This window comes from Aphis gossypii, chromosome 3, assembly GCF_020184175.1.
Source record: "Aphis gossypii isolate Hap1 chromosome 3, ASM2018417v2, whole genome shotgun sequence".
In the NCBI taxonomy this organism is placed as follows: domain Eukaryota; kingdom Metazoa; phylum Arthropoda; class Insecta; order Hemiptera; family Aphididae; genus Aphis; species Aphis gossypii.
Genome location: NC_065532.1, coordinates 39,199,999 through 39,776,714, shown reverse-complemented (window position 1 = coordinate 39,776,714; position 576,716 = coordinate 39,199,999). Strand labels below are relative to the sequence as shown.

Here is a 576,716-nt window from a genome sequence, read left to right as displayed (position 1 = left end):
TCACTGTAAAAAGGGCGATTTTCATTCGAAAAAAAAAATAGTTTATCATTAAATCGTATAAATAAAATTAGGCATAGATTGCTGGACTCATTCCACTCTTAAAATATACACCCCGAATTTCGATGAATAGTTGCCTGTCAAACAAAAATTGAAAGTAAAAATTCATTATTTCTAACAATTAGAGAAAAATCAAGTTTAATGTCGATACAACTTTATTATAAATATAATTTAAATCAATGTTAATAATTGTATAAACATGTCGTTATCTGATTAATAATTAAAAAGTTCAAAAAGTTTTTAAAAAATTAGACTAAAAAATAGATCCAAGTTTGAATTTAATTTTGAATAATTTGAGGAAAAATTAAGTTTAAATCACTAAAAAAAAATAGCATTTGTGTGCCAATTAATTTCAAAAACTTAAACTTTAAATAAATGAGTAATTAAAGGATAAAAATATACGAGACCGTGCTTAGTGTAATAATATAATAGGTACAACATCGGAATAATTTTTAATTATTAGGTAGTTAAAATATATAATTTAAGTTTTTGGATACTTTAAAATTATTTGTGAAATAAGTAACAATATAACAATATTTTTATTAATAGTCGCAGACCGCAGTTATGATATTTCCATAAGTTTTTCCACTTGTAAACTTTATATTTTATACGGACAAGTCAAGTGGAGTATATTCTGATTTGTTATTATTCATAAGTTAATTATTGAATCGTATTCGAAGTTCATTAAGAAACCCTCGTAACAAGAAACTGTTGTTCGGAATATTGATCAAGTAGTGAGTTCAGAGGGTAAGCATAAAGTGTATATCCAGGGCCGTATTTACGCCTAGGCCTGCAAATTTTGTAAGAAATGGTAAAAAAAAATTATATAAATATTATTACTACATTTTTTTTCTTAGGATAGAGGCAGCATATTTAAAGGGCTTAGGGCGGGATCTGTTCTAAATCTGGCTCTGTGTATAGCTCTACTTTATATAAATTATACATTCTTATAACATACTTATGATAAATTGTCTACATATTATGTTACTATTAAATAGTATATACATACAAGAGAAAATCGACTGCTGAAACGTTTCCACCCGTAACATATCGTTCCGGGCGAATTTTCTTATAATGATTACATTATACGTCTATAAACGTGTAAAAGCGTTGTTTTTCGTTCGAATGACTTAAGAAAATGAAAAATTTGACCAAACATTATTTTTAAGTACGTACGCTTGGCCGATGTTACGAATCCAAGTAACGAATTTCAGTAAACCCGCGTACTTATACAATGCTAAATAATATTTAAATTAGAGTATTATATCTATACACTACATATCATTATCTTGCAGACTACCGCCATGTTCCATATGTTTTATTTTTTTATAATATTATGTAGTCGTGTAGGCAATCGTTTCAAATAACTTGTATATTCGATTATCAGATTAATGTAATTAAAATGATGACTGTTAAAAAACAGTAAAAACCACAATCGTGTTTTATGTTTTATACATAATATATATAACGTATTAACCAAGCATTATGTTCATTTAGTTATAAATATGCAAATATCGCGTAACAGGTAAGTAAAAATGCATATTATATTAATGGTGGTATCATATTATTATTATACACATTTTTTGTTGCCGTATTCTGGACATAATACTGTCATACATGAATGCAACCTCTCCATTTATTTTGTGTAACATATTATCCATCAATCAATTAGATTTTGAAAAATTATTTAACTATATTTTAATTAGATTAATGTATCGTAAAATATACGTGTTGGCTTATTGTTCTCTATAAAATAATCTTAAAATAATTTTCTTATATTTTTATATTTTTTTTTATAAAATATATTCTGTTTTATTTTTTTGTACATTGACACTTGAAATCAAAATTTAATAGATCAAAACGTCACTTATAGTCGCTAAAGATATAATTTCACACCTGCTCTATTGTAATAAATAATAATAAATATAATAAAATGAAAAATTATCAAATCTATAGACTAATACAAAATAAGTTTTGTGACTATATAAATCAATTATACGAGTATAGCACATACCGAATTTCGCAAAAATAAATACAAAAAAAAAAAAAACAAAAATTATATTAAACCCAAACCCATGCGCACGTATAATATACGCGTATTTCAACCGTCACATTATATTGTAGAGTATAAAAGTGCGCACAAAGTACGCAGTATTCTTAATAATCGTATATATCATATTATTTTTTTTATGAATTAAAACTGTTTCATTGATGATGATGCTCACAAAGATATTGTTTACATATCTGTAACGAATTATTGGCAGATCAAATATAATTAGATATTAAGATTATACGCTTGTACCAACTCGTGATATAACTTATAATATATGCGACGTTTACAATATGGAAAATATAATATAGTGACCGGCCAAACATGTTTTAGTGTATAATAATAATGTGATGTCGAAAGACCGATCCCTGAACGCGCTGCTGATGCAGTCTCCTCGGCTACAGGTGTGGCGACTCAATCAATTACGTATTCCGTATATACACACACTCACACATGTATGTATATATATATAGTCCATATAGGTATGTACGTTACACTTGATACCGTTTTTTTTTTATTTCATTCAAACTCGCGTTATAATATATTTTATATTTATACACATATGATGTTATATATTATAATATTCTATATTAAGTACACTGCTGCCGACACATGACGTAGGTATATAGTACCTATGCCACGCATACACACTATATTAATATAATATAATATACTATTCTGTATAACAATATTATGTACGCGTCCCATTAGTATATAGCATAGGTTAGGTACCTACCTTCTCTCGTAGTAAATCGTGTACGAAATAGGAGTGTTTGTAATTGTAGGTACACACGCGGTGCGCAGTATATATATTTTATGTACGTTATCTTCCGGTTTTCTTCTTTTCGTTTATTCAAATTTTATGGTTTATTTTTTGAAATATATATATTATGTCGCGTCCGTTCGCCCGGGTCCAACGTTGACGAATATTTATGACCCTCACTGTGAACAGACGGACCGGAGAGGGACTGCACCGGTGGATATTATATTAGACGAGTATAATATTATGCAGTATTATATAATAGTATCATCATAGTATATAGTTGAAAATTAAGAGTAAAAAAAAAAAAAACACACACTCGTATATACGTACATATACACATATATAGGTAAAGACTCGAGAGGGTATATATTAATAATAACGCGGTAAAACTGTGGGTTGGCGTGCAGTACCCATATTATGTGTATATATATGGTACGTATACCACCTAGCTGCATATGTAGTGTACATGGATAGGTATTATTATATGTATACGTATAAGTACGGTAAATCGGTCGTTTCACCCACAAGGTGGGAGGATCCGAGAAATGATGTGAAATCACTTGGCGACACACAACTCACACGAGGGTTCAGGTGTGTGTGTGTGTGTGTGTGTGTGTGTGTATGTAAAAAGGCCAGTGCTTTACCCTCGTGGACCACACACGCGGGGTATAACGTAATTATTCACTAATTATCATTCCCACGATTTCCTGATAAAACGAGAGAAAAAAATTAAAACCATACGTACGCGTTTAACGGTAATAAGTAATAACTAATAGCGTATGCTTTTATTACTGATAGCCGGCCTCGTCCGCTGGGCGACATAACACGCATGGCCGCGGGATGAAAACTTTGTAGATTTATTAGGTACAATGCGTACACACGACACGTGGCGTCCTTTACTATTTTGTGGATGAGTACAGCTGCGCAGAGTGTGAACAGTAAGTCGCGGTTAACCCGTAGTATATAATATGGAGGGCTCGAATTTTAAAGCATAATAAGCAACTAAAAAAGCAAAAATAAGAATATTTATTTTAAAAAAAAGCAAAAAAAAGCATGAACAAAAATTAACATGAACTAGTTATATAATAGTGAATAACAAAATTAGAAAAATTAATTTAAATTAAAAAAAAAAAATTAACTACAGTTTATTTCGCTGGATTTGCAGTAGTAAAACTAAATATTGTCCAACAGAATATTTTTATAAATAAAAAACGAATTCTCTACATCCACTGAATAGTGATCGATGCATAGTCATATTTCATACAAGAGGTTTCAAATGTTAACATTAAATCTTAAATTTCGAAATGATCGAAATCAATGTTATAGGCATACTGACCGTATAGATACTGCAGACTATATGTAAATCGATAATCTATATATTTAAATATTCAACCCGAAAATGAAAACAATAATAATCCAATACAACCATTTAGTTCGCATTCTGGGTTTTTTTCGTTAATTATTTTTTTTATTAAAATAGCATAATAAACATGTGAAAAATCCACAGCTGTAATAATTGAAAAAAACCAAAAAATGAATTGGTTTATTTGGAATCAGAATGAAGTGAAACGAATTTATGTATACAAATTAAATTTCTATCTCGTATATAAAAAAGAAGCATATGTTTTAAAATCTGAGCTTTTTATGCTCCCCTCGGGAAAAATTTTGTTCTGAAATCCTTATGTACTCACAAACCGTTTTTCTTGTTTAAAATGATAAAATATATTTTATATTCTATTATTATGCAAGTATATTATATTATAATAAGTACTTTAGCTCCGTCATCCGGTATATACTTCAATAGCATATTAAATATTATTATTTTTCTAAATTAATCGAAATCGTCTAAAACGTATTTATAATATACCTAGGTATAACATTGTCGTTACATTTCGTGTGAGTGTCATTATAGCAGTAAAACATATAAATAAAAACGAAAGTCTTATAACGATTGCAGCGCACAGCGTCACACAACAATTATTGTCGCCAAAACAATTACAATAGACAGTTCGAGTAAAAGTCTGTTAGTTTGAGTTAATTTTTATAAAATTTAATATATAACGCGGTACACACGTCATATGATGGGCACGCCAACAAAGCATAACGCCGAGACAGCCAACGGTCTGTGATGTTGTTTTGTTTCGTTTTTTAATATTTAAATCATTTTTTACATGTGTACACACTTAAATTATTATTATATGCTTAGGTACTATTATTTTACTTTCACTGTAACATAATATATAAACGCCGTTTAATTTATTAAATTATATAGTGACACGGCGTCACACTACATACCTACATCCGTTTGTCAAAGTATTTTAAGGAGAAATTTAGACAATTTGGACAAAAATCACCTTTGCGTTTTATTATTGATTTGTCACCTCGCTATTTGTAAGCCTTTTTATAACGGTAAAATGTGGATTATTATTAATATTATTTTTAAGGTCACTTATGACGTCATTTTAATACATTTTTGGTAACTGTTTGGATAAGATGTAAAATTAAGTGTATTTTATTATGTATATATTGCAAAATTAAAAAATAGTTCACTTACAAACAGTATAATGTCGTCTACGATTAAATTACTCAGTGTAAATGAAACACATTTTACGTTTTGCAAATAAAACATTAATAGCAATGTCTTAATCGAAAAAAATTTCATTGTTTTCCATTTATATATATTGTATAATATTATTATTAGCTTACCTGAACGTTTGGCGCGTCGAGTTTGATAAAAAATGTATTTATCAATATATACATGTTAACTCGAATACAAATATAATAATAAACATTATCTATGTGACAATGCGCATTCGACCGAGACTTTTGCGATTTATACATTTAGGTATAATTTACGTATACATTTTAGAAAATGAATGTATCTTTCTGTTTTCGCAACCGACACGTATAAAATGTGCTATCAATTGTTTTAAATGTTTTGAATTCTCGCAATATATTAAACATACTATTTTCTCAGATGGTTTGAACTTGACGTTTTGACATCACATAATAAAACATAATATGTAGGTAAATTATATATATGCTAACATTTTATTGCCGTTTTCATTCTGTATTTGAATTAATTCGAAGTTAATGTGCTAATGTTATAAATATTTATAAAATTACAATGTAGTCATAGTATGACAACGTCAACGCTATCTATCAACGGAAACCTGTATAATAAGAACTCCATATAAATATATAATATATGTGAGATATTATACTTACACGTGCTTCTTTTTACACGATTATTGGACATATAGTTATAGAATGAATTGCTTTTCAAAACAAACATCAATTTATGATTTTTATATTTTGATACATCGTTAATAATTATTATTGTACCAGTCATTTTTTTTACACTAATAATTTATATTTTTCTTCGAAATTTGATTTTCCGATAGGTACTAATTTATTACTTGTACGTCTTAAACCTATTTAAGGTATTCTGCTGACTTGTATAAGATTATGAAAAATAGAGAAAAATGAACATGGTAAAAGTAAAGTATAATGAAAATTAAAAATATTTGAGAAATGCAGTTTCCGTTCAATCTCGTTGTTTGAAATTTAAAGGTTTTTTGTAATTTCTTGTTTACAATTTTTTCAACAAGCATTTTCCAAAAGAAACACTTCGTAAAATAAACACGATAATAATGCGTTTAAACACAGTACCCACAAACTAAAAGACCGCCGCCCAAAAATAAAATCCCAAGTTAGCGACTATGATTGCGCGTTAAATTTTTTTTCCTAGGTTCGTTGAAGAGTCGGAAAGTAATAATTAGCCGTGAACGACATCAATGACGGGTCAAATCGCCTTCGTGCGGCGTACGGCGACGACAAAGGGTTGAAAATAATTATACAATCGTGTCGTCGTCGTCGTTTCGGATAACTCGCCGTCGACATCGTACACAATATAATGTAGTGCACATAATTTATAATAGTAATGGTGCGTTTATATTATACACTCGTCACTCTCACGTGCTAGTGTATACCTACGGTTTGATAGTGTGAGAAGAATATATGGAGAAGTGAAAATCGAAGATATTAAATAACGAAAAAATTAATCCGGATCGTCCGTGAGAGAGCAGGGAACGAGCGCCGGCGCAAAGCATAATATAGAACCGACAAAAAAAACGCGCTACATGAAATGCAGTATAAGTAATCTCCCTCAAAACGGGGCGAGCGAGACGTATGCATATAATATGATACCTTAAATGATAATAACATATTAAAATAATTATAAATATTATTCTCATATCGACGGCCTACGCACGCGCGCCCGCCGTTTTCTGTCCTCACATCACTGCAGTCGTGTACAACACGCAAGTCGTCTTCGAGTGTTTTATTATATCATAATACACGTCTTAATATACACACATGTAATATGTTATATGGCGGATACGTTATGTTATGGCACATTACACGTCTCCGAAGTACGTAGCTTATCCGTAAAATATTATATATCATAATACGTATACTTATATCGTGTGTAAGCACGACGAGACGTATACCACCGTATTAGGGTCGTCGTCGTTGTTGTCGTTTCACTCGAATTGGAAATTACAGCCACGAGAGGTGTTTATTATAATAATAATTATTTAACATATCGTGTCACACACGCACACTGTAAGCGGCGGTGACGACGGCGTCGGAGAGACCCCGTCGGTCGAGCCGGTGCTGTATCATTATTATTATATAGCGGTGCGTTATTGTAAGCGTGTACAATATTATTATTACCGTGTGCGCGATTGCATGTATAAACGTCGCCGATTTTACGTCGAGACAACGATAATGTAATATTATCGGTTGCGTTACAACCGATTTTCCGCTCGTTCCGGCCGGCGAGCCCATTCGTTTCCGCCAAAAAAAAAAAATCTGATTGACAGAGTATGGAAAATTTGAAGATTTTTAAATTAATAGTCCCTATATCATTCGTACAATTTTTCTAATTATTTTCAGAACTCAAAGTTAAGCAACTCAAAAACTACTCGTTTAAGTTTAAAATGTATTATTATTATTATTATTATTTTTTGTAGTGGACTTACCAATTGGCTGACAGCGCAGGTCTAAGTGAGCGGCTCCGTTGATAGTTCACGGATGGGTTAGGTTCACCTGGGAGCAACATATGTCCTGACATCATTTTCTAAAATCAAAATTTGAATTAAATACATTTATTGATAAAGATAAAGAGGGCGAGTAATAAGTACACTTCATAGATTATCAAATTACTTATAACTTTTGGGCCTCGATGACTTGCCTTCTAGCTATCTCATAATTAGATTTCTCAAAGAATACATTTTTATTTTTTAAACATTTTTAAAAATTCGTCCATCAAAACATGAATATTATATTTTAGTGATAGACAAAGCGGTAGTGACTTCTAAATAAGCAAATATCTATGTGTATAGTATTATATTATTAAAAGTTTAAATAAATAATGTATTTAAAACAATAAAAATAAAACAATTGTTAAAAAAAATTTACATTTTTAAATAAAAATGCTTAACAAAACACAATCTAGGTAAATCTTTTTATGGATATAACAATTGTTGCGATATAGATACAATAATTTTACTCTACTAATAATTATATTATTATTTGTAGGCCTTATAATCATATACGTATTCTAGTAAGTCGTAATTATTATAGTCAGTTAAAATGAGTTGAATTACACAAATCACACTCGCAAGTATTCAAAGGTTTGTTAGGGATATATATCGGGATATTGGGATAATATTTACATAATATATTATTAGAAGGTATATAAATATATATGTATAATATATAATAGTATGTATAATGATGAAATACGACGCTTATATAGAAAACATTTTTCGTTTTCGTGCATCATATTATTATTATATGTACGCACCGCAGACGTATATTATAATAATATTATACGTATATTACAAATGTACAATAATATACTATATTATAAGCTATACGGTACGATGGTGGCGGCGGCGGCGGCAAATGGAAATTTGTTTACAAAAGGACGTCGTTAATTTATTGTTCGCCTCAAATGTTTGTATATTTATACACGCGCGTATGTACGTATGTACTTAATACATATATATATATAATTTTTTTTTCGCTTATATTATTTTTTCGTATAATCGAACCGGATTAGCTTCGTCCACCACGACTTCCCCGGCGGCGGCGGCCGTATATAACAATATAAAGTATCGTCTGACGACGACGACGACGAAAAATATATAGGTAGGCAACTCCGGAATAAATAAGCGACCGCGTGCATAAAAAGTAAAATAAAAAACGAAAAGAAAAAAAATGTCATCCGTGATGGTGAAGGGGTACGTAACCTACCTGCAGCTCCGGGCGTACACGTAAGAAGCAGCCGAAGGAGAAGGAGGTGGATGAAGAAGAAAGCATTCCCTTCTCGGTGCGCGATTCGATTTATAGTCCGATCGATTTTCCGAGACGTTTTTATACCGCGGAGTGCGAACGCTCAAACCGGTTATCCCTAGATATATTGTCGTCGTCACAAAAATCGCCCGTCCGTATATATTTCTGCAATCTTTTTCGTTCTTTTGTACAATCATATTATTATTATTATTATTATTATGTCTCGACATGTTTTTTGATATTATTATTTTAGACGTTCGGTCTATTATAATATTTAGGGTGGGGGGTGGAGGAGCAGATTCTGTGCCGTAATAGCTGCCTTAGCATCTGCGTCACGTCGTTTCAAGTCGACCTCGAGTGGTACACTTTTTCGCACCTCGCTTAGATATAATACGAATAGGATTATAATAATTGACAGTATATTTTAGTTAATAAACGAAAAAAAACAACAATAACATTATTGGATTGAGATTTTTTTTTAACAATTTACATTTCCTCACCTTAATCGATCTGTTATACTCGGGGAGTGGTCTTTATGTACAACTTATTGACATGTTTTCAAAACACCGTAGCAAATCTGTAAAAAAAAAAACCATGAGTGAGCTCTGTAGCCTTATACCTGGTAATGGATCTTGTAAATCGCGAGTATAGTATATATTTTCTTAGTTTGTTTACCTATATAATACATACTTCAAGTCAAATCGATCAAAATAATGACAATTCGCGGTCAACCGTCATACAAGCATTGTTGGCGATCAAACCTTTTTTATAGATATCACATTTGTTAAATAATACACATACACTATTAAGTCAATCGAAACCGAGTGATACGCAAGACAATGACCAATTGTGTAGTTTTTCCGTAACGCGCACGCATATGCGTATAGGTATGTACCGTACAGGCGTGGTGTTTTAGACGAGGCGGGTACGGCGAAATTTTTTAAGCACAATATACCGTCGTAGTTAAATTTATGTGCTCCGATCGTTTATTAAAATGCTATTGAATGCGTTCCTCTGTCGACAGTGTGTTCTTGATTTGTGAATGCGAGCATGTCGGAATTAGCGAATTATTATTTTCGATGAAGATATATACTAATATATATTATACTATTATATATTATCGTGAATACACCTAGGTTAGGTTAGGTTAACGTGACATTGCATTATTGTTTCGTATACGCTTTTGGTCACCGTTTTTCAGCTTTAGAAACATCTGGCATCATACTATAACGATCCAATTTTTTTTTTTCATTCCGCGATCATTCGTTTGCTGTTATAATATTATTATTATTATTATAATAATATGCATCACGTTTGGTCGTCTCGACGACTGTAATGTACATGCATTCAAACGACGCGACACGGCGTATTTGACGAGGATAAAACGTACCTATATAATATTACATTCGTACACGCGATACGCGTGTATAATAATATATAACATAGTATTTTTATAGTGAATATTCAAAATTATTTTCATCGGCTCGCGACAGTTGTAAATCATCCGAAAACACGGAGGTATGCTCGCTTGCGGTAGCAACCCGGTCGTAAACATACCGCGCGACTGTCGTGAATATAGTTTTGTCTTCTATTCTATATATTATATGAATACCAGTCAGTACGTTACAAACAAATTCTTGTGCCGATCCAATAATATTCGTCTCCAGTTGAAACAAAAACGCGTCGGCATAATCACAATCTATTAAAGCGCCGACACTTTTATGTTTAATAAAAATCACATAAACAAGCCAATGAAGATGCTAATACGGTACGAGATAAGATCATAACCAGACCGGATTATATTATATGTAAACGCGTCTACGTGTATGCTACAATAATATATTTGCCTATATATATATATATAAATACATACATATATATAATGTATATATAGGTCTCAGAAATTATTGTGACTCGCCGTTCGTGTTTTTAATCTTTATACCACTATACCTACCTATAATATATAATATAATATTATTTTTTCCTAATTAATATTTTTTTAAAAATAAATTTAGTTGTACCTTTATTTAAACATTACTAAGTATTATAACCTGCCACAAGTTTGTTATTAAACCCACAACGTGCCTTACGTCCAAAATATAGGCATACATCAAAATATTTGTTACTTATAACTTATAACCTAATCTGAGATTTCCAAATTATATGTCTAATCAGTAGATAATTAGATAATTAATTTAAATATTTTTTTTAAATCATATTAATTTCTATCGAATGATCATATAATCATTGATGTATTTAATAGAGGGTAGTAAGTTTCCAGTCCTCTTTGCAGAGAATTCATTATAATATATTATATTCATATACTTGTATATTATCTTATATCTTAAAGTTAATAACAGATGTGGTACAAAAAATTGATTTACCTATATCTACATCAAATAGTTTCTGAATCCATTATTTTAGACACTATTTATCTTATGTACCTACAAGGATGATTTTATTTTATTTTATTTTATTAGCTTTATTCCGCACTTTGGCGAAGACGATACAAATTATTCAACATAGAGGACTTTGAAATAGTTATATTCAACTAAGTATATATGTATAATATATTTATATACTATATGATAGTTTGATCAAATGTCATTACTTACATTTTGCATTACATAATGGCGTATTTTTCTCGTCCGATTGATGATTCTCCATCATATATAGGTAATATTTTAAACTGAAACAATAACTGGTTTAACACATAACTATAATATCGTATTTAAATAATTAATACGTAAAGACGTCAGATTTCTAAGCTCGTTTTTCTGGATTTGTCTGTCACTTTTGACATTATATTAACATTATAGATATCTTAGTATGTACCTACTTGTAATTCTATTGTTTTGTAGTAGACGTTTCACTCTATATAATGGTATATATATCTTATTATGTACGGATATTATTGTTATGTATATATATTATTTATTTATTTATTATTATTATTACAAAACACTTACATTATGAATCAAATATCGGTTTTTACTCAAATTTAAATAATGCAATATATATCAAACCACATTGTAGGTGACTATAGTTCTATGAAACATTTATGATTTGCTGTAAATAGCTAGGTATGCGATTACTAAATGTATTATATTTTCCGTTCGGCGTTTCATTCAACGATAATATCATGTAGCCGCCTATGTGTCTATTGTTAACAGCAAATTTTTATCATTTGTTTTCAATATTAAGATTATACTCAGATCTTTTTGCACCGGCGAGATAGAGCTTATGGGTTCCCGTCTTCCCGAATTCGATTTCGAACGAATCGTAGTCGCTTGAATAGCCGTACGAAATCGAGTAAATATAAGCGACACAGCCTATGAAGGTATATGTGGAGTTAGCATTAAATTGTTATAGTAGAACTTTTTAAAATATTTCCAACAATACACAAATAGACTTATTGGACGTTGTTGAAATTTGTTGGAGCTCTCTTTTTTAGTATCGTTGTACTAATGCCTGTACCTCTAACTTCTCGCACTTAGCATACCAATCTTATATTGAAACAGCCCGTTAAATATTTTATTATTATTGAGTATTGACTATGTTATAACCGTAGATTAAGCAACCACACGAACTACGGAAATGTCGAAATATAGGTATTATAGGAACCATGAGTACACGAATGAATCGGAAGCCTCGTCCGTGAGTTTCTGTATATAATAGCGGCGATCTCATCATCGCGACCACACACTCTAACAGCCTGTCTTTGTAAAAGGAGGAGCGGCGTCGTTTAGAATCGACTTTTAGTCGTGTATTTAACGGTAGACTTTCAGCCTAAGTCTATGATGTCTGGAATTTTTTATTCTTATATAATACCGAACAAACAACCGGTGGTCAAATGTACGTGTCGTGTACACTATTTGGTTTAATCTCCGCAGCCTCACTGTAGGGCTAAATTACGAACGAACCAAAGTATATATCAAATAGAATACCTATGTATGGAAATCTGGCGGTTCGTTTAAAGATAATTAGAATTTATTTCTATACATTTATTTTCATTCGAATGTATTCGTACAATTACGTTACTCGAACAATTATAACAATAATACGAAAAAACTATCAGTCAGTCGAAAACTATTTATTTTTGAAATACACATTTTTTGGATGGATTAATTTTCTTATATTTTGTATTATATTTGATGAAATTTAAGGTTTAGCAGTATACTTTTTTTAAATTTAAAATTTTTTCGATCAATGATTTACTTAAAAAAAATACTTTAAAACGCTCAAATAGTATTCGGAAAACTATTCGTAATAGCCAAGTGTATAATAATATAAAGGTAATACCTATGTGTACCACGCCGCTGCGGCTATCTCGGCACGGGTTTGCAGCCGAAGGAACGAACAGGGTACCGCCGCCAAAGTGTTTTCTCCGGAGATACGAACAGCCGATAATGATATTATACATTATATTATTATTATTATTATATATACACGCTAGCAGACTTGTAAAATATTATCTCTCTAAGCCTGTTGTAGTACTACCGAGACCAGCCGGCCCCGGATAAATAGCTGCAGTAGCCGCGATAAATATAAATCCAGTCGGAGGAGTCCAGTCAACTACACGGCGAGGCGGCGGCACAGCTATTAAAATAATATCATTATAACATAAAGCCATATGTAAATTATATATATCATAGATAGATCTATGTGAGAGGTATCGCGGTGGCGCGTTGTATATTTCAAATACATTATTAAAATCCTATAAAGAACCCAAAAATGGAAAAAAAATCAACTAGTTATAAAGTTAAATCGATATTATAATCATGAAATATATACTAGTTTAATTGAATATACTTCATGCGTCTTTTGTTTGAGCTTTGAGATGCCGCCTAAATGCAAATAAATAAACAGAGAAATGAACGAAATTTTTAAAATTGAAACTCTAGATGACTTTAGTTATCATTACAGACATACGCATCATAATCTGACGAGTATGGAGAAAGTTACATTTTGCAATGATCAAAAAAAGAAAAAATGCGTTCGCCAAAATTCACAGCCTCAATAATTATTGCGATAATATCATATTATGCTATATTATTATGCATTTATGCGCGTGAAATTTGAGACGGTATGCCCGGTATGGGTATGTCATTACTCGTTATAAGGTATATATGTTTGTAACACAATAATTATTATGTTATTATCGTCGTGTTGTCTGACAGTTCGGCAAAGCGATATTTCGCCACGCTCGAATTGTAGATGCGAGACTCACACCTCCTCGACCTGCGACCGTCGTGTTATATAAATACGTGTGCTAATGTAATACGTAAATACCGAGTTATGGGCACGGACGAGCTATTCGCACGAGTTTGATATCAACCATAGCAGCGAGTCTATATAATATATTGGCGTTTGGAGGACCAGTCGTCAAACGTCGGACTGTCCTGGTCGCTATATGTGATGCGAGTGATGTTGAGCTCCGTCTCCGGTACACCGCCTCGACTCTATTGACCTGAATTTAAAATCACATTATTATAAGGTATCTGAAACTTGTACACATATATTAGAAGTTAAAATTTAGTACCATGCGTATGTATGAACCAACAATAATATATTATACTAGCTCGGGCCATACAGCTTTTATTTGAAATCCTACATGTGGTGATCCAGCAGTATATTTAAAAAACTTACGGAACCGTACCGGTGTCGATTTATTTCTATTTATCTCTAAGTGACGCGACGAACGATGTTAACTCATCTAAATATGATGTCCTGAAAATATAATCAAAGAGTGTTTGAATTAATGCCAATATCATGAAAAGTTCAAGTAAGCTCACACTGCAAACGTGCTAAATTTCCAGTTCTAAACGTGTTTTATCGTCAATAAAGTATTATTAATACTATATAATTTAATTTACATATAGGAACAATTTTAAAATAATATGGTAACTCATTGCTTATTATTTTTTCTAATGAACTTATACATAAAAACCTAAATAAATTATTATTAATACTTCGATTTGTAAATAATCTGTTGGACATTTTAAAATCGTTACAACTTACAAGTACCTATATTGGGTACTAATATTATGGTTCATTATGGTTCTTATATGTATCTATTTTATATCGAATAGGATAAATTTGTATTAAATGATAATATTTTTTAAAGTGTAAATAGGTACTTAATTGTTGAAACATAATTCGGTGATACAACATGTATCATACAGTCCTCGTTCGGGTAGGATGTAGGGTTGTTCGGTTTAAAATATTTAATTTTTTTTTATGTCCGACGTCGTTGAAATAACCGAAATGATTTCCGAGGTCATTTCAGTTTCGGGGTCGGATTACGCACCACAAAATAATTTAAAAAAATATTATTATACTGCAGTCTCGCGGTGACGTCGTACGATAATGCTATGATGACGGTTTTTTCAATAATCATATAATAGGTATTTATTACATTTTATATGGCGAGTAATAAAAATATACCTATACTCTTCGACTGGCACGTCTCGGCAGCCACTTGCGGCAACAGGGACTATAGGATTGATCTTCAACATTAATTGTTTTTTTGTTTCACGTAGTTACGTTGACCATGATAGTTGTGTGCGTGCGCGTACACTTGTCGTTGCCGTCGTCGTTTAAAAAGAAGCGATTTAATGTAAATATCTGTTGATAATCGATGTGCGAGCGATCGAGTGTGTGTGTTCGCGTTTTATATAAAGGGAAATAATATATAAAGAGAAACTGCAGCCCCGGCGAACCGCGATAAAAGATCGGGTAGCTAAAAAAACCATATAAAGGGAAAAAAATGATAAAAAAGAAAAAAAAACAAGAAGAAGAGGAAAGAAATGTCATACGCGCGCGGGGTACCTATAGACATATACATAATATGTGGCCATATATACGCGTATAGGTGGATGCGGTATGCTGAAGACGACGTGAAATACTTCTCCTCGGCGAGGGGCACATATTATTATTATTATTATTATATTATATGGACGGAGGCCGTTCTCTGCGGTGTACGACGTATTTAAATAAATATAAATAAATAATAAAAAAAAATAAAAAATACTACCTACTATATACACTATACCGCTATCACACAACCACTACCAATATCTATACGCGCGTGTATGTGTGTATGCTTGTACGGGGAATGTCAATGTGCGGCTGTCAAAAAAATGGTAGAAAACGTATATTTGCTTCGTCTCCTCTACGCATCCCCGCCCCTTCGTTCTTCTTCTGTTTTGCGTCCGTCGAGAGCGGCTACACAGAAAAATGGCTGTTGCCGCCGCTAAAACCCGTTCTAAACCCTATATACGTATAGATAGGTTAAACACACAAAACACTAGCACACATTATTACAATGTACCTATATATCGAATGCACGCGTCGTGTGTGTGTGTGTGTGTGTGTGTGTGTGTGTGTGTGTGAGTGTATGTTTAGCTACCGTGTTTTTTTTTTCATATTCTGCCGAGATGGAGTTTCGCGATTACCATATTATACCACGACCACAGTTTTACCTATACACTATACACGCAGATTATAATATACTTAACTCTATATGTAATATACGCCGCCCGCCGCCGATCGTGCTGCAGTGTGCGCGACGACTTTTGTTTTCGGCGACGGTGGCGGGGAGGAAAACGCCCCCCGAGAGACTCTCATCTCGTACATTATTTATGTGTATAATATAATATATATAAGCCAAACGACAAATCCCGAAAGAAACACTGCGCCATTATTGCGGATAATGCCAGTCGTGCCTAGTGCAGTAGCGCGAATATTATATAGAACTGATGATTGCATGGGCCCGGGAAGCTGCCCCCAAATATCATAGAAGGAAAGACGATATTATATAATAATATATAAAAGATAAGTCGTCTAAAGTGGATTTTATTAAATTATTAATTTTATTTGTTACTGTAAAGCTATCGTTTTTTTTTTTATTATTATTTTAACGTTTAATTTGCAGGGTTAGATCACACACGAGAAAATCATGACGAAATCTTGATAGGTTTTACTACTAAGGTAATCGAGAAAGCTAGAAATAAGTACTCGAGATCGAAAATGCTTTTCGTCAGCTATATTCAATAATATTGTTATTTTGCATAATAATAATAAATATTAATGTTATAATATGAATCGTATACGTTTTATAGAACGACCATCGCATATGTTTGATGTGATATAGAACAACAACATGTTATAGCAGCTAGTACCTCGTACAATATTATTATGATATTATAGTATAATAATTACATAATTTCATTATATTAATTATCCTGCGACGTCGATAATATTTTAATTTCATACAACCCGTATACCAGGCGCACAGTTCTACGTTCTACTACGTTACAGTCGATTTTATATCTCATAATTAGTACCTCCGTGTACGATATACGTCCTCGTAAAAAACTGGTATATAATATACCTCCAATATGTATATAGGTACTTTCGATAGCGCGTATACATGATATATCGTTCATAGATTATTCACAGAGATTAATCAAACAGCCGTTAATATCTGCGTTTTTAATCTCTGTCCGGTTATTTCGTACCAATTACTTATTTTCATCTGGGGGACGTTTTTCAGTGATTTACACCTTGTGCCGCGTGCCGTCAATATACCGTCGATCCATGCAGCGCGGCTATTTTGGGGATTCTGTACAATATTCTCTCGTTTTATCCGCCGATCGATGAGTGTGTATACACATATATATATATATATAATTTCTGATTACGACATAAATATTTTGATTACTGTTGATATAATTAATATTTTGTTCCCATATAATATACCTACGCTATTTTATACCGTACCGTTGTATTATAATATCAATTGCATAATTATATTATAGTATTATGATATATTATATGGTGGACGTCGGATTAGAATATTACTTATAATATATTAATATAAATTATATTATATATTAGTGATGAAACTAAATGTTTCTATAAAAGATTCCACAACCACCCAAGTACTCATTCAAATTCATTAATTAAAAATTTAACCTCCGCCACCATTTCTGGTAATTTCTTAAGACGCCTAAAGCGCAAGTGGTGTGATTTGTTATAAAAATAAAAAAAAAACATATATATATTTATTATATATCAAACAAAACAGTTAAATATAATAATTAAGTTACCATATGAAGTTTCATCATTGAGTGGATTCTTCCATCACAAATCACAATAATGTTCCTGTTAATTGTACTTTTAGCCTATATTCTTATTGTATTAACAAATAATAATACAAAGTGTAAATATTAAGCATGTAAAAACATATGCATATTATATACAGCTATGTCTTAAAACGTGCGCCTGGAAGTTAGAGTACTCAAATGGGGGGGGGCGAGTGGTGATGATGGGTACGGGAATTTTCGATTACCCCAAACTTTCCGGTTTCGCGTGACCATCGCAACAATATCGATGGTAGCCACAATCAAATCGACGACTACACACGAGTTACGTGCCCTCTTCTAAATATTATCACCTCTAACATCGATAAGATTTCGTTTGATTTACGCTTGGAAGCGTGTGTACATTTGACCCGTAACGTAATGTGCTTTGGCAACAGGATTACCGATTTTTCGCAATTACCTACCGCAGGGCGCAAGTACTTTGTGAGATTCGTTCCGCGCGCGTCAGAATGAAAATTATACTACGCATGTATAGGTACGCCTACCAATGCGAGTTTATTGGTTGTTGGACATAAAACACGATTTATTATCGCGCGCCGGTTCAATGTATAGCGTTTGAAGTTGAAAACATTTATACATAACATTTAAAAATAGTGAAATATTGAAAACATTTTCTTTCGAATACACTGCTATATAGTATAAATATCCTAAATTAATATAATACTGCACAGAAATCCCTCTGATTTTAGAACCATCGAGTCGTTATATGGATTTTTACGGATATAATATGATACAATATACAAACAATAATGTGTTTGATCACAAACGTAATTGTATTATATTGTATAGTGGCTGTAATTATTCTGGTTATTTTTATTTTTTGATAAACTTACAAATTTTATTTTAATATTGAAACTCGTAATTATGTTTCAATGTTTGCATTTATAATTTATTCTTATATATTAACTATTAAGTCAACCAGTAATGGTGAGCGACATTCATAAAAATATAGGACTATAATAGCTAAATGTTTTAGTAACAATATAAAGTAACACGTAGGTATTATTTGTTTTTTATTAATTATTTAAAAACACCTCTATTCCTTCATAAATGTACAGAGAATTTATTAAGGTCAAAAGAAAAACAATATTGTTTTTACGAAGTACTCCCGGTTAAAGTCGACACTATTATACTACATTAACATTACTGCCAAATACGTTATAAATACCAAACCGAATTAAAAGAAATGCATATGATAATATTATAAAATAATATTTCTGCAGTAGTTGAATAAACTTTTTAACCGAAGAACCTATACAATATATTCTAAAATGAATTTATTTAAACACGGCTAAATTATGGTCCAGGAAACATATCTAGCTATTATTCTCGGCCATTATCAATACGTATACGGTATACCTATACGTGCTAGTCTGACCGATCAAGCGAAATGTCGAACTAACTTATTTAATATTCTAAAATATTCCACTATAGTATACATAATTTTATGGACTAAAAATATTTTGTTTCCTGTCTAGTATTAGACTTTGGTACAGCATAATATGTATAATGTATATATTATAATCATATTGTAGCTGTGGAACGTGCTATATACCTGTTCCATCGATGATATAATATTAATAACAAGAACTAAGTTCCATGTCAACCCTTTAGTATATAGGTACGAATAGACGGAAAAGCAATTCAGCGAAGTAAGGAAATCGCTGGTCACGCCGGACACGCAGTCATTGGTATTCGTTGATGGTCGGATTGCTACATCATCAGTCGCCCGACTGGAGCAAAACGGAAAACAGTCATCCGGTCCAGTAAGTTCGAAACATTTCCTACATTTAATAATATGCAGTGTATATATATAGTATATACACTATCCCAGCACATATTTGCCCACCCGCAACGAATAACGCATATCCGGTGAATACTCGTGTAGCAGTATAGATGTATACTCGTACTTAAAATATTGTACTTTCTGTGAACGTTTACAGGGGTGCAACACGATTACGCACTTATTAACTTTTATCTGTAAAAACGCAAAAAAAATTCGTCTATAACAAAAAACTGGTAGAGATTATCCTTTTTTTGACCTATGAAATAACACGATTACGCACCAAATGTATGTACAATTTGTACGAAAAGTTGGTTTAAAAAAATTCAAAGTACTAAAAAGTTAAGAAGAAAATAAGAACATAATATTCATAATAAGAAATATGTATTAGATTAAAATATTTGTTCGTTATCAGTGTTTTATCTAAAAATATAGCCAACGATCATAGACATATTAATATTTCTATGCCAACAACGCCTTTTTGTGTTTTTTGAAAATGCTTTTAGGTACCGATGATTATTAGATTTTTCAACTTATGTATTAGACTACAATTTGGTGTATTGTGTATACTAATGTATTAATACATGAATATATAAAAATCGTAATTAAAAATACGAAAACTATATTAAATATTATCATTTTAATAAAATTCATAAATATTATACTTATTGTGATAATTTAGAGATTACAGGTTCGTATGACTTTACAATCATATTTGCAGTAAACGGGGTGATCCATTAAACTGTGTTATGAAAAATAAAAAACATAAAGGACAAAATAAAATGTACCTACTATATTTATCAATACTTATATTTAAAACTAATTAATAATAAATTATGGCTATATATATATTGTGATACATGTATATAACACATTTTCACTATTTTTTTTTTTTTTTTTTGTTGAATCTATAATAAATAATTAATAAATACAGTCAATAGGTGAGGGGAGTGGTTTTACTACGCCAGCAACTTACACCAAATAATATAACAATATAAAATTATACCAATAAGTTATTTATTAGGTAAAAAGTACATTAGATAGAAAAAAACGAACAATTTCAATTTTGTTTTTCACTATAATATTAAATTCATATGCAGTAGATATATAATATAATAATAGTTCGAAATTCGACGTGTCAAATTATTTGAAAATTCTATGGAAAACTTTCAACGGTCATATTATATACAATTTATTTTATTAGATATATTATATTGACCCCATTACGTCTGTTGATTTTTATGCTACACGCACATAATATATATTATATACTATATTATATTATATATCGTTATAAACGCGTATAATGTAAGTTGCTTGCGATAAATCATATATAGATATATATATGTATGCATGTGTACGGTTAGGTACATAGGAAACAGCGATTAACCAGTACATAAAATCGGAGTGCACATGATTTTTTCTCTTTTATACTCGGCCAACAAATTTAGTTATAAAAGTACAAATGATACCTAATAATACTAATGGGCAATAAATGAATGGGTTTGTCGATGCTTTATTGTTTACGACGACGATGAACGTCGGTACATACAGATCGGATATTTTACTTACGATAAATCACAGTCACAATAGAAACGTTTTACGTCAATATTGTTTTATTCTCTTTTTTTTTTTATATTTATATATTTACAACGTAATTTTCAAGTAAACTTTATGGAATACTAAAACCGTCTTTCGAATTCCTAAGACTATACGTCCTATAACCTATAGGTACGTCTGTGGAGAAAATTGCATCTTTATACGTAGTTTGTCAGTGCGTCGTTGTCGCAGATAAGTATATATGATACCTATATAGGCTAAATAGGTCGAACCGCTCGTGTTCGACCGATATAAACGACTTTTCGACAATCAACTCTTCTGTTTCAGCGTGATATATAGACGATGATAAAAGAAAATAATGTTAAAATGCGGTTTAACCGAATAAAAGTTCGTTTCACGTATTCATACCATCATAATAAACGATTTAAGTTCAACAAATAGATACTGAGTAAAATTTTAATATTTAATATTAATTTATGTATACATTGGTCATTGATCAAAAAATAATTTTATAATATCAGCGCACAACTATAATATATAGTTTAACGTCTTGAAACGGCACGATAATAATTTTTTTATTTTTTGAAAATTCAAATTAGGTATACTTAAGACGAATAATTTTAGATAAAATGTATAGTAATTGTGTAGAAAATGTAGGTAACGACATATAAATATATAGATAAAATTTAAGTTTAACACGAACCAAGGAACTATAATACATAATATAGGGACATTTTTATACGACTGATGCAGTTTGTTATGATCGAAGGCATACATAAATATTCGAAAACATGCGTTCAAAACGACATAAATCAACGTTAATGCGTATACGGTCGGGGACACCCATGGGCGTTATGTTGGCGTCTCAAGACAATATTCAACTAACGCCGCCTCGTTTTCACAATGACCCGCCTCGGAAACGCAGTTATTCTCTGTCGTCCGACGTCTGCCTTGACAACCGTCTGACGACTGGTAGACGATTGATAGAAGGTGAATATTTTTTTTTTTAGTTATTTTTTCTTCCCCGCAGTAGGTGTATTTCCAATTATATTCGACTATACATGGACCGTAACAGTTTATAACAGATAAACATATATCGTAGGTAGATACACTTTGTAATAATTGAAGAATTCGTCATTGGTTGTATAATATAATATCATAATATTATAATGATTAATATATTATTATGTATCAGCTGTATTGCAGCATTGGATTATGTTTTTTTTTTTGAAAATTATAAAATGTTTCTATTTGCATACTCTTGTTTTCCTTTACGATATTGTTTACTATACGAAGTAGAATGGGGTATTCGCTCGTAGAAAATAAATACAATTGTATTTTTTAATTAAATATTTTTAACAGTATTAATAAAAGTATTGAAAAAATACAAAAGTGAATTTCAGACTTGCATGAAAATTCGTATTTAAATAACTCGAAGTCACTTTTTGTGATTATTCATATAACATAAGTCATAATATACATATATACTTATTATTTTATATGTATTGATATATTAATATTCGACACGATCGGGTTCGTATAAATTTCTGAAGTTATTAAAAAAAAATTATTCCATAGAGTAAACTATACGCATATTAATGTATGCTATTGTTGTGGTATAGTCAGAATCGTTAATTAGTGCGTAATAGTTCAAACCATGTACATGCGCCTATATTTGTAAAAGTAATGTGACTTAAAGATATTTTAATAATCATTATAAAATTTATAATTACAAATTATATAATAAAAGTGTTCAAATAATTTCATATAATATAACTAAAAACTGTTATCGCCTTACGGCCTATGCCTATCATATAAAATAATATTAATAAAACCAATTTCAATTCTGCAGATTTGTCAAGTGTTATTTGTGCTTTACCCACTTGTCCTACCTACTTGTTTCGTAAAAAGTAAATCGGAGAATCGATATTCATTCCTATACCTAGTTAAAATTCAATGTCCTTAATTACGGTTTTCGAACTCAATTGCTATAGTATAAGCCCGTATATACTCAGGTCGCAAGACCGTGTTACTATAGGGCTATAAGGTACCTATATCGGATACCAGCTATAACGTATATGGCAGTAATAATATGTAGCTATACATAATAAATTGTAAGACGCATACACGATTTCCCGTAGGGACTATTATTATGTATTATAATATATGTATATACTTTCGTATATCGTCCGATTGGATCGGTTTAAAAAGTGTTTTCCAAAATAAAAAACTTGTGCGAACGCACTCCGGTAGAATTTACAAAAGCCTCGTTACAACACTGCACACCACGGTCGCACGCATATAGTTAGGAGGTATACTGGGTATATTATAGTGGGACGAGGGACGGTTTTTATGTATTCTAAAAATGCACATAATATATTAATAAATTATATGTATATTATTGTTGCATGTGTACCTATACCTATAGGAACTCTCGAACGAATATAAACGACCGCGGACGAACGTTATTATTTTTCGATCAGCTCATTATATATATATATATATATACCTACGTATAGACGCGTTTCAAATAATAATAATAATAATAATAATAACAATAATATGCAAAACTCTCGCGGCGGCGGCGGCGGTAAAATAGTAGATGGCCGGACGAGATAGCCGCTGCTGGACCAGCACAGCGGCGGTGGCTGCGGAGAAACGCTCGTCGCGTATATAGTATTGTATAATAATAATAATATATACTCGCGTAGCCATACACATACGTATATATGTATAAATAAAGGTGCCTCTCTATACGTATAGCCATTATAATATGCGTAAAGTCGGTCCACTTCAATTTGTACGCGTACATGTGTCCCTGTCCGGGCGCGCGCGCCATTTCCACGACGGTTCGTTTGAATGCGAGCGCGTCCGATCGGTTTATAATAATAATAAAATGCGTATGCCCGATAGGGGAGGGAGAGGAGTGGGTACCCATATACACGTATAATATATACATATTATATAAACGTATGTATAAGCGACTTTCCGCCACTGCCGCGCGCCGATGTGGCTACCGCGATCGCGACACCGGTCACATAGATCACTCACCGCCGTCTGCGGACTCGTATGTATAATAATATAACAGCGATATATTCTACCACGATCCGTGTATGTATGTTATAATATAGGTACGTACAACAATAATAATAATAATAATAAGATAGTATGATATGCGTATTACCTGTTGCCGTTTGCCCGTAAGTCACTATTGATTTAAGTAGGTATTATAATAATTGGATGTTGCAGCCATCAGTCGACTCTTTTCGTTGGGTTCCGTTTTTGGTGGTGTGTCGTACGTTTACCGCGCGTTTTCGATTTAGCATTTAAATTAAGACGTCGAAACATTATACCGCGGTAGATGAATTATTGCTGAACAACGATTTTCCACAAATTTTCGTTACCTAAAACGTAATATATTATTATAAGAAACTATAAAATACTAGGTACTAGGTAGGTATATTAATTTTAAATTCTGAACGGAGTGAGGAATGTATTGATTTTTCAATGATTTTTTTTTTTTGTGTGCTTACACCATAATTGGTCGAAATAATGCTTCAATTTAAAACATCAGAGGTGGTTTCGATGGCAAAGTGAATATCCTTGGTGTATTATACAGGTCAAGAGTACGAAGTTTCCAGCAGTTTTCAGAAAAATCGGGAAAACCACAAAAAGTGAAGCGGAAATAGGAATTTATAGGTACGCATAATCAGTTTTTGACAAAATCGATTTTTTTTTATATACCTAGTTGTAATTCAAAAACAATCACTGTAAATACTTACCAAATGTTTATAGTAGTATTATTTATGCATCGTGGAAGTAATGCGAAAGCAGTTCCCATGATGTCGTCGATTCAAAACTGAAAAAAAGTAGTGTTATCTATACATATATATTATATAGTTAAATTTTCAAAAAATTCTGGATTTTTTCGAGCTATTTATAGCCAACTGAAATTTTCAAAGTATTCAAATTTAATCCATTCATTTTATATTATAGTTACCTACTTTAGGTCCGAGGTCCACTCGATACCTACTATACAGCAGAGCGTTAACCACTTGATCCCCCCTTTTTAGTAGTTAAAATGAATTACCTTATGAAGTCAAATTCATAAATTCACTCAATTTCATAGTTGCATACACAAAAGTTAAGTCTCCTCAAAATTGTATCCATGCACTGCTACAACTGTTGTATTATGAATAATCAGTACAAGTCGCAAACAGTAATTATTAAAATGGTCAGAAAATCAATGTAATAAATATATTATTAATTATTATTAGAGCTGTTGGTTGTTCCACTAAAAAACTTAAAAAAATTGCATTAAAAATGTCAAAAATATGCAATAGAATATGCACTTAAAATGCTAAAAATTATTTATAGTATAAAATGCATTTAAAATGGTTTTTAATTTAATTTTTATACTTACATTGATATTATAGGATATTATATATTAGTACCTACATTACATTGTACATTAATTGTACATGCATAAAAATGTGCTTATTTAATAATAAAAAAAATAAATAATAATAAAAATGTTGATTGAATTTGAATATCACGTTAAACATTTTTTTTTAATTGTGTATAACATTAAAAAAGGTTTCAGAGATGTTAATAATTGGTGAAATTTACTTAAAAATACCGGAAAATTAACTAAAAAAGGAAAATATGACCAACAAATAGAAAAAAATTGATCTAAAAAAATAAAAACGTCAAAAAATGCAAAATAATAGTTCATAAATGGATTCGTTATTAAATAATTCACATTATGTACTTACAATAATAAAAAAAAAATGCACTTTCCTATAAATTCACAGCCTTAAATTATTATAAAGCAACGAAGTAAAATTTTAAATATAATCATAATATCAGGATAATTCGTTGAATTCATAAAAAAATTGGAGAAATAATATGACTGAGAAAGGCGAGAGTTCTTAACTCCTCTGCCGGATTCGTTCCTGTTGCTTGTTTGAATATTTAAAATTGTAAAAGTAAATAATATTTTTTAAGACTATTTTGGAAACACGAGTTCGTAAAAGCATTTAAAATTTTTATATTACTCATCTTGGCCCATTAGCTCAGTTGGTTAGAGCGTCGTGCTAATAACGCGAAGGTCGTGGGTTCGATCCCCCCATGGGCCAAAATTTTTTTTCATATTCAACTCATATTTTAAGTATACAGTAAATTAATTAATTTTGGAAAACCTAACTAAATTGAACAAACACAATTTTTAAATTTTAAATTTTCAACCATTTAATTTGTATTTTAAGAATTTTATTATGATAATTAATTTTAATTGTATTTTATTATACGCAGTATGTAATGTGTTACAGCCAGCGCTATCTAGCAAACTTGAGTTTAACCTGTTGCTGTACTATAAACTTGTCCACTAGATTGTAGGCAATATTTAGAATGAAAAATAAACACATCAATAAAATAATATGATCATGTGTCAATTTTAATTTCTCGTACTAGACAAGTAATATAATTTATATTCTATTTTATTAGATATACCAAAGGCGTAGCCAGGATTTTTATATAGAGAGGTCTAAACACTTTTATTAATACTTTTTTAACTCAAATATTCTATTACACAACTAATAACAAGAAATAGATTAATTAAATAATTAAAATTTGTGTAAAAATTTCCATAATTAAATTTAAATATTTAAAATTTTTTAAATTTTTTAAAACAATATGAAAAATAAGGTCAATGTAGAGAGGAGCTATAGCTTCTTAACCCCCCCCCCTGGCTACGCTACTGTATGTATCTACCTCTTTACGGTAATTATAAATATTTTTGCCCTGTAGACTACGATTAATGTTAAACCTACGTCCATCCTTACCTATCTATTACTTTAAAGTTACAAGTATGATATAATTATTATGCAACCATATGTATTCTTATTTCTTACACATATGGTTTTATTTGTCATTTTGTTAATTTACTGTAATCATAAACAGTTGTTTATTTTTGTTTTAATCCACGTAATAAATATTCACAAACCTGTGCCAATTTTACTGTGACGAATATTTTATATGGCTTATGATTTCATGTTGTTAGGAGTCGAGCAACAATAATTATTTCGGCCAGCGACTGCAAGAAATGTATCGGTCTGTTGAGTGTGTTTTCCGTTTTAATCAAAGAAATAATTTCAACGATTACATGCAGGAATGGTATTGTTGGTATTACACAATCCTATTGGCTGGAACGCTCGGAACCGGAAGTTATTTCCTTCAGACGTTTTCCACTAGACGTAGGAAAAAAATCAATAATAAAACTTTTTTTGTATAGATGAAGTCCCTTTAGCAACAGTTAACCGTGAAAGTTTTAAACTAGGTAAATAAATATAAGTACAAGTACTTTATAAAAAATGTTTCACAGTAAAACGAATTACCCATACCAGTTTTTAACATAATATAGCTTTAAAACAGTCAACAAATTTTAGCATTTTTGAAATAAGTAAATCTATACAATAATATTACAATATAGTGATCAAAAATAAAATAATACAAATACTTTTAACTGCATTAATATAGTTTAAGAAAATTGAAATTTGAACATTGTTTTTTTTTTTTGAGATCAATAATTAATAAAGTAGGAAATTAATGTTGAATTATAAGCTGTACTTAAATTATTTTACTTAGAGCTCATGTAAAACGACAGAATTGTACCTATGCGACAGGGACAAGGTAAAGTAAAGTTTAAAAAATATAACATGATAATGTTATATCATTATTTAATACTTTAAAATTTAGAACTCACTGCAGATGTTTTACAAGAACTTGAAATTTAAAATGTATTTTTTTATAACTCAATCAAACGTTTATAAATGAGGGGGACGTAGTCGCTCAGTTATACAATAGGTGAGTAGGTAGTCGTCATTGAGTAAGTCACTGTAATTTACATGGTTGATTTGAATTCAATAATAAATAAAATAATAAAATTCCATACGAAAAACGAGCGAGAACAGTCAATCAACCTATGTATTATATATATTATTCTTATAAGAATATTTGATGATATAATATTTATATTACATAAAGTTTTATTATTGTTTTACTATTAGTATATTACAGTATAGGTTAAATTATTTTTTGCTGAAAATTTTGTATTTAAAAATGTCATTGTGTGTATAAAGTATTATAAAATATCTAGCCTAAAAGTTTCAAATTCCCATGAAAATATTTTTGAATTACAATAAAAACTTAAGCTCTTATAATATTTCGTTTAAAATTTAAAATACTTAATATTGTCTAAATTTTAACTTTAAAATAAATGTCCTTAAAAATAAATTAAATACCTATTTTACTTAAAATGGAAGTAAACACGACTGATTTTGCTAAAATTACTCCTTACTACTAAAGATACACATACGTTTGTTGTATTGCTTATTTGCGACAAGAAAAAAAATCTCAAAATGTAATTCTTTAGAACATAAACCACAATAAATAATAACATTCTATAACATGATTATTTATGTTATGAAAAAAAAAAAAAAAATACTTAACTTGTTTTTTTATGTTTAAAAAACTAAAAAATCTCAATATTATTATTATTATATCTTTTAATTAGTTACTTAGTTTAATAAAAATTGCTATTTATCGAAAACCAAATGATAATAATATATTACACATACCATAATAGCATGGCCAAATAAACTTAGGAAATAAAATAACATATTGTTTATAATATATCACTACTATTAATTCTATGTATTTAACACGTGCTAGCCAATAGTGGACGAAATTAATGATATATTCAATAATAATGATATGTTAAAGGAACACAGTTCGAGCGTTATATAGATGCCAAATATTCTAAATAGTATATACTAATATACTGCAGGCCAATACTAATATTATTAGAGAGCTTTTAGGAAATCTTGAAGTTTTTGGGGTGCATTCGACTATAATATACATATTTATAGACATTAAATACATAATTAAAAAAAAATCAAATGAAAATGAATGAAAACCTTGTTTAGTTTAAAAATCAAAAATAATATGAACAATAATAATTAATAACATCCGTCCATTTTTATTTATGTTTATTTAAGTAGATTTGATGTATTAAATTTTTTTTAACATTTAAAAATATGAACACTAATATGTTGCAGATTTTTATAATCAACATAATATAATATGATAATGTATTTTATTCATTAAAATAATATGTTTGTACAATGCAAAAGTTTAACAGATTTTAAAACTTTCAAGTGATGATACGACTGTTACGGTTGGACCGTATCCTTCAAAAATAATAATTTAGATTATTATACTAACTGGTGTTACGACTGATTGTTGTAATCGCAGTTTTCTCCATTAGCACGTGTGACATTGGTTTAATAAGTTTATTAATATATTAGACAATAGTTAGATAGTCCCGTGTCTACCCACTCTGCCTCAATCTCACATAATATTTTTGATCGTACTATTAATTAGCACATTAAAAGTATATGATTCTTGTATCAATTTTATGTTATTATTTATGTATGTTATAATATGACTGATTATAAAATATAGTTTTGCGTTTTTGTGCCGATTTCAGACGAAAACGAACACTCAATATGACCACTTCACGGGTGTGGTCATTCTCGTCTCGCCATGTAAAACGTATTGAGCAGCTTAAGGTAGGCAGAGACACCCGAATGGAAAACAACATCGATAATAAGAGACAAGATAGAAACGTGCGTAATAATATAATGACGACATTGGACACAACGATCATGTCAAAACGTGTTCGCTTCTTAATCCGATAACGAAACGAGATGAAAACTTCACACACAAATAAAAAACGTATTTTCATAATATAACATAATAATATTATTTATCGGACGAGTGGAAAAAAAAATTGTGTTACATTAAAACGTAAAAACTGTTGGAAACCTGTTACCGGCCACGACGGTCACAGGATTTAGTGGTTTTCGGACGTTGGGGTACAAGTGAAGTATACGATATACAACACTATTCGACCTCTTCTCTGTAATAAATTACAAACGCAAAAAAGTGGTCGTTGGTAATATAGCAACAGCTGATAATAATAATAATTAATACTACTGGTTTGTCGCATATAGAGAGCCTGTCGATTTTTTGATTTTGACAAATGACTCCGTCAACGCGTAAATTGAATTCAAATTATTAGGTGCATAGGTAGAATAGTTTTATTCTAATTGTATGTAATAATATTTCGGTAAAAATTAATTCAACCTACTACCATATTATTGAACACTAATAATAAAATAAAATACTATAGTAACAATACAAAATATATACTTACATAGCTATATAAACTGATATGCATTTCTATAAATGAATGATGTAGGTAGTAGGTACACTACTTCAGACTTCTTCTGTAAGTACCTCTTGCAATTTCTCTTTTTTTTATTTGAGAATTTAGATTGAAATACTAAAACACAAACAACATTTTTTGACTCTACATATATGAATGAATCAAGATTTTTATTCAAGCCTTGCGCTAGATTATAATATTATATGGATTATGAAAAAAAATTTTACTTATTATTGTCAATACAAACTAAATTTCGATAGTTTTTTACTGAAATAATTATTAACAAAGTCTATTCAGAGACAAACGAGGTTTTAGACAAATATGTTATAGAATCGCGTGGGTATGTGACACTTAATATACTCCACCTTACAAAAAGAATATTTCCATTTAAGTAATGTACTTTACTTTACAAGTAATTAATGAGTTTTACTATTGCAAGAATCTCCATAAAGTGCCCCCACTAGTAATAAGTCAATTTATTAAGAGAGACGATAACAAGATTTTATAATAAAAGTAGTTCAGGGCTTTAAATTTTTTTAGTGTTATAGTTCGACTATATTATACGACTATATTTATATGTTTATTTTTGTGTAAAAATTTGTTTTATGCAATATTGGGTGGATATATTTTGTAATTTTTAAAACTTTTAGATTATAGGGTGATTTTTACATTTTTATACTTAAATTTAAATTTAATAAATGTTATCTCAAGAGTCAAAGCTTATGGAATTTCATATCTGATATTATTTAAATATGTCAACGCAAAAAATTCAAATTTGCCTAATCCTGCATTTTAAATTTCATAGGTGCCAACGCCCAACAAGCTGGATTATAAATATCTATCTATATAGGTAGATCCTAGGTACTTAATATTTTAATAGAAGTGCATTACCCGCTGGCATTCCAAAAAATCATTTTATAAGTTCCGAGTGCCGACTACCGGGTAACAGTTATCCTTGTGTAGTTACAACATTTTTTTAGTGATTATACAATTGTTACATAATAAAATATAACATAATACTTAACAATTTTCAAGTTAAATTCTTATGCACCACTTTAATATTTTAACAATTGCCGAGTTCTGCAATTAACCTATATTCATAAAAAAACAATCAATCAATATTCAATATATTATATAATCATCAACAAATTATTTAATTCTAATACTAAATAATTAGCTAATATAATATATATTATATTTTGTACAAACATATATTACATTTAATATGATGTTTTGGTAACGTTGAGGTGCGATGTTAGCATTGAAACTTAAATTAGACATCGCTACAACGTTCTGTAACCTAAAATGCACAGTGGGTTAATTTTATAAGATTTTGTATATTTACTTAATAATATTTTCCTATAGGTATTTATAGTTTTTAATGCATTTGAAAAGTATGTTATTTTAAATTTTTACTGTAATAATGTATTTTTCATAGAGCGTTTTCTTAGTTTATTTTTTTAGAAATTAAGGTTCTAGTCTTACCGATTTAGGTACCAGCCAGGTTACGTATTGATATTAATAGCATATTAGCATTATTTGTATAATATACCTTTAGATACATTTTATTATAATATTATACAATGATTAATGATAAATGACTATTGCTACGTCGATGGAATTCTTGTATAACGAAATGTTATCAACAAAATTTCTAGGACATAGCTGTAATAAGCTTGTAAAGGTAAATTATTATAAGTCTAAAAAAAATAGTTGTCTTATTCAGTCATTTAAATAAACACAACATCAATATGTACCGCGGGCTACCTATTTTATATTAATGATGAATATGATGTTTAGTCTGAGTTTTTAAGATCTGGCGAGGAATTTTATACCCCATACCCATTAATGTTGGAGGCGTTGGAGGCTTGTTTGATGGCGTGTATAATAAATGTGTATTGCGGTACAGATATTATTATAATATACATTATTATTCTATTATAATATATATGCGAAACCTAAATCGTCGCAGTCGTTATGCAACACGGTTTTGAGAGGTGTCTACCTAACTGTTCTACGTTTAGTTATTTTATAATATTTAATATATTGTGCATGTCGAACTATATATTGTGTAGGTATATGATATATAAATTAACGAGTAAATTAACGTGTGCGCTCGCAGTTCCGGCACTTTTACAAATGTGTACCAACGTCCAACAATATAATGGTATTTATAAAATACTAATATATTATACGCGACATCTACACCGACAACTATTATATATTTATCGTTGTATGAGTTTAAGTTATTTTTATTTTGTGTCGAACTAAAAACTGATGATATGCAATCTTTTTTTGTATTTATGTGTGTAAGGTATATTATGATGTAGACATAGGTACATGGTTTTCATTCAACGTTTATACTTTCTGCCGGTAATTCCGTCCGAGAGCAATCCAACCGATTCGAACGACATAATTATATTTATATAATATAAATATATATAAAAAAAATATTTATTCACGAGGAAAATAATATCCTATAACTAATCAAATAATTTAATTATGTATGTAAATTGACACAGACATTTATAGGATAATGATCGATTTACAGATAATGTAACTATTAAACAGTTTATACATTTTTTAATTCAATAAATTACTTGGATCCGGGATATTTTTTATAAATATATAATATTTTAATTATATATTTATATATATACTAGTTTATTCCTCCATCTCTAAATATTAATTAAACAAAAGGTATAAGTGGATGGACTATAGTAATTTTAAATTTATTACTATACTTGTATTTTATATTATGGTATTATATTTAAAAATCTAAGAGATAAATATTTGTTTAGTATATAAATTAAAATGATTACCCCATTGTCTTCCCACAATTATCGCTCAGGGTCCTGTATCTGGTTTTCCATGCTTGCAAATGAAGGTATTTTACATTTCCCAAGTATTCACATGGCATATGTGTATAATATTTTACTCGTAATTTAGTCTTGTATCATTATTGTTTGTTGACGCACAGCAATGGTACCATATGCTAATGCACTTAATGCACTCACTAAAAAAAAAAAATTTTCTTTTTTAGCTTTTGATAAGATCATGGAATATCAATTTATAATTCTCTTTTGTTCATACCATATGATATTATGATTAATGATTTGCTGTAGTAGATTTAAATTATGTAAAATAAGTTTAATCAAAAATATCAAAAATATTTAAGATTGCATGGTTTTGGATAATTACACACGCTCAATTCTGTTTGAAATAATACTATTATTATATGATTATACAAGCTGTTCTAGTACATTTCGTTGCCCATTAAAATGATACCTCTTATATGATTCAAATTTTATTCGATTCGTTATATTTTAATACTCGGTGTAACGATGCTTAAATCTTAAAAAAAATATATATATATATTATAATTTTGAATATTTTGTCAAACTCAATGCATTTAATAAAATGCGAAATATTAATACAAATAAAGGCTGAGCGTGGGTCTATCCAATTATAATATAGCAATTTTATTTTGTTTAACCATTGGCAACTTAATACACATAAAATAATAATCGTTTTTCTAACAAATCTTTATTGGTTGAGCCCGAATTTTCGATTTTTCGAATTTTACAAAATCTTTTCTTAGTGTACACTTAATTATGAAACGAAGTTACTATAAAAATTCCAAGTCCCTATTTATTATAGTTCATGTTCAACATTCGTTTTCTGTCTATTAGGATAAAGCCGTTTATAGATATACATATTACATATAATATATATATATATATTTTATATTATATTATAATTCTAAAATTATGCTATTAAAAAGTTTATGAACTATGAACTAGTTTTATAGGTTGTAGGTACTGACTCGTAAAATATTTCACTTTTGATATTTATATAATTCCTATTTTTTTTTTTTTTTGACCTGGTTTAGTAACACTACATTTATTTTTGCCTTATTATTATACCAGTGGTAGCCGATCTCATCTTTGGTACCTACATAACTAAATATTGTACTTAGACAAACTTTGATAACGCCGCTAAGTATATAAAGTGAATAAAACATTAGATTACCATATTTTACTCGAGTGGGTGTCTGCGTATTATAATATAAGTGATACAATAATATCTGAGGTTATGCTCAGGTTAGGTTAGGTTATAATGCATATAATATAATAATAATATGGTCATAACGTCTGTAAGTATGCGTGTAATAGCGCTTTGTATATGTTCTAAAGAATAATAATTTAAATTACATTAAAAGTGGTTTAATATATACTCTCTCTCTCTCTCTATATATATATATTATATGTATTAGGTGTTTAGATATATGTATGTTGTATAAACGTTTCCTGTATAATTTTCGTTAAGTTTTTTTCACCTTTTATCTACGACGTTACATAAAAATTAGTATTTTGATTATGAAAAAAAAACGATATAAATATGTATAATAATTATAAGTATAACATTTATTACTGATGTATAGGTAGGTAATATACATTATATATAGTGTATATGTATGTATATATACACATGCACATCATACGTGTTTGGTTAAGTTGGTAAAGTAATCAAATATAATATATTATGAGTATAAAAATAAACGATTAAAACGATTTTGATTATAACGAGTAAAAATCTTAATTAACAAAAAAAAAATCTATGTACCAACGCGTAACGAGATAACGCGTATAAGACGTGTACTTACACACGACTATAATACATGTATATTATTAATAACATATACATTGTGCTTTTGCGTAATATTTTAAGTTTAAATCGTTAAAAATAATATTAGTTACGACGAGAGATCGTAATCCCGTGACGTACATAGTAAACGCTATATGGTCTGTATGTTTCTTTTTCTCTCGAAAAATATGGCAAAATCTCTATAATAAAAAATAATCATAAACCATTGTTTATGTTTTGTTTACGGCCTGCAGCTGCCACTTAAAGTGGTTATGGGACAAGCCCTAGGCCAACACTATTCACGGTGACTAATAGCTTTACCACCGATATAGCAATATCGCAATCTTATCGCTGTATAATAATTATATTATAATATTATGTGGACTTAAAAATATGTGATATTTATATTTATATAGCTACGACTTACGAGCTATACCTATACATAAAGTATATTCTGACGAATTTGCTAATTCGAGCAAGGACGATATTACGTAGTACGTAGATATTATAACTGCAATGTATATAAAGTGGTCGATAATTCGTATTAACATTGAAGAAACTACATAATATTATATTGTATTGTATCGCAAACATTTTAATCATTTCCTACTCGAGATAGTGACAACAATTTCTCGACACATATAAAGTCAACAATGAATTAATGAATTAATGAATAAACCCAATAATCAAAATCAGGGTAAACAAATCCATTATTGGTTGTATAATGTTGTTCAGTCTTATATAAGATGAATCGATTTTGTGCTATGCAGTAGGCTATGATAATATGATATACGTTGCAGGCATTTAATTAATTATCTTAAATTTATTTACTCATTAATAAGTATATAATCTTATAAAACACTTTATTAGAAAAGATCGCACAGGTAAGGATTAATTTAGTTGTGATCGTAATATCAGTTCTCATAATTACATTTTATTTGATCCATTTTAATAGCAGATTTCTGTTTATTTAAACAACATATAGATAAGTTATTAAATTATGATAATGTTTTTGTTTAAAAAATATATTATATAGAATATTAGAATATTAGCACACACATCTCGATGGTATAGACGTTATTTAAATCTTGTGTGAAAAAAAAAATATAAATGTTACTTATTGCGCATATTATGTGACATTGTTTACCTTTTACTTTGGTCGAATAAGTGCAGCATTTAGCAATAATTATTAATTACGCACGTCCTAAAAAATCTTTTCTCGATCGTTAATAATCAACACAGCTCGGATAGTATTTTTATAACTTCCGCAGAAATAAAATATTAAATCATACATTCATACGCCACTTTTTTTTACAACATTTATGCATCGAGTAGGATGTGTTTAAGCTTAAAATGTCAAGTATTTATTATAGTGGTTGAACGGCACGTAGTAATTTACTTTAATTTACATCATCATAAAATATTGTCATATTATTGATTTATAAAATGTCATGATTTAATTGAGTTATTTGATACGTTTTTGTCGAGCTCAGAGCTCTTTAAGAAAATTCATAAATGCGTAATTATTATCAAGTATCTTTTTTTTATGTCTATTTGAATATGATACGTTTTATTCGTGTAGCATAAAATGAAAATTCAAAACAACAACAATAATATAATAATTTTATTCACGTAACTGTTGTGACTAAAATTATTTCCCAATTTACAACTAAAAATGATCATAATAAGACGTATACAAATTGATTTTGACACTATAAAATGGTAAGTAGCAGCACACCGTGCAACTGATTATACTATACAGGTTTTTTGATGAAATTGACTACAACGAATTGATTGCACTAGGCTCAAAATGTTTACGTACGATTGCACTTGACCCGATATCAGTAGGACAGTAGCATACAATTATAGCTCTTCATAATACCTTATCTATATGTTGTATTACGAAACAGACATCTTTTTATGACAAACAATTAAGTATACTTACATAATTATATAATTGGTTACGATTTCAAATTTGTGTCCTATTTTGACGTTAACTCATTTCTGGGCTTCTGTCACCGTTCCATCATAAACTTTGATACAATGCTGAACATCATATTTAAGTCATATAAACTTAAACTTAAACTCGAAGACGTAATCTGCAGACTGCAGCATTATGTGTTTTGTTCAATTTGTTACAAACAGTATAGAATATTAGATCGATCAGGGTATGAATAGCATAGTATGCATTCGAATCTCAAATGTTCGAAAGATTGTACGTACCTAATACCTATGTTGAAAATTGTGGAAAAACTAAAAAAATATATTATATATTCTATGTGATCACGTTTTAATAATTGGATTTTACTCAATCTTATAATTTTTTTTTTTATTATTATTTGATAAAAACTTTAAACACTTACATTGTTTGTTAAGTTGATTAATTATAGTTTTATCTAAGCTCTCTGGCTACTTCATCACGTATGCACTTATTTCATTGTTAGCTTTTTTTAATATAATTCGATCGTTGCATTGTTTACTTTTTAACTTATGTTATCTTGTTGAATGTTGCCTAGATTAGTTAATATATATGTAAATAAACAATTAAATAAATAAATCATTAACTAACGATAATTGAAAGTTTTGGAAAATTTTGAGCATTTTCCAGATAATTAATATGATACAATATTATTGTGATGATAAAGGTATCTTTGGTGCGTTATTGTTCTATAGTAATATGTTAGCTGTGAGATCAGTTATCTTGAGGAAATTTATAATTCTTGATGATTTTCATCTGAAACCGAATGCTTCTTTGGATGAAATTATGTTGGTGTTTGATTTTGTTCGAGCGTAATAGTATAGGTGGGAAATTTAAAGACTACGTGTTTTACTGAGAGTATACTTAGAGACATGTTTTGACACGTCTGCTGTCACCTATCAGTTTACTTGATATGTTTGGAGGTTATAATATTATATAGATACTACTGATGTGTTTTTTATATATATAATGTTTTATAATTTGGGTGTAAACAATTTTATTTTTAATATCTGATATTAAATATTAAAACGTTCAAAAATACATGCCGCTAAGTATAATTACTTATTGTTAATAACTATAAGCTTATGTTTGATAAGAAATTGTTTTCAAAACGTGATGAAAATAATACATATTACTGGAAATGTACAAAACGTTGTGGTGCAATATTTCGGACAATATTTGAGTACAGTCTGCATAACAAAAAATATTATTATTTTATTATTAACGAGTATTCTCACGCGCAAGATTCAATTTTATCACACATTAAAATTATAAAAAACAAAAACAAAAAAATATGCTCAACTTCATATGATTCGGCAAATCAAATATTTTAAAAACAAAATTGAGGATTGTAACTTTTGATTGATGGTCATGGCGAAGCAATAAATCGAATAGATTTGGAGTCAAGCAATTATTTCTGAACTTTGGCACATCACCGTGAATATAAAATATGTTATAGGATTACAGTTAGGTTATTGATGTATAATAGTGGATCACTATAGTATATGTATTACGTATGAATGCGTGATAACATAACGTTAAAAAATCGTGTAAGTATTTCAAGCATCACACGTAAATCGGTAAATCATATGAAATTAAAATGTATTTATTTATTCATTTGCTTTTTTTATACTATAATGTTATTATTTTTATTTCCTAAAAACCAACCAAATATAAATAAAATAAGTTATATTGCGTATAATATCATTATTCATAATTATAACTGGAGTCGCGCGCTTGACGTGTGCTTGTATCTATTATACAACCAAAACGTTTATGTTCAATTTTTATTTTTCACTTTCAACACCCGCGTATAACATTGTATGAAGGTATTTAAATGTTGTTGCTTTTATAGTTTTCACTTATTACTATTACTCATCAAGATAAGATATGTAACGTTATTCGGTTTCACATCGATGCCTTGAAACCGAGAGACAACGCATTCGTGTATAAATACCTACTGATATAGCTGATGCTGTATTACAATACGCGTAACATTACGCTCAAATAATTATAATAAATTATAATACAAGTACCTAAAGAAACTATGTGATATAATAAATATTATTTCTTACGGTCTCGGTGTTTTCTTCCGGTAGAATGGCGTTCGTTATAATATATCATATACGATTAACGTTTAAGATTGGTGTTATTATTATTTATTAATAGTAGCGATATTGATTCAGTGAGCTTCGTGGTAATATAAATTGACACCTTGACATTGAAATTCGCGATGTAAAATTCGAGTGATTTGAACCGTTGTAGTCATTGTACAATATACATGCTTCGATCTTAAACTTTGAGAATGGATTCTGGTAGAAAATCTAGTTCGTACTTTTGAGTGGTTAAAATACAAATTTATTAATATTTTTAAAAATAATAGGGAATAACAAATAAAAAGTTAAGGAAAAACTAAATTTCTTACTTAAAACCAGTTTAGATTTAGTATCTATAGTTGTGCAAATATTCTAAAATAATAAATAATTAAAGATATTAGCAATTTTCACTAAGTTTTTATCATCGGCATTTTATATAAGTATACCTGACAAAATTTTGAATCTTTTTGAGCTATTTATGATCGTGTGTTGAATTCTTAGATTTAAGATATTGTCTAATTATACCATGAAACTATTCACAACCTTTAAAACATATTGTAAAATCAATACATTAATATAAATCTACTAGGAATCTAAAAAAAAATGGTGATAATCATGCATATTATTGACTTTACCTATAATAATAAGTAATAAATTAATAGGCAATAGCTATATATATAGTCTATACTTTAATTTGTATAGTATAAGCACCTACATGTTATTTTTATGAATACGTATTTCTGGGTTGACTGAAAGCCTAATCGCCTAATTTTTACCAAATTGAATTTGGAAATTGTCACAAACGGGCAATTCAAGAGTTAGGTATACAATAGTACAGTCATCGATAACGGAAACCGATCGGTTTGTTGTTCCACACCCGCGCAATGATTTCTGCGCGGAAATAAAACTATTATAAGCAGATTTCCACACGATTTCCGGAAGTGATACACCGATATGTGTTTGCGCGCGAAAATACAAACCGTTACGCGATATAAATATATTATGATACGCAGTGGACGGAAGTGCAAGCCAGCGGTGATTATGTCATACGCGCGTCTATTATTGTAAATTGTAATGCGCACGCGGCAAATGTAAATTTCTTTGGATTTCTATTTCCCGTAGTGTGACACGCACACGCGTTGTCCTCAAACATTATATATTCACGAAAATCTCTATTAAATCATAATGATAGTGATGCCGATCGTGTCGACGGATATCGTCTAAAATATTAAATAACTTAATGTAATGTTATATAGTTATTATAAGAGTCTCATATTATAACCTCATCGAAGGGAAAATTATAATATTTATCATTATCTCGGTTCACGTCCGTAAACGATAATAATAATTATTACAATATTATAATACGCGCATATTATTATTTATTATCAATTAATATCGTCATTATTATTCATAATAATATTTTACGTAACTAATAATTACCCACGGGCCAGAGGCGATGGAATTTTAGTGATTAGTAGATATATAGGCAGAGCCGTGCCGTGGAGAGGACTAGGGGGCATGCGCCCTGGGGCATGGTTTAAACTGTTTAAGGGGTGCCAAAAATATTTTTTAGAATATTAGGGGACTAATATTTTTAATTTTGCCCCGAACGCTAAATCTTAATGGCACGGTTATGGATATAGGTACACTAGGTACACCTATAAAACGGACGACGAGTTTGCTCACATTATTGCTTGTCCCATGTCGACGGCGAAACGGAAATATATAAATATATTTGGTAAATGTATAACCTTTCGTATTATAATCCGTTTTTTAACGATTCACAATAATTGTTGTCGTAATGTCACATTGTAAAGTGTAGTCCATCATCATCGTGTTGTACGTATTGGTATACATAATGAGCTCGTATATGCGTACAATGTGTACAAATAATAAGTGTATAACACAATAATATTGTACTATACTGGAGCGATTGAGTGAAAGTTTCCGTGTAATGTGTGCACACACATGGGTACATTCCCAATGACGTCACACTGGTCATAGTGAAAATAACGTAGGTGTATACATTGCCTATATTATATTTAAATTGAATGTGTAACACGTTTATAAGTTTAGGATCTCGCGATAGTTATTCTAAATAGTCATCATCGTCGAGTGTATAGTATACCAAACATGCATAATAATAATTAATAATTTATCAAATTGTGTTCTTTTGGTTGTCCAGTTAAGTCTAATATTATGTTAAAACTTAAAGAATCAAAAAAAAAAAAAAAGATAGAGAAACAAACTACGGGTAGTGTCCTAATAAAATCAGGGCGGTAATGGATGAAGCGAGAGGAGTTTATCCCTCATTGAGAAACCAAAACTTGTTAAAAATGATGTTACAAATTCTAAAAAGTTGATAATTTATATATGAGAATTAAACAAATTGACTTTTATACACTAGTTTTTTGGAACTTTGAAAGTATGTGGGGGACTCATTGGGAGTTACACGTGCCCTAAAATGTGAAAATAAAAAGACAATGCTTGATCATGATACCTATAAATAGTTTTTTATTGAACTCGCACTGTAAGGTTTATGACTTATGTTAATCAACGCATATAATTTCTGTATAACCTTTATTGTCGTAAGAACCTAAGCGGTACCGTCTATAAAGGCCTTATATAATACTATTTAAGTTACCTGTCACTACGGAGTATATCACACCAAACAGTGTAATTATCAGAACAAAAGATACTCTCATTATATCGAACAATTTGAAGTCGTTTTGAAAAAAAAAACCTCTATGTAAATTTTCAGTTAGTAGTGAAAATTCTCGACTTGTGTGTCCACGATCAATAATTTGGCACAACACAACATCATCAAAATCGTTTATCAATATTCTACTGACTTTATATAAATCTTCACTAATCACTTTGGTATTAATTTTTAAAATATAAAATAACAAAAAACGAATTACTTAAATAAAGCTTAAATATAAACCATTAGAAATTCTATTTATAATAATATCGAATTATAGATTCAACTCTTCAAACTGCAACGCATATTCGTCAGTGTGTATATACTATATAGTATATAGGTATGTGTTATATGGCCATAGGGGAGAGACGAGAGCAACACGTAGACACGTAGTTATTATTTCTAGTGGAAAAGAAAATTATTGTACACCCACGTGCATTTTAAAAACGAATAAACATCTAATATTTAATATTTGTGGTGTAAGTTTTATTTTTTTAATTTATTGCCATTATTATTATTGTTATTATATTATACGCATCATAACTACTATATTATGCGTCTTTTGCGGTGGTTGTTTACGATTTATAATACACTAAGTGTTGTCGAACAACATAATATTATATCTATACCTATATTTATATATTATACAAACATATTAAGATTTGTTATTACCTATGTATTTACATATATCTATATACGACTATAGAATATTTTGAAACAATCGCATTAAATATATACATATACATATAAACAAGCGGTAATATTATTTATATTCATTTTTCTAGAATAATGATAATTATTATCATTTGTATTATTGTGATAATATACAAACAGTATTTATATTTATAAATATAAATATACACATATACTGATGATGTACGCATATACATATAAAAGATAAGTACATAACGATATTGAACTTGCGTCGTTGCGTCCTTGGCCAACACGCGCGAGTGCGTGACTAATGGACTTGGTTCGCTTGGCGATATTCTAACGAACCAATCGACTCTTTATTATAATAATATATAATATTAGGTATAGGCTTTAGGTGAAAACACTGGCAGATATTATGCACGTATAATCCTATCGGTACTTTATAGTATAATAACCATATAACACTAATTTAGATTAGTGTTAGAAACATATATTATACGGCAAAAGCCAAAGGGTCATACGTACAATTTATAGTTTAAATAGATTTACTAGAGTTAGTAAGATAAGATTAATCAGTATAAGATTTAGGTAACAGTTATTTTCAATGATTTGGTACATTGATTGTTTAGATTTTTTCTCACTAGAATCTATTAAAATTTCAATTACGTTTGGTGTTGTCGCGATGAGTCATATTTCGAATAGGAAGCTCGACATTTTTCTGCAGTTTAGTAGGTATTTCAGGTTTTGATCGATGCATCGATTGTAGCATGGTACAATCGCATCTTATGAAATTTTCTTATTAGTAGTATCAGATTTTATTAAGTTGTCTTTATATATAGGTACTTACTCTCAAGCTGTGTCTAATCAAAAGATCTCCAAATTGACCAATAGAGTTCACGTCTTAATAGTAGGAATTCTATATAATACATAGAGTTTATTAGGGCGAGAGAGAACTGAGTTTTCATTTTTATCTTCGTACATCTTTTAGGTGCTTTTCCATGGGTTCTATCATTTTAAGAAAACTCCTCGTGCATCTGAGTTAGAAATTTGTTTGTTATGTCCGTGCAGTGGGTATGTCGCGATCTATTTCAATTTTGGATCTTTCTCAGTCCACTATGACTTCCCTGTGGATATACAGTAGAGTGATGATTAATGAGATCAACGATTATATTGCACGATAATAGATTATTATTCCAGTTTATATGCATCAAATACGTACGTACCTACTACGATTAAAAATATATCAAATAATAAACATCGTCTTATCAAAACAAGATTAAAATCATTATATGAAAAAGAAGAAAAGTGACTTTACGTTAAAATTGTTTTTATGTATATAATTAAAAAAAAATTTTTTCTGATGGCTATGCTCAGATGACCATGTCGAAATGTCCGTTAGTTGGTGTGTAATATAACTTTTATTTCGAATGGAAGATCATTAATATTTATGACCCCGAAAATCGTAAATCAGATCTTGGCATATGAACAGAAGCGATAACTTCGTATAATGATTTCAATCGTCACTACATTAATCACATTTTCTATTAGCACCATTGGCAGCGAGACACTGTGTGTCCGAATCGTATCCCTATACATTACTCGAATGAACACTACCCATAACATATTTTAATAAGAAAGTTCATTATTATTTTTTATACTTATAAATAAGTTATAAGCCTTAAATAAACGTTTAATAATATTATAACCAATAAGTGTGGTAATAATAATATATTATAATAAGCGTATAATTGCAATTGTACGTGACGAACGCATATATTGGATACATTATTATTAATTTATTGGGTTTCAACTCTTTTCCATAATATATTATAATTATAAAACATAATATACTACTGAAAATGCATGCGCGTTTGGTCGTCAACGCTGTTTATTATTATTTTTTTTATCGAGAATACACATTTCATAATCCAAAGACATATTATAATACGTCTTAATACCACATATATTGGAACATAATAATGTAATGTTTAGATAATATAATAACACGTAGGTATATTATATATCTACAATAATAATATTATATAGTAGTATATTATAGTCACGGGAGCTATAAATTCACACGCTGTGTATGTTGCAGGTGTACAGCCGAGACAGTATGTTTATGTAAATGCGGCAATAAAGTACTACCTATATTATGTATTATAATATTAATTGTCCACATAATATTATAATAATATGATATTTGAGGTGATATTCGTTATGTTAATTTATCAATTTTAGAAATATTATACACGAATCGCGCCGTACGTCCTTGTAAAATGCAAAAAAAACTTAACAGACCGTGCGCGCGCGTAATATAATTTATGTACCTCGAACAATCAACTATGAGGCTGTTTTCATTCTACGGAAAAGTGCACACGTCGCCAAATGATAATAAAACTGATATCCGTTGACATTTTAAAAAAAGAAAATAACTGTGTTTTTACAGTGGCTTGTTTTGGATAATTTTTCGGAACGTGTCCAAAATTTTGTATCACAAAAACCCACGGGGTGCCAATTCACGAAATTACCTTTTAAAATAATTCATTGACTTAAATACATTTATAAAAAAGTAAAATATCACTAAAATTAGTGAATAACCGTAAATAATAATCGCGTATAATCGTACTCACAAAAAATATACACTGGGGTAGAGAATATAAGTAATATAATACTAATATACCCACGTCTAATTTTCAGTTTTAGATATTATACTAAAACTCGTTTCACAGTAGTATTTCGTTAAAAACAAAGTAAATATCCAAATTTAGTCGGTTACAGATTTTTATACAACAAAAATATTGATTAATTATATTTATTTTTATTGTTTTTAAGCCAGAGGTGTGTCCAGATTTTGCGGAGACTCCCCCTCACCAAATCCATATTCTGGTTATATGAAACCAGGTTATGAGATCGAAAAAAATCGAAAGTTATAATAATCGCACTACTGACTGGGTAGCGGTTTCCGGGTTCGATGAAATAATATATTTTTTAATAATGCGCATTGTAAGTACTTATATATAATACTATACTGGATGATACACTATAAAAAATATAAGCATATTCACTGACATTTTTTCTTTAGTTATGAATTTATTATTATGTTGTAGGGAAATATAATTATAATAAATAAATTAAATTCATCAAATAATTTATTTATGTATTCAAGCAAATAAGTATAAAATATGTTTGTTTTTCATATTTTTTGGAAAAAATTATAAATATTATTATTAATGAACTGAATTTTGAAAAATTTATAAATTAGTTATAACTTTATAAATAGAGCTCAGATTAAATGCAAATTGAATATTTTTCTTAATGCCATAAAATATTGCTTCCCATAGCACCAAATCTGTTTCAACCGTCAATTTACTTTAAACATAAACCTTTAAACTGCATTTTTTGGAATTTTAAATTTTTTCATGACATATTTTGTATATATTATAAATTATAAAACAAAACATTTAATAATAATAAAAAAAAATTAAGAATTATCCATTTTCACCATATTATTTTATTTATATACATACCTAGTTATAATATTTTTGCCTATACTGTATTATGTATCATAAACGAGTGGCTAAAAAAACAATAGCCTAACAAACGAAATTGTCGTCATGCATTGTAAATAGATATAAATATAAATTATATAATAAATGAAATACGTCATTGTATTTTTGTGACTTGTATCGAAACCATGATAATATGTATAATTATATAATTTAAATAATACAAATTGATTTTTATTTATATTGTAGGTAATGTTAGAAATAATTTTTAAATGCATTTTTCAAGATATAATACTGATATTATTAATGTATTAAGTAAAGACTTTGTTCTTATCTATTTAGAACATTTAAATAGGTATGTTTCCTAGTTTTAAATAGGTTTATTATTTAAAGTTTAAATGAACAGTGTAGATGAACTTACATATAATGGATCAGTAGTTATTTTTGTCACTCAAATCTGCTCAATTAAACATTGAATAGTTAATGGTTATATATAATTGATTCAACTATATATATGTTCGTTATTTGAAATTCGAATTATATGTACATAAATATATTAAACATTTTTTTTTTTTTGGAAACTGATAACGATAAAAAATAGTGAAAATTGTAAATTCCTTAAAAATTATTATTTTATAACAAATAATGTCCAAAAATCATATTTTCAAAATAATTTTTTCAATATTATGAATATTTTCTTTTATAAGAACCACTTTGCAGTCTGCAGTACACTTGCTGAGGAAAATCATTTATAAGATACACCGTGGCCACGTCATGGTCACTAATAGTATTATTAACGACGTCAATATGTTAAGGACACATGGTGTTATTATTATTATCATCGTCTTTCCTCAATTTCCGCATTGATTCTCTTCCGTTACCCCTCTACCATCTTCATAATGTTTGCTGCAGTAAGCGCAGAGACCATCTGTTGATGCGGTTTATTTATCCATATTTGCATTTGGAGGTATACTCCTGACCGTTCGAAGATCGATTGAAAACGCAACCGTCCGCCGACAACAGGTCATTGCCAAGTCCATCAAGTAATTTTCACCCCATCACAGAACATAATATATATATAAACATATATGGATATCGGATAGCTATAGCTATAGTAATAATTTTCGTTATCTTGTCGTGGTACAGACATCACTGCAAACAACTGACGAGGTCGTACACGATGTCCATATTATCGTTGTAATCATTGTTATTATTATTATCATCATAACGATCTCGATCCGATAGTACACGAAGTCTTCAGATACTACGATCTCTTACTGCATATACCTATCGACATTATTAATCTTGTATTCCCGTCTCTGATTCACTTTTACATTTTGGCGAACGATCAATCGATTCGGCCTCAGACGCCCGTCATCCGGCCGGCCGGCCGACCGACGTATCCGTTTCCGGGACGAGAATATATCGATTGAACGGATCATTCTCTCTTTTTTCTTTCTCAACTATAAATACAACATGTAATTATAATATTATATGCGATATTATGTTTTGGACACTTAATCTTCGAGTGTACAAATTCAACGTGTGCTGACACCAAGAGGGTCATGGGTCACAATTATAGCGTTATACACCTCGTCGAATAATAGACGACCATTAGTCTAGAAGGAGATACACACTGTCTGTATATTACAATTATTATTATTAATATATTCAAATATTTAATAGCAACTTTTTATTTTAATGGATAAATTTTTATTATTCGTGATGTAAGTACATGATATAAATAAATAATATCTATACAAAATCACGCAATATTTATACTACAATATTGAATACTATATACTTACATACTTAAGGTATAAGTTACGGCTCAAGAAATCTCGTCATCGAGTTTGTAAATCAAAGACTATAAAATATGTTTAGGCATACATGCTACTAAAATTAAATTATTGATACAACGTGTAGTTTAAAATCGATCACTACATATATGTTTTAACGTCAGCTGTGAATAAATATCGTGGATGGCGTGGGAATGCAATAATTGCATATTGCATAATTGCATATTGGGGACACGAAAATATGCTCAAATAGAGTGCTCAAATCTCCTGACATACAGTAATCTCTTGTTATCTGCGATAAATCCGCATTATTTAAATTCGATAACATATTTTTATTGCTAGGGCATAAATATTACATATAAGCCACATAAGGTATTCCTATATAATATGTATGTATAGATAATTAATAAATTAGTTGTATGAATTAAAAAATGGTAGTCAAGTGGGTAACGGCGCTTTGCTGTACAGTAGGTAGATAAGTATATTGAGTGGTCCTCGGACATAGAGTAAGTAAATATACTATAGTAATGCGTGTGTTAAATTTTAATCCAATGATAGGTATACGAAAAATGATTCTGAACGGAGATGATTTGTCAGTCTAGGGGCTAAGATATATATTTTTCATTTGATGGTGATTAAGATGGTTTATGTTTCAAATTTCTACAACTAGTAATTTTTAACTATAACAAAAATCTAAAATTATTTGATATTAAATCGTTATTTTACGCTTAAAAATTTAAACTTAAGATAAATATTTTTTAACTGCCCAACGCTCAACTTCTTTTATAATTATTATAAACCAAACTTATGGACAATCTTGTATTAAATTTTCAACTCTTAGCTACTGTTATTTATACAATATTTTTTTATAAATTTTTAACAACAAAATAATTTGCAAACATACATGATTTTGACGAACTCTGTCAATATTTGAACTTAAAACGCTAATAAAAAAATTGTGACTATGTATTCTTATAATTTTTGAATCACTATAACACTAACTCATGAGGAACTTTCTATTGAATTTTCAAGTATTTTTACTGAGTCAAAAAAATTTTATCGATATTTATGAAAAAAAAACTATACAAAAAGAATGGTATTTCGAATTCCTATATACAGCCTTAAAATAAGCGAAATATTTTGAAAATTAAATTAAATAAAGAATTGCCAAACTTAATAACTGGTGAAATTTTCAAGTATTTACAACTTACACTTTTTGAATAATAATAAATATTGAAAATCGTTTGAGGATATATCGTTATCGTTACGCGAGATTTATCAGACGTTCATAAAATTTTTTCCTATAATGACGCTTCTTGTTTTCTTTATAGAAAAAAAATAGGAAAATTTAGTGTTGAATTTTTAAACTTGAGATATAAATACAAAAATATTTATGAATTCACAACTACAAAATTATATAAGCAAAATTTAGCAATTTTGATGTATTTAGTAAAAATTTGAACTTAAAACGCTTATAAAAGAAATTGTAACTAACGATATTTGGTTTTTTTTAACTACAATAAGCACCAGCTATATAAGAAACCTTGTATTAGATTTTCAATCCATTTTGGACTTTCGAAATTTTTTTATCGATATTTCATAAGAAAATACTTAAAAAAATCGAAAATATCAGTCTATAAATAGCTCAAAAATAAAACCTTTTACCTAATATTTTGAAAATTTAAATGCGTATAGAAAATACTAGTATAAAACATTTGGTGAAAAATTCAAGTATTTATAGTGATTCGTTTTTGAATTACAATACTACTTAAAAAAAAAAAAATGATTTTGATGAAAACTGGTTTTGGGTAAAAATTCCCGTTTTTCTGTCACATTTTTTTTTTGTTTTTCCTGATTCTATTGAAAACTACTGGAAAATTCTTAGTTTTGACTAAGTATTTACTTTGCCATCGGAAATCACCACTGAAGTTTGAAATTGAAGTATTATTTCGACAAGTTATGGTGTACAGTTTACACACACAAAAAAAACACCACATCATAGTAAAATAGACATTTATCATTTCGTTTAGAATCTAAAATAACTAAGTAAATATTTAATTGTAGAAAATATATGCTAACGATATTGCGATTTTTTTAAATAAAAAATAAAATCTAACATCCTTGTTCATATTGTTAGATGGTTCTTTATTGGAACGTAATCTCAGCGGGACTACTGTACTATATTTATAATATATTATAATTAATATAAAATAAACATCGAATAACACCGTCATTGCGATAATCTACGAGTTGCATCCAGTGCAACTCGATGTAAACGCATAATTTTACTACTACGGCAGTGTGTCCCAAATTTACCAGAAGTTTAGAACCACAGAATGGATTAAAATATGTAATATATTCTGTGGTAAAACTGCAACCGCGATGTATACAGACATAAAATAGTATAGTGTTTATCGGTTCCGCGGAAATATTTTGTTTATAAAAACATGTAGGTATCTATACATCGAATAAGTCGGCTATATTGATTACGGCTGTTACTGTGTAGTGTCTATATGTATATTCTTACTCTGTGCTAGATACGTTCAAAATAATATTTCACGTAGGTACTAATTGATTCCGCAGAATAATTTTAAATTCTTAAAAATATGGTAAAAACCAGAGATAAAAATTTTAGTTATAATTTATACGTCTTTCACACACTATACCTACTACATTTTTTATTAAAACTTTTAATTGATAACAAAAGTCATACTGTTAAATATGATAATACATCATTTTATGTGGATATTAATATAATGTATGATGAATTTAAAAATATTTTTTACCTCTGTATTTATATTATGATGTATTTAAATAGTTTCTTCAACCGGCGGGGTTACACTGTACACTACGTTTAATAACTAAAAAAAAAACGTATTTCATTAAATTAGGCAAAACATTAATTAATTTTTTAAAAATTAGTCCGTTTTTAAAATATAATTTACCTACTAATCAAATTTTTTTAAAAACACGTTTAACAAAAATAAATGTATAACCGTCGTTGGACGCCTGGTAGATGTGATACATCGAATAACATTTTCTGGAAAGTGTTTTAAAAATAATTGTGGATGGTGAATAAAATGAAATGACTATAAAATAACTGTTTATACAAAGATATTATAAATATACAAAGACATTATAAATAAACAAAGATATTATAAATATTTAAAGACATTAGAAATATCCAAATCTTTTACAAAATATAAAACCACAGATAATATTATTGATGTATATAACAAGCTGAGCTAAAGCGGATTAAGCCAACTACCGAATCGCGCCATAAGATATTTAAAAATTTAAATGAATTACGAGTTCAACGAGGTTGAAAACAACCGATTGTTACTATACTGTACGTTAGACAACGAATTTTCAATACGATAAATAAGTAAAATTCATTTAAAAATAGGTACTTTGATACGTGAATACGTGATAGGTATGACATCAAAATGATCTAACTACCCATACATTTATTGTTCATAATCTTAAATATTATACACGATTAACGTATTTTTTCTCTGCGAAGTTTCTACAAAATTGGCGGTATCGATATATCTCCAACAAGGTAATTGGTATATAGATATAAATATAGTGTACAATGTTTATCTAATAGTTTCTGATCATGACATGTTTATTGTGAAGTAAAAATCATAATAATTGTTATTTTTATTATACGATAATAATAACATAAAATGAGTAATGACTGATTTTGCATTTGCTCGAAAGAATATTATAATATATGATATAAACAAGCAAAACATAATATATTATATTTATGTTTATTTTAATCACCAACTAGCAAACGTGATAATAACAATATTTATTGTAGTTATTTACACTATCTACTCACAGCACTTGTGAAAAATAAGAAAAAAATTGCATATAAATGTTTTCTGTTATATAGTTTAAGGGTGTGGTGGGAGGGATAATTATTAATACAAACGTACGAGCATGTATTATTAGTATATTTACATACAGTTAGTTAATAACAATAAATTAAACACGATTGTATGTTTTAGATTCTGAATGGAGTGATGAATGTATTGATTTTACAATCATGTGGTATTTATTTATGTGTGCGAGTGCACGATAGTAGTAATCGACTATTTGTTTTAATATATTTTTTATTTTGTAATGTAATGCATCACAATAATTTGCAATCACCCCATGTCCCTATATGTATTCATATACTATTTGTATTTTATTTTTGCTAAATTAATATACATGAATAAATGATAGCAACAGTAGAGTACTATTGTCCATACAGAGACTCTTCTGCTTTCGGATAAAAAGGAAAAAAGTAGTCGATAAAATGGTACAAAAAAAAATTGAAAAACTTTCTAAAATCTTAAAAATGGGGATGCTTTTGAATAGAAAATTTAGTCTAGTTTATATTTTAGAGCAGAGGTTCCCAAACTGTGGGTCGCGACCCAAAAGTGGGTCGCGATTATACTTTTGGTGGGTCGCGCTATATTTTAAATAATATTTAAATTTAATTACATAATTATATACTAATATATTATACTTTTTTTCGTAACTACATAAAATTTTTGTTGTATGGTAAAAAAAAAAAAAAAAAGGTCATTCTTTGATATTGTGGGTCGTCATATTTTAAAAAATTTTCAATTGGGTCGTACAATAAAAAGTTTGGGAACCTCTGTTTTAGAGATATCAAAATTAAAAATTCCCAGTACTTTTTTTATAATCAAGAAAAACAAAAATAAAAAAAATTAAAGGAAAACGAGAATTTTTACGCAAATTCAATTTTAACAAAATCAATTTTGTTTTTTTTTTTTTTTTATGTAATTCGAAAAAGAAAAACTAAATACTCAAAAAGTTCACCAAATGTTTATATTATTACTTTCTATTTATAACAACTTTTTAAAAATATTTCTACTATTTTTAAGCTTTAAAGACATATGAAATTTAATTTTTTTTTTTAGGTTAGTTTTTGGAAATGATAATTAAAATTTTTTTAAATACTTGAAAATTGAATATAAAGTGCATTATAAGTTTTTAATTTCTCAATGGAAAAATATCGAAAACTTAGATTAACATTTTTTTTATTAGTGTTTAAAGTTAGAATTTCGACAATATGTTTAAAAGTTGTTATTGATATTTGATATTATAATGTTGTATAAATGTATATAATTTATAATAATTAAAATACTACATTATCCAAAAAAAAAAATTATAATAACATCAACTTACCGTAATACTAAAATTAAAATAAATGGTCATATAAAAAAAAAACAAAAATATATAATATATATATACATATCACCAATACACCAAATATACTTAATGATAAAGACTATAATATGACCGTCTTCGCTTAAAATCGTTTTTCGTATACAATGATGAATAATAATATATCATTAAATTCAAATTTAACACACCTATAATAGTGACCCACTCGGCACCAGCAGAGTGGTACAAACTTGTCTCCTTTTTTTCATTATCTCGATGATAAATTACATTTTTAAGTAAAATTATTATCTTGGTGTATGATGTCTAGTAATAGCATTGCAAACAAATGAAATATGTAAAAGGAAATCGTCCACCGATGAAACTAATAATTATACAAATTGCGCAGAATGATTCAACATAAAACCACAACAACTTTAATAAGAAGAATATAAACAATATTAAGTGTGTGTGTTTTTTTTTATGATTTTGGTATTTATACCAAAATCCATTTCGTATAATATAGCGACGCATATAATAATAATTTAATCGACATTAAAAAAATTATTATCAGTGTGCTGGTATCAAATACAGCATATGCGATGGGTAATAGAGAATATTTAATCGATGTATTGATATATTCTATAGCGATAGAATCGAAATTAATGTACAATATACAGAGAAACAACTGTGACGGAGACGGTATACGGTGGGTAAAATATACATTATTGAACAAAGATCACGAAAACACGAAAAATTATTACTGTCGGGTCAACAATATTTGGTCTATAGGTTAGGTAACGTATTTCGCATTATTACATTAACTAAACTAATAATTATAACTACCTACGAGTATAGTATTATATTTCCGTATAGTTCAACACGAAAATTGCTGCTATAAAAGAGGAAAATATTGTCGTAAATTGTATAATAATAACAATAATAATAATCACATTATTGTGCGCCGACCATCGCATATAGTACCTCGCCTAGGTATACGGATAATCATACTTATCTATTGGAATTACGTATGCGAACTTAACGGTGTATACGTATAGGTACCCATCTCGGGTTCTTATATATATACCAAAATATAACTGCGTTTAGTTGACGGTAACAATTGTCCGTAGACCGGAGTTCCGGACTCATCGATGTGGTTATGGTATTACATATATGCCCATGTGAAATATTATAATACCTACATATAACACGCGTAAACACTGGCTGAATTCGTTTGCATGTCAACATTATACTAACGTTGATGGTTACATCTAATTATTTATTGCTCAACGAAATCCATAATGAACAATGGTGATGATGTCCAATTATGGTTTATTTACTTCGACAAAATCTGTAATTTGTGTCTAAAAATTCTGTTTTACAGGTTAAGGTTAATTATCTTTGAGGTTCAGACAATCAATACGGTCACACATAATCATAATCTCACACTGTAATATAAAATAATAATAGGTCTCACGTCGTGGTAAAAATGGTAAACGATAATATAAACATTAAACATTATTCGTAAAAAATAAAATTACGTACGTACTACTTGTTGTCTGCTCATTATTTAACACTAATTGAAAAATAAATTTTTAATGCAATCTATGGATGAATAATAATTATAACTCATACTATTATATACCACTCATAATAATGTTCAGGCGTTTCTAATGTGAAGCGCCTTCAAGTCTCTCACCATCCTTTAACATTATACAGTTAAAAATATTACTAATTGTTCACCCTAGTTCAGATCGTAAATAATTATATACCTAATAAACGAAAAAAAAACTTACACCTTTATCATTTTTGGGACTATATTATGGTATTTAAAAATAATTATAATAAGTGACGTCAGTTTTTGTTGAATGATAAAATACACGCCCTGTACACGTTAAGACGGTAGTTGGCTTATCTACATATATATACTTAATACATTTAAAACACGTTGTGCAGCAACTGCAGCTCTTGGATATTTTAGTATTGAAAAAAATAATCTTCAAACCGTGTATATGTGTGTGTATAATTGATCGAAAGTGGCGGCATGAAATAATTATTGCGTAGAGGTCAATTCAACGATAAAAATACATAATCGTTTTTCATCGTTATAGAACTTCAACCCTATATTACAATATTATATGTGATGCATCATCATTTATACACATCACCAGCATACACACACATAAATATATTATACATGTGTTTAATCGTCTATACACACGCAGTGAAAAATTACATTTTGTGTTGGCCAATTTCCATGTTCTCGATGAGCTTGAATTTAAATATACAAGTTTTTATGTCAAACAAAGAAATAATATGTATAAATCGTAAAATTATTTAAAACGTCTATATAGGCAGCCGAGACGTAACGACTAACGAGACACGCGTGTGTACACTGTTCAGGCTTTAAACGAAATTCTCTTTAGTCTATGAATTATACAATATGCATACTTATTTAGATATTATATTACATATAGGTAACGTATTTACTAATATATGCTGCGTAGACCATAAAAAAAATTAAAAAATAAAATTTCTAGCGCAGGTACTCCCACACCAAATATTTATTTTGTTTTATATAAATAAATAAAAGGTATAACAAAAATATTATGTACGATAAACTTTCGCAATAAATTATATACAAGCTACGTGACTTTAATAATACGTAAGTTAACACTATATATAGTCTATATTATGCATGGATCGGAAAAATCCAGTGCCTACTACGTAAACTTGCGTGTAAGAATTTATTTAAAAGATTTTAGTTTCGTCCGGATCAAAAAGGTAAAAAACAAGTGTAATTATTTACGTTTCAGATGAAAAATATGAGACAAGATATCTGCAGGAATCACGTAATGGAAAACATAAGTATTGTTAAGTGCGTCTGCAGTGAGTGGATGCGTATTCTAAGATATAATATTATTTATCGAATTTGTAAATCACTATAATATTGTGCCATTCAGATATCGAAAAATGCATTTTAGTTCATTACAATTTAAAATCATTATATATTTTTAATAATTGTGATGAGATATTGAATAAATTCAATTCATTTCACAACAATTTTATATTTTTATTTGCATATTTTAATATTTATAACCATTTTTTCTAAGTTTTCATTGCATTATTACATTAAATTAATTTGAAAAAGTTATTGACTGAGGTAAACATACTTTGGGACACTGAGTACTCGTATATATAATATATATATAAATATTATACATATGCGGTTTATTGTATTTATTGACATATACGATAATAAGCACTAATAATAAAATGCAACTTATGCATTGGGACATTTTAATTTTTAAGCATTATTTACAGACTATCGCTGGTAATACATTTGTTATATCGTTCAAATAAAGAACCAAAAACAGTTTAATTAAAATACATTTAATGCATGCACAAATTTCGTAAAAACGTTTAGATAAGTATTTTTCAACGGATATAAATATTATTGCTCATCGATGCATTTAACAGTATTTTAAGTCATTTAATTCACTGTAGATCCACGCTCCTTTATATATTGTATACCTATATGGCACTGTTGAATGGTAAGTGGATGTAACGGTGTGTGAAAAACATTAAACAGGTGACAAATCAATGAATTATTATGTATAAATAATCATAGTGTCGAACGTATTGTATAATATCATAACTGTTTTGCGGTATCAGCGCTGTAGGTGTTAAGAAGTAAAGATGTGCGATGTGATTGCGTGAACGCATATTATAAAATCATAGAAATCATAAATTATTATTATTTATTATTTTTTTAATTTTTTAAACCATACATTATATATGTACCTACCTACGGGATTCAGTGAGCGCGACCGCCCGTGTTGATGTCACGAATGTTATACATATAAAAAAAAACTACAGATAAAGGTTTAAAAATCGATTGTCGCATCCGGAGACGACAGTTTTTTTCACTCCCATGAAATATTATGATTTAAATTCGAAGTGATACCGTGTTATGTTTACTAATTTACTATAATATGGTATTTTATAATTCATAATATTATATATACTGACTTTGGCTAGAGAAAATAATTTATGTATTATGTATATTATAGTTATATTATTACACACACAAATTGTTAGCACATTGCGTTAGAAAATAATTTATTCTTGATACAATGCTTACTGTTTGGAATTTAAATAATTGACATCAAATTACGCATGTCTTAGGAATCGCCTGAACAACGCCTTGTTAAATTCTAAACAGACTGAGTGTAGTTGTATTACATACTTAACACCCAATAATAAATTTATACGACAATATTATCGAATAGTTTTAATTATGTACCTATATTCTATATAGTTGATTAATTTATCATAGTGAATGTATCATCTATTATTTTTATTGTAAAGCTAAATAAAATGTTATCACGTTTAATTTTAAATATGAGTTAAATACAGATAGGTACAAAATATAATGTGAAAACTTTCATACAGTTTAAAATGACATTCGACATTTAAATAATTTTACAAAAATTAAATAAGTCAGATTTTAAATACTTATTTATAAAAAAAAAAATTGCCAATACGACAAAAACTGTGTATACGCTATAATGATCATCAATCATAAAGATAGTACGTATATAAATCTTGACGTTTAGTTTAGACAAAGTATTATGCGGGCACATCACAAAATTAATTCGTGTCGATTGCGTTAAAGTCTCTACGTGGTTTGTAGTCAGTACCGACAGCAACAAAAAAAGCATTACATATAACAGGCCGTCGTCGAGTGATAATGTAGAAATACGTGTGTAATAAAGTTATTTGCACACTGACACCCATTGCCCCCTCTCTCCTCATAAAAAATAAGTATCGGCCAGTATATTTATACTACTTATTTATTGTTTTGTTTGATATACATTAAAACAAAACGATTTTGGCTTAAGTGCAACATATACTTGTATTGGCTCCTAATTCTTTTCCGCACATTAAAATCACTGAAGTTCGATCACACTATTTTTTTCAAGGCTATATCAATGTAACATTAACCGGAGTCAACTTGACGGTCAAGTCATGATTTTTAGTAAATTGAAAATATTTTTTATGCTGCAAAAAAAAACTTCAATAAATATTTTGGACAATATACATTGTATATTCTGTACACTACAGTAGCAGTACAAATTTATTATAATTACATTTATTTGTTATGATGTCGTGAATCGCGTTTCTATACAGGTCGCGAATTAGACCGTGTCCGGCATCGTCTGTGGCGCCGTGAGATTTACGATGACCTATCGCAATTGAGTCTGAGACGCGACGTGCAAACGAAATAATTTGTTACCTACGTAATGCATGCTGACTTTAGAATATATATACCTATAGTCTATACGCATATTATAATATACTTTTATCAATCAACGTAGGTCGTTTGTATGAGAAATACATTGTGCCAACAAATTGCTTTATAGCGCATCATTAATACAAACCAAAATGTGTTTTACGCACTAACGAAACCTCCGTTAGGAGCACTTTTCTAACGACCTATCTCACTACGCGAGATAAATACCAATACGGCAATACCAATCTGAAAAATTTAACTTTAACTTTTTTAAAAATGTTGTCGAAAACTTTCATCTAGTTTTCAGAAAAATGAGTGAATCCCGTAATTATTATTATTATTTTTGTATCTAGTAAAAGTCTGTTGCAGCTAAAAGACGAACAAGAACAAATAAGTATTGTTACTTCCTCACGCAACTAATTTGTTGTCATCATAATTCTGTATAGATTATAACTTTACATCATATATGTAATAATAATATTAATAATTTATACATATTGTGTTATTTAACGGCAGTAATATTATTATACTATATCATTATTACGATTTTTCCTAATGTTGCGCAACCATGGTTGTAGTTTGGTTTCGTCAAAAATTCTTCTTATAGTCGGTTAAACAAGAGTGAAATAAAATTTGGAAGATTATTCGAGATTTTGAAACCGACCGTGCAACGAGACCGAAACGAAAACGCGCGCTCGATGCAAGTTTGGTGCGTTACAATTCTTGGTAATTTATTAAACATAGGTACTTATGTATTATTACATTCGGGTCGGTCGCGCTAAAATGTAGACCACCGCGTCGAGTGTTATGTCGGCGGGCTGTATCGCGCGTTTATACCCGTCACGGTGGTTGTCGCGTGTATGCATTATTTGCTTTTCAATAATAATAACACAAGTAGGCAGGTATAATAAGACAAGTATAGTAACAATAACAATCGTCTTACGAGCGTACACTTTTGGCATGCCTATACATATATTCCGTACACGAAACCAATGATTATTAATGAGTAATGACCACTGCAGCGGCGTTATATTATAATACCGCAACTGGCTGCAATAATGATATAATGCTATTAATATAATGTAGGTAGTATAGGTAAGTTAAAGTACCTAGATAATATTATTCGCTCAACGCTCAGGCGCGTCGTGGATTTTATTATGGATTTTAGCATTTTTCACTGTCACAAACTCGAAACGAAATAAAATGATTGAACCATATATTATAATGTTATATTTTGGTATACTAAATATTACCAGCGACCAACCGCCAGAAATTAAGATGAGTATATGAAGATCTCTTCCGTGGTATATATTATACGATATAAGACGTAATATATATAGATTATGCATCATTATACATAAATACATAGGTAGTCCTGTGTGTGTAAAAGGCTTACTGTTAGTGATTCGATTTTGATTTTTATTAAACGTCAATAGCCCGAAAAAAGCCTAACATTTAAGTTAGAGGAGGCCAGGAGGGAGTATCATAAAAACATCGAGAATTACGAAATTCTTGTCTCATGTCTATTTTCGCTATTCATTAACCTACATACAATCGGTGTCCACAATTTCGTTTTTATATTTTTCATTATTATTATTAATATTTTATGTGACTATTATATAATATCGAAAACACCTATGTAGCGCAATTCGCGTAACCGTTTTTATTTTCATGTGTGACACACGCACATTCGAATTTTCGCGTTTTTCAACTGTATGCAAAAAATATGTTTTCACATTATAACAACGTAATGTTAGGTATTATACTATAACAAATATGCCCGTCGTATGTCGACTCGTTTAATTTCTGTAACGCAAGTTGCAACGGCTAAATCACATTGTGCACCAATATCCACAAAATATATATTATTATTGCGAGAATGCGAGATTACCTATAAGTAAGTTTCGAGTGTTTTAGTCCTTTTTTTCGTACACATAAAAATATAGAGATTTATTTTAAGGTACCCGAAATCCGGAGATGCATGATTAAGTCCTAAATATAATTATTTCGCGATTACGTTTTAACACAGTTGCAGGCTAAAAAATTAACGTACTTATATAATTAACAAAACTATAATTATGAAACATCGTTATTCATTACACGAAATAGCATATTTTAAAATTTTTAAAATTTTGATTTACTATTTAAGAAATGTTCTGTGTAGATACAAACTAGAGATTATTTAACAACAATCTCCTTTTTTACTATAAATTATTAAGCGGATAATTTTTTTGAAAATGTTGATGTACTTAGCTATAAAAAGTAAAATTAAAATTAAAATAGTAGTTTTTTAATTATTTATCCATTATATTATGTATTTAGGATAATATGTCCATGATAGTGAATTTTAAAAATATATGACGACTTGAGTGACTTAAAAATTTTAATAATCAATATACCAACTAATCTATCAACATTTATATTTTTTTAAATGGTTCAAATATAATAAACATTAGATCCAATATTATTTCAATTTAATATTTTTGAAAAACAATTTTTAAGGCCTTTTGCAGTCCAGAATATGTACAAATATTTCAATAACTGAAAAAATACTCATTTAAATTGTAAATTAGGTAGATACATAAAAATGTTTGATAAAAAAAATTAACCATTAAATAATTTACGGTAAAAGGTTGTTTAAATTTAAAAACATAAGTTTGTGTCCCAACATAGCATTAATTTCTTTAAGTAGAACAAAAAATCTCAAAAATTTAAAAATATGGTCATTAAATTATATTTAAACATTTGGATTTAAATAAATTCATTATTAAATGAATAAAAGGAAAGCATTATTTATATATAACCATATAGGTACCGTATAGAAAGGGTATATACTACACAGACCAACAGTTTAGATTTCAAAAGCTGTCTAATACCCGATTTATATATAACTATGTACCTACTATAAGTATTAAAACGGTGACAACAGTCTTTAAAATGTTAACACTTTTTACGGCATCGTTCATAATAATAATTATGATATAAGAAATCCGGATATGACAAATTCAAAAATATCGATTAAATTTATTATCCTCCACCTAAAACGGAGTATTGTGTATTTATACACTTTTTATTTAAATATTTATATCAATAGGTACTGCATTTTATCTTTACGTTATTCTAATCGAAGTCTCGTGTGTCAGAGACCACAAGGACATATAAATAATAATGGTAATCGAACGAGTTAGGTACTGCATAAAATAATCACAAAATCAATAATTTTTGTCAATTTTGTTCAATTAAAATTATAAACGCATCTATTAATATCCAAATTTATATGCAATAACTTAACAATAAAAAATTAATGGAATTTTCATAGTTAGGATTATTTTTGAAGGTATATAAGTAGGTATAATACAATATTATAATAATAATTATTATTATTATTATTATGTTGTTATATGATCATAAAATGCAGGAAAAGTCATCTGACCGCAGACGTAATATATTATAATAATGTATTTACTAACCAACTTTAAATATTTACATAGATGGAGTAAAAATTTGAATACACGTAAACATATAACTATTTATTATTGCTATAAGTACCTAAACATTTTATTAGCGAAAGACATAAAAGTACAGTAGCATATTGATTTTCATTGATTTTTTTTTGTGCGGAAATATTCTTAAATATTTACGTAATAAAGTTTTTATAGTACCTACTTATAAATATTAATCCTAAAAAATATAAACTCCCGTGTTAATTTATATATTCCCGCTCAAGTTTTTTACAGGAACGTGATGAATTTATTTTTTAGGCATATTGGGTACATTGGAAACTAAAATAAAATATTTGAATTGTTAACATCTTAAAATTATACTCACCTACCTTCATTATATTAACACTGTAATCTATACATTATATTCTTAAGCTACTCGTGACGTTACGAACAAGCTTAAAATTAAAATAATGATTCCCTCCTATATAATAAAACAATTATATGCCTAGCCACTTACATATTTTTAGATGGGTCTACTTTTGTTTTCGATAATAAGTTGTCGACCTTTCATCCGCAAATCACGCACGAGTACACCTGGCCGTATTATAATAATTCGATAGAATTAAATATTGAAAAGTCAAAACACCAGTATTGTTATGCAAGTGCACATTCGTCTAATTATTCTCTTAACGCTGCAGAGGATTTCTAAAATACAGAGTGATTTAAAATATTTAAACACAGTCACCCCGTTGTTTCATTATATATTCATTAAATTATATAGACTCTGAGATTCAATAAATTATTATTGTAAATGTGCAATATAATATTCTAAAAATGTTTATATACACCAAATCATTAAATTTCGAACAAGCAGTTAATTGTAATAAATTTAAGTTAAGTAGTAAGTATTTAAAGTTTAAGTGAGCAGATTGGATTATTGGAGTGGCATAGAGATTTTTTGAAACATATTGTTTCGACATTCGACATGCAACGATGATCGACGATTTCCTTGTGTTTTATTTGTATAATATATGATAAAAAAAATATATTTCTCATAACTGTATTATAAATAATTATAATATGTGATCATACTTTATATATCTATCGTATTAATTATTGAGGACATTATATTAAATCGCGGTGCGATTAAATGTTACAATTATTAATATTATTATTATTATTGTCCTTTATTATAAGTAACCGTGTGTATATTTTTGTTAGGTTGGGTTAGGTTCTCTATTTTGAACGAGCATGTGTGTGAAATCTCTGAAAAAAAATTGAACATTCCGTCTGACTGCAACTATTAGTCATGTCTACCGTCTACCTACCACACATTACACATGCAGACACATTCGCGTATTTTATTGTTATCATATTATTATTGTTATTATACCTATACCTATTGTCCAAGGCTGATAGAAATTTCGGTGACACGACCTTGTAAAAATAACGACGTTCTTATGAATTTTCTTTGAAGCAAAACACAACGGAAAATGGTGTAAATACCGTGCGAAAGGAAAAAAATAGAAAATAACGCAATACGCCAATACCTATGTCCTATATATATATATATATATATATATATTATAACATCGTATATATGTGACATTTTATTCCGATATTGTGTATATAGTATACGAGCCAACTATAGGCGATCGAATTCCGTGGATTGTGAAACGTTTTGATATGACAATATACTATTATAAACCCATATAAAATACCAATATGCATGCGCATATGACATACGTATATTATTATTTCATACTCTCCAAACTACTTGAATATTTATATTAGATTCGTGACGAATATTTCGGAACTACAATGACGTGTATAATGGACAGGGCGATTATTATAACGGAAATGGTCGGATAACTTTTTGATTGATTTAGGATTTTCATATTATTTGCCTTTGCAAACAGCAACTCGACATTTTAATTATATTTTTTTATGAATAGCAAAATACTTTCCTAAGTTTTTCTTTAGGTATATAAACATAACTAACTACTACTTCTATCATCTTTATAAATTGTATGCATTAATGTTTTAAGAAAAAAATAATGAATTAAAACGAAAATAGAAACCTCTCAGTTGATTCAATAAAATAAAATTAAGATATATTATGTATGTATATTTTAAATGCTAATTTATTTATTTAATAATAACAGGTATAAGTACGAGTATAATTTACATTAAATTAATAACCACGATTAATACACAGCATTAAATATAATATAATAATTAGGTAATAAAAGTTGGTACCTCATATGATAATTATTATAATTGTAAGAAGAAAAAAAATTAAATTAAATTAAAAATGTTTTACATTATATTAATACTATAATGTAGTAATATACTATGTATAATAGTTATTAAAATACAACATGATTCAAGGATTCAGTTGTATCTTACCTAAGTCATTAAACCTTAAAAAATATTATTTTGTGTATTTTTTCAAAATTGAAATTGTTTATTTAACACTATGAAAAATATAGTTGATATTAATAATGTCTTGATTTTTAAACTTTAAATGCAAGATATTAAATACGTACTAAATATTATTGTATATTTTTCTAAATAATTATTTTTGCAAGTAAAATTGTTAAAATTCAATTTTGGTAAGTATACTTTAATACTATGTATTTAACGTAGTTTTTAGTTGTATATCATATACATTTACCTATAATACCACAGCATCAAGATGATGATATTTCATATTTAGAAATCCTGTTAATGAAAACCACTACATTTACCACACGGCTAGCTTATATAATTTATATCTACGCTCAATAATAATATGGTTATTGTTATAAATTCAAAAATAATTGTCGCTAAAAATTTATGCACACAAACCTATAGTCTTTTTTAATGTCATTTTAAGATTAATTTTATAATCCCGTCAACCCATGGAATAAAATAGGGTAAATTTAAAAACGGATTTGATTAAGTTATTCATTTATTTTGTTTAATTTCCTAAAATATCTTCATTTGTATTCGTTATCATAATTAAAAAATAAAAACAAAATACTAAATAGATATCAAAGAAAAAGTTTATCTATTAATTAACAGGATATAAATGTGTCTTATAAATGTATATGTGTCCATTTCCGAATATCAGTCCGTATTACTGTATTAGCAACAATAAACCGAATATACACAATAAGACCCTATCAGTTTCCATCGGAATCGATGAAATTTATTTTCAATTTTATTTTTTTCATATTTACATAGAAAAACAGTGGTTACTACTTCTTACTGATGATATAACGCGGAAAATTTAAGTACTCAAAAACAACATGCTAATATCTTTCATTTTACATTATCCTAATTGAATAGAAATTATAAACGTAACAGCGCTATGTATGTATATATGTGTGACGTGTGTATGTAGTGCGGATACTGTATCATTATAATATTATATTATTGTTGCTGCCTCTGTGATGGCAATCCGCCCAATTATAATTTATTATGTAAAAAAAAAAAAAACTTCTCGTGAAATATAAAAAGTTAATATGATATTATACAATATGATAACTTTTATTTTATTACTGTTTTAGTTTTCGAATAAATTTCACATAAATTGTAGAAAAAAACATACACGTGTCCATTATATGGATAAGGAAAATGTTTGCGGTCAAAAAAAAAAAAATCGCTACTTTATTTTGTCAATAAAAATAGAAGACCTCGGGATAGGCATACATTATAACATGATGGGTGTTGAAGATATAATAAACATATATATAGACAGATATTATTTTATAGCATAGGTACGAGTACCTAATATATAATATAATGGATACAACATAATACAGATTTTCACGTCGACATTATCGCCAAACAATGTTCCTGGACGTAACGACGAGGAAACAGCAGTATAATATATTATACATTCATACATACTAATATAGTTATGATGGTACCTACTATTTGACGATAATCGAAATATTTTCCTGTTGATTACACACCGTTGATACTAAAATCGATTACATTTCAGCACAATTTCAACGTGACTCACGTTCAATCGATACGAGAAAATTTATATTCTAATTGACAAAACTACGCGAATTTTTAAATTTTCCTCGGATTAACTCTAAAGATGACAAAAGAAACAATTAAAATATTTTTATGACGTACCCTACTACCAATAGTGTTGGCGTATTAATTTATACATACGCGTCTATTCATTGAACATCACAGCTATTATAGTTTAGAAACAAATAGATAATAATATCTTAAATAAATCTTAATATTATATTATTATCAAATTTTGTTCGCACAGAACAACTGCAACTTTATTATAAGAAAACCTCGTTGATTGATCCCCGTCAAAGACTATCATGTCAATTCTAAACTGTTGTATTAACTAATAAAAGAAAACTAGCTATATTCTTTCATTATTTAAATTTCTACATCAATTTTTTTTAAAAAATAATCTGTTCTAGAATATTAACTTATGAGTATAGTTTTTAAGATCTTTTGACAGCAGATTTGCCAACAAAAATTATTACTATTTAGTATTTACCAAATTAAGAGACAACTAACAGTCAAGTAATATATTTCAATATTTCTCTTTAAAATTAGAAGTCAATCCACCTATATCATTCGCTCAAAATTGTTTTTCGAATATTAAATGATTAATTATTGAATTCAAATTTTACTCATTTCTAGCTGATCATAAGTTCAGTTATAGTCTTAACTTACTCTCAGGGAAAATAGATAATATTATTGTAACAGTTCGCAATCGTAAGATCGCCGTTTTTTTTGTGCGTGTATTCTATCTTTGCCATGTTATATAGGTATGTGATTTCAGCATTTGTGTGATAGATCATTTGCGAAACTTTAAATCACCGCGTTAAATACTTATAAACATACAATTTACAACATTTTACACGTCTTCATTATTAACTATTTATAATGTATTTCATATAGCCCCGAGCTGCGACTCGCAAACGCCATCTCTTTGAAGGTTAACAAATATAATACGATATATTATATTATACGAATACAATAAAACTTATTATCTATACAACTGTATTCTATAATTATACGGTGATATATTATTAATGGACGTTATAAATGCACGCGCGAGCTGGCGTTTAAGTTTTCGTCTTTTCGTGCATACTGCTGTAGCCAAATTGCCAAACTATATTATTATTGTTACACACTGTCGTAGAATACTACCATACACATTTGTATATAATCAATAGTAATGCGTAAAATGATATATAGATATTACAGGAGTCAGGAATTATAAGCAATGCTCTGAAACTGTACGCCAAACGTATTATACAATGAACAAAATAACATATTATATATAGATATACAGCGAATATAATGATTTAAGATGGATATGATATGCCTTTAAAATCGACGCTGCTGATTTTTTCGCAGAAGCTTATGGCGAACTCGTGATTTCTCGGGCCCCTCGCGACCGGTAGGGTTAAGGTTAAAATAAATAACGACAAAGCGGAGTAATACAAATGTGTGTACGGAAGAGAGAGGAGGAGAGAGTGTATGTGAGAAACGCGCATCGTACATTTTATTGTTGTTCGACCACGAACGATCACACGGCGACCGATGATTTCCTTGATCGCGTGCTGCAGTCTAATATGCTTCTCTGAGGAATAGAATAGCGGTGCACATTATATAGGTATAGATCTCGCAAACGCCGCCGGCGGTTTGTCGTACCGGTCAAAATATAATAATACGCCAAGGTCCTTAAGGTTTTCGACAAAATTAATTTACGATAATAATAATATATCGTAATCGGTCTTCCTAAAATAACCGACAATACTGATTTTAAGCACGCATAATAGTATTGTTGCGCTTGCTATACGCGGATACATTTTGTTTCATTTTTATCAGCCCGACGACACCGACGAGATAATTTATCATCGTTTAGAGGACGACCTCACTGTATATACAATACTAAGGTTTATATAATTTACAATATTATGATGTGTCATGTATATTCGCATAATATGGATGTTTATTTTTTTATTGTGAACAAAACAATATTGTTATGCTGTGTAAGATATTTCTATATCTCTCGCAAAATCAATAATAACATACGCTGACAGACACGTACATAACAATACGATAAACATTATTGCACGACTGTTTACGTTTCCAGATACGTAAAAACGTGTGTACCTACATCGATTGGTACTTAAAATAGTTGATAAAGCTGTTATAGCTGTTATAGCTTACGCAAAGTCACTGAATAATAAAACTCGGAATAAGAACCTTATCGACGCGCTCGAAATTAGTTTTCAAATAAAATCTCGTTTTTATCGTCTCGGTAATTGTTATAACAAGGGGACACAATAGAGTACCAAGGAAGGGGGTAAAGGGTTTAGATATCTTATTAACTATATCCTCATCATCCCATTTCAAATATTATTGATGTCAAATTTCAAGCATAACATTCCATTTAACTTAGATTTTTGTTGCGGGTAATGATGATAGTTGTTGAGAACATAATAATATTATCGTGGTTATCGAATTAGATCGAGTCATAGAATTTTGAGGATGTTTATTATATTTTTAATATTGTCATGTCTTCATAAATTGCCACAGCGTCCTTGTAGCAAAACAAGTTATGCATGGACGCATGGGCGCAGGGCCATACTCAGAACAGACCGAGAAAGCGTGAGCCAGAAGCACACATTTTAAAATTCATAATATATTATGACTAAACAAATACAATTTCTTACTGCAAGCTCTAGATACTCGTCAATCATTACTTCAAAAATGCAAGTGCTCAACTCTCGAGTGCGTTTATTATTTGAATTTTAGACGAATACGTGATATTTTAATTGTAAAAAATAATTATAAAGCTTTCAGTTCTACCGTGTAATAAGCTTATATTTACTATCATTGATCGAAAATACTAAAAATAATATACTATAGGTAATCAATATTACTATTGAAAATGTATGTTTTAATAATATAAATTTATTTAATTTTTCAACTTTAATTTTAGGTAGATAGTCAAACTAAAAAATTGGCTCAAAAAATTATGTTCGTGGCTTAAAATTAAAAGAAAGAAAAATCAAAAAATCAAAAAACCTCGAAAAGTATAATTTACGGCCAACACAAAATTCCGACTAAAAATTAATTTGAAGAATTCATCTTATTCAAAAAGTGAAAAGGGTGCAATGATTTTCTAGGCCGCTGTAAATTGCGTCCCGTTTCAATTTTTTAATGTAAATTGCTATCTAGGTATATTTTTGAACATATGCATACGGTAGGCGAAACTACAGGTCAGACCATGGCCTGACCTAATACTGTCTGGATATCATTGTAATTGCATTACATTTAAAAAAGTTAAATTATACTGTACAAAGTTGTAATTAGAATTTTTTTCATATGTATTAGGTACTTGGCCTTTCCTAATAAAATTGTCTAGTTTCGCCAATAAGTCTACCTAAATACTTTTTATTCATACGTACATTGTTATCAACTATTTTCAACGTTTTATACCTTTCACTTTTCATAACGTTCATTTTAATTAAATTAAAAAAAATATTCACAACTTTAGAGCAACATAAAAAATCGTCCGTAAGAGCTTCGATCAAATGCACTCTGGCTGCTAGTAATATTAAGTAAGTGAGCGTATTATCTAGATGATCAATACAAAAAATAATATTAATAGGTACTTATCTTTAAATTGTACTACCAACCAGAAATCGGAATACCTATCACAGGCCACAATTTACGTATGTTTTAAAAGTACACGGGCCGCAATTTATATATAGTATATATTATGACTATGACCTAATTTTGGTGACGCAATTTACCAACTCCGGATTTTCTAGGGACGCCACACAAAATCTATAAATATTGTACTTAGGTACAAGATTTTTTTGTTATTATTGATAAAACTATTTAATCAACAATGCAGTGGCGTATTTATGGGGGAGGAGGGTACTGGACCAAAAAAAAAAAGATAAATGAATAATAACATATTTAGATATTAATTTTAATATTGCTCAATAATATATACCTAATGTATATGATGGCTATACAAAACTAAAAAAGACCATGCACTTTGTAAGAATATAAAATAATTTAATTTACTATGTATAGACAGTTATACTTATAATTTATAAATAGCTGCTATATAGATACGATTCTATAATTCTAGAAACATTCTTATCGCATGAAATTGACGACCAACGCACACCGTTATTCAATTATTATTTATTAATATACACTATACAGCTATTTCTAGTTTACTCAAAATGTAATTTACTTAAAATTATTTACAAGACATCAACTTACTGTCGTCAGCACGAACATCACCCCAGCGTCAGCCATTTGTTATGTTTAACTTACCGAAACGATTAGAACGGTGTTCCTGCTTACTGAACCCGGACATTTCGCCGCTGACCATTTTGCCGCCATCGATTCGTCGCCACTGATTCACCGCCGACCTTTTCGCACTTGTTCGAAAAATAATGAGTGGTAGGTTACTGGTTAGGTTATATGGCGGTATATAGTGACCAACTTAAGATGATGGTGCGTAGCAAGTCGAGGGATATTTTCGTTTTTTTTTGTCCGGGCGCAGCGCAGCCAGCAAGTGGCAATGCCGGCATCACTGCAATATCGTTTTTTTTTTTCACATTGGTGTCACTGCTAAAATAAATTACAAAAATGGGTATCCGCGGGCACAGATATGAAGTATAAAGTTTATAGTATTTTTTTCTGTGGTTTCCGTTAAAATATAAATATAACTAATTAATATGTTCGTGTGAAATTCAAATAAGCAAATGAAATGCCAATGCGCATATTTACGGTATTTCACACGTCCGGCATCAAAACGGTTGTGACGAAATGTTTTAGATTCAAGACCACCTTCTTAAAGCGGCTACGAACTACACTCTACAGCTCACTTAAGTGACTTAAGTAAGTACTAAACAGGATATTATATATAATAAATAATAATTGTTATGTCAATTATCATGTGTTATTATTATTTATTATTGATAAGATAGTACCTATTTCGGTAAAATATTAAAGTGATAATGATTAATACATTATACGCACAGCGTCATTTCCTTTAATAGCCAACTGTGACGATTAAAATAAATATCTACGTTAAATAATATTGGATTTTATTTTCAATATTATAAAATACATATAGGTTTACAAAAAAATATTTTTAAAAAATATTATATAATATGACTAATATGCATATGAATATCAATAAAATATGCACATATTGACGAAATATGCAAAGTATGTATATTACATCTTCTATTTTTAAAGTCACTATTTTTCGTTCAAAACGTTCAAAACGTTGATATTAATATGATTTTTTTTTCTCAAAAATTTATTTTTTTTTAAATTTTTTTTTCTTTTCTCGTTGATTTTTTGTGTCACCTCTAAGCTAGATTCATGTCACCTCGGTTGAGAACTATCTACTGATATAAAGTTATGACTTATGAGTAAACGGCGACAATTTACTTTGTCCTGACGTTTCTTTAAGCGAATATTGCTGTATAATATAATTATTAGTTTATTATAAAGATCCACTACAGCATCTCATCTAAAAATCCATGATTTCACATTTCGTTCGACGGTATAACCATGTGCGATTAATAAAAATTATAATTTACCGCGGCTGCTGCAGTCGCTGCGCAGTAGTTCCGTCACTCCCACGGCGACGCCGCCGTCCGTCCGTCCGGATCAAAACTATTAATAATTCCATTAATTTAACGTAATTCCGTTTGACCTTTCGAAAACACTTGCGAAACATCGAAAAAGTGCGACGAATAACGATAAATCATGGTTTAAATAGAATACTAGCTGTATAAATTCGATATTTACACTCATTATAATACAAATATTATATTTCAATATTTGTAACTATAATATTGTATACAAGCAGTGCGTTGTGCGTTGCACGTCTGTTTGACCTTTACCGCAGACGGAAACGTGTGCTTAAATACTCGCAAAGTGAATATATACAATAAATGTAATGTATATAAAACCACACCTCCTGGCTCCTCCGATAAAAATAATAATACGAATTTCAGTTGGGGCTTTCGCCATTCGATAGTTTAGTGTAAATAAAATATTATATCGTTATTATAATATCGAAATCGATTTAAAACCGACGTTGACCAACATGATGATAGTGAGAAAACACGTTTTGTTTATTTTCATACATTATTTCGATTGTAAACAATTCTGCAGCCATGTATAATATAAGGTCTTATTATTTTTCGCTATATCTGAATCATTCGCTGAACGATCGTTTTAGATAGATTATGCGGTCCAGCGTGGCCTATAATTCTAGTCAGGTCAAAATGTGAAGTTGATACTAATATATTATGTGTTGCGTGGTATGTTAATAACAATAGATCGTGGCTAATATTATTACTATTGTAACAATAAACTCATTAAACAGTTTTACCAGCTTCTCGCATTATCTGTAGCAGTTTTGAAATCAACGGATCGAGGAAAGCTATGAAATCGGTATACCACGTATATTTTATAGACGTAACTTATTATCGAACTGGTACCTATAATAAATTCATATCCACCCGCAACATCGACGCGCATAATAATAATATGCATAATAATGTGGTTCCACGTATGACGATAATTATATATCAGTCATAAATTACTCGTAATTATTAATATACCTCTCTCTATATATATTATATACACTACATTATATAGTATAGCCGCGGTTTTAAGTCATTAATCAAAATTAAAGTGTTGGCACCTAATTTTTTTTTTTGACGTTTGGCATACGCCTCGATAATATACATCGTGCAATCGACAAAACTAATATAATGTATAGAGTCACAATAAATAATAACATCATAAAATGTTGAGGTATAAATTGTTCAACCTTTTTATACCCACGCGCATAATATATGTACACGACGTGCCAGTATTATATTTCATGAAGACATTTCGTGGCGTTATTACATATTATATAATACACTATAATATATTATTATTGTAAATTTGTATTATAATACTCTTGAGGGAAAATCGGTTAGAAATTGACAAATTCTTACATGACATCATGCAGACAGTTCTACAAGCGTCAAGCGTGCACCCTTTAGCGAGATTTTGATAAGAATGATACAATATAATATATGTATTTGTATTTCGACTGTGAAAAAACAATTGTACAAATTTTCGATTGTTTTCGGTCCACCGACAAGATGATAGACCATCGCCAAATGTCCATTGTATCGTGATGTATTATAATATCACCTGTGTTTTATACTGGATCACTTAACGCCAATAATGATTTTACGTACAACAGGGTGTGCTTAAAATAAATAAAAATGCGTTTGATAAATACGAACATGATGGTACACCGACAAGTATTATAATGGTACAGATTTTGGCACAATTATTTACGTACATGAATATTATAAATATGATCTCTTGACTCTAATCATATGAATGGACAAAACAATTTTGTCATTTACCAAAGGTAATTCTTACCAAACTAATTAAGTTATGATATGTTTGACAAATATATTAATATCGAAACTTAAGATTTCTTACTATGGTACGATTGCGGATTAATAGGTTTTCAAAATTCAAACTTAAAATTATAAATTAGTAATAATCCATAAGTACTTTAAAAATATTTGCATAAATGAGTTGTTTTGGATTTTTTAATAAACATCGTTTTTAATTTTTTAAGTAAACTAAAAAGTTTTACCTATAAATTATGTAATAAGTGTAGCATACTGCTGGTACATATCAATGACTATCAATAATAGGTATTCTAAACAATTATTTATGAGAATAAAATATTTTATCGAAAAAATTACTTCTTTAACAGAAACATTCTGTGGCTTATTCGTTTTCTTTTAAAACTAAGTCCTCTCTTTGACCAGCCGATTTGTGTGCTTTCGGTAAAGTATTTTTTTAATTTTATGTCAGTAAGAGTACAATATTTTTTGTTAACTAGGTTACGTATTAGTTATTGTATTAAATGTGTTTCGTTAATCCATTGGTGATCCACCACGAACATTTGTTTTATTCTACAACGTACTTCAGTGGCGTAACTGGTGAATGGTTGATGTATAAGTGGTCACTCCCTAAAACCATAACTTTTGTTTTTTGAGTGCTATTAAAACTGGTTAGATAAGTTTATTCTTTTTCTTATAAATTCAAATATTCAAATTACTCCGTAAAATAAAGTCTTGTAGTTAAGCCACTGGCATACCTATATACACATTTAGAAAACGGAACGCTGTTCAAAATAATAATATATTGTTTACTATATAGTCTGCATAATATAGATCACGTCTTGATATCTACGCGTACACCATCGTGTCTAGTGTGGAACTATACTATACTATACTTATAGGCGATTTCCCCCTCAACATACTTTAAGCCATTAAGGTTTCGGGGATCAGTTTAACACATTTTCTGGGCGTTATTCTGTTAAATAATATACACCTCCCCGTTGTTTGAGGAGAGCATCATCGCGCAGTCTTAACACCGATTCGTTAAAATATTTATCAGTATAGGTACGTTTATATGAGTGTGTGATAAACTGATATTTTATTATAGCCTCTCGGCTCACACCTGTTAATGATATGATCACGCATACTGTTTACATTATAATATTATGTATAGATATATGTATATTTTATCAATTATATGCATACAAAGTGAACATATATTGGTGGCGGCCACAGCAGCCTGTCCATAATTGGATACCTAATAGTAATAATAATAATACAATAATATAATAATGCGCGTATACTGTATAATGTACAGTGTGTATATATGTATATATATACGGATGTTGTGTGCTGTTGCTTATTTAATAGTTTTAAAAAAATGTTTTTCTCTTTTACTCGGCAACAAATCATTTTGTTCCTAAACGCGGACGTGATTATGTATAGGTTGAAATAAACTGACGTGTTTTTATTAAACGGAACAATGACTAAGAGAAATAATAATAATAATGTATTGCCGATGACCATAGTACTATTCCATTTTATACATATTATATACGTACCTATGGATAGCGTGAAAAAAGGGCGTACTATACAGTCGTCTATATACTCACTACACATAATATTATATATTATTTTAATGATTAAATTGACCACGGCTCCTGAGAATGAAATAATACAATTGGTTTTAACGTACCTATCCCTTACTTGGTTTTCTCTGAGCTTACGTCATTTATGATTTCTGTATCACATTCATAACACTATTTTATTTAAGCACTTAAATAATATAATATATATAAATATAATAATATAACAAATGCTTATACACTGGTCACATGGTATAAACTCGACAAGTTTACAGGATGATATAATTATTGTACTCGTTTATCTATATATATTATACAATGTACACAATCGGCGATTAGTCGACAGTCGTATATAGATGATAAGTATTAATTATTGTATTAATCGAATCGAAAACTGAAACTCATTTATACTATGTCTGTCACGCCACGATTAGCGAGATAATATTATGACCAAAATTAATCCACCCACACCAATACGCAAATAATGAATGAAGACTTCCGAAAAAGAAACCATCGTACATTTTCTGTTTTTGTATAGTGTGTACCTATACAGTATTTTATTATTATGTTAGTTGACTGCAGTAATCTTTGATTTGCTTTGTTTCGATTTGTTAAATTTGTTTACAAATTTATAGTAGTATAGTACATTAATTGTTTTCCACTTACACGGTAGTAATTAATAACATTTTTGCTTTTTGAAAACGCTTGGGCTGTAAATAAATATATTTTTTTTAAATGAAGATTTTATACATTTTTTCAAAAAAATAAAATTAAAGCGTCCAAGGTACTCGTCACTGACCGTAAAAATTGGACCACACCACGGTCACTCACTATTATCGCCACGCTCGTTTGAACGGCATAGTTTGGACATCTGAGCTTCCCGAATTATAGTAAATATTTGAATACTTCAAATGTTGATACATTTTTCTCTCTCTTTGAAGTATGGTTAAACCATCGACGTAGGTGGGTATCTAAGTTTTTTTTCTTAAATCGGGTATACACAACAGACAAATTTACCTCACAGTAAGCCGTGTCCTCGGTGTGAGAAAATATATAGTTAATTTATATTTCACGGCTAAGTATTATATTCTATTCAGTTGACCTTTAAATGTTAACACATAGAACCGAAATATGTTTATTATGTTAAGATAGTTGAGCGTCATCAAGCGTTATAGGCTATTAAAGAGAACGCTGCGTGAAGGAATAATATATATACACAGTACACACCACTAATATTATTAATTAATATTGTTAATAATAGAGTTCGCTACTAAATACTGTCTACTCAGTAACATCCGTACATATTATTTCGTATTATAGAATATATAAGGTAATAATTTGTATAGTTACCTATCTTAATAACTGTCGATAAACGATTAATGCAATTGATTAATTAACTAGATTTTTATTTTTTTGTTTAATGAATATACGTACAGTAGTGTCGAACACACATGGCTATAGTGGAGTAAATACCCCAAAACTTTCTTAGGTGGTGGGTAGGTAAGTAAGCAGGCAACTGCTTCATGCATTATAGAAATGATATACTATAGTGTAATTAATACTAAATAGTAAACAGAATTATAGCATAATACAGTATTTTCTGTATTGTATCAATTAACTGAATTCAGTCGGAAAATCTCTACGTTGAATGAGCCATGAAAAAAAAGTTGACTCCCGTGATCTAAAAAAGGTTCAGCGCCACTACATTATACGCATATCGTGATTAGGAAATATGATTACTATACAAATAACTCTCAACAATAAAGTAAAGTTTCTTTTCTAATAAATTAAATCATCTTAATTTCAGACATAAATGTATGTGTTGGGTACTCATATTCTAAAAGTATATATTATATTTAACTAATAAAAGGTATCGAGTGATAAGTAAATATTTGAGATTTAGATGAGCAGAACGGTGGACCAAAATTTTTTTAAAGGACTATATTATATGCCACTCAACCTAGAACAGTTGTTGTGAGTTGTGAACTGTAGGTACATCGTAAATAGGTAACATAGCTCGTTGTGACATAAACATTTTTCTTTTTTATTCGAATAATTATCACGACCTTTTGTTCTAATTTTTATTAGGATTTGCATAACTATAAGTTATTATTGTTTCATCATAGTCGGCGCGATATTCGAAAACAATATCGTACGAGAGCGGGACTGGCGCAACGTATTGTGGCCTGAAGCCCCTACCCGTGACCAAAATCTGATTTTCCATACTACAAGGTAGTATTATATATATTATATTTATATCAAACATACAGTAGGTACACACGATTAGCATGAATTAACACTAATGCGTACCTATATAGGTATGTATAGATTCTACGTCCTACGTACTACCGGAAGTCGTGTATATATTGTGGGATTACAGAATACAATTTTAACGTATTAAATTCACTTAATGCGAGTTTACGCGACGCATAATATTTATTTAAATTAAAAAAAAATTATATACATATAATTGTTGTTTCTTTTTTTATGTCAATAATTGTGTTTATTGAGAAAGTGAAATCTGAGTGCTTTATTATACTTCGATTAACAATAATTTTGGTCTTTTAATTTAATATAGAGGCCTAAATTTTATTTATTCTTCACAACAAACAAATTTTAAATAAGCGTGATTAAATCTTCAAAAAATAAATTCATCTTTTCTATGAAGTTTGATATGACGTCAGACGTGATAGTTGGATTTAAGTTTGCTATACAGGTGATTCTTTTATCAAACAACACCCATTATTTCCAAAAGTATTCATACTTTTGAAAATATTTTTTTACATAGTTTCAAATTGTTAAAAAAAACAACATTTTTATAAAAAAATTATATTTTTAAATATTTTTTATCCTTATAATTTTTTAAGTTTTTTACTTTTTTGAATGACAACATAGATTTTTAATTTCATATTCCAAAGCAGAATAATTTTTTGAGTATTTTGATACATAAAAATCGAATTTAGGGTGAGTAGTTTATGTGTTATACTTATTCAAAGTTTAGTCAAGCGGAGTAGTAGACAAACATTTTGCGGGGTAACCCCGTACCACTCCACTCCGCGCAGCTAAACTTTAAATACGTATAACTCATAAACTACTCACCCTAAATTTGATTTTTATGTATCGAATTACTCAGAAAATTATTCTGCTTTGGAATATGAAATTAAAAATCTATGTTGTCATTCAAAAAAGTAAAAAACTAAAAAATTATAAGGATAAAAAATATTTAAAAATATAATTTTTTATAAAAACGTTGTTTTTTTAACAATTAGAAACTATGTAAAAAAATATTTTCAAAAAAATGAATACTTTTGGAAATAATGAGTGTTGTTTGATAAAAAAATCACCCTGTATATAATTGGTGGTGTATACGACTACCACATAAATTTACAGAAATAAACGATTTAGCAACGATTTATGATTGAAACAAGCGGCAAGGTGCTCTGATTTTAAAACTTAAAAAGTTGGTCGATCAAATATATCTAATTTATATTTAACGATAAAAACAAATACGTAAAGTACATAATGTATTCTGGCAAATAAATTGCTCAAACAACATACATATAAATAAATTTAATATAATGTATATTATTTTTTCATTGATATCGATATGAAGTTTATTTGAATAACTCAATACTATGATATCGATTGTACAATATACATAATATATTATATCATTAATATCACATCGATACATTTTCTCACCCACTTTCACCAGTGTAGAAACGTTTCACGAGGTCCTTAGATGTCCTGGTTGAATTTATTATAATATATCAATTTTTTTTCTTTTCTTACATTTCATTGATACGATTGGTGAAATTACAAAAACAAAAAGAACAAATTACAAAATGTAAATGTATTCAAATTCAATTATAAAATGAAAACGACAAGTTTTTCTATAAACATATTCTAATGTTGTGTATTCTAATCCCTGAAATAGACATTTTTATGAACACCATTCTCAGTTGCAAAAATTGTGCACGAGTCTATATTACAACACGACCTATACTCTTGCACATTCGATAAATACATAATTATATTATTATATTAATAAAAACAATAATACGAACTTCGCGCATATTATGTCATGTCCACCGTGTTATAGTCCATATATAGGTATTCGCTTCTGACGTGGTTCTATACATACGTTTTTATAATAATGACCTTTGTCTAGTGTAATATATATATTAAATATATTATGATTGTAACAATTAAAAACGGCGTACAACAACCGTGTATGTGCAGTGTTCATTAATTGTTTGAAACTTGACTTGAGACCTCCAATTTTCTACGCGCAAGAAAGTCACGGCCAGAGCGGCGGTGGTGTATAAATCTAACGCCGTTTATGATAGTAATAATAGTAGGCAATATTTTGTATATATATATGTATATAATAAAAATAAATACGTGCACCGAGAAATCCGCGTATTGTGTATTGTGGGTCGCGCGTTTTCCCAGCACATTTCGACACGAATCAAGTGCGAAGGTTTCACGACCAATTTAACTTTTGGCCGTTTGCAAACTGTTGTTATACTGTAAAATAGATATAAATACCGTTTTCGCAGACCGCCGTCGCGTCGGATCCGCTGCACGGGATAACACGCGTGTGTGTAGTAAAACTAATTTGTTAATTTTTTTTTTTTTATCCTACACGATTGTGTGTGTGTGAGAAAGAGAGTGAATAAGAGTGTGTAGGAGTATCTAAAACGATACCGATATTTTATTACAATGGGCGTCGGCCTCTCGAACTATATATTATATACTATATACGGACCGAGAGTGAAAATAATGACGGTCTGCCCGTAATTGGATGATATACCTACACGATTGCGGTCGTCTAATAGTTTTTGATTTTTTTTTTGTCTTCTTCCTCTACCCGGCAACAGCCAACAACTTATCATTTTTGTTTCTATATACGCGATCGCGTGATTTTATCAGACTTATAAACCACGGTGTTTGTGTGAATAATATTTTGTAGAACACGCTTTATACCCTCCTACACCCATCACCTGATGAAAATCTTAAGATCGTATATAATATGCGTACGATAGAAATCGATTATTCGACTTTTAAAACATTTATGATTAATAACATTACGAATACTTTTTAGTTTTTACTGTAATAATATCATTTTTTTAAATTTGATCCGGTTGAACTATCTATTATATACAAATGTATTATATGTATAGGTGTATTCAAAACTACAATTTATAAATATGAAATACAAAAAGATTTTAAAAAAGATTTATTAAATCAAAAAATTAAATTCGAAAATAAATATTAATTATAAATTCATCGATGGGGGCCCTATAACATTACGGGAGTATATGCATAGTGTATGCTGACGACTGCAATGTATTTATGTACACTACACACACGCGTACGCTTGACAACACTGAAATTTGTTTCGCGTCCATTTAAACAATGACCGAGTTATAATAATACATCGAAAGTTGAATAATGTACAATACAATAAGTACTATACTTATAAATTATAATGAAAATGATGATAATCTATTACCAATGACCCCACGCAATAATAATATTATGTGCAAACGTACAGTACTTATACGAAACAAACGTTGTGTTGTGATTATTGAGAGTAGGTAAATGGTATTATTGTTCTGCTATCATCGAAAAATGTTCACGATTTATTTCTGATAAATCTAATGGAAAAATAGGTCTATTGTTTTCAAACCGAGCGCTGATGGTCGTGAAACAATCACAAATATATTATAATAAAGTCGCCGAAAACGTATATAGGTTCGTCAATCGTCATCATGTACTTGCGAGTGCAGATGATGCAGCAATGATGAATTTATAATTATTAAGTTGTTTTGTTTTCATATGCACGTCTATAAATACAAAATCGAGCGTTCAATTATATATTTTTTTTTGGCGTTATTTAAACTGTTGCTTATATAATGTATGGCAGAGATATCAAACTAGTATCTATATATCGCTGGTCGTTGTTTAGATCAAATTCGACGAATAAGCATGTAATAATATAATGTTAATGCTTACGATAGTTTGGCGGTCGAATAGCTCGACATGAACATAATTGCGTGGGACGGATCGTTAAAAATTCCAAGACACATAGGGTTATTTTAACGTATTTAATTTTACGACGGCATTTGATTTAAAGCCCGTGCAAGTTTGGACGTTCACAATAATTTATCAAATCCGGCGGCGCGCGGCAGTGATCACCACAACACTTAATTGTATACGTACTTAACCAAGACAAGTACAATTTCTCATAACAAATGAAAACATTATAGTATTGAAACTGATTACACGCATTATGCGAGTGTATACGTATAGTTATCATCATTGTAAAAATCGAAAAATTACGATTTTTATACGTGCCGCAGCTGTAGGTATTCAGACCGTTTGCGCAAACCTTAATCGATTATTCTTGTTTATACATAGTTTAAGCGCGAGTGGTCCACAAGTTAGGTTTATAATATAATATACGAGTATGAGAATAATATCAAAACATCATTAAATTATTATTTTACGTACCTGTGCACTTGATCGATCTTTTACTATCAAGCGTTGCGTCATGCGTCATTTATTACTTTATTAGGACACACGATGAGCAATACAGTATTATGAATGATGGGGTTATTAAATGGATTTGATATTAAATTCACTGTACTTTATATTTGCATTTCTTTTATACTCGAGACCGCGACCTAAATCATGCACTAAATAAAATAAATGGGTGCCTATATATTATTATAACAATATTCGTAATTTTAGCGTTATCGTATAACATTGAAACATTTGAAACGCTAAACGTTATTATATTACATTGTCATATCAAGAGCATAGCTACATATTTTGCTTCATCACGTTTTTTAATCTTCAGAGGTACAAATCACAATGCCTTAACTGCCTTAACTACACGATAATATTATAGTTTTTATGAGATTTACGAAGTTTCACATAAAACGACCGTATACGTAAATCTGAAAGACCGGACAATTGCTATTTAAATTGACATATACAACGTGCATATTATTATGTTTAATGTCTAACACCTATAAATAAATAATAACCAGGAAATCAAAGTTTAGGCGGCGGTGGCGGGTTAAGTACGCTTGCTTGTGACCCCTTGCTTAACGGCTCCGGCGAAAGCTTAGAAATTTTTGTCCGTAACACGCGCGTACCTACGTATTTATCGCATCCGTATAATATGTTCGTTTATAATAGGTATTGTCGCTCCGAGAAGTGTATACAATAACAGTAAATCGCCTTGAAAAATAACATCGCCTCATAAATGACATCAATGTTTAGAAATATTAAAATTTAATATTGTCTCGCGTATATATTATAATATTATGCACTCGAATCCAAATTATATTTATTATATTTTATAGTTGCTACTGAAGATGTGGGCATCCATAGAGCATGCACGTCTGTCAGTGTGTGATTATTATATCAGGTAGATATGTAATAATATAATAATATGATAATCTCGATTTCATGCGGAGAGACAATTAAAATACATTATTGTTTCTCGTTGATAACAATATTATGATGTATATGTAAATAGTGCATTTTAAATTTTCACGGGGTGTGACGCGTATAATAGGTACTACAATATTATCGCATTTAACACGTCCTCTACACACGGCACAGTTATTTTTAGCAAAAATAATATTAAACGGTTTAAAGTTCTAAATATTATTATCAATGTAGCACTATGTTATAAATTCAAAATGTATGGTCAGGAAAAATTTTACAACATGAGGGTTAAAAACCATATTTATACTATCTTATACTCTGTAAATATTAGCAGATATTTTTTTTATCAGTAATACGATGCATTATGCAGGAAATGATTTTGCAAGATACACGTGATCGGTGAAGAAAGTGAAACGGTTATATCGTACATTACGTCCGAGAAGTTTCGTCAATGAAAAAACCATCTAGATAGCGAAAAAAGAATATTCGAAAAAAACGTCTAGACAAAGAAAAAAATTAAAAAAAAATTACTAAATTTAATTAAGTATAAAATATTTTTATACATGGGCATTACCAATTAAAATGTATAATGAAACACGTTCATCTTGCAGAATGCATAAGTTTGTATTTTTCTGTTTTTCTAATAGCATAGCTTATAATATTTTAATAATGAGCTGATGCCGATGTAACACTATAGTTATAAGCTTCTCTATAATATCTTTCCCTACGGAAAACCTGAACACACTATTCTATCGATGTAAGGTAGTATTTAATAAAAATATGTATATAATAATAAATAATATAAATACAAATAAAAAATTATTATAGTTATTAATAATATAATAAGACCAATTATGTTTTTATAAAACATTAAATCAACCATAATGATTTATCATTAAATTCAAATTTAACATACACGTTACAGTGACTTATTCTGCAATGATAAAGTGCACTTAACACCTATTGCATAGAGTAAAATGGTTACCTACTTTCCTCCTTTTCTTTTGTTTGATTTGTATATTTTGTATAAAAAAAAAATTAGCAATAATAACTTCACGTATGCAAAGCGGGGCTTTTCGTGAGGTTTTAAATTCACACGATAATTAATTAACTGTCGTAAAGTAAATAGGTTTTTAAGTTATAACCAGGTGGTCTGAAAAACACGCACACTTAATAATAATAATAATAAATAATAATAATGTAGGTCCACCTACTCGAGGGTCGACGTAAATCTAACAGCTGTGTGCATAAATCAGTAATATTATACTACAGCGCTGGTTTGATTTAAAGTTTAAAGCAAAATTAGAAAGTTTCGCTAATTCCTCAGTTCGTATTTATACGATCTACATTTGAATATTCTTTTTACCTGTATGGTTTTGATACATTAAAACACTATTGCATGACTCATTTCGAGAAACTATTAAACAAATAAGTACTTATGTACGCTGTATATACATATATACATTTTAATACTGATGCATGACATATTATGATTGTCCGAAATCATTATATTATAATATATTGTATTACCAATGATATCACATATCTTTTGTTCGTGTGATTTCGATAAATAAAGTTGAGTACTTATAGGCACATTAAATGCGATCCCGGATCCATACCATGTTGACTTTAATGACACCGACTTAACCATTGATTTTATGTTGTGCGTATTATATACCATGTTATAAAATCAATCATATAAGTGGTGAATATAACTAATCACAATTATAGCAATCGTTTTAAATCAACACTATAGTATATTAAAATATCGAACAAAATATAAGTTTTACTTACCTATTATCATTTATCACTGTTGTTTGTGTTTTAGAGACAAAATAATATAATCAACATCAATTGCATTATCCAATCGTATTGCGAACAAAATATTTAACAATATTTTTTTTCTTTTTTACTTCACAAACAATCTTTTATTCATATTACTTTAATACTCTCACGACTGCAGTATAGTATTTGATTCTGATATTCTGTGGTTCTCGCTGAATCGAAGAAATTTAATTAGTTAAGTGAAACACACGACATTACATTATTGATGTGACATTAAAATACTTCACTTAAATATATGATCGTAAAACGCATTACTTGTCATCTGCACTCTACAGTAGTATATATTATACATATATTATATTATGTACACTGCTCATAATTTCTATTAACGTTAATCTTATATATATATACATTTTATTCTGCAGGTCGTAAAATGCATATGTAAATTTCAAATTTTATCGATCTCTCGATATTAACAATTTTTATTTAATTCGCATGTGTATATTTATAGATTTTTTTTTTTAAGTGCTTTCATTTGTTTATAACATATCTAAATGCGTATCAACAAATATCTTATGATCTGTAAACATTATATCTAATAAAAATAATAGGTAACAAATAACAATGATATAAAAATACGTCGGAAATTAACAAATATTCTGGCGCTGTCCAATCTTTTTGGGGAAGAGATAAGTGGATGAGTGTTTATTGTATAGATGTTCTCGACCGTTTATTAGTGATTTTTGTGATGGACTATAGTCTAAGTTATACCTTACTGAATGGATTTCGGACTTTCGGATTGGACAGAGGTAGCGCGGAGAAGAAACAACTGAGGATGTGATTGCGCAAGCCATAATATAATATATATAATGTACAGCATATACATTGGTATAAATAATGCGTGTGTGCATACGTAACGAGCAGGGTCACGATTATCTCGAGGAAATAATACATGACATATTTATATAAAATAATAATGGTATACGGGCGAAATGCCGTCGACACGACAAATAACAGTACATAATAATAATAATAATAATATGACTCTCGGCGCGCACGGTCGGCTGTGCTTGACCGCTGACGTATCTAATCCTATAAAATATATACCTAAATTATATATGTTTATTGTACTTATGTATACGCATGTAACGCTACCCGAAACCTCGTAATCTGGTGACCTAACCTACCTCTTCACCCCACATCGCTCAGTCGGTCCTGGAACTTTCGGTTTTATTTTCGCTCGCTAACCATATATTATTATTTAGTATATGATGTATACGTAAGTATAGATAAATATCTATATATTCGTACTCCGTACTTATTTTAGAACATAAACATTAAACACATACCAAAATAGTTAATGATGACGTCGCGTATAAAATCGAAAGGATCAATAGCATAATCGATACATACACAATATACATCCGATGTCAATCCCAATATAGCACTTCCTATAACTCATCTGCTGCAGGATTACGTTTGCAGATTTGTTACGGTCGCGATGTGCGTGGTCCGATTTTCACGATCTTATAACGGTTGAGAATGAAAAGATGGCGTCACCAGAAAAGTAAACGTTACATACGTACTTACAAGTATGTTTCGAAAGTATTGCACGCCTAACCAAAAATAAGAACTTTATTTTTCGACTACCATGTTGAACATGTTAAATTATATTTATTTTTACGATTCTTTCTCGTCCGTAATGCTTAACCAAAGTTTTTATTTTCTATTTCAACACATCCACTTCTAGAACAGCGCAAAATTATTTTGAACAAAATAATATCTCGTAACACCTAAATGTTGTGGATTTCGTATAAAGTTACAGGTGTTAAGATAACACAGTATTCTAAGCGTACCTGGTCTATGCGATTGGTTTAGTCGGATTACGTATTATTTAAAGTCTGACATGGTTTTGTCTTGATTTATATACTCGTAAATGTGTCTGCAGAGCGTTATATATTTTGTATTGGGAACAGTTGAAACTTCAACAAAAGTACAGCTGAAATATTATAACACATTATATTATTACGTGTATTTTACTGATGATGCGGCGATAATTGCGTAAAATATAATAAAACGTTTTATCTATTACTCAACGCCATAAATTAGACTCAAAATATTTCATAAACATTTTTATACAGCTTCTTAAATTATTGTTATTGTAAAATATTAAATAACGTCATTTAAATTTTAGATCAAATGTAATTTTGAATCTCGAATTGATTTTTCATTAACTTTTTATTAAAATCGAGGCGTGTAGGTAACCATTCAAAGCATACAATTACCACACCATTCATAATACACATATACGCACTGTAATGAAATACCACACACGCATATCTATATTATAATATATAATTTGGTATTTAAAATTTAATAACTGTATGTTAATGGATTATCGTGCACAAAAATCTAGTGCGGCATTATACACATATGATATTATTATATTATGTACCTAATAATAATACATGTTGCATGCATGCATGCATTCGATGGCGATATAATATATACGTATTATGCTTAACAGCACGATCGGCGATGAAGTGATATTTTGCGTAGGTATATATATAATATATATTATATGCATATTGTACGTATTAATTTATTATGTTTATTATTACACGCGTCGTCATATCCTGTTGTATCTATTATATTATCAATCATCGTTGTACAAAAAACATCACAACTTGACGTCTCCTACGGGCTCCGACTGCAGAGGAACCTAAACATAATAACTGCTTATTCAATAGTTTATGTACACAGGTTAGATTCGACCAAACCTATATAGATATAATATATTATGTTATAAATGTATTATAGTATTATGATGTGTACCATGATCCTATATTGGAGTGCTAAACGCGATGAGCTGCAGTGACATGTATAACTTCGAAGTTTTGGACCTAGAACATAAAATATTAACATTTTATAAGTTACTCCTCCGTTTGAACACTCGACAAATAATTTTCATTCATTTCTAGAATCGATAAGCTAATGAGTGAAAAAAATTAACAATATTTTATAAATAAATACATAAATACGGATAAAAACAAGAATTTAGTCATTACATTTTCTGATTCATCGCTGTTGGGTATATCACTATAAGTTGTAATAATATTACGTTAATACCTACGACGAGTCAACATACAGTCAAGTGTAGATATGCACACAAACAAAATGTTTGATTACGTTATTTTATTATAATCGCATTGTTTCGGAATCGATTGACAAATCATTTAAATGACATTACGTATACACATGGTATGCCGTCGCCAGACGTCAACGTCATTTAACATAATGCTATCATAGTACTATTATAGTACTTTATATACCTACCGAAGACGATGACGTTATTTTTCATTTGTCCTGAAGCGACTGGCGCGAAGTCATCAAACAATTCTTATATCATAACTACTGCTTATATAGTACCTATCTTTATGACGAGTTTCATAAAAATTGATTAATTTAATGGTTCATAAAAATTTAATAAAGGACCGCATTGATTCATTAGCTCATTACATGTTTAATAATATTGTTAAAGCGACCCGGTTGCAATAGTGTTTGACAATTTTACGAATCGTAAAATGTTTTTACATTTCAATTTTTATAAAAAATACACAATATATTACATCGATTTTACGAATTACATTATTTTTGTTTTAATGAAATGTATAATGCTGTAAATTGGATAAATTAAAAAATGTTATACACATAATATCAACATATACCATCAATTATGCATACAAATATTGAATTATTCTTACCTAAACTACGGCTAAATCAATTAGATAATGGTCACTTAGAAGTTAGAACCAGACATTAGTGGTAACTGGTAAATGTGGATGTGTTGTAAATTGTAGTGCATACACTGAATAAGTTTAGAGAGTGTAAAAGTATAAGTATAACAAATATATTCAATATTGATATCCATAGTGTAGCATTTACTTACTACAAAATAAGTTTCTACGTTTTATCTATAAATACAATATAATGCATTATTATTCATTAGTAAGAAAGCGTATAATATAATACAAATATGATTCTTATTAAAATATTTAATATATTCGTTCGAACAAATATACCCGATCGGGTTTGTTGATATATTTATTTAAATTAATGCTTTATAATGTATAAACTAATAAACTAAATTAATATACAGTAAAACTTAATACTAATTAAATATTGGTGAATATTAAACTAATAGCAGTCATAATACGTCTATTTTAAATTATAATTTTTAATGCTTATTAGTTATTAATATGATGAATAAATTCTAATTCTATAATTTTTTTTTAAAGGTTAAAAAATTAACGTAATTTTTTTTATACAATGTATGTGATTAAGTATTGAAAAAGGCATGAAATACCTGGTTTTTTGATATTTTCATCATTTTTTACAATTGAAGACCTCCCACTTTTGGTTCGTCTTCTACCAACTCTTTACCTCCTGAAAATGCCATGAACCACACCATCTAACACCTAAGCCTTTGAAAATACACTATCTCCATATTATGTTTTTCGAAACTTTTAAATCGTTTCTGTTGTACTGTACCCAGTCAAAACAAAATCAGATAGCACACCGTTGTTTGAAATTGTTGTCACTCGTTTTCAGGACGTATATAAAAAAAAAAGATACAGATTAACGCGGCGTGACTCTCGGGAGATCAAATTCGTACAAAAGGTACTTACTACTTAGATGTTTTTATCTACAAAACTTATCAAACGAAAAGCCATTGGTGTTTCCAAATAATACTTACACACCTTGTATATCTACATCATATATACTTTTTACAGATAAACATAATTTTTATTATTATATATTATAGTGGTTTCCATTTTGCAAGCTACAGATGATATTACTTTTACTGTATAATCACACTTCTGTTGTGCGCAGGTACACAAATAAATACCTATAATATAGTGTATACCGCATGAAGTACCTCGATTACAATAGTCATTCACATTGATCGATTAACTTGCTATCATTTGCATTGTAGTAAGTAATATAGAACTAGAATAAATATTATATCTGTTTTATATTTTATAATAATATAAAACGTTATAATGTATTTACGTAAAACGATTAGTAAGGAATTTCATTCTTATATTGTATAATTATAGTAGATATACATACTACTTATGATGTACACATTAAAATAATTTAAAAACGTTCGCATTTTGATTTCGAAATAGATTGGTATACGTCAAAAATATCGTAAACGGATGGTTTTTATGCTCAAAATATGGTCAAAAAGTGTATGCTTAACTGCTTAAGTACTCCAAAAATCAAGTATTGGATAAATGCAATAAATTAACAATAAAAGATAAAACGGGGGTGAGAATGGTTTGCGAATCGTTATGTTTATAAAAATCATATAGGGACTTGCGCTCACGCATCAACTCGTTAAAAACCAGTCAATGTATTTACGACTTACAATAATTGTTTTTGTGCCTAGTCAGAGAAATAATGTAATAGTGAGCAAACCGTTGTCACAGATAAAATATATACATGCGTATAAAATATTTATCTGTTCTGGCTGTTCTGTATTTATACACTGTACTGGGCTGAGGCACCGATGTAAAGTGTAAAGTGTCACAACTATAATATAGTGTCGAGGAGTGATTTTTCACTGTACGTTCAATGCAAAATGTTTATTTTATACTTGTATCATATCAAACGTAATATTATACAGCCCATAAATTAAAATACATTAATAAATACAACATGGACATCTCACCAATCACCCATGTCTATTGGCCATTTAGAACTTACGTCAAGTGACTACGAGCGTACATATTATTATACATATCAGGTTGCGTGTCAATTGTGAACGCATTCAAGTCCACGAACTTGCACGTCTAGTGGAGCTTCTATAATCAAAACCATGTGAAATAAATAACATTTTAAAACGCTCAAAAATATATATACAAACAAAGGTTAAACATCGCCGGACGTGTAATCGGACGGATATTGTCCATATATAATGCGAGTAGGTACATAATTATAGGTATATATACTTTGCAGTCAACACTAAACCGTAGTGCAATAACCCAATGTAATATATAACCACCGTCACTTAACGGTGTCGCAAAAACGCGATTTTTTCATCATTCTATTCGGCGATCGCAGGTCGCTGTTATGATAATAATAATTATAAGTTGTTACAGCATTATCGTAGTCTTGATAATAATAATAATAATAATAATAATAATAATAATTCGTGAACCAAACGTTGGCCCCTGCAAATACCGCACGTCACCGGCCACAAGTCCACTATACCCTTCGTCACTATATACTGAACGGAGGAAAAATTCGATTAGCGAATAATTTATATTCCACTCGCATGCAACACGCGCGCATCCACTGACACTGCTGCGTTGGGATAATAATGATGAAACAAAATCGATTTCTTATTTCGTTTTGAACGAAAATCGCTGTCGATTGCGCAATACGCAAATTCAATGCGCACGGCAGCTGGCGTGATCTTATTACACGTACCTCTACACGGCCAAGGCGATTTTTTCGAATTACACGTATAATGACGAAATATCCGTTATTTGTCGGCCGTTATTAATAATCCAACGACTGTTTGCGGCGTTCGACCGAAATAATCACTGCACGTCAACGCCATATAATATAATATATTATATTATAATGTAATATATATATACGTATTATTATTATCTACGCCGAAATTCGATTTTTCTATAAAAGCGTTAGGTTTAACCTTCACATTTGTTATAACCTATATGATAATGTTAGGTCTAAACAATATTATTAGGGTCCTAAATAATATCATTCCAAATAGGTCGTCAGTTATTTCACTTATTCGAGACATGGGCCACAATTATATAATCATATATAATGTACGAGTTTATAGATAATAATATATTAATATAATATATCTCTGTATACCTACTATATGATTGATGTGTTCCGGCCTCAAATGTTGGAATGATTTCTTAGCCGATTTATTGCCCTCACACAATTATTGTGAGTTGTGACTATAAGTCAAAACTCACGGTATGTGCGGAATGACGCGTTAATGCGTATCGAGAACACTAAGGCGTGTTTTCCACGTGTATGTGTTTGTCTATATACGCATTTATTCGACATTATTATGGCCGGAAATTGGTAAACATAGAGCTGGGAGGTCGACTCCCTAGAAGATTTCCAAATATTTTCCCGAAAATTCCAAGTCTGCTCGTCTATATGTATGTATTGCAGAAATGAAATTGAAATTGTCGTTAAAAACAAAAATGCATGCATTACGAACGATTTTCACTGCGGTTCCGACACGATCACCGTCTTCCTGCAGGTCGCGACTTCACGAAAACCGGTCCACGACTCGAACGTTATTTCTGTTTGGTCATTACGGTGCAGCGGTTGTCCAAGTGTCACGCCAACACTGCAAGTAAAAAAAAAAAATGTATAAATGATAAATGATTGCAAAAAAATGTGCAAACACATTAGTATACACGCGCATTTTAAATTGTGTAGGCAACCTAAATCATATCACACATCACATAATATCATACTATGTTCGTCGTCGTCGGACTCCGCTTGTCGTTATTTATCATGTGCGTAAATATTATTATATGATATAATAATATACGCCTAACCATATCGACACCTCTCCGAAGCTTTGCTACGATGTAATAATTAAGGGCACGGGCTGACAGTGACGTACCCGAGTCTAAAGTGATATTATTATTATTATTACGACATTTGCATCGAATTTTGCGGTTTGTCGCTATACGTAAAATATTTGTGCTTCTAATATAATAGCTTCTTGCCGTGGCGAAAATAACCGCAGAGGAGCGTGTATCGTGTCGGTTTCGAGTCATTGCACTGACCCGATTCAGGGTGAGCACAGGACACTGCATACAGTCAGTTCATCATCCGTAACGATTGTTGTGATGTGATCTGCAATGTCGCCAAGTGGATATCACAATATTATAATATCGTTTATATTCATTTCGGTGTTTTTTTTTCCGGCCGATCGAAGTACAAATTCGTATCCCGCTCTGCATAGTGAACAATACGTAATATATTGTCATCTGAAACATTACCAATCCACATATTATATCAACGTTCATTGTACAATGTACATATATAGAGTATAGGAGTTATCAGGATAGGTGAGCCTGTAACATAACCCAACGTGTAGATATAGACATTTTGATATAACATAAATATTATTAAGTCATGGGTTTAGTATAAATTATATTATATAATACGTTTACTATAATACATTTTAATGAGTGTGAAATCAGTCTCCTCATCTTTTGTCCAAATTATACCGGAACAATCGTGAACTGTAAGAAATCATAAGTTGCATGAAAATTAACTTAAACTAGGGGCCAACTACACGCGTCCTATCTCGCCTTCTTTCGATTGTTATATAAATGCAGAGTTAAATTTGTAAGTAATTATACGAGTAAGTTAGTTTTTCGGTGTAACTTGGACAAAATGGAGTGTTAGTTTGAATAATAGTACCACCCTCTAGTTTTGGCCATATATATGAATTAATGTAGTTGAAAATTCCAAAAATCAACTCACAATATTGAACACTATTAATTGAAGTCTATATTAAACACTTTTTTTGGTATAATTTAGACAAAGTGATGGGAAGGCTGACTACACCCACGTGCCCACGTTACTATTTATTACTGATTTACTAACAAAATACATTTATACAATTATAGGTCTAGGTTATTAGGTTAGGCCTTATCTATCATTATTGTTATATATTATATGTATACGACTTGGACATTCCGGTATAATATTATATAATTTATATCTTACAGAAACGGTAAACGGGATAGTTCGTTTACAATAAAACCAAAATTGTATTTTAAACTACTATACGTTTCGTGACTCGAACATAAAGTAAAATTAAAAACTATATCCAACCCATACTTTTAACATTGACACAGTTTTTACCACGACGTTGCATAAACCTTAAAAATATTATAGCTACTCGTATAGTCACATCGGATATTTTGGCGATTTCTGCATTATTTTCTCTCGGTATTATACATATATACGGTGCTCAAATTTCATTGTAAAGACGTTCCTGAAGTTTTAATGAATCAATTCGGTCCGATGGCGTTGTATATAATATAAGTCGTAGGCGATCCCATTATATTTGATAAACTCCGGGACAAGTCACATAACTGTGTATCGTACATAACTTTATTATAATATATTATATTATGTTTATCACATAAACTACCGTTTATCCGTTTAGACGACTCGATAAGGTAAGTTTTCGTACAATGACTTTCCCGTTTGCTACAGTTCGCCCTGTATAAATGCACGATCGGCTACATACGGTGAGAAGCGTTTTGCGCACGTCCAAAGTCTCAAGCCAAATAGGTCGACGAGTTTCCGCCGCTCTTACGGTTCATTCGCTGAAGTCGCCTATACCGGCCAAGTAATATACCAGCTGCGGATATTTCTCTATATTACTATACATGTACATATTGTTCACCACACGCGATCGTCGACTATATATCTGCATATACGCGTTCGTGATCGTGTCGATGACCCCGCGGGGTAAACGACACCCGGCCGGCGATTTACCCTCATTGTGTATCGGTGGCAGGTAAGAGGAAAAAAATTACACGCAGGTACCTATGCAGCGTATATATACATCATGTTGTAGTACGCGCGTTCCCTTTAATTTCTCTCTCGACCAGAGATCGGAGTCTGTAAGCACACGCACACACACACACACATTTAATATGTATAATATAATAGCCTATATGAACGACGAGAGACGACGACATTCCGCCGCGGTAACATATAATATAACCACTACCGCGAGGAGGGTATGTCTAATCAGGCGGGAGGAAGTTGCGGCGGTGTATCTCTCATTAGAGAAAGAGGCTGTACGTATATGTGTGTATCTTTTGACCATTCGACCGTGCACCCCGGACGCACGCGCATTACCATAAGACTTATGTGTGTGTGTGTGTGTATGTGTTTGTGTATATAATATGTACGTGTCTGTCGGTAGTATAGACCGCTTCGGTCGGGTCCTCGGACAAGTCCGATATTTTTTTCTTTACGAACCTATATACATGCGTTGTAGATGTATTTGCGCGCCGAGTGGCTTCTCTTTTTTTCCCCACCATCCGTCGTCCGTTCACATATTTCGCAGTACCTATATACATATATTTCGCTGATTTTATTTATGAACGTGTTTATTGTGTCCGCGCTCTCAACAGGTGAGGCCCCTGCAATTGGAACTGGTCCAAGTGGCTTTTACAGACTTCTAGTCGTCCCGATATCCGTTCTGACATTCCACGTACGCTATACACACACGCGCACACACATACACACATACGCATATTCACATTCACATTCACATTCATATACGCGTGTGTACATAATATATGTACCGTCCGCGGTATAAGCCTCACCTCGTCTACATAAAATGTTATATAGAAACTTATCGCCACAATAAAACAGTGTGTGTGTGTGTGTGTGTGTGTGTGTGTGTGTGTGTGTCAAACTCATTCATCCACAATTCTCTCGAAGGTTTTCCGCACGACCGTGTTTTTCGGGGATGACTCATTGCAGTTTGTGCGTCAAAGGTCAATAACTCGTGCAAGTGGCGAAGAGGTGGCAGAGACTGCCGCGGTGTGATCGCTGGCAGAGTGCAAGTGGGGGTGAATCGGGGGGAACGAGTTGACCTTAAACCTCTGCTGCAGCAGCAGCGAGCGAGCGAGCCAAGGGTCTAACCTGTTTGTACGACGCGTTTCGTGTTTTTCTCAGGAAGAAATAGAAAAAGATGATGATGAAAAAATCATCGTTGGCAAAAAAAAATAATATATTATATAAACATATGCAGGGCCACCTGCGAAGATGAATATGGCGGTGATGGACCGCGGACGTTGCAGACAACGACGATTCTACCCGATGATGTTCGCGCGTTCACCACGGTGAACGGTCGATGGATCCGCGTGGCACCGTGTAAAACGGTGGCGTGAGAAAAATGGGTTCTACAAAATGAGTCAAGATCGTATAATATGCATATACGCCGTACGTATAGTGAATATTACATATGAACGTGTTATGACTTTGCAGGAGGCGACACAATACCTACTAATTTTTATTACACGCATAACACACCCTTAACTATACATTATTTCAAATAATACATCGAAAATCTATAACATTTAAATACAATACTTACCCTCCTCTTTTCACGTAAAAAAAAAAATAGCGACAGCGTGGGTATACTCAATGGAGTATTTTAAACAACTCTATGAAAATAAATCGTAATAAAGTTTAATAGTAACACACTACCCACCATGTTATTCTAACTAACCTTAATCGTTGAGATAAATAGTGCTAGCTAAAATATCTTAGCATATTATATAAAAAAAAAAAAAATGTAATAGTAACGTCAGAAAAAACTGTTACCTATATAAAAAAACAAGCCTTTTTTAAATAAGGATTATTATTTTAGTACGCCATCGACAAGTGTTACAACTTAAAAACGTTATATTATCATTATATTAATATAATACTATACATTTATTAAACAGTAGTAGATATACCTACTACTACGTCACTCGAAAATATTATGCAGAAATATACGAAAATGATACTTAGCCAGATAAACGATTTGGCAGATTCTCTGCGGTAATTATAATAATATTTTAACATGCTTATATTTAAATGTATAAGTTTACTGTATAAGAACACTTTATATTCAAAGACGAATAACATAAAACGCAAAAATGTTACGGGAACACACGTTGAAGTCTCTAAAAAATATATTCAAGTAATATACTATTAGTTATTACCATCACAGTGACACTTCAAAAAAAATTTCAGTTGTCTATAAATAGACCAAAAAGATTCAAAATATTTTAAAATTTTAAATTTAGCCATGTATTAATAACGATAATATAAATATGTGGTAAAAATTTCAAGTATTTACAGTGATTAGTTTTTGACTTACAACTATATAAAAAAAAATTGATTTGGTCGAAAACTAGTTTTGCGTAAAAATTCCCATTTTTCCGTCACTTTTTTTTTGTTTTTACCGATTTTTTTGAAAACTGTTGGAATATGTTTACTTTTGACCTTTATAATGTACTAAGGATATTTAATTTGCCATCGGAAACCACTCCCTAAGTTAAAATCAATACATTTATCAATTCATCCAGAATTGAGTACTGGCTTATAACAAAAGTAGACAAATTTAATAACGATTTTTATAACTTTTGGAGTTTTTAAATTGTATTAACAAAAAAACACCTATAACCTAACCGGAACAAAAAGGGATATAATTAAGGGAAAGGCTCAAAGGCACATATAGGATGTACACTACTGTACAGGGTTGAAAATCAATATTGATTTGTTTCATACATTTTGAAAATTGAAGAGATTCAAACAAGATAGACAAAGTTAAATTAAAAAGATAATTCTTTTTTCTTATTGATTATAGAAATTTGTTTCAAAATTAATATTTTACTACTTAAATTTATAAATTACCGAATTTAATTACTGCACAGACCTATAATTTTATAATCTGTATATTTTATTTAAATTTTGGATACTGAACTTTTTTATATTTAATTTACCAGGTACATTAAATAAGTTGAAAGAAGAAATAGAAATTTTACTTATTATAATATATAGAAAAAAATACCAAACAATAGGTAACCATTTTAAATACATTATCGTTTCTTCTTTTTGTTAAAATATTAAAGTATGATTTTAATATAATTATTTACTTAATACACCTTCTCTGACTGTAAATCCAATGTTCAAAAGATCGTTTCATGTCCTCAGAGAATAAAAACCTACTTATGGTTTTAAGGGTCTATTGACTTATCTCAATATACATTCATATTAATTATAACAATAAATTAACAATAAGACCTGAATAAACAATCAATATATTAGATATCAATTTGCTTCGAAGACATGCACTTATTATTAATATAAAATATAAGTATTTTAATTTTAAATTGTTTGAACAATTTAAAATTTCTTCTGTTAGCTACAGTACCATCAATGCTTTAAATATTCCCATCGAAAGTTTAGACGAAAATTTTGACATAGAAGATTCTAATGACAAACTAAATTGGAAAAAAAATTACCAAGATTTCTAACTAATATTCTTAAACATTCCTAATCCTGTTGATAAACCAATTAATTCAAACAAACGTTGCCAATATTACTAATTTTATTTAAAAGAAATATGCTAAATTTTTGGTTTAAAAAGTTCTATGCATGCACTAAGTGTCAAATATTTTTATGTACCTATGAACAAAAAAAATCAATTGTTTTTATACTTTTCATAATTCTATAATAAATTGTGAATTTCAAATAAAATAAAAAAATTAAACTGTTCAAAATTTAAAAATCTAAATATTGTACTAGGTATTATAAAAGTATATATTATAATATAGTATATAAGAAGTATTTTAAAATGTATGTTTACTTGCATGATGTTTTGTTTTTGGAAATATTGAACTTTTAGCTTTTTGAAGTAAAATAAAACTCAAAAAATGTTTTTAATATATTTTAGAACATATATGTACACCTAGAAACAACATACATTTTTATTCATAAGAAAAAACTCATGTAATCTTCTACAGAAATGTGGATTATAGAGTTACAGTCCTCCCAGCTCGTATTAGATATAATCAAATTTTCACTCTTGTCCGCTCCCCACCCATGGGACATCATAGTGTTGTGAATATTCAAAAGTTGTATGTGTATGTGGATTTATATGTGTACTTATAAAAATGTCCACCACGTTTTTCCCACATTAGATAATAACATATACCGCATTAAAACCATTGACAGCGATGGAACTGTTTATTTTATATATTCAACGCGAGTACATTATTATACAACATGTTGTTCACACACGCGAGGGGACCCAAGATTTTGGCTCGATCAAGACGATTTGTTAATCGATTATGTTATCTTATCACGACGACCTTCTCCTTCATTTACGCATAGATTTCCGGAATGAATTGCGAGGTTTAGGCGGGGATGATGAATAGAGGAGGGTCAAACGACAAGGGAGGCGACACGTGGACACGGTTAAACATGAAATCATCAATTTTATTATTTATTTATTTTTATTCTGGATAAAAAAAAATGGATATACCTATTTTAAGCAAAAAATAAAAAACGTAAATTTTGATGAAATGCCAACAATTAATAAATAATACGATAACGCTTCTCATCCACATATAGAGTACTGGCGTATTGCGATAGCCTTGAGCGGATATGCGTTGAGTCGATATTATATTAAAATTATATTTATGGAGGTATAAGTATACTCGACGCTAAAATATTATATTATTTTACATTAATGCACACTATATATTATACCTACATATTATTTAACATACATATAACGGACGGCTGCCGCTGATTTGATATCTATACTGATATTTGCGTGACCATAAGATATCGTACGTCTTCCACGCACACGGTGATAACGGTGTAATCATTATACATACTTTGCATTATTTTTTCTTATTTTTTTTTTCCATAAAATATTTACAAAACTTATTATTATTATTAAACAGTATTCCTTGAGAATTGTGCTGAATAAAAATTCTAAATGTCAGCAGATATATTATAGTATATCTGTGGAGTTCAAATTCTCTCCCCCTTAACTTGTTTTACATATTATAGGCATTAGGTGACAGCTAAAATTAGTTTTATCTAATAAAATTAGAATAAATTGAATAAATTATCCTTTAAAAGGAAGTTTATTTCTCCAGTTATCCAAGATTATAAAAAAACTACAATTAATAATAAACAATTCTCATGTATTAAAAAAATTAATTTAAATATAATACTTTTTTATTACTCCTTATATAAAAAAATTCTGCTCACAGAGTTGGTAAGCAAAGCCAAAATTTCGAAAGACAATCACATTAGGAATTAAGGAAGTTTTCGAATGTCATCAAAAAACTCAATGTAGGTACTTACATAGGACCATGTCACCGGGTGACATTTGATGTTTGCAGCTGACATCAATTACTTTTTCACGCTTCTGTAGCTTCCATCGATATTCATATAATATTATACTATTCTTACCGTTGGCTGCAGTATGTAGATTTGCTAAAATATTTCACAAAACTGCTCGTGAGTAACCCATCTACCACCTAGTATTAGATATTATATTAATTATTTTACAAAACGTCAAAACGTATTAATATGTTTAAGTTTGCTCATCTGATTTGAATAGTAACTTTTCTTACCATTGCACAGCAGGATTTCTACATTTCTACCCGCCAAACGTTCTAAACATGTAAATGTAAATGTGCTTTTATTAGTTTAAATATGACAGCCATGACAATTATTTTTGGCAATAAACCATACATTTTTTTTAAAAAAGTATTATAAATTATAATAATATGTATAGGTATTATATTTAACAGGGGTGGCCAAAATTTTTTTGGTCACGATCTACTAAAAATGTACTTCACCTTTGAGGATCGACTTCCATATAAATTTTTTTTTATTATTAAATAACTATAATTATTAAGAAACATATAGGGCGAGTTGCTCTAAAAATAAATTCTAACACAATCGACTTTGAAATTGTCCAAGATCGACCGGTTGATCGCGATCGACTGTTTGGCCGCCCCTGATATATAATATGATTGCTATAGTTATATCGAACATTATACGACTTATTGTTAAGTTTTATTCAAGCCCTCATCCGTATAATTCATGAATTAATTTTAATAATTTGAATTGTGTATAGTGCAATAGTATTATTATATAGCTATTATAGCTGAGTATTTTTTACATACAGGTTATTACACACACATCGATTTTGGTATTATAGACTTTTGTCTATGATGAAAAATCAAAAAATGATAATATGAAACTCATTAATTACGCAACTATTCCATGTATTATTGAATGATCGTCAACGTTGGTAAGTACCAGTATGAGCAGTATGGACGTATGACTGTACCATAGTACATGCCTATATATTTCATAATTATTGTGCCTTATATAATTTATATTGTTGTACATAAATGTTTCCAACCCTTCTTCGTCAATTAATTCAATGTATAAATTTAAAAAAATAATTTCAATATTCTCTTCCTTATTTCTTTATTATCTCTTATTTAATAAAATATGTAAATTATCAATTGTTTACGACTGATTTCATAAAGTTTATTGATAATTTGTATTTGCACTACCTATACCTACTATATAAATTGTATATATATTATAAACCTACCTTCTATATGACTACATTACCACCCACTAATTCAATCATGGCGAACAGTTAGTAGTCATTATTTAGTATTATAATAATAATCTAACGTAGACTAAGCATGCTGGAAATATTCTATTTATTTGATTTTAATACCAAATGTAATAAAATATATTATATAACGAGTAAACGTCTCAACGTGTAATTCCTGTTTTACGTTGTCATTTTTAAAATATTCATCCTAATCCAAATGTAAATAATAACATCATCTTTTACCAGTTTCTCACTAATCGAATGATAATTTACATAAACGCGAATCCACTTTTACGTGTTTCACTGAAAGAATAATGGCCGCAAAAGTGGTCAATTAACTTTTTATTTCCCAATATATATAGATGCGAATATCGCGCGAACAGCAGTCTTATTCTTACAATGTATTATTAATTGGGAATTAATTTAATATGTAAAATAAATAGTATTTTTTCTATTTAATATTATCCGGTTTGTTTCCATTTTATATTTACAGTAATTTATTATTATAATATAAATATTAAATATATAATAAAATTATAAAAATAGGAAGAAAAAAATATCATAATATACCTACCCATAATTGGTAGTTAAAATGTTACAAAACGTTTGATACTATTTACAATGTTTATATATAAAGAGTAAATAGTTATAGCGTATATATATTACTTATAAGTTATAATTGTTATATATTTAGATGTATAATACATTACTATGCTTCACAATCAACAAGTTTAATAAATGATCGAAATCGTACTAAAAAATACCCAGAATTATTTAACAGACAACCAATTTAGTCATATAATATATTTTAACTATAAATATCTATTTTTTTTTTTTATTAACATATAGTATATATATTTTATTGTAAAATTGAAATTTTAAACTGTTTAAAGTAGTGGTGGTCCGTCGCCCTCTTTGAAAATCCCTAGCCCGTCTGTACCAGTATTAGTACCCGGCCTGAAGTTTAAAATATTTTAAAAATTTTAAAATATAAACCAAAACTGAACAATTATCAAATATTTTTCATTTTCTTTAAGTTGTACGTAAATATAAATGCATAATGAGAAAACATAATATTGACTATATAATATGATATAGAGCTATGAAATAGCTATAATATATGCAATTCTTAATCAAGCTTTTAATACAATATATACATCAACTTATACCAAATGTTATGTGAGTTTTTTCTCTGACTATTTCAACAGAAGAAGGATCGTTTTTAATTTTCTTTACGAAGTATTTACAAAAACTTGTATTATATCAATTATTGTATGTATACTGAATACTTGCACATCGTACATTCGTACATCATAATATTATATTAACCGAGAGACTTATCGATAGAAACTTCATCATGAATGTCTTATGTCCTAGAAGTTAGCCCTCTGACTTAGTCCAATTGATTTGAAAAATATATTAATATAAAATTGAAAATCAATTTTAAATAAGAAGATCTTAGAATTCAATCATTTTAATATTAATCTAAAATCTATTTCTGAAAAACAAAAAACATTGTAATATTCACCAAAACAAATTTATTGATTTACAAATTTTAAAACTAATTTGCAATTGATTTTCAAACTATTTTCAAATTTTTGAATTGATCGGACTTACATTTATTACAAATTGCGAACAAAATTTTAACACGACATGTAGTTAAAAACTTTAAACGACAACACAACCAATTGATTTCTATGAAGTTAGAAATGACAGACATATTTAGATAAAACTGGAAACATAATCACCTGAATTTACTAATTAACAATTTATAGTATTGTATTTTTATTTATTATATATATTTTTAAAGTAACTTATACCTTATTTATTAACTATTTATTGAAAACTTATGAGTTAAAGCGCTCGTTTAAGTCTCTGTGTATGTATTTAATTGAATATATTTCGGCGGCGAGTGGTGAAAATGGTTTTGGTTTTAGAAATAATAAATTATTATTACTCAAACAAAGTATTGCCTGTTTTTCGTTTTTTTTTTTCATTACCTTGACCTTTTAAATTAATTTTATTATCAAACGGTACAAGTATGACGTATATATATATACATAATATGTATATCCTCCCCAGTCCCCAATCACCAATTTTATGAACAAATAAATTACAACTCCATCATTATTTTTGTAAATATTTTTCGATGCTATACTAAATAATATTGCGAATTAATATAATATTATGTTTTGACTGTAAAAGAATTGAGTAAGCTTAATTATAATAAATTGAATACAGTTTATGGAGTGAGTCAATTTTAAAAAAAATAACAAATAATAAAACAGTATACGTTCCGTTACTACCTATATATTATATAAGATAAGTAAATAAATAAGTTATTATTATTTATTATTATCAAAAAACAAATATCTATTATACACCCATAATACAGACGCCGTATTGTAGTTACTGAAAAAAAAATGAAGCTACCTATAATAATATATATTACGATTAAAATAATAATGAGCGCAATTTAATTAAAAACTGTTTTTGACGAATAGGTCAAGTGTTATATTATGATGGACAATAGTTAACAATATTATTAAATATTTCGAAAAAGCCCATCTCACGAATCGCTTATGTCCATAATATATTATACTTATACTTTTTTTAAATAGTATTTATACCAATAGCCGTCGTTGTTAATCATAACGCGCCGTGCTTACGATCATGTGTGCAATTTATGCACTTGAGCATATCACTGCGGGCTGAGGATAGACATATTTGTTAATCCCATAAATTAAAATCCCAAAATAACACTTTTTAGAAGAATAAAAATAACAAATAAAGAGGAACGATAGATTTTTACTGCTTAATTACATGACAAGAGTCCTGCAATTATATCGATTGCATATAATATAGGTATCCTGTGACCAAAGTCTGCGCACGCCTAGGTATATGGCGATGATAGGTCTGTAACGTCTAACATCATAGGAGTAGGTATAATAAACCGCTATAACAAGTACGACGTACTATAATAATATATTATATTATATTATATTATTATAATAAAACTAACCGACTGCAGCCTATAATACACGTGCGCACGACTACCATTAGAATTCCATGACATTGAATCGGTGTCGCGCAAATTCACACACACATGTACGTGTTCATCCAATGGCCGGTTGAACGTTTGCCAAAGCGAAGTCTGCAGCTTATATATAGATACGTGTGCGTTGATAACGATCGTACGAGACTGGCGAACGGTTTAATAATAATAATATTCGCGGGCCAGTCGGATTTTACGACTTTGCCTGCAGTATTATAGTGTATGCATATTATGAATTTAGCCTTTTCGCGGGCAACGATCAAACAATATAATAGGGGTCGGACCCGGTCGAATGAGTATTGGGTTTCGTCGCGGCGTCTAACAGGTTTCGCACAAGAGGTTTGTGCGCGTGCGTTCGTGTTTTTTGGCATAGACGGTTTAAATTTTAAAATATCTCGTCGGATGACACTTGGATAATACGACGTTTGATTGTACAAAAACTATATTTCGAGTAAACGTTGATAAACCCTCGTTAAGTCTACAGCGAGTGTGCGACGAAGATGATAGAGTCTGCAGGCTGGTAAATCTTTGTTACCAGTCATAATATATGCGATTATACGTATTTCTTCAAGTTTCAAAAAATATTAGAAAAAAAAACAATTTATTTGTGGATATAAATATCCTGCATATAGACAATCCGGCGACTAGAAATAAATGATATATTTTTAGAGGCAGAGGTCACTTTAAAAATTTATAGTCAACTATAGCTTATAATATTATACGAGTATTACACAACTTTAAAGTCGTTAATTAATTTTTTTTTTTTAATTTTCGACTCCACCGAATCAAAAATTAATCATCGACTAGTCTAACCTTGGTTTTTAAACGATCGTCTAGTTGCGTATACCTACGAATATACGAATAGCACTATACTACTATATACCTTCTATATAGTTTCAGCGGCTATTAATATTATAATTTTACGCGTGCCGGACAGTATTATTACGAAACCACCGCGCGCCGACCGGATGGGCCGTCATTATACAATAATATTATTATTTTTATTATTATTATTGTAACCTGCTGTCCAGTGTCCACCATAATATTATATGCGTATTACTTTGTATTACACTTTGATGCGACTGATGCGAGGTTTCCATTAATGCTTATACTGCATAACATGCACGTCGACGTCTGTCGCCGGACTTGCATTTTACCACGAATAATATAATTATTATTTAAAAAGATGTTGCAATGTATTATACTCATGTATGATCTATGCCGATCGAATATTCAAAAATACAAGCTACGCACGTGTGATGAATGCGCAATGTGATTATTGTAAAGCGGCAAACATACTGTGGGACTGCATCGACGTTTTGTGAATTCAACGTTTTTCAACATATTTTTATTAGGACAATAAATTTAAGAAACAAACAGGAAATGTTATTAGCATTTTATGTCACACAACCGTATTTTTCACTTTCGTGTTAATTGACGAAACACTATTAGACGCCTTTTAATTTCTTAAAACTGAAAACTATTACATTTTTTATTTCGTATATGAATAGTACGTTTGACGCTTAAAAATAAAGCAAAATATCACAAATTTATCAGATATTATGCGTTCATTTCAAATAAAGCTTAGATAAAAGTTAAAACTTTTTGAAAGGAGTGTTAACAATTAAAACATACGCTTTCTATGCAAAATATTTACATATACGTGCCTTTATCGGAGAAGTAACGTTAGTAGTTAACCTTTAACTATCGGTATATGTTTTCGCTGTGACATTTTTTTCGCAGCATTATGACAAGTAGGTAGCCGTAGTGAACTTATCCATAATTCATAAGTTATATTTTAAAATACCTAAGTAATATTGTCGGTTAGTAAAATTAGTATTTTTTTTCGACACGGCCATAATAATGTTATTAAACATATTCACTGAGCACATAATCTTAAATAATAATATTATGAAAATATTATACTTGCAATCTGGTTCCTATGAACATTATCGTCAGATTCCATGTTATACGAGTAATAATGTCGCAATAAAATAAAAAGTAAACTTCCAGAAATGCAATAGAGAGTCAGAATAATTGTTTTAATTATGTGTTTAATTCTCACCATCCACCAATCTGTGTTTTTATTAATGACATAAAAAAAAATAAGAAAGCTAAAATAAAACAATATACTGATGGTTTGTAACAACTAACAACAAAACAAAAAATACGATTCAAAAAAAAATGTGATAATTTTTAAAATAAATCAATTGAACATTATTTATATGAAATATCCCATCGTTTACAATTCAAACTATAAACTAGGTTATTAGGTATTAGGTATTGTGTATATAATACATATTTTTTTAATTATTAATTTATTCTTGACAATAATGTAGCACTTTGTGATAAAACGTTTTATTTATACAATATTTTATTTTAAATGTTATTGTACCTACTTTTGAAATGAAATGTTGTTAAAATTGTATATTTGCATCTATAATGAATGCGATAATTTTTAATCATTATAAATTTTTATATTTTATTCAAAAATGTACTTTAAAACGATTATAACATTGTGTTACAATATTTTATATCATTTTTATATAATAATTATACGAGTATATACCATATACGTTATTTTTGTTGCGATATTATAATGGCGGCATACCGTTTCTGTAAGTGTATGTTTTCAGTCTTTTTTCTGGTGTAATTTTCTTAAAAATGTTTGTTTTGTTAGTTATAAACACTATTATCACATACCTACTGGCTTCATGATAGACACAAAAATAGATAAATTATTTTTATTCCGAAATATTTAAATTAAAATATTGAATTTAAAAATAATATATTTTATCATGTAAATAGTTTTTATATTAATTTGAATAAGTACCTACCTATATGGTCACAGATGAATAATTCAAACAAACACATTTTTTAAAGGCTATAATTGACATTATATATTTTTTAATTTTGTCATTATATTTTGTCATATTATACTTGTTTCATCTGTGCTCATATTTTTTATTCAATGCGAAGGCTAATTAAAAATACACCACCCAAAATTATTATTTAGCCTGTGACCGTTTTATATGCGGTTTTTTCTTTATTACATCCGTTATTTGATATTTAAACTAATCGAATTAAATTGATCAAAACTAATTAAAATCGACTGAAATTAATTTAAATTAACCGAATCGAGAGTATGTATAGGAATAAAACTATATAAACCAATTTAATATCATTCGTGAGATCGGATACGCATACATATACGGCATACCTAATGTCATAATATGTTTGCAAGAGATCGGAATGTAATTTTTTAAACAAAAAAATATCAGGAATCTAAATAGAACAACATGTTCTGATAACAATTCTATTTTAAAATTCACGAAAATTGTTGTTTTTTATATTAATATTATGTATAATTAAGATGTAATGTTTTAAAAAGTAATTGAATTTAGAAATCAATTATTCTAGGTCACGTATTACATCGTATTACTCAGTTAGTAATTTTATTTTCAATCATCAATCACGAACTTAGTTAAATTTATAATGTTTGCTTAACAATATTCAATGTCAAACGTCACCTTAATGGAAAAGATAATGGTTGTCATAAATACGCATGTAATAATAAACCCATACGTATAATATTCTACATTATACATACACATATGTATTACACGCTAAAGGTACATTATTGTACATTTTATGAATAGTGCAAATATTATTAATGTCAGAATAATAGATGCTAATAATAAAATATTGTCATAGTCATCTAGGAAGTTATCTAGGTAAGTCATTAAATCGTATGATCGTTTTGAGTTTATAATGTAAAAAACAAATTTAACCGTCAACAGAACAAAGGTTAAAATCAAAATTAATTAATTTCTACGTTTGACAATTAATATGTATTATTATTGTGTACGATTGTTGCGCAAATGATTTACTATATTATTTACAAGACGGTTGGCTGTATAATAGCCACGGGAGGTCGGATATACGCGGTCGCAGAAGGAAATTATTATCCATCTTTATCCGATCACTCGGATATTTTAATTTGAATAGCTAATTTTTTTGTAAAATGTTAATCATAATAATTTGGAATTGGAATATAAAAATCTAATGCCAACGATTTACCTAAACGAGTATACGACACAAACGTTTCCAATTACGTCACTACAGAGCATGACTTATGTACATATATGATATATTATATTGTTCTGCATTTAGTACGCGGTTATCAGAATAAATTGTTTTAATCTCTATATTGCATATTTGCATTTTTTTTTCGTTGGGAAACACATTTTTTGTTGAAAAAACCGTCTAGCGTTTAATAGTTGTATAGACAATGAGACATTTTTAGTATCTAAACGCGCCGCTTGCAAAATTATAAATATTCACATCGGCGAACTGTAAAACCGGATTTTTATCAAAGGTGATTAAATATTTTCATATACATCTATAGGCTACCGGCGGAGGAAGCTCAGTCGTTTGTTGTATACCTATAAAGCTATTATAAAAATCTACGCTTGTGTTATTATTTTACGAGTGATAGAAATTAATTATCAACTGGTTTTTAGTTCAAAAACCCAATAAAATTGTACAAAAAATTATATTTGTACAACGATAAAGCGTTATTGTAAAAAAGTGTACAAATATATGTGCAGCGCACAAATAATATTCAGATTTACATATTCTAAATTCTAATATTCTATAAGTGCCGAGTATAAAATTCCATAGCTCATGCTTGACAGTTTATCGGATTTTCGTTGGGAATGTACGTGAAATGTCAAGTACCTAGGTATAATATTAATATATGTATATATTAATCATATTATAAATGGACGGGTGTGGTGATATATTCTGATAAAATTGTCCTAAGTCACACATAATTGAAACTATACCTAGGTATATAATAAAAATATATCTGTGCGAATAATGTGTAGCAAATAGACTGCTGTCTGTGCGTTATAATATAGGTAGGTATTACAAGTGATAATGGCATATATTTTGTTAGTTTTCACACAATAATGACGAATATACGTTCGACCAGTCTATATACGAATTTATAATATAATATTATAATATCGTGTATAAATATAATAATATAGGACATTGGTGTTATGCTAAACCACCGCGTGGTCCATAACTTTATCGCTGAGATGTTTTTTGATTCTGTTCCAAATTTTAAATGAACGTGTGGCGACTATTATATTATATACGATTATGCAAATGTGCGCTTTAATAATAACCATTTGCAATTAAAAGACGACGTACAAGCAGAAGAAGAAGAAAAGAAAACGAAGAAGAAGTAGAAGAAGGCGAAAAATTTAGTAAAACGCGTTGCCCAGTTGGTTTGATGTATTAGCAACGAGATGGTCTGAGGGGGATAGAAGAAAAAATTTGAATCCAATGCCAAATGCACATAGTATAATAATATACGATTTACGACTATTTAGGTTTGTATTATCGTATTAGTACCGCTTTGTCTAGGAACGACAAGTAGGAACGTATATTATTATGGCAAAAGTGAAATTTTGTGTAGTATTAAATTACTGTTGACAAGCAATTAACAATAATACGCACTATATTTCATTGCTATTGACCTCGTAGAACATAATATATATACTATAACAAACATATTTTCTTAACCAATTTACATTAGAAATGAAGATTTCCAAGAGAGACGAACAAAACGACCAAAACTCGTTATGATATTCTACTCTTAAGTCACCGTTATGTAGGTATAAGTACCTATATATGTTTACGAATATAATACTTATAAGTTATAACGTTTTTTTTTTTTTGTCGCATATGCGTTAAACTACGTTTAGTAGTTTCTACATAGTACCAAAGTCATGAAACAAGTGTGTCTGTACTTCCAACATACAATAATATGTAGGTTCAAATAGTTCAATTATTTTCAAATAATTTATAATAATATATAGGTAAATAAAGTTAAAAATGTTTTTAGCGGTTTCGTGTTAATTTAAATTTGTTTGTCAGCCATAAACTATATTATATTTATGTATACTAATAACCTATTGAGCTAAAATAGTAAATTAGATATAAATGCAAAATGTATATCAAATATTTAATAATGTAATATTTTATTATATTTAAAAAATTCAAAATACCTATACTTTCAGAATGTTGCAAATAATAATAAAAAGATTAATGGATTGAAAAACGGCAAACATGAAAAAATATATATTTAACAGCAAGACCTACCATCACTCCCGGACTAAATAATAAATTGCAGTTACAAAATACAACTAAACTTATTTCTACTACTTCGTCTGTACCTATCTCTTTTTCTCTTTATATAAACTATAAAGTTAATTATAATAATTATTGAAATTCGAATTCGTTTAAAATATATGTATAGTAATATTAGTTATTTATAGGCATAATGATAGATATTCTATTTCATTAAAAAAGGTAAATTTATTTAAATTAAATATTTTATAAACTAAGCATTGACAATATAATATAAATATTACATGTTTGTAAATCAATAGTTATTATTATTTTAATTTAATTATATTTATATATATTAAAAATTAAATAATGATATTAAAGTAATAGATATCTATAATAATAATGATAGTTAAATACTGAAATGTTAATGATGATACCTGCCGACTGCAGTATATATTAAGATAAAAAATAATAATTCAACTAGTATAAAAATAATATTATTATAAGAAAGGGTTATCCGCTAAGTTAAAAAATAACGGATTAGTGAGTATTAACTATTAGTAAGTAAAAGTAAATGGGAAGGTGGCGAAGAGGAATAGAAAGTGAGGATACATTAAATTATATTTGTTTGTTCAAATGTAATTACCTATTTATCATCATAATCTAAAATTATATTTTTGATTTGATACTTTAAATTCTATGCAATATATAAAAATCCACTACTATTTTTAATAATTAATTAAATTCATTTCTATAACGTTTTCGTAGAAATCGGTTATCATAACTTTTATAAAATCGCGGTAGAAACTTAAAAGATTCTTATAATGTCATTTAATATTCATAACAATTTATTTTTTTTCAATCGCTTGTTTCGATTATTTACGATTTTTTATGTAAAATATTATAACCTTATAACTTCGTGTACTTATATATAATACCTACCTCACTTTTCTATAAAGTTTTGTACAATTTATTCAGTTCCCAATTACAGCAGTATTAAGTGTTAGGTAATAACTAAACTGCCAGTATATATTATAATACAAATTGTTTTTTTTTATTTCGTAAAACTAACCTACACGCATTTGTACCATTTTCAATACCTATTAGTTTATTATTTTAATTATTATTCATTAAACCATTATCCTCACAAATTAATTCATCGTTATTTACAATATTGCAAAAAACTAGAATTATTGCAAAACTCAATAGGTATATAATGTATATAACGAAGTACGAACCTGCTGCCATCTCAGCTTAAATACATTATATACTACAAAAAATCTATTCAAAACATATATTTTAAAAACTGAGTTCGCGACGGGCAGCGACAGCATTAGTGAAATTTAGTGATTCGTTTATTTTGAATGGCAAACTCCGGGGAATTAGCAATTAATTATTCTGTGATAAATCATTTTACGACATAGCTTCATTGATGATGTGCCAGCTGGATTTAACAAACCAGTCAATGTAGATAATATACCTATGCGTCGATTTATATTGTTTTACCTCATGACATCCTAATCGTTTCTTCGTGTAGATATATGACTAAAATATAACTCTTACATAACACTATTTCACACTATTCATAGGAATTCTTCATTACAGACATAACCATTATATTTGCAATAGTTTAATGAATTAAAACTCCATTGCACTAATTACGGTTATTAATATTATTTTATATGTATGATAGTATCTAACTAGCTTTGGAATGCTTACGAACAGTTTTATAAATGTATTATCGTCTTCGATTTAACGTAAGTTTATATATATACAGTCAACCTCTTCAAAATCTTCGATATTTGGCTAAATTCATCGAAAAAATAATATATGTCTCTTTTCAAGTACTTGGCCGTCGCGAAATTATGATAATAATGTTAAATAATATTTACCGGCAGAGATATTTTACACTATAGAGTTTGTTAATACATTTCTGATGAAACCAAATGGTTATAAATGCGCTATTCAACATAAATCAAGTTCAATAAATATAAACAAAAATAAAATACATTACTTATAGGTTGCTGGATTCATGTATGTGTTAAATCTACCTTATATCTTGCTCTCATGGGGAAAAAGGATATGATATATATAATAAATATTGGTCAGCGTTTATACCTAATATTTTATAAATTTACTAGCTGACCCGACCCGGCGTTGTTAGTGTGTTAGTATGGCTATTTGGCTTTTGACATTTTCGTCGGCCGTGTGTTAGTATTTAATTTAAATATAAATACCTGACAGATATTGTCTTAGCTGTTCTCGTGTTCCACTATTAACCTGTTCCGCGTGAGTGTTATTTATATGCTATGAACTTAAATGTGTTGAATATAAACTTAAGTAAAAAACTTGAGTAAAAACACAAACCATTTTTATGATAGGCATATTTTTTAAATGTAAAAAAAATAAATATAGCATGAATTAAAACGCACTACCGTGGTCACACTGATTTTGGTCATTTGCTGGCTTGATTTTTGTTTACATGCCTACAATATGTTTTTAGATAATCAGCTGATCGGATCATTTTATACCTGCAGTGGTATGAAAATGATACCGTAGATTTTACTATTGATAACGTAATCATATAAATTAATATTAATTAATTAAAAATGAAAAACATTTTCTATCGGATAAAATTATGACTCTAAACACTAAACAGTCTTTACAGTCCGTAAAATTTCATAAGAATCTGTCCAGTTGTGTTTAGGAAGAGTTTGAATACTTACAACCGAACGGAACGAAACGTGAACTTACACATGGACAGAAGAAATATTTATAATACTTATAAAGATCCTAGCGTTGCGACCGAAATGATTTCAATACAATCGAGACAGAGACATATTTAGTAATATTAAAATAGAATGGAGTACTAGTACACTAACAAAATATAATTTAGTGGTAATCGCAACAATGTTTACTACAAATTAAATAATAAAATATAAGTAGGATGGTTGTAAAACAACAACCAAAATAATAATAAATCTAATACTTATAATATATGTATGACCCTCCCTCAAAAATACACCCTCGATTGAGTTCCTATCCGTCGACGTCGCTTATACGTCGTTATCAAGAAATGCATATATTCATGAGCTTAAAATACTACCGTTATACAATTATAATAGTTTAAACTTTAAATACTTCACATCAATATAGACAATATACAAACCGACTGACCCTCCTTCCAATCAAGGTTAAAGTTGCAAGATAATATAGTCAAGGATTATGTCTTTATCATCTACATTTTATTGCGGACTCGCGCACACATCTTTGGATTTTATTATTTTCTACGACCGGAAAAGATGCAAACTCCGCCTGCAACATAATATCTAATAAATATGTACACATTGTATCATATATGTACATTCACTTATCAATTTATTATTATATAAGATACGAGTACAAACATGTCGTTGAGCCATTGAGGAATATCTATAATATACATATAGTATTTACCGCATGATGCACTCGCGAGTCTCGATGACCCAACTATAGTTTATGATGTTAATCTAATTGATTTGATTCTATATTATGCATAGGTACATCTAACTGCAGTTAGAACTATGAAAATGTAAAATATATCATATACTATAATATTTAACCAGTATATGCAATTGATCCACTATCATAACCCTGTATATACATTATACATATGTTTATATTTTGTACACCCATAATATGATATATTACGACTAGACGTTTTCGAATCGTTCTATAATTATAATTAATTTGAAGCATTGACAAAAAGAAAAAAGAAAAATAATAGAATCAATCCTGTGGTACACGTCGTTTTTATATATTATAAAATCAATAATTTTGGTTGGACATTGGTTTACAAAATACAGTAAACTAACTGGAAGCTCGTCTTCACGGAATTACTGAAAAGGGAAATTGTCAGTTTTCAAAACAAAAAATAATGTCTTTTTGGACGAAAAAACACCAGCCACTTCTGAAGAGCGGAAAGAGTGAGGTTTGAAATTCTGAGAGTTGTATTTGTAACGCTCAGTGAACTACCCCCATAATACTCCTGCAACAGGTAAACTAAATTAGCCTATAAATAATATTATGTGTTACCTATTAAATTGTGTCCGGGGCTTGGAGGAGGTGAAATTAAATAGTTATGAAATACGCGGACAGCACATTATTATATTTATGCATAACATTATATAGGTTGTAGCTACGGTGGCCCGAATTTCTCGAAAATTAGCACGTGATCGTACTCTGCGTTGTATTATATATATTTATATAGGTGTAGTGGTATATATTATCCATAATGCCGATCGAACGTAGCTTGTAACTATTTAGCGAATGTTATATAATTCCGTTAATATTACGACGACGTCGTTATATGGGTTCGACAATAAAATCAAACATAATTATAATAATATGTAACGTTCACATAATAACATTGGTCGACCACAATCGACAAATATTATTATATATTCGTACTATAAGCGTAGGTACCTACGCGATTTCGTGTACGTTATTTTCGCACTATTTTGCAGATGAAAGTAGTAGATAATAATAATATTCTTGTGATTTTTTTATTTATCATACCTACCTATGTACCGTTTGTCAAGTTTGTAATAACCGCAACGCGCGCGTGTTTATCAAAACACGTCGGTTTTGACGTATATTTTTAACCATGTTACCTATACACGTCTTCGGTTCCTGGAGTTCCTTCTCATATGCAGATCGATATTCCGTTTGAGTCGTCAGTTTAACGGAACCCCACAGGACTTAGATCGTGTTTCAAAAATTTAAGATAATATCATGACGTCCGTAGTTTAAGAATTTGTTATGATTATAGTATATCAAAACGATATTATCAATATAGATTCTAAAATTCGGCCAGTCCTTTTCATTTATTTAAATTATGATAATATCTGTAAGGTAGGTACTAGGGCTATTATTTTAAATAAGTACCTACTTCAGTACCTGTATATACTTTATCCGATGTTTTAATTCAGAATGCCGATTTCTCCTCAGACGAAATATTATGCTAGGCAAAAGTTTGTCATACCTTCTAATCGGCTATAGTTACTATTTGCGTAAACTGACATGATTTTTTTTTCTTTAATAAACCGAATAAAATTTATTTTCTGCAGTTGGTACCTAATAGAATATTAAATGTATTAATTTACTACAGTTACCTAACCTGCAAAAGTGCCATAAAAACAAATAAGTTATTAGTTTTGAGAAAAATGTAGGTACCTATTTTTGTATTTTTTCATTTTCATACATCTTTATGTTTTTCTATTCTATTTGATTACAAATTTAAACACGTCCGCCTGTTAGAATTTTAGACGAGGAATGCAATAACATAATACTAAAATAGTATTATTAACTTATTATATAAATTAAAGTTATTTTTATATTGTTATTACTTAGCAACATAAGCCGGATATACTTCTACTAAGGAAAAATGCCGTAGGTAAGTAATTTTTACAGTGAATGTCTACCTATACAAATAATAATGTTCACTGCAATGATCGCGAATACACTTATGAATAATTTACAATCGGAACAAAATAAAATTATTTTAAGTTAAAACTTTTATGTAACAAAATAATAAAAGTCAACAATTTATACACTATCAATACACAATTATAAATTAATACAATCGCCAGAATATTGCTAAGCAATAACGCTAAACCTTACTTTACTTTTTAACCTATTCAATGTACCTAATTTATAGTATTTTTTCCATAAAAAAATTATATAATCGGTAATATAAATCGAATGCCGTAGCTAACTCATTTTTTTTTTTAGTTACGGCAATTTTGCTTAGCAGAGTAGGTACCTACCCCTTTCCTCTTATAAAAGAAAAATTCATATTCTTTGACTTAATGTGAATCTTGCATGCTTAGGTACTTGGGAATAAAAAGATTTCATCACTTTAATAATCTTAAAGGCTTACCTAAGTTTCGAGTAACCGACTGTTATCATGAACATATAAAATATATATAATATAATGATAGGTATTATATTATTATTGTATCTTGTGGTAGGCTGCAATTCCAAAACTTCAGCGGAGACTGAAGCATTTTACAAATTTGTTTATCTATATAATATACGAACACTGCAAAGTTAAATTTAGACAGATTTTCATACGGTAAACTGATTTCACTTAATATAGTTGTTATAATAGAATATATAATTATTATTATGTACGTTTATACATATAGCCATATAGGTACCACTACACGTGCGACGTGCAACACGTTTCAAGTTTCTATACGAGTTTTTGTACAAATAGCATTGGTTTGTTTACAAACTATGTTCATATATTTATAACTGTTGTATATATTTTGTATGTTATTATTTTCTCAATAAAAACGGTCTGTCGAGTGTATGACATTCTTAAATGTTAGCATACATTATGATTACGTTCGTCAAATTACAATTACTAGATTATTATGAGCAATGGATAGATGCATAGTAGGTATATAATATGCATTAAGTTTACTAAACAGTGAAGTACATATTATATAATTGTAGTTATTACGTTACTTATCAATTATCATTACTCATACTGAGCTAAATAGTTTTAGCAAACTTAATATTTACAATGTTTACCTAATTTTAAACTTAAACGCGTATAACAAATTATAATAGTACTTAGTTAAAAGAAGAATATTCTTAGTATTTTCTAGCTTTCCTAATAAATAACTTGGTAATAACAAACAGTGGGAAAACGGAAATATTTGCGTAACATCAGTTTTAGACAAAACTTTTGTTTAACATAATATTAATATTATCTTCTTTTAGCTATTTATATGCTTTTTAAATAATCGATTTTAGGTTTTCAGCGGACCGATGAATTTATTTATTTTAAAATAATATATTTTTATTTTTTTGTCTTAAAACATTTTCTCTTGTTATAAATATGTTCTGGTTATCCGAGATAATTTCTGGTAGCAAATTTGACGTATTTTTGACTTTGGGGGAGGGGTTTTTTGTACTTTTTCGAAAGTAAAAATGCCCTTATAATTAGTATTTTTTTTAATTGTTTGCAATGAAAAATATGTTATCCTTTGAAACAATTTTAATATTATTATTATAATTATTGTTTGGTAACCAAGCTCGATAATAATAAATAATATAAATTTTTAAGGAATAACATGTAGAGTACCTAGGTGTAGGTACCTAATCTAGGAGTACCTATGTTTTGTAATATAAACTCTAACTACATTACGTTTAGAATTATTTAGTACAGACTACAAATTTAATACGATTAACTGTTTTTTTTTTTTTTTTTTGAGAGACAGAGTGTGGGGGTAGCAAAAATATGTTGCCAGGGGCGTACATTTTCCAAATGCGCCCTTGTGTGTCGCGCAGTGTTATCCATCAGATCGTGAATTACCTGATAAATAGTATTAATATTATATTATATAGGTGCAGCAGGTACACATTTAGAAAATATCCTGTATAAAAATAATATTTATATTTTATACATAGCTTATTATATCAAATACCAGCGTTCCAAACGTGTATCTATAATATGCTCTTAATTTGTTGATTTGTTGCTTTAAATCATTGATGATAGGTAATTGGTAGCATGATAGACGTGGTAAAAATGGATGGTGACCACAGTTTGATGTTGATACCTTTAGACTGACCATCAGAAAACGTGATGGTTAACGTTCGCGAGTAACATATACCGTCTATGTACGGCAGTCTCCTCGGTCACTATTGTACACATCGGTAAATTCGTTGATTTTCCTTGTCGGTCTAAATTAATTACAACAACATGGCTGTCATCGTCATTTTTTGCTTTGTATTAATTATGCCACGTTTAATAAATATAATAATAAATTCTTATTGCTAATTTATTATAATAAGTATATAAGGATATAACGTGCCCAAATAATAGTAATACATATTAATATGTTTTAGTAGTTATTCATAAACTATTAAAACTGTTCCGCCTAAATAAAGATTAAAATTGTGTCTCTTTTTAAATAAATATGATTTAAATATAAAATGTAATATACTTATAAACGATTCACCCACTTATGAAGTAGATTATACTGTTAAACTAGAATGCCAAAAAAAAAAAAAAAAGAAATAAACACTACAACAATCATAAGAAGTATTAAAACCGAACATAAATCAAATATAAAAATATTATTAACTTCCTAAATGAAATTAAATTATACCACTTAATTTAAGCTTAACGTATACTGTAAATAAAATGTAAATATAGTTTAAAATAGCCTTGGATTTCGATGTTATTTAGATCAATAGATAAAAAATGAGCATATACATACATATTATATTAATTGTATTTCTATTTGAATGCCAGAAATGTATTAAATTCACAAATAATAATAGAGAAAGAGGTCATTAAATGAACTGAGAACAATGAGAAAAAACTTAATGGCATATCGTTCCCCGCACATTTGATATGTTTTTAGTATTAAAAAAAAAAACAAACCCAACATATTGGACGTAACAATAATAATCATGTCAACAATACGACTATGTATTTGAAACAAGTAATTTCTGTAACACGTGTAATGCAATATTAATTATACCAACTAGGTACTTGACAACTGCCTACAACTCATCTTGTACGGGTATGCTGTTTGACCTTCAACAAGGGTACTCTCCGTGCTATACATCACTTGCGTTTCGCTCACGTTGTCAAACGACGATGGCGGTCGTCACGATGTTGAGGTCGGATTTCACCCTAACAGCACATTATTGCTTTGCGCGATGACAGAGATAACCAAATGTAGACGACTGTATAAATAGAATCAGTCGTTCTCTGTCTTGTCAAGCAGAAGAGTGCTCACCAGTAGAGTTAAGGGCTGGAGCCTGACTTAAATATAGTCACCAACTGTATACGATGGCATATTTATATGACACATATAATAAGGGAGGTATGTTTTGAATTTTTGACCCAAAGTCAAATTGTACTACTATGCAAAGTATAAAAAACAAATTATACAACACAATGTTTCTGTTCAGAGTTCAGCCTGTTATTATATAATGATGAGAGCATCGACAGACTGTTGACGGCTGTAGAAACGCAGACACTTCTTGATTCTTCATAATAAAGATACAATAATACAATCGTGAAACCATCTGAAACATTTATTCATAAATAAAATATGGGCTGTAGACTTTACTTGTAAAACAATTCAACAACTACGCGTTGCATGTATATCTATTAACTTAAGGTAAGAATACAAATTAAATCATTTTTAGTATTATACTTGTTTGCAGTGGTGTGGAGAAATGAACGTTTTACAGAAACAAAGAAAAATAATATAAAACATAGGTACCTACCAAAAACACACCTGGCACTATAAATTCAAAAAATGGTAGAGTTGGATAACATAAATTTGATATATTTAATACATAATCATGTGATACAAATAATTTTATTTTAGATCAGTATTGACTTACCTATTGAATATTATAATATGACATTAAAGAACCCACTCACTTATTTAAAAAAAATCTCTAAGAAAATCGCCTCTGAAATTATTTTTTACCACACCACTGTTTGTATCATGTTATAGGTTACATTGACAAAAATCTACAATGGTATTATGATATTTTTTAAACTTTTTAATGAATGTTTGTTTATTATTTATTTATTTAATTTTAAGAGAAAGGCGGTTCCTATTTCCTACATATTCTCGGCAAAATAATCTTCGTCCATGTAGCTTATTTAAAAGATAAATATATTATTTCATAGCTATAATGTTACTATTTATAATTATATTATGCAGTAATGCTACATACAAGATAAATTATTGTGAAACATTTATAAATATTCAATAAATTTTATCGAGAAACAATCACCTTTTAGCTTTCGAATTCGGTTTTAAAGAATTATTATTATTATTATTTGCATAATATCATAATTGCATAAGCATCTTATAGACCTATTAAAGTGACAAGTATGCAATAGTTGTATTATGTTTCTGTTCATTGAATAAACAATTTTAAATAATCAATACTATAATAATTAACTTAATTTTTATTTACCTATTATACATGTATAGTAATTATTATATTAACAAGGGATTTCAAAATCTTAATTTTAACTCACGCATATTCATTCCTTATACATTGTAATTTATAACATACCTACACTCGTTTGTTCACCTTGTTATATAATTATTAATTATATTATGTTTTAAATTATCGTAGTCTCTCTGTAGGTATTTAGTATTTAACACATTCGACGATTAGTATCGAGACTATTATAATAATGTAGATGTACTTCGAACCTGAGTCTTTTAATTATGATAAATACTAAAATATATAAAATGTGATAATATTGTAATATAGCAAAAGGAATTCTTCGGATACTTAAACATTTTTTATTATTAGTTTGATAATTACAGTAATTTTTTGCAACATAAAAAACTGCTATAGATAAAAAGAGTATAATTAAAATAAACCACCGTGTGATTAGTATTTCAAGTAAGGTTGACGTGTGATACTTTGTACAGTGTATATATTCATTTTGTTTCGAGGTAACAACTAATAACAATCGTTTACAACATTTATTATTATAGAATGCTTTTGAAATGTTTTTCCCTTTTAGTTATATGTACCTACTATGTATTTATTGTTTTAATTATACACGACTTGAGTATTGCAAAAACTAAGTACTTATTATTGGTACACGTCCAATATGGATAAACTAATTTTTTTTATTTATGTATAAAGATGTATATAAGATGGCTTAATAATGCGGTATTAATATTAATAATATTTTTAAAATTCAAATGCATTAATACCTACAATTAATATTTTGGTTTAATTTGGAAAAAAATTCTTCTCTATTTTCCAATCGTTTGCGTATAAATATGTACGATACAAAGCCTAAAAAAATCGGGAAATAGTCAAAAATTTAATTTCACAAACCGAAAATCATCAAATGATTCAAATGAATTGCCACCGGTCGGCGCTTATATAAATTTGAATACTATATAACTATTATGGTATATGGGCGGTGATCGCAGACTAAAATTATTATTAAGCCGTGCTTCTATAAATATAAAATATATATAATATATATAAAATCATGGTCGCGAGCAGTTAAGTATCTCATAATTAATCGAATTTGATGGATCGTGGAAAATCGCGAATTCGTTGAGAGTAGCACGGGACTTACGTATACACCTATTGCGAGCACACACACATATACGAATAATACAATACACCACTTTCCGCGGTGGGAGCTGGGCATCAAAAGAAGGAGATACGAGTGAGAGTGAGATAATGAGAGGGGGGAGAAAGACCGTGCGTGACAGGGGAGGGAGGAGAGTGGGAGAGACCGATGACCACGCGAGCACACTGTACGCGTACGGGGCAACAACGGCAGCCTAAGCAGCAGCAACCACGGAGACAACAACGGCGGCGGCTATAGCAGTAGGTTCGTCGAGGGAACACGACACGGACGAGCGCGACGCCCGGGGGACCTCACATCGATATATCATTATACCGGCTGCACGGTCAGTAGTCATCGCGAGTTGACGACGAGTAGTGCTCGTCGAGTCCCCGACTTTAGATAAACATACAATCGTCGATTTTATAAATATTTTATATCTCATGTATACACTTTATAATATTATTATTGTATACTAAAGCGTCGGGGCCGTCGAATTGCGCGAATATTGAAGTGTCCGAGGACCAGTGAAAGCAGTCCACACGGTGCGTACTACAGTCATATCGCATCGTTCGTGAATTTTATTTAAATTCTGAACTTTTATCGTTTGAACATTTTGGGTCCCCGTGGTCCATAGACGTGAACGTGTTTTATACTTTTTAAAGAAAATTTTTTTTCATTCTCGTCGATACCATCTTTCGTTCACTGAATCGCGCCGAAGTCCTGTGTTTTGTTTTACGCGCCAACAACGAGAAGATCGACGGTTCCTGCAATCGTTTTGGATTTCGTTCCCGTTTCTCCGCGGCCACTGTCAAACGAGTAAGTACCTGCACACATGTTTTATCCAAAATCCACTTATATAAGGTCCGAAACGTTTTTACTCGTATTTTTACGTCTAATATTAGTGCAGTCGGTATACTCGACATATTATTAATATATATTGTATATGGTATAGGTTTATATTTGTGATTTAGTCTGTACAGACTACGGACTACGGATTTCGAGCGAAATCGAAACCGATCGCAATATAATATTATACGACGTACACATTATACTAGTTTTCAGACGAGTTTTACGTAACGATACTGTGTGGCGCAAAAGTTGTTGTTTCGAACGTATATAGAAAGGCGCGCGCAATGTTTTTTTTCCCCGTACGTGAAATATGAAAGTGAATTTACACGTGTACGTATACGTAAGCGCCGCCCGACAAGTAACACTGTCGCTCATCTTATACTCGACTTTTTCCTCCAACCTCCGGGCCCTTGGAAACGTATATGGCGTATATAATATTAATGATCAAATCTCTTTACTAAAGTATACGTCAGGTTTATGTTGGTAAATAATATTTTAGTGTTTTACGTGAACCGTTTATAGAGATTTTAACGAATGAATAAGAGTTGAACCTTAAGGTTTTTACTTTGAAAAAACGCGTAGGAGATACAATATAGAACGTTACTTGAAGGGAGATTAAGAAAAACAACTTAGCTAGGGTGACCACTACAGCGCAAAGCGTTTAAAGCATTGGAAGCAATCCACAAATTAAATCATCGTAATCGTTTCCATTTAAAAATCAAGTCGGATGATGAATAGTTGTTTTTCTGATAGATTCATATGCAACACTATAGAATCACTAGTGATTATAAATTATAATAATATCATGAGATTATCCATTAAAACTTCAATATAATACGTCTTACCCGGCGCCCGGTGTGTGCGTATATAGGTACTGTTGTACGCGTCGACAAAAACCATTCGGAAGAAAGTAAACACGGTGGGCGAACAAGGAAATAATAATATATACGGGAGAAATATGTTATAGTGTGGGAGAAAATGTATCAACGGTCATTGTGGTTGGACAAAGCGGAGAAATCATATTTGTATTTGGTAAAAAAAATAATAATAATATTTCGTAACGACTACTAAGAACGATAATGTCATGAGTGCGTTCGATAAAAAAAAGAATTACGACAATAATAGTAATGACGACCGAAAACGTCGTCACTGTGTGTAACTATCGCTGGAGTTTGTCATTAATTTCAGTTACGCACGTTTAAGTCTAATCTCGTGACTTTATAGTCACAAAATTCAGTATAATCGTCATCCGTTGGCTTATTTTCAGTTGGAAACAACTGAAGGGCTTCGTGGTTACTATTATTTTATTATAGCCCCGTGGACAACGCGAAAAAAACTCCTCGCCGGGTTAACCTAACCTAACCTAACCCTCGCGGGCAAATCTCCGGAGGACTCGCCATTTTGTTTTGTAACGAAATCGACAACCGAATTTCCCAAACCATTGGTGATGATTTTTCATACCCGGCACTCAGATCTTTTATCAGTGGATCGAATTTCGCGTGACTCGTATTATACATGCGTACGACAATAATATCATTTACATACACACTACTCGTAGTATTTGTATAGTTAGACCGGTGAAAACATTTTATCGGGAAAGTCACATATATGGTCAGGTTTTATAGGTATATCGAAATCGAATCGGACGGACAAATTTAATTATCTCCACTGAACTGCAATTGCTGCTTTAATGCGCGTTTAAGCCACCGTCGCGCACCAAGGGAAAGTAAAACGGAATTATAATAATAAAAACCTAGATTTTGGTGTATAGGTACATGTATATTGTTTGAATTTATCACACGCACAAACGTTTCCTCGAAAAAAAACAAACAACCAACCAGTAGAAAAAAAACTAATTATTCATTTTAGATATAATATATTATACGAGTATATAATAATACAACGCGTCGTAGTTTTAACGGTTGATCGCCTATTTGCGGTCATCTGGATTGAGTTGAAGTCCGTATATTAAGCCTCTATATATATTGCATATTATTCTTAATATTTTGATTTTCATGTTTATGTAAAAATTCGAATGAAACTGTGCGTCAGTCGCACGTTATGAAATCTAACGAGTAGTTATATAGTTATGATTTTAAAAAATCGTTCATTCTACGTCGCCGTGTCCGAAAATTTCGCAACGAAATCTACATGCAGGAAGTCCCCGCGTGGAAGTGTGTACAAAATATTACTATATTTCAGGTCCGTAACTGGACGGGGGTAAGATTTCGAGAGGGAGGGGAGGGCGGCATGTGATCACGACGACGACCGTTCACCTTGATCCAAATAATGTAATCGCACTGCAGCGGACATAACATTAATATAGGTACCTATATAATATGGTATAGGTACACGCGGACATTCTTGTATAAATTGCCGTGCGCTACCGATTTCGCAATGAATATGGTGTTGTGTCCTACGAATTATTGTACGATAATTGTTTGGTCGCCGATTTGAAGTATTTTACACACATACATATAGTATATTATACATACTACATACGTTATTATTGTGTTCAAGAAATAATCGAAAAATAATATAATATCCATTTATATATAGGTATATATAATATCCATGTCTATATAAATTATTATCGATCTGTCTGTACATAAATATACGCATGTATCGGGCCAACTGTTTTGACACACCATGTAAAATCCATTAACATTTATTATATACTTTTAAAGCTATGGAATATTATATAATTTATGTTTGCGACCGCGCAAGATCATTGCTCGTTGCGGTATATTGTATCGAGTATAACATATATAGTGCTTACATACACGCGTTTGTAACAATATTATTGACACTGTGTAAAACGGATATGCACGGTTAGCGTGCAATATTTTTAAAAAAAATTTTCGAAATTCTTTTATTACTTCGTTCGGCTTACAACTCTCGATTACATAATGCAAAACCATATCGTCCGTCCCTGGCACTGTCCTCGGAAAATTAACGTAAAAATCGCTCACAAAACAAAGTTATAAATTTTAATACCTGTATATATTATATATAATATCGCAGCTTTTATACTGTCAAATCAAAACAATTATTATAATAATATAATTAACCAATCCGGACAAATGCTTAAAATATTATTACCGTCAACGTCAGACCATGTGACGGCGGCGGATGTAATGATTATGCGCTTACACAATGTGATTATTATTATTATTATTGTTATTATTATTACCATTGTATAATATTATGATGTATATCTGCGTGCACAGCCGTAGCTTAGACTTAACGAGAGTGGCCCCGGACCGTTACCCACACACGCACATTTATTTATGTATTATTATATTTATATATATATTTGTCGCGAAGGATTGTCGACTGCATAGAGCCTAACGCTGTCGTAATTTACAACCCAAATGCCTAGCCAACCTTAGACCGCTGCCGCTGACGATAAATACCGAATATCCACCCGGCGATCACTCGAGTGTTACGCCGCTAAAACCAAAGGTTAGTTTGTCAAGCGCATTTACGCAAATCGACAGTATTGTTATGTGATCTATTACTGTAGCTTCGGCTATGTATCGGTCGAGCTGAAAACGCCGAAAACGAGTAACAATTTCGTATAATATAACATACGGTATGATCTATATTAAACCTGCTATTACATATTTGAATCCTTACCAATTCGTTAAACCGCGCGTCTGTGCTTTGCTTTTTTTTACTGAAAAACCAACTCGATCTCATTTTTTTTAAATCTTTTTTTATATTCTTGTACATTTTACAATTATTTCGATGTCTTTGTAAACTATAAATTCACTCCTTACTCAACATAATATCACTCGTCTATTGCTATAAAAAGCTAGGATATAATTTAATTTATAAAGAATATAAAACTTTTATTTCAAATTTTCGATATTTTACAGCATTTCGTTATTTTGTTATTACGTTATTAAATGAGGTTTTGAAATGGAATTTTTCTTATTTTTTAGAGCATTAAAATCCGCGCCCTAATTATTATATAAGGTAAAATTATTATTACATCGTGATGTCCGTGGCACGCGCCATGTTATAATAGCAGCGACAAAGCGGTGAAAATTTTTATTTTATTTTGTCACATTGTTGTTAATATTGTTTACTGTTTTTTTCATACTATACATATTAGATACTAGAAATTTAATACTATTGGATGGGTGCAATCGTATAATTTAATAAAATAGAAAAAATAAATTTTAATTAAATTTTAAGAGCTTATAAATAAAAACAGTAGGTACTATTTCAATATAATATTTTGATATGCATACACATTATCAATATTTTCACAAAAATATTAAGTCCAAAATGCATGGTTTACCAAAAAATATAAGTGAAGAATGTGACAAAATAAAAGATGATTTATAAATGTACCTATAGTTGTAGTTACTTAAATATTTACAAAAATAAAATTTCAATTTAAAAATAACAAGTGTTAAAAACAATCACTTATAATAGTATGTGTATTGTGAGATCTGGACTAGTGAAGTATAGATCTTCGGCGCAACACATATATCCTAAATTATATAGATAATCATAATACGCGTATCGTAGTGGTGTAATCTACTTATTATGCAAAATCAATCATGATGTCGTGAGCTTTGGCGAGGATAAAGTGGACAGAAAAATGTTTTTGCGCCACCACCAACGCTGCGGGTGTGGGTTTAACAATATGTGTCAACCGCGATGGTGTCCGGCGGAGCGGCAGCGGTTTCTAACAATAACAAATAATAATAATAATAATAATAACATTGTCTACCGGCGAACTTGTATTACTTCATAATAATATTATTATTTGTATCTATCGTTATTTTCGCGCGCTCTTGTAACCGCGCCAGTGACAGCCCGCAGTGCAGTCTAGCGAGTTACGGGTCGTCGGCTGTTACGCACGCAAACGGATATCGGCGCGGATGTCGAACGATGCAATCGTTTTTTATATTTTTTTAATACGTGTAATATTTTTATGACGAAACTAATTATAATGGTTAGTAAAATCCTGATCATTCTCACAAGCGGAAGAAAAAAAAACAATAATAATAAATAATAAACTAATTATTTACTACAAATATACTATATATAATATATATATATATTATGTATTTACGTCGAATTTCAAACAATAGTAATTAGTACGATGAAATATTACACATTTGCGGTTACATTGCGATTGACTTTTTTTTTGCATCTCGATTTCGACAATTTGTAGTATGCGAACATTTCGATTTCGGGATTTTTTGTTATTTTTTTTTTTTTAAAGCATCAATTAGTATAAAATTATTTTTGGAATGTGAACAAACTTCTGAGAATTGAGATATGTACTAATATGATATCTATAGAGTGTACAGTCGGTATACACCGCATGGTTTTCGTTTTCCATTCCGTTCATCCAAACTTTAGATTGTTCATAAATAATTAATGATTAAGACTCAGCGCTTAATGTTCGTTATTTTATACATATATTACCTGAAAATATTTTGCTAATAAATACTTGTATTCATACATAAAAAAAATTATCGTGATAAAATAAAATGCCAGTTAAAAAATTGTACTAGGTATATAAATAGAAAGCAAAATAATTTCGTCATACTAATATTATACTGAAGAAAAGACTAAAGCCGAATTCACTACACCATCTAAGGATGTATAATCATCGATTTGTGATTAAAGTAAAAAAAATATCACCATATAAAGTGTAATTAATACTTTTTTTATATATATTGTTATGTCGTTTTAGCCCAAAACGGCAAATGGGATTTTCGCGGGTTAAATCGTCCTTCGTCATAATAATATATTCTCCGAAGGCAGTCATTAATATATGGGTCTGTATAATATGTAACAGCCCAGTGTAAAACAATAATAAATAATTATGGTTGTTCAAAAAATCATTTATAGGTATAGAGGCACTTTCTAATACAATTTATAAAAGTTATATATTATTATCCTACGTCGTACAACTGGTTTTGCGACCGTTTCCAACTGCAGACTTAAAAAATAAACGCGTTAAATAATAACTAGCTGACGGTCATATTATACACATAATATGTACCTATATGTATAATATTTTGTTTTCCTATGCTCGTGTTTATAATATTAGTACATCATCGTTACGATTTTCGATTTTGTTCTTGATTTTTTTTCTCACTATCGTTTGGCGTACGAACTACAATATTTTTTGACAAATTTATAAAAATCAGTTAATCTAACACATATATCTTTTGTGTTAAATTAAAAAGTCGAGAGATATATTGTCATTTAGTCAATAACGTGTAATAATAATATTACAATATATGCAATACATGTATCTACACGCGTATCGATAATGTTGTGTAACACGAACGTTGTAAGGGTCAGTGTTTTATCGGTGTTTTTGGTTGAAGGGAACGGTTTATTATTTTTAATGTCTCTCCTCTCCCCCGTTGGTTCAAATCCGTTTAACCTTGCTGACGAAAGCCGAACAATGCGTACAATATGACGTTGCTGCAGTTGTATATAACAATATTATCGTCGGTGTGTGAACTCGCCCGGTAGCTTGTGTACCGATATAATTACCGGGCAATTAATAGCCGTATCATGCGTATAAGAATAGTTTAGGTTGTACAATATTGTAGTTACGCGGGTTGTGATAGACGTTGTGCGAAAGGTTTGTGGCCACCTTGTCCTTGTGGGAAACGACCTTATGCCGGCGCGACTGCGCTGCCAAGAGCTATATGGCGTTTCACGGTTGATAAAACGATATCCTTTGTATTGTCCGCCGAGAAGCGGAATAATGACAACGGCGATAATAATGATAGTATAATATGACATTTTGCAGATTGTGTAGTATACAAAGCACAAATGGGCCGCCGACCTCGGGGCCCATGAGAAGCGTAAACCCCCACGCCTAACTCCATATAACACAATACCAATATTATTTGACATTTATATAGGTATCTACTATATAAGACGAAAATACGTCGACTGTTGAACGATGGAGTTCACATAAAGTTGTAACTGTCCATTATCAATTGTCCAATACACCAAAAAAGTTCGACATTTAACTAATCACGCAAGATCCCACGAATTGACTCTGTGTCGAATTTCATCATTGCAATAGACGTCCATCCGAATTTGTGATTTTCGTAATCTCTCCCCAGCGTAGATAAGTCTTTACGATTATCTATATATTTATTATGCCTGTAATGACTATAACGAAGCAGTGTTGTGTTGTAGTGAAGTCGGCACAGCAACATAGTGCTTATAAACCATGCAACGTATATATATTGTATCTATATACATGTTGTTAATCAAATAAATATACATTGCAGAGTCAATACAAAAATAGTATGTGCAATATGTGTATTATAATACTACATATAATACGCAGTTCGGGTCATAAAAATTAAGGGCACATACAACGTTTCGTTTATGACCGCTACCGCAGTGTGCATAAACAGTTACGATGTAAGAGGATCACAAAAATACTATGTAATATACATGTTATTATTATATTATAACTGATAAGATTACAGTACACCTGTTGGAGCGCAGAACCGACATCGAGGATTTCACATATCAATTCCATCTGGCTGGAATTGCAGCTTTTTGATATTATCAGCTATATCAAAGTCCACTAAACTTTATATTATAAAAAGATTATTTGGATAAAAAAAATCACAAGAGCAGTAGCTATAAAACACAATATGATCATAATATTGTTATTATTACAACTCATTATAGTATTATACGTTCGTACTTCGCTCTATATTTTCCATCAGCAAAATAGAGACTATATTATTATAGTGTGCTATGACATTGGTATGCGAGATCGCACACGCTGAAATATAACTATCAAAGAGATATGTGATGATAGTGTCTGATTATAATGCGCATTATCGTTTTGTTTATGTTATAGTATATTCACACGCGCATACTCATTTTAAGGTTTTCAGACGAATTCAAGTCTCCGCGCACGTAACTTTCACCTCGGCAATCGAAACGCCGCGAGAAGCGAGAAACGCAAAAAAGCACTTGTGCACATATCTGGTAAATACATTCAACGAAGCGATTTTATATGAGCATTTTATGTATTGCATAACACTATTATAATGTTTGCGATCGGTTCTGGCTGGCGCAAAATATTATCATCTGCAACAACCGTGCACGATCCTATCGAAAACGATACAGTATATTAAATAATAAAATGTTATTACCGTTTACCCACACAAAAGTTTGTCAAGAAATAACAACTATTACAATTATGCTTAAAAATGAAAATATTTCAATTTTATATTAAAATAAATGTATGGCCCAAAACTATTAAAATCTACTCAACAGCACGAACAAAAACTAACACACATTAAAATTATATTTATACTGCACTTGCACCTGAAAGGCGTTTTTTTGGTGAGGACATGGGCACATGGCACAATTAATATAAATCACTAGGTATGTAATATTATATCATTTTATTATATAAGCTAAAACGGTGTCGGGAACAGTTGAAAGCTTTGTTTTTAATTTATCGAGAAATCAATTTATAACTGTTATACTTCAACGAATGCTAATACAAATATAATATGTATAATATAGATAAAGTATTATTTTAATACACTGTATTACATGACAATAATAGTTGACTAGATAATACAATGATGAAAGGTGTTATTATTATTATATGAAATGGAAATAATAGATGACGAAAGATAATGTTTTTAATAAGAGTCGTATAGCTAATGATTGACTTAAGTTCTTTGAGGAATTTTGAGATGATTTATTCAGACTTCATTAAATATAATATTATTCTCGTGGGACTCGGGACATTCTGTTTAAGTGACAAAGACATGCGTTTGTGTATGTTAACATAGTATGTTGTAGGTACTCATTTATGGTCTCGAACTTATTGTACGGTATAACGCGCGTGCGCACTGCAAAGAGCGCGCAATGATATAATCGACTGTGGTGACGATACATAATACACAGTTTCAACCGTGCGGATTTCGATTTCAATTGCTATACTATATTTTCTCTTTAATGCAATAAAAAGAAAAAACAATCACCGATCGAATAATGAAGTGTCGTCTGAACTTTGAAACTGGAATTGTCTTCCAGTTTTCATTACCGGTTCCCGTTTCAGTTTGTTTTTTTCGGTTATCAACAAATCCAGTTTTGAATGTTTACGCCGCGTATGAGAATTTCTACGTTCGTCGAAATCGTAGTTTCGCGGTATAAACAAACATAATCATGGATAAATCGCGTGTCACAGCGATAATCTCATTGCACACGAGACGATGACGAATAATTTTCTTTCTCTGCCGTGTTCTATAAAATAGAATCTATACGAAAATGGGAGGTTTTTAAGCACGGCCCTCTGCAAGACTCGATTTATGTTTCAAGACTAGGCAAGCGTTCTTAATGTCCGAGGCCTATAAAACAAACAGAAATTTGTAATTAAGTGTGTAGATATGTGTTAGTATTTTTCAAAGTCTTGACATCTTCAATGAATATTATAGGTACCTGTCACCTGATATATGAGAGATGTATTTAATTTTCTGTTAAAAATCTGTATTTATGTAATATATTATTGTTACGACCGCGGAGGGATAAAAACATTTGAGAAATTATATCATTGGAGTGGAACGATATATTTTTTTCGAAAACTCTGTTTGCTATCAAAGTATATATACCAATAATCGTCTTTCATGCAGATTCAAGCAATTCGTTTTATTTCCATGCATGTACTTTAAGCAGTGGACACGGTGAATACCGCGTGTACCGCGCCGCGAGCCCCGATTATCACAACTCTCGAACACTATTATAATAAACACGTTCTTCATTAGCTCTGTACTCGCTTCACTCTTCGGCGGCAATGAGATTACAAGAAAACGGCTAACTGCAGATGCTTCTACTGCTGCTGCTGCATTAAATAATATAATTTATTCGCAGAGAGAAAAACGGATGACTTGCAGCAAAAAAAAAAGACGAAGAAAAAAATAATAGGTATAAACACAGGCGTGTATGTTTTATAACAATATCCTGACACGACAAGAGACCGACCGGTTTGCCGCGATGGTTTTCAGATAATAATAATATAATATAATAATGTCTCAGAAGCGCAGCACGATCGATGGGGGCGACAGGTTTTCCGCCGCGGGTTTTTCTACCCGAGCGGACGCCCCCGAATCCGGCTACCATTGTATAGCAATAATAACGCGTAGTGTATATAATAACTGTCATCGTCTAGGAAGAAATTTTACTATCACCTGCAACACCGTGAGTCGAACTATAGTTATGAAATCGGAAGTGCCACGCGCATTTCTCTATTCGCGGTATGACTGCTGCAGCGTCGTGTGTGCATACGTGTATATATTATCACTTATCTATGTACAATATTACATATTACGTGAGATCGCGCGGTACGGCGGGACGACCTTGAAGGCGATCGTGATGGTCAAAAGCGTGTGTGCCCTCCAGACGGCGTTAATGTTGCTGCTGCTGCTATAATATGATATTATGTTAGTGTTATTATATGTATATAGCAGCTAGAAAGTAAAAACGTCGACGACTGTATGTATATGTGTACGTTTCTCGGACGTATAGGTAGAGGTATAAGCGCACCGGGCGAAGGCGTCGGCGGCGCGAGAGAGTGAAAGCAACAGGTGGACGACGGCGGCGGCGGTCGAAAAAAAAACGCACGCGCCACATTATATTATATTACGGTCATGATTGTTGTGATTATATTCGTGTGTACGACTGATATAATAATAATAATAATAATATAATTATATTATCTCGTCTTATATATACTATACATTAGATACCCACCAACCGCATTATAGGTATAAAAGGTACACATTACACTGCACGCATATATTAAACTGGCTCGGTGTAATGCCGCTGCTGCAGTTGTAAATCGTATTGTGTATAAATAATAACAACACAAAGATATAAAGTCGACGACACGGAGTTTGTGTAATACGGTTTTCGAATTCGTGAGCCGCTGGTGGTATGTATGTGTATCGGCATAAAGGGCGTCGCCGCAACGTGTTGAAGTGTAATACGTAAGTATACGCCAAGTATTCGTGTCTCGCCACCGCTTTTCGAGTCCGTTTGTCCGCCATATTATATCATGTATATACGTGTCATAGTATTATTATTGTTGCTAGCGTTGTACATACCATCATAAATCAAATCTTTATCAACTATACACTCGATTAGTTGGAAAATCGAATTTTTTTACCCCCACCCCACCCCCGCATCTTAGTCCGCTAATTTTCGTGCGTTTTCTTCAATTTCTCTTCGTCCGTCCAGATTCAATCACCGCCGTATCGATGCGATTAGATTCTAATGCGTAGAGAGATCGTTTATCCGTATCACACGTGCAGTCCGCGGATTGCAATTAATCATATTATTATCCAATCGAACAAAAAAATATAACAATAATGTAATTTCGACTTCGAATTTTGTTTTTGTATACCACGTGATCGACAATGCGCGCACACGACACTGCGAAAGAAATTCTTTCCGCGGCGTCTATACGATTTCATAATACAATAATGATTTCATTATTACATAAAATATTGTAGATATTTAGTATCTATAAACAGTTTCCTGAAAAAAAAATAATGATAAACGTTAGTGTATTTATTTACTTTTTTACATGTTTTAATGTATTATATTCGTACGTCGAATTGACGCTGCCCACGTACTGATTAAATCGTTTAGAAGACATATCTATCGGTGGTTGTATAAGACTTACATAATACGTATTGTACACTCACATGTCACATAAAATACATCGATATTCGATACATTTTTATATTATATGAAAATAATCAAAATAACTTTTGTGTATAATTACAAATAGATCTATTTGCATTTAATAAGATATTCTGTATTTAAAAACTAGTCCAATCTGTGGCCTGTGCTTCTTTTTTAGGGTAGGTACTTTTATAAAATTGCCATATTTTTAACTTGTTTTTATAACAGAAATAATTATTTTCTTTTTCCATTAACAAAAGTATATATTTTACCTACCATACAGCTTAATGGATACATTAATAGGTACACACTTATATTAGTTATAGTACATTCACAAAAATAACGAAAATTATGATATTTTCCATAATCAGTATGCAGCCCAGAACTTTTAATGATAGGTGTTATACGTAATTATATTTTGTTAATCATGGTAAATGGGAGCGATATATCCCATATTGAATTTAAAAAAAAAATCATTAAAATATTCATACTATATAATATTATTATTTATGAAGTCTAGGAGGTTACTGACTTTCCAATAAATTAACATAATATTTTAACTACCGTATAATATTATAAAAAAATATATAGTAGTATAACTAATGAAAAACTCTTGTTGATAAGTGTATAACGATTATAGGGTAAAATCCGATATTTTTCCACTTTTAAATAATATTGGTCATATATTATCATGATACAATTGATACATCAATGATAATATTATATACGTCAATTATACAGCCATCGATAATACACGTCGCAATACTAGCAATACTATAATATAATAATAATAATAATTGACGAGCGAATCACCTCGTCAGCGATTCCTTGACCAATTTGATAATATAGTTAAATGTTGAGCAACACATAACAACACGTACATATAATAGGTATCTATTTTATATATATAATATGTATATTGTATATAGGTAATCGTTGGTAGTACACACGCAATAATCGTTAATGGTTATTTTTTGTCCATTTATTCATCTCGTTCGTGATGATAATACAGCGGCTACATCACGTGAGGATTTCTTGCGGTCCGACGTTTGCCAATAAGACGTCTTTATTTTATTTATATATAATATTAATACTATAATAATGGCTACAAACTAATTAGTATTGAGTTTAAAAAAATATATGTTCATACATAATTTATATTATAATTTATCGAATTTCGTACTTAGTCAATGTAATATTATAAATAGGTACATCGCAAATTACACTTAAAAAAAACGCACACACACAAACTTTCACGTTTTACACAACCCACAGAAGGTTTATAATAATATTGTAATATTATAATAAAAGTAAAACTCTGTGATCCGTTTTTGTGTAAGAATAAACTGTCCGATTTAATTAGAAAGTTTAAATGGGTAATACAACTAACTTATGTGATTTGAATACTACTACATTTTTCAAAAATTTAATCTCTCAAGATATCGAGCTACACAAATGTAATAAACTCTAATCCTAGAAGTAAAATCACGTGAAACCTATTGTAATTTTCGATTATTGCAATAAATTAACATGTCGTGGAGTTACGCACACGAGTTATTCGCGATTTGGTTCTTTTAATTTTCATAATGTACGATTCGCAAAATAATAATACTATTACGATGATTTTAAACGATACTTTAGTTTTTGCATAAAATGACATGTCTTAAAATTTCTGTGGTCAAACGGTGAAAGATTTTCATTGTTTGGAATATATAAATCATAATAAATTGAAAATCGTTTTTATTTTTCTAAAAACATAACTAATCGGTCGGTAATAATATTTTCACCATTTGCCAACGAAATACATTTTCCCGTCTATTGTAGCCGTAATTGCTGGTCTGTAAATACCTGTATATAATATACACATGTATATATAAGTACCGTTGATCTATAGCACTATTGTTACTGCAGCTAATGAAAGCATTTATTGCTTGAAAATGTATACAATGAGACCGGAGGTGATTAAGTCATTTATAAAATACTTTAATAAATTATGATATATAAACGTTAATAAAATTGTAATTGGGGCTCACGGACACCAGGACGCCGTTTATATTTAATGTGTGTATAATGATAAAGTCTGAAATGGAAATCGAACCATTTTTTGTGTGCTCCGACGATATTTCAAAAATCTCAAAGAAAACTAGTTCATCGTAGTTCTATAAATTATTATGTTATTTTAATGTCGATATTGCCAGTTAACAATACTTATATTAAAATAACCGCGTCGTTATCGTTTTTATGGTGCAATCTTTCGTTCAGAATGAAAGACGATGGACAAGAACCGCACGCCAATGCGGAGGCCTGTAATTCGTATTTATATATTGCGACGGTCAAGTGCATATACATATTATACAGAGTGTCTGCAGTATTTTTACGCTTATGTCTTATCCTCCCGTTTATGAATCGTTGAAATACATATACAACATACGTATGTACATATAATGTACAATGTTCTATTAGCACTCGCATACGTCTATTAAGCCTTAGAATTTTTTTATTTAAAAATAATTAGTTTTATATAAGCTGTCGGTTTTTATTGATTTTTAAAAAACGCAAAATTTATCGTTTTCTAGCCGATAAATAATACAACAACATTGGAAAACAGTGTGAAAAAACAATGTAATAACAATGTCATCGCGTACGTCGACCACTCCGCTACACAAACACTCTGTACAAATGCACTTGCAGAACGCATACGTACATATAGATATACAGCATCTACGCCGGCACGTAATTTGTCTACCGGTGCTTCGCTGCACGGCGACGTAGAAACCATAATTTCATCGTGTATATACATAATATACATGGGTGTATAAGTCGTGTCGTGGGTATATCGCGTGTGTCGTATATAAATCGTATGTACCTACAAACGTTTAATTCGCCGTGCGCGGCGGCTGCTGCTGCTGCTGCAGACATCGGAGATGTAAGGTCGAGCGGACGAACGAACGGTGCGATGCACGGGATCCCGATAAAACGTGTTAAACGAAAAGTACACGTCGCGGGTTTGGACCTGGTCCAAGAAAATAATATTACAACGTCGGCAGATCTCGTCGTCTATAACATTATGTGTGTACAGGTAGGATATGATACACGTACGGCGTATATTGGTTTTGTACTTTTGCGTCTTGGTGCCGTGCCAGCAGCGGCAGCAGCAGCAGCAGCAGCAGCAGCAGCAACAGGCAACAGCAGACCGACGACGACTGCGACGGATGTACACACATATACATTTAATAATACTGGTGCCGCTGTTGTATATTATTATTATCGTTATTGTATTATGGGTAGGTGTATATATAATGCACATCACACGGTCGTCGATTTTTGGCTACTGAATTCGTATTATATTATAATTGTTGAATTATGACTATATAAGGTCTCACGCTGATCGTCGTGGATCACGCCGAGTTCGTTGCGCCCATATAGAATCGCTGTCGACAAACGTCTATATACTTGCAAGTACTTAAATATCAGCTCGTGCAGGATACCTGAAACGTACGTTTTTGGCGATTGCGATTCGAACGTCTCCGGCCCATCGTATTCGAATTTGTAACGCGCCGAAATAATCTCGTCGAAATCCCGTCTAACGCGTTTTCCGTTGTACGCTGTGGACGGTCGTTTTTCTCTTGAAAAATTGAGAAAATTGTCGGTCAGGCATTACTAAACATAAAGAAAAAATCGTGTTCGAATAAGAGGTACGTAAATAATTTTCTAACGGGTCCCAATGACGGATATATATTATAACGGTGATGTGTGTCGCGCGTTTCACCGTATATAATGGGTTACAGTTTTGAAATGTCAGATATTATGTGTTTATATGATAATTATAATTATATAGGTACACTGTAATATTATGTTTTCATTATTACGGCATACGGCCGGCGTGTGTGCGGTATGATATAAATTGTAATAATTAGGTACGCGCGCCCTTGAAACGTACATGTATTTATGTGTGAAGATCCTATATATATATATTATATTACTTGGCGTCATGTGTATTCGAAAAATTATAAAGTATATACTTACCCGAAGCCTATATAATGTATAAAGTGCCTATTATCTGTTCATTGTCCTTTACAAGTCATTGTTTTCATATCATATTATTATTATGTTTATTATCAAGCACACGCGCATAGAGTAGTAGCCGGTAGCCGGTTTTTTTAAAACGAAATCCGTGTATATATACATATATATGTATAAACTATAAAGCATATTTTAATTTGATACGCTTTAATAATAATAACAGCCCGTTCTTATAATTACTGATTTTTCTTATAAGGCAAATTTTCGAAACGTCTTTGCCGAGGAGTGTTAGTAGTATTATCCATATAAGGTATAAGTACCTACGCTGGACCCATAAAGGATATATTTCTGAACGTTTTACGTAGATAAAATATATTATAGTAATGCACGCGTCTAGAACGCCACAGTTTCTTGTCGAAAATTTTACAATAACAATACTATTATAAATTATAATGTCGTCTATTCGTATTATAATATTTCAGAATTATTTATTATAGACTATATAGCGTTAGTGTATAATATTGTATTAAATATTCACTGACAATGATTTTGTACTCCTATATTATTATAATTTATAGTAAGTATATGGTATGGTACTGTCGTGACATATAAATTAAGAAAGAAAAACCTTTGCAACATGTTATAATATATTGTCTTATGGTAATAAAACATTATACTGTAAACATCTATCATAGCATAATAATTGCTATGTTGTGATATTTACAGTGATTGCAGTTATTTGCATTTGCCAGTTTTTCTGAGTTTCTCGACATTCGTTGAGGTTTTTAATAACAATAATAACTGTCATATAGAAGTTAAGAAAATATATATAGAATGTAAATTTAACTATCTATTCTCAGAACTATTTTCTTTGAAGTCCATTCTAACGAACTTCCATACATGCAACTAATAAAATTATAAAAAAAATTCTCAATCATTTTTAAATTCTCAAGTTGTACAAAAATTATATCAAACCAAATAAATTAGCACCAAATATATTCTTGTATAAATATATAACTACGTACAAAGAAATATATTGACAATAAAATAGTAATAATGGTTTTACCGATCTCTGGTCATAATAATTGTCATTACTTTTTATTAAATGTGATTTTTTTTTTATTATCCATCCGGAGTGTTTGTTACGTAGGTGGCGATATGTTTTTACAGCGATGTAAAGATAGGAAACTTATTGTAGTTTACAAAATTGAAATTTTCACGAACACTTTCTTCGGATCTTAAAAATTACATAATATCGCGACGGACAATTAGGTGTTTATGCGTACGCATCGAATCTATCTTGTAATCTTTTTGTATTATTCGCGATCAAAATCTTAAATGTCTAAAGAATAATTATTTATAATACCTTTGGATGTTTGATGGCGAAGTTAAGATATTTCACAAATATACAATCATTCGTCGTTATGTAGTTGACTTTTGGCAGTAGTTTTTGAAACACTCGATAATCCTAGCTTTATCTTTTAGGTCTTACCATAATATAAATTCGCATAAATCTTAGTTCACACAGATAATCCGATTGAAATATCTCTAAATAAAACTCTTGGATTGTCCACGCGAACGTAACGATCACACCTACATTCCACTGATTGGTAAATCTGTCAAACTAAAATACGCTTTTCGGAAAGCGAAAGTGTGAGACACGTGTGTATAAAACATTATAATACACATATCATTCTGGAGTCCGCGAAAAGATAATACGTATAGGTATAGCGAATGAAAACGAATAAATGTATATCCGCGTGCGCATGTGTGCACGAAGTGTGGAATATAACAATATTCATCCATATTTATGATTATGATTTTACGCCTAGTTATATCTGTATGTGTGTGTGCAAACGCACACCTTTACCAACGATAGGATGTTCGCGAAACTCTTCTTCCGGTTATAATATTGTTTTTACCACGTCAAATTTTATTTAATAATATATCATAACAATGCGGACGTATAATTCGCATATATACTTGTATATATATACATCATTAAATTATACTCAAACCCATCTAATTATACGCGGAAAAATTCACGTTATCGTTTAATTATAATACATTGTAAAGGTGTGTGCATTACTACTGCGCCACGCGATATCACTACGTCGTCGTTGTGTGTTATAATATTAAGTTAACTTCACGCACCGGTCGTCTATAATAAACCATATATACTTCCTTCCGTGTGACGTACAGAAGCCTATTATTATGTGGCAGCTATATATAAACACAATTAATGTGCAGCGTGTATAAGCGTGTAATACTTGCGTTTAGTATAGCCATTTATGATATAATAGTATTTCGTTTGTAATTTTCAGCCTGGCGACGACAGCGGTGCTCGTTTATCCCGGATGACCGGCGACCACCGAAGACGTCTGTAACGCGCCCGCAACCCCAACACCACCACCGCGGGTCCGGTCTCGAATTGCCGCCATGGTAATACTATCAACATGGAGTTTCATCAGCATAACAGCGTTCGCATCGTCAATATTCGCCAACACGGTAATAACAAAAACATTATATATATATTTTATACATAGGTACGTACTTATATTCTGCAAAATTTTCTTTTTATAGTCATAGGTTATCGGGAATTGAGATTTTTGAGATTGGAGTATCTATTTTGTGTATCTGTAAAATATTTTTGATATGTGATATTTTGGATTTTTATTTCTATGATTTTCTTCGGATTCGTAAAGGATTATATACTTTAGTTATATAGGTCGTGTATTAAACGTTATTGACATCGAAAGTATCCGGTGGATCTTTTTGTTAATTTTGCAAACATATCTTTTGCATTTTTAAACTTTTTGCTTAAAAAATATCTTAAATTTATCTATTTTTCTGTATTTCCAAGTTTTAAATAATTATATTTATAATATAAATATTATATTTTATTATTGTACAAATATGTACAGTTACACTAAATGAAAAAAAGTTTCAAAAATCGATTTTATAGTACGCCCCCGGCCTTAGTCTCAAAATACAAGTATATACGTAGGTATAGTGGTTAGTCATTTACAGGGATCATCAGTGGTCTTCTTCATCCCTTCTCACTCTTCCACGATAACTTGACATAGAAAATGCGTATATTATGCGAAAAAAGCATGTATATTATAAATTTGTAATGTATAATAATATATAAGTTAAACGTAAACGACAACCCGTAGCTAGTTCGTATTACAGAAATTGGTTCATATCGCGCCGCAGGTGTCTACCTATATATTATATATTATTATGTACACAGTAAAACAACATTTTTTTTTGTTTGTTACCATATTATTATACCACAACCGCCTGCCGCGATATATTAAATACGTGTGTTTGACTCTTTTACCGTCGCGCCGACTCCAGGCTAACAATAATACGCGTGCACCGCCCATCGGGTTTTTTACGCAAGTGTAAATAGTGAACTACTTTGGAATACGCATGATAATAATATTATTATTATACAGACACGTGCAGTATATATAAATTGTAAAGCGACGTAATCGTAGCAGATTCGATCGAGATATCTTTTTTATTAAAATATAATATATAAATATATATATATAGATGTGTGTGTTTATATAAATGGGTACCTATATAAAATATATACAATGTCAAAAACGAAACTGGGCCCGTCGCGTACTTGATCATTATAGGCGGGCAGGGCGATTGCGTCAAACCCGGTACATTTTTATCGTATACACAATAATACATAACACGCGTATATTAAATTGTGTGTGTATATACCTATAGGTACACCTGCAGCGGTCGTGACTCTCGAGTTCGCAATGCATTATATATTATTATATTGGTGAAAATGAGAAAAAACCAATTCGAATCTAATAACTATGTAATAATATATCACATTGTTATATTATATTGATCCTACATCAGTAGGCAACATTATTACGTTGCCAAACGCTCAAAATGTTCGCCCGCAAGTCTCGATCGGGACACGCGACGTGCGAACAATAATATTCGAAACGAAACAAAATTCCAACGGTGCGGTAAATCGTCATCGATCGTTTTGTCACGATTGACGACCTCCTCCCGTGGCACCGCCACCGCATTGACACCATCTCGGTCGATTGCTTTATTGTTTCAAGGATTGTATGCGCACGGCGCGTTATCGGCATTCAATAGTAATGATCGAAACGCGTTTACCATAATATAAAAATGATTTTCTATTTCGTTTCTCGTACACGTTACCGATATAATAGCCTGCAATAGGTCGACTGCGACAGTGTCTCAATCCTAAATCGATATGATAATCGATTTCGTCGTCTGTTTAATACCTAATAAATAATATTAATAATTATTATTATTATTGTTTAAAACCGATTCAATTCGATTTTAAGTAAAATATACGTAAGTTCACATCGATTGACTAACAAAAATCAGTCAATGTCAATTTCCATGTCACCAAAGTTCGCTTTCTCTCTCTCTCTCTCTCTCAGTGTGTAAAACGTTAAATGTATCCAATATAATGTTGATGTTATAATTAAGTAGTTTTTCACGTTTTCTATTTACTTGACGTATACCTAATGTTATATCAAATTTTAATCACAACTCGCAAGAACAATATAAATAGTAAATATGTATAACAATATAGTGTTTCAACCTTAAACTAGGTATGTTTGTTTTAATGCAATTCTACACGGAAGATGATTTATGATAATTGAAGGTCTTGTTTGGTTACAATTCACGATTATTATCTACAAAATTAAAATTCATAAAAGATTAAAAAAACAATCGACGTACCTATTGTGTTATTCCATAACGATAAGCTATGCTACTTAAAAAAGCGTACGCGCATAATATAGTATGTATTTTTATATCGTTGATCAATGTTTTTCCATACCTAATCGTTTACCTCTTCGATCAGAAGACGATGAAAGTTTTTAATAATAGTATACGCATTTCCATACATTTGCAGGTATTCTCGACTTATAATATTATATTTTTTTTTTAAATTCGTGGCGCCAACTTTCACCGAACGGTTAATGATCCGAAACGTCGTCGTATGTATATCATGACCACGTGGGCGAATTTGCGCTTTCTGCGGTGTCGTTGGTTCAATATTCGTTACCGAATGTAATAAAAGACACTGCACAAGAGACATTCCTCAAGGTAGACAAAAATCCTTGTGGTCGCGATATGAGCCGGGGTCCTGTGGTGTTATCAGCTCTTCAGCGGGTCATCGTACATAATACATTATAATAAATTCATTATAATTTCGTTGGTTTTTTTAAGTCCTTGGATTCCGTTTATGGTATATTTAGTACATACATCCTAACACACACGTAAACACACAATATTATGGACATGGACACGGGACGACGTCACCCGCAGCCGCCATCTAATGTAGTTCTCGACCTTCTATACGGGACGAGGTCGGTCTCTTGAGTTTTCGACCGTAATCCGTCTCTGGTGCAGCTGAACGAAATAATGTTTTTCTCATTGTCCTGGTTTTTTTGTGTTATCGTGATAACAAATAATAATAATATTATTATTCCGTGTGGTTTGTCGACCGTATAATGTGACGGCGGCAACCGATATCCACCCTAAACAATGGGCTGCCGTCGGGGCTAACGAACCTATATCTAGTCGCATACATATTATATACCACTATATACGTGTGTATGCATGGCGTCATGTGCTCGACCTATAGAAGACGTAATATATATTTTAATGACGCATTATTGTATACTCGCGCAGTCCGAACACTTGATGTCCGAACGATGGGAGGCGGACAACGGACTTGGTTAAGAGACTCATCGTGATATTATGTACATTATACGTACTACGTACACATACGCCGTACCGCTTCGCAGTCGGAAAACTGCCATAATGTGAGGGCACGTTGGTCATATAATTTGTTATATAGTACCCGGTTATCTTTATTATTATTATTATTATTATTATTGTTATTCAATACTAACAGATGATTAAATCTTGAAATACTTTTCGACATAATGTCCAGTTTTTGTTTTTTAAACGACCGACTGCAGTGTTAAGTCTATAGAATTTTTCTATTATCACTCAAAATGACAAAATTTCAAAAACAAGGTTTATCGATTTCCATACGGCAGTGAGTTTGTATGTTACGCATTTTTTCACAAATAAATCGCCTGCAATTCCTTTTTGCTACTCACGTTTTATAATAGTGTTGTCATTTTCTAAAGTAGCTATTGGGAACTTTTTTTCACAAGAATTAAAAAAACTCGTTAGTTGTGACTATATAGGTAAATTCTATATCACTGTAGATGGGGATTTCTACATTTCGAATCGGATGTATTAAATTACTGTATCTATGTATAATGATATTATCTTCACCATATGTTACACAATCACGGCTTTGCATCGCCCAGCTGAATGCCTTTTTACGCAACTCATAAAGGTATCTCGAGACAACTGTCTGTAGCGAGAAACATGGTTACCTATGTTCTAGTGTCGAATTGGTCGAAGACGAGAAAAATTAGACACTCAGCTGAAATATGTATATAATATCTATTATACACGTACACAGATCTATCATAGAATATAACCCAATATTTTCACCACCCATGTCATACATCGATCGAAACAACGGACCATAATATATGACTCTTTTACTAATAACTTATATCATTGTATATATTTATATATTTACGAATCACGAATATTACTAAATCGAACGTCATTCCGGTTAAAACGGTTATTATGAAAACAGGCGATAATATCAATATTATTCGTATAAATAAGGGTGTTTCATAAAGTGCACAATTTTTAAGATGAATGATTTTTGTTTAAAGGTTGTCATTGTTGTTAATCCTGTTTTAATTATTTTTGTCATCCATTATCACTCCGATTAGAAAGTAATTATACGTTTTTATTGAACTTAATTTTCATGGAGTGATTCATTAACCATATACGTAATTTATTGCATTTTCGAAAATTACGCACTGTATGAAATACGTACTCTGTATAAACTTATTCACTTGAATAATGAATATTTTGTTTTTGATTTCAGTTACACGAGCATATGGACGTGGACGGCCTGAGAACTTTGTTTCACGTGGAACATCATTCGGAAGGTATGAGACTATCTTATATAATATAAAATATTTATTTCATTTTATTATTTGACGTGGATCATGATTCATAACCTGCACTAGATAACACATTAACACTTATCTATAGTATTTAGCTTATACGAAATCGTCAGCACTTCCCGTATACAGTATACACACTATTTATATGGGTAGTACATATATTTCAGTTAGATATATTCCAACGGGATTATATACATTCAATGTACATTGTACACTGTCTAATGTTTCCGGAAACATTGAAGTAACTTGCTAACATTTTACTGTTCGTAAATATTTTGAATTAATAATACGCCGTTCACTAGTTTATATTAGTCGGAATACTAACGGAATATTACAGTACACTGAGTAACGAGCTAATATCGCGGGGTAAATCTTGATTCTGTGTATGTATCATACAGTGTCAATAGATTATACATTTATATCCACTATTTTAAGGTACGAATATTAATAAGATTTTTTTGATCGGTTACGATTGCTGATTATGTTATGATTTTCGCATTAATAACGAGTACGTTCATACTTCATAGTAACTATTTCCATTTTATAGGTTTATAGTTTTAAACCATCGTACACTATTCGTCTTGAAGAATACATTTTAGCAAACTGATATGGATCTATTATCTATTGCAAATCTATAACTTATCGGTAACAAGGAACACCATATGTTATATGGGGGATATATGGAGCTATATTAATCTATTCACATGATATATTATTATTTATTATACTATGTGAGATTGTTTCCTCTTATTACACATTTTATACACATTGCTTTTAACAGGAGTTTCTATTACACAAATATGTTATACTTATGTAGGTGTTTGCGTAGGTTCCAACTTTATACTAATAATGCTACCTGCCTCGTTAACACCGGTCAACGTTCTGCCTGAATCCAATGTCACCACTGTATGTGGTATATTTACATACACCTTTGATACGTATATAACTTATTTGATATTTTTCTACAATTTTATTTACACGTTAAATTTTTAAATACTTGATATAAATCGATTAACTAAAAAAAAAAATGGATTAAATTTATTAATATTTAACTATTTATAGTATTGTTAACAAGTACTATGCAATTGGCCATAATATAGGTATACAATCCATATATCATACAACCATTAAATAAGAATATAATAGACTATATAGAGGCTCGTTTCACCATCAGACACACAAAATCATGTATATTAGTATATTAATAATAAATGATCAACGATCGGGGGAAAAAAATGTAATTTATATTTTATTATAAATTTTTATGATTACTACAACAAAAGTTTAAAATTTAATCTAATGCAAATCTTATCTTATAGGCCTTAAATATGAGTATATGACACGTCACGAGTATAATATGATGCGTAATGAATAAACTGTATAATAATAATAAAAATAATAATAATAGTAATAAGTAATAACTATAATAGACTTGTATGTGTTAATATTCAGTACTTTGTTCACAGTACCCGTTTACGAGGTAATAAGCCTGCACTCGGTCGTCAAACGGGATGCGGATGGCGCACACAAAGTTCGACTGAAGGCCTTCGGAGAACACCACGACTTGCAACTGGAGCCTTCCGATCGTCTTTTCAAAGGCGACAATTTGCGTGCCTGGACGGCACATCACAACTCCACCACGGACACAGTACACTACACCGAACTACCAAACGACGTAAGTCCTAATCAATATCTTAATATTAATTCATTTTATACACATTACCTATCTATATTTTCATTTGTATATCGAATACCTGCTGATAGTATTTAACTGTAGAAAACTGCAGTAGGTAAGTATAGACTACGAGATTATGCGTCCTATACATTTTTAATACAACTCCATCATAAAAGGAAAAATTCTTCTTTGTAATACTGATAAAATTAAAAATTTGATAATTTTTCATCTATTAATAAAAATAATGTTCTTTGTTTCGTTTAAATATTTTTGCCTAAAAAAACTTTTAAAAATAATTATACTTAATACATCAATATTATTATACTTATCAGGACCTTTACATAAAATAACGTTCTAGAAACAAACAATATCACAATATATTATATTGACAAATAGTTTTGTTTAACTTTTTAACTTTCGACCACATCAATAATTTTGTATTAAATCGATTGTAATATAATGTAGTGACTATATAGAGAGTATAATGTAGTTGTTTAGTATATAAAATATACATTATCACTAATAAATGATTAAAATCCTATAGATTGCTTACCGGTCAGAAGTAATAATTATACTCAACTATAATATTATGTTCAAATAATAATACAATGAGCATTTCTGTATATGAGTTATGTACTTACGTAAATTTTGAGAGAAAATTTATTTCCTTCCTTTATAATCGACGATTCGTATTCCAATAATCATTATTAATGCATCATGACGTCTTTTAATATTTTATTGTATTATTACTATTACGATTTGACGTATAAAAACGTAATAATATCTACGTATGAGGAGGCATTATACCTACGTCATCATCATAATTTTACGGGTTATACCGGTTGTGAATCTTATTTATTTGGGTACTTTTATATTAAAAAATAATTTTGAAAATCAAAACCTAATTTCAATTTACTTAAATTTAATTTTAATCACGACATTATGGATTATTATTATTTATTATACATAGATGGCTTGGCCAAATTCAAAGAAATTTTCGTTTTAAAAATATTGGCAGGATGTTGAAAATTTATTTTGGGTCTCTTAATTTTTCCTATTGCCCTGCTATTAGAATTATAATGAACAACGATGATTGTTTGTACGTGTGTGTATGTATATATGTATATAGGTATAAGGTACCTATACGTAAATAATATGTTGTGTTTGTATGTATATAAATTATAATAATTTTATATTTGGTTTAATAATAGATATTATATGTATCATTTTTTATCTCAACGACTTAAATGAGTACCTATTGTAAACATTTAAATTTATTAAATTAAATTTCGATTTAAATTTTTTTATTATTACCTATACATATGCGTTGCAATTTACAATAATAAATGTATTAGAACGAATAGTTTTCTTTGAAGTTCCAACCGGTTTCCAACATTTTGCCCGTAAACGATAACGCTTATCGTCTAACTTTCCTGTTTTTACCCTATCTAAAACCAAGCGTAGGTGACGGTTATATACTATTGTATATGTTCGTGTGTGTTATTTGTATACACAATTCATGTTTGTTTATGTGTGGTGTTATCTGCGTATTGTGATGTCACTCGTCGAGGTTACTATTCAATACTATTAAATAATAATGGAAACGTTAGATAATGAATTAAGACACATATACATACATGGCTACATACTATAATATACTATATGAATAAAACATTGAAAATATCTATACTCTGTACCTAACCGTTACAGCCGTTCACAATTTTATTTTGAATTAAAATAAAATTACACAGATGACAGTATATTATTATGTTGAACTCATTAAGCATTGTCTTGATCAAATTCTGTGTGTGTGTGCGTGTCTCTTTTTTTATGAATACAAACATACCTATCTAATATTGTAATTATTTGATATTTCTATTTAAATAACTTTATATTTGTATACAATAATTTGCGTGTATAAGAGATTTTTATACAAAATTATAAAAGTATTATAATGCTTTAGAATATGTAGCAGTGCGTAGGTAGTATTTAAAATTGTATAAAAAAAATTTAGTTTTTACTGAAGTAAGTACCTATTTAAGTAGGACGTAGGTAGATACATAAAATACATTTTTTTATTTTATAACAATGTAATACGCAATCTTCGTGTAGCAGAAAAACAAACTATTAATCCAGCGGTAAGAGTATACGCATTTACTTGTGTATAATAAGTCATTTTACCGTTTAGTTGAAATAAAAAAAAAAAACCATAATGATACGATTTTAATAAATCAATTGTACTCTTCCCCTCCGACGCCCGGGACGCAACGTTTTTGGCTGTGTTTCAAATATTCAAGTTTCGCATTATAACGATGACAAGTATTACCTGCATATAAGTGTACTCGTCAATTAAGTAGTTTTTGCATTGGTTATTGGATATTTTTTCTTCATCAGCTGCAGACCAGATTGACGAGTATTATGAAACGATACAAATGGTTCATTGCTACTATTATAAATGGAATATTTTATATTATATTATTATCATAGGGATGATAACAATACTTATTAGTATAAGCAAACTTTCGATCGAACTATATAACATATTAGGTGCATACTATAATATACATGATACCTATAACTCAAAATAAGTAGGTATGCATTAAAATTTGAAAACCATTTAGGATTTTTCTAACCATGAATTTCTATGTTCCTAAGTCTTTAATAATTGTATTTCGGAAATTTTTATTCATTTTAAGGGAATCAATGAAGAGTTTTACTGTATACAATTTCAATAAACATTAGTAATTTTCGTGAAGATTTTTCTTTAATTAAGACACCTGCAGTAAGTTAAATTTTTTCAGAGAACTTTGAATTATACCTGTCTTGTATCTATATTGGATTTTGAATCAATTATTAATTATTGAAAATTTTAAACATAAGTACACCAATCAAAGTGTTGATAAGTATAGAATTGACTAGCATAGGACTATATATTACCAGTAAGAAGTCGATGCACAATACAGCTATGATAACGTCTCCACTTCAATACTTTTAATATTTATTAATATAAATAAATTTAAGCTATAAACAATAAACTTATTTGATATTTGTGCATTAAAGTATTATCTCCTAAAGTAATTACTGAAAAATCTGAAATAATAACGTAATTAAATCCTAATCGCAGATAAAATAAGGTTTTTTAATAAAAAAAATCCTTTTATACAAATAATAGATAATAATTACTATATATCTATATAATTATAATATTATATTCTTTAAAATAAGCAGTAAGCATATTGATTATTAATCCTTAGTATCGACATCATGGTACACACGTAGTTAAAACTATAAAACCTATAAGATAACACGGGAACTTCCTTATATTTCGACAGTCAATTATAGTCTTCCTTCTCTGACTCTCGATACAAAAAAAAAAAAAAAAAAAGTCAATTATAGTCTGCTACAAAAATGATTTCCCCATTAAAGTATATGTCGTCCAAGGTTCATTTTAGTGCTTACAAATACAATATATAGCTTTAAATTATAATATTATATATTTATATGTATTTATATAAATATATATGTAAAAGTGCAAACATTATGTCAGCGAAATTGTTTTTTTTTTTAAATACTTGATCTATACACTAATACACTATACACACATTATGATTCATCTATTCAAATTGTACAATAATATATAAATAACAATAACCAATATGAATATTCAAATAAAAACTATTATTGTGTTCATACACACATATATATATTATATATATAGTATATACTTACAGCGTATGAGCACGCGTTACGTAAAAATAAACACCCACGCATCATAACTTTATAATTCGCGATAAGGTGTGTGGTATTGGTATAATTTTTTTAACGGCCAATACGCATTTTAAATGTACACGATATTTACAGCTATATATTAAATTATATATTTATACACGTGATTTCTTCATGAAATGTAATAATTACGAACAAAACTAACACACTCTTTCCACGTGCGTGTGTGATACATAATAATACTATAATATTGCTGTCGTTAACAAATTTATAATATAATATATACGTAAATACGTATCCTGCACAAAGAGCTCACATATACATAATAATATAATAGAAACGTACGAAATACGATGTACCTACATATATATAAAACATAATTATTATGTAACTGCCCGGGGCCGAAAACTACTCGAGTTGTTTTCATTTATATATATTTATTAGGTACTCACATCAAATACCTATTAAATCATTATATGATTGGTCAGAAAACGAATTAGAGAGAAAGAACTCGCTTAAAACGACTGCACGTCGTAATGTTTATTTATAATTCATATATATATATACATATGTTTCGCATGTGTTACCTTTTGTCATGTAATAATATATATATTAACAATTAACCGATATTTAATAGAATAAAAGAGTCGAATATTTAGAGGAAGCGAGCTGAAATACATTTAAAGATTAAACTTATAAAGGTTTGTAAAATACGCAAATAATCCGCACATAATTCATAAATACTATATTATGTAGATAATAGACACGATGATCCAAATGACCTATAAATATTTTAAACAATATTATGCATTATAATTTGTAATTCCTGTTAAATGATGAACACATTTTTTACATTACATAATTCAGTGTGCCCATGTGGCGTGAAATGGATTGAATCGTATAAATCAACGAAACTTGCATCGAGAAATTGTATTTGCAAATAAAAAAAACACTTCGCCACGGTCAATTATTATTATATATTATTCTGTTGATACACGAGTGTACTACAGCGTGTACATTTTATTATACCACAATTCAATATTGTATTAACAAAATTAGATTCATATTAATTGTACCTATAGCTGGTTAACACTTCCTATGCATTACAACTAAGGTACGAGGTAACATAATTACTTGAACTTTATTAACCTTTATTGTTAGGGAAGCTTATGATGACGTAGTTGACACATACCTTGCACCACTCCCTGTATATATTTATAGATTTTCAAATAACACTATCAGACGAACAAATTAAATGATTCTTATTCTTGAAATTTATTTTTTTTCATTATCTATTAAAATTAAATACGTATTTCTAAATTCGAAAAACGATCTTTTAGACAACTATTAACACACCTCAATAATACAAGTTTAAAATTATAGTAAAATTGATATTGAAATAGTTTCTATAACTAGTGTAATTGCAAATTATTATGTACCAATAGAGATTGGTATTTGTAACTTAATTTTTTCAAATCATAAAGTATTTCAAAATAAATTATAAATATAATACTAAGAATTTGTTATATACATCAATAAGAAAAAAAATATTTTCATCAAATTCAAAAATAAAATGTAATATTTTTAATGGATATTAATACATAATATAATATTATTTTGTTATTTTAAGGTTCTATATAATAATTCATAAAATGAGCAATATTTTCATAATATATTTGTTAAGAGGGATGATGGTTTGTTTTCATATGGTCTTCTTATGGTAGTATTAGACTCATTGTTATAAATAGGTACCTTATACATATTATACATTTTACTTGTTTTGACTTACAACTCACCTATATGGCTATATTATATTATACCTAACCACAATACAATATTATCATCGCAGATAGTTGTGAAGAAGAGAGAACCAAATACATTACGTATCTATCTATTCAAGATAATATTTTAATTCTTTTATATTGTTACGTTGTTGGATATTCTATGTACCTCCTACTATATATACGAGTATTACTTTATTATATTCCTATAATATATCAGCATTTTTTTAATGAGTTGATTTCGTTTGTTTTTTGCAGGAGCACATCGGCGTGCCGTATCAAGATGTCGATAAACGAGCAGCGGTTGTCTTACACAACGACCACGAGGACGGAACGATTCTTATGGTAAGTCAGTCGCGTCTTGTTGCGTGACAAGGTCGGGTCAAAATACCATAATATAATACAACAACATTATTATAATAGGAGATAATGTATATATAATAAAATGTCAGGCCACGAGACGGATCGTTGTCGTTTTTATAATCAAAGTAAATCCGAGAGTCGCTAGAGTTACGTTTACATACACAATGGTCAGTGCGTCTTCATTTAATGTACGACTACACGAGAATCATGTATGATTAGGCTTAGAAAAATAATGTGTAAATAATGCGAGTTTTAAAATATATTGTATAATATATTAATACGTATACATGTATTATACATAAATAGGTATACGTATAATTAATATATTATATATGCGCAACGAAGCGACGAAATAAGGTCGTTTGAACATATATATACGGGTTTTTTTTTTTAACTCAGTGTTCTTCTTTGATTAATGAATTGGCACGAAGACCGAGCATAGTCGTTATTGGGTCATTGAACAATATATATAATTGAAAAAAATAATTATTATTATTACGAATATTATTCTTCGGGAGAAGTTGCGCAACCCAATTTCGATTATTTTATAACAATAAAAATATATATGAGTGGAACGACGAGACATCAGACAATAATACACTTATAATATGATGGTATCATATTATATACACATCATCGTATACTTCATAGATGGTCAGACTTGTGAAATCGCCACCGGGAATCATGATTCGGACTTGCGATGGATCCCACGACAGCGACGCGATCATCGCGTCTCATTGTTGTAAATCGCCCGCTAATATTGAACACTTCGGGCGCGACAGTAGGTAGATATAATATAATAATAATATTACAGATTGTACGCATCGTACGGTGGATTGGAGTGATTGGACACGGAATTCGTTCCGGTTACGCGTGGTGTCTGACCCCTAAACGAGGTTACACAATATTTTATAAATTATAATACCGTAGTCGTGAATTAATAGTTAATACAATCCGCAATTGCGGATCTGACTGCAGACAGATGTAAATCGACAAAAACATAATTAATATATAATATACTTACAATAGATACCAGCTTAGACAAATCTCACAGATTTGCATACAGTATATCTTATATTCATCATTATATTATATATGTTATATAATGCTATACTTATATCGTATACGTGTTTGTATATAAGCAAATACAACATACAATATCGGTGTCGTTCAAGAACATTCGTCGAAAAATTTGCAATTTGTATGTATATAATAATGCGCCAGCTCAAGGTTTGAACAAAAAACAATAATATTCAGATGCGGAGTCAACTTACTATTCTGCCTCCCATCCTATGCGAACCTACATATATAGTATATACCTATATAATTTGACACGAGGTTACCTAAATCTATTGCATTGCATATATTCTATTATGTTAGATATATAGTGTTATTATATTATATAGCAAAATATACTTACTCTTGTATATATTATACGCACATGCGTTCGAATGGTGTTATTCGGTTTTCTTAGAAATTTGATAAGTTGAGCATATATTATATCGATCATCTCCAATGTGTATAGATATGTATACTTATAATTATATTTAATAATAGGTATAAATATTATAACATGATCGACCATTTTATTCATCAATCTCAGTATGAAAGTTTATAGAAACTAAAATGAAAACAAAAACCTATTCCGTCGTGTAAGCACGATGATATTCAAATAGTATTGTACCTATATCATATTTATTATATTTATATAATAGTTATATGCATGCAAAAAATCGTTTGAAATTCAAACCTTTTATTGTCTTATTACGACCAGACGGCTATGAGTATCTATATTGTACATACCTAAATTACAGTAATATAAGGCCAAATAACAATAAAATATAATAAGACTGCTAAAATATAATGATGTACCTACCTATAATATATTTCGGCGACAAATAACATTAATAATACGAGCAAGAGACTTTAACGCACACATTGGAGTAATAGTACTGAAGACCGTCTTGGATCTAATTTATACCAACTGTCCAACTACGTACAAGACAATAGAGAAATTAATCAAAAAAAGCTAAAGCGAATATGGACATGTGCGTTTTCTAAGACGACGGGATGTCGTTTTCTATAAAAGTAAAATTTGAACTTTTATTCTCTAATCTTTAATGAATATCTATTTAATAATAGTGGCTTATTATAGTATAAACTATAGGTATAGAATGTATATAGGTATATAATGTTGTTGAAATGTTTAAAGTGGAGAAATACAGTTCACGTAACAATAAATATCACTGTAAAGAAGTCAAAATCGTTTAATGATATTCGCTATTCTTCCGTGCACTAAAATTACTGTAAAGTGAGTAAATATATTATTATAATACCTTCATAGATTTTTTTCTAAGTAAAATTTACTATACAGAGTGTTGAATAAGTTTGAAAACGATCATTAGATTAATAGAGACTATGGATGATAATGTGATATAATTAATATCTTATTAATAATAAGTTTATTAAATTATAAATATACAGCAGTACTATAACTTATATCTTTTATTGTTTCGTGTATATATAGGTATTAAAATATGCACTATAAAATATAGTCCTTAAAAAGGATCATTCGATTTAAAACAAAAAGACACATCATGTTAAAATAATTTCACCCTGCTTTGGTCCATATATTTTTTATAGACTTAAACTATAGGTATAGATAAATTTTATATATTTTTAAATTTTACCTTTATACCTATTTAGTATACAATTTGTAGATAATTAAATTTATTGTTTCAGTTATAATATGCATTGCATAGTCATGTTTTGAATTGATTTTTTATTATAATTTTTGCAAAAAATCTTAGCTATATCATAGAGACCAATCATGATTTTTTTAAACATTAAATATAATCTAAGTGGTTTTCGTTTTCACAAACGCATCTACTAATAATAAATAAGCTATATTAATACTTGTCCAGTAAAAATGTTTACCTTGAAACCTCTACCAGATAACATTTAAAAAAAATTAATTTTAATTTTTTAATTTTGTTTTATATTCCCACGGAAATTTAACAAAACTACCTACTCTCACTTTTCTTGTGAAAACCATCATTGCAATAAAAACAAATTATCATTGTAACGATTTGTTACAATAATTTCGTCTGAAATAAAAAATTTGAGTAATATTTATTAATGGGTATACTTGCATGCTATTCTTTGCGGTTGGTATATAAATAATATTATTCTCAACTATGTACCATAATGTCAAAAACAATAATGAATAATGATTATAATAAAATACACTGTAAGTGTTATATTGTCAATGATAGTAAATCAACTTATTAATACTAGTGCATAAAAAATATTATAATTAATTTTAATTAAAGAACATAATAAATATTCTGATTTTATAACCAGTTCTGGGTGCGAGTATTAGGCAATAATATATTTAAATATCTTGTAATTTTCATCAGATAACAATTTGTTTACAAAACATAAACGTTTGAATTTGTTAACACCTGTAGCGAACAAATGTATAGGTTGTATAGGATTAAATAAACTACGCCGAGACGTATCAAAAAAATTAGTAAAAATTAATGAAACCCGAGTATCCATGCGACACACTTATAGAACGGTGATATATTTTTTCATGTTGTTCTTTGTCCTTACGTCCAAAATGTATTTGTTTATTTATCATTCAACTCAATTCATTCAAGTACTACGTATGTAAACGACAACGCTATATATGTACAATATAACTGAGGACCTAACAAATATGATCGCGACGTGTTCCAAGCAAAATAATGCAAACGATGCACAAAGTTTTATAACTGTAAAATATTTAGAGTGTTTTTTTCGTACAACAACAAATAAATTATGAAATTCCTATACGTTAAGAGATATTCGAGCAATAAAAAAAAACCCAAATATAATTTGTTATAATTTACATACTATTATTGTTAGAAAAAATATTTTGGAAACTTTGAAAAATCTCCACCTCTTTAATGTCTTAATATGATAAAATAGATAAAATAAGAGCATTCGCATAGCAAGTGATTTCCTAAATTATTCATTATTGATGGTCTAGGACTACTGATATATACAATGTATTTATACCATTCATAGTATTAGAAACAATTTGTTATTTAAATCAAAATAATTTCATACAAAATCATTAAAAGAAAGGCTAATTAAACTTTATAGATACCTATAAAAATATAATACTCAGTACCTACTTAAGCTATTACACTATTAAAAAAAAACTCGTAGTACAAATTCAGAATTAGAAATATATTATATACATTATACAATATACATATAATACATGTCGATGTAAATATTGTATAATATTCATATATTTTGGGGCGTAAAATGTATAAAATATAATAGGTATCGTCCTGGATTATGATGTATGCGAAAATTCTCCTCAGTGATGAGTAAACAGTATATACGATATTATAACATCTCATTTATTTTCTATTATCAAACCCAAACGTCATATATTATACAATGTAATACTCGCTTTTGAAAGGTGTTTTAGTATTCGCTATTTCAAGACAGTTAGCTGCAGACAGCGTATTATCCACGAGCATTTATTATACGATACTGCGATGTAATAATACATTTTATAGTAGGTATCTCTTAATTATAAATAAATAATATAATAAAGCCATACATAATAACGATATTGTATTCCATATATAGCTACGAGCTTATTAAAAGACCTATTCACGGGTTTCTGTCACTTAAGTATAATATATATTATAAATATTTGACTATAATAATTTTATATATCTACACTAAACTGTGGTAATTTCGTTATCTCATATTATAAAACTGTAGTGACTAGTAAATTAAATACATGCTATATAGTATATTATAACGATAGCCAATAGACGATTATTATTTACCTATATATTTAAAGCTAGTTATTTTATGATTCATTATTTTGTGTTTCCAAAAAAAAAATATTTTTATATTATTATTAATTCTACTCTTTACACCACGTATAAGATACGATTTTTAGTATAAAATATAGCTCATATAAACCCATATGAATTTCTATACCTAAATTAAAACACCTGAAAAAAGTTATGACTTATGATGCACTACTCTGCTTATCTGAATGCTTTAAATTACTTATACATAAAAACCCACTTATTCAAAATTCTTTCATAGATAAACATTCCATAAAAAATATTCAACTTTAAAGTAAAAATTAACATTTAAAAAATGAAAAAAGTACCATCATAAAAATAACACAAGAATTATATTATTTGTAAGTATCTATTGTACTTATAGTTCTATATTAATATTTTAAATTAGGTACATAAAAAAATTGTTTCTAAAAATTAAGTTATTGACTATAGAAAGTTTGCAGTGCAATAAATAATTGTATAAAAATACTATACATATGAAGTTGTATATTATTATATAGGTATATTTAGCTTTGTAAATCTGCAATCTATATATTTTTACTTTATTTTCAAAGTCTAATAATGAATCGATAAAATTATGTTTCTATCTGGATCGTTGCACATTTTCCAAAATATAAAGAAAAAAAATTTCACAAATAATGTTAGCTAATATTAACCGTAACATACAATATTATCCAAATTATACCAGCTACAAATATAATATAATATCATAAATTATACACCTACGATATACGTATAATTATTTCGAGAGAGTGAATTTTTCGCCACGATTTTTTGCTGTTCTACAAGATTGTCCCCCTATATGCGTAGGTATAGATGCTTAAATATAGGAAACATTAACAAAAACAACGGTTCGTCCAAGTTTTAATCGCATCAACGTAATAACGATAATAATATACATATTAAGTTGGTAAATTATTAGTGCGTTTAATGCATATTATAAATGTACCTACTACGTGTCCACCGGGTGCATATCATTATACCATACCATAGATATAGATACCAGGTACGTAAGCAAACGCAAGACCATGCGGTTTTACTTACGTGCTTTTTTTTGTTTCTATTCCTTTTTCATTTTTTAGTTTTTTGGCTCTGATTCAAAAATCCATTTTTGTTTCAACATTTGAATTAACGTTTATCGTCCGTGTTTGTTTTACCTAACCATCATACACATGTAAATTGTTTATTTCACGTTTCTTCCATTACTCAAACAGCATATATTATATAAAGATGTACCTATACCTCCTACCTTTCTCTGCCGATCACCTAACCCGATTTTATTAACTTTTTTTTGTTTTTGTTACTCTTAACACTCAGCCGCCGTTTTTACCGCTTACCACATGAATTATATTATATTGCCGTTATTATTTTACGACGCGCTTGCAATGTAAATATTATTGACCAGACGCCATTGAATAAAATTACATTATGACCGTATTGAGAGGTAGATACCAACAAAACGTTTACGCGGTGTATATAATAATTAATAGCGTGTTTATTTTTGTTGTTTAGTTATGCATTTTTGTTTTTTGTTTATCTTATGAACTGTGGAATAATGCTTCGGGACGTGTCTACTCTGTATCGAAACCTAAATCATAGTATTATTATTATTATTAGGTATTATTATTTACTATACCTTGTGGCGTTGACATTGTCCAATACCTAATAGAGACAACAATAATCTATACATACACACCACGTTATATTGTATTCAATGGAATTTTTATTCTGAAAAGAAATCATTTTTTTTTCACGAAATCTGCCTATTGTTATTTAATTGCATTACAATATACCAGGCTTTATAAGACACGCGTAGTTATTATCAACGTAATATTTTACTCTCGCGTACTTGAAATGCGATTCGGCGCTTAGTAGTTAGGATACTATTATACTAATACATAGTTATTTACTTAGAACATTATTTCGTATAAGCTATAGAGTTTATAATAACGTAATAAAATCGAATGGTCGTTTTGAATGTATATAATATATATATAATTTTTAATGAGCTTCGAATATGTATTATAATATAGTTTGCCAAAACAACTATCTAGGAAAGTGGAAATGCCATTAATATGGAATATCAATGTGTTTTAATTTGCTATAAAATCGTCTGAACATGTACTTATAACAGTAAAACATTTTACAGTCTTTAAATCGAGTTTAAATAATAAGCATGTATCTATATTATGTTATTGATTTTAAATTCGGTAATATTAATTAACTATTAAATCGTTTACATTTTAATTTACTAACACGATATGCGCATGAGATTTGAATCATTATTTAACCTATGAAATTATACTTGTCGATTGCGATATTCATAGTTGAAATGTGCAACGTAAGACAGAATAATATAATATTATGCTCAACAATTACCCGTTCCCTACAAAATCTTGGGTATACATTTGCAACATCAAAAACACCTGTTTTTAAAAAATTAAGATATATACATATACATATATATAACAAATTAATCAAAATTCAAATCATATTATAGAATTGGTACTTTTAACGGGCAACGAAGTGCACGGGGTCAACTATATATATATATATAAATACAATATGTGTACACTGTACAGTATATAATATTATCGTATTCGTCGACAGTATACAACATTATAACAATGATAATGTTTGTAGTGTTCGTACATAAAAAAATCTATCGAACAGCAACCCAGTACACGCGTACTAAGTAGTTAGGTATATAGATACCTATAGTTTTATAACTATAGATTTAGGTACATTCACTACAGCTTGCTGTAGTCGTTTACCGCGTCGTCGGTAAGATGTCAGTGCTAATGCTATTATGCACTAAAATTTAGTGCTAATTTAGTGACTAAATTATTTTTATAAAGATTTGGGACACAAAGCAGCTTTCTCGGAATATACAGTAAAACGGCGGACGAGAAATAAATCGCCCAATACATGCAGTTTCCAGTTTACACCATAAATCAATAATATTATCGTACATACGTGAATCTAAATAACATAATATTATATATATTGTATACGTCATGTATATTACGGTTTGTCGCGTGAAAAAAAATTAAATTATAGTCTATTTGTCTGCACAGCAACCGGTTTTCACGGGCATGATTGTCTCCACGTCCTAATCGTTCCGATATATATACCGATGAAACTTGCGTGTCGTATTATTATACCGCCGTACATAAATAATGAAGTGCGGACTGCGCTGACCCGATTCAATCGGTCGAGTAGATTACTTTTTTAAGAACGTAATCAGCATTTTTATATAAATTTCACGTCCGATTCGGTTTTAGGAAGGTACCATTGGCGATCATCTCGTGGTGAAGCCCGTGCCGGCTGTGTACAGGAAACACGTACAGTCTGCCACTCCGGACGACGAGATGTTCTTGGATCAAGAGCTCCGAGACAGCGAAAACGAAGTGTCCGACCAAGGTTTCCCGTTAAAGTCGCAAAAGTTCGTGGCCCATCACAAGCACGTAGTATACAGGAGGAATCCCGAAACCGACCGGACAACGGGAGATTACGGTAAGACACGACGCCAGCCCCCCGGCGCTGTGTAAAAAATTATTATTTATTTCATAATCGTGTTATTTATGTGACTCGAAATCGTTTCGTTTTCTGTAGCGCTAATGGAACCAGACGCGTTGCCGAGAAGCAGGCGGAAAAGATCGATCACTAAGCGGGAAGCGCCGTACGCCATTTACCCGGAAATAATGGTCATCGTTGACTACGACGGTTACAGGTAAGCGCCGCCGTAATTCAGATTTAACAGATCGCACGATGGTAATAATAAATTGTTAACAATTTAACGCATAATAAATTAACATAATATTATAATGGTTTATTCAAACAAATAATAACTATGGTACATTTTAAATAAAACCATTTTGTGATTTGTATACAGGTTGCACGGAGGAGACAATGTACAGATTAAACGTTACTTTGTGTCCTTCTGGAACGGTGTGGACCTCAGGTACAGATTACTCAAGGGCCCGAAAATACGTATAAGCATCGCGGGAATCATAATATCACGGGTAAACAGAGTTTAAACATTATAGACATATAAAATTAAAATAATAATAATATTTTCAATCCGGCGGTTGCGCTCACAGTGCTGGCATGGCGACACTCTCGTCGGTTTCGATTCCGATTTCTTCGAAAAGAGCTTTTTTCGGTTTCGGACAGTTCTCCAAGATCGAGTCCAATATGTCTGTACACATGCGTTTGCGTTTCCTATACTCTTTAGTAACCGTTTCGTATTCCTTCTTCACCTTTTCTCTATCCTTTAACGACACCACGTTACCACCTGTTTTAGACATTTTTTCCAAATGCGATTTTAGTTCTAAAATGATTTTTTCGGTCTCGGACACCTTGCTTTTTATTTCCTCGATACTGCAGGTGCTCTGGAGCGTTTTTACTTCGATTTCGGATTGTTTATACTTGCGCTCGACTTCACGTAGTGCCTCGGTAATTTTCACCAATTCCTCGTCGATCGATTGAATTTCCTTTTGGTCTTCCGCCGTTGAGTCTGGCTGCACTACACAGTAAATCTTCTGCTTGCCGTTCAACTTCATGAAGATCTTATTTTCCTTCACCAACTGATCGAGCGCTTTTTCCACGGCCGACTTTCCGATACCCTGTCGCTGTAAATTTGAAAACACGTCGTTACCACTGAACGGTCTGTTTGCCGTGACCATGAAATCGTAAACATTCTTCTTTTCCGATCCCATGTTTGCTGCAAATTGTAAAATTTAAAAAAAATTAAAAATGTATTTATAAATATGCAATTTTTAGGCGAGAGACGCTACGCCGTATTTGGAGAGGAATAGGGTCGGTAGAGACGCTATTGACTCAGCGGCTGCACTCACGGACATGGGTAAATACCTGTTTAAAGAACGAAGACTGCCCGTGTACGATATCGCCGTAGCCGTCACCAAGTGAGTAGCTGGTTCTGAACAGTCTATAAATTTACATAAAAAAAAAAAAAATATATAATTAATCAGTTTTTCAGTTTTTACTTTATTTACTGTCTCGAGTAAAAATAGATCTATTTCTTTTTACTCCGAGACTGTACAAAATGATATAAAATGATATTTGTGTGATAATATTATATAATATAAATGGGAATTATAACCGACAACCAATGCATTTAGGTACGACATGTGCAGACGTCGAAAAGGAGGCCGTTGCACAAAAGGAACGGCTGGTATGTGGTAAATAAAAATAAGAGGGGAAAAGTGCTTGGTAGTGTGATACGGGAGAATTTGTACATATTGCAAATTGTCGGTCTACAAATGGTATTATAAATTACTTATACTAAACATCCTTCTGGGTACGATGGGATACAGAGTATTACCTATGTTATTATTGTGGTACTTGACGGAGCTTCTAACGTGTGTAGATGGTAGATGATTAATACTCTATATTATTATAGTCTATATAACGATATTATACATAGGTAATTAAAATGTAAACATTTGACGTGTTATAATAATAATTATTATGTATACGAAATATATTTAAACAACTACGTGTTAGCGGATCGAGAGAGACGTTATTGATTCCAGAGAAATGTAAATGACAACTCAGTACGGACTAAATAGCAATATACTGTTTCATTTTCAGATTAGACATGTGCAGGAGACAATACCCACACGATACATGCAACAGGGGTACCGCAGGTATGTCCCTGAAAATCCAAAACACATCAGTGCACTTGTAATTTATTCGGCCCCCATAAATCATTTCGTTTTCCTCTCAAACAAATTGCACTTAAATTAAACATTGTATTATTTTTATTTTTTATTATTTTTTTTTTTTGGCAAACAAAGGTTACAACAATCTTGATTCATTCACTGTCTGGCACTGAAATTCTGAAATTACCTGGAAATTTTGTATTTAAGGTCACCATTATATCTTCTTTTACACTGTTTTATATATATATATAATAAAAGACAATCAATACGTGTCTATTTTTAAACGCTATCAGCAGAAAATGTTTTTTAGCATTTCGTGACACACACACACACACACACAAACGCGCGCTCGCGCTGTATACCACTGAGCACGCAAACGCGTGACATGTGATAATACAGCAGCGAAACTGGTTAACTTTAATGGTATATGCGCAAAGCTTTCTTTACGGTGATTTGTTTCCTGAATAATAAAATCAATTATAAACACATACATTTGTGTATGTTATTCTAACAAATATTTTATAAGTACTTGCATGTGTATATATTATAATACGTTATACGTATAAATAAATATATTTAACTTAATTAGCTGCTTTGAACCGATGTACCTAATATTATATATACAAGGTAAAACGATTTAACAACATTTACATGCTTTCCATTCGATTGGAGTTGAATTAACACTACATAAATAGTTAACTGTATTATATATGAACATCGACGGCTCGTCAGCCGGTAGAGAGCTAGTGCTTGTTAATAATTGGTTATAATAATGTATTGCACTCTTTTTTTTGCGTTTGGGTATTAGAAAACAAAACGAAACGATTTTATTTTATCTAAAAACGACATAGTGTACTAATCACTGTGTTCACGTGTATAGGATTCGCGTACGTGGGCGGTGCTTGCGTAGTGAACAAACGTCTTGAGAAAGTCAACAGCGTCGCGATCATCGAGGACACCGGTGGCTTTTCGGGCATCATCGTAGCGGCGCACGAAGTCGGTCACTTGTAAGTTCGACCGCCTCTATGTACTAGATGGATAAACAGCAAGACTTGTACATCGCTGCAAGATTTTTTTCTCAGCAGTGGCGCACAAGTCTTGGATCCGATCACGATTAATAACCATCTAACTGTCTATTAATCGTTATAGGTTGGGTGCTGTGCACGATGGTTCACCTCCGCCGACCTATCTGGGTGGACCTGGAGCGGAGAAATGTCGCTGGGAAGACGGATACATCATGAGCGATCTGCGGCATACGGAAAAAGGATTCCGGTGGTCGCCGTGCAGCGTGTCGTCTTTCCATCACTTTTTGAAGTTTGTACAACATTGTATTCATAAAGTGTATATATTGTGTAAACACTCGTATAATTATATGTTAAGTCAAAGACGTCAATGTGCGGCAAAGCGACTTTAACGTTCTAGGAAATTCTCTATCATTTGAAAGTGCAGGTTAAAATCGTTTCTCGGATGTGGCAATTTACGTTACTGACCAGCTACTGATTATGAACTGAATAAACATTATATATACCATATACATTGACTGTTGCTTAAACATTTTAATAATAGAAATATAAAATTTAATTTTCTACAGCGGTGACACGGCCACATGTCTGTTCAATTCGCCGCACGAAGACGAGTCACTTCCCAGGATGTTACCCGGAAAACTATTGACTCTGGACGCCCAGTGTAGAAAAGACCGAGGGACTAGTGCCTGTTTCGTGAGTTAACATACACGCATAGTAGTGAGACATTACTACTACATTTTTACTGCAGTAAAAAAATAACGTTTTTCGGTATGCTTGTTTGTCCTGCAGAAAGACGATCGAGTGTGCGCACAGTTGTTCTGCTTTGACGCGGGTTCGGGCTACTGCGTAGCGTACAGGCCAGCGGCCGAAGGATCGCCTTGCGGAGATGGACAAGTGAGAACATAAGATAATATACTTTTTATACCTATTGATTTTGGTAATTGTATTTTGGGGGGAAGAGGTAGTGTATATTTGCGCGCAGATCGATTGTAACATCATATTAATGTATTACATATTATTATAGTCAAGATTTCGGAAAACCAAATCCATATCGTTTGCACATGTTTATCGTATGTCTATACTAATCGTGACACATAGGAAAGATAAAAAAATTAGCAATAAGTACAACAATAATCTCATATTATTTTATCGGTCAAAAATTACATTGAAGTCAATTAAAAACGAGAAACATTAAAAGATTTTATTTTAAAAAAATAACGCTTAATTCCTCTGTAAATATTTATTACTCATTATAATTGGTAATATTAAATGTCACGCTTTAACCCCCTTTCATATCGGGCAAAATGCCAAAACCGTTTATATAGAAACTTATACTCAGCTAGTTTAGTCATAATTTATAACATAATATTAATAATATCATATTATACAAACATTATACGTATTTAAGTTTTACCTCGAGTTTTACTCATCGTCGTCACTCTTTTGCAGCATTGCACCAACGGCAAGTGCATAACGGAACACGAGAATATAATACCGGATTTTTCGCAAAACACACCGGCTTACCTGCGCCGGTCGGGAGATGAAGGGGAAGCAACTCAAGACTGGCCGCAGTTTTTGACTCCTAACATCACTACACAGAGGTAAAATCACAAACAAAACCGCTCAGGTTGCAAACAACGCGTAGATATCTACGACGATTGGGGCGACCGATGAGGTGTATTATAGATCGCATTAAATCACCCTATATGTATAAAGACGCGCGATTGACGACGATAAGTAACAGTGTGTGTGTACTGTACATATAAACTGTTATTAGATCGCAGGGATGGGTAAACTTATTTAACGGAGGGTCCACAAGTAAGCTCGTCCCTGATTTAGATCGTTCGCTATTCGCGCGTGTTTATAATACTAGTGCTGGTGGTATCGCGGCGACGACAATATTATTATTATATTACCTACTATTTTCAGTACACCTAATAATATATTATGTGCAGTAAGTATAGGGCATCTCGAAATTCAGTTTTAAATCGATAAAATAATTCCGATATACATTACGTTTAATTTGTTATCTAGGATTTTTAAGGAACGCGAAAACCAGTTAAAATGCATCTGTATTTCGAGACGATTTAAAAATAATTATGATATCAGTGTTATCAGCTATAGTGCTTACTGGTTTTTCGAAATAAAAAAATACGCAAATATTGAACCGTTGACGATATAGCAATCTGTACAGGTATGCAGTAACAACACATAATGAATGATAAATGAAAGATATTAATTATATTGTCGTCGTAAAGTACCCGAGCGATATACGCACTAAGCACATGCTTGTATATGTTTATAATGCGCGGTGTTAAAAGAATAAAGCGCGCGTTTTCGAGAAGAGCTAAACGGAATATCAGTGCACCATAATATAGACGAGTCAAAATATATTGTTACCGATATGGATTTTGGACTCAGAGCGAAGCAGTTACAATAGGTTTCACGATACGTTTTAGTATTTTTTTTCTCTCAAAAAATATACTTTTATTTGATGTAACCTAAATGAGTAATATAAAAGTCAGTAAACATGGTGAAGCCTGACGCGAGCTATGAATTGAATTATAAATGTGTAGCTTTGAAGAAATCTTGGTTGTTTTTCGAATAAACCCATATTATTTTATATTCAACTCGGAAGACAGAATTTTTTCTTTTAGTCACACCACCGTTGAGCTATAGTCGAAAACGCGCGTTTGGCACATGTTTTGTTGTTTGTGAATGTTACATGTTTTCTATTTGTATGTGTACCTACTGTAAATACAATATGTTATCACATATATATATATAGGTATTACATACAAGTTGTGCCACTGTATTTCCCATAAAGTTAACACATGGAAATGGAAACACACAATAGTGGCCCGCCCTAAATAATCACACCTATATATTATGTAGTACTAATGAGTAGATTTTAGATACAAACACTTTTATACGATATGTTATATTTTATATAATCAGAGTTGGACATGGTCAGATAGTCTCATATGTCAGGGATGGGCAATTGTTAGGATGATGCGTATTACTTTTATCTGGCCCATGTTACATTTTCAAATGTAATACTTAAAAATCAAAATCAATACAATACGCATATGCAACATTAGAATAATAAATATAACTTATTATTAACTATTATAATATATTTATATAAACGCAATTTTTATCTTTATAATTTATTGACATAAACAATATTGTAGTTTTGGATTTGGATATTACTTGGGTAAAAAAGAAAAAAGTTAAAAAATTGAACTTTTCCATTTATTTATTTTTTGTTACACCTGTAATAGTGGTTCTGCCCCAACAAAGACGATTGATTATCTATTAGGTATATATATTATTATTATTATTATTATTGTAAAAACCTTTCTATTGCCTCCACTTCCCCTTGACAGATGCAGTGAACGAAATATATACACACACACACACACACACACACATAATATATTATATAATTAGGGATCACTAAACATAATATTAAATTTAATATTGACAAATTTGGCGGCGTTTTAGGTCCGTGTGGAATGACTATTGGAGGACGACCCAAAAAACTATTGCCACCACAACAACCAATACTAATAACAACCTGCACCCCCGAACGCAAAACTTGTACGTTCCGAACCCTTACCAACAACCTCCACAGATAACCACGACTAACGGAGACGCTCATGACGCGCGATTACCTACATACAAACAACTACTATTACAACAACAACAACAACAACAACAACTTAAACCATTATCACTAGGTAACGGCGACATAAACGAAGACCCGTTGGCCGCGTTGCTTAAAAACAAATACTATCATTCGGGGCCGCAAGAGTTGAAAACCGTCGATCGACCGCAGTCGTCGTCCAAGAGTAACGGCGGCGGACCGTACGGTAAGTGATCGAGTTCGCGCGAATCAGTGCAACGAAATAAGGGGGGGAAACCGCCGCCCACACATCGCATTCGATCACATAATCATCATCATTTTATTATTATTTATTATCATCATTGCGTATACGACAACAACAAAATAATAATTTATTGGCTGGAACGAAACCACTTCACACTATATCTTTACTCCGATGATCTTCATATATAATATATCACAACGAAAAGTACTTCCTCTCTCTCTATTTATATAATATACATTACTTAATATAATAACATTGTAACAGAACGCTGCACGGACGACAGCATCACGTCGTGATAATGCGCGTGTGCATCATATTGTACCTATTTATCACTATATAATATACTTATACGCGAGACATCGTCGTGTATAATATATATATATAACTATATACACGCGTATAAATAATTTATATTATTATTTATTATAATGTTTATATTATATATTATACGGCTGCAGGGGGGTCCGGGTTTCGCGTTATGAAAATATATGTTCGGGCGAATATAATATTATGTTCGAGATATTTCACTGGCTCGGTGCGCACAGATATTTGTAGAGCGAAACTCGGACATCGATCCCATGCGCAATAGCTGATGATATATAATAATTATAATATATTTGTACGCCTAATCGTTTCTTATAGGCACAACGCGCCTAACACAAAATTACATACTATTATATATATTTTAAACGACATTTATTTTAAGCACTGATCGTCTGTTATTATAACAAGCTTGCACGGTGGCAACCATCATCATAGCCGCCGCCGCCACCGTGCCGACACGCTAAACGCCTATAACAATATGCAGTTCACACTCTATACATATTACCTATAATATTATTAAGTACCCGCTTATTATTATTGTTATTATTAATACTGCGCGCGAGGCGTTGATTTTTCTCTTGACCATTTTTTTTTTTTATAAAAACGCGATGATCGTTTTCTCGGTCGACCGATCGTCGAGTCGTGAACTAGAAGAGGGAAAAAATCGATTATTTACTCTCTGTCGACGACCGGCGGCGTAAAAAATTACGTTTTATCGAGAAAACGAGACGTCTGTGTATTGTAAATTTTAATATATAAAACATGCCGCAGAAAAAAATCGCACTGCAGCTTGCCTATGCCAATCGCTCGAATCATACATATTATTATATACGTGATATTCAAACATACGTTTTTATTATACGCCAAACGTGTATGTGAATACGGCGGCAAAAATAAAATGCATTAAGATATAAAAAAAACTGCATGCAAAGTACCCGAATAACACACGCTAACGGCTACCCCAGCTAACCAAACCCCCCCGGTGATGTGGTGACGATTTCATCGTTATTGTTTTGCGTAATAGTTCAACGAACACGCTTGTGCGCCGCCGACTGTACCAGAAATTGGTACAATCGATAGTATTCGTCACTAACAACTGGCACGGAGAAGCTGAGTATTATACTGCGCACTTATTATATAATCTAACATAATGATATGCATTAATACTTATTTAACACCGTTAAATCGTGTAGGTATACAGGTAACACAAACAGGGCGATTATTTAATCACATAATACAACCCGTCCCGGTCAATTTATTTTCGTTTGAATTTTAAACGGAAAATCACGTTTTATGAATGATCGCTGATTAATTATTATACAATATATTTATTATGTTATTATTCACAAATCATTTTTTTTTTCATATGAATCCGATAAGGTTGATTAATAACGACTATGTCAATAAAGCAATTCATCACGTATACTCGCTATTTTTAATTATATCGTTAAAAAAATTTCATTATGAACATAATAAATAATTTTTTATAACAACTCGAGGAGATATACCGATCGGAATGATAAAGTATATTGACTGGTAATATTTTATCAAAACCCAAAAAGTGGCCGGAAAAAAAAAATTAAAAAATCGCTCTGCGTTACCTTCATCATACTTCAATATCATCATAATCATATTATATTATAATAGGGCTCGGTTATAAAACCTAAACAATAAAAACATGGATACAAAGTGATTCTTTTAACAGTAGTATTAGTAAACACTAGTTATTTCTCGAAAAGTGTGGATGGTTTGTGGAAATAACGCTCTTTTTATGTATACGAGTGCAACTCGTAATCATTACATATAATAACACTTTTGAGGGGGAGGGAACACTATATTCTCATAATTTTTATCGTATTTCAGTTGATTATTCTTTTAAAAGCGTACATTTTGTACTATATATTCCAAAAAAGTAGAATATTTCTCTAAGAATTTTAATTTGCAAAATAAACAAAAACCATAATTTAAGTTCAGACGACCGCGTTATGGAATCGCGCGGGTTGAGATTCCGTACGTCAACACTTTTCGAGTTAACATTCACTAGCGTTTGCTGAAAACCTATAAAAGAATCGCCTTGTATTGTGCGAAAATCCATCATAACACGATTTTTTTTCTTTTGCCTGTCCGCCCCACAGCTGACGAGTGCGTGGACCGAGCCGGAGCCATGGACATGCTGGGAGCCGTTTCCTGTTACGACTACCTGTCTAGGTACGGCATGGGACACTGTTCAAATCCGTACATCCGGGAAAACTGTTGCGCCGCCGTCAAGTACGTGTGCAACGGCGGCGGTCCGTCGCGACTACTGCAACCGCAGCAATTCGGCTGAGCGTGCACATGCACACAGTATGCAACAATACACTCGACGCTCGGATGCAGTCTGCAGTTTACCCGCGTTCCCGTCCCACCAGCCAGCCCGCCCGCCAGCACGTACCTATCGTCAAGTTTTACGATATATATATATATACATATTATATATAGAGAAAAACAAAAAACAAAAAAAAAACCATATACAATCTCTGTGAGATCAATCTATTATTAATATTATTATTATTATTATTTATGCGTCGTTATATATATATTATTATTATATAAATCTTATATTATATTCTTTTTGAAAAAATTATTTGCTTAAAACGTAAAAAAATAAACTACTCGCATGACTTCAGCGTAGTTGCGTCGTAAACCTACGCGAGGATTCGGGGCGCACGTAAGCGTACCTACGTTATCATAACCGCAGTTGAATACATCACACACACAAAAACACATTGGATTACGATATTACTATTTATTGCTACCGTATTGTGAATATTGTTTTATCGATTTTATTTGTATAATTATTTATTAATATTGTGGTGTGACTCGACGACAAACAAACCTCTACGAAATCCACACACGTTGTCCACATAACATGTACTCATTCTCGATCGGGAGATATTTTTTTGTGATAAGCCGACCTATAGTATGATATTATTATATAACAACATTATGTATTACGTTCTCGTGTTTTGAAATCTTTTTTTATCCGATTCAAATAATATTGTTCCTCGACAACTCTAGGATAAAACTGGACTGAAAAAGATTTCGAAACCACGACATTTATGTGATTCAAAATTTATATTTGTTTATTTTATTTTTATTTGTAATTATTGATTGGGCGAATTCAACTTATTTGCCTATGATATTTTATTTTTAACTGATATTTTATTTTTAAACTGTTGTTTATAGTCTAAGTATTTTAAGTGACAGACATGTACATATACAAAAAATATACGATGAATAAGTTAAACGAGTGTACTAGTTTTTTTTTTAAATTTTTTTATTTTTTATTCAGGTAGATACAAATATCGTTATAAAAAAAAAGTAATTAAACATAGCAATTATCATAAATAATAGTAAAAATTACCCGAATCACCAAAAATAATTCAAATATTATTTAATTTTAAACTATTCTAATTTTATATTTTGCAAAGTTTTGACTAAAAGATCTGTTATGTATGCACAATCCTGGAGATAGGAATTTAAGGCAAAAACAATGATTTTCAAACATTTGTATTATTTGCCTTTAGTCTTCTGGCTTGTTAATTGGTTCTTGTAGATTTTGAAGTGATGATTGTTGTGGTACTTCAGTGTTTTCTCCAGGATTGTCTATTCGTTTTTTGCCGACCAAACAATAACTTGTCTAGCACCCAATCTGATCACCATGGCCAAACTAAAAAAAATAATAATAAATAATTGATCAGAATGCAATTTACAGTTTTAAAAGATCATATTAATAAATATTTTTATTTTTATGAAACTATTAACTACTTTTTTTTTTTATAATGGTACTTTTTGACATACATCTTATATTATTAGTACAGATAATAATAACTATGAAATATCATAACTCTAAGTATAATTACATTTATTTGTTTATAGTATTAGTCTTGAGTTAAAGCTTTCAGTTAAATATATTATCTTAATGCTATTTTTATAACATTACGGCATATTACAAGTACCTTAGGTAAGTCATACTATGATTTAATTACACAAACAAATAAGAACAATATTTGTATTTTTTGTTTTAAATGAATGTTCTTTTATAAGAAACTTTTAAAACATCCCAATATTACTTTCATCTTACATCCATATACCTTAAAAATGTAATATTAGACTATCAATTTTGAATTTGTAAAATGTCTCACTAGTTAAATCATTGATTATAAATTAATAAGATTAGATTATTTATAAACTATTTGAAAATGCATATCTTATTAGTCATTATTGTTACTTATTAAGTATTTTAACAGAAACATAATTTTATTTGATAAAAAAAGATTAAGTAATATGCTAAAAATAATCAATATTAATTTTATCTGATGCTAGTTACCTCAAAACAACATACAAATGTAATATAAAATAAAATATCTAAAATTAGATTTCTCTTTAGTCTTTTTATAAATTTAATTATTATTATTTTTTTAATTTGTAAATTAATTTAATAAAATCAAGGATTTAATACAGTAGAACCCCTCTAATCCTTCACCTTTGGACTGGGGGTGTGGTCGGAACACGAAAAAAAGGCAGATTATCAGAACGTACAGAAACATTTAAAGAAAATTTTTTAACAAATTGATTTATTAAATTATTTTAAATTACATAACTACATATATTAAATTATGTACTACATAATATGTGTAACACAAAATTTTTTTATGAAAGTATTACTTACATACATAAATATTTGATTTATTACTAAGAAAAAAATTCAGTAATGCGTATTTTTTAAGTATTCATATCTATAATACTAGGATCAGATAAACCGAAGTGGTGGACTAGCTGAGGACAGAAAAGAGGGGTTCTACTGTAGTTCATTGTTAGGGTTAATATTATAACTTTTAACTATAACACAAGTTAACTAGTAAACTAGTTATTTTATTTTAATGGCTGTCTTCGAGAATAAAAATTCTTCATTTTGAACAATAGTTCCTACAATAGTATAGATTTTTGACTAAAATGATTTATAATATATTCTAAGAATATAATAATAATTTTATACAAAAATAACTACTAAAGGGCAAGACAAGCTTTATTTGATTTATTCACTCTATTCTAATAATTTTATTAAATCATTAATTTATAAAAGATAAATATTAAATATTATAAATTATAAAATTTTAAGAATAATGTAAACTGAAACACACCAATTAAATAAAAATATCCTTCTATTTAAACTTAATACCTACCAAGTTATTTAGATAAATTAAATTGTTATCTGATGCTACAAAAAAACAAACTAATTCAACAAATCTGGACCATATCTATAAACTAAAAGATATGAAAATAAATAATGATTCAATTCATGTTTAGTTACTTAAATTTCTTTTATTAAATTTATTATTTTCAATGGTCATAGTTTGTTTTATTCAATATATAAACCTAATTAAGTTTAAAACTATGATTTAATAATCATAATAAATGTTATGATTTAAATTATGAAATTATTATCAATATCTAATTGAATTAATTAAAAATTATCTGATCTGATTAATTAAGGCTGAAATAATTTTGCCAAAAAAATAAAATTATATTTAATTTTAATATATTATCTATTATATTATTTTATAACAAATATTATAATATTACTTAATATAAATCCATTTTGACAAGATGTTTTCCCAATGACTATTTATTTTTAATACACTGTGATTGTGATTGTGATTCTCAGGTTTCAAATTGGCAATTTATACCACAAAACTTTTGTTAACTATTGTGGTTGAAAATTTTTTTTTACATATAAAATCATTTCATTCAACAAATGTGTTTTCAAATCGAAAACTTAATCTTTACATTCATAAAAATATTAAGCATCTGTTTGATAAAAACATGAAAAATGTAAAAAAAGATAATTTATGATAAAAGTTTGTTGAAAGTGGACAATAGACTACAAGGGAATTTAAAACAAATTATTTAAGCACTATTTAACTTTACACTTAAGTGCAATATGCATACTACACAAAGTAGGTATACATAAATACAACCTAACAGAGAATCAAAATTTACATACGTTAAAACATTGTTTCAAAAAAAAATTCAACAAATACACAGTAATATTTTTGAATCATCTCACTAAGTTAATGATTCATATTATCATTATTATTATGAACTAAATGTGATGTAAATAATAAAAATAACAATTAAAATGTACCTTAATGCAGCCAATATACCAGCTGGCATGACTTTTCCGCTATTAAGATAACGAACACCCATTATTCCTCCAAGAACTGCACTCGTACCCAATGAAAGGGCTAAGTTATTAGGATTTTTCGTTGTTTGGTATGCACCATACCCAAGTAGTGATCCAAACAATAAACCAGCAGAAAGACTTGGAATACTAGCTATAAACAAAGGTATTCTTTAATTTTATTTTCAAATAATCTTACACAATTAGAAAAAAGTGAATAACTTATATATATTTTTATCTTTATAGTTTTGAGTTGTCGACTAATCAAACCGTGTACATCACACAATACTATGATATTGTTTTTATAATATGAGCCATAAGGATATAATAATTTTAAAGTACTAGGTATCCATTTATTATAAATGAAAGTGTCATACCTGCTTTCGCGTAGCCGATGATGCCTCCAGCAGCCACCGTTGCAGCATATGCAAATCCAATGTAATCTACGGGCATCGTGAACGGAAAGCCGGTAGTGTGTTACAGCGACTACAATAATTTTCCGATAAAAAAATTTATTTTTTCCTTAGTATAAACAAACACCGATAACGAATACGTAACAAGTTAATATTTTAGATAACCACCAGGTAAAATTTATTATTTATTCTTACTTTAGTCTTATCGTCAGTGACGGTAGTATTATTATTATTTATTACTCATAATAGTTGTAAGGCACTATAATTAATTATTGGTTAAAATTGCGTGTTTTCCGCATGTATATATATACATTATGATAATGAGCGATTGGCGTGTAAAAAAAAAAAATAAAATAGTAATAATATACATGTGATATGTGCGGAGGTACATACAACAGTTGTATTCCCACGGATGACCTTGGAATTGATAACAGAAATTGTGCTACTATATAGGACGGCTGAATAATAGTTTCCTTTTTACTTCAATTGTGTGTAGCGTGTACGCACGACGTACGTTCAAATTAGGACATTTTGCTCAAATATCCATCACAACAAATAACAATCATTTTCGTCATTTGTTTAGAAAATCGATTTTTACTCATTGTACATACGTTATAGCAAGTGTGTAGTTTACTACCAACAGTGATTTTACAATGCCTTACGATATTCCAAAAAATGTTTCAAAAATTTATATTCATACTGGAAATGTGTTAAATGCTAATGAATTGACACAAAAGGCTGGTCAAAATGCAACTGAAGAGGTAACAATTATTGAGTTTGTATATAGATACAAAAATTGGATATTATATATTTAATGCCTCAATGCTTCTACATCATTTTAGGTAGTTGAATGTTTAAACATTTGTCTGTCCAAGTATCCATCACCATTTGCATTGAACGAAAATAATGTACACTTAAAATGTGATGAGTGCTACAACACCGACAATGAAGAAGATTTAGCTCTCAGAACAAGTGTCAAAATTTTTCTAACAACAAACGAAGTGGATGTATTGGAAGATTCGTTAAAAAACCGTAAGATACTAATTCATTATCTAAATTTGTATTGTTTTTAATAGAATTAATCGATTGTTTTAGTTTTTAAAGAATTGAACGACGAGGTTGTAGATTCTGTAATCTTAGCATTTAATCATGGTAAAGATACCTTGTTAGCAGATCTATTAACTCTGTGGTCAATACTTGAAGGATATGTTAACAAACAGAAAATCACTCGTATAGGTGTGAGTGACATTGACACAGATCTGTTCATTTCTTTGTACAATAACTCAATTGTAAGTTCATTGTATTCTATTTTGTATACTAAATATTAATTAATTGTTTTGATCTTAGATTAAGCCAACAATTGTACAAATTAATTTGAACTCTTGTTGTGTTGTACCAGAAGCCCTTCAAGAATTTACTAAAGATAATGAAATACAGTTATTGACACACAGTGATTCAAAAGGTATTTTTTAGTATACCTAAATATTAAAAGAATGCTTATTTGCAATGTATCTATATATATATATATATATACACACACACACATAGAATATGTGAAATTGTAATTATTAGAGCTATTTAAATATTTTAAAAATATTTTATCATTTCCAAATAATATCCTATCAGTTATCACAAATATTAACAGAATTATTAAAAATGAATATATTAAGAAATAGGTTTTACATTTTTGTTATTATAGAAAAATAAGTATGATTACCTTATAATATAAAATTAACCATCTGTATGACTACTACTTCCAATATTTTGTATACAGTATATTATGGAAAATATAGTGACCAGATATAAAAATCTAAAAATAAGAATACATTTTTAAACTTTACTCCTCTATCATAAAAAAAACCTTCCCCTAGATAGAATTGGCCAATTTGTATACTATTTTACCCATTTTCTCATAAATCGTCATCATCTATGTAGATTATTTTTTATTCGATTACTTTATAATTTCAATTTATATTATCAACTATAAGAATGAATTTCATTACTACCTACATCAATTTATTAGTGTCAATATTTATAATGAAAATATAAAATATTTCTAAAGTATGATTATTGAAAAAATGAACTTCAAATACAAACATTTATTAATACAATGTGTCTTACAGGTTTCAATGATTATGTATTATCTTTTATGCATTAGGTTAAAATAAAAAATATAAATTAATAATTAAATTATAAAAAATGACCATCGTGTATAATCCCATAATATTTTCTTGATAAGAAAATAGGACAATGAATTTAAAAACAGAATGTCTGGTCGCCATAAGTATATGTCTATTAATTACTGCTGATATAATTAAGTAGAAGACATTGAATTTCGGTTATAATAGAATTTTGCTCTACAGGTTAAACTAAAAATGTCTTATCATTAGAAAACGGATAAATATGCAAACAGTATGCAACAATCTTTGAAATAGCCAATAGGTATTCAAGATGAAAAATTAACTAATTAAATAGGTATGCATAAGTATCTAAAATAATATATATATATATATATATATATATGAAAAAATAAATAAAATATTCTTAAAAACAAAGACAAAGTGTAATAAAAATTTATCACCATTAAATAAATGTCAACAATTCTAAACATTATGTTTTACTCATTTTTATTCTTTGATTGTTGCGATTAAGTTTTAATTTGGTTATTAAATGTACTATTAAAAATTAGTGCTTAAGTATTAAAATAAATAATTATGTGGCAATACATTTTTAAAAATCATCACTTTATTGTTCTAATATATGTTTGGTTTATAAAATATATGTATATTTTCTTTTTTTTTTTCAGAAATTTTACCCCAATCGTGCTTAGCTGAAATTTTTGGTCACCAAACTGAACTAAAACAAAAAATACCTAAGCTCGAATGGATGATAAGATATCTAACTCATGTTAAGTGCAGAGGAGTGTTAGCAAATAAAGGATACATAGTATGTCTTAAAAGATCATAGAATGAATCTACATGTTTAGAAGGCAAATCATGATGTATACACACATTTTTTTTATTATTGAAAAAGTTTATGAATTTTATACTTTTTTCTTCGAACAAACTAAAATTGTTACTAAACAAATTTAAATAAATTGTTATCATAATATTTTTTTACTCTTGTGAAGACATCTTAAGTCTACAACTTATACAACTGTTGTAACCTTGTTAAAGTTATGATAGTTACACATTTTTATAAATTATATAACTATCCTAAATGTTAATAAACCTAAACATAAAAATGAATAAATAATTATTTAATTTTATATTCAATATATTAACACTGAATTAACACTGCATAATTTTTTATTACAAATAAATTGCTGGTTAGATATTATTGTAGAGTAAAATATCACTTTATTAAAATTAATATAAATGTTAATTATTTTTTCTAAATTATTTTAAGCAAACACATTAATTTAATAATTTAAAAAATGTCGACCGGCTTTACTTACAACTAAAAATATTGAAATGAAAACAATTAAATATGTTTAATTTTTTACAATTGAAATTCTATCTAAAAGTTAAATTTTACTCGAATAACTGAAAAATGTTTATGAAATTTATGTTTATAAGTTTAATAATTGTTACTTTTACGAAAGCTTACTTATGTGATAAAACATCAACTTAGTGTTGGCACTTTGTATATTATGTCTTGATCAATAATACAATTCATACTGTATACTGTTAATCTGTATTCTATCAATAAATTATACATTTGTAGGGTACTCATAAGATAAAATGTATTAAGAGAGAAGATTTATTAATATAACTTATGTAAATTACAAAATTATGGTTTATAGCATGCTAATTAAAGACCAATAGCATAACGCAATATATTGAATACCTATACAGATTTGTTGAGTAAATAAAATTGTAATACATTTGTTATACATTTTTATAAAAGTGAATTATCTGTTTTTGACCAATATATTAAACATAAGGGTAGTGTAGCACATTATATTATTATTGTATAAGAATAAATATTGCATTTTTTAAATTTGTCTTTTTAAAAAACTGACGTCATAGATTGATTTGTATCATTAATCAATATACCTTGTATACTTATGAAATAGTTATAGCCACTATAATAGTGGCTAAGAGTACTCATAAGAGTAAGCTTAGTCAACAACCAATTTTAGTATAGCTTAGTCAAATTATACTACACATTAAAATTGGATTTTATTGTCAGCAACCATTTTTGACAATTAGTCACAGCTAAGTGGTTATTGGAATAAAAAATAATGCTTACGACTTTATGAGAACACGGTCCTCACACATTGATGATGTCATATGTTTACGGTATACAAAGCAGATTATAAACTACAGTTGATAATATTTCAGGATAAAAAGGAATAACAACTAACAATCTTAGATTTAAAAGTAACATATTTTTCCATAAAAAGATTTCTGACATACATTACAAGTTTTTGATCATACTATGTTATACACTAATTTATGTAAATTAAAATGACCTAGGTATCTAATTATTTTAAATTGATAATAGAACCCAATATGCCCAATATCATAACTTTTCTATTGTAAACATTTCTAAGCAATAAATAATAATAATAATAATTATAAATTGGTCACCTACCTAGGTATACAACAGAATAGATTAAATTTAATCTATTCTGTGCCTATATATTTATGTAGGTATTTAAAATTAATAATTTGATAATAATAATTAATAGAATAACATTGATAATAATACATAAGTAAATTTATTAATAAAAAATAATGGTTGAATATTAAAAATCTAATAATTAGAATTTAGAATATTAAAAAAAAAAACATGTGATTTCTTACTACGGAATTTTTTAGAAAAGCAGACAAATTTCTTTTAATGGCTGTTATTTCAAGTTCAAATTTCAATTTTAATCTCACTACACATAATTTGGAAACATTTAACATTGGAACTATTATAATTTATAGGTATACAGAACATGTAGAATATTCTTTTATTACATCTTACTTCAATATTTTTAGATTAAATAGGTATCAATTTGTATTAAGCTAAAAATATTATTGCCATTGAATAAAAACATTGAATCAATAAATAAAGTGTTTACATCAAGCCCGGATTGAACCGGTATCTCGAAAAAAAATCTCAATCCGGCGCTGGTTTACATCAAACATTAGTTGTTCAGGGAAAGTTGTAGGAGGAGATAAGATATATTAAATTTGTATTGAAAATTAATTTGAACTTTTTAAGTCTAAAGCAAAAAATACAATTAAACAAGTGAAAAACAACTTAATTATAGTCTACAGACTTAATACAATTCCCTTACGATCAACTACCATTGATAAAATATATCATAAAGACCTCAAGAAGAAGCCTTTTCTTATCCAAACAGGTTGTTTTTCTAAGAGAAAGATCTATCTTTGGATTTTCACTGTCATATCCTTCCTAAACTCCAATACTAACCATGATGGAGTATTCCAAATCCTCTTACTTTACCTTTTCTAATTAGAAACTGGTCCAAAAATTGAAAAATTAAAATCAATACTAAAATACCTATCTTAACAGATTCCTTTTACTCTTAAAACAAAAAAAATACACATATCCTCAACTTTCATGATAATATTTCCCACAATTCTCCAGTTAAATATCTTAGTATAACTCTAAATAAAAAGTTAAATTAAGATTTGCACATGAAAGAAAAAACCTAAATACTAAATTTTACTCATTAGATATCTTATAATAAAATCCTAACTCAAAAAAAAAACTCCATATTTATAATTCGAAGATGAAAACAATTTGAACAAATGGTACTTCCATAAGAAGATAAGCTACAACAACCCATCTAAAAACATTGGGTACAAGATTTCCTATCAATTTTTTTTAGACTAATCACATCCACTCCCTTATTTGTCTTAACCACCCTCTCCACAAAGATAAAATATTGGAACAATTGAAAACATAATTATTAATACCTATTATAAAAAGTTCCACTCAAATTCACTACACCGCACAAGTTTACTAATAATATCAAGCCAATACACAATCAAAATACAAGAAAAGACACTGATGAACTTGGTGAAGTGATCTTTTAAAATAATAATTTGTCAATATCCTGAGGTACAGCTTGTAACCACTCTTAAGGGTCTCATTAATAAATAGTTTCCCTACTCACAATCTTTCAAACATTGTACTATTTTACTTTAAATCCATTTGTTTTTTACAGACTGTAAATGTTTTATTTAAATATATAAATATAATAAAAATATAACTGTTTGGTTACATATTTGCTTAATATTTAATAATTATACTATTGAGGATGACACGGGTAATTATAGCCTATAGGTACTTACGTCTTTATGTGTTCTCACTTGAGCGTATTCAAAATATTTAATTTGTAAAATAAAAATTTTCAGAAATTGCGTTAAATTTTCTTTTCGTACACAGGTTAAATAGTAAAAACCGAGATTTAAAAAATAAAAATAATAAATCAAAACTGATGTTTTACTAACATATTACAATATAAAACATTGTTACATCGGCGTTCTATTTCATTAGGTCAATGGAAGCATAGAGCGAATGGGCGAACGTCGAACAAAATTAAGAAATGCGAAACACTTAACAGTACACAGACATCGGTAAACACCCAACTACAAACTACAATAACCTACCTAAGGGCCAAGACCAGACTATATAATATAAATAACATATTATTAGTAATGGGGTTTGTTATCATTAATCTCGGTTTTGGCGCGATAAATATAAAACAAAAATGGTTTCCATGTTAACTCTACGGGTAATGGGAATACGGTCCATGGAGTAATGATACTCTATGGAGTCGCGGTCCCAAGTCCATTGATAATAAAAAAAGATTCACTTCGAAAATCGTAACACATTATAAAGAAATTTAACGAGCAATATTCCAATTGGCGAGAAAAACTATTTTGGGAAATATTTTGGATTTTATTCTCGCTCAAAATGAATTTCCTCAAAAACGATTACAATGTTGCCAAATTTAAACTACGATTGATTCAAAACTGAACAACATTGTAATACGGTAATACCTATATGTATTTTGTTTGGTATCATTTTTAGACTTTTTGTGTTCTACTTTGTAAATTTCTTGGTACTCATACTAATATATTTTTTTTTATTCTTAGATATTTAGATACTTCTATAGTACATAATATTACTAGTTACTACTTAGTATTAACTAAATTATAAATTGTTATTATAATTTTATTATGCGTGCAAATGTGCAATAAGTATTTATATTTTATGCTTTCCGTGTAAATTCAAAACAATTGAGTACTTATTTGTTTAGTAGTTGTTTGGTGCCAGACGCCGCACTTGTTGGCCCTCGATAATAATCTTAAACCATTAAACTGCTTTTAAATTTTAGTTTTTGATGGACAACTTAGGCTTATTTTAATGTGATCTGAATAAATCGACGGCAATAGTGTACCTAATATAATATTAAACCACAAACGAGTAAGTATTTAGCTTATCTCTAGAATTTAAATACTGGATAAAACAAATATTATAATAAAGGCATTTCATTAAATAATAATTCTAATTTAAGATTATGAATTAAAGAATATCTCAGTGCTGAAACGTAAATTAAAAAATTAAAAATGTATATTACATATAGGAAGTTATAGAAATACGAATATTATGAGTACTATAGTTAGCATACTAACTTTAGTATACTATAGTCAACATGTATGATTAGAATTATTATTTACCTAATTAAATTATATAAAACTATGCCTGTGTATAGCCTTTTATACAAGTGTGTTAGATTTCTTCATATTTCATAAAGAAATTAATTTTTTTTTTTTTTTGGTGCCTAACCTATTAAAACACTAATTTCTCAAATTCTATCTACCTATATTATTTTATAATTGTTTAGAAATATGGCTGAGCTGGAAAGTGAAGATAGTTCAGATGGTACATTAGTTATCGATGAACCAAATTATGATAATGAAACAATTGAAATATTAGGTGATTCTGACTCAGATGTGGAAGTTGTGGAAATTGATCATAATATAGAAGACAATTCAGATGTGGAAGTTGTTGAAATTAATCATAATATAGAAGATAATTCAGATGTGGAAGTTGTTGAAATTAATCATAATATAGAAGATAATTCAGATGTGGAAGTTGTTGAATTAGATGATAATGTAAGTGACAATTCGGATGTGGAAATTGTTGAATTAGATAACCATAGAGAAAATGCTTCTACTTCATTATATTCTTCAAGTTCATCCACTAACACCAATTTAACCTGTAAATCATGCTCTAAAGTATTTTCTACTAACAATGATTTACTCAATCACATCAGAAAATTTAAAGGAAGGATAGGAGGTTGTACCATTATGATAAATAACACATTTGCTAAAAGAAAAAATATTGAAAGCTCCAAATCTGATCACTTAATTAAAAAAAAATATGGCAGACCTCTGAAAAATAATAATGTTATTCACCCTCAGGTTCCTTTATCTGTTCTTAAACCGGTTCCTAAAACTATTCCCCTATGTCGTCCTTCGGTACCAGATTTAATACCAATAATCTTCAAGACTGCTAATAAACCTACTATTGCAAACAATAATAATATTTTACCACCTCTTAGTAAAATTTTAGTAGATGAAATTGAACCAGAATATCCTTGTACAATATGTGGCAAAATATTTCATCATAATATTGGCCTACTATGTCATTTGAGTACTGAACACAATAATGAAAATGAAACAACTAATAATAAAGAATCAAAAAAAGAGAGAAAATCAAAAAAAAATCTTGCTTATGAAAGTATGCAGATACAAAATGAAGAGTCCACATCAGACACTGTTGATTTAACATTAATTCCAGATTTTAAAAAAGAAAGCTTGTTGAATAAAATGAAATCTTACGTATATAGTACAAGAAAAGGTCAAGTAATTTGTCTTCTTTGCAATATAGACTTCAAGAATACTAAAAGAGCATTAACTCATGTTGAAGATAAGCATATAACGGATAAGAGAGAATGTGGGTATTGTAATATGAAATTTGTTTATGAATTAAAACTACGAAGTCATATGGCGAAAAGACATAATGTAATTAGTGTTTACACTTGTGATAAATGTTCGAAGATGATAAATAATGACGAAAAAGCTTCTCATTCAAAAGTATGTAAAGAAAAAGTGAACCCAATAATAATCAAAAGAGAAAAAAATATCTAACAGTTGATAAATTTAAATTATTATTTAGTGGTGAGTACCTAATATGTTAATCTAATACCAAAGTAAAAACATTGTACAAAGTATTTATTTAAAATTTATAGTTATACCTAATATTAAAAAAAAAAAATAATAACAATAATTTTGTTAACTGAGTATCTACGTTTTTTTTTTATATATTTATACAAATGTAAACAAATATGTTGTATATAAATATTATAGACAGTATAACACTTGTGTCTGAATCCTAAGAATATTAATATAACCATATATAATAATTAGTAATGGTTATACTATACATATAATAGATTAGATTAAACCATACAATTTTATTTTAGAATTAGGGGAGTTAAATATTTAATTGTCTAGTTTTCATTTTGTATTTAAAGTTGGCATTTTATTTCTGAAAAAGTCAAGTTAAAACTCTAGAAAAATGGAAAAAACAATTTGAAAGTTATGACAATGGGTTTTCTGGATTAATTTAAATTTAAAGAAGTATTCAAACATGTGTGTTGTTAAAATTAGTATGTTTCTTGAATTTAATTATTATTGATTTGTGACATTTTATTGTGAGATAGTCATATACTTATAAAACATTTAATCGGTACATCCAAATGTCTTCAATAATAATAATAAAGTTGTCTATAAGTAAATTAATTGAAATTTTTTATGTTTGTGGATCCAAAAAATATTTATAATATGTAGTATCTACCTACATGAATATTTACTTCAAATTTAGCTATTTTTTAAATTAAAAAACATTCTATACTCTATCCAGCGAGAAAATGCACTGTGGGCCGACCAAAATTGGTTTTTCTGCGCATCCTCAAACATCACCCTGCCATAGAGGAATCAGTTTCGATAGCAGGAGGATGCACAGAATCGGTGCGTTCTCTCACTGGACAGAGTATAGATAACTGAATTGTATACAAATTAATACTATTCAATTTTGATTATATTTCTAAATTTCCATGTAATTTTGTATAAGTACCTGCATAAAAAAATGAATTATAAAAAGCTCACACATATTTAGTTGTAGTAGGGTATGATTGGTTTGTAATATTTTAACAGAAACTTTTATACATTTTAATTACTTAAGATATTGAGTCATTTGATTGAAATTTAGATGAACATTTTTGTATTATAGCTTTGTGGGAAAACAGTGAGTGTGGTTACCCATTTTAGAAATAACTAAATTAAATTAAATAATATTTAAAAAAAACCATTCTTTGTTACAAATTTCTAACAGGTGTTATATAAGTGAAATACATTGTATGTGTTGGTAATAATGGTTTTATTATACTAAAAGTTATGCAACTAGCTATAGAATTTATTTAACATAATATTTATTAAAGCTTATGGGTAACATTACTTTTAGTGCTCAAATTTTAGATATCATGTTATTTACTATATTTATAACAAAACATAGTTATTTGAAAACATTTATGAATAACGATCAAAATGTTTCACTTATAAGTCAAATGATAGGTACACAATTTTTTTTTAAATCAAAAAATAAATTTTGTTTTTAATTAAACATATATATATATTTATAAACAAAAGTTTAATTTAAACTCAATTATGTTGATAATTTCATCTCAGAAAAATTATATTACACCATAATTGTAAGTAAAAAGTTAAGACATCACTGTGTATTGTTTTTTTATTAGAGTTTTATTAATGTTTTACTAATGTATGTTCCTAATGTATTTAGTTATTTTGTCTTATAAATGTATGTTATTTATTTTGTTAAAATAAGTAGAAGTTAACAAAAAACAAATTTCAGAAACATTTTGATGAATAGTAATTTTATTTAAATAATGAGCAATTTGTACTTTGTGTGGAGTAGAACATATTATTAATCTATAATTTATTTATTTATTCTAAATTTAAAAACTATGTCCTTACTAGTTGTTAAATAATCTCAAAAATCTATAATTTGTTAAGCTTTTTTAATAAGCTGTTTTTCTACTAATAATTGTTAGACTATATACCAAAAAAAAATTAAGTATTACCATTTGAAACATTTTAAAATTTTATATTTGAAATGTATCTTTTAATTTCAATAATGGCAAAAGTACTGGCTCAATAATAAAAAATGTATATAAAAATAATATTATATACTTATATTTATACTGCTACTGTTCTGTTTTAAATTTTAATGCTGCTAGAGCAACAGAAAAAATGTTGATACAAGGGTATTATAAAAACAGGCATTTGTTACTACTTTCGATGTTTAACTTAAAAACAATGCATAACTGATTAAATTCTATGTTATAGTCAATATTTTATAAATTTGCTAAAAATTAATATAAAAAAGTAGTGTTCCTGCCATTAATAATTATTATTTTAATCGAAACCTATCCTAACCCATCAATCTTACCCACAAATAATAACTATGTAAGTGAGTAACAAACTAACATACAATACATTATTTAAATAATGTAGTATTTGTCATCACTTATTAATACTTGATGGTTAACTGTTAATGTATTTAAATAATGAAATTGCCCAAAATAATATTTGTTTTCCATGAACTATATTTTAATAGTGAGATTTTCTATAGTAAAATGAAGGTTTATTTATTTTTAAGTTATACCTATTCACCAAAATAATACAACTAAAATATACTATTAAAATCATGTGTAATTTTGGGTACACACATTATTTATGGATTTAACGTTTTAATTATTACATAAAAATGAAACAATAGAAGTTAATTAATTCAAAATATATTCATTGAATATACATAAAAAAAACATTATGACCAAGTAGTTGTTAATCAATATTTTTAAAAAAGACTAGTACCAATAAATGTATTTATTTTATTTTTATTATTATTTTATTATTAATTATATTAATTATAGTTAATTTTTTCATTTTAAATTATTGTCAAATTATTTAGACTGATGTTATAATTATTTAAATGCTTTTTTTTTGTTGTATTTATTTAAGCTGTTTTATTTTGTGAAAGTTTTACACGTATTATTATATACATATAGGTAGTGTATACTCCTATATTCAATGTTATACACCTAGTCACATGTATTTAAAAAATACATATTTTTTGTATTTTATTTATATAAATAAACACAATTGTAGACGTTTGAAAAAAAAAAGTTTAAATAATAAATGATTGTTCATGTTTTCTTATCTATAATTAAACAAAAAATACCAAATAGTAAAAATAGTATTCCAACCATCGTTCCTGAAAATAAAATATTTATCCTTATTAAAACAACATTCATTTAAAATTTTTATTCTCAAAATTCTATTAAATGCCAGTTGTTAAAGTTAGAACAATAATCTTCAGTGATAAAAATAAATTACGACATTTGAAAAAGACAAAGAGACGAGACTTTCCAGAAGAGGTACTTTACCTCCTTAGGAATTAAAAAATATTATAGATCTTAATTTATGTTTGTTGTTAATTCATTATTTAAATCTGTTTAAACAAACATTAAGTAGACTACAAAACATGTGGTGAAACTTAAATAATTTTATAATTTAAATTGTTGATGAACTTACTAAATTTTGGTTTTTCTTCTCCGATCAAAGTGCCTACTATTGATGTACTCACAAGTGAAACTCCATTTGTAATAGGAACAGCCAAAGATATGTCTAAAAGAAATTATTCATTAACTTATTTTTGAAGTGCACCTAATATTGAAAACCTACTAACTATTAATAATAATTTAAATTTGACATGTCAAAAAGTAAATGTTTTCCTCTTTACCTGAATATTTTAAAGTGAAATAGAACAACAATGAACCACATTGGTTGATAATAAATGGTATCAAATACTAAAATAAAATATGATTTAATTTACACAGATTTTCATTTGCTCATAAATCATAGTTTATTATATAATACTCACTTGCCAATTAGTTACATGATCCACGATTTCTGAAATCATATTAAATGTCTTATTTCTTTTTACTTTATTAGTTGCAGCTTTCAGAAATGGATTTGTGCTGCCCCATAAAACACCAACAATAAATAGTTGAAATATCGAGTCTATAACAAATTGCATTGTTTTAATGTGAAGAAAGTTTAGATTAGGAATACAATTTCACCAATAAATGAACTAATATTACACACTAGGCTAGGCACTCACATTTCAGTACTGAGTAGTTGGCACCCAATCGTTTTAAATCAGAAAGTACCTACCTATTCTTATAATTCTTAAATCATTGTATTTAGTTTTCAGAAAACGGTAATGTGCAAAGGCAAAGCCCTTTGGTTAAATATCAAATGTTTACAAAAAAAAACCGTAAAATCAGAAGTACAGTAAGTACATGGATTATAATATTATAAATACTCTATAATATTGTGTGTCTACTGTCTAGTATAAGTATTATGATTGAAAATAATATTTTTCATCAGTATTTTAGATATACTATATTATACTTATTTTATGAAGTGTATGTGTACATAGATTATTGTTCTACCCGTATACTGTATAGTACTGTTTAGTGCGGAGCTAGTAATACTAGGTAGCTATAATAATTAGCTTATACCTATGCCAACGTACTAAAAAACTATATGAATAAGATTTTGGTAAATGAAAACTTAAATTTTAACTAAGTATTTGAATGTTTCATTGCTTAGAAAATAATAATATAGTGGCGATTGGCGAAAAGTTTAAAGTTCTTATGAAATATGAACAGTATTTTGTATTCTCAACAAAATTATTAACATTATTAGTTTTGGTCTTGTTTTTGTTGAAATATGTATAGGTATAATAAAAATATTGGGTATCTGTATATTTATGATAGGTAATTTTAGGTTCCTATAAATGTATGACTGTATGAGAAAAACTTATACAGGTGTCAAGATCTTGTATAACATTTTGAAGATTTTTTACTAATCATAAAAATTTGTATGACTAAAAAAGTTCTTTAATAGGTACCAGAAGCTTAGAAATAGCATAACATTAATCTTAAATATTTCTAAAATGTCTTTATGTATAGAAACTTAAGTAATAGTTAGTCAGAATATTTCAAATTTCAATAAACACTTTTTTTTAATTAATACAAAATTTCAGAAAGTTTGTCGTCAAAATTTGAAAGTCCTTAATAATTCATTAAAAAGTTTAAGGTTTTACGTTTAACATAAATATATAATATAGTTATTAGTATTTAGTAGTTCATAAAAATGAAAAATAAGTTAAGATAAAATCGTGTTTTAAATACTCTCGAAAGTCCGGAACCAAATACACATTTGAAATTGCAGGTCCTTTACTAACCTAAAACTTCACTCTTTTACTATAATTATAATTTATAATAAGTCGTAAAATGGACTTATGGTACGTGAAAGTATTTCTATTTCGTTGTTAAATCTTAAATCAAATAAATTGAATATAATAAACTTCATTACCATAAAATCATAAATAACTTCTCAATTAGTTTAATATATTAGATACGGATATTATAACATATTATGATTTTTTTTTTTTAATTGATTACAGAATTTCGGCACCTAAGACGATAAATTTTGCTCATAGTACATATTTTAAGGTGTCTTCTTCCTTCTTGAAAAATATAATTACACAACAACGAATACTGAGTGCGTACCTATTAAGTAAACGTGATATTATTATCTAGGGATGTGAATTGAATGCACTAAAAACCTTAAAAAAAAAATACAATAATTATGCATTTAAAATGCAAACAATGCAATATAAAATGCCAATAATTACAGTATTAAATGGTGTTTAATTTAATTTTAATATATGTATTTATATTGATATTATAAGATATTATACATTAGGTAATACATAACATTTTACACGACTGAAATGTTTTTATTTAATGAGAAAAAAAAATAATAAAAATGTAGATTGAAAATGAATTTTGTACAATGCTATTCACCAGAAAGACTTTTTAAGATTGTGTAAAACAAATAAAAAGGGTTTCAAAGATGTGAATTGGTAGAATTTAATTAAATATACCGGAAAATGAACTAAAACAGAAAAATATGACCAACAAAATATGCAAATTAGAAGTTTCATAAACGGATGGTAAAAAAATGCACCGCTACAAATTCACAGCCCTAAGCCTATAATACTAGTTTGATTTGGAGAAAGATAAACCACGTCTACGGTCTCATTAGGTACACTTGAAATCTGCAGATGTCACCTTGCGGTGTTAATGATCTCACCATTATAAAGTACCTACGGGTACCTATATAACTTGTATAAGTGCAGTAGGTACGTGTATAGGGGCGGTACGCTGGTACTTGAATTCAAAAAAAAATGAAAAAACAAAAACAACGTATCGTTTTTAAATAGTTTACCGATATTATAATATATACATATATATAGGCACACAATATATAGTTGCAGAAAGGCAAACAAATTAATATTGTACGTATATTATATTTTTACAACAGCAACAACAACAACAACAAAACGCTTAGTTTTGGGAACACACGGCAGCAGAAGAGCACGTTCGGTCTCTGCTGCGCGAGGGGGAACGCGATTACAACAACGGTCGACTATATATTACAGCAAAGGGGTTACGAACGAGTTCGTCGCAGATCACCGGATCTTCTTCTCGGGTCCGTCGCCCGGCTTCCGGTCGCCGGCCAGCTTGGACCGCATCTCCTGTTCGGCCGCCCTCTGCGCGCCGACCACCTCGCCGAACTCCCGGTAGTTGGCGTTTATCAGCTCGCTGCGCTCCTCCGCGTCCAACCACACGTCGGTGACCGGCACGCTCTCGCCGTACAGGTGGACGTGCCGCGCGTTGGCCGTGACCGCGTCGTCGTCCATGGCCGGTATGAACCGCGGCGGTATGAACGCGCCGGCCGCGTGCCGTCCCTCGCTGATGATGAAGTTGTACGTGGCCAGCGCCGCGTCCACCGGCAGTATCTCGACGGTGCACCCGTACTGGCGGGCCGCGGCCCACACCACCTTGTCGAAGTGCTGCCGGAGCAGCTGCGGCTTCCGGCGGTTGTCGTCCCGGCGGTTCCGCTGCGGCGAGTCGCCCATGCCCAGCACGATGACGGCGGGCGGGGGTTCCAGGTGGAACAGCATCGACAGCGAGTCGACGGTCACGTCCCGGTCGTCCTCCACGCGCCAGGCCAATATCGAGTTGGCGAAGCACACGACCGGCCCGAGCACCACGAACCCGTTGTTCAACCGGAACCCGTACTGGCTGTAACCGGAAATCATGATGCCGTCCCGGATGTTGTTGTTGTTCAACATGGACACGTACGTTTTGCCGTCGTTCTCGTACGCGCCGACGGACCGGCGGGGTTGCTGTTGCGGCGGCGGCGGCGCTAGGTTGGGCGATGACCCGGGCTGACCGGCGCCGAAAGTCCTCGGGCGCGACAACAGCAGCTTCCGGGCGACGTTCCTCAGCGACATGGCGGCGGCAGACGGTCGATCGCGAAACGATGTCGGCAATTAAAAGAAAAAAAAACGCTAAAAATTATAGACAAGCAATGATCGTACCTTCCATCGCTCGGTAACGACTGTTCACGGCCCCACAGTGATGTGGGGTGTCAGCGGTGACGGCAGCTCCGTACGATCTGACTCGATCTTTTCTGCGTATCTGCAGTGGTTTGTGTACTGTCTCTGGTTGAGTTCTCACTTCTTGCTAGTCGGCGACGTTGGCGTTTAAATTTTAAAAAGGTATTTTTTTTTTGAATTTTGAATTGCGATTTTTCTCCTTATCAGATACCACCACATTTGTGCTTATCGCCAAACCTCCGATACCAGCCAGTGTTGACCGGATCGCCGATTGGTTAATCGTCATTAGAACAAGTGCTTATCACTACAGGCTCGTTGATAACATGGTAGATAAAAAAGAACATTTCTTTATCACGAATCTATACACAATACGCACTACTTTGCCGTGGCACGTGAGTTTATAATTTGAGCTTTTTCACAGGTAATTGTGAATATTAAAGTGAATTGTGTTTTGTAAACGCACACCACTACGTCAGACATTTAAGAACTACTTGCAACAGTAGGAGCTAAAAGTTCAAAATGGTTAGTTGATTTTAATTTCAAATATTGATACCCAACCATTATTCGTTTATTTAATACTAAACATTAATATTAACACATAATTTAATTATATTACTATTATAATAATTGCAAATAGTAACAATAGTAAAAGTACTTACTACTAGCAAAGTTAGTACCTCTTTAGTTTATAGTGTATACAGATTAGACTAATTCTATTTATCCAAATTATAACAAATTTTGTACTTCATATTAGCGTAGTTTATTAATTATTATCTATGTATTCTTATTTAATCAAACTAAATAAGTAGTATTGAACATATAGAAATTTGATTTCTGTAAATATTTTTTTTCCAATTGTACATTGAACTCTATAGTCTTATACTATAGGTACTTATTATTTATTACTATTTATCAATATCAATTATATTGTACAATATATAAGAACTGCAATATTATTATTAATGTTCGATTATACTATTATGAGACTTACTGCGCTACCGAGGCTTAATTAAGATTGTTAATTTAAAAAAGTGTTCAAATTTATAAAAAATGGACCTTTAGTCAAGTAAGAAAAATTTAATAGGTATTATTAAATATAGCATAGTTTATTCGTATTTTACTTAATAAATTTGAAACAACGGTGCTATTGTGTTAAAATTTAAAACAAAGTATGTAATCAACAACCTGCTATTTAAGTTTTTCATAGAATAATAGTGTACCTAGGTATGTGTAATAATATATCATTTTTAAAATGGTTTTAGATATATTATTTAAATTTATTTGTAAAATATTTACTTAAGGTTACAAATAATTTTATAATTTGAATCTTTTATTAAGTAAATTATTTTTAAAATCATCAACAATATCAAAATAATTTATGTTTTTTATTGTAAATATTTTAATGTTTACAGCCGAAAAACAAAAGAAAATTTATTGAAAAGAAAAATTCTGTTACTTTCCATGTAGTACACAGAAGTCAGCATGATCCTCTTGTTACTGATGAAACAGCACCACAACATGTTTTGGTACCTCAGCAGCCTACTCAATCAAAAGGAGTATGTTTTTTTTTTTTAATAGACAATTGAATTTATTAAATTCTTTATAAAATACAATAATAAATTTTTTAGAAAAAAAATAAAGATGAAGAAGCTAAATACGGGATATATTTTGATGATGATTATGACTATTTACAACATCTTAAAGAATGCCGAACCAATGATTTTATATTATTGCCCGCTCCTGCAAACCATAATAATGAAAAGGTATAAACATTTTTTGAATACTTTTTTCTATAATAAAAAAAAAAACTTAATGTGTCTTTTTATTTATTTTTGTATAATAAAGAAAGAAAAACCCAAAGTTATGTTACCATCTTCAATATTTGAGTCTGAAGTTGAAGAAAAAGTAGGCTTGTTAAATAAAGCAGCTCCTCAATCGGGTAACATTCAATAAATCAATAGAAATTAAATTATTAATAGATTAATAATATAATAAATTATATTGTATAGGTTTGCGTTTGGATTTGGACCCAGACATTGTCGCTGCAATGGACGATGATTTTAATTTTGATGATCCAGATAATGAATTGGAAGATGATTTTGTGGTGATGGCAAATCAACCTGGGTAAGTTATCTTATTGCTAATTTTGAATTTTACACGTCATGTATTCTTTGTTTATTTGGCTTCAGATCAGATGATGATATCGATGAACTAGAAGACATAAATGAAGAAAGTGATGATTATGATAGTGAGGCATACGATGATGTTGGTAGCTTAAACAATGATGATACCAAATCACGTTTTACTGATTACTCCATGTCCAGTTCTATTATAAGACGAAATGAAAATTTAAAATTAATAGATGATCAATTTGAACAAGTATTAATAAGATAATAAAAAAATTAAAATAAATACTAATGGTTTTTATTTTTTGTCATTAGTTATTTGCTGAATATGATGATGCAGGTATTGGAGCATTAGAAACTGAAGAAATTGAAGGTACATTAACAATGGAATCTGATATGTTGAAAAAAGCCGCTGAAGAATTTGAATTAAATATGAAAAGGGTAAAATAATTACTTTTTTGGTTCTAAGAAATTATAGTTTTAAAATTCTTAAATATTTTAGGATGAAATACCTACTGACAGAACTGCTGCTTTGATTTTTGATAGCGATTCTGATCAAGAAGAACCCACTTATAAAGTACCAGTTGAAGACCAGGATGTAAAAAAATGGGATTGCGAAAGCATCATTTCTACATATTCTAATATTTACAACCGCCCTGCTATTATCAAGGACCCACCAGTAAGTTTTAAACTTTTTTAATATTATATTTTGTTAGAAATATTGAAATTTTTTACTCTTCAATAATTACAATTTTATAAGATAAAAATATGATAATAATGATTTGAATAATTATAATTTATTTAGATTCAGAAAATACGAATAAATCCTAAAACTGGAGTTCCAATATTACAACAAAGACTTACAGCTCAAGCATTAAAAACCTTAGACAATAAAGATACACCAAAATCTGGTTCTAGATCAGTAATATCAGCTTTATCTGTTTTATCTATAAGACCAAAAGATGAGACTCCCGAAGAAAAACTGAAGAGGAAAAAAGCACTTAAAGAATTTAGACATGTATGATTCTTAATTAAGCTTAAATTACTTATATATATATATATTATTATTATGTTAATTTTTTTCTTTAGGAAAGAAGAGTAGAACGAAAGGCAAACACTATGGCATTTAAAGAACAGAAGAAAAAAATGGAAAAAGAATTAATCAACAAAAATGTTAACAAAACTGTACGTGTAATATAAGAAATTTGAGTATTCTGTAAAATTTCATAATTGTTAATCTATGTATAAAATAAAAAGTTGTAAATTCTTTATTATTGGGATATAAATTTATTGAAAAACTATTTAATAGTTCATCATTACCGCAATTTATCTTGGATTATGGTATTTTCAAATTGAATTAATTTAACATAGTTGGCGCATAGGATTTATAGAAATTTAAAACGTATTGCAAAATGAACATTCTGCTATAAATAAATTAATAGTAACAGTTAAAAAGTATTTTTATTTAACAAACAACAAGAACTAATCCTGGATTTACCTTAATCGTCTCAATCAATTATATCCAGTTGGGGAAAATGGTAAAATATTGTTACATACTACTTAAATAAATTTGATTGAATAAAATCTATATTACATTTGGATGATGAAGAATCATTATAAAATAATAAATAAATTGTTTAAGGAGCAATATTTAAATAACAATAAAACTTTTTAAAAAGTAATTTTTATTTTCTTTGTGAAACAATATTACTAATCTAGTTCCCAATTTGTTAATAATAGTTTAAAAACTATCTTATGACATCAAAGATAAGTTATCTAAATAGTAAATAGCATAATTGGTGAGCATTAAAATATCTTAAATACTAAAGAGTAATTAATTCAAAACGCCTTTTAGAAATTCAGTGTGATAAATTATGACCATGAAATAGAATAAATAATGATAATAATAATATTGACATTGTATGATCTAGAAAGAAGTTGTAATCAATGCATCATAATTTATAACAGAATGTAATATTTAAGGTAATGATAAATCAATATCATAGTATTAATTAGTTTCTGATTTGATACATTTTATAATACTTACTTTCATAAAAATAGTATCTTTAGTGGTAAAGTATAAAATATCAATTACATTAACAATATCATAAGGCTTAAATAAGAGAAAAATGAATTATGTCTAAATGCATTTTTTTATTATATTCTAAATATTGAATTGAAAAGTTTCCAATTTTGATACATACTTAGTACTTTATTTAATTTTTATAGTATAAAATGATTATAGAAAAAACTTTAATTAAGCAATGACAATTCTGTTAACACTTAACTATAGAGGGAGGCAAACCAATGGGACCAGCCAGTTGGTATTAAAGTTCTTATTCAATTATTATAGCTCTGTTTAGTACTATGATTTGAAACAAAATAATATAACCAACAATTGAATTAAGTTTATAATTGCATATCTATATGTATTAGGGATATCACACTATATGTGGAAAATAGAAATTATACATTTTTTCATTTAAAATATTCAACAATTCATCATTGTTATGAAAATAAAATATTTTTAATTAATTTCATGATATTTTACTGGATCTTTGTTTATAAATCAGTTTATAAAATGAAAATATTCATTTCTAAAGCAACGGATACAAAAATAATTTTGAAACCAATCAGAAAAAAATGAAATCAATCTTTTCTACGGCGTTTATCACGATCTTGTTGCTGTGGTTGAGACCTTTTAGATGCATGCTTAGCCTGAGTTAAGAACTGATCCAAACCAAATGGATCCTCTTCTTGTTGATGTTTCTCAAATTGAACAGGGCCAGACCGACCACTAGCTTTAGGATCACGATCTGTCCCACTAAATTCTTTGTTGGGAACAAATCTAAATAAAAACAAAAATCAAAATTACTTTAATATTTTTGTAAAAGATAGATGCATAATATTAGAAGTTAAATTGTATTTCATTTAAATAAAACTATTGTTTGGAAACACACAGAACTATCGAACAGCTTTAAATTATTTAATATTTAGTTTTGTTCTCTTAAATTTGAGCTTCATTTAATAATTAATAATACTATAAAGTATAATATCAAACTTACCTATTTGTCTTGGCAATTTTCTCTAAATCATCACCATACACATCTTTATCAATATTAGCAGACGGACGATAAATATGTTGAGCCAATGAGCTGTTTCCACGCCAAGGTTTATCATATACATTATATTCTTCATCGTCTCCAAATCCAGTATCCATACCCGCTGTTGTATTAAGCAAACGTTGATCATACTGAGTATCTCCAGTTTTTCTAGTGATAGCTGGGAGTCCAAGAGCAATTTGTTCACTAATATCTCGATCTCGTAATACTTTGTTTTTACGGCTGTCAGCATTTCTAGCAAGGTTACGATCACGAGCTCTTTCTTTTTGACGTTCCAAACGTAATTGATCACGTTCACGAGATTCGTCATTTTTAGCGGATCCAGGAAGCCTAATACCCGCTCTTTCATCTCTGGCTTTTTGAGCCATTGCTCTAAGATGTTCTTCTTTCTTTTCCTTTTCTTTTTGTGCCATTTTCTTTTCTAACTGAGCTCTCATTTCAACAGCTTCTCTGGCTTTACGATCTGCTATGTATAAAGCTTCAGCCAACTTAGCAAATTTTTCATTTATATGATTTTGTTGTAAACCTCGGCCATCAGCAGCTAATCTTTTATCTAATGGAATTGTATAACCTTTGGCATTTTTCCAATTGGATATACATGGTGGAATTTTCCATTCTTTCTGTTCTTTTACAGATGTTTTTCTAGTTGGAGAATGCATTAATGGCGCAGGAGGTGATGGAGGACCTCGAGGAATTTTTTTATTTATTTTGAATTTTGGGGGTTCCATAGGATCTTTCTGAGCCTCCACTAATCTTACTACACGTTGTTTTGATCCTGAGTTATATTCTTGTCCTTGTTCAGTAGGGGTATAACGGAACCATTGTACTGGAGCCTAATTATAAATATTTTAAAATAAGTATATTTAAAAAAATTAAAACATTATGACTTACGGGTTTATCTGCTGCTCGTACTGGTAATGCAGCCGAAACTTTAGAATTAGTCAGTTTTTCCAAAGCTGCCCTAGTTTTTTCAGTGATGTCTGCAACTTCATCTGCATCAGGCTTTTGCAAAGAAGGGTCGTCTTCATTGATCACCTCAGATGGTAGCATATCAGACAGTTTTGAATAAATCACTTTATCTTTTCTTTGACCTTGGCGAGCAATCACATCATATTTAACTTTACCATCAGAAGTTAACTGCAACGCAAGAGCATTAGAAACAGATTCTTTATTTTCTTTTCCCATATTCAATGGATATTGTGCAACTTGGATTTCTGGAAAAGCACCACCATCTCCAAAATCCTAAAAAAAAAAAAATAGTTATTTAACAAAAGTATATGTTAATGATTTTATAAAAAACATCTAACCAATTATATTTTAATAAAATGTATAATGTATTACCTAAAAGGTTTAAAAAATATAATATTTTTTTTACTACTGTACTAGCCCATACTCAAATTTAACTAAAAATATTGTACAATAGTTGAATGTATCAAAACTATTACTTTCAAAAGTACTCCACTTTGCCATATGACTGCCAACAATAATTAACCAATGTATTTTTTCCTATATCAAATAATAAGTATATTTCAAAAAATTCATATTATTTTAATTAAGATTTATTCAATAGAAACACTTAAATCTAAAATTGATATTAGGTACTATTGTCTAGTAAAAAATACTATTGAATTAACATGTTGACTGCCGTCCAACTAATTATACAAAATATTGAAGTGACACTTGACTACTACAATTATACTGAAAAACCTATAAGGTATTATGAACACCGCATGTTAAAAATTTATGTTTTGGAAGCAAGATTTTGAAAAATATCTGTAACTCTGTAATTAGTTACTTGACTAGAGCATTAATTTTAAACATTACTCTTATTTATATTCAACGATGATACATTATAATATAAATAACATAATATTATAAACATTACTTCAACAGTCCTTGGTACCCATCCATTTCTGTTACCGTATGGTGGGATTTTAACAGCATACACTTCAAATGTATTGGTTTTCTCTGCAAGTGTTTCATTAGATTCGTCATCTTCTTCCAAATCTTGAAGGAATTGTGTAGGTGCTGGTAACACGCTAAAGAATTATAAATTAGTATACAAACACAAAATTATTAATTACAATAGGCCTTTTGAACAAAATCCTAATTTTTGCTTACCTAAATAGAGACATTATTTATATTGTAAAAATAAGCCAATTAAATTTAATAAATACAATATACACCAAGAGTCAACAATAAACGAAGACAAATTAAGCCTGAGCCTAAAAAAACTTAGAAGTTACAAATTCATGATTAAACAAACTAAGTAATAACAACTGAGTTAGTGAGTTATAAAGAATGAAGTGAAAGCATCATATTTTGGTATTTTGATAATGCATTAATGCATTGACTACTGAAAGATATTACTACTATTTACTTGCTTAGCAGTGTGGCCACCCTATCAAGACAGGCGTTGATTGTTGTCACAGATGGGATATAGATAACAATAAACTGTATAAAACCAAGGTGTATTGAAGTCTGAAGATATCAATGTCGAAGATTAATGATTAATATTATTCATTCATGAATAATTAGATACATATTTAGATAGCAGAAGCCGAATATTCAATTAATATTGTACACGATTTTTTTCAATAAAATAATAATTATAATTATTAATACCCAGTTCCGTCTTTACTCTAACAAAATATGGGGGCCCCGCCCGAATAGTCAAAATTATAATTTAAGCCCACTAAAAGGGCACCTTAAGCTCCGGGTGCCCATGGGCTGATGGGCCCCTGCAAAGCTTAGAGCGACCCTGGTAATGCCTAACTTTTTTTTATCCATATTCCATACAATATATAATTTACCTTTTTAAACGAAAATGGCTTATTGTATTATTGACACTTCTTTAAAGATGTTTTATAAAATTGAATAAAACACAATAAAATTTATTGTATTCATTACTACACTATAGTAGTATCGCTCAGAAAATGAGTGATTGAATTGAATAGTTCACCTTCATGCTACCCTATACCCTTAAATTATAAATTTTGTTCAAATGCTTTAAATTGTAAAAAATATTTTTAATACACAAATGGTATACACATATTAAATTTTAATTTAATACACTGTCACAAAACCTTAACATGGTATAATATAATAAAAAACAATATGATAATACAAACAAAGATTATTAAGTAATAATATAACATAAATTAACTATTTCCAAGAATTCGCCTTATGTTTGGGTAGAAATTGAAAACCATTAGGTACTGGTCCAAGTAACATTTTACTTATCTCTATCCAATCAGCACAATTTCCACTAGCCATTAATGTCTCTAAATCGTCTCTTCCTTTATAATTTGGTGGTCTTTCATTTACTTTTTGAGGTACACGTTCTAAAACCCCTACAGGAATATAACGGTAACAAAATGAAAGCCATTCCAATAAAAATCTTCTTGTTGTTTCCACACCTCGAGTATCACTACCCCAATGTTCAAGACCATATTTTACAAATCTTTTTAAAATTTCTAATCGTTCATTACTACTTATATCCCAATGCCTATTTTCTTTAAGCTCTTTAAATATCCAAGGCTTTATCAATGCTCCCCGACCAATCATAGCACCTGAAATATCCGGATATTGCTGTTTCGTATCTATGTAATCTTCATAAGACATTATATCTCCACTACTAAATACTGGTACTGGATTTGCCAATTTGGCACATTCATTAACATAATTCCAATCAGCCATTTTTGTGTATCTTTGATCTCTTGACCTTCCATGAACTGTTATAAGGGATACTCCACTGTCTTTGAACATAGGTATTAAATCATGCGCAACATTTTGATCTTTATTTACACCTGAGCGAGTTTTTACTGTAAGGGGTACATCAAGTACTGTTCTCATACTTTTCAAGCAAACTTCTAATTTTTTACTTCTAAGTAATAAGCCACTACCAGCTCCTTGCTTATAAATTTGATCTAATGGACACCCTAAATTCAAGTCTAAGAAATCCATATCTACATTTTCTTGTAAAACTTGTGCACTTTTAGACAACATATATGGATTATTTCCACATATTTGAATTCCAAATATGTCTTCTGTTTCATGTCTTTTAGTTAATGCCCATTCTTGATTATGACCTTGTAACAGACTTGATGATAAAACCATTTCACTGCAGGTTATATCAGCCCCAAACTCTTTACAAATTCTACGAAAAGGTAAATTACCAACTGTAGTTAACGGGGCTAAGTAGAGTTTATTATTCCAATTTATTTTTTTTGAACTTTCCTCGATTAAAGGTCCTAAATCCTTATCTTTATCAATTTTTTTAACTGCTTCTTCGCTTTTTGTAAAATTATATAATTTTTTTCGTAATTTTAACATATTTTCTTTACTTAAGGTTTTACAACTATTTTCATTTTTAATCCACGTTTCATACTTAGTTTGGTCAATAATATTCTTACCATTTTCAATGTGGCTACTTCCATATCTACAAGTCAATCCTCTAGGACAACGACCCTTAATAGAATAAACATAACATGTTTGGTCAATATCATCAGGTTTTTTTTCCAAATATTCTGTGACATTGTGTAAGAATTTACATTTCTCAAATGAACAAGAGCCTTTTTCTAAACCCTCAACAAGATTTGTACATAAGTGTTCTTGTGGAATTTGATAGTAAGTACAATTTCTAGATTTGTTTTGACCTTTTAATACACTCTTAGTACACTTCTGCTTTTTAGAAGGGGGTTCATCTTCATTTAATTGGTTTTTATCTGATTCAGAAATACAATTTATTGCTAGCTTAGGTACATGTCTTTCAATGATATATTCTTTTTTTATACATGCAATCCCCTTATTTTCTTCTTTTACAATTGATGTATTAATAATATCAAGTGTAGTATTTGTTTTTTCATTTAAACTCAATAAGTCTTCATTGATGGATGCCATTTCAAAAAACCTAAAAAAAAAACAAACACAAACAATAAATTACTAAAAATTAAAATTGTTGTCCTGGTTTATAATTATTTTGGTACAAAAATACTGTCATAGTAGCGAATTTTAAAGCATTAACAATATACTAAAATCAATTTAATTATTTGGTAATTGGGGATTAAATAACAGAATTTAATATTATTATACTTTAATTATCTGCAATACTTATTACTAATTAGTAATTAAACATATATTTAGGAACATTTAAGTTTTATAAAATATTTAAATATGATTATTCAAACAAATATCTTTAATAACTTAATTTAGTAATAAAATAAATATACTTAAGTATAATTATTATAGGTCCTATTATAGGTAGTGTAAGATTATTAATTGTAAAAAAATAATACAATTTCAGTATTATTATAAAATGTAAAATTGTAATAAAATACAAGAAAGTTCAAAATTAAACTATTTAAACTTGTTAGATACCTGTTAAACTTCTTAAGAAGACAATTTACTTAATTGGTATAATACTATAAGTCTACAACACATCAAATAATTATAGAGTAATTATGGTTTTCTAAAAAACAACTAAAATTAGTAAAATTACTAAAACGAGTCTAAAAAATTAATTTGATTTTTTGAACGTAACCAACAAATTAAAAATTCGTATTTGAATTTGATAATATTGTATTGATTTTAGTTTTTTAAACTGTTTGCTTGATAACGTTTTGTTTTTAAAGTATTACATCACTGTATAGCGTTCGTTCTGTAGTTCATGAAATGTTATTGTTGCACCTGGCGATAATGTGGAATTTAAACTGGGAAATGTTTTCCTCCGCGATTTTTACGAAATTTATAAATTTACAAATCATTTCGTATTTGATTTCGTATTATTACTTCTAATACGTACATCCATTGCTTGCAATTTATTTCATCATCGTACTACATTCTTCATAGAAATAGGGTAAGTATATTTAAAATATGGATAATTGATGTTTCGGGACGTTAGAAAATTCATTCAAACGACAATTAGTACAGTTGTTTGCGCCATTTCCTTTCAAATAGTAATTCGTTCAAATATTCCGATGAACAATGAACTCAAAGTATTTCTCTGGTTCATTTTTTTTGTTGATTTTAATAACCGATAATAAGTTGTATGATATCAGTTGAACAAAACTTATACTGTTTGAACTTTGAATTGCTAAGTGTTTCTGGTTCATACTTTTTTTTAATTACTTTCACTATAAACTTAAATTTTCAATTCATTAGTAGGTATATGGTACTTTTTATAGTTTGGTTTCATTTTGTGAAACTAAAAATGAAACTTTATATGTTTTGATGTTATAATTCTTTCCAGTATACGTAAAACTTGACCTGATTATATTACTAATAATGCCGTGTTATAACTTTAAAAATGTGGCAAAGTTCTAGTTATTATATTTGTATTCCACACTTTGTGTAATAAATTATACAAATAATTTAATATAAAATCATATTTATTAAAATATCTAGTTTTCAGTAAATTTGTAAAATTTATAATTTTCTTTTATTTATTTTCAAACTTAATGTTTCACCTACTTTGATAACTTCATTTAATTTTAAAGTACTGTACACTGTAACTTCTAAATAATTTTTTTAACTATTCCTCGTGATTTAAATTGTATCAAATAATTCAAATTGATTGTTTTTATTATATATTCGTTTAATATAAAAATTAATTTTCTATAGGTAGTTTTTTTTTAAATATTTAGATTTATTTTTTATTTACTTCTGTTATCTAACTCTTATTTTTTAAATAATAGAAGTTTTTTTATACAAAGATATAAGTAATTGTTGAAAAGTTCATGATTTTAGCTTTTTTGCCCTATTCATACTTAGGTAAATTCATATAACTCATAAACTATTTGTTAAATTTACATTAGTCTTAAGTGAAAAATCAAATATTTTTTTATGCATAAAATTGTTAAAAGAATTTGCTAAGTTACCTATTTTAATTATATTATGTATTCGTATTATACATTTATAAGTATATTATGGTTAGCTAATAAATGCTAAATGTATATCCACTACTTACTCAAATGTTTAAAAAAATAAAATAAAATTAATTAACTAATTAAAGTTGTAATCACTTAAAAGCAAACTATGATCATAAAATTAAAACATTCATTAGTTTTATAAAATAGACAAAAAATTTGCTATATAAGTAAAGTATTACTTCGGGTAAAAAAGTGCATTTTATAGGGATTTTCCTTCTTTAATATTATTTTTATTTGGCTTAATAATATTTCTCAAACTATTCCTAATAAAAATTAGAAAATATTTAATAATAGTTTTGTTTTTTTTTTCAGGTTATTATGGGATTGCAGCAATTTGTTGAATTGTCAATGTGTATTCACTTGAAAAATATTTCTCGTATTACTTCAATCTACTAACACAGTATTTATATTAAATTTAATTATTTGTTAAGTTATTAAATAAACAAAAATGGATTCAGATAGTAGTGATATGGAAGTAGATGATGAATATCGCCAAACAAAATTATGTCCTGCTGTTTTAGGCTTGCAGCCAGTAAATAAAAGAAATAATCCTAAAATTATAGAATCATCAAATTCAGGAAAAGATAAATTAAATAGAAGGGGTATGCCTGCTCGTATTAGAAAAAAAAATAAATTATTTTTTGATGAAGAAGTATTCAACACGTCTAAAAATCCATCTGTGAAACAAGAACGTATGATGTATGTGAATTCTCCTAAAAAACAAACACCAAAAAAAGTTGTTGAACCTAAAGTAGAACCAAAAACACCAAAAACGCCTAAACAAGAAAAAATTGTTAATCAAAAATCACAAACTCCAAAAGTTGCCGTAAAAACAACACCAACAATCAAACTTAAGACTCCCAATGTGAAAACACCTGTTAAAAGTGCTTCTAAAAAATCTACTGAAAATGGTGTAACTAAACCAAAACCCGTAAAACTCGAAACTCCTAAAAACATAGTGTCGACATCCAAACCAAAATCTGACTCTTTGGAACGTAAACGTTGTCAAAATGTTGGATTAAGACTGAGGAAAATTTTTCAATTACCAAAAGCTAAAAATTGGATATATTACGAGTGGTTTTATAGTAATATAGATAAACCTCTTTTATATGATTCTGATTTTATGATGTGTGTACAAGACTTCTTTCCCTCATTTAAAATTAAGACGATGACTAGGAGAGAATGGTGTATGTTACGGCGAATGATGGGTAAACCTCGTAGATGTTCTCAGAATTTCTTTGACGAAGAAATTCGAGAATTGGATAGAAGAAGAAGAAAAATAAGATTGTTACAACAAAGGAAAGCTAGAGATGAAGCATTGTTTAAAGATATACCAGAGGAAATACCTTTACAACTTAGTGTTGGTACAAAAGTAACAGCAATGTTAAGAAGTAACAATGAAGAAGGTTTGTTTAATGGAACTATTGAAGCTCTGGATGTTTCTAACAATACTTATAGAATACATTTTGATAAGCCTGGTTTAGGTACGCACTCTGTCCTTGATTATGAAGTATGCTCTAATCAACCTCCAGAAACTATTTCAAAAAATGTATTATTACAAATGTGTCGTCCACGTGTACCTTATCATAATCGTTCAATATCACCTGAAACTAAAGTAGATGTACATAAAACTGATCAGAACACAACTGCCCAATATTCAATGAAACTTTTAGAATCTACTGTAAAATTTAGAAAAATTTTGGCCGCAAAAAAGCAATATGTACAAACATTACGTAACATGAATTCTGAAGCCGAAAAAATGGTTTTATACAATGAAGATATAACTCCAGAATTTCAGAGTCGATATGCTAAAATTGTTTTGGATTTGGATAATTTAAATCTTCATTTAACATCTGTAATGTGTGTCCTTAGCGAAGAAATTAAAATATTAGCACCCGAAGAAGCTGAAACATGGCCATTGATAACAGATTATTTACAAAATCAGTCATTTGATGAAGCTGAACAAATGATAGAGCATAACAAAGAAGTAACTGATTCCCGTTTTATTATTGATGACCAGCCGATGTTAGCTTTAATCAAAGATTTATTAGCTTTAATGCTCCAGGTGAAGACATTAACTGAAAGTGAACCTACTGCATATGAATTGGATGCTTTAAAAAGAACTATGGTTGAAATAAAACTTAAACTTAGTCAATCTAATCAAAAATCATTTGAGAATTGTGTAGAAATTCATATGCAGCAAATTCAATCTAGTTTAGATACTTTTCATACTTTATCCTCTTCTACTAGAAAATAACATGAAATACTTGAAACATTTGTTAAATTATATTTAACAGATATATTTTTAAAAATGTAAAATATTGTTAGTATACAAAGGAGATTAATTATTTATGGAAGTAATGACACTTAAAAAGATTATTGATTAATGCCATCATAATTTACGTTTTAAATACATAATTTTAATGAATTTAATTTTACTTTACTTATAATTCAAAATTATTTATAAGTAAATAAAATAATCAATATACTAATATCAATGAAGTTTTTTTTTTAATATTTAAATTGTAAATCATATTTTATTTAAAGATAAAACAATTATAATTTTTTTTTTTTTTTTGAAGAAATTGAATTTTATCATTATTCATACAGTTAAAATATTTTTTTAGAAAACTACAAATTATCGTTATGTAGAAAAATATATATATGTATATTATATTATATATTATATATAATATTTTTAATTTAGAAAATTTGGTTTATATTGTTTTTGATAATTGATTAAAATTCTTTATAACCCCTGGTATATGGTTCAATAATTTATGGTTAAGTTGTTTCACATATAATGATTGAAAAATAAATTTGTTTCAAAATGTTGATCTCCTTTTAATTAATAACATTGTTTTAAACCAAAAACTTATATGTTGTAAACAATTGATATATCTTATTTTATTATTTTTAGTGCGTTATTAAATTAATATGATATGAAATTTATTTTTTTTATTTTTCTTCACGAATATGTTTTTATTTTAAACCATTCAGCATCTACTTAAGTTAAATTGTATTTGTAATCAGAAACATATATGATTATATACTTACAATTTAAATTATGAGTTATTTATTCATATTATAGTTCGTAAAAATACTATTATTATAAATTATAGTTTATGATTGATTTGAGTTATCTAATTATAAAGTAGATTGCACTGGATTGTAAGACAATTATTCTTAGATTTTAATTGTAAATGTGTTTGTGAAAATTGTAGAAACTGGTAGAGTTATATTATGTTATATTTGTTAATTTTATTAGTAAATATTAATATTATTTTACCTTTAAAACATGGAAATTATAGATGTAAGTTATTAATAGTAATTTATACAATAAATTCTTAAAGAACTGAACAATAATTGAATCATGTACATTATATTATATACGTTTTTTAAGTACTTGCAATATTGTGAGCATTTTAAAATATTTTAATAAACATATTCTTAATATATATTTTTATTCAAACAAGTGATTTAAATTTATTATTTATGAAAGTCATTATTTTTAATGTTCTAAAATTATTAATTAACAAAATTTGATTTTTCTGTATTTTTTCCTAAATTTTAATTAGAGTTATTAAAATAAGTAAGAGATTAATATTATATAAGCATTTGTGTACATTTATGTATTTTAATTATAATTTTTATAAATTAGAGTATTGTTTATATGACATGTACTATATAATTTTATTATTGATTGAAATGTTTAAGAATTTTAAATATATAATTTTAAACTAGCAAAATATTATCCTTTTGATTGGGTAAAATTTAGCTCAATACATCTACCACAAGTGTATGTGGCATTATAAATATATAAATATATAATAAACAAAATTATACATATTAGAATTATAAACATATAGTGTGAATAAAAATTATATATAACATTATACATAATTATTGAATGCTTTAATATTTTGTAATTTTTCTTTTTGTTGCCTATTATTATTAACAAGATTGCCTATTTAAATCTGTATTTTATTCTTTTATTGTTAACTATGATACAACTTCTGCTAAATGTCCACACTTATGTGAAGTGTAATTACAACAATCATCCTATTGTTTAATATATCATATAGTACTTATAGTATGTATATAATAAATGGTGATATATCTTAGTTGACATTCTAATATTGCCTTAAAATGTGTCTAGCTTATTTAATTAAAATAATATACTATTTAATAATAATTATCAATGGTATATTAAAAGTGAAGACAATAAGACGGATATAATTGATATCACTATTATTAATTTTTTTACTTGAATAAGTTTTATACAAATCTTTATTAATAAGTGGTGAATTTTATTTAGTATTAGATACTTTTTTAATTTTGTTCTACACCCCTCGAAAAATCATAAATACTTGTTGTTTAAAAACATTGCCATAGTAACCAATATGTTTGAAGTAATAGGTACCACATACTTATATAATATTATTAAAGTACATGTAAATAGTTTTTGGCCATAATGTCTTGTTATTTAAAATAAATAAAATATTTAAGGGTGAAATGTCTGAATCTGAAATGGATAACATTGAGACAGAAAATCATAAATCTAGAGACAAACAAAGAACATTGGAAAATGATAATGAAGTTGAAAATATTCATAAAGATGATAAGTGCAATGAAAATCTTGTTGAATTTACATCAAATCTACATGAATCACAAGATAATAATGAAAGTCTTAACCTTGTGGGTGAGTTAAAGTTATAAGACATAATATTAATTTAAGTAAATAGGTATGCATTTTATAGTATCATAAACGTAACTAAAGCTCAGCTAAAGATCTCTTCCATTAGTAATGGTATTTTTATTCTAATTTTCTTTTATTCCCATTGGCCTATAAAATGTATTATTGTACTGCATGTCTGTATTCATAAATATTACACAAAGAAAAAATAAATATTTAAATTCAGAAACTTTCATATGGATAAATCACCAGATAATTTATATTATAAACGAACAATTAATATTGACTACAAAACTAAATGGTTGGATATACGTTTTTTAGCTGATTTTATAAAGTTGAATACTGTTTCAGCAAAAGAACAACTTGAAAATATATTAAATCAGCAAACTAATGAAATGGATTCAACTTCACATACAGAATTACTGAATTTTGAAGATATGTCATCAGAATCAGAAAATTTAGTTGATAATTATTATTCACGTGTTCTAGACATAGAAACAGAAACGTCCAAAAAGAGTTCAGATAATACATCATTAGGGTTTGAAAGTATAAATAGTGAGATGACATACATAACCCCTAAATCCATAAATAAAGAAATATATAATAGCCAACTAATTGTACTAGAACCAAATAATCCTGTTATGGTAAGATTTCAGAAGACATTAAAATTACATTTATTAAAACAAAGAGAAAACATCAAAAAAGAATTGCAAACACTTGTAAGTATATTTATTTTTATTAAAATATAACTGAATTGTTTGAAATTAATTCAAAATATTGTTTTAAGGATGGCTCAATTAAATCCAAACAAAAAGAAAAATCTTCATTCATTAATGAAATAAATAATGTTGCTTGTAGAGTTGAAACTCAGCATAGATTATTGAATGAATTTCATAGAATGAAACTAGAATTAAAAACAACAAAAGAACGCGTGGAAGAATGTATTGAACAAAAAAAACAACTCTTTACTGAAATGCATACTAAAACTACAATTGAATCAAAAAAATGTATATATTTTTCTATTTGGTACCTATTTATTATTTTTTATCCTAATAAATTTTATAACTATTTAGTTTCCTCTTTAAAAAGACAACTAGATTTTAGTCGAGGACTTTTAAAAGAACTAGTAAAGTATGAAAAAGAACAAGAAATCACATTTAATGTTTATAATCAAAAAAAATCTGAAGCTAAACAATACAAAAAAAAATTATTAAATGATCAACAAAAACAGGTAATTTTTATATCTAAAAGATAATTTTGAACTTTTCTATTCATACAGTCAACTCTAGGTCTCTAGATAACTTCATGTTTATACGAATATGAAATGAAAATAGAACAATCAATAATTAGAAGTTTACAAAATATTGTATATTGTATAACACATGACCGATATTTTTAATTGTTAAGAATTTCAAATTATTATTTTAAGTTTATTTATGTGTCATATCTAGGATTTGTTATTATTGTCTTTAACTCAAGAAATTCTTCGATTGGAAGATCGCATGAAACAATTAGGTGAACAAGCAGAGACAAAGTTTAATGAAAGAGAAGTTTTGAGACAAAAAGTTATAAACAATTCAATTGATCTTGACGCTATTAATGAAGATAATGCTAAGATTACATTACTATGGAATGATGTTTTAATTAGTATTCAACAATGTGATAAATGTTTTATGAGGACAAAAGATGATTTTCAGTAATTATTGCATAACATTTTTATGATATAAATTTATTAATTTGAACCATATGAAAATATTCTTGTTTTGTCAAAAATTGTAATTTAAAAAAAAATTTTGATGAAATTATTATTTTTTTATTTTGCTTAAGAGCTTATTATACTCAATATATTCCTCTTATAAATAATAAATATGATAACATTATTGAACCAATAGGTCAAAATGTTTGTTTATAAAAAGAATGATTCACCAAGTATGTTCACCCCCCCCCCCCATTATTTTATTAAATTATTCAAATGTTGATGTTTAGAATGTTTAAATATATTTACTTAAAGTCTGTGATGATATTATTAACTTCTGTCTGTTTATCAAATGAGATCCTTACTGCTCTCTCTATTGCAATGCAAATTATTTTGTGGATAATCTTAACTTTAAATTTTTATAACTAATTCAAAATCTAAACCAATTGTTTTTCAACTATTAATGTTTACACTTGACAAAAAGTTTTCAAAAGTAGTCTTACAAAGTATAAAATTTATGTAATGTTGAATCTAGTGTTTATTTACATTGAACATATTTTGGAAACTATAAATATTAATTACTGTTTAAGTTATCATTGTCTTCCTTCATACCTTCCAAATCATAAAATGAACCTTTGAATATTGTTTTGATATATCAAAATTATCTACCAAATAATTTATAATAGAAAAAAGGTGAAGGGTTCTCAATTGAAGAACAGAAGATGGTAATATCCACAGGACACTTCTTAGGTAGGTAATTAATACAAAAAATCTAAAGAATTTTAAAATATTATGTCGTTTAGATATTGATTAACTGCAATTTTGAAGAAAATAAAGGGATAAGCATGTTAGGCAAATCACTTTATTTATGATTATCATAAGAAAAAGTATTCTTCTTCAAAATATAAACATTAAACATAATAATTTTTTCAAAATCTTATTATAATTCTAAAACAATCAGTATGATAAACAAAAATTAGAACATGTATCTTTTAAGACTTTTCTTTTACTATTATTTAAAATAATAAAAATTTACAATTTATACAAAATATAGAATATGTGCCATAAGTAAATTTGAGGGAAGAATGTAGGAGGCGTGAATGATGAAGTCAGTCCCATTGATGGCACTCCAGATTATGACTTAATATTAGATGCCTACATAAAAATAAAAGCAAAAAAAAAATGTTGTATCACAAATTCACAATAATTGTAACATATTAAATAGATAATGTAAAAGAAGATTCTGTATTAATTATATTTTATATACATTTTTCAGAGAAGCAAAAAATAAATATCATACATTATTAATGGAAGCCAACAGTTACAAACGTAGTGTCAAAGAAGAATTTCATAAGAATAAAGATCTACTCAACTATTTGAATAAATTGAAACGAGAGCAAAATAACTTACAAAATAATTTTAAAACAAGTTTAGATAAGTTCAACTGCTTGAAAGAAGAATATTCTAAACTTTTACAAATGACAGAATTTCAACACCAAAACTTAGATCAAATTACATTGGTATAGTATATTATGTAAGTAATTGAATAAATTAATATAAATTAAAAATTAAATTATAATTGCAGGAACAAATATCTATAAAAAATGAAACAAATGCATTATTACATTTTTTAAACAAAGTATCAAATCAGAAATTAAAACATGAAGAAGATATTTTAAATGAAATAAAAAAACAATTGTTTTCAAACAATTTTTGTGTTCAGATAAATAACAAAATATCAGAAATTAATGTTCAAAATAAAGAACATGTATGACATATTATTATTTCTTCTCTTGAAAATATATTAATTTTTTTTAATATTAAATCTAGGAATTATTATTAGTTGAAGTTGAAAATAATTTATCTAAAGCTTTATTAAAACTAGAACAATGTCGTACAACAAGTTCTAATTTAGAACAAGATATAGAAGAAAACACAAAATATCTGAATGATCAAGGATTTGCATTAACTACATTAGATTCTGAATTAAAAAAATTATATACTGAGATTCAAAATAAAACAAAACAAATTGATTTAGAAAATAAACAATTAGAAATTGTAAAAAAATTACATGATGTAAGTTAAAAAATGTTTAATTAATATTTAACTATGTCTACATGATATTTACCTTGTATTTGATTTTCATTAAAATTTAGGATGGTTATATCTTGACTCCTCAAATGCAAATTGAAAAAGTCAGAAATAAAATTGATGAAGTAGTAAAAGAAACTTATTCCATAAAACAATCTTGGATTCAACAACAAAATAAAAATGTACAATTATTAGCTCAACTTAATAATCAATTTAATGAACTTGTAAAAGTACGCAAATGTAAGTATCTATGTATTCTATACTTATAAATATTATAAATATTAAGTAATTATTAGTTTTGATTTTCAAAATAGCTTTATGTACAACCAATAACCATTGATTATAATATCGATTAAATACGGTTTATACCTATTGGTTTATTTATGATTTCTGTAAATTGTTTTGTAGTCAGTATTAATCGTTCATGGTTGGATTTAACATTTAAATTTGAGATTTATACGTAATAATAATGCATTATAATATTTATAATGCGCTGCAAAGACATAGGTACTATTAAGTATTATTAGTCATATACCTATTTATGTTAGTGTATATTTAGTGTAAGAGTTATTAGAACAACTTATGTAGGTATTCATTTTAACATACCTACATTTTTCTAAACAAATAAATACTTATTTTGTTTTTAAAAATATTTATCATGTATTTGAACTATTAATGTTTAACAGTCTTCGGGCAACAAACATAAGTACCTAGGTACTAAATCGGTACCTACTGTACCTACCACTGTTATAACTTATAAGCCGTTTGCCGACTTCGCCTACAACCGTAGTTCAATTAATTCATTATTTTTATACATTTTATACATGCTCATTGCTCATAGCCAAATTACTTCTACAAAAGTTATTACTTTATTATTATTCTATATTTAATATATACCTAATATAATATAACGATTTGTCCCTTTTGTTATTATAATGGATTACATAAATTAAACAAAATCATAAAATCAATCAATACAATCAATGAATTAAATCTACTCGAAATAAACTTATGGCCATTGGCCACAATAAATTGATTTCGTGTGAAAATAAGTTACTTAAAATTCACTAACATTGATGGTAACTTTCGAGGTAAGCTTGATTACTATTTTCTAAGTAGTTCGATTAAAATCTGGCTAACTAAATGTAACATTGTGTAATTGTCTCACATAAAGTTAAAATTTAATATTTTAATTCAACTTCATTAGGTCAAACTATAAGCCGCAATATTATTTTGTTTAATATACCAGAACCTTCTAATACTCAACCTTATTATATTGATAATAAAAATTATATTTCTAACATATTTCGCCAAATCATTAGTACTCATTAATGCTATAAATTGTATATGTTTACATGGACGTCCCCAGACATTTTTCTAGGGGAGGGGCAAAATTTTTTAATCTGAATACATAGGTAGACCTATTTTTAGAAGCTTACTTTTTATTGGAAATTTTACCAATTGCTGTGGAAATAACATTGTTCCTTACAATAACAAGTGCCCCCCTTGCCCTCTCCTTGGGAACGCCCATGTACGTTTAGATAAATTTGGTAGCAAGTGTAGACCATCAAAGCTGCACAATAAAATCAGCACGATGTTTTTAAAAACGAGTTGAATAATCTGATTGATTTAAAACAGGAGTTTAAAAAATATATAGGTACCTATACATATATGAAACCAGAAAAAAAATTTCCCATCGCCAATATAAGAATTGAGGATATAATTTGACGAGCACGCATAAAATTATATATAAATCACTAACATTGAATAATGAATAAAAAAAAATATTAATAAATAAAAACAATTAATTATTATATGTTAAAATTGTTTAGAAAATTTTATTTTAATTAAGGCAATAATAAGATGGGCATATAGGTCATGTTAAAGTTCATTAAATACTGAGCGTTCCTAAGTTATAGTCATTTTATTTTTGTGTCATATTGTTAGTTTAGTTGGGGGGGGGGTTCTGGGTGATTAGATTTTTACGCATTTTAATTAATAACTAATAAGCTGGCAAAAGATAAACATTTTTATAATAATCCAATTTTAATTTTTAAAAATAATTTGAATTCTTTAACCTCTTTTTATGGTCTTTGGGAAAAGCTATTCCATTTTTTGTATTATTGGTTCTTCATTCTCAAAATACATATTTATTATGAACCATGATGCTTGTGTACTACTCATAAACCCATGAATTATCTAAAATATCCTCTATAAGTCTACAAAACATAGAAAAAAGGCTTTAAAATTATTAGGTGTATGTTTATTTTTGGCAATTTATTAGAATTATTCATTTTCAAGAAGGAAAACATTTTTTCGAACTTGCTTTCGATGACTAGTGCATTTGCATATGTATACCTACGTCTATCCGCAGGTCAGGTGTTATGAAATCTATTGTTATCGAATTTGAACAAACAAGACGTGTTAAAAATATGAAAGATAAACCATCCTTTTCTTCTCGCTTGCTTGTCTATTAAAAAATGTGAGTACATTTTTAAGGGTACTATTGAGTTTAATTGGCATTTTTGATAGTTTTTAGGACATGTAAATCCGGATCCTAATTATTATTAAACAAATATATAAATTGATTAACTTTTATTTCGGAGAGAATTTTTTCCACAATTCATATAAAATGCATAAGTTTATCAACTTATGCGTTTTAAACTTTATCTTAGACATTATCTTAATTAAAAGTACTAAAAAGTGTAATCGATGAGTTAAATAATAAAAACACCAATGCAGTGAGGGCATTTAACCAAGGTTAAATTAATCTATTTATTAAATATTCAAACATTTAATAATAATTAACCTGTCACCTCAATAAATAAATAAAATCTAATGTTATAATTCAAATCAATTATATTGATATTTTATTTTATAAGAATGTCTTTTTTATAAATATTAAATAGTAAATATTTTACTTAGGTGATTATAATTTTTTAGTTATTCAAGTGACAATTTTTAACAAGAAATGAAGCTGTTTCTCACATCGGTTAAATCAAATTATGATTGTATTAACTATTAGTTAATTTTTCTTACATTAATTTAAAACAATTTAATAGGTACCACATTAAAAGTCTTCAAAATTCTATTATCTAATTCGGATAGTTTTAACATTTCATGTGAACTATCTACTCTGATTCCAATTTATTTCGATGATTACGTCTTATAAAGTTCATAGTTGTATAATATCATCCAGCTTCACTAATTAACCTTTCAATCTTTAAAAATATTGAACCTTTGTATTTGAATGATATACTGTTTATAATTATATATGTACTGCATTAAGATTATAATATTATAAGGTGATCATTAGGCATCAGATAATTATTAATTGGAATCTCGTGTTTAATGTATTTCAATTTCATAATAAGGGTTCGGTCAATGTCTTTTATTTTAATTTTTTTAAATAATTATTGTTATGATATAATTATTATAAAAAAAATATAATATACATTATTAGTTAAAATCCTAGCTATAAGATTTAGTTTAATTTTAAGAAATTTATAATTTATTAGAAAAAAATGCTCATATGCTATCAAAGTTTAAAGTTCAAACACTCTTTCATAAATAAATTACAATAATTTTTCTAATTTACGTGCTAACTTTAAACTTCGATCTAAAGTAGATTATAAAAATTATATTTTTAAAACTCAAAATTCTATAAATTCTAATAAACTTAACTATTTTGAAACTTCTTTGATGGAAAAATTCCCTTTCAAGTATTATGTTTTATAAAAATTGTGTTGTAATAACTGGAGGTAAAGGTATTGTAAATTATTTTGTTCGATATTTTTCTATTGTCTTTTTATCGGAAATAAATTTTATTTTAACTGCGGTTAAGAAGTTCTTTATAATCGTGCATTTAATTAAGCAAAGTTCGTCAAATCATCAAAATATAAATATATAATAAAACTGGGCCCTTGAATTATTATATTTTAAAGGTAGGTATCTTAAAAATTAAAAAGTTTCTATTACAAAAATTACTTTTATTAATATAGATATGAGTTATAAAAATTGTTAGGAAATTTTATGAGATTTTAAAAATATCTTGATTTATTTTTGGAGGTTTTAGATAATACAATAATTATTGTTGACAATTATTAGTATTAAGATTTTGAAATGTATTTAAAACTTTATGAAAAAGTTTTATAATACTTAATACAGTCAATATACAGGTATACACACTACGTCAATACACATGCAAAGTTCTAAATATTTTTGAATTTTATCAACATTTAGTTTTATTTAAGAATTTTAAGGATATAAAACTGGGGTTTACGTTTTACTTATTTCGTTTTAAATTATAAAATTATGAAAACGACAAAACATACATTTATATAGTTTATTACTTAGTCTGTACTTAAGTTCTAAAATGGCTAAAATATTAAAGCAAAATACATCGATATATACCTACAATTGACGTCCAAAAAAAATTTTAAAAATATTACACCTGGGATCGAATCTCCGGTTTTTCCATCTTAGATTCGTCCATCAGACCTGAATGTACATTGTACATAAACAATTTACCTATCGTTAAATCAAGGCTGGGCAAGTTAACGATTTTTTTTAATTCGCCAAGTTAAGTTATTTTAAAATAATAAAGTTAAGTTAAAAGTTACTCATATTTTTTTCGTTAACTCGTTAAGTTAAACGTTAATTTAAAAAAAAAATAACTTAACTTAATTTAAAGTTAAAATTTTCTAATTTTTAAAATAAAAAATTCCAGACACAATAATGTTTATTAGATAGTTTTTCTTTGTGCACAAGAAAATTACTGGGGAAATTTAAAATGATACATCAAAGTATAAACTATCTACCAAAAAACCTACTTTTCTAAAAATACTATTCAAAAATGTTTATTATTGTTTGGACTAAAATTAACTTAATTTAAATATTTTTGAATAAAATTAACTTGAAGTGAACACGTTAATCTTTAAAAAAAAGTAACGAGTTAAAAATTCGTTAATGCCCAGCCTTGCGTTAAATATTGATAAGTGCAAAATAATACAATAGTGAAGCAATCGCACTCCGGGTCCATTACTTCATAATTAATTAGGTATTATTTTTTAAATTTTAGATAATATTTTGTTTCATCAGATGGTTGACACAATATTTCAAGTTCCAATAAACATTATTTAAATGTTTTAAAAAAAATAGTAATTAACTAGTCTAGAAACAAGGCCGTAGCCAGGGAGGGTTCAGGGTTCAACCCCCCCCCCCCCCCCCCCGAATTTTTCTTTTGAAATAAGACTGAATAGTTAGAATTTCATATTTTATTACATAATATAACATATTTATACATTAACCCCCCCAAAATATTTTTCTGGCTATGGCCTTGTCTAAGAATCATTAGTAAAACCTATAAAACTTTTACTAACCCTATGATCTTTTAAACGATAGAACTATAAAGTTATCCTATGATATCAAAATGTACTTATTTAATTTTAACTTTATTGAATCTTTTTGTAAATATTATTACTAAGCTTTCTGCGTGTATTATTTTTTATTATTTTATTATATTCATTTATCTTTATTCTGTTTTTTATAACGTTTTTTTTCTGTTCAAATGCATCTTGTTATTATATTCATCTTTAAAATTGTTATTGAACACTAGTCCGTCTGAATAAATAAATAAATAAATATTTCAGATGATTTAGTAATGGAAACAAAAAATAAAAAACTAGAAAAAGAAATTGCTTCTTTGTCCAAAGAAGTTTATCAGTATAAGCAAATACTTTCAAACATGAGGAATACAATTTTGAAACTTAATGAACAATTTAGTCAAAATAAAGGCAAAAGTAATATGCTTTTGAATGAAAATGAATGGATTCAATGTTCTTATTTAGCTGAATTAAAGGTTAATATGAACACTAGAATAAGTAATTTTTTGCTTAATTATAAATCCATAAAAATAAATAATTAGTTAATTTACTTTCATATTATGTTAATATAATAAAACTTCCATTAAAAAAAATATATTTTTGAGAACTTAATCCTAATATAACCAAATTTATGTAATTCTATTTAACAAATTTCTATTTAATACACATTTTTTTTTTTTGTTACCATGAGACTTTCTTGTATAGAGTTTAAAACTTCAAGTATTTAAATGTAATGAATAGGGCTCGAATTTTAAAGTATGTGCTTCTTTATTTATAAACGAGATGGACATCTAATTTTTATACATAATCTCGTTTCACGTCATTCTGATTCCAAGTAAACCAATTTATTTTTGCTTTTTTATATAAATGCTTTTTTCGCTTTTTCAATTACCTATTCCAGCTGTAGATTTTTTAGATGTTTATTATGCTATTGTAATAAAAAAAAAAGAATAAGAAATGTAAATCTCAGAATGCGGATTAAATGCTTATATTGGATTATTATTGTTTTCGTTGTCGGCTTGATTATTAAATATATGAAGCTTATAGATTATCAATCTACATATAGCCTACAGTACCTAAACGGTCAGTATGTCTATAATATCGATATCGACCATTTCAAAATTTATGATTTAGTGTTGTAATTTGAAACCTCTTGTATGATAAGTATGACTATACACCGATCACTTCAGTGGATATAGGGAGTTCGTTTTCTATGCTTAAAAAATATTCTGTCGAATTATATAGTCAGTTTCATTACTGAAAATACATGGTGGTTAATTCTTATATTAATTTAAATTAATTTTTCAAATTTTTTTATTCATTTATATAACTAGTTCATGTTAATTTTTGATTATACTTTTTTAGTTGCATATTACGCTTTAAAACCCGAGCCCTGGTAATGAACAATAGAATAATGCAATTATATATAATTAGAATCCAAAAATCACAATTTTTTTAATTGCTTAACTTGTAGTAGGTATATATTTGTATAGTTGTACCTGTATGGTATATTTTTATGTAACTAGTTATTTAGTTTTATAAACTTCATTTGTTTAAGATACTTTAAATTATATTTATAATATCTAATAAGATAAAAATGTTTACCTACCCTTTAAACTATCTAATTTTTCTTAGGAAAACGAGAAACTGTGTTTAGAATTTATAGATCAATTAAAGTTATTAAAAAATGAATTGAATGAATTAAAAAATGTATATATGGAAAAACAATGTGAAAGTAAATCATGGGATACCAAACTTCAATTACTTATTGAAATTAAAAAAGAAATTAAAAACAAAGAAGGTGATTTAGGTGATATTGATATTATGAAAAATGAAATTCATAGAATGCAGGTAAAAATAACCATTGATGGATAGAATTTTTGATATATTGTATAATATTATTTTGTCATAGATAAGAGAAAGTCAATTAAAAAAAATATTGGAAAAAATAATGTTAGATTTAGAAGTATGCATATCAAGACGTGAAACAATTTACAATAAAGTTGCAGCCAAAGATATTCGTTTAAAGGGAAAAAATGAAGCTAAACAAAAATTTTTGAAGAAGCTTGATTATCTACGAATAAATATCAAAAAAATTAAAACTGTAACTATACTGATGTACCTATTATTATTAAATTTAAATTATTATTTCTGGTTATGTTTTATTGTATGCTATTTATTGAATACAATAGTCTAACATTTACTATTAGACCTGTATACAATTATAAATGTACTATAGTTTCTTTAATTAAATTAGGTCATTAGGTATATAATATTTTTATAACATAATATATTTGTGAATTTATCATAATTTATTTAAAAATATATATATATATATATATAACATGATAGGTACTCAGTAAACTATAATAACTTTATTTTTATAACTTAAAAATATTCTTTTTAATAAAATATCTATAAATTATAAACCTTAGTTACAATAAAATTAACACTTGTTTATTTTTTTACAGGAATGCAAAAAGTTAGATTCGAATATAAGTGATTTAAAAAATAATAAGATTAAATCGGAGAATAAACTTACATATTTAAATGATAATATGATTAATATTCAAAAAAGCATTAATGATATCTTAAGAAATATTGAAGATATTGGAGCTACAAAAATTAAAGTGTGTATTTTTCTTAAAATTTATCTAACAAGTCATTGAACTTAGTTATTTAAATATTTGGTAACTATCAGACTGTAGCGTAATTAGATAATACTTATTTTGGAAGTGGGGGTACAACGCCTAACCCCCCCTTCATGGTTGCATAAATACTGTAACATATTTTCTATACAGTGTAAATGTATTAAACATTACTTATTAAATCACTAAATCGGTGAAGAAACTATGTAATAGAGCCAAAAACCTATTCTTCAGAAGAGAACGATTGTCCCTTTTGAAAAACACGTAATTGTTTTGTAGTGAATGCTTTCATTAATGAGAAACATAAGTATTTATTAGGCGTGTAATGTGTATAATATTAATAAGTACTAGTATTATTCATTGGTCATTGGTCAACAATCAACCAGAAAAATCATTTTAATTGTATAATAAACGGGCTCAAGAATATTTTATTTCTTAGAGCATATAATACGGTACACACGGATACGGGATAGCAACAAGCGTTTGTTCTCCTTTTCCTTTTATTTGTATATGAACGTTTTTTATAGGAAAAAACTATTATTTTCTTTCATATATAAATTAGTTAGAAGGTTACTATTTTTTATACTTCATATTTTCCGAGTTCGATCGGGAATAATTTGACTATTGTATTTGCAACTACTCGACAATATCTTTCCAATTATTCATCTAATATTCCTATCTACTATACATACATACGAAGTAATTGGTTTTACAAAAAAAATATGCTTGAGTGTTAATAGTCAATAGATGCATATAAGTATAATATTATGACACAAAAAACTTACATTCCGATGTTTCTGCAATTTGATTAATACCTATAATACCTAGTTTTCTCATTAAAATACACTTCAATGCTATTGGAATTATGTTGTAATTTGTGAACAAATCCCAATTTTAATTTAAAATCTATAAAGGTATATGAATTTTATAATAAATTAACTTCCGACATTTAACATATTAATTATAATTGTTTTTAAATACTCCTTGGTCCCTGGCCACTGCCACTGCTCCATTATTGCCATTATTGTTTGTTCAGAATTAAAGTTTATTATATGTAAATCAGAAAGAATTGGGGTATCTAAACATTCTAAACTGTCCTAGTGTCCTTTATAAACCATTTATATATCATGTATATTGTAATTTGTTAGTAAAATTCGTTTCGTAATTTTACTCTCATAATACTAATTACTAATTTTTTAATTGTACTTACCTTATTTTAGAATATCCATATTTTAAGCTACAAACAAAACTATGGAAAATTCTTGGATACGGTTAAAAAAGGAAACTACCGTTTACTGATAAAAAATGAATTGAAAATGAAGGATGAATTTTCAGATGAGTGGAAGAAAAATTCTGACTTAATAAGTGTCGTAGAAGCTTTGAAAAACGATTTTCCATACTTGGATTTTCAAATTACACGTTTATTATATATTCTTAAGTCTATTGATAATAAGTCTTAGTTAATAGTATAATTAATAAAAATTCTCTATTTAACAACAACTATGAACTATACGTAATTACTAGTTTGAGAAACTGTTAGCACAATATTTTTTTTCTTTCAGGACTCAGACCCACGGGCAATGTAGATAAATTAAATTCACGTATATTTTTTTTTTATAATTTTTAATAATCTATTAGAGAAAAAATACTTATCATGCAAATTATAGAGGACAATATTTTTAAGTATTCGAAGTATCAATTTTGTATTTTATTATTATTTAAAATTATATTTGATTTAAAAAATGAAAATAAATTGTAAATTTAAATGGATATTAAATTTTTTTAATACAACATTTAGATAAATCAAATAATAATAGATATTATTTTCGGTTGTCTAATTCATTAATTTGTGTGCTTTTGAATCATCAGATCGAAGATTAATTAATATTATCGTTACAATAATATTCCATAAACGGCATAAACTTATGATATCACTAATAAAAATAGTTATACCTACCTAATTCATATTATATTATACTTATTAATTTATTGTACTTAGTAGTTTGGTACTTATTTGTTATCGCCAGATCACCAACCCATATAAAGTCTACTTATCTATCTTTGAATTCTTTGTTGTAGGAACTATGATATTTATTGTATAGCGTTTTATAAAATTATATATATTTAATATAAATATTAATAATTATTGACAGTTAATAATATCATACTTAACGACTAATATTTTTTAAACGTGTAAAAAATAAGACAACTTTCTAAAGATCCTTAAATATCACAAATTTTATTTGTTTTAACAATAATTTTTGTTGTAATAAAATTGAATGTCAGTATATCTACTAGTTACCTATTAAAATTTTAATATTGTGGAAACATAGCTCATTTTTTTAAAAAATTAAATGAAAAAATATCAAATTAATAATTTTTTCTTTATCATGAAATTAAAAACAATCAAGAGTAACTTAATAACCTCAATTAATGATTGACATTTGAAATGGTAACCTTCTAAAACTAGAATCCTGGTTATACTAATTTATTAAGCAAATTTTGTATTGTTTTTTGGTTTATTTTTTTTTATGCTTTTTAAAAGTTATCTATCATATTGGTAGGTATATCCTACATACAGTAGAAGTGTAGAATTCCGATTATCCGGACTAATTAATGTCAAGAGTGGTCCGGATAAGTAAATATCCGGATGATTGACACATGACTTATCATAAATCAAAAGTTATATAATTGTATGTATGTATTAATTATTATTAATATGAATGTAATATAATATAAAATTCGTAACCATAAACAAATAATTTTTTTTGGAATATTTAACTGGAACAAAATAAGCAAATAAGCTATAAGTAATTATAATATGTGATGTATTTTAAAACAAAAAAAAAACCGACTTAGCATTTTCTTTTTTTCTTGTCCGGTTAATTGGCGTTTGGATAATCGGAGTCCCCACTCGTTTTCTAACGAATGATATATTTACATAAAATTAAATTTAAAATCGTTCATTTGGTTTGAAAAAAAAATGTACTCCCATTATAAAAACTTTAAACATTTATTATTGTTGCTATTTACGATTAGGTACATATAGTTTGAAATAAATAAAATACTGTCGCGTGTTGGTATAAAAACATATCGTTCTTAATTCAGTCTTCAATAGTAGGTAGGTATAGCACCTATTACAAAAATTACATTTTATAATTCTTCTAGTTGAAAAACCTTAAGACTTAATAATTTATAATAACGGATATACATTTACGAGTAATGAGTATATTACAATTGGGCGAATGTGTATACACATGTTGTAAATATTTTGGGTCAATTTTGGTACAAATTGACTAGAGCCGAAATAATATACTATAGTTTACAATGTCCGTGAATGCGTGACTGCTTATTGTAACGATTTTCGGTATCTGTCCAAATAATATAGGTACCTACCTGGTTTTTTTTTTATTTTAAAAAATTTAATAAAATTTTATTTTAATCGTGCAGTTATGACCTAAACAGGTGCTTATACTTGGACAGATACCGAAAATCGTATTGGTTTACATAAATAAATGTGTGTGACGTATGCTATATTGTTATTTAATTGGTTTTTATTTATGATGTACTTATTCAACACCAATAATAAGTAAATATTTAATATCATGGCTAATAGTCATAGAGAATAGCTATGTATTTAAAACAGTACACATATTATTATATAACGGTGTTTAATGTACATACCGCATTATAGATTTACACAAAGAAAATTATTATATAATAATGTAATATTCAGTACAATTGATACTAATATTTTTTTGTTATTACGGACAGTATGCTCGAATCCTGTACTTGATATAACTATTAGGTAATTTCTATATTTTATAATCAATTATAATTACAGAGGTACTTGGTGTTAATTGATTCAATTGTGAATACTCAACAATTGTCATTACTTATTAGTATAATATTCAGTTCATACAATTAGCAGTTTACACTGTTTCTGTTATAAATTTGTTATCGCATTCGAAATTCACAATAACAATAAACAATAATAATTGTTATTATCTTATATCACGGTATACAATAATATTATTGTGCTAGATTTATATATACAGTGTGGCCCGTGATTGTGATAACAATAAATAATGGTGAGTACGACAAACTTGTTTGACTGCATTTTCAGTCATTATAGCTGCAGCAGCTGCACTGCAGTCCTCCTCGTGCCGCCCCAGCGTGTTGTTTTCTCTTTTTACTACAGTATTTTTTTATCATAACATAGGTAGTACATAGTTATCGTTGTGCTCGGGCTATAATTTAATTATGTATTAATTACTAATTTTTTAATGCTATATTTTGCGATCAAAATGTATTTTATATTATAGTCTTAATAGAACAATTTATATGTTCCTGCTTTTATAGTGCTTATTTTAAATTATACTACTATTTTTGCTTCAATATTTTCTTTATCAAATTTTATTTTTTTTAATAATATTTATTGTAATTCAATGTTTAAATTTAAAAATCAGTTTTCTTGTCGTCGAATTTTTAATTTTGATGTGTAAAGCAAATGGAATTTTTTCATTTGCCAAATTTTATCCAGAATGTGTTTATAAATTCTGAATATTTCTAAATATCTTGCTGAATAATCGCAAATATTAACAGGTTAGTATCATGGATTAAAATTGTCCTAGTTCATAGTTATTTTACAATTTTAAATAAGAACTGTTGATAAATTATCGTTGATAAAAGAGACGGTTGGCCAATGTAGTTTGTCTATTTAAACTTGAAACTAATAATGAATCTTTGTATTCATTAACCATTCTGTTAACTGCTGCTAGGTTTACTAAGTAATATGTATTTGAGATTTAACTATCTAATAATAACAGGTAGCTGCTTGTATAATGTATTTCTTATTTTATTTAAAAGTAATAAAAGTACACATTTTTAACTTATTGAAGAAAATTTTAACAGTACCATTATGTGTTAATATTTTGAAACTGCTAAAAAATAATTTTAAAATATACATTGATGATAGATTTTATATAGTAGCTCTGTAATTCAAATTTTGACATCATTGAACTTTTATAGAATTTTAAAAATAATAATTTAATAGCACTTACTTATTATAACTATAATAAGTACCTATATTCTAAAATGTTTACATCCTAAAGAATATAAAAATTAAATATAGTAATTATATTAAATGTATTTTTTTTTAAATTTATTTGATGCATTTGCTATTATTTCAATCAGCTCTTGAATGTCAATGGTTACTTATTTTACTACAGAAACTATCACAAATGGTTTTAGACAGACTTGTAAAAAATAGGTTTTTTATTAAAAGTATGCAAGTTCAGATACTGATACTTGATTTGAAAAGTAAGATATGTATTTGAATAATTTGTAATACATATATTTGAGTTCAAATAATATAGATACTTAATAGATAAAGCATTTAAGTATAGATTTGTTTGACAATTTTTCATAAGATGTTGCTGAGCCATTTTCGTGTTAATACTTTATAGGATTAAAAATGGAAAATATACAAACTTAAAAGAAAAAAAAAATGTAGAAAAGCAACACATAATTAATTTTCATCAGGTATTTTTTTAGAAGTTTTCTATAATAGGTACTTAATTCAAGTATATTCTTTTAAGTGTTTCTAAAATATTACATAGATAATACGTTGGTGTTAAAGTAGTGTATAGGACTGGTTTTAGGTGACATTGGTATAAATGTTAAACCAAGTTTATTTTTATTAGTCACATTTAAGTCTAGAAAATATCTGTTTGCTAGTGGTTTGTGTTGATGGCAATAATTTTAATTTAAACTTATAAAGAACAAATAGGTACATTTGAAACTACATTTGTTTGATATGAGTATACATATTTCAGTTTTTATTATAAATATTTACTCACTCATATAAATAATAAATCATATGAATTTTGATCCTTGTATATCATTTCAATATTATATTTAATCCATTTCTTAATAGTAATTAAGTTCATATGAGACTTTATGAGAGTAGTTACATGATAATATTTTAGAAATTACTCTCTCGCTCCCTCTTCCAACAGATACGACTACCAATCTTTTAATCTATATGTATCTAAACGGTAAATACTCATTATTTTTCAAACTTAAAAATAATGTTTGTTAATAAATTAAATATCAGAATATACCTATCAAAAGTAACATTAAAATTATAGAAATATACTTTTATAAACTAATTATTTGAAATATGATGTAAAAAGATGGTAGTGACCAACAAGTACAACAGTACCTATAAAATAATCATAATAAACAAATTTCTTAACTAAAAATAAACCAGTAGATTAGGATAGGTTAATAACAATAATTTGATTAGCATTTTATTTTTTGAGTTTTTTCTTTAAGATTAGGTACGTGTATATAATCAATAGTGTAATATCTATATCCTAATTAGTAATTACTAATTTCCTATTAATGTTAATTGGGTATTAAAAGTCAATTAATAATATAATTCAAGTTAAGTAGATTATTGTAAATACTAATCATAAAAAAATATCTACTGTTATAACTTTATAAGATATGTATTTGCTCTGCAATTTATAATAACACTTCATAATTTTTTTTTTTGTCATTCCTAATACCAGTGATATCCTATTGTACAAAGGCATTTATATGAATATTCTTTATTTCCTTGACATATCTATATTATTTTTACATTAATACTTTTGTTTATTTTTAAACGTTTCATAATATGATTAGGTCACTAGGTACAATAAGATAGGTAGGTCCATTAAATTAAATTGTTTATACATAATTGTAATCCAGTTATTAAACGGTTTATGCTTTTTTATTTTAATAAAAATATATTTATTTATTGATATTTCTATGTACCATTAACAAAATATATTTATTTTTTGTGTTATTTTAATTTTATAGGTTGGTAACCTTTTGTCCTTTAATAACGTTTTACTATGTAGGAGGGTTTGTATGACATCATCAACCATATGGGGGTCATCAACATCACTACGCCATTCATTTAGAATTAATTGCTCCATATTATAATATACTGCCCTAGACCTTCCTGTAATGTTCCAGTCTGATCAATTTCGATTTCCGAATCACAATAGAATTAGTTTTATTTATTACGATACTCGTATTATCCAGCGTGTATCGGTTATAGGTGGTGTATAACAGGAAATCGTCAAATGTAGATTTTAATTGTTTGTTTAATAGTCAATAGCAGTTATTTTTGATATTATAAAGACTAAAATACACGATTTGAACATTTGGACGTATTTGATTCTGTGCCAACTATTTGCACTTCATTGTTACAATCCTGATAAATCCTAAGAACTATTCTGACTAAGATATGGACAAAGAAAAATATTGGTTTTGCGTGTTTTTTCTTATAGACCTTGAGATACCATAATAGAAGTGCACATGTCAAATTAATTATGCAGTAGGTATAATTATTATTTTCATAAAATTCGATTCTATAATAAAACTAATACAATTATGAACAATTAATTGAATAGATAATTTAATAAAATAGTAACTGATGAGTGTTAAATAATAATATTTACATGTGTATTTTAATAATTGATTCTTGTAATTGTATTATTGATATACTGGCCTTGAAATGTTTGTTTTAGATTTTTTTTTCATATTGTATTATGTTTAAAGTAGAACAAAATAAAATAGGACGAAAACTCGCTATTTTTATCTGAATAAAGGTAGTGTAAACGATTTTTTCATTGTTTCATGGAATGACTAGCAGTATGCTCTATTACTATTGCAGTATTTATAGCAGAAGACACGAGACACAAAACGTTCTACTTTTTATGGTTAAAATACTAAAAAAAAAAGTTAAGTGATCATGGCTATATAACTTTTTTATCCTTGGTAAAAGGTATCTTAAAATCATGTTAAATAAAATAATCAATCTATAAAAATATATTTATAAAGTTGTTTAAAATCTTTAAGGGTGAATTATTAATTTTAAAGTGAAGTTATTAAAAATACCTAATATTATTAATATTTTTTTATACATTTGTATAACCACTTATTTTTAAATTATTGAATATCAGTTAAGAAATAATACAAAAAAGTCAATATTTATGTATTTTATACGGGATGTAATAATTTAAAACTGGATGTTTATTCAACTCACAAGACGACCGTAGACCAATTTAAATAAAGAAGCTATTCTGACCCGCCCATAATAAATAAGGCATTATGATGAACACCTGTCAAAGAAAAATATTGATTCGATAAGTCTATTTCAATAATGAAATTGTATTAATGTGTTTTCAAGGTCATATTTTATAAATATTTGCTCTGCAGTTTGTTCAATAAGATTAATTAACTTAAAACTCATATTCACATGCTATATAATCTATCTTATCTAGATTAATAGAAAGCGAGTAATTATCATTACTGTAGCTGATCTCTCTTTATTCTGGTTTTGTATTTATATAGTATCTATATACAAAATAACAAATTAAAACTCAATCTCAATTTCTTGTTGTATGTTTCAAGATGTTCCTCAAGCTGAACAGTTATCTGAAAAAATCTTATTATATTAATAATAATAGTAAAAAAAAAAATGTAATGGAACTAATTACGGAAAATTACGGTACCTATGTTAGGTAGAATTTGTACTTATTATGTAGTAAAAAAATGAATTATATGGTCTGATTAACTATGGTGATGATTTTTCTTCAATTTGTTACATACTTATTTCAACTCGTTTAAACGAATTTAATTAATATTTTACTTAAAATGTAAAACTGCTACATAAAACAATAAATTTATTACGATTATAACTATTAACGGGATGATCCGTTGAACATAATATGACATTTATTATTTCAGAAAAAACTTAAATATTTATTTTACATAATCTACAAAAAGTCGCCTTTAAACAATTTTAGAAATAACTATATTTTTTATCATTAATATTTTTTTAAGTTTTTTACTATTTCAAATAACAATGAACAATTTTAGTTTCATATTTTGAAGTTTTAATATTATTCAGAGTATTTTTTGATCTATAAAAATCGAATTTTTGATAAGTAGTTTGATAGTCATAATTAGGGTCTAGATTTTAATGCCCTAAAAAGTAAGAAATAGCAAAACAAATGTATTTTAGCTGCAATAATGTCCTTAAAAATGACCCAATGTTTTATTTTATGTACCTATTTAAAATTTTTATTTTGTTACGAAAATCTGAAAAATTTTAATGGATGGATCGGCGATGATTTGGAGTATCGACTAGGGAAATACATCACTTTTAAGTTAGAATTACTCATTCCAAATATACTACAGTTTGTAATGTGTTAAATTTTACGATTATTTGGTACCGGAAGCAGTATAGCTACTAATTGCACTGTAAATAAAAACGTTATCGACATACTAGAACACAAATAGAACGATTATCAAATGATAAATGATCGGAACAAAATTTCTCAAGTTAGCATTTTAAATTACCAATTACATATTATATTATTATCTATAAATTATTTTGAATTTTAATGTATAAATTTGCATTAAAAACAATAAAAACTAACAAAATTACTCAAAAATTTTAAAAAAAAATACAAAATGAAATTTTTAATATCTGATGTATGAAATGGATTTTGTATTTGAAATTTTGAAAAACATTTTTGGGACATCCCATAAAATAATGTGTTTTGCATTCGAATACGGGCCTCAGGTATAACTTATTAAGTATTTCAAGTTTAGATGAGTGAAGTAGTGGCCCATAATTTTGCAGGATAATCCTGTACTACTCTGCTCAATTAAAGTGAAACACTTAAGTTACATTTCATAAGTTATTTTTACGTTTCATAAGCTACTTGTCCAAAATTTTATTTTTGTGTATTTAATACTCCAAAAAGTATTCTGCTTTGAATAAAGAATTCAAATATTTGTGGCCATTAAAAAAATATATTGATTTTAAGAACTTCAAGTTGTGTATAAATGTTAATAGGTTTTGAAATAATAAGTATTTAACGTCAAATGGATTACTCGGTATAATATTATGTTCTTTGCTGCGTTTATTGATCCAACATAACTGTTTAATTTAACTTATATTGTTCTTTGTGTGAATTAATTTTATTATAAATCTATTAACATTTTGATAAATTAATAATGAGATTATATTTTATTAAATATCGACTACCTATCGAGTATCGGAGTATGTAATTATTTGGATAATTTACTTATATAGATTGACTAATTATAATTAGTTTCGTTTCGGAGTTTCCAGCCCTCTGAGAACCATTTCAAAAATGCATTTCTACTACTATGTGTTTGTTGAGTTTAGTTTGTCGTATGAAACTATGAAAGAAGGGCACCAAAAGTTGAGTATAGCCTTATCAATAAGTTATTGAATTAATTGAATTAAGTTGACGTTTGGAATTTTCCAGTTATTTTTAAAACAATGATAATAAACATTTAATTCAATTTAGGTATGAACAATTAATGTTTGTTTTACTGGTCATTATTTTTAAAATATTCAAACAATTGTTTTTACTTTTTATATCTAAAATATCTCAACAATTTTTTATGATATTGGTGAAAAAATGATATAATTGGCAAATTATATTCGAATACAAGGAAATTTATATACGTTTATTTTAATTTATATAAACAGCCTATATTTCCAATCGGCGTGTCACTAATACGATGATGTTTCATTAAAAAAAAATTGTTCCACACCCACATGTGCTGTGTCTCCAGTTTACATACACGTAATAATATAGCAAATTTTTATTTAGCAGAATTGAATATGTGTTGTTAGCTCTAATATTGGAGTAAATTTACTTATTATCAAACTTGAGAAAGGTAAGAAAAAATATTATTATCTAGGCCATCACTTAGGTTTTATTAATATTATAATTTTAAGTTGTAATATTTTATACTATACTATAATTCACTTTAAAATGATAATATCAATAAAAACCTATGATATGGTCTAGATAATATTCTTGCCTTTAAGTTTGAAAATAGGTAAATTTACTTCAATATTAAAGCTTACAACATAAAATCAATTTTGCTAAATAAAAATTTGCTATGTTGTGTATATGTAAAACGGTGACAGCACGCATGCTGGTGTGGCGTCCTCTTAATAATTTTAGTTTGTTGACGTATTGACATTTGTTTAAATTTAAGTTGGGATGTTGTCGTGATATGACTGATATGTATTATTAGTATTAGTATAATAAGTTATTACGTACTAATTTTCAGGTGCGTACCCTAGGGGGTGGGTTTAGGGGTTGTACCCACTCACTGAAATTTAGATTTTGCATTATAAAAATACAAGTTTTATAGATACATTATCTTTATTGATTTATCTTTATTCAATATTTAAAATATTTAAACTTATTATTTTAAACTATTAAAATTAAAAATTTATCACGAACTTATTCACTATATTCTACGGCACGACCGATGTTATATTGACATATTAGTTAATAACAACATGTTATTGCAATATTATACTGTGTACCTATATATTTAAATTTAAATGCTTATACTGCTTACACTACCTTTACATTTAAATATTATACAATGTATGCTAGATAATTAAAAAAAAACCTATAAATTTAAGTGTTGTGCTACTAAATAAATCTTTAAGTACTTGTACACTGAAAAACTTTTGATTCAATAACTGTAGAAAAAAAATTTTAACGGTCAAAAGTTTTTATATAAGGTTCCTCATAAATTTTAATCACCGAGATTAAAATATAATGATCATAATTTTACAAATATTTTTATGTTCCTACATTTGAAGTTTAATTATTGGCGAAATCGGATATTATTCACCCGTAAAATAACGATTTTTTATCAAATTAATTTTTATTTCATTGTCAATTTATATCAGTATACTATATGAATGATGAATCTATTCATTCTTGTTCTACTGTAAGGCAGTATTGGCTCAAAAGTTAATAATTAATAATAAATTATATAAATATAATATACTGTTATAATAATAAAGTAAATTACTTTAATAATATTGTCAAAAAATATATTATCATATAATATACTTGGTAATATTATAGGCTGACAGACCATCTTCTCTTAGAATAGTTTTTCGTTGCAATTATTAATATTCAAATCAAATTTAACATATACATTAGTACATTAAAGTAACTTATTTAACATAATAAGGTACTCGACACCTATAGTAACTGTTAATAAACGTTTCGATTCCAAACTTCTTTAAACAATTTCTTAGTATAAAATAATTGGAGAGAATATAAGGACTTGAACATCTCTTGTAGTCTTATTAAATTAACACAATCAGTAATGTCCTAGATAGTTTGGCATCCATTGATTGCTATGCGTGTGGCACAAGGCCAGATGACATTTTTCCGGACACTATTTTCGTCTCATTACTCTTAAAACGCTGGAAATTTGAGAATATTTTTATTTTTTTTATATTCTAATGATAATTGGTGTTTTACTTTTGTGAACAAAATTGAGTTAAAAAGGTATTCGTCGTAGTGGGTAATTTAAAAAATGGTTGGTGTATCTATACATATAATAGTTTATATAGATTATTTGGTTTAGTCGTATATTATTGTATTAATGAAATTTAGGTCGTTATTCATGGCTTGTAATATTCTAATTTGGTTCTTGGCGCCATTATTTTAGCTATACCTACTCATTCAGTTTTATTTGACGTGTGTTGTGTGTTTCATGAAGATGTATAAATATATTGTTGATAAAGAAAATAATAAATATTCGACTGAACTTTTTACTTGAATCGTGAATGTGTGTGGGATTTATAGTACGCCTTCGTACTTCTAGTTCTGTTTTTGGATTACGTACATGTAAATGATTGATTTAATTATCGCGATAATTTAAACATTTAAATTACGTATTACATAAAAATAAATTAGGCAACTTATAGAAATTGTAGATCACTAGAGGTGAAGTATAGGGGATGTAAAAATTATGGAACCAGAGAGTTTTTAGGTAGTAAAAATTGTATGTGGCCCTTTAGCCCTTAGTTGTATATTATGTTATTTTTAACTTACTAAAATGAAGTTTAACATGCGTAAATTTTATTTTCTCTCAATTTAAATAATATTATAGTATAGTCTTACTATATAGCTTATATAATAGCATATATTTTTTTCATTGTTTAAATAATTTTACATTAAATATTTTAGGAAATATAATAATTTTGACTAATTTACTACCTTTCTATATTATATAATACCGATGTATGATAGGAAACAATAATAGTAATTAGTATTACAAATATATATTTTGAATATCAAAATATTGGGAAAAAATCGCAAGTCGATATTAGTCATTAACTTGTGACAGAGTTTAATTTAAACTAGGAATCTAAAGATTCAGTAAATCGATGTATTTTGAAATCTTGTAAATATATACCTATTTATCTTTATTAGTAATGATTTATATATTTGGTGATTCAGAGATTTCGTTTTGGTTTGAAGATGAATTGGTAGGAATACGTTTTTTATAAGCTGGAATTACAATTCATTTTTATTTTTAACATGTTTCTACGTTATTTAATAAATCCGTGGGTTCAAAATGTAAATTCTTTGTAGTCTGTTATTTAATTCTTGAAGGTCAAATTTGCTAATGCAATATAAATTTTTTTAAATAAAATTGTCATTTGTTTTGTTTTATTAAAAATAGTAAGAGTATTAAGTTTTGAAAACTATACTTTTACCAAAATTTAAAATTGTTAAGTAATAATTTCATAATGCTTTGCAGTTTTTAGCCTAACCTATTGTTATTACGATTTACAAATAATTTTTAATATTTATTTATAATTTGATTCTTAATATGCCGCTGTGACTCTTTTCTGTCAATATTTTTTTGGTTAATATTTAATAAAATAATTTTATATATAAACTTAAACTTTCTTCAGTATGTCTTTAAATTTAGGGCCCAAAATTGTGTGCAGTAGCAAATTTAAAAGTGTGCATTACTTTTTGTACTTTAATTGAAATTATTTTATTTTTAATTTAAAAATGTTTAGTTATAATATATATGTATCAACTATCAAGGATTTTTATAGAAGATTGTCTTAGATTATATTTATTATAACTAATTATTAATAAATACCAAAAACAATAATTATGTTACGAAGTTATATGTTGCATATGACTACTAAGTCTATGTTTATTATTTAAAAATATTTTGGAGTATGAAATTATCGGTGTGCAGTAGCAAAATACCCTAATTTTGGGCCCTGCTTTAAATTGGTATTTTTTTCTGTGAACTAATAATTATTATTAAATGATAAAACAATTAAGCTTTAAATAAAGCTAATAATAGGCTTAAAATTAATTTTTTTTCTTTATAAAAACAGATTAGTTAATTGAGTTGCTATTTAATTGTTCTGTTTTATTTAGAACTTAATAATGGCATCACACTATCGTAAAACTCTTCCATCGGCTGATGCTGCATTAGCATCAGAAGTTTTTGATCGTTTTTGCACGGCTTCTACAATGAAGACTATTCTTGGTCATTTTCGACATCTATGTGAAATATTATGCATCAAGCCTACTAATTTTCCTCAATTTTATCCAAAACTTAAGGTAAGTTTTTATTTGTGCAATTTAAGAATTTAATTTATTTAATTTATTATTATTTACTTAAATGTGTAGGAAGGTATATTACAATTACATTCATTGTATGTATAGCGTTTATTAAAAATTGTTACTAATTTTTTTTAGGCTATGCTATGTTCATGGAAAGCAAAAGCTTTATGGAATAAATTTGATAAAAAAGCAAGTCACAAGTGTTATAATCGTGGAAAAACTTGTATGAATACTAGGGTAAATTTAAATAATATTATTATTTATTTTTTTTAAACTAAGTGTCTAAGTAATAAATTTTTTAGGTTTTAATTATTGGTTCTGGGCCTTGCGGATTACGTGCTGCTATTGAAGCTCAGCTTTTAGGTGCTAAAGTAGTTGTAGTAGAAAAGAGAGATCGTCTTTCAAGAAATAATGTACTTCATCTTTGGCCCTTTGTTATTCAAGACTTAAAATTACTCGGTGCAAAAAAGTTTTTTGGTAAATTTTGTGCTGGTGCTATTGATCATATAAGTAAGATTACATATTAATATTGGTTCTTATTATTAAATTTGCTTTCTATTAATCACAATTATTTTTATAGGTATTAGACAGCTTCAATGCATTTTGCTTAAAGTTTCATTAATCCTAGGTGTTGAAATTCACGAAGGTGTTAGTTTTGATTCCCTTTCTCCGCCACCCAATAATGATGAAAGTATGTTTTAATTTAATTAATAAAGTATTCTAATTTCAATTTTATGTTATACACAGTATACATGCATAATATACCATATTATATAATATGTATGTTTGTAACAATATCAATATTCAAACCAGTGTTGGATTTCATTTAAATAATGTTTTTGTAACCATAAGTCACAATAGATCTCAGCCCTTACTTTATTAAACTCATACTTCATAATTTATTATTTTATATCCGTATAATTTTTTTTGAAAAATGTTTGATATTTATATTGTTTTTTATTACTAAACAATAGAAATTGGATGGAGAGCTATCTTTAGTCCATCAGATCATCCTGTTTCTCAATATGAATTTGATGTTCTTATTGGTGCTGATGGTAAACGGAATACATTGGAAGGTATGTATTTGATAAAATAAACTGTAATTTATGAACAAAATTTCTTTTATTATATTTATGTGTTATTATTAAATTTTATATTAATTATTTAGGTTTTAAAAGAAAAGAATTTCGTGGTAGGTTAGCTATTGCTATTACTGCTAACTTTATAAACAAACACACTGAAGCTGAAGCAAGGGTAGAAGAAATATCTGGAGTGGCTTTCATATTTAATCAAAAGTTTTTTAAAGATCTTTACCGGGAAACAGGAATTGATTTAGAAAATATTGTTTATTATAAAGATGAAACTCATTATTTTGTTATGACTGCCAAAAAACATAGTTTGATCGATAAAGGTGTTATATTAAATGTATGAAAAAATCTGTATATGATTGAAAATACTTAATAACTAGAGGTCAAATATTATTTTCTTAAAATATATGATATTTTTATGCTATTATAAAAGTCAATATATTTTTTTAATACATTAATACATTAGATATATTTATTAAGTAATAGCTATCTATAGTGCATGTTTGAACCCATTAGAATTTTTTTATCAATACTATTTTTATCTAATCTTATTATCTATAATTATCTTGGGCAGTCTTTAACTTTTTTTATGGTTTTTTTTAATTTGGTGCTTATGTCAAAGTTTTATAAATTATAAGAATTTTAACAATCTATAACATTGTATGACAAAAATGCATTTTTGTAATAATTTCCAGTATCTATGTAAAATAGTATATTATGAATTAATATTTTATTTTTTATTAAAATTTGAAATTTTTTTAAATTAATATTAGTGTAATTATTAAAGATTGTAAACCCGTGTTTGTCATTATCGAGTAATACTCTACGAGTATTAAATTGAAATTAAGTATTTTTTATTAATTGATATTTTGATATGTTGTATCTTATATTTTCTATATGAATAAAATGTGATATATTCAAAAAATTTCTGCTGCAAACTAAATATTTTTTTCTTTTAAAATATAAATTTTTTTTTTGGTACCAACAATTTTTACTCTTCAATTGAATGTGTACTTTGTTTATCTTAAGAAACATACTTAATACAAGAGAAAATAATAAAGAAAAAATAATGAATTAATAATATAATAAAAAAAATCATAAAATGTTGACCTCTAGTAATAAATAAATAGTAATATTTTAATGTTCTCCTCAACTATGTGCATTTTACTTATAGGATTATGCTGATGTTGCTAAATTGTTAGCTCTAGAAAATATTAATAAGGAAGCATTAACAGAATATGCTAAAGAAGCTGCAAATTTTTCAACTAATTACTCATTGCCTCAACTTGAATTTGCTGTTAATCATTATGGTCAACCAGATGTAGCTATGTTTGATTTTACTTCAATGTATGCTGCTGAAAATGCTAGCCATGTGATCCAAAGAAATGGCCATAAGCTTTTAACTACATTAGTTGGAGATAGCTTATTAGAGGTACATATATTTTTTTATCAAAAATTATTAACTGCATTATTATTAATAATTATATTTTTAGCCATTTTGGCCAACTGGTTCTGGTTGCGCTCGTGGTTTTTTGAGTTCAATGGATACCTGTTGGGCTATTAGGCATTGGGGCTCTCCAGATTCTAATCCATTAGAAGTATTAGCTGAACGAGAATCAATCTATCATATTCTTGGTCAAACAACACCTGAAAATTTACAAAAAAATATAGCTGGCTATACTGTTGATCCTCATACAAGATATCCAAATCTTAATACACGTGCTGTTTTACCTATGCAAGTTGTACATTTATTTGATTGTGATGACAAGACTGTTGTGGAAAAACTTCTCAAAGCTCCTCGTCAAACAATTACTCCAGTTCAAGATGTTCCAAAAAAACGTCGAAAAAAAGGTAAACTATCTTTATAATTTGTTTTTTGTTTTATGTTTACTATTATTTTTCTTATTAAAAATATTTTTATTTAAATATTTTAAAACAGTCCGTTTGGCTGCACTTGATCCTGCAATAAAGGGTGAATAATATAAAATACACAAAACTTATTCGTGTGTAGTACTGTGTTCTCTAACAGTGTGTTTTTTGTTATTTTTATTTACATATCAATAATAAACAATAGTTATTAAAAATATATGAGTAGTTATTAATTTATACAGTTTATTTTTTTTAGAAAGTCAAGTAAATCAAGAAACATTACATCATTGGTTAAAAACTCAAGTTGAACCTTACGATTCAATATCTGTTGAAGATTTTGCGAAATCATTTAAAAATGGCTTAGCATTATGTGCAATTATACATAGGTACCGCCCAGACTTGGTGGATTTCTTTACTCTTTCATCCTCTGATGTGGCAAAAAATAATCAATTAGCTTTTGATATTTTAGAACATGAATTTGGAATTCCGCCTGTAAGTTTATTTTATATTATTTTTAATATTGAATGTTATACTAAGATTTTTATTTTTTAGATAATGTCTGGTATTGAAATGGAACAGTGTGATATACCTGATATTCTAACCATGTTATCTTATTTGTCACAAGTGTATGATACGTTCAGACGAGAAATTCCACATATAAATCATCCAAAATTGGTATTTACAATTTATTTTGTATAAATCAATTAGAATAATTCAATATTATTTTAAAAACATTTTTAGGAAGACAGTGATCATGGACCTACACCAGCAGAAAGTCGTTTTAGAATCCATGTTGCTAGAAATAATATGCTTGCCCCGTATTCAAAACCTTCTACATTAGTAAAACCTATTTCGCAGTCACGAAAACGTTCAGGTGTTAATAATATTTCTACTATTGATAAAAGTACTTCTTCTATACAAAGACGTAATAGAAAGCGGCGTACCAACATAAATAATGGATCATTGGTAAGTTAATTGTGGTTTATTGTATTTGATAATATAATCTTTAAAAAAATGTCTATATTATATAAAATGTATTTAAGTATTGACTGTATTAATACAAAAAAATATTAATATTTTTACTAATAATAAGGCACAAATAAAAAAAAGACTACATTTACGGATGCAGCAAATTTATATAAGAGAACCCGAAGAAGATGAGTTTTTAGAAAATAACCATGAACAGTTTAAAGAACGAGCTAGAGAGTTGGAGAAAAAATTATTTCCAAGTGTAAGGAGAATGTGTTAAAAACTGTGATTGTTGTGTTGATGTGTGAATATTTTTATTAACTTATCCATATTTTTCAACAAAATCGTATGGTTACTTTAAATTATTGAAGTGTTTATTCTAATAATAATTACTAATAATTTAGTTATATGATATGTATTTAAACATTTTATAATATCAATTATCAGTTTCATTCATCCCCTATAATTATTATTTTATTTATTAAAGAATTGGTTACAACAGCAATTGTTCTCCTTTTTTAAAATTCTATAGACAATTGCTAATGTATTAAATCATTTTGAACTAATTTGTACGTGTTTTTTATACAATTTGAAACCAATTAAGTTAATTAATAATATTTTAAATGAATTAATAAGTTATAATTAATAAGTGATATGTTTTGTGCATTAATGATTATGTGTGTCAAACTGTTATTAAACTATATTAAGAAATTTAGGAAATAAAATATAAAAATTGAATTGAGACTAAAAACAAAAAAAATTACTTTAAAATCATCTTATACTTGTGAATTGTGATATGCTTACTATTAAATTGTCAATAATTATCTATTCATATTTTAAGTATTTGTGACTTATTTTAATACTGTTATATTGTTATATTTGAAAATAACAATATAGCATGTGTGATGGAAAAAGGTGTGTTTGTATAATACCAACATATAATTTTAATAATGTACTTTATTTATAGTTGTGTTTTCTTTTTAATTTTTAATTTTATTATTTAAGCCACGAGACAGTCGTGTACAAGATGGTTGCTCTTCTCCACGATATAAAATGGAAGAAGATATTTCAGTACGAGCCAAAGAAATTGAAGCAAAACTTAAAGGTGGCCCAGCACCTGATAAAAAACCTAAAGACCTCATGAGGGCTATTGGTATAATTATAACATAATTTTATAGTTTATTAATTATTTTACATATAATTATGCAGTTTACATTTTAGTATTCATCTATGTATTATACCTATTATTTTTTGTAGGAAAAATTGATAAAAGTGATTGGAATGTAAAAGAAATAGAACGGAAGATCGAAGAAAGTAAAGTAAATGCTAAACACATTAAAAATGGTACTGAAAAAGTCCCTAAATGGAGTCGCCCTCAATTTGATGATAAAGTATTATTATTTATAATATAATGTTTTTTTTTTTTTATTTAAAGATTTAAATCAATAATTATTGAATATGATTTTCTAAATAATAAATTAAATGTATTAGGTTAGCGCAATTAAGAAAAAACTTCATGTAAAAGGATATCAAGATAATATCAACAATGACAAAAAATTCTTTGAAATTGATGATAATTTAAATAAACTAAATAGAAAAATTAAAGATGGAAATATTTTAGATCAAGGTTTACGTGGTGCTAATAAAGTTTCAGCAATGGCTGCACATTTAGCTACCATAAATAAACAGCCTGAACAACCTCTACTTCAAAGATCTGTGAGTAAATCTTTTTTAATCTAGTATTTTATATTTTAATGAAATTTTTAAAAATCAAAAAATAATATTCATTAAGAAAATATTATTGCAAAAATCTAAACATCATATAACTTTTGTTATTATACAGTTTTATAAAAAAATATTCTAAATAATACCCAAGGATATTAAAATATTATTAAAATTCGCTTTTTATACCTCTTTGTTGTAATAAATGAATTGCATCTATAATTTTGAATGGAAATGAAAATTATTATTATTATTTCTTAACTTTTTCTGGACTTTTTTTTTTGATACATTTTATATCTGATAATATATTGAGTCTATTTTTTAATAGATTTTATACAAATAAATTAAAATTAAAATGTATTTTCATTTAATAATTTTAGGGTACTAAAAATACTGTAATAATTCCACAAGGTGGAAGTGAAACATGTCATTTTTGTAAAAACCGTGTTTATTTAATGGAACGGTTAAGTGCAGAAGGCAGATTTTTTCACCGTGGTTGTTTCCGTTGTGAATATTGTCATACAACTCTGAGATTAGGTAATTACATGTATGACCGTGAAGGTAAATACGATAACCGTTTTTACTGTTCTCAACACTTTGGAATGTCTGGGACACAGCAGATGCGATCTAGACGTAAACTTGAACAAAAGACTGAACCAGATTTAGGAATTAAACCAATTGTTTTAACAAAAACTCCTGATAAAGTATGTTATTAATATATTATAAATTTTATTATTTATAACTTATCTGTATTATTAATTTTATATCAGACAAAAGCATCAATGGAATCATTAGATCGAGGTGAAACTCCTGAACGAGTAGAGTTTGAAAATTTAGATTTAGAAGAAGATTTGGTCCTTAGTGAAATGGACGAAGATGAATGGACTGATCGTAATTTTGGTGCTTCAGCTAATGAAATGCTTTCTTCCGATGAATTATCTGAATTTAGGTTAGTACATTCACTTTTAAGTTTTAACTAAGTTTTAACATATACAACATTTGGTTTTAGTGATAGTGATAGTGACGAGAATCAAAACCTAGAATTAAATGATGATAATCAAGAGAAAAAATTACTGCCAATAAATATTAATAATGACAATGTATGTAACATAAATGTTGAAGATGACGGTCTAAGTTCACAAAATGAATCTGATGAATCACAGGATCGTTTCAGCTACAAAGAATTTGATAGTGGTGGTAATACTATTAAATGTTTTGTACTTTAAACATACTTTTTCTGAATTTAAAATTAATTAAATATTCTTTATGATTAATTATTGTCTTGTTTATAAAGTTGTATACATTATATACATTTTAGATGATGAAAGCGACACAGCAACTGAAGGTGAAGAAGAAATTAAGGCACGAGAAATAAGAAAACAAGAAGTTTGTTTACGTATCCCTAATATATCATCTGCCACTACAGATACTGGATCTGATACAGAGGTGATATTTTTTACGCCTCCCAAATCAATAGAAAATTCTTTAAATAAAGATAGTGAATCTATTAATATTGATGAATCCTTAAAACCAATTAAAACCAATGATAATACAAATACATTTAATGTTGAAGAATCTCTTAATTCGTTAAATACTAATTTTATTAATAATCTCGAATATACAGATAGTTGTAGTCTCAATAATAATCTTGAAAGTTCTAATATTAATGTTCAAAAATCTGAAATAAAAAAATGTGATGTCTCATTTAATAATATTATGAAAAATACATCTTCTTCATCATTAAATTCCTGTCATTTTCAAAATGGATCCAAAAATGAATGTATTCAGAAAATGGAAAATGTTGCAAATCCTCAATCAAAATTAGAAAATGATGTCATAATTTTAAATGATAATGATTGTTTAAATAAAATAGAAACTTCTGAATCTTCAATGGGTTGCGTAATAAATAATAATGTTAGTTCTAGTTTAAAAATCCATGATGATTTGATTAAAGACAATGATAATGTTTTGTTAAATAATTTTACTGATGACTCCAGTTTATCTAAAAAAATAATTGAAAATAAAAATTATAGTAAGCCAAATAAATTAAATATGGTCACTACAGAACCTTATCCAAAATATACGCCTACAGTTGAAAAGGCTATTAAAAAGTATGAAAATAAACAACCAAAAAAAGAATGTATTGTTATGTAAATTTCAATATAGTAAAATAAATAATTAATACTTAAATATTCATCCATGTACAGTCTATATTATATAAACATGTATGAAAAAATATTAAAATTTAAGCTAGAAATCATAGTACAGAATCCTCACAGATATACATAATAAGCCTTTTTCTCAACTATCATATGGAATAAACAATTCAGGTAAAAATAATTAGAATTTTGTGTTACTTGTGATTTCGTTGTGTTTCAATAATTTCATTTTTTGAATATAATATGTCTTCTGTATTTTAAAATTATTGTGAATTTAACTAATTTATATAGGTACATATATACCTATAATCTATATGTATAAATATATCTATATTTATGTTGTGATATTCTTGTATATTTAAAATTGATTAAAAAGATAAACTAACAAACTATTATTTAATAAAATCTAAACTTAAAAAGATGTTGTATCCATTTGTATTATTTCCATTTTACTGATGCACATTTAACATCACATTAATTTGCAATTAGCCGTTCCAATTTTGTATTGTTAAAATATTAGAGTGAATTAATGTATTGTCAAAGTTAAAGGTAAGAACATTTATTCTCTCATTAAATTTTTATAAAATTTTCATTTTTAAATGAATGATAAGTATTCCATTTATTAATATTTAAAAAATTTCATAATTCGCTTAAAAATTAAAGCATTGATAAAAAACCTATGAGAGATCAATAATATTCTTTTCTTTCTATCCTATTTAGGTTTGATAATTGGTCAATTTACTCTATTATTTTAACTAAATATACAAAATAACAACTGTTAATCGTATACATATTATGATTAATAATTTATGTTTTAGTAAAATGGAGATAACACATATTGGTCCATATTTATATCCTTTTATTAACAACTGATTTAAACTGAAAATGAATTATAAGTTTAAAATATTAATTATATAATAATTTTATCGCGTTTATTATGTGTTTAACGCATACAACTGGCTTTTGAAATTGGAATTTTTTTAGTGAAGGGAAAGGCTTGTTTTGTATGTCTTATTTATTTTACTAAATTGCATTTTATGTAATTAATTAATATTAAATTTATTGTACTATCTAATCAAAGTTTTATTTAATGTTTTTTTTTTAACAAATAATCATAAATTTGTGTTTTATAATTATGGGATGATTTATATTCAGATGCATTTATATTATATATATATATATATTAAAAATTAAAATAATAGCTAAATCATTTTAGTAGATACTTCATAAGTGTTATAACAGAAAATAATAAATATTATAAAACATTTTATTTATTAGTATTTAGATTTTAACAAAAGATAATATTATATAAAAAATTCCTATTTTATTGATATTTTACAAATGTTTATGTGTGATATATAATATATGTTAATATATGCATCTGGTGTGTATTAAAATTATTATATTTTTAATAGTATTTAAAACTTAATGTTTTTTTTATTAGGTCGCGACTGATTTTTATTCATCAAGTTCTGGTGGTAGTAATTCTGCTACAGAAATATCAACAGATTCTGAATTTGAGCGAGATGATAAAACTCCAACAAGGCACAGTATTCCAAATATAATTGTAAGCGAAAGTATTCAATCAAAACGTAAGGTAGAAGAAACAAAAGTTGATCCTTTAGTTCCGGAAAATCCTAAAATTGCAGAAATAGTTAATAGAGCCCAAAATCGACCAAATTTTATTCCATTTGCTAATCCTGGATATGAACTTAATCGAACTCAGTCTACCGAAGGTATCGCTACTAAACGTTCATTAGAACTGAAAAAGTTATACTTGTTAGCTGGTAATGGAAATGGAATAGCAGTAAAAAAATCTGGCTCATCTGTAACTTTAGATACAAAATTTAAAAGCTTTGTTGATCAAATATCCGAGTGTCAAAAAAAATTAAATCCTGCACCAGTCCCCAGTCCTACTATGCAAGCATTTTTACAAAATGTAAGTCCTGTTGTTAATAAAAATGAGAAAAAATCAAAAGAACTATCAGAAATGAATGAATTTAAACATGTCTGTTTAAAACATTCTGAAAAAAATAATGACTGTAATGAAAACAACGAAACTAATAATAAAGTAATAGAAGTAATTAATACTCAGTATCAAGAACATGATAATGAATTACGTCCTCGTAGTCCAGCTCATGAAACTTCTATAATTGTACCAGAGTTTCATCGTTCCCAAATAGAAGATAAAATTGAATCAGATTCTTTATCAACAGATGCTTCGACAGATACTGAAAATGATTTAGAAATTCCTGATATTTCGTCTGATGATAAGGATATTCCAATAGAAAACCATAGTTTACCAAAATTAGAAATCCATAACTCTCGAGGTGAACTCATGAATGATATAGAACAACAAAAAGAACAAATAATTGAATCTGAATGCATACCAAAATATTCAGATAATGGATTTAATAAGATAATTACAGTTCCAAGTCCAATAAAAGATAAAAATGTTAGAAATGGAGAAATATTAAAACATGTTTCAACTACTGCTGATTTATTTATGAACGATGTTTCAAAGCCTAACTGTACTGACATTTTACATCCTGAATCTTATGTTCATGTGCCTGATTATAATAATGACGATGATCACACTATTGAGGGACAAACTGAAACAGAGCTTTCTGATTGGGCAAGAGATGATGATGTTGGAGTATCTGAAGCTTGGGATGATTTTGTACATGTACCAATAAAATCATTAACTTATAGAAAACATCAGAGACCTAAATCAAAACGTAAACCTAGAAATTCTCCAAAGAAACGACCCAATGAAGATTTAGATGAATATGGACATGTCTGTGGAAAAATTGATAGTGATAACATTGAATTCATGGATACCATTAGTGACAATGATACTAATGAGCATGTCGCTGCATTAAATCAAACATTGCTACACAATACTGGTTATGTGGAATTTGTAACCAACCCTCAAATGGACGATGATGAGCTTAAAACACCTGTGGTAGAGACATTGAATGCTATTTATAATATGTCAGTTGATAAAGATGATAATGATACTACAACGACCAGTGATCTAGTTACTGTAATGGATCTCAATGATAAAAATAATATTGATGATGATGCTCTAACTCCAATTGCTAATGAGGACTCTAATAAAACCTATCAGAATTATGTAAAACGTTTACAGGAAAAAATAACACCATTCAACAGTATAAGAGATTCTATTGATGTACGTAAAATGAAAAAAAATAGTAAAGGAGAAAAATTAGATGAAAATAATTTGAAAGAGCAAAATGAACAAGAACAAAATTCTACTACTTATAAACTTCAACAAATAACAAATGAGAGAATGAAAGAAAAAAATTTAATTCATGATATGGTCATGAGTAAAATAACAAGTAAATCACCTCATGAAAGAAAACCTCGTCGTAACAAAAGTTCGCCCTTTTCTCCAGAATCTCATACAGAAAATTTTGAATTCACAAAACCACTTCCTGTTCATCATAGTAATGCAGATGTACAAGCCCGACCTACATCTCTTCTAATTCCTATAAAAAGTCCTTTGAGTGAACGAAAAATTTGTCCTACCCAACAGATATCATGTTCAGAAGCATTTTCATTGCCTGATATAAGAAGAGCACTATTTGATGAAAATACCCCAACATCTAGTGTTGCTGAAATATTAAAGTCGACTGAAGAAATACGTGAAAACGCTAGGGCCAGAGCTAGATTAAAGAGTGATTCTGAATTAGGTATAAGTCCTGAAGATAAAATTAGACAACTTAGAGAAAAGTTAGAACGTAGAAGAGCAGTAAAAAGCAATTGTGATGGACTTTCATTACTAACAAAAAGTAAAAGTTGTCAATCAATTGATGAATTTGATCTTGATTCTGCATTGGTAAGCTTTTAAAATATTAAATCACATAATTATATTATTACTAATTACATATGTTTATCTTCACATTTTTTTAATCCTCAACATTAGTGTGATACACCAAAAAGAAACGAACAAAATATAATAAATGATCGTCCTGAAAGAAAACGTAGTATTACTCAAACTGTTATGGCTGCAATTTTTCAAAAGAAGACACCATCACCAAATAAAATTCGTTCTCCATCTAGTCATCAAACATCTCCTTCTAGATTTAAGTTTTTAATGAGTGGCAAAATAAAAGAAAAATCTCAGGTAATGTTTTTAATATTTTAATTTATAGTTTATTATAATTATTAAATTATATAAAATATATTATATGGAACATGTAAAAAATATAATAGGAATAATAGGGTATACTTAGGAAAGAATGCTTTGAAAAAAATAGTGTATAATTTAAAGAAATAAATACCTAAAGTAAAACATTTATATTTAACTATAATTATACTCAATTCGCCAATTTTGTTTCATTACAAAATATATATTTATAACACTGCTAATAAATGTTAGTTTTTTAGATAATTCATCTAAAAATTTTTTTTCCAAAGCCTTTCATTTTTCTTTAAATTTCTTAAAAAAGATTTGAAACGTTTTAAAGTATTCATCAATTATACCGTTATATAAGAATATTAAACATTTTACATATTAACAGTACACTATGGTTAGAATACTACTAAATTAATAAAATATCACCCTGAATTATGTCTCTTTCATGCATTTATTTTTGGTAATACACTGGTATGTTCTTCCATTTATTACACCTTATACATTCATCATCAATAATAAGTTATATTCTGATATGTCTCAACCGATTCAACAACAGCATTGAAACAGTGATTATAGTATAAATAAGATATAAATAAAATATTTTAGTGTTATATATAAATATTATACATCTTATGAGGATGTTGTACTTGCGTGTGTTGTCTTACACACGTACGACATAGCAAATTTTCATTTTTCAATAGTATACTGTTAGTTTTGATATTAGAGTGAATTGACCTATTATAAAATTTAAAGGTAAAATTATTATCTAGGCCCCACTTAGCCTTTTATTGATATTATTATTTTTAAATTAGTTATGAATTTATGATTATTTTAAAATTTAGAATTTCAGTCATAACTTACTTAAAAATAATATCAATAAAAGGCTATGTGGAGCCCTTGATAATAATTTTACCTTTAAATTTTAACATAGGTTAATTCACTCTAATATCAAAACTAACTGCATACTTTTGAAACTAGTGAATAAACATTTGCCATGTCGTACACGTGTAAGACGGAGACAACACATGTGGGTACAACATCTTCTTATAGACACTGTTGAATTCTCATCACCAACCTAGTCTCTATTACATTACCTTATAACTCATTCAAACGTAAATAGTCGTATTATTTTATCATGAAGTCGAACTAAACTGAGTTCATTTATTGAAAGTAGTATCAATGGATACCCTCTTCTCTCACGCTATCCAACCAAGTTTAAAAAAAATGTCAACTCATTTAGTTATTGTTCATGTTTTCTATTTATTAATAATAATAAAAAAAGAAAATGAACTTTGTTGAGTGAATCAAAAAATAACATTTTATCTATTAGAGAATTTTGGGGAAACAATGAGATATTTGTCTACTTTGACAAACTTGCAATACCACTGCAAACATTAAGATAAATTACAATTTATTTTATTATTAATAAAATTAGTATTGCAGGGAAAATTTATTATTTTTAAAAATTATTTCACATAATAACATAGTTTTAAACTTTTAAAGTAGTAATGAACATATTAAAAATATAACTTAAATTATAGATAAAAATGTATATTACATATACAATGTAATATGTAATGTATTTTTGACACTAATTAAAATTATTAATTAGATTAATTTTATCTTTTAAATTTCAGTCGGCAGATAATGTTTCTACATTCATTGGAGATAATGTATGTCCTTTTAGAGCCATTTTTTTTTATTGTATTGTAATATTTTATCACTTAAAAATAATATTTAGAATCTTAGAACTATTTATTATAAGTTTAATAATTAAAAATTGCATAGATTGTAGATTATTTGGTAGTTTACACAATATATTAGATTCTGTTGCTTTATTTTCTTGATTATAATGTAGTATTACATTGTACATCAATATACTTATGAATATCTTTAACACCTTAGTGGCTTAATCACACATCTTAATCATTTAAAATTAATTACAACATTTCTTGGAATACATCTAGTGTCATGACTAATAAGATCTTATTTGCCATGTCTAGTGTAATCTTCACAATTTTTATACTGTGTGCATAAATAATAATATTGTAATGAAATTACTATTTAGTATTTAAATTATTCAACTTTTTTATGTTACCTATTGTTTTCTAACTATTTCGTTGTTTCTTAGAAAACTTTTACAACGGTAAAAATGAACTATTATGTTGTACAACATATGATTTATTGATCAGAAATTAATAATTATTAGTAAAATTAACTGTTTAAAAAAATTATGTTGATTGTTTATTAAACATCCAATAAAATATTAAAATATGAATAGGTATTATCATTGATTATTATATTATACAAGACAGAGGTGGCCAAACAGTCAATCTCGGACAATTTCAAAGTCGATCATGTTAGAATTTATTTTTAGGGCCACACACCATATATGTTTCTTAATAGTTATAGTTATTCAATAATAAAAAAAAATTTCTATGGAAGTCAATCATCAAAGGTGAAGTATATTTTTAGTAGATCATGACCAAAAAAAGTTTGGCCACCCCTGATATAAGATTACAATCTCTGCAATATCATTCTATCATATATCGTAGATAAATATTAATAATATTTTTTTACATTTGTAATTAAAAATTTAAATCACTAATTATAAATTATTTTATAAATTTTTAATAATGAAACACTCATTTAAAATATAATCAAAAGCTTAGTGTTCTTCATGATAAATTTCAATAATGTGTATGATAATACTGAAATGTTTGTATGTTTTGCTTTAAGTTAACTAATGCATTGAATTTTACAAACATTAAATTAGTATTATTTTAATATTTTATATATTAATGAGATATTTTAATTTCAGTTTATTTAAATTGTTGTTCACTACAATAATAATAATAAAAAATATTTATTTTTTAGGATAAAAAATTAATCTCAGCTGCTGGAGATAAACCTGTGCAATATAAATCAAATAGTGAATCTGAAATCAGACGTCGCTTAATAGATTCATTGGCTCCACCTATACCACCACTACCATCTTGCTATAATATTGATAATCCAGAATTATTAGGTACTTATTTAAAATGTAAAAATGTATGCTGCAATAAGTATAAAAATTAAACATGTTCTTTTTATAGAAACTGTTGTCTCTATGGATGAATCCAAAAAAAACAAAGTCGATGATGACTTTAGTATTCAAAGTGCAGATGGTAAAATGTCAAAGTCTGAGATTAAAATTGCTAGACAGTCCCAACGGAAAAGGTATTATACATACAATTTACAAATTTCTTTTATTAACAAAAAAATTGTTTCAAATGATTAAAGGTTACGTATTGCACAAGAAGTTCAAAGAAAATTGGAAGAATTGGATGTTAAACTGAAAACTTTAGAAGCTGAAGGGGTTGAAGTAGAGAAAAAACTTAGAGGAGAAGGTAAAGAAATAGTTATTATACATAATATTTGTACTTTTATAATGTTTTGGGTTTTAAATAAAATGTTAAACTATTGTTTAACAATTAATTTATTACAATATGTTAATATATTTTCTATTTTGGCATAAAAACACTCATAGAAAGCAAAAATTTCATGTAGTACCACTCAATATCGGAAACCGAATATATTATTAATACATGTATTAGTTCATTTAATTTTTCAGGAGTTTGAGTAACCACCTTAGTTAAATGTTTACAACTTTTGGCAAACTGATCTCCTTTTTTTTTTAAAAAAATGTAACGGTTTATCTTATATTTGTTTCAAATTTAAGAATACTAGCTGCTTCTATAACTCAATCAATTCTATAGTTGTATTTTATATTGCATTGGTTTTAATATTTAATTTAGGAGGTGAAAAAAATGAAGATGAACCATCTCTTTTGCACACGTATTGTGAACTAATGAGTGAAGTGAATCGATTGAGAAGAGAAGAACGTGAATTAGGATTACAAGCACAAGAATTAGAAATAGAGGATAATCTCGCAAGGCGTGAGACAATCAGTCCAAATGGTAATTATAATTTAAAATTGCATGTTATTAATACTTTTTAATATTTTATTATTATAGAATGATGTTTTTAAAAAGATTTTGATCAAGCATCATTTTATAAAATTACAGTGTTTGGCTCTGATTCCAATTGTTTGGCCAGCATTCACCGTACAAACCATGTTCTTACAAAATTATTTCCTATATATGTCTTGATAGTATTCTATTACTTTAATTTATTTACTTCCTAAATCACTTAATATTTCAGTTCCCTAACTGTAACTATATAATATAATAACTATAGTCAAAATGTTATTTTTGCTATGAAGGTAATACTAATGCTAGTAACTATTTAAATACTTTAACTAAAATAATATTCATTTTAAGAATAATTAATATTTATTTTATTAAAATAAGAATAAATGTTTTTAAATTTCAATATTATCTTGGCTCATTTAATCTACTTGTTAATATTTAAATTAAATGAACCAAATCATGTATGTGGTGTGTTAAATCTTCCATTATTTTTTCACATACCTATACAATTTCTATAATTCTATATATCTATAATATTTCATATTAAATTCAATTTATCATAAATCTAGACATGATAATATTTTTGATATTATTAATGTATATATTATGTACAAATTCATTAGAAAATAAAAAGTTTATTATTAGTTATAATTTGTTTTATTGATATATTATGTCTGGAAATCAAAAAGTATTTCTAATTTTGTTTTATATTTTTTATTCTTTAGTTAATATAAGCCATGGTATTATTAATAAATATTATACTTTACTTTCCAACAACAAATTACTATAAAAAATAATTTAAACTATTCAAACTATTAACAAATTAACGATTAACTATTAATTATTACCTATTAACTATTTTTTAACAATAAATAATTATAATTTAAAAATAATTTTCCATAATAATTATTATCATTGCTTTGACTATAATTAATATATTTGACTGAATGTTCAATAATGATAATATTATTTTATTTACCTAATAATAAATGAGTATTATTTTTAAACTAAGAATATTATTATTAAACTTAAAGTTCAATCAATAACTTATAATACATTGCTTAACAACAAATTTAATTTGCTATTCCTATTTTTATTCTTCAAAGCTTATTCATTCTCATATTGGATTAATAATCATTGTTTATCAAAAATGTAGTTTGAATCATGAATATTTTATTATTTATCAGAAACACTGTATTGGGCATTGTTCATTTTTCAATATGCTAATGAAAGTTTTAATGCCACATGTTTAAATAAATTAAAATCATTCAGTGACCGGTATTAAAATTGTTATTTATGATTTTGAAACATGTATAAACATACTAAGTACTTTTCAGTTATTTTAATTATTCCTGTAGCCAAATGTTGTCAAACATCTTTATTTGGAGTAAATAGTTGACCATAACCCATATATCCCATATATTATATAGAAATAATAAATACCCATTATTTTATTTAAAATTAATAAACGAATACAATTTTTTTTACATAGACTACATTTATTAGTTAATGAATAAACTTAGCTATTAAATAATACAATATTTAAGTTATTTTCCGCTCAGTTTCCATTAACTGAGACAAAATAAATGACCGGCCGGGACACCGGGATGAATAGCAAGCCTACTTATTAAGTATATAAATGAATGGTTCAATACAAAGTTGTAGAATATTAAAATATCTTAAAATTGTGTACCTATTTGGTTAAAATTATAATTGTGTACATCAATATTATAAAATAATAATAATAAACAATATTTATGTAAATTAGTAATTTTTTTAGTAATATATATTTACTAATAGGTTAAAAATATTAGTTGAAATCTGAGGTGTTTTTTTGGGTGATATAAGAAACAATTTTATTAATACTGATATTCAGTTAAAGTTTCTCTTCTAGAAAGTACTGTCTTTAAAAAATAACTCATATAATATTTATCACAAACTGTGAAATAAATTTTTAATTCAAATAAAAAATATATTTACAACTAAACTGCCAGTAGATAAGTTCAAAGTAAAATTAAAATAATTGGAATATATATAATATATTATACAATTTTATTTGGACACATAACATTCAAACTAGTGTACTTCACCTGATGGTATGGTATGGTTTGGTAGCATGTATGTATATTGTATATTATAGAATAGTGTAAATATTCATTTTAAAACTTATTAAACATTGTTCTGATCCTCAAAACATCCGTGGTAACAATCAAACCAACCGACTTAAATATACAACGCTATGTACATCAAACGTTTTACATGGTAAGCTAACTTAATTTTTATGTTAATAACATCAGCATTTCAATATGTGAATTTTGATATCAATATGCAATATAATATACCTCTATAATGATTGTTATATGTTATAAATATAACCATATTTATAATCCTTAATTTAAATCAATCCTTTTTGTAATCAAATTGAAAATTAGAGTAGTTTATGGGTTATAAATATTTAAAATGTAGGCAAGAGAAGTATTAGATTAGCATTTTGAAAGGTATCATTGTACCTCTCCACTTCACTCATCCAAACATTAAATACTTATAACTCATAAATTAATTGTCAAAATATAAATGTTAAGCTTCAGAATATAAAATTAAAAATATATGTTGTCATTAATGAGAGTAAAAACTTGAAAAATATCTTTAAAAACATTAATAGATCTTAAAATAATAAATGTTGTTTAATAAATAAAAATTGTCCTGTATGTATTATATATGTTTATAGAACAGAAAATATTGTCTAAGCTATTTATCAGTAGTATTGCTGTTAGCAATAGGTTAATAAATTGCATGGCAACTGTACACAATATACAGTTTTTTTATTTTATGTTTCCTACATTATTGATCGATCCTGCAATCAATAAAAATATAAATTATTATTATACGGTTTAAAATAGATTTTAATTTGTATATTTATTTGTTTTATTATTTTTAATTTATGTTAAACATATTAACAACTGCTGAATTATTTATTGATCTATTTTTTTTTTTATTATTATTATTTTGCAGACAACGATTGGAGCAAATTGTCAACAGCTCATTAGTTATAATTTCTAAGCTATTTATTAATAATACATTGTACATTTCTGGTTGAAACATCGACAGAATCCCTACTAACAGGAACTTATAGCTCACTTATTATTTAAGTTTATTTATGGAACAAATAATCATATTATATTTATTTTTATACTTGTTTTCTTCTTTTGTTTGTATTATAAGTAAGCTAAAGTGTGATAGTTTTATTTTAATCAACGAGTCAAAGCTTTAATCCAGTATATAAAGTTACTTAAGTTTTAAAATCCTAAGCCAAAGCTAACAATTTATTTAATACAATTCATACAATTTTGATTTTGTATAATCTGTGATATAATGTTTAGATTTATGACTCAACTGGGCCTTATATTTTAATTTTTAATATAAATATTTTAAAAACTTTTCAAATTTTTTAACACTACTTATCTTATTTTATTATTTTAACATTTATAATATTATATTCTTTAATTATTATTATGTAGTTTTATTATTTCTAAGTATGAAAATAAATCCAAATATTTTTTGAACTCTATTAATAATAAAACTTTTATTTTATTATAAATTAGTTAAATAAAAATCAAAAAAAAAATATATATATATTATAATATTAAAAAAGCAATATAGTATTTTCAGAAAAAAAGTTTATATAATATACAGTATATATGTTATATATGAAATATAATAGTAATAGTATGATCAAGCTGTTAAATCATGATTTACAAACAGTCTTAATAAAAATTAATTTTGCTGTATTCTATTGATTTTTATTCATTTCAGAACAAAACTGTCTGCTGTTTGGTTTAGTCATCACCCTTAAGATATGATTCAAGTGGATTAGGACCTCTTCTTTTAGCAATTATTGTTGTGCTGGATTCTGAAAAAAAATAAATAAGAATTTTTCAAACACATGTTTGACGACAATATAATTTGTATAAAAGTTTACCATTCGGTTGTGTTTGAGTCTGAACATGGTTAACATTTAAACAGTTCAACCATTCAGTAAAGCCGATTTTATTATCATGATTTACATCACAATGTCGAGGCATTTTTTTTCCGCATCTTTTTAGTTTGTTGTTTGCTGCCATTTCTTCGCGAAAACTCTTCCATTCTTTACGCTCCAACACCTTTTATTATTAAAAGCAATTTATGACAGTTTTAAATGTTAATATTATTATAATATTATGTATCAACAGAAAATTTGTTGCTAATACACACGAATCCACTTACTTTATTATGATTTGTATCCAAAGAATGAAAAATGTCTGAGATTATTGATTCATAGTCATTAGAAAATGACGTATTATCGTTTTTACTGTAATAATTGAAAATTTATATATAAGCAAAATATTAGAACAATTATTATGTCTTAATCACACAAAATTAAATGTGTTATTTATGCATTATAAACCTGTGTTTTTGTTTTAGGTAATCCATAAGTTCTTTTAAAAAAATATGTTTTTTATGCTCAGGGCAGCCTTTCATTGGCCGGGAAAGTAAAGGAATACCATCACACTTAGGATTAGAATCTTTCACTGAGGTTCCTGGTATTGGTTTTCCGGTGTCTTCTTGTGCGCACCAACAATAACCTGAGTTAAATACAATACCACTCAAAAATAAAATACTATATTTTAAATTTCACTAATTCTATCAAACCTAATGATTACTTACCAACTGATTTGTAACACTGAACACGTTTATACCTTCCATCTGTTGTACATTCTGGTATGTACTTATGAGATGAAGTCGATGGATCATCTAATGCTTCCTGCCTGTCCATTAAACAATCGTTAACTGAAAAACAAATTTAATTTTAGAACATAAATAAACTCTAAATTATGCGTAGGTATGTAGGTACATGTAAATCGTATTCATAATACTATCTATAAAATATGTTTATTATATTATGTAGGTATGTATTCTTTTTTTTGTAACTAAACTTCACAAATTATGTTTGTGAAAGTTGTACGATTTAGTATTCAATATTACTTTATGTAGTGTAGGTAGTTATAAATAGCAGATACATTGTCAATGCAATTGTCAATACTTATAGCTTTAGATCATGGGTTTCAAAAGTTACCTATTTCGTGATTTTGTTTATCGTTTGCAAGTCGAACCTAATTGATATAAGTTCTTTAAATTATTTTGATTGTTCTTAAGTGTATATTAATGAATAATGATAATGATAATGAACGAATCTATATATAAGTACTTAAAACCGTGATCTTTGTACACTCAGCAGCTGGTATGCGGTTTCGTTTATATTTTTGAAACTAAACTTTGAAACCTGAAAAGCCTACATTTCTGTTAATAATTTTTGAAAAAGTATCGATTCGTCATTAGTACCTAATATCTATCAATTTTGATATTTAAACGGCAATTCAAATTAAAATTTTTATCCTCAGTAAGAAAATATTGATAAAGTTAAGAATATAAAAATAATAAAAACATCGTAATATTTCCATGTCTTACGAAATTATTATTTTTTGTTTCTTAATATTATGTATAATAAATTATTCACTATAGTATTTTATTTTTGTATAGATGCGATTTTATTCTAATGGATAACATGGTGATCATAATTAATAGATAAAAGAGAAATTGTTCTTCATTTTTAATATATTAATTAGGTAACGAGCCAGCTGGGGGTTCTCTCAGCAATATCCCTATTGTTTCATAAATATGTTATTAGGTAAAGTAGGTAGGAACCCATCTAATAATAACATAATTTTAATTGTTGTATGGTCGCATTTGTGATCTATTTAGCGGCTTGGATGAGGGTTAAGGGTTCAAACTTATACAATATACTTTTAAAATTGAGAAAACATTCAAATAATTACCATGATTTTTTAGGCTTTTAATAAAAACGTTTAGTGACAATTATGACACTTTCCCTTCACCGTACACATAATTCATTCTACCTACATAATTTTCATGAAAACGCTTATACTTTACTCCTTCTTCTTACAGACCGTATTTAGGAGAACAAGGACCAGACTCCGTAGTATTCGCGTTCGTGAAAAATGCAGGAAATTTGTTTAAAAAATTGTATTATTAATATTTTTTTAAAGTATTTAGTAAGTATTCAGTATCTACCTATTAAGAATAAAATATTGTACTATGTTTCATAGATGAGAAATCACGAAATAATTTTTCAAAAATAAATTAGACGATTTGTATAGCATAATTAGGTATGTGAATTGTAAATAATTTTTATGGATAACGGTTAAGCATATTTATCATAGACATTATATTATGTTTATGCCTCTCTATGATATTTTCATACATATATTACTCGATAATGAGACAAATATTGTTGAACAAAACCTTATGAGGACATAATATGAGGTATATAATATAGTACCTATATACGACATACGTAGGTACAGTAGTCAGTAATACTTTCAAAAAATCATTGATCTTTTTTGTTACATACACTTCAGTCGCTCGAAGCCTATTACATTGCTTCTTGCAGATATGGTATATTATATCTAGGTATATCAGTTACTATTACATTTTTAAATGTAATAATTCAAAGACAACACTAATTTTTCTGCTTCTACCATAAGATGAACGGCTTTTCTGCAATTCGTCGATTTTTTAGCGATTGTTATTTGTTTACATTCGCAATTATTCCTTTACCGAATCTCACAATTATCGTTTAAAAACTCGATTATTTAGATGTGCTTTGCTATAACCCGCACGCAGATACAACTGTGAAAAAATAAACCGTCTTTAGTGTACCTAACGCGGTTTACGGTTAATGATGAATACCTACGCTCAAGCCGTGTAACGGCGGTAACCACTTATCCGTGTCGCGTGAACTGCGAAATTGAATATTTACGGTTAAACTTTTAGGTAACACTGTAGTAACGTGTACCTATAATATGTTGGTCATTTGGCGGGATACGTATTAGATAAACAGAACACAACTCGAACGGTGTACTTGGCGAAAACCTGACTTTATGCATAAAATGGTGCCGTAAATGGCACGCTTCCCGCATGCGGAGGACACGGGTCAGTTATCAGTGATACTTATTAGTCATATTGCCTACTAATCGTCTTCGTTTTTTCTTTGACGTTGTTGGACTTTGGAGTATAGAAAAATAAAATAAATAATGTAAGGGAACAATTCTAGTTTACAATCCGAGTGAATTTTTCTATTTTTTTTTTTTGGAAACTCAAGTAAATCAACGAGTTAAGAACGATGGTGCAATTAGGTTGAACTTAGTTTAAAAATTAAAGCATTTTGGAATTTGAGATTTCACGTTTTTTATATACACAATACGCTCACAACACTCAAAAGTTTACAACGCCGTATCATGATTTTTTGTGTTTTTTTTAAATGTGCAATTATTTTTTATCTTAAATTTATTGGAGTGATCGAATTTACAAATACTTTGAAAGACCGTAAAAAGTTTTTATGGAATTATTGTTATTAATAATGTTTGTACTCAAATTGGCGCAGCAGTGGTCGAGGTGTCCCTACATCAATCATCAAGTGTAACTGTGTAAGTACCTTTACTAATTATTCAGTTAAATTATGTTAAATGTGTTTTATGTTAAATTGTGCTCATCTGTTGGTAATAATTAATATTTAACTGGGTAGGTATCTATTATTTCAGTGTGTAAGTCGTAAATAGTAGGTGAGAACATACATTGAAGTATAATATTATGTAGATAGATACTATTATAGGTATAAGACTACTCTACTGGGTGACCTTATTTTTTCAATTTTTTTTTTTTTTTTAAAAGGTTTGTTTTTAACGCGTTAAGACTTAAGAACGATGGTACTAAAATAAGTTGGTGGAAATAATAAGTTTTTAAGTTACGACGGTTTACAATGTTATTTCTGTATATTGTATACCCTAAAATTTAAATACCTCAATAACGGCGGTTTCAACGCCGTGATTAATGATTTTATTGTTTGAATTTTTTTTTTACTGTTTTTAACGTTTTAAATTGTAAAAATAGTACCCTAAAATATATTTTAACCCAATGCCTACTTGAGGTGGCGTTGCATAGCAAATCAAGGAATATTTTCGATTTGCGGAGCGTAGCGACGAATGCCGATACACGCGCATAACTTAAAAACTAATTATTTCCACCAATTTTATTTAATAACCATCATTCTTAACTCGTTAAAACACCCCTTTTCAAAAAAAAAAAAAAAAATTGAAAAAATAAGGCCGCCCGGTAAAGTAGTCTTGTTCCCTATTATATTGTATCGATTATACATTTATACATTGTATTGTTTTAATAATTTTATATCAATGAACAAAAATACCTTCAGCCTCTTCCTCTTGGTCGCCTTCGGCCATTAAACCTGGAAGAGTACCACTAAGCGTAGCTACGCTTTCTTGTAGTACTGCGAATACAAAAAGTATTTCATTATTATCGTGTTGCGTTATCGACGAAAAGATCAAACATAATATTATACAATATGTATAGGTACCTAATATGTATGGACACTAGTCAGATATATCGTCATATTTGTACTTACTGTCTTCAGGATCGGCTTCCTCAAGTCCGATTCCACCGTCTTCCTTGTCTTCGTAGTCTTCTGACGAGGGGATTTCTGTGGTTGTAGTGGTGGTCGTAGTAGTAGTGGTGGTCGTCGTCGTAGTCGAGGTTGTCGATGACTTTTTGCCCAATGTCTCTGATAATTATTACAAATAAATAATATAAGTATACAATATATTTATACAATCTAACTGGATATTAACACAATCATGGTAAAAATAGGCAAGTTAATGAAAAAATTAACTGGAATTAGTTAACTTAAGTCAAATTTTAAAACGTTGAATTGTAAGGGTATATCTAGTTAAAAATCAATATATTTAACTTAAAAGCTCAAAGTTAATACCTAATTTAATAGGTATGGAGATTAAATTACTTAACGTGCAGTTAAAAATAAGTTATCTAAGTCACACATGGTGAATGTGCAACTTTCACGGCAACAACATTTTTTATATTACATTATAACTTAATAATTTAATTTATAAATATACTGTTTGTCTGTTTGTATTTTGTAAATGTCCCCCTTTTAAAACAAATACTTTTACATTTAAAACCTGCAAAACTATTTATTTTCATTTTTCATTCCTTTTAAATATATAATGCTATATACATATTTATTCAAATTTTAGTACCTACCTATGTTTTATAAAGATGATGATATCTTAAATAAATTGAATTGTACACAATAAGGCCGGAGCTAAACACGGAGTATTTCTCCTCATTTCGAACGCTGCGTATTCCGGCGGTGTTTTCCGTCGAATTAAAAATGCGTTGGTTTATATCGGTTAGGTTGGGTGTAGCTATACGCGATGGATGTAATACGCCGCGTTTTCATCCGCTGCGGAAAACGCAATCTGGCTTGCATTTTGGTGGATGAATGTTGAAGTAATAAAATTGCAGCGCGTATTACGTCCCCGTGTATAGTTACTCCGATATAAACCAATGCATTTTTAATTCGACGGAAACGCCACGGTAAATACCGCAGAGCACGTAGCGTTCGAAACGCGGCGGAATATGCCTTGTATAGCTCCAGCCTACAAAAATTATGATCTGCCACCCACGTGTTAAAATCGTAAAACTTTTAAAACTAATAACTACCTACCTATTTTAATACCTACTTGAGGACATTAATTTTTTAATGATAATTTAAAAAAATGTGTTTTGAGTATAAATAATTTAATATCTACTATATATAATATCATCAAAGTGTATATAGGTAGGTAACATACTAAAATAGTGGAATTTTGATAAAGGAATAATAATTGATCCAAAAACATAATTAAAAACAAGAATTAGAAAAATTTGTTGGCGGAGCAAATATGAGATGCATACCTAGTATATATTATTACATAATATTATAAATATAATTATCTCTGTCAATGGTGGCTTACCGTCATTCGACAAACAATTTGTCCACTCGATTTTTGACACTTCGTTGTTATGGTCTGCGTCACATGAACGAATAAACGTCCTGGAACATCTCTTGGGCCTGACCACTTTGCGAATTAGTCTTTTTAGCTCTCTGTATTCTATTTTAGTAAGGCTTTCGTTTTTATCTGTGTCCAAAGTATTGAATTTCCATTCAAATGCTCGTTTGTCCAACGTAGTCGGATCCAACAGAGAACGGTCACCTGCTATGTATATAAATATAGTTAAGTATATAAGTAACATTTTATGTTTGTAATTAATAATTATTATCAGTAAGTTTAAAAGTACTTTTTCAATAAAATTATTAATACATAATATTTATAAAAACTAATAATGAAAGCATGTATCTATAGTATACTTAAGCAATAAGTGGTATAATTATACTTATACCTATATAGAGTATATTTAAACGGTATAATGAATTATACGAATTTATGCCTATACAGAGTATACAGCTCCTCTCCTGCAAAATGTATCCGAATGACACATTTAAAAATTATTTTTCTGTCTTATTTTTGTTGAAATCAACAAACAGATATTTTAGGCAATTATTACGTTTGTGAGTTTTTATTATAAATAAAATGTTGGGTACATTTTTAATCTTAATATTTTAATACATCGATGAACACTAATAACTAATATGTAAATTTTCTGGTAACTGGTAAGTATAAGCTTTTATAGACATGATATTATTGATAGTCGATGAGTGTAATAGATATTGTTCTTCTATTTTAACATTATAGTTAACAGGAAAATAGGAACTTCATATATATAATATATATATACTAATATTTATATAAGTACCTATGAAGTAGGTAACACCTATATATTTTCCCTCTAATAGTTAACGAATACATATTTGTATACTTTATGGTCAGTTAGATAGATTAGTAATTAAGTTATATGTAATAATCTACAATATCATTAAATATTGATAATAATGAGAACTCTAACTTAATAGAAATATTTTGCGTACATCTTAATATATATATAATATATAAACTCATATAATTTATTAAGAATAACATTAATTACTATACCATTCATTAATGCTGCGTATTGTTCTCGATTATATTCCGTTTTGAATATTCTGACTAAATTATTGACAAATATTGCTTTATCGTTTTTACTGCATTCTAAAAACAGGGAAACAATTTGTTTATAATTATTGTTAAGTCTATATTTATACCTAACATCTATTTATACTAAATATAATGTCTAGAGTGCTTATAGATAAGACACTTTGTGACTCACAGAGGTTATTGGACGTTACACTGAAATTTATAATCTATCCTTTTTCACATAAATACATAATAATATATGATGTAGCTAGCGAAATAGCATTAAAATATATTCATGTATAAACAAAGTTTTTAAAACGAGAATTTTTTTTTTTTTTTGAGGGAGGAAGAAAGGTATACACATTACTTTATCACAATATATAATATCGAAATTAAAACTTTTAAATACTTAATCAAATGCACAAGTAGGTATGTCAATATTAAATACGTTAAAACAATTTTTTTTTTTAACTAACTAAATTTCTCTTATTTATAACTCTATAATTATATTTTAATAATATTATATATGAAATATTGCAACGCATGAGATCTTAAACATTTTAAATCTTAACACATTGTAAGAAGTTTAAGAATCAAAAGTTTAAGTAGATAATTATATTATAATTGTATACATCCTATATTTAAATAAATATGTGATGATGTTGAATATTGAAATGTACGAAATTTAAAATTAAAATGTTCCTACTATTCAATTCAAATGTTTGAAAAATACTTATTTTATATGTTTTAACATTAAAATTTAAATCCTGAAATTTTTATTTAAGAGGTTTGGTTTAAATTTTAACTTTTACTTATTACAATTATAAATAATACAATAACTATGATTTTTGTTAATAATATGCACATGATTAATTTTAATAAGTTTTATACCTATTGATGGTTATTGGTATAATGGTATATTTGATTCAATCATTTTATGTTTTATTTTACTTTAGATATTTATTTGATAAAATATGTAACATTATGCTATCTAATATATAAAATAATTTATATATTTTACTCTTTTGAATTATACCTACACTAATTATGTATTGTAAATTTGTTTACCTCTTCTGTGATTACCTCCTTTCTGCAAAGAACCTCTTCGCCATTTACCTATTAAAATACAATACTACATAATAGAGTTTGACAAAACAAGAGTAAGCATGTATGGGTATTACTGAAGTATAATTTCAAACGAACCTCTGCCGTTATCACATTTGGGCTTTTGTCCTCGAACAATGGTGTTGGACACTACTTTTCCTGCAGGTGTTACACACCAACAATATCCTTCCTTTTTATGGCATTGAATCCGGAAATATGTGCCGTCTGCTTTGCATCGGGGCATATACGAGTCCGGTGTTCGTGTTGGATCAACTGATTTCGTTGTATGATCCACCCAACAGGGTTGCTTTTCTATATTAAATCAACAGTTTTAATACACCAAACTTCATTTAATTTTTAAAATATCTAAAATCAACTACAAATATTTTAATAATGATATAACTAAGCGTTTAAAACAGGTATATTAATATTACTTATTTACGATTTACTGTTGCATGTAATAAAAACTATATTTTTTTGTTTAGACTCAATAGTAAAAAGTATGATTTAATATAATATATGATGTATGGCGAGAATTATTTATGAGCTATTTAAAATTACTAATATTTAATTATAAGAATTAAAAATCATTTACTTTAAAAAAATCCATGCAAAAAAAACTAGGTGAGTTTCTCCGATGTATATATTCTTAGTTCCCACTAAGCGTTATAAGATATCATAAACTGTAAGTACCTAGTATTATCGATAATTTTTAAATATTAAAAAAATAACTCATGAAGAATCTTGTATTCAATTTTCAAAGTATCTCACACACAAATCAAAATTTTAACAAACAAAAATTGAAAAAAAAATCAAAACTTTTAATGTTTATAAATCTATAAATAGCATAAAAAGATTAACATACGTTGAAAATAATATCTTATCTAGAAAATGATAACGTAAATACTTGGTGAAAATTCTGTCTTCAAAGTAATTAACTACCTATTGTCAATGTAAGTATAGAATTATTTTTTATCTTTAATGAGGTTAAAAATGTTGATTAAAATATATTATCTATTATAAGTAGACGGAAAACTGGTGGTAATAATATTTTTATCTTTTTTTTTTTTAATATAGTTTTCAAGCATTGGTATAGGTACGTGTCATTTTAATAGGACGTTCGCGATTTACATAATAAAGCTGGAGATATATGTCTTCAGATGTATTATACATGAGCCTACATACCTACAGTAGTTATAGGTAGTGTATATTAAATTACGTATTATATTATTTTTCATTTCTTAAAGAATTATACAATCTATTCCCAAGAGAAAAATAAGTATAATGAATATGGATGGTAAGTACATTATAGCTATATAATAATAATAATATATGTGTTAAGAAATCAATAAATAAATAACACACCAAAGGAGTAAATGAGTACAGTGAAATGAAAAGCAAAATCGTTAAATAAATTGTAAGGAAATGAGGTAATACATATCAAAAAAAGAAAATATACATAAATTTCGAATTTAAACAATGATAATAATTATTAATAATTATAAAACTAATAATTATTCTAAGCAATCAATATCACCAATCACAATTTAAAAGTTTATAAACAAAATTAACGTTGAATACTAATCGTCTGGTGTTTAATGATTAACCCCGCAATATTGTTTCAAAAACTTTTATAAAGTAGGTATCGTAATTTTGTAGTCATAAAAAAGTAAAAAACTTCTCCTCTTCTAATTTATTAACTAAATACAGCTGATTATGGTCCCATATTAAAGTACAGGTCTTTCAAGTGAATAATATAGTACTGTTAATAGTTTGAGATATATTAAAACAAATACAGTCGAAAAAAAATATATAAGATCTATGTACCTATTAACGATTTTCACAGATTGAATTAATTTTTTTTCGTTTATGATTATGTTTATTTGTAGCCATATAGGTAAGTAAATATAATATTATACATCTGCAGTAATTTAGCAGAATACAAAAAAAATTATGTTTAAGAAATGTTGAATCATTGATGAGAATTATAAAATCATCTGACTTCCATACTAGATTTTTGAAAATTGATGGATTAGGATCGAAAATTAGATAATTTCATAAATTAGAAAGTTTGTAAAATAGATTAGCTTATCTTCAATACAGTGTATTCACCAATTTAGGGAACACTGAATTTCTCGGCCAAATATTTTTGGAATAAATTGATTTTTTTTTACAAACAGTTGGTATATAAATACACATTTTTCGATACACTCCAAAAATTTTTGAAATTTTGGTCTGCGCATGCTCAGTAAAAACTTTTTTTGTTTTAATAGCAACACCTATTTTGATCACCATATTCGGATAGGTCTATTTTTTAAAGCAATTTTGATGTATCAGTTATGGTTATAAATTCAAAATTGGCTGAATAAGAGCCATGTCAATTTTAATAAATAATACATTTTTTTTTATTATTTTAAAAAATGTATAAAATCATTTAAAATTAGTTCTTATTGGTTACTTTTTGAATATTTGTACGTTTTTTTTTTTTAGAAGTATCATAAACAAGTCTAACATAATATGGATATAAAATTATAACACTTCTAAAAAAAATACGAACAAATATTCAAAAAGTAACTAATAAGAATTAATTATAAGTAATTTTATAAATTTTTAAAAAATAATACAAAAAATGTATTATTTATTATTTAATGTATATGACAATATTTTATGTAAAATAACTAATAAGATATATTATACTAATCTGAAATTACGCATTTAATCGATTTAATATCACCCAATGGCCAGTGGTGGACTGGCTAGGGGCGTTGTGAAGATTTATATTTCTGGGCCGGTGAAAATTAAAATTGTGAGCCAGCCTAGACCAATAGATTGGGATATAAGAGACCCAATATGAGTTATATTATACTATGAAAATGTCTAATTGTTATTTCGTTATATTATAGTAAATATATATAATATCAAATATGTAGGTATTAACCACTCAAATTAAATATTGTTTGAGATTAATTAGAGTGTAGTATTAATTAGTCGTTTCAGGAAAATTAGACGAAGTTTGTCTATTAAAAAATACGTGGGCGTCTCCGCAGTCTGCCTCTGCCAATGGCCATTATAATTTATTAACATTGAATATTTCTAAATTTTTAATACACTATGTTATATTAATATTTGATATCTCTCTGGTGTGATTGAATCCTTTAATTTTTTTATTATTATAAGTGATAAATCATAATATTTTTAGGAAATTACTTTTTTTTATAAAAACTATTATGTTTTGGACTATAGACACAAATTGTATACTCTTTAAAGGAATCAAAATATATAGTCAAATGTGTACGATAATTCATTGAATATGATAATTTTAACAAATTTTAGTTTGGTGTAGGATGAATTGATGGTGGTTTTTTTTTTAATTTCTCTTAAGTTTTACGTTAATATAGGTATTTCATAAATAATTGTTTTATTTTAATTGTGTAAACATTACAGACCACCCGTGCATATAATATTTTAATCATTCATAGGTAAACGTTAAAAAATTCTGCAGCTAGGTTCTGAAGTATGAATCATGAAGACCCATATTTTTTCTGTCGAATTTAAAAATTGAACCATTTAATTGATACAATTGGAACGAGGTTATGGACATTTTTTTATGATTTTTTAAAAGGAATATACACGCCTACAGCATTGTAAAATCAAATACACGTATCTAGCTAAGTATTTTATCATATATTCATATGTAGGTATATTAAATACATTTAGTAAACTATTAGATAATCATGTTATCATGACATGTATAATAATATATCATAGCTATGTATGATTTGGATGTATGTACAATTGTACAACAAAGTAAATACTTATGTAGTTATATAATATGATAATATAAGTATATGCATATATGGATGCATTTCATAAGTTTATAAAATGTTTGTAAGGGACAAGCAAATTTATTATAATCATTATTCTTATTATCTTTAGATATATTATAATTGTATTGCGTTTTTATTATTTTTACTTCTTTAGATACTAAGAGAAATAACACAAAATTTATATGGTAAACAAATTAACTTTTTTTGACTTCACAAGAGAAACTGTCACACGATTATTATTGTATTATAATATTCCTTCGTAATACATTACCGTGATAGGTAAATAGCAAAAAGTTCAGGTTACACCACACAATATAGTTTATTATTATTACATTATGTTAAAATAAATTACCTTTGCATCGTCCCCGATGCTTAACACGCAACAGCGAGTCGTTAAAGCATCGGACTCGCAGCAAGGCGCATCTACTCGGGTAGCTAATATTGTCAGTGCCGCACACTGGTCTCCTGGCGGCCGCCTTCTTCCTCTCGCATCGTTCCACTCGACCTTTGCAATCGAATTCCTGTAGACACAATCGTACACACTTATATTATTATAATATTTATATATGATACTAGGCGTCTATGTAGTATTTCTAATATATAATTTATTTGATACGTTTTTTTTCAATATAATACAGAATACAGATGCATGAAATAATTTATTTTACTTGAGGAAGTTAAACTTCCCATATAATATATAATAAACATAATATTATATTTATACATAAAATGTACGTTATTTATTTTCTCAACTTGTTGTATATTTTCAACAGTAATGAAGTAATAGACTGTACCCATTTTGTTTTAATTTTCAATAGTTATATCATATAATAATTAACAAACAACTATAAATATATTACAATATTATTGCATGTAATAAATAATATTATAATATTATACTACGGACAATGGGTGGATGGAAAAAAATGTTATTTTACGACAACGGGTACTCAGAAACGATTTAAGAAACTAGTTTTATTATCGGGTGGAACGAGAATACGATGACAGGGTAGAAAAAAAATTATCTGAAATGCATTTCGGCTTTTTAATATAGTTTGTTGGCGCCATCATAAGATCGCTACAGACGTTGTAGCGGGAATCGGAAAAAGAACGTGGAACGCATAGCTGTAGGTTGGACGTATTTAGGTAGGTACTCGTTATAGTTATGTATATGTAAGAAAAAACTGGTTTTGTTGTTAAATGCTAATGCAAAAGACCTTTTTTGTTAGCGAATTGGGTTTTCGGGGAAAAAATTTAACGAATTTTTTCATTAATTTCCCGAGGTAATCGTCTTTTGTATACTAGAATCCACCAGCTACGTGGATAGACGATAGACTACAGGCATAAACTCATAACTCATAAGCGTGTTATATAAGATACATTGGTACACCTATTGTTGATAATACCAAAATAAATTCACTGTCCAGTATTAAAATTTATATAGGTACTTGCATGTGTGCAATATTATGTTGTAAAATTGTAATCTATTCGTTTTATACTTATTATTCACTTATCAGTTTTATGTTTATCACATAAACATATTATTATATACTTAAAACTTATTGTGGTTCAGGGTTCTTACTCTTTTTGACATAGATTGTATATTATTATTTAATATGAAAAAAGATAATTATAATCCAAAATAATATGTATTATATTGATGAATTATTGATATTATTTAAGAGTTAATAATTAGTAATTATCATTAAACAGAGTAATAGGTGCAAAAGGTTTTGAATTAAAGGAACTAGCTAAGGATTGTTTTAATCACCACTTCCATCAAAAAAATTGATGAGATACGTGCATAGATTTTATACTTAATATAAGTTCTATGGATACATGACGTACAAATATATTATATGATATAACATTATTAGAAAGATAATTCTTATATTCATCAAAATCATCTATAATCCTCCGCCTTCCATAATGTAGAGCCTATGACAGCATTATGGCACCTAGTACTAATATCACGCTATTATAAATTGCTTTGGTTGTGGTTTGTTTTAGAACATTTATTTTCAGGTTAATATTATTTTGTTTTTTAAAGGATATTATGTTTATTTCATACATATACCTATTAATTATTATAGAAATCACATACCTATTAATGTAGGCCGTAAAAAATTGAAAAATATAATAATAATATAAAAGTTTACCAAAAATATTATTTAGTATTAATACAAAATATTACTCCTTATATGTGATAAAACGTTTTTTAAATAGGCAATCAAAAATAGATATTATGTTAGATTTTTGCACCTAAATTTCGAAAGTTGGTAGTTTAAGTTTAAGTAATAGTAAAAAAACAGTTTAATAGTTTATAATAAAGCCCAGTGACGTAGCTAGAGAATTAGAGAAATTTCAAATTAGTAAAATTAAAGGTTAAAAAAAATATCAATTTTTTAATTAGTAAAAAGGTCAAGGTTTTACGTTTGCCAGGGGCGCTATAGCAAGTCTTCTTACACCACTGCAATAAAGCGTAAGGAATATGGATATTATGTGTGGTTGGAAACTAATAATTTGATTTACACGTATAATTGCATGTTTTTTGCAAAACAATAAAACCCAATAAAGATCGTTTAAGATCTTAAGAAGAATTTTTATCATTTTACTGGTTTTAATTTGTTTCGAAAATAATATAAAGTTTTTGTTTCAGACGTCAAACCAGCAAATTTCAATTTATCGCAAGAATAAAACGGATTCTTAAATTATTGCAGTATATCTGCGTATAATAATGCAGTATTACAATATATTATATAGCTGCTACTTACACGACATATTATACACTGCAGTGCGTCTCTGATCAGCGAACTGTGAAATATAAACCAGTTTTAACACTGTGTTTTTTCTTTCATAAATAATGTATAGGTGTTTTATTAATAACTCTATATAAGATGATAATTTTACGACAACCGGTCTCCTCTAAATGATATTAATTGGATAGCCGCCACGACTGTACTCGTCTAAAGCAGTAGGTATATAATATACAGATGTTATATATTATATATTTATATAAGGTACGTGTAGTAATAAATATGTATTATAGCTTTACACATTTAATGCAAAAATATATAGACACACGGACAAGAGCGAGCGTATTATATTGTGTGTTTCTGTCAGAACTGAAAAGTGTAAGACTTGTCTGACTTGGTATATATCTGCAATTGCATACACGATTTCACCAATAAAATTAAGAAGCTTGCAAAGCTTACTGTTGAATATATGCGTTTATATTGTGTATATATAATATATAATATAGTATATTATATTATTCATCCTTAGCTATTTATGGCGGGTTGGGACACAGTATATACCTATATTTACACCCGGGTTAAAGTTTTAGTGTGTAATGTATAATATAATATTGATCATAATTATTTAACAAGTTCAATAACTGTATACAACATACTATAATGTATGTATTTAATGTTTTATTGTAAAACTATAAGATGTATATTTCTAATGTTAAGTTCTGGATATTTACTTAAATCGGGTAGACGTAATAGTTGTCAGCAATATTTTTTTTATTAATATCTAAGTGTTTTATCATTTGTCACGATAAAAAATCCTCCAAACTTAAGAATTAGCATTTTGGGTATACATGGTATCATACATATTATCATTGGTGTCCAGAGTTTATAAATCACTTTAAAAGTTTAAAAGAATAAAATATACCTAACTAGGTACCTATATTGAATTATAATATTTAAATTAGTTTCTTAGTATTGTACTAAGAATAATGGTATTATTTTAGTCGATTTAAAGAGTCAATAATATGAAAATTTATATGTATATATATTACATATACATATAACTATATGTAAGTAAAAATACAACAAACGATTCGTTTTTTTTTTTTTTATCAAGTCGCAAGAATACTAGATACCTAAATACAACACAGCTTCACTGTCGTAACGGATGTTTATTCCTCCTGTGGTGGTGATTTATTTGGGTCCACTTTTACAATATAAATGCACTATTCGAATTGGATACACCGTATACCTATATGTATTAGAGATTTATTACGTGTTCTTTTTTCATCTTCGACCGATTTGGATAATCTCTTCGAGCGCAATAATATTATAAATGTATATAATATATATAAATGTGTATATGTGATGCGCGCACGCGCGTATGGTTGTAATTTTTTTTTTCAAGGTTATGGTTTTGTGATACATACGACAACACACAGGTTTTCAAAGGTTTCCATTGTAATTTTACTCGCCACCGCATTTCGTCTTCGTTTTACATACGCATATAATATAATGCGGTGGCCAACGTCCATAAAGTGGAGATGATATATTATAATATATATGTAGGTACCTACTAGCTATACCAAAAAGGTTAACGGAAGAACGGCGGCGACGTCCAATAAATGTATATAAGTATATTCGAATACTCATCACAATATAATGATAATAATATAATGTGTGTTGTATTACAGGACGGGAGGGATCGAAATACCAAATACGTATGTGCAGCACCGCAAAATCGTTGAACATTTAAAACGATAACGTAGTCCTGCAAACGGATTCGATTGTATAGGAATTTGGACAAAAACTGGTTTTCGACTATATTAGCTATGTATTATATTGTTTAGAAATATAGAATATTTCAATCGAAGACAAAATATTATGAAAGCAAGTATTCTTTTATTTTGCCCGGTGAGTTCAACCCATAGTTGATTATGTATAATATAATACAATTATAATCATCAATCGTTAGACGAATGAACGTGAATTACCTAAGTGTTCTGCGGGGTATTTAATTCATCAATAATAAACATAAAAAGTGAATTTTAATAAATTATTTTCATAAAATATGTTAGTAGGTATATTATACGTAAATTTTCCTGGAATAGGGGATTAATATTTAACCTTTACTCCGTATGATCCATCCCTCTAATAATATATTTCATCGTCCTAAAACCATATTAATATAAATATCATGTACTTGGACCGAATATTTACATCATATTTATATATTATAATAGATAATATATTAGTATATATACCTGCTTACACGGGTATGGACAATTAAATAGGTATATTTCATGTTTTAAAATATAATTTTACAGTTAGTATATTTTAATTTTTTTTTAAATTTAAATTTAAATTCGTTGTGCAAAAAAAAAATAATTTGTTAAGTAGGTGTAGTTTGTAGGCATATTTCGAACTGCTATAATTGTGTTTAATGGTCTTGAAATTATTTAAACTATAACAATTATTATAATATTGATATCGATTTATAACCATTGTATATTATCGTATGCATAAAAATGCGATTGTTTGCATTATTAACAATAAAGACAATATACATGTTGATTGTTGAGAATAGATAATTGCTGTATCTATTATTATTTATTACTGCATTAAATCAGTTATTAACCTGTATTTTTCATAGAGATACATAGAGTTAACTGCAATTAATTTTTAACATAATTTTCTTAGTATTATATTTTTAGAAATATCTAGTATGCACAGCCCTTAGAGATCTATAGCTTAAGTTGCTATACAATGGAGGGTTAATCATTAGTTATATACTAGCTTATATCATAGTAATTCGTGAGTTTTTGATTAAGTAATTTTTAAATTATTTAATTTTATTTTAAGATCCACCAATAAGAGATAAGATAAAGCAAATTTAATTGATATAAATTATTTTGAAAGATCGTCGATAAGTTGTATGTAGGTACTACAGAGTACAGGTATATAACATTCGATACAAATAAATAATGGTTTTCCATAAACAACTCGCTTTGAGCCAGGTGTGCCGATTGTATTGTGAAGTCAACCCTAGACTCGCCGGCACCAATGTTTTTTTCTCATACTCGATATAGCATGTATATGGTTTTTTTTTCACCCGGGGGCTTATAAATGAAAAGGTGTTTGAGACACGCCCAGCTAATAATCGACCTCATAAAAACTATTCCGAGACGTGCCAGACAATGTGCCGCCTGTGAACCGAGATCCTTGAGGGTATATCTTTTTTTCTCTCGAAAAATCATTCAATACAATAATACTATATGCAGTCGAGTATAAGTATAAAGACGAAACGTGGATAATAATTAACCTAGTTATAAAATCTGTAGGTATATACGACTATTTAACTGGGGGTGTTGTTTTGTTGTATAAAACCAGAATGAAATTTTCGAAGTGAGATATTATATATTTACTTAACTGGGGATTATAATTAATTTCAAATGAGACGCGTGGAGATTTGGGTAAAGCATTTTTCATTGCAAATATAAATTTTATAGTTACACATAAAACGTACCCATACATATAGAATATCATTTATCAATACATTGAATAATCTTATTATTACGAATCTGAAAGTTTGATAGCAAATATAATAAAATTGTACCTACTCAACGACTGAAAACTTGCTATTTACTGAATTGTCTTTGAGTTAACGCGAAATGGATTTATTTTAATACATATTATAGATATTAAATTATTGTGCACCGCGGAAAGGAGAACATCGAGTAGCTTACCTTGTTTTGAACGGGAGATGTGAAGCCGGTCGAGGAAAATAGCAACAACATCCATGGCAATAGCTCAGCGACTGAATGAAAGTTCATGACGGTAATTGACGTGTCATTCTTCTTCGGGGTGTTCTATATCTACCGACTACTGCAGTTGTAGCACGTGTGCATCAATCGCCTCGAGCGCATGTCTGTAATCAGAAGAATTGTACAATATATTATTATATAGGTAATACTTTGATTAATATTATATATTATAATTGGAAAAAAAGAATCACATTTATAGTCTCATTTAACATGTTATCGACATAAGACATTTCAAATAGTCAATAGATATAAAAAAAAAAATTCAAATGCCTATTATATATATTTATATATGTCCTGTATTTTGTAGACGTATACCTACTTTAGTATAGTATCCGGAGGATATATCCTAGTTTTTTTCTATACCTTTTATTAATTAATAATTATTATTGTCGTCATAATTAAGAAATAATAACATCGAAACTTTCACCTTTTCGTGATCGATCATTCCAAATATAATAAACAAAATCAACACCATTTTTGTTTCTATCTTGGCCTATAACTAAACTAGTAGTCGAGTCTTAACGCTACATTTGTTTGAAAGTTATAACTGTTAGAAGTAAAACCGTTGACGAAGTCGCTAAGCAGCATTACAGTACATACGTAATTGTGTGTAACATAAATCCTACACGTCACAACGTGGTGCCCGATATACTTAATCAAAATATCGTTTAGTTTTGAATTATTTTTGAGGCACATTTAATAATACTACACCTATATAATACATGTAATATTCATTAATATTCCAATAATTCGTTTTTATTTTTATTAAAATCACAATGGAAATGTTATAATTTTAAATTTATAAGCATTTAATAGGTCTTACTGTCAGTTTAATAATAGTAAAAGACGCTGATAACGTTGTTTTTTAATGCTGCTTAAATTTCAATCAAGTATATTATGTGCAAATGAAAATTACTGATATCCCATCCCTTATTATTATTTAGGTAGTGAATATAAACTGGGATTGTATTTATGCGTTTTGTTTAGTTTTCTTGATCGTGAAAAATCTCGTCACAGTTTTTTATGAACTTAAAAAAAAAAATTGTAATAAGTCTCATTTAATAGTTATAATATTTTATAATGTACCTGCAGCAAATCTTCGAGTCTTGATGCACTATATATATCTACAATATCGTATCACAATAATATTATCATCATTGAGAATGTGGCATAACGCACGCGGATGAAAAAAGGTACGATCTCAATTAAAAAAAAAAAACTGTTCTAATCGAAAAAAACTACTAACAAAAAGTATCAAATATTGAAAAAAAAAATACACGGTAAATTAAAAATAAAAAAATTCAATAATAATAATTTAAATAGATCAACAACGGAGACGGTGTAAAATTTAATATGCTGAATCAATCACTACACGGAAATTGGCGTTTTTATTCTACGAACATACAGTAAATATATAATATAATATAAAATAACGTAATTTTTATTGGATGTACGTCCTCGTGTCGGCGTCGTGGTTTACTCGACGGACTGTCGGACTGTAATACTCTTACGATACGTACGGCGCGCGTAGCTAGAAGAGCCGAACTGCGCGCACATAATATACACACCCACCTCGCGCACAACACACACACACACACACACATACACATACACACACATACACAATACGAAACGTACACATATATAATAATAATAAAATAATATATATAATACTCACCACTCATTCGGAACGGGTCGGTGGCGGGTCAGAACGGTATGAAAAAGGTATACATAATATAATATAATATAATAATAATAATAATACGAGTTGTGCAGGGCCCTGTGCGCATGCCGATGGACAGTTTTTTCATTTTCTACATATCCACATGTATACAAGGTGTTTTACCAAACATGCTTACCCCAATTTTATTGTTTAACCATGCATTTATTATGAAAGTATTCTGTTTTTTGGCCATACAGACGTTAAACAACGAATTTATCGTATAATCCAGAAAATTATATATATCATAAAACCACCCCATCGTAAGAGAAATGGCTGTTTTCTGCTAACCATGGCAAATTTATAATTTACAATATTACCGTCTTATACAATTTATATAAAGGTATTTGGTATAGGTATATTCAAAATATATGTTCAATGGGCGTTTTTAATTGGACAAAAAAACAATATGATATTATTATTGTTTCGTTCTGGGCATTTTGATGAATTTATTTCAGGTATAGAAACGTTATAAATGTATAAAATACAGACGTCCATTTTCAATAAAAAAAAGAAATAAGTTAATTACTCATTTTGTTTTTCATAATATAATGTTTAGAAAATATACCTATAAACTTTATAATATATATATATTATATATGTACATTGTAATACTACCGTAATAGTTTGTCTTAAATGAAATTCTGTTTAGGACATCAAAGCAATTAATATGTATATAATATATTCTAAATTGTCCATATTCTGTTTTAATCACTATATTTTCCTATAGAAGATATTGAATACATTTCAAAACAGTTTTTTTACTTTTTAATTTTAACTGTTTTTTAATCAAGAAATAATTAAAAGTATACATATTATATTAATGCCATTTATTGATAATAATTAATGATCTCAATTTATTTTTTTAATTAACTAAAAACATATTCTTGCGGAATAGACATTTAAAAATATGTAGCTTTTTATTAAATATTTAAAATACATACCAATGAGAATACAAGGAATACAAGATACTCCCGTATACAACTCCTGTAATCTCTGCAGATAGTTTTAAATAGTAGGATAAAATATCTACAAATAAAAAAAAACTTTGTGTCTATTTGGGACAATCTGGGAGTGTCCCTATACATGCGTACCATTTTAATTTTTTTTTTAAACAATTTTTTTATGTTACAACAATTTAATATATTTTATGTGGTCTTCTTATCAAAGTTTGAAAATTCTTTTGAAAAAATAATAATGATTTAAATATTTAAGGATAACAGGTTGTTAGCCTATTTTGTACATTTTAAGTCTCTCTAATATTATTTGTAAACAATGATAGACTAAATCATTTGATTAATAGGTATAAGTAATATTAACCAGAAAACAAAGTATTAAAAAAAGAATACATTTAAAAAATAAAATTATGACACCCGTAGCTACATTTCGTGTTTATTACTATAACCTATAATACATACAATATAATATATAATCGATTACAATGCGATTTATATATATTTGCATTTTCTGTCTTTTAATATACATATTACTATATGAGTTTGAGTTGTGACGTGTTTATACTTAATACAACACATGCGTAATAATAATATAAAGGTGCATATTATAGGTAGTCTGGAGTTGTCCTTATCGACCTTATCCGGTTTTACTTGGAGGGCAAGTATCGTTTACCATTGGAAAAAAACACAAATTAGTTACAAGTATTTTCGTTTGTATATATTTATTTCTGATCATAAATTGTTTTTTCTTTATTAAATTCCATGGCTCAGTTTTTTTATTCAGTGGCGCCAAACCTTAGATTCTAGTACATCATTAGTCATAGTTATATAATAACGTGTAGTTGTCCGTGCTGGATGACAGAATATATAGCCAGACTAGAAAAATAGAAATTGTGACAATCGAGGGTAGATAAATAATCTCAACTACACTCACAGTCTGATCATAAAAAAAATATATATCTAACAACTAATGGAGATGCGGTCACCCCATATTAAATTACCTAGAAAACTAGAAATAAATAGTGTCGTTGTATAAAAATAATGATAGTATAAATTAATAGTTTATGTTAATGTACCTATACACTAATCGCTAATGGAATTTATTAACAGTTTGATAAAGATGAAATTTATCTGTATAGGAACTGTATATAATTCGTTATTTATAGTGTATAATGTATATGTATATTGTTATATACCTATTATACATACGCAGAGACACATGAAATAGGTTCCGTTTTTAGAAGTGTAAATAAAATCCGTTAATGTTAAAAATTTAAATGATTAATATTCTAATTACTTACACTGGTTTAAGCTGTATCGGATATTTTATAACAAACATTACTTTAAAATTATAGTTTATTATTTTACTACTTAATTTAAAAAAAAAATAACTATATTTTACAGAATGATAAGAAGATCCATAATAATTTATTTAAATACTTTCTAAGAACATAATCGATATTTTTAAAGATTCTATTTTATTGGATAGACAAACTGTGGATATTTAAGATTAATAAAATTTAAATTCATTAAATCTTACTGAATTATATATAAGTTGAGTATATAATATATAATATTATGAATTACTATGATTTAATTATCTACTAACTATCTAACTACTACCAGTATATAATATTGTTATTATTAATTAATAATTATTTATTATACAAATATAAATCTAGGTATATTTTATAATATAACCTAAGTCTGTTGCAAATAATTTATCATCATTATATTATAGTATATATTCCAAGGGCTATGGGCTATCGGGCAATGGTACATCAAAAAGAAAGTCTTGAAGTCTAACAATTAATACCGACATATACCCGTTAGCATATATTACAACTATTGATGTACCTAGTATCTACTATCTACCTATGTAGCTACCTTATGTATTATATTATGTTCTATTAAATACTAATATCCTTGACATATTTTATGTATTTCTATAATTCTATGAACTTCAATGGCTAGTACACTCAATAGTTTCAATTTAAATATTGCATATATGTACAAAATACATTATAGGTACATACTAGTCATACTTCTATATTAGGCTTTTTACTGGAGTATAAATACTAAAATACATTGTACATCTATACTAGTATAATATATATATATGTAAAGTATATAGGTACCTATATATATATTTATTATATACAGAATAAAGACATTAATTATTAATGATGAGTAAGTTATTGCTATAACATATGCATACCTACATATAATGATTCATTACATTTTTATAGACACTTAATTAAAATATTACTACACAGGATTATTTAAAATGATTTATTCAGTAATAGACTTTAGAGTGATAATCGACATATTAAATAAAAAAATAGTTTTTTAAATTTAAAAAATGTTTTACTTATAAATATTCAATAATATAACTTTATTTGGTAACTAGAATTATATTTAATCAATAGTCAAATTCATATGCTGGTTCCAGCTTATCTATTACAATTGATTCCACCGATTTTTTTAACTCCTCTGGGGTTTATGGTAATGACCAATAATGATATATTTATATTGTATGTATACAGTATACAGTTTCTTAAATTTAAAACGTATTCTAGAGAAAACTAGTCATTTAAATTAAGATCAATAATAATATATTTTGTGATCAATTCTCATTAAAATAAAAGTAGGTATTCTACGAATTATTAACTACATATTAGTAAAATAGAAAAGAAATTAAATTTTAACAATATCAAAATATCAAACAATCGATCATAACAATATTTCGAAAATTAAAATCGATTTAATAAGTTTATTGAACTTTAATTATAAAGTTTTTACTTAAATAACATATAGCTTATTTATACTTATACTTGTATTATTATAATAATATACAAATTTTAAACTTATTTAATTATAATAGCAACTACCTTAATTGATTAAAAAAAGTATTTAACTCCGTGAGGCCCATAGGCTTTGTTAAACAGGAAGGTATGTTTATCAATTTAAGATATACTTTTTTTATAATCTCTGCAATATTTTCGTTAGTTCTACATATGGTTCTGGAACTTTAAGGATGTTCTAGAAACAGATCCTTGATTATGTTGTTATTGGCGGATTCTTTTTTCGTTATCTCTCTTTTTTACGCTGTTGTCTGAAGGGTATAACTGTTATTTCAGTCATTTTACATTGACGCGGCCATACGTGATGTGGCCGGTCATAGGATAGATATCGAAAATTAAATGAACAAATTACGCACGGTACAGAATTTAAACCTGCTCACGATATCAGCTCTGCCTGCCTCGTAACAGTGAGCTACCGCGGTCTTATCATTTTAATCTCGATATTCTCCTGTCAGGGCCAGAGTGACAGTGTGTAGTGTGTACAGATGAGGAGAGGTCGCAAGCGCTGGGGTCGTGTCAACATCTAGTGGCGAAGTGGCCTTTTATCTACATTTTTGGGAATACTTGGTATGATAGAGTACAAGCAAAATTTTAATTTATGTAAATGACAAAATAGTGCTGATAGTTAATCGTTTTATTCGCGTAGTCTAATTTTGCATCTTATTATTACGATCTTTATAAGAATTCTTTTGACTATAATTTGGTGTGGTGTGTAAGTATTATTATATAATGCCATCTGTATACCATCAAACGTCTTTCTAAAGATAATTATGTTAAGCTTTTATTCTCCTAAATCGGCATTTCTTAATTGTTGTTTTGCAGCGATGTAATCACTTGATGTTCATTTATGAACGTTTCTAATTTATAGTAGGGTCTTTTGTTGAACCACTGTGATATCGAATCATACCACCTTAGAGACTCATTCTAAATTTCCAAGTACTGTTGTAAATGAAAACATCAAGTTTTCTAGCATACACAAAGAGGTTCGGGAAGAAGGATTTGGCAGCGTAGTTCTGTAGACATAAAATAATAGATGTGTTACACACCTTATTCGAATGTGAATTATATATTTATATGTGATGACTGGGTGGAAAAAGAGTAAGATGTTGCATGACAATTGACTGTGCTATAAACTCGGAGAACAAGGTTAAGATTATTCTGGACAAGAAAGAAGTGAAAAGTGGTTAGAAAATATGCAAATTAACTGATGAAAGCCAAAAAACTAAGAAGAATAAAAAAGAAAGAGATATCTAATAGAAGATAATATTAATATAATAATAACAATTATTATTACAAATTACCATACTTATTATATTGTTTTAAAGAATATTATATAAGTATCAATGAGTCGTATAGGAGGTAGGTTGCCTTACGGACTCACTCAAGTTGTAATGGTTTTGAAAATAAACGTTGATGGCCCGCGAGAGAAGGAATTATTAACGATCTACGCCGTCTCTAACACTAAGAAAAAAGTCAAACCTGACCTAATTTAGGCTAACGTAGCCTAGTCTAGGTTTATTTCACCTGATTGAAATAAATATAATAGACTGACGTGAATTTTCGAGTGTACGAGAGTGCGTTGAACATTATATTATTATTTTTAAGTATGTAAACTGTAACAGTCTACAATGCATATTTGTAGTCCTATAATGAGTCGCATGGTTAGGTAAGTTGATATCGTAACTCGTAACTATTAATTTGTGAGAATTTTATAGTCATTTATCATGTTTGTTTAACTCAGATATGAATTTTTCCTTTTTTTTAATAACTATTTATTAAACAATACATGTGTACAGTATAAAATAAAAATCAATTATTTTATCTATCATTTGTAAGCGACGATTGTGTTGAAGATAGCGATTATAATTACACTATTTAATACGCTATTGTTTACTATTATAATTTTCTAAATTATTTGTTTTAATGATAATAATTAATAGGTACAAAAAGGATATTATAAAAGCAATGTCTGACTTAAAATTGTTAAAAATTATAAGAAAATGACAGATAAATGTTTCAATTGTTGTAAATGTTTATAACAATTTACAGAAAATAGTAGGTGAAGTAGAGATTTTTTTTATGATATAATGTCTTCCTCGTCCCAAAATTTTATCATGTTAGTGTTTCCTTTCAACTTTAATAAATAAAAATACACTATATAAAGTACACATGCATATCAAAATTTGCATGTATTATAAAAGTTGGCTAATTTCCAGAACTTTGGAATTTACCTATTAGCATAACTATATACAGAGCCGTGTTAAGAGGGGGACAAAGGGGGCAATTTCCCCCGGGTGTCTTACTTTTGTAAAAATAAAGGGGCGTCTTTATTTGCGCTTAATATACCTACTACCTGTGGCCCCAAATGAAATTTTGCCCCGAGGCGCTGAATTAATTGACACAGCTCTGCCTATATTAAAAATAATTTCGAATTTAATTTTAAAACATGTATTTATTTTAAAAATACATTTTTAAATTTCTTATCATAAGAAAAATTACGTCTTACGCAATTTAATTTCAAGTATGCATCTGTTTTCCACTGAATAGGTGTATTTTATTAAAACAATGAATCTGTATAGTATTATACGAAGTATTGAAGTAGAGAAATTTAAGAAAAATTCATATAAAAAACAAGTGATTTACTTTGCTGTTTAATATACTCGTATATAGTTTAATTGATATACTCTATCACTGCAGTAGTCCCTTTAATGGATGTGCTAGAAATCAATAATAAAATAGTACTATAGTAGCATTATAAATTTATATATGATATTAAAAATAACGATTCAGACCAGGAGTTATTTACCTATAATGTTAGTAAAATAATTTATATTATTATTAGTATTACTATAGGTAGATTAAACTGATGTTTTTCAAAAATAACATTGCATGCATTATTATTTATTATAATATTATATTCTATGCTTATTATAATATTAATTAATGTTTTTTTAATTTGAGAAAATTAAATATTAAATTTTTAAAGTTTTTATTTACAAACAAAAATTAGGTATCAATATAAATTGAAAAAGTAAACAATTTCAAATGATATCTATAAAAATACCACAAAAAAGTTTTTGTAAATGTTATCATGTCTATAAAACGATAAAACAAATATTTCAAATATTTGGTAAAAATATCAAGTATTTACCACAATTGTTATTTTCTGAATTATTACAACAAAAAAACAAAATCGATTTAATCGAAAACTTGTGTTGCGCCTTGTGTAAATACTCCCATTTTTTCATAATCTTATTTTTGTGTTCTAATTATTAAGTACTAAGAATAATCTGATTTTTTTATTTTTCATATACTTTTCACTTCCTTAGTTTACAAACTAAATCTAATTTGTACGTCTTTCAAAATTGAAGATTGGTACAGTTTTTTCTATTATGTAAAGTGTCTTCAGACGCAAAAAAAAAAACCTCATCATTGTAAAACTAATATATTTTTATTTCTCCCTTCAGAATCTAAAATTACCTATTGATTTGTATGTTTATTTTGGCTTACAATTACAGCTTATAGAAGGTATGATGGGAAGTACTCAAGTCTTGATTTGAACCGTACAATCACTGGTACACTTTTTTTAGCAAACTTTGCATTTGGGAATAGAAAAAGTTCTGAAATAGTATAATTGGTATACATTTTATTTGAATAATATGGCACTGATTGATCTTGATTTGACGAGTTATAAATTATAGGTAATATGTCTATTTTTTATGTATATAAATATAATCATAATGTAAATTGTATATAAATGTAATTTAAACTTCTTAGTGTAAGCATTTAAAGTACCAAAGTTAGGTTAGTATATTATACTTAACTAGTTATAATAGGTATATTATTTTATGTAGTAACATAAAAATATTTCATTATTTTAAGTGCATAATTATGAAGTAATAAATATAGGTAATAGTTTAACTGCTTAAGGTTTGTAACTGCCTTATATGTTTATATTAATATTGTTAATTTAGGATTTGGTCTGAATAATATTTTAATTGTTATTGTAATTTTAAAACGATAAAAACAGTTTTTGTAAGAACGTTTAACTCTAATAACCTTACGTAGTTATGTACACACGCTACACGTACAATAATAATACATTTTATATCTATTATTATCATTATAGGTATTTCAAAAGTAAAACGCTTATCAGCCAGACGCCCAGACACATTTTTTTATTGTATGTATTTAGTTGATAATTGTAACACAATCATTAATTATATAACACTATACAGTTGTAAAATAAGATTTTTCCCATCCCCCATTCTATGTTTATATTGATGTTGCAAATTTAATAGCTTAACTTGGATTATTTATTTCCGTGGCAAAATAAGCCGGTGGATCTTAATTCTTACAAACATTACCACTATTTTTTTTAAGCATTTCTAAACATATTAAAAGATAATATATTTAATTATATTAACAAATTTTCAAAATAGGATTTATTTTTAAGTATTTTAAGATTGTGAAGAAAAAAATAACTATATTGAGATAAAAATATTAAATAATAATTTTTAACGAAAATATAGTTACTATATATTTTTATAAAATTTATAACAACATATAAATATATTTTAATATTCAATGATGCATGACAAATTCTCTGTAATAATTGTAGACTCATAGACACAATATGTACACGCACGTGACGTACAGCAATCATTTTATATTATTATTATATTTAATATAAATAAATATTTCATATTAAAATAAAACTATAAAAAGTTATAAATGAATATTTGATATTTAAAATGAAATTGAATAAAATATCGTCTTATATTATAGTTCTTGACTCTTGAGGTGACTGTAATAGTGTTAAGCCTATATTAGTGGCGTAACTTCAAAATTTAGGCCCTGGAGCGAGTTCCAAATTATATAATATATAGTTCGATATTATAATTATATTATTATTATTTATCAATAGAACTCGGATTTTAAAGCATAATATATACTTATTTTTTATATATGAGATAGAAATCTAATTTTTATTACATAAATTCGTTTCACGTCATTCTGATTCTAAATAAGCCGATTTATTTTTGCTTTTTCGGCTATTTTTATGTAAATGGTTTTTTTGATTTTATCAGTTATTTTAGCTGTAGAATTTTTATCTGTTTATTATGCTACTAAAGTAATAATAAGAAATTGAATTAATAAAAAACGTAAAAACCCAGAATGCGGACTAAATTTTTGTTATCAGTTTGTTTATTAAATTATTAAAGGTATAGATTGTCGATCTACAGATAACCTGCAGTATATACCTTTACGGTCAGTATGCCTTTAACATCGATATCGACCATTTAAAAATTTAGGATTTAGTGTTGTAATTTGAAACCTTTTATATGATCACTTCAGTAGATGCAGAGAGTTCGTTTTCTATATTAACGATAAATATTCTGTTGGATAATAGTCAGTTCACTACTGCAAATCAAGGGAAATACATAGTAATTATTATTTTTTTTTTAATTTAAATTAATTTTTCAATTTTTTTTTTTTTTTTGTTAATTTTTATAACTAGTTTGTGGTAATTTTAGGTCATAATTTTTTTTTAAATAAATATACTTCTTTTTTTTCTTTTTTTAAACAATCGTATAATTATTAAATCGTTAAATATTATATATAAATCGTATATTTATTATTTAGTTGCTTATTTACTACCAATTAAAATTAATTATACATTATTATTATTTGTTATTATTTTTATTATGTGTGTCATAAAATATGAAACATTTTAATAATGTATCGCCATGGTACAGACATTGCAGAGAAACACTGTAGGTACCGATTAGAATATTTTCGGCAGCATATTTATAAAAAATAATTATGAATTTTGTAAAAAATAATACTTTTTATGAATCTGTTTCTCATTAATTTAAAATTATATAGAAAAGTAGGAATCGCTACTCTACTAAAAAACACACCTCAACTATTTCTCACTCCTTAAAATTGACACACCCCCGCAGAAAACGTTTTTTCATCCCTTGCACAGGATACTGTCGTCATCTTTAAAAGTGCTTATGCATAATACATGTATTGATGTATATGACATTTATCTAAAAATTATAAGTAATATATTATATAATATCTACATAGCTGCAGCAGTAAGTAGGTACAGTACCTGATAATAATGGAATCGAAATCCTCGCATACGACGTTATATAGTTATTTTTAAGAATAGCTATTATAACTATGCCTTTTTTTAATAGATAAATATATTCTTATATAATACTCGTGTATCCGTGTATGTGTTATAATATTATATACTATTGTATAAGCGTACATATTATATATATATACATTAAACGTGTGAATCGTGCGCGCGGTCGATTGTTATTATTTTATTATTATCGTCGTGTCAGCCAGGAGAGTTTTTAATAACGATGCGTGTACTTATGTATATATGTATAAGTATAAATATATAGATGGGTACTCGACTACTATACACACTGCACACGCGTCGCTATCAAACAATTTGCTTCAATTTTTCTAGTTGTTATTCTATTTGTATAAAAAAAAAAAGAATATATATTAAAAAACGACGTTTCTCACGTTTTTTTCCTCGGGGGAAACGACGCGACGTTGGTGTCTTTTGTGTGACGCACGTTTATTTCTTTTTCTTTTTTTCGTGTATATATACGTTTTTCCTTCCGAGAGGCTCCAAGGTTTCTACATTATGGTATATGTTATATGCGCGCGCGTGTGTGTGTGTGTGTGTGAAGAGTGGTTGGTCAGATCGTATATAAATATAAAATACATAATATTATATATACCTATACTATTCTTTGTTCGAAAACTCACGTGCGTGCGCGAGTGTGTGTGTGTGTGTGTGTGTGTGTAAACGATCGGGACAGGTGACAAAGACGGAGAAAGAAAACGATAAAGATATATGCCCACCTGTACATGTGTATAACACTATATGCACTGTATATATATATAGTCGTTCGGGAAACGGTAAAGGGAGATGGGTATTGGGTAGATAGATCGATAGATCGATAAGGAAGAGCGAGAGAGAACGAGCGGGGAGAGACGGAGACGGCCGTGCGACGGCGACAGACAGTCAGACGACCGACCCATGCCACGCGGTATATCCTCGGCTCCAGCGTGTCTGGGGTCCGGCTCTCGTCGCCGTTGTGTTCGCCTGCCGTGCCTAACTAACCTCATTCTCCTCGGACTTCACCGCCGATAACCGTCCGAATGACAGGTGTCACATCGATTGTACCCGTGCACAGCGCGTACACACGCGTATATTCTGTATATAACGCGTATATTATAATATATTTTATACATATTATTATTATATATCGGTTTATGTGTGTGTACGTATAAAATGTACACCGTCGAAACGCACACGAGTTTTTGTCGATCGCGGCGGCGGCGCGTTCATAATATACCTATACCATAGGTATACTATACTCGCATCGTGTGCTTACAAAATAAACGGACGAGTGCCGCTCGCAGAACTGGTTTCCTCGTATATTATTTTATATTATATTATATTATTATATATGTGTTTTATTCCATCGCGATGATCGTCTATATAATCCGGCTGCAAGAGAAGACGAGAAGATGGTACCTGCTGCAGCAATAAATTCTTTCATTTTTTTTTTTAAATAATAAACAAAATTTTTGTTTATTTTTTTAAGTACCTATAACCGTGTCGCGGATCAAATGACGATAATAAAATAGACTCGTATAATATCGTACAATATTGATTACCACCTACCTACCCATTTGTTACGTCGAAATAATGCTGGTTTTAAGGTTTTTCAATGTTTAAACCCCTGCGAGGAAACTACGGGTTAAATTTACAATTGTTAATATTCATTTGTGCTTACACGTCACATCAATGTATCATACTATAAGTCTGAAGTGGACGATACCATAGGTTACATAGGTACACTCTTATTAGTAGTTATTTTAATACATAGTGCTATGTATAGGAAATTTTCTAGGTTTAAGAGTACATTTAATTGATAGTAATTAATTATAAGTATCTATATATTTTCATAGTTTAAAGTATTGTTAATAATTATAGGTACTAATATGTATTATGTAATATGTATGACTTGTGTACCTATTATTTAAAATTCAGAATATTGCCTTAATATATAATAATGCAATATAATATCTTTTATTTTCTTTCGCTTAATCGAGCAATTTTTATAGTCACATTATCTAATAAAAGAATTATATGTGTAAGTGTTGTAAAGTGTTGGATTGATGATCGCTAATTAGTGAGTGATGATGCGGCATTCCATTGAGACATTTCAAAGGAGACATGCACTTCACACATTTTTAATAAAACTTTATAGTTCATATTATAATTAAATAGGATTAATAATAATTGTAAAAATGAATTATATAGTACTAACTTACCTATTATACATATTTAGTAACTATAGGTACTTGTTAATATAATAAAATTATTTGGAAAAATTTGTAGATAATTTTCTAAAAAGATTTTGTTTTTAATTTGGACAATGGACATCATAACTATAAAAATTATTCTACGTCTAAATAAAATTACAATTAAATAAATTATATTATAATATATAAAGTCATCCTCGTGAATACATTGCAGGAATATATCCATAAAAAACCAAGAGCTAAATTTAATGCATGTGACTAAACACGATTATTAATTATTAACATGACATTTTTTCCTTTTATACCAATAAGCTATACTTAAATAGTTTTCTTATAGTTATATATGTATGTTATAATTAAATTAACTTAAAATTAAAAACTAAACTAACTAGTTGACTGTTAAACAGGAGAAGTTGTAGAAAATGTACCAAACTAGTAACTTTACTCACCTCTATATTGAAAAAACTTAAGACGCCTCAAAACGATATGATATTACTTGGACTAATAAATTTCAGACTGCAAGTGCACGGGGTTGCACCCTAGAAATTAAGCCTACCTATGTGACTATGTGAGTGTGTTTTATTAATTTGTTTATACAATTATTATATTGTATTTTGTAAACATGTAAGTAATATGGCACATATTATGGTCACATTGGGTTAAGATTGTGAGGCTCAAGCTCCGTTCTTTCTCCTTCCAAAGTTTATGACACTATGATCTAACAACACCACTGATCATTATGTACTATGTTATTTTCCAAACACTCTGAATACTACGGATCTAGACTTTAAACATCCTAAATCAATCTTGACAATCATCATCAGCTAAGTATACTGTCTCGAAATCCGAAAGTCGTAGTTGTCCTACATTGGCTATTAAACGACAATCGATTCGTTTGTCAAGATGGGTAAACCAAGGGTATGTATGTCAATAGGGAATTTAATAATAAAAAAGATCAACGTTACCTTTAACAAATAAAATATAGAAATGGATTTATAGACAAATCAATAGTCCGTAGTACAACATGATGAAAACACTAATCAAGCACATTCATAAAAAGTTAAATATTCATCGTTATGACTTATGATCCATTCGTGTTATGTCTTATGTATTAATGTATGCAGCAGTGGGTTTCGCAGGATATAATTATGGTACTTTTCCCGATGATCCGCAGGTGGTAGTAGCGGGCTGTCCATAAGTATAAATAATAATTAGATGCATTACGCCTGCTAACGACTGCAGTGATATGTATTATTAAAAAATAAAATTGACTTTTATTATAGATGAAAAAACTTTATAAAATTAGGTAAGTATACTTTTAAAAAAAAAAAATTTTATAACTTACATTTTGTACGTATTAAGTGTAAAATATAAATTTTTCTGTTTATAGTATTTAGTATTTAGTAATTTTTAAGGAAACTTGTCCTGTAAAAATATAAAATAAGCATGCAATTATACCCTAAAAAAATCATTAAATACATTCAGGACGAAGCAAATTTGAGGGCCGCAGTAATTAGTCAAATTGTTTTCCTGGAAAGATCGAAGGACGTCTTGGGCCTTGACGTCTTATTTGTTGTCACACTGTGGTGTCCCTGCATCGTAATAAAAGGTTAGTATTTTTATTTATTTATTACAATTAGTTACATATTTTCTAGAGTTTATTATTATTTTAAATCATAATTTATAACATCAAAATATACTGACGAATTAATTTTTTTTGATTACACGTAATAACGATAATGTTAGCGCTATCTATCATTGTTGTTTTGCACTAATAACCGGCGACGTATGTTATTCATTTCCATCGCTAGATGGCAGTGCTGTATAGGTTTATTATTATTTTTAATCTAAATTAAAAAAATAAATATATCATTTTACTATTATTGAATTGTGATTTGTAACGTTTTAGATTTTGATCACAGCGATAAATGCGTTAGTTTTAAAATATTGTATTTTATTTCTGTATATTTTTATCATCCGTAAAAAAAGCTCAGAACGTTACTTTTCAAAGTAATTGAAAAAACTGCAAACATTAGGAAACCGCTTTGTTGTTTCAATTTATCGACTTTTTGATTATATGAAAATTATATCTGGTAAAAATTGGAAATTTTCTGTAGAACATACCAAGTAGTAAGTGAAAAGTCACCACGAATAATATTTTTAAATTACAACAAAATATCTAAAAACGTTACTCTCTGTTTAACATTATTTTGTTTAGAAAAATAAATTGTAGGTAGGTACTTGTATATTTTATAAATTTTTTGATTATAGTAAAAAACGCCTTATGAGGAATCTTTTTTTCCAATAGATTTTCAAGTGTAAACTATACAAATTCAACATTTAATACATTTTTACTTTAAAATAATTCATGCATTTTCATGCATTATACGAATTTTATAAAAATTTGAAATGCTCATGAAAAATTATGCAAATGTTACATCAAATTTTTCCATATTGCGTTAATGTTCTAGGTTTTTGACCGAGTAAAATTTTTTTATCGACATTTATTGAAAATAAAATCGAATACTTGCGGGAAAAACGATAATTAGTAAGCCCACAATGGTTTATAGGTACTCTGTGATACTCACTGAAACATAATAAAACATCTTTTATCTATAGCTATAAGTTACATCGACAACACACGATGATTTAATGGGTTGTAGGTACATTATGATATCAATCAGTTGAATAATATTGTCCTTTCTTTACTATTTACGTAAAGGATTCAGGAAAAAAATTAAATAAATCGAGAAGTCGACAAGAGAACTGGGATTTTTAGGATAGAAAATTTGACCAAAGTGCTAACCGTCAACTAAGTAAAATTAGTTAAAATTAAAACTGAATAAAATGCTTAAAATACAATAGGTATAAAATGTATGATAATTAATTTAGAAAAAAAAAAATCGGTCAGGCCAAGCCACCGAGATAGACATTTTATGACCCGTGGGCGTGATCATTAGAATATGAACGAATGACGATAAACCGAATATTATAAAAATTAGGTACCATAGTCATTTATTGTTTTCGGAATTCGGATGAACAGTTAGAGAACATAATTTCTCCAATTTTCATGACTGTGACAATGCACGAGTCGAAATCCCATAGGTTAACACTATTATAGAGTATAATAAAGTATAATGAATGTTGATCAGTTGAATTGCCCACCTTTAAATATCAATAAAGTTGCTGGTGGTAATCTTATGATTAGATTGAAAGAATATTTTTAAAAATGGAAATAATTATTTACTTTCTTAAGTTTGTTTTTATTTATCTTAAGTATTTTTATGTATAAGTTTTAGTTATATGTGTAATATTTATATATCTTGGGTTTTTTAAATTGTAATACCTATAATATGTAATTTATGTAATGTAATAAGTATATATTTGTGTGTACCTAATTACTAATTATGTTTTTTATTTATAAATGTTTTATATGTGTCATGGGTCTAGTAAAGTAAAATGCAGCACCAAAAAATTGATATATTCACCAGTTTATTGAATGAAGACTATGAAAATGAACAAAATATGTATACTTTACTACAGTCACCTTCCTCCTCTTCAATGTCAAATTCAGTAGAAAGTCCAAATATTATCAACAATTTTTCTGAACTATCTCAGCAAAGTCACGATAATTCATTTAAGCCTTTTCTTTTAAGTTTGGAAGATAAACATTGTTTAAAAGAAACTTTGTTAAGTTGGAATATGGAATATTTGTACGAGACTTGCTTAGGTTAGTATTATAAATGATATTTTTGATTAATTTACAAAGCTATAAATATTTAAGGTATTAAAACATTGTTTAATATTTGAATAATTAATGATATTAATTACTGCATAAAATTATAAAAATACCACAGATTATTATAAGTTACCATAACAACTCTGGCCTAGGATTTTTATTTTTGGTTATAATTAAACACGGTAATTTATACTAATATTATTAATTTTAAGAAATATTTTCTATAAAACTATTAATTTTTTACTGTATTATAGTTTATATTTTTTTACAACCACATTTAATAAAAAAATATCTTGTTGATTTAACAAAACTAGTTTGATTTAAAAAAATTATTGTTTAAATTAAAAATGCATTTTATTTATATAAAAATATTGCTAATGGCCTATTATTTCAAAACAACAAAATAAATTGTTGAATTAACCATTAAATTGACAGGGCAAATATTTCAAAACAACAAAATAAATAGTTGAATTACATTTAAATTGACAGGGCAAACATTTCAAAACAACACAATAAATATTGTTGTATTAACCATTAAATTAACAGAGAAAAATGTTGTTATATCAACAAAATATTAATTTTTATAATAACAAACTCACTGTTTGCCCTATGTTAATCATTATTTTATTGATTTAATCTAGATTATTATTAATTTAACGGTGGTATTTCTTTCTGTGTATATAGACTATAGAGTAACGTTATTTAAATTTTATTTTACGACTTACGTGCTGTTTAACGTTTTGTCAGAGTATTACATTACCCTATCAATTTTGCTGATGTTATCAAAAATCTTGCAGCACAATATTTTTATCACAAATTATATACAATAAGTGATTATTTTTAATATTTTATTTTTCTACGAAATCGTTGAGTGCTTTTTACCAATTTACTTAGGTATTACCTGTTTGTTTTCTACAATAAAGTCATCGCTACTGCAAAAATAGAGTATTTTAGTATTTTTTTCATCCTCGAAATAACATTGTACAGTAATATTCAACATTTCAACTCTCATAGTCTCACGGTACTCTCAGTAATAAAATTAACCACTTCCCGAGCGTACGATTGACCGTTTTTATTTCGTCGGTACAGTCTAGTGAACTTCAGTATTATACTTCACATAACACCGGTATGGTCGTGAAGCTTTCGACTTTAGGAACGTTAATTGTGTTTGAAGTCCAGTGACAAAAATATGGCGCGCGCTCAACGACGAATAACATTCGCCATGAAAAAACTGGTGTCGAGGAAATTGTGTTTCTATATTTTACTGGCCATCCTCATGGTTTGCTTGTTTAATATATTGACGTCCAAGAACGGCCGCACAGAAATCGATGCAATGCACTATGATGGTAGGTTTGTCTCGTGAAATGGCCCTATGCTGAAGTTGTTCACTAGTTTATTATTTACATTGATCTTTAATTTTTCAGCAATGTTCAAGACATATTACAGTTATCCTAAAGGTAAGAAAAAAATAGTCTAAGTTCAACAAATCGAAATGTATTTTTAGTTTTAATGATATCTGTTAGTAGTCAGTATCTCCTGCATTCAATAATGCTTATGAAAGTCTACTGTACTTGATAAGCAACTAAAATATTGTAAAAAGTTTAGTATATAGTATAGTTTAGTTTAAAATTGATATTTAAATAATTTTATTTTGAGTAAATCAACTTTTTTATTATTATTTAATATGTATTAAATTTTGATCAATTTGTGAATATTCTAATGTGAAGTACATTATCATAGGCACAATTTCAATTAATTTTTAAAAGGCTGCTCAAATTTAGACCAATAGACTCTCGGTGGGCTTGCTATTAGACTCACAAATTCATCACTCATATTATACTAAAACTAAGTATAATAAACTTGTATAATTTGATTAATACAATCACAAATTACATTAAATAACCATAATGTTTAGATAGTTACTAATAGCTACTACTTAGTAGTGCCGACTACTTCGATCAGGCACATACACAAAAAAAAAAACCGGGGGGGTTCATGAAAAATTTACAATAATCAATATTTATCGATTAGTTTATACTCACGGTGGTGTTGCCATTGTACTCAATTTATGTACTGTAATGAGTAAATAATTTACTAGACAATATTTGTTTGTAACAAAAATCAGAATTATGATGTATAACAAAGAATAAGTTTGCTTACAAATAACATAAGTAAACTAAAATTTATACTGTTTAAATAGGTAAAATTTAATAATTAAATAAATTTGTTCATTAATATTTTTGTTAATAGTTCCTAATATTTTTAGATAGTGATTTGAATGGTCCAAAAGTATTCATGGATAACTCAAATCTTGTAAAAAAATTGCAAGATAATTTCCTTATCAGACCTATTGAAGAAAGTAAAGGCCATAGAAATCGCTATAACTTAATTGACATGTCGTTAAGAGATCCTTCAATGGGGCAAGCTGCTGAAATATCTAAAATTATTGATTATCAAGTAAATAAATAATATATAATAATTTATTATTGTGTTGAATTAATAAATTAATACTTAAATCTTAAGTGATTATTAATTTATTTTTATTTTAGAAAGGAGGATTTTTTATTGAATGTGGAGCTTTGGATGGCGAAACAAGATCTAATACTTTACTCTTTGAACGTTTTTATGGGTGGACAGGACTACTCATTGAAGCAGATCCATTAAATTTTGCAAAAATGTTAAAAAAAGGACGTAGAGCATATTTATCACCTACTTGTCTCAGTATTAATCCTTATCCTGAAATTGTAAGTTTAGAACCATCAACAAAGAATATAATAATAAAATGTATATAATATTGGAATTTAGTATAATATACAATTGGTATATTATTATAAATTAGTTTAATTTTTGTGTTTGAGAAATTTCAACTTTTTTTTGACTAATTGGCATTACATAATATTCTTAATTTTTATTTTTATTTTTAGGTTTCTTTTCTTCAACGTAGTAATATGGGCCGAATAGCATATGAGGAAGTTGTTGAAGACTTAGTAGGAATAAATGATATTGGGGAAAAAAAATTACCATGGTTAATGTACAATGTTTTCCATTCTATACATATCTTTTAGCATTGAATATAACAGTAGTAGATTATTTCAGCTTAGATGTCGAAGGATCAGAATTAAATGTATTAAAAACTATTCCGTTTGATAAGGTTGATATAAGAGTAAGTTTAGTTTTACTGTTATGTGTATAACTATGTACATAGGCATATGCAGACCTGAATTTCGGGAGGTACCTACAAGTTTTCTAGTCCCTCTCTTAACAAGACATGTGCATACACATTAATCGGTGATACATAATTATTAGTATCAAGTCATATTATATTCTCTTGGATCTAGTAGCTATTTTTTAGATAATATGTTTACTTATTATTTGTAATTCTGTAGTCAATAACATTTAAAGCTGCTATAACTATTATAAATTATTCCACGCAAATTTAAAATACAAAACATTTATTTTTTACTACATTTTATTCTATTTACATTAGTTAAAATATAGACCCCTATGCTCGGGACATTTTAGGGTCCTAATTACAAAATGTCAGTTTTCTTGATGGCATCCTGTGCATACGCCTATGACTATATTATGTATTAAGAAAATTGACTAATATTTTTTGTTTATAGACTTTATCAGTGGAATTTTTCCATGTAAAAGAAGGTGACGATGGTGTAAGAACATACTTGGAAAATAAAGGATATATAGTTACTGGAAAAGTAACTAGGCAAGATAGATTAGCGAATGATTACATATTTGCAAAACCATCTGTACTATCACAAAATCTATCATTTTATGTAACTGAATAGAAAGATCTACAATTAATGAATGGGCTATGGACTGAAGTGCCTAATGAAATTTTTGGTTTTGAAAGTTAAGTATTTTATGTTTATTCGGGATTTGTTATTTGTAAATACATTTTCAAATTGTATTAATTATTTTATTATATATTATATAACTAATGTTTTAACACAAGTCATCTATTTTGATATATAATAGTTGTTATGGCATTTAAAAATTCTATTTAATCATTAATGCAATTTATTACGACTTTTGTTAAATTTAAACTACCATTTAGATTAAATTTTATAACTTTATGACAGAATTTACTACCAATGAAATTAGAGTTTTGAACTTAAGATAAAGACAAAATAAATAAACATTTTGTCAAGTATCATAATCCTCAAATAATTTTTTTTTTTTTTTAAATAATTTTTGTTTAGATAAGAATACATTAAGCCTTAACTAAACTTTTTGTTTAAGTTTCTCCTAAATAATTTTATTTGTGAGAATTATTTGACTTTGCATAAATATTATGCTACATTTTAAACATCACTGATAATTCAATAAAATGAAATTATTTCTTTTTTTTGAAACTAGTAGACTATTTACAAAATTATTTTTGTATCTTTTTCAAAGAAAAGAATTATTATTTCATATTCATAGAATTTATCAATACTAACTTGTGTTGAAGTAAGAAGAGGGTCTCTTACAGTCTTGATACCTTATTGGTAACTGTTAATTCTTAATATTATTCTGTGATAATTTAAATTTATCATGTATAATTGATAAAAATATTCACTCAAAACTTGTCCATCAACTTCATTAGAAAAGTATATGTTACTGCTCAAGTACATTTACTTGTGTCAAACATATTTTTAATTTATTTTATTAAAAATATGTTAAAAAAGTATTTTTCTAAATTTTGGTTTAAATAATATATATGAACTGAAATTTTTTTAAATGTTTAAACTTAAATTAAGTTAGATATTTAATTTAAAATTATAAAAAATAATTGTATTATGTATTAGATAAATACATTTTTTGCACAAAAATCATGTTCATATTTCACTACTTAAATAAATAAATATATTTTGATCTATTCATCTTTATCTGACTAAACTTTTTTAGATTTACCTTTTAAATAACAGTAAATTCTAGACTTTTTTCTTATAATAAGTTAACCCTAGGTATAATACTTTAATTATAGGTAAATTGTGTAAATATGTTCAGTTATCATTCTGTTTGTCACACATATACTAATAAATTTTCAATATTTTGTACAGGGTAATTATTTTATTTATTTGTACTTGTAAATAAACGCATGAGTAAAATCCAAATTATAAAATGCTTAATAAAGTTTGATATTGAAGATGTTTTTTGCTTAGAAATACATTATTAATTTGTTTTTTATCTAACATAAAAATCAGAAAATTATTTTAATAACCTAGCTGTGTTTAATTAATATTGAACAAATTGTAAAATGATCAATAAGTTAAAATGTGGACACTCATTTTTATTTTTAATGATTATAAATTTGTAATAGTTTTGTTTTTTGTTTACTTTTATTGACTTTAAAACATATTTTTTAAATTCAATCAAGTGTATGAATATTTAAAAGTACTTAAAATTGTTTGTATCTATTAGCCTGTCTTGATATTTTACTTTTAAAATGTAATAACTAGCAAATTATTAACTCTATCAATGTAAAAAAAAACTATTCAAAACTGGATTATTCAATTTACTTTTTTAGAATTCTTGTTAAATATTTTTATTATGTTTATAATTTTATATTATCCAATGTGTGACCTACCATCTAAATTTGACTTACCTTGATATAAAAATTTTGATTTAAAATATTGCAAGTATTCTTCAAAGATTGTATTCTTATTTGAATGAAAGGAATGCTATCAATCTTCGTGTAACTGCCTTGTGAATTTTGTCGAAACAACATTAATTAAAATTTTGAATTTATTTAGTAATACTCCATAATTTTTGGATTTGTGTGTGTGTGTTTGGGTCAACAACATTTTTTTATGATTTATTGTCTGGTAAATACATTATCTGTGGTCACTTTTAAAAAGGCATATGCACACTCTTCTTTGTTATGAATAATTGAACCATTTTCTACTTTTGTTTGAATTATGGGTAATAAAGTTGCTATAACAAATATTTTTCTATACTTTATCTTAACAGCTTTTAATTTTTTATGTCAGATATATAACATTTGAGAATTGCATTTATTAATCTGTGATAGTAGTAGATAACATATTAAATACTGCTTATCAGTAATTACTAGTTGGTACATTTTAATGGTAGATTACATATTGTACCGTAGCCACGTCTACTATAAATTTTGATTAATAGTAGTGAACTTTGATTCCAAAATTGCTTTCCTGTCAAACTGACTTGGTATTTATTATATTTCTATATTTTCCAAACTTAATCTAATACAACTTTTTAAAATTTAAATTACAAATAACGGTTTAAAAATAATAGTAATTAAATTTATTTTATTAACCAATTCCAATATAAAACAACAAGATTTAGCTTAAGTTGTGAAATTTAAACAGTAATTTAATATTTAATTTATCAAAATTTTAATTTAATTTTATTACTTTCTGATAGAAAAAAATCAAAACAATCTATAATTTTTTGTATGACATTAACACATTATATTTAAATCATAAATAGTCATATACATTATTTATCATATAATTATATTATATTGTACATCTTAATATAGTTATATTGTATAACATTGTTACAATAATCAGTATTATTAATGCTGAAGGTGATAATGATCTGTATTATAAATACATTCAAGTATGAGATTTGATAATTCTGTAAAATAATCAAGAATAAAATATTTTGTTTTATTACTTATATAATTATTGTTGTAAAATATGTATAACATTTTTTTTTTTTTTTAATACCATGTTATCCAACTATTACTCTGTAAAATCTTTGTTAGCAATAATGATGTACTAGTCAAACATTTTTGTGTTGTTTATTAAAATGTTGCTCAAAATATATTGGTCAATTTTTTTCTCAATGATTTATTTTATTGTGCCATAGTATTTAATGCAGAATAAAGTAGCAATAATTTTTATAGTTAAGTGTTTTCATTGTTAATCAACATAATATTATATTGCAAATTAATCACATTATTTGGGCTTAATAATATATTATGTATTAAGTATTCACATTTCACATCACAATTGTGTATACATTAGTGTTGTTATTTATTTTTGTAATATTCTGAATTATATAAATTTACAAGATACATATTTATTTTAAATCAAAATGTTAACATTTGATAAATTATTATCATATTACGTTTAGTAATATACCTAGTATAGTTCATTAAATTGTCACGCTTATTATTCGTACACATACACTCAAAAATGTATTCTAAAAAATTTAGAATTTCACATTTTTATTATTGCTGCATTTTTTTGGGGCTTGTAAGAATGGTTTATAGGTATACCTTTTTATAGATTTTACGTGAACTAAAAATGTTTTAATTGACTAATAATAAACAAAGAAATGTTATTTTTTTCGACAACACACGTATTGCAGTGATGGCGTTTAACTGAAATTATAATACTTATAATACTGGTACAATTAATTTCATTTAAATACATTGGCACACAGGTAGAACGTTTCAAAGATTCTATTAAAATTAGCAATATTTAACAACGGCTCTAACACGTTTGGTCATCTCATCCCTCAAGGCCTCAACACAGTACGTTTGACCGTTTGGGCACTATAGTCTACACTCTAAATTTGTAAGTTTTTATGTACGTAAATTGTAAAGTAGTTTATACATTTTGTATGTAAATTAAATAATATAAGTTTATAAGTTAGAATTCATGATTTATGAACGCGATTAAAACTGTGAAGCCGTGAGCGTGTGTTGCCAACGTCTCGTCGTACGATGTACCTAATTCGAAAAACGCCTCGTATCAGCCGTATCTACCGTAACAGTGACTGAAACTCGACCTATTACGATAATATTAATTATGGCGGACTGACAGATAATATCGAAAATCAGCCCTTAATTCCAGATAATATTTTAGCTATCTATTATACGTATAGTATTTTTTATTATTATTTTATTGATTGTTATACAAATTTGATGTAATACATTTTTCATATAGGTATTTGAATTATCATACAAATTTTTATAGTAACTTAATATTATACTGAAAATCATTGATTCTAAAAGAAACTAGAATGTGGTACAAATGGTACAATACGAACGAAAAAGTAATGGGTAGGTATGGTAAATCTAATATAGTTAAATGATTCGGATGGACAAAATCACAGAACGGTAACAATGAAAAGCAAAAGGATAATTTTGGTGGAACATGTATTTTAGAATCGGAAACTGGTAATCGGATTAGTAACCAAATGGATACCGGAAAGCAAAAGACCACTATGTCGTCTAAGACAATGGATGGGCGGACAGAGTCCATAATGTTGTTATTCATAATGGTGAAAAGATAGTTATTATCGGCAGTGACGTATTTACGGGAGGAGATTAGAGAGATATATTTCTCTTCTTGACCCACTTTTTTTGTCTTATATTTCTATGGTTACAGTTGTGTTTTTTCATTTATCACTTTATCTGTTAGTAATAAAATGCTGGGACATTTGGCATCGACAATTTTAGTCATATCTTCCCCCCCTCGAAGAAATCATAAGTACGCTATACTGATTGTCAGAGTCAAATGGAGTGGTGGCAATAAACGACTTGAATAATATAGGTCTTTATCAAGCCAAAAAAGCACTATTATAGATTTATAGTGTAATATATTTATAAATTTGTTTATGCCATACATGGTTTATATACTTCTTTCATTTTAATGTCTAAAACCCAAACGTATATTTTTTTAGAAAATCGTCAATATCGAGTGCTTAAAAGTGTATGGATTTTGAATAAATTGAATGCCGAATAAGTAAAAATGGTCAATCGTGCTGCATGTACCAATAATAACACATTTTGTTGGTATATTTGAATTCAATTGACTTAGTTGTATAGGAACACAAAAAATGATGTACTATTTTTGGTTTGTCCACGTCAGATTTAAACAATCATTAATGTAAATTCACGAAATAAGAATCGTAAGGGGTCAGCATAATATTTTATTAATATAATAATATATTCTTGACTTTTGGTAAAATTTGTTTGATAATATACAAATAACTATAAATTTATAAATACTCATGATAAAATATAATAAATATATATAATCTTGTATGTGCGTCAATCAAACCAATAGGTAATATAACAGTGCTAAGTAATTTATTTTAGTCTGCGATACGACTAAATAGGTAACAATTGTATCCTAAAATCCATTTTAGACACCCCAATTTTCTATGACTGCAGTAATGTAAATAATTTCTAAAAATGTTTAATGCAAAATCAAATCGAATATAGTAAATAGATGCATCTTGTAAAATAATTTAATTACTAACAGTTTTAGTCCCCCCCACTGCTAATTAAGGCTATTTTCAAAAAGAGATATTATTTAACAAAAAAATCGTTTATCTACCTAATTTATACCAAATACATTTATATCGTAATTGTAGTTAACACTTTTTTGAATTTTAAAATATCGATAGGTATATTACCTGCGCGTGTCATATGCGTGTGCCGCAAGTTCGAAATCCAAAAGGCTTTAAGTTCGATTAACAAATTATAATTGAAATATTGCACTATCGTTTTTCGATTTTTGAACTACGTAAACAACTGTCGGACCGGAGAAATAATAAACTACAATAAACATAACAATAAAATAGAAATCATAGGTAAATGCACCGCCGTCGAATTTGCATTCGTTCACGCGGTCGTCGTCGTCGTCGTTGTCGTCGTCGATGTCGCTGTCGTCACAGCCGCCGACGTCGAGTTGCAGTTCGGGTGACGTACGCTCACGTACACTGGCCGGTACAGGACGATCTGTTCGGTCTGCGACCCGTCGTAAACATGACCGCCTAACAAAAACTCCGGACCAATGTACCTACCGCCCTCCACGTGATCGCACGCGACACCTGTGTAAAGTTAAAACACAAATATTACAACAATTGTTATATTCTGGGCGCGCGATATTTTATTTCCATCACAGACATGCTCGCCGTACGTTTTCCCGATTACAAAAACGTGTTTCAATATTATATAAGGAAAAAAAAATATTTGAACAATTCTATAATCGATCGGTAGAGTAATGCCTTCTCCTATGGGTATAATGTTGAAATAACATATTGCCATAATACGTAAAATGTGTTTTTGTGCAGCGTGTGATGTATACGTTTTTTGCGTTTTATTATACGCGTCATCGTCTTATTATTAACAGTTATACCTACCTATATTATAGGCCTAAATCGCCGATGTGTGCGTTATGAATTAATGAGTCTTATAACAAATATTGAAATATCAAACAATATTTTCTAATGTATAACTGTGGCTACCCATTTGGTTAAATGGTGAGACTGAATTGTTGTTCCGAAAGTTTTTTTCCTTCGTAAAATATTCTAACACGAGTCATTTGAAATAATATCGATTTATATTTCAGTGTAAAAATAGTATTATGTTGATATTATATCTATGCGATTTTCATCAAAAAAATAATAAAAATTCAAAATTGTAAACTAACTGGTGCGGCAAAAATGGTTCTTTATTTCGTACCTATAATAGTTAAACTGACTAAAGTGGGACTGATTAATAATAAAGTTAGGCAAGAAGTTGGGCTTTTTCATTGATTAAAATATAAAGAGACTCTTAATAGTTATTATTAGTTTGTAATGTTATAAGTTTATAACATAGGTTATATGTCATATGAGTATATGACCATATTAATATTAAATCAAATATAATTTGCCAAAACATCGAACATATTATATAACAAAATGTATATACATTAACGTAGAAACGCACTACTAAACAAATAGGTAAATATAGTATTTAAAATAAAATGTTGTTAATGCTTAGAATCAAATTCGTTAACTTATTTTAAATTTTAAATGAAATTCACGCAATATCATTAAATAAAATAAATTTAGAATAATAAATATATAATAATCAAATAAAAATTCACAATATTGAATTTTTATTATTTTAAAATAGTTAATAAAATCGACTTAAATTAAAATTACTATTTTGATAAAACCAATGGCGTAATGTTGAACTTTGTGCCAAGAGAATATATTAAATAACGCGTAAAGAATTAAAGACTAAAGAGTATAAAAAATATCTTAAAAATTAGTTAAATAAAAAGTAAATATTTGTAATTCACATAATCTTATAATTTATAAATATATAATAACAATTTTAAAATATTAATTGTTTTTCAAATGATTAATTACACAGCCAATCCATTCAATTTTCTCTAATTTTAAAATTAAACCGTATAGTTAGGTACTATATTAATATTAATATTCAGTTTATTTAGGATGATATGATATTTTTATATAGAGGTTGTGACATAGTTTTCGATTTATTTTAAATAAAAAAATGTACTTAAGGCCAACGGGTAATGTATTTTTATAACTAGATATCTGATATATGTTAGGGCAAAGGGTATTAATATTTAGTAAAAAATAAAACGTCATCTAAAATTATAGAAAAAAAATAAAATCGTCAAGAGGGGAGTCGTATCATTTTATAATTTTCAGTTTTTCACCCCCTCGCACAATACGTCATGGTTTTATAACGACCAACCATTGCCAATTAAACTTATATTTTATATACATCAATATTGTAAGTATAGGTACTCACTATAAAATATTTGAGGAGTCTTGTTACAGTTTGGTATCCTGAATGGCACAGTGGCTATTGTTATTGGGAACGTTATGTTGAGGTCTTCGTCTCCTTTTCCCAAATCCACGCAGACCTGTAAGTAAATATACACAATTATATATTATCTATTTAAGTACACTGAGCAATATTTAATCGTAAGCGATAATTTTCTAGGTATATTGCATGCTTTATTCGTAACAGACAATATTATTATACCTAATATATTATAATAACCTAGTGGTCTAGTATTTAATTATATTTTAAATACGCCATGTACGGTATACCGATTATAAAAAAATATTTACATTTTAAAAAATTTTTGAAGTTGATTTTGTTGTAAATTCAAACCTGAGGCTTTATTGCATCACTATTGTTATAGAATATAAGATCGTGTATTCGAATACCTATGGATAATTTGTTCAACTAAAAAATGTGTTCGAATAATAATGAAAACATAGTTTTTTTAAAGTTATTATTAGGTATATAGCATTTTAAATAAAATGTACATAAATATAATATTATAAAGGTAAATTTGTCACCATACTCCAGTTTAATATTTTTATCAACACTATAACAATCAATCGATTGTTATTTTATTTTATTTGCAGATGACGTACAATTATTATTATTTTATAGTATTTTATTGAAAGAATCGTTAAATAAGTTAGTACATTTGTATTATACAGTTTGTCTTGAATTAGCTATCAATACAAATGTAAAGTTATTTAATTTTCCAAAAGCTACTTAATTTTTCAATATGATTATTCTATTGGTAACGTGATATTGCATTAAATAAATCAAGTCGAGGATTTAGATTTTATTTGTTCTCAGACCTCAACATTTACGACTCACGTTGACTATATTATGGATAGTGAGTGCTTTATGACTGAACGGTTTCTGTTGATATTATACTCGTCTTTATTGGAACCAATTAAATTTAGAATATGGTTTTGTGGTATGGTATTTAAATTGTATGCTTATCAAAACTCAAATTAAACGCGTTAAAAATTAATTTTTTGAAAATGTTATCACAATTTATGGATATTTTATCACGAACCCAATAATTGCGATCAGCCTGCAGGTTTAGTAGCACATAATCTCTATGGTCGCTTAGTAAAAGCAAAGACATTACTAATATTACATTTTTAAATGGTTAGGTTTCCGGCTTGATTAATTCACCAGAATCGTTGTCTCGTATACCGTCCCTCGAATTCTCCGAATAACCCGATCACAGAAATTCTACTGGCTTTATTATTTAGTAAAGTATCTACAAGATGACATCACATTAAGCGAAAGCCATTTTCCCGTGAATTTAATTAATAGTCAATATTATCATCAAGAGGTAATAAGTAACATTCATGATTCATAACTTGTCTTGTATTTACTATAAAAGTTAATTATAGTATGTATTAGTTATAAAATAAAATATTCTATCATGTCATAATGCGTAATCAGAAAATGTTTACTCTGTTTCGTTTTGTATTTTTTTTTTTTTTTTTTAGAATTTTCACAACAATTTATAAATCCTTTGTTTACCTGTCGATATTAATCTAAATTTAACCATTTATAGCTTTTAGTACTCTCTTTTGGAATTTATTTGAATATTTGACATTATTGATCATACATTACTTTATTTTCGCTATATTTTTTAAAGTGTTTTACTTTTTTTAATGATAACATAGGTACGTTTTTGATTTTATACTATGAATCATTCAATGCTTCCTGAGAATTTTGATATTTATATTAAAATTGAATTTCAAATGACCAAACAGGTTGTAACTTAATTAGTAAGTACTTAAAGTTCTAATGAGCGGATTACTAGACTAACCTACCCTAATCGTTAAAAAATTATACATCATACTACATATATATATACATTTTCAGAAAAATATTATGCTTAGGACTGTATGACTTAAACATTTAAAACAAAATTTCAACAGATAGAGTGTCAGTGTATTTTGAGTCTACGGGTTCAGAAATAATTCTGCAGCTAATGAGCTAAATCATTTATACTAATTCATTAAACATATAAATCTGCAGAAATTTTTTTTGTAACTAATAATTTTAATTGTATTTGTACATAACGACATTAGCTATTATAAATTATAATATAAATGAGATGTATTAAATATTTGAATACAAACTCAATATAATATTCCAAATGTTCTACTACAAATATTTGCTTAATTTATGAGGTGTGTAGTATTTTTGAATTTTGTATTATAGACATTTTACATTTATAATAATTTTATGAACTTCTATAAATTATTATTATATATATACGATATAAATATGTTTATTGTCATTATTATTGCTAGAATTATTACATGTAATGCTTATGGCCTAGTTGTCTAAATTAAAATTTAAATACCTACTCATGTTCAACGAAAACAATAATAAAAAAAATTGGAATATTATTAAACTAGACAAAGTTTGGATTCAATAGTTCTTATTCTACAATATTTTTTTGTTCAATTTAATATGCATTTTACACATAATTTATTCTTTTATTTTTTGTTTAATTACACATCATATTTTAATCATTGAGATTTGAGGTATAATTGACAGAAATAATTCTGTCAATTTTTGTTCCAAATGATTTTTTTTTATATATTTCCCTGAAAAATTATATTTATTGCCTTTTGTATTTTGAAGTATAGATCTCGAAAGCCATTTAATATAATACCTATAATACAGGTTAAAATATATTTTATACACACGCACCGTGTGTAAGTTTCGTGACTCGTATACACTGTATAGTTATATACGTGATGAGGTATGTCACCTTATAGTTTATAGTTTATTATATTGCATCATATTTTTATTTAAAATTATATTATACTAATTATTATTATAACATGTATTCTACATTTTTAATAAAGACACTACCATTTTGTAGGCATTGAATAATAATACTAAATATTTTTAATTTCATAATCAGAAGCAAAGTTATATTAATAAATATTTATGGACAATTAATATTGAATAAATCATTAATTAGTTTTGTAAATAAATATTTTATAAATAATCATTTATAATTTATAGAAATAGAGTTAAAAACCAGTTTACTAATATTTAGTATGATCTTGTCTTGAGTAAGCTTATCTAATCTGGAACAATGGTTCTGCCTTTTTTTTTTTAGAATCAGTGCAAAATAATTTTCTACACTTTTTGTTTTTAAGTGCAATTTTTAAAGATCCCTTACTCAGGTTATGAGGAAATTTATTTTGGATTAGAATAGATTCATTAAAATGTAGAAGAAAAATGAATATTTTAATATTTTTGTATAATCTTACTAATAATAATAGTTTAGACTGTTTAGAGTGTTATACTGACCAAATCTTCTAAATAAAATTCAATTTAAAGTAAACTTATTTATTTCTAGAATAGTAGAATGATAAATTAATTCTACATATTTTTATATTAAAAACACTAATAAAATAATTGTGAATTATTCTCCCGCTAATATTTTGATGTCCTTGAAAAATAAGTCGAAAAATGCTATTTGTAATTTTAGAAATTTAAAACATTTTAAATTAAGATTAAGAACTATTAAATTATAATTATTATACCGTAATTACCTACTTGTATGTGTAAATGTATACGTTTTTAAAATTAAACAGTATTATACCTATAAATCTATTAAATATTATTAGTTATCTATATTATGTAAAATGGAGTTTTATCTTCGTAAATAAAGAATTATTACCTACTGTACGAGCATAATAATAATATAACTTAGCCTAACCAGTGTAACCAGCATTTTAGTGAAATTTAAGATCCAATTAAGGCATTTTTAATGTATGTATATAATATAGGTACATCAATGTCATAATTTATTATGATCTCCTGGCCTTTTAAACATTGTGATTGTTTCATAGTAAAAATAATTTTTTTACACCACCAAGGTACCTTATTGTTTACTTCACTCATTTAAATTCAAAATGATTATCTATAAAAAAAACTTGTCCATTAAAATTTAATATCCATTAAAATATTTAGAAAAGTTTTCTTTTGATAATTAAATTTAAGATAAAGTTTATCTGATAAAACAATTGGATTTTTATTTTACGGAAAGAAGTGCAAACTACGCAAAAATATTAAAAAAACAAAAAAAAAAACAATTATTGCGGCCTTTTCCAATACAGCGAATCACTCTGTAAAATATGATGTAATTTCGTAATTTAAAAATCTTTTGTTTTCAATTTTTTCTTTAGGGTGCTGTATCGTATATTATTGGTATCAATAAAGAAAAATAAGACGAGAATCTCACGAACACTACAACAGTGGTTTCTTCTCTTTAACGTACTGTCAATGTGACAAAAAAAAAAAGTCGCGGACACGATTAAACAGAAACTGGAACTCGGACACTCTCAGACTCAAATAATAATAATTATCACGATATCTACGCGATCTCCGTCGTCGTTTGTCACCTTGAGTAAGTAATATATTTGTAGCAGCCTGCAGTTGCCGATCAATGTAGGTGGCATCACTGGCAGGACCAGGCCGTCGGCTGAATCCCATTGCGATTCACATCCAGTGTGTATCGGTTCGCCGATGTACTCCAACACAGAGTGTTGGACGTCTTTTTGGTTTTGAACGCCTAGCATGCCGCGTTCTACCGAATAATGTACGTTCTGAAAAGAAAACGCGATACTATAATACAAACATAATAATATATGTTATTATTTATTTAATATAATAATGGGAAAATCGTTATCATCGGTGGTTGGAGATTTTTTTGCATAACACGTTTGTTATTTATGTTTTGTAGAATGAAAAAAAAGTCTCATAATTAATCACGAATACATTTTGTTATGAGGTAAATTTTTAATCTGAAAAAAATATTTTAACAACAATTTTTGTAAAGTAATTATAACCGAATTATTGTATTTTAAATTATAATAAAAATATCGATCATCAGTAAGGCTCGGAAAGTCTGAACTTTATGCGCTAAAAAGTACTCAAATATATGCGCATACATATTCGTTAAAAAACATCACAATAGACAGCGAAAAATTGGAAAATATGCAAAAATATGCAATTTATTGAATACAATATAATTTACATAAATTAGGTATATAATAAAAAAATTAAATTAAATTTAAAAAAATAAAACGACTCCTTATTAATAAAAGGAAACGGGCTGGTTGACGCGCAACGGTCACTATTACGATTTCTCAGTACCTATAATAGAGATTATAACATAAGTGTTAATTGCACTGAGAGTAATAAATAGCCATTAAAGAATTAATTTATATTGGCAAACGATATAAAATTAAGATTTTTAGTTGTCATAAATCTGATATTTTTTTGTTTAGCTATAAATTTGTAAAAAATATTTTTTCGTTCTTATACCTAAAATACTCGAATTTCTACAAAAAAAAAAAAAAAACAAAAAATTATGTAACAAATATTTTCGTATTTAAAATCTGTGTATTATGGATGAACTTGTATCAAACTAGAATTTCAATATCCATTTTCTAAACAATCTAAATAAATATATAAATTCCTAAAGTTTCGAGCCTTGATCGTCAGCGATTTAAGTTTATAAATGTAAAAAGCGCTGCAGTGACAGGAAGGATACACCGAAATTTGTATGCTCTCTTTAAAACGTTACACGCTTATAATAATAATAACAATAATGTTATAAAGAAAAAAATTAAAATTAATATTTAAAGGATTATAAATCATTAAATAAATACACACAAACATATATTATCCGGTTGTCCTTTATTCTTGTATATTATGATTATATACTAGCCGACAAATGTAAATTGACATGCGATTTACTAAAAGCATATTATAAAAGTTATACTTATATAATGATTTCCTAACTCTTCTTCCGAATTATTATTGATTTAAATTGTTAATATTTTATTCACATATTATGACCAAAATATTATGTTTTTGTCTGTTAGTTATTACTAAGACATTAGTAGGTACCCGTTCGATCCATACTCTGTGATCTATAGTCATAGTGATTCTTTTAATTACCATAAATTATGGGTTTTATTTTATTATTCGTAATGATATTTTTTTTTATCATATTTATACACTTTAATAATAAAGATATTATATATTTATCTGGTTAATGAACCCCTTACTCGTTGTATGAGACATGCAAATCTTGACCCCTCTTTCTCCTACATAATATAGTTTATTGTAATTTTGTTGTAACTATGTATATAATTGTTAATCTTACATCATCTTATAATTCTGTAATGTAAAAATAACCTGTTATATTTAAATTGGGCTCCGCCCGTCATATAATAATAAATAAATAAATAAATAAATATTTAGATATGTAGTAAAGTAAAATAGTTGTGGGTTATATTAATCTATTATATACTATTATAGTACTTTACTAGGTAATTATTAATCATTAGTAATCTTAACTAAAAAAGATTATATATATATTTAAATATAATGATAAATATTATAAAAGTGCTCGAGTAAGTGTTGGACGCGATTTAAAGTTTATGGATTATACAATTTTGGTTACAACGCGAAATAATTAAATTAAGTTTGATAGAATTTCTGCGATATTATACTACCTACCAAAAGTTTATATTTTTTAAACCTAAAATGTGTTAAAGGGTATATTATAATATTCATGTTACTTTTAATATTCCGTTTTGAGCATGCTTAATCAAGTGATCGCGTGAAAATGTACACTTTAAAAAATTTATTTTGAATTTAAAAATTACAGACATATTATGTACTATAATTATAAATAGAACTATAAAATATGTTATATGGAATAATCTATATTATGTATAGATATTTATGTAATTCTTAAAAAAACGACGAATCTTTTAATTATTTACATATAATCTTATGCTGGGAGAATTTATGGGTTTAAATCTAAATAAAGTGTTTGGTTAAAACAATTTATTAAAAATTAATCTTTTATTAGTTTTATCTCACAAGGCAAGCGTTTTTATATTAATTTAAAAGCTTTTAAAACAAATTATTAAACATAATATCTATTTGTAATAACTTCTAAAATTATGTTCTCGGTACCAATAATTAATTTAATTTAATTTAAATTTACCTTTATAAAACTAATTAAGTTGGTAACTATTGATAATTTATTCAGTTGGAAAAAAAATTAACGTTTATTATTGTTATTTAAATTTTTAGGTAATTTAACTATTAATTGTTTAAATATATGATAATGTGTTTTTACTGCACTTCTGAAGTAATAAATATAATTATAAATAATAACTTAATATTTAACAGTTAATGGGATACATTATGAGGCCAATTTCTATGTTCATGGTATTTGCAATAAATAATTTTAAATCGCCATTCATTATGGACGATTCACAATAATATATTCAATATAATATTAAATAAATATAACACATAAATAATGAACGTCTAAACAAAAATAATTATCTATTGACTAATTGACTATTATGCTTTTTTAAAAACAGAATTATTCGATTAATAACAAATAATCAATATTTATAAAACACATTTTTTTAGGAAATTATTTTGCTTTGGATTATGGTTTTAAAATAATGGTTTTCACCATTAATGAAATCAAAAGTTTAAAAAACCAATAAATTATGCGAGTAATTTAGTAGTGTAAAACGTCAAAATCAGGCGTATATTTTACATTTTCCAGATAGAAAATTTCTAGAGCAGTTTGTATACTTCTCAAAATAATGTAGGTAATAACTGTAAAAGATGTCGCTCTGCATTTTTATATTATATAAAATATAATATTTATCAATATCTAATTATAGTGAAAGTTATATATATACACCGTAATATAGTCAATAAATGACAACCGAAGTTAAGTGAAATGAGAAAGTTCTAGTGTAGGTATATTGTGTAACTTAACCAAAATCAGATTTTTCCAGAACATTAAAAATCTTATCTTAACATTTTTACTTTACCGCATTAAATCGTTAAATTTGTTTATGATCTTTAGGAGTAAGAGTAGTAAGACTATATAATATTATAGTTATTATAGAAGTCATCTATTTTATCTTAGTCGAGATCGCCAACAACGGATTTGAATGAAAATTGATTCATGACTGACTTTTGTAAATAATAATAATATGATAAAATATATTTTTATAATTTTTGTGTTGCTAATAGTTATTGGATTATTTATAGTTTATATTTTAAAATTTAAATAAAAACTATATTGTGCGTCTTTATAATTGAACTCGTTAAGGTGTAGGTATGTACACTGTTGTCAAAGTTAGTGTTGAAGATTGAGGGTAGCTCATAAGATATTTTTCTATGAATTTATATTATACCTAAGTATTTTAATAAAATAATATGAATAACTTTGAATTAGGATTAATTAAGCCCCTAATCTAATAGATCTAATATATAAATCAAATCTTCGACTTTGATAATAAAGTCTTTTATCTGTAAATAGGATACTTTTTTATTTATTCGGTAATTATTTTAGGTGTTGTTTTTGCGTACTATTTGATCAGTTAATACAACACATTTCACCGTTATTAAATAAAAGCAATGCTTTTTTTGGCTTAGAGGAACGTCCATGTATATTTAAACGTTTGAAAAAATAACCGAGTTAAAATTTTCAGTCCATTAAATGTGTGTACTATGAAACTTTTAAAATATTTACAACCACAAAAAGTGTTCTGATGAAAAAACAGCTTCGTTAAACCAATACATTAGTCCACGCTTCGCTCAAGGTATATACTATATACATCGCATTTAAAGTTTCGGTCCGATTTGGGTTAGATCAATAATTATTGGTATTGATTTAAGTTATGTAAGCTGAATATTTAAACAAACAAATAATGTCGTAATTCCGGGGTTAGTTAAATTGCATTAGGTACACACTGGGGAAATACTTAATATGACACGTCCTTTACATTTTGATGAATTTAGGTTGTGAACGATTAATCTGAGTGAATAATGAACGAATTCTATATGTCCGATGGGAGGTATAAATGGCGTTGTGTGTAATATGAATGATAGTCGATATTATACAGCTGTATTTGAGATTTAATTTAGTATATTATACATCAACCAATTTAAAACGACGTAGCGTAACCTAATTTAAAATTTAAAAATAAATTAATTCGTTGTTAGGTATATATATATATATATCCTATAATATGTAGAGTTCGCTATACACATAATACTATTGTCGATTCACTCCATGTTTAAATTCAGTTGTATTTTTTTCATACGGATTACGTTTTATATATTTTGTAACTCTTTTTAATCAATTTTTTTATTCGTCTCTTATACAGATATATATTTACAATAAGTTAGTAATTCTTTAGTAAAATGATAAATTGATTAATATAGAATTATCTATCTATAGTTGTGGCTTATAATATTTCAATGTATACAATAATATATAGGTAGTACTATAGTGTGTTAAAAAAATATGTAAATCGTCAATCGTTTTATATTGAAACACAGTAATAATATTATAAAAATATGATACCTATGTTAATTTAAATAAGAACAACTTTTGAATTAGAATTTTTGGAAATTTATAGTTTTGTCATTTGTTATGATGTTTCGAAACATAGGCACTTAGCATTTAATATATAAATTTAGAAATAGACAGTTAATTGAATGTTAGTAGTAGGTATTTAGTTCTTAATGTTTGTATATATCATTACCTGATATAGACATATAGTCATACCAGAAATTATTATTTTATTTAATATTAATTAGTAATGACTAATGAATAATATAATAATATGATTGTTATTTAATAGACTTAGTATAAGTTAAATATATAATTTTTATAAACAAAATTCAATAATGATCCGTTATAATGTATTTTTCTACGTAGGAAAAGGAAATATATTTTTCCAATATCGCAAAAGTCAGTGAATATGATCTGTTTGGTCAATTAATACATATTAAATTATACTCACTGCTTATTCGTGTATTATATAGGTATACGCACAAACGCAATATGCAGCGTTTATTGTAAATTGTACATTTAGAATACTATTTAAAAAAAAAGTTTTACCTGCAGTAATCTGACTTTAAGTCTGATGTCCTTTTCATTTTGGTTTTTTATGTTGGCTTTTAGTCTTAGCGCCTCGCCGCACACATATGCTGACCTTTCTAGTAAGCACTGCAATACTACTTTATTGCTTTTGCAGCATAAACAGCATTTAGTCCGTTTTTCCAATGCACCTATGGGTTTCTGAAAAATCAAATTTATTTGGAATTAAACACCACGTGGAATGTATTTTGTTTTTAAAAATTAAAACGAACAAATGAGTTTGTCTACTGACACGGTGCTATTACAGTGTATAGTTTTCCTAATGATAAGAAGAAGTAGTTATAAATTCTATCTATGACTTAAAGTAAAATGAAAATATTAATATTATTTAGAACTTTTCATGAAATTTTATTGTGAAATATTATGACGATTTTGTCAATATTTTAGTTAGAAAAAAAGTAAATCGTAAACTACCAAATGTTTTTATTGTTCGAATAAAATAAAGTGAGTTGAACACTTGAATAAATGTCATTGAAATAAACTTTAAAGGATTTCTACTCTGCTAGGTCATTGGAAACAAAATAATAGCGTGAGATATTTTTAGAGTTGGAATAATAATAATATTGTTTGCCTGGAGGAACAAAAATTCTTAAAAAGGCTCTGGGCGTTGTTTTATAATATACCCACCATTCTTGAATATTTTACAACAAAGAAAAAGAAAAAAAAAGTCGCTTCGAGGCATTTCCTGAAAAACATAATATGTATATTATCGTTTGTATAACGTTTTATTCTGTTTCGACCTCCACCACCTTGCATATAAGTCTTACGTACTCGTCACTACCCGGTGTCGTCCATACGTACCCAGATAAATCCCACGGTGAATCCAGCTCAAGCACTCAATCTCGTTAGAACACCCACACGTGCAGGATGGTTCAATTTATCTTACTAACGTAACGCTAATTTGACCTTAAAAACTGATCTTTAGAAACTAAATGATAACTATAACTTTAGATTTAACCTGGTCGAGGGCGTTTATTAATAACAATTGACAAAGTAAAATTAATTTGTATAATATAAGTTCCTAATTAACCGGCCCGATACGGCTATATTTATTTACTATTATTACTTTACATATATTATAACTTATAATATTATAATATAATATTAAAACAACCACAGCGGCATAATTACCTATCGATAACTACGTTACTTTCGCTATTAGAAGGCATGTTTTTTTTAAAAAATCTTTTTGATGTGAGTTCCGTACAGAAAAAAATTTTGTTGCCAGTGATATGTATTATTTATACGCGTATTATATGGTTTTTGGCGCTGAATCAATACAAGATAATTGTACACTTTTCATCGTCATACTATACCCAATATTAATTATTATTGAAATAATGTTTATTCTTGATATAGAATATTGTGTTACGTGTGCAGTGTGCACATATCAATATTGTACTTGGTTTTATTATTTCCCTTTCATGTATAATATACAAAATTGGAACATAATTTTTAATTGTTACCCGAATGTATCTATCCATAAATGTAGGTATGAACGTAAATGATGACATTTGAAATTGGGTTTTACTTTTTATGTAACTATTTCTTAGCACGTCATAGTCGGCCACACTCTATCTAGTTGTATGTTACATGTATATTATAAGCTAAAACACCTTAAGTCTAAAAAAAAAAAAAAGATGATGAAATTCTGCTTGTGTAGGCGAATATGATGACGTAAATCTGAAATATTGCCGAACAAAAATAATATGTACTATGTAGGTAGATAACGTTTAAAACCTAAAACGCCTTAAAATCAATAGGCTAAGCAAAAATTCTTTAAATATTGTTGAAGATACAGAATTTTGTCTTAGTCTATACTCTATAGTATACATTATAATTTATGACTTTTTGTCTTAGTAACTTAGTAACTCATACCGGTTTCGCGTATACCGGAGTCAGTATTTTTTTAAAGAGTTTATTAATTTACTTTTGCAAATTATTTCATGTTATAAATAATAATTATAAAATTTTAAATATGATGATGTATTAAATAATGATATATTTTAGAATTTTTGCTTATGAATCAAGTATCAATATAGGTTACCAATTAATTGGCAATTAATACAAGTAATTAATTTAAACTTATTTGAATCAAGAATAACAACATAAGTAAATTGTTTGATGAGAAACTGTTATTTTACGAGTAAATATTCAATTTTGTCAAAATTTAAACTTTAAATGTTAATGAAATTATTTTGGGAATTATGTTTATTTTGATAAATCTTTATACTTATTTTTATTAACATTGTTTACAGTACTTTATCTCTACAGTACTAAAACCTAATCCAGAGGTGTGAAATGGCAAGAATCCGACCGACCATATACTATATTACTAAAATCCTAGTGAAGACCGCTGACGATTATTTGTTTTTGATTAACAGCAAAAAAATAAAATAAATCTAGTCAAAAACTGGTTTTGCTTAATAATTCTCATTTTTACTTGTCCCCCACCCCAATTTTTCAGAAAAGTATATTTTATTTTTGATTAACTAAATCTAATTTTCTACCAGATACGATATTTAAGTTGAAAATCTAAGCATTTTTACTGCCCCAAAAGATGATGACAGAAATAAAAATAAAACACACATCATTGCGAAATCAATACAATTATCGCTCCGCTCTCATAATTTAAAAACAATGAAGTACAACTTATAGAAATTTTTGCTGACGACATATTTATCTTTTCATCCCTCATAGCTGTGGTTCCACTTTAATGTGTATAAAGGACATACGTAGGTAGTTACCATATTAATATAAAGTAAGTAACATTCTGAATTGATTTTTAATATAATATTTTTAACGTTAAAAATTAAAAATACAATATTTATTATATAATTTACAGTGATGAATAAAACTATTTTAAGGTTGCATTCAAATGGAAAAAAACTAATGCTACGAATAAAATAACACCGCATTTTTGTCAAACAGTTCAAAACAGTTCAAACAGTCATCAGCTCAGTAGGTATGTATACTTATAAACATTTACACGGTATAATATATAAACCACCAAAATTAAAATAATACCCATTTTTTATTCTATTTTACTGTACTTGTACTCTATTGTGAACCGTAAGTGGGTTTAACTCGGTCTAAGTCATTAGCATGCAATAGTAATTATTAATTTACATAATTCATCGTTGTACAATATGATGTATCATTTGATATTCTAATCCCGGGGATTCCTGGATTTTTATTTTATTACGACACGTTTTATAATTGAAACGTAAAAATAACTCAAAAATTCATTTTTTTAATTTTGAACTTACGAGCTAATTGTGTGATAGTGGCTCGCAGTGAACGTTGGATAATTTTAAAGGACGTTTCCGTAATTTAATAGACGAAATGCTACCGCAGTCACGCGAATATAAAACCCTCTAATATATTGTAAAAAAATTGGTTTTTAATAATGAGACGATACACGTGTCATTCCGGTGACTGACGTTATTCATAAATGATCACGTCACTTTACTCTAATATTTGACGATGTAATTTAAATAATACGTAGTAGTCTGATTATTATCAGACGTCGATTATGTATTATATTATATTATATTTTAGCAGGTACAATAGTATAATATAGATGTGCACATAATATGGCCATATTATATAATCTAAACACGATGTAGTTCTGTTGTTGTATTATTGTCACTGACAATAAAATACTACTTTTAATGATATGGATTTTTTTAAAGAAATCTGAAATAGTTTTCATGGAAATCGCATACAAGTTTTGCAGACCCACTCATAAAACTCTTAAAGACTAAACTATATTCACACCACTCTACCAAAGTTTAAGTTTACAATAAATGTCTTAAAATACTTGTGTCTGGTTTATAGTTATAATATAATTGCCGGAAGTTCATAGATAGCCGCCTTGCTATTCTCAGTTGTTCTATACATTCATACAGAGTATTTCTTAAAATATAATACAACTTTCAGTTTGAATAATTGTTTGATTCAACCAGAAAAATATTGAGTAAAATTAAATTTACCATAGTAATTATAATATTGTATTTATAAGTATTTAGATATATTATGTAATATGTACCTTATAATATTCGTAAATTATGTTGTCATATAATTGGAAAGAGTAACGAGTTCATTAATATATATATTTAGATTTATCATAGCATAACAATAAATGTATGGGTTTTACTTATTTTTTTGTTCTGATATATAACTTTGAGGACGGTTACTGGTAGCAAATTGGATTTATTTAGTTTTTTTTTTTATTATTCTTATATTCTTTATAGTTCTTTTAAAAATAATCTGGAAAAAATATATTTAAATAATACTGTACAAAACAATATACATTTTTCATTGAGATGGTGTTGGATATACAATATAATATTATGTGACTTAGTTAACTCTATGGCTCCGCAGTCACCTACAATTAAGTAGGTGATTTTGGAGAGTAGAATTGCTATCTTTAATTGTTATTAGTTTCCGATAAAGGCGCTCCCCTATAGTGCTTCTCCTTATTATAACTGTGACGTTTAGTCGATGCAGTTTTTATCGTGTATTGTATTATACACGGTGTCTCATCCCTTCCAAATGCTTTTATTACGAGAATCATTTATTCTTTCTACTACAATAGGATTACTGTCATTTTCAGTAACATATTGTCGCATTAGTTGTCTGGTGTTGTATCCACGCGCTTTGTTGTCGGTACAACCATCGTGTGACCGGTGAATGACATCACAGACGGTGTTTGCTGGTGCAGCTCTCCATTAGGTTTTTATTCCATATACATTAATATTACGGTATGCTCTGTTAGAATGCCTTCGCCAGATTTGTGACCGAGTAGTTTTAATCAATCATGAGGAAATTCTAATTGTGACCGACGATTTGTCATAGCTGTAGGCCATTTGACCGTTAGGTGACCCTTTGAAGGTCCTTCTCAGTTCTTAAGGTGTTCCAGGATGATTTGTATAGTTAATGCGGTGTTCTATTTGGTGTCTTGGACCCTGGTTTAGTTCCTTTTTTTCTGTCCACTGTGAACTCTAAATAATATGAATGTTTAATAATTATTGTAGTTTTATATTTTTTTAAGAATGGTTGATAGTGATTGGCTCTATTTATGGTTGATTTGCGGATATTATTGTATTCCTGACTGTAGATAATTTATAATTTTTCACTACAGCCCCTAATTGTTTATGGTATTTTGTTATTCCATTATTTGTGTATATTTTAACATCATCTAAAATAATTTTTTTTTTTACATTGTTATTTGGCTTTAATTTCGAATTTTAAACCTAATATTTTAAGAATCATAATATAAAAATCGAAATTGAACTAGTTATTTGTAAGTTATTATAAATAGTTATACGTATTTAAGTATAAGATGAACGGAGTGTAATTGAAAATATATTTTGTCGAAAATTTCAAAATATGTAAAAAAATATTTAAAATGTACATTGTACATACATTTACTGAGAATTATGTTTGTAAAACCGTAAAATTATTAATTAATCATCTAGTATGCATATACATATATATAATATAAAATATAATATATTACACTCCATTATAATATATTATATTAAAAGCGGTATAAAGAACTTGCTTTGTATACATATAACATCGCACGTTATAAATTATCACGTAGACGAGCTTATGAAGTTCGGTAGTATACAAAACCTACCCGGCAATTGTGTAAATTAAAAATTGGTGGTAATTCGGACAACTTTTAGTATTTATTATAATTGTTTAAATTATAGTAATTATTTTTGACGTGACGGGGTCACCGTCTGTATAAACATGAACTTTTGGCTAAACATTATACTGTATGAACCGCACATACCTAACTATACAATATAATATAGTATATTATGTTGTGCAATGTGCAAATAATAATATATTATAATATGTGTGGCTGTGTATTTTTTATTCACGACATTTTACGGTTTGAGGTCTAAGAACTGAGTACTGTTACCACGTTACCACGTTAATATGTATTATATTACATATTATTATAGGTAGGTTGACGGATATAACAGAACGTTTTTCGTAAATATAATATATTAATATTTAATATATATATACATAAACTTTGTATAATCATGGACTATTATACGGACTAAAAAATATATTTTGTTATACAGATATTCATGAGATTTCTAAGTTGGAATTGAAATAGTAGAAACTAATAAGTAATTAAAAATCCATTTTTAGAATTTGACGTTCGATATTTAACTAAGTAACTTGTTTAAAAGACGCTACTTCTACCATTTATTATACTTCTATTGATTAATTTTTAATACCAACGACTAGTTATATATTTTATTTTATGGTTTATTAATTTATATTTATATTTTTTGTATTATTTTTCATGATGTTGGGCACAGTAAGTAATTAACAAACATATATAATAGGTATTTATATAGTTTTTATTTTATTATGTTTAAAACATAATTTTTATATATATATTACTTGTTGAGTAAATCGTGTAATTATTTTAATAATTTCTTAAAATTGTTTTTTAGTTGAATTCTTTTATAATATTATTTTTTATTGTGACTGTGGACACAGCACAACATATTATATATTTTGAATAATCTAATAAAAAATTCGATGGAACTTACACTATACCTAAGTTAAACATGTATCCTATTGTCATAATATTATCATGGCATCACTTCATTACTACTGTATCACGTCTACTTATGGCATAGTCGATATAAATATAAGCGAAAATTCAAACCTTACTTAAACTAATTTTATAAGATAAATATTACTTAGTGTAAACTCGATAAATATTTGGGAATTATTTACAGATTTTTCTATAAATTTAAGTGGCTACTATATATACAATATACATATTAATTTTAAAATAAAGATTATGATTAAAATTTTTTAATTACTTAAAAAACCACTTCAGTAATTATTTTGAAAATCTTAGTGCTTATAATTGGCTGATACTTATAACTGTGTTAAAACATCACAGAAGTTAAAAACTGACATAAAAGTTAGTATAGCCATTAAACGCATCAATAAAATCCTCATTCTGTATTATGTTCACAATACCGCCCCGAATTTCTCATAACACATATACGTACATATTTACACATTTAGAGGATATAGGAAGTATTTAATAAAACAGGAAATTGTTAGTATATAGGTATTCAGTTAATTAATAATTTAATCTTATCAATCCTACATACTCGTATAACCGCATCGACTTAACACCAATATTATATGTGTATGCTGTTCGTTGTTAGTTAAGAACTATTTTTAATACGTTTATAAATCAATAACAATTTTTTGTCGTCGTAAAATAAACAAGATTTATTTTATGATATAACATAATAACAGATATATTGGTAGTTTCCTATATATATATATACCAGAGGGCTGCTGCCAACCCTTTCCTGTCTCATAATATTAGTCTTTTTTTTATGTGACATAATTTTATTATTTGGATTATTTATTAAATGCGGTTTGTATAAAAAAATAAAAAATAAAGTGTTTTCTAGAATTCAGAGATATGGACCATCAAGAGAATACATGGAAAATACCCTTGAATAGTTTCGTATGTTTTATAAAATTGTGAGAGCATTTTTTTTTTTTTTACAGTAAATTTATTATTGTAGTGTAATTTAATAAACTTTTAATACGGTGTACATTGTACATATTATAAGTGCGTCTATAATTATTATGGATACTAACATTTCTCAAATTCCGTGCTGCACTATGATGTAACACTAAAATAAAATTGTTTTTCATATGAATACAATTCATATTATGATGATATAAACATGTATTCTTATTTTTTTTTAACAAAAATTACATTTTGTATTCGGTTGTAGTATTTTTCGTGTCGTTACCTACAGTAGAGTACCTACCTACCTAATTATTCTAGTTAGATTCTAACCCACTATAGCATCGATATAATTGCACGTAAATGTATCTACCATAATTTTAAATAAATAAACTATAGGATTTAATTAATAAACACTTAATGTACAACAATAAATTTGTTTAAATTATCGGTACGTATTATTTAAGAAATTATTGTTCGTGTAAAATTGAATTTAAATATTATAATTATGTCATTATCATATTATATAATACGCAAAATAAATAAATAACAAAATGAAGTTTATTTAAATTATATGGTTTTCAAAGACCACAGACTGCAGTTGATTTACTGTTCTGAATTCATGCTTATCTACGCTTACCCTTGTTACAATTTAATAATAAATGTTTCATTAACTATATTGTTGATTTTTGACATAAATTGAAATATGTTACGAGATGTATCAAAAATATTGAATATTGTTTCTGAACTATAATACAAATAAAATCTCATATAGTGATAGAATATTCACGAGCATTAACCCATAAAATAATAATTTTAAGGGCTATAAAGACAGGTTATTTTACAATGTGATTTTAAATAGAAAATAATTATCATTCTATAATCTATTTCGACTTTAATACTATTTACAGTGAAATAATAAGAAAATTAATCTTTGAGACAACCCTCTGGGTAGTGGGTAGTATAATATTATTACGTATATTTTTAATGATTAAATAAGTGTACTTCCATTATGTTAAACATCAATAATTATAGCTTTCATAAAATTATGGTATGAAAATGTTAGAAAAACTTTAAACAATGTACTTACATTTGCATAAAAAAATTTAAAATGATTCTTTATTTTTTTTTATTTTAGTGTCACCAGTTTTAACAAAAATAAATGCTACTTTTTCAACATAACAACAAAAAAAGATTGCATTGAAAAAGTATGAAGTACAATATATATTATTAATAACTTGTTAAATATAAATATATATATATATATAATAAATATGTATTTATATTATGTAGTTGGTCGCTCATTTCTCAGGTAAAGTTTATAATGTTAATTTCCTTTTTTTTTTTTAATTTAAATTTTGCTCTTAAAAACCTTTGTGTGAGTGTGTATTTTTTGGCGAACCGTTTCCCCGCTTCTGCTGAAACTTTTGCAAACGTCAAGTAGGGTTAGGTAAATGGTCCATAAAAAATCAGACCATTATTTCGTGCGAAACTATAATAATTTTTCAAGTGCTTTGAATATGTTTATAGTTCTTCCACCAAGATACATCCGGAAGTGATTGATTATAATCTTTTTATTTTTATTACATACAAAACGATATGCACGATAATTATAATTTATAATGATATAATTATTTCTTTTATAGATGCATGTTTTGATATAGGTAATATAATAACCTACATGTTATTTTATAAAGCTCTGCAGAATTAAGGATGTTTGTCCAGATATCGTTAGTTTTAATTTCTATTCATTCGTCCTTTCGTAAATGGTATAAATGTGTTACAAATTAAATGGCCTTACATATTTTGTGAAAAACATTATAAAATGAACATTTTGATAAAAATAGCTTTGTGTAGTATCTTTAATGTTTTTGGTATAATATGTTAATTGTAAGTTTGTAACTTTTACAATTTATATATTGCTGTAAAAAAAAAAAAAAATATTAAAAAATATTATTTTTAACTTACGACCTTCGTTTTATTGGGTCATTTTTGTTTATAATTTCGAAATTGAAAAGGTATAAAAAAATGTCGACCCGTATCTGAGCTTATATATTATGTTTTATAAGTAACCTCGATATAGAGTCTGCGAGGTTATACGAATGTTTGCTCTTCTATTTCACTTGTCTAAACTTAAAAATCGGCATATGAAAAATAAAATAACGACTGCTTTATTCAGTATTTATGTATGGTCATTTTTCGTCAAATATTCTGCTTTAATATATAAAATTCAAAGATCTATATATTAGGTTATTATTGTTATTTCAATGAAAAAAAATTTAAAAGGCACTATGAAAATAAAAAAATAAAAAGCAATTTTAGAAAATAATGCGTGTATATATTATGAATCTGTATATATAAATGTATACCTAAATACATAAAATTACATACTTATGTAACAGTATGTGCTTTTTAAACATTTATATATTGTACTTATATTTGTTTGAAAATCACGAAAATAATATTGCTGTTGTTTGTTTAGTATATACAAAGTTAAAATTGTTACTTTCGCGTTTTGTAACTCGACGATATTCAAAACAAATTCAATGTGTAAACTGTAAATTGTAATATTGTATAGTGCACATCAATAAACTATAAACTATAACCAGATATGAATTACTTACGTAAATTTTGGTAAATCCTGTAAATGTTTATATTTTCCAGTAACTAAGCTATAAGTACACTCTTAAAAATACCTCTTTTCCCTTTTTCATAAATGTATATCTACAATATGTAAATATCGTTATTTTGGGAAGTTATATCATACATAAGAATAAGTAATCCTATTATGATTTTAAATTGTTTTAAATTTTAAAAAGTATCTTAGTTTGATACTGTTTTCAAGATATTACAAGTATATTGTATAATTTATAATTAAGAATAACAACATAATAACAAAAGTTAAATTTCTTTGCCAGATTATGTCTTAGTGTGAAAATCGACTGATTAAGGTAGTGAAATGATTAATAATATTATACCAGGTATTCAAAATAATTCGATATTTAAATTAGATAAATTAAAACCTAAATATGATTGCTATAAATTTTAACACATATACTTAACACACATATTATGTATTATCATTAGTTACATCTATTTATAGTCTATACTAACTATTTAATTATTATGTATTTATATTTGCATAGTAAAGATGTTTATTAAGTAATGTTATTTTAATATTTTTCGTTAAAAAAAATTGACCACTAAATATTAAATAATCAATAATAATTAATATTTACCTTATTTAGTTAATTTTAATTGTGTAAATTAAATATTTACCAATTTTGCATTTATAATTGTAAATATATAAGGTGACTACTTAAATGATGAAATAATATATTATTTATATTTTGTTTGTCTAAACTACACAAAACGTTGCGACATAAATACGCCTAAGCCTTTAAAAGTTTAAAATAATTCGTAATGACATTCTTACACATTTGTACTAATCTTTACTTGAATTTTAAAAAACATATAAAATATATATTTCAAACAGATAGATTATTGTTTATCAAATGTCATCTGCTGGTTAATGCTGGAAAAATTATTGATGATAATATTGTTTTTAACTGAATCTCAACAATTGGGACTATATACACTTTGAGTCAGCCATAATTAAATTAACATTAGTTTAAAATTAACGAATTTCATTTTAAAATACCTTATAGCATTTTTTTTTAATTTTAATGTAGAACAATACATTTAGATAATGCACCTGTACAATATAGATAATATATTGTGCTAATATCATATATTTATCTTTTTATTATTTTTTTTAATTTGTCGTTTTAATAGCAGCACTATATTTATTATATTTGGTAATGTAAATTTAAAATTAAATTATTTTTTGGAAAAATCAGTATAATATTACGTTATTTTTAAAATAAGATAGGGGGAAAAGAATGTTAAAATTAAGTAAATGAAAAAAATAATAAATTAGTGCATTAAGCTAATAAGGTATAATTAATTTAACTTCAATTCATTAATTCGTTATGCCAGGCCTTAAAAACGAGTGCGTATTATAACTAGTAGATGTTTTTTTTAAAACTACTTTAAGTTTTTCATATCTCATCGTATATTACTCACCAGATATTGATCGTCCATGCAGTCAATGTGTGGTCCTATGATGGTGAAGTACTTCATGCCTTGCGGAGGCGACGCGTACGGTATGTCGAGGGTGACCTGCGGAAAAGACCCATCACCCGATCAGGAAGAATAAGAATTAAATGCACCCACAATAAATTTTAGGTTTCTTTTTTTTTCACGACTACAACAAAATTTGCCCGAAAACATGTTTTTGATTTTTTCATTTGACATAAACCGTGCATGATTTATGTCAAATGAAAAGATCATCAAATGCAACTAATTTATGATATATAAGAAGCAATGGAAATTACAATTTATTGATAAAATATACGTTTTAGGTCTAATTTATGAATGCAGTGTATTATAAACAGCATTCACACGCATTCGGCGTTTACCTTGATGTAGTATCTGACGTATCCAGGTTTGCTCTCGAATGAACACGGCAGCGAGCTTTGAGGAAGTTGAAACTTGAACGGGAAGTGGTGAATTCCACGCGGCAGGATTGGAGCGGGACCGTCTTGCCGGTCTACTAGAATACATTTTTTTTAAACATTTTTTTAGTGAAGAATTACTTTGTATGAAACACTATAACATACTTTCCATTTCTATTTTATATAAGTTCAACGAGAGAGAAGTATTCCAAGTACCTACATTATTGAGAATACTATTTCCCAAAAGTATTTCTTTTATAGTAAGTAGTTGGTAAAAAATAAATATTTTATTTTAGTATTTATTGTAATGTTGTAAATTATAAATTATCAATGTTATACATACAAGTATTAAAAAGTCCTTAACCTTGTACAATATATTTTAACATTGGCTAAATTTTCATTGTTTTTGAAGACAATTATGATGCTTTTAATATTTAAAAGAAAATATAACTTTAAACGTATTTGGAATACTTTTACAGTATTTCAAAGATATTATTCGAATTCATATTGAAAATACTATTTTTCATATCTATATATTTGAATATTTAATCCAAATACTTAAAAAAAATATTTCACCCAAGCCGGTTTATATATTTTACACGCGTATTTACAAACCTTTTCCGAAGATTAGCGATCGATTGTCGATGAAGTATTGATCGTCTTTTATAGCTGAACGATCTCCGCTAACCAACACTTGCCATTCTGCGTGGGCTTTGCCTCTGAGGACGATTCTAACCGCTGTGAATGACAAAAAAGCTTGTTATAATACTTTTAAATCCATAGGACCATAATCCAACAAATAAATTACTTTCAACGTTGTTATATACATTATACTATTATAGTATGTTTATAAATATTACCTTCAATATTATAGAAGGACGAATAATAATTTAATTAACTAAGTCGACTTTTTTTTTTTTTATAGATTTCACTAGTTATCTCCGCTGAATAGGTTACTATAACTCACTGGCGTCTAAACTAACTAGTTATAACTTATATGGAGTATAGACCTGTCCTTTTAAACGGATCATCCCGTACAACTATAACTAAGATGTGATTTCAGGTAAAATAATTTATACTATTTTATCTTATATTTAGGTACACTATACAGCACACAGAATATATATATACATATTACATAATATAATAAATTTCACTCATTATATTTTTATATTATAGTATTATTCTATGTATTTATATATAATATATACCTAATACGTACATTGCACTTTTTTATGGCATTCGAGACGGAAAATAGTTACATTTTTAACTCGGTGAATTTAATGCTATATTATATATGTTGTTGTCATTTCTGCGTAAGTAATACAGAAAACGTTTGCAGTATAATATTATATTATTTACGTCTATAATACACTTACAGAAAACGTACCTATATATACTAACAATGTGTTATCTGCAGAACACATTTCATTTTTTTCCATCCGTTCATTTCAAACGACATCGCCAGATTATCGTATTTTCTATAGTTTATTATTATCGTATACACATACGAATCTACTATAGGAAAATTTATCCGTTAAAAAAGCCTAAGAATTTTTATCTACTGTTACAATGGTTTTTTATTTGTTAAAATTATATTCATTACACTCGTATGTTTAAAAAATATCTTAATTATAGCTATAACTTAGGTTTTTGTTGGTTGGGAAATTAATTTGATTAACATTTTGAAAACTGTCTCTCATCAAAGTTACCATACTTGCTGCAGAGTAACACGATTACATGTAATGAAATCATAAAGTTTAAAAAAAAGTTGGTATAAAATATTTGGGTGGGTATCATATAAACAGGATGGGTTGCGTTATTTATATAAAAACTTTTGTACAGATAAATTTAGTTTAATGATTGAGAAGAGATATACGATATATATATCGTAACTATGCAAGGGAATCAGATAAAATGTTTTCTAAGCAATAAAGTTACTCGAGTGCATGAGTTTTTAGTCTACGGAAGGTAGAGATGAGAAACTTTTGACGATATCGTGTTAATTAATGATTTTACTGTTAACTGCAGAATACTATTTTAAATCTACTTGAATAATTAGAGACCCATATTAACAAGTTTATTTTTAAATTATCATTATAGGTATAGGTACGTTGGTTTGACTTGGTCATCATCATTTGCAATACTTAAAATATTACACGATGGTAATTTTATTTTACAATCATTACTATACATACAGGGCACATTGTGGTCCTGTCAGTGGCGTCTTTTCGGGGGGAGATTAGGGACATAATTACATATATTATATTTTAGACCTTTTTTTTAACTCATATCACTGAATTAGTTTGTATAAAAAGATTAAAAACATGTTTAATAAATTCTATAAAGGAGATAAATATTCCCTATTCATTAGGTAATGAGATATTTGTTGTATTTATTCATTGTTTAAATTTTGAATATTATTTTAATTCTAGTCTAGATTGAATGGGCTTCAAAAGCTTTAAATTCATAGCAACATAAGATTGGATGTTGAAGAAATTATTGACTAGGTTTTTTTAAAAAATCTAGAAGGCTACAATGGTTTTTTAAATGATAAATAAATAAATGATTCATTATTTAATTCATATTATTTAATATGTTATATATTATTATTGTAAGGTTTATGCACCTACTATAAACATATATAATTAGGGCTCGGATTTTAAAGCATAATATATTTCTTTTTTTGACATGTATATGTCTTATGGCTGGGGGTCATTCTGTTAATTTGTCCGACACTTAGAATGTTACCATTTGAGACGGCGATTGTTTATAGCAAATGGTTGTTATAACAACCGGTTGCTATGTAAAAATGTACAAAAAAAATAATAACAAAAAAAAAAAATATATTATATTATTAGTTTAATCTAACTATTTTTAACTTTTTTTAATTTTTTTATCTTTACTATTTTTTATTTTTTTTTTTATTTCAATACCAAATTGACATTGGCATTCTTATGTCAACTATATTCAGTAGAAACAAGACATATACATGTACTGATGTATCTGCATGTAGTGTAGATACTCTTTAGTTTTTTTATAAATGAGATAGAGATCTAATTTTTATACGTAAATCTGTTTCACGTCATTTTGATTCCAAATAAACCAATTTTGTTTTGCTTTTTTTTAAATTATTCCAACTGTGAATTTTTTATATGTTTATTATGCTATTGTAATAAAATAAAAATAACTAATAAGAAATGTAAAAACCCAGAATGCGGATTATTATATTAGATTATTATTGTTTTCGTTATCGGCTTGTTTATTAAATGCATTATAGGTCTTCATATAGCCTGTAGTACCTATACGGTCAGAATGCTTATAACATCGATATCGACCATTTAAAAATTTAAAATTTAGTGTTATAAATAATTTGAAACTTTTTGTATGAAATAGGCACTGATCATTTTAGTGGGTGTAGAGAGTTCGTTTTCTATGTATGAAAAGATTCTGTCAGACAATAGAGTCAGTTTCACTAGTGCAAATCTTAGGAAATACATGGTAATTTATTATGCTTTTTTAAATTTAAATACATTTTTTTTTCATTTTTTTTTCATGTTTATGACTAGTTCATATTAATTTTTGATCATGGTTTTTTGTGTGCTTATTATGCTTTAAAATCCGAGCCCTGTATATAATATATAATATTAAGTATGAAGTTATAATAATTTGATAGTATCTTCGTATAATTCAAGTGGAGGGAGAAAAACTATTTTAGTCATAATATCTCCCCTCTCAAATAAATTCTAAATACCGCTACTGGTCCTACGTAAAGTATTGGAAATGCTAATTTATAAAGAGTAAAAATATCGTCTAGACTAATGTCTATTGCATAATGTTTACTTTGATAATATTACGTCCTATTAGGACATCATATGACGAACTTAATTGCACATAACATATAAATATAATTCAATTGCAATGCGCGTATTAGACTGTGATTAATTAACTAGGTGTACATTAGTACGAAGTATGATTGAACCAATTTTTCATTTGATAATTAATTAATAGGTACCTACTGATTTTTAAAATTTTTAGTATATGTGTTTACATAAATAAATATTCTAAAAATAATATTTTCAAATACTTAGATATTATAATATGTCATTTAAAGAGAGTGCTATATCTACACAATCTTCTTTTTTTAGTGAGTACTATCTTTTTAACATCGATATATTTTTGAGTTGGCTACGACTATTTTTTCTGACCGATTTTACGTTACAGTAGGTACCCTGCATTGAAGCATAATAATATAATAATGTTACTATGGAAACCTCGTTGATAAAACTTTATTTTTAAATCATATGATTAAATTTTATTTATTCGAATTTTGTTTGCATTATATAGTAATTACATTATAATGGCTATATTATGATTGATGTACAAACATTACTAAGTATAATTATCCTTAATACGTACATAAAGTTTAATAACTCGAAACAACTTTACAATTTAAAAAAAAAAATAATATGCTTAACTGTTCATGTCAAAAAGACCCGCCGCTTTGAACAACATAAACACTAACATATACGATATGCTAATAAGCAAGACGATGCGATATTATATATCAACTCTCTGCAACATTCCTATATCTTCCCCATTATTATTATTATTATTATTATTTGTATATTGATACTCTATTGTTTTTGCGTATTATTATCATAATAGTGTGTTTAATTTATATTTTATAATATCTTTATATTTTCTTATGTGGCTAACGCTTTTATTATCATTTATTATTATTATTATTGTTGTTCAGAAATTATTCAAAAATTATGTTTTTTTTTTACTTCGAAGATCGATTTTTTTGTTTTCGGCTTGAAAATGCGGTAAAATTGATTATTGTGGCAGTGAGCTTTTATGCAATCATTATTTTATCATTTTGATTATTATTTACAAACAATTTGTTGAAATTTATTATAGTATTTGTTGCTAGCAACAAGTCCGTCAGTATAATTTATTCTAATTATTTTACACTATGAAATAACCTATACTACAAACCATCATTGTCACTGAGATACACTGAAATTGTCGATTCACGACTCGCGTTTCTTCAAAAACGTCTAACGGTTGAGATTAGGATTGGTGCCCAGTTCAATTATATTAAAAATCTAAGTATCTACAATATTATGGTCTTCATAAGAGATAAGTATATAAGTATCAAACTAACAGGGTAAAATTATTTAAAAATGTTTTGAAATATTCTGTATTTCTGTATTTTGTTTGATAGACAATTAATGTTTCATCAATAATAATAATTACTAATTTTTTTTCTTATAAATATGTATTTGTCGTTGAAATATATAATTCTACGGTAGATTTGAATTAACTGGTTAGAAGTTTATTAGGGGATATATACGTATTGAACAAATAACATAAATCCAACAAAAATAATTCAACATGTAATTTATTTTATCTTTATTATCGAAATATAGAAAGTACACCGATATAGATCATATTTTCAAACCCACCACTATAACGAAATGGTAAATGCTTTAATGGTGATAATTTTTGATTTTATACGTTTTCAAGTAATAGGTCTCTTTATACATTTTATACAATACTATATATTTAAAATTATTGTATTTATGAAGTTGTGCAGAGTTACATAATATAGATTTTTATCACTTTGTTCCAATACGAGTTTTAAATTTTTAATAATAAAAATGCACAATTACATTTTTTTCTTTGTATTCTTAATCAATACATTTATTTTCTTTAGATACTCATCTCAGGCTGTACAGTTAAAATAAAAGACTTACAATATTAAAATTAAAAGCTCATGTCTATCGCCACTCCAACTTTTTATATGTTTAAAAGAAAAAAAAATCTTGATTAAAAATGTGATGATTGAACTAACCTATTATAGTATTATATTATATTAGAGATAATTAATTTGACTAACTGAACATTTTTAAAATCTTAATTATTTTATCGCTCTTGGAAATAATTGAAAAAAACGGGAGTTTTTTGGTCTAAATCCAATAAATACATGCTATAGGCTTGATTTGGTATTAGGTATATTAAATATTTTAAAAATAAGCACTAATAATATTTAATACACATTTTAATTTATAGTTATTTTTAAATTATTCAGTATTTGAACAAACTTAAAAATCCTAAAAAAATAGTTATTAATAAATATATAAAACTATGGATCTCAATGAATATAAGCACGGTGAATTTTCATTAATATTTCTTGAATTACTAATTACTTAATATACTAAATACAAATATATTTTGATATCTTTTAATCTAATCAATAATAATATTTATTATACTAGTAGATCGCATAACACATATTATAGTTATAATATTGAATTATTTATTTGTAAAGTTTTCAAAAGTATATGTACGATGTATCGATATGAGCATTACTGCAATGTTATACATTTAGAGTTATTGAGATAGGTATCTTTATAATATGCAATACAAATATACAGTATACGCTTTAGTGTTCTAATATAATCTGTAAGTATTAAGTATATTATGTTAAATATTTATTTTCTTATTTTATACTAAGTATATTATTTGTAAATTGTGATGTACATATTTTGTATAATATTATTATTCAACAGTGGCACAAAGGTATTTTTTTATACAAATTGTATTATTTACTCATGTTTAAATTTCATTAATTGATATATATATATTTCAGTAAATCACAAACTTATTATATATACATTAAAATGTTATAATAGTTAGTAAAATACAATAATATATATATATATATATCAGATAGATAGTAGATATATAAAGATATATAGTAAAATAACTTGCAGTACATAATTAAAAAGCTAACAATTTAATTGAAATTAATAGGAATAAATCATTCAATATTTAAAGTATGAGGATAACTTGTGTAGTAGTGTGGCTTGTGGTAAATTAGCCTGCCACACCAACGTATACTTCTCTTTACATAGAATCTGTGTACTTGCTAAATATTAGCGAGAATACTTAATTTACAAAAAATGTTGAATATATCTACTATATTATTATATTGTTTGGTTATCATAAAGCATATAACGATGTACTGCAGTTGTTATGTTGTAGAAAATAGAATTGCTATTAAGTATGTGTCAAATGCAATAATTATTTGCATACATTATAAGTGTGTACCTACAATATATTGGATATTTAATTAATTTTATAACAATTAAAAACGTTGACATTTTAGATTAATAAAACTAAAATCACTGATCATTATAAATGTATAGAACAAGACGTAATAATCTATAAAATCATGTACGATTTACCTGTAGCAACTATTATTTATACGTTACGGTCTTTTAAATAAGTATAAAACGTGATCTAATTTTTCAACTGTTCTGTAATTTCCTCTGTTTCGATAAAATGTCTTTCACAATTTATTTCGTTTTCAGCTGTCGTAAGCGCATTATAATGAGCTTATTCGTATATCGTTTTAAAGCTATATGTACGAAAAGCTTCGTTGACGTAAGCATTATCTTAATTCATTTAAGTTAAAATTATTCATGATTTTTTTGCGATTTCTGAAATACCTATAATATTTTTTTTTTATAGACATTATAATTTTAAACTATAACTTAATACGAGATCGTGTTTAAAAAATACTTTAAACAGTGTAAATATCTATCTATGTAATACCAGTGACATGGAGTAGAGTGATCATATAATGAATATCACTGTACAAGAAGTACTTGAATATCGTTGTTAAACTTTACAAGTTTTAGATATTATTAATGCATTAATTCAATATATTCTGAATTGTTTTATATTATATACATCTGGAGTGATACCAAAACAGTGAAAATACTGTTTTTAATTACAAATAATCTACCATAATAGTTAATATTATATTACGTAATTAATTGTTAAGGTAGTAAAGTATTGTTAAAGTAGTAATTTTATTAAATAGGTTCTTGTAACAAGGTTGTTGTACCACTCGTATTTCGTACCTAAGTATTTTACTTAAGACTTAGTCGGGTTAGTCCAGAAAATATCAACATTTTTATTGATATTTTAAACGAACTGCAAGTATAATTTTAAAATCAAAACAAACAAGAACAAAAAATAAAGAAGCGTACAAAAAAATTGTCGTTAAAACTTTGCATTTGTTTGTTTGTTGAAAATGATAACTTTTGAGTTTGAGATTTAAACGTATAATGCTGCTGGTGTTATATAATAAAACAAATAACATACAAATTATAGAACATCAAATACTTAACCTATCCTTACCTAACATAAAAACTAGAGCAACTCAACTTTAACTGCAAGGTCTGGTTTCGGGGAAACTAATAAAAATGAAATATTGATTTTCAAATAAATGATGCAACACATACGTGTGCCTAGAATATCAACTAAGTATACATTTCACTAGATATTTAAATTTTTATGTAATATTTACTTTTATTTTAATTTTAATTTTAGACTAAACCGACCATGATGTGTATCTTATAATATAGTATGTGATTAAGTGAATGAATGTTTTAAGCTCGTGGTTAAAATATTCCGCGTTAAAACTGAACGTATAGCTATTATAATAAATTACTACACTTTATTTTAAAGATTTCTGATTAAAGTCAATTTATTAGTTCTAAATTAAAAAAAAAAAACTGTGTGTACCTTCTAGATGATTAGATAAAATTCTCAATCCAAATGGTTGGTTTAATCGTCATATTTAATTACAAGTAATATAATATTTAAATTATATCAGTTATTGTTTAATTGCTAAAAAAAAAAAATAATAATAAAGGTTTATAGGTACGTTTAACGTCATAAAAGTATAAACACATCATTTATTTTTAAGTAGGACATTTTCGTCAGTCGTACACATATTATAATAATATTAAATTATTGATATTACATACTTCATCTATCTTATATTATAAATAACTATGATTGAATATTAGTTGTTATAAAATAAAAAGTAAGTAATTGGTATAAACAATTAAAAATGCTTACAAATATTTTATTCGCAATAAAGGTAAAGCAAAACATAATAATATATAATTAACGACAAATTATACGTACTTTTATAGTTTGCTATAGGTATTATACAATGTATGACAAACTAAGAATGACTCTGTTTTATGCATTATAATGTATTTAATTATATTCAAATTATTTCTTCAGCAAAAAAAAAAAAAAAAAACTAAATCGTATATTATATACAATTCTATTTATTCATAGTATAACATAAACTGATAGCAGTAAACTGTTGTTTTTTTATTACAAAAAGATATTTATAATTTTATTAAAGTTGTATTCCAATTCAATATATTTTATAGGCACCGAATTAATATAAAACCTTAACACGTGGAACTATATTATATCAAGGAGAAGTGTCAGTGAAAACATAAAAAAGAAAGTCATGGTGACGTTATTGCAGCCTCACTTGATAAATAGTAGGTACACAATCTTATAAATTGTCTTTCGTCGTAAGAACATACAGTGATTTTCAATTTCCGGATGAAGGTAAACTAAGTGATGTTTTTACTTGAACACCCTTTTGGATATTTTTTTAAAATAAATATAAGCACTTAAAGAAACGATTTAGTATGTTTGAAAAAGAATATAATTACTATACATTATAAAACTAAAATATATCTATAATACATTGTAATGATATCAAAAAAGACAAATCATGAATTTGTTCAATTTTAAAAAAGATTAGGTATTTGTTTCATAGAATTTTGTTTTGTAAGTTTTTTTTCGTGGTAACTTTTAAAACTGTATTATGAAATTAAAAAAAATAATAATAACGTTTTAAAAAATGTTCAGCATAGATCAACTCCAAGATTGGATTACATTATAATTAACATTATAACCGATTTAGTTATAGACCAAACAGTCTAATCGCAACAGTTATATGAGTAAAATTTTTTATTTTTGTTAGCTATTTTATTATATACTATTATATGCCTACTATAAAATTTATATAATTTTCCATGGATTTGTAATTTATTTTATCAATTTTCAAAATAAAATATGTGTAATGGTTTATTTGACGGCCTCGTAGAGAGTGTGTTTAATGAGATCAGAAAACCAGATAATGTTATTATGCAAAACAATATTTAAAATTGTAATGATGACAAAAAATATGGTACTATTTAATCTTAAATCAAGGTTACTGAATTCTCCCACACGTGCCCTCATTACTGTAAAAAGTCTATTTTGTCTGAACATAAAATATAAAAATATCGCCAAGTTGAAATTAAATTTAAAAAAAAAGTTGTTTTATTTCTACAAACATTGCTTGAGTGATATAATGTAAATGTGGTATACAAATTGTATAATACATTTCATACGGAATAAAATAATATAGATTTTTTTTTTAAATCCTAATTTTTAATTCTAAGAGGAAAAAAAATTAAAATAATATTACTGTTTGTATAGAATAATTTTTAACTATATTATACACGTTTTAATGCTTTTCTATAAATACATAAGTACCAGAGTGATTTATAGGTTTTCAATGTATGAGATAAAATTTATTTTTATTAAAAAAAAAATAATAAAAATATTATAGAATAATATAATAGTTTATAACAAAATGTTCCCAACCCATAAAAAAAAATGTCGAATGAACATAATTTATTTTGACACCAGAATTAAAATATTTCATTTCGGTATCAGATAGTAGCCCAAAAAACCATTTGCTACATAATAGTTATTTTGATAGTTAATCTGTTTTGATATTATGCATATTACACAAAGTTTATAGGTAGGTACTTTGTATAAACCGTTCATATGTTTGGAAAATTAATTTATTTGACAAATCTAAAAGGTATACGATACAATAGTACGAACGCCTGAGGTAATTTAGAAATTATAACTAAACCGAGATAAAAAGTTTTATAATAACACAATAATATACTATAATATAAGTAAGAACACAAGTAAATAATATATAATTTTAAGTAAATTGACCTACTCCTGATCTACTTAAATCTGCAAATGAATACACACATAATATCTTATCGCTGACATTACAAATTAATTTCAAAGTAGCTGTTTTCGTAATAACATAAGTGACATAATATTATAAGTACGCAACGCATGGGTATTCAATTTCTAACAAGGGGCCAAGTTAAATTACTACAATTGATTACATATTAAATCTTTACCATTAGCTACAATAAGTCGACAAAGTTATTGAATTATCTATACTTCTTTGGAAAACATCATTAAAATATGTTAATTCTTATGTAAGTCCAATAAAATAATACCGATAATTAAAATGTTTATTTATACAATTATTGATAGTTTATGTGCTCATAATACATTTATAAATATGTACTCATCTGCTTATATAATATATGGGGAGCTGCATTATGAGAAGATGCTAATTTTATATTATACTCCGGCTAAAAATATGCTAGATTCGGCCCTGTGCATGTATACTGCAAATTAATTAAATTTCTATTGGTATATTTAATTAATAATATTATGGCATAAGCTGCTATAATAGCTGATATAAAAATAACATTTTCAAATGTAATGTTTTCAGCAAAAATTAATTCAACCTATTACCGTATTATTAATATTTCCAACAGTAAAATAAATTACTCAAGAATATAAATTAATATATTAATTAACATAGCTGACCACCTGTCTTCACTGAATTATTTTTCTTAAGCAATAACTAATTACTGATGATATACTATAGGACAGCTATCTAATTTTCTGTTATTTCTAAATTTTTGAAAATATTTCAATAAAATTGTGATAGTATATAACGTTAGGAATATTAATTTTTTTTATCCTTTGTATTGCTTTCTATCTGAAGTTTTTTTTATGTCTGTTTGAGTTTCGTTATTTTAAGTTATATTTATAAATTTCAATAAAAAAAATAATACTTAAGAAACAATTAATAGACGAAACAACTGTCAATTCACAAAGTATTTCAGTCACTTATAGAATAAATCAGTGTACTTTTATACTTTATATTTGATAAAATTGAATTATGTTTAACGAGAAAGTATAATATACAGAAATCTTATTAGCGATCGGAGGTAATTATCAGGATTAATAGTGCACTATTCTTCGATTTGTCGTTTATTATTATTAAAAAAAGCATCATATAGTGCGGTATTATTTATTATAATATTATGATTTTTTATTTACAGTTATATTTAATGTTATATAAAATAGTTTATCTTTAATAACTTAATATAATTAAGAGCCATGTTATATTATGCCATTGATTAACTAAGTATATACATTGTCTTTTTATAATGTACTATGTTTTTAAAATAGGTACTTTTTAATTTCGATAAAAGCTAAATTTGGCCACACCTACTCACTAATTCAACTGAATGGTAAGAGAACGATCGATTTACCTTCCAAAAATCTGTTCCTATTAGACATACCATTGAAAAATGTAATTTTAACTTAAAGGAACACAAAACACAAAAAATAAGTATTTTTTATTTGAAAGAGGCAAAGAGCGTTCAATTCTAAGACAAATTGTACAGGTCAAACGTTTCTCTTCACATTATTCAATGAATTATGAGGAATTGAAAAAAAGACACTTATCTTCATTGGTCTTTGCTCATCGTGATTGCCTCTATTTTATACGCGTAAAAGTTCATCGCTTCATACAAACGATTTACTAACCTAAAAATTTTATTTTTGAAATTTATTTTACGTATCAATGTGTATTATAATGTGTTGAAGACAGCAAAAGTATCATAATTTCAGTACAATGTTTAGTATTTTAAGTATCTGTTTTAAGACGTTTAATATTTAAAAAAAACTTTATCGTGTTCAATACATGAAATCCAACATTTATACGTAAAATAAATTTCAATGATAAAATATTTAGTTTAGTAAATCTTTATATGAAGCGATCAACTTTTACACGTACAAGATAGGCAATATTACGATAAACCAAGCATAATGACGTCAGGTGGCTATTCTAAATTTCTTAATATTTCTTAAAGTAATCATTTTTTTTTTAAATTGGATTTTCACCAAATCACTGCCTATAGCCACGGCTAAAATAATTTAACATTTTGAAAAAATCAAAGAAAAATTGTTTTCATGTCGTGTGTTCCTTTTAGTTTAATAAAATAAGTCTTATTCTATACTTTCGAGTAATTTTATTTTTAACTACCCAATTAATTATGTAATTTGTATTGCATTACTATTATTTTATATTGTTTATTTATTTATTTAGCAACTAATAATTATATTTTGTGACACACAAGATGAGCTGATAAATTATGAAAATAAAATAAAAATACGTCCTGAATACTTATAAAGGCACACAAAAACAGGCGAGAGAACGCCAGGAACGTTCATCATCGCGTTTATAAAAAATGTGTACACCAAAAACTACTCGTATTTTGGTATTCAAAACGACACTACGTCATCTTATGATTATAGTATTAGAAAATAAAAATGTTCATGAATATAAAATTAATCACGCAAGTATTTACCGTTTGTTGGTTTTTCGGGTTGCACGGCCGGCAAGAGCTTTGTGAGAATGGAAAGGATGAGGAGTACAAACTGAACTATTCAAATTTTTCTTCCGCGCTGTTTGTAAAGGGCAAAATATATATTATGTATAGTGTTAACGGTCGTTATGTGCAAACATCATAAAATAAACACTGTGAATACACTTAGACATGTATAACCTACCTACCAGTGAGGAAAATTTATAAATGTACAATAAAAAAGTGCTCGGTTTTTCATAGTAACTTTTTTTCTTTATAATTTCCATTTCATGGAAGTGATTTATGAATTTTAAACTAATACTAAGCAACTATCATTAAGCTAAGTATCGTCCAATTATTAACCACTATCTACTTTAGATGCATGTTTGAAAGTGACACGATAGATAATAATTCACATTTCTTCCAATTTTAAGTCACTACATGAAGGGGAACCAAAGAGTTAGGTTAGGTTACTTTAACCCAAAAATTGATAATACAATGATTATGATTAATACGTTGTTTGATTACCCTCGAATTTTTGTGCAAAAGACAACGTATTAATCGTTTTCCATAGAATCAAACTTAACCTTCCATTTTTCTACTTATTATACTTATATTTTTTTAAAGACGAAAAGGTCTTCTTTTTATTTTTTAAGTACACCACTCTTATATACGTACAAAATACACTTAAAATATTTAATTTCGTGTATATATACTGTGCACTATAGTTTTTTAAACTGTTATCGTTTTTTGATAAATATTAAATATACAAAGAAATATATAGATAGTAGATAAACTATATGATTTTGGGGTGAATGAAATATATTTTTAAAATAAATATTACAATAAAATATAAAACTTAACAATTTTTAACAATTATAATGGTTAAATTGTTATTTTACGTTTTTTTTCCTGGACAAACCACTATGCATTTAAAATATAAATATATATTGTATTTTAATATTATATAAATAGATGATCAAAAAAAACATAATATTTAATAAACCTATTGTGTTAGTTAAATTAAAATAAATACATTCCTTGTGGTGAATATTCATCAATTTTATGGAGCATAAACCGTTTCATTTTTTCCATTCTATTAACAACAGTCCAATGGCCGACATCAGTAAGCTTTTATATAAAGTTACGTAAAATATTATATAAGTACACGTACATACAAACTGATTTAGAGTCGGCAAATATGGAATTACATTAAATTATATTGTTGTCGTAATTAATTGTATAATATTATGTTTATAAAAAAAAAAGGTTTTGTACAGCATAGTGTTACAAGAAATCGAATTAAGGTAACGAAGTGGCCTTAGAGTTGACATTATATTTAGGATCTAATATTTTGGTACATTTGTGTCATAAGTTAATAGAATAAATACGTAAGTGATACATCCTGTCATCATTAGTGATGGTAATAATTTGATCACACGGCGTTATGGTTAGGCAATTTAGCTACATCACTGTCGTGGGTCCCCCATTTTCTGGTAAACTATATATTATAAGTTATAACCTTTGTCGTGTTCTAAAAAATGTATTACATACGCGACAACCGACTGCAGAATAACATTTACAATTAAAAAATATTTTGGCTACTTTGTACATACCTCTAATCCAAAAATCATTTGTTTTGTATTTTTTAATAGCATTATAGGAGGAGAAAAATATTATCAGACAAGAACGATTATAAAAAGAAACAAATTATGTTAAATGTCTAGTAATATTGTGTCACAGACAGAAATCATACACGTCACATGATCACAATAATAGTAAGTATAACAATAAGTAAAATATGATGTAATTTGTTGATATCTATTATAATACAAATTATCACAATGTCATCAATGACTTTGTGAACTGCAGTTACGCTGTTATTATAGTACTGTATAAGAAACATCACGACATGCTACTGCGACTATATTATAATTATTTCGATCGCAGAGTGTTCGATTTAACTGTGTTATTTACTATTATGAAAACCATACCGAAATTATGCGATTTTCGTTTATGTTTTAGTTTCGAAACATCCATAGAGTTAGTCGAGTCATGACTTTTTTGTTGTCAAAACCTACACTGTCATTTCCGTCTTTCCGCTGTACCTGCATAATATATTGTATTATATTTAATATTTACCAACAAACGTTACGTGCGATTTTTTTTTTTTTATCATAATAATAACCGACTCCAACGGTGATCAATATTAATAATAATACAAAAATAATAATATCTCAGCTGCAGCAAGGTCGTTTATTTTAGGATATTACTCGACGGCCGTAAAAGATTGCGCAGTGGCATCTGTTTAAACGCCAGTCATCGCGGAACATCGTTAATGTCTTTCCTGTGTTTAATATTATCTTGTTGACAGTGTATCTCTTCTGTATATAGAGTACATACTTGTTCACCACTTTTGTTTCTATAACCACGTATTTATTCAAATTTCGATATTTAGAATTTTTAACTTTACTTACTTTGTAAGTAGCTACAATGTTACTTAGAAAAAAATCGATATTTATATATATTTTTTAAGTTATTTATTTTGAATTTATTTATTGTTTTTTTAATTTTAACATTTATCATAACAATTTCAGTGAAATATTTTTTGATTAATTAAAACGCACAAAGTTCTTAAAAATGGTTTTAAATAAAATAAATATATTATTTAGCTTATTATTCACTAACTATGACTAATCGTATTTAAAAAAAACATTTAAAACGTTGATATTAGTTTTTCTCAATATTTTCTTAACATTTTATCATAGACTACTAATACTAACTTAAATAACTAAACTAAAAATAATATTAGAATTTTGATTTATATTTACAAAAAAATATTTTAAAAATAACCATAAGGCTAACAGTTTTCAGTGATCAAAAAGAATGGTTATCATTTGAAAAAAAATGTGTAATAATATAAGATGCTCGCTCTTTAAATGGTAAGTCTTAGTATTAATAAAATATATGCTCTTTAAGTATCTATATTTAAAATTTAAATATCAAAATAATTAGAATAAATACAAAACTGAAGGAAAAACGATGATGAGTATTGTTATATTACTATTATACATAAAGTAATTTACTCATTTAAAATAGACTTAATAGAGATGAGATATGAGTTTTTGAAATTTGATCAAATTTTTTTATCAAATTCAATAATTTGGTTACATTCACAATGTAGATAATTAAACATTACCCTTGACACTACACTATAAACAATGAGCGTCTTATCTACTCGTAGAATTTAATATTTCTTACGAAATATTTTCCTTTAAAATAATAAATTTTCACATATTGTCCTGTATTTTTATGGTAAAAATAATATTAGAACATTTAAAAATAACAATAATTTATTTACCTAAAATTTTAAACGTTTTCTAAAAAAAAAACTAAAAACTAAAAAGTGTACTTTTCAAAAGTTACAAATAAAATCTGTGGTATTTTAAAACTTAACAAATTTTAATGTTATTCGTATGTATAATTTGATTAACAAGTTAAACGTTTTATTCGGAGGATCAATGTTAATGGTTACAAAAGTTGGATCGTTATAAAGATTATTATTTTGATTACCTATGCTGCACAGTAAAATATTATATTCTGCAATTATGAAAAAAAGTCATTACAAAGTGTCTTTTAATTGAACGTTCGTAGTATTTATCATATTAATTTTTTTTTATGTTCGCGAAGTATTAAAAATTATATAATATATAGAAGTTGAAACGAGCAAGTTTTTACTACTTCGTGGTAGTTACTCTATTATACGTATTATATTCACTAAAACGCAGGTGGAACGTGCATGTACTACGGATACTAACATTAGAAAAACCTATGTAAATGCGTATACTCCATGAAGTCCTGCAGTTACGGCCGGTGGTATCCGTTCGAGTTTATTGCATATTTTTACGATATTACCGTTCCAAGAAAGCTCTTATAACGACTATATAATATACATTTTACATAGTTCATAAGTCATAACTGAAATAAATTGATGAATTATTAAATATGTATATTTAAACGATATACCTATATACAAGTTATAACGTTTTACTTATGCATCTATATACTAACTACCAATACTTAAATTTTCCAATTTTATAATACATTGCAAGCACTATATAGCATTATTATTCACTAAAGTTTTTGAACAAGAAATAGTTTAATATTATGTCGAATTTCTCAATCATACATGTATACGAGCAATGGGTATTGATAGTTATTATTAGCTAGTATTATGAAAATATTCGTAAAAGACTGATTGAAATTTCAAAATATTTAATTGCAATAATAGGTTATTACAATAATAGATTATTTATCAATATTCTATAATACATATTGTAAGCCCTACATTTGTTGTCTATAATATTGTGTATATCAGTTTTTAAATTTATAAAAATGTTGTATATTATTTAGTTTTTAAAAGTTAAAATGTTTCAAGTGTATTTAGAATTTTAAAAGCGAGAAAGGATGGTACGGCTCACGTACCAATACGTAAGGCGTATTGCGTATGCTGTGGTGTTTTCGCTTTTAAATACAATGCTACAGGATGAAACCAAAAATACGGTTAGTTTTTGTTTACACAGAGTGACCCATACTCGCTTTGAAACGGATCGGCCATGAGTTCATGACCTATAAGTGTACAATGTAAATAATGTTGATGGCCTAGAATCCCTTCAAAAACTACGCTAGTTTTAACAATAGGCCAACCACTATATATTATATATATATAGAATAACCAACCCCACAAAACTCACTAAATAAACATAGTATAATATATAATGTTTACATTTCGTATTTCTACTAAATGTTTAGACATTTCGCAGTTAAGTATTGTACAGTATTTTATGGGAAAAATGATTCTAGTTTTATTTCAATATAATAATTGCATGCTGACAGTATTCGTCCTAGTAGACACCCATTTTTATCTGCTTAAACTTAAAAAAAAAGTTTATCACTACTTATAATTTACATATTGAAATATACGATGGAAATAAGTAAATAATTTATTAAAATATTTGAAATAATCAGCTATTTATAATTATTTATATAAAATAATAAATATTAAACACTTTAATAATATCCCTGTAGATTTATAATAAATCGATGATTTTCCCGAATTTAGATATCAAAAGTATTGAATAAAAAAAAAGATGGACAAGTGGTTACCGCTGTGTTGTACAGTACGTTAAAAGTGAGTTACTGTAATGGAAGGTATTAAATTTAAATTCAATGGTCTAATATTAATGTATACGAAAAATGATATTGAACAGAGATGATTTGTCAGACTAGGATATTTATATTACTATTTATAATATGACAGCCAATATTTTTTTTTATTAATATTATAACAATTTATGAAGAACTTTACATTAAATTTTCAAGCTTTTAGACCCAACAAAAATTTTTTATTGGCATTCGAAAAAAAAAAACTAAAAAAAAATGAAAATGTCAAATATCTATGAATAGCTCAAAACGAATTAAAATATTTTGAAAATGTTATTAAGTACAGAAAATGATAAAATAAACATTTGGTAAAAGTTTCAAGTCTCTAGGGTAAATAAATTTATGAATTACAAAAAAATAAGAAAATTGTGCTATGATAATTTATTAATTTACGGGTAAATAACCAATGACTAACTTCAAACTCTTATAAAAAAATTATTTGACTCTAACCGGCAAAGTTTTTTTTTTTGATAAATGTAGAAAAACCTATGAGGAATCTTGTATTAAATTTTCAAATCTTGGATATGCCTTAAAAGGTGTCCCCAGGCACGCACAAGAAAAATATATATGTACATCATTATAAAATCAATACATCCTCGCTTCGCTCAGAATCTAAAACTAAAAAGTTAGTAATCAAAACACTTAGTATGATAAAATATACCTATACAGTATATATGATTATAAATGAATATTTGGTTTATAGTATTAAAATATATATTAACCCAAAAAAAAATTATTCATTTATAGCTATTTAATTTTGTTCTTAGTTTTTATAGTATTTTATTATTACGATTGAAGTCGATTGTTTTTTTTTTTTTTTTTTTTAATGATAAACATTACATATAAACTATATGAATCGATACTATTATTAAAACTTAATTATTTAATCTATACTAAAACTTGAAGGTTATTTTGAATTTATAAACTTATATAAATTGCAATTTTAATATCAATAATAGCATGTTATTAAGGACATAAATAGATATTAAGATTATACTATTAGAACGATAAAATATAAACTAATCAGAAATATTCCACTAATCCAATCTCTTTAGCTTAGAATAGTTTTTTCGTATACTATAATTTGTTATTTAATTCTAATTTAATATATCCACTACGATTACAGTTGTAAACTATTGAATGATAAAGTATAATCGAAATCTATTATACAGTAGTCGTAGTGATAGTCTTTTTTTTTAATTTAAATATTAAAGCTTACATAAGTATTATAATGTGTACCTAAGAGCTATCGGATAAGTTTCCAACTATAATGACTATATTACACTATTATACTATATTAATTGTTTTTTTTTTTTATTCATTATTGTAATTTCAGTGATGGCATTACCATATTATCTTAGTATTTTTTTATAATTACTGGTTGCTTATACCAAGTAATTAAGGGAGCAAATTTATGATTGTGGCATTCCAATTAATATCATATTCTAAAAGTAATACATATTTTGCCACATATTATTGTTAATAGATAAACGTACCGAGATAGAACTTTCGTACTATATATTATTACCTGCAGATACCTACTATGAAGTATTGAAGTAGATATTAGAAAAAAGGAAATAAACCCATTACCTATAATAGAATATGTGTAAAGCCCAGACTCCAGTGTTTGTATTGTCGTTGACTTATATTGTTTATAATAGGAAATCTCTACACGTTTTTGTAAACGCGTCTTCTCGTTTTAGTGAACAACAATTTGCACAAGCAATTTTGGGAGCTATATTATTAAATGGCATAAAGCCAACGAGCTCTGAAAAGTTTGAAAATACTATTTCATATTGTGCACAGTTAAAATTAAATATAAATATTTTTTGTGTGTGCGTGTGTTAACACGACGAGAATAATATTTTTTAATTAAGTCAACAGTTGAACTTTTATTTATTTTGTATATATTTGTTTTAATATCCACACGTATTATCTCGAAAATAAATTACGATTGAAATAATAATACATGGATCGAATATAATATTATATTGCAATAAATAATAATATTGCCTCCAGTGATGATTAGTAAATGTATTTGTATACATATAAAAAATAATTTAAATAATATTATATATTCTTAATAAATGTTAGCACTAAATTTCAAATTAATATTTTAAATCTAAAATTTTACTTATCTATAGAATATATTATGAATTACTAAAATTTTGAAAACTTAACAAAATTCGATCAATTAATATGCCAATTAAACGTTTTTAGGTAATATTCAAACGTTGAAATAATCGTACAATACCGAAATTAGGTATCAATTAGAGGAAGATTATAGGTACAGGTATTCAAATATGATGTATAAGTATTATAAATAACAGACTATAAATAACGTTGTGTATTGATATAATTCATTACTGAACATAAACTATACAGTAAACATACTATATGACACATTATACCTACTTATTTTCAACTTAAATTAGTAAGTTTTTATAATAATAAATATTTTACAATTGTATAAATACATATAGGTATATTACATATCTTATACCAATGTAAAAGTATACCTGAAATTGAATGACATTTGTGAAATATTACTTTTCTGTTTACTTATTAAGTAAGGATTTGCAATTTATACTTAGAATTCGTTGAAGATATTATCGATATTGATATTTAGCTTTTTTTAAATATATATATTTTAATATTTTAAGATTGATGAAAACGGGGCACAAAATATGCAATATATACAAAATATTTTTCTTTGAGTTCTGTATTTTATAGGCTCATAACTTTTTAAACATACACGAAAACAAGAAAAAATTTCTTCGGAATTACAAAAAAAGATTTAATTAAATATTATGTAAATGTATAAAATATTACGAGCCACTTAGGTATTTTATCAATGTCTGTTTTTGTTTGAACGGAAATTATTTCATTTAAAAAAATAACATTTCAAAACTAATAAATAAATTGTTTTTTCATAAATAATCCTTGAAAATATGTATTTATATTGATTTCAAAAAAAAATCATATAAAAAGGTTTAATTTATATCACAATATACTTTTAATAACAAAATAATATTTAGCTGTAGTGTTGATGTATCCATATCAGAATAAATTGCAAATAATTTTAACCGCTACTCAATATACATACTATTTGCATTAAATTTATGAAATTTAAAACATTTTATAAAAAAAAAATAATAAGTACCAAGTATTATTATAATTATTAATAAATATTATTTAAATCGGAAAAAATAAATATTTTCTACGCAGTAAAGCAATGATAAAATGGTCGGACATTACATTTAGTAGTTGTCAATCAAAGTCATTGCAAGTTATTTGAGATTTAATTAGTTATTAATTATTATTTATTATAAAAAGCTGGTATATAGATGTACTTAACGAGCAAAGCACAAATTAAATTACAAAGAAATAATTTATAATATTTAATTGGTAAATTTATTGACAGATAAATAAAAATTGATTATATCTAATTATGCGTACACTTGTAGAGACTTTGCAGTGTACATATTATTATTATTATACGAGCTATAGGATTGTACCTACATTTTAATGTATCCAGTTTGAAGCGATCAAATTTACAACGAAACTATACGGATAATTATCTGGTCGATAATGATAGCGATATGGGGTAGGAGTTAGTGAAGTTTTCGAGTTCGAGTATAGCAACAGCCGGTAGATGTCATTAATTCCAACACTATTAGTTCACGCATATTTAAAATATAACTTTTGGGTAACTATGAATTTGCGATGTCATGAGAAAACGCCAAATAAACCATCATGTCCGGAAGACATTTATTTTCATCATCGACGACCGGTGATATAATATTATTTATTTTTCACTTTGTTTACTCGTGCTCTGCACGCGCATCGCATACATAAAACCCAGCATATAATATCCTCATTCACTCCTCTGATGTCGTACAGTACACGACGCTGTGAGAATTGAAGAAGTGACGACTGACGACACGCATGAAAATATATAAAAAAAATAATAATAAATCCATGCGATTGCCTTTGGGGTGAATATAATATCATCGCTCCATCCCGAAAGTACACACATACACACACACACATATATATATATATAAAACTCTGTAACTGTTTTCTTCTTTACGAAATTCCCCAAATTTAGTTTTCTCTATACACTATTGCCGTGATTGGAATATTGATTTGCCGATATAATTTTTATATATATTTCTTACTCTCATAGTGTTTGTTTTCTTAGAAAACTGTAAGTGAAATTCGCTTTTGATGACATTTTATTTGTAATTATAAAGTTAGTTCAAATATAATTCAAGTTGGGTAAAAATAATCTGAAAAATACATTAAGACCGCAGCTATCATATTTTCATAAACGATTATTTTTAAGTGTATGTACGATGGTTGATTTATATGTATTCAAAATAATATTAAAACTATACAAGTATATTGAAATAGTTGTAATAGCATGTTATTTATTGTTTAGCTTACCAATAAGTATCTATTCACATAATAACCTAATTACCATAGAACGATTAAAATTAATATCAGTTATATTTTAAATTAAATAACTAATTACATATACCAATTAGATATATGTTTATTTCAGAAACTATCTGAATGTTTTTGTTACTAACAAAAGTTACAAATATCAAATTTTATAAGAGAGCAGTATTTATTAACTTTGTTTAGTATTCAAAAAAAAAAATCATCTCTAATTCACAAGTTAGCAGTTAAAAAATAATATGCTAATTAATAGCAAAATAATAGTTCTAGATTCTTAATAGTCAATTTTATGGTTTACCCAACGAACTTTTTGTATTATATATATATATTTATATTATTTTGTATAACTTTATGAGAATTATTTAAATCGAATTGTTTTTTACATTGTATAACATTTTAACTTTTACGATAAACTTAAAAAAAATGATTAATATCAGAAACATAAATATAGCGCCGATGCAACATAATTTGAATCCGACAGTTTAAGGACTTTCATAAAGCGAGATTTTATTATACTTCAAAAAAGAAGATTTCATTATGAAAAAAAATATTAAATGGGTTCCATCAACCCTGCTATATTTGTCTTGAAGCCTCGAAAGGTCAGTGGTTGAGAGGTATGAAGTTAAACCTATAAGTTAAGCTATAAAAACAGCCATTGGCTAACTTGCTACTCAGATAAGAATTTGAACGATAATCAAATTTTATGCTAAAAAGTTTATAAGATTAAATTATAAAAAAAGGAGAAAGTAACTTAACATTCTGATGTAGATTAGGTTAGATTAAGTTAACCTAATAAATTAGTCTTTAACCTCGTCATTGGGCAGGTCACTGTAATGGACGTGTTAAATTTAAATTTAATAATGCATACTATTGCATATAAATGAAGATCCTGAGAGTAAATGGATTGTCAGTCTTTGCTCGTCATCATATAAATTTTATATTGCCATTATTATAGGAATTTATTATTTTACTATTAGTAATATGGGATATGAATTATAAATTAGCGGAAACATTAAATTAATACAAATATTTTAAAAATATCATTGTATGCCAAATATAATAATACGTAAAGGTTTTAAATCACCACAAAAATATTTTTAAATTACAAAAAAATAATTAAAATCATTATTTTAAAAATACTGGACTTCATTCAAATTTAAAATTCAAATGTCTGAGAAAAAAAATTGTTGTAAAATCAAATGCATTGTTCTATTTATAATCTAAAATAAAAATTACTTAAATAAACGAATTAAAAATTATTTTTTTAAAGTTTTGCAAATTCAAATTATTTAAACTTTTATAAATATTTAAAAGGATTATTATTATCTAAGTATATCTCTTTCATATAGATTTAAAATACATTAAAACTATGGAAAGTTATAATTATAATCTTGAAAACATATTAAGTGTTTAAAATTCTTCTAAAATCGTTGATATTTGAATTTGATATTATAAAATTATGTAAAATGAATGTAAATAAATGTTATAAAAAATAAGAAATAAGGAAAAAATGACCTAATAAATTACTAAGCATATTACTGTAAACAATTTATCATTTTGATAACAAATGATCGTTGAGTTCTGAATTCCGAATATTTTCTTCTTCGATATATAATATATATATATTATATTATAAGTATATAATAATGTATAAATACATTATTTAATACCATATTATTAATAAAAAATAAAAGATCATCTATAGGTATATTAATATTATATAATTTTATATTACACACACTGTCATAATTAGAAAAATGAAACACTATGAAATATACTGATAAAGACTTGTTCCTTGTTGGTTTCAACGACAATGGTAAGTCATAGCTTTTAGATAAATAAGATATATTTAAAATAATAAAAATATTTCACTACAAAAATGATATATTTGCCGGTAGTTTTGGAATAAAAAAGAGAACAAATTATTTTAAACAGTATCTATTACTTACAAAATATTTTGAAAATGGTTCATGTTATTAATTATTATTTTGAAAAGCCAATATTATGTAATTAATAGTTTTACTAACTGTTATTTGAAATCATAATTGAATTTTAATTTGTATTTGATGTTTATTAAAATTAGTTCTGATAATAATTTGGATCAGTAAAAATGTAGACTGTAACTTTAATACTATAAATAATTTGTATTCATAAAATTCGAGCTACCAACCGCGTTTATCAATAAATTTTTTTAAATAAACATCCATCGTTTCCTTTTAAACGAATAGAAGATGGATACAATGAGATGGTTTTTAACAATAAAATATTTTAATGTATACATTTTATTAGGAAATATTTATAACACTGACGAATTGTCTCAACAATGATTTAAACCAAATAAAAGAAAAAAACGTTCATTTAAAATGTATATCATAAAAAAAAAAAAAATGATAGTAATTTTTAGCTCTTCTTTATGTGGTTTCTACATAGTATATGAGTACGATCCAGAGGTAATTTACTAAGAGTTCACGTAATTATGAGTACACACCTATTTATTAAATATAAAAAAACTGTATTTATCAAAGATACACTAATCGTTTAGTGTGCATCAAAATAAAAATAATGACTCTATAGTCTATACACGATGATAAAACGAAGTATAATATATACTCGTAAATTTTTATTCGTGTGTAATAGTGCCACTTAGTAATAGTAGGTATTAATTTAAGTATTGAGATTTCGAGCCAGAGGGCAATATAACCAAAATAAATTAATTTTATGATTATTAATAATGACCTATATTATAGACAATCTTCGGCCCTCCTGTGCTCTTTATAATTGTTTTTTAAACCCGTTTTTAATCATTCCAAATTATTTTGCTGAATAATATTCATTGTATAATAAATAATGAGGTAAGTCATAATAATATTTTTACGGCTAGCATAATAATATTTAAAAAATTGGAAGTGCTACTACGAAGGTAATAATACTTTCGTTGAGGTGTGTAGTATTGATAACTTACTTTTTGAAATTCCTTGTTATTATTTTTAACATCCACCTCCCTCTTCCGATTTTTGAATCTATTGGTAATTTAAAAATATATAAAAAATACTTAAATGTATCTAACAGTTATTTTGATTTTTAGAAATTAGGCTCAAAAAATGGTAAATCAGATTCCAAACACGAACAAGATGTTTCTAAAATGGTAGTAATAACGTATAGCATAGATAAGGTACTTGGATAATGTGTTGGAATGATCGATGTTATTAAGTCAGCAATAAGCGTGGACAATCCCTGTTTTAAAGTCACTTATATACGCGTAGTATAATGATATAACAGTGTCCCACATAGCGTGTTATATTATGTCGACTAAGTTGATTTTGAAAAAGATAATATGGTGACAAAGAACAGAAGAGAAAATGTCCTTAATCCTAACACTGCACTTAAAACGCGAAGGCAAGAGGATTATTATCACATTTGTTACTATGTCAGCCAATTGTTGACCAAGAGAAAATACTTTATGTAAAATAATATAAGACCAAAATCAAACCGTCTAATGAAAATAAAATGTTTGCAAAAGTATGTTTACCTAAGAACGTTTTCTCGTAACAAAATATTTACTTATAATTAAAGCTTCGTAACCGAGATAAAATTTAGTTCTATAATTAATAACAAACAAGAAAAAAAATGTATAAATTATTTTAACTACCGTAGAAATATTTATGACTGATTTTATAACATTATGTTTGTAGGTATACTTGTTAAATACTGCACGATAGTGGTTAAATAAAATATAAAATATTACAATTTTCAACAACCAATGTAATTCAACTCCCAACCAAATGATATCGTGGCTTATTGAATTGATTTTCAAAAATGACTAACTACTGGCACCGTATACCGTGGCTTCAACTTATTATCTCGAATAAATCGTGCAATGTGCATGATCGGTCTTATTTCAGTAATCTTTATTTTTTATTTAACCAACGATATAAACTGTAGTCTGTATACTCGTTTTAACCATAATTATAATATAGTTTTAGTTTTGACGTTTTGATAGATTAATAATATTTAGCACATAAAGTACAATATAAAATTGACGTATAGTGATTGTGCACGCTGTGACCCGATTTTCGAGCTAAATTCATTTTGCGAGCGTACTAACAGCGAGTACAATGTATATGCGCGTGTGTGTACTCGTGTGCAATATATATAAAATTATATCAAAATTTTCGGCTCCCGAGGCTTTTGTACCAGTAATGGTTGATAAAGCTCGGAAACGATAATGTTATTGGCTTACATAATACGAGTACTAGCTTATATATTGGCTGAGAATCCTGTTCAAAACATTATTTCCGTGCCGATATCACATAAATCAACTGTATTCCGTGTATGTGAGAAATATTGTCATTAACTGTTATATAGTGCCTTAATTCACACTTTCGATAGTGTAACGCACACTATAACATAAATTATTCGCAATACTACATACACGTGTTCAGTGTTCAGTGGAGGAGTGATTACAACAAATTTACGCATATCTATATCGAGTTTTCAGATTGTCTCTGATATATATGCCTATCTTATATACATATTAAATTCAATATGAATATAATGAAGGTGTTTCGACTCATAAATCACGTATATTTAAATCGGGAAACAGTATTTGCTGCCGTGAGTACTATCGTATACTATTATATACTGTTTGAAACTATAGAGAAATTAACAAAATATAGGCATTACAATATTATGTTTACACAATAGGTAGATAATAATTATTATTTTTATAAAATGTTTAGTTTAAAATACGTAAACAGAGGCAATACAATATAATAGCTTGTGATCTCTGAACTATAAGGTTCTAAATCCATTTTTTCTATACGTAGTATGCATTTAGTTATTTATGGATGATGATCTATTGTTCAGAATCGCAAAAAAAAACAATTAGATGCCCTATTTAACAAGTATTATAGATATCTAAAAGGATTAAAACCGACACATTTTGCAATTTTTTTCTTATTTAATAGTGATCTAAATGCTAAATGGAACTTTTTTAATCATGACTTGGTGTTAAACCCTATAAGTTTTATTCATTTAGATTATGAAATGCATTAAAATAATAAATGGTAACCAAAATTTAGGTACTCGTTGGTATTTAATATTAATTATTTCAACCATACAATAATCAAAATACGTTATTCATTATTGTAAATTTATCAACAAAACATATAATTTTATAAATAATAGTAGGTAGATACCATAATATTTTATTTTGATTTTAACATCATGACACATCATCTTTTGTTCAACTGAATTTTGTTTTCCGGGAAACACACAATTAATTCAGAATAAAAAGGTCAATCTTTACTCAAATTTCGTAACATATGAAATAAAATAAAATGGTTTATTCAAATATTTTACAGACTGATTTTACTCTTTTTAATAATGTTAGATTAAATCTAGTCAAATTTTAGTTGTCATAAATTCAGTAATATAAATTTAAAGCATGATCTATTTTATTTCCATTATATATAAAATTGTCATGTGTATAGTGTAAATTCGTAATTATTTTAAATTATAAAACAAATTATTATGCAGCTCGATTATTTATACTATGTGAGTTTTGGATATTAAAAATAAAATATTGTGTTATAATATATTACAATCGATAAATTATTATTTTTTTGATCACCACGATTAATGGTCAAATAATATTTTAAAAACATTATTTGATAAAAGTATGAGTATAATGGAATAAAATGTAAATAGTTTACTTTTATTGATACATTACTTCTGTCTCTCACACACACATAAGTCTATGCACTAAATAATATTTATTATTGACTTCAAACATGTTATTGTAAAATAATGCTATTGACCAAATATCTTAACCATGAAAAATAAATCAATTTAAATTATATTGTATTCAATTAAAAATAAATTTGGGTCTTTACTGCATAAAAATTTAGTAAGTAATTAAATACATTTTACAAAATACGGTTCTATAAATAAATGTTAAAATGCATATTTAGTTCATTATTTTTATTTTTTTTTTAAAAATACCATTTTTATATTAAATTTTAATAATAGATATAAGTTTTGATTTGTGGATCATTCTTGGAACTGCATTATCCACTATTATTATATAATTATAGAGATAGATACCTACCTACTTAATATAAACTTATAAAATAATAAAATGATAGCATACAAAATTATTATTTAATTTTTTTTTATTATTATTAAATTAAATCTATTAGATGTATTTTTATGATAATTTTTTTTACTCAACTTACTTTTCAATTTGAAATTTTCAATTGTGTCTAGAACCACGTGGCCTTCCAAAATTTCTCCTGCGTAAAACATTTCTTTGTCTAACCTTATGTCAAATTCTCTTATGTAATCCATACTGTAGTTGATTGTTATCCAAAGTAGAATATTAATTCGAAATAATCGAATTCTTTATTTTCAGAACTTGACGGCCTATATAAACACAGAAATAAAAAACATCAATTAGATACATTCAATTAAATATTTTAGTTGAATATATAATATTTATATGTTGAACAAAATATTCTAAATATCGTATGAATTTCCCACAACGTATCTTAAAACAACATACGAAGAAGACATTTAACCGTGGAGAGATTGTTATTATAAATTTATAATATACAAACAATGCAAACGATGCATGTTTTTTAAAATATTTATTTCAGGGACGCGCATTATATTTATATTACTATGTGTAGCTGACATTACATTTTTGTATTCTATCTTTCAAACCGATTTAATAATATACTTAAGCCTAAATTATAATTATAATAATAATAAGTATCGTTTAGTCAGTAAATTATTAAACGGGATTTAAAATGAACAATACAATGAACATCATTATTACACAAAATCGTTAAGAGGTCCCGCCACACGCTGTGTTTTCTCCGTCTTTACAATAACAAATTTATGTTCATTAGAATCAGTTTTGTGCTTTTATGCTTAGTATTAGAATGAACTTACCTATTATCAAACTCATATGGTAGGTAATGAACGTTATTAAGTTGTAATGTATTATTATTTCATCATAAGTCATAACACATAAATTTAATTATTGTTAAAATCCAATATATACTGAAAATATAACCACTAACACGGGTAATATAATATCTTTATTTATGGTAATACTCTAAATATACTTTACTCTAATATTAAAGCTAAAAACAGGTTGGTTAGTCTAATAAAATTGAAAATTTAGGATTACAGAAAGAAAAACATATTATTAGATAAGTAAGGTGCTGAAAGAAATAAATGTAATTTTCTAAAGAAAGCCGTCGTACTAAATGTTATCAAATGCATGAGCCATGTCTAAAAAATTTCCGGAACAGTATTCCTTACTTTAAAATGAGGTCTACAATTTTTAAGTCTATAATATACTGGCTCCACTTGTTGAATGATTTGTTATGAAATACTGAACTGCATGGGAGGTACCTATTACATTTTTATATTGTAAATATTATTAATTCTTTAATTTTTTTTCAATTAATTTGCAAAACTGTAACATAGACGTCTATATAAGTATTTAAATTATGGAAGTAAAATAAATTTATTATTAAAAAAGTACTAATAGATTTACTATTTTCTCAATGCTGTTTATGCATATTTATATTAGGTATGTTTACTTTAATAAAACACCTATCAGTTGGGAAAAATGACGGATGTTTTGAGATAAATGCCGCTTAGAGTTTGTTTATAAGAAAAATTGAACGTATATAAAGTTAAAGTATAAACATAAAATAAATAAGAGAAGACTGGTGTTGTAGTGATGTACGTCATACAATGATGACAAGAGAATATATTTCGTGAAGGAGAAATATTTGAAAAGTGAAAATAACACTAGATAAACATAAATGGACGTATACAAACTATTTGGGTACAATTCAAAGGCAACAAGAAGACAGTAAGGGTCATTTATATGAATAAACCAATACTAAATATGTGTATTTACATATTTTTATTTCGCGTATAATATTACATAATATTGTCAATTATTTATTACTAGTATTCGATAATAATTATAATATAACAGACTTAACAATAATGATTTTCCCCCTTTTTTGGTTCAAAATAGAATGTTACATCTGATAATCTAATCGCTGATTATAAAGTAAATAGTAAAAGTCTATTTTTTAAATTAACAATTATTTGTATTATTTTGGTATTTTATGATATGCTTGGATTTTAACTCACTGAAATTTTGGTTAGTATTCCTTACTAGCTATTTGCCCAATTTTGATTCTATAACTCTTAATACCCTATTTAATCATCAAAATAAGACCTAAATTTACGTTTAGTAGTTATAATTTATAGTAATATTTTCAAAAACAAATTATAGTAATTATATTAGATAAATTCATTTTGGGAAGTCTTTGTTCATACAGTTAATCAATTATTAGATTGAAAGTTATTTTGTCATGTATATTGTTACTTAATAAAATAATATCAAACAGCAACCTTTACGACAATTTCTTTAACAATTTTATTTTATTTAATTATAGTATATTTTTATTATATTTTTTAAACTAAAAAGTATAGTAAATTATACAATTTTTGAAACAAAAGTTATACAAAGAATTGTTAGGAGAGTGTAAATATATTTAAATTCTAAAATGAACTAATTAACTTATATTTATTAACAAAAATAAATTATTTATCTTATCTACCTTTATTTTTAACCAAAACTATTACAATTTTAGTAAGTTATAAATTAAAAACATATTTATTATTTTCATAATTTTAATAAATGTCTTGTAAATACTATGAACTAAGAAGCAATTACATGTTTTGGAATGAGCTTATTATTATTATTATTACTATTTATTTTTCGATCATATAAAATATCACAGTCTTAATATGAAATTATTAACTGTTATTTTATATGTTATATAATAATATGTTCTCCTGAAAAAAAATTTACGCTTTAATTAAAAAGTTATAATTTATACAATGTGAGCTATTAATTATTTTTGATAAAATGTTGCTTTCCCACCTTATTTATTTCAAACAAAATAAAACATATATTAGCATAATATTTTTATATTACTATAGCTATTGTATTACATACATAAGTAGGTATGCGTTTTTCGATTAAATGGTATTTCTTTCAATAATATAATGAAAAAAAATAAACGTGTAAAAACATCAAAAAAGAATGCTATTGAAAGCTTTATTCTTTACCACAACCACACAAAAATAACCCCCTTCGTAGATGTAATATTATAAAATATATTTTCTTTAAAGAGAGTTTTATTGATTGTAAAATTATATTTTATACATTTTACGACATTTAGAGTAAAAGCTATTTTTCTATATTTTGTTACTTTTTGAATAGATGTTTCGTTGAATTCACAAAAACATTTTTACTGACATTTTTCAAATCGTAACAGTTTATTTTTTTATTTGGTATTGAACACATTTTAAATATTTTACCTAGTAATATTAAATGTTATACATTTGTAATATCCCTTCAAAAGTTAAATTATCCCACACTATATGAATGCACTTATGCAAAAATTACTATTGGTTTGTAAAAACAAAAAAATGCATTTTTGAAAATACCAATTGCATATTTCTCAACAACATAATATTGTAAAATATTATGTACCAACAAATATTAGCAATAACATTAAAATTTTTGTCAAACGTTTTTTAAAAAATACAATATTTCAAATGTTCATAATTTGCTTCAGAATTAAAACTATTAAAGTCCTACGTGAGCCCGTGGTTAATATTTTTACCCGCTTGAGTTTAATAAAAGATCAATTAAATTAAATTTGAAACTTAATAAAGTAAAACAGATTCTTTTGAACACATTAAATTAGCTTTTATGTATAAATAATAAACAGAGAAAACTCAGGTGAGTACAACATCCTCTTAATAATAAAATATGTGCAAGTTAATCTGTTTTTGTGATATTGTGAGTTCGTTACAAATTTACAATTCGCTACCTTATACATTGGTATTATATATTATATATTGTACATATATCCTTGTAGATTAGGAAAAGCTGTTCACGAAATACATCGTCTGAAAAGTATGAAGGATGAAACTTCGAGTTATAAAAGTTTATAGACATTTTATATGAATATTTTGCTCGTCTGCAATACATATGTAGTCATTTCAATGTCTTCCGTTTTAAACATACTAAATCAAAGATGTAAGAAACGCAGCTCATAAGCCACTAAAAGCCATACATTTTACTTGAATGTTATAGTATACATAGGTATATAAATCCCTCATTTAGGATATGAGGTATACTGACGAGAGATTAGCAAACAAACTCATTAGGCTTATTATAATAATAATAGACGATCGTAATCCTGAAATACGTTGCTTTACGTATGTAAGACGAACACCAGTCGTCAGTTTTAATCGTAAAATATAAACAATTTGATTTCGATTAACTCCGTTAAAATATAAATATATGAGACGTAAAAAATTAAAAAGTTATGTTCTAAAATCAAACATAAATAAATAAATATATAGATATAATCTTCATAAAAAGTGAATAAAAATAGATACAAACATTTAATATCATTTTTAGATCTGTATAGAGCTAAGAAAGTATGATTTTACAATGATGCGTATTTAATTGATAATTTTTGTGTCTACAGAGTACACTTTTTCTTGAAGAAAAAAATGCTTTATTTATCAAAATGTATTTATTTTACATAAGAGTTCTTTCTAAAATTGTTCATTTTGTATGTTAATATTATATGCAGCTCTCTAATATTATGGTTGTTACATTTAAAGTTATAATTAGGCAGTTCAAATTTCTAAACTATAATATTTGTGGTTTATACTCGAATGTATATATTCTAGTATATAAATTTGCTATGAATTTTAGGTTAGATAAAATTTTTATAAAATTATAAACAATAATCGATATATTATTGTTTTTAAGATTCAGTTGAGGCAAAAATCATACAAACCGATAACGCATATTATAATATGTATAGATAATATTATAAAACGTCGGAAATGATTTAATTATAATTTAGAAACGGATTTTGTTTTAATTATTTCATTGGTCTATTATATTCATGGTTGTTTTAACAGATTGTAGTTAGGGGTTAGGTTTAAAACGTATAAACTAACAAAAATTTAATCCTTCATGATTCAAGGTTGTGTTTGGGTTAGTTATGAAAATAACGAAAATTAAAATTCAAGTGAATGAAATATTGAAGCCATCGTCAGATATAATAAATTAGTGTATACAAGTGGCCTTTCGCTAGCAGTAAAGTAATTCTGATAAAACGTTATCCCATTCAAATTAAATCGTTTGAATTGTATTTGATTAATACTTTGTAAGAAAAATATCATAAGGTACAATATTTTTATTAGAAATATAAGTACTTTATAATACATATATAATTTTTATTTTTGAGCATGAACGTCAATGTTACGTCAAAACCATATCATTGATATACCTAACATAAATTCAATTATATTTTAATGTCATGTCCGATAAAAATATAATTGTTTTATTATTTTATTAAATATAACTTATAAATCAATTTTATTCGAAAAATTCTCTCTTCAAAATATACCACTTACAAATAAATGTTCATTTATATAATTATACTACTAGGTATATTATGCACGTTATGAAGATAATTTTTGAAAAGCCTAAGGAGTATCCATAGAAAAAAAAACAACAATACATTAATGTAGACTTTTAAAACTAGGATCACTTATCTATTTTATCAACTTATTATTTTCTTTAAGATGGTTGTACATCGTTCGAGGTATTTTGGCATTCTGTATGCGTTAACACACGCGTGACGTCCCTTTTGCCAGCTTAACAAAGCGCATGACCACCCCTACTCGACATTCACAACATGTGTATGAGTCCTGTTTGTGCATGTGAGTAGGTTATATGTAATTTCGGCATTTCAGATGTTATATCTCTACACCTCTCCCCTAACAATCATAAATTACAATGCCACTTTTGTTAATTATTCTTGTTGGGGTTCAGGCGGTATCGGCTGGCGGAGTACAATTTCTGAAAATTACCCGTCCAAAATTCCGTGGTGGTGTAATAATATATTATTAGACGCCTACTGCACGATTCTACGCCGGTGTTTATTATATATATATATACAACTATACGAGGTACCTAGACATCAGTTGAGGTAATCGATTTTTATAGTCCAAGGAGTCATCACACGTTCAAACCACGCGCAACCCAAACACATTGAAACCGTTTTTTTTCAAACCCAAACATTTTAAAAACAAGTTCAAATTTCCTAATTGTCTTCAATCAAAAAATAAATAAATAAATACTCTTAAAATAATACTTCGTAATTTTCGTTCCTATTGTATTAATATTATTAATGCCAAAAATAACAATTGTGTTAGATGTGTTGCTAAGATTTGTCGATTGTTTCATATTTTTAACACTCTGTATGGAATATGATCAATTATATATTTTTTCTTACTATTTTAAAATATAATATACAATAGTCGAAAACAAGATAGCTGGCAACGACACATAAATCTAATATCAATTTATAGGTTATAAAATAAAATTGGGAATCCAGTGTATTGTTGCTTGCTATTTCAAAATATAAACATAAATCAAAAACAAGATAGCTGACAACGACATATAAATGCAATCACGCAAATTATTTTATAGTTTTAGTATTATAGCAGTTGAGTTCCATGTAAAATTATATTGTCATATAAGTATTATACAATTATTAATTTTTACAATTTTTAAATTAGGTCCAACCCATGTATGTATATGTATCTATATCAAAATTAAATTAAAATGTGGTGTTAATTAAATCAATCTGCGAGGAAAATATTTTTACCGAAAATGTATTTATGTATTTATTCCACAAAAGTTATGCTTGTATTATAAAATTCTTGTTATATTTTATTGATATATATATTAAACATATAATAAAATGGTAAATACTCAGTTTTATATACTTGATACATTAATATTTTTTTTTTTTTTTTTTAGGTTCAAACAGCTGAGTCAAAATGATATAATCACTTCCAATTATCCTTTTTCTTATAATTATTTATTATTAGGTATGCTTGGCTAAATCGTTAGTTATTATTTAAGATTATATATACGAGTATGATATTATTATTATTTATCATAAATTATAATCAAAAAAATAAATAAAATATTCAACACTCAGCCTTATGCAATGTGTATCAGGACAGACTGAATCTTGTAAAACAAAACGAGTAGCTGAATCAGAACATTTTAAAAATGAATAGATATATCTCCCATAGTACGAAATGGTTGATTGGTTAAGCCCGTCATTTTGCACATGAATTAAGTAACTTCTTAGAAGACACCATGATCTAGCCCTTGTTTACGATTCAAAGAACTTAGAAAAGAATATGGCTTAAAGATTTCTTCGAAATTTCTTTTGATTCCTCTAAGGACTCAGGAGTTAGTATATTAATATTTCTTATTCATGACCTCCCAACAATGGAAAAATATTACAGATTTGTTGGTTGTTATTATCAAAGATGTTATCAATACAAAACATTGTAGTATACTATACACATAAAACTTAATTCCTCCATTATAAATGAACGATATTTTACCGTTATTGAAATTTAAAATAAAGTTCTAATATTTTTCCAAAGAATAAATATATAAATTATACATAACAATATATATTTGTGATGGTAAGCTATAACTACTAAATTATATTTAGTAGCTAAATGCTAAAAACTAATAAAAACAATAAAAAAAAATATAGGCAAGTGGGTACCGCTCTGTTGTACATTATTAAGTGTCGAATGGGTCATTGTGGCCTAGATGTATTAAATTTGAATTAAATGATATATTATTGACATATTGATATATTATTATATACCTAGGTACAAAAAAAGATTCTAAACGAAGACGATGTGCCAAAGTGTCAGCCTATATCTATAAGTATATATTTCATGATATAATAATAATTATTGGTGTCATTTATTTTATTTTTAGTATTACGTAGGTTTTTTCCAAAAATATTGGATTCATTATAAGTTTTTAATTAAAACTATGTTTTTATACCATATTGTATCCACTAATATCAACTCAAAATGTAATATCATCTTTCTTTAAATACCATAATAGAACAGTAAAAATAGGTTAGATAAAAGATAATATTTTAAAATAAATAAAATGTCATTGCGTGTTGTAAAATTCATAATAGTATAATACATGTAAAAGCTATTAGTCTCCACAAATAATACTTTTGATTTAAAACAATGAATTCTGTATTAAATTTTCAAATCTAAAGTATAAACATACATATTTTAATGAATTTTCTAACTTTCTCGAGATTTTGTCAAATTGTTTGTTTGTTTTTTCCAAAACCACCAACATAGTTGAATATTTAAGCATTTCTTCATATCGTGTACACCGTGAGTACAAACATAAAACAAACAGGTACACATAATTGTAAAATCAATACATTTATCGTTCAGAATTTAAAATATGTTTACTGTTTTTTTTTTGCTCGAGCAAATTAAAATACAAAATTACATTTGTGATTGATGTCCTATAGGTATGTCGATCTTTTTGGGAACTTCGGATCTGTGCATGTACTACTAAGTATTTCTACATACCCTCTAAATTCAGCTGTTATCAATTATTGTTTTATCTACGTCTATCTTCGCCCAACGTGAAACCGACTCGAGAAGAGCCGTGAAAAATATTTAATACATCGACAGCAGACGTCGAAACTAAAAACATTATAGACGGAATTAAGAACAAGCATTATATGAGTATTATTAATATATTACTAGAGGTCATATTATAATCAAATATCGTCTGTACTGCAATATATTATATTATATATCTTATATTGTTGTTCTTTCAGCTTGCGGCAACCGGTTTAGAAATACCTATTCATATCGCGTGTGGTGAGACTGTATTCTTCGTCAACTTCACCTACTGCGAGTGTTTTCATAACAAACGGATCATCGGTGATGTGAATAAAATATCATATATTAACCGCTATATTATGAATCATGAACTCAAGGACTATACAGGTAACGTTTGTATAATGTATATAATATACAGTATCATAACACGAAGGAGACATAAAGTCGACAGTTTCCCCAGCAGCTACATTTTAAAGGTGTGTTTTTTAAAGATACTACTCTAAGATTCCTAATAGTTCAAAAATTCACTCTCGAGACTCAAGTCGGTTCAATTTATTTTCAATTCGGTGAATAATAGATACGTATTTCATAAATATTAATTGTTATTTCATGTAGCAACTGTAAATTCATAACGAATTATAATCATTTTTAAATATGTCTAATACCTATACATTTTAATTATTTATGAAAATAATGTTTTGATATTCTTTGTATTAATAATATTATTTTATATTTGACCAAATTATTTTTCATAAGTCTAACTATTTAACAATGAATCGTCTTAAAATAAGTGAGGAGAAATCGGTTTCAGCTATACTGCATTTTAATCATAAATTTAGAGTTTATACCTACTTCAAAATGTATTTTCTACTGTCATCATATTACATTTTTAAGTTTTGATGTTTCAAATCAAGTGAAAATTTATGATATTATGTAATCCTGATATTTCTGCAGTCATGTTTGACTTGCGTGAATTCTACGTGTGAGCACCTTTGAACTATATTTTATAATTATTCATTAAGGAGTGTCTGAGTTTTGTGTATTGCATTTAAATATTTGATACGAACTTAATAATAATAACAATAACAATAATTGATTAGTTTGAATAAAGCGTGCATAACCCCGATTTGTAATAACAGTTACTTAAATTAAATGTAAAAGGTTAATAAACAAAGTAAAGAGATAAAAAGAGAAATATATGTATATATAGTGTATGAAAAATAGAAATATAACAACAGCAAATGATTTGTTCTGATACGTGTATTTAGTAATAACCAGTAGTATATAATATTATAAGCTTGCATAGCTAATATATAATAATACAAGAACAAACTAATTTACTTTGTATACGTTTCCGACGATTATTTCATTCATAATTAAATTTTCTGTGGAAGTTTACTTATCTCCAAACACATGATTTATTTGTGCTATCATACTATTGTTTAGTCAATTTTAACAAATTACCAAAATGTATCATTTTGTTTATTTATAAAATCGCTTACATCGTATTCAAAAATACCATAAATAAATAATCTATATGATATGATCACAAACGTGTTGTGGGCCACAGCATCCCGTGAAAACGTGCTAAATTAAATTTCAATACTGAAAAATAATAAACGTGACTTTTTGTAGGTGCACTGCAGGATAGAAAGATAAGAATTTTCTCCGATATTGATTTCGTATTTTGTGGTAAGCCATCCGTATAATAAATGAATTTATGATTTTGTTTTTTTTTTTATGAAGAAGAAACATGTTTGGCTTAATAATATTATCTTCAGACTTTAATACACATGAGTATGTGACTATGTGAATAATAATTATTTCCTTTAGGTATTATAGTGTGTATGTATTACGTTAAGGTTATAGGTTTAGCATTGATTGAATTTTAATTCATTATTTAATATCCACCACCTGTAGTTTTAAATATTAGTTTCCAGGTAAAATTTGGAGACAATACAGTGTTGCAGATTGCTTACTAGTATTTTGCACCTGGATTTTGAGTTAAAGATATTTTTTAATTATATAATATCTTAAGAAATTAGAAATATTTTGTGAAAATTATTATATTTTATTGGCCATAGTTCACTGAATACACAAATTTATCATAGTAATATTATATTATAGCATATAGTTGATCTTCATATTATATTTCTATAGTCTATTGATATCCTTAAAACTCATTCAAGGAATGTCGCGTATATTTGCATGCATCCTAAACTTTTATTAGAATAATTGTAACAGCAGTTAATAACTTTTCACTAAACAAAATTAAACATATCTATTTAAGCAATAATACAAAGTAAAATTATGGTTATTAATCATTATGAATAAATTATAGAAGATATTTCCCTTATAAATGACGATTGTTATCTTATGTATATTAACTAATTGTTTTATAATAGATTAACTATAAGATTATGGGGCGGGACCATTTTCCTCTAAAAACGAGATACCGTTTTCCTTCACTGCCCATTTTCCACCACATTATTTTTTACTAAAATTATGTCTATTTTCCTCCAATATTTTATTCAGTATTGTAATGTTATTTGTTGCTAAGATGTCTTATAATTATAAAAAATTTAATATTATTTACTGCAGTGATTTTACTATATTTTATATCTTATATTTTACATATTGTCTAGTTGCGTTATCATTAATTCCATATTATTAACTAATTTTTTATTATTATTTTATTTATTGATTGATGCATTTTTATCGACGTAAGTACTTTTTTGTTATATTAATTTTCTCTTTAGCCACCTGCCAAGTTCAGCGCGTACGGTGTTTTATTATTATATTATATTATAATTATACTTTAAATATTTGATTTGTTCTTTTATTTTTAATTTAACATACTGATATAACGAATGACGATTTTATTCTTTTATTTATTGGAGGAAAATGGAAAATAGAGGAAAATGGTCAAAAATTATTATTATTATTATTATTTTTTTTTTTTTTGTGGAGAATGGACAATGGAGGAAAACGGTATCTCGTTTTTGGAGGAAAATGGCTACGCCAGATTATGTACTTAACCAAAATGTGATATAATACTTAAATAGATGATACATCCTAACGATTACTTAGTACTTAATATTATATTAACTCGTAAAAACTAAACGCATATAATTTAATTTAATTATAAGCCATTAGATTTCATAACTCATATTCGTCAATTATTTTTATAATTATAGATATATTATACCTGCTATCGTGTATACTAATATAGTTATTGAAGTATAAAAAAAGAATTCTTTTATATATCTTATATTTCTGTATACCAGTTGTAATTATAATATTATATTGTCTGTATTACAATGCTCTATTTAATCCTAACCACTATTATTACGCGTCGATGCTTTATATGCGCTGAACAGCAGGCATGTCAAACTCAAAGTATCAAGTGGTCCAAATATATTGAAAGTTTACTACGCGAGCACGTAAACGTTGAACGAAAAATTTTATACATATTTTCAATTTTATTCTTTACAAGCCAACAGATACAATTATTACATTTTAAAATTTTTTAAAAAAATTAACATTAACTTTTAATAAAATCATAGAAATTATTTACGAGAAAGTTATTATTTAAATTACAAAAATATCATATTAATCATTCTTTTTACAATATTTTAAAAATATTTGATATCTCTTTTCGCCCACCAACTTTTCAATTTCAGGAGAAATTTTATTGAACGAAGCGACTTTTAATATTGAATTTGGATGTGTGTCGGTTAATCTGGATTTAACGAATAATTTATAGCTGTTCATGAAAATAGTTGCTCACATTGATAAATACTACTAAACATAGAAATCATTTTACATGCAAATCTGCGAATTTCTAAATACTATACTTGCATGAAATTGTAAAAATCAGATACATCAACTTCATTAAATTTGTTTTATACATTTAAATCGTTTTGAATATAAATCAACACCATTCATATACGTGCTGAAACTTTTACTACGTTTATAAAAAAAGAAAACGCGTACAAGGAAATATCGTTTTCTAAATATATAGAATCTTATCTTGAAACCTATTTTGAATTCAGTCTTCAAACATATAATTTTTTCTAAATTTTATATTTTTTATGAAAAATTAATATTTTATTGCTTCTTTTATACATCACTCAAATTGGGAAATGTGTTAAATCTTCATTTTGTAACTGTGTTTTCAATAGATCTAATTTACATTTGAAAGCCTTAACATGGTCATTAATGGCTGTTATAATTTGATCTTTCCCTTGTAATTTTAAATTTGAATTCGACAAGTGCTTCGTTATATTGAATATGACGGATAGGTCTTTTAACCATATTATTGGATTCGAAAATGTGATAATGTCTTTTTCTTTACTCTAAAAATTTGTACAACATCTTTCAATTTCCAGAATCTTTCCGATACAGTGGAACATAATACCTAACCACCATACTTTTGTAAAGTATGGTAAATCTGAGTACTATCAGAATATAAAACAGTATAATAATATAAATAAAATATACAATTCTTTAAGAATCTAAAATAATAAAATTGTAACGCGAAATCAATATTTTATTTATTAATTTATTTTTATTTTGTTTATTAATATTGTTAGCGCAGGTCGCATGTTTAACATACCTGTGTAGTGTGTACAGTTTGTTTTTACTATTAAATGCGTTGGTTATTGAGAATGATATGTTTAATTTAAATTCAAAGAATAAAAAAAAACAATTAAAGCAATCAAGACAGGTAGATCAGGATATTTGTTTAAGGTTAGTTAATTATATTATACTATTAGTAAGTAGTATATTTTAGTATAATAATTTGTGGTAAACGGGTTAAACTAGTGTTTGCAAAAATCATATACTATATATTATATAATCATAATATAATATAATATTTTAATTATTCTTAACTTATATGTGAATTCTAAGTTCCAACGTATACCACAAAATGATGAAATATGTTCATTACACACCTTGAAATTTCCACGTACATAGAAAATAATAATATAGAATATACATAATGCCGAAAAGTTATAACTTATAAGCAATATTGTCGAAAAGCGGTGTTGAGTAAAATATATTACAGTTTTTTGCCGTTTATCGTTAGTTTTTTTCAATTATTTAAAAAAAGAATTGCGATTATTCTGCATTTGAACAATGTACCAACAATATCAAGAGCGTATTTATGGATCCCAGTGGTCTCGTATTTATATATTTTGTTTATATCGTTTTAGATTTGACAGTAATAGTGTGCACTGAAACTCCACCATGGTACTATTACTGTCGTAGAAAATCGGCAGTGCGGATGATGCACACTGAGTGCTCGTAGAACAGAGCATGCAAATTGAATGTAAAACACTACGTCAGTTCATTGAATGTTGATTAATTCGAATACGTTGTTTCCACTAACTGTAAAAAGTATGTAAAATAAAAATAAAAGCTATCTGCAACATTAACTCTTTTTGTAGTATTGCTGAATTGGATATGGAATAATAATCTATGACGGATTATTTATAGTAGTGAGACAAAATGTAATATTCCTCAGTAACATAATATATCAAAAATATCAAATAGGTACATATTTGTTTAACTATGCAATTAATATTAAGGCTGAACAAATAATTGTTTCTAAATACGTCCCCAAACCATTTACATTAAAAACCACCCTCGTGTTAAAAATTTAATAGTATTTTTCTACTGCAAAAACTGTCTACGGATACAAAACTAAAACACTAGGTTTAAGCCAATACATCAAATCGCATAAATTATTATTACGTATTATGTTTAAAGTTTACAAGTACCTATGCATTACAATGCAATATTATATATTGTAATAATATCAATACTATAATCGCTTCAATGATATTTGATATAATACCTACACCGTCAATCACTGTTACGTGAACATAATAACGATATTGTTGTGACTACATTTGATATAACCGTTTACGAAACAAAACATATAGTATGAATAAATACGAGTGTTTTATGCAAGCGCGTGTACCTACCAAAATTGATTATCTTAGTCGAAGAAAAATGTTTGAAAAATGTCTTAACTTTATGCGGCTGAAATGTAACGAATGTGTATATAATATTATAATTTGATAAAATTGTATAAATAAAATCATAAAATATTTTAGAAGAATAATTACCGTTTTTAAACGTCGATAAATTGATACAAAATAATAATTATAAGTACGTCCAAAAAAACAATAATAAAGTATGATGAAAAAAAAATAAGTCAAATATCTGTTTCTTTAAAACATGGATATTTTGTATTTTGAGGAAAAATTATGTGTACAACAATAAAATATACGAAGATACGATATTATGTTTAATGTATAATATCAGGCTAAATAATATATCTGTATAGAATTAAATTATTATTTACTAAGTCCTTTAAAAAAAATATATATATAAGTACCTCAAAATTAAAATATTTCGTTTTTATTATATTTTTGGATATTTAAGTTTTTATTTTTTAAATTGAGTTTTAAATAATTAACTTGTTATATATATATATATACTCCAACAACTATTAGCATTTAAAACAATTTAAATTTGTATTAAAATTGCATTACCGTGGAGATTATTTAGTAATCATGATATACGCGTAGTATATTCGTATTATATGAATAATAATTATTTATCGTAGCTACAGTATACATTAACTAAGAATAATATTTAAGGTATTATGTTCTTCCCGTTATATAAAAATATACTTTTCATTATTTAGTGAATGCGGACGATAATTAAACAAAATATCTAGATAGTATTATACTATAGGTACATTAATACTACTTATGTATCAAATTTAGTTAATACACAACCGGCAATATAAACATTTTTGGGATGCAAATAGAAAAAAAAACCTTTTGAAAATAAAATTTAACGAACAAAATCACTAGGGAAAAATGTCTTTGCGATTATTATTATTTTATATTTTTTTAAAAAAAAAAAATACATAATGATTAATAATATTTATTTATTCAAGATAACGAGCTTGGAATACAAGCTCTGCGCCTTTAGCATAATATAATATTACAGAACTAACCTACCAATCTAAACTTACCCAGAATGAGCAATGAGCAATGCAATGGTTAGAGATTTAATTAAATTTATTATTAGTTTATACATAAGTATTTTAAAATGATTAAATAGTATTCTATTAGTCCGTATAATTAATATATAATATAAATATGTAGTAAACAAATCAAGGAGCAGTAGAAAATATGTAAAATCATAACATCTTTGAAATTTACTTATTAAAACTACGTTTTAAACATATGAATTTATTTGAACCTTCGTGTAATTTTTGTAGAAATATATAAATATATTAAATACTTTTGAATCAATATTCTAAGTCCTATAACGTAATTCTACAGTTAAACTTGATGCATTAATTGGCTTTCATTAAAAAATATCTCTTGTTTATATTCATTATTTTTATTTTATCGTGTGAATTAGGTATATTCGTATATTGTGCAAATATCAACAGTTAAATCTAAACATTTTTTAAAAATATAATCAATAGATAGTTGTTTTGTTGTCCAAGTGTCATTGGTCGACCGAAAATTTAATTAGCTATACAACGGTTAACCGCAACAAAAACGTATTACGTAAAACGAAAATCTCAAATCAAAAAAAAAAAATCCAAACTTTAGCCATTATATGTATAGTATAACACCATTATGTCTATTACACAGACAACACCGTGTTACACTCCTAATTTTCAGGCTAAAAATAGACAGACGTTTTTTGTAGTAGCTAAAACTATTAATGCAAACTTTAATTATTTATTTATAAAAAACACCAATTATAAAATAAGGTAATATTTTTTTAAAAGTTGAACAATTAGAAAATAAAAAATAACCAATATTACCAATATTTTAATAAAATTTGAACTTTTGCAAGGTAAACAAATAAACAATAAAACATAAGCACTTTATTGAACTATAGTTGTTGATTGAATCCCATAATTGTATTGAAGAATAAGTCATTGTAATATATATGTATTAAATTAGAATCCAATGATGAATTATAAATGAAAAAGTATTCTGAGCGAAGACGATTTGTTATGTCTTTAAAAAAAATATGTTTATATATTTTTAAGATCTTTTGGTTATAATATAAGCTACTTATGACAAACTTAGATTAAATTTTCAGTTCTTAAGTTTTAAAATTAATAGGGCTCAGATTTTAAAGCATATGCTTCTTTTTTATATATGAGATAGAAATTTAATTTTTATACATAGATTCGTTTCACGTCATTCTGATTCCAAATAAACCAATTGATTTTTATTTTTTTTTTTTTTATGTAAATGCTTTTTTTTGTTTTTTTTTTTTTTTTAATTATTTCAGCTGTAGATATTTTTATATGTTTATTATGCTATTATAAAAAAAATAAATAAATTAATAAAAAATGGAAAAACCCAGAATGCGGACTCAACGATTATTATTGTTTTCGTTATCGGATTGTTTATTAAAATGCATTATAAGTCTTCATATAGTCTGCAGTGCCTATACGGTCAGTATGCTTAAAACATCGATAGCGACCACTTCAAAATTTAAAAATTTAGTGTTGTAAATAATTTGAAACTTCTTGTATGAGGTAGGCAGTAGGCACCGATCACTTCAGTGGATGCAGACAGTTCGTTTTCTATGTATGAAAATATTCTGACAGACAAAAGAGTAACTTCACTACTTCAATTTTCAGGAAATACATGGTAATTAATTTTTTTCTTAATTTAAATTAATTAATTTTTCAATTTTTTTTTTAACTAGTTCATTTTTGGTCGTGCAATTTTTGGTTTTTTTTTTTTTAAACAAATATGCTTCTTTTTTGCTCTTCTAAAACAATTGTGTGCGTTTATTGATGCTTATTATGCTTTTAAATCCGGTCCCTACAAATTAAATATATACCTATTATACATTTTCAACTAAAAAAATTATTTTTGAATTTTCTTGATTTTGATGAATTTTGTCAAAATTTTAAATTTTAAATTCTTACAATGAGAAGAACTGTGCAACTTTAATATTTTTAAATAACTATTATAACAGCATTTATCAATAGAAATAGGTAGATCAAAATAAAAAAAAAAAAAACTAAGCATTATGAATTTCTATAAATAATTTGAAAAAATTCAAATAATTTAAGAATATTATCTTTTATAGAAAATTTCTATGAACGTTTGAAAAAGATTTAAAAATATCTGATTTTATTGATTTATAATTTACGAAAAAAAAATTTAAATTGAATAAACTTTTAAATTTTTTTTTTGTTTTTCTTGATTATTTTTTTGAAATATTTTATTGCTGTCTATATGCGGTTTAGATAACTTAATCAATAAACTTCGTATGCGATTATTAATTTAGTTTAATTGTATTGCCGTTTCAGGGGGTCCAAACCCCATGGACCCCCTTCTGGTTACGTAATTATTTTATTAATAACTAATTAAATATTTTGTTAACATTTTACAAAATTAAATAAAATCAATAATTCAAAATTACGCGGGTTTCCTTATCAATATTACGACTAATCACAGGGCAGGATGTGAAAACAAATACTTTCACGTCGTACGTGAAAATAACAACTGCCTTAGTTATAGCCTTTAATAGATAAGAACAGAAATCAAATCAATTTATGACGAACTATATTATAGTTTTTTCATTGATATATTGATTTATAATTAATTTTTTTAAGAACAATTTTTCTTATGAAAATCTAATATTTGTTTTCCAATGACAATTTAAAAATGATTTTACAATTTATGTCATTATTGACTTTAAAATGTAATTATTCATGATCGTACAATTATATTTTTCGTACAACGATGAATTACGTGTAGACATCGTAAAATTAATTTTCAACAGTTGCTACGTGCTGATATCATAATATAATAGTGGTATTTTATAAATAATAATAAAAGCAGTTGATTAATATAGCGAAAGTAAAAAAGGTTTCGTAATTAAAATTTAAATGGCATATTAATGTCCAAACAATAAAGAACAAAAAACCATTTCACACAATCATTATTTGTATTGTAATACATTTTAAAATATTTATCATTGTGGTTTTATTTGACTTTATCGTAGAAAAAAATAATAATTAAAAATATTTACATATGCCTATGCATAAAATTAAAGCCTATATTATAATATAATATCGTTACTGTAAACGTTAATCGCGATTTGAAAATCGTTAAAATAACGAAAATATGTAAATTATTTTGTAGTTGAAAATTCATTAAATATTCAATTTTAATAGTTAATACTTGAAAATATAGTACAATATTATTTATCATTTGATACCAAAAATGTTTAAAATACATTGATACAATATTTATTTATAAATATTTAAAATTATAATTTTGACAAAATTGGATATAAAAAAAAATAAAAATTTTAGTCATTTAAAATAATATTATAATCTTAGAAACATCAAAATTTTTGACATTTCATTTATTATTACTTTTTATGCATAATGATACTTCAAAAACATTTAAACTATTTATTTTGAGCTATAAGAGCAACGATTCTATCACATCGTTTTATTATACGTAATATTGAAAGTAATATATTAATCTAATGATACTTATTTTACATTACGATAATAATTAATAAAATAATATATGCGATATTTTTAGTAAAAATTATTTCGATATACTTATTATATTACCAATAGAAAAATAAATTAACAACAGTATTATGAAATATCCTCAGAATCAATTTCGTAGAGGTACAATAATATTGATCATTAAATTTAAATTTAATACATAAATTACGGTGACCTATAGCCTAGTATGACAATATGGTACACTCGAATCTTATTATGCAGCAAATCGAGTACCGCAGTTCTTTTTCATTTATCCTTACTAAAGAATTTTATTTTTTTCATTTGTAAGCATTTTCATTTGCTCACATTAAACATATAAAAATTAATTCTGATATATGTTTAATAATAATATATTAAATTATATAACTATGTATTCTAATCGGTTATTTTTAGTTGATAGTTAGGTCAGTTTATAGTTAGGAGTGTAATTTACACTCAATCGCAAGTAAAACGTTCATAAAATAGTACTTAAACAAATGTATAGGTATATAATCGAAATATTAGGATTCTAAACGTTTCAATAGTTAACAAACATTAACATAAAATAATTAATAATCTAATCTGGTATGCTTTAATGGTTTATTTATGTAGTTTAATTTAAATTATTAGGAACACGTTTTGAAATTACGCGTATATCATAATAGGTTTTTTTTTTGTAATCAAGAAATATTAGCTGTGTTAAAATCGTATACAAAATTTTCAGTTTTTAATTGTTCGAAAGTATATCGTATGGTATCTTCTATTATTATACGTAATACCTGTAGGATAAAATAAAACTTTATTATAATCGAAGATTCGGGATCATTTTATTCAAATATACTCGTGTACGCTGTGATTACTTTCTGTAATACAGAGCGAAATATATTATAATACCAGCTACAAACTCAGCATCAAATTGCCACGGAAACCCCGGAATAATTTAGGCAGTCTTTCCATTGTTCAATTTTCAATTTAAAAAAAATCTTCTATTTTCCAGACTTTTAACTTACCACACATGTGTACAATGTACATATTACTTGTGTTCTATGTACATATTACATATTACATATATATATATATATATATATAATATACATGTATTGTGATTTTACATTTCTGTGACAAACTATAATATTCTTTTGAATAATAACAACTGTATAGAATAATAGTATTAATAAACTGCTCACTCTTTTTTTCTGAACGAACTAAATATTTAATGACAATTCTGTGTGCGTGAATTGACGTAAGATATCGTATAATGTACATAAATTGTTATGTATTATTATTTATTTCAAAAAACTATATAATGCATTCATTTATTATTCTTAAATAATGAAATATCTAAGGTGCATTTTTTAGAGCATACCAAAATGTTAAATCTTATTCTAAAACATTACTCTTATATGACATAAAAAATATTAATAATACTGAATTATCAAATTCTGAACTAATGCTAAAATAAAATTTTATAAAAAAAAAAGTGATATGCTTGAAAATATGCAACTAGAATTGTATAAAATATAATTTTTTAATAATTATAGAACTATATAATTTTATATAATACCTACGTACAAAAAATTAAATTATTGTATAAATATATAAATAAAAAAAATAATGTTACAAAAGTTATTAGAAAAAACACAAGTCAGCGCATATGATTCATTAACCACGCCAATTTAAAGTATCTCTTGAGGTTCCATATCTAATATCTTATTTAGATATTATTATCAATTAAAAATTAAATCATAAATGCACAGAAAACAATTTTTACTATAAAATTCTTGAACATTTTACTCTATCTAAATGAAAAAAAAATAATAATATATTCCACATAATATGAAATGTAGTAAACATATAAATATTTAATTATTTTTGGAATTTTTAGATTCGTCATAACTGAAATATTTATTTAATTTATCTATTATTTGAACTATTGAATAGAAATATTCAAATTCAATGATTCCAGAGCACTAATCATTATTTATCATATATTATTCTTAAAATACAATAACACATACATTTCTACACAAAATCATGTTAAGAATATTGAATTGCATCATATTTAAAACATTAGTAACTTCGACACGTCTATTCAAGTACCAATATATATAATATATAGGTCATAATCACAGCCTACTAATATGTGGTGTTCGAGTAAAATGTAAATACATTTTACATACGTATCGAACTTTTCATAACATTGAATTAAATTTAATAACATTATTAAATTATATAAAATGTAAAATCATTATCAAATTATTATAAAGCACAATTGAATACAAGAAAATTTTCATTTTTTATAAAATTTGTAATTTATAATTGTTATACAGTGTTATAAAGTGCAATGTACAGGATACAGGCACCGATTTTTATATTACAATATTAATATACAAATAACCAAAGCCAGTCCCATCTTGATTGGCGCTATACTTTAATATTTCAATTCTCTAATAGAGTTTCAAAGTATAATGTATAGAATAATATAATAGGTATTATCTTGCACGATACTTGCACCGGGTTATCTGAAGACCTAAACGTCCTATACTCGGGGAATATTTTTGTATGATAACGAGCATTAAAAAAAAAAACTCATAACTGCAACATAAGTAGTATTTATTATTTATCATCATACCAAATGTTTAAAATTATTTATTATTACTCATTTATAAATCAAAATCGACGAATTAACTACATACGTAATCAATCTTGTGCTACGCGCGTATTTAAAAGAGTTAATAGAATTTAGATTATATTGAACAAATACAAATAAACTTTACGACAGATTATAATACGATATTATATTGTGTTATAAGTTTACGATGCACGTATAATATAAAAATATAATAATATGATAATACTGTATTTATTGCAACTGTACATATCACTACCACCGTGTAATATGTTATAGGTATAAATATAATAGTTATGAAATTAATAAATAATCCTATAAAGCGTTTATATAACCTAATATCTTACATAGAAGTATGAAAAATATTTGATCGTAATATTTTACATTAGAAATATTAGCCTACATCGAAAAACGTAAGTATAATATAATTTTGATAGAAATATCAATATTTTGTGTAAGTTTATTCAGTAGTCGTATTTAACAATCGGTATGAATGTACAGTTCGCAATAAAAAAATATTATTAAATGTTATCATAAATGAAAATTCAATAGAAATCCACTAAGTATTATATTTGAATTGATATCTCGCATAAATTATTGTTTGTTAAAATGTATAATTTTGAACAGATTTGTAAGCTTGACTATATTTGCTAGGGTATATGTAAAAGGTGGGTCACCGTGTTTGTCCTTGTACCCACTATGTAATATTAAACCCCTTTACCCACCGCTTGCTTAAACTTTAAAAAAGTATAATATTTAAATACTTCAAATGGAAATCAGCTATATATAATTTTACAAATATTCATATAAATCATCTTTACATACATCTCAGACTTTTAGGAAATTAAAAAATGTATATATATTTTCAATTTTTTATTATTTTTATTATTTAGTAGATAAGCTAAATAATACCGTGGATTATCATGTTACAGTAATATATTTTATTAAGGATAATAATTCAACAATATTAACTAGACAAAAGGTTATACCTGCAACCAGATTTAATATACAATAAGTATCAATCGTTTTTCGACATGATTGAGCAAATAAGGCAGACTATCAAAAGAACAATAAGTACATAAAAGAGACCCCACACAATCACATAAAAGTATTGGTTTTATGACGATGTGAGTATTATTATTTTTGTATTTATCGTCATCTTTTGGTGCAATACTTCAATCTTTAACTTCATCACTTAAGCGAGGTTTCTATCATAATTTAAAAACGAATAAAAATTTAAAATTTAACACAAGGTTCCACATAATTTGTTCTTATAATATATAAATTAAAAATATAAAATTAGCGCGATTTCGTAATTTTTTATAAACGCTTAAAGTTAAAATTTTAACAACAGTCATTTTTTTCTTTTGAAATAACAATTTTAATATTCAGATAATAAAGTTTGAAAGTCTAATACAAGATTCTTGGTAAATTGAATTTATATCGATTTAAAAATATGAAAAATACAGTCATAATTTTTTTTATAAGCATTTGAATTTTAATAACATTTAATATATTATCTTATATTATATGCTCAAATTTACCATTATTTTTAACTATCCCTTTGAATATTATGATTGTTAGTGACTTTTAAAATAATCCACAAAATTCGAATAATTAAGGTAATGTTAAATTGATTAAAATAAATTTTTTGTATTAGGTGCCTAAATATTATTAATTTTATTTCAGATTTCATGATAACTTTTGTAGTAACAACCCATATTATAGATAGCATCATAAATCCTTATTTTTTGGAAAATTTTATTTGGTAACAATTATATTTGCATTACAGGCTTATTCTTAAAATTCTTCTAAAAATACTTGTAAATAACAAAAGGTTATTTAGGTTATATCATAAAAGCCACAATCAAATGATTTTCAATTAGATAAATAATTATTCTTTAAAGACGGTTTACTACAGTCAAATGTAATACGCACTAGCTATCATTTCACCGATAAAAATGTATTTTAAATGCCAGAAATGCCAGTTAAATTAGTATCAAATGTTAAGCTTACTTGACACCGTGGCCTAGCTGTTATAATGCTAATTTCTACTGTCGAAATTATTTTATTGTTTGTTATACGACAGCTCCGTTTGTGTAGATAAGTTTGGTGTTTTATCTGAGGACACAGTAACCTTCATTTTAGATTATGTATCAAGTTGACGATATTTTCTTAGATGTTACGTAATATTACAATCGTTCTTCAATTAAGATATAACCAGAGGTTAATTAAATTCAATCAATTTTATATAATTAATAATTAATAACGAATATATAAATTATAATCATATAGATGCTATATAGACATTATCACCTCAAATGACTAAAAAACTATGAATCCCGTAAAATATGTAATAAATTTGTATGTATCATTCATTTTTTTTTATTCGTACTTCAATTGCAATTTCAAATTATTCGTAATTTTACGGTAGGACATTATATACACACATCAAATAATCATCGAATAATTTAATTTCATTCAACAAAGGAGGTAGTATTATAATTTTTATTTTTGACTTAAATATATAAACGCAACACAATATATTTAACTTAGCCAAATCAGGTAAAACCACAATATCCAATGATATAAATTATTTGTTATACATTTGTCAATACATTGAAGAACAGAGCGATTTATTATAATCATAAAAATGAAAAGTATTTCTAACTTAACAAATATTTTATGTTGTTTAGTTATAATAAAGATTATACGTTCTAATAACAATTTAAACACGTCAATAATTATACAAAAATAAATAAAATAAAATATACATTTTATTTTCAAATGTTAATTATAAAATTATTTATATTGATAATTTTATTTTTCTATAGAAAGTAACAATAATGAAAACTAACAGTAAAATTGTTGTTTTACTTGTGATTATCCAATTTTGACAAAATTTGAATTTTTAATACTCATAAAAAGATGTAAGTAAACCTACCTTATATGAATTGAAACTAAACTTTATTTTAAAATTCTTTAAAATACTTATAATGAATTGTGTATTAACTATTCAAATCGTATGTGTTACAATTAAAATTGGACGAATTTTTAACTAAAAACAAAATAATTTTAAATTTTCTCGATTTTGATGAATTACTAAAAAATGTGAATTTCAAACATTAATGTAAAAAAAAATGTTTCACTATTTACTTTGATACATTAGTACAACTTATATTTTAAAAATAGTAAAATAATATAACATATATGAGGAGTTGTAGTAAATATAAAAAATAAAAATAATTTAATAATAAAAATACGAATAGTTAGTAAAAATAAAAACTGCATTTCTCTAAAGTTATTAGTTATTTAATTAAAACAAAAAAACAAGATCTAGTTTTGTAAAAATATTTCAGTTTTTCACAATTTTTTCCTATTATTTATTTTTAAAAATGATAGAAATTTCATACTTTTAACCAATAGAAGAACTAAATTGGTGGTTTATATAGTTCTTTTTATTTAAACCTAATTTTAAACCAAAAATCACTGTCAAAGTTTATTATTGAAGTATTTTTTTTCCTATGAAGAGTGTTTTTGAACTTGAAAAGAAATACGGTGTTATAAAATCAGAACATACAGATTCTGTTTAAAATCTTATTCGAATATATAAATCTAATTTTTTTTTTTAATTAAAATCTAATCTATAATATTTAAATATTTACAGAATTTAATACTTACAGGGAAAATGATGATTTTTCTTTTTAATATTTACGACTAAAGTACAATTTTATTATTTAAAAATTATTTTATCAAAATAAACTATAAAGTGTTATTTTAACGTAAGTCTCACGTGCAAAACGCCATCGAACGACTCAGCTGCCGTCACCGCGCTAACTGAAAGTCCAAATACATCCGGCGCCAAGCTGCGACCTCCCTCGGGATACACCACAAAGGGTGTGCTTTTGATATGCGCGCGAAAATCCCTGCAGAAAATGAGTTTATATTATATATACATACTAACATACAGAGGTGCAAATAAAAAATAAAAAATTCGACAGCCCTTCGTTGTTTGATTTATTTACTTTTTGATTTTTCAATAATATAACTTCTTTGATTTTTTTTTCACATATAAAATATTAAACAAATATAACATCATTAAACGTGCATTTGATAAAACATAACATTATTTTATTTCTATCATAAATCGTACCTAATCAAACAGTTTGTTTTTCTCAATGATTTATAAAAAATAAAACTAATACTATTATTTAATAAATAATAATTTTTTTTACTATATTTCGTAAATCTACAATTTCACAATAGGTGGCGGTATAATACACAATAAAATAATGAGCTTACAGTTTTAACTAAAGTGTACCTACATAAAATTAACTTTACAATCACAAATACACAATTAATTTCTCAGCCTTCAATTTTTACAGAACATAATGGTAATTCTATAATTTGAGTTATTATTGAATGATTAATTGAATGTATTAATATTTTAATATTAGAAACTCACCGCAGAATAAGAGTTCAAAACTTGAACATGTTAACAGAATACTTTATTTTCCTACATCTTAAACACTTTTAAATGTTTTAATAAACTTTCAGTGAAACGAAATCAATTACTTACTTAACTTTACACGAACACTCAATCGCAAGACGTCTATCAATGTCAATAGGTACCATCTAAATAATAACATAGAAATAAAATGTTACCTACCATGCTATCTACTAAATTTAATATAATACATAAGTTATAGGTATTGTATTTTATCAAATTTGGTACAGTCATCTTATCGCTTAATTATTGTCTAAAATTGATATTTTGCAATTAAAGTTACAGTAGTATCAATTGGAAGAAAGGGTGCATAAAGCTTTCAAAAAGATTTAATTGTTTTCATGATAACTCCGGAAAACAAAATAAAGTAATAACCTTCTGAAATATAATCACTGACTCGTAACTAATGAATCGCCTTGTGTTAACCAATATTTTACCGCATTATATTATTTGAATTTTGAAAACAAAAAAGTGTTCGACAACCGTAAAGTTTTCTAAGTTGTACCTTCAGAGTTCAAACTATAATTTCTAGTTTCTATATCCACTTTAAATAAATCATCATTGTCTTTTAATGTTAACTTAAACAGCAAAGTTTACCATAAAGACATTAATTATATAATTAACACAGTGTTGTGTACAATATAAAACACACAATTTATAACAAGAAAATCTTGTAATAAATAAATTATACACCTTACTTTACATATTATAATAAAATATTAAAATTATATCATTCTTTTTTTCAAGAATATTTAAATATGAAATAGGCTAATTTTATATTACAATATATCACAATATAAGTATCTATAGTCTGTAGAATATTGTTAACGAATTGTAATAAATTTAAATAAGATGAAAATTACACCGCAATCGACATTTGTATGTAGATTGAAAACTTTATCTTATAAAACAAAAGATAACGAAATAAAGTATACGAATATTTCTTAAAAAGTCACTAGTGTATGTGTTAAATTTGAATTCAATGATAAATCAATGCATACCTACGAAGAACGATTCTATGGCCTGTCAGCCTATATTACAAAGAATATTATTTGTTATTTTATGATATATTATTATATTAATATTGCTATTATAGTAATTTTATTTTGCTGTATTAGTAATAATATAGGACGAACTATTTTTTAGCTGAAAACATTGTACTCATTATATTATTTTTATTTTCAATAGCTTCCAGTATCTACATTAGTACAGCTCAGCGATTTCAACTTTGCAATGTATAAATAAAAGGTAATAAAATAAAAATAATAGTTATAAAAAATATCATTTATTATATTATTAATAATTATATTCGTATGAATATTTATATTATACATCATCATTATATTTTGAGTCAAAATAGACTTAACGTATAGAATGGTGTGAATATAGATTCGTAGTAAATAATATAAGCAGTAGCTTAAACTCAATCTATGTTTTTTGAAAATGTTATATTGGGTATATAAAATAAAATGAAAAACATAAAAATCTCGTGAATCAAATTATTGAATTAAAACAAAATAACTATATATAAGAATCGTTATCTTTGTTTAAATTTAAAATATCTATAAATAAAATATATATGTTTATATATTTCTGTAATTTTTAGATTTTTTGGTTTATAGTCATACTTATTTATTTTGAAATTATAACAACAACAAATATTTTATTGAAATCAATCTGGTTTAATCCATAAAAATTACTATTTTTCCCAATTATTTGGAAAATTATAGAGAATTTTTTACTTTTTAATTTCAAAATACGAACTAGATCCAATTTTCTATTATTAATTATCCCCGCAGTTAAAAAAGCTTTTGAATGTTTAAAAAAGTAAATAAAGACACAAAAAACTACTCACACACATTCTTTATAATGTCAATGAATTCATCGATCCGCTCAAAATCTAAAATATATCTTTAAATTTTTCATTTTGAATGATACAGCTCTAATAAAATATAAATTGTACAACAGATGTTTGTACAGATATTTGAATTTTACATATTATAATACAATAATTTGCATTCATTGAGTATATAAAAAAAAACCGAAAACATTATTTTTAATTAACTCATAAACACATATTATACAAGGGTTATTTATATTAATTGTATTTTTATTTAATAATAATAATTACACTGAAATATAAATTTCCTATATCCAAATTAATAATACAGTAATATCTATGTTATGTAAATTGTATACATTATAAAGTTAAATATAGTTTAATATAAGATACGGTATACTTAGGTAATTTACCAAAATATAACATTAAATATTAACATAATATTATACGAGGCTGACTTCGATATAATTACGTAAGAAATGTAATAACGTAAGTATACTAATTGTATGTAAATAAACGGATTCAAGTAGAATTTAATATTTATTATTACTTTGATCTATACAGGGTCATTCACTTAAAAATTCTCATCCATTTTACTCTTTAATAACTAATTTATTCATATTTATTATTCGGTTTTTTTTTAGTTATTATCAAACATCATATTATGAAATACTTAGGTACTTGTCTACTAATTGTTAAGTCATTTAAGTAATAATAGTGATACAAACTTCTTTACAAATTTTTATTTTTAAAATAAGTTCCTTCCACTGAATATGATAGTTTTTCTAAAACTGTTGATGCATTTAAATCAAAAAAACGACCGTGTCTCTGAATTATTTAACTTATTAAGTACTAAATCTTATTAATTATAGTTTTGTATCAATTATAAAATACTCGGACAATTTTTAAAACTATAAAAGACTAATAAATTAATACTTATTATAGTTAATTATAACCATTTTTAAATGATCAGAGCCCCCATATATTTCTATTAACTTTTATAATTAATACCTACATAAAAAGTTTTATTTTATTTAATAATTTTGTAACTAAACTCGTTTAAATTTCGATTTAAATATATTATATGCATTAACGCCTTAAAAAAAAATTTATGTTTAAAATTAACAGGAAAAAAGGGTAGATCTAATTTCTAATAAAGAACTTGTAACGCTACAGGCACTCCTTTAATAGCAAAAAAAAAAAATTCATTGTTTAATAATTTTAAATTCAATTCAATGGGATGATAAATGTAATTAAAAATAACACATTTTATTATTATTATTATTATTATTATTAAATATAAAATCCATAAAATTTGTAAGATTGTTTCAACTTTTTTATACTTAGTATTTGTATGTAAAATACAATTTTAGAAAATTATCACTGTACTACAGATTCAATACATTATTAAAATGTATAATATTTTGTTAATTTAAAATAAAATATACTCAAATCGAAGTTTCATACATCTTAAAAATAATTAAAAATTGTCACAATTATTATCACACTGTATAGAGTAAATTTATTTATATATGTTTAAATTAAAATTACTTATATTTTCATTAAAATATACCCGCTATTTGAGTAGCTAAGATATATTTTAATTTTCAAGTAAGAGGCGGGTTCTCATGATATGGTAAGTGGTCCGATGATCGTATGTGCAATCTAACTCAGTGTAAACGTAAAATTAGGTAATTGGTACAATCGATTAAATGCAGTTATTAAATTCTATTATGTTTTTTTTTTTTTTTTTAAACGTCGGTAGAAATAACAAAAAAAAACTAATTCAGTTTTAAATTATTATTGTGCGTAATATCAAGTGTATATGATATAATATGTATGTATATAATATATACTTAAATATTATACATAATATATTATGATGATCAAATAATAATTATGTAATATTAAATTCATGTAATAATAATATGTTATATGATATAAAACTTCATACACAAATGTAGCTCAGTACAAAGTATAGCCGTAGTTTTACCGATATAATATGCCGATCGTTATTCAAAAACAAAATATATAATTGTAATAAACAGTCTTACACTGTAATCGGAAATATTTTTAACAAATGATGTCCCGCCGTTAACAGAATTCTGTAAAAGAATAAATAGAACCGACCATTGTCTGTAAAAGGAACATTATTGATTAGAAACTCTACTGATTCGAATAGATTACATAATGCTGTTGTATTTACTGGAGCGATTGTATTTGAGCGGTGGTATGGTGCTTGGTGCTTAAAGTTGGCCATAGAGAATTAAAAATCGATAACGAATACAGCAAGCGCTTGAAAACAGGATGTTTTAATAATTTACCATCGAAAAAATATAAATCGTTTGAATAAATATTAAAATGCATTAATGACTTGAACTCGATCGTGAAAACATAATATATCTCCAGTTTTAAGAACAACATGGGTAAATATCAAATTTACAGATTTATTTCTCAGTGTATGTTAACGAAATTATCCATCGATTTTAAATGATTCGTTAAAGTGAGAATATACTTATTAAATATGTATTCATGTTTTTAAGCATTAATCAAGCAATATTTTTTTTTTTTTTTTAGACAATTAAAACATAATAATAATCAACAAGCTGTGTCAAACATGGATCTAGGACTTTTTGCATAATGCTATTACGGAGATAAAAGGTAAACTATAGTTAAATAATTATCATTCTCTATCAACAATATATTTTTTTGAATATATATTTAAGACTGATTTTAAGTTAATTATGCAACGAAACTGTTTACAAATCATCTTTACAGTAAATCGGTAATCGGTATTAGCATATAAGTTAATAACTTCTACTATATTGCTATAATATGTATTGTTATTGGCAAAAAAAAAATAAAAAAATACTTTCGTATAATAATATAAATAAAATACAACATGATTAACTATCTGTTATCCTTGGAAAAAATGCTGCGATATATCCGTTTCCTTCGCTCGGAATCGTTTTTTCGTAGACAATAATTTGTTATTGAATTCAAAAACAGCACTTCCATTACAATAACAAGGTTCACTCGATACAGTCAATATCTACAAAAATAATTCTTTGCGTTTTGTCACTAATTGTTTAAAATGTATATTTATTTTTGATTCATTAATTTAGGTATTATATTATCCAATTATGGTTTTCGAATAAAATTTGATTCCTTGAATAATTAATTGTAGGTTGATTAGTTCGAGGATTTATTCCTGTAAACTCGCCACAATTACGGTAAATATTTGACCTACTAACATCTTCTGGTTACGTAGTAAGTAGTAACCTACAAATATGGTGAATACATTATGTGGTATTGAGACCCATTTAAATTGTTCAAATCAACATGCCTTTCAGTATTTTAATAATTAAAAGTAGGTACATCTCCTATAAGCAATAATTTTTCTAGATGACTTTCGATTTATAATATAATATCTTATAGTATATTATATATCTCAGAACTTACTGTAATCTTTATTTTTAAATTTATGAAAATACCCGCACACTAGATTAATTAATTACCAATGATTCTAGCAATATTTACTCTTGAACTATTAATATTCTAGACTACAACTTATATTCGATTTCCAATCGAAAGTATAAAATATTAGTGCTATTTGAATCTTTTAAAAATCTTCTGGCTTCTATAATTCTACAAAAAAAAAAAATTATCCATAAAGTCTACGGATAGTCTATGTCTCTATGAATTAAAAATTATAATATTTTAACACGATTTGATTACAATTGTATTATTTTTTAATAAATATAGCTACATAAGTGTAGCTTAGTATAAAGTTGCACTATATATTTTTGTAAAGATTAGTATTTAAAAACATTGCCACTTATATAACTAGGCCATTTACCTATACACATTATAAACTCGCCTATACCTTAAGTTTATCTCAATATTAGGTTAATTATCATATTTATATGTTTTATTGTTATATATTATTTAATAGGTATGATATATTGCATTAGAGTATCCTATGCCTATAATTATACATAATATATTCTTACAAAACATACGATAAATATACTATATATATATATTTGATTTTTAAAATATGTTACAAGTACTTTTTTTAAGATATGTTATTAAAATAATGTATTAATTTACGTCAGGAATTAACTGATACTGCAGTTTACTACTTTTACCTACTACTACAACCACTACTATAACTACTATTACTATTACTTTTACTAACACTATTGCTACTATTACTGTTCTAGGTACTATATATTTGAACCAACTACTATTTACTACTTCTACAATATCTCAACCACTTCATCGACAAATTAAATTAATAATCAAGTAAGTTCAACTTCAATAACTCGATTTTTTATTTAATACTTATGAATCTATGATTCAAACACATTACAGGTTGATTTAGATATAATATTTTTTTTTGACATTCACTAAAATAACATTATTTTACGTCATAACATTACCACATACATATTAAACTATATTTTGCACAACGTAAAAAGTTGTATAGTATATTTTATATTATGATGCACATATATATTGTGTACACAAAACACATGTAATGTCCGTCGCTTGGCGTAATATATTTATAGACTTTGGGGGACCTTCTAGGATTTGTTGAGATAATTTGACCTTAGAGTGTTTTACGTTGCGCTGGCTTACTTATAATAAGTTTTCATGTGAAACAATGCCAATATATAGCCATTTTTAAATTATGTCTAAAAACATTTATCATTTGAAACGTAACTATAATATTTTTACCCCTTGAAAATAGATAGATCATAATAACTCAATAGAAATGAAAGTGAAATCAAACTTTTATTTTATTATATTTTAATATATAAATCATTTTGAAATTTGAATGGATTTAGGCTATATTTCAGCGAATTCTTTTCAAACGTGTTTTATCGTAGGTATGACTATGAATATATTTTATAATTATATACCTATGACCTATCATTATAATGATATATTATGATTTATAGATATAATGATGATGATACCTGAATCATTTAACATCATAACTCTAAACTTATAAGATTAAGTTTTTTTAAACGACATATTTTTTCCATTAACACATAAATAGTAACCCAAAAGTATACCTCAAACTTTAAGTTTTTATATTATTGATGCAGCTTTTACTTTTTCACGACTACACGTTATTCTTACAGTTAGGTACTACAATAAAACGAAGACAAACTTTATAGGTATGTCAATCATATAAATTAAACTATCCAATACTTACTTTCAATTTAATATTTAACTTAGACTCGTGCAGTGTTATATCTAGTACCTAATACAGCAATTTTATTTTAGGTATAAAAAATTACTGCAAACTCTGATGCAATCACTATGTCAATGATAAACGATTTATTATTGTGCGGTAGAAATTATAATATTACTCAAAATTGTATAAAGCGATTCGTCGAGTAGATATGTATAAAAGGTAAGTACATAAACAACAAATTAAAAATAGGTATTTTATTTCTCAAGATAAATAATATATTATACATAGGTATTACATATGTAGGTATTTATAATTATAATAATTGGTAGCAAAAAAAAAAAAAAAAATGTAAAAACTTTTTTTTTTTTTTTTAATATAATAATATATATTTAATGATAAGTACACGCTATTGAATTTAATAACATAGTATAAAATATATTTGGTAGTAAAACATTTAAACAATAATTTTGATCTAGAGACTAGGACGAAATACTATTAACACAGACTTATTGCGCGTATGTTGTTGTCAATATATAGAGATACGCGGACGTTTAATGTAAAAAACAAACACGTTATAACATCGAACATCAATTTACAATATACTAAACTAATTACACAATAATGCATCGTGTACCTAATCACATATACGCTGGTAAATCGTTTTGGTGGTAACTTTGGTCGGTTTAACGAAAAAAAAAACAATATATGCATATTAAAACTATACTTCATAATAATATTATGATTTTCAACAATATATTATATTGCCGGACAAAAAACATTTACTCACCGACAGGATACGTTATTATTATAATTAAAAACAATTTTTCAAAATAAAAACGTTAAATATGTACAGTATCATAATAGTAACATATACTTTCGGTATACGCGTAAACTGCCTTAATTGTCCAAATCTTTATATTAACACAGCACACGTGCACAACTATGCAACCAACCCTGTTGGAACGGACCGTAACATAATACGTATAATGTAAAAATATTTATAATTTCATAATATACCTACGTAATAATATTTGTATTGTAAAATAATATAACATTTATAAAATACACGATAAAAATAACGATAAATACTAAATCACAATGGAATGATTAGAAAACCAACAAAGTATAAAAGTATAATACATAGTAAATTATAAGTATATAATATACAACGTAATAATTAATTGCCATTTAAATTAATATAACCACTAACGGAAAAAATTTAATCCATCAACTTATTATCTGAAAAAAAAATTGGTAACCGCATATACAATATCAATAACTATACCAATAATATAACACGAGTATAGTTAAACAATGCCCCCCACCTGTGTCTAAACTTTGTAATGTATCGAGAATAAAAAATAAATACATTACAATAATATCGATTAGATGTAAATAAATAAACATATATATTGAGAAAATGTGAGTACTTTCACGAAATTACAACAAAAATTATTTTGTTTTCATTATGTATAAAAATAACAATTTTATTAAATAATATAATATTATATTCTTTACATAAAATATAAAAATATTTTTATGCACGTTAAATACTATTTAAGAACATTTTAATATTTTACTAATAATAATATGTTCATTAAAAATAATATAAGTAGATTTGTATAACATTTATATACCTATATTATATTATATCACATTAGAATTAAATTCGATTAATAACTATATAATATTTTCTCACGAAAAAGTTAATATAATATATTTTACTATCACCAATACTCCGTGGTATTGAATGTATGGAGATATAATATGATGAGGGTGTAGATTTCAATGTATTATTTTTAATTGTTTTAAATTATTGTTCGAAGAACACACTGAATTTTGATTTGATTTTGATTATTTCTAAAAAGGTGTCAAGATCGGCTGTACAGAGATGGTGTTAAAAAATCAACTGCGCCATACAAAACACAAACCCGCGGCTTTTATGTTCCAATCCATTCCCAATTAAATGTTTCGCGACACGCGATGACGATACTTCACTGAGAGTGAGTAATGGTAAGCTATCATCGTTTATCAGGATTAAATCAACACATTTATTACAAATATACCAAAGTGTTACACGTGCAGCAGGTAGACAACTGAAGTATGCACTATACGTCACGCTGGGGTACAGCCCGCGGTTTATTGTCGAGGAGATGATTAGTGGTTTTTACGAATGTTTCACAATGCCTACATAAACAAAAATCCCATAGAACAGGTAACCAACACGAAATACTAATATAATTATATCTAATAATTAACAATTTAATAAATTATCGATTAATTAACCAACTGGGTCGTGATTGGCCACCTAGACTTGAGCGAAATCAATAAAAAAAAAAATATGTTTACGTAAACATGAAAAACATACGTTACGTAATATAAAATATCTAAGATTAAAAAAAAAAATTGATATCATTTGACGATGGTAATTAATATCAATTGTTATGACTGTTGTTGTATTGTTTCATAATGCCTCGCTATTAATTTTTTAGGTACTATAAAAAAGTTATAATATCACGAAAACAACGCCATAGAGACTAAAACTTTGATAGTATTTTGCGGTAAATAAGTTTATCTAGGAACAAATTCAAGACGGCTCTAAACACTGGTGGTCGTATAAAACTATACTGGGCAGGATGGTACAGAAGACCGTATTCTTTTAACACCGAAACAAATAAAATTACGGGCATTTTTAAACAAGAAAATCAAATCAAATCTTGAAATCAACTATATATAGGTATATGTATTATGTATATTATATTATATTTAGGTACTATAGTGATTAAGGTGGGGTATTGAAATGTTGACTAAAAAATCTATATGGTTGGGTCGGGTCACGCCATAACCAAGACGATAACAATAATAATATTATGTCTGACCGACCAAACCGATAGTTATTGCGATAAATTTGAATCACAAATCGGACGTCAAACGGATCGTTAATCGACGATCATAACAGTATATACAAATGCTTAATTTTTCTGGAGATCACTGTTTGTACACGGACCGAATCGATAGTACAATATTGTTATATTTTAATTTAAATAATGAGTATTATTCAACATACGATAATTAAATCACCGAACACGTAAACTTTGTATTTTGGTCGATTTATTAATTTAAAATGACATTTTAAAGGTGTTCTATTTACGTGGGTACGTATAATATACCTAATATTAAACTTCGCTCGTCTATACCATTTTAGGAACTACTGCGCTTATCCGACATTTTGTCCGGCCGGTTTGGTGAAACGGGCGACGGGGGAGGTGCGAAAGAGGAATATTATAAAACTGCACTCGAGAGTCCGGACCGAATATCTAATGCACACCTAAATCTAAGATATATAGCGTGATGTTTTTGTATGATTTTGTATTATTAATAAAAAAACAGGCGTGGTTTGTCCTACTGCGTTCGGACGCGGTTTTGAGATATATTTCATTCGAGCGCCTAACGGATCGATTGAAAATAAGTTTTTGGGTTTTTATAGTTTGGTTTTTTTTTTTTTTTTTACCATCGGCTATTACGACAGAGGCCGACGGACTTAAACCCGCGCGCGTACGACGTTTTCGAAAAAATATTATTACACAGTAATATACACGTAGACACAGACCGGAGTGGGAAACGGTTTTAGCGAGCTCGGACGGCGGTCATCACGCTCTCAGCTCTTCCAAGTTGTTGTAGAACTCGACGGCGTCGTGTACGGTCGGGAAGAACAGGACGGTGCCCAGTTGCCGGGCCCTCATGCAGTCGTACACGTTGCCCGACACGGCGGCCACGTACACGAGCAGGCCGGCCTCGTTGAGCTGGTCGACCAGACGGGCGAACATGGTCAGCCCGGAACTGTCCACGTAGTGCATGCCGGACAGGTCGAACACGACGCACTGGGCCCGGACCACGGTCTCCTTGCCGCTGTTTATCGATATGGTGATCGGGGCCAGCTGCCCGTCGTACCGGCTGACCGCGGCGTGCACCTTGTCCCGGAACGAGTTGCGGTTGGTCACGTTCAGACTGCCGGAGTAGTGGACGATCCGGACGCGGGGCACCTCGACCGCCCGCCGGTACCTGTCCATGTCTACGTACAGGTCGGTGTCCGGGACGCGGCCCAACACCACCACGCCGGTGCCGATCCCTCGGCTGAACACGAAGAACAGCGACACGAGCACGCCGGCCAACAGCCCCACGTCGATCTCGACCAGCACCACCGTGCAGTAAGTGGCGATCCAGATGGCCGCGTCCGCCTTGGACGTCCGCCACACGCGCACCACGTCGGTGACTTGCAGCAGTATGTCCTTGAGCGCGACGATGGTGATGCTGGCCAACACGCACCTGGGCAGCGGCTGGAACAGGTGGCCGATCCACAGGACGACGGCCACCAGGAGGCCGGCCGACACGATGCTGGCCATCTGGGTGCGGCCGCCGACCGTCTGCTGGGTGGCGCTGCGCGACAGCGACGCGGCGAACGGCAGGCACGAGAAGAACGAACCGAACACGTTGCCCACGCCCTGGGCCAGTAGCTCTTGGTTGGTGTCGATCGAGTACTTGAGCTTCTCCGAGAACAACAGCGCCATGGACATGGTGATCGAGTACGCGACGATAGCGATTATCACGCTCTCGGTGATCACGCTCATCAGTAAGTTCACCGGCGGCGGTTTGAAGTCGGGCAATCCGCTCTCGATTTCGCCAATCTGCAAAGATAACGAAAAACAAAAAAATGATTAATAATAATAATTAATATAAGACTGTCGACAATCATCGATAGGTTAGTCTGTGCCTCGTCGAGAGTTCGGGTTTAGTAGTTTTAAAGGTACCCGCGTAAAAGGGCCAGTGATAGGAGCTGGTAGTCGCATATATAGCGTTGGACAAATGTAAAAAATGTGGAGTGGTCGGGCACTTGTGAGGAAAGCGTTGCGCACTAAGTGAATACCGTGGTACATAATTGACATAAAAGTAAATTAGCATATATTATAAGTAAAGTAAGTTCAATTCTATAAGATATTAATCCGTTCGGTAATAAAATTACCATATCGGCACTATAAGGATGAGTCCCCGAGGCCTCGTGAATAAAAGAGCCAATGACTGACGCACCGACGAAAGAATGAGTGTTGAGGAGAAGGGAAAATTACAGTGCGTTAGTACTATATATAGATACAGAAAAAAAAAATTATATTCTAACCTATATAGGAGAATCACGTTCAATACGAGCACTCTACTAGTGCACTATACCATAAACATACATAATACCTACAACGACTACGATTTATAATCAACGCGCCTATTATTCAAAATTCTAATCGAATTTGGTGGGTTTAAACTTACATTCCTAAAACACTTAATACCGTCTTATAATACGCAGCGATGATTGTTGGCTATTGTTTTGTACAGAATAAAGTAGATATTGTATGTGCACGAAACTATGAAATAATGGTAGTCAATTGAATTATAATTAATTATTATCAATAAATCAATATTTTCAACAGATTAAACAATAATAACTCTATCATCTAGAAGTATATAGTAATAATAATAAAAATATTGTTAAATAATAATATAATTTTATGAAATTAACAATGGTGTAGGTTAAATTATTGCCTATTGGTACCTAACCTTTAATCAAGGCAACAATAAAATCGCGAGGTACGAGTCGGTTCAATAGAAATAAAGCTTATTCGTATAACATCGAAACCTAGTATACTTGAATTATAAGATTAATATATACAACACTTAAACTTAAAATATACAGAAATATTGACAATACCTACTACGGATATAGCATTAAATAATTTATGCGAACTCGATTAAGTCGATTTAACAAAGATGTATTCAGTTATATGGCTGCATATCTAGTTGCCCGTTTTATACAATTCGTTTCGATTTTAAACTCTTAAAGACTTATACATTTATCTCATAACAGTTTCATTATCGAAATCAGACCTTTCCCGTCACAACTTCATGACGTAAAAAAAAAAAAAAACCTATAAAAAAACTAATCTCCCGGGCTAGCATATAAACGTAAGACTAGATATGCGTAACTAATTCAAAGTTATATGCAGCATTACAGCACAAGGTCAAATTATTATGTTGTATCATAACAATTGATACTTAAACGTTAAGACAAACTGTCAATTAATTTAATAATGATGACATTTCCTAAAAAGTAAAAATAATGAAATGTAGTACTTTTTAGCGAATAAATTACTATTTATTTAAAATAGAATATTTATTAAATTATTAATTTCAAAAACTCACTTTCATTCTATTAAAATTAAAATTAATAGCATAACAATAAATATAAAAATTGAATACCTAATGTAAATTTGTATACCTATTGAAGTATTTATTTTGTTATAATAACTAATAATATTATTATAATGAAGTGTGGTTTTTGTCTGAGTGTATAATAATTGATAAATACGAAAAACTAAAACAAAATTTTACTGTGTTAATAATAATATTAATACACAGGTAACACAGCAAACCTCACTGATTGTTTTGCAATATTGACAATAGAGTATAAACTTAAACCACTTGGAGATAAAAAGAAGAAAAAAAAACATGACAACAAACCATATTGAACATATTTACACAATTAATAATAATAATATAATAATAATAATAATAATCCTGAGAGGACATTTATAAGTAGGTACTTAAAATACCGATATCTAGTGTCGTAGTTCTAGACTACGAATAAGTAATGCACCTAACCACTAAAGCGGGTACACTAATCCATTTTCCCTGTTCCGTTCGTCTGATATATCTGTACCGAGTGATCAATTTAACGTAGAATACTCATTATATTTAAAATATTGTTAATGTTTTTTGAAAATATTTTTTGCATAATTTTATGCAGTTGAAAAACAACTATTTATTAATTAATTTTTCTAAAAAGTATATTATTATTATTATTTTGTATACTATAATTTTTTTTATTTTCTAATTAAAATATACATTTTTAATTCTCAATTTTAAAGCAGAATATTTATTTATTTTATAATATGTAGAACATTAAATTTCGAACGAGTTGTTATTATTTGTATTATAAATAATTTAAGTTTAGAAGATTTTGTGAAGTGGTATACAGATGAGTTATCCCGCATAACACATAGTTCTACTCCAACTAGACTTAAAACATATAATATATATAACTAATAAGCTATACCTAATTATCCAAATTATAGTTTTTAAAGACCAAGAAACTTGAAAATTATAACGATAAAAAATATTAAAAACTATTTATTTTTTCAAAAATATTGTTTTGTAACGACTTTAAACTATATTATGTAAAAGATACAAGATATTATACATAATATAAAGATTAAAGATATTAGGTATATTATATTATATTTTGATTTGATTTTATTTTTATATTATATATATTTTTGAGGTATATTATGTTAAAATTTTTAATAATTTCTGCAGTAATGAATATCTAACGTTAAATTAATCACCCTATACATACAATTTACCAAAAACAAATATGAATACCTACAGATGATTGTTATGGCCGCCAATCATATAATTATGACCCGGAGCAAACATCTCATGAATCACGTCGATCGCGCATGTCATTATATATACAGTGGTGGCCCCTCAGCAATCAAAGATAACACAACATGTTGATACTCATCAGAAAAATTAATAATTAAAATTGAGTAATTCATATATAGTTATAATAAATATTTAGTAAGTACACACACTCACAGAGAAAAGTTTTATATAACATCATGTCTGAGAAAATCAGTTGACATAATATATGAATATGTGATATAAATAAGTTAAGATAATACTTTTAATAAATCACAAAATAAATATATTATATCACTTTAACTTTTTTAAATGTATTACTTGTAAAATAAAACGAGTAAATCACCACACAAGTATAAGAGATGCTTTTACGTATTTTTTGTTGTATAACGATGGACGGTGGTGTGAAAAGGAAGCTTTCACGGTTCTATGGAATAACAATATTTAGAGGTGGTGGTCTACATCAAACATGCTTAGTATTTGCTTCATGATAAAAAAAATGGTTACGACGTCACACGTATAGAGAGTGTTTGTTCAATTCGAAACAAACTAAAATTTATAAAATATATGACACATAATATATAATATAATTATGTGTGTGACACTGAAAGCGTGGTCATATATATATATATATATAATATTTACTCGGAGGGGGTTGAGTCCCTCCCCACATCAACTAGAGTTTAAATGCAAGCTAAAAAAGTGTTTTTATCAACGAATTACGCAATCGTGTATTTTCTATTCCTGTCATGTTTCTTATTATTAAATTATCTATATCGTCCATGTTCCTACGCATAGTGCATTGGCATGTTGCCACGTCAGAATCAAATAAACGTGTGCTGTTATCTATCGTTTTGCTCGCCATACGTTGTAAGACAGTAGAATATAATTATTATTAAATTTAAACGCTATAGTGGCAAAATCGACACTTATAGTGCGGTTTGATTCAAACCGTAAAAAACCGCCAAGGTTAACACGATTGTTTTGAAAACCAAATAAATTTGAACAAAAATTTAAATCATAATACTTAACACGTTAACGAAAAATATGCGCGCAATGTCTCAAATACGTAACACAGTCAAAAAATGTCAAACTATCAATCTCTCATTAGATAATCATCCTTCTGTATTCTAACAGTACAAAGTTTGGTATTTGTCGCTACTGAACTCAAAATTCTGTGTTAGACGCGGACTCGTGAGTTTAACGCGTGTTTTAAATACTATTATTGTTTTATTCGCCGAATTTATAGTTAAACTATTGATTTCGAAACTCGAGTTTAAAACAGTGGATGTATACCGTTCAATGTAAATCCGATTAAAAAATAAACTTCTAAAGTGTGCAGTTATTAGAAAACCGAGTCGAGAAATCCGAGTAGAATAAAACAAATAACGAAGGTCACTTAAGATACCTACTGTAGTGTCTAGTAATTTTTGTTTTTATGAGTTTTTTAAGTTAAAACAATATGTACGTTTAAAATTTAAATATATAATACACGTCCTGCCTAATATTTGATCGTTATATTTATATCGATATCCTCGACACCAAATCTCGGCGTCTTCTTATATCGGGCTAAATAAGTCCGGTACCGATTATATTACGTGCCTAACCCCTAACGCGAAGCATAACAAAGTATATATTACACTCACCAGTTTGATTTGATAGTCTTCCGAGATCGTGGTGAACTGAAAGAGCGCAGTGCCGATGACGATGGTGATGAGCTCGATGGGCACGGGCATGAACAGCTTCTTGTTGATGTAGGCTTTCAGGTGCAAGTTGTAGGACAACAGCAGGACGGTGGTGACGACGGACACGGTGATGGTGGCGAAGTTGACGTCCCGGATGCGATTGACGATGTCGTAGTAGGTGAGCACGATCTGGAACAGCCCGTTGTGGTTCTCGATCTTGACGCCCAGCAACTCCTTCATCTGGGACGTGACCACGTGGACGGCCGCGCCGGCCGTGAACCCGCTGACCAGCGTCTCGGACAGTATCGTGCACACGACGCCCAGCCGGAACACGTACATGAGTATCTGTATGAGGCCGACCATCAGGGTGACGGCCGTGGCCACCTCGATGGCCGTGTACACGCCGGCCGCGTCGTGCGGCTGCAGCGACACCGCCGGGTCGATCATCGCGCCGGCCGTGGGATCCGCGTCCGGGTTGCCGTTGATGTAGTTGGCGTTGTTGGCGTTGGCGTACGTGTTCACCACTTTGCCGGTCATCAGGCAGACCACCGAAAACGATCCCATCGAAACGTGCCTGGACGTGCCCAGCAGGCTGTAAACGATCACCGGCATGATGGCCATGTACAGGCCGACGGTCGGGTCCACGTTGCCGAGCATGGCGTACGCCATGCCCTGCGGTATGTTCAGCACGGCCACCGTGAACCCGGCCACGAAGTCCTTGAAGAAATCCTCGGACCAGTTGTAGTTGGTGAACAGCCAGTCGATTGCCGGCATCACGGTTTTAGCGTCCGACCACTTCAGCTTGGACACTTTTTTCCGCTTGCCGGTCGCCTCCAGGTCCACGATCGGGCTGCCGTCGTCCAGGTCGTCCAGCTGGTATACCGGCCGCTTCACGTTGATCACCACTGACCCGCTCATCTTGCCCATGACTCGGCTGTAGCTACGCGATCGCATCACACAAACGGTTTGAATTAATAATCGATTTTATGACATTATACTATTATTATTATTATTATTAGAGGAAAAAGTCGTCATTTTTTTATTTACGACTTTATAATTAAAATATTAGCCCCCGCGATCAGAGGGTCGCCCCCTTTGCATCTTGAAATAATTTGATATCTGTTTCATTCAAAATAAAATATGATGTGGAAGATAAAATATATTAATGTACAAAACTTTTTTAAATAATAAAGACTTTTAAGTATTTAATTAATAATAATTACTGTTTATTTTTTCGTTGTCCTGACTATTATATTATGTAGAAGATAAAATACGTATATAAAAGTCGTTTATATAATAGAAAGAGAAAAATTTAAGAGATCAATTAGTGTTGGGTGCCATACAAACAGGCACTCAGAACTCTCAGCATCATATACTACAATGTAAAACCGTCTGAGATTCGGAAATTTAAAAAAATTAGTTGACAACAACCGCATAAGTACTGTAAATTACTTTAATTGTCGAGCACGACATTAAAGTTTGAAACCAATTAGTAGATTTTCACTTTTCAGTCAACAGCTTTTAATCTAACGTATCTAATCTATTTATGATGCAAATAATACGATCGTTTGCAAATAAACGCTATTGGTATATTTGTGCTCGATTCGTTTATTAAACACATGCGTAATAAGAATAAAAGTACGTAGGTAAGTCTAACAACAACTTGACGACTATACAGACAGGTCCCGGTGTAAGATAAAAAAACATTGAAATACGTACATTGTAATAATCACTTCATGGTGGAGTAACTTTTGTAAGCTTAAATTAAGGAAAAATGATAGCAATAAAAAACTATACAATAAATTGATTTATAGTTAGATACTTAGATCCCTGCTTTGGTTGCATCTACTACATCCCATATTCTATATTATAATGGAATTATGAAATTAAGATATTCAAATTATACACCGATTTGTATTAATAAAAATATATTTTATTAAGTAACAGATCTTATAATATAATTATAATAAGCGTAATCTATACTATAAAAGCAAGTCCCGATTTTTTGTCACGCATACAAATTCATACCGTTTAACGTATAGTCGCCAAATTTTTTACTGTTTGTGTCTATAAAAACACTATTTGGAGTAAAAACGAAATATATCTACGTGTTCTTACATAGAAACAGTATATATGTATCTTTATTTCATTTAGGTATTTTGAAAACGGAACATAATAAGTTACAAAAAATAAGTTTTGTATCTCTCATGTAAATTTTAATTTCGACGTAAGTATATGTATTGTATATCAAAATATATTAAAATAATTATTTAAAGCGTACCTATAGTTAAGCAATCGCCCACGACCCACCTCAGAATGTGTATAATGTATATAGAACGATGAATCAATTATTATTGTCGACGTACATGAGATGCGACAACGGCTCGGTGCTTTGAACGGTCCTGAGGGGTTTGAAGTATAGATCACTGGGTTCTAACTACGACTGACGAACTTAATCTTGAGACTCGAATAGTTGAGATAGGTTAAAAGACATCTAACAATAATAATAACCAATAGAAAAGTAGTATAGTAAGTATAGCGCGCTGATTGGCTGTATGAAGCGAAGACCCACAATATGCCCTGCCCAATGTTTTATTATCATTATTATTGTTATTCATTTTACGAATTTATAATAGGTATTATTATATAATATATTTCCCGGGCGTAAAAATAATGATGTTATTGTGAGAAAAAAATTTTTTTTATCATCTATATTTATGAGAATTTTTTAACACCTTAAACTATTATTGTTTTGCATAGGTATAAGGCATATATGTACACTTCATAGCATTTTATGATCGAAATAACTATAAGACAAAGAAACAGCCCCTACAATCTGAAAACAACTATCAGCGGGCAAAGCGCGCGAGTAACAGTTACTATCTATTATACAATATGTTCAACAAATGTTCAGTGATAGTATATTTTACTAGTTCATATTATAACCAAATGAATCAATCTTAACACGTCAATAACAAATTTTAAAAATCTAATATTATATAATCGTTTTATACACAGAAATATTATAATTTATATTCAAATAAATGTTCTATGTTGTTATTAAAATAATACTATCGTAACGAATAAAATTAATACTTTCTTATCGATGGAATTGTAATTTCCTGTAACCTATATCAAAAGTACAAACGTACATTATCCGCAAACCCGCTATACTTTTAGTAAGAATATTTGTGTTGAATTTAAACTAGGTCAAAGTAGGTTAAAGTTTTCGGTGTAGCATATCAGATGGATAATATTATTCTCTATATTGACATCGACAAAACAAAATATCGATTTGTATACACTCAATCCCTTTTTGTGCACTGCAGTAACTACACTAAAACTACACTCCTAAAGATTTAACATGGTACCTAAATCAATTTTGCTTTTAATCTTTAAAACTCAACAGTTCTTGCGCATAAGTGTATCTACACACTAGTTCATTGCCACAGCGTAAACAATAATTTAAAACAGCTTTCGAAACATTTCCCTTCTTATTTTGTACACTATAATATAAATATCCATATACTTTTAGTGTATTTAATATATCCATATGATAAATCTAGATCATAGATATATCAGTTATTTATAAATATACGTAAAAGTTTATCGTTGACGATGCGCATATAGTGAAATAGTATTCAGTAAATAATCTGCAAAACGTGTATCGAATACAAAGAAATATTGCGAAAAACATAAACGGCCGACACGAAAAATAATAATAATGTTGTTTTTATCATAACACGCAAATAATAATATAATAACTGATTTTATCATTGTACTTTTTTCTTATTAAATTAAAAAATATAATTAAGAATTGTATATTTTATTTATTGATCAACTACCACCGACGAACCTTCACCGATATTCACACACCTTTCAGACGCTTCGACTGAAAACTTAAGGTCATTATAATAACATATAACAATACGATAGGATACAAAATCATAAATGTATTAAGAAAACCTATGCCAATTATTAATTATTTTGATATTGATTGTAAGAAACTTTCACTTTTTGTTTGACAAAAACTAAAAACATTTTATCTTTTCCCTAGTACTGTAAACACGCACACATAATGATAGTAATACTTTATTTTAATATTCAGAAGCCATCTATAAAATATTATAATTATTGTGTCATCGGTACTTTAAAATATTCTTAAATTAATGACGCAATAATTTTCATATATTCTCGAGCACTTTTCATCGAGGGTCGATTTAACTAAACTGTTATGAACGTATAGTAAATTTCAAGTACTAAAGGGATTAAAAAGTACACGATTCCTGGTCATAGAATTTGGTTATGTGATATGTTAAAGGGTTGGAAAAGAAGACAATGCATTTTCTTTTAACTCGATAGCCATAGAAAATATAACCCAAGCTCGAGGATTTGATGTATTTATAATTTATACATTATTAATTTGAATATAGAAAATGAGAGAAATTTAATTCAATAAAATCTATTTTACGATGTCTAGAATTAAAATTTTGAAATGTATATTTATTTATTTATTTTTTGCATATTTTAATATTATTTTCTATAAAAATATATAAGCAGTAAAGACATTTTGATTTTAATTTCATATTTAAGGTACTAAGAAGATTTAAATAAAAAAAATAAAAATACATAAATGCATTTAGCAAATTGGGAAATATCTATGTTTACTAAAATAGTAAAAACACTTACGTGTCATGGTACAAAATATGTTATCATAAACTGAAATAAACAAAATTAAACAAAAAAAAAAAATACTATTAACTATAGGTAACAACAGTAAATTATTATATATATATAATGTACTTAACTGGGAATAAAAATGCTTAGATAGATAGTGTAAAAACATAGGTATTGTTTACATTTTAAAAATGTACGCTTAAAGTTTATAATTGTATCGTTGATTTATAAGTATACCAACTTTACTAGTAAAATTAATATATTAGGTAGGTATATACTATTACCTAGGTTAAAATCAGCTGTTAACTAAAAAAATGCAAAAACCTAATTTTTTAATGTTCATTTGTACGTCACTGCTCTTATTTTTGGATGACTATAGCATTCATCAAACTAAAATTTATTTGTGTTAATCGTGGTTATAATCCAGTATCAAATATCAATATATCTAATCAATATAATTGATATTTATGCTAAAACTAATCGTGCAACTTCACGTATGATATCAGTAATAAAATATTCTGATTGAAAACCAACTCAACTATTTAATAATTTAATATTATATTAGATAATAGTGAAAAAAAACATAGTGGTGAACTGATCTGGAATAACGTTTCCGATAATTAAAAATATCTGTGAAGAAATCAAATCTATGCATAGAAACACTAATGGCGGAAAAAAACTCACAACCGTGACCGCAACTATAAAATAATTGGGCGTAATAATTATGAATCCTATCAAAAAAATATTTTTCAACGTACAATTCCTCTTCATAAATAAATTATAATAAGTCATATTTTATATTTTATAATCGTCATCGCTCAAAATTACGTTTAAATTAAAAGAGTATTCAAAACTGTAAAGCTCCATTAAACTATAGTAGTATAAAAAAAATGTATAAACATACCCAAAACAACTCAAACAATCATATTTATTGGTTGTTGAAATAACTTGTGTTGTGTGTAGAATTAAAAAAGCGTATATCATTAACATAAAACAACCTGTTAAATTTTATGTCTAAAAATCATAAACCGCAACGACGATTTTCAAGACAAACTCGATATTGACGAAAAAAGTTTTCATTTTAATGAATCACATCTCTGCAACGAATGAAATGAAAAGACAAACGTCTTTCATTAGACGACCGATAAGAATGCAACGAAGGACCGCGAGGAATTGATGAAATGTAATAGAAAATAATAATTAAAATATATATCGTGATTTATGTGGAACATAAAAAAAATTGGGTACAAACTACAGCAAAATAATCATGATTAAATAAGATTGATCGATCTAAAATACCTTGTTATCAGTCTTATATTATAGTATAACGCAATTACAAATAAAATAAAGTGATTACTTACATAATATAAAACGTTCGTTCGACAATTATTGTAGGTACTAAAATATAGTCAAAAATTAACTAACACTAAAAAAATATACACACGAAAACTTCAAAAACCATACATAATTACTGAATTACAACATTTTGATATTTATTATTCGTGTAAACAAGTGTTCGAAAATGCAAACTCATAATATATAATTTTTCATTGAGCATATGTGTATGTAGTTCACACGCGATAAAGCGATGAATTATATTTGTAGACGACAACAATAAGCGGAACAATATAAATTCGATACGTTAATATAATAATATGTTAATGTTATTGCAGTACGAAATATACAGGATTATATTATCAGCTTGAAAAGTATTAAATTAATATGTAAAAAAGAATTTTAAAAAAATTATATTTATAACTAAAAAAATTAGGAGGAATCGACAAAAACTTTTTAATTATTTATGTTATATTAATTTCTCATTTTTTTTTTTTAATTTTATTTCTATATATTATACTATTATTATAAATGTGAGAGCGATCAATCGTCCCGCCCACTCAAATACACCTCTGTGTAAAAGTATATAGGTATACAATATGCGCATTATTACGGCAGGTACTTACGAGACAAATAAGCCATTTGAACACGTTCGGTGAGTAATTAAAAACACTTGGCTATAGTGTAGAATTATAACATCGACAGTATCATATAAATAAGGTTACTGTTTAGGCTAGTACGCATAATTATAATCTTTTTCTGTACGATGTATGTACCTATGTATACTTGAATAATAATAATATGTAATCCCAATTCATACGCATACGCATTCTAGGGTACCCATATCAAAACGATATTATACTAAACAATAATTACCTACCTACTACAACTACAAGAGACTCTGCAAATAATCCTTGTAATCATTTTTTTTTTTTTTTTTGTTTTGTTTTGTTAATTCTATAAATATGTATTAATAATTACATATTATCTCCGGCACATATAATGCATATAACACAATAGTTAATTGCACACGTAATATTCCTTTATTCGCCATTATTTAAATTATCGTGTTTCAAGACGGTGTGAAACCTACTCTTTAAATAACTTAAACATTCAATGTGTACATATTATAATTCTACTTAACGAAGTTATACTTTTAACTCTACACCATTTGCAATAAAAAGAAAATGTTTTAAATTTAAAACGTCTAAAGCATTATAATTGTTTACTGATTAGTATATAAAAATAATAACATAAACCATAAGAATAGTTTATAGGACGGTACCTATATGTAAAATAACGCCTGAAAATAAAAGTAAACTTAATGTTTTTTTTTCAAAACTTATCCATAAATGAAAATACTTAAATTCTTTTAAAAATCGAAAACAATACATACTTCAATATTTATTTACATATAATATTGAACGTATTCTGGGAATCACTATAACGTAATCTTGATATATTTTATCATAACAATTCTTTCATAATAAGTCATAGATTATTACCTATAAGACTATAAATATTGTTATTATTCAAATCAATTTAATTTTGATTTCTCGGTTTATATTCTATTAATACACACATACACATGCGCATATATGTTTAGCTAATGACAAATTAAACGTAAGCCATTAATGAGTATTTTAAATACTATGTGTCAATTGTCAAACTTGACACATGTCCAGAACATAATATAACTAACGAGTTGCGATAAAATCACAATTGTTTGACTGCCAATAAAACAATAAATAATTAGGTAGGTTATTTATCATAAAACATTAAGCAATGTTTTCAGTGGTTTTTTTTTTTTTTGTACAAATATACATCAAATTGTATGTTATATAACATATATATAAATAGATAAATAATTGATAAAAAAAATAATAACAAAATGAATAACAAGATTAAATTATCGTACGGATTTCATTGAGAAATATTTTGGAAAAAATAACAATTTTAGGTATATATTATAATACTAAATTATTATTTTCGTTCTTCAAATCATAAAAAAGCTTAAAGTTTAAAATATTACTATGTAGTCTAACTCATATCATTGTGATAAAATTAATTCACAAAAATCAGTAATAGACATTAGATACCTACATATAGACATTACATGTTTTATTCAACATTTGAATAACATGATCTATGTAAAAAGTTAATCTTTTTTATTAAGTTCTAAAGAATTAAATATATTATAATACACATTTAAACGAACCTAACATTTCGAATAAGTAAATATAGTATTATTTAAATCAAAATATAAGAACTTATATACCTAACAATAAAATGTAATTCAAGTATATAACTAGATAAATTGAATACCTATATTTATAGTTTATACCAATTATAATAAAAAGACCATATTTTTAAGTGCTAAGATAAAATAAAACAGAACTTTTTTGAGTAAATAAACTCTAGAAATCTAATAGCTATGTACAGTGTACACTAGACTAATTTGTTCTTAACGTAGGTAGACGTAGATTATTACTCAATTATCGTTGAAATGTAGTAAGTATTTAATTTCAATTAGTCTTGGAAAAAAGAATAAAAATACCTAACCTAACCTAACTGTTACATAAACAAAAACTAATTTCATATAAAATCATTAAAACATAATACATAATATTATATACTCATAGATTTATGATCAGTGATCATCAAAAGAAAAAACGAATACATTTTTATTAAATTTGATAATATATATGGAATAAAAGTACGATAACGATAAAAAATATGGCAAGAAGTCTGCATTTGTTTTCTCAAAACAGAATTTTGACTGTTTTTAGATAAACTTATAATCGTTTTCAAATACAACGACTTAACTGTCAGACGACTGTCATCACTTTCAAATTTATAGTAATCTACCTCAGTATAGTCATCCGTCCTCTGTGATTACACTTTAAGCTATGGTTCTACACAATAAGCTTATACTAGTAAATGTATATGAGTACCTAATTTTTATATATAAATTAAAAATATATTATTAAAAGTAATTAGATACATAGATTATAGATATATTATAGAAATATTTCTAAATTTTTTACTGAATTATTCTAGTGTACCAATAATATGGAATTAATAAAATAAATATGAATACATTTTTTTTTTTTTTTCATTGAATTATAGAATATATTATTAAAACAAATAACAATTTTTAAGACAGGTAAAGTCAATAATTAACTTTTTAACTAGTTATGTTATATTACATTACTCTTTAAGGTCAGTGAATCAGCACAAGACATCAACAATAATAATTATAATCGAATTTTTGTAATAAATTATCACAGTAGGATCGCATTGTGTTTGTTACACATATTAATTTACATTGAGTCTATTCAAAAACAAAAACCCGCGGCGAAGTCTAATATTTGAAAACTTTTAATTATTATATCTATATATAATGAGCATATATGAGAGTCAAGCGTGACTTACATTGGCTGAAATTCTCTCCGGATAACCTTTAGTTACTCTGTTCTCATACCATTATTATTTATTTAAAGATAAATATTATTTTTTTTACCGAGATTATAATATGAATAAGGGTACTTTAAATAGGTATTTATAACTACCTTATTATTGTAAAAAAAAATGATATAAGGTCAAACAACTATTTATTACTATTAAAATATACTTCGACTAATTAATTTTTAATAATTGTAAATAATGTATATTGCTTCTAATATTATATAGTAATTATTGAACGATCCCCTCGTAATTAGATAAGCGGATATTTACTATTTTATCAATATTGGTTGAACTGATACAGCAAACGTTTAAAAACTTCATTATAATACACAACGCTCGATTTTGCAGAGATTTCTATGTTTTTCTGTTTTCCAGAATATTATAATATAACCACGAGCATTGATCTTGTGTGCAGTCATATTTTTATTTTACCTATTCAAAATGTTGAGTATCTAGTATGTTGTAGTTTATTAATATGTACCGAAATATCAGTTTAATTATTGTAAAAAAAATTGTATTATTTTAATTTATAATTTTCAAAATTCTTACAGTTTGAAGTCAAATAACCGTTTAAATTTTAACTTTAAACGGTAACAAATGGTGAATGGCTTAATATGTATGAAGTACTAAAAAATAAAACTGTTTTAATGTCTACCTATATATATGTATAATGTATATTGTATATTGAACTTTTATACATTATACATACACGAAATATATTCAATTAACAAATAATATTATTTTTTAATATTTATATACGACTATGAATCGTTTTTATCCATAACCAAACTTCAAGTACCGACCTATCTTAAATTTCATGAAAACGAGTATATAATATATAGATATCTAATATGTTAAAATATAATTAGTAATTCAAAATACCTATATATTAAGATAGTAACTAATATTAAAGCATAATTTTACTTATATAAAGTAAATTATATGTATTACCATAATATAAACATATTATTATACTGAATGCTAATAGCTTTAATAGTCGAAACAAAAATTATATAATTTCAAGGCCAATAAGAAAAAAAATATATTATAATGGTATGAATCAGAAAACACTTTTGGTTTATAAATAACAAAAATTCTCAAAATAATATTTGCAAGTGAAGAGTTCGCGAAATACAGTAAGCAGATGCAAACATACCTAATACAGTAATACGTATACAATTTTTATTACTAGTTTTAACTATTTCCTCGAAGTAATAACTTTAATTTTAATTTTTAACGTGAAGTGGTTTACGTCAAAACTAAAATTACACATACAAATTGCAATAATAGTTATAATAAGAATAATAATAATAAAACATTGACCATTTTTAATTGTACAATATGACTTCAAAACTTTACTACGAACAAGAAAATTATTAAACCGAATACTACGATATTTTATACTTCAGAGTTATAAAAATGTGATAATTTAATAGTTGTTAATAATGATAATAATATATAATACCAATAGTAATGTTTAATATTAATAGTTTATCATACTCAAGCATTTTATAAAGCGATAGTTCTAATTTGATTTTTTTATTAAACTCGGTTAATTTTAATACAATCGTCTATTACACTTCAATTAATTAAAACTATTGAAGTCAGTTTAAGTTATTATATTTAATTGATACATTTTATAATATATTTATAATAACTAAAAACTAATAATTAATTTAATCAAGAATATAGTATTAAATTATAAATGAAAATCAAATCATAAAATACGCATTTTATTTTTCAAACTGAGCCAACGTATCCAACACTATTGAAATATATAACTTTTAGATTAAGTGTAATAAGACAAAATTGTTTTTCATATACTTTCAAAGTTCCAAAATGTTAAGTTCACAAGTTAATAATAGACTAATTAGATAATTAATGAAACAAAAAAAAAACGTATAAAAGAGAACAATATCTAAGTATAAGTCAAACATTTTTTAATAGTTTTTTTTTTAAGTTGTTAGTGATAACTAAAATTGATGGGTAATGGATTATTCATAACATACAATAAAACCAAAAATATCAACTTTAACATTTATACATCACATATTATATATTATTATATGTGATAAATACATCATGTATGTCACTAAAGTCTAAGGGGCTGATGAGTCGTATTTTTTTCACCCTAATAATAATTTTATAGTAAAAAGACTATCGTTTTACTGCCTAAAATTCAAAATACTTTTATACTTAAGAAAAAAAACAGAAAAAAGTTAATTATTGTTATGTATGTATTATAAAGTTTACTGACTCTTTCGACAAAAAAAAAGAACTTAAATCTGTGTATTTGTGTCATATATTAAAGAATAAAACATAACAATTTATTACATCTACTACCTATATAATATTTAAATACCTACAACAAAAGTTAAAAAATATCCAGTAAAATCAATATTCAACGACTAATTGTTTAAGCGAAATAAAATAATATATAATAACTATGTTTAAATACTTGTTATAAAACAATTCATATTTGTGTACTTAAAAAGAATTTAGAATTTTTTGAATAGCCGTGTCATATCTACTTGATCGAAATATAAAATTACAATATTATATTCGTAACAAGTGATAAACACTCGTGATTAAGGTCACATCGAGTTTAGTTGGCATCACGTTCTTCATGCAAATAATATTTAAAAACTCATAGGTTAATTTTAAGTTAAACACAGATAAAAACCAAAATTATGTATCAAAACAATACATTATTATGTTGTAAAAAAAGTTTGAAAAATTAATTTCATGTAAAGCAAAAAGGATTCAATTTTACATGCTTTATTTTAATTTTGCTTGCGATTATATGAAAGAAAATTTGGTGATTCACAAATTATCAAATAAGAAAGCAATTAAACCCGTAATTTTCTTATGATATTTCCTACAAAAATTACTCCAGACAGTAAACGTTTTATATTTATTGTTTATCACTCGTATACAATGTACATATTATGATAAAACGGATCGAAGTACCGTTACACTTACTAATTTAAAGAGTTTTGAAATAATGACTGATGTGTAAACAATATAGTAACATGCGATTCAAATTATCAATTAAGGTCAGTATGCGGGGATCCAGTTGTATATACTATAATACTAAACGTTTATAAATGCCTAATTTCAATTCGAATATTAAAACGTTTAAAAAATTATATGTTTAACATCTCGCAATTATGAATAGCCGTATCCAATCTACTATCCAAACATACGAGTGGTGTGCGTATAGAAACATTAAACTGGTTGTTAAGAAGGTACACACTACATAATAACACAATTTATTATTCTTAATTAAAGTTACATAAAGAGCAATGATACGGAGAAAATGAGAATAGTTCGATTGGATGAATACCATATGAAAATATAACGAAAGCCTAATTTTTTTATATCGCTTATAATATTATGAATTATGATAGAAAGTTATATAATATTAACCTCTCTGAGCTTATAATAATTACATTGTATAAAATTCATACCTATACATAGTTCGGCATTCTTTTAAAACTATATAAAACATATTATTATTTTACAATTCTACATAACTTTAAACACTTACAACAGATATAAATTATTCAAGTTATACTACATGAAATAATACTCGAAATAAAATGTACGAGTTGATTTTTCTTTTATAATTAAAATTGTTTCGAATAATCATTACGATAATATAATATTATGCTCGAATATAAACTCAACTCTCACTACATGTTTAAACGTTTAGGAATTCGGAAGAATTATTACTCGCGCGTTAATGACATAGCTGTAAAAAAACGAATTTTTAAAGTATACAGTGTATCAATATATTGCACACACGGCTAGCTACTCAAACGTATTTGTGTTTAAGATAAATCTGACGAGAAAAATATCGGAAAAATTATTTTGGATAACGATTTGAAAAAAAAATGATCTTAAAAACATCGCGTCTTCAATATCCGATCGAACGGGTTATGATAATATTTTGAAGGGTAAAAAAATATATACATTGTTACCTATTTATATCTCACAGACACGGGCCAAGCGATGTTGTTTTCGTTCGTAGGCTATTTAAATATAATAATAATAATAATAAATTATTATATTTTGTTCCGTTACGTCACGATAGTTACGGCGGGTTTGAAAACAGCACATACACGCGCGCGCGCACGACTAAAAATAATGCTAACGACACTTATTGCATAGGTACGACACAGCGAAAAAAATGTCAAACACTATATAAGCTGTGACGGCTTTATTGATTTTTTTTTTCTACTATATCGCTAAATAATTATATCACACGTCGGCGGAAAATATATACGATGAAGACGTAACGAAAAAAACAACGGCAGACACACCACGCGGACACGACGCGCGGCAGAACCAAATTGAAGTCGACCCGCAGCACTGGCGACGTATTACGGCCAGAAGACTTGATCGTTGTGACGGACTTCGTGGCGGTTTTGCCGCACTTTATTTAACCGGCGACGTCCGGCGGTGTCGAGGACGCGCGCGGACGGCCGCGGGCCTGGGCGACTCATCCACGCGCCCGGCGACAGGGGTGGGGGATCGAGCTGCGACGGACGCGCGCGGGTCGTGCCGATTTTTTAAATGTTTTTTTTTTTTTTTAATATTATTTTTATTATTTTATTTCTTTTTCTCCGATAACCATTAACGAGTACCTATATAATTGTCGGCGGGATAATTGCAATCAAATTATCATTACCATTACAATTATTTACGATCAGTGATTATTATAATGCCTATACCTAATTATAATATAATAAATTGCCTACGAAAACCTCCAACGGTTAACCGCGTGATATACGCTGCAGTGATTGTCAGGGTAGGATCATCCGCACATAATGGGCGAGGTAGTCACGTGCTTAAGGCTAGATTAGGTATTGATAGGACCGGTTTTGAAATAAGTCCAGAAAATTGTAAGTTAACATTTTCTTTCTGTACACCACAGACGGTTGTATATATATATTCTAGAACAGAGTGGTTAGTGGATACTATAGTGATGATGATATTGAAAAACATATTATTCAAAAATAAGAACACAATTCTTTGTGTGTACGCGAGTTTTATATAAGTACATTGTCTTATTATTTGCTTAAAAAAGTTATTCGTATATATATATATATATATATATAAGTATTTGTATTTTTTGTACATTTTTTGTGATTGATATTTTTTATATAAGGATTTATTTTTAAATTACAATGTCTTAACGTATTGGCTTAAAAAATATTTATTTAAAATTAAAGAATGATTTAATTTTTCAATTTTTTACCAGGCTAAAGTCCATCATGATCATATTTTATTCATATTTTCATCAAATGTTCGTGCGCGTACATAAATCTTCATATATTTTTTGGCAATCGAATTTTTTTCAACTAATAAGAAATAATTAGTTTTCTTAAGGCTGTTATTCCACTTGTACCAGGACGTTTGGTATACAAATCCCCTCCAATTATACGTTTTTCGTTATTATTGTCATCGTCGACAGTTAGAAATATATGACTGTGTACTGCGGATTGACCTGACGAGATCACAAAACCAACTGACTGAATAAAAATACTTCAGTATATTTTTACAATATAAAATAAATAATAATATAGTATTATATAACGTATATAATATACAAATACGAATAAAGCGATGACGGTCGATGATTCAAAATGTCAACAATGTAGGTACAACGAGATTTGAGACTTATATAACAATTTTCGTATTTCATACGCTTCCAAATACGGATACCCTAACATGAAATTTTACATTTTGCACATTTTATTATGTATTAGGTCATATTTAATTTTTTTTATGCATATTTCAAAAATGTTATTATGTACGTCGGTCGTACCTAAAATGGTCTATTGATTTCAAATGTAAATTTAGAAAAAATTGTAATATTTAACGATATTATACACGTTGGTGGCCTCAAGGAGTACTAAAATAATTTAATGTAGTAATCAGAATACTATTAATATTTTCTTTGCCGAGCATATTTTTACAGTTTTAAAAGCATAGTACAGTTCAAGTGCATATTTTTAAGTACGTATGTGCTATATGATTGTTAAAAAATTCACGACCTCTTAAATTTATGTTGATGAAAATTGTGATAGTAATTATAGTAATATCAAAAATTGATAGTGTTCGTGATGAGTACGGTACACGAACACTCTTATTATAGATGACAAATACGATGCGTTGAAGAAAACGGAAAAATATAATAGGTACAAAATATACGACGGTATACGAACGCGTGTGATCGCATGTTGAAATTTCGCGACCCGATCGCAAAAACTGGTAATTCTAGTATTGGATACTACATTACCGCGGGGATCTTGTGGACGCGCTGCAAAATCGGTCACTGCTGAGTGTGAGTATGAGTCGTATGCGTGCAAACAAGTCGACTTGTTTTTTTCATACATTTATTATACAAGGTGATTCCTCAAAAGCCTGCTTATCGCTTCCCTCTCCCATCTCGCATTACCGTACGGTTTTATTCGAATTTTCATATCTGGAATTTCCCAAGCGCGTGCAACGATCAGTGACGTATTTGAGAGGGATGCTAAAATCAATCGATCGTCCCTATCCCTACTATAGTTTTTTTCACAAATAATATTTTATATTTAATTGGGTGTAGATATCTACTAAATAAGTATACTTATTTAATTATAATAATAAATCGTTTTTTTTCATAAAAAAAACATTAGTTGTGTTGTCATTTATCATAGCAATTATGTGAATAAAATACTACAAATAGTCCTTATTAGGTACTTTTAAGTTATAAGTTATAATAATTATCGCGTCTATACCAAACACAGCTTTTCCGCACTTAGAAGATTTTAAAGCAAGTCTAAAGTATTATTGAATATTTATGTTTAAGATATTATTAAAGCTCTTTATTAATACCACAACTTTGAAACAAATATTTTTTATTGAAATATGGCAAATGTTTCAAATGTTTAGTTTCTCCATTTTAGAAATAATATAATACAAAGGAATGTTTATCTTTTTCATTTCAGTAGCTACTATTTTGCTTAACATGTCCTATATTATAAACCACCTCACATTATAGCCTTATCTTATCTACGTATTTAATAAATTTAATTATTTCAAATGCGCAGCTCTTACCATACACTTAATAGTTCAAAAATATTCTAAGATAAATAAATGGAACAATATCTTTCAACGGGTTGTCTAATATTTATAATTCTATCACAATGTATATCTTTTGATGATAATATTGAGCGAATTTAAATCATGAAATAGTTATATAAATTTTAATTGAGTTTTGTTTTATCATACGCCTATCATATTACCTACGTGTATACATTAGGATCTTCTTTGTCATAGCATTCTCCCCACTAAAGTAATCTCTTAAATACGCAATCGATATAAATACAAATATAATGTTGATTTTTATAAACAATCATCACTCATATAGTAGTTCTGAACCAAATTCGAGTAGCTACACTTATCCTTGGTAGAGAATAACTCAAGACTCTTTCAAATTTGAATTTTGTTAGGTATATATTTTCAAAAAATTATACCATTAAAATTCCAGGTATTTTTAAACGCAGTCTATAATATTAATAGTATGCTATTATATGTATTAGGTATATTATATTCATATAGGTATCTGGTATATGTACAGTGTATACGAAAATTTGAGAAAAAAATAATATTTAATCAGAAGAAACTCAATTAAAATACATAGAAAGCTTGTGATCAGCGAATCACCCTGTACATCATTAATGCTATAATTATTATTATATAATGATATCGTGTTGTACCTACTACGTCGACAACGAACGAACCTTGCAATACTCCGACGCTTCGTTATACTTCAAAATGAAACAGGATATAATACTATATTAATAAAAATGACGATTGATGATAATATGTATGTTAAAAAAAAAATTAAATAGGGGATTTTTTTTGAGTTTATGTATCTAACTCCGTATTCAAACTAATGATTTTTATGTTTTTAATCTTTGTGTACCACGGATATTAGATATCAAGGCTATGAATTATGAATATTTGTAAATTATGTACTAGACTTAATTTTGCATATTGAAAGTATTTGAGTAAAAATATTCAAATATTTTTTATTTTAAATTTGAATTGTATAACGTGTTTCGAATGTTTTTACATTATTTATTACAATAATAAACTGTAAGTACCAACTACGTTAAACTCTACTATTCGACGAAGTTGAAGCAATGTAATCACGGTCATAATATATAGACATATTAAACTTTTTTTAAATTTATGATTCAGATATATAATAATAAAATAACAACAAGGACAAATTACAAAATTTGGAAATAAGTGTCAGTGAAACTACTGTGATGAAAATAAGAACAAACGATATAACTGATGACCACTTGGTATTCCACTGGGATATTTTTTAACGTGAAATATAAACAATACAATTATTTAATATATAATTATATTTTGCATAATGAACTTACTAATTCAAGTCATTTACTTGTGTAATGACAAGAGTCATAACAAGCACTTTTACGTTGTTTTCTAATAAAATACAACTGATAAGATGAAAACAATATTGGGAAAACATTTCAAACATTTTCTTAACGTATTTTAATAGTATACATAGTATACCAGTATTTTAAATACTTTTAAGATAAAGTATTCATTACAACAATTCGTATAGTATAATATAGGTATTATATATTTTATAAATGACTATGTAGTTCCCTAATATCAAACCTACTGTTATGGATTAGTATAATACAAATATAATTATCTATAACTTTAATAGTTAATACAGTTTAAAAACTTAAATACTGCTCATTCCAAATTCGATTTATAATTATTTTGATACAAAATAATTCCCAAAACGTTCCACCGGTTTAATAATATACAGTAGTAATGGATGGTTTGGCAATAAAAGTTTAGATATCACACCAAGGCACTACTTAAATAGCATGTTATTAAGTGGTAATATTTGAAAATACGTCTTCAATAAATATGCATAAAAAATCTAAAAATCATAATTGGAATAAAATAATACATGATTAAAGGATAGAATGGAGCAGTGAGCGTGCTGAGTAATCACTCTGTACATTATGTTACATAGTTATAATATACAGTTAAGTCGCCACGGCATTGCGAGACACAAAAAAATATTTTTTTTTCATTCATCGATTAGGAACTCGTATAATGATAATATTAATATTAATAATAATAATTAATACATTTTCTACCATTTTAAATTCGAACAATAATTCGTCGATCTTTAAACATGAGAAGCTTGATTGATAGAACATGCTCTGATCTACATAATATTTAATGTGTGTACCTACATGTTATATCGACCAAAAAAAAAAAAAAAACAAGCCTATGTATAATAAGCTGCATAGATAATAATATTATATAATACGCGTTCATTAACAATGGTTTTGATTCGTATTAAATTGCAGAAATTAACACACGTGTATAATAGAGTAGTGTTTATATAAATTATAATAGTATTATTAGTATTATTATAGTGTATACATTATGTACTATAATAATTAAAGCATATATGTATGATGTATCAATAGCTATTTAATATTATAAATGTGAAAATAACTTAACAGTTTGTTTATTACATATTCGCAGTTAAACTGCTGAATCAATTTTGGTGAACTTTGATATAGAGATAGTTTGATCCCTAAGAAGAGACATAAAACTTTTTTTAAATCAATCCTAAAATCCTAACAGAGTGAAACTAAATAATCATTTTAATGTGATTAAAAGTTAACTGTATAAAAAGAAAATAGGATTTCGAAAGGGTGATAATTTTATATTGTAGGCACCATTTAAGAAGGATGTTTTAAAAATTAAGCCCCCAGTGGTTAAGTTTATATTATTATATTTATAGTCAAATTTACTAGAAACTTAGTAAATAATATGTGCTTTGAAATAGTTAATGAAGTATGTATTTTGGCGTTTTTAAAAATTTAAACCCTAAAGGAATAAAAAAAAAATGACAAACATTTTAATGATAAATATTTATTAACGTTTTTTTTTTTTTATAGGTAAGCAAAGTTTTCGATTTTTAAATTTTATAAATGTGTATTTAAATTGAGTAGTTGTTTTAAATATAGTTATTTCTTTATTTCTAAAAACCTTTTTACATTTTTTTTTTTTTTTAAGCTAATTAGTGAAAATACTTTCTTATTATTACTCATCATAACAAAACAACTGATATCCGAGAAGCCACGAAGAATACTTAGTATACGAGTATATATACGTAGGTACATTATATACTTTTTAATCGTTCATCGAGTAGTTATTATCAAATAATATACAAAAAAAAATCTCAACCATCATTTTCTATTTCAGAATAAGTAAATTTTTCAGATTATCTGGTATGAAAATATTTTTAAATGATTCAATTCAGTACTTTACTACCATTGTCGTAAACTAATTAAAATTACTGCAATCGTTTTTACTCATACTTTAAAGAATATACTTAAAATAATTTGTAACAAAAATAGTGAGGATCGCTTAATTTTTCTGACACAATTTGTAAGACTCTGTATACCTACTATATACATGCCTAACACATCACGATCCATACACGTACCTATGTTATGAAATATTAAATATTATCTACAGTCGGATTACATCAACAAAGTATATTATTTTCTAAAATCTAAATTATTTCGCTTTATTTTTATGTTAAAATCAACACATCTCCGGAATCTAATATCAATTTTATAAAAATGAATTATGTTGAAAAAAATAGGTTAGGTATATTTTTACCAATAACATTAAAAAAAAACATTATTAATGTATGAATATATTAAATTGTATATGTATATTTAACTATAGACATCATAAAACATCATCCTCTCTCCTTTCAAATAAAAGAAATCTAACTAACAACTGTATTATAATTTATTTTTATGCGTTTAATATATTTTTTCTTAACACATATTTTATAAATAGGTTTTACGTGTTATTGTTTTGATCAATATTTTATTCAATAAAGTGGTTCGCATTTGCATAACTACTGTCCAATATATATTATAAAAATATTTCATTGAATTCAAATAGAAAACAAATATCTAAAACTAAACTTATTGGTCAATAATTAGAACCATCAAACATATTACTTATTAGTTATTAGTGTCTATAATCAAAGCAATATTTTTATACGCGACTAAATAATAACCATTTTTAATACGTATAATATGTTAAGTACAAACAAATTGTCATTTAAAATATTATGATCATGTATAACACGCTCAGATAAAGAATGAATACTTATAATATAAGTACATTTATAAAATAAAAAATAAATGTATATATTATATATAATTAAACTATTACTCAATGATTATTAAGTAGACGCGTTAATCTTTATAATTTATATAGATTACATTTACTGTCTTAAAATTACAAACACCGTTAACGATAAAGAAAAATATTTACACCTACGTTAAAATGAAATAAATTGAATACAAAAAATATAAATTCCGTTTGAAAACCTATCATGAATATTATATAGCTTTCCATGAATACATGCAACATTACGTATATGTAAATATGATTAACATTTAGAATAAGTTATTACGAGTAATACGATATGATTTATTTAAAAATGATAAATAAATTATAACGTGTTAATCAGATGTGTAAAAAATATTAAAATATAATTACTAGCCATCAGTGGAAGACTGGCATTCTTGAGGCTCGAGTACCGCTCGTTTTCATGAGAAAAAAATGTATTTAATTATTCAGTGTATTAAAAATATTATGTTTAATGAATTCAATAGCAACGAGTAACCCTAAAACGATAGAAAAATATGTATTTTATTTTTCTAAACAAGATACCATATTATTACAGATTCATAATGTACGCACTCATCTATTAAAAATATATTACTTACTCTTCATACAGATAATAATTAAAATAACTATTTTTTAATTCAATCGCTTAATCCAATAAACAGCAACAGAGTAAAATAATATTATGAGTATAATTTTAAAATGTAAAGAAACAAAAATGTCTTAATAAATTCCCTAGTAATATTTTCTATAAAATGTCTTACAAATGTTAATTTTTATCAAATTATATTTTAATTAAACATAAATGTTTATGTGAAAACATAGTGTTATTATGGTAAAAGAACATTTTACGACTACTGGCATTTTAAAATAAAATCGCTGTATCTATGGATGTTTCTAAAATTGTATACAAAATAATATATAATAGCCAATTGTTATAATTATTTTAGGTATTTACAAACTACAAATAAAGCATTAAATAACATCATATTGCAATAAATAATAACTGACTCTACTATATACTACGTAAAGGTTCCTATAGTTAGATAATATTACAGTATTAACTATACATAATGATTATTTATTGACAATATTCATTAATTAAGTTTATATCAGTACTAAATGTATGATGTCAACGCAAATACCAACATTTCAAACCCAAGTGATGTAAATGCTGTAGGCAGCGATCACATCTCAGCACTCAGCATCCCTTGCCTATCAGCCACGAGCCACAATGAACATGTAACTTAAGATATCGTAAATAGATACTTCGTTTAATCTAAAATAAACCCTTTATCGACAGAATATCGAACAACACTTGCCTTGTGATTCACGCTTCGTTATAAAGTTATCTGATCACTACTTCGCGGTATTGTACAGTTGTGGTATTAAATTTTTAAGCAATAAAGTCAATCATCGCATTTTAAAAACGGTTCTGAGTGGTACTCCATGTTTAAACCAGCACTCTCATCGAAATTTCTTTAACGTTTTTCATCGAAGTAGTTTTTCCTATAAAGAAACTAAGTACTCAGGAAAATGGAAACATTTTCTCTTTTGAGAATACCAACTATAGTTAAAATTTCTTTGCTACATGAAACTTTTAGATCACTTCTTTCGTACGTGCATTGGAAATAAAATAACTATCGTAAGACTTTGCTATACATTTCTTACTTTACACAAAATCTCAAACACAAAACAACAAATAGGTACGGAAAATATTTGAAATATTTAAAAATAACAAATGTTTATATGAAATGACATCCTCATTACCTTCTTTAATTTAAAATGATTCATTATCTTTTTAAACAGTTGCGTTTATATTATGTTTATCTAGGATATTGGCCAATGAGTAAAATAACCAAAATTATTCTTCTCAAGATTCTAATAATTTCTATAATTTTCAACCACGATACATTATTAACATATCAATGATACGCGCTAAAACATAGTATAAAATATAAATTACGTCATTATGTGTTATTTATAAGAAAATATAGATAAAATGGTTATAAAAATTATTTATTAATTTTAAAAAAATCTGATAATACTTTTCAAATACTAAATTATAAATAATAATTGTCGATTAATCCAATAAGTTGTAATATTATGTACTTGTGTAATTAAATTTTAGATTCGATACAATAGTTCCTAGTACTTTACCATCGTGCTCGTCGGTATTCTAATTTTTCATTTTAAATATAAAAATAGATTTATAGATATCATTTAATATGAAGTAGTGAAGTACTCTTAAAAAATGTATATTAGGTATAAGAGTTACATCTTTGTATTAAGTATATTCATTTTTGTAATACCTGAAGATAATTTATTTACTAAAATGATGAAATTTATTAAATTTATAAAATCAGCTTGTGCAATATTTTTTTATTGAATAATTTAGTCATAATTATTTACAGTAAAATGTATTTAAATTAATACTGAGATTTTTACCGATTAATAGTTAAACTTTTGTCTATACGTCATTGTGACCACATTTATTTTATACACTTTATTTATGTTTAAGATAAAACGATACTCGGCATTAATAAAAATTATAAAATGGATATGAAAACTAATTAATAAAACTAATTTATTAACTAACTAATCAGCAGTTAAGAATTATAGAAACATTATTTTTTATTTATTTGTTTTTATTGTACGAATCATTAAATAAAATGAGCTTTTAAATATAAACGATCAATGATGCACAGATTTATCAATTAGGTATATGCACAACACCATTTATATAGTAAATTTGCATTTCTAAGACTAAAAATAATATGAGTTATTTAAAAATATATAGGTATATTAAAAACCTTACAATACTATAAATGCACATTACGTACTTTATTAAAAAATATTTAATTAGTTAAACAGAAATGAAATGTTAAAACAAATAATTGAAATGACTGTTATTAAAAAAATAAATAGTTAAAAATTAAAATATTAATTAATATATTCAATGATTTATTTTCATCACAACGCAAATCATTTCAAGAAATCCTAGGTAATGACCTATATAATGATAATAACCCGTGTTTTATACTTTCATAACATAATTATTAATTAGGTACCTACATATAATTTTTCACTTGTTAAAACTAAAGATAATCACTAGTATATTAAAATGGTATTATAATATTATACATCATTGGTAGATTTATAAGAAATAACGAATAGGTAAGTAGAACAATTGTTTTATATTATATACTATTATTTTATTACTAATAATTAATCAAACGTAGAGGTACTCATAATCTTAATCATTACTGCGTTTTATGTTATTTTTATTACATCTACAAACTTTAAAAGATTTTTTAGTTAAATACTATTTTCCTATACAAAAATATGTAAGAATATTTACTTCAATAAACATTATGTATAATTCACATATTCTAAATTTACTCTGAATAGCTTTTTTTTATAAAATTATTTAAAAATTAAATACATACCTAATAATATAAGATCTCTTTTAATTATAAATTTCAAATAAAATAATACAGATAGTAATTCCCTTTACTATTATTATTTATAACTAAATATTTATCAATTATTTTAATATTAATGGTTTTTATTGGCTTTGCAAAAATAAAAAAATTAAATCATAGTTTAAAATATAACCTATGTAATAGAATCATAAAATATATTTTCAAAATGCAAAGTAATACGAATAATGATAATGCATTTAGATAATAATAAATATAATAAACAGATAGGCAGACGCCTAAGGCAAATTTCCAGTCTAATAATATACGACAAGTGAATAAAATAAATACGCCTATAATTTAGTCTAAACGACAAATGAATATTATAAACCAAGTACGCCTAATAATTCAAATCCAATTCAAACGTACCTACAATCTAAAAAATATAATTTATGAATGACCAAAGTAAAATATATATTATGATCTGCGAAATATAATTAATTATGCACAGTATTTTTCAACTCTGATCAATTAAAACAATAAATATTATACGATATTTTGGTCGGTGTACATACTTGTCATTTAATAACGACGTTTCGGAAGTGGCGTCATCAAAAAACGTTCCGTATGTATCCTTTTCGCCATTTTCGATCATCTTAAAAAAGTGTATCTTAGGTACAGTGTAAATATTATAATGTTCTGAAACGATTTCCGACGGTTATTCGCGTGCACCGAAATGTAAATGACAACTATTTGACAACATAATAAACGTATAAATAAAATCCACGTACAATATATAATGTTGTGATCACGAGTTAATTCGATAACACGCGAGAACTTTCGACTATGTAATAATACTATATCCACTAGTGATCGATATGTACTGTTAAGTACTTGAAACACGACACAAATAATAAAACACAGATAAAACTACAGCCGTTAAAATACACAGTAATCAGAAGTTAAATTTACAGTTTTACAAATTAAAATGACTGGTATATGATCTAATGATTGATCTAGAATAACGAACTCTACAACGGAAATAAGTTTATTATATATACCTATACAACACCCGTCCTAACCTAACCTTTATTGTAAATGTGTGCATATGTATACGTGTGTGTGTGTGTGTGTGTGTTTAGATAATTGTTTATTTCAAAGGTCGATTTTTAAGATATCAAAACATACAGAGTGATCACTGATCAGCAGCAGATACGACTATCTAACTTCTATTAAATGTAATTATTATTATTTGTCCTGGACATATTTACCTTAAAATGTATATCTTAATTTGATTTTTTAATCAATTTATACTCGAAAAAATTTAAAATAATAACTGTATCTACTTATAAATTACTATCAATGAAAAGGAAACATTATAAAACAATTATATTTTCAATAATTTACCTCGTTTTTATAAAACGAACCTTATGTTTCATATAATTATATTTATATATTTGAAAAAGTACTTTAACCAATCACATCTCTTATTAGTTATTTAATATTTGTTTTAATATCAACCTACGGTCACTCATTATAGAGCCATGATATTATTACCAAACATTCGTAAACCTACTTGCTAAATAACACCAATCAATCGTTTAACTGAGCATCTAATTAGTTGAAGTTAGACAATAAACAACTAGAACGATAAACAATATTATTATCATCCTGTATAATATAATTACATAAACCAACATACGTTTTGTCTAAAGTAAAGCCGCTTCCTTAGAATTTAATTATAAAAATATATCATTACATAATGATGCGAAACAATATTTTCTTTCTGTATATATAATGTATATGAATAATAACATTAGTTTCGAATTAATCGATGAATCATTTGTAAAATAATCAGTATATTGGAAACTATGAAAAATTATTACCAATTACAATACATAGGATATAATATGATGTAAATTATACAGTAAAAAAATAATATAATAAAACAGCATGTAAACGATTTAATATAAAGATTATATTATATATATTTACGTTTGTGAAACACTTGACAAACAATTCATAATTATTTAGTGTTATCGTGAAATTTAAATCTCGAATAAAAATCGTCAATGAACAGAACTCAGTTTGTCGTAATGTGTGTGCCAAATATTATAAACACCACTGATTAACTGTTATAATTTTTAGTTTTAAATATATATTTATAGGTATAATATATATACCACATTGAAGCACTTAACAAACTAATTCATTCCTAATCAACCGTTTAAATTTTTTTTTGAAGATACAATACAACCGTATTACTTCAATCATTTAACCACATAGCAAGTATTAATTAAAATTAAAAATTTTTTAATTTTGTATATTTTATTACAAATTAAGACAAAATGAATATTTTACTTCACGAGTGTATGTAAATTGTAATTAGTTTTTCTCAGTTTTTTGATATTTTACCTCAAAATAAAATAAAAATGTTCCAAAATTATTATTGTCGATTCAAAGTACCATGCCACTACTTGCATTCGTTTTTAAACAACATAAGAATACAAACATTAGTCAAAATATTATTTTTAAAAGTTTACTAGACTGGATTAATTTATATAAAGTAGTTCCAAATATTATACTGATTAGACCATAGATTTATATCTTCCAGTAACTACTTGTTTCACAAAAATATTAAAAAACTTTAAGTACTCTACGTAGAATAAAAACTTCAACGAAAAATACTATTGATAGTAGTCACCTTAATGGTTTATCTATGACGATATCTATTCATGAAGAATATGTTAAATTGCATAAATATTAGCTATTAAATAAATTATAATCAAGTTTAGAGTTTAGACTGCTACTTCATAAATTGAACTGTTATTTAAATATTAAAGAGTTTTTTTTTATCATAATATCAATTTACTTTACATTAAAAAAACTTCTTTGTTAAGTTTATATTACTATATTATATGGCAATACTTAAAGTTTTAATTTGTTTACTATCCTAGTATCCAATAATGTTGTTAATTATTATTACAATTTAATACAGTAATGGGACATAAATATACGTAATTAAGTATAATTAACGAGCTATATGTGTTTCGAATTATTCTATAGATTTTTTTTTAATTTTTTAAAACGCATCATAAACAACTGCCATCGAAAAATGTTTTACAAATAGGTAAATTCCCAAACGGTTACCGTCAAAAAAAGTTAAAAAATTAAAGCTCGAAGTCATATCAATACACCTAAACTGAAAAAAACAGGAGATCATTAGAAACATTGACGAATTTTCATCTAATTAAATGACACGTATAGATTATACAAACAATTTACCAGATATATGAATTTTTTAACCTATACATACATTATTTTTATATTTTTTACGCTAAAATTTAATTCACAATAATATATGATTTTTATCAATTTTTTATAATTTACCTACTTGGTGTACACCTCTCTAAATTTACTATTCAATTTTCAAAAATTGTATAAATATTTTTGTTTTAAAATATATATATTATGTACCGTAGTAATATTCTGTAGGTAAACAGTTAGCAATAAGAGTATTAGACTTTCTTATTATAAGAGATTAACAACTAAAGTGTGAGTGTAACCGATAACCACTAACTAAACGATTTTTATCGCAAAAGTATATAATATATTATCAATAGCTAGATAGTAGATTACCGCATAGTAAAACTCGTATTGTTAATTTTTTTAAATTTTACTAAGCTGTTTATACTTCATTTCTATAAAAAAATAAACTATTCTAGATTGAGTCTGTAAATTTAAAATACTGAACATATAATTAGATTAAAAATTAAACAAAAAGACGTATATTCTAAGTACGCAACATGTATAAATTAGATGTATTTTTATATGAGTCACTTGAGAGAGTATATATGTTGGATGTTAATATGTAATTCAATCATTCAAAAAATAATTCTGATTCTGATGGTATCTAGGTTTTAATAAATTTTTAAGAAATTAATGTACCTATATCTTTATATCTAAGAATTAATTTGAAAAAAGTTTTAAAATATTAAGTGATATTATTATACAAATTTACTTTCTATAATCTCAATAATCTTATAATTTGATAACCGGTGTCCACTTGAAAAAAATACGATAAATCATAAAACCTTCCAGAGAGTTTATAATAAAATACATTTTGTAAATTACAAGTTTAATGTTTCTATCCTTAACCGAAGAGGTTATAGGATTCAATATCAATTCTTTCACTTATTATTCATACAGGTAATATAATCAACTGTTTTTCTCACTTTTTTATTTCATTAACAATTCATCTATTGCGAATTATATAATATTTTTTATAAATGTTAAGATTTATGTGACCATGAAGTTATGAAATTGCCTTTCCATTAGACATCCAATTATCCAATTTCCTCAAAACCTTCACCAATATTCAGCAAATAATTTGCAAGTTTTTAATATTTGTAATATCTTTTTTATTCTATAATTTATCAATTAAGAATTTTTTTTTTATTGATATTTTTTTATAAATACTTTAACTTAGAAATTTACTGAAATAATGGGACATACTTGTTAGTTATCTCGACTATTTAAGACAAAAAAACCAATTTAATATTTAAATAAGTTATCAGCAGTCAACACTTATGTATATTGTATAATTAAAAAATATAATAATATTAAATCTAAATGTATTGATATTTTTTTTTCATAACCAACCTCAAATTCTTAACAATCGACAAACAAAATTTTAATCAATAATCGATAATTTATTGGTAATTGAGATAACCCATAAGTTATCGGTGATCGGAGATATCCATAAATACCAATTTATTATAATATTTTATAATATAATCTATTTCCAACCTATGCATGTATATATTTGAATGACCATAATAATTTTTATTGCGATTTTGTTTTAATCATATTTAGCTACCAATTATTATTGTATATAATATACCAATTTATTTTTGTCTTTACAAATTTGCTATAGGTACTCATGAGTCTTTACTGGAGTGTTAAGGGATCTTTATTACCCCCAAACTTAAAATTATTGACACCAACCATTGGTCATTACTTTTAATGTTTACATATCTATATATTCAATATTAATAATTGTTTTGTGTTTTTTGATTATTCAAATTCATTATTTTAGCATTTATGTTTTTAAATATAGACTACCATAACGTGTTAAATTGCTTTAAATGTCTATAATATTTTCAGTAAATTTTGAAAGACGCCAGCGCAGTTCTACATGCATACGATGAATCAAAAAGTATAAGATCGCGTATGTTACTTACAACAACGGTTCAATTATATATTTTTAAATACTACTATACTTATGTGCCTACTATAATGATTGTAATAAAAAATAGTTATTTGAAAACAATGAGAATTTTTTGATACAGAAACACTTTTGTATCTGAGTACCTAGTTTTTTGTTCCAAATTATTTACAATTTTAGAGGAAAATTCAATTGAAAATTGACTTAATAATGTCAAAATAAAAATAATTTATCAAGATTTTCTAAAAAAAAAAAAAAATAATGAACTCAACATTTAAGGATATTCATTTTCTAATAATGGTACAAACGATTGTTCAAATACCTACCCGATTCGTAATTTAATTACGACTAGATATTTGCCAATTCAAACATTTTAATTAAGTATTTAAGTGTATTAATCGATTTATTTTAAATTCTGAGAAGAGCGATGAATGTATTGATTTTACAATGTGTTTTTTTTTTTGTATGCGTACTTTTACATAGTCGATAAAATGTATCTGAGTGGTTTCTGGTAGCATAAACTTAATTTAGTTTGCACTTCAAAGAGGACAAAATTAAACATTCCCTGTACTTTTTTTAATTATCAGAAATAAAAACTGGAATTTTTGACAAATCGACTGTTTTTTTTTTTTTTTTGTAAAGAACAAAAACCATAGATATTTAAATTTTAAAATTTGTACAAAATGTTTATAATATCATTTTCTATTTGAGATAAAAAAATGTTTTTATTTTTATTTTCTATAAATATCTTTTAAAGATAATTCACTGGTTAGGAATACATGAAAATGTAATACCAACACTCCTTATAAATTGTTTTTTCTCAATACAAAAATATCGAAAATTTAATCGCAACAATTTTTTATAAGTGCTTAAAGTTAAAATTTTGAAAATTTTATATAAATAGTAAATATTAGCAAATTATTTTCTAGTAAAAACTCTCAAAAATTATTGTTTTCATATTTAAAATTTGAAATTTTAATATAGGTTTTATGAAAATTGTTGAACCTATATATAATAAAAATCTACCAGAAACTCGATTCAATTTTTTCTTAATCGTATGGTTGTGCGTAGGAGTGCTCCACTATTTCTTTTATAGACAGTTACACTCATTGATCATTAATAATATTATCACTTACTATAGAATACACACACATTTACAAAACTCGCATACACAAATTTAAAAAATGCCTATATTAAACTCCTTAAAAATTATTTGCACTTTCCTTAATACATCATAATAATATTACTATTCAAGATTTAACTTTAAAAAAAAAATAGACTTTTCGCCGTTTATTTACACACACAATCGACGTAGTTGTATTTTTTTAGTCTGCACTATGGGCGTATAAATTAATAACGTCAATAATAATTTTATAAAGAGAACTAGGTATATTATTTACCTACATATAGGTAATATACTAAATTAGTACCTATAGACGAATAATTTTAAACAAAACACTGTGAATTTTGTAAAATAATAATAAATAATATATTATGTAAATATTATAGTATATTATAATACCAACAGAGTATTACAATTTAAAATTCCACAACGACTTATATTGTTTAAATTTCCAATGAATCACAAAATATGTATTTATTTCTACAATTACAACGCGTGTATTTTACTTGATGTTCTCGATGATTTAACTATTTAATAGTTGAAAAAATAATAGTAAATATAAATACAATGAATCATTAATATATAGACCAGACGTTCTAGGTAATTTAATACTTCAGCGATAAGAATTAATTATTATTTATAAATGTACAGTATATACTTGATATCTAATACATTGCACGGCGTTTTGAGTTATATACACGGAGACTAGGGATTTACATTTATAGGTCTGTATATCAAATTTAAATGTCGATCACAAATCAATCGAATTCTGTTAAAATATTAAAATTCATGGTGTGAACATACTATACGTCTATTTATAGTGGTATTCATTTTGTAAAATACGAATACTTAAATCATAGACTTTTATATTTCGAGATAATCTACTTCCATGCATTATTAAATAATAGTCTAATTGATCTATTGGAAGCACTATTGCAGATTATTCCAATGAAATATAAAGATTAACACTTCATTATATTATCCATTAAGTAAATCCAATATTTTTTTTTTCAAAATTTATCATGTTATCCTAGTAGGTAGTAACCATTATTTCAATAAATATGTATTTTAAATATTTGAATCCTTATACTTATTTAAGTATTATAATTATGTCAAATAATCTATTGAAAAATTACTCTTACTCAAAAATAAAATGTTGCAAAAGTTTTTGAAACTTAAGACTAATAACCAACGCTATCAATACATTATTTTGGGTTTAAGAGCTTTATTTTTATTTCATAATAACTTGAAAATACTCATGAATTTAAAAATTTAGGTTTATATAATAAAATGTATTTTAATAAAAATTGTAATGCGACTCGATATTATTCAATACACTCACATTAAGTAGAATAAATATTGTTTTTAGATCGATTATTTAGTCACGTGTAGGTATAGGTATATTATATATTCAATTACTTAAGTAGATACCTATATTTCTCGTGTAAACGCAAATATACCTACATGTATATATTTATTGTTTTTATGGTCAGTTATATAATATAATAATAATAAGATATCGTGATAGGATCATGACGTCCACAAGCACTTCATAGTTCACCCACTATATTTACCTAAAGGTTTCACTTTTATGAAAAATAAAAACTAATAAATACAATAAAGACTTACCGAAATTCGGGTCGATATCCCTCTTGGTCTCTGTGCATACAACTGAAAATGCACAAATCGAATGAATGTTATTCAGTTAAATGGATTAGGAATACAATTCATTGCTAATATATATATATATATAGATTATAGATATAAACAATGCATATTATTAATATCATAGGCAATTAATAACGACATGCGTGGCGCGATGATTTTTAAAATGGAAATACTAAAACGTGTAGGTACATATACAGTATACTCTGTACACGTAATCAAATCAACAGTGTTAAATATTATTATAACACTTATAAGTGTGTTTTTACTGCACATGCGGTTAGGTTAAGTTATAATGTACGTTATTGTTCATTATTATTACACAATATAATAAAAAAACATGTATAAATACAATCCATTGCAATACGTACACAAATTACAAATAATTTTTTTTTATGCAACAAATTATGTTACACATAGATAGGGGAAGGCGGGACAGAACCGAACTACTAACTTCTAAGCACCGTAGAACTGACAAAATTTTAAAAATTTTAAATTGGATTGCGTAATTAAATTACAAATATTGTTAGCTTCAATAATATTTAAGCATTCTTAAAATTTTCATCATCAACTTAAAAAAAAATCCAAATTTTAAAAGTACTTAAAAATACGATTTTTCCCCATATGCATGGATGGGATAAAACCGTATTAATCTTAAAGCAAGACCGTATGATAGTGTTATGATCTAAAATAGTAAAAATATAATCGGTGATACACAATATCCCTATTAAAAAATGTTTAATAAAACAAATTATTGTTAAAAAATTCATTTTTTATAAAATAATTATGACTTCCATTTACCTATTATATACAAGTATCATGAGCGTTCGTAAGCAGCGATGAAAGAGATATGAAGTAGAAATTTATTTTAGGTAATGTTATAGTGATTTTCATGTTTAACTGATATTTTGTTTTGACACATATTTCTATTTTTGACTCATTTGTAGATAGCTTGCATAATAGCATACGTTTTGGCCGTTTTGCTCCACAGTAGGTGGCTTTAAATCAACAGTAATTAAGAAAAAATGTAAAAACAATATTACTCCAAATTATGTTATTAAATAATCAGTACCTACTTACTTTTTCGTAATTTAAAACGATTTTTGTACAAATCAAACAAGATTAAGTATGAACATTTTTAATTATAATATGTGAACAAAATGTAATTATGAATATTTGATAATGATAAGAATTTGAGCGGGAATTTATTAAAATCGAGGTTAATTTTTGTTAATCACATTAAACATACGGTCATGGATAAATAAACATCAATAATTTTTTTTTTTCTATCTTGACCAATGTTCAGAAAACCCATTGAGCTATATGATACAGTTATCATATTATAGTTCAATGAGAAAACCTTGTCATACGGTTTTGCCTATCGTACGAAAATACCCCGTTTTCCACTACAAACGCGTATCTCCGTGTATCTAACGTATTAGATAACCTTCCTATTCAATTGTGATGAAATTCGTGAGCTAGGTAAGTACACAAAGCACAAACCGAATTCATCGTCGTTAGTTAGACGACATATTATTATAATATAATATTAAAATTTCAAATCGGTTTCAAATTGTCGACGTAATAAAATGTTCGGAATAATGCACTATGCAATCGTTCGTTACAATAAAATTATTTGCATGTTTAGTCGGGAAAAGTTACAAAAAATCCATGTAAATTAATCGATCGATCTCAATCTCTTAATATCTATATGATTACAGAAATTTGCGTACATATAAGTACAAAATGATTTTATTATCTTGGACCATGCATAAAGCCAATATCCCTTGAACCAAAATAATAGTGAGCAGTGGCTTAAGCTTAACTCCTAAGATCTAAACAAAAAATTCACCGATTTTATATAAATTGTATGTTAATATCAAATATGTACGTCATAAAGTTGGCAAAATAATATCGAATTTCTGGAAATCTATATAGTTATAATGAACTTTCAAATTATAGAAATATTTATAAAACCTAAATTTGGTTATTAATTTGATTTTAGACTACTTATTTATTATTGTTGTTCAGGCTTTATTAATTATTGCAAGTATTGATTAACTCTAATATACCTCTTAAATAAGTTAATTACACATTTATGTCGTCTATTCGTCGTAATATACTAACTAACCGTGGTCCTAACCTGGTCAAACAACGGTTTTATGACAGTTTTTTTATTGCCATGTTCTAGACAATAAATTTTAGAAGACGATAAAATAATAGTAAGACCGTTGACATTGAATTTGACAATTCCAGTTGGAGCTCCAACAGCTAATAATTTTTTCAAGGTTATTGTGACCCTGTAATGTTAATGAATAATGATATATACAAGAAAACTTTTCCCAGTGCTTCCTGTACCGTTAACAAAACGTCTCAATATGCCAAAATTGTCACTAATTTTTTTTTATCTTAGAAAAGTCTTAACAAATCTAAATTTAGTTATCTGATCATATGTCCAAGTTCTGATGAATCAACTGTATCTTTTCCACACTTATTAATAGTTTATTTTTTTGGTTTCTATAGAAAATTATTATTATGCTTATGCGTTTAGAAATCCTCACCCTAAAGTGGTATTAATTTTAATTCAAATTTTATATGACCAATCTTTTTGTAAAATTTTAAAAAAGTATGTTCTTAAAAAATCAACGATTAATCTTAATTATCATAATCATTAATTTCATTTAGTTTCAATGTAAAAAAAAAATTATTAAGTATCGAATTTAATGAAGAAACATAAATGTGATAAACAATTAATTTATTGTACACATATAGTATATTTATACTCTAACATTTCAAATGAAGGTGCAACTTAGCATATTTTAAAATTCTTCTGTTGTACATAGAAGCATAGGTATTTCAAAGTCAATATTTGGAGTTTTGTAGAGTAAATTAAACACATATAATTGCCAATAATAGTTAATACCCTTGATACGGTCAAATTTATGACAACCTTGAATATTTAGTATTCGATTTATAACCTATTGACAAAGTTTAAAAATATTTTAATTCATTTAGCGTCATTATTTTTTACTAACCTTATACGGCATACACCTTTATAAAGACATAATGATATAATTTTAACTAGACAATTTTTATCCTTTTCTTCTATTATTTCTATTATACTTATTCTTATAAAATATTTTAAAATTTTTTAGCTTAATATCATTAACGATAAAATAAACTATTCTTGGAATCACGTAAAATAAATGACTGAATTCCTGTAAAAAATAATTTTTATTTAATTAAATATTTAAATATTATTGTGTAGATGTAATATATATTTTTTAATTTATCGCGTTTTTATATTTTGTTAAATCATATTTATGATTACACTTTGTTCAAGTTTAAAAAACATTTAATACAATATTTCACAGCGGACTGAATTTAAAAAATAAAAATATTAAAGAAGTAAAACGAAGCAAAATACTGCAATATACATAATACAAATTTCTAGGGGTGTTTATAATAGACGAAACCCTCATACCTTCTTCGTAAAAATGTGTACACACAAGTAGTAGTCACTCTGCCACTCTGCCAAATAATATCTGCTTTCAAATCTTGGTTTTTCATATACATGTATACTACAGAAGATTGTTTTTCCAAACTATGAATCTTTTTCTACGGTTGATTTGTATAAACCATGCACAAGTGCACAACAGCCTATATAGTATGGGTATACCCTGCAGTGGCGTACCCAGGATTCATTTTACGGGGGGGGGGGGGTATTTTAACATTTAATAGTCGTTAAAAAGTAAAAACCATATTATATTGATATAAATTATTATAATACTCGTAAATTTGTCTAAGTTGAATAAAACTTTTTTATTCTAAAGCACATAAAATAAATAATACAATATAATATAATACTAATACTAAAACAACATTAGAACATAATTACATAATACATACAGCCAATGGGGGGTGTTCTAAAACCCTTATCATCCCCTCCCCTAAATACGTCACTTACTACCATATAACAGTGATATTTTTTTCATTCGAATCATCATGTACACCGTATTCTATTATACTATTAAGACAACACTATAAGCTATAACAAATAACAATAAAGGCTGAACCATTATTTTTATTATTTAAGTTCCGTTATGAACAGTCTGTATACAATCGATTAAATCTGAATATTTATAATCGTTCTACAATAATCCCTAAGTGTATTTTTTATTGTCATCGCGTGTACCCACTGTAGTTACAAAACTTATTATATAATTTACAATACTTTTTGTATTTATTATATACATTTATAATAAATAGAGTCTGTACTGTTTAATACTGACCTTCAATATAGCACATTTTCAATCAAATTACGCATTTAATAAGTTGTGTACCTACCAATTAAATCGATTTTCATACCAAGTTTTTTTTTGTGTAGCATTTACACAAATTATTCAATCTCATAAATCGTTTCACTAATCTGTTTTATTCCTACCTCTAATGCCCCGTAACTCGTAAGAGCCTTTAACAGTGATAAGCAAATAAGACAAAACGTATTTTGATTATACAGATGGAACTCATTATTATATATTATAACGTTTTGTGTTAATGTAATAATTAAAACTTTTTTAATCGGTCGATTTCGCAGTTTCGCTCACCAACACAAAATTTGATAAGTGACCCGTCACCGACTACAAATTTTTCTATACCTATACTTAATACTATATAATATTTTATATGTTATGTGGTAGTAGGAAGTAGTGACCAGTGACAGATTAATACCACACTAGGAAATTATGGCAATAAAAGATGATTTTTATAATAAGTTAGACGAGGCATTTATAAAAATAAAAATAAATGTAAATAGGTATAATACATTTTACTTTACCGAGTGAGTTTACCGTTGACATAGTAGCCGCCATACACAAAATAAGCGATAAAACATGTCTATTTCGGTGCATGTAGCGGATTGTTAGATTATTATTAATTGTAAAATAATCAAACATAGTTATATAAAATGGTATTTCATAATAATACAGAAGGAATACATCCAGCTGGTATGTGTGTATAAATATTATATATATGATATGAATTATAATAAAATTAAATACTGTAATAGTGGTTCACATCATCATACACCATATATATACGAGTATAGGTATAATACATTAATTATAATTTGTAATTACTACAGTAAAGCATCAACGGTATATAAATGTAATAAATCGAATATAACCGAGTGACGTATTTGATTATATTATACCACACAGTCATCCCAAATGACGAGTGATAGTTTTAATCTGATGACAAATTAAAAAACCTAAATTTATTTACTCAAACGATTAATAACTTTATACTACGATAAGCTTTTGTTAAAAACTCAACTTCATCAGGATTTCGCCAAAATTTTATTATAAGTATATTTTACTTACAGGTGTACCTACTGCCTAATCATAAGTTATACCACTTACATCTTTTAAGTCTCTAATATCTAACACAATCTTACTAACACAAATCAAAGTTCTATTTACAGGCTAATTTTTTATGTAAATTTGATAAATAAAAAGATTTTTGTAGGCATGACAAAAAAAAATATCCAATAATGTTACTTTACAATTAAATACAATAAGGAAGAATGACATTAATTACCTTCTAACCAGAGTTCAAAATTTAAGTATATATAGTACATATCGGTTTTTTTTTTTATTAGGTTAGAAAAGGAGGTCTCTGGACCATTTTATTTTCAGTCTTCGTGTTGTAGTTAGAAGATAGATTTGAAATGAGGGAGTTTGAATGATGCCATTTTTTAATGATTTTTATACTTTACAATAAATTATACAACGGAATTTATAAGTCACCGTCACGAACTATATAAAAAAAAATAGTAGCTTACTACTATTTTTTATCACAACAGCTAATAATATTTATGCCTAATTAAAAAAAAAAATTGAAAATTATTATTTTATACAATCTAATCATAAATATCAAAAATAATCACTATTATTTTATTGAATAAAAAAAATGTATTCATTTGTTAAAATATCTGGATCGCTGCACAAAAATAAGGACGAGCGTATAATGTACGAAAAAACGCTGCAGTGTTCAAAACCTTGCAAGACTGCATAATTAGTTTTCAGAAACAATAGAAAATAATACATTTTTGCAATTACTAAAAGATAAAAAATGATTTTTGAATCACTGTAATAATAAGACAATGTTTAAAACTAACTAGGTACCAAAGAATTGTGCCAGCAGAATGATTGAAATCGTATCGAGATTTTTCATGGTATAACTTTGCAATTGTGCCTACATAAATATTATTTTTAACATAGACCAAGTTTTCCCGACGCATATACGAACAACATTAATTATTTTCTATGTAAGCTGTAAATAATAAATATAATCGGAATTTTATACATAATTATATTTATATACATATATACTTCTGATTATTTAAAAATTGATTACTCGAATTTCATTAACTTATAGAATCAAAAATAGACTTAAACCCTGTTCTATGGTGCTCTCTTTCATTTAAAGAAAAAATCTAAATAATTGGATGAGTAGTTTAAGAAAACATGCGTACCAAAGATTTCCATTTTCACGTTTATAGGTATATGTGTGTGTGTGTGTGTGTGTGTGTGTGTGTGTGTGTGTGTGTGTGTGTGTGTGTGTGTGTGTGTGTGTGTGTGTGTGCACAATGTATATGTAGTGAAATGAAGAAAAGATTTTGATGATTTTTTTTTTTGCATTAATAATCCTATAAAATACTTTGTTATCTAAAGACTAGTAAAGACTCGTTACTTACTACCTACATATATTCAAAATAATATATCATATTTTATTTTGCATTTTTAGTTGAAAATTCATTTTTTTAATCTTAACGTCATTTTATAAATATTTTTTATATTATATATCATTTTTGTTTTTATAAAATATAAACTTATATTGAATTACACGAGTTTATTTTAGCGCTTACCCAATATAAAATATCACCGCATGCCACTACTACATAATATATAATAGATATTATCTATCTTTTATATTTAATACACAATAGAGATTTTTTTGAGATGGATATGTAGTGCTGTGGACTTTTGTATAGAACGACTAAAGAAAAATATTGAATACTCTGAATATTCACCTATAGTCAGTGCACATCGATAAATCAACGCATCAGCTCGTTTTTCTCAGAATTGATTGAAAAGTATTGTTATTTCACATTAAAAAATATTATTAATCACAATCAAATATAGCTTATGTCACTCAGGAATAATGTAACTTTCTACTGATGAAAAAATTTTCAAAATAGGTTCAGTAGTTCCAGATATTACTTCCTATAAACAAACTCACAAACTTACAAACTTTACGTCTTTACCTCTTCATAATATTAGTATAAATACAGATATATATATATATTTATATAAAATAATATTAACCATACATTTAAGATCCCTGAGCTACTACAAATTTCATATTATTTAATCGGTTAAAAGTTAAAATGTTTCGTTTATCCAAAATTTTAAAATACTTGTGTCTTACCTTTGTCTTTCGTCGATATTTAATTGGTTTTCAGTAGTAATTTTCCTCATTTTTTCTGTTTTTAAACGTCTTTTATCACGACCAAATAATGACTATACGGATCACTTCTTGTTTCCCACAACGATTACTATCTATTATTTGAAATGGGATTAACAAATATAGAAATATAATGTATAAATAAATAACAGTATGTAAATAAATAATGAACTGGGACGTATATATTATAATTTCAAAACTCGGATAAATAAAATAATTTGAGAAGCCAGGCCTATATATTGTATACACTTGCGCACAGGTTACATCTCTTCTGCACATAATATGATAAACGAATAAATTAAAAATAAATCCTTTACAATGGCGGAAAAACTGCAGTAATCCGAAAATTATATTCCTCTATAAATTCAATGAGGAAACTACGACGGTGATTGCACAATTTAATCGTCTGTTTATGGATACATCAAGTGTCATAATTTCTTCACCAAGCAAAACAGTTGTTGAAGTGAAGAGTAGGGATCATTTCATATATTGTTTCAGGTCCGTAGTCACGGAGAGCGAGGGGGGGGGGGGCGTTTCCCCCTTAAACCCAGATGTTGCCCTCCTTAAAATTATTAAAAATATTAGGAAGACATTGCTTTTATATATAATGCCCTCCCCAAAAGTTTGCTTTGCCCCACCTGAAAATTTGGTCTGACTACGGGCCTGTATTGTTTTTAATTCATTTATATATTTATATCACATCTACCACATCATCGAGACTCTTAAAAACTAAATATAATATTTTTATTCCTAGTCAATATTGGTAGATACTGGGAGTCTGTGAACAGCATCCACAAAACACAATGTATATGTAGCTATATAATTTCCATGGTCTTTTTTTTAACCATTTATATTAATAGTTATATTATATTATTCAATAGTATATCGAGCCATGTTACCGATACATCATTTTTCCATCAAAACATTAATTCACTATTATTCTTTATAATTATATTATTATTCACAAATAATTTTATAGCAAATTTTCAACTCGTATAGACAGAACTATAATATAATATGATGTATAAAATAAGCAATCATATAGTATCATTATTTTTTAATTTATCTATTGTCCATATTTAAAACCTACAAGAAATCTGTATAATTGGTTTATATATTGTTTACCTAAAATTCTAAATTTCACAATATTATAAATTAAATATGTTTAAAAATACAGTTAAGGTATATGGCATATTTTGTGTAAAATATTACATCGAAGTTCGAACTACTACAGGTACCTGTAACCTGATACACTTATAAAACCAAAAAAACATGTTATGTATTTTATTTTAATAAAAAAATACAAATGTAATTTAAAAAGTATAATTTTATGGAATGAAATAGAGAATTAACATAATTCTTCAATCAGTGATAATTGTAAAACACTATTATCGTTATAATAATTTCTCGGTTTAACAAATCCTTATTATATTTTGAAGTATATCACTTGCAGTATTAGAGTGGATTATTTAAAATGTCAAAAGCACAAATACAGAAATACGACAAATGGGGCAATAAATTGATATGAGTATACAAACAGTACGGTAGTAGTATAAACGGTATTAATAATTAAAACTTCAACAAACACTAATCAAGTTTACTTCTTGTGTATTTAAATGAACCTAACTCAGCTTAGATTAACTCTTACAAGATTGGAAATAAATCAATAAAGTTTATTTTGTTATTGCGACTTGCGTAAAATTAAAACCAGTAATACCTACTAATCGAATGTATATAGAATATAGATATTACGCCATACAAACTAACTTAACAATAAATATTATAGTCACTACATTTTTAAAAGAGTTATTGTTACCTACACCTATTCTTTTAATTTTATTTAAATTCTATCATTAGTTACATATTACATTATTTTTCAATTACTGCAATATTAACATTCTACAATTTTATGATTCCGAGAGTTAATAATAATACTTCATTTCACCAAATCATAATTTGACGATTGACGTTACTACAACACAGTGGCGTATTTAGGATTTATTTGAGGGAAGAGAGATGACTAAAATAGTTTTTCTCCCTCCACTCGAAATACTGAAGATATAATCAATTTATTATAATTTTATACCTAATATATATTATACATAGGGCTCAAATTTTAAAGCATAATAAGCAAAAAAAATTTGTTTTAAAAAAGCAAACAGAAGCATACAAAAAAAAGCATGACCAAAAATTGAACTATGAACTAGTTATACAAATGAATAAAAAGCTTTTAAAAAATTAATTTAAAGTAAAATATAAATTAACTACCGTGTATTTTCTTAGATTTGCAGTAGTGAACCTGATTCTATTGTTCGACAGAATATTTTTACGTAGAAGACGACTATCTATATCCACTGAAGTAATCGGTGCATACTTTATACCAGAGGTTTCAAATTATAACACTGAATCTTAAATTTTAAAACGATCAATATCGATGTTATAGGTATACTGACCATATATAGGTACAGCAGGCTATATGAAGACCTACAATACATTTAATAAACAAGCCGATAACGAAAACAACATTAATCTAATTTAACCATTTAATCCGCATTCTGGGTTTTTACATTTCTTATTATTTTTATTTTATTACAATAGCATAAAAAACATATAAAAAATCCACAACTGGAATAATTTTTAAAAAAACGAAAAAAGCATTTACATAAAAAAAGCACAAAATTGGTTTATTTGGAAATTGGTATCAGAATGATGTGAAACGAATTTATGTATAAAAATTAAATCTATATCTCATATATAAAAAGTAAAAACAGAAGTATATAGGTACTTTAAAATCCTAGCCCTAATTACATATGTTCATAGTAGGTGCATAAACCTTATAATTACGATATATAACATATTAAATAATATAAATGTAATATAATGAATCATTTATTTATTTAAAATTTACAAGACAAATTGTAGCCTTCTAGGTTTCTTGGCTATTTTGTCAATAATTTCTTCAACATCCACTTATGTTGTTATGAATGTAAAGTTTTGGATGCCCATTCAATCGGAACTAAAATTAAAATATTATTTAAAATTTAAACAATTAATAAATACAAAAATATTTCATTAGTGAAATGAGAATATTTACTTCCTTTTAAGAATTTCTTAAATATGTTTTTAATCTTTTCATACAAACTAATGCAGTGATATACGCTAAAAAAAAGGTTACGGGTCATATATCTCCCTCACCTCCCTCGTAAATACGTCACTGTTAAAACATATAATATATATTACGTACAAATGTACAATATGCATCTTATTCACTATATTGGACATTGGTACTACTAAATATTTTTTTAAATTCTATAAATATCATTTGAGTAAATTTTTATAAATTTTTATTGATTTCTCAAAAAAGATACTAATTTACACCAACATATTTTTCAAAACCTAACGACTATGTACGTCATTTTATTTTATTAGTTTTAAGAGTTTTTTTTACATATTTTGGGATTTTGTCCATTTTTGATAGATATTTTTAATTTTTTAAGATAGAGAAGATTAAGAATATTAAGAAAAAAACTAAAACCTTACCTATTCTTTACATTTTTGTACAATTTGGAAGGTAAAATTGGCAAAATGTAAGAATTTTAAAAATTTGATAGGTAAGATTTTAGTGGATATTTTAATTTTTAGGTATAAACCAATTAAAAAAAAAAAAAAATTCCCTATACTCATCACTTTTTTATAGATAGGTAAGTACTGAAATATCAATTTATGAATATTTTACAGTTTACATCAAATATTTAATTAGGTACAACATAAAATTCCAATTCTATATTATGATACGTATGCTGCACGAGAAAACCTATAACCAACGTTAGAATAATACATTAACATTACTGCTTTGTACAATAAATCATTATTGATATTATAATTATTATACATTTATATTATCAAAAATTAATAGATAGGTAAAATTGCTTTCACTGAAATCTACTTTTTATTCGATAAGAATTTTATTGAGTGTTTACTTATCAATTATAAGACAGAGATAATTTTATACACATGACTTAACGCGCATTTTCTCAATAATTTAACATATTTATAGTCACGCGATGCGCATGTATAATACCAGTGTGCAAGAAAACAGATCAAATAGATCCAGGAATTTAAGTAAAAATATCTATACATATATAATATATTATGTTAACTTCTACACTTGTTACAAACACAATAAATAACTAACTTAAAGTTCCATTAATATCCCTTAGGATAAGTCTTCGAAAAACAGAAAAACAGACACGTTCCAGATTTTCCTTTTAACATTTCATCTTGAAGCACGTTCTATAATCCTTTTTAATATAACTTATAAATTTTAAATTTAGTTATGTTTCATTTGATCTATTCTTTTAATGCCAACAGGTTATTAATAAAATACAGGAATGTAATAAAGTAAAAACAATTAATTCGTTCTGAAATTAAAAACATATTAACATATCGTTTAAAAACGTATTCTGTTACAAACCAATTTTAATAACTTTCATCGAGCGATCTATAATAAATTAATAATGATTCCTATAGGTAAGGGCGCCCATAGGAAAATTCTCAAGGGGGGGACAAAATTTTAATTTATCAATTCATTTATAAATAGGAATGGCTATATGTATATTGTATATACTATATAATATATATATATATATAATATTACACATATATTTGTGATCATAAATAAAATATTATGGTGATTAGTGGTATAAACATACACCACTAATCGTATCTATAGCAATACACAGTATTTTACGTAAGGTGGATAATTATTGATAAATATATATATATATAATATATATTATATAATATATTATATATAGTATATAATTATTATATCCACTTTGATTTTAAGAATTTATAATTATCCATAGAATAAAAACGAAAAAGCATGTTGTTATTTATAGCTGTAAGCTGATTGATAACCTGGTTTTTCATAAAAAAATTATAGATTATCTTATATTAAATTACATTTTTAAATTCTATCTAAAAAATTAAATAGATTCTAATCACAGTAAGCAATATGCTAAGATTTTCTGATTTTCAACATTTTCCAGGGGAGGGGGCATGTCCCTCCCTAGTCCCTTGCCCCTCCCCCATATGAGCGCCCTTGCCTATAGATATTATATTAGTAATTTATCATTTTTAAACTTATACATATTAATAAATAAAAACAAGTATATTATTTAGTAAAATTAAAGTAAGCATAATAATTACTAAAATTTTTCATTTTAAACATTTTTTCTATTCAATATTGAATGCTATTATGGCAGGAAATATAAATTAATTATTTTATTGAAACAATAATAAACACAACTATAAGTACATAAAACCGTCAATTACCTACAATAAGTGTTCTGCAGTAGGTATTTAATAATTGAATAACTGAAAATAAAAATTATCAGTTCATTAAAACAATACTATATTATAGTGCGCATTTTTTTGTGACCAATCAACACATTTTATCCAAATAAAAGGTATCTTAAGATTTTTTATTGTTGTTCAACTTTCAATAGTGAAAAATATTTAAATTTTAAATTCTGAACGGAATGTGTCGATTTCACAATGGTGTTTTTTTTTGTACCTAGTTGTGTAAACGATAAGAGTAAAAAATGATTTAATTTTCAATTTTATTATCATTTCTAATTGGTATATCTGGGAGGTTAAAATCTGTAATCAGAAATACACAAAATCAGTTTTTGACAAAACTGATTTTCTTATTTTATTGTTATTCAAAAACAAATAACCGTAAATACTTAAAATTATTACCAAATGGTTATATTATTAATTTATTATTTACATTCAAAATATTTTTGCTCTTTTTAAGCTATTTATAGACATTTGATGATTTTGTTCCTATAATTATTGATAAAAAAATCTTCATTAGGTCAAAAACCTTGAAAATGTAATACAAGGTTCCTCATAAATTATATTAGCTATTCAAATACCTATGTTAAAGATACATAGGCACAATTTTAAATTATTTTGTAGACAACAATTTATAAAATGTTCAATTATTATAGCTAAGAATTGAATATTTAATATAAGTTGATAAAGTAGTTCATAGAAGAATCAAAAAATATGAAAAGTATAAAAACAGAATTTGTTACATTATTTTAAGTTAAATTTGGACGAAATTAGATATTTAAACAAAGAATAACAACTTTAGTTATTTTGTTGTAATTCAAAAATATTTTTCACATGGGTTTATAACTTTTACGTATCTTATCATATTTTATATACCTATGTACAATATTAAAAAAAAAATAGAGTTATTTAATCTACCATATAACTATAATAGTAAAATAATATTACTGTAATATAGCAATATAAATATATCATAAATTATACTAAGCTAGGTTAGTATTATTTTTATTGAAAACCAAAACAATTCACGAATAAAAGATCATGCGAATTTATTTAAAAAAAATAAACAATGGCACGCCTCTCCGAAAAACACATCTACTAAAATTAATTATAGAGCAACCGGCGTGCATTATTCCACCAGTTTGAAAAATACATTTTACTTTTAAATTGACATTTAACATTTATGAGAATTAATTCTTACTATTTAACTAATGATTTTAAAGAGATTAGAAACAATGATTTTCTGTTTTTGTCTGACACATAAGCAACATAGGAGTATAAATATATTCTACTTCCAAGGTATCAATTTATATAATAAAGCAATAAGAATTCTAAAAACAGATTTGGATTTGTCTTCTTGAGATCGACTTTCCCATATTTTTGATTTTAACTTTTCCAAAAATTGAAGTACATCAATATTTAATAAAACGTTTTTAGGATTTTGGGGGATAATATCAAAAACATGGGAAAGTCGACCTCAAGCAGACTTTTTTAAAACTTCAAATCGCTTTATTGTATATCAATCGGTACGTCTATAATCCTAAGCTGCGCGTGCTGTTAAAACAAAAAATCACCGCTTCCAATCTCCTTAAGTAAATTCTATAAAACGTATTAAGTATTAGATCGTAAGTATTTTAAATTAATTTCACTCAATCTAACCATTTTGATAATTGCATAAATAATTATTAATAACGAGTCGAAAAAAATAATGATTCAAAATTTATAAGAGATGTTTCATACTAACATCTTTATTTGAATACATATACTCTCCAGTTTACTGCAATATAAAACCACATAAAAACCAGCTTTAAAACTTAGATAGCAAGTTAAAAAATGTGAATTTTTAATGAAAATTTAATAATTTAACTATTTTAACATATTTATATTAATTATCGCAAATCGCAGATTTATATGTACCTAACTAAAGATAAATATGTTAATTTTATTTATTTTCAGTTTATTCCAACCAAATAGGTACTACTTAAAAATAAATGATATAAACTTTTAGCTATGCCTCGCTAAATGATTAAGAAATATTTTTTATTCGAAAAATGAAGACTAATCGAATCACAGCGAACTCAAATTTTAAAAATACAAAATTTTCAGAATTGTAATTAAGTCTAAACAAACGCAAATTTGTATGTATTATTCATAGTTAATTTAAAAACTGGAGTACAATTTGACTCAAAAACAGAATTTTTCTTAAAAAATATTTTTAAGACAATAAAGTAACACGAGACCTAAAATTATCGTAGTACGAAATAATTAATATTACTTTGTACCTAATTTATTTTAAATGTGAAAAAATAAAATGTATCATAAATACGAAATCATACGAGTACCTAATTAGTTATACGTAAAAACGTGTCGATACAAAAATTCATAAAACATATAAAAGTATATGAAATTATGAACCGTATTATATAATATCATATCAACTTCAATATCGTATATAAAAAAAATACTGAAAAATTGCCTTTAATACTTCAAAAACTATTAAGGTATGGTATAATTAATCCAATTACGCTTCGTTAGTCCTCTCAAAAAGAATTGCACCAATTGTCATTATTCTTACACGAATATATAGATACAATTTAAACAACAATCCAACATTATATTTTAGTGAAAATGCAATTTATATAGTACAGAAATTAAAGATAAATGGGTGCATTAACGCTTCTTTGGTTGGCCAATTGCAATAAAGTAAACCATGTTCACTGGGAATAAGAAAAATAATAAAATAAAAATCTTAAATACTTCCGGTTAAAATAGCATGCAAGTCATATTTTTTTAACACTATCACGTTCGTATAATGTACGGTATAACAGTATACCTCTACATGTACTCTGATATTTCGATTCATATGTAGAAATAAAATTTATAAAATAACTATACTAATTAATTATCGTCAAGTTCGTATATCTTTAATTCACTTTTATACACACTGTCCGCAGTTTCTCTTAATAATTATTATTTAGTATTTATTTTCAAATTCACACTTGAAGTATACAAACATCCTTGAACGCTGGTCAGCACTAGGATGGAGCCGCCGTCACATGTGTAACTCATAAGTTAAAATTCATTTCCGGTTATCCACGATCAATACTAATTCTACTAATTAAAGGAGAAAAAAATCACCTTTCCGTCACCACTTAACTCACGAAAAAATTTCAAACGTGAAAATATTACATCTAGTCTAATGTTTAAATCAATAAATTATACCACGTACAAGTATGTGCAATACCCACAAGGTGCTCAGGTTATACTATCCAGATGTTAAAATATTAAACCCTGTTAACGTTAAGCATTAAGTCAGGTCTTAAGTTTGACTATTTTTTCGTAAAATGTAGCTGGAAATCGAATGGTTATCGTTTGCAATATACACCAAGATAAATATGTAACTTATTTATAATATAATTTATAGTTACATCAACAAATCGATATTTTTTACGAAAACGACTTTTTCATATGCTTGATAAAATATCAAAAAAATTCACAAAATTCACAAAATTCTGTTTTTATGAGATGTCATTGCAATTTGTCATAACATGACTTTATCACACAATATTGATTTATTTCGTGAAATAAAATATCTACCGCACAATAATTATTATTATTTCCTTAAATCATACACTTCATCCACACGGCTATTATAAACCTATTTATTTATACAATACAATATGACGTTATAAATGTCATAAACATTTAAGTTGTATTTATTTAAATATACATTAACTAAGTTATACTTATACATAGTAATAATAATTAATATTTAACTCTTAAATCGTATTAAATCTACGAGTACATCAAATGTACCTAAACGTCCTAAACATCAAAAATAAAATTATATACTAAAAAAATTATAAAAGTTCAATAATTTGTTTTTATATACTTTATTTAATCAGGATGATGATTTTAATTAATTAAATTTAATATTATGATTTATGACAACGGCTGTTAAATTATATTGTATGCTACCTTTAAATATAAGCACATCTACATCGTTTTGTTTTATTAACATTTTTACAAGGATAACTTAGAAACCACTGACCTCCTATAATGCAACTTGGACAATATCGCATAAATAGTTATTGGTTATTATATTATTCAATAATATCGATACGATTTCCAGAAAATCTGAGATAATATGTAGATTTTATTAGTTTTGACTTTTGATACAATATCATATTCAAGTATATAGTTGATAATTTCTGTATAGATCATATTATATATTCATTGTTCTTAGTTCACGCATTTCAATTCAGTTTATTTTTTCATTCAAAGTTCAAATAAAAAATCATGCATACTGTACGCCGAACTACATATATTCTATTTCAGATAAACAAGGCAATAAACAAAATAATTAACTTAGCCTAAAACTGTTTTATCGTAACCTACTAACCTAATCTATCGATTCTGAACGGAGATGATTTGTCAGCCTAGAATATATTTTCCAGTGGGTTTTGAAAAAGATGGTTTAAGTTTTAGAGACCTAAGCACCCCAAAATTAAATCTCATACAGAAAATGCCAATTTAAATAACTGGTATATGTTTCAAGCTTCTACTATTAGTAATTGTTTTCTATAAGAAAATCTAAAATTATTTGATAGTAAATCGTTATTTTACGTGTAAAAACTTAAGTTTAATTTTTTTTAATTGACCAACGATCAACTTCTTTTATAATTATTGTAATTTGTAAGCTAAACTTATGGAAAATTTTGTATTAAATTGTCAACTCTTAGCTACTTACACAACACTTTATATTCATTTTTAAGTTAAAAATTTTAATTACAAAATAATTTGAAAATATTCATGATTTTGACGAATTTTGCCAATATTTAAACTTCTAAAGCAAATTTAAAAAATGTGTGCCTATATAATATGTATTTTTATAATTGTTGAATTCCTATAAGAATAAGTCATGAGGAACTTTGTATTAAATTTTCAAGTATCTACGACTTGTACTTTTTGAATAATGACAACTATTGAAAATCAAGTGAAGATAAATCATAATGGTTATGGAATTTCGTAAAAATTTAAAATTTAGTTGTACAAAAATAGCTCAAATATTTTAAAGATTTAATCGTGTATAGATAACGCTAACATAAACATTTTGTGAAAAATGCAAGTATTTACAAGATTTGTTTATGAGTAACAACTATATAATAAATCGATTTTGTCGAAAACTGGTTTTGCATAAAAATTCCTGTTTTCCGTCACTTTTCTGTGGTTTTTTTCCGATTTTTTTTAAAAACTTCTGGAAACTTCTTATATTTGATCTCAAGTGCACCAAGGATATTTACTTTGGCATCGGAAACCACCTCTGATAATTTTTAAATTAAAGCATTATTTCAACAAGGTATGATATACACAGACACAAAATCAAAAAAATACATTGTAAAATCAATACAAAATCTAATATAGAAAATATTTTAAATTATTCCAATATAAGTGTTTATGGAAAAATAAAATATAGTTTATAATTATTTATTATCCCAATACCCTTGTTAATTGATATCTATCAAAATAGTAGATACATAACAAGTTATATTAATATCAGATAATTAAAATTTTAGTTAATTTCCAATAACTTTCCACACTTTCATGTTTTCCAAAATTATTGAACAAAGTTCTGGATATTCAATTTAAGTTTTCAACTGTAGAAATATTATTGGCAGAACATTAATTGAGAATTTACCTAATTACCTAACTGTATGGTCACAACAAAGTATATAATTACACCCCCCTTAGTCTTTATTTTTTTAGGTTTGTCTTAGATACTAGAATTTATAACAAAAACAAAATATTAGCAATATTTATTTACTATTAAATCCTTAATGAAAAATACATTTCACATTTTTGATTGCTTCGACTTGCTAAAAATGACATACTGAATTTCGGATAATATTTAATATGTGTAACCAACAAAATAAAACACCGTTTCAGAATTTTTCATTTTATTTAAGCTCAATACAATTGATAGAATAATGTTTTAATTTCATAATCATAATAAAAAAAATAATAATGTATGTAGGCATTGTTAGTCAATAGAATATAATATTAATACAATGAGTAATAGCATTAATTATAGATTATAAATATACTATATTTCCTCAAAGGTTATTATCTGATATCATAAAGAATAATGGATAAATAGAAAAAAAAAACAAAAATATGTAAATTAAAATTATAATTGATGATAGTTATGACTTATGACTTATGAATATATGATATATAACATTATTAACATTAATATATTTAAACTAAATTTTAATTAAGTTTTTCTAAGATCAACACAAAATAAAGTAAAATATGATCGTAATAAGCTATCCACACATATAATATAATAGTTAAGTGCACAAAAATGTGTTGTAAATAAATGAAATTGAACTTGTATCAATAATATAAATGAAACTAATGAAAACAAAATGTAAGAGATCAAATAGTGCAATTATTAATAAATAATTATGAGAAGAATAAAGATCAAATTACAGCATACAATAACAATGACTTAGGCTGGGGAATTAATAGGTAAAATATTTTAAGAAAGAAGTTATTTATCCAGTTGTTTAGTTATCTAGTAGACTTGTACTCAAAGTTAATGTATTTAAGTATATAACAATTTAAAGTAAATATACAATTTTTTTTTTTCATTTAAATATAATCATAGCAATTTCTTTCTAACCTGATCAAAATTATATTTATACTTAAAATATAATTTACAAGTAATTATAACTTATATTTGTAAATTATTTTAGTTTAAACTAACAATCTTCTAACTATTTGAAGCTAAAATATCAATTACCCAAAATGTACACGAAGAAGTTAACTTAACTTCAATTTATCAAAATAATTGAGAAATAATTTAGTTTCCCAGCCTTAAGAAACTGTTTACAAAAATAGTAACTTTTTTACTTAACAAATAATTGTATATGTAACAAAAGTACTATTTGTCTGTATAAGCAAGCATTTAATACATATAGGAAATTGTAATAAGAATTAACTTACCCTTTTTTATCATCATCATCCATATTGTTAAAACAATTAAAATAGAAAGGATAAAACTAAAGAAAACTTTGTCCTGTAAATTAAAAAGCAAAATAATATAACTATTTATTTTTCTTATAATTTGTTTCAATATTATATTCCTAAATTTAATTATACATCATTTTAAAAATTAATCATTCCTCTTTCACTAATCAAAGTTAAGTGATTCAATATAGTGCATAACTGTTTTTTACATAATTAGGAAGTAAACCTTACTACCTCATTTGACCTTAAGTGTGGCGTGCATGGCATTGAAACCAGTGAATGTGTAAACACTGACAATTAATTGACTTGATTATTCGTTTGAAAATCTAACTAAACTTAAACTTAAAGACATAACATTACACTTAATAACAAAATAAGTATTGTGTTTTGACTTACTTCAATAATAAGAATGTAAAATTGAATTTATGGCATAAACAATATTATACTAATTGTAGATGTATGGTTAGTCATAGTTGAATGACTAATTAATAATTACAGTTACGTTGAACGCAGAAAATACTTATGAATAATTATCCGGTAGAAAAAAATTATTGACAGTACGTCAGTCATTTCACGTTGACTATTAAAGCCTAAACCCTTAAAATGCTAAATCTAAAATGATAGTTGTCATTTGTCCTCACACCGCGCCACCACGGACCGAGGAATCGGCGAAGATCCAGTTCAGAAGTGTCCCAACGTCCCGTCCACGGCTAATGACTAATGAGATATCAAGATATTGTTATCAGTTAGATATTGATTAAAAATAAATAAATATCACGATTGTAGACAGATAACAGTGATAAGTTTAGCATGGAGGGGATATCACTTTCAAACACAATGATTATAATTCTTAGCGGGAAAATCGTTATCAATTATGTTAATATTAAGTATTTATTTTTATTAATTAACATTTATAGCATCGTTTTTGTTTGAGTATTTAACATTTTTGTTCTTATATCAAGACTGAAGACTTAATCAAAAACGGATTTATAGTAACAAGATTTTTGCTATTTTATAATTTCCACTTTAAGCGTGTCAACTGTTACCTATTGAAATCGTTCGATGTACTCCAATACTCCCAGCGATGAACTCGAACCTCGGCCGGCCCCTAAGCCAACACAGTTTCAAGTAAATCTTTTTTTACAATGATAACTATTCTAATACTCTGTTTATACTTAAAATAATTTTTTGTTAAGAAGTATATTCCATCATCAAGATGCTAAAAATGTTAATGTAATGTTTTTTAGGAATTGTCAGCCAAGCCTGAGGTTCCAGAATTATCAGTTGTATTTGATTCGTCAAAAAATAATTCAAATTCATTAAATAAGCACTCACCATATTATACTAATAGTCAAAATACTCATGAAACGTATAGTGAATGGAAAAATCGTCAAAATTGCACACCTCCAATACATAAAGACACTCGTTACTATGAACCACGCGACAAGCAATATTATGGATCTTCACCATACAGTGATTGCCATCAAAATCCTTATAGTCACTTTTCAGATAAAATTTCCTACAAATCTGGTAGTGAATGTCATAAATGTGCCTGCCAAAACACTCCCACTGTCAAAGATATTTACAGTATGATGCAATTACAAAATGATCAAATTAAATTTCTTTTAGAAACTATACAGAAGTTGTTAGTCACTGTATTATCGAATCAGCAAAACCAACACAAATGTTGTTGCTCTGAGAATAGTCATTGTAAAAAAGATAATGATTCTAAAACAACAGAAGTGTTTAAAAATGATTTAACTCAAGAAAAATGTCCTTCAAAATATTCCCACGATAACCGTACAGAAAAACAACTGACCAATTTAAAAAAATCTGAAGCTGTACAGAAAAAAAACAAACCAAATCAAAATCCAAAATATTCAGGTAAACCAGGTATCACTTCTGTAACTAAAGAAAAACCCAAACTTCCAGTTGATACTAAATGTGATGAAAATAAAGATGAGGAAAATAACACAAAAGAAAAGGAAAAGACTTACTCTATTATAAGGTACATGGAATATTTGTTTTCATCCAATCAATTAATAATACATTTTAAGCAAACTAGTTAAACTAGTTTTACTTAATTTGATAATGTAATTTAACACTTTCCTATAAGAAACTTGTCTATGGGAGTAGTCCTATAGTAGATTAAAAATATTTTTTAAATTATTTTCACAGCCCTGGGGGGTCTTTACCTTAAACCATTATAAAATATTATATTTATTTAATCTAGAAGAGGGATTCAAAATTAAGGTATGTATACTGCCCTGCTAAGCAAAAGTGCCGTAACTCGAAAAAAAAAAAAAATTAGATAGATACGGCATCTGATCGGTAAACACATTTTACACATTCTCTGTAGAAAAAATACCCCCAAAATCACATTAAATAGGCTACAGACACATAAAACGTTATTTAGAAATGCCGTAAGTAACGAAGAAAATTAGAACTACTAAGTAAGAACGCCGTATCATACATTTACTAAGCATAAACGCCGTAAATATTTTGATAGATACGGCATTTTTGCTTAATATTTCTATGTTCTACCCAAGTTATACCCAAGTTATAGTATCTACTAACCAAGATATAATATCTATCATAATAAATATAAAATTATTTACGGCCATTAGTTCAAGTAATTATATCTATAGACAATTATAATTATTAAGCAATAATGCCGTAAAATTGACTTACGACATTTTTATTTAGTAAATAGTGGTATATTTACGGCTTATGGCTCTAAGTAATAACATCAAAATAACTTTTATTCATGTAACATATGGATAAAAGTTTTATTTTATTATTTCATTGCATTCCTCGTCAAAAAAACTATAAAGGTGAATATGTATTATACTAAATTAATTGGGATAACAAATAATAAAGTTATAATAAAATTAAAAAAACAAACATTCATTTTTCTCAAAAATAAGAAATTGAGTTTTACGGCACTTTTGCTTAGCAGGGCAGTATATAGGTTTATATAATTTTGACCCTCTAAGTGCTTACAATTTTTTTATATAGTACTCAAATGAAAAAGTTATTGAGTTTATCTTGAATATAATACGAATAAATTATCAACTAATAATGATTTTGTAGTTGTTGTGTTACATTAAAATAATATTACTATGATATAATAAATTTACAACATTTCGTTCATCAAACAAAATGAAGACTCCTTTTTAAAACATCCTGGTGGCCTACTATAATATAACTTTATTAACTTAAATTTAAGGTTTATGTCTTTCATTGTATATTTTTCTCCCCTAGTGATGAATCATTTGATTTGAATGCAAATGACGTTCAAGTAATTGAAGATCCAATATCTCCTGAACAATCGATTCATATTGATATGAAATCATCATCTGAGGATAGTGAAAATAGGTAATATTTTTTATATGATAAGTAAAATAAAAATTTTAAATTCATTTTTTTTTTTTTTGAATATATAGTGAATGTGAAGAAGAAAATGACAAGAAAATTGAAGTGGGATGGACAATGTATAAAAATATTATTGTAAGCTGCAAATATTTACAAATTTTTGTATAAAGAACAATTTTTATAGTATATTTTATAGTTCTTATGTTATTATTTATTTTCTAATAAAAGGGACAAGTAAATAACTTACTTGAAGATAATAGGAGTGAACAAAGATATAACGTAGCTGAACCAATAGAATGTGTTAAACCTACAGCAACAATTCCACCGAAGTAAATTATATATTACTCTTTAGAGGCTTCATTTGATTTGACTGCAGACTTTATAAGGCTTTAAATAATTTTAATGATTTTATTCATTTTTAGGAATTTGGAACCATACAAACGTTTTATGTTACCCGAAAATAGTAAAATAGATTCCAGCTTACAGATGCAAGCACTTGCCATGCAGTACTTATCACCTGAACAAGCTGTTAAATGTAAGTCATGGTCACTATGATTTTTTAAAAGATATGATTAGATTTAATAAACATAACAATTTTAATAATTGAAATAAATAACAATTCACATTGTCAAATAGTAACAGTACAACACATAAATCATTGATAACAATATAAGTTTACTGCATCTAATTGAAATGAAAAACTATGTTAATGGTATTGACTATTCATCCACTCACTGTATACCAATCTTGTTTTTTCTCTTTTATTTAAACTCTTATGAAACCTAAAAAATAAAATAAACAATCAATTTTTTATTTTATTACCTGTATTGGAAATGGTGTATAAGAAATATGTATACACAAAAATATACTAAGACATCTTTTTTATAATTTTTATATAGTATTATGATGTATATTATCAAATAATAGATATTTATATTTATTATATAGGCAATATTCTTATTTATTAATTAGTACATTGTTAAATATAAATTAAAGTATATCATATTTATTTTTATTTCAGTTGATATGAATAAACATTTTGTGCCAACAACACAACCTACCATGAAATCTCCAAATAACTATTCTATTTCAACACTGCATTACATGGAAAGATATCAGCTGATCGCACCTGAAAAATCCTATACTTCAGGTATCTATCTATTTAATCTTATCTATATTTTTGTTTGATAAAAATCAAATGTTTACAAATTAATAAATAGAGAAATTAATACTCTTTCAATATTACTTATTATAATACAGTAGTATAATTGTATAAAACTCTTAAAGAACACAACATAGTAGTGGTACTCTTAACTAAAAATTCTTCATTTCCAATAGTTTTTTTTATTATTATTACAGTAAAAGTACAAGTAGGTACTAATAATTAAATTTAAAGATGATCTCTGACATCTCATAATTTTATTCAATATTTTAATTTAAAAGTAAATAATAAATATTTTATCTACTAACTCACATTAAATATAGAAAATGTAGTTGATGGAAGAATTATATTTTTGTTTTTAAATTTGATAATAAATAAATTTAGTATGTTTTGTATCATTGTATGTGACAACAAATTGAATTCTTCTTAAATAATACAATTATCAGTAATTTATAATGCAAAATCTAGAGATGTTAAAAATGTATAACCTAGAATTAATAAAACAATACCCTAACATAGTAACATTTTCAAAAGAAATAAAAATGTGGAAGGCTGTGTCACCCCCACTTATATTAAATAAATTTAGCGTCTTTTCTTCCGAATTCTGGGTGGTAAACAAGTGATGAATATTTTTGTGTTTACTTTGACATCTACTATCTAAAATTTATAATATAAAATAACTACATGGCATGATTTTATATTATAAAAAAAACTATATAGCATGATTTTTTACAAGGTTAGGTTATTACATTATATTATTACTCTATGTATTAAATACAATAATACAATTTCTGAATTACCAAAAACAAAAATATTTTTCCAAGATGTCAATAAAAAAACTTAATAGTATTTTAAATTTAAATTTAAAATTAACTACTGTAAGACTAGGAATTATGAAAGGGGAATTAAAATCAAAGATTAGAGGACTTAACCCTTTTTGACGCCATTCTTAGTTATGACTATTCAACTAAGTGTTACCTAATTACCTGATTATTACTTTACAATTCAAAATAAGTGTGAAATCATTAAATTTGAGAATACATTAACAAATTGTCTTGTACAACAAAATAATGGTAACCATTTGCTGTCAATATTAGAATACCAAAATACTTGGGTTGAATTAAACAGGTTAGTTATATTTGGTTATGGAAAGGTTGTACAAGAGTTTAGTTTCTATGTAAACTATAATATCATCTAACCTAACATTCTATAATTAATAAAAATTGCAAATAATTTTTTATTTTTTTTTTTTAGAAAATCCTCAACAGAAATTACCAACAGAAGGATTATTAAACAAAAATAAAAAATCATTGCGGAAAAATAAAACTCCTTCCAAAATACTTAATATCACTGAACTTAAACAACAACCAAAGTTATCATAACTGTGCATTATTTTTTTTCAATTTATTTTATAATTCTATAATATTCTATAAGGATATTCATGTTTTAAATATTTTATTTTTAATTAAATTCTCAATAATAACATTAATACATTTTTTTCTACCTTGAGAGTTCATCATTTTTATTTACATTTTTTGAATATAATATAATATACATATGATTATTGGTTATTATTTAACAATTTCTGTATTTGAAAATTTAAATAGCTTTTATATGTATTTTTTTATATGATAATACAATATATTTATCTAAAATAAAATGTTTTTATTTAAAAATGCTTCCTATAACTTACTTCTTAAGTTTAGATGTTAAAACTTTCACCACACCCACAAGTTCCCTTTATGTTAGGATTATAAAACACAAATTCTGAAGACAATTTGGATTGAACAAAGTCCATTTCAGTTCCAAGTAATGTCAACTGAGCTTTTCTATCAATAAACACACGTATTCCTAGAATTCATAAAAAAAAATTATTTATGGTACATAATATATATATTTTGAACAGAAAGAAAACATATTCAATATTAGTTCTTCCCAATGGTAAAACCCCAATGGGTAGACCCGGGCCTATCCACTTTTCTCCAAAAATAAATGTTTTATATTGTATTGAATGTGTAGTCTATATGACAACTATAGGTACTATTAGTTTTAAAATTTAAAATATATGTATAGTATATAATATTCTGTTACTTTGATATTTAATAAAAATATTCATTGGTAATCCTTAAATCAAAATATCGGACCTTCCCAAGAAAGAGTGTCTAGCTACACCACTGGTTTTTTTATACTTTACTAATTTACATCCTGCCATAATGGAACCAATATAAGTAATAAGGTGTTGAGTGGGTACGAACAAAATTGGTAAGTTATTTCACTAAACAGTTTAGATAGATACGTAAAGCATATAATTATATCTACCTACCTAAATCTTTATCAATGCATTAATTCTCAAAAATTACCTTAATAATATAATATCTATTAATTTAATAATTTACCATCTTGAACAACTTCTTCATCTAATTTATGTTTTTCACTAGCATAGTCTAGCGTATAACTTAGACCATTGCATCCTCGTTGTTTAACACCAATTTTAAGACCAATCTATAACATTTAAACAACTTACAAATAATACTTACAATAAATTTATATATTATTAAAAAATAACTAACACAGTCTGATTTTCCAGAGAGAATCTTTTTTAGTTGATCAACAGCCGATGGTGTCTGTAAAAATACATAATATATTATTGCTAGTAAAATATATATTTCTTAGGTTAAAATAATGGACTTTGATTTGATACTGACCAAGGTAAGAGCAGCTTTAATAGGTTTTCTACTTCCAGCTACTGCCCTTATAGTGCCTGTGACTATACGTCCGGCCATGTTATCCAATAGGTGGTAATACGTACTATGAATTCATTTTAAACTTATTATTTGTTAACGCACTGGCGTAATTTGAAGTTTGCACAATATCTTTCTGCAAAAGTACAAAAATAACATTTAACAAATATTATAACGCGAATCTTACAAATTCACAACATTATGAAATGAAAATGAATAATGATAGTGTCTTATCTCTTATCACGTTTTTGTAGGACATATTTTTCTATCAGTCATTTAACAGTTAAGTCAAAAGTTAAACGTTAAAAATTGTACATCAATATTCTACCCGTAAACGTAATAAATAAATCGGTCGCATACTCGCATTGAAACATATTTTGAAACATTAACAAAAAGATCAGTTGTCTTATGTCTACAACTGTTCCTCAGTCATAGGAAAAAAGATTTAACTGCTACTCAGTACTCGGTTCAACTACAATTAACTAGCGAATAGCGATGCTGCACAGTCGAGTGCAATGCTGCATTAATGTGTATCGTATGATACACAAGATTTAATATTTATATTAATAAATAATTACGAAAGCATGTCAGTGAAAATTATTCAAGATATTATCTCAATTCTCAGTGGATCATAATGGACTAAAATATTTATTACTTATTAGTCCATTAGCTATTTTTAATTTGATTTTCTATTAATAGGTAGTAACAGTATGTTGAACTTATTTTTGCCAAAAATATCACATATTATTAATGATTATTATAATATTACATATTTATTATTACGACGTAAATTAATATATTCGTAGCATAGATAACTTAAAAATAAGTATAAATATTTCAAAAAATTGAATAGTGTTTACGAAATTATATAAATTTGAAGTAATTATGGAATGTTTAAGTTTTAACAATTAACTTTGTCTAAATTATAACTGAACAACAAAAATCGTCTGAAAATAAATTATTATAATATTAAGTTTTATTATTTAGTGTCGTACTGTCATAACAACTTGAACTTCAATCGCTTATTTGCTCATATAAAATGTTTATAATATGTTATACAAAACTTTTTTTTTAAATCTAATAAAAAACAAAAGAAATTTGATGAATTTTAAGCAACGGAGAGCTTTTTTATAACTTATATTTAGTAAGTATATATTTTGAGTTCGTCTCGTTTTAGAATATAGGTCACAGTAATGGACGAGTTAAATTTTTACTTAATAGGTAATAAATAATTGCATAATATGAAAAACTATGAGCTACAATAATAACTAATAAGTAATAATCTATAGGTTCCTACTTTAGTTTCTATAGGTAAGTAATTTATTGTAGTTATAAACTAATATCACATAATAAATGAGATTTCATTTATTCAATAGTTTTACCATTAAAATAAAACGTCATTGATTATAGAATCAAATATAAGTAGTCCATTCAATGGTAATATGTGTTGTAGGAGTCCACCGTATGATTTATAGGATGAATTGATTTTTGCCGAAAACTTTAATATTATATAATAAATTATAAATTATAATAACAGCTACATTAATAAAAGTTTATCATATTTTATTGTTTTGAATTTATACCGATTTAGACACTTTTCAGTAGAACGAATAACTAAATGAATAGGTTATGTGCCGTTTGTAATATAAAAAGGCAATACTGTCTAATGGCTAATTATATAGTCAAAATATTATAAAAATGTGTTATGACTATTATAGTATTATGTACCTATTGTAAAATATAAAAAAAACATATTTATATGTTTAAATTTCAAGTCCTACGGATAATATTTTTGGATTACATTATTATAACACGACTAAATCATTATTTTTCATTTAAATATAAAATTTCATTAACATTTTATCATAAAATGTATTTAACAAGAAATTGTACATTTATCTTATTCAGATTTTGAGGTTTCGGATAGATCTACTTATGGGGATGCCGAATGGGGAAGTAAGAAGTTTGAATTAAACTTTCAATTCTTTAGCTTACCTAACAATCTATGTATTGTAGATTCTTAATTGCAAAATAGTTCGACATTTTCGTAATTTTAACAAATTTTGTCAAAATGTGATGCATATGTATATAAAATGTATATAATATCTTTAATATATCCAAATAGCTATAATAAGTAATAACAAAGAGGAACCACCTTTTTACTTTTATTAAATTAAATTGCTAAATTTTTTAACAGAGTAAAACATTTAAGAAAAGACTTAAAATAAATCAACTATTTTAAATGTCTGTATAAATTATAAATAGCTCAAAAAATTAAAAATATTTGGAAAATTATACCATGCAAATGTTTATACATAGGTACTTAGAAACATTTAGACATGTATAAAAATAAAAATATAAAATAGTGAAAACAATAAATTTAATATGCAATAATTATTTTCGTCTATTCAATTTTAAATTTCCTACTACAGAAGTTTTACTGAAAAATCCCGTTTTGTCCCTAACTTTAGATTTTAAGTAGACCTTATCGTTGTATTTATTTAAAATGAATAATTTTACTTTTACAATGATGTGTATTTTTAGATTCTGAATGGTTGATGAATGTATTGATTTTACAATATTGTATTTTGTTTCTGTCTCTATATACAGTGTACACCGCAACTTGTCGAAATAATGCTTCAGTTTAAAACTTCAGGGGTGGTTTCCGTTGGTAAAGTGAATAATATCTTTGGTGCATTATAATATTTATAATAGAGGTCAAAAGTAAAATTTTCAGCAGTATTAAGAAAATATCGGGGAAAACCACAAAATAATGACGGTAAAACAGGAATTTTTACGTAAAACCAGTTTTTGATAAAATCGATTTTTTATAGAGTTGTAACTTAAAAACCAATTACTGTAAATACTTGAAATTTTCACAAAATATTTATTATTTATATTAGCGTTATCTATACACGGTTAAATTTTCAGAATTTTCTGGCTTTTTTTGAGCTCGATTTTTTTTCTTATAAATGTCGAAACATTTTTCGGTTGAGTAAAAATACTTGAAAATATATTTCTTTATAGTTGTTCTTATTGTAGTTAAAAAAAAAATCAAAAACCGTTGGTTATAATTGTTTTTTATAAGCGTTTAAAGTTTAAATTTTTATGAAATATATCAAAATCGCGAAAATTTGCAAGTTATTTTGTAGTTGAAAATTCATAAAATGTTTAGCCTTAAATAGAAACATATAATAGGTTAAACAATTCAACACTAAGTTTTTCTTCAAATAACTATAAAAAAAAATCGAGTCATTATAAGAAAAAATGTAATGAGCGTTTAAATTTTAAATTTTTACGAAATCGCCTAACGATAACGATTTATCCTTAAAGGCTCAAGCGATTTTAAATATTTGTTATTATTCAAAGATTTGTAGATACTTGAAAATTTCACCAGATATTTAGATTAACATGGCATTTATTCTTTACATAATTTAATTTTAAAATTATTTCGTTTATTTTAAGACTATATTTTATAGTAATTTGTTATATTAGATTTTTTGTATAAATGACGATAACATTTTTTTGGTGAAGTCAAAATACTTGAAAATTTAATATCTACAGTTTCTCGTGAGTTAGTCTTAAAGAGTATAGACTTATAGTCTTAAATTATAAGAATATATAGGCACAATTATTTTATACGCATTTGAAATTAGAATTTTGACAATATTCGTAAAAACCGCAAAAAATTGCAAACTAATTTGAAGTTAAAAATTTACAAAAACTTTTTTTTTATACGTTTTAAAAATTGAATACAAAATTTTTCATAAGTAGTTTATAATAAACTATAATTTTATAAATACATAAAATCTAACAAATATATGAAAACATTTTTTTTACACATTGAAAGTTTGAATTTGAGCAAAATTATTTTTTTTAAATATAAATATAATGTTAATTTATTTATTACGTTTTACAAACATTATTCGTCGGAACTTGAACTTTTCCATGTATTATATACTTGTATTATTATGAATTTTATAAATTTTTAATATTTTAGTGAATTCAAGTTAAAAGCAACTATAAAATAATGAACTGAAATAACTTCACTTTATTCAGAAAAGAAAGCAAATACAATTTTATAGGATTTACTATAATTTTCCGATTTTGTTTGTATGTTATCGTTATGTGACCCAAGTACCTATAACTGCTGGCAATATCAATAAAATAATAATAAGGAAAATTGTAATAGCATAAAAATATAAATCATACAACCTAAGCTTCAATGTGATATACATACAAATACAACAGCTGGTAAGATAATATTTCGTTATATTAATTTGATATCAAACATATCATACCTAGTCTTTTCTCTCTCATTAATTCATAATTGTTCAATGCAATATCCGTTCTGAAGCCTCCTTGTCCCTTGATCCTTCTACAGTTTAACAACCACCTCAAAATATTTATAAAATAAGCCAACTAGACGTGTGATGAATTTATGATGAATATTGACCCTTATATACAGTATTCAGAGCACCAATTCTTTGTTATTATAATTACATTATATAATAATATATAGTAAGTTCTATTAAGATTTCAAAAAAAAAAAATTATTTTACTTATTACTTACCCTATACTTTAATAACATATATTTATTAAGTACAGAATTTTCATTTTTTTTCCTAACGTCTTTGGGCTATACAGTATACACCACAACTATAATGGTAACCTATATGGCTATATAACATATTATATACATATAATATATTAATATACATACAACAGACAGTACCTATAGATTTGTATTACGAATAAATAAGATGCTTAGATTAAGTTAAATATTTAATTTAGGGACTAGGGTCGAATTTAATGCATTAAAAAATAAAAGGAAATATTTTTCGTAGCTACAAAATGAAATATTTCATTATTTTTAAATAAATTAATACAATCTAAAATTTAGATTATACATTTAGTGTATAATAGACACTACAATTACCATTTTATCGATCATTTTTTTTTAGATACTGTACTCTTATAAATGTAAATAATATACGCTTGGATTAAATTCATATTATACTCATACAAAACGCACTATTATACAAGTATTGTTCCAACTAACCACCTTTAAATATTCCCAAATTCTCCTTCCGAAAAACTCTAAATTTATTCATACTTTAAAATCTAAACATAATATTACCAATTTATCAATTCAGGACTCAGGTATAGTGTATACCTTAACTTATTTTACCAAAATACCTATATTATAAATAAACCTAATGAATGATGAATAATGTAAATACTGTAATGGGACTTATCAGTTTTCGGCCCATGGATTATACGGGACATATGGCTATAAATAGTAAATACTAATACTTATTAGTTATTAGTTAATAATATTATATACGAGCATACGAACCACATGGTCATAGACCATAGTATATAGTAAATACCCAGTACCTACTATATAATAATATTATAATCATATATTGCAAATTTACACCTATAATATAATTTTACAACATTATGGAATACTGTAAATATACAAAAGCAAACGATCGCGGTTCTGTAAATGTGTTACGGAAGGAGGGTAAATCCCCCGAGAAAGAAAATGGAACTTGTTAAAATTAGCAAGACAAAACATAATCACGTCATGATAATTGTTTAGTATTTAAAGCGTTATTAGTTATATTTGACGTATATAAATGGATATTATAATATTAGTTATAAAAGTTGACGTACAGAGTTCGTAACTATCTCCATCAACTACAATAACTGTATTTTAAGATGTATTTAAGACGTTTAACTTGTACAAGTCATACATACTCTGATATTCATAGAACCCAATGCCCTACTAGTCAATAAGATAATCTGTATTTTTATAATATAAGAATATAACGTACATTTTAAAATGAATTATCATCTTAATATTTACAAATCTCAAATTTAATATACCACGATTAACGAAATCAAAAAATAATGACACATTATAATTTATACTGTTGTATAATATTTCCTAAATAAGGTTAGGTAAAAAAAATTTTTTTATGAATTATAATCTATAAAAACAGTACTGCAGTAAGTATTTAGTATACAAAAAATGTAAGAAAAAGAAGTATCTATAACATTAAGCCTATATCCAAAAAAATAAGTGATTTTACAAATATTACTAACTAAAACTCATTTTTACATTGACTAAATAAATCAATGTACACAACATTTTAATTTTCATACCTGAAATCTGAATGATTTATTAATAATCAATATTTAATAAATTATGATAAGCCTAGAAATCAAATCTTCCTTTTTCTCAGATTAATTCATAGTGAAACTTTACTTTTTAAACAGTAGTGCAATACACACTGTTAAAAACTTCTTAGTTCATACTTCATAGCTCATAAAATGTGGTTTATCTAAGTATAAAATATAAAAATTACATTATGTATTATTTTAGCCATTAGGTACCTAAACAGTTAACTTAAGTTCATTTTATTTAAAAAAGGAATTATCGAGGTTATTAGTTTTCAGCAAGATTAATTGAAATGAGTTTTGTATAAAATACGCGTCATGTATTGTACCTACCGACTATATGATTTATTTAAAATATACAGAAAAATAATAAATATAATATTACACATAACATTAAAAATCGAGTAAGAAATATAAACCGAATTAATATACTTAAATTTCAGGATTATTATTAATATTTTATAATTTAATTTAATAGCCACCGTGGTAGAGGCCGAAAATTGATGAGGAAAAAAACCACGTGCTCGAGTGGTTTGTAAAATGGTTAACCTTTTAAAACCAACACCTGTCTGTGACACCCAAACGCCAATCGTACTTGGACGTCTACCATAGACGAAAAAAATTTAAATTACAATACAGTTATACAGTCACATAAAAATACTATAAATTACAACGATATTCCACGTTTCCACGACTACATGGGAGTGTTGCGAGTGTTTACGAGTTTACGACCACAGTGTTGATAATACATTCACATTTCACATTATCAGTTGTTGTGGTCGTGACTCGTGGTTGGACAGCAAATCGACATTGCCAACTTGCGTAAATCGGCTTTTCGACGTTTTCCAGAAATCAGTAAGGGGATTTTAAACTGCGTATATCGTTTTGTATCGTTGACTATAGAACGTTTTGGAATATTTACGGGTAAGCCACAGTAGAGGCGGTGGACTAAACGTTGCGGATCGGTTCGCGCGGCGGGCGCGGCAACATCTGATCAGAGGTTCGGCCGCGGTCGGTCGCCACCGCTCGCTGTCGGGCCGTGCCGTCTGCGTAGCCAGGTTGCTTTCGTGTGCCGACCGCCGCCAATCGCCGTTACTGCGGCTCGGGAGCCAGCGGCGGCCCTCAGTGCACGTCCGCCATCACTGTAAGTTGTGCTGTGCGTGCTGATGTGGGCCGACGTGCTCTCCGAACTGAGACCGAATAGGGCCTCATGCAGAAGACTTTTATCGACATAAAACATAGGTTATTGAGCGCATTGGACGATGAATACAATGTAAGACAATATTATTTTTACAAACTCTCCCGTATTATTTTATATAATTTTTTTTTTAAATAACTTGATTTTTTATTATTATTGAAACACGATATTTACATGTTGTTACGAGTACCGTACGTGATCGTCTGTTTCCGTGGTCTACGCGATGGCGCGCTCCGATCGTCGTCGTCATTATTTATCGTTAAAATTATTTGTCGCTGGTCCGCCGACACCGGGAAAAAAACGCGAGCGCGATCGGCGGCGGTCCCGTCGTCGCTGTCGACGTCTCCGGTTTCCCCCGGTGTCGTCCGTCCGCGATATTACGTCCGTCGACGACTGGCGTGCGGCCGCCAAGACCCCCGCCGACTGCTGCTGCTGCCGTCGTCGTCCGTTCGCCGGCGCGTGTGCGTGTGCGTAAAACGTAAACCGATTTTCCGCCGACGGCCACGGCCGTGTGGCGCGCCGTACGTCCGCGAGGTTATGTGTGTGTGTGTATGTGCGCGAGCGCGTGTGCGTTCACCGGTCGTGGCGCGCGGGGCCGACGGTACGACGTTCGTCGTGTGTACAATGGCCGAAAATAGGTTGTCGACGACGGCGGACGTACCGTACGCCGCCGCGCCACACTGATGACATTTCGTCCGGTCGAGCCCGTGGCCTACGGAACGTCGGCAGTGCGCACGCGCGCTCGTCATCGTTCCTTTCTCGTGCGCGTCTTTCTGGCTATTTACACTCTTTTCTACGGCTTTCTGCGTTTTTTTTTTTTTTTTTTTTATTATGTCTCCGTTAGCGTTATTCGCGATCGCGTCCTGTTCCACTTTATAAAATAAAATATATAATATTATATAATGTATTCCTCCGTTAGCGACTGTTGTCTCTCGTCCGACGACTGTTTCTTTTTTGTATTTTTTATTTTATCGCTTTTCCATAATAATAAAAACATCTCTCCCTCTTCTTCTCTTGCCTCGTACGAGTTTAATTCTCGTTGGAACCCTCGGATACAAAATCTAATCGTTTTATTTTTTTGTTTTTTTGTTTTTTTCTCAATTTTGTTTTCGATCGGTCGTCGTCGGCCGCCCCGTGTGTTTGATCGACGACGAGGGTCGTTGCCAAGGATAATGTTTGGGAAAAAGTGCACGCGTTTTGTAAATATGTCGAGAACCGTGTTACCGCGGTGCCCCGGAAACTACGGTTTTCACAAATGTTCCATGGTACTCGTGGCGTACTTGGTGCAAATATCTAGTACCTTCGTCCCCCACGTTATATAACGTTTTATTGTTTTCAATACCGTTTAGTTCGTCCGAAATGATTCCTGTTTTGTATCATAATCGATGTCATTTTTATCATCGACCGAAAACGACATGCACATCGTATCTTAACATAAATCATTGTTGTCGCTGTGAAATGCATGACTTTCCACTTCATTTATTCGCTTTATTATTGCCGATTTCATTTATTTAAACGTAAATGCTTGCAATTAGTCCTATGGTTTTACAGTGATTTTTTTCGCCCTACATATTATTTGGTAAAATTATCTAGGTCATTTTAGGTCAAGGAAACTGAATAATTTAACTAATAGTAAAACAGTTTTTTTGGTAACTGAAATTTAACCATGTTCAATATGTTTATTGAATACTGAAGAACTTATAATTTGTATTTTAAATAAATTAAAGCCATTAATTGAATGAATTGATAATTATTTTAAAACTTGTTTAGTTTTGATTTCTTCTATGCCTGAAGGGTAACTGGGTGAGGTTAGGTAGACGACTTAAAACATATTCAATAAAATAAATATTAGTTTAACAGTAATATCAAATTATTCCTCTAAGATAAAGTAAAAAATGCCATCAAAATTTCAATTTAATGTTAAACCTATACATTTAAAAAAAAAATAGATATTGAATTTATTATAATTTCAAGTTTTAGGTATTGTGAGGTTACTTTCAACCATTAATTTCTCCAATTAATAATCCAAGTGTGAATTTTGTCACGTTTCCTGTGAAATTAATATTAATTTAGATTTAAATCTTTAATTATAATTTCTTAGAAACATAGTATTAACCTTAAAAGTACATAGAAGATTTATAAGCTATGTAATAATATCAATGTTAAGACCTGTTATTTTTAATATGTTTTTTAAGAACATTAAGTTTCAGTTAAGTTGCATTATACAGTATATTTTATAAATGTGTTTTTGAAAAAATAAACAACCTAAATTGTGAATAAAAAAAACTATTTTCACCATTTCCTTAATATCTTTTTTCTTTTGTTTATTGTATAATACCTAAAAAAAATTCAATTGATTATTGGTATAGTTGATTACTGTGTACCCATATCCTTAAATACTTAGAATACAATATAAGTTATAACTATGTATAATATTCTAATTCTAGTAAATATTAATTTCACTTTGCAGTATTACGTATAGGTACATCTCTCATGCCTCATATTATCTATTAATTGAAAAATTAAATCAATTTAATTTGATTAAATTTTTTATAAATGTGTGTGTACAGTTATAAATTTATTTTTTCTATCTAAAAACCTAAGTGATGCTTGAAGAGAAATGTTTTCCCAATATTTCGTTACTATTAAAATATTAAACGAAATATTAAATATCTTGATGCAATTGATTAATATATAGATATCACCTGGGTATACTGTTATATTTTTAATTATTTTATAATTTAAAAATAAAAATACTACTTGTTAAATAAAAAAAATAAGTAGTAGCTACTAAATCAAAATTCATTATAAGCAATATTGTGCATAATTATATACTATGCATAAATAGTAAATACCTTAATAAAATATTCATAAATATGTACTTCTCCAGGTTACAGACATGTCTACAGTGTTCGAGGTTATTTCAACCCTTGAACAACTACCGGTTACCACGGAGGTGCTCGAGGTAAATCTTTTTATTTTCACCACTTGTATAAGGTTATTTTTTACTTTGTATACACACATCGCATTTTATTAGATTTTAAGTCCTTTGATTGTTAAAACTTAAGTCCTTATATTTAACAGAATAGATAAATGTTCATGTATTAAATTAATACAGAGTAAAATAAATATTAATTTGGACTAAAGTTTTTTTATACATTATTAATTTTTTGTTAAAAAATAGTTGAATACATAAATACAATAAATGTGATATTTGTATATAAAGTATTATCTAATTTTATTCCATCAATTTTTAATATTATATATTATCATCTCTTAAGTTTATTAATTCACAATATTTAAATTTATGTATATTAGGCAACTCGTATTGGTAAAATGGTTAATGAATTACGACGTAAAACTTTGGACAAACAGTTGGCCAAACGTGCGAAGGAGCTTGTACAGAGATGGCGTAACCTAATGATAAATAGTGCTCAAGTCATACAACAAGCTAAGCTTCCTTCCTCACAGCCCAATGGCATGCTTAGCAACTATAGTAAAAGACCTATGACTTCACCAGAATGTACAGCACCTATTAAAGTATGAAATCAATCTTATAAAATTTGTATTTTAATATTTTAATAATATTATATATTTTTTTCATTAAATAGAAACCAAAATTAAATGGAATACCTTCTCTAAGCTCAACCATCTTATCACCACCACCAGTTCAAAAAACACCAGAACCAATACCTAGTCCAGTTAATGAGCTTGATCCAGAACCTGATCCTATTTTAGAACCACAAGGTCCAAAAAAACGTGGACGAAAAAAAGGGGGTAAAAATTCTTCAAAACTAGGGATAAAACCTACCAATCCTGTGGATTTGGAAAGAATGGTGTGTGTTGGCGCCAGTAAATTAAAAACCACCCAAGAAATAATTGCATCATTACGAAAGGATGATGAAAATTATCAGTTGGAAGAAAAACCACAAATACCTGTACAAGAGTTCCAGGACGAACCGTCTATAACTAAAGTTGATAAACCTAGTCGACCTAAAGTTTCAGACATCGACCGACAAATACAGGAAATATATAATAGATTACCTCCTCTAGATCCAGAAGCCATAGACTGGAGTTCACCTCCACCATCGCCACCACGGCCCCCTCTATCTCCTACTGATTTGGTAGAAGGAGCTCAAATAGAAGGCGTTACTGGCAATTGGGAAAATGGTGAAACATTTAGAGAATGGCACGAGGTCTTAACTAGGTCAAACGATACTGGTGAACCGCTTGTCATACTACCATACGTGATAATTGACTGACAGGGATTTTTTTCTACTAGACTTTGTGATAAAGACATTTCAAGTCTTAATAATGTATATACTAAAAATAATTTTTTAATAATGAAAGTGTAAAAAATAAATAAAAATAAAAAATTATAATATTTACATAGACATGTATCCGATTACAGAATGTGTCTTATAATGTTTAATGAAACTACTTGTCTTTAAATTCTGTAAAAATGTACTATTGTTTACCTATGTATAATTTATTGGAAAACTAATACTGCAATTCCTAGATCAAAGTAATAATCATTGTTTTATTTTTCAAACGGAAAATTTAATCTGATTTGTTAAGCTAGTCAAAAGACCAAGTTTAATTTATAATATAATAAATGTTATTATTTGTCTTGTATTTTTTTTTTTTTTTACGTAACAGTAAACTTGGGTCAAACTGCAAAATGCAATTTCTTGTGCCTTCATTGATGTAAATTTTTTTTTAGCAAATCTCATCATGAATATAATATGATGTTTGTTACCATATAATAATAAATAAATAATAATAATGTATATTTACAATGATTATTATTTAAAGAATTGTTCTAAGGTAAAATAGTTTGTAAATAAACAATTTTTTGGTCACTTTTATCATTTATTATACATAAACTATTAACTATGTATAATTAATGCTTTTATTTCATCGTTTATGTTCATATTTTGTTTTTTTAATCAAAGAACTTCCTAATTCCCTCATTGTTTTAGCTAAATTTGTTAAATTATTGTATATATGATTTTTTTTTCTTTTGTTATTATTATTATTAATTTTTTTTTGACCTTTAGTTATTATTTTAATATAATTGGCATATAATATTCATGAATGAAAGCATGTAATTTTTTTTTTTTTTGTCATAGTGCATTTACTTTGGGTACATTTTCTATGTAATAGCTGTTAAATCATATACTATGAAAAGAAAATTTAAAATTTGTTTCACAGTATTGTAGTACTTAAATAAGTACTTTGTTGATATAATTAAATACAATGATTGGTTCTTTTTTATATTTGTTGTTGTTATTACTAATATTATTTTATAGTCCATTTATTTTATTGAATACCAAACGAATTACTTAAAAATATTTATAGAAATGAAAAAAACGATTTGTTTTTACCAGTAAACTATATGAAAATTATTAAATAAAATATTGACTAATAAAGTTAAAATAAAATAAAGTAAATTAATAAATAATAAATAAATAAAGTAAATAAATTAAGCTTAAAACATAAAAGTATGTCACGATAAAAATGAAGGATTTTTTTTTCAATTGATATTTAAATGATATATCTTGCATCAATCTAGTATGGGTCATGAGATAATATCTGATGTGGTGAGACATGCCCATTTATAATATAGTTGTCCCGCATACATTTTTAGCGGGACGCGTATGTCACGATTTTTATTCGTTTTTTTTTTTGTCCCGTATCTCGTCTTACAAGCACGAATTAAGATAGGTATATATTAATTCGTGCTTACAAGCAGGACACTTGTATTAATTTTAGAATAATCATAATTTTTATTAATTATTTTACTTTATTAAAGGTATCTAGTCTATTTATTTTTATTTATTTATTTAGTGCTTTTAAATAAAACGGGATATCATATTCTGATTTTTTTACAATATTACATTTTAAAAAATGTGTCCTGAGGGTTAAAAAAAAAAATTCCCAACCCTAGCCACAGGCAGTGTGATCAAATAAGTGTTGCAAACATCATGCTCTGCCGTTATGTTTACAACACTACAACCTTAGCACATCGAAATGTAAAAATCTAAGTGGAACGGATTATTTTTGCTTCCATTTTGTCATGCATTTTATTCTATTAACATTAACCACGGTAACGTGGGATCACTACGATTAGTTTTTTTTTTTTTTTTGAACTGTTATAGTAGGTACTTTTAAAAAAAAAAATTTATTGTAATAATACCTTCCTGTTTTTAACGACTTCTTATCACTGGGACGCGCCAAAGTGTGTAACTGTGTTTATACTTTATTATCGATTGTTATTCGGCTTATTAATTATTTATTATTGTTTTTATCATAGGCCATAGCACAAGTTAACATTTAAGAATTATAAAATCTGTATTCATTAATCCTTTCACTTAAATTATTCTGTCGGTATTGTTTTATTTCGATTCCCGAAATCTACACAGAAAAACCTATAGACGACCAATGACTATCACACATTTCCCCATTACCAAATGACATCCGCCGTCGTAAACGTACACTGTTGAAAATTTTACCGCCAACGACGTCAAGAAAGTGAACAAAAATGGATTTCGAAATTGGGACTGAACTCCTAATCCAATCTCCTGGAAATATATGGTGAGAAATAAGAATTCCTAGATATATTTTTTGAAATTTGTACGGGTGGTTTCAATGTAGCGTAGCTGTTTCGAGTGTCTCGACCCCTTATTGCGTCCTCCATACCACATCTATCTCATCGTTATGCATTGTGTGAACAATTTTTTTTTTTTGTATTTCAAACAATGACTCATATGAATCGTAATCTTAATAATAATAAAATCTAAACCTCAAATGTTTATTTATCAGACATTTTTGACTTTCAACAATTTTAGTTATTGTTTCAGTCGACTTATATTAAAGAAATTATTGTTGAGGATAAGTACATATCTGAAACTTTTGTAGGTTGTTAATTTTACCTGGATTAAATTGTATCTATTATAATAAATTATTATTATATTTTATTAGATCTTAAAATGTTTGAAGTAATACGTGAAGCATTAGGTTTATCCAACAATATTTTAATTTCTGATTAATTTAGATTTGAAATAATTTACCATGAAAAATAAACTATCACATACTTTAATAGAAATATTAAGATTTTTGAAATGAGTTATTTTTAAATGTACAAAATATTATATCTAGATGCAGTAAGCTCCATACTTTTACAATTGATAACTTTAATTTTTTAAAATAATAAAAAAATTTTATTTCTATTAAATCTAAAATTGAATAATGAAATAAAATTTATTTTCATATATTGTTGAACTTTGTTTGACAACATGCATGTCATAGATTTACCATACCTAGTATAGATGTGACTTTTAATTAAATTATTTTACATATGATAGATACCTACAAGAAATTTCTTTATTGTACCTAATTCACAAATTACATCACTTATTGTACATTTAGTTATTATTTAAGATATTTATATCGCACAAACCTACAAAGTGATAATATATATTGCATAAGCTGTTAATACAATTCAAGGAACCTTAAATAGTATTTTATAAGATTCTTTTCTGCTTCATTGTGTGTGTTTTATGAAATTCTTTTATCCGAGTTCATAAATTTTAGTCTAATAGTTTTTACATCTTCAGATCTAAGAACCAATGATTTATCACAGAAACAAATACAAAATTATTAGTACATTAATAATAGTGCACAAAGTATATTTTTTCAAAATGTATTTATCATTAATATATTATATTGTACAATAAAAACTATCCCTCTAGAATAATCATGATATAAAGATCTAATTTTTTTCAAAAATATTTAACTTTAGTTATGAGAAAACCAATAAGTGTTATTATGTTGTTTTTAATATCTCTTTACTGTTTTTGTTGTTATATTTTATTTTAATTATACTGTGTTATTTAATAAAATATTGTGTTATTATGTTAGTATCACATTTTATACTTATTAATTTTAAAATATAGGTAGGTAGTGAGTGCATAAAAAATATGTATTAATAATTAATTAAAAAACTAAAATTGAAAATATTTTCTTTATTCTAGGACATTGGCTTTTGTAGAAGAAGATGATGGTGATGAAATATTTATAACATACAAAGATGGCAATGGAGCAAATGAATGGATTAATAAAGACAGTCATAGAATTAAATCTAAGAATGATGAATCAACAAAAATTCCAACGTATGAATAAATTATTATACTTTTATTTAACTATTGTTATATTAATTTAAAATTTTACATTTTAGTCATTCTGAAAATATTTTACCTGACATAAAATCAATAATTGTTAATGCTCCATCCTCTGAAAAAGAAATATCAAAAAAATCTACTACAACTGCACGATCATCCAGTATATTTAAAGTTAAATTTAAAAAAGATGATTTTTTGACGAAAAAAACCCAAGGTAAGACATGAAGTTGTTTAATGTTATTATACTGCTTGAAATTGTTTTAAGAATCATTTCAATTAGCTTAAAAAATGTATAGGTTATGTTTTTATCAAAAATATAGATTCCGCAAAAATCCAAGCTCAATGTTTTATAGATTAAAATTTAATAGCTAATACACACACACATACATATGTACATATATATATATATGAATCAAATGCACAAAAAACATTCTAGGTATTTCGTAATTTTCATTTTGCTATCCTAACAAGACAAACAATATCTACGTAATCTAATATCCAAGTATAAATATATTAGTATATTAGATTGTTTTAAATTTAAAAATGTTAAGTAAGATTACATATTTTAAAACTGTAAAAGATTATAAAACTTACTCACTTGGTAAACAAATTAATTCATAAAAAATTTTAATTCGTATTAATAGATCTTATAATATTATTTTAATATATAAATAATAAAATCCAAATTTTAAATTATGAAAATTAATAATAAAGTAAAATTGTTAATAAACAATAATAATAATAAAAAAAAAAATTAGTTGATTCAATATAATTATTTTTCTAGTTGAAAATGTTAGCATAAATTATTGAAGTCTAATTCTAGTACAAATGGTGAAACAAAAACACTATAATACCAAATCACTGCACATACACAGATAAAAAATGAGTTTAAAAAGAGAGACATTTTTTTAAATTTAATTATGTATATTCTAACTGCTTTTAACCAATGAAAAACCTCTTAATTAAATATGAAGTTATTCAGATGCAATTATTTGTATTACCTTAAAAGTTATACATACAAAGAATTTATAGAATCTGAGAGAGTATGAAATAGAATAGAAATAGAACCTTTATACTTGCTTCCCTAAATTTATTTTATGATTTTGTAAATAAAATAAAAAATATAGTATTAAATTTATTAAAATATATTATTCAATCTTGTGTTTGATAAAACTATCATATACCTTTCACTTTAGGAATGGCAAAGTAAAAGCAATAAGTTATCTATCAAGAAAAAAAATTACTTATAAGGAAAAAATAACAAATAACAAGATCTATAATTATTTCCCCACTTTTGTACTATATTACTAATCAACATACTATCAAATTTCATAACTTATGTAGGTTACAGAAACATCTTCAAATTAAATATATTATCTTTTATTTATTTGTTTATAATACAATTTCTATTTTATACTATTGTGATATTTTATTAGTTATCATTTGTTAAGTTAGTATTAGCTATTCATCAAATTCTGTTACAACAGGTAATTTGATATTGACCCTTAAATCTAAAATTGAATTACATTATTCACAATAGTTGCCATAACTGAATGCTAGCCAAGCCTTTAAGTTCAAATAATTTATAACAGTTTAATTTCAGTATTCATCTCACTATTAATAGACTATTAATAAAGAGGTAGGTCAGTGACCTCCATCTTAATACTACTAAAGCAAGTTTTTCTAATAAACTGTATCAATTTATTTTTTTATAATTCTGATTATTCTGATCTTATTCAATTATATTATATGTACATTGTAATAAGTTTGTTTAGGTATGAGAAGAACAAAAAGAAAACATTATATTTATCAATACATATTTTTGAAAATTATTGGCATACTAAATTATAAAATATAAATTATTTAATAATAAAATAATTTTAATCTAATTGCTGTCAATATATATATTACATATTATTAATATTAATATTATTTATTGCTGTTAATATATATTATGTATATTCAATACTGAATTTTTCTACAATTTTCAATCTTTAGAGTTTGATTAAATTTGCAGTTTATTAATTGCACAATAAAATTATAGTTAATGACCATTTTCTTTTTTTTTTCCACCAATTATTTAATCTGTACTATTTTACTGTTGTTTTTATTTTTTATAATTTCAATATTGTTAATCTAAAATGTCTATTTATTAATTATATACGTTTGAAATTTTAATTAAAATAATTATTTCATTTTTATTTGTAGATTCTAAAAATAAAGAACAAAAAATAAAAGATACTAAGAAATCATCAGATCGTGAGTCAAAACAAGTTTCATTGAGTGGCACTCCTGTAAGTATTATTTATTTTCTCTTTTTATTTATTTGTTAAGTTCATGCTAAGATGGCAACTAACAATAAGATTAAGGAAAGTTGTAATCATTTTAACGATTTGTTTCCTTGTTATTTTAAATGTTGTCATTTTACAGTGCTTATTGATTTATGAATATTAAAATATAAAATTTATATAAAAAAATTTGTGATTAAACCTGTTATAGTATAATTAAATTTAACTTGAATTTGTTATTTTATTCTTTCATTGATTAATATTATTATTTAATTCAATAATATCATGTTTTTAGAGTAATGAAAAACATCCTACCAGCACATCATTCAAACATTCACAGATTGTAGAGAATTCAGAAATGGAAGATTTACTAGGTAATTAAATAAATAATTTTAATTAAACAATATTTCATGTATAATGTATATACCTTTTTTTAAATAAATATTGTAGAAAGTATTCATTCTTCAAAAACCTCAAAGCCTTTGATAGAAACTAATTTATTGAGATCTGAAAATTTTGAAGAACTACTGGAAGATATTGAAGCAGAGGCAGAAATATGTTCACCAACAAAATCTATTTCTCGTAATGATATTAAACAAAAAAAAAAAAGTAAGGATGGTGCTTAGCGTAAGTAATTAATTTGTAATTCGTTACTCAATTTCTTTTTTGTTTTAGAGAAAAAATCTTATTTTGGTCAAAAAAGACGGTCTGAAAAAAAAAGATCAAAATCAAAAAAAAGTGATAGTAAAAAAAAAAAATTAGTAATTAAATTAAATCCAAATAATGTTAAGTAAGTATGTAAATATAATTTATTTTTGTTCCCTATTTTATTCAATATATATTTTTTACTTTAAAGCAGAAAAGTTAATACATTGCCAGAGAACAGCAGCACATTAAGTTACTCAGATGATAAAGAAACATCACCGCCTTTAAAAAAAACTAAACTATCTATTCCCGACAGTACTCTGCAAGAAAATTCAACACAACAAAGTTGTTCGCCTTTATTCCAAGAATTAGCCAACAGTTCTCTACTTCAAAAAAGTACGAAATATTCTATGATGTTATGTTTTTCTAAGAAAAAATTAATTTTTATTTCTAAAATTATCAAAGAAGATACAAAAAATACTCATTAGTATTCATACTTTTTCAGTTAGAATGGATGCTTCTAACGAACAAGGATATAGGTGTCCAAAGCAAGAATGTCGAAAACTGTTTCGTAAAGAAAATTTATTAATGGTTAATGTCTTAGAATTTCTCTAGTTCTCTACAGTTTATGAAACTTGTACTAATATATCATTTTTATTTTAGATGCACATTAAACACTATCATGCTGAATATACTGAATTATTGGTGTCAACACCAAATGTAACAGATCTCGCTACAGCAAGAATCGAAGGTGAAAATGTTGATGAATTATCTCCATCATATTTTCTTCATAGAATATCTCAAATAGAAGCTAAAAGAGGCTGTGGAAATACATCTTACGAAGCACCTTCGCCAACTGCAATTCCATCATCATTAAAATTGACTGAGTTAGTACTTATTTGTGTATAATATTATTATGGTTTATGGTAATAAAAAATTATCTTATCAAGATTTAGCATAAATTTAATATGATAAAAAAATATTTTACAGACAAGAAATCAATAGTAATACCTCTCTTAATTCTGAAAATTATAACACATCATTTACGTCTATTGACCAACCAAACAATACAACTCAACCTTACAATGCTAAGTAATGTCAATTACAAAATAATAGATTTGCTTATAAGTACATATATTTCATTGAATTTCTAGGGATTCTGGAATTTCTGGTGTAGTAGAATCATTCAGCTCAATAACAACTGAGACACCAAATAAACAACAATATGCTGAAATAAAAGAAGCTATTAGAAATATAACATTAATTGATGATTTTGAAAATGAAACTAAAGGTAAAAATCAAACGTCATGCCCTGGATATATTTATATATATTAAAATGTTTTATATTTTGATTGTTATTTGATTGCAGATAGTTTTGATATAAGTATAGGAGTCTCAGATCGGCATTTTAAAATTAAAAAAAATAAATCTGATATTGAAACTCTGCCAAAAGAAGAGGTGATCAATTGTTCATGTGCTTCAAATCAAGAAGATGGTTTAATGATTCAAGTACGTATAAAACAATATAATTTTATTTTTTATTTTATTTTGATATTGTTTAATATTATAACTTACTTTATTTAGATCTTTTAATTTACATTTGTGCATAAAATTACTTAAGTATATTTTATTCATACTTAAAGCTTATCAACAGTTTACATCATACTTAGTGTAATATCTCGATTTTACTTATGTTCTAGTGTGATATTTGTTTGTGCTGGCAACATGGATATTGTAACAAAATTGATTCTGAAGATCAAGTTCCTGAAAATTATCATTGTAATAGTTGTTTAAATCCTTTAAAGAAAAGACGATCAAAACAATATGACTATTCACACGATTGGATCAAAGAAGGAATATTAGCCAGGTTTGTTGTACTAAACATAATTTAATGTATACATTTTATATGTATCAACTAGCTAAGTTTATGTATGATTTTCAGTGTCTTGCAGCATAAAGATGAGCGACGAAAAAAAGATGAAGCTATTTTAAAACAGTCTCATCAGTTATGTGCTGAAGTGATAGAACACAGTAATTATTTGCACAGTTTACGAGTTAAAACTACAATTTATGGGTATGTTACTTTTACAACATTTTTTAAGCAATATTTTACATTATTTGAATGATATGGGTAAAAAAAACCCATACTTATAGTTGACAACAATATGATAAATTTTACTTTTTTTTTACAGTCAAACCCCTGATCATCCTAAACTTTATTTATGGTCTGAACAAGGTTCAAACAGAAATGAAGAACCTATTCAAGATAAGCTCGAAGAATGTAAATTCATTAAATACTATTTTTATGTTTAAGTTTTTTTGAAGATGTATTTCATATTAAATGTTTAATCTATGATTTTTCAGTGCTTTCTGGTCCAATACCTGAAAAACCTATCAGCACTTCTGATTGTAGAAAAAATTTACTCGAAGAAATTGAGGATGGTTTAGACAATTTAGAAGCCAGAATCAATTTATTTGAAGCAAAAACTAGTGGTAGGTTTTCTTAATTTAAATTCACTCATTATGTAAATTATTGGAGTTTAATTGTTCATTATTATTATATAGGACTCGAAGATCAAGTTGGTGGCTGTGTAGATAATGAAGCTTTGACAAATTACGTTAATTTATTGTTACGAGATATGAAATCAATCCAACATCATATGGCATTTGAAAACAATAATAATAACGATACCAACAACAAAGAAAAAGAAGAGGAAACTATTTAAAAAAAACTTGTCATCTTAATGGATTTAGTTAGTCATACACCACATTAATGTTGTTTTTGAAATTCTATATAAATCCTATAAGTATCATACATAACATATTGTTTATTGATACATTTTTAAAAGGTAACATAATTAATTATCTGACAAAGGTTCTGATCTTAATTTGTGTTCTGTAGTTGTATTAACACAATTTCATATGTTAAAACGGCTCCAGCAACCTGCAAAGAAAATTGAAAATTTTATTTGTGATAAACTCATAATTTTCCCAGTTTTCTATACTTTAACTTACCCCCAAGAGAAAGTTTCTTGTAATTGAAAACATCTTTAATCCTGTTAATGCAACATAATCTGATGTTACTTCTTGTAAAAATCTTTGTGTCTTAAAAATAAAATGATAAAATATTTTATTTAAATTAAAGTATTTTTTTATTGTATTATCTAAAGAAATAATGTAATATATGTATGTACATAATTTTTTAATATTAAATATTTTTTAAGTAAACAATAAAATAAATGTTAATATTTGGTTAAATAATTGACTATAGTTTTATGTATTTAAGCATTTATTTAACACTATCTTTTTAGAGCAGTAGTTCTCAATTGGGTAACATGAAAAATCAACGAACAAAGGAAAAAATCATATTAATATCAACGTTTTGATTTTTTTTTCTGTGTATTGTATTGTATTGTATTGTATTTTTTTTTTTCTAGTAATAGAATAATTTTTAAATATAAAGCTGATTGTTTATTATTTGATTCTAGTGGTGAAAGTTGACATAAATCAAAAAAGGTTGAGAACTACTGTTTTAGAGTATGAAATATTTTTATCTTTAAATACTGTTATACAATATAGATCTAAAGTATAATTGTTTTCTGTAGATACAAGAAAATTGTGCATTATTAAAAAATGTAATTTAAAATTATAGTTGTTTTTTTATGATAAAGTATTTAGTTGCCAATTAAGCCTATTTCCTACCGAATAAAATAACACTTAAAAATACCTAATTATTAACTATAAATCATTATGAGATAGTGAGTGTTAAATTGTATTTAATTATTATTATCAGGGTTGGAATTTTATATCATTTGCATATTTCTTATGAGATACTTAAAAAATTAGCAGAGTTAGCTAAAAGTATTTTTCATGATACAGAGAACTCAAATTAAAAATTTGATTTTGTTTTTTGCATATTTTGTGATTTTTTAATTTTTAGTGCTTTTTTGGACTTTTTGAGCCTTTTTTACTCTTTTACCTGTTTTTTTTTTTAATCAAAATCGGTTTTATTTTATGAAATTATATTTTACCAGAACGTGGTTTTAGATTTCTGTCAATCGAATGAACTTGTAAAATGTAAATGTATAGATTAAGTAAATAGGCCGATTCCGCTGATACAACGCTATAAAATTACAGCGATAATATTATATAGATGATAGGTATAATATACTATTACGATTTACGATGATTTCGAATTAAGCATTTGGTTCTAATTTTTGTTATCAGCTTATTTTGTTGATTTCTTCTGTAAAATTTCCTTTTTTTGCATGTTTTTAGTGCATATTTAAGCAATTTTAAGTGCTATAAAATCCCAACCCTGATAGGAATTTGAAGGGACCAAGAGATTTCTTTCGTTATAACTACATAGTTTTCGTAATAGAGAGAGTTTAAAATATCAACATTTCAATTATTTATGTTTTATGTATAAATGTTTGTATACCTACTAAACCTATGTATTGTTATTTAAATCTTTGTTTAAACTTGTTTGCTCTACCAATATTTTTTTAGGACGATAAAAGTAAATAATGAATGAATATAATCGTACATGGAAATTTCGGCATTTATGCCGATTACTTTTACAAATCATAATACGATAATACGTAAATTGTATTATGAAACATAAAGTAATAAAATATTTTTTCATTGTTGAGAGTGACTATTACTCTACAGCAGTGGAAGTCTCGGCACACTTTGGATAAATATTATCTACTTATCGAATAATATCGTTATTAGGTTATAATATAAAAAAAGTTAAAGTTGTCGGGGCACACCCTTTGGGAAACACTGCTTTACAAAGAACCAGAAAATGAACCCATTAATGAGTTATAAAGCAAACCAACCATTATTATGTAGATATACCTAGTAGGTATTAACATTACTACATAAATGGAGTTTTTTTGTTAAGAGTTTCGTTATAATGAGTTTTCACTGTAATTTAAATTTTGATATCGAAGAACGTTTTAAAATCATACTTCTATGCTGTAACTGTGTGTCGGACACATGAAAATCTCCGGTACAATTTTTTTGCTCTCGTCGTTTATAGCAGATGCTTGCATCACGACTGCCGTGGTCCGAAACACCAAAAACATGAACGAATACATGTAGAACAGCGTTCTGAAATAGCTGTGTTTGATGGAACTGGTAACAATAATAAATAACAATCAATGTATTGCCCTATATTAATTTAATTTTAATGATTTTTGTTTTTTATGCGTTAATCGCGCACGGTGATTGTTTTAATCACGCTCGTTCGAATCATCCCAATTAAATGCTAAAACAGAAGAATATATGTGACTTCAGGTCAAGTTTTATTTTCCGTTAAAACTTGTTTGGGCGGATAAAAATCACACTCGACTAATCAGTACTTTAACTAACTAAGTATAAGACCATTAAAAAACATTAATCGTATTATTTGTACAAAATCTATATAAATTAAAAAAATCTGTTATTATTGTTTAAAATAACGTTAATTTATATTTTTGTAAATGGAATGTCCGCATACGTGAATTGTGATAAATTACGTTATTGTATAGAGTAGCAGTTTTTTGGGTTCTTTCTCGCTCGAAACTGTTAGAAAATATTATTTCAAATTTCAATACTACGCAAAAAATAACGAATATTGATGATATTAACATTTGACGATAGAGTGAGTATTAACGTAACTATACCTACGTAAGACTACTTATGAGTTCTTATGTGTCAGTATTAAAATTTTAAAATTTGAATTTGATTATGAATAAAATATTAATAAAATCGCATACATTAAATCGTAAAAATCGAATGGGTCAAATTTTGATTTTGTAAAACTATTTACTGTTTCACTACATAATATACCAGGATATTATTATACTTATATGCTTCTATCATCAAATAAGATTATAGGAGTCAAAAGTTCAAAATTATCTTAATTTTATCGTGTAACACATATTATCTAAATTCTAGATGTTACAACAATATCAAAAATTAGATTTTTCGCAACTAAATACCCATTATTATTTTATTATTTATTAATATCATCCAGTAGAGGAGCTAACTTATTTAAAATTTCAAAATACCTAATAAATCCTCACTCGTGTGTTAGGTATTATATTTTATAAGCATAAATCTGAACTAGTATACTTAAAAAATAGGTAACACTGCAGTACATATTATTATTTTATTGTACATGCATAATAGTCTTACTCGATTTCAGTAATGAGCTGAGCGCAAATGAAATAAATGTTACTGCCTATTGACAACGCCACAATGACGTTGATGTGATCGTCGATTTTCTTGACCAAATGAGTTAAGGACGTGTAAGTCTCTCGATATTCCTGCCACTGTGACATTGTCAGCATCTTTTGTACACCGCAATCGGTAAAAATATAAAAATCGATATTAATAATTATTTAAACTTTAGATGCGAAATCGAGTTTACCACTTATATTGACATAATGACATACAATATATAGCCCGTTAAAGGTAATACAAACAAACATAACATTTTATGTGTATTGTGTATATCACTATACCAGATCATAATATAGATCCCAATGTTGGTTTAAGATACCTACTTAGTATTATGTATTATTGCCTGTATGGGTATAAAATACAAATAGTAGGTATAAATATTAATATATAATCTTTCTAAGGGTATATATAACTAATAACTAATAAGTAATAACTGTACTATATATAATATAAACTTCCTAACAAGTAAACCACTCAACTATACATCCCGAATCCACTATAGTGATCATAATATAGCTGTTTAAGATATTATTAACCAGGTACATTAAGCATGTATACATATTTATCGTATAAGTTATAATTAGTTAAATTGTTTTTTTTTGTACTATATACGTATGTATATTGTATATAGATACTGCTTAACAAAAACATTTTTTTTTTTTTAAATTATTTTGTACCTATTTATAAACATTTATAATACACTCACTTGACCTCTGACGGCATGCATGGCTTTTGTTAGTTTCTTAAACTGGGCCGCCAATGCTGAACTGACTAACATGATGAAGAGATCGGTGAAATTCCACAGGAACGTCGCGGTCAGACTCAACCACATAACCAAGAAACCTTTTACCGGGTTATAACTATTGTAATCGTCGTACAGGTACCAATGTGTTTTTAGAGAAAACCTTTCGAGATATCCTTTGAATGTTGCCTGTGTATACAAAAATAATAATCCCATTGCCATTAATTAGGTTGATACATTTTAAATGATAAATATTCAACTTATCTATATATACCCATAATATAATGTATAATACTCTGCAGAGGCGGATTGCAGGCCAGGTGGGAAAAGTCTTATTGGGCCGTAGGCTTTCTAAGGCCGCCGGGCTAAACCATGTAAATTTATAAACGTTATATTAAAATAATAATGACTACCAAAATAAATCTATTTAGACATAGGTATTTTAATTTAATAACTTTCTGTAAATAGAATTAGCAATTATTTATATCTTTATTTTAAATATATATATATATATTTTTTTGTAGGGTGTTAATTATGGGAGTCCTAAGTAAAGCTAGTTAACTTTGATTTCCTACTGCGTACACCCTCCTGCATGGATTTTAATTAATACACATGTGCAGTGTGTGGTGTTACATAGGTATACGTATATTAAAATTTAAAAAACTAAAGGATACTTTAAAATAGAATGTTGTATAATTATTTACTAAATGTAATACTAATATGTAAGAAGGTAATTATACAACATTATATTTTAAAGTATACTCATCTGACATCTATACTTACGGACTGATCTATAAGTATAAGACTGCCATTATCATCATTATCGATCAGCGACATGGATGCAATGTCATCTTTACCACCGGGCCTTGTATTTAACCAATTGTGTAAGCCGTGTTCAGCTGAAAATAATGAATATTGCCATTTTGATGTACAATTGCATAATTTATATAATATGAATAATGATAATGATATAATTTGGACGTTTGGTGTATAAATATTATACTTCACAAAAAGGTATTATTCTAAAACTAATACTATAATATACATAATATAATCTTAGATGTTTTTGTTCTAAGTCCTATACTAAAAAGTGCAGAACTACGTATAGGTAGACACTTTTAAAATAGGTAGATCAATCATAAAGTCACTCTTATAATTTTACTATTTTTGTATTTTATTGTGATTTTTATAGTGATTTGATTTATTGCAAGCTTGCAGCATTTATAATAGTAATAATCATTTAGATGATAAATAATAGATAGGTATATGTAATACTGATTTGACTATGTTTTTTTTTTCAATTTTTAAGGACATAAGTACAATATAATATACATAATATTATTATTCTATGTATACTTATAATATATTTTTTATATTATTAACATTACACTTACAATTAATAAATTAATTGGAAAATGTGATCAAATAATAAATTGACTTTCTCAGAATAAAACCATTCGCCTTTTGGCCTTTTCTGTAATGATATACGTATGTGCAGTGTGCTAGTGTCTAGTGTGCAACTATGGAAAATTAAGTAGGTACCTTTATGCGTGTGTACTATATGATGAAGGAAAATATTAAGACGACACCATAACTATGTGTGTTGTCAGGTATTAAAAATGTATCTATCGTTTGTATTTTTGTAAAACGGAAACAACACACATAATTGCGACGCTATTTTTTTAACATTATTATTATAAAAGTATACTTACTGAACGCGAAGACTAATAATACTACAGCAAGAGTAGTGGATTTCCACCCGAGTCTTGGGGCTCCAAATCTCCGCATGGAAACCTCTACCGTCCGCCAATCCTGCATCAGCTTAGGCCATTTCTTCGCTAATTTTATGAACATCCAAAGTGCACAACACGCATTTCCGTAAAATATACTTCCCGATGTGGCTTTCTTTATCCCTCCTATGGCAACGGTGTTAATTTTGGAGAAAAATCGTAAATATTATTATCAGAACTAGCTACAGCTTACAAGTATAATGGGTCACTGCATTTCCCACCTTGGCCAATATGTACCTATACTTTTTAGTTTTGGGATTCAGATATAACTGAGTTATGTTGACATACATATATAGATAAATTTTGAATACAGATAGCATTATTGTGGATTATGAGGACGAAAATTAAAATTAAGCGCTACCATCTAATATAATAATATATTAATGAATTCTGGTCACCATTACAATGACACTTGTGGTTCTTAACGTTTACTCCAATAGGCGCCCATTTATACTTATAAACTTTAGTCTAAATTATAAATGATTATAATGTATATAGAATATAGTTCGTGCCTTTCGCGGTCAGATTGTCTTGGTTCAAGTTCCTTATGGTGTAGTCCAACGAGAATAACTCAATGGACGCAAATCCACAGAGCAGGAGAAACGAGTAAATGGCAATCGGATAATACCAGCGAAACGTCAATTTGTAGACATCTCTTCGGTATATGCTGCTGACCGGAAATACTCCAAAGATTGACGCAAACGTCAACACGTACCGAATGTAGTAATGAACTCCGGTCCTAAATCGTTGATAAAATAACAATATACGAAACGGGTTCAAATAAAATTCCACAATAATTATAGTATAATTAATCAGTGCCCAATGAAACCATAATCGAGATGTGCTATACCGATGTGGATCACGCATACTCGCTTACCAGCTGCAGGTACTAAACATACCAATGAAAAATAAAAAAAAGACGCTTTTTTCTACGTTCTTAAACTTTCGACCGAAACTAACTTGTTCAGATATTCGTTGAATTCCCTCGCACTGTACTCTTGCGCGGACAGCATGCTCGGGCTCACCGAGTTATGTTTATTTCTTCTGATATCGTGCACGGCCGACATAATAGCGATTTTCGGTCGAAATTTCATTCCATACGAACTCGCACACCGATATTATTATTATAGTTTATTATTGCAGTTTCAGCACCCACAGGCCACGGCGGTTATGTATGTGACACGCCGATGCCGACCTGCTATATAGTATTATACAAGTATTAGTATATGTACGACGGTCACACGATACATGATAATAATTAATGTTTATTATAGGTACCTAGACGATAAAATCATCTATTATTACACAGACGTTTTCAGCTTCAAACTCATCAATCACTCAAATCCACTAGCTCTTGGTTCTGACAACACCATTCCTATAGCAACCCTCCACACAACAGACTCAAAAAGAAACGAGACGCGTAAGCTTTAATTAAAACTAATTAAAAATATAAAATCCAACTTAAGTGTTTTATAATAGGTATAGTATCATCGCCATCGGATGGCTGCAACTTTTATTCGCGCGTGTCCGGGTAGCAGAGTATATTAGCACACGTGCTCATTGCAATAAATAATAATTTTGATTACAAGTCGTATGTTTTATTAATAATAAAAAAAAAAAAAGCACATAATATTATGGGAACCGCTATGCACGCGTTGTCTGTGTGGTCTATTTTACGTTTAAATAAGGCACTGCTAGCACACACTCCGTTGAGGGTAGGTACACTAAACAACTTTACGGGTGTCATACAAGCGCATAGGTACCTAAACATAATATTTAGGTAGGTAAGTACGTAAAACATTTAACAGTGGACACAATGACAACGGTAAATAATAATTATACATCACCTCGGCGGATGTACCCTACTTTGTAGGTATATTTTAATAATAATCGCAGTGTGTGTACACTGTACACTGTACATGTATATAATATATTATGTTTATATAGATCATATCGGCATTTTTTGTTACCCAACATTTACGACATTATGTACTCGCGTTATATTATTATTTTTATATCCCTGTAAATAATACGGAAATACGCATATAGGTACACATAATACAGCACGAGGGCTATAGGTGCATTGACCAATCGTTAAACGTCAGTCATAATAGTACATAACATAGTAGGAAAGGAGTGGTTAAATTTATTATATAATTAAAAAATTCGCAAACGCGCCACCACCCCATAATTTGAGGCGAACACGCAAACAGTTTTTACATCGCGCGTGAATTATTAATAGGTAGGTATAGGTTGGTCCGACCGTAGGTGCCTATGTGAAACAAAAATAATAATTATAACGCATTATTCAGAAATAAACGGATGGTTTGATGCGATAGACAATGATCGTGTCGTTTTTATAGTAGGTTAATAGGTTATATTTATTTTTTTATTTGTCGTTTTGAAGCAGCAGCAATGAAAAAAATATAAATTGTCGTTAAAAAGTAACAATTAAGTTGATACACGCATAATAAAAATTGTTGTAAAATATTATATACTTATATACAACATTATATTATTTATAAAATATATTGTACGGTCTGTTTGTTTATATAATGATAAATATAAGTATAAACGGTTATACGGATAAAAGTGAAAGGATTATAATATAATGTACATATTATTATAAACAATTCTATAGATTTCATTGAAATTATTATAAATCAAGTTGAAAGAACAAAAGTGCAGGACCAATATATATACATAGGTATACATATTAATATATTATTATATATTGACGACTTTACTTATTCATTCATCAAAATAAAATATAGTACCTACCTATTATCATTATTCACTTATTGTACTTTGTGTGTTTCATAATACTGAGAATATTTGAAGTAGGTACTTTTTAGATTTAATTTGTTATACCAGAAACCACTCCAAAAGTGAAAATTTTCAGTTATATGTTACAATATAATATGACAGCCATACACAAAATAAATGTTTAGTTAAATTTTTATAAAATTTAAGTCTCTACTAAGAGCCACCTTTAAAGTTGAAGGTTTAAGCATTTTTACTGTTTTAAAAGGTGAGATAGTCAAATAAACTAAACTAAAATAAGAATATGCATATTATTATAAAACTGATATAACAAGTCACAATTTTTCTAAACTATTTCATATATTGTACCTACCTTAAACTACATACTTTGGAAGTGAAATTAGATGGACAAATGGATACTTCTCCAATGTTCAGTAGAATGTAGATGATGAGTGAATCACTTTAATTGATAGGTATGTTAAAATTGTTAAATACTTAAGTTTGAATGCATTGATACATTATTGTATTTGATAATATATGTCTGTTTATTTTATATCACTAAGTACAGTTCATGAATTCATGATATGTTTTTTGAAGATGAATATTATACATTCCTTTAAAATAAATTGAGATAAATGTTATAAATAGATATTATAATGTAGGTATGTAGATACTGCCACTTTAAGTTCAGCATAGTACTTCTGTAATAAAAATATTTGAATTAAATCATCTTGGGACTGATAATAAAGAATGATTATTATGTATTATTATTTGTATTAAGATGAATACACGTAAAAAAAAAATAATGAAAATAAATTTATTGATTGTGACCCCACAATTTTTTTTTCATTATTATTATTGAAAACCAATTACTGTTTTTTGCTTCGTTCAAATCTTAAAATATTCAATACACATTATCATATTTTAAAAGTTATTTTTTAAGCACGATAATAGTAATAATAAAAATAAAATTAATAATAATAATAGTAACATAATAGTACATTAATTTTTAGTATATTACTAAAAATAGAATTTAACTATTATTGAGCTTTTAAACAAAAATATTGGATTAAAAAAGTACTAAACTTATCTTTTAACAAATTGATTATTTTTATTTTATTTTTTTAATATACTTTGTATGAACACATAATCGCACATAAAAGGACGATAGTACAATCTGGTGACAAAAATGTATAACAATAACTTATTCTAATATAACTAAACTTTAACAAATTCATGTATATTACGAATTAAATGAAATTGTATTAAATGTATACTATAAAAGATTATAAAAAAAAATAAAAACAAATTATATAAAGTATAAACAATTTCCATTAATATTTATGGTATTATTAGTACTATTAATTATTGTAGTATTTAGTTTCTAAATTAAATAAATCATTGAGTAATAATATAAAATACTCTTAAAGGTAATTCAATTACACTTATCCAAAACTTTAGATACAACTTTTAAATAAGAAACATTAAAATCTAAACACAAATACAACACTAATCCAGTGGTCCATGACATAAAAATGAATGAAAAAAAATTTTAAATTGCAATAGAACAATGCAATAATATGTAAAATACGATTAATAAAATGGCTTTTAATTAAATTTAAAAGCACCTTAACATTAATTCTAATTTTTTTTTACAGAATCAGTTCTATTAAGAGCGTATAGAGCAGGGGTGGCGAACCTTTTTTGGATCAAGTGACAAAAATTAAAATCAAGTTTTTTGGATTATGCTCGCGTGCCAAAAAAAAAAAATGAATTTTACTAGGTAAGATGAAAAGAAAAAGCATGCAATAATTACACACATTTTAAATAGGTACATAATTTAATAAATAAGTAGTATATATGTAAAATTTTATTACAAACTTATAAATTTGATTCTTAAAATTTCTCATAGGTACTAAACTTTTAAATATAATTTTTTTTTAAGATAAATAATATTTGCGTGCCACTGGAATTTGGTCAACGTGCCACTTCTGGCACGCGTGCCATAGGTTCGCCACCCCTGGTATAGAGCAAATGTCCGTAAGGGAGGAATCAAGAATAGTAAATAACTGTGTTATGATATAGTTGATCTTTGTTGATATCTTGCCCTAAATGATTGGTCAGTTTGTCCCATTTAATACGCCCTCGAGTGATAATTTATTAATAATTATTCTTAATCAAAAGCATAGTTAATTAAAAGAAAGAGAGAAAAAATTTGACTTTGCTTATTTTAAAACTGAAAAATGAGATTGTTAATGAGATTGTAAAATGTATACAAATTCAGAAGCACTATTATATTATAACAATGTTGACAATATAATTTATAAAATTGGTCATAACATAAAAGTATAAAGAGTATAATATAACATATTAATTCCATATAAAATATAAGGTTTGGAAGATGTAGTGATAAAAATTATTAAGAAACATGTGAATATTTAAATTTGGAACTTAAGTACTTTTGTTTATATGTGCGTGTATTTGTGTTTGTGCATGGTTTTATAGATTTCCTTAATATCACACATATTATAAAATCAATGCATAATAATAAAGAAGCTATGAGGCTAGGATCTAGCATTTTGACGTCCAGATGTAAATCGGACAACAGATTTGCTGCAAAGATCTTTGGTTACATAATATATTGTCTTAAAGAATGTACATGCTCCCATGATTACAGATTTAGTTGACTGCATATATCACATACGCGAAGCTCGTTGTTGCAATTCCTGTAAAAAGTGTACATAATTTGGCTAAATGAACAATAAAATAATTTTATAAAATTCTATGACAACCAAACTAATCTATTGTATCTAATAAATTATTTTATATTATTTAAGTTTAGAAAATGTTTTTAATGTGTGCACATTTAGGCATTATAACAGGCCTAACAGTTTTTGTTATTATTTTATATGATTTTGATAGAAAAAGAAGATTAGATCAATGTTATAATTATAAAGTACAAAAAAAACGAGCTGAAATCAAACTCAAAGAAACAGATGAATTTAGATACAGATTGATGGCATTTCCTATATCAAATAAAATTAAATACATAAAAAAATTTGTAATACGAGAAGTATGAGGCTGAACTACTACAATATTCAAATGAAAAAGTATAACTCTTTAATATTTACGTATTACAGATACAAAAAGGTGAAGAATATATGGTCCAAAATAACTATACCAAAGCAGTAGAACATTTTGCAAATGGTTTAAGTATGATAGATCGTGATCACAAACTCATTAATAATTTATCTAAAAATGTGACACAGGAAATGTGTATAGAAATAAAAAATCAAGTGCAGAAAATACAAACTATGTTAGCAAAGATAAAAATGTTGAAATCGTAATAAATTACCTTAGCTTTATCGGTGGATTCAGTTTTTGGAGAATCGGCAATACCCTCTTCTCTAGATACAACACATAGGAATTCTGCTTGATCATAATTTCCATAGTTGTACTTGGAACCTATGTTTACCAGCTAAATACAAATAATATAGATATTAAAATACAACACAAATTATTATTTATTCTTTGTAAATAATAAAAAGGTAGGCAAGTAAAGTAATTATAGCTATGCAGTCTGCAGTGTAAATTAGGTATAAATAGATTATACCCATGATTGTTAATTAGCTTGAGTATTCAAGAAGAGTATACAGTGATGTGCTTAGGAATGAGGGAGATTTAGAGTTATTCATCACCATTGTAATTTTCTTTTTAGGTTACTCATTTATTAGAGCTGTTAATGCTTATTACTTAATACTTAGTATCATACCTCACGACATTCTTGTTTTTAATAAAATCATAGCAGAAAGACTACATTGCAATACTCCCAGTATTATTTTACCCACCAAACCAACCAAATTGTAAATTAGTTCAATAGAATTATTATACCTATACTAATTTTCTATTCTGCTATAACTATAAACATTTAGTATTAACTATACAGAGCATATATAAATTAAATATGGTACCAATCAGTAAACTTGTGTGTGGTCAGTTATAAATTATCAGCAGTGATTTCAAATTGTATCAATATTCGATACATTTTTTCTATAGCTGGACACAATGTTTAGCGTTTAATACTGGTTTATAAGACATGGTTGGTATCTAGACTGCTTTAAGCTGCAAGGAAAAGTTACCTTAATGCTTTTGTATATAGCAAAGATTAAAATATTATTATATCATAGTCTAGTGGTCACACCACTCTAAGTATATATAACTTAAGAAGGAATTTCTTATAGACCCTTTGATTAAAAAAATGAGAGTTGTTACTTGTGGAAAATAAATCATAAATCAGGCATCACTAAATTTGATTATACATTACTTGTTCAAATTTCCATTCATCTGACATTGTTGAAATCATCCACGTAAGTTCATCTTCATGACATTGTAACACTCTGTAAGTATGTTTTTTCACTTGCTCAGAACAAAGTTTCTTATCTCTTTGTAATATTCTTTCTTTTACTATATTTATTAATTCGGTAATATTATAGAATTCGGCTTCTTCCAACACACCTAAAAATATAATGTTAAATATTAGATATACTGTAAAATATACAAGGTTATTCAACATTTATGTTAAAACCATTTTATCATATATAAAATACAATATTCATAATGGAGAATTATTTTTTATTTAGAAAAATTAAAAAAATGATTATTATTTTTATATTGTTTTATAATATTTTAGAGGTCAACTTAAGAAATTCAAATGGGAACTTATACTTAATTTGCAATCATAATGTGAAAAAATGTTGATGCATAAAAATTTAAATTCGGACGAGTAATTTACGAGTTGTAAGTATTTAATATTTAGACAATTTAGACAAGCGGAGCAGTAGACCAATATTTTACGGGGTATCCACATATAACTTTACTTCTATAAAATTTAAAAACGTATAAAGTTATAAGTTATAACTCATAAATTACGTCTGAATTTTGATAGATGTATTGAAATACTGAGAAAAAATATTTCACATTAAGGTTACAATAAAGAAATTTTCCAATTGAATTTCTTAAGTTGACCGAAAACCCTCCCCCTCCACCAAAAAAAGTATATATATTTATATATATATATATTAATAATCATTTTAGATATTTTTAAATAAAAACATTTTTGTAGTAAACTTTTTTCTCTGTTATGAATAGAACCAAAACAAAATGTTTGCTAATAACTGAAGTTTATAATATTATTATAATAATTGTTTATTAACATCTCATTACATTGCAGTTATACTAGATTAAAAAAAATAAAAAAAATTACCTTCTTCCGCAAGATTCTTATTCAAAACCAATTTTCCATGACGGAGATAATTTAAAATGGGACTAAAATATGTTGGATCACGATCAATCATGTATGCACCAGTTTCATCCTAAATCAAGAAAAGTAATAAGGTAATATTTTATTTTTACATTAAACATAGAACAGTATAAATATCATAAATTGCATTATATGTACATTAGAAATAAAGCAATATAATGTGCCATGAAGATGTAGTACTCACAGCAGTGTTAGTTAATAAGCAAGATAATAACAAAGGTTTTAGCTCATGATGAAAATTTACATATTTTTGAATCATCTTAAATAGTTTGATGGACCAGAAGGTTTTTTAAAGTGCAAAGAGTTATGATTTGTTCTAATAAGTAAAATTGGCAATGCTTGTAAGTTGTAACTTAATAAGCATACAGTTAAGTTGTCCGACAGGGAAAAACATGATTTAATTGACCCACTATCCATAACTAGATAGCGTGAGGACAAGATGAGTACAGTTATACAATATGATTTTGCTCGTTTACTACAGCATCTCAATATTAATATGATTAATAACATCGGGCATTAGTGAATTTTGTGGATAACACAATATTGAATATATTTATTTTAATGCCAACTGACCATGTCAGAAATGAGATCGGATTCCTCTGAACACAGTCTGCACAGAAATGAATTGGGATCCCGACACAATGTAGTTTTTGTAGTCATAAAGCAAGTGCCTCCCACGTTCAATTTGACCCACTGAGCAGTATTGCTCAACGATTTGTTCAATTGCATTCGTGATCCTTTTCCTTTATCGACGCCTTCGATAACACTCATCTTACGAGTACAGGAGGAGAAAATAAAACTATTATAGTAAAAAATAACAAAGCGAGAATTCAAACTGAAATTAGCGTTAACAGTAATAAATAAAATAATTAACAATTTCAACTTTAAAGTTCACTAACATTTTATCAAACAGAAGATGAAAACTGAATACTGATAAGTGAAAACCACTAAGATAACAACTAACAAAAAATATTTGGAATGCGGTTATATTTAGTAACCAATGTGGTTATTACTTATTAAACTTTTTAAATTTTTTAAATTTTAATAAAATAATAATATAAATTAAATTTATCGCTGTGTTAATGACTCAAGTGATACATAAGTACATAACTGTCAACTAAACTGATGATAATGTAATAGTAAAAAAAACTTACCTAACGTCAATTTAATTTGTTTTTGAAATAAAATGGATCGTCATTCGTCTGTGTACCTATAGGCTATAGGCGAAGATTTCATTGAAGAAGTAAATTTGTTTTTAAAATAAAATTAGCATCAGCTACTAAATAAACAAAATATGACGAATGCATTTGCAAATTACCAAATCTTATTCAAGACTATCAATAAATATTTTTGACGTTTTTATCATAAATTTAATATATTTTATTACAAGTTATGACCATTGATCACTAAACAATAATAATAATTTATAAAACACAAAACAAATAAACGACAAAAATAATAATCAAATATTTTATTTCTATAACAGCTGAAAATCAAGAATACCTAGGTTTCTCTTTATTAAATATCTTGAATAAAAAAATAAATATTAATCCGTACCTGTAACGAATAATTATAATATACTTATACTAAATTTGAGTCTGTTCTGAAGAGCTATATTGTTTGCTCCGTTTGAATTTACATATTATAATAATTATAAAAGTTGTATTTTTACACTATGGTGTATAATTACATATATTTTTGAAGAAATAAAAATAATGTAAAGCTGTAAACAGTGCTACAGCGGTAACTGTCGTTTCTAAAACTGATATAATATCAGTAAATCAGTTATTATATATTATAAAACATACCTACACAGATATATAAAATAAACTTATATTTATATACTTTATTTTATAAATCTGTGAATACATATTACATTATATATTAATATCACGGCCTCAGACTATTATTATTAGATTAATATTAATTAATATAATTACATTTATGATCTATATTATATTATACCATAGGTGGTTTTAATATGACAAATTTAATTTGAAACCATTAGACAAAGATAGCAACAAAAAAAAAAAAAAAAAAAAATGAAATTTTATTATTTTGTAAAAAGAATAAAAAATGGACTCTATAGTAGTTCGTGTTTTTCAGTTAACCATTCTATTATAATATATTGGCATGACATCTTACAATTACTAGTAGATGGCGCTTTTCAGCTTTACATTTAGTATCTTGGGCTTGTAATCATTTTTCATTGGGTTTAGTGCATGTTTAGTGGGTTTCCTACAACTTTTCTGTTTATCTAAATGTTCATTGGAGTTATTATAATTTCAATTTTGTCAAAAATAATTGCGTCATTGGGTCATTTTCGAAATTTAAAAATTATTTATAACCATATAATGTGATTTTATTAATACAGAAAGGTAAGCGTTAATTTTTTTAAATACTCGAATTTAAGAAAATGTAGTTCTGTGCTCTTTTACAGATTACATATTGATAATGATTTTATCTCAATGCTCTACATGTGCCACAGTTTTATTGGAATATAAGTAAGTAAAAAGTACTATAATAATTTTTATTACCATAACAATATCATAAAATTAGAGTAAAATCATAGATTTACAGTACCAAATTAATAGACACTGGTAATGTTCTTAACATCTTGATTATTGTAATACTGTTCTGTACTCCTGTGTTATTATCCCAATGAACCAATTCTAATTAAAACATTACTATGATTCAAACCTATCTATTCTTGAAGTGGTACTGGATAATTATTTAAAATTAAAATGTAGTTGGTAGGTAAACTAAATTATTTCGAATTAATTAATTTATATTAGAGCATATTAATAATAAAAGTTAAAAAAAATATTTTAAATATTTATTTTATAAATAAATTTAAACATAGTTTATCTTAAAAACTGAGATTTTTATCAGAAAAATGATTGTTTTTATAATACATTATAATAAATATATATACAACACTTTTTTAAATTTTACTGTCATGTGTAAATATATCTTAAATACCTCTAACTTTTATTGATATTTTTATCTTATTAACTAATTTATTATCTAATTTTATTTAGTACAAATTATATAGGATATAGATATTATATTATTAAACAAAATATATTGATTATTCCAGCAGTTCCCAACCTTTTTAGCTGTGTAGACCACCAATTTTGTAAACAAAATCTTTGAGGCCCACTTATAGCACACTTATATACGTATTCATATGCATATAATATATAATATGTATTTAATATTACATGGTTCACAGCCGAGTGCCATGCTGCTCGTGGCCTACAAGTGGGCTTTGACCCATGGATTGGGAACCGCTAGATTAGTCTATTTAAACAATATAAATGTTGGTAATAAATAAGTTGTCTAGATTTTTAATAAATATTAACAAAAATGAATTAAGAATTTTTTTATTCTCATTAAAATTTCAAATATTTCATTATTTGTAATTTTTATTATTTTATTATTTATAATATAAAACACTTTATGCAAGTTAAGGTTAAATATTTTTCCAGCTATTTGATACAAAAAAATAACTGCTTATATTTAGTTGCCTTCTTTGGATGTAGTTTAGACATTTAAATCATATTTGCTGTATTAAGTAATGAAAACATAAATAATACGACTAACAACCCTGTGAAAAATATCCATACCAATTACAAATTATTAAAGAATTTGTAGTATTAAAGTATACCTAGATAATTGTTCCATTGTAACCTACTCCATTTAAAATAAATATTAATTAGGTATATTTACTTTATTATTTATAGATTAAATTTTAAATAAACATACAAATATGGACGCATATGGTAACCCAATTCCCGGACCATCAAAAGAATTTGTAAATATAGAAACTACTGAATCAACAGCTGCTTATGACTTTACATGGTTGGAAAATGAATTCAACAATGATGATGCTAATGAAGACTCAAAAGTTCCAATAAATATAGTTAAAAGTCTGAATAAAAATGATAGTTATAAATTTGAACAAATTGGAACTAATCCTAATATTCAAGATTTTTTTGAAGAAATTGATTGCATAGATTTTAATCAAGATGATATCGTTCAAAATAAATATAATCTTACTGAGTTATTAGAACAATGTAATAAGTTTATTGATATTTTAGGCCGTAATATAGTTTATTTAGAAGAAACAATGATTGAAATTCATAGAAATATTGAAATTTCAAAAAGAAATGTAACCAAAGCTTTAAGTTGTATAAAGTTTGAAAAAAAATATATGTCTAAAGTTCAAATGAAAAATTTGAAAATGAAAGCACATTTGGCTAACTTTTTTAAAATTGGTTTAGTAAACTGTCCACGGAATCCTCATCTCAAAGAGTTATATGAAACTGAAAGATTAATGTTATCGTACAATGGACGTTTTATATTTGAAGAATGTATTGAAAGAAATCAATGGAACCAAGAGTTTAAAAATAAATTAGAAAAAGCAATACATACTGAAGTGTTAAATAAATTAAAAATTCCTATGCTTGAACAGCACTTGCGTCTTAGTATAGATGGAAATAAACAAACTGATCCAATTATTAAACAAAAAATTGAAATTGAAATGTTAGACCTAGAAAAAGAATTAGATATTATAGCGAAAACACCGTTTAAGCAGTTAGTCTTTCAGTTTATGGACTCAGACGCAAAGTATGATTGGTTACACATTGCAAAAGAAGTGGATAAACCTGATATACAATGTCAAAGGTTTTGGAATTTAATTTTAAAACCTCACATATCTAGAGCTAGATGGACTAAAAATGAAGATGACAATTTAATTCAAATTGTTGCAAAAAATGAGGAAAAAAATTGGCAAAAAATAGCTGATGAATTAGCTACTAACCGTAATGAGTTACAATGTTTTGTTCATTATCAAAAATATAAAAAAATGATTCACACAAGAGGTAAATGGACAAAAGAAGAAGATCAGAAACTTGTAGAGATAATTAAGGAAAACTCAATAGATAATATCATCAATTGGCAAAGAGTATATTTTGCTATGCAAGATAATAATAGAACTGTTGATCAAATCTACGGCAGGTATGTTAATTTTATTATTTTATTTATTAAATTATTTCATAATAAAATAAAATAAATTAATCCTTGTTTAGACTAAGACTATTGTATGCTTAAATTTAGTTTCTTTACTATTAATGTATTTTTGCTTACTTATTAAGCTGAACATGATTTCAAAGGAATATGTTTTAAAAGCATTTTGTTGTGATTATTCAATATTATTTTAACAGAGATTGAGAACAATTTTATTTTATTTTTTATTACCATTTACCGTGTATAGATAATAAATTATAATTTTAGTTTTTAATAAATTATAACATTTTTAAAGCAAAATTAAAAACTGGTTAATACTTGATTATATATTTTATAATAGTTTCTATTCGTTTATTTTTTTAAAAATTGCTCGTTAATTTAGATCAGTAGTTCTCAATCTCTTTTGGTTCACGGCACACTATTATTCATCACAAATTTTCACTGCACTCTCAGGTACTTGACAACTACAACAACTTCAGCAATTTCGCCGAAAACACTGTTTTCAATATTTAATAACATTTCTTGCAGCACATCAGCTGGGAACCACTGATTTAGATCAATAAAATTAACTTAACTTTTTAGTTTAGTGATTTGTAGATATATTTTATGAAAAATGTTTTTTGTATAACATATTTATTTTTAATTTGATGTTTTTTTTTATAGATATATGCAAAGTTTAAAACCAGGCATCAAGAAAGGGTTTTTGACTGATAATGAAAAGTTTATTATTAAAGAAGCTAAAATCAAAAATTTACCCCCATCGATAGTATCAATGAATCTAACTAATCGAACTCCTGCACAAGTTCGTAATGCTTATCGTAGAATTGTATTATACAATGAAGATATTTATAGAGGTGGTTGGTCAGCTGAAGAAGATAAAATGTTATTACATGCTGTAAATTCTTTTGTACCTAATGAATTTAGTTGGACACAAATATCTCAACAGGTGCCTGGGCGTAATGGAGAACAATGCCGTCATAGATATAAATTAATTGAAAAAAAATTAAAAATCAACCCAAATTTAGATGTTGATAATCTTTCACGCCCATTCCGATCTTACAGGTATAAAGAATTACCCTTTTTTCCAGAAGATGAATCAAATTTTGATTTACAAGAACAATTTAAACTCAATCGTCAATTGCTTAAAACATCTAATATGCCAATAGAAACAATTGCCGATCGCAAGTTAAAAAAAGCATACTTGGAAAATAAGTTTGTTATTGAAAATTGCCATATGTCTAGTAAATGTGATCTCTACAAACACGTACTTGATTATTTAGGAGCTAATTTGGTTGCACCTAATACTTTTACCCACACAGATGATTTGATTGATGCTGGACTTATGAGCATGATGACTTATATAACAGAGTGTTCCATTGATGTAATGTCTTTAGATCCTAGTAAAGTTGAGCATGATTTGTGTAATCCACTATTAACCCATGAAGGAGTTCACAATGTCTTAAGAACAAGTGATATAATCAATTCCGATCTAAGTGAAATAGAAGGTTTATTAGACATTAGAATAAGAAATATTCATAAGGAACAACCAAAAGAAGATTTAAATTCAAATAATTCTACTAAAAAAATAAAAGATCCTCTACTACCTCTACAGTTCATTGGTTCCGTACCGCCAAATTATGAGACTTTTAAAATCTTGTATGCATATATGAATTCTATAACTTCATTCATGAAAATCGATCAATGTAAAGATTCCAGTTTGAATTTTGATTGGGATGACGAAGAATCTATGAAATTACAGAAACGCCTTGTCGCCATGTTAAGGTTACCAGCATTATTTTCTAATTTGATACCTTACAATGTAGCAAACATAAATATGCTTGTGAATGCTGACAAAGTTAATAAAGAAGAGATAAAAATAGTACCGCCTTCAAATTATTCTAAAGTTAATTATGCACACTCTAAAAATAAAAAATACAATTTCAAGTTGAAAAGTTTTTTATAAGAATGTTCTCAAATTGTATTAATGATAACATTAGTAATACAAGTATATGTACATATATATTTCTGTAAAATGGCTATCAAAAGTGAGATTTTTTTTTTTTATATTATTAATAAAATTTTACTATTTGTTTATATATCAGTTTAATTTGTTAAAAACAAATAAGATTTTTTGTAATAGTAATATTATGAATTATGATCTCAATGATTTGATTTTAAAGACTGAAATTTTAGTTATTTTAAATATTGTTTAACTTGATATGTATATAGAACAAGTAAAATGTATAAATGACGTATTGAATTAAAACTTATCATTTATGATTATTATATTTTATACCTATATACATTTAAAATTAGCTTGTTAAGACTATTTTTAATAATTAATTAAATATTTGAATCCTAATAAAATAACATAATGAATAGTGATCATTTGATTTTAATGTTAAATTAATAAAATTTCAAATTTCAAAAACTAAATATTAATTGTTTATTATTTTATAATTAACTAGGTAACAAATGTATTTTACTTTCTATTTAAGAACAGATATAAGTTTAAGAACCAATTACAAAAAAATTAATATTACCATGTATTTTCTTAAATAAATTGTTCATTGTTAAAAATTCAATATACTTAGTCAGTAGTCTTTTAACTGTTTTTAAATTTGCCTGTTGTTCATATTTCATAAATTAGTCATTTTGGAAAAAAAAAATAAAATCAGTGCATACTATATAATACTTTAATGTTTTGTAGTTTTTGTATCTAAATAAAAATTGTAATAAATGTACCAAAATTCAGCATGTGTTGTCTATGTCTTACTAAGTGAGTTTCTAACGTACATCATAGCAAATGTGTGTTCAGCAGAACACATTTTTTGTGATGTTAGCTTTAATATTAAAGTATATTTACATATTATCAAATTTAAAGGTAACAATATTATTTAGGAAATGACTTAAGATTTTATTGATATAATCATTTTAAAGTGAGTTATTTACATTTTAAAGTTTTTACTATTTTACTTAGTTATAAGCTCACTTTAAAACGATAATATCCATAAAAGCATATGACATTTCCTAGATAATATCCTTACCTTTAAATTTGATGATGAGTAAATTTACTCTAATATTAAAGTTAAACATCACTAAATATGTTTTGCTGAACGCAAATTCGCTATGCAGTATGCTAGTAAAACAGAGACAACACCGCGCGTTTGTCAAACTTAGGTCATCACTCATCGCCGTGATTGGTACCTATAGGTATATTGTGATTAATAAATTAAACATAATTAATCATTTTTAGATAATAGCAGGTATTTACTTAATAATTATGTTATTAAACATTAAACGTCTTTTGGCCTACATATTTTTTTATTGGAATAAAATAAGTAAACTAAATTTTCCTTTTTGGGCTTTAATATTTAGGTGTTTCAACTGTAACGATTAAAAACAACAATTTCGATTACACGATATAGGTAAACGTATATTTAATATTATTAAGATCCGTAACATAAAAGGTATAACCGACAAACATAATTTATTAAAATTAAAAAAATTTACATAGGTACGTTTATACAATAAGCGAATATATATATATTATAATTAGATAATGTGTGAAAATATTATTATGACGGCGGGTAACCATGTGTATAATTCAATAATATTTAAGTGTTAAAAAAATAGGTACCTATTAAAATATTCAAATAAATTATCATGTATGTACTAACATAAAGTGAGGAACAAAATCTTTCAAAAACATACACACATACACGACACACACACACACATGTATGTATATATGTATATATGTATATATTAGGTATTATTAAATAATTTTTTTGCTTAATCGTTAAAAAAAGAAAAATTCCCAACATTAAAACCGTACATTCGCGTACGCGTACCTATTATAAATATATTATATTAAAAATATTAAAAATATTAAATATTCTGTAGTTGAAAAATGAATAATATAATAATATCATCATCATCGACATAGTATTATTATTAAGATTGTTTCGGGAGATCTGCGATACGTTCATGTGGTGCCGGCAATTTCTCCCATGACGGCTCGACGCCCCAAATCTCTCTGGCGTACTCGGTGATCGTGCGATCGGACGAGAATTTTCCAGAGGAGGCAATGTTACGGATGCACATGCGTGTCCACTTGTTCTGATCCTATATAAAACAACAAATCGTTTAAAAAAAAATGTAAATATATATTAAATCGATTGCCACACGCCAGAGGAAAAGAGGAGACTTCTATGGTATTTATATATTTATTTTGGGCACTCATAAAAAAAGCCAACTATAGATACGAATCCGTTTTACGTGACCAAAATCCAAATCTTTAATTAAATGTTGCATATTTCTTTATCTTACGCTTTTTGATGCACGGTAGTTTTTTTTTTTTAGTAACGTTTTTTATCAATATGACAATATATTATGATATTTTTCTATTGTATAAGTTAAACTCGCATTGTCCGACTGTCGTGTGTACATTATCACATTTCGCACGGAAAAAGAAATGTTAAATCAATTAAAAAACAATAATAAGGTTCATCCATTGATTAATGTTTTTATTTATTTGACTATTGTTATATGGAATGCATTTGAATAACTAATAAGTAATTCTATTTTAATATTTTATGTGCTATTTATTAACGAAATCTTTAAAAACAAATAAAACACATATTTTATGGTTTTTATAAGTTGCTTTTTACACGTGCTTTAGTATCAAATGTTTGAAGGGTTATAACTCCTCTTCCTCAGAAATATCTAATTGGAAATGTTGTTATTTCCCCATATATATGCACGCAAACCTACGTGTGGATAATAGTCCGAAATAGTTCCACAATCAAGCCCAAATCGTAAGTCTAGAGGATAAGAGATCTGAAGGGGTTGAAAATTTCAATACCTGAGGTTAGCCATCTGGGTTATTTATAATTTTTTTTTTTAAACACTCATAGTGCTTACTGCTTACGCATATTCGGTCCTTTTTACGAGCTATACCCTATAAGTCGTCCGGCCTTAAATTATCATTATAATTTCATTACATACCAAATACGTCTCGTTGACCTTATCTTGAGCTTTAATGTAATCTTGGTAGTCGGCCAACAGGAAAAATCTAATAGTAAAAAAAAAAATCCAGAATAATACGTTATTGTATTTCCAAACTGCTATGCAGAAATAGGTAATGAAATATCGTAACGAATAACGATCGTCGATCGACATACCTGTCCCATTTGAGAAGGACGTCGACGATGTCCTTAAACTCGTCATGGTTGTTGGGGCTGAAAAATCCATTTTGAATTTGGTCTACACACTGTTTGAGTTCCGGTATGGATTCGTAGTAGGTGTAAGCATTGTAGCCTTTTCTCTTCAACAATTCCACTTCGTCGACGTTCATGCCGAAAATAAAAATGTTTTCATCTCCCATCTCTTCGGCCATTTCAACATTTGCACCGTCCAACGTGCCGATGGTAAGTGCACCGTTCAACTGAAAATAAATAGTTTAACCGTTAATTGATCGCTGTGCAACACATTAGTAACGACGGAGAGGGTCTCATACGATGAAAATTTCTGAGGTTTTGAGTACTTCAATAACTAACTTTTATTTATTTTTTATTACGGTACCTATTTAATAAAAAAATAGATATTGATTTTTTTTCTCTATAAAAATGTTTTGTTTCATTATTATCAGTTTTTATAATAATATTTTCTACATAACGTATTATAGTTATTATAGTTAAAATCTTTTATGTTTCAATATGTTGCACAAAATTATGTAATATTTATGATTATAATTTACAATATATAGAGAACAAAAATATATTAAACATCGATAAAGAAAAAGGTTTATGTGAATTTATACAAAAATTAAATTTAAAATAAAAGTTTCTCTCTCCTAAAATAAATGTGTATAAATATCTGCCTTGTGCCCTTATTAGATATATGCTAAAGCTAAAGTGAGTAAAATATGCTTTAATTGTATATCATCAAAATTAGACATCGTCGCATATACAATAAAATATAATCAGGTCACATTACATAAAATATTATAATTTATAATACATCTATATCAAAATGTACCATACCATGAATTTCATGTTGCCGGTTCCAGACGCTTCAGTTCCCGCAGTAGATATTTGTTGACTAAGGTCTGCGGCCGGTATGATTTTCTCGGCAAAAGTCACTCGATAGTTTTCCAAGTACAACACCTTAAGACGGTCTCCAATCACCGGGTCATTATTGACTACGTTAGCCACATAATTGATGAGCTTGATAATTTTTTTGGCCATGTAGTATCCCGGAGCAGCCTATAATACGACAACAACAAAAACACAATTTTTGTCAATATATTTTTCGAACCCATACATTATACACACTTGAAGTTAAAAAAACACGTGAGCATTTGAGCACTTTACTCTAACTCCCGGACCTAAAAAATAATAAACTGTATATCAATATTTACCTTTCCACCGACCATAACTGTTCTCGGTACGAACTCGCCGTCTGGGTTTTTCTTGATTCTGTTGTACTGGGTGATAATGTGGAGGCAATTCAAAAGTTGTCTCTTGTATTCGTGGATTCTCTTCACCTACATACATATAATGTTGTTTGATAAGTATAAGAAAGTTTAAGCCTTTTTTTATATTTGAACAGACTACGCTGCGAGAACTACTTTCGTATTACTTCGGCGACGCCGCCTAGAATATTTAACCTAACTATGTATTCATGTATATTATATTATATGATTATTATATAATATATATATTACATATAGGTATATAAATATAAGTAGAGATATATACCTGGATGTCAAACATCGAGTTAACATTGATTTTGACGTTGTACTCAGACTCCAACCAATGAGCTAGTTTCATTTTGTTTTCTTGTTTGACTTTTTGCACATCCAATATAAAACTTTGATCGTTTACGAGTTGGTTTAAATTTGTTAGCTCGTCCAAATGCGTGATCCAGTTATCACCGATTCTCTGCAAAATAGGACGTGTAACCATAAATCACAACATTATAATTTATAACATTAATAATTTACGCGAAGTTGTCAATAAAAATAGTGCGATATACGTATAATATAATAATTTTCATACCTCTCCGATGATATCTGATAAATTGGGGTTGCAGAGAAGTAACCATCTACGTGGTGTAATACCATTGGTTTTGTTTTGGAACTTTTCTGGTGACAATTCGTAAAAGTCTCTGAACCTGAAATTCGAATAAAACCAATTGTAATATTTTCTTTTTTTTCTATAACATTTATTTTAAACGATAAAAATAATATTTGTTGTGATAAAATGGTTCTCATATTTAATAGTACAGCAATATAGTTTTCAATATTATATTCTTAAAGTATACTAGATATATATTATTATGAATATTTTTTGAAAGTGTCGAAATGTTACGTATTTTGATATTTTATATATAATGACGTGTTACGTGTTAATTGTAGATAAATAAATAATAAAAAAACATAATGTTATTTAATAATAATTACAAGTCATTTTTGAGGATATCCGAATGAATACGAGCTACTCCATTGATGGCATGAGATCCGACGATGGACAAGTGAGCCATATTCACTCTCTTGTCTCCGTCTTCTTCGATTAGCGACATTCTCTTTAGGCGAGCATTGTCGTTTGGCCAACGTTTTTGTACTTCCTGCAAGAAGACAATTATATTTAAATATTGTTATATTAAATTAAGATACGGTAGTATAGACGATTGATTATTTTAATATATTAATACGGTAAACCGTAAACGTAATATATACGTAAAACTCAGATTTTAGCTCATCGTCATTATTATTACTTGCAAATGCTGGAAATTGATTTCGTAAATGATTTGCATATGCCTCGGCAATATACTGCTCATCAATGACACTGACCACCGTTCCAGTGCTTCGGGCAATACAGTGTGGTTGGTGTAAGCGCAGGTTTTGACGGTGATGTCCCATGCGGCTTCCCACGACAGACCTTCGATATCCATGAGGATCCTCATTAGCTCTGGAATGGCAAGTGCCGGGTGGGTATCGTTCAACTGCAGAGCCACTTTGTCTGGGAAATAGTTGAAGTCAGTACGTAGTTCACCTTTTTTCGTCGCTTTGAACCTCCGAACGATATCCTAGACAAAATTAGGGACCGTCAAAAACGCAAGTTTCAAAAATTTTTAATTATATATATGTAATAATTTTTAATATAAACGGAGACTCGTATATTAAATAAATATATACCCTAATGATCTAACCCTCGGCATTTGACTATTCACTCATCTAAACTGCAAATTATTTTTATTAAAAAAATTTGTTTTTCAATATTTCATATTAATTATACAGTATATAAATATATCATCAGATCATCTACATTCCACACTTCTGCATCGAATTTTTTAGAAAACTATTTAGTTTCTGATTATAAAATTAATAATACAAGTTACACTAAATACTATTAAAAGAAATATTTAAAAATCATCAACTTATAAAATAAGCTTTTTTAAAAAAAGTCGCAATATATTATATTTAACAATTTTCTTTTCAAAAATATAATAGTTGACAGATATAGTTAATGTAACCCAACTTAATAATAGCTGACATTCCATTTATATACATATTTAAATATATAATATATACTACGTACTTGGAGCGTGGCGGAACACATGAAATATTCCTGTTTCAAACGTAACTCTTTGCCTTCGAATAAATTGTCGTTGGGGTACAGAACACGGGTGATGTTTTCAGCCAAGTTCCTATCGAGAACGGCTTGAATGTAATCACCGTCGTTGACTATAATATAATAAAGAAAAAACAAAATGATCAACGATTTTTATGTTACCTATATACAAACAAAATATTTTGTGCACGGAGTACCTATTTGTGATATAGATCGTACATTTTTAAAACCTCAAATATATTTGGTTTCTAAAATTCATATATATATATAATATATATATATACAGTTACGATTCGACTTACAAAACTTTAAGTTGAATTCGACTGGAGATTTGGCCGACCACAATCGCATAGTGTTAACAATGTTGTTCTGATATCCGGGTACTGGACTATCGTACGGCATCGCGAACACGACCTATAAATAATTTATAAACGGAACAATTATAATTTAATAAATATAATGCACAAAGTTCGACTATATGAAGACAATATTATGCATACTTGAGTGTCGATCCACTTTTTGCCGGTCGGTGTGTCTACTACCTTGCCAAAGAAATGAATTGGTAACATATACTCGGGTCTAGCTTTTTCCCACGGGTTTCCAAATCTGAGCCAATCGTCTGGTTCTTCGATCTACAATTTACATTATACAGAACAAATAAACCGATGCATGTATAATATTATATGCATTTATTTTAATTTACCTGTTCACCGTTAACTATCTTCTGAGCAAATATACCATACTCGTATCTCAAACCGTAACCATAAGCTGCCAGACCTAGAGTGGCCATGGAGTCAAGGAAACAAGCGGCCAAACGACCTAAGCCCCCGTTTCCCAGACCGGCATCCTCCTCGAGATCTTCCAATTCTTCGATATCTAATCCCATTTGATATAATGCTTCGTCAACACTACTTTGAATGCCAAGGTTAATCATAGTGTTCTGAAGGGAACGACCAACCAAGTACTCCAAAGACAAATAATAAACACGCTGAAACACAAAGTAATTTTAACATTATTAATATGTACATCAAACATTTTCATTTTTTTGACCGTAAATTGGGAACAGATAAATTAAATATCGTTTTAAATAAAGTAGGATTAATCAAACCAAATTTTAATTATTATTTAATGCAATTTGAAAAAAAAAGATTTTTTCATGTTATTTTCAACAGAATAAAGAAAAGAAATATTTAAAAATTATCTAATATAATGAAATTAAATGAATATTTTTTATTTATAACTCATTTTATTATTTGCATATTTTCTATTTAAATACAATCTATATATTACAGATACATTACTATATAGGGAGTTCTGTTTTTCCTATTCTCTTTGCTCACATACTCCTATTGGTCTACCCTCGATAGAAAGCTTTAAAACTGTATTTTTTAAGTAAAACTTAATAATCTAACTAAAAATTCAATCACATACCTCTCTTACTAATTACTAAGTTACTATATAGTTTTGTGGGTTTCACATATAATTTAAAAATATATACTGTACGTATATCGTGTAATATATTTTAAAGTTCTTGATACTCTGCAAGATTTATTGTTAAATGTCAAGTTATTTTTTTCATATAATTTTGCTTATTGTATCATATTAAATACAAATTGTAAATGCTTCTATTTTTCTAATAAAATAAAAAAAAAAGAATAATATAAATGAATAATTATTAATGTCATTTTTTTTAAGGATCACTAACAAAACCTTATGCATATTATTGATAATTACCAATTCAGTTATTTTTTCATAATTTTAAACAATTGAAATAAGAAAATATAAATGAAAATTATACCTATTGTTTTATAAATATAGTTTGATTAAAATACAAACGTCTAAGAATGCAATTTTAAATCTGTGACCTAGGTATATTTTGGCGAACCCTGTTCATCATTAAACACTACCTACCATTTATTATCAAAATTGCTGACTTTGGAAGAATTTTATTTTTAAATAAGTCATTACGTCTTCCTTTACGACTCATTATTATATAAACTAAACTAATAGTATCTCAAATCTATATACAAATATTGAAATACAATATTATAGTACCTATAAACATGTAAAGTGCCATAACTGATAAAACAAGTATTTGAAAATTAATTTCCATTAATACATACTAGTCTATAAAACATTTATAATATTTTTTTTTATATTTATCATTTTATGTACCTATTAACAAGTAACACAAAAATAATAATTTTTTGTGGTTGTCGGTTGGTTATTAATTACAACCTACAACTTACAGGATTTGATAATATCTTTGTAAATATTATTTTATGTTACTTATATACTGAAAATTCAAATCTCTAAATTCGAAGACTGGGTATTAAAAAAATGTTTAGAAGTAGGTACAACACATTATCAGATAAGTACCTAAGATTGAAAATATTTTTCACAACTAATTAGAAATGCGATGAAATATTAAACTAGAAAGTATAATTTAAAGTTGTAAGTTTGAAATATACTAATCCACATTTTTTTTCGATGTACAAATAAGTACCTAATTATTATGTGTATTTTCTTTATACATTATACTTCAAAGTTATCTTTATAAATCTAAATACAAATGCTGTATAGAGGTAAACTAAATATAGAAAAACCGGCATATAATCGATAAGTAAAAACGTGTATCATCTTAATACGACCGTTGCTAGATAAGAAATAACGCACACAATAATCAAGATTATATAAAATATAGAACACTCGAAATTCAATTTCCGATTGTACTTGACATTATGTTTCTTGACCTACAAAAAGTAATAAGTAATAATATTCTGCAAATAATTAAAACACGTTGGAGAAACAAAATCATTAACGCGATAACCTAAAAGAAAAAACTTAAACAGAGTTCAGCAAATAGTTATAATTAGTGAAAACACTAAAACAGTATATTATATGTGTGTAAACGACTGTAGAACAATATCTCAATAATAATAATAATGTACCTATATAAAACTGTTATCGTATATTCGTATATTACGAAATTATGATCAAAGCGATCTAATTATTATATAATATATACCTATAGTATACAATATATAATAGTATGACTTGGTGTAAATAGCAAATATGTACGACTGCAGATCAATTTCAAATTTTCAGTATTATGAGCTTTCATATCGGATGTTTAGAAAATAAATAACTGTTTAACAAACGACCACATTGAAATAATACGTTTCCGGTTTATTATACACACAATGAATTGGTCAAAAATTGAACACGATTAAAATGTATGAAATGTAGCATGATTTATAATTTAACTTGGCTATGACGTGATGTAGGTTATAGCAAGCACTCGTGAATATTTTTAGAAAACTCGTAAAAAAATACATATGTTCAATGTACATGTGCAACGGAGACGTTCAGATTTAGGTCGCGAGACGGGACGAATAATCGGCGAAAACGATAACACTCGTAGGCGTACCTTTGGATCGGTGTCGTGGTAGTGTTGTTGAGTACGTATCCATCTGGAAGTAAGATTATCCCGAACCATGTAGGACATCGCAAAATAATAATCTCGGGCCGTGGCCACGTTCCTGTCCTTGACCAACGTGAAGTGCAAGTGTCGGTTGAAGGACTTTTTCATCGAAATAACGTTCTCCAGACCGGCGATTGACGCCACGCTGATTTGCTTCCGGAGCTGTTCAAGGTTGGCTAACGGCATGGTGACGATCCCGTTTGTGACGATTGACGTAGGTTTATATTACGATTTTGGATTTATACGGACAATTTTTTCTCTGGTGCGTGCACCGATCGCGATATATGAATCGTAAACGAAGAGATGCGAAAAGATAAATAATTCAACAAACTACGTATAGATAGGATGCGATGTAGAATATTATCGTTATGCCGGCACGAAAGTGCGACGACAACTGAGTTTACAGACTTGATACGATCGTCGCGGTAATCTCGAGACGAAAATATAATAATCCACTCGACCAATAATTACTACTTTGCTGTGCGGAGATTTACCACAATGTTTATTATTATAGTGTCGTACAAAATATCATCGATATAAAATGAATGTCAGATATACCTGCGTCCTGTACGTACTGATATTATTTTTATACACAATTTAATATGTCTATATATTGAATAAAGCTTTTTGGGCGATGACTTCGCTGATTTTCTCAGAATATTTATTTGTTTTTTTCGACATGTGTTTTTAATTTATCTTATCATCAGAGTAATAATATATAAATATATATTTTTTTTTGTTTACAAACAATGTATAGTTTTGTAAAAATTGAATGCTTTATATTACTTTGTTTTTTTAAATCATAAAAATAAAAAATAAATATATGAAATTCATTGAATGGATCCCTCCGAAAGTATAAATTGTATAAATTAAGCAAGTATGTATCTACCTACATAATTTTACTTATATAGCTGTACATTAAAAAAAAAATAACTCAAGATTATTGATTTTACAATATTAATGTAGTATTATTATGCTTCTTATATTGTTATACATATATTTGTCTTCCACTAGGATGAAAAAATTTGGCAACACACACACAATATTTACGAGACGAACACGGTGATCTAAATTTATCAAAAGTACAAATGTTTATTTAAACGACTTCATCTACTGAACCTAACATAATATCGTATATGCCAGAAAATAATAAAATAAAATAAAATAATTCAAATGCATAGATTATTTGACTTTTGTAAAATTATGAGTATTAAAAAAAAGGAATTATTTCAAAAGTACCCAATTATTGTTTTAATTCCATCTTTATATTGCAGTATTTAATACTACAAATAAATAATAATAATTACTATGAACAGTAAAACAATATAGATACCAAAATGACGAAGTATACTGATAAAAGTTAAAAAGTAAATCGATATTAGTCCACTATGACTAGGATAATATATATATTTTTTCTGTTTTTGTTTGACATCTCTCAAATGCAAATTAATAATAAATCATATTAGGAATACATATTACATATCTATAAAGTTATTTTTAAAACTAGCTTTCAGTTTTAGTAAAAAATAACATTTAAAGGTCATTATCATGCCGATTTTTTTTATTAAACTAGATAGTTTGTATTGTTGCAAAAAACATTCCTCAGATGGTATAAAAATTCAAATAATTGAAAATATAGGTAGCCTTAATACTTAAGTACATAAAATGTACATCTAAACATTCCAAAAATCAAAATTTTTATAATTTTATTATTAAAGAAAAATTGAGGTTAGCAGACTTGGACTGAATTACTTTGTCTATTTTTTTGATCACTGTTCAACACTTAAATAGTTCAGCATAATTATATACATTATAAAAGTATTTAATGCTCAAATCTCAAACACTACATTTATGATCTATCAATTACATCATTATAATCATTACCGTATCGATTTTTGATTAACTATAAAATAATAGATTAATTTATTCATTATGGAAAAATATTTTAATATAAAATTGTGTAAATGTAGAAAATGAGTTGTGGATTTTTAATAATTATCATTATTTACATATTATTAACAATATATATCATAATTTATAATATAAACAGATATTACTCAGTAAATATAATAAATAAATTCTTACATATTAAACTAAAATCAGTTGGTTAAATTATTACGATTTGAATACTAAAGTATAATGTTAACAAATTATATTTAATTTTCTTTTATACGTAAATATATAGGTCAATCTTGTTCAAAAGTCATTTACTGATAATAAAAATATGATATTTACGAATCACAACTGTACATCACTACATTAGTATAATATATATAATATATAATATATATGTGTCTGACGTATGTATATTAATGCTATTATAATATTTTTAGTAACAGAAACGCTGCACATAATGATTTAAATATACTAATTAAATAGTATTTATAGATTAGTAATGAGTAATGACTAATGTCGATTATACTATGATACAGCACCTCTATCTACATATCATAACACTGTATTTATAAATCTTAATGTATGATTTGTTTTCGAGATTAACTAAATCATCTTGAGTCATTTAACATTTAATGATTTGAATTAATTTGAGTTGAAAATATATAACTTTTTAACATTAAAACAAATATGTTAATATGTACAAATGTAAATAAACTATTAAGCAACAATAAGAAGGGCATTTGAAATTAATTTTGATTTATACCTTATAGTAGGTACCTACTCGTATTTCATGTGTAATTATTATTTGCTTAATATCTGTGATCTACGATATAGCAAAGGATAAGAGCTAATAAATTATAAATCGATGAAAGCACTTAATTTTTATTAATTTAAAAAAAGCGTAGAACAATCTTAAAATATTCAAAATGTTCATAATAATTGAAAATTTATAAATGCATGATATTGTCGAATAACATTTTTATGTGTTTGAATGCTATTGAAAAAATAATGATAAAGCCGTCAGCTAACATAGATTCTAATTTTTATTTTTATACAAATAAAAATAAAATAAATTAACAAGAAAACAGCATACTTTTACTTTTTATTTTATTATAATAACACCATACAGCTTTTTAAGCTTTTTTCAAGGTAATATATATAGATAGTATAGTATAGGTAGATATTAACAAAAGTCGTGCCATCGTCTTTATGAAATTATGTGTAACTATTACTAACAATAAATCCTTCATATCGTTGCCAGATTTTCGCGGGTATATATTTAAAACCACCTTCAACAAGGTTAAAAGTCAATAACCATGTGTTGTGTACCTAACGAATAGAATCATTTTTGTAAAAAATCTTTAAGAAAACAATCAATTGCAGTGTATAGGTATATAGTGATAGGTATATGTAACGATGTCGGCGTTAGTTATATAATTGTGTAAAGGCGTATAAATATAATATGTAAAAGACAATATTTATGTTATTGATATCAATACCTAATCATCTAATTGAAATGTCTGATCAAACTGAGAAAATTAAAATAAATGGTAATAAACAATATATATGTATATTATATAATATTGTTAAGCCATTATTTCAACTTTTAATTAGGTATCGAAAATAAAATAATATTAATTTAAGATTTTTTCTCATATAATAATTTTACATATATGTAGGTATAACTATTATTTCTAGAAATATCCCTATTATCTGCAATAAGTGTATACAATAATTATTATAATTTAACTTGTAAAAGTTGCATAATATTATTAGTTTTGAAAGTTTTATTTAAGTGTAGTGGCATGCAGATTGCAGAAGCTTTATCGTGGCAATTGTCTCTGTCCTCTATAGTATAAAATTGGTGGGATGTTAGATGAATATTGAAAATACAAAAAAAATGTATTATAATTTATAAAGTATGGCAATGTTATATTTTTACCGTAAAAAAATATTAATCGAACGTAAAAATCCATATTTTGGGTTGGAAATCATTAACCGTTTGTTTTATTTCAAATTTAAAAATTGTTCAGCATTCCACTGTTTCAAGAATTTTGTATAAAATAAATATCTAGTTAGAAGTATTTATAACACGTTGGGTTCTATGATTAGTTCATAGTTGACCTCCTTCATATTATCAAAGTTAAAATATTTAGTTATTGTCATATTATATTTTGTTTATATTGTGTTATTCCAACACAAATTGTAAATATTCTTTTATTAATAATAATGATAAAAAAAAAAAAATACCTAGTAAGAAGTATAGAATAAATTAAAAGAATTATGTAAACATGAATCATATTAACTACATAATAATGTGTGAGGTTTAAAAATTGTTTTAGGCAGCGTCTTTTACATAATGCTTCAAATAAAAATCAATTATTAATTCCATATTATATTATTATGTAAACTAACTAAAATACAAGACATCAAAAGCATGAATGTGAATCTATATCAACGAATTCACTATTGTAAATCATTCAAGTTCCAATTTTAAAAAGTAAAAACCAATACATTATTATTTCTTATCGTTTCACAAATTGATTTTTGAATCATAGCTAATAAACGTATTATTTAAAAAGTTTTTGATGTATAAAAATTATAAATATGTTAAACATTTATACTTAAAATAACTGTCAGGTCTGACTTATACTTGATAAAAAAATTATTTGTTTATTTTTATTTCATCTATCTGAAATGATTAACGATAAATGTATTATACTATAAAGCTAATCAAATAATCATGTTTTGATTAATATGTACTCTTATAATAAAACGTTCTCCAATAAACTTTTATTTTGATTATAAAAAGGTGTAATTATGTATAAATCATAATTTAGAATAAGTAATACGCGTGATTAATGACTTTTATTAGTCAACATATTGAATAATATGATAAAAAGAAACGACGTTTTTTATTTTTGTTTATGGTGATGGTAGAGCCTAATTCTGTAGTTTAAAAAATCGTTGCTTAGGTACTAATATCGAGAAGTGTACAAATTCAAGTTTGAAGATTAGAATATTGGTTTGATAGACAGTTTCTCACAATTTGTTTTCAGTGGCGCGGCGCTAGGCGTGGGCGGTGTGGGACATTGCCCTCGCCTTGCACCTCAAAGGGCTTTGCGTCCTTTGTTACTTAAAAAAATTTTACTAAAAAAATTTTAAAAAAGGCCTCTTTAAGTCTACTTCGCCCACATATAAATTTTACCTCGCCCCGCCACTGTTAGTTTTTTTTGTTGAACATAACAAAATGTTTGAACATTCTCGCATATCAAAAGTGAAATTTAAGACATTTGATTGATGGTTTATAAAAATGTTAGTATCTATGCGTTTTATTTTTAATTTTAAGTGATTGGTTAAACTTCTAATTATTATACAATAGGATCTTATAATAATCTGACACATAATAATATGACACCTATAATGTCCGTTTGGAAAATAACTATAGATTACTCGGACAAAATAATCGTCTGCACATGTTTTTTTTTAAATTTTAATAAATATATATCTTGGTCATAGGAGTATATTTTATAAAAGGCATTAAAATAGTTTACGCTACAAGTAATAAAGACTCTATTTGTTTAAAGAAATTAACTTTTTTTAACGCAATATTTTAAAGAGACTATTTATAAACCACAATTATATGATTTTTAATTTACAGACTATGATGTTTAAAAATATTAGATTACTTAATAATATTATGATAATTATAATAACCAGTGTAAGTACCCACACAATTCAGCGTTATCGTTGTTGTAAGAAAAATACCGTTGTTTTCCGTTGTACATATCAAATAAACTGAGAGTGAACCCGAGATAGCGCACGTAATACCACATAACCATGAATACCATGTCAGATTTATTTTCAGGTATTTCTAAATAATTTAAACAATACCTTACAATAGATGTATGTTGGTTGTGGCAGTTAGGATTTTTTACGACACCACACCAGTCGAGTACAAAGATTGGTAAAAATATACCTAGCTTATATGTAGTGATTAGTGTCGGTCATAAAACTTAAAAATTTGCACAATAGTCTAGTCATTGAACGATTTATAGACGACTAATAAAGATACAAAATCTACATCAATAGACGATTTTCCAGCAAAGTTTAATTCGACGTATTTGTAAGTATACATATACCATCTATATTAATTAGTGATTATTTTATGGGATAAAGGATAAACCGTAAATATAGGTGACCTATTATAATTTACAAATGGTACAAACAACAAACTATTTAAAAAATACAATTTTAATTAACTGATAACTAAATACACTTAAAGTTTAAATAATAATAAATTATTATTCTCTTAATTGTGTTATTAATGTTAAAAGTGATTACTATTTTGTACATAGGTAGGTAGATATTATTATTTATTATTGTTATATTACGATGTTTTCTAGTTTCAATTTAAAATAATAACTAAATTTTACTCGATTATTAGTTTCGTCTTACTTAAAAAATCTTTTAAAATTTTAAATTAATACAACTAATGTTAATATTTTGGGTTTTAACAGTACTGGATTACCTATTCATTTCCATTTCAACTGTAAATATTAGTTAAGTATGTAATTTTTAAAGTATATTCAAGAATCAATAAAAGCAAAACATTCAAACAAAAATGTTTGATAAAATTTATATTTTGTGATTTACAAAAACTGTATAAATAAAAGTTAAAATATTAATTTTGAACTTTATCAAAAGCATTATAATACTGCATAACTACAAATCATAATTATTTTACATAAATAAGATAATTAGTAAAAACTGTATTGAAAATAATAGTATTTATTTAATATTTAACTTATTTCAATTATTAATTTTGATTAATAAAATATATGTTATTATTCTCTGTGTTAAGGTTCAAAATTTGTATTTCTAATCATGCTTTTATATAATCTGTGCTTGTTGCAAGATGAGTATAATATTAATATAATATTATACTCCTACTATATATTTATATCATATTTTTCACGACTTGGATGTAGTTTTACCAATGTGTATGTACTACTATGGTCAATGTTACAACTTACTATATACATTATACATACATAAAACCCCTTACTAGTAATATAACTAAAATACCAATAGACCAAGTACGACATTAATCTCACGTCAGTAAATTCTATCTACCTGCAGATTTTTTAACCAATTGTGCGATTTAGTTATTTTAATGATTGAGAAAAACTATCTCTGTTATGTGTAGTATTATATTTTATTCGAATGAGCTTATATTATAATATACTGTACGATTCACCAAGCATTATTTAATTTTTTTTTATGTATTTATTAAAATTCTGTTTTTTTTATAAAATTTGAAGATCAATTTAAGATTGTTAATATTCAGAATAATTTCAGATCTTTTTATTGTTAAAGAATGTTATTTTGCAGTATAGTTTTTTTTAAAAATGATATTTAGGTACTGGTTTTTATTGTCAAAATAATTTAATAATTCTAATAGGTTCCTGATCAATATTAATCTATTAAAAATCTATAATTTATAGTTAATTAGTATTTATGAATATAATAAGTAGATAATAGACTAAATATTATATATCTATTTTATACTTTATTATATTATGCATTTTTGTATTATTTATTATTAAAATTTACTCGTTCGTATTTCAATTTAGATTTTAGAATAATATTTGATTAACAATTTACATTGAAGAGGAAAAATTGTTTTAATACTTCTTAGATGGCAAAAATTATTTAAGTATTTTAAAATGTAGTCTTTAAGTAGGTATACTCTAAAATTCAAAAAATCAGAAAATAAAATACATACATAATTGTTAAAGAATTTTAAGATGAATATCATCTGGATTTATTAATGTACGAAATAGAACAGTTGAGATAATTAAATCTATGTCAACAGTTAGGTACCGATATTTAAGATATTATCATACGTGAAACTACGGGTTAGGCCATGGCCAGACCAAATACTGGCTGGATATTATAGTATCAAACTGACTAAGTAGTTAGAAGAATTTAAAATTAAAATTAAAAACATACTTGGTCTGTCCTAATAAAATTGTTTAGTTTCGCTTATGCATAATAGGAATATATGATATAATATTATATAAAATACGTAATTGTCAGTTTTTATTTTCCTATAAAAAAGTTAATATGTTTGAGATCATATGGATTTTAAGATTTTTTTGATATGTTTTGATTAATAATACATTCTTATATGACGTTTTTAAAACTCAGGGCACCTACTGACTATTTTTTTTTTTTACCTATACAGTATATATTTATTTTAATTTAATTTTAAAAATTTATTACATGAATTTAAATTAGCAGTGTATGATATAAATAATTTTAGTAATCTATGTCTCCAAAAGCAAGATTTAGAGACACAGAGTTTCAATTACATTGTCGCATTACATATACAAAGTGCAATGAACACTTAGATACCTAAGAAATACGACGAGTATAATTATGCAATTAATCTTATACCTGAATTTATTATAATCTAGTGTGTTTAGTGTGAAATTCGAAATATGCATAATACTATAAACTACTACACTAACCTTCGGGTTGACTGCGTAATGGTGCTGTTGAGTCCTGATCCACCGGGACACCAAGCTGTCCCGGACCGAGTGCGCCAGCGCATAATAGTAATCCCGGATGGTGGCCACGTTCCTGTCCTTGACTAGCGTAAAGTGCAAGTGTCGGTTGAACGTTTTCTTCATAGCCACCACATCCTCGACATCCGCAATGGACTTGACACTGATCTGTTTCCGCTTTTCCACCTTAGGCTTGTTCATATGCACCGTCGGCATGTTGACGGTTTTTTCAATACGATCTATACCCTCGGTAGATGATAAATGCAAATGCAGTGCGTGAAGAGGATAGGTACACGTGTGTGTGTGTTACACAACGTGAATCGTGATATTTTTGATCAAGTGCACGATGGTTGTTAGAAAGATTTTAAAAGACGTCTAAGGTCTTTACTGTTGGCCAGCCGCCGGTGTCGGGTGTACTGTGAAGACTGAAGACACGCGAACAGTTGTATTGGCGTTGCGATCCCATAAAAGTTCCGGAGATAAGAGCGCGTTCGATAAACCTGTAGAATAATAGTAATAATAATAATAATCAAACCACTTATATTTTCTTATTATTTGTATCATCGCGATAAAACGCTACAACTAACGCACAAGAAATCGATAAAATATATAATATAATTTTTAATTATGCAATTAATGTTTAGACAATGTCGACATATTATTATAATATACTAACTGTACTCGTATATCATAGTAAATAACTGACCCAACTTCAAAGTTCAATATTATAATTATAGGATGTGGGTTTACTGTAAGTATAAATTCTATTAAAACGACCAAGACGGTATGCTGACAATGTTCTCTTATATAAGTTATCGAAGTATACGTTCGTGGTTCGTAACGGTTTCTTCGTCATATATAATCTTCGTCATATGCTCTTCTATGTTGGAGGCATGTTCATATGCGATGTAGTATATTATTTGTATTTATCAATTATGAGTTTTACAGTGCTTTAAGGAATATGTTAAACATTGGTTGGTTTTTATTTTAAAGTTAAAAATTAATGAATACACAATACAAATCTTTACTTAAAAGAATAAAATAAATCTTCATCAGTAACAGAATTTTCTAAAAACATTAAAATATGAGATGGATAAAATAACATATATTTGTTTAAGACCTTTGATAGATAAAAAAGTTGTTAATATTTTTAGCTATATGAGAATTAGTTTTAATGTTTAGCCGTAGCCGTTAAATTAATTCTGGTCAATGGTCATACAATATAATTTTGTTTGCTAGTTTATAAAGAAATTTTAATTGTAATAGTTTACATCGTTTTTTAAAAGTCGTAATTGAAAAAACCACACATATATTATCGTAATAAAAATGAGTAACTCTATAACATGTATACCTACTTCACTTTAATTATATCTTAAAAAAAATTATTCTACCCTGAGAGATTTCAATTTTGAATAATATAATCATTAATCGGTATACCATATTAGATTTGCAAATTCCAATTGGATCATGTCAAATAAAAATATAATAATTTAAGGGTATAACTGCATAAGTATCATGAATGTCTTTACACAAACTTTTTATTGCTTTAAACTTTTAAGTTTAAATACTACAGAAATAAATAAGAGATATTATAGTTAAATAACATTATTGTGAAAAATAGTTATAATTGTACATCAAAAAAATAATTTTAGTATAATATTTTAAGAAAAAAAATCCATACATTTATTTTATATTTATTTTTAAATATATAGTTTAAATAGTTTTGAGTGATTTCATGCCGAGTACATAGATTCGTTAATATTACCACTTGAACTTGACGTTCAGTATTGTTATAGTTCTTAGAAATCGTCTATACAAGGTGATGATCGAGTACATTGTGTTGACCCATAAACTTTGCACAATTGTAGATTAAACAAAATATATTATCTAATTTGTTATTTAACATTGTTTTATACCTTTACTCTTAACTTATAAACTATAATAATGAATTTATATAGAAAACTATAGTTAAATATTCCAGAATAAAACATCGTCGAAATAATATACAATTATCATATTATTAAGTAGATATTTAAAGTTGTTGATTTATTTTCTTAATTATTATAATAAATTAATACAATATTACTTAAATTATTGATATAGATAGTAGATACCCTGTATAGCTGCATGTTTGCACAAATATTGAATTATCTATGGGTTTATTAAATTATTCAATTCTATAGTCTATACCTGTAAATAATTTTTTTTCGTAATTAAGAAATGATTGTAGGCAAAATATTTTAATAATAATCAACAAATTAAAACTTTCCCACGGCATTAAATATGATTGCGTTATTATTGATTAATTATATAATAACAATTTTAATTTAATTAAAATTATTCGGTTTTATGGAAGAAATTTCTAGATATTTATATACAAATATACAGTAATTAAAAATGTGATGTTGGACAGTTTCTTATTTGATAATTAATTTTTAATATAAATATATAATATTATATAATATACAACAGTGGAAAATAACCATATCAACCTTAGTTGTTTTGTATCAAATACTTAGTTTAATCACGCAGCGTTTTCGTGAATGATAATTTCTAGACCATAGAAACAATAAAATATACAATACTGCTGTAATAAATTGTTTCCCTCATTAGTGAAAATATAACATAAGAACTCTAAGGACCTAATTCTAATGTACAAACACCTAGGTAATGCATCTTGAACTGAAAATTATTTTTAGTAAAAAGACGATGTATTAAAAATGCATTAAATCAAAACTATAATTAATTTCTTGTCGCTAAACTATTTCAAACAATTTAAACCTTAACTAGTTATACCGATATAACGTTATATTATATACATTTTGTGTAAATCTATTTTATTCAAAGTAGCAAAACGCTGTCAACGTTATTATTTGTACTATACATTCGCTAGCTTTAAGTACTTACTTTATATTTTAAAACTAATGTGTAAATTATAAACATTTACATTGTTCGACATACCGACGGAAAATATTGTTTACGCATGACTTTATATTGTAGTATAATACTAGTATATTAGTATAGGTGTTATTTTTTGTTTTGTATACGAATACAACTGCAGTAGAATTTGTAAATGGTATATTTGACAATTTTTTTTCGCCACGCGAATTGGACGTATATTGTTTTTGAGTTCATTGCGCAAATCGTAATATTTATCTATGGTGGCCTCTAAACTACAAAGTATATTTTATATTATAGTATTGTAATTTGTGAGCAGTATGTCGTATAATATATCGTTTTCAATTTGTTGTTAAGGTTATTAACTATAAAGATATATATTGTTGATTTCGATATTGTTAATTCTTGACAGATCGTAAGTTATAATTATTTAAGTATAGATTTAATATTAATGAACTTATATTATTAATTAAATGTAGTGTTGATTATTAGATGTTTACTTGTTTATCATCACGATTTAAGATGTACATATTAAATATACATTAAATGTATATTTATTATATTATATATATACATATTTAGGTATATTTTAAATCGTGTTTATCATTCAGTATTCCATATGTTTTTTATCACCAAAATATTTCAACGACAAATGAAAAAAAAATATTGCACATTTTTATCATAGAGTAATAGAGTATTACTCTATGATTTTTATAGTTATGTTATTTTTAACAGTAATTTATAGAAAAGATAATTGCCGTTTGATGGTATACCTACATCAATATTATATTTCCTGCTTACTATTCTAATTATATACGTATATTTTGTTCTATAAGACACCATTCAAAACTTTTTATGTAACCATTTTCTAGCTATGATTTTGAAAATTAGTGAAAAAACAAAAAACAATTAAATAATTGTATACATACGTTTCAGACTTAAGTGGACACAACATGAAGATTACTCGGAAATGTCGCCACGGCGGCGACGAAGAAGACGACGTCTGTTACATGCTCAAAGTGAACAAGGGCGCTCAGAAAATCATTACCGCTTTCCCGGATCAGTTGACACTGGTGTTCATGTGGTCCCTATTGACGGTAGTATTCGTCGTCTTCCTGATAACAACCACCTATTTGTTTCTAAGGTTTGAATTGCCGCCGCCACCGCCATCATCAGCGGCTTTGCATACGACTCGCGGAGAACGCTGTCCGATGAATCAGCTGGTTGCTCGACAGGATATCGGACCCAATGATATACACTACGTTTTCATAGACTACGATCATATCCGGCAGCTGTATGCTTGTTCGCTAGAGTCGGCTGTTAAGTCCATGGTGAGCGACGGCTTCCATCGTGTGAACGTGTTCGTCGTAAATGGAATCAAACGCGTCGAGGACCTTAATACAACAATTTCGGTAAGTATTCCTAGCTACAAAATGACTGGTATATAAAAATATTTAATTTGCAAATCATATGCGCCAATCACGTTGACACCGCGGGGCCAATTTTAAAAGAGGCTTGATTTCCATTTTCGCCAATATATATATAATATTATATACCTGTTATGGTAAAATTATAATACTTATATTATACGCAATATATTTTCATATTTTCAAAGAAAATGTTGTATTTTTATTTACATAAGTGTATAATTGATAATCCCTATTGTTATTTTACTGTATTTTTGATTTAAAAAAATCTGATTATATTTAAGGTACCTATGTATAATTCCAGTATTATATATTATATAACTTAATATTGAATTTTCGTAGACAAGAAAATTTTGTATTTCATAAAACTCTTATCGATCACAAAATATTTTAACGTGATGATCCATCTAATGTAAGATACTCATTGTAAGAGTTTAAACATTAAATGAATCACTTGCGCTATATTATATGCGTTTATATAACCTCCTGACGCATAATGTCCAAAAATAAATAAATAAATAAATAATGTATAAGTATAAACTTGAAACTACAAAGTATACAACGTATATTGATAATATATTATGAAACATAAAAGTTTCATTTATTCTGTATAACTGTATAAGGTAGGTACACAATATACAATTTATACAATTTTATAATATTAAAATTAAAATATAATTTATAGAAACAATTACCTACATTTTTTTTTTTTAATCGAAAATACAGCCAAATAATAAAAGAGATTTACGATTTTAATTATAGACTTAGAGATGAAAGTATAAAATATTCCTTAAAAAATTTAAATAATAATAAGTATTATAATTTTTCCTTAGTATTTTGGTGGAAACATGAAATTACCAGCTGTCCCGTACAAAATAGTTCAGAAATCAGAAATACTGTTTTCAGTGGTTATTGAAATTAAATAAACATCCCAAATATTACAACATATTTAGAATGTATAGATATAAAATATTATAATATACTGCATTTACACAATATTTGGCTCAAATACTCATAACAATATAAATATGCGAAATTCAATTTATTATTCACATGCATAAATTATCAAAATTTTTATAAATTTTAAAAGATATGCCTGAATATTATAAAATATTTATATATTATTAATTTGTTCCATTGAAAATACGTATTTCAAAAAAACGTTTACAATCTAAAACAATTAAAATAATTACTATAGTATGACTTATGATCGTTCCACTTTATTAAATTTAATTATTTTCTAACCGTATCAATTTTAATAATGCAAGGTGACATTCATAATTATTATTATTTATTATGCATGTTTATAAGACCAATATTAAAATATTTTCTTAATATAATTTAGATAAACATGAAGATCGTTTCCCAAAAGTAGTAGTAGCTAATTTTATCAAATTTTTAACTTAATCAATTAATGCAAATTCAAATATACAGGGTCAAATTTAAAGGGGGACCTGAGGGGCCTTTCCCACATTGACCTATGTTAGGTTTTATTAATTCATAGTATAGATATAGCCGATATAGGTAATTAATTGAGTGTGTGACAAAATTATATTTCTATCTCGTAAACGTGGGTAGCTAGTAACTACTACTATGGGCCCCACGCCCCCACCCCCTACAAAATTAAATCCTAATACCGTCATTGAACACATAATTTGTTGATTTATTTGAAATACCTATTCTGCTAATAAATGCTGAAACCGTCTGGTGTTCGAAAATGATTTAATATAGAAAATCTTAACTAAATTTGCGTATAAATTAAAATAAGTTAATTATATTTTTTTTAAAGGGTATTATACTTAAAATTATAAGGAGACATAATATTTAAGATTGTAAACATTTTATATGAACAAATTAATTAAGCACCATTTATATTATGCTCAAGAATCAAGATTCAAAATAAAATCTCACTTATACACTTTATTATTTTATTTTATTATTAAGTTACATAATATAAATTTTGTTTTAGAATTATTTATATTAATACGTGAATATTAGGTATAGCAATGAACATAGTATGAAAAATAAAAATAAATAACTATATGTCTATATAATTTAATTCTAAATATAGTTAATAGGTACGTCATACGAACGTATAAAACGTGAGTTGATTAATAAATTTAGTTAGTAAATTTAGAGCAATATAATCTGTTTGACCGACCTACTTTAATTAGTAATGGACTACTCTTTCTTATCGCTGCACTTCGTCCTTCTAATAAGTTATCCAATTCACTTGTATAGCATCTTTATAATATGTAGGATGTAGGTATATTATGTACATCCTTTTATTTCGTCCAAAGAAATGGCATTTTATCAATTAAAGACAACCTTTGATTTTTAAATGACTAAAAAAATAACATGTATAAAATCAATCATTTAAACTAGAACTCAATTATCATAGTATATAATATTTAAAAGATAGAAATATTTTGTAAAATTTTAGATTCAAAGATTAAGGCACCAGAGCCAAGTTATAAGTATTATCTTTCTCACCTTATAGATAAACATATTATTGTATTCACATATTATTATTTGTATTATTGTATAATAACTACAAAATTAATTTTAACTATAGTGGTAATAATTTGAACAAAAATTTAAAAATATAAATATTATATAATTTTATTTAGAGTTTAATAGATCAAAATTATTAAGTTGTTTTCACACAAAACTAGTTTTCGACAAAACCGATTTTATTTTTTTGGTGAAAAATTAATACATCTATTATAATGACGATTGTATATGAATTATTGTTCAATAACGAAATACATTCGACTCATACTGTAAAGCAAAACTTTATATTAATCATAATTCATATTTTCAAAAACTATGTGATTTATATTACTCTTTTGTAATGTTTTTGTATCAAACAGGGACCAAACTTTTAATTATTAATTATTATAGGAAATTTTTTTGATAATGTCGATGTAAATAAATCAAAATTTAAACAAAACGAGGAGTTTCTGATTTATCAAATTCAATGGTCTAAAAATAATTGTTGATGTCCATAAAAATAATTTTAGAAAATACGAAGGATATGATAAGTTAAAAATTATAGCGATTAATATCAATTTATTGAAATAATATTATCATTTGTAAAAATAGTGTAAAAGTGTAAAGTGTTACACGGATTGTATAGGTACTATACTGTAGCTAACTAAATATTACATCCAGTAATATTTTATGCAAAATTAATAACCATATAAGAGCAATTAATATTATCCTTATAGTATACCTACTTGAATTATAATAATTCAAAAACTTTTCGTTTCATTTGAATTTTGATTTATTTACATCGACATTTTAAAAAACTATCTACTTAACAACTATAATAATAAACAAGGTTGGTTCTTTTTTGAAATAAAGATATAACAGAATATAAAACACTCTTTTAATTGCATAAAAAATCTAAGTAATTAAAAATATAAAGTCATTCAAAATAGGTAGGTACTTAATAATTCTAAAAATCAAAGCGTTATTAAATTTATTGTTAAAAGGTGCAGATATGTAGGTGAATGTATAAATATTAATTTATACCTTTTATTGTTATACCTGGAATAGAATATTATATTTAAATACATCTGCCTCTTCTCCAAAACATTATCGCCTATAATAAAATTATATTACGTATATTGTATATATGATAGACCTTGTTTGGCACTGTATATAATAAGATAATCGTTTAATATTTGCGATACCGCGATATTTGTGCGTTTTCGTCACAGAGTATGGAGAAGGCAGTGGCGCAACCAGGGGAGGAGTTAAGGGGTTGCAACCCCCCTCCCCACCGTAATTTCTCCGAGGCCACAGTACTCCTTTACGTCGGTACACCTGACGATGTATATTATATTAATGTAACCCTCCCGAATTTTTTTTCTAGTTGCGCCGACGGAATACGATGGTGTCGCTGTCGTCTACCCTGGATAACCTGGTTGCCACTTACGGCCATAACCGGTTAAACGTAATGCACCTCAGCCTGGAGGAATATCTGAGTGGTTCGCCGTTTCAAGGCATGGACCTGAGCAGTCGTCCGAACCTCGCTAAATTCGCGGTGAAACTGGTGGTCCTGTGGCAGTTCGGCGGCACAGTGCTGGACGACGATATCATGACGGCGGCTCGAGAGAACGTGTACCGACCGACGAATAATACGGTCGAATACGGCGACCGGATCATCAGTTCGCCGGTCGCTTGTCACGCGTTTGTCTACGAAGCGATGCTGAGCGCCAGGAGGTACGCGCTCGGCGGCGAGCAGTTCGCGCCGACCACCGGCCAGACGATACTGGACGAGACGGCAACGGTCGTGCGTGATGGCGCCCTGCCCCTACCCGATTGGGTAATATGCAACAACGACCGAAAGCTGAACAACGGACACCCGTGTTGTTACGTAGTGGGTGCGACGGCCGAATTTCTCGACTGTCCCATAGTGGTCGACAAACAATCGTTATCGCCGAAGTTGCAGGAAACCGCCCGGGTCATGTCACCGAGATTGGCGAGATTTCGGAAACCCGGGGTCAGCCGGCTGGCCACGTCTACTGTGAACGCATCCACAGTCGCTGACGATCAAAACCGGAACACAACAGACGATGAGCGAATTTCCAAGGCTATTTGAATACAAAATAATATGTACTTAAAATTGTATAGGTCGATAGTGTGATATTAAGATATTACTGGCAAAAATTGGGACCATATTTATGTGTACCTATATAATATGTATATAAACGATAGTCCCTATTGGCTATTTCAATCCAAATCCAAATTCATCGCTATTGCTGTATATATAGCGATTAATAGACTCTAACATTTTCTTCGATCAACCTACTTATGAGTAGTATTTTTCAATCGTCATTAAATAAATCGTTTATTCGAGTCCCGTTTGTTCTAAATTTTCGTTACAAATTCCAATAAATTTATGGTACAAATACAAACTTGCACAAAATATATCGCAAGCGTTTTGGAATTCAATAAATATTAATCGCATGTTATACGCAGTAAAAAATGAATCAACGAATAGTGCATGTATTTATACAAACGTAAACGTCCTATAAATTATCCGGGGGATACTAATGCCCTGAATAATGCATATAGTATAAATACGATATACCAAAAAAAAGTATACGACGAAACTACGAAAGGATAATTTTGAAATATATCGTGTAGTTATTCAAATACTAGTTAATATTGAAATGTAAAGATGCATTTTCAGATTCTGTTTACCATCTGTTTTTACAACCCAGGATAGAACTGTCAAGATATCTTTGAAAACATTTGGAATAGTTTTACCTTCGATCGCGAAATATTCTAGGTCTGCAATCAATAAGTATAGACGTTCAGAAAATGACACGTTAACTTAATATATAACGTATATTATGATCTATATAGCTGATATATTACAAATTTCAAGGCTGTACCTGGGGTGGGAGTTTTGGGGGTTCAAACCCTCCTCCCGAAATTTAAAAATTAATTTTATACTATATTAAATTACCTATAAATGTTATAATAAAATTAGAATACAATTTTTTTTTAGCTGAACAACCCCCCCCCCCTCAAATTATTTTCCTGTTACGGCCTTGACAAATTTAAAACACATAATAAATTTATATATTTATGTATAATAGGGAATAGGGCAATAGTCATAAAGCTTTTAGAAAAATTGTACACGCTTAGTACACACTACACACACACAAAGCCAATGCTAAAGAGTAAAGACGCTATCGAATAACTTTTTACACATAAATAAAATTCAGTTTTTAGAAGTCACCTATGTGGCCTCACGTGATTAATTTTTTAAACATAAAAATAATGAATACTTCTGTTTGCTTATAAACATTTTATATTTAAATTAATTATAAAATAATAATAGTTAAAATTAATTATATTTTTTGAGATTATGATGTAAAATGTTCCTATACAGTATAAAATTATAAACAAAATGTATAGGTTATGTATACAAAATATAAACCTTATAACTTATTAGTTATTACTTATGTATTCTAATCTTTTATAAGTAATTATTGAGTTCAAATAAGTATTTATTCGGTCGTCCCCTTCACATATACAAATAGTCTAAAGAAGCCCTTTGTACTATATACCTAAGTCTATAAATCATATTATTATCTAGGTACCTGCCTATGTACTATGAAATAGCATATTATGGCTATATCTAAGTATGAAATGTAGGTATTCAATAATAAATTATTGATTGTACCTACACGTTATTATTACACTATCCATCTATCCTGAAAGCTGAACTACGTCTACACTCTATATAGCTATTTAGACATGTAGTTAATTACCGCTATACTTACCGAAGATCACTTACCTATTAAAATCATAAAGAAAGAATAGCTTATACATTTAAATATTTTAGATTAATTTAACAAACTTATCAAATATAGATAAATTGCTTAATAATACTGAAATAAATAAATAATAATATAGACATAATATTTAGGTACCTATACCTACTTAATATCTAAATAGCTATATATATATAATATATATATATAAGTATAATTCATTGACCAATGTATATTGCATTACCTATTACCATAATATAGCTACTTAATGGTAAACAGTAAAGCTGTTTTCCTATGATAAGATAATATAAGTATAAATGTAAAATATAGGTACACAATACATCGAGGTCGTATCTTACGTAGGTAAATAAAAAAAATTTTAATTCTGAACTTCGATTAATAAATAGGTACCATAATATTATAAAATTATAACCAACATAACCAATATAAAAAAAATATATATATATATATTATATACTTTATAAGGTTACCTAACGTCCTAACTGACCTAACTACCTACCTACCTACTTCATATTATTTTGTATGATTATCACTTGTACTATTATAAATTATAATGTTATGAATTCATGTACATTAATAAAAATAAAAATAAATGAATATTTTGTTTGTCGTTTATAAAAATGTATATTTATTGTTTTTATATACCATAAAATATAATATAATAAAAGTAATTTTAATTGTAATAGATAGTCAAATACTTTAATTTTCTCAACACCCTTCGCCAACGACCATACCACGTTGAATACACCAGTTCTCGTCCGATCACTGAAGTTAAGCAACGTCGGGCGTAGTTAGTACTTGGATGGGTGACCGCTTGGGAACACTACGTGCCGTTGGCAATTTTTTTTTTATTCCTTTTTACAACATTTTTAATTATAGAGAATTCTGAATTGTATCAATTGAAAAATATATTTTTTATGAAACCCGAACCAAAGATCTTTGTTTAAGTTTAGTGTTAAACAAACATAGGTACGTACATTCTGACCGCGACCTACGGCGGTAAGTATCAAATCAAAGCAGACAGAAGCATTACTGACTTATTGTCGTATCGATATTATCATATTATCTATTAAATAAAATGAAGGTACCTACCTACAAACTTTTACTGAGAAGGTAAATTTCTCCCGTGCTGTTATATATAAAACAATTTATGGTGAATCTACTTACCGACGAGAACAGCAAGAACAGTAAGTTCATTATGAATCACTATATAGATGCGTTTTCGGAAGAGTTGCAAAAAATAGTATGTACATGGTTTATTCGAGGTTATTATATACGACATTCAATCTTATTTATCCAATATTCCAGTGGAAAGTACCTAATCAGCTGAAATATCTGGAAAAACATTTTAGGAAAAATAGCAATAAGTATTTTATTATTTATATTTGTTTGGGTTGGTTTCTAGCTTAAAACTTTACCATTGTTAATATTATACAATAAATCATTTTTTAATTTTTAACTCAACGACATTGAGGTAATAGCTTTCGTATTACTCCGCGTCTCTATTTGACTACATCAACAATGCAATGCATAGTAATCTAGCTACACAGACTTAGGATAGTAATACTATTATTATAATTATTTCAACAGGATTATATAAAATATATCATAATAAATTAAGTAGGTACCTATAGTACCTACTACCTAATACCTATACTTAGGTAGGTACTACCTATAAATAGCTAGTATTAGCCACCTATGTTTTTTTTTTTTTGTAATCAATTTGTGTACATAAATATTTGATATTAAATATTGAATATCAATAATGTTGTCTAATTTTTTGGTTGTACATAATATGATCAAACTATGATAAAAATATCATACATAATTATAATTTATAATATCACAAAATACAATAGATGAAAAATATATTTTTATAGTTGCCATTTTAACGATATATCCTAAAGGTTCGATGAAGGTTACTTAAATACAGATTAAAGGATTGGGAGGAAGCAATGCGAAAGCGGTCTCCTCCTGATTGTCAGTTGCAAAAAAAAAATACAGATTAGAGGAATCAAACTAATATTTTATTGTTATTTGTTGTACTATACTTGTACTCGAAAATTAAATATTAATTATTTTTTTATCATTAAATCGTCGACTATTGTTAAGTTTGTTTATATTTTCCATAAATCATTATTCATTTATTTGTATGGTACGAAGGTTATCGTGATGACTGATGGCTATCATTAGAAAGCGGAATTTGCATAACATTTGGTCACAGCATTTTTTACCTACATAGTTAGTAATTAATCTAACCTAACTTACCTATCTAACCTATAGTTAGTAGGTATACCTATATCCAAATGTTAGGAATAGTGTTGATTGTTGAGTATTTTGAATAATTCTATCGTAAAACATTCTATCGTAAAAGTATTCCTTTAAACATTTCCTACACGCAAAACAAAAAGAAAACGTAACAATTATTTCATTTTTATACTAGACAGTAAGAGTAAGTACACATCACAAGACGAATTTACACGATATTAAACGAAGCAAAATCAGGGATACACACGTAGAAATTTCGTTGTCGTCAATGAAGCCGAAACCTGCAAAACCTACATAACCCAGGTACGACAATAATATTGCCTAACTTAGTCAAAACTCTATCAAAAAATTATTAAAACTTACATCACCCCTTGTCTAAATACACATATTTGTATTGTGTATATTTAATCAATAGTTCTATAGACTATAAATAAGCTGCTAGAATTTTTAAGCGAATGTGGTCCTATTTTTTACATCAATAATAAATTTGATTATTAAAAAAATTTATATTAAAAGCCTAAAAAACACACATTATGACAATTATTAAATTATCATGTACATTATTTGTGTGAAGGATTAAGTTTTGACTGAAAACTTCATATCCATGATTAGGTGTGTATTGCTGATAAAATATACATGCATAAAATGTAAGTCAATTTTATTTTATTTTATTGGGGCCACGTTCACTTGTTGACAGGGTTTAAAAAAAAAAAAAAAGCAATTGTTATGTATTTTTAACAGTAGAGAGTTCATGAGACTTTTACAAATGGTTTAGACTTTTTCAATGCCTAAAGTAATTTATTTTACTATTAGTAATAATTGTTATACGGTACCTAGGTTAAAGAATTTTCACTGAAAATATTGCATTTATTTAATTATTATTTATAAATATTTATTGTTATTAGGTTTACACATATGTTATAATTAGCAATAATTTAAGACATTTCAACTTTTCACGGATTGTAGATAATCCGTATAGATCCCAATGCAATACTGCAAGATTACCTATAGCTTGTAATTAATTATAATAAAAAAATAAACTTTTATAATATTATTAATATTTATTAGTACAATGTATGCGTGTTTTTGCCAAAATTTAGATCAACTTACCTCGGAAGATCCTAGCAGAAAATAGAGTGTATTGAGTGTAATTGTTTTCCAAACATCTTGGTTTCGAAACGACATAAAAAATATAAAATTATATTATAGTGATGTTTTCTGAAAATAATGAGTGTTAACACGGACTAAGATATGGTATATGGTTCGTGGTATTTAACATAAAATGAATCTACAATCTACATGTAGATATGAATAATTTAATTTTAAATTCTACGTTGGATATTACTACTTACTAGTTATATTATTCTGCTTAACTCGTAAGTAACGAATAACTGATAGAAAATTATTCTTAAATCGTATACAACAGCGCTATCTGGCGATAAAATAGAAACCTGTAGGCGAGCCTTTATATTAATTAACCACGATTAACACGATTGTTGTTACTTTATTATAATTTATAACCATAATCAAGGTTTTATCCATACCATTATACCAATGTATCACCTGCCACCTTTAATCAAATATTTAACCACTTCGGTTAACTACAAGTTACAAGTTACAACTGATCCTACTTAAATTATTGTTTCCGCGCTCATTTATTGAGATTTATTATTTTTTTTTATTATCGACCGTCATAAATACATATTTTAAACTGCTGAGGCGTCACTATCAAAAAGTTTCCAGTCAGTTAAAACAATTCACTCAAAATCAAAGTGATAGGATAACTTATCCTCATATCCACCCAGTGTACACTCGTGTATTACACAACTTATAATATATTTTTACCCTCAATATTTCTCTTAATTCTAAGCTTTTACAAACATTCCTAATGTTTTCTGAGTATGTAATGTCTTATAGAGATCTAATCACTCTAATTAGATAAGTTTTCACTAATGTTAACACATAATTTTCCGGAGTCGGTAAATTGCGTCCTGCAAAAATGGTCTTGGTTATATATTGTATAAATTGCTGCCCGGGATCCTCTGATTTCCAGTCGGTTGGTTATATAACTAACGTGAGATACGTACAATCACATTAAGAAGTCAGGGAACAAAAAGCAAATAAAATTACTCGGTTAGACTATGTGCGGGAATTGTCTTATAAATTTTTGCCAATATCTTAATTCGAATTTTTAATACCAGACACATTCTTTTCACTATACACATTTCTACAGATATTTTTACAAATTTTTATTAATATATTTTTTAATTATAAACAAAACAGCAAAACCAATATTATTACAATTATATTGCCAGTCATAAGTCTGAAAAATATTGATTTCGTAACTCTTGGATAGTTAGATGTAATTTACATAATAACAAATATTTAGGATAGAAAAATATATAAAAATATACCCAGGCCGGAATTTATGTATGCATATAACATACCCGGGCCACAATTTATAGTGATCCTAATTTTCATTATCCAATAATTGAGACCTATCATTACATTACTTTTAATTAAATGGTATAAATAATGTCCAAATTTTATTTAGCTATTAAAAAAGAAATGTACATTGTAGGAATTAAAAATATTGAACTCTCTCATTTTCTACTCATTAACCACTAATTTAAGTTTTTTGACAGATTTAAAATAATACTCAAGAAGGTCCATTATTTCTTATTTGCATTAAAATTATGACACTGTACACATTGTAAGTATGTTGAATTCAAGAAATTCAAATAAATTGTTATGAAAATTGGGTGAGCAAGTGGATAAAACAATTGAATACGGTACTTCAGTTAAAATCGTGATAAACATAAGAATTTCATTAAATTATTTAAGGGTGGTTACTGGCTAATAGGAATGGATGGATGGATCATTTAAGTTATTTCAATTGCCCATTTTGATTTTATTTGATGCCACCATCTATTAGTACATAGTGAATGAATGAAATCTGACCTATTTAGAAATATATAATATAATGTAAATACAATATAAATATTATGAAACAAAATATACATTAGTCCATAATGTGCGAGTACCATTAAATAATACAATTATAGGGTAAATTAAAAAATTTTAATTCACCTTTTCCCATGTTATTTTTATGAAATGAAAATGAGCTCTGCATCATTAAACATTAAAACAAAATAGTAAATAGGATTTGAAATAATAAAATACATAAAATGACATTGAAAAAAAACCATTAGTATATTGCGTTGATTGATGATTTGATGGTATTGCCTGTTTATATAATTTATTTTATAAAAGTGAACAGCTGTTACAACTATTTTGTCTTAAGGAAAAAAAAATGACAGTGTATGCTTATAACTTGTAACAATACAATGTAAAAACTTTTACATATTTAATGATATAAATATATATTATACATAGCTAAATTCAATATTATCCGTTTGAGTTATAAAATAATTGTTAAACCTATCTATTAATTTATGTATAGAAATAAGAAACTAGAACAAAATCTATATAAAAAAGAAAAAAACTTTAACACTTTCTCAACAGAGTAAATATATTATAAGTATACAAAAACAAATAGCATTGTTTAAAAGTTAAGCTAGCTTGCTTTGCTATATTATAATATATAGCATGAGGAATAAAAATGTAGGTAAAATTTGAGGAGGGGCAGAATAATAAAATGAGCAAAAGCTGAACCAGGCTGAAAATAAAAATGAAATAACTCACAAACCTTTACACAATTACATTATGTGGTGAAATTTATGTCGAGAGACGTTCTACACATATTTTCCCGTAATATAATATAAATTATTTAAAAAACGGGAACAATGAGTATTTTAATAATAGTATAAATGTTTAACTTTACTGGGACGACATGGTCTAAATACATATATATATATATAAATATATATTAAAAAATGAAAAAAAAATGTTGGCCTAAAATTGTAATCATTGACCACAAGAATTGATGGACTTTAATAGGAAAACAAATAAGGGAGTTTATTCTTTCTTCTTGGTCTCTGGATTCTTTTTTCCGATTGGAATAGCAGCTCGAACTCTGCAATAAAATTATAACAATAATTAAAACACAACATCAATTAGTGATATTAAAATTATTTAATTATGCCTTCAACACGTCTTGTATTTCTTATTTTGAAAATATATAAAATGTACTTTAATTATATTTTACAATATAAGAAGTATATATATATATCTGTATAAATTTCAAGTGTTTTTTTTTTTTTTTTTTGGAGAAAAGAAGATTATATTTTGATTTTATAACGAGTTATAATTTTATTGTTATACAATATATAATGAAATATTGATTTCAAAACGTTCAATAAATATATTTTTTAATTAATACATTGATGAAAACCAACAAGAGAACATAAATAATGGTCTTGATAATAGATGTTGAAATAAAAATGTTAATATATTAATAAGACTAACAAAATTAAATATTTATTTCTTTATTCCCTCAGGAATAAATACAGATACAATCTTTATTAGTGATTTGTACATTATAAAGTAAAGCATAAAAACCAAAACCAAAAAACCTTACTTGTTAGTTAATTCAGCAATTTTGCTTCTAACTACTTCAATATTTTGATCAATTTGAGTCTTATTGTTCTCATAAACTTTGGGTAATGTAAACAGAGCAATAAATCCTAAACAAAAAAAAAGAATTTATTAAAGAATTTATCTATAAATATAAAAGAATTTAATTTTTTTTAAAGTACCAATGATTATGAGTGTAAGGCCGTTGAACAAAGCGCCAACGTATGTCAACACCCAAAGAATACCAAAGAATTTGGCTGAGTCGACTAAGTCTTCAGCGAGTAACAAACGACGAAGTTCAACCAATACAGCATTAATGTGTACAACAGCTAATTTGCTTAGTTCTTCAGCTTTTTCTTGTGGTAGCCTGATGTCCAAGTCAAGATATTCTCTATAAAATACAAACAAATAAATAAAATACACAATTCATGATTAATATTGTTAATCTGTTTTTGGAATGAACGACTTACTGGAATGGATGACTTTCATTAGTTTTATTGACTGTCTGTAGAGCAGTTTTGTACAGACGTAAAAGAATGCATCCAGATTGAATGAACATAGCCAGATAAGCGACTACGCTAATTAGTGACATATATGCAAATGACAGCAATACAACTAATGTAGCACCAAAAACGATGCCCGATGATACTGGATCTCTCCAATATACCAATGCTTCAACTATAAACAAATTCAAAACAAGCAATTAATATATTACTATAATATAATACTTATAATACTAATATCATTATAATAGTTGAAATTGTTCACTATAATATATAGTGACTATATGATAAGTGATCAAATGATGTAATTTGTGAGTTGTGACATTCCTACCATCCTACCTACTGTATAAACATTAAATGCCCATAAATCGGCATAATGTCACATAATATTGTTATTATTAAGAAAAAAATTTTAACTTTTCAAAATGTGCATACCCTACCTACTTGGGGCCTGTTCGCTTGCTGTACTTCAAGTTTTCATGCAATATTATATACATATTAACCAAGTAGTAAAACGATAAAAAAAAAAAAATTAAAAATTAACAATACTCGAATTTCATTTAAATAGGTCAATTTTTTACTTGATTTCAAAATATATTTTCATTCAATTACTTATACCAAGGAAAATACGATTAAAAGTACTTAAACTCATAACTTAATATAAATATTTTTTTAATAGATCTATAACAGCCAACAGGTAGATAAGTCTTTAAAAGACATCGCAGTAAAAAAACTAAGGTTAAACCGCTAATGAGTTTACTAAACTCGGACGTCAGACCAGTACAATATTAATGGTCTCACTAATTTTCGTCGTGCAACGTCAAAATGATAAGATTAATATTATGTCCACCCTATTTTTACTAACGGACAAATTCGAAAACATTTGTATAATAATCGGTTTGACGTTAAGTATGGATGTGGGTGGGCTGGGTTTGGACGGGTTGGCTTGGATCTGCGAACGTCGACACATTTCGTCGATTCCACATCACCACCACCGGAACCACACCACCACCACCACCATCATCACTACCAACCGCGGCCGGGAGAGACGGCGGCGTTTCGGTTGAGCAATTACCAGTGTAACTGTAAAAACTAAAAAATCGCAGATTCAAACATGTACGGCAAATAATCTTCGAGCGAACTCGTTTCGGATTGCCGGAGGGGGAAGAAAGCCAGAGGGGAAACGAAGGACCGTGTAACAAGTCGAAACGGCCACGTTACCGAAATGTAAAAATCATAAAAAAAAAAAACAGGAAACGCAAAGACAACGAATAATCAAAAAACTAAAGAGAATTGGAACGACGGTCTTCGCGTTTCGTCGTCGTAGTAGTTTGTAATACGACACCGAAAGTCGCAAAGATTCCCAAAACGAGCGTTCGGGTCGAGGATGACCATATGCGAGCGAAGCGCCACGCACGTCCCTCCGGAACGTAGCGACGAACACGTACCTGGTCCCCTCTCGGGCAACGGGGCGGCGGGAGCGGAATAGCTGCTGTTCGACCTGCTGTTGTACTTCTTATTAGGCGCCATTGCGGTGGGTCGGCGAAGGAACGGGTGCGAAACGAATTACGGGGTTGCCTCGTCTGAGGGATATAATAACAACGAGGTAGACAACGGACGTCGTCTACGCGCGTCTTTCTGCTGTATTTGAATATCGTAAAAAATAAAACGAATATTATACGGCCTGTCGTACGACGACACTGAACTGCTGCAGAAAATACACCGAACGACTACTACACACTACTGAGCGCACACGTCTCAACGAACACGCACTGACGAATGATCTTTGTCGGAGGCCCCAGCGCCGCAGACACGCACCACAGTGGCGGCTACGACGGCAAGACGACGAATTCCACGTTGCAGCAGCCCCCCCACCCGTCGAAAAAACGATGTCCGCCGTGACAGCAGCTGTGCACCGCCACCGTCGTCCCACCTACGTAGTCGTAGTCGTCGTCGTCGTACGTACAACAATAACCGTCGCTGCCGCCGACTACATAGTTCCACATGTGCGTGTCGGGTCCGCCACGACAGCGGACGTGTACGTGGTACACGCGGCGTCCGATAATTCCACAATAATAATATTGTCTCTATGGGCCCGCGATTTATTTCGTAGCACACGGGACAGGTGTTTGACACTTTACTGTAAACATTCGTACGACGTAGTAGATCGGTCTCGGACGCGGCAACAAAATAATTGGATTTAAAAAAATCGGTCACGATACGTGTTTGAAACGTATACATACGATTTTCGAGTGTACCTACGACGATAAAAAAGGCGACATAATTGTCACGTAATGTTTACGGACGCGAGTCGTATATTACGGGATTATAACGACCAACACTCGACGGTAGTGTTGTTGTGTAGATAAAACATTTGACATTGAACCGTTTATTGTTTACGTTGTTACTAACATTTATGGTACACGCCGACGACGCGTAATAAGCGTCGTCGTCGTAAGCCCGCTTCAACCCCGAACCTTGTTTAAAAACGTTATACGATTGACACATTTTTTCGAGCATCGTTGTTTTTTCTACGGTGCGCACAGTAAGAGTCACTCCGACGATTAGTATTGTCCGATTGATTTACGATTTATAAAAACACTATACGGTCATCTTATGTTCTGGGTCAACATTGAGTTGTCTGAAGTACCTACCTATTGTACTGTACTATATTCAACATCTATTATGAAATTAGAAATTCAAAGTTCCATAGTCTACTAGAACCGTGTAGTTATTAAACTCGAATGCTTTAAATTTGTACTTTCTGCATTATAAACTATACGTACAAAGACTCGGGGAAATGTATGTATATCTGAGTATATCATACCCTTGAAGTAGTATTGAAGTAAACTCTGGAGTTTATTATCTCCTAACATGAGAAGACAATAACTTAGTCTAAGAGCAAACCGGAACGGCTAAGTCCCTTTTAATATCGTCTCCATAAAACCTTTAAACTTAAACTGCAAGGGGTTTTTATTTTTTATTTTTTAGTAAACGTTGTAATGGACGGAACAAAAATCTCTTCTAGATGATCCAAAATAAGAGATTTTTAACTAAAAGTTAATATAAAAACATAGTTGAGGTAAATTTCAGTTAAGCATTATTGTAGATTAAAATATAATAGTCAATGCCAAAATGACAAAAAGAATACAACACAATTAGTATATCTCTCTAATACTAATATTCATTACAACTTACACAATTACATAATTTTTATTTCGAATTTGATTTAACCCGTAAACTATTCAATGAATATTTTTAGAACGCTGTTTAAGTCACTAAGCTTATTACACATAATAATGGTTCATTGTTCAAAATTATTTTTAACATTTAAAACAAGACGTATCTATTTACATAATGAAAGCACAGTTAATTTTTTTTTACAATATAGTTTAATGCTTTTGTGATGAAAAAATTAAGCTTATGATTGATTACATGAACATGTCTGATTAAATTAAGCAATTGAGAATTGAAACCACTAGTTATTTATTTAGAATAATTCATAAGTAAGACTATTTACATTTTTAAACATCTAAACTTAAGATCCTTAAATATTCTTTACTGTTCATTTAAATATTATTAATGTAAAAAGGTATAAAAAATATCTAGATGTGATGCAGGTATGTTAATTGTTATAAAAGTAGAATGATAAAATAGATGGGTAAAATTAAAAATTAAATACAAATGATCCACCTTACATTCCATATCACTAAACACTACTATAATAAAAATGTCTGTAAAAATGCATTTACATTAAAAACAATTATAATAGATAAAAAAACTGAATACAATGAAGTTTATTTAATTTTATTTTTCAATAGATTCAAATACATTTCATTGTATTAAATAATTTTAAATTTTCATAATTTAATGCCATCTTATTAAAAGATTTACGTGACTTCTTATTTTTCGAAAAAAAAAATGAAGTAATAAATCACGTAATGTAACTATTACATAAAATATGGATCAAAAATGACATTTTGAAATATTTCATCATAGAAATCATGGTCATTTGAATCTCTATGCATATACATTTAAAAATATTGTTAAAAATAGAAACTAGGGTCATCGCCTGGAAGAGTCAAGCTAACATTAATAATGGCTACAAAATCTAGCTCATCAAAGCATAAAACATTACCTGTTCCAAATGTATTTTATACTACGTCACTACGATTTTACACAATTAATTATTATATATAATATAGATTATAGATAGTAGGTACATACTACATTATACATATATAATGAATTTAGTATTAGTTTATAAACGAATTTAAATATGAATCAAGATAGTAAAAAAAATGCATTCAAAATTTTGTTTATAATAAGTATTGGTATAAGAGTTAATAAATATCTTTACTCATTAGTTAATAAGCTCGTGTAATATTAAATTTGAAAATTATTACATCCTAAAACAGTAAAAAACGAATCACTGATGGTAAATAAATAAATTTCTTCCCTAATTTCTTTAATAGTTTTTGTTAAGTTTTTCTTTTACGTTCGAAAAAATTACTGAGATAATTAAAAATTAATCTAAACAAATACCTTAATAAACTAACAATAGATTTCTTTAAGAATTTCTTTAAACAAGGAAACTGAAATTAATGAAAGTGGCAAGATAGGTAGGTATATCGAAAAGAAATAAAAATCTATAGTCGATATGTTATTACGTATCATTCATAATGTAAAACCATATTGAATTATTAAAAATTAAGTAGGAAACTGAATCCATTTGAAAAAAAATCATATAATATAATTTCAATTACATTTTCATACTTTAACGAAGTCGAGATAAACTTTGACAAGTAATTAGTGACAAATTAGGTTATCTAATAATATCAATATAATAAAACGCGTAACTAATCAGCATTCAATAAATTATTCAGTGTTATGGTTATCTAATAAGTAATAACCTTTTGGAATAAAAGAAATATTAAGAATCTAGTTGGTACTTAAGAGGGGGGAAGGTCAAAAACTAAAAACTAAATAATTCCTTGTATTTTCAAAAATAGTCGGGGAAAAATGAAAAACAAAATTAGGAAATAAATAATTTTTATTTTTTTTTAATTTAAAAGGAAACAGAAAAATAAATTCTATTTAGTAAATTGTATATTATAGACTATAGTATATACTACATAACTAATATTCATTTTTCTAATTTTCACAAGTAGAATCATAAAATATAAATTGTAGTTTAACAATCAAATAGTAAAAATTAATTTTACCATTTATTAATTATTAATTATATATAATAAATCGATAATAATTAAATAATCATTTAAAAATCTATTGAAACGTCTTCAGAATATTTACCTATTGATTAAATAAAAATCCGCGTATAGATGTCGAGTAGCTTGTAATTGAGTATGATAAGTTAATATTATGATTAAATTTAAATTAAATATTCTGCAATACGATTAAAAACGTTTATGAGCAATGAAAATTTAAATGAGAGCACCTCTTATAAACTTAAAATACATAAATTGTTTTAAATTTGAGTAGATAAAAAAAAATATATTTTTTTTTTTGGTCTATTGTTTGAGATTAAACAACCAAACATATTTTATACAATAAGCTGAGTTGATTACAAGGTTTTTACTTCGGCTAAGAAATTTGGAATTAAGATAGAATAAGGGTATAAATAGATCAAATCACATATCTTTTGGGCGATTACCGAGCATTGGTTTGGTAAGATTTTTTACTTCATTATTATTAGGTATTAGATGGTCAACTGGTCAAGTAATACCCTGTGGAAAAAAGAAAAGGTTTCGATCTTAATTCGTCACCGAGCCATTTATTTACTATTTCCCTGATACACAACTGAAAATTGAAATATATGTTCAGACATTACCGCTATGTTTCTGATTTGGTAACATTAATTTAATTGATATTGTTTAAAAAAATACGTGTCCGAAATTATTATAATTTAATTTATAATGAGAAACTGTTTATAACTATAGTTTATCTTAAAATATGTCATTAATAGTCTTAATAAAAAAAAAAACTATTTTAACTAAAACAACTACCTATTTTGAGTAAAATAAAATAATTATTTTTCATCGAGAACATAGAAGACAAAATGGCAATTAATTCTATGACCTATTAATTATGTAATTATATAAATAGGTAGTAAAATAAAATATTATATTAAATTATAAAACCACTATATATAGGGCGCACTCTATGTGATAAAATATACACTATGCTCACAATTGGGCATAAATTAACCGTTAATATTTGCCAGACGGCATACACAAATTTAGTTCAATTCAATAGCTATAATTTTCATTGATATTTCCTTAGGTAAACTACAATTTTATTTAATGATCCGTCGATTAGTTAATCGTAACCAACTTGTTATTACATATCTATGTTTAAATACAGCTAGAAAAACGTAGAAAATATTGCAGTTATAAACTGTAACTTACAATATATTATAATGTTGTTGCGTAACAACAGTGCCCGTGAAAAGTGGGTGGGAAGAAATACGATCCCATAGGTTGGAATGACGCAAGTCGTAAGAAAATTATGGGTCATACACAAACGTTTTGATAAAAATTAAATCTAACGTTTTTGAAATAAGGTACTAATAAAATGGGCAACAATGCGCAACACGCTTGGGGCGCCATGCTGCTTCTTTATTTTCTAACTATAACCATTCGGTATACTCTTTGGTCTCTTCGATCAAATCGATGTGTGAGAAATGTGAATTACTCATTGCTGTAAAAATAATCGATGATCCAAGAGTCTAAAAAACACACCTGTTGAATGTTGAACCATATATTATATATATATATAATATGTATCATATAGGAATTGTTATGAAACCAACTGGCAACTGCGTATCAATTATTACGAATGTTCATCACATTTACTATTTTCTTTAATTTGTTCATACATTAATATAAATTGGTTCTTATTAATCAATCACGTCTAACTGTATAAGCATAATTATATTATATAAAATATACTTAATTTAGTGCCACTTGTTCTAAACATCTTAAAATGCAATTATTATTATTTCTAAACATGTGGTAATATTAAAGGTTATGCATTACGTATATTATATTTGAACTAGATAATGTTTAATGTTTGTTATTTAAAATATGAAATAGGACAAAGTTTTTGTAAAAGACAAATAATCTTTATGATTTACTTATATCATTTAACTATTATATTGTGACTTCTGATGACATAATACGAAACAACATACTCTAGTCACTGGTCTCTCATTAAATATTATTTTCCTATTTTCGAAGCCATGCATATTATATATATATAGTTAATATTAACGAATAACAACTGATATAATATTAATACTTATAGAGTAATATATATTAATAAGCAATTTTATCTTAACTTAATATATAAGTCGTGTAATTACGGTGACCGAACACGATAAAAAAAAAATTGTAACCAATACGTATCCCATAATGTAATTTATATAATTCGTATTTCACACGGAAACTCGGGTAAGTAATTCTATTCAAATCGATGTATACGCTAGCTAGTAAACCAAATTATTTCCATTAATTGAGTTTGGACAGGCGACAAATCCGAAGGTTATATTATAATGAAAATAAAATAGTATACTGTTAAGTGTTAATAGTGTTTAGCGAAATAGCAACAACCTACGAATCAAATTTTTATCGATTGTAATGAAATTAGACGATAAACACTCGACTACCAGAGTTAAAATAATATGATAAAAACAACAATTTAAACTCGGTTTAAATCGAATTACTGACATTCGTATGAATAATAAAAAAAAAAAAAAGATTTAAAAATACAACTACGAGTTACTCCCTCTCGACCGTACAATATACATAATAATATCAAAAACGAACGCCTACGGAAGAGAAGAAAAAATAACCAAACGGTTGTTTCGCTCGCAAACTGGAGGAGCGCGTCATCGAGTCTTCAAATTATTTACGCGCGCGCGCGCGCGCGTGTGAATTACTGCACAACGAGTACTTACGTTTCTCCCTCTTGGAACCCATCGTGACTTTATTTTGGAAAAAAATGAATATCAATGAAAACGCACTAGGACGATTGCTTAACGGTTGGCGAAAAAAACAACAAAAAAACTGTTACAATCGTAGAGTTTCACCGCGCGGTCGCCGCTCTAGTGTTGGCGACACATATCCGGGGACGCACAAATCGTTTTCACGTACCTACGACAACGAATCTATTTTTACGGCTCGCGATCTAATTATACCGTTAAGCTAGAAAACGAGCGGATTTTTTTTTTTAACGCGGAGACCGGGCACTGCACGTAATATTGTAATAGACGTACGGCGACGACTGTTGCAGTGGTTGGCCGTAACAATGAATGACGACGACGACGTCGACGGCGGCGGCGGTGATTACGACGGAGGTAGAAAACGAACGGGCGAACGAACACGAGGAAAAATGACGATGACCGATGATGACGAAAATAATAATAAATACAGAAACTCACTGCGCTACAATATAATATCGAGCTTTGCGAATTGCGACGCAATAAAAACTAACGACGGAGAGTAGCCCAGCCTGCGTTCGGTTGTAGTACGATAATAATAATAATAATAATACGACGTTATTGGCGGCAAACGCGATCAATAGGACAAGGGAGCCCGCCGCAGGATATGGCGCCGAGGGGGTAAGGCGGCAGGACGAAGAGGCGAAAAAAAACCAGCTGACGACCCGTCGACAAAATATCTGGCCGATGCGACGGCGCGGAGTTTAGGGGGCGGAGAGTGTGAACCGCCGACAATAGAAGCAGCTGCAGCTGCTCGTGTGGCCTATAAATTATTATAGTACAACTCCTATGTACAGTGTGTTAGTGTGTATAGTCTTTAAATGTCATCCTATGACGAGTCTAAAACCGCCGCTACCACGATATTATAATATTTTTTTTATCATTATTATTATTCGGGTAGACGAGCGTGTCGCATACTCACATGCGTTTTCAATAATGTTTCATTACGCATTTAGCGTGACCGGTACACTCGACACGGTTACCGAACATCAACAAGGTTATATACGAGTTTCTAAGTCAATTGATAGCCTAACCCAACTCGACTGAGCGTACGAAGGTTATTTTTTTGGCCTGTAAACGAAGAATTCTGGGATGTAAGTCACACATTTGACATTCCATATTCCAACAATGGAGAGGTTCACACAAATTGTTAACAACCCTCAAGAGCTCGTTATAAGTATTGGGAGGTGGTAGCGAAAATGTAGAGGTCCAACCCCACACAATACACAAATCAACACATTCATAAAATTAGTACTAGACCGTATTTCCCAGTATTTTCTGGCCAACAAAATTCAGATACATTTTGTACGATATTATGCATTTATGCGCATATCATGGTGGCTTTTAATAGGTCGATAATAAATTTAGATTTGTGAATTAGAATTGCTTGGAAAAATAATAATAAATAGTACTCTAAGAAATGTATAAATTGATATACGGCCAAAATGAAATAATTCTTGGAAACTGTTTTGAAATTAAATCGAGTTTAACACAATTACATAATGTACAGAAAATGATTTTAAAATAACTATTAGCTATAGATGAAAAAATTTAAGTTATACCTATCAAAATAATATTAAATTTCTGAAATACACATGTAAAATAATACCACTATAATAATTTTTTCATCAGAATTTCTAAATAATAATACATAAATAATATACCTATAATTTTATAAAATAATATAAAATTGGTATTATCAGTCAGGATCGCCCAGATAAAGAGATTTCTTAGTCAATATGAAAAATATTATCTGAGGATACATTTTGCATTCTGTACATTACATTTTATAGAATTATAGATTCAAGAAATTCCGATTTTTTCACCATTACCATTACTAGGTACTTTACTTCATGTTTATTACTATAGATATTTAAAAAAAAAACCAAAATTAAGTTAATAAAACTAATGAAATTTAAAATAACTATAGCAAAAATAATACAATTATGATTAAAACTTGTTTATAATTTAAACCTAAAATACCTTTATTAATAATAAAACATACCTTTTGGTGGTAATTTCTCAGGATTAAACCATTTATCTGTAAAAAAAAAATATGTAATTTTATCAAAAATATTTTTTGAAATAGGTAATTATTATATTATATGTTTTTCACAAATTTTATAAGTTCTATGGTAGACTCAACAGAAAATTCATTTTTGTACTTAACACGTGTTTAGAAACATGTACCAAGTCGTATAACTATACCTAACTAGCAAACTAGCACATTCAATAGCTAGTATACAATTACACGTAAACAAGTTATTTGATCCAATTTATAGAGATACCTATACTGGCTACTTTTAATTATGACCTACCAATTATTGTAGGTCGTAGAGGACATGTTACACAAACATAATATATATATATATATATTATATAATGGATAGTATGAACATATACCGATAAACAGTAGTACAAAATAATTTATGATAGGTATTTAGTTGTGTTACTTTTAAAAATAATCCAAATAGTTAAAATATTAAGTTTAATAAAAATTTTAATATATAAATTATCACTCACTAAGCCAAATCATATTATTCAAAAAGTTTTTTACAGGAGGTGCTATGTCAATATTTTCTTCGTTTTCTGTATGGGAATTCATAATTTAAATAATAAAAATCTATCAATTATAAATTTAGTCACACTTAATGCACAAAAAACCAAAAGAATTAATTATTAAAAAATTATAAATAAAGTAGTAGTTATAGTCTGAAATTATTTCAAGTCAAATATATAATATAGTCTTGAGTTTATAACAAACTAATTTTTGAACAGTTAACAACGGAATACTACAAGCAACGACTATGAACAAAGATGAAAGAATAATGGATAATGATCGTAATTCGTAATGTTATATTATGGTATTGCATGCATTCGCAAGATAGAACCTGTCGTACAGGTAAATAATACTAAATACCCAATCCCCAAAAGATTATATTATATGAGTTCGGCCTGGCCAAGATTATTATTATAGTTATTATAAAATCGATAACATTCTCCCACATTGGAAGTTTATGGATATAAATAAACAAAAAAGTAAACAGAGAAATTAAAAGGACGTTCTACACTTCAACCAATAATAATTACATGATATCATAATGGACATAATGGGTTGTTTGATGTTTCCGTCTTACTGTAAAGTTAGAATTTGAAAGACTCTTGCAATATACAACATTTTAAGTTTAGAATAATACATAATTAAAATTATAATAAAAAATCTATAATATTATGTATAATATCTATTTTACTCATTAAAATGAATTAATCTATTATCTAGAGGCTTATTTCATTCAGTGCATCTTAAATTTTTTTTCCGTTCCTTATTATTATGGACCAAGTAATGAGCATTTTAAATGTATGGGTGATTGTTTGTTTTAAAGTCGACTGTTAAGTGATTAATAAGTCATATTTCCTTGTAGGGAAAAATGTTTTTTTTTTAATATTTAAAATAAATATTAAATTGTAACAGCAATTGGATTTTTTCAAAATAACATGCATGTTAATTAAGTGTTACTATATAAACTATCGTAGGCTAATCAAGCTATAATGTCTGATACTAAAAATATGTACTTGTTATTATATACACAAATACGGACAAATGCATAACGCATACTACACAATATTAATGTTTATAATGATAGTTCTTAATGTATAATATAAAACAATGATCAATTTATAATAAATACAATACATTATTTTTTATTTGTAATTAATAATACACAAAAGACAAATACCTACTTATTGATTCACAAAAACACTAGATGTCAAACGTCAATAAAGATATTATGCAATCATTTGAATATTCAAAACTTAATAATAATGATAGCATCATTCTATACTATGCAATATTCTTAATACAATATGAGTAGACAACTAGTGCCAAGTGATCTTTTGTATCTTAGTACCGACTTCTCCACGTTTTATATTATACATATTCGTATTAAGTGACTTAGTTAGGAGAATCGTATTTTATCTTGAAAGTTATAAAATTAAACTTATAAGTAAGTAATTCAATATTATATTTGTATTTGAGTTAAAATGTAAAATTACTTATAAGTATTTAACTAATACAAATACCTAGTTATTTGTAGATTTAGTGATCAGTATTTAGTAAAATTTCATCAAATTTATATAAGTATTAATTATTCCATTATTCTGCCTACTGGTTTGGCTGCTTAATTAAATGTATAAAATACTTATGCTAATTGAAAATAAAAAACATAAAATATAAAACTTGGTAAATAATTTATAAATTTATATAGATATATAGTATGCTTGTAGATAAGTTAGATATTATTCTGAAATTGATTAACTAAATGGTACAAGAAAAAAATTCATGAGTAGGGTAAGAATGGTAAGACAAAATTTAAATTCTTAATTCCAAATGACTAAAATCTTGCTTATACTCCTAGTAACAAATTTACCATTTTAATATTAGAAAAACAAAAATCAATTAAATTGTAAAATATATATTTAAATATGCATTAAAAAATAAATGGTATAATATTTTTACTCTAATAATAAACTACAATAAAAGTTTAGTTATATTTAATTTAAAATAAATGTCTGCGTCATTTGAGAGGCATTACAATTTATGATTCAATAACTCATTATAATAGAATAGAAAGATCAAAAGATTATAGGTTATTGGTCAATATTGAAATATTCTATAAAATCCAAGTTAATATTTCCAGGCGGCAGTTATAATATTTAATAATACTAGTAAGAATATCAATCAATTATACAGTCATCAGATATTTTTGTATCAATAATATATTTATATATTATATTAATACTAAATTTGATTTAAATATCAATTAAAGTCCATATACCTATTAATAGTTTAGACAATATGGAAACTAATTTCATAATGATAATCACTCATCACCATGTATTAGTTTTTTGAAGTTAATCCGTCTTATATTATTTATGATTCAGTAGTTATATATGGGTGTCCATTGAGGGGGAGGGGCACAAGACTAGAAACTTAACCCCCTTGGAAAATAATATTAATTTATAATTTAATAAATAAATATTACCATGTTATTATTAGCTAATAACTAAGTTATCATAAAATAAATTGTTTAATTACATAAAGATGAAATTAATCAAACGAAGAAGTGTATAGTCCTTATTTACTAATATCGAATAATACATTTGATTAGGTATATTTTATTTTCTATTGTTTTTTTGATTTTTTCATACCCATTAAAATGTATTTTAATTAACTAAAATATACCAATATAATAATATAATTATACATAATACCATATAATTATAACATATTTATATTTATACATTGAAATAATATTACACCTTTATTTAGCTTATTTTTTTAACCCCATTCCCCCACCCCAAATGTATAGACTATAATGGGTCATTACTATAATATAAGTGTTGTATGAGTAAAAGGCTTTTCTATGTATAAGTTTCAAAAAGTTAAATACCCTAAAGTAGTATAAAAATCCTATATAAGTAAATATCCTATTGCAGAAATTAAAAAAGTTTATAAAAATGATAATACACATACATTTTTCTAGGTATATATTTTAAACGAGACTTAGTAACAACTTTCAAAGGTAATAAATACATTTTTTTGCTACTTTCCCAGTATAGTTTTATACCTACTAACCAATAAAGATATTGTTACAAATACCTATATAAAATATAAAATAAGTTTTTTAAAAATATACTTATATAAAAGTATGACAACCTAACTTAAGTTAGACTAAAAATAATGATCATATTATTGTGTAATATAATATAAATAAAAATGTAGAGTTCACTTTATTCTAATCAATTTTTAAACATGTCTAAGTACCTAATTGAAAAATATAAAAGTTAATTTAGTAGGAAAGTTAGAAAGGCTAATGTACCCCTTTAATTCCATTTTACCACAAAAAAAAGTATTTTATGATTAAAATTATTATCAATGATCATATCAAAATTTCTTAATCTTACCTAATCCAATTCTACAAAATAGTTCATCAGGTCCAATCTTTATGTCACATACATCCCCTTCATCAGAATCTTTTTTAGTTGATACTTTTGGAATGACTTCTGGAATATCTGTAACTTTTACTTTAGATTGTACAGTATCCACAGGTTCATTTTCTTGAATGATCACTGTTTTAGTAATATCTGTAATCATGGATTCAGGTTTTTCAGAAGACACTAGTTCTTCTACCTTTGAAGATTCTACTTGAGGAAGAGTTCTAAATTCCTCGTTTTTTTTATAATTCACTTTATCATCCTCAAATAAATTATCTTTCTCTTCATCAGATTTATTTGTATCTTCAGCTTCTTCCTGAACATCATGAACAGTTTTAGATTCCTGATCAATTACTTCATAAGTATTTTCAATTGAAGGTGATTTTTCAGCATTAATTACTTTCTCTGTTAGAATACTAAGGTCATCATCAATAGCATTTTCATATTTGTGTTTTAACTCTTCAGACACCGCTCCATCATCTGTGTCCGAGAAAATAGTCTTCTGATCGTTTTCTGTTACTTCGGTTTCTAAATCTAATAATTTCTGATTTTCCATCGTATAAATTTCGTCAGATGTATTGTGCACAATTAAAGCAGGTTTTTAAATAATAAGATAGTGTGCAGTCTTTAGGCTAATTATTTATAAATCTACAAAGGAACTATGAATTAATACTGAGTATTTAATTTTTGGTATAAAAGTAAGACTAGATAAATTGCGTAAAATTTTGTATATAAAATATCAAAAACTGTCTATACACCCTACAAACCCTACGTTCATGCGATATACCAGCTGATATGATAACTGAGCAGCGGACAATCAATAAGTAGTTTGAAACCAAGCTCGTTCAAGACTGCAATGCACTATGCAGGATTACAACTGTCAAAAATTATTTTACTGGTCACAAAAATGAAAAAAAATATAAAAATTGTAGAATGATACATTTTTATTTTTTTATATTAAAGTTTAAAACAACAATTAATAATCAATTTCTCAGTGACTGAGTTAATAATTACAAATGTTTATAATTATACCATATTTATCGTAAGTTTATAGTGCATATTATTAAATATTAATTAATAAAGATCTTTATTATTATTTACCCATAATAAAAATATGTTTAGAATTTAGAATTTTTCATTTACGGCTAACCTGCATAAAATGAATCGTTATTATTTGAATTTGATTATAACGTTATCACAATCCTTAAAATTGATAAACACAATAATTACGAAATAATTTATAATTATTAATTATAGAGTAATTAATTACTCAATTGAAATAAGTGGTCATGAAAGCCTATAATTTATATTTTGTAGTATGTTATATGAAAAAAAAATACTAGATACTAACTATTATAGTTCAAAACTTCAAAATGCCAGTGCCATATAAATTATGTTCGTAGTTCATAATTCATATTTCATTTTCAATTTTGATTTAGATTTCTGTCATAAATTTAAAATGATAATTATTTAAAACTATAAAAAGGTATTAACTCTTTTTAAATTAATAATTTAGGAAGATTAGGATACAAATCCAGTATATAAACTAGAATGTCTAATGTGTAATATTTTATTATTATATTTTTCAGTTTAATTCCCAAAACTATCAGTCTAATGCTTTAAGTGCATACAATCAATTTGAACTTATAATTAAAAGAAGTGTACACTCAGTGCGGTAAAATATAATGGGGCCAGTATTAAAAAAATCATACCTTAATTATCCAAAATTAAAAGGATCTCTAGAAAAGGTAAAACATAATATCTTAGTTTCATTTATTCATCATTTTAAAATCATTTTAACCTTTTAAAATAAAATAATTTAGATAAATTAAGAAAAACATTCCATATATATAATATTATAATTTATTTATTTCAGAAAGTAACTCATGACGATTTAAATACTATGAAAGAATCATATGAGAAAATGCCATTATATATATCAATTATGGCATCTTTAGGATTTTATTTTTTGATTTTTATTGGACTTATTAATCATATCATTTTCACTCCCAAAGTAGCTACTGAAAAAAATCGAAAGGTAAAAATGAATTTATTAGTATATTTTGTTATAATTATTATACATTAATAAATTTAGGGGTATCCACCACTGTACAATACATTTGATAGCATATTTTTGAGGTATGTATTTCGGAGAGTTAAAGACTGTTTTAATCGAGTAGTTTGTGGTGTACCAGGTGCAGAAATTGATATCATTGATAGAGTAACTCATGACAGTTGTTGGTCATTCGAGTAAGAATATTTTATCATTATTTATTTATTACTAGGTACTATTGTTTAAATAAGTAATAAAAATTAAACATATTTCAGGCATCTGGAAACAAAATCTACTTTTTTGAATTTAGGTTCGTATAACTATTTAGGTTTTGCTCAAAATGAAGGTCCATGTGCAGAAAATACTAAGGAGATAATAAAGGAATACGGTTGGGCAATTAGTAGTTCACGTCAGGAACTTGGAACCAACAATCTTCATTTAGAACTCGAACAACTAACAGCTGAATTCTTAGGTGTTGAGGATGCTATAGTATTTGGTATGGGATTTGCCACTAATGCTCTGAATTTACCTGCTATTATAAATTCTGAGTGCTTAGTACTAAGTGATGAGTATAATCATGCATCTGTTATTTTGGGGATACGACTGTCAGGAGCCACATCTGTAGTATACAAACATAATGGTATTTTTTATTAAATATTTATAAAACTAATAGTTTAAAAACATTATTTGATTATCAACATATTTAACATATACTTGATCAAAACTTTGCCAGGTTATGATTTGGTTTCTATTTGAACCTGACTGTCTGTGATGTTTCAAATAGTTCCAAGTTATGAAAATTATAAAACATGACAAAATATTTATAAATTATAAAAATTCTTAAGAGGACGCTATCCATACATTTGTTGTCTCCGTCTTACACACACCTGACATAGCAAAATTTCATTCACTAGTTTCAATAGTGTGCTTTTAATTTTTATATTAGATTAAATTGACCTATTATCAAACTTTTAGGTAAGAACATTATCTGTGCTTAAGTGTTGGCGGTTTTTCAATTTTTTCAAGCATACTATGAGCAAGTATGCAGTAAAATATCAGTAATATCACAATTAAAAATGCTCATATCTCGCTTGAAAATTAAACTATAGAATAGAAGCCAACGCTTAAGCACAGATAATGTTATTATCTAAATACTGTATAATTAGTCAAAATATCAAAATTAATAGCACACTATTAAAACTTGTGTACAAAATTTTGCTATGTCAGGGGTGTGTAAGATGGAGACAACAAATGCATGGGTAGCATCCTCTTAAAAGCTAATACCTATATTATAAATAATAATAAATATTTTGTTTTAACTTTTTTTTTTAGATATTAAACATTTAGAAGAATTAGTACGACAAAATATTGTTTCTGGTCAACCAAAAACCCAAAAACCTTGGGAAAAAATATTTATTGTGACTGAAGGCATTTTTAGCATGGAAGGATCAATTACAAACCTTCCAGGCATAATTGCAATTAAAAAAAAATATAAAGTATTTATCAGTTATCTTCAATATTATAATTGGACATCGTACCCACATGTTCAGTCTTAATCTTCCTAACATACTTCAAAAATTTGAGTTCAGCAAATTTCATTTTATTCTGTTTGCTTTAATTGTAGAGTAAATTTTAATTATTATTCAACTTACAGGTAAGAATATTATCTAGGGCATCATGTAGGCTTTTATTGATATTTTAATTTTAAACTGAGTTATAACTGTAAAATATTTTAACTTCAATGTTTATAACACATTTTAAAATTGAAATATCAATAAAAGCCTGATGTCCGTGATGTCCAGAATAATGTTCTTATTTTTTAGATTATAGGTTTGATTATAGGCCAATTAACTCTAATATTGGAGCTAACAGCATAAATTGGATTTTTCTGAATGCAAATTTGCTATATTATAATAGTAAGACGGATACATAACACATGGGTAGAATGTCTTCTTAAATACATTTTATCTTTTCATATTTTTAACTAATAAAAATTAAAATTAAAATTTTTAGATTTATTTATATGTTGATGAAGCTCATAGTGTTGGAGCTTTAGGACCAAAGGGTCGAGGTGTATTTGATTATTATAACTGTAATCCAAAAGATGTTGATATATTAATGGGCACATTTAGTAAATCATTTGGTTCTGCTGGAGGATATATAGCTGGCAGTAAAGTATATATAAAATATCATTTTTGTTTACATTAATTACTAATATTTGATGTTCACATCAATATTAATTAATTTCTGTTTTGATGACTGTTAAAGGTATTAATTGACTATTTGAGAGTTAATAGTCATGCTTCATGTTATGCTACTTCTATGGCTCCACCTGTTGCTCAAATAGTTATAACATCTATGTCAATGATAATGGGAAAAAAACACGGGGAAGAAGGTAGAAAACGAATTATCCAACTTGCAAGTAATGTCAAATATTTCCGAAGGAAACTTAAGGCCTTAGGTTGTGTAGTTTATGGAAATGATGACTCTCCTGTTATTCCCATGTTGGTGTATATGATAGCCAAAGTTGGGTAAGTATAATTATTCTGTCATTTTTGACAAAATATTAATATGTTTCATGTATAACTATACTGTTGTTTTAATTTGTTTTAGGGCAACAGTTAGAGAGTTCAATAAATTTAATATAGCTACGGTTGGCGTTGGTTTTCCAGCTACTCCATTACTTGAAGGAAGAATTCGTTTTTGTATGTCAGCTGCTTTGTCTAAGGAACAACTTGATGAAGTAATTATAATATATTAAATGTGATATGTATGCATACTTTAATACAAAGAGCAGTGTTTATGCAATCAGGTGTAAACTACATAAAATAAAGGTCAATTAACAAAACATTTTGTGACAAATTGAAAATGTATAGATTATTTATAATATTTTAAAATATTGAAAATACGTTAGAAGTATTAATTAATTAATTTTAAATAGAGTAATTAAGGCACATTTTTAGCAGCAAATATATTTTAGGCATTTTGTAACATTCCAGCAACCCAGCTTATATGCAATTAGTTTAATTGTATATTTTTTCCTTGATATTTCTTACAGCTAAACTGAAACTTTAATTGTTTTAATGTTAACAAGTGTGTGCAATTTTATTTCTCATTATATTTGAATAATTAATACATTTTTCTTTAGAACATATTTCTATTAAATTAGTATTTTGAGTACCTTTTTAAAAATTTTTATCTATTCTTTCTTTTTTTTTTTTAATTTTATTGAATTCTGTTCAGTGAAAATCAAGTACAATGTCTTCGATCATAGATAAAACAAGAAATCTAAATCTATTTATAATTTTAGTTCTTAATTATTATATTTACTTATTTGTATTTAAGTTTTTTTCTGATTCCTAAAAATACAAAAATATAATTATAAAAAATGTTTTTAATTTGCACAATTGAAACTTGAAAGCTAAAAATTAATAATTGACTTTAAATCTGAACAGTATATTTAATAGATAGAAAATATTAGTAATAACTACATTATACTAACCAAAATACTCAGTTAATGATGTAAAAAGTGTGTAAAAATATTTAAAATAATATTATTAAAACTATTATAATTTAGTACTATATTAAATATTTAAATTTTATTATATTTATAAATTAAAATTTTAAATAATATGAATTATACATTAATTATTAAAGTATACTTATTTTTGTTTATAGGTTCTTGAAGTTACAGAAAAAGTAATGAATAAATTGGGTTTGTGTTATTCTAGAAAACCTAAATCTAATGAAGAAATACTATATGAGAACCCATATTAATTTAATGATCACTCTTTTTATTTTTGTTTAATAAAGTTACCTAATTTACTGTTGAGTACAATTAATATATTGAATATATAAACTATAATAATGCATAATAGTTAGGAACAAGTGTGACTATAAGGCATGATTTAACATGTAATTTATTCTGTTATTTTATGAGTATTAACATTCATAATTATCGTTTAATATAACACAAAATAATTAAAAAATTATTTGTATTCATATTTTAAATTTTTAAAAATATGATATTTAAATCAACATTGTTTTAATAATACTGAGTAAAAATTATATTACTTATTTTGATGAAAACAATTTGTTGGTGATAAGTTTTTACAAAATATCATTTATAATTTTAGAAGTAATTAAAATAAAATTATAAAGAAATAACAAATTATAATGACATAATTATTAATATGGTAGTTTATATTGTAATGTATTTAATAAAATGCAAACATGAATTCTAAAATATTTTTTTAATATAATACATACGTATTACTATGTAACAGGCAATGTACTATGTTTATTATAAATATTTGTTTTATAATCAAATAAAATGTAAAACAAATCAAAATATTGTAGCTTAAAAAAACCATTAATCATATATTATATAATTAATGAAATTGAGCAATTTAAATATTAGTTATGATTTAGATACATATAACATAAAAAAAAAAAATGATTAAATACCATGCACATAATTGTTAATGTTAAATTATGAACCACTGCTAATTGAGTTAATGATAGAAATTAGAACTGTTGAAATTGTTAACAAATCGTCAATAGACTTGTCACATAAAGTTGATAGATACAAACATAATTCTTCATTTGTTTTATCAGTTGAATTTAATATGTAAAAAGCTGTGACAACTGCTGCTGCTGTAGTTGTTTTGTCATACTCAACGTCTAGTAGTTCTAATCTAATAATAGCAAAAGCAAGTATCTATAGTTGAATTTATAGCATACAATTAAATATTTTAATAATTATAATAATAAAGTTTAAAGTCTTATATTTTTATTTACTTTTCACTGTAAGTACAAATTTTATAACCTGTCTTTTGATTCTGTAACCGATCATAAAGCTCTTGGTGATAAATATAAACAAAATCTGTTAGCAATAAGCATGTAGAATACAGACTATCTGTAGTAATAAATGGGATCACATCAATGAAATATTCAACCAACATGAATATAGATGGTTCATTCAACTAAATCAAAATAATAGTACTAATAAATTTAGATTAATTTTCATTGCAATATAATTTAAAATTTAACCTTAAAACCAACTATGCGCAAGACTTCAGTTTCTGAATAACGAATATTTTTTTTTGTATACATATGCCCAGTTCGCTGTAGTATAGCTTCGATATCTTTAAATTTAATATCCTGTGCATTAATATGAAAATTGTTACTAAACTTAAAAACCTACTTATTATCTTAGGTATCAAAATTATTGTAAAATATATAGTTCTTTAATATAAATTTGAGAATAAATATTTAAAGTTTAAACTATGAATATAATTGTTGTATATAAATTACCACAGATTGTTGAGCATACTTGGACAGCAATAGCATGCACGATATAATTCGTAGACAAGATTGTTTCTTACTCTGTTTCAAAATTTTTAGCCACTCATTCGAATGATTGTTATAATATTTCTTGTGTTTGTAAATGAAATATTCAGATAAAAATCTAAAAGTTTTATTTAGATAACTAATACATTAAAATGTTATTAAAATAAATTCATATTTTTGGTTTATAAGTAGGTAAATATTACCTATCATATAACTCAACACATTGGTACTTGACAGTGTTATCCACTCCAAGTTCATTAGCAAGATTAAATATAAATTCGACAACTTTTGGTGAAAACGATCTGTATGGGTAAGTGCCATTAAAATAAAATGTTTTAAAATTTTGAATGCTTTTCTTGTACAATTTAAGCCATTCAACAACATATGTTTCTAAATAATTATATATTTGTTAGTTGTTTTGTAATCAATTATTAATGTATTAAAAATAAACTACAGCATTACTTTCGTTGTATTCATTATCGATTTTCATCTTGATTTGGTACAATAGTATTGGAATATATTTTACATTAAAATTAAATCTAAAATTTTTTTGTAAAATTTTAGTGTTTCTGTCTAAATAGTATAAATTATTTATTATGAATGTTTATTATACTATTAAAGTTTATAAGTAGGTACTAATATGAAACACATTTTTAAATTGAACCTCTGAATGCTATTGAAAAATTAAGATAAATTAGTTATTATTTGTTTAAAAGCATATTTTTACTTAATATTTTTTACTTTATATCATTATACCCATAACAAATCGATCTTCTATAATAGACACAAATTCCCAGTCTGAACTCTGAAGTCTCCACTCTTTTTCATCGGTTTTATTTTAAGATACTAATTTTTATTCCTTGGCAGTATCGCGAAGTAATGTCAACAGGTAACCACAGTTTTCCTCTCTACATTTATCCAAGAAGATATTCAAAGAATATTTTTACCATGACATTTTATCATGATTTTTCCCATGTCGGCCTATTGTCAGCCCCATGAAAATGAACTACAAATTACAATTTGTTTAAATATATAAATTATATTGTAAGGTAGGTATTGATTAAAAATCATAACACAATTAGAGAATACTAAAGCATCAATATTACTACTAATCCAAACTCATATATAAAAAGTAATTTCAGGTAAAGAGGTATTAATGTATTATGAATTTACGCGAAAAGAAGTATAGTTTTTGTAAGCATTTCGGTGATTGAACTTCGGACTTTCCTACATGTTTGCCAAAACCGAATAATAAGACATTAATAAAAGCACAAATTATATGAAGATTTATATTTTATAATTTATGGTATAACTGTATAAGTAATAAGTACATATGTACGGAAGTCGGAAATTGATAAAAACTACAGTTATAGTTTTCAACATGACAACACACAAGGAAAAAATATTTGTGCCTTTCGAGTTAAAACATTTGACGTTCACCTTGTCGTTTTTTCCTAGATTCAGTACCTACCTATAAAAGGACATAATATATAATAAACTGTTCTAACTGTATAACTAAACTTCGCCTTTAAAAAATGAACAAATTCAAAATATAGTACCATATTGACGTATCTCGGTGTTAGTGTAGGTACTTTCATAGAAAATCGACATTGGTATACCTTGCTTTAGGTTGAGATCGACAATCCACTCGTGGTAATATAGTATTAGATCTATTTTTAAATGTGGTTTAAATATCTCTCTAAACTATATTGAGTTTTTTAAACTGTGAATCTCGAGACGTTTTTTGAATTAATGAGTATTTTTTGTTATTGTTTTTACACTACTCTTTTAGTCTTAATTTAAAACCATAAATCCTGATAGATTTTGGATTTGTGTCGCATTACTAAAAATATGGAAACCACTGCCACGTATTCTGTGCCACTGCTATTATTAAATTTTATTATAGTCTAGTACCCATTTTTGTACAGATAAAATGTAATATTAATTATTATTATAGTTACAAGAACGGGCTACAAAATATTTACGATGGTTACAAGTTAGTAGTTACAAACAATATAAACCTACGACAGCAGCAGTACAGCACATCCTACGTCTTCATTTCTTCAAAGGTTTTTTTCTTCATAAAAACGTTGGTGCGACTGCCCGGTTGAAGATAAGTTATCAGTTATCTATTTGACACCATTTCAATACAATTTTATTATATCGTTACACTGTTAGGGTTCAGAATATAAAATATCTGAATAAAAAATTATAATGTCTAATGTCCATTCAGCACATTTCCTGTTGATTAAATAGTTGTCTGTGATCGGGTTTGTAAGAGGAAAACATAGTTTATGTGATAACTATGGACATCACGATAATACTTTAATATTGGAAGTGTCGATTAGTCAGAATTCTACTTACACAAATGACATCATAACTGATCCTAGGAAATGAAAATGAAATATCTTCATTTCTCAGTGAACGAAGGGAATCATTCAATCATCATATGATTCCTACAAACGATTTTAATTTCTGTTTCACGATGCAAACAGTATCCAAACTACCTATTAAGGTAAAATCAAAATATAGCATTAATACCTTTATATACATACATACATAATAGATGAATTTTCCAGTATATACTCACTTTTCATATTTTGTTTTCCTTAGTGTATAGTCATCATGTGATAGTCAGTTGGGACGTGTAGACTTACAAAATGGTAGACACAAACATCAAGAATGAAGAAACTCTAGTCGAAGACTCTTCAATAATTACGTCGTTTACAAAAATCAGTACGGCACTTTTCTATGCCGCTGCATCTATGTTAATCACTGTAGTAAATAAATCTGTACTAACCAGTTATGGGTTTCCGTCCTTCCAGTTTCTAGCCATTTGCCAAATGTTTATGACAATTTTTGTACTATTTACAGCCAAGAGTCTTGGAAAACTAAAATTCCCTGATTTAAATAAACACACGTTTAAAGATACGTTTCCAATGCCTCTTATATATTTGGGTAATATGGAATTTGGTTTAGGTGGCACCAAGGAATTAAGCTTGCCAATGTTCACTATGTTAAGACGTTTCTCCATACTGATAACCATGTTAGGTGAATACTATTTGCTCAACATTAGGCCCAAGTTTTCTGTCAAAATATCAGTTGGCATGATGGTGTCTGGTGCCATTATAGCAGCAAGTAACGACCTAGGATTCAATTTAAACGGATACATGTTTGTACTGTTTAATGATTTCCTGACTGCTGCCAATGGAGTATTTACAAAGAAAAAATTAAACTCCAAAAAAGAAATGGGCAAATATGGACTTATGTACTATTCATCTTTGTTCATGATACCACCTGCTTTAATATTGTTATTTTTTTCGGGCGATCTAGATAAAATATACAGGTATAAAATTAGACATAATATTTTATTAAAAACATACATATCATTAAAATTTTGTTTGTTTTCAGATTCAGTTATTGGTTGCATGTACCATTTTTAATTCAAATTTTCATCTCATCCATAATGGGCTTTATTTTAAATTACAGCATAATGCTGTGTACTCAATACAATTCAGCTCTGACAACAACAATAATCGGATGTCTTAAAAATATATTTGTTACCTATATGGGCATGTTTATTGGTGGTGACTATGTGTACACGTTGAATAATTTCATTGGTATCAACATCAGTGTTATAGGTAGTCTGTTTTATACTTATGTTACATTCAGACCATCCACACCATCTCAAAATAAATTCCCAAATACTCTAAATGTATAAAACTCTGTTCTATGCAATACTGTCTGAATTATATCAAATTAAATTTATTAATTATAATTTATAACATTGGCGTGCGTAGAGGGGATGCCGAGTATGTCATGGCATCTCTGCAGGGCCAGCTGATTTTTATTCTTTACATTTTAGCTTAATATAATTGATAAACCTAATTGTAAACAAAAATCAGTTAAATAAAATTCACTGATAAGCTTACATTTTTATGGGTTTAAGAATTTATACCTTTTTGACTGAAGATTAGAACTATAACAAAATACCACATAATAACTCTACTTACACATATTTAGGTACTTTTGTTTTGTGAATTTTGTAATTATGTGAAAATTATTTGAAACAATTTTCATTTATGCCTTTTTAAAGGGAGTTAAAAATATATTTAGCTATTTTGTAATGTATTGGCATCCCCTATGAAAAAAGTCTGCGCCCACCTATGATTTATAATACTAGTTACCCTTATATTATTGTATTTTATTTTACATTGTGTATTTTACTTAACGAGAACAATATATTTGTTACCTTTTAATTATTGTTGGTAATAAATTGTAAAATTTTATTGAATTATGTTTAAACTAGAATTTATGTGATTAGACTTATTATACATTTATATGAATATATTTGTTTATAAATAAAAAAAATTATAGATTTTTAATTGTTATCTAATACCTGAATAAAACATTTTATGTAAACTACATGTAATCTGGTTTACTAGTTATTTGGGAGTTATATATTTTTGCATGCGTCAAATAAAAACAAATTTATACATCAATTTAATTATACATGTATTATAAAAAATATTTCAGATAATTAACTTAACATTAAAGTAAATGAACACAACAACTAAAAGTTAGACCTGAACTATTAAAAAATAACAATAATCTCTATTTTATCCCTAAAATTTGTATTAATGTCGTATAGTAATCATAGGCTAAAATTGCATAGTTAAATGATTAAAAAAAATATTTTAAAGAAAATAAAACAAGTCTTACAAACATTTTTTTAAAAATATAATTAATATACGACATTAAGGTTTTCAAACCAAACGGAACTTAACAAAATCTTACAATAATTTATCTATTGAGTGTATCAAACAATACAATTATAAATTATATTATATAGATACTATAAATTCTAAAACTAAAAGTAGTTATGAACACTGATAGCATTAAGCAATTAATACATAATTCATAAAAAAAAATCATGATACACACTAATTTCTAGAGGTTCTATAAATATATAGATATAAAACTAAGAGTACAAAAGTTGTACTAGTTTACTGATGAAAATAACTTATACAAAAAACATAAATTAGTTAAGTATGTATGTATTCTTAAGAAAAAAGATACATTACCTACGTATTTATATGATAATAAAAACCATTCCTAACACAAAAACACAAAGGAAACAATCCAAATTCAACTATGCAAGCAATAATGAATTTATATTGGGGATCAAAATCATTATTATTTAATAAATAATATTAAAAATAATTTAAAGTACATAATTTTTTTTTAGTAATTGCTTTAAAAAATAATTTAAATTAACATAAATAAATAAACAGTCACAAATTATAAAATCTTAAGGTAAAAAAAATAGCTTATTTAATTCAATTTAATTTACAAAATTTTAAGAAAAAAGGAGTTTATAAACAGGAAACATATTGGAAAAACAGGGATAAGACTGAAAATTACAATTTTTTTTAAACGAAAACCTACACAAAACCACATACAAAATTGAGTACTCTAATGACATGGTTATAATAAGTCTTAATGTCAATAAGTACCATTGATTTGTAAATACATGTCAAACAGATAATAACATTTGAAAATATTAAAATCAACCATATAAAAATGTATACTGTAAGAAGTATAATTGAGTATGAGAGCATAAAGAATTTTATTGTGAAGTTGCAGGGGGTTGAAGTTCTGGATTTTCAGTACGCATGGCATCCAGTTTTGCAAATATTTTTAATGCTGGTCCAAGTTTCATAGACATATCTCTTATTAAATGATCTTCTTTGAGCAACATCAGAGCCTGACCATCAATTTCATGGCTTTCAAAATCTGCTGCTATTTCTTCACTGTCTGTTAGTTGACCAATAAACTTCCGTACATCTTTTACCTAAAATATTATGATAAAAGTAAAATAAATAACAAATAAAACTAAAAATAAAATAAAAATAACTTACAGTCCAAGTCAATGGATTAATAGGACATAATTCTGGGACCACATCTGTTTTAGTGTCAATATCAATTTGCATTCGACTAGGTAAATCAAGTGATGAGGCAGTGTTACTAGAATCACCAGCTGAACCATTGCTTTCACATTCCTATTAATTATTATTACATTGATTAGTATTTTTAAATAATATACAATAATGCTGGAGTGCATACCCAATTTTTCCCATTTTTCTTGTCATTTTGTCCAGTTTTTGAACTATTTTCAAATACCTTTGAGCATTCTTGTGAACAAAAACGTTTAGATTTCTTTTTAATTTTGAATTTTTGCAGTTCTTGACATTTACCACAAGAGTCACACTTGATTTTGTCTTGATTGTTATTGTCTGTTTTACTTTTTTTATCTGTAAAAAATAATTATTAACAACTGCAAAAAACAAAAATAGATTAAATTTTTACTTGGTGGTTCTTCATCCAATTTTATGCTTTCCTTATCCTGTGTACTATTGGAAATATCTGCTATAGTGCAAGATCTGTTTACTGGGAATGGTTGATCAGCTTCTTGTATCACAAAGCCTTCAATAACATGGGTCAAGACTTGAGGTTTTACTAAAGCTTTAGGCAATCCTTTATCTCTAGAATTGTCTTCATTTGAAGTAACAGGTAACGAAACTGATGCTGTTGTTTCAGTAGTATTTTCTGCTATTGAGACCACAACAGCTGATGTGTCATTTGTTTGAACAGCTGGGGATGGCTTTGGAGATTCGTCAGGTTTAGTTGATGGGAGCATTGATGAAGTTGATGTTTGAATTTGGGGAGAAATTAGAAGCTGAGATTGTGTTGACGCCTGAGGCGCACATGAAACAACTGGTATGACAGGACGATCAAGAATAGTGATTTGCTGTTGAGGCTGGCTACTAACAATAGCTTGGCCTTGTTGCAGCTGATGTATATGTATCTTTTGTGGAGAATTCATGGACATACTCATTACATTTGTGGAGGGTTTGATAATTTGCTGTTGTTGATATGCAACTTGAGGCGATTGCATACTTACAATTTGATGATTTGGTGATTGCATACTAACTAATTTAATTTGTTGTTGAGCTTGTTGTTGCTGTTGCAAATGTTGTACTTGAACAGTTTGCTGCTGTTGTTGTTGTTGTTGAATTTGTGGCACAAGTTGTCCAGAACTTGTCAAAATCATTCTAAAACAAAAAACAATTTATAATTTGCTCATTCATATACCTGTTTTATAATTACTTGTTGGTGTTCATATTTTGTTGAGGAGATTGAAGAGGTTTGGTTTGATTAGTTTGATTAGCAGCATCTGATTTATGAGGTGCAATATTAAAACCTTGTCGCACACCAGTCTTAGGTCTAACTTTGAGTTGAGCTTTTTGCATCTGGTTTAAATGCTGAATACCAGTAGTGGTTTGAGTAGAAATTGTAGCATTTGGCCGAATTGTATGCCCCGACGGTAGTATAGAAAGTTGTCTGTTATTACCCATGCCATTAGGTGTTGTAACAACTTTGGGTTGTATATCTGCTCGTTGTGATTTAATAGTAGTAGTTGTAGTACCACTAACCATTTGTCCAATATTTTGCATAACACCACCACTGGTTTGTACCATAGTTTGACCATGGTGTTGTTGGAGGTGCTGAGGGGGAGGGCTTTGTATAAACATAGGAGTTTGTACTTGTTGTTGTTGACCATCTTGCTGAGGTGCACCTGAATAATAATAATAAAAAAAAAAACAGTTATTGCTAAATTATTCAATTTTTTTAAGTTTTTAAAAATTACGAGTGTGAGAAAAAAATTATCTTTTGAACAAGTTAGATATAACAATGAGAAATTAGCACATAACATATAAAATTTAAGTATGACTATGACAACATAGATTTTAGCTATGATATATATACCTTCTAACTATGTACAGTAAAAATTTTTTTTATATAGAATGATCTACCAATTTGCTTAACAAACTATAAATCAAATGATGACAATTTCATAAGAAACTGACATATACAACTTTATTTTTTATATTTTGAAGCCATTATAATACAAAAAATAATTTAAAATTTCATGATTTTATTATTTTAAATTTTTTTATAAAAATGTCTAGTTCAATTTAAAAGATAGTTTATTTATTTCTAAAATATAGTAATATATTGTATTAAATTGAAACTAATAAAATAATAATTTAAATAGAACAAACAAAGATTTATATATATATATTTTTTTTAGAAATAGTGTGATATTAACTAGTTATTTTTTTTAAAGAAAACTTAGTAATATTTTCTAGATTCGTTACTATAATTTTAACTAGGTAGTTGTCATTTATTAATAACTCACCTCTTATGAAAATTGGATGATTTTGTGTTAAAAGTGCTTGAGGTTGTGGTGTAGCCCAAGTGAGTCCTTGAGGAAGTGATGCATTAAATTGCCAGGGTGAAAATTGCATTGTTTGAGCATTTTGTTGTACAGTTCTTCCAGTGGCACAACTCGTGTACTAAAAAAACATTTTCCAAATAAAACAGAACATATTAAAAAAGTCAATAGTACGTACTGTTTGTTGCATTTCATTTTGTTTCATATTTGGTTGACTACTTATCACCCCTAACTGGCCGATGACAAGAGTCTGGTTAGTAGTGGTTGGAATAGCAGCATATCCAGTCGGAAATGACGTAGCCTGTCCTTGCGATATTACCTGTTTATGTGCATGAGCTGTGGTGAGCATCTGTTGTGACTGAAATTGTTTATTAGGAGCTGCAATCACTTGTATAGCACCAGAGGTAGGATGTTGTAACATTGTTCCAGGCATAATTAATTGTCCTTGAGCATTGTATTGTACAAACTGAGGGCCAGCTTGTTGAATTAACTGAACACGTCCATGACTCCAGTCATTGATTTGTTGAATTTGAGTTTGTTGTTGTTGCTGTTGGTTAGGTGTCTGTGCCTGCATAGTATGTTGCTGTTGAACTTGCCCTGGTTGTTGAGCTTGTATATTAGTCATTTGCACTTGACCCTGTTGCTGTTGCTGTGGTTGGATAGTAGAAATTTGCATTTGACCTGATGTCTACAAAATTTTGATTTATTTTTATAAGATTCTAAAAAAATTACATTATTAAAATAATTAAATACCTCAATAGTTGTCATTGGAGCTGATGAATGAGGGAGTTGTACAGTGCCTCCATTGGATCCATCTGACGACATCTGCATAGTAATAGTTTGCTGACCAGAGGCGACAGCAACTTGTTGAGGTTGTTGCTGTTGTTGTGACTGTTGCTGCTGCATGTCAACTTGTCCCTGAGGCTGTTGAATCATAACTTGTATTTGTTGTGGCTGTTGCATTTGTTGTGTTTGTTGGTTTTGTTGATTTTGTTGGGCCTGCTGTTGTTGATTTTGTTGCTGTTGCTGTTGCTGCTGCTGCTGTTGTTGCTGTGCTTGTTGCATCTGCTGTACGTCTGTGGCAGGCTGTTGTTGTGCCGATGCCTCACTCATTTTTGAGCTTGTTCATGAGCTTAATAAATAAATAAAAAAGGTAAGTTGTATAATTTTATTTTAAGTATGTTATATACTAATAATAAATGTTATTGAAAACTATTTATTTTAATAAAGATAACTGTTATAATTAAATAATAAATAGTAATTTTAAAATAATTGATTGCCTATTAACTATTATTTTAAACTAAAGTACCTATACCAAAATGTTTTTTTTCAAATTACATATTTATGAATATATCAATATGTACAATAGTACATACAAGTATTTATATTTATTACCTATCAGTTGGTTATTATACTATATAATCTACAAGTCTGGATATAAGCTCATGTAATTAAAATTAGTTACAACAAATGAATATTTATATTTTTAATAGAGATCTATTGAAACAACCAGCACATCCAAATTAAAAATAAATAGGAATAATTAGAACTCTTTTAACCCATAAAATAAAAATATTTTCATAATTATTGTTTTTACATAACATTATAAGAACATGAAAATGTCTTTAACTCCTTCTCACATTACTAATTTCTTTACAGTGGTCTGTGACACGTTTATGATATGTAGGTACCTATTATAATATAACTGTTTAAGTTTTCATTGATTGGTTTATTCTAAAAAGAACTGTTGATAATATCCAAGTGATAGTTCTGTTTATGCAACTATTATACCTAATCAAAACTATCAAAATATACTAGGTACACTTATATTTTACAAACACGAGGCATACCTACTTAAATAATTTAAACAAAGATATTTTTTTAAGTTTCGAAGTATCGAGTATTATTGAAAAAATAAATCGAGAAATTTCATTAACTGCTTTCGTTAGAATATATGGAGAATTGTTCTATGATGGCGGAGTAATGCTATTTTCCATTACTGCATACCCAAACGACGACTGGACAGCTCACAAGGTACCACTATCGTAAGTACCTTCCTCCTATACACACATACTTATAAACATAGAATGTATCTTAAAATGTGATATATAACACATACATAATACATAGGTATCATATATCCTGAATATACCCATTCAAATGTAATTATTCAACATGTAGACTTGTCTGTATGTATTAAGTAATATCAATAACATTTCCTGTATTTCTACCTTATCGTAAACACGTCTGAGGCGCATAACAATAATAATGTACCTATCATATTTACACGGAAACCTAAAACAAGCGGACACACGTACACCACACACACGCGCAAACGCGCACGCGCGCGCACATACGCTAAACACATTAACACATAAGAAATTCAAAACACACGCTGGCGACCTTTGTTGTCCATGAACTTATGTTTTCGGAGAGGAGATAGGCTTATGCAATATGAGGCCGAGTAGACGGCAGTGCGAACGAGCAAAAAATGTAATTGGAACGTATAACGATGCGATAATAGTGGTCGTGTAGCGGGCATACCATACCTATAGATTCAGCACTTACTGCTAAAGTAATAACTAATAATGATAAAACGTCGTACAAGCACTCACCTCCGGTTTAGCTGACGGCCGGGAAATCGGGTGTCCGCGAGACTGCGGCTTTCCAACGACGCGAAAACACGGTCGAGCAACAGCGGTCTCGTGATAAAAATTCGTTGCCACCGGACGACGACAGCGACCGTCGAACGATAGATGATAATAAAATGTTATTTTTTTTTCAACAGCAGCCCGTTTTTCGAGTAGTGCGGTGCACTGCACTATAATAGGCTATAGCCGAGTCGCACACGCGCACGCACAATCCCCCACCGCTGTGGCGTCGGCAGCAATGAGAGCGCGTCTGAGCGTCGGCGGCGGCGAAATAATGACGCGCAGTGAAGAGTGGAACGGTCGCGCAACAGCGAGGAGAAACGGTCGCGGGCGACATGGAACAACTGGCGGTGAATGGCGGGCGGTGGGTGCCGGGTGGCCGCCGCTGCCGGAGCTTGTACGGGCGCGGCGGCGCATGCGCGCCACCTCTCCCACCGACCGTTCAGCCGCCCGCGACGACCAATGGGGAACCGCCCAGGCGGCGGCGCACCAATAAAGGACCACTGGCGCGCCGGTATACGCTCGGGATTCCTGGGAGTAATTATTGTAATAAAGCCGCCGCCGCTGACCCGACCCCGGAGGGGCTGTGCGGCGCGCGGCACTCGATAACATAATATCACGCATCTATATATATGCGTGCGTGTGTTTGTATATACGTAGGGGGCGACGGGACAAAAGATTTATAATATACGAATTGCATTTTTTTCCTCTCACTCGTGTGCGTTCTCTCTCGCTGCTTCTCGCTCTCACTCGATTCTCTCTCCGTCTGTCATTCGCCGCTCCCTCGTACGATCTCCTTCGAATTCTTTTGTATTAAATGCTATATATTATGTACGCGTTTTGCAGAGGTATTCTACATATCATACATGTAGCTATCAATAACCGCTTGTAAATGCGTACGACATTTTTTTTTTTTTTTTTTTTGGTTGCAAATTTTCGGTAACAATTTTTGACACAATAACCGCTCCTGTAGTATATATATTTTTAATATTACATGTATATATATATACAGCGTAGAGAATTTATAAAACGACATTCTATACTGCACGGTACAGCCGTATAGGTATAAATTATATCCAGTATATGGACGCCCAAATGTCCAGATATAGGTATAGATAGATAGGTACCTATATCCTATACCGACGAATATATGGTCTTGTAGAAAAAACAAGGTTTAATGTTACACACACGATGATGTGATGATACCTAATATAACAATACAACGACATCCCTATAATATAACCCTATGTATACATATACATCACTTTAAATGGTTCAGTATACAAGTATACAATATTATATAATATAAAATTCCGCATTCCAAAGGTTATCGCGAACTGCAAAACTGCACGGATTACATGAATGCTCGGTTGGTGGGCATCGTCTGTTACACCTATATCTCGAAGGCCTTTAAGGTATAATATAGCTACGTATACCTAAATATAGGTATATTTCAATCCGTTTTTATAGAATGACATTTTATATATTTGCTGAACTCATCGAGACTATGTATTTTATTTCAAATGATGGGCACCTGCTGTATATGTATATCAATATATATATATAGTTACCAAGTCAGATATAGATGTAATTTCTATACCTAATACATGTGTAAAAAACTATAATTATATAATGCGTGTGACTATATAATATATACATAGCAGTCACTATAGGCCGATATAGATGTATATATATAGGTACTTGTACGCAATAGTTTAATAATAGCTATACATATGAACAACATTACTTATTAGTAAAATAATTATACGATGTTTATCGAAATTATACCTCTCTCACCAATCTATTCCGTATTGGCGACGAGAACGCATGATTCATGGAGCGCTCTGTATACACGCATGCTCGGCGGTCGGTGTACATGTTTACGTGCGCAATAACGGGAGAAATACGGTTCGCCGTGGTGTGCATACTGCGTCGTAGAGCGCGGGACTCATCCAATGCACGCACGGGAGGTGGAAAAGTTTTTAGGAACCCACCCACCGAGTACCAAACCAACCGACACGCACACAATGTCATTCATTATGTTTTTGCATTTAATATATACGTAAATAGGTATATAAGTATATATAATATATATAATATAAATATTATATTACCTATAAATACATCATGCTTATACGTTATAATATAAAATATATTTATATTATTATGTTGTATAAATATATATTTTAGGTATGTTTAACCGAAGTATGTCGTAGGCATACTTGTATAATCTATAATAATTCGCAATAAACGCCCGGAGACATTGATAAATGATATGTATACCTAATTATTACCTATATATGATATAGTATATATTATACTATATATATATTTTATAATTTTTAGTCAGGTATTAATTCTATAATTATTTACACTATAAAAAGCAAATTATTACATCATTAAAATAAATATATTTTAAAATTATTACAATTTTCTAATTAAAACTAATCTGCAGTTTAGTTGGGTACCTATGACCTATCATGATTGATTTAAAACTATAATTTTTAATTGTATTTATGTTATCAAACGTCGAAATTGGTTAGACTCAGCGTCTATACACGGCGTAGATTCTAAGTAAATCACACAAGCTTATATTAAACATATTATATTGTATCTTATATAATTAAGATAAGATAAGAACTTATATTAAATTACACGCTCAAATGCTCAATTATATTGTAGCTAGGATAATATTTCATGTTTTTAACGTATTATATCATTGTGTTTTCAATACATTTTTAAAATTACCTAAAAATAAATTTCAAATATTATAAATTTTTATAACTATATAGCCATATAGGATACTACCGTTTCGTTTTGTTTTCAAATTTAGCGAACATTTTTTTTTATTGTCGCAGTATTAAAAATTGCAGTTCTTAACTTTAAAATACATATATCTTTTATTTTATTGTAATTGAAAAATGAAAATGTTTGTGTTTGTAAAAGACTAAATACATTTTTTGAAACAATAAAAAAAATTCTTGAGCTTTTAACTTTGAGTGATGATAGTTTACTGCTGATTCAATAAGCATTATACAATTTAGTACCTATAGTTGCAAAACTGAATCTATGTAATATATATAGGTATAGTTGGTAATTGGTATATGTATATTGTATATAATAATATATAGTAGGAGTTAATAAAATCTATTCTGTTAAACCAAATATTTATTATTTTGTTATTTTATGTATATATACATTATATACTTTATTATTGAAGATTTAATTCTTAAAATATTTTGATTCTATTTTTTAAGTATTTAATTACTTAATTTTATAATTTTTTTTTATTTATGTCAATACAATTTTTCGTTCAAAATCGAAAATTCTGAAATATTTAGCTAGAGGTATATAATATAGCTGATATCTTATTAAATATATAACAATATAAAATATACCTAAGTAATATTTTGAAGAAATAAAATGAAAACATTTAAAACCTACCTTTAGAAAACTGCATTTTTTTTATCAGTATTTGCATAATACATTTTATTATACCAATTGAAATTTAATTGATGACTCATCATTATATAACTATAACTTATTAATTTAAACTCATATAGTAAAACACACGCATATCTATGCATGTTAACACTTCAGATACAAAATTATATTATTATATACCTACCTATAACAATAAGAATAACTTTATTCTTAAAATGAGTTATTCTTATCACTAGAGTTGGGATTTTATAGCACTTAAAATTGTATAAATATGACCTTAAATATTGCTAAATATGCACTAAAAACATACAAAAAAAGGAAATTTTACAGAAGAAATCGACAAAAAAGTCTCAATAAAATAAGCAGATAACAAAATTAGAACCATAAATACTTAATTCGAAATATAGTAAATTATACCTATAATCTATATAATATTATCGCAGTGGCGTAGCTAGGATTTTCTGAAGGGGGGTGTTAATTATAAACATTAAATATTATATATAATATGTACAAACTAAAAGTTTTATTTTAATTAATTAATATGTATTTATATTATTTTATATTTCATATTGTATTTACGATTTATCTATGTTCCTATTTTATTATATATATATATATATATAATAATGTCTATTTTTTGTAATATAATATATGTAATAATAATGTAATATATTATGATACTGCTCAAGGGGGGTGTCATATCCACCAAACACCCCCCTTGAATACGCTACTATTATCGCTGTAATAATTGTACGGCGTTGTATCAGCGTAATCGGCCTATTTACTTAATCTATACATTTACAATTTACATGATAATTCGATTGACAAAAATCTAAAATCACGTTTTGGTAAAATATAATTTCATAAAATAAGACCGATTTTGATTCGAAAAACAGGTAAAAAAGTCCAAAAAAAGCACTAAAAATTAAAAAATCACAAAATATGCAAAATAAAATTTTTAATTTGAGTTCTCAGCTTTATTATGAAACATATTTTTAGCTTACTCTGCTATTTTTTAAGCATCTCATAAAAAATATGCAAATGCTATAAAATTCCGACCCTGCTTATCATCACCATTAAATTCAATATAATCGGCTAATAAATTTACTTATTTCACTGCTACCGCGTGCTGCAGTGTGTGCAGGGCCGCAGCCACACATTATTCTAGGAGGGTATATATGCTCTAATTTTGCCGCCAAGAGAGCTCTCTTTCCATCACTCAGCCCCAATAATTTACATATTTTGCCGCCCGGGGCAAAAGAACCCCATAGCCCCCCCCTCTAGCTGCGGCCCTGAGTGTGTGGGCACCAATTACTAGAAGTACTATTTATATACCCTCTTCGTACTTGATATAAGAACTATTGTTTCCTCCACAAGTGTAGGCTTTTGTAGTTTTATTGGAGACAATCGTTATTTTATATTATTTAACTTATATTGTACATACCTAATATACTATGTGAATTTAATGCAATAAACGTACTATTATGCAATATGTATACCTAATACTATTGTAATAATTATTATATCATTAATGTAGTTTATTCTTGTATGATAAAAATAAGTTCAACTTAAAAATAGGTATATTATTAAAGTTATACCTACTATTGTTTAATAATAAAATATAATATAGGTATTACTATTTGAAATTATATAAATATATAAATTATTTTTAAAAAAAGTGAGTTATAAATATGGGGCTATGAATTTAATACACTATAAAAAACCTTAAAAAAATTCAAAAAAAAAAAATACAATAAAATATGCACTTAAAATCCAAAAAATGCCATAGGCCCATAGCTACCTATAAAATGTCAAAAATTATAGAATAAAATGCATTTTACATGGTTTTTAATTTTTGTATGTATATTGTATATATTGATATTATAATTTATAGGATATTATTAATTATAGGAGGTAGGTACCTTTTTTTTTCCGGTTAGAATCGACGACGCCGTGAAAACCGCTTGCGCATTACTTCCACGGCCGCGGTACCGCCATCGTTTATTAGACAACAAAATACATTACATTACGTTTGTCACTTATAGGGTGCACATTTAAATTATTGTTACATGATATAAATAAGAAATAAATACAAGTTCCGTTATTCTCGACCCGGCTTGTTATATAGCCAGCCAGCCTCGAGTCTCGTTCTTGTTCCCTATCCTTCCCCTCAGATGTTAATGGGTTGATGGAAGTTCGTTGTCCAACGATACGGTTTGGTCGTTCCCTCCCGTGGTATTATCGGTGATAAGAGAAACGTGGTCGGTGACGCCTCCGACGATTCGCGAAGCGATCCATGATGTGTCGGTTTCGCGTTCCTATCTTTTGGCCTGATATGCGGCTGCCAGGCCGCTCAACAGTCCTCTGCTCGTTAGCAGTTCTGCTTAAATATACCTATTATAACAAATTTAGATAATCGTTTAACATCCGCGGAGATTCAGTCCGCAGCTTCCAGTGCTATAGTCGCCTGTTGGCTGCAGTTCTGTAGTAGGCTTCATCCTTCCGCTCGTTGTCTTCCTTGGTCGACATTATGGACTCGATCATTTTTACGAACTCCCGTCGATTCACTTTAGCCTGCTCCAGCAGCCTTGACTAGGATGTCAAATCTGGCGGTAAACAGGTAGGTACCTACATTACATCATTTTGCATGTATAAAAATGCGTTTATTTAATAATAATGTTGATTGAATTTGAATTTCACGTGAAATTTTTTTTTTGAAATTTTTAAAACTGTGTGAAACAAAAAAAAAGGTTTTTAATGATGTTAACTGGTGAAATTTAATTAAAAATACCGGAAATGAACTAAAAGAGGATATGACCTACAAATACAAAAAAATACCTAAAAATTAAAATGGTCAAAAAATGCAAAATAAAAATTTCAAAAATAGATTCATTATTACGTAATTCAAAAGATGTGCTTACAAAGCTACGTTTCACGATCACCCAAAAGAAAAACCTGCACTTTCCTACAAATTCTGCACAGCCCTATAATATATAGCTATGAATATTTTAAACTTTAAAGTTTTAGTATTTTACATAGCTATAATAACTTAATAGTTTGATGATAAGTAAATTTACTCTAATATTAAAGCTAATTAAACATCACAAAATGTGTTCAGTTGAACGCAAAGTTGCTATGGTGTGTACGTTAATAAGACAGACTAAACATGCGGGTATGAAGTCCTCTTAATACAAAATGGATTCTTTTAAATGTAAATCTATAAAGGTATAAATATATAACATTTGTTATAATATAAACATAATAAACTATCATGATATTATGATGCGGGTATGGCATCCATTTATAATATATATTATATTATGCATTATCTCTTTAGTGTTCAGTCGTATATTTATAAATGTATATAATATTAGGTATAGTCCCATACAGCTGACTTCATATCATATAGCTTGATATATATATCTATATTTAAATTGCAATCATGCTGATATCATACGCATACACGAACACATATACATATATATGATATTTATATTTATATATTGCAAGCCCGAATTTTATTCATACAAAAACTAGTTGGTATTATAAAATATATATATAGTATACATATTCATAGATATTTAAAATATATTTATTAGGATATTGTAGGAAAAAAGTCCGAGTAAAAATGATTTAAACATATATATTAATATTATAAATTATAATAAAATTAGTTAATTATTAAACAAATATGTTGTATTATTAAATAGTAATTTTTTTAAATAATATGTTTTAATTATTGCTCTTACTTAAAGATAGCTGGTTTATACACAATAATATTGATGACTCGATTAGAGGTATTTCCGTATAAAACAAACATTATATATATAGTACTTATTTAGTATATATATATACCTACGATATAGCATATTATTATTGTATAGTCATCTGCATATCATAAGCAATAGTAGTATTAAAAGTAATACTTATATAATAATGGATAATATAAAATTAATAAAAAATGGTAAAAACTTATTTACAACGGATTTGCGCATATAGGTACTGTGAATCCTCTATAAACTAATATGAATAAATATAGCATCAGATGGAAATAATGTTCCCGGAAGTCATCGAAAAAATGTTCTGGTATATATAATTATTAACTACCGCAACAGAGGTAAATATATTATTAATTTATTTATAAATGTAAAAAGTATATTTATATATAGGTATATAGTTACTTCAACTAACTTTATCAGTAGAATAATTATATTTTTTAACTATAAAATTCTAGTTCAGTTTACTATACCATTTAAGTAAATCTAACTAAAAATTAATTACTTCAACTAAATTTCTGCCAACTAAAAATATTTAGTTTATATTTTTTTCCGTGATAGTATATACAGATTTAAAGAATCTAAGCTTATAGATAGGTATAACGCATTCTCATGCTGGTGATCTACATATTAGCATTGTTGAAAAAACAAAAGAAGAAATGAAAAACAGATGATGTATAAAATGTCAACAAATACACATATATACCATCTCAATAGTTTTCGCGGAAGTCGTCTGCTGTATATAATTTGCCAAAAGAAGCTCTGAAACTATGTCCAAAGAGAACACCGTAAAAAGAACATTGCGTAATTGCAGTAAAGGTCGAATGAATCCAAAAAAAACCTCAAAATCTATATCAGAGCTATAAGTATTATAACTGGTGATTGAACGCTTTTTATCATACGATAGTGGACCTGCAATTTTGATGAACGAATAATTATTTTTACTTTGGATGATAGTTTACTATATGTATCACCGATGCAAATGATTGATTTTGTGATGACAACTTTTCTTTATAAGTCCTGAACATTTTTTTCAACTATATACAGTGCCGGATCTATAGTATATTTTTTACCCGGGGCAAAGTATAAAATTAGCGCCCTCCTTCTTTGTTATGCCCACAATTTGGCGCCGTAATTTAGCGCCCCCGACCAAAACTTCCGGGGCAAGTGCCCCGGTTCACCCCCCCTAGATCCGGCCCTAACTATATATATGTTATAAGAGTAAAAAAAAAGGACGTAGGTATTTGTGACCATCTGCAGTATATTGTTTATTAGAAAGAAAAATAAAAACTACTTACAAAAAAATGTTTAAAATTGTATATGAGAAATGTATGCTGAACGTAATTTTTTTCCTGATCCAAAAGTATATGTATTAAATATCGACATATTTTCATTTATTGACTTTGAGTAAGCAATAATACTACCGCCTGGCTGCTCGTGAAATAATTGGTTTTAAATTAAAAATAAGAGGATGTTTTTATCACCTATATATAGCTATAGCTGTGTCAAAACACATTTCGAAAAATAAAAATCTAGGGTTATTGCGTAGAAGTTGTATGCAAAATGCAAATAAGTATACCTATATGATGACACTTTTAGTCATTTTGCGGGATGTTAGTTGGACTAGCTTTTTTTTTTGTGAGAGCTGGAATAATAATAGATTTAAATATATTGTAGTCGGGCAATATATAGTCTGTTATAGATATGTATATTTATATAGGCGTATAGTATTATAGCTATATATATAATTAATAATGACCACTTCGAATTAGAGCATCTATAATTATATAATATCGTATTCGTATATGTTATATATACTATAAGCCATAAAAGCTTTACAACAGTGCCAGGTTTTGAACTCTGCAGCTGCAAAAAGTGTTCGGTGCAAAAAGTTTAGAGGCTCCTAACTTAAAAATGTTATAGAAAGCCACCGTTTTACAACTATTGTAACTTAACAATTACAAAATTATAAAATATTAAGTATATATTATTATCTACAGAACAATAAGTCATTCCAATATAATAATGAAAATTAAAACGTTAAAAAATGTTCAATTTATTTAATAGACATTTTTTTTATTGACTGCATTGGAAAAATTAAAAAAAATACTTTAAAAAAAAAAAATCCAATACACCATTTGAAAAAACAAAATATATTACATTTTACTAATAGTACCAATTTTTTATTTTATAGCATACTCATATATTTATAATATCGGGATCCCCCAGCAAATATTTTAAAAAGTCGGGGCCCAGGTGCAATACGCATGCACGCCGCTTGCACCGACGGTTTATCCGGCAGACGGCACTGCAGTGAGTTTATGAATTATAATATATATATAGTATATATATTTTATTAAGTATAATATACTTATAGTACTTATATATATTATATACGCTTAAATATTTATTTAATAATATAAGATATATAACATGCAATTTTGCGACAATTAGTATATATTTAACAATATTTGATATTATAATATATATATATATGTATTATTATTATAGCTGTT

The 576,716-nt window shown here is 27.3% G+C and overlaps 29 protein-coding genes, 7 long non-coding RNA genes, 2 other non-coding genes and 1 pseudogene across 80 annotated transcripts; 21 read left to right on the top strand and 18 right to left on the bottom strand.

The window, feature by feature from the left end:
- Window positions 1-24,947: 24,947 nt before the first annotated feature.
- On the bottom strand, window positions 24,948-51,501 carry LOC126551408 (uncharacterized). The gene is made up of 9 exons (XR_007605306.1): window positions 51,365-51,501; window positions 51,206-51,280; window positions 43,959-44,235; window positions 33,855-34,048; window positions 31,924-32,123; window positions 31,021-31,149; window positions 27,748-27,991; window positions 25,526-25,602; window positions 24,948-25,147 (listed from the first exon to the last, which is right to left on the bottom strand). It is a non-coding gene; the product is annotated as an uncharacterized LOC126551408 (long non-coding RNA).
- On the top strand, window positions 26,808-26,881 carry Trnai-aau (transfer RNA isoleucine (anticodon AAU)). The gene has a single exon. It is a non-coding gene; the product is annotated as a tRNA-Ile (tRNA).
- A 69,964-nt stretch (window positions 51,502-121,465) lies between the features above and the next one.
- Window positions 121,466-171,564, top strand: LOC114132363 (A disintegrin and metalloproteinase with thrombospondin motifs 16). Of its 3 annotated transcripts, none has more exons than XM_050202839.1 (17): window positions 121,466-122,049; window positions 140,154-140,337; window positions 144,836-144,899; window positions 146,384-146,592; window positions 152,358-152,444; window positions 160,630-160,861; window positions 160,961-161,078; window positions 161,241-161,370; window positions 162,131-162,273; window positions 162,962-163,017; window positions 163,913-164,039; window positions 164,182-164,346; window positions 164,624-164,750; window positions 164,847-164,951; window positions 165,507-165,658; window positions 167,565-167,932; window positions 170,410-171,564. In XM_050202839.1, the coding sequence occupies exons 2-17, from the start codon at window positions 140,269-140,271 to the stop codon at window positions 170,598-170,600; spliced, it is 2,343 nt and encodes a 780-aa protein (XP_050058796.1). In that variant the 5' UTR covers window positions 121,466-122,049; window positions 140,154-140,268; the 3' UTR covers window positions 170,601-171,564. The 3 variants fall into 3 exon arrangements, with proteins under 3 accessions (XP_050058796.1, XP_050058797.1, XP_050058798.1); XM_050202840.1 differs by lacking the exon at window positions 162,962-163,017 and adding an exon at window positions 162,490-162,542; XM_050202841.1 differs by lacking the exon at window positions 167,565-167,932 and having other exon boundaries at window positions 121,467-122,049.
- Window positions 161,157-181,525, bottom strand: LOC114132372 (transmembrane protein 14C). 4 transcript variants are annotated; one of them, XM_027997821.2, is made up of 4 exons: window positions 181,228-181,525; window positions 174,875-174,983; window positions 174,462-174,651; window positions 171,570-171,983 (listed from the first exon to the last, which is right to left on the bottom strand). In XM_027997821.2, the coding sequence occupies exons 2-4, from the start codon at window positions 174,948-174,950 to the stop codon at window positions 171,920-171,922; spliced, it is 330 nt and encodes a 109-aa protein (XP_027853622.1). In that variant the 5' UTR covers window positions 174,951-174,983; window positions 181,228-181,525; the 3' UTR covers window positions 171,570-171,919. The 4 variants fall into 4 exon arrangements, with proteins under 4 accessions (XP_050058800.1, XP_027853622.1, XP_027853623.1 ...); XM_027997822.2 differs by lacking the exon at window positions 181,228-181,525 and adding an exon at window positions 175,106-175,254; XM_050202844.1 differs by lacking the exon at window positions 181,228-181,525 and adding an exon at window positions 175,106-175,244 and having other exon boundaries at window positions 174,875-175,019.
- On the top strand, window positions 175,391-178,912 carry LOC114132368 (glutamate--cysteine ligase regulatory subunit). The gene is made up of 5 exons (XM_027997816.2): window positions 175,391-175,671; window positions 175,753-175,942; window positions 176,006-176,199; window positions 176,258-176,372; window positions 177,717-178,912. Exons 1-5 carry the CDS (start codon window positions 175,564-175,566, stop codon window positions 177,875-177,877), a joined length of 768 nt encoding a protein of 255 aa, XP_027853617.1. The 5' UTR covers window positions 175,391-175,563; the 3' UTR covers window positions 177,878-178,912.
- A 249-nt stretch (window positions 181,526-181,774) lies between the features above and the next one.
- On the top strand, window positions 181,775-185,025 carry LOC114132364 (zinc finger protein Xfin-like). Of its 2 annotated transcripts, none has more exons than XM_050202842.1 (2): window positions 181,775-181,931; window positions 182,787-185,025. In XM_050202842.1, the coding sequence occupies exon 2, from the start codon at window positions 182,791-182,793 to the stop codon at window positions 184,093-184,095; it is 1,305 nt and encodes a 434-aa protein (XP_050058799.1). In that variant the 5' UTR covers window positions 181,775-181,931; window positions 182,787-182,790; the 3' UTR covers window positions 184,096-185,025. The 2 variants fall into 2 exon arrangements, with proteins under 2 accessions (XP_050058799.1, XP_027853613.2); XM_027997812.2 differs by lacking the exon at window positions 181,775-181,931 and adding an exon at window positions 182,277-182,365.
- Window positions 185,026-187,218: 2,193 nt separating this feature from the next.
- Window positions 187,219-191,691, bottom strand: LOC114132378 (transmembrane protein 234 homolog). Its single transcript, XM_027997827.2, has 5 exons — window positions 191,549-191,691; window positions 187,970-188,109; window positions 187,829-187,895; window positions 187,621-187,713; window positions 187,219-187,300 (listed from the first exon to the last, which is right to left on the bottom strand). Exons 1-5 carry the CDS (start codon window positions 191,553-191,555, stop codon window positions 187,233-187,235), a joined length of 375 nt encoding a protein of 124 aa, XP_027853628.2. The 5' UTR covers window positions 191,556-191,691; the 3' UTR covers window positions 187,219-187,232.
- On the bottom strand, window positions 190,371-191,551 carry LOC114132367 (NADH dehydrogenase [ubiquinone] 1 alpha subcomplex assembly factor 3). Its single transcript, XM_027997815.2, has one exon. It carries the CDS (start codon window positions 191,459-191,461, stop codon window positions 190,634-190,636), a length of 828 nt encoding a protein of 275 aa, XP_027853616.2. The 5' UTR covers window positions 191,462-191,551; the 3' UTR covers window positions 190,371-190,633.
- Window positions 191,692-191,764: 73 nt separating the features above from the next.
- On the top strand, window positions 191,765-194,966 carry LOC114132366 (protein LTV1 homolog). Its single transcript, XM_027997814.2, has 10 exons — window positions 191,765-192,088; window positions 192,979-193,122; window positions 193,195-193,329; window positions 193,412-193,505; window positions 193,576-193,690; window positions 193,756-193,945; window positions 194,008-194,133; window positions 194,195-194,371; window positions 194,498-194,710; window positions 194,782-194,966. Exons 1-10 carry the CDS (start codon window positions 192,086-192,088, stop codon window positions 194,890-194,892), a joined length of 1,308 nt encoding a protein of 435 aa, XP_027853615.1. The 5' UTR covers window positions 191,765-192,085; the 3' UTR covers window positions 194,893-194,966.
- An 860-nt stretch (window positions 194,967-195,826) lies between these two features.
- LOC114132396 (SNW domain-containing protein 1-like) lies at window positions 195,827-199,140 on the bottom strand. The gene is made up of 5 exons (XM_027997849.2): window positions 198,936-199,140; window positions 198,700-198,853; window positions 197,706-198,056; window positions 196,758-197,647; window positions 195,827-196,540 (listed from the first exon to the last, which is right to left on the bottom strand). Exons 1-5 carry the CDS (start codon window positions 198,947-198,949, stop codon window positions 196,342-196,344), a joined length of 1,608 nt encoding a protein of 535 aa, XP_027853650.1. The 5' UTR covers window positions 198,950-199,140; the 3' UTR covers window positions 195,827-196,341.
- Window positions 199,141-199,855: 715 nt separating this feature from the next.
- LOC114132395 (tRNA-dihydrouridine(47) synthase [NAD(P)(+)]-like) lies at window positions 199,856-202,370 on the bottom strand. The gene is made up of 2 exons (XM_027997848.2): window positions 202,194-202,370; window positions 199,856-201,726 (listed from the first exon to the last, which is right to left on the bottom strand). Exon 2 carries the CDS (start codon window positions 201,714-201,716, stop codon window positions 199,980-199,982), a length of 1,737 nt encoding a protein of 578 aa, XP_027853649.2. The 5' UTR covers window positions 201,717-201,726; window positions 202,194-202,370; the 3' UTR covers window positions 199,856-199,979.
- A 133-nt stretch (window positions 202,371-202,503) lies between these two features.
- Window positions 202,504-207,646, top strand: LOC114132394 (protein lin-9 homolog). The gene is made up of 2 exons (XM_027997847.2): window positions 202,504-202,671; window positions 204,056-207,646. The coding sequence occupies exon 2, from the start codon at window positions 204,192-204,194 to the stop codon at window positions 205,998-206,000; it is 1,809 nt and encodes a 602-aa protein (XP_027853648.2). The 5' UTR covers window positions 202,504-202,671; window positions 204,056-204,191; the 3' UTR covers window positions 206,001-207,646.
- A 263-nt stretch (window positions 207,647-207,909) lies between these two features.
- Window positions 207,910-222,024, top strand: LOC114132393 (coiled-coil domain-containing protein 40-like). Its single transcript, XM_027997846.2, has 14 exons — window positions 207,910-208,445; window positions 208,791-209,158; window positions 209,227-209,446; window positions 209,513-209,670; window positions 209,891-210,135; window positions 211,412-211,655; window positions 211,721-211,903; window positions 211,966-212,211; window positions 212,292-212,466; window positions 217,878-218,086; window positions 219,246-219,461; window positions 219,523-219,714; window positions 220,082-220,240; window positions 221,479-222,024. Exons 1-14 carry the CDS (start codon window positions 208,259-208,261, stop codon window positions 221,716-221,718), a joined length of 3,042 nt encoding a protein of 1,013 aa, XP_027853647.2. The 5' UTR covers window positions 207,910-208,258; the 3' UTR covers window positions 221,719-222,024.
- A 2,397-nt stretch (window positions 222,025-224,421) lies between these two features.
- On the top strand, window positions 224,422-253,918 carry LOC114132361 (F-actin-monooxygenase Mical). 5 transcript variants are annotated; one of them, XM_050204363.1, is made up of 29 exons: window positions 224,422-224,863; window positions 234,598-234,783; window positions 234,922-235,023; window positions 235,089-235,296; window positions 235,367-235,477; window positions 235,761-235,862; window positions 235,955-236,211; window positions 237,049-237,306; window positions 237,368-237,725; window positions 237,814-237,846; window positions 238,000-238,235; window positions 238,296-238,418; window positions 238,485-238,709; window positions 238,837-238,974; window positions 239,718-239,865; window positions 239,970-240,103; window positions 240,204-240,428; window positions 240,815-241,138; window positions 241,205-241,383; window positions 241,444-241,631; window positions 241,753-241,880; window positions 244,038-246,455; window positions 246,543-246,743; window positions 248,393-248,428; window positions 249,633-249,783; window positions 249,851-249,974; window positions 250,038-250,144; window positions 250,553-250,714; window positions 250,823-251,053. In XM_050204363.1, the coding sequence occupies exons 2-29, from the start codon at window positions 234,607-234,609 to the stop codon at window positions 250,939-250,941; spliced, it is 6,972 nt and encodes a 2,323-aa protein (XP_050060320.1). In that variant the 5' UTR covers window positions 224,422-224,863; window positions 234,598-234,606; the 3' UTR covers window positions 250,942-251,053. The 5 variants fall into 5 exon arrangements, with proteins under 5 accessions (XP_050060320.1, XP_050060321.1, XP_050060324.1 ...); XM_050204366.1 differs by lacking the exon at window positions 250,823-251,053 and adding an exon at window positions 253,739-253,918 and having other exon boundaries at window positions 224,423-224,863; XM_050204364.1 differs by lacking the exon at window positions 237,814-237,846.
- Window positions 253,919-254,344: 426 nt separating this feature from the next.
- On the bottom strand, window positions 254,345-274,812 carry LOC114132386 (SPARC-related modular calcium-binding protein 2). 2 transcript variants are annotated; one of them, XM_027997835.2, is made up of 14 exons: window positions 274,363-274,812; window positions 273,199-273,380; window positions 267,052-267,220; window positions 262,972-263,184; window positions 262,837-262,884; window positions 261,748-261,843; window positions 260,671-260,913; window positions 259,263-259,418; window positions 259,047-259,127; window positions 255,431-255,553; window positions 255,171-255,348; window positions 254,990-255,074; window positions 254,706-254,886; window positions 254,345-254,636 (listed from the first exon to the last, which is right to left on the bottom strand). In XM_027997835.2, exons 2-14 carry the CDS (start codon window positions 273,283-273,285, stop codon window positions 254,563-254,565), a joined length of 1,734 nt encoding a protein of 577 aa, XP_027853636.2. In that variant the 5' UTR covers window positions 273,286-273,380; window positions 274,363-274,812; the 3' UTR covers window positions 254,345-254,562. The 2 variants fall into 2 exon arrangements, with proteins under 2 accessions (XP_027853636.2, XP_027853637.2); XM_027997836.2 differs by having other exon boundaries at window positions 260,671-260,910.
- Window positions 274,813-287,599: 12,787 nt separating this feature from the next.
- LOC126551317 (uncharacterized) lies at window positions 287,600-290,926 on the bottom strand. Of its 2 annotated transcripts, XR_007605201.1 has the most exons (4): window positions 290,720-290,926; window positions 288,891-289,033; window positions 288,645-288,778; window positions 287,600-288,374 (listed from the first exon to the last, which is right to left on the bottom strand). It is a non-coding gene; the product is annotated as an uncharacterized LOC126551317 (long non-coding RNA). The 2 variants fall into 2 exon arrangements; XR_007605200.1 differs by lacking the exon at window positions 287,600-288,374 and having other exon boundaries at window positions 288,512-288,778.
- Window positions 290,927-291,632: 706 nt separating this feature from the next.
- On the top strand, window positions 291,633-294,894 carry LOC114132388 (uncharacterized; annotated as a pseudogene).
- Window positions 294,895-297,433: 2,539 nt separating this feature from the next.
- LOC114121493 (arrestin domain-containing protein 3-like) lies at window positions 297,434-379,444 on the bottom strand. Of its 6 annotated transcripts, none has more exons than XR_007605199.1 (10): window positions 379,210-379,378; window positions 353,938-354,124; window positions 325,209-325,331; window positions 324,558-324,691; window positions 324,163-324,258; window positions 312,495-312,674; window positions 306,934-307,137; window positions 302,480-302,594; window positions 300,340-300,756; window positions 297,434-297,543 (listed from the first exon to the last, which is right to left on the bottom strand). XR_007605199.1 is itself a non-coding variant. In XM_050204369.1 (10 exons), exons 3-10 carry the CDS (start codon window positions 354,047-354,049, stop codon window positions 300,548-300,550), a joined length of 1,173 nt encoding a protein of 390 aa, XP_050060326.1. In that variant the 5' UTR covers window positions 354,050-354,124; window positions 377,545-377,649; window positions 379,210-379,378; the 3' UTR covers window positions 297,624-300,547. The 6 variants fall into 6 exon arrangements, 5 of the variants coding, with proteins under 5 accessions (XP_050060326.1, XP_050060327.1, XP_050060328.1 ...); XM_050204369.1 differs by lacking the exon at window positions 297,434-297,543 and adding an exon at window positions 377,545-377,649 and having other exon boundaries at window positions 297,624-300,756; XM_050204370.1 differs by lacking the exon at window positions 297,434-297,543 and having other exon boundaries at window positions 297,624-300,756; window positions 379,210-379,245; window positions 379,322-379,340.
- Window positions 325,301-334,005, top strand: LOC126551318 (uncharacterized). Its single transcript, XR_007605202.1, has 3 exons — window positions 325,301-325,434; window positions 325,519-325,656; window positions 333,863-334,005. It is a non-coding gene; the product is annotated as an uncharacterized LOC126551318 (long non-coding RNA).
- Window positions 379,445-381,054: 1,610 nt separating the features above from the next.
- On the top strand, window positions 381,055-387,454 carry LOC126551312 (uncharacterized). 2 transcript variants are annotated; one of them, XR_007605192.1, is made up of 5 exons: window positions 381,055-381,283; window positions 384,058-384,301; window positions 384,453-384,536; window positions 386,102-386,183; window positions 387,174-387,454. It is a non-coding gene; the product is annotated as an uncharacterized LOC126551312 (long non-coding RNA). The 2 variants fall into 2 exon arrangements; XR_007605191.1 differs by lacking the exon at window positions 381,055-381,283 and having other exon boundaries at window positions 383,885-384,301.
- On the bottom strand, window positions 387,324-449,187 carry LOC114121477 (prestin). 13 transcript variants are annotated; one of them, XM_027983850.2, is made up of 6 exons: window positions 448,810-449,187; window positions 448,648-448,754; window positions 448,390-448,462; window positions 428,458-428,499; window positions 396,255-397,233; window positions 387,324-391,769 (listed from the first exon to the last, which is right to left on the bottom strand). In XM_027983850.2, exons 3-6 carry the CDS (start codon window positions 448,410-448,412, stop codon window positions 390,735-390,737), a joined length of 2,079 nt encoding a protein of 692 aa, XP_027839651.2. In that variant the 5' UTR covers window positions 448,413-448,462; window positions 448,648-448,754; window positions 448,810-449,187; the 3' UTR covers window positions 387,324-390,734. The 13 variants fall into 13 exon arrangements, with proteins under 13 accessions (XP_027839651.2, XP_027839649.2, XP_050060286.1 ...); XM_027983848.2 differs by having other exon boundaries at window positions 448,648-449,187; XM_050204329.1 differs by having other exon boundaries at window positions 448,390-448,754; window positions 448,810-449,186.
- A 96-nt stretch (window positions 449,188-449,283) lies between these two features.
- On the top strand, window positions 449,284-454,435 carry LOC114121478 (uncharacterized). Its single transcript, XM_027983853.2, has 8 exons — window positions 449,284-449,541; window positions 449,661-450,421; window positions 451,678-451,791; window positions 451,860-451,923; window positions 452,017-452,117; window positions 452,211-452,323; window positions 452,810-452,938; window positions 454,205-454,435. The coding sequence occupies exons 1-8, from the start codon at window positions 449,476-449,478 to the stop codon at window positions 454,330-454,332; spliced, it is 1,476 nt and encodes a 491-aa protein (XP_027839654.2). The 5' UTR covers window positions 449,284-449,475; the 3' UTR covers window positions 454,333-454,435.
- On the bottom strand, window positions 452,361-463,737 carry LOC114121481 (iron-sulfur cluster assembly 1 homolog, mitochondrial). Of its 3 annotated transcripts, none has more exons than XM_027983855.2 (6): window positions 463,253-463,737; window positions 455,656-455,827; window positions 455,521-455,574; window positions 455,347-455,452; window positions 454,644-454,801; window positions 452,361-452,570 (listed from the first exon to the last, which is right to left on the bottom strand). In XM_027983855.2, the coding sequence occupies exons 2-5, from the start codon at window positions 455,731-455,733 to the stop codon at window positions 454,653-454,655; spliced, it is 387 nt and encodes a 128-aa protein (XP_027839656.1). In that variant the 5' UTR covers window positions 455,734-455,827; window positions 463,253-463,737; the 3' UTR covers window positions 452,361-452,570; window positions 454,644-454,652. The 3 variants fall into 3 exon arrangements, with proteins under 3 accessions (XP_027839656.1, XP_027839657.1, XP_050060293.1); XM_027983856.2 differs by having other exon boundaries at window positions 463,274-463,737; XM_050204336.1 differs by lacking the exon at window positions 463,253-463,737 and adding an exon at window positions 462,803-462,982.
- On the top strand, window positions 462,975-468,355 carry LOC114121479 (mediator of RNA polymerase II transcription subunit 26). Its single transcript, XM_027983854.2, has 4 exons — window positions 462,975-463,153; window positions 465,969-466,043; window positions 466,397-466,618; window positions 466,690-468,355. The coding sequence occupies exons 1-4, from the start codon at window positions 463,091-463,093 to the stop codon at window positions 467,338-467,340; spliced, it is 1,011 nt and encodes a 336-aa protein (XP_027839655.2). The 5' UTR covers window positions 462,975-463,090; the 3' UTR covers window positions 467,341-468,355.
- Window positions 468,356-469,184: 829 nt separating this feature from the next.
- Window positions 469,185-477,840, top strand: LOC114121497 (PHD finger protein 20-like protein 1). Of its 2 annotated transcripts, XM_050203617.1 has the most exons (19): window positions 469,185-469,319; window positions 469,395-469,675; window positions 471,115-471,252; window positions 471,318-471,475; window positions 473,470-473,555; window positions 473,845-473,923; window positions 474,000-474,158; window positions 474,225-474,339; window positions 474,406-474,590; window positions 474,700-474,785; window positions 474,858-475,081; window positions 475,185-475,286; window positions 475,349-475,485; window positions 475,564-475,703; window positions 475,895-476,061; window positions 476,137-476,268; window positions 476,387-476,475; window positions 476,559-476,687; window positions 476,760-477,840. In XM_050203617.1, the coding sequence occupies exons 2-19, from the start codon at window positions 469,623-469,625 to the stop codon at window positions 476,918-476,920; spliced, it is 2,340 nt and encodes a 779-aa protein (XP_050059574.1). In that variant the 5' UTR covers window positions 469,185-469,319; window positions 469,395-469,622; the 3' UTR covers window positions 476,921-477,840. The 2 variants fall into 2 exon arrangements, with proteins under 2 accessions (XP_050059574.1, XP_050059575.1); XM_050203618.1 differs by lacking the exon at window positions 469,185-469,319 and having other exon boundaries at window positions 469,326-469,675; window positions 474,409-474,590.
- Window positions 476,769-484,161, bottom strand: LOC114121499 (gustatory receptor for sugar taste 64f-like). Its single transcript, XM_027983879.2, has 8 exons — window positions 483,918-484,161; window positions 483,470-483,696; window positions 482,880-483,083; window positions 481,951-482,066; window positions 481,132-481,356; window positions 480,378-480,532; window positions 479,168-479,333; window positions 476,769-477,299 (listed from the first exon to the last, which is right to left on the bottom strand). Exons 1-8 carry the CDS (start codon window positions 484,049-484,051, stop codon window positions 477,201-477,203), a joined length of 1,326 nt encoding a protein of 441 aa, XP_027839680.2. The 5' UTR covers window positions 484,052-484,161; the 3' UTR covers window positions 476,769-477,200.
- Window positions 484,162-487,715: 3,554 nt separating this feature from the next.
- On the bottom strand, window positions 487,716-491,961 carry LOC114121521 (BTB/POZ domain-containing protein KCTD5-like). The gene is made up of 5 exons (XM_027983908.2): window positions 491,614-491,961; window positions 490,984-491,092; window positions 490,045-490,235; window positions 489,076-489,198; window positions 487,716-488,446 (listed from the first exon to the last, which is right to left on the bottom strand). The coding sequence occupies exons 1-5, from the start codon at window positions 491,809-491,811 to the stop codon at window positions 488,417-488,419; spliced, it is 651 nt and encodes a 216-aa protein (XP_027839709.2). The 5' UTR covers window positions 491,812-491,961; the 3' UTR covers window positions 487,716-488,416.
- On the top strand, window positions 488,551-489,085 carry LOC126551437 (uncharacterized). Its single transcript, XM_050204695.1, has 2 exons — window positions 488,551-488,793; window positions 488,861-489,085. The coding sequence occupies exons 1-2, from the start codon at window positions 488,566-488,568 to the stop codon at window positions 489,065-489,067; spliced, it is 435 nt and encodes a 144-aa protein (XP_050060652.1). The 5' UTR covers window positions 488,551-488,565; the 3' UTR covers window positions 489,068-489,085.
- On the top strand, window positions 490,374-491,437 carry LOC126551440 (uncharacterized). The gene is made up of 3 exons (XR_007605347.1): window positions 490,374-490,517; window positions 490,951-491,114; window positions 491,184-491,437. It is a non-coding gene; the product is annotated as an uncharacterized LOC126551440 (long non-coding RNA).
- Window positions 491,962-493,120: 1,159 nt separating the features above from the next.
- Window positions 493,121-499,706, top strand: LOC114121526 (uncharacterized). The gene is made up of 4 exons (XM_027983919.2): window positions 493,121-493,418; window positions 493,481-493,544; window positions 494,787-496,062; window positions 496,735-499,706. Exons 3-4 carry the CDS (start codon window positions 494,813-494,815, stop codon window positions 498,032-498,034), a joined length of 2,550 nt encoding a protein of 849 aa, XP_027839720.2. The 5' UTR covers window positions 493,121-493,418; window positions 493,481-493,544; window positions 494,787-494,812; the 3' UTR covers window positions 498,035-499,706.
- Window positions 499,545-517,087, bottom strand: LOC114121538 (glycogen phosphorylase). Of its 2 annotated transcripts, none has more exons than XM_027983937.2 (14): window positions 516,627-517,087; window positions 505,414-505,698; window positions 505,211-505,342; window positions 505,013-505,124; window positions 504,678-504,823; window positions 503,854-504,165; window positions 503,540-503,703; window positions 503,136-503,250; window positions 502,836-503,018; window positions 502,496-502,621; window positions 502,119-502,340; window positions 501,258-501,520; window positions 501,082-501,148; window positions 499,545-500,199 (listed from the first exon to the last, which is right to left on the bottom strand). In XM_027983937.2, exons 1-14 carry the CDS (start codon window positions 516,876-516,878, stop codon window positions 500,029-500,031), a joined length of 2,550 nt encoding a protein of 849 aa, XP_027839738.1. In that variant the 5' UTR covers window positions 516,879-517,087; the 3' UTR covers window positions 499,545-500,028. The 2 variants fall into 2 exon arrangements, with proteins under 2 accessions (XP_027839738.1, XP_027839739.2); XM_027983938.2 differs by lacking the exon at window positions 516,627-517,087 and adding an exon at window positions 508,141-508,598.
- Window positions 508,765-509,379, top strand: LOC126551439 (uncharacterized). Its single transcript, XR_007605346.1, has 2 exons — window positions 508,765-509,071; window positions 509,209-509,379. It is a non-coding gene; the product is annotated as an uncharacterized LOC126551439 (long non-coding RNA).
- A 3,742-nt stretch (window positions 517,088-520,829) lies between the features above and the next one.
- Window positions 520,830-524,873, bottom strand: LOC126551438 (uncharacterized). Of its 2 annotated transcripts, none has more exons than XR_007605345.1 (3): window positions 524,540-524,873; window positions 523,153-523,332; window positions 520,830-520,954 (listed from the first exon to the last, which is right to left on the bottom strand). It is a non-coding gene; the product is annotated as an uncharacterized LOC126551438 (long non-coding RNA). The 2 variants fall into 2 exon arrangements; XR_007605344.1 differs by having other exon boundaries at window positions 520,841-520,954; window positions 523,149-523,332.
- A 3,151-nt stretch (window positions 524,874-528,024) lies between these two features.
- Window positions 528,025-528,143, top strand: LOC114121550 (5S ribosomal RNA). The gene has a single exon (XR_003592204.1). It is a non-coding gene; the product is annotated as a 5S ribosomal RNA (ribosomal RNA).
- A 4,618-nt stretch (window positions 528,144-532,761) lies between these two features.
- On the bottom strand, window positions 532,762-549,424 carry LOC114121540 (reticulon-1-A). 4 transcript variants are annotated; one of them, XM_027983942.2, is made up of 6 exons: window positions 548,596-549,424; window positions 544,637-544,672; window positions 534,579-534,786; window positions 534,291-534,499; window positions 534,113-534,218; window positions 532,762-533,608 (listed from the first exon to the last, which is right to left on the bottom strand). In XM_027983942.2, the coding sequence occupies exons 1-6, from the start codon at window positions 549,179-549,181 to the stop codon at window positions 533,551-533,553; spliced, it is 1,203 nt and encodes a 400-aa protein (XP_027839743.2). In that variant the 5' UTR covers window positions 549,182-549,424; the 3' UTR covers window positions 532,762-533,550. The 4 variants fall into 4 exon arrangements, with proteins under 4 accessions (XP_027839743.2, XP_027839744.2, XP_027839746.1 ...); XM_027983943.2 differs by lacking the exon at window positions 548,596-549,424 and adding an exon at window positions 545,155-545,251; XM_027983945.2 differs by lacking the exons at window positions 544,637-544,672; window positions 548,596-549,424 and adding an exon at window positions 542,590-543,154.
- LOC114121539 (serine palmitoyltransferase 2) lies at window positions 546,470-554,504 on the top strand. 3 transcript variants are annotated; one of them, XM_027983939.2, is made up of 10 exons: window positions 546,470-546,635; window positions 550,215-550,373; window positions 550,502-550,663; window positions 550,721-550,875; window positions 550,954-551,318; window positions 552,011-552,174; window positions 552,692-552,853; window positions 552,947-553,209; window positions 553,292-553,421; window positions 554,357-554,504. In XM_027983939.2, the coding sequence occupies exons 2-10, from the start codon at window positions 550,311-550,313 to the stop codon at window positions 554,453-554,455; spliced, it is 1,563 nt and encodes a 520-aa protein (XP_027839740.1). In that variant the 5' UTR covers window positions 546,470-546,635; window positions 550,215-550,310; the 3' UTR covers window positions 554,456-554,504. The 3 variants fall into 3 exon arrangements, with proteins under 3 accessions (XP_027839740.1, XP_050060650.1, XP_027839742.1); XM_050204693.1 differs by lacking the exon at window positions 546,470-546,635 and adding an exon at window positions 549,533-549,667; XM_027983941.2 differs by lacking the exon at window positions 546,470-546,635 and adding an exon at window positions 549,894-550,111.
- A 141-nt stretch (window positions 554,505-554,645) lies between these two features.
- Window positions 554,646-556,439, bottom strand: LOC114121492 (cyclin N-terminal domain-containing protein 1-like; the record flags this gene model as incomplete). Its single annotated transcript, XM_027983869.2, has 5 exons — window positions 554,646-555,375; window positions 555,479-555,663; window positions 555,731-555,841; window positions 555,995-556,148; window positions 556,234-556,439. Coding segments are annotated over 5 exons (861 nt in total), but the record flags the coding sequence as incomplete, so codon positions are not given.
- Window positions 556,440-558,093: 1,654 nt separating this feature from the next.
- LOC114121501 (UDP-sugar transporter UST74c) lies at window positions 558,094-560,428 on the top strand. Its single transcript, XM_027983883.2, has 3 exons — window positions 558,094-558,545; window positions 558,644-559,376; window positions 559,442-560,428. Exons 2-3 carry the CDS (start codon window positions 558,691-558,693, stop codon window positions 559,749-559,751), a joined length of 996 nt encoding a protein of 331 aa, XP_027839684.2. The 5' UTR covers window positions 558,094-558,545; window positions 558,644-558,690; the 3' UTR covers window positions 559,752-560,428.
- A 100-nt stretch (window positions 560,429-560,528) lies between these two features.
- On the bottom strand, window positions 560,529-567,318 carry LOC114121482 (uncharacterized). 3 transcript variants are annotated; one of them, XM_027983858.2, is made up of 9 exons: window positions 566,935-567,318; window positions 565,083-565,461; window positions 564,508-565,017; window positions 564,294-564,450; window positions 563,201-563,669; window positions 562,400-563,145; window positions 562,157-562,344; window positions 561,952-562,092; window positions 560,529-561,884 (listed from the first exon to the last, which is right to left on the bottom strand). In XM_027983858.2, the coding sequence occupies exons 2-9, from the start codon at window positions 565,440-565,442 to the stop codon at window positions 561,660-561,662; spliced, it is 2,796 nt and encodes a 931-aa protein (XP_027839659.2). In that variant the 5' UTR covers window positions 565,443-565,461; window positions 566,935-567,318; the 3' UTR covers window positions 560,529-561,659. The 3 variants fall into 3 exon arrangements, with proteins under 3 accessions (XP_027839659.2, XP_027839658.2, XP_027839661.2); XM_027983857.2 differs by having other exon boundaries at window positions 566,945-567,318; XM_027983860.2 differs by having other exon boundaries at window positions 564,649-565,017; window positions 566,945-567,318.
- Window positions 567,319-576,716: the final 9,398 nt, after the last annotated feature.

Excerpts from the sequence above, each read along its gene's own strand:
- LOC114132363 (XM_050202839.1), top strand. The coding sequence starts at position 140,269 with ATGGTAATACTATCAACATGGAGTTTCATCAGCATAACAGCGTTCGCA. Across the intron at positions 144,900-146,383 it reads CGTGGAACATCATTCGGAAG|TACCCGTTTACGAGGTAATA; the intron begins GTATGAGACTAT and ends CTTTGTTCACAG. Across the intron at positions 160,862-160,960 it reads CCGGACAACGGGAGATTACG|CGCTAATGGAACCAGACGCG; the intron begins GTAAGACACGAC and ends CGTTTTCTGTAG.
- LOC114132372 (XM_050202843.1), bottom strand. The coding sequence starts at position 162,066 with ATGGGATCGGAAAAGAAGAATGTTTACGATTTCATGGTCACGGCAAAC.
- LOC114132368 (XM_027997816.2), top strand. The coding sequence starts at position 175,564 with ATGCCTTACGATATTCCAAAAAATGTTTCAAAAATTTATATTCATACT. Across the intron at positions 176,200-176,257 it reads CTTTGTACAATAACTCAATT|ATTAAGCCAACAATTGTACA; the intron begins GTAAGTTCATTG and ends TTTTGATCTTAG. Across the intron at positions 176,373-177,716 it reads GACACACAGTGATTCAAAAG|AAATTTTACCCCAATCGTGC; the intron begins GTATTTTTTAGT and ends TTTTTTTTTCAG.
- LOC114132364 (XM_050202842.1), top strand. The coding sequence starts at position 182,791 with ATGGCTGAGCTGGAAAGTGAAGATAGTTCAGATGGTACATTAGTTATC.
- LOC114132367 (XM_027997815.2), bottom strand. The coding sequence starts at position 191,461 with ATGTCGCTGAGGAACGTCGCCCGGAAGCTGCTGTTGTCGCGCCCGAGG.
- LOC114132378 (XM_027997827.2), bottom strand. Across the intron at positions 187,896-187,969 it reads ATCATGTAACTAATTGGCAA|TATTTGATACCATTTATTAT; the intron begins GTGAGTATTATA and ends ATTTTATTTTAG. Across the intron at positions 187,714-187,828 it reads TTTCACTTTAAAATATTCAG|ACATATCTTTGGCTGTTCCT; the intron begins GTAAAGAGGAAA and ends AATTTCTTTTAG.
- LOC114132366 (XM_027997814.2), top strand. Across the intron at positions 193,691-193,755 it reads GTGATGGCAAATCAACCTGG|ATCAGATGATGATATCGATG; the intron begins GTAAGTTATCTT and ends ATTTGGCTTCAG. Across the intron at positions 194,372-194,497 it reads CTATTATCAAGGACCCACCA|ATTCAGAAAATACGAATAAA; the intron begins GTAAGTTTTAAA and ends TAATTTATTTAG.
- LOC114132396 (XM_027997849.2), bottom strand. Across the intron at positions 197,648-197,705 it reads TACGAGCAGCAGATAAACCC|GCTCCAGTACAATGGTTCCG; the intron begins GTAAGTCATAAT and ends ATTTATAATTAG. Across the intron at positions 196,541-196,757 it reads AAAATTGCCAAGACAAATAG|ATTTGTTCCCAACAAAGAAT; the intron begins GTAAGTTTGATA and ends GTTTTTATTTAG.
- LOC114132395 (XM_027997848.2), bottom strand. The coding sequence starts at position 201,716 with ATGGCATCCATCAATGAAGACTTATTGAGTTTAAATGAAAAAACAAAT.
- LOC114132394 (XM_027997847.2), top strand. The coding sequence starts at position 204,192 with ATGGATTCAGATAGTAGTGATATGGAAGTAGATGATGAATATCGCCAA.
- LOC114132393 (XM_027997846.2), top strand. The coding sequence starts at position 208,259 with ATGTCTGAATCTGAAATGGATAACATTGAGACAGAAAATCATAAATCT. Across the intron at positions 210,136-211,411 it reads AGGACAAAAGATGATTTTCA|AGAAGCAAAAAATAAATATC; the intron begins GTAATTATTGCA and ends TACATTTTTCAG. Across the intron at positions 219,462-219,522 it reads ATGAAATTCATAGAATGCAG|ATAAGAGAAAGTCAATTAAA; the intron begins GTAAAAATAACC and ends ATTTTGTCATAG.
- LOC114132361 (XM_050204363.1), top strand. The coding sequence starts at position 234,607 with ATGGCATCACACTATCGTAAAACTCTTCCATCGGCTGATGCTGCATTA. Across the intron at positions 249,784-249,850 it reads TGATAATCCAGAATTATTAG|AAACTGTTGTCTCTATGGAT; the intron begins GTACTTATTTAA and ends TTCTTTTTATAG. Across the intron at positions 250,715-250,822 it reads TGAGACAATCAGTCCAAATG|TGTTTGGCTCTGATTCCAAT; the intron begins GTAATTATAATT and ends ATAAAATTACAG.
- LOC114132386 (XM_027997835.2), bottom strand. The coding sequence starts at position 273,285 with ATGAACTTTCATTCAGTCGCTGAGCTATTGCCATGGATGTTGTTGCTA. Across the intron at positions 260,914-261,747 it reads ATACGCAGCATTAATGAATG|CAGGTGACCGTTCTCTGTTG; the intron begins GTATAGTAATTA and ends TTATATACATAG. Across the intron at positions 255,349-255,430 it reads TCAGTGTTACAAATCAGTTG|GTTATTGTTGGTGCGCACAA; the intron begins GTAAGTAATCAT and ends TATTTAACTCAG.
- LOC114121493 (XM_050204371.1), bottom strand. The coding sequence starts at position 354,049 with ATGGATTACATAAGAGAATTTGACATAAGGTTAGACAAAGAAATGTTT. Across the intron at positions 324,259-324,557 it reads ACGTCAGATACTACATCAAG|GTCACCCTCGACATACCGTA; the intron begins GTAAACGCCGAA and ends TCTTTTCCGCAG. Across the intron at positions 300,757-302,479 it reads GACTCCTCAAATATTTTATA|GTGTCGCGTGCGATCACGTG; the intron begins GTGAGTACCTAT and ends AACTTTACACAG.
- LOC114121477 (XM_027983844.2), bottom strand. The coding sequence starts at position 436,034 with ATGAGGAAAATTACTACTGAAAACCAATTAAATATCGACGAAAGACAA. Across the intron at positions 428,500-435,984 it reads AATATCGACGAAAGACAAAG|TTGTATGCACAGAGACCAAG; the intron begins GTAAGACACAAG and ends GTGCATTTTCAG. Across the intron at positions 391,770-396,254 it reads AAGACTATCAAATCAAACTG|ATTGGCGAAATCGAGAGCGG; the intron begins GTGAGTGTAATA and ends TTATCTTTGCAG.
- LOC114121478 (XM_027983853.2), top strand. The coding sequence starts at position 449,476 with ATGTACTCCAATACTCCCAGCGATGAACTCGAACCTCGGCCGGCCCCT. Across the intron at positions 449,542-449,660 it reads CTAAGCCAACACAGTTTCAA|GAATTGTCAGCCAAGCCTGA; the intron begins GTAAATCTTTTT and ends AATGTTTTTTAG. Across the intron at positions 450,422-451,677 it reads AAGACTTACTCTATTATAAG|TGATGAATCATTTGATTTGA; the intron begins GTACATGGAATA and ends TTTCTCCCCTAG.
- LOC114121481 (XM_027983855.2), bottom strand. The coding sequence starts at position 455,733 with ATGGCCGGACGTATAGTCACAGGCACTATAAGGGCAGTAGCTGGAAGT. Across the intron at positions 455,575-455,655 it reads TTAAAGCTGCTCTTACCTTG|ACACCATCGGCTGTTGATCA; the intron begins GTCAGTATCAAA and ends GTATTTTTACAG. Across the intron at positions 454,802-455,346 it reads TGAAGAAGTTGTTCAAGATG|GAATACGTGTGTTTATTGAT; the intron begins GTAAATTATTAA and ends TATGAATTCTAG.
- LOC114121479 (XM_027983854.2), top strand. The coding sequence starts at position 463,091 with ATGCAGAAGACTTTTATCGACATAAAACATAGGTTATTGAGCGCATTG. Across the intron at positions 466,044-466,396 it reads TTACCACGGAGGTGCTCGAG|GCAACTCGTATTGGTAAAAT; the intron begins GTAAATCTTTTT and ends TATGTATATTAG. Across the intron at positions 466,619-466,689 it reads AATGTACAGCACCTATTAAA|AAACCAAAATTAAATGGAAT; the intron begins GTATGAAATCAA and ends TTCATTAAATAG.
- LOC114121497 (XM_050203617.1), top strand. The coding sequence starts at position 469,623 with ATGGATTTCGAAATTGGGACTGAACTCCTAATCCAATCTCCTGGAAAT. Across the intron at positions 475,082-475,184 it reads TCATCATTAAAATTGACTGA|ACAAGAAATCAATAGTAATA; the intron begins GTTAGTACTTAT and ends AATATTTTACAG. Across the intron at positions 476,269-476,386 it reads GTTAAAACTACAATTTATGG|TCAAACCCCTGATCATCCTA; the intron begins GTATGTTACTTT and ends TTTTTTTTACAG.
- LOC114121499 (XM_027983879.2), bottom strand. The coding sequence starts at position 484,051 with ATGAAATTTCGACCGAAAATCGCTATTATGTCGGCCGTGCACGATATC. Across the intron at positions 483,084-483,469 it reads AGACAATCTGACCGCGAAAG|GAGGGATAAAGAAAGCCACA; the intron begins GCACGAACTATA and ends CCGTTGCCATAG. Across the intron at positions 480,533-481,131 it reads TGCATGCCGTCAGAGGTCAA|ATGCTGACAATGTCACAGTG; the intron begins GTGAGTGTATTA and ends GGTGTACAAAAG.
- LOC126551437 (XM_050204695.1), top strand. The coding sequence starts at position 488,566 with ATGTTTTTAATGTGTGCACATTTAGGCATTATAACAGGCCTAACAGTT. Across the intron at positions 488,794-488,860 it reads AAAAATTTGTAATACGAGAA|ATACAAAAAGGTGAAGAATA; the intron begins GTATGAGGCTGA and ends TACGTATTACAG.
- LOC114121521 (XM_027983908.2), bottom strand. The coding sequence starts at position 491,811 with ATGAGTGTTATCGAAGGCGTCGATAAAGGAAAAGGATCACGAATGCAA. Across the intron at positions 490,236-490,983 it reads TAAGAATCTTGCGGAAGAAG|GTGTGTTGGAAGAAGCCGAA; the intron begins GTAATTTTTTTT and ends TTATATTTTTAG. Across the intron at positions 489,199-490,044 it reads ATGAATGGAAATTTGAACAA|CTGGTAAACATAGGTTCCAA; the intron begins GTAATGTATAAT and ends ATTTGTATTTAG.
- LOC114121526 (XM_027983919.2), top strand. The coding sequence starts at position 494,813 with ATGGACGCATATGGTAACCCAATTCCCGGACCATCAAAAGAATTTGTA. Across the intron at positions 496,063-496,734 it reads GTTGATCAAATCTACGGCAG|ATATATGCAAAGTTTAAAAC; the intron begins GTATGTTAATTT and ends TTTTTTTTATAG.
- LOC114121538 (XM_027983937.2), bottom strand. The coding sequence starts at position 516,878 with ATGCCGACGGTGCATATGAACAAGCCTAAGGTGGAAAAGCGGAAACAG. Across the intron at positions 505,125-505,210 it reads AAAAGTGGATCGACACTCAA|GTCGTGTTCGCGATGCCGTA; the intron begins GTATGCATAATA and ends AATTATTTATAG. Across the intron at positions 503,251-503,539 it reads GATATCCTCAAAAATGACTT|GTTCAGAGACTTTTACGAAT; the intron begins GTAATTATTATT and ends TTCGAATTTCAG.
- LOC114121540 (XM_027983942.2), bottom strand. The coding sequence starts at position 549,181 with ATGGAAAATCAGAAATTATTAGATTTAGAAACCGAAGTAACAGAAAAC. Across the intron at positions 534,787-544,636 it reads TGAGAAATTACCACCAAAAG|TTGAAGCATTGGTATATTGG; the intron begins GTATGTTTTATT and ends ATTTGTTTATAG. Across the intron at positions 534,500-534,578 it reads AATGAAAGTCATCCATTCCA|AGAATATCTTGACTTGGACA; the intron begins GTAAGTCGTTCA and ends TGTATTTTATAG.
- LOC114121539 (XM_027983939.2), top strand. The coding sequence starts at position 550,311 with ATGGGGCCAGTATTAAAAAAATCATACCTTAATTATCCAAAATTAAAA. Across the intron at positions 550,374-550,501 it reads TAAAAGGATCTCTAGAAAAG|AAAGTAACTCATGACGATTT; the intron begins GTAAAACATAAT and ends TATTTATTTCAG. Across the intron at positions 550,876-550,953 it reads GACAGTTGTTGGTCATTCGA|GCATCTGGAAACAAAATCTA; the intron begins GTAAGAATATTT and ends AACATATTTCAG.
- LOC114121501 (XM_027983883.2), top strand. The coding sequence starts at position 558,691 with ATGGTAGACACAAACATCAAGAATGAAGAAACTCTAGTCGAAGACTCT. Across the intron at positions 559,377-559,441 it reads GATCTAGATAAAATATACAG|ATTCAGTTATTGGTTGCATG; the intron begins GTATAAAATTAG and ends GTTTGTTTTCAG.
- LOC114121482 (XM_027983858.2), bottom strand. The coding sequence starts at position 565,442 with ATGAGTGAGGCATCGGCACAACAACAGCCTGCCACAGACGTACAGCAG. Across the intron at positions 564,451-564,507 it reads AAAATGAAATGCAACAAACA|TACACGAGTTGTGCCACTGG; the intron begins GTACGTACTATT and ends ATGTTTTTTTAG. Across the intron at positions 562,345-562,399 it reads ATTGGATGAAGAACCACCAA|ATAAAAAAAGTAAAACAGAC; the intron begins GTAAAAATTTAA and ends TATTTTTTACAG.